At 37.9% G+C, this 576,716-nt stretch overlaps 3 protein-coding genes across 6 annotated transcripts; all 3 read left to right on the top strand.

Moving 5' to 3' along the window:
- Positions 1–101,982: 101,982 nt before the first annotated feature.
- Positions 101,983–338,037, top strand: Dock10 (dedicator of cytokinesis 10). Of its 4 annotated transcripts, none has more exons than XM_077110269.1 (56): positions 101,983–102,105; positions 204,122–204,241; positions 216,426–216,515; positions 234,916–234,998; positions 242,861–242,933; positions 243,196–243,318; positions 243,553–243,687; positions 250,872–251,055; positions 252,571–252,656; positions 252,956–253,039; positions 253,161–253,316; positions 259,180–259,401; positions 259,585–259,707; positions 261,041–261,123; positions 266,666–266,788; positions 269,083–269,162; positions 271,007–271,194; positions 271,696–271,761; positions 273,617–273,709; positions 276,923–277,046; positions 277,243–277,364; positions 277,986–278,072; positions 278,742–278,834; positions 280,535–280,653; positions 282,362–282,431; positions 285,959–286,072; positions 288,547–288,618; positions 293,293–293,439; positions 294,918–295,001; positions 297,209–297,305; positions 298,971–299,015; positions 301,549–301,724; positions 301,851–301,967; positions 303,164–303,275; positions 304,016–304,137; positions 304,231–304,345; positions 304,437–304,503; positions 304,724–304,771; positions 305,320–305,421; positions 307,385–307,509; positions 308,397–308,509; positions 312,128–312,265; positions 312,866–313,048; positions 313,719–313,829; positions 314,828–315,043; positions 315,991–316,048; positions 316,358–316,456; positions 319,027–319,133; positions 320,525–320,647; positions 320,779–320,892; positions 328,025–328,171; positions 330,255–330,465; positions 331,691–331,881; positions 333,684–333,784; positions 333,968–334,106; positions 337,357–338,037. In XM_077110269.1, the coding sequence occupies exons 1-56, from the start codon at positions 101,983–101,985 to the stop codon at positions 337,471–337,473; spliced, it is 6,561 nt and encodes a 2,186-aa protein (XP_076966384.1). In that variant the 3' UTR covers positions 337,474–338,037. The 4 variants fall into 4 exon arrangements, with proteins under 4 accessions (XP_076966384.1, XP_076722517.2, XP_076722519.2 ...); XM_076866402.2 differs by lacking the exon at positions 101,983–102,105 and adding an exon at positions 151,927–152,103; XM_076866403.2 differs by lacking the exon at positions 101,983–102,105 and adding an exon at positions 188,757–188,921.
- A 32,064-nt stretch (positions 338,038–370,101) lies between these two features.
- On the top strand, positions 370,102–389,490 carry Ccdc195 (coiled-coil domain containing 195). Its single transcript, XM_076866156.2, has 3 exons — positions 370,102–370,336; positions 377,562–377,808; positions 389,367–389,490. The coding sequence occupies exons 1-3, from the start codon at positions 370,102–370,104 to the stop codon at positions 389,488–389,490; spliced, it is 606 nt and encodes a 201-aa protein (XP_076722271.2).
- Positions 389,491–456,219: 66,729 nt separating this feature from the next.
- Cul3 (cullin 3) lies at positions 456,220–540,309 on the top strand. The gene is made up of 16 exons (XM_076865549.1): positions 456,220–456,715; positions 475,933–476,130; positions 493,478–493,591; positions 512,776–512,936; positions 513,925–514,039; positions 515,860–516,088; positions 519,296–519,441; positions 520,081–520,257; positions 521,557–521,727; positions 522,311–522,418; positions 524,515–524,639; positions 525,218–525,314; positions 526,602–526,736; positions 534,122–534,308; positions 537,378–537,523; positions 539,832–540,309. The coding sequence occupies exons 1-16, from the start codon at positions 456,650–456,652 to the stop codon at positions 539,961–539,963; spliced, it is 2,307 nt and encodes a 768-aa protein (XP_076721664.1). The 5' UTR covers positions 456,220–456,649; the 3' UTR covers positions 539,964–540,309.
- The last annotated feature ends 36,407 nt before the right edge of the window (positions 540,310–576,716 follow it).

The following is a 576,716-nucleotide window of genomic DNA, read 5'->3' on the forward strand; positions in this document are numbered from 1 at the left end:
TTTTGAAAAATATTAAATATTTGAAGATATAAATCTGAGTGGGCACTACAGTGTGTTTTCCTGATTCTGCCTATTTATTTGGTGCTGAAGTCAAAGAGCTGCTAACGAATGTGTCTTTGTTTTATATAAATTTAAAATTATATGATTCAGCTGATGCACTAGTACAAGGTCTCAATAAGCTGGATCTTGGAGAGTCTCCTAAGAAAAGGATATATCTGAGTGAAGAGTGGCCTTCTAGAAGTTGTCTCTTCAGCAGCCTAACAATTCAACATGTCACTACAGAAATTAAATGTTGTCATAGAGTTCTATTTCTCAGAATGATACCTCCATAAAATGGCCCTACCAATGTTCACCCCTTAAAAAATGAACTTGTGACTACTCTACTTTCCTAAGGGAGATAAAGGATGTAAGGGGGCCAAAGGGACATCTATAGTCCAACATTTTTTGCTGAATCAAAGAAAGAAGTAGAAAGATAGAAGAAGGCTCCATTTCTATATGAAACTGGTAACACAGTCACAGTTCTCTGTCTTTGCATTGTCTTCGGGTGGCCTTGTTTCCTCTCTCCTTCTACCGAAGCTCTTCTTGGGGTTTCCATCTTGGCATTCAGGCCCATTCTGTCTCCAGCTCTCAAACACCACCACATGTAGTCACCATGATTTTCACTTCCTCGTGGTATTCCCAAGTCATTCAGGTCTTGATAAATTGTTATTGACTGATAATGATATTCCTATGTGGATGAAGATTTTAGCAGAAACCTTGCTTTTTATGTGATAATAAGACAAATAATTTATTCAAGACACAATGCAGAAAAAACGGAGAGATTCTTTGGAGCTAGGCCAGGGAGGTTTACAGTCCCTCTGATGCTGGCACACACGCAAAGCCATCTATCCTACTTAAAGGTGGGATTCAACCTTTGCTTACCCTGCATACAATGCGAGATTAAAATATCAAATGCAGTAACTTAGAAACATTTTGGAAACATTTAAGGAATATTTTCTGTACAGCTTTATATGTACATTTTACACTTTACATTTTTTCATTCTCTGAAAATTCACAATCCTCTTCTGTCTTAATAATGTTTAATAGGGAAGAATACCAGAAGGACAAAGTTTAAGATAAAGATGGCCTGGCAAAAGATGACCACCTGATTGGCTTAACAGATTTACAAGAATCAAAGGGAGAGATTAAAGGAGGAGAAGATAGGCTAACTAGAAGCAAATGAGAAGGAAACCAATTTTGTGAGATTTTATTTTAAACAAATATCTTTGACTTTCTTTGAAACTCAAAGCAATAGCAAAGCATCTTAGTAGAGGGTTAACATACCCAAACAGAGTGAGGAAAGTCATGTCCCAAGATCCTATTACCAGGTTCAGAGTTCAGCTGGATGTACAAAATCCTGCAGGATAGTGAACAAGGAACTAGTCATCAGGGATGAGGTAAGACAGGTCACCAAGGGCAAGATGGAAACTGCGTTCCAGGAAAATGTAAGGATTTTATTTACTTTTCTATATATTTGTTTATTTATATGAGAAGGAAAATAATTTTGAGCATTCAAAGCTCATAAACTTACATTTTATTTTATTTTTATTTTTTATTGGTTGTTCGAAACATTACAAAGCTCTTGACATATCATATTTCATACATTTGATTCAAGTGGGTTATAAACTCCCATTTTTACCCCGTATACAGATTGCAGAATCACATTGGTTATACATCCACGTTTTTACAGATTGCCATACTAGTGACTGTTGTATTCTGCTACCTTTCCTATCCTCTACTATCTCCCCTTCTCTCCCCTCCCATCTTCTCTCTCTACCCCATCTACTGTAATTCATTTCTCTTCCTTGTTTTTTTTTTCTTTTCCCCTCACATCCTCTTATATGTAATTTTGTATAACAATGAGGGTCTCCTTCCAATTCCATGCAATTTCCCTTCTCTCTCCCTTTCCCTCCCACCTCTCGTCCCTGTTTAATGTTAATCTTTTTCTCATGCTCTTCCTCCCTGCTCTCCATTTATATACAATGGAGTATTTATACACAATGGAGTATTACTCAGCACTAAAAAATGACAAAATCATGGCATTTTCAGGGAAATGGATGGCATTAGAGCAGATTACGCTAAGTGAAGCTAGCCAATCCCTAAAAAACAAATGCCAAATGTCTTCTTTGTTATAAGGAGAGCAACTAAGAACAGAGCAGGGAGGAAGAGCATGAAAAAAAGATAAACTTACATTTTAAAGGGAACTTTTAAAATAGCTACTATTATTGTATCCCCCAATATTTTTTTCTAGTGTATTATAGAAAAAATTCCAATTAAATAACGCCTTTATTGAAATAGATGTGAAGTTTGAAGCATAAATGAGTGTCACAAATTGCATACCTCAAAAGATCCCGAGGAAAGTATTAGTCTAAAATAATCAGGACCTAGACCTTGATTTATCAGCCAAGCTCAGACCAGTTCAGGATTGGGATGTTTTAAGAGTCCAGTAAGAGGGAAGCTGTGGATGACTTAGTCTAATGCTCCCATTTCACAGAGGGGGAAAATTGAGTCCTAAGGAAGCTCACTACATGCTAAGTGACAAGAGAGATGAAGGGAGAGCTGAGAAAAGCCTCTAGATCTCCTCCCCCCTCCCTTCCCTATTTCCAGAACAGTCTTGCACTTTGAATACCCAGGATAAGTTGGAAGTGGTAAAGTGGACACAAACTAACTCAAAAGCCAAATTAGATAATGTTTTTGAAGAATGATTAAGCAGGGCCTTAAATAATCCAATAATCTAGAACCCAGGTATTAGGTAGAGGGTTTGTTCCAAGTTTTTGAAATGCAATCAATCAGTAGAAGATTGGAAACCAGGGCTTTGGCTTTTAAGCCTTTCTAGTCACTTTGATTTATTAATTAATATCTTGCACCTTTACTTTTGAGCTATCAGTTAAAGATGACATTGAATAGCTGGTGTGAAAATAAATGATAGAGTAATACATGGAAGTGTTTACCCGGTGCATATCAAAACGACAAGGAAAAAATTGAAAACACTAGAAAACAACAGTGGAGTATGGCATATTATATATTCTTGATTTTAAAGAAAGACAGGAAAATGTATTCAAATAGCAGTAATGTTTATTTACATTTAAAGAAAAGATAGTATATTGAGAGATGTCATTTTAAAACTCTATTAAAGAAATATAGAAAAACGTTTCTTTAAAATCAGACACTAACAAATCATCTACTACATCATAAAAATAAGTTCAACGTTGTAGATTTTTGTTTATAAGGCAAAATGTTTGCAGGTAAATTATCAGGTATCCTGACAAGCTATCATTTCCTCTTCCAAGTGCACAGTCAGCATTTGAGCACAGGACTGTGTAGAGAGCATGTAATTACACACATCAGCCCAAAACTTCAAAGCTCCTGTCAAGATTTTGTGTTTGTGATTCGACATGACAATGAATTCAGTGACTCCCAGGAAGTTCACAGGGGGTCTTCCAACTTCTTTAAACTGTTGAGTGAAAAACAGATAATTTTATGATAGCATGGATCTAGTTAAGGTCACCAAAAATTGTAAAAGCTATTCATAATGATGTATGTGTTATGCTTTTTCTGTTAACCTATTTTGTTGTTATTTACAAAAAGAAAATTAAAGAGATGAACAGATTCTTTAACATTTTTCTAAATTTAAGGGGGAATCCATTGCTTGCAGATTAAAGACTTACTCAACTACAATCCATTGTTTCAGGGTTGAAGTGCTCAGATACCCTGGGTTTTCCCATAGATATTTGTATTACTCTAAGATTACACAGCATGACCATTCACTGACTTTCAGCTCTGCCTTATTTTATTATTTTATTAGCTATTTTAATGTTATAGTTTATCTATGTGAAGAGAGAAATGAAAGTACTTACAGAGATCATGACAAACAGAACCGGATGCCTTTTCTGTGTCATTAAGATTCCAGGGTTGTTTGTTGTCTCTGGTAGTTTTCACACTAGCATCATTACTGCTACTGTATCGCTAGTATCGTGTTAAATAATTGCATACAGATCTTTATAGACTTAAATAATGTTTATATATTGTACTAGTCAAACTTTTCCAGAGAAACACCACCAATAGGAGATACATATTCATACATAAATGTATATAAATATATATGGAGATTAATTATGGTAATTGGCTCAGAGATAGGGAAGTCAACATGTCCCACAACGTACCATCTGCAAGCTGAAGAAACAGAAACCTAGTGGTATAATTTAGTACTAGTGGGAAGCCCTGAGAACCAGAGAGCCCATGGTGTAAGTAAGTCTCGGTGCAGAACCAAGGCCTCAGGAGCTCTAATGGCCAAAGGCAGGAGAATACAGATTTCTTGCTTAAACAGAAACCAAATTTGCCCTTTCTCTGATCTTTTGTTCTCTGCCTGCTCTTAATGGATTGGATGATAGCAGCCCACATCCGGTGATCAGCCTTAATTACTCCTGATTCAAATGATAATTTGTTCCGGGAATACCCTCACAGACACACTCAGAAATAATATTTCACCAGCTCTGTAGGCCTATCTTAGCCCAGCCAAGTTGGCACATAAAATTAACTATCATATACATTTATTCTATTACTGGACCCTTAAAACAACACTTTGGAGTAGATTTTATTAACTGTTTTCCACATGAGGAAACTGAAGTTGGGTGAATAACTGGTGGAGTGAGGATTCAAATTAAGATTCCTAAAACTGCCCTTTCCATGATTATTTAATGGTAGCATTTTGATGTCTAAAACGGATGTTGGAGTATAGATATAGAATCCATAGCATTTGTTTTTAAATAATTTATAATGATAGATAGGACCCAATGAAAGGTGTTTAATAAACAGAATATATTCAATTGATTCATTCATTTAAAAACTTGGATAAGATGTGATTATAGCAAAGTTGCAAGACACAGGTTAATATATAAAGGTCATTTACTTTTCTATATGCCAACAATAAACAATGGAAATTTGAAAGTTTAAATTCAATATCTACAATAGCATCAAAAAAGAAATATTTAGCTATAAACCTAACACAAATATGCATGAATTATTTGTGGAAAACTATCAAAATCACTAAAGAAATCAAAGACAGTCAGTCTGTGTTCATGAATCAAATGACTTAATATTGGTAAGATGTCAAATCTATAAATTCACCTTACTGTTCCTATAGTTTTATGTTTTTGAGAATGTCTTCAGTTGAAATCATATAATATATAATTTTTTCATACTGGCTTTTTCACTTAGCAATATACTTTTTAAGTTTCTTTCATGTTTTTCATGGTTCAATAGCTATTTTATATTGTTTAATCAATGAATAATGTGCCATGTTATGGATGTACTACAGTTTATTATCCATTCAGCTACTAAAGGGCAGCTTTATTCATTATCTCCCCCAAAATGGAAGCAACCAAGACACCCTTCAGTAGCTGAATGGATAAACGAACTGGAGTATGTTATTCATAGATTAAACAATATAAAAAAGCTATCAAGTCATGAAAAGACATGAAAGAAACTTTAAAGTGTATTGCTAAGTGAAAGAAGCCAGTATGAAAAAGTTATATATCAAATGGTTCCAACTATAAGACATTCTCAAAAACATAAAACTATAGGGACAATAAGATGATCAAGTTTTGCCAGAGGCACAGGATGCAGGGATTGGGATGAATAGATGAAGTTCAGGACTATTAAAATAATAAAATGACTCTATAGGTGCTGTAGTTTTGGATATAAGATATCATTTTGCATTTATCAAAACCCATAGAACCATACAACACAAAGAAGCAAAATGATCATTTAGGAAGTTGGGCTATTCCACTAAAGAATGAAGACTGACAAGAGAATCTGGCTGTATTTTAAATATATTAAACAATCTCACTGAAGGAGAGTGAGGGAAAGGTATTCACCAAGTATATTTGGAAATGAAATAGGCACTGCACACTCAGTGATACTTAATCCTCCTCAGAGTATAGATTGGTGATTTTCTTTCTGCTCTATGTACATATAAATGAAACAAGTAAATAGAGGGCAGTTTCTCACTGTTGACTTTTACAGATAAAGAAGAAGAGTCAAGAATGATAATGTGAAGGATTGGAACTGGTGACATTGATTTGAACTCACATTTAGCTAAGTATATATACAAATGGTTCCATCTAGAAATATATACCCATGGAACTTAATAGAAACACATCCATTTTGTTCTCTCAGCTAAGAAGGCCTAAACGAAACAACACCTACTCACAGCAAGCACCTGTGGCTCTCAGATTTTGTTTTCTAATACAGTTTCTCAACAAAAGCATTCAGGACACCTTGGGGAAATGTCCAACAAGCAGAACAAATAGAAAATGCTGAGCAGAATGATGAGGGACAACTAAAGATCATGACTTTTCACTGAAACCAGTCCAGTGGATGTAATCAGTTGGCTGAATAAGAAGTTCTGTGTTCAGGAAATCAAACCCTAGGATCCCTTGTTCAGGCATCTTCCATGCTTAAAGCCTCAGCATTTGCAGGTAGATCACTCTTGCTGTGTTTTGTGAAAGTCTACTTTTGGCAAAAGAAATTGTTTGAGTGTTTAAGGATAGAAAGAATGGACACAGGAATGCTTCTCTTCCTTCTGCATTTCATGTAAAATATAGGCTTGGGGTTCCCCATACCCTCTCTCCTACACCAAGAAGGCATGGGGGCTAGCATGAGAAAACAAATCTAAATATGGAAAGAAAAATATGTCTGGTAAAGTCACTTTGATTGAGCCACTAAGGCACAAAAAGGGCAGAGAGAGAGGTTGGCATCGTGAGCTGTGACTTGGTTTCCCATTTTTACTTTCATCCCATAGCACCTTGGGTGTACAGGAAAATCCAAAAACAAACCCTCTGTATTACCCTGAGTTTGGCTAACCAACATGGAACGTAGGAAGAAATGAGACTCTATACATTTGCCTAGGGAGGGTTCCTGAAATTCCCCTTCATATCGCGATGTCTACAGTTAAATAAGAAAGAATATCCTAGGGGTAACTATCTTATTCCTTATCAAAACGAATTTGACTAAAGTGAGTCTGAAAGGCAACTAGCAACGGGGCCTATATGCCCTGCCAAACAGAAGCCTTTCATACGTAAGGCTTACTCTTTCCCTCTTTAGCTAATGAGGACACAGAATCATTTGAGCACAGTTAAATAAACTAGGACTTCAATGATCTAAAATGGGTTTTACTTTGTGATCCACCTCCTACAGTAAATTATGGCAATGAACATTTATTTCTAACCAGCAATTGTTCCCCTTTCCCTTGAGGCATCTTTGAGAAATTGGCCAGTGTGCTTGGATGGGCTCTCCTTGTCACTGCTAGAATCACAAGAGAAGCTTTGGCAAGAATCTGTCAACAGTAACTTGTTCAAGAGCTGAGAGCACAACCCAATCAGGACCAATTGGAGAACTGCTATCTTATTTACTGACCCTGAGAGATTCGAAGCTTTTCTTCCTTCTGCATTTCCTGTAAAATATAGGCCTGGGGCTCTCCATACCTTCCCTCCTACAGCAAGAAGGCATGGGGGCTAGCCAGGGAAAACAAATCTAAATATGGAAAGAAAAATATTTCTGGTAAAGTCACTTTGATTGAGTCACTGAATAAGCTTCAACATCCTAGCTATGGTCTGCATGAGACAAAGTCTATGGATTTTGTTTGGGGAGGGATTTTTTTTTTTTTTGGTCATTTTTCATTTACTTTGATTTTGCTTAAGCCAATTTGAGGTAAGTTTCTCTCAGATGTGACTAAAATTGTCCTGATCAAAACATGTGGTTTTTTTTCCTTGAAACTATGACTTTTAAATGAGCACAAATATAGCAAGATAATAACAGAGCTCCTTTTAAAAAAAGACAATTATAGAAAAACTCAGGGCTGATTCTGTGTATAGTTAGTTATTAGGGGGAACATCTATTCTAATGGAACAACTGTAATATCATCTCTTAATATGATCTTACAGAACAAGAAGCCAAAGAGATGAGATATGTAAATGTGAAAATGCTTGATAAAATATGAAATGCTGTATGAACTTTAATTATTGATGATTTCCATCAGATAATCTTTGGGCTTCACACATTTTCATTCACTGAGAGTTTGATAAGGAAACACATCTCCAAGTGGGGCCTCAACCTTCTAGGTAAGTTCTACCTGTTCCAGAGGGCTCCAAGCTTATTGGTCTGAATCAAAGATGATGAACAGAAAAGATTATTAACCAGAGATAGAAATATTGATGGCATGTGGCAAAAAGAATTTAGTGAATTCTCCTATATTCTGCTCTTTTAAACATATCCCAATAATTTTTTACCATTCTCTAATACATATCAGGGAAATTAATGCTTCCCATGAAGTCAGATATTAACCCTATAACTTTCAATAGACTGTTATGAGGTCACACTTACTTTGTCTTTATGGATTAAGTATCCTATTAGAATATTTATTTCATATTAGTATTTTTAATTTGGTACTACTTTCAAATTTGTCTGATTATATATATATATATATATATATATATATATATATATATATTATATATATATATTTAAATATATTATATATATGTATGTATAATCTCATCTAAAGGATCATTTTAAGCAAAACTTGTGTATTCCCCTCTATACTTCATTTGTGACTTATATTTACATATGAACATGTCCTTTAATTTTGCTTTTTGTTAGTCTTTACATTGCACTTTTTAATCCTACTTTGCATTTCTGAGGTCTCAGATAGGAATTCTTTAATTTGATCATCATGTAAATTTTTTGTAGGTTTTAATGATTTATGTACAATAATCACGAATTAACATCCTCTCATGAAGTTAGCATGGTGCTTGCTAACATATTCTCCTCTTTCCATATTAAAGAGATCTACTCTGGCTCCCTAAGCCTTTTCCCATGAAGATAAATACAGCCTTTAGGCAATTCAGTATACTTTCTTCTACAACCCATTACAGCTGTGAATTTATTTCTAGTATGTATCTGTCTCCTTGGGAGTCCTTCTGTTTAACTTAGAATACTGACAATAGTATCACCTGAGCCTGGTGTCACCAGTGGTCAATACTCAGCTGGATCTTCAAGCTTAAAGAAATTGAAAATCAAACCTCTAGCCTCCAATGCTGTATCTATGATACCTGATTCTAAGATATTGGATAAGAGACCACAACATTGAACATAGAGGAAAAATCCAATGAAATAAAGAGTTTCCAAAGGTGTTTTTTGTCTTTCTTTTTTAAATCAAGACAACATACTGATTTCAAATCTCAGATACTCTGGCAGGAGTTTGGACTATTATAAACACATAGAAGAAAATGCATGGTGAGTTTTGTATGCAAATTTATGTTTTGCCCACACATATAAGCAGTGGAGCAAATTCTCTTCCCACCATAGATCATGCTGTTCTTCCCTGCAGAGACAGAAAGCAAAAAAAAGTGGACCACCAATGATTTATGCTTTTGGTCCTTTCAGTCAAAGCTACCCCATGCTAGTCAATGGCTAAGCAAGAAGAAGGGTTTCCAGTCTCTGATGTTATACATATTGAGGAAAGACCATAGACTACTAAAACAATTGATAAAATGAAATATTTGCTCAAAATTGGTTATTTGGTATTGGAATATAAAGAAGAGCATTTGTCTGTTTCATATTAAATATCATGTTTAAATGTCTGCTTCCACCACTACACTGATCTTTGCAAGAAAGTGGCTTATGCATGACATTTATTTTTATTGTCCATATGCTTAACAGGGAGCCTGGTTGATAACCAGCACTCAAGAATTTTCCATTGGATGAATGAATGAGTGAAATGCTGTCCTCATGAATATTACTGTTATTTTAAACTAAGTTATTTCCATATATTTATACCTAGTCTGAATCTATAACTTTTATAACATGACATTCTGCACAAAGACCAACATGATAATGGGTTTGGGTAAACACTTTAAAGTGATTCTAAATATGAATATCATGATGAAGAAAAATAATTTAATATGTCAAGCATTAGAGTACAGGTTATACCTTTTCTTTTGCTTTTTTCTTTTGTATTATCAATGAAGGGAAAAGGAGAGAATAGCATTAAAAGGCTCATCTTCAAACAAATCAAATATGAGATGTTCCCAAGGGATCTATTTTAAAAGGAAATTGTCTTCTCTGACCTTTGCAAAGTCCATGAAAGATATTATGCTCAAGGTATCAAAAAGATTAAAGGTGTGTTTACTAAGAATTAAGACTTGTGGCAAAGCATAATTTTACTTTCAAACTTCCTCTTGTAAAAAGACCATTTCACTCTGACTTATGGAACATTGAATTATAGAATACTCGCCTGTCTTGGATGAGCACAGAGGTCACACAATGCAAAGGACAGCACCATATAAATATGGCATATTTTAGAGACAATAGAATATTTAAAAGATAATCTGTAAGTCTGACCTTTTGAAACACCTATTCACTTTTCACATTTTAAAAGCACCAAAGTAGATGCACTTTTCATTCAAATAGAATCTTTCTAATATCTAGAATAGAGAAGACTACCTATCGCTTCCATTAGTATTTGATTTTATCCTATCATTTTTCAAGTTACTACATCCTTGTGCATATGCACACACATGCAAACTAGCAAAAAATGAAAAGTTTCAATTCTCTAAATTAAAAATCAGAAGATTTCCCTCCTCTGCAAACTAAAGCTTCCAGGGAATGGAGCCTGCACTTGCTATATCCCCTCCATGCCTTCTGTATTTAATTCATCCGGTAAATATTTATTTTGGACCTCATCTGTGCCAAGAATTACTGTTCAGGCTTGGAAATCAGCAGTAAGGACAATAGACAATAATCGTTACAGATAAGTATTGTGCATTCTAGTAAGGAAGAGCTAGACAACATATATCAACAATAAGTAAATCACTGGTGGCATCACTTCCAAGAATGGAAAAATAAATCATAGTGTGTATGTTGAAGCTCTGAATGAGGGAGAAACTTTAAACAAAATGGTAAGAAGGTATGAAAAAGTTGATGAACTAAAGGGATTTAGCCAGAGGAATATGCAGTAGAATGTTCCCAGCGGAGAAAAGAGTGCAAAGTCTTTCACATGGAGGGCATTTGCTGGGTGTGAGGAACAGCAAGAAATTTGAGGCTGGAGGATCTGAGCAAGGGGAAGCCTGATTGGAGATGAGGTCAGAGAGGAGGAAGAGCCCCAAGGTCACACTCACAGACTATCATGAGGAAAATGGCCTCACAGGGTTTTGAGCAGAGGTGTGACATGATCTAACTCAAAACAAAACCTTAAACAATTTACATTGTCTCTTTTGTGAAAGTTTGGGTAAGATTTGATGCATATCCTACCACCCCAAATGCAAGTGACTTCAAACAATAATGATTTATTTAGATAATGACTCAAGTTCAGCAGTTTGATCTGGGCTGGACTGAGCTAGCCTGTGTCTCCATTGGTCTCCTCGGGTTCATTCACATATCTCTGGTCAGCAGCTGGTCAGGTATGCAATTCTGCTTCTGAAGGTCATTTGACTGTCAGACTGTAAGACAGGTGCAACTGATCCAGAAGTGTTCCATCAGGCTAGACTGGGATTCTTTACCCCATTGGAATTGCAAAGTCTTCCAAGAGTAGAAATAGGGAATGTCCAATTGCACATGTTCTTTTCACAACCGTTCTTGCATTATATTAGCTTACATTCATTTGGCCAAAACAGGTTCATGGCTAATCCAGATTCAAGGGGTACAATATGAAACTGCACACCTGGATACTAGGGAAAAAATACTTAGCCTTGAGTGCAATCTATCCAAGTTGGTATTAGTCTTCAGAGGAGGCAAGAATGAAAGCAGGACAAAATTCTTTGCTGTTTTTTGTTGTTGCTGCTTGTTTGTTTGCTTTTTGATAATCTAATGAGAGATTCCGGTCTGTGGCAAAGACTATAACAGTGGAGTTAGTAAGAAGCCTTTGTTTTAACCAGACAATGTAGGTGATTCCTATAATCACAGCTACTAGGGACGCTGAGGCAGGAGATTTCAAGTTCTGGTCAGCCGGGGCAACTTAGCAAGACCCTGTCTCAGAATAAGATTTAAAAAGGGCTGGGGATGTAACTCAGTGGTACAGCGCCTGACTACCATGCACAACATCCTGGGTTTTCCATCAATCTCCCCAAATTCTCTCATGCCTCCCATCTTAGTCAGTCTTTCTTGCCTCCCTCTGACTTCTGGAACCACTTATCTCTTTTACTTCTAGAAAGTAATTTGATTTGTTTTGTTGTTTTGTTTTTTACTTCCAGAAAATCATAGAAATGGAACTATGGAGACCTTTTGAATCCGACTTCTTTCACTTAGAATAATTCATTTGAGATTCATCCATTTTTGTGTATATTAATAGTACATTTTCATTTTTAAGTAGTATTCCAAAGTATGTATTACCACAATGTTTATTTACTCTTCAAGTGAAATCATTTATGAATAAAATTGTATTAACATGACATGTCTTTTGTGTGAACATAAAGTTTCAGTTGTCATGGGTAAATACGTAGGAAGGAAATTGCTGAATCATACAGCAAATATATGCTTAAGTTCAGAAGGAACTGTCAAAAGTCAGAAATTCAGCAATCCAAAGTGCTATTTTGCATTCCCTGGAGGTGTGCAGGAGATTTCCAATTGTTCTACATCATTGCAAGCACTAGGTGTTTTCAATTCATTAGTGTTATAGTTGTTATCTTCCAGCTACTTGAATAAATATTTGAGAGACTCTCATTGTGACTTTAATTTCCATCTTTCTCATCACTGGTGATGTGTAATGCTTATTTATCATTCATATAAACCATTGGTATACCTTTGATAAAATATCTATTTAAACATTTTTGTAGGGTTTTGTTTTGTTTTGGTTTGGTTTTGGGTTTTGGGCGGGGCTATTTTCTTCCCATTGATGTTACATCCTCATCTACAAAACTTAGGTATGTTCATGAATAAAGAGAGAATCTAGGACCAACCACCTTTACTTACATCCCCAAACTGGGGGAAATTTTGTGCCTATTTTCACAACTTTGGACTCTACAAAAAAAAAGTTGTGTTTCCCAAACTCAGGGAGCTACTCTTATCATGGGGCACAACGAGAGTTACTTGGGATGACGAGCAAGAGCAGACATTGGGCACCATAGACTCCTTGTGACCTGGAACTAACAGGAAAGAAGAGAAGTCAGAATCTTGGGACAGTACTTGACCTAGATTAGCAAGAGGAGGCAGAGCTGCTGTGACACAGTGGGTCAAGGAGGAAATGCATGGAACACAGGTGACCCACCTGGGAGCCTCCAGGCACTTGCCCAGCTGTGACTGTGAATGGACAAGGGCAGCAGTTCTGGCCTGAGAAACATATTGATCCTCAATATGACTTCTTAAATAAAGCATCAAGATATGCAGTGTTGGCTTGGGATGTGGTTCAGTGGTACAGCACTTTCCTAGCCTGCACAAGGCCCTGGGTTCCACCCTTAACACAGTCCAAAAAAAAAAAAAAAAAAAAAATGTGCACCCTAAGCGCTGATGAGGGCAAAGGAATTTAGAATGAGTAGCAACAAGGACCAATTGGAAATCTGAGACCAATTAGTAGGCTTCTAGTTCATTTCCTTCATCTTCCTCTTCTCAAAAAATTCCTCTCAAAAAAGAGGCTCATTAGGGTCCTGGAGGAGCTACTTCCATTGCATTTCTGAATGGGAAATCAAAACTATGCAAAATAAGGTTTTGACTATGACAACCATGGAGGGACATCATCAGGAAATCCCTTGAGAAAACCATGGCATTCAGTTGCAGGAATGGAATCAGTTTATAACACTCAGCTTCAGAGCCTTCAAGGTCAACCTTGGTTTTCAAGTTCTCCCTGGCAGCCACAGCCAATGAAGTGATTGAGCATGGCCCGGATACTAGGTCCCTTTCAGTCCAGTGCAGGATTCCTCTAATGGGAAATCCTTGTGCTGGGTGAGTTGAGTCTTCGTCAGATCTCTTTCACAGTCTCAGCTTCTTCCTGCCCAATTCTGCTGCCACTCCACTTTTCTTTCATAGACATGAGAGTTGCATTGTTTTCTGAAAACCTTATCAGTTCAGCTCTGCTCCATGTTCCTTCAGCTTTCATAGGCTGAACTCCATGGGTTTCATAGGAACCTCCCAGATCCATCCTCTCAACTCTGCTTCCCAAAAAGCCAAACATGATACAAGCAGCCAACAGAATACTCAGGCATGTGTAATGATAGTCAAAATGAAGCTTGCTTACAAACATAAGGCATAAGGCCCTGGGTTCAATCCTTACTCCTGAAAAAAAAAAAAAAAACTTTTGCTCTTAATATTAAGAAATCATGTCTTTACATGAGAATAAGTTCTTGCGATAAAGTTGTTATCTGTGAAGTTATACGGGGAAATCCACATTTTTTAATTGTATTTTGACTTGATTTCTTAGTCTTGAATATTATATATGTATTTATACTCTAGCTCTTGACCCCAAAAATATTCAGGATTAGTGGGAGTAGGAGAAAAAAGAGTTGGTCATAATAGCAAAAATTACATTACAAACAGGACTCAAGCACTTGCCAATTTCTATCATCATATTTCATAAATGGTTTATGTTGTACCTGCCACCCTCCCTCCATAGGAAATACCTAGATGCTCAGTTACATCAGAAATAACTTTCTGTGGGACTCCAGGGAAACACAGATCCACAGGGGATTAACTCGGGGATGCCCCTTTCTATTAAGGAATCTAAAGTTCCTGGGTAGGTGCTGTAAGTATCCAAGATATCTGAATCACAGCATTTAGATTGTTTAAAAAAAAAAAAAAAACAGACTTACAATCTGGCTGGAAAGAGAAGCTGCAAAAAATGTCCACCCATCAGTGAGTGACATGAGAGGGAGGTGGGACCTTAGCTTCAAGTATGATACAACCAAATGTAAAAATTATTCTGATGAATTAAAGCTGTGCCTGTGCTGAAATCACCATTAATGCTGTTGTGATGATGTGCACAGCATCAACCCCTGTGCACGCCCTCTGCCTCCTGAAGGAAGGAGCAGTTGACCAGATGCTCTCTGGCTCATCTCCAAACAGCACTCTGTTAATTCTTGCCCTTATCCTCAGGAGAAGTCAGCTTTCCACGCAGGAGTGAAACCTTCCCCAACCACTCTGACATTGGTCTCCATATTAATCATCTCAGGCAGGAAAAGGAATTTGTCTCCATAGCTGACTCAAGTCCTTTATAGGAAAGGTCAACAGGTGATGGCATCTTCTTGCTGGCGGCATTAGAACTTTTTGTGGATATGAGCATTTAGTTACCTCACAGTAACTGAATTAAGACTGGAAACCAAATAGCTTCATATCCACTCAGTATCCAGCCCCAATTCTAGTAGCTTCTTCATCAATATCTCCATCTCCATTCCACTGAGAACATGAACAGAAGACACTTCGGAATTCCCTTCAGTCCTCTGTCCAAACTCAGCTTGCTCCCTGGGTAATGTGTAAACATTACTCAAATCTGAAACCAAATCTAAAATTGTAAGATCATCTACTATGGTTCACAAAATATCTGATGAATCTCTCTCTCTTAGTAGAACAGTGAATGCTACAATTGCACAGTGTATCACTGATGTCCATCTGTTTCATAGAGAGACAGAGACCATAATAGGCATTTTCTAGAGTGATGGCTGTATTTCCTACCTAGAACCTTTTTGTATATCCTGGGGCTACATGATGTTATTCAAGGAAAGAGGGAGGAGCACAGTGGCTTAAAAGATTTAAGATACCAAAACTTTAAAATTAACTATATCCCATTAAGCTCTAACTGCACACCTTATGGAGTTTTAAAGTCTCTTTCCTACAATCTAAAAAAAGGCAATGTGGAATACCAGAAAGATCTTAGTTCCTAGAAAGATCACAGAGACTAGATGTGCAAATCTCAAATTTTCTCACCTGTTTTTATCTCATAACTTGGGACTGTTAACCCTAATCCAGCAGGTTGTTGTAAAGTTCAATAATATAGTTTTAAAGTGCCTAACAAAATCCTAATATAAAATCATAGCTCTAATTAAAAATAATACTAACATATGTTCTAAGTGTGATATGAATGCTTTTCTCATACCATCAAATTTAACCTAATATGAACTACAAGAGAGATGTACCTACTATCTCAAGACAGCCAAATAAAATTAAGAAACCCCCATTAAAATTTAAAGTCAGATAAACAATGGAATTGTTTAGTATAAGCAAGTCACACTTAGTACATGAGACATATTAACAGACATCATTTTCACCTGAAATTCAAATGTGACTGACTATTCTGTGATTTATTAGCTGAGTATGGCAACCCTCCATATTATTCCTATTTAAGATGAGACAACTAGATACAGTGCTAAAAAGACTTCCTCAGGATCACAGAGCTAGCAAGCTGCAAAACGGATTCCACTCCATCAGAGTGTCTCAGAGCCACCCCACTGAAATATTATGCAATACTTCTGTTTTCTCCATACTAAACATGAGACATTAATAGAGCCACACTGTCTAGATTTCCCTTTATCCTCACTCAAGATGCCAGAAGAATGGGTCTCAGCCACTATCACACCCACAGCTCAGTTGCACCAGGGCAGTGGAGTGGGTGGCCCAGAGGCCAAAGAAAGAATCTGAAGAGGGTGTGAGCTATGTAATTCATTAGGAAAGCTTAGAAGAAATCAGTGACTATTCATATAAGAGTTCAGTGGGGACGGTATCTCCATCCCTCACAGTGCCTTGCCAAGCAGTATCTCCTCTCCCTCATGTGTTCTGTCTGGTAGAGTCAGCAGGACAGGTGACACGTACCCTTTCCACAGTGCCCCAGTTCCACATCTGTCCCCACTGAAAGAGGTTTTATATGGTAGGCTACAGCAGGAACCTCAGCATTAGGTTACTTCGTTTGCCTACATAACCAGCAATCCAGGGAGCAACCATTTTGACATACAAGAAAGAAAGTGGCTCCCTGCAAGAACTCTACCTTGCTCGGTTCCTAGTGTGAACTAAAGAAAGCCAGTGTCCTTCAAGACAAGAAGTCTCTGGACATTTTAGCCTAGGCTTGTTCTCATCGTTCCCTTAAGGTGGCTAGGTTTGGGGGAACGAAAGGGGGACATCCAGTGACATGATGTTTTATTATCCCCCTTTTCTTTAAGGACAATACAGCCTCTTCTTAGTATGGAATTCTTGGCTGATAGAATTCCATTCTAGGTGGAACAGGAGAGGTCGAATGAGTCAGCTTCTGCAGAATTTATTATGAATGTCAAATGGACCAAAGCCAATGGGAAAAGCAGGAAGCCATTTATAAAGAAACTCTCCCTCCTTGACCTGATTTTCCTATATCCTAACTTTATGAGGACAATCAAATATGCCCAAACATCGTAAGCTAAGTCACTAAATAATAGTGTGAGATGCCCCAAAACTTTGTTTATTTGTTTATTATTGATCTGGAATATGATCTTCAGTTTTAATATATGTACCTAAAAACCAAAAACATTTGCAACTAATTTTAATTTATGATATTCTATTCTACCCTTTCCTTGCTTAATGCTAATCACTGTATCCTAGGTGCACTTGGAAGTGTTTCTCAGTAGAATTGGGTGAACTGACAGATGCAAAATTTCTTCTCAGGGTTCTGTCTTTCTGTTATATCTCAAATAAGCAATCATTGAAGTGGGAGAGAATTTTTATAATGACACTTCAGTACATGTGATTCTACAACTGCTCTCTGTGGCTGCTGTCATTGCCTGTTGGCTCCCCCTGGTTGCTTTGCATTTAATTTTTTTTGCTAACCCATCCCACAGGAGCAGCCCTTTCACAATGCTGGGAAAGCGCCTCATGGTTGTAAACTCACTCCATAAGAGAGAAGGTACACGATTAATGTGGTTGTTTCCTTGACCTCAGAGGAAATATGAAATCACTGGGGTAAGGAAATAACACAAAATTTCACCCACAGGAGGGCTGCTGGTTCTGCAAATTATGATTAACAACAGATTGACAGAAAGGGAATAGTTATCCAGAAAATGCCAAGATGGCTTCAAATCCCATTCTATGACTTGTTCAGTCACAAAGAAAAAGGACCATTCGTTCCAGCCTCCTATATCCCATGTTCTTCTAGGGGTGAAAAACATGGGCTAAAGCCAAGACAGATATTTCTGTCTCTTCTTTCCTGTCACAGGTAGTGTAAATTATAGAGACTTAGTCTAAAGATCTGCCTTGTATTTAGAGAGTCCTTTAACCTCACAAAGAACTCCATAAGCATTGAGTAGATGAGATGCGGATTATACATCAAGACACGTTGATACGGGTTACTCATTTTCTGCCACTGACAAGAACCTTGGCTAGCAACCTGCGTTCTGAGTTCTGCTGGGAGCTGCTCCTGCCTCTTTGTTTAATCTTGCATAAGTCATCCACAGAAACCTCTCTGGAATGTGTCTATAGAAGCACTACATGCGTGTATTTTCTTATCAAATGAATTGTGCCCCCCAGAAGCCCTGTTGATATCCTAACACCCAGTACCTGTGAATAGGACCATAGTTGGTGATAAGGTCTGTGAAGATGTGATCACCTTAAGATGAAATCGTGTTGGTTTCAGCTGGACCTTAAATCTAATGACGGGTGTGTGTGTAAAGAGAGGAAGATACCAAAACACACAAAGAAGAAGGTCAAGTGAAGGCAAGGCCAGAGAGTAAAATTTTGCTGTCATGAGGCCAAGAATGCCAAGGGTCACAGAGAACCACCAGAAAGAAGGGGTCATCATTTGGATCTGCAGTGTCCCCAAAGTCTCACATGTTAAAGGCTTGTTTGCCAACCTGTGACACTATCAGCAGGTGATGGAAACATAAAAGGTGGGTTTTAAAGGAAGAAAGTTAGGTAATTGGGTCATGCCCAAGTGTACATTGGAATGCTGTCCCCTCCCCGTCTCCATCTCTTCTTGCTACCTGAATACCATGAGGTGAACAGATCTCTTCCTCCACATACTCCTACTGCTAGGCGCAAAAATGACTGAGCCTTTGGTTTTTTTGGGATTAGTTTACTTCACTTAGCATGATATTCTCCAACTTCATCCATTTACCTGCAAATGCCACGATTTTGTTCTCTTTTAGTGCTGAATAATATTCCATTGTGTATATGTACCACAGTTTCTTTATCCTTTCACCTATTGAAGGATATCTAGGTTGGTTCCACAATTTAGCTATTGTGAATTGTGCTGCTATAAACATTGATGTGGCTGCACCACTGTAGTATGCTGGCTTTAAGTCCTTTGTGTATAAACTGAAGAGTAGGATAACTGGGTCAAATGTTGCTTCCATTCCAAGTTTTCTGAGGAATCTCCAAACTGCTTTCCAGATTGATTGCACCAATTTGCAGTCCCATCAGCAAAGTAAGAAAGCACCTTTTTCCCCACATCCTTGCCAAAGTTTATTGTTGCTTGTATTCTTAATAACTGTCATTCTGACTAGAGTGAGATAAAATCTTAGAGTAGTTTTGATTTGCATTTCTCTAATTGCGAGAGATGTTGAACATTTTTTTCATATATTTGTTGATCGATTATATATCTTCTTCTGAGAAGTGTGTGTTCAGCTCCTTAGCCCATTTATTTATTGGGTTATTTGTTTTTTAATGTTATGTTTTTCCAGTTCTTTATATATCCTGGAGATTAGTGCTTGGTCTGATGTGTGTGTGTGTGGTAAAAATTTGCTCTCATTCTATAGGCTCTCTCTATTCACCTCACTGATTGTTTCTTTTGCTGAGAAGCTCTCCAGTTTGAAACCATCCCATTTATTGATAAGAGGATGATGATTCATAATGGGAATGGGGGGCAGTATAGGAGGATGGAGGAACTTTGGATAGGACAAGGGAGAAGAGATAAGGGGAAAATGGAGGTAGGAAAGATGGTGGAATGAGATGGATATCATTACCTTAGGTACACAAATAGTGTGACTCTACTTTGTGTACAACCAGAGAAATGAAAAATTGTGCTCCATTTGTGTACTAGGAACTGAAATGCACTCTGCTATCATGTATAACAAATTACAACAAATAAATTAATTAATTAATTTTAAAAAAATTATTTTAAGTGACTGGGCCAACCATCGGTTGAAACCATGAAAACTATGAGCCAAAAACAAACAAACAAACAAAAACAACTTTTTTCCATATAAATGGTTTATCTCAAGTATTTAGTCACAGCAGCAGAAAACTAAATTCAAAGGATTCTTCTCTAGCACTTTCAGAAAGGGTTTGATCCTGCCAACACTTTGACTTCAGATTTTGGCTTCCTTAAACTGACAGAATAAATTTCTATTACTGTAAGTCATCTGCATTGTGACAATTTATTACAGTAGTAGCCCTAATATACTAAGACAGTATGCATAGACACTTATCAAATGTAAGAGAAAACTAATTTGTTTTTGATGTAAAGCTATCATAAGAAAAAGATAAACTCTGTCTTCTAGGTGTACCATCTAATTGAGAGATTAAGTCAATGTCAGCAATATCCCCAGATGACAACTAATAGTGCAAAGCAGCATTATGCACCATATTTGATGGGACAAATTAGAAGAATAAACTATGAAGTTAAAATTTAAAGTGGAATGATTAGGCTAGTGCATTGTAAAGCCTAAAAAGTCAAGTGTTTCCTTGACATCTTGAACCTCAGAGGACCCCATAGACTTATGGAGAGTTCTCCTGCTCTTACAAGATATGCCTATCACCTGGCCAGCTAGCCCCACTATCTGCCAGACAAGCATACCCAAACTACTCCTCAGCCCAAAAGGTCCACTTCCTTGCAACCCACAGAGTGATTCTAACCAGATAATCATGCCCTCTCACAGGAAGGAGGACAAAGGTAGGAGACACCCCACCCTCTTGATATTATAATGCCTGCCTCCCATGGCCTTCGGTATCCTCTCTGGGACTCTGAGCAATGTGACTAATAAATTGCTGCCAATCTTATCTGTCCAGCATTGGGTATCCTCTGTCCAATAATTCCCAGACCCCAAGTTGGGAAGATCTCCCTTACCAATGGGATGAAGAGGAGGAGAATAAAGTAGCCCCTAAAAATCACTCATTAGGAAAACAAAAGACCTTTAGGCAAGGTACTCTTGAAAATGATTTTAGAGAAAAACACAGTGTGTCAATTAGAGAAGAAAATGTGAGAAATAAAATCAGAAATCATGTGTTAGTGAAAAACCAGCCTCTATCTCAGAGCAAAGCCTGTCCAAGGAAGGGACATGACCTTTGTCCTTGGAAAGACCCACAGAGCACTCCTAGGCACATTCCCACCCTGCTAAGTTGTTTATCTACAAATAATAGGAGAGATCTGCTGAGCCAGGTGTCCCTGACTCAGTCAGGCTAGGTGGGGATCCATAGCAACCCCCTAGCAGCCACCAATCAGCATGAGACAGGGAAATACCTGGGATACCAGATGACCCTCCCAGTAGTTTATGGTGGTTGATAACGTGTTGGGAAACCATGTAATTCAGCATGAGCACCCCTCTTGGCTTAAACCAATCAGTTCAAATGAATACCCCTTTTGTAGTAACCAATCATCCCTACACAACTTGTTCCCGCCAGTGAATGTGCTAATCATGTTTTAGAGTTGTTATTTGATTTTCCCGCGGTGTGTGATGATTTGCTAAGAGATGCTATGATGTATGTGGGGGTCCCTGCCTTCTCCAAAGAATGTATTAAACTGCTACAAACCCTGGGCTCTGGGCCTCTCAGTGTCACCAGTTGCTGTATGTGCACGGAGGACCAAGCTAGCTCGCAATAAACACCTCTTTGCTGTTTACATCCATCTTGGTCTCTGGTGGTCTTTTGGGGGTCTTGAATTCGAGCATAACATTAGCAAAAGAAAACATCAACAAGTTGTAATCAGAGGAGATCAGCACACCATGGGATGAGCCTAAGGACCACCTTACAACCAGGAGCTATGAGGGTAAAATAGTGTTAAAGAACCCATTAATTCCAATATGTACACTATAATACAAATTACATGCTTGAATTACATATAATTATACATTAAATAATTTTATATATTGAAGGAAGATGGTGGGCCAGAGGGAGGCAGCATATGACACATATTCCATCGTATTGATTTCATAAGTTTGGAAAACACATTATTTAAAAAATATTAGTACATATTTTTGCATATGACATATAGAATATTATATATCCTATATATAATATAATGTTTTATACATGGATATGATTACATTTATGCATATACATACAGGTAGACAGATAGACATGTATGTAATGCCCTTAAAAGTGCAACCCTTTGGAAGTAGTCATGATTGGTGATCACTGAATTACAACAAAGGTTTAAAATACTGACCTCTGAGAAGAATAATCTTGCTGTCTCAATCTGAATAGAATTTTTTCTTCAAACTTCCATCTATGACCAAAACTTCTAACATCACAGAAGATAACTGCATTCTTTTGTTCTTTTGCACTAGGGATTAAACCTAGGAGTGCTTAACAACTGAACCACACCCCCAGCCCTTTTTATTTTTTGTTTTGAGACAGGATCTCACTAAGTTGCTTAGGGCCTTGCTAAGTTGCTGAGGCTGGCTATGAACTTGTGATCCCCCTACCTCAGCCTCTGGAGCCCCTGGAATTATATGTTTGCACCACCACACCTGGAAATTCCATTCATTTTTAGATCAAAAAACAGAGGAATATTTTACAAACACTAGCGACACCATATAACTGACTTTAAGGGGGGATAAAGAAAATTCATTAATATTGTATTCATTTTCACTTTATTTTTTATCTATTTACTAAAACCGGGAGTTTTTAAGTGCAATGTATATTTTATAAGTGGTATCCACTGTCAATTTGAGCAACCATAGCCAAATTGTTATAAAAATATAGCCTAAATCTCATGGTATGAGCCGACCTTTTTTTATACCTTGTAATAGCTCATAGTTTTTTGCCAATTGTCCCTTACTTTGGAGGTTAGAACTCTAATGGCATGCAAGGAGAGCCCTGACATTAATTTTTAATTGGTTTGAAAACTCAGAAAACTTTATGTCTCTCTCATTTGCTGACATTTGCATAATGGCCTTTTTTGTTCCTTTTATTCTCAGATAATTGAGTCAGAATATCTCTATTAGACAAACAATCTCACAGAAAGACCCTTGGACCTAATTATAATCTGGTAAAATTAGACCAGGTAGAAAGTAAATGAATGCCCAATTCTTTCATCTGGAACATAAATGTTAGAATATAAGGTTTGGGAGTATGGCCAGGGAAATAAATATGTATTATTATGCCCTATTTAAGAATCAAATTAACAAAGGACTAAAGTGACATTTGTCAGGTTGTGTCTGCTAATGAAGCTGTAGAATTCACCTACTCAGTGCAGCAGGGTGAGAACACTGGGGGGGGCTATGGTGGATTTCACTGGCAAGACCATCTTGCTAACAGATAGATCAAGCACAGATCCCACATGTTAGAAAGAGTAGTTACTTAAAATACTCTCATCTCTGAACCATCGATGACGCTAGTATTTTTTTTAAAAGAGAGCTAGAGAGAGAGAGAGAGAGAGAGAGAGGTTTATTTATTTATTTATTTATTTATTTATTTATTTATTTATTTTAGTTCTCAGCGGACACAACATTTTTGTTTGTATGTGGTGCTGAGGATCGAACCCGGCCACACGCATGCCAGGAGAGCGCACTACCACTTGAGCCACATCCCCAGCCCAATGACTCTAGTATTTTTATTATTTGATGAACCTCATTGAAATATACATAAGCCATCAGTTTTCGGTTTACCTTATCAGTTCCTTTTCCCCTCATTTTAGACTATTTTTATAGTTTTCTAATGTTGATTTTCTAAAAAAAAAATAATAATACAATACCCTTCACTTCAGCATTTGGACCCTTTATGTGCCTGTGATTATTTTTGTTGTAGAAAGCTTGGTCCTGGTCCTGAATGCCATTTTAATAACAAGACAGGATTTTGAGAAAAAGGAAAAAGAAGGTTACTGCTTTGCTAGCAAAGGAGAAACACAGGAACACAGGGGACTCTGGTGCGGTGATTCTGCCCATCAGCAGTAACAGGGGGCTTTTAAAGAGGTGACTCAAAGGTCATATTCCATTGTTCTCTGCCTGGAGTTGTAATTCACTTGTTAATTTGGGAGACATTCATTTCTGAGGTCTTCTGGCACCATCCCCAAAGTCTGGATAACTTCATTTCTATGGTGGGTGTGTACTCAGGGACAGGTAACTCTGTCTAGGATAGAGAAGAAAGGTATCCCTGAGATGAAGGAGTGGGAGAGATTAGGGAGAGCAGGGAGAGAGGAAGAGAAAGAAACAGGTTCATTTTAAAAATAATTTCAGTGGCAGAGCAGCAAGGGTTATATTCAAAGCATAAAGTGGACCACTATTACATTTTGTTTTTAAACTTCATTCTCCTCTAGTGCTAATCACATTTTACTGGAGTCCATATTATTTTGTTATCCTTATCACATTTCCCTACTTCTAAAAATGTACTTAGTAAAAGATTGCCAAAAGAGATCTCTTTTGCTCTTCCATTTTGATGTAAGTGGATTTCTGTCTTAATTTTATTTTCATTGTTTTTCTGCTTTCAATATTTCTTTTTTAGGACTATACTCCAGTTTATTTTTACAATTTATCATTTGCTACCTACACTTTACTCAAAAAAAAGGGGGGGGGGGTGGAGAAAGAAAGAAAAGAATGAACCTATGCTTTGTGCTCTGTTGAGCTGCCTTCTGTAGTTTTAGATTTGTTTTATGTTTACAATATCCTAACTCATTGTTTTGCCAATATTATAGGGTTTTTTCCTATTATTAAATATATTTAATTTTCCTATTGACTATTTCAAGGTATAACATGGATTCCCTTTGAGACATGAATATATTTCGCTATATACCATCAGTATGAGTCAGTAGGATGAACTAAACCATACTCTTAAGTCAAATTTTTTTCAATTTGATATACAAATTGCTATACAATCTCTTTATTATCATCTCTTTATTCGTCAGCTTCAGTTCAGGTTAATGTATTAATTCACTCCAATCATGAACAAAAAATACATAAACACACCACCCCATAAAGAATCGCTACTCAAAACTGGTATCATCAATGGGCTTCAAAATACTAAAAAAAATAAAATAAAATAAAATTATAAAGGTGTGGTATAAAAGAAATGCAAGGCAGAGTCTGGAAATAGACCATTTTATATCAAAACGTGATTTGTGATTTTTTGTGTATACTTTCACTTCCGTATCTTCCAACAAAACTGAAAAAAGACTCTCTTAACCTGTAAATAGCTATATTATTTAAGATATATATTCTTTTTCCTTGTAAACAGTAATCACCACACTTTCTTGGGCTTGCCATAATTACGGACAAACCTTTTTACATGCAATTTAAGGTATTAATATTCAAATGAAGCTACTCTCTGAAAGTATTAGCACTTACCACAATGATTATCCCATACAATAAATTAATGTGCTATATTACTTTAGGTTTTGCTTCATGCTTAATTACAGTTTCTCCTATTTAATTACAAATTAAAGACAATAATCAAACCTCACTTTAAATTGCTGTCTAAGACTAATGAATTTTCCTATCTGTCACAGAGGGAAGTTTCTATAACCCACTTCCCCACACCCAGGCCAAATCAAGTGCTTTTCTTTTATGTTCTTATACCAGTGTCCTCCTTCCCAGCAGTTAACATAGTTCTAATGATTCTTTAGTTCCAGATTGATGTAATTATTAGGTGGAGTCTGCTCCCCTCCTGTCCCATGGTGAGCATGGTCCTGAACTGTCTGTGCATGCCAGGAACAGTGAGGTAGCTCAATGTGTGTTGAAAAGATGTGGACTGCATCCCAGTGTTCTATGCCCCAACTATCACTAGGAAGCGTCTATTGCAGAGCCCTGTTGATCCCTGTATTAAACTCTCCTGAATTAAACTATAGATCCAAACCCTTGCCTTGTAATACTAAGCACTCAACTTCAAATCTCATATCAGAATGTCAAGACCTACCTGATTCCACATGTGAGGAATGTCGTTTGGGAGGATTTGGTAACTATTCCTGAAAGATGAAATGAAAGAACAAATGGAAAGGAAGACAGATTTGTGACTCGGAAGTGTGTTTTTACTTCATCCCAGTGAGTGGTATTGATAGTATTTAATGAAAGATATTAATGTCTCAAAGAGTAAGTAGGTTTATACCTTGAAATAATCCCTTTTTGGAGGGTAATTCCATTGTGGAATACAAATCAGGTCTTCCAGCTGATCACCACAACCATTCTGAGAGATTCATTAGCTCTTTTGTATGGTTCTGCAATGGGCCAAGCTGTATTCTTCACGTTTTTCTCTCCCTTTTATGTTATGTGTGTACAAAATCTCAATATAGATGCTTATATGGTTCACTCTACAAAGCACAGCTGTGAGATTATTGCTTACTATTACATTAAAGAAAGAAACACAATCGAGAGGCGTAGATACAGTGAATAACTGATGAGCACTGTGACTGCAGTGCCTTTTTCCCCTTCCACATTTCCAAATGTAGCTGAAAAAAGGAGTTCATTTGCATACACCTTGCAAGTGGAATGTGATTTTAATAATGTGTATATTTAAGCCCAATCTGGTTCTCCTATTGCTATCTGCATTAATCAAACATAAGTTTATCAATTCCTGTTTTGATGGATGCTCTATTCTATACATGGTCTCCATATTTTATTATTAAAAAAAAAGCTCAAAGGTGAATATCACTAATTTTGAGTTTTTTCTTTTAAAAATATGTATAACTTTTACTATTGAGTCAGATCCTCCAGTTACAAACTATAACTGAGTGTCATGCCCATTTGTAAGAAGAAAGAGAAATGAGAAGAAAGGGAAGAAAGAAAGAAGAAAAGAGGAAGGGGAGACAGGAGGGGACAGAGAGGCAGGAAATAAAGGAAATAAAGAATCAAAGAAAGGAGGGGGAAAGAGGGAAAGAAGGAAGGGTGGTGAGGAGGGAGGAAGGGAGGAAGAGGGCAGGCAAGAAAGGTGAGAGGAGGGAAGGAGGGAGGAGAGAGGGAGGGTTTTGATGCCCTTGAACATGCTAATTTAAAATTAAAGCTAGCCCTCTGCTGCAACCTGCTGACAGACTGGAGAACTACAAATGAGAGAATATTTAATATTGGCACCAAGAAATGTATTGTAAATATCCTCTAAAATCCAGTCATCTTCATAATTTTGTTAAAAATATGATCAAATTGGGGTATGCCTGAAACAAAGCATCCACATTGTTTCACGAATAGAAACACAATAAATAACTATCTGAAATAGACTGCACAAACATTATGATATACATTCTCCTCTGGGATACAGCTAATATTCCAAGTTAGGAAGTTATAACCTGTCTCCGGGCCAGGTAAACACAGTCCAGAGAAGCCTGTTTTCAACAGAGGAGACCACAGTGAGGGCACTGCAGCTGAAGTCCCCTCTGCCAGAGAGACGGCACCAACATCCCCTTGAGGAGCTGACCTTCATCAGAAGCTTGGAGACTTCATCTGAATATTTTAAACACCTGAAAGTTACTTAAAATGGGCAAAATATCTATCACAAAAAGCCCAGAAACTCGTTTGGAGACCTTTTTTCCCTGGTAAGTTTCCCTGGTGAGTCCTCTTGGTCAAAATTCAAGAATCCACACACTTGTCAGCCACTGGCAAGAACCCATGGGAAATCAAGCTATAGCATAAACATATGCTCAATATTATAAGGGGTGTTTTGGTGAGGAGAAAGTGTTTCTGCCAGAGAAAATATCATATTTTTTATATATCATAATAAATTGTATAGTTAAATTCTATGATATAGTAACATAAACACCAAACTTCATAAATGATGCATCATAATATTTTATTATAACATTATTATGACATTATAAAATATTATGATGCATTATTTTATAAAGTTTGGTGTTTTCTCTGGCAATCTGAAGGGAATTTAGGACTTCCAACACAGGGAAAATGAGTGTTGATTTAAAAAGAGATTATGGGAGGTCTCCCACTTCTTTACTTAAATTTTTAATATTTTTTTTTTCTTGAACAAAAACACCAAAGTTGGAGGTATCACAATATCTGATTTCAAGACATACTGTAGAGCCATGGTAACCAAAACAGCATGCTACCGGCATGAAAACAGACACAGACCAATGGAAGAGAGATCTGAAAAATAACCACACATCTACAGCCATCTAACTCTCCACAAAGGCACCAAAGCCATACCGTGGGGAAAGGACTTCCCATTCAATAAATGGCTCTGGGAAAACTAACTATCTAGTGGCAGAAGACAGAAACTCTGCATAAAAAAAAAAAAAAAAAAAAAAAAAAAAAATCTATTCAAAATGGGTCAGAGACCTAAATGTAAGACCAGAAACTCTGAAACTACTGGAAGATATGGGAAGATTCAGGGCCTTGTAATACACAATGATTTCTTTGATATGACCCAAAAAGCACAGAAAACAAAAGTGAAAAATAGAAAGTTGTATTACAACAAACTAAAAATCTCCTACTGAGGAAACAACCAACAGAGTAGAGACAACCTTTACAACAGGAGAAATATTTACCAACACTCCATTCAACAAAGGATTAATGTCAAGAATATATAAGGGATTTTAAAAACTTAACAACAAAGAAACAAGTAATCCAATTAAAAATGGATAAAAGATCTGAATTGAGACTTCTTGAAAGAAGAAATACAGTGGTCACCAAATATATGAAACAATGCTCAATATCATTAGCCGTCAGGGAAAAACAAAATAAAACTACAATAAGATATCATCTCACCCCAGTTAGAATGGCTATTGCTAAAAATACAAATACTAGCAGATAATGGCATGGATGTAGACAAAGAAAAACTTTCCTACACTATTGGTAAGAATGCAAATTAGTAAAACCATTATGGAGAACAGTGTATGGAGTCCTCAGAAAACTAAACCTAGATCTACCTATGATCCAACTATCCCACTTCTGGGTATATATCTATAATAAATAAAATAAGCATGCTAAAAGATAGCTATACCCCATACTGTGCACTATTCACAATAGTAAGACATGAAATCAGACAAGTTTCCCACCAGTGAATGAATCAATAAAGAAAATGTAGCATATGTACACAGTGGGATATTATTTATCTATAAAAGAAAGAATGAAATCCTGTCATTTCTAACAAAATGGACAGAACTGGAAAGCATTATGTTAAGTGGAATAAGCCAGACACCGAGAAACAAGTATCACATGTTCTCTTTCATATGTGGAAATTTAAACAACAAAAAGTTGAACTGAATGTAGAATAGTGATGAGAGACTGGGAAGGAAAGTTGGGGAAGATTCAATCTTCAGAGGAAGATTCAGTTTCATGAGTATAGACTATGTAAATATACTGAAATATCACAGTGAACCCATTAATATGTACAATTAATACATGCCAATCAAAAAGCAAAAATTTGAAAGAAAAATAGAAAAAGAGAAGAGAAGGTAGTGTTGGTCAGTAAGAACCCATGGAGATGATGTGTTCAGACCCCTAGGGAAGAAAAACACCTCAGACCTCCAGTATACGGCTGTGGGAGCAGGGATTTGTCAGAGCTATTTTGTGTTGAGAGTCTCTTAAGATATACTCAAATGTTAGTACAGCTTTCATTGTCACAGCAACCTTAAGTTTTGGAATAAAAATTTAGAATTATTGTTTTGAGATAATAGAGATTTGAGCAAAATCTCTGCATTTTTCCTTAAATCCCCTTGTATAGCATGCAAGTACCTTATTAATGGAGGAAGACGTTGTGGTCATAGGTTAGAGATTGAGTGAAACATGGCTTCATGTGGAGGAGAAAAAAAAAGGAAAGTGAATACCTTTTGGTCATGGCACACCTCAGTGACATTTGTCTAGTGATGCATAGCCTAAGTGGTTGGTTTCTTGCTGAAGACAATGGATTTATTCTGGACATTATCATCTCAGACCCCTTTTAAAGAGAGAAGAGGGAAATATATATGTATATGTAAATGTTTCCTACATAAGTGAAATTTTCTTTCAGTACTGTTTAGAATAAAGATGTGGGCATATAAATGATTATAAATACATAAATAACTGATAGTATAGCCCTTGAAATATATTGCATAAAAATAAGAAAACCATACAACTAGTAGTAAAATAAATTATAATAACATGGGAAGGAAAATTCAAAACTATTTTAGGCAATAATTAGTGAAGTACTGTCATTATATAAACATGGAAAACAAGAGGAAGGCTAAAATTTTATAGTATTCTGCTCTTTCTTGAAATGTTGTACTAGGTTATCACGTTTGTAGAATAAGTGTATGTCTATGCACAAATTCTAAAGCTCTGAGAAGTAGGTGCTAGAGATTCAGTGCACAAGAAATCCGGGGACTGGGGTGTAGTCCAGTGGTCAAGCCCTTGCCAAGCATGTGCCAGGCCCTGGGTTCCATCCACAGCATCAGGAATGGAAGGGAGGAAAAGGGAATGGAAGAAAAAAATGTCCTTGGATTTGGAGAATGCCCGTGAAGAACGGACAGGAAAGCAGAACAGGGAAGCAGAGAAAGGAAAGTTTGGACCACACTAAAGCAAGTTCTGGAGCCAAGGTCACCCATTAAAGCATTTCCAGGCTCAGAACGGGCCTGTGCTAGTAACCTCATTGTGCTCAGTCATTGGCAGGCACAGCCCAGGGGAAATGTGGTGTTGGCATGTACGCTGGCGGTAGCTCCAAAAAGGCAGCTGGGGCTCCTTCCAACTATGCCAAGTTGTCACCCAGAAATATCCCACAGACCAGGGAGGAAACCATCAGCCTCTTATTCCCTACCTCTGATAGGCTCAGCAATTCTTTCACTACTTTTGGGGGGAGAATCCATTTCCCTTGCATTCTGTAATAACCTCTTACCAGTAATTATTTTTGAAAAGTGACTTAGAAAATATTTGGCACACCATAGCCTATAGTTTCCCTAAATTGGCAAGGCAGCTTGTCCACTACACATCAATCCTCGTCTCTCTGACTGGGGACTCCCCATCATAGACTGGGGAACCTTGCAAAATTTTTTAATAATATATCATTTTCAATGCCCCTATGTTCCTTAAAATGCCAACTGGGGAAGAAACAAAGAGCAGTCATTATCTCATCCTTTCAATTATCATTCACTTGGGAAAAACATTTCCTACTGAAAAGAATCTTAACGTGTGGTTGAATAATGGGGTTTTCCTTTTTAAGTTACATTGTACTGAAGGGATGGATGAGGCACATGGGCTGTGCAGTCCTACCTGTTATAAAAAGTCAATCAAGGGAAGTTAACCAGGTTCCAAGAACAGGTGAATGGGTGGGAACCAAACAAAGCAGTATAGAGCTGAATAGTTTGTGAACTTTCAAGGGCTCAGAAGTGTCTCAAGACACAGCAGGAGTCACAGGTCTTCTCTCTCTTGCTTTACTCTTTATTTCTAGCGCAGTAGAGGGCCTCAACCCTTAATTAGAGATCACCAGAACATGTAGTGTATCTTGGAGGCTGTAAAATAGCTTTGAATGCCTGGCTTGAATGAGGCATCCCAAAGGAAGAAGCAATTTCTCATTGAGTTTCTCTTTCTGAAGATATTGAGTAATAATACTGAAAACAGTTCACCTTGTTGATCTGGGGACTGTTCTCAGCAGTATCTTCACCTGGATAAGCCAGAAACTGTATCTCAGACAGTGATGGTCCTCATCTGGACTCTGCAGCCTTTTCTCTGAGCCCACCTGCTACAATCTGTCCTGTGAACAGAGCAGCCCCCCGCACGGAGGATGAACATTTCATCTTGAGAATAGCAGTGATTGATTCCTACTCTTTTCTTTGATTGAGTTTGCTTCTGTAAACATCTTTATGAAGTGTTTACATGCAGTTAACTTGTACCAATGTGCCACTGGTACTTTCACAATGAAGAAAAAGCCACCTATTAGACAAAAATCAAAACTATTTGTATCATAATTTAAACCACTTAGAATTCCTGCTATTTAAAAAAAGGTTATATTTAGCCCCCATATGTCTTATATATACACTTCATTCTATTCAAGAAGCCCACTCCAAAATGGAGATTTGCCACTTGAAATCATAGAAATGGATTTTAATTGTATTATTAGTGTCATAAAAAATAAAAGAATTTTGCTTCACCCAGTGCCATGAATTTATATCATGCTCTTTCTCCTTGACATATAGAGAATTTTATTGTAGCAAAATATGCTTTCATTACACAGCACACCATAGCTACAAGTTGATCCTATTCACGATTGTCCATTTTTCTCAACACTGACTTAATATTAGGTCAGCGATTGCTAGAGGCTTTCTGAATAAAATGTGTGGACTGGCACTTACAGCTAGTTGGAAACGATGCCAATATACTTCTTCCAATATATCCAGACTCATAAAATAATTTTTTTAGAAAAAACAAATGTGGCACTGTCCTTCATGTATGTAGTGTGCATATGCTACATGAAAAATCATCCTCTGCCAATTAATGATTTGGTCCCCCTAAAAAAGCAGGATCTGCTAGCATGCACAAGAGTTAGTGGTTGCCTTTCCACATGCTACACCAGTGATGTGTCCATGGCCAACAGTACTGTTTAATAAAGGAAGTCACCCATGGCTCCTTTCTCTCTAAGCATATCTGTTGAAGAAGTCAAAGGTAGCTTTATGAGCCTCTTGGCAATGGTGTGACTTGTGCCTGGTTTTGCAGTGAGAAATGCAACCTTGAATGGTGATATTTGTAGTTTTGGTCTCTTTTTTTTGTTCGTTTGTTTTTGCAAATTAAATCTTTGTTTTTGTTTTTCAGTTGTTTGATCTAGACCATTTTGATCAATTTGACAGGGAGGCTACTGTTCCGTTTTGTGGAAGTGATTCGTAAGAGAAGACTTCGTACCACCGCTTGACCATATTCGTAGTACAGAGAACAGTGGAGGCTAGGAGAAATGGAAGGAATTTGAGAAGAGGCCGTATTTCCACAGTTCAAATTTTCTCCCTCAGCTGCTTATGCACGTTCTTCACACTTGCAAATTCACTTGTCACAGCATGAACAGATTCCAGGATCAATGGTGTCCTGGTCACTATTTGTATATGACATAAATTTCACTTGGAGTTACTGCTTTCCTCACTGCTTCTACACTTTATTAATTAATTTTATTCAAAGATCCATCTTTGAGAAATGTGGTGTAATGCAAATAATAGAACTATCAAAAGTGAAAAATTATCAAAGGCAAACAATAGAATGGGGATAACCAGAAAAATGTATGTGCTGAGTTAAACTTTTCCTTCTTGTCTGAGACTGTGCTGAGACTTACTAGCTGACACAGCTCATGTAGTGTACACATGCTCTTTATGATTAGTACTGTTACAACATAGGGGGATGCTACCACCCCAATTAATCTTATATTTTAATGTTATTAAATGAGATTGAAAAACAATTTTTTTTGTTGTGTTCACTTAGTTATAAAACAAAACTGTCACGTATTTCTTAACAGAACAACTGGAATAATCATTAACCAGAGATTCCTCTTTAAGTAGTACTGTCATAGAGCAATTACTAATCCTGTATAATCTAGGACAGATATTCAAAAAATTATTTCTTAGCCAAGGCATCAATTGGATCACTTTTGGCTGTCTGATTAAAATATATTAAATGATAGAAGATTCATAATTCTCACATAAAGACAAAGTCAGAAATAGGTCGCTTTAAAAATTAGTGAAATCATAGTTCTGGGTTGTTTCTAAGATGACTACAGCAGCTGAAACTGTTCTCTTCTCACGAGACACACACAAAGCTGAAAAAGGGGAACAGCCTCTCTCTAAACCCTCTTTGTACCAGGGCATAAAATCTCTCCCAAAGGAACCCAGAAGATGCCCCTTCTTTCCCCTTTCTAATAATTTCTAACCTTCATCTGTGAACATGGCCCAGCAGGACCTGTATAAAATCAAGGTTCTGGCATCAAGGAGGAATGGACTTTGGCAAATAGCTTTTGTGCAAACAACAAACTGTGTCTCTTGCACAGCAAGAATTAGGTTTTCAAATAGGTCATACATTCCCCAAAATATATAAAACAAAGAGACTTCAACTGAAGGAGCCTATGGACAGTTTCACCTTTTCTTTGTACTTTTTCCCCCGACTAAGTGGCTCCTGAAGCACCCCTTTCAACCCTAAGGTAAAGTTTAGAAATCACTGAGTTAAGAATTGAATGACTACACAAATAATTAAATGTAAAATAAACCATGACCAAATAGGATTCATCCCCAATATGAAAAGATGTTTAATATAGAAACCAAAGTAATATTCCTTGCTTTATGATTTTTATCATAAAAATGATTTTTAGTAACATCCCTTAGTAGAACAAAAAGAGCTGGATTTGTCTTTTAGATGCTTTTTATCCCATTCTATAGTCCTTGCATAATAACATGTGAAAAAAAAAAGGGTAAATATAGACCTAAACATTGACCTGAAGGGGAGGAGCATTTCTGTCATGTTCACAAACAGATGGAAGATATTTGGAATTCATTAATCTGGAACATTGGTCTCTGCAATTGGAAAACAGGATCAGCCTATACAAAACACAGAGAAGGGGGTAAATTTCATTACCTGAAGAGGAGACCACTGACTAACTAGGACATCCAGATTCAGCTCATAACTTTGACATGAACCAGGCATGTCCCTTGTAGGAGAATCCTCTTCCTCACTCTTTAGACTTTCCCTTCTCATCAATTTTTTTTAGGCACACATAGGAAGATACATTAAAACATGTGAATGAATTTAATGAGTGAATATGTCAATAATGAGTCCTATTCAGCCAGTCCTTAGGACAGTGATGTTCAGGGAAACCATATAGGCAATGACATCGGAACTGATATCAGTTGGATTCTTGTTACAGTCAGGGCAGTTATTAGAGTGATTACCAAAAACGGTGGAGTGGGACAACAAATTTGGAATATCTCTTGCATGTGCAATTTTCATATTTTGTTGTCTCATAAGAATAAGGCAGACTCATGTGTTAAGTAGTTGATTTGGAAGATACAATGGAGAAGTAAGGTCCAGAAAGGAAACCACTCATTAATGGCCTGTCATAGGACCAACATCTACAATAAGCAACCAGAATTTACTGTCACTGGAAAACATGTTTCAGACTATCCCACCTGAGGAATCTGGGAGCTGGAGTATTTATACACCATTCCTGAGAGTTGAGAGAGAAGGGTTGCTGAGGGCTGGGAAATGGAACCCCAGGACTTTCAGCTACATTGTGTGGCCATAGCAGCTCTCAGTGGTACAAGTGGCAGTCCTCATGCTTCCCAGGCAGGTACCAGCTGCTTGGAGTGTGCTGGCCTGGCTGAGTCATCAGAGATCAGAGAGGGGTTCAAAAGTGAGGGACTGAACTGAGAAACAAGGGTACAAGACTACCCAAGTGTCACTTTTTGGTGACCCTTTCAGCCATTGAAGAGGAACAGGATGATCTACAATGTGACAGGAAAATACAAAGGAGAAACAGACACAGGTGGCCAAACACACATGAGACAGCTGTCAGAACTCAGAGAAATATCTTGTTGGCATTACAAGAAAGGCTAAGATTCAATGAGATTGTATTTGGCTTCCAGTAAAAACCATGACTTGCATACTACTGGAGTGGTCTTATTTGTAACCACTGATGAATACCTAGTGGTCTTATTTGTAACCACTGATGAATACCTAGAATGAGGTTTTCATAACATAAGATCATTTGCCATTTATAATCTCCAGATTCTTTTTAAAAAAAAAGAATGGAATAGAGAAGCTAAATATAAACATTGATAAAATTACTAGTACCATTCAATGTATTGGCAAAACTGTATTCAAACTATATGACAGTGGTCCTCAGATTTTCTTGGCTTCTCAGCAATTGGATATTAAATAGACTTGATATAAAATTAGATCAAATCATTAAATTTAACAGTGTCAATTGACATTCTGCTGGGTTCACTGTGTAGAAAGAGGTAATCTTGGGGGAGATGGGGCTGCAGTTTTATAAATTTTAAAATGAGTCTATAAAGCCCGATGGGTTGTCAACCACAACTGAAATAAAAACTGCTCATGGTCTGGAGAATTAACAAAGAAAAGAGTGAAAAATAGTTCTGCAGAATATTATTTTCTTCCAGAAAATAAAAGGAAAAACCTCTGTCTTGGCCTCTCAGTCATTATTACCAAGGCAATCCAATTTATGTGGAAAAGACATTTAAAAATAAATCAACAGAATTTTCTAGCCACATATCCATGCCAGCCTCAACACATTGTTTCCAGTTATTTTCTCTTTTGCTTCTTTTTAGTGTATCAGCTGACAACTAAAATTGGCCGACAAGCCCCCTCCCATTTGACTTCTCTCTGACCCAATTCAGGCTCCCTGGTGAGAAGGGATAGAAGCCAAGCCAGCCAGTGCTGGGCATTTGTTTACTTCTTTGTGTCTCAGCACAAACGATGATACCACTAGAAAGTGTCTGGGGAATAATGTGTCTTTGTTGGAGTGTGGCCTGCACACCTGCGGGGTCAGAGCAGGCATTGTTTAGTGGTTTTCTCATATGCCAGAACAGATGAGAAAGCAATTCTTGTTATTGCTTTGTGATTCAACATCCAACCCCTTCTTACCCACACAAAACTAGAGTAGGCATATGCACACAGCCAGTGCATCCTGAAGAACCCTGGGACATTATTATTTTTGTTATTATTTTTTGTTTGTTTTACATTTTCTAGCAGACGTTGATCAGGAATATTTTGGACAGAAACATTAGTTGTGTTCCTGCAGAATAACTTCAGTTAGTGCTGCTTTCCACATTATGCTATGAAAAGTTGCTTCAAAGAATAAATTATTCAGAGAATTTTAATGAATTTTCCACTATTCTGCAGAACTATTTTTCTCTGGTTTCTCTCTTTGTTGCTGATCAATTAGAAAAATTTTAAACTGTAACAAAATTATCTGGAGGCCTACTATTAAATTTTAGGTTGAAAAAGTTGCCAATTTACTCTTCTAAAGATGCATTACACATTTTTAAGACAGTGCACTGGCATATGCAAGCATAAATTATTCTCCAAAATAATGCAATTTATGTTGAAGCTCACTGGATATGAACCAATTGGACTTATCATGCTGAACACATTAATGGTAAATAATTAAAAATGTAGCATTAATGTATTTCTGTGGATGATGACCTCATGTTCCACAAGACAGCTGTGACAGTGACACAGTATACAGGGTAGAACTCCAGAGGGACTATACAAGAAGAATTTTACCAATCTTATCAGAAGTCAAAAATTAAATTTGGCTCACCAAACAAACTTGAGATATAGACTTTCATGAGTTTGATTTCTGTGCTATAAATTGCCTGCCTCTCAGAGGAACTGAGAATTAATAGTTGTCATATTTTTGAAGCACCAGGAAATACAGTCTCCATAACCAGGCATTCACTGTCGACATTTATACAGAGCATTTCATAAACAATGAAACATCTATTTCATTTGTACCACTGCTGGATAATCCCAGGCCTTAGGGACTTCTGGATCGCAGATGTGACAGAAATTAGACTTCAACAGCCTTTGAAATCAAAATGTTTCTTTGTATGGTTAGAAATGCATAACATGTTTATCTACAGTTCCATTAAACATTTTGAAAAATAAGTAGCAATTATGTGATTTTGTTAGGGACATCATTAACTATGACACTCTGGTTTATTTGGAATCACTCTACCTTAATGTCGTTCTACAGAAAACATCCATATGCAGTTTAGAACAGCATCAGGGCTCCTGCTCAGTATCAAACTGAGCCAAGTTTAGCTCTGGGCTCTCACATTTTCAAGTTTTTTTATCCTTAGGCAAAATGCTTAAACTTTCAGAACTATTTAAACCCCTTTCCTTTTAAATCTGTTTTTAATGCATAACAGGTTTAAGGGAATGGTTGAATAATAATATGTGAAAATGTCCTGGAAGCACAGAGTCCATAAAATGTAAGAGTGACACGAATCTAAATGGACAGTGTGCATGTGTGCGCATACTGACATGCACACCCTGGCCGCCAAAACAGCTGCACTTGGGGATGAGAGGGTTGACTCGGGGACTGGCATTGCAATTAGGAAAGGCTCAGCTTGCAGCTTAAGCTGGAATGCAAACTTGAATGGAGATAGCTGAGAACTCTGTAGAATTAAAGTGTAAAGAAAGGGGAAAGGACATCCCTGTGAGCTCAAGATGTTACTTTCATGTCAAAATGATGTGGGGTCTTCCTGTGGGTATGGCTTGAGGGACAGGAGTTGTGGGCACTGAAGTGGTGTACTGAGGAGACAGAAAGGAATATAGCTCTGAATTATGGCCAACCACAGCAACCAGAAGGATGCTGCTGGCTAAGGGATCGACAGTTGAAATTAATAAAACCCCGGGGTTCTGCTGCTGGATTTCAGAAACAATGATACACAATTTTAATGATGTCCCCATTTTATAGTGTAATGCCCTGTTCCTCACCACCCTCTAGTAGTTGAGAGAGGCTTATCCATCACAAAATTTCATCCTGCTCTTACATTAATGTAACCTTAAGAACTAAAGAGTGAGGATTATGACCGTATTGGGAAAGGTAGAGGAGCCCACAGAAAACTGGGTCAGCAGGAAGATTCAGGAATGGATGGCCAGGTACTATCAAGGAGGCCAAAAACATCTAAGAATGAAAGTTTCATGTGACAAGCCACAAACATGATGTGAAAGCAATGTGTGAAATTGTCCAGCAATGGTTCAAAGGAGAATGAATTCCTTCCATTGTATCAGAGTGAGGTTTATCATTTTGTGTATTAATTAAAAAGAAAGTAAACCCCTAACTTCAAGAGAACTCAGAGAACTCAATTATATGAAGCATTAGTAAATTTACATTTTGAAAAATATCTGGATAGAGTTTGAAATCAACAAAGTGAAAAATTTGCAATTAATATTGATGTAATAGACCTCTTTGGTGTTTATTTAAATGTTGTTTTTCAAGGGTTAATGATCAACCTAGTTGGCAATTGCACAGAATGGGAAAGAAAAGGGAAATCAAATTATATGGAGTCTCTCCTCTGTGCTAGGCATTTTAGGATCATTTCATTTATTCCTACAAGGAGAGTTTGATTTCTATTATTTCACACTGCTCTGATGCTATGAGAGTTTAATCAATCTGCTTCAATGATCAGTCATTGGTGGTAGAGCGGGGATGACAACCTGGGTGCTTTTGACTCGGAGCTCCCTGCAAGATGCACTTCTCAGCTAGCAAGCAATTTCCCCACATCAGGAATTCCAGGCCTTTGCCTAAGGTACTCACAAATATACAGACTCTTCCAATCCACTGCATGTGTTCCCAGAGAAGAACGAGAGTTTAACTTCATCTGTGTACCCTTAATTCTCCAGGAGTTACTTAATGTCACTGCTCTCTGAAGTGCAATAAATTTTCCAATTTAAAAACAATACTTCATCACTACCAAATATGTTAGAAAACATTTACTAATATCTGACATGTACCAAGAAATGAAATTTATTGAATGCTTACTAAATGCCAGACATTGGACTAAGTACTTCACATAGGTTCATCATTTAATACTCAAAAAGCCCATGAAGTCAGTATTATTATGATCTCCATTTGAGGCCACTGAGGCTTAGAGCAGTTAAATAATTCACCCATGGTCACACAGCTAAGAAGAGTCACAATTTGATCTAGGTAGTACAAATGAAAGCTTACACTTTTCATCAAAGTTCTGTGATGGCTCCCACAAAGAACTTGGCTGGGTGCTGGGCAAACGGCATACACCCAATCTTTTTTTCGTGAAGCATAATCTATACCAAACATAAGAAAAATAGTATTTTACAGTTAGTCACAAAAACTCAAAGAGTGCAAAAGAATGTAAGAGAATGACCTGAGCTATCCCACTTGAGTCTCCACCTGACCAATACTCCCCAGCCCCATAGGCACCATAATTCTGCAGATGAAAACAAGAAGACACTTGAGACTAAATAACTTGATCAAGGTCACTTCCCAGAGTCAAATCTCTTGATTTTTAGACCACAGAAAATTCTATTATATGCCTCAATCTTATACAGAACTTAGGTTGTATCCTTATAAACATTCAAAAGGTAGGTCATATCTTTAGAATTGTCCTCTTTTGAAGGTATCTTTGTTTTAGGGAAAGCTCTAGGGACCTTCACTTCATAAAGATTTGCCAATGAAATTGTTGATTGATGGCTTCATGATTTTCCTACATAACTTAATATGATAATAATTTTAATTGTAGGTCTTGACATGCTCAGGAAAATAGATAGAAAGGTACATTTCTTTTCTTTTCCCCAAAGGTATGGCTTTGTGATTTCAGACTCATTATCAATGCTATCAAGGCTTTGATTGGTATTATTGTAGTAAGAAAGAGAAAATTCCCTATATTGTTACACACTCACCTCTAACTGGGATGCCACTTTATATAAGATTTAACTGAAAAATTTTCCCCCACAATATTTAACAAGTCAGCTATAAATTCTTGCTGCAAACACACTTTTATACAACTAAAATATAAATCCCAGAGTACATCATCTAAGGTCTGTGGGTCATAGATCCATCAGAGGGAATTGCTGTAGTTGAGCCTGTTTATAGAGATTCTGCATATATACTCTAATACTACCAGGAGAATAACTAATGGATATGCTAGATACACTGATAAGTAACCACCTTTGCAAACTTAACAATCTTTACAGTGGGTATCTTTGAATCTCAGACATTTCTTAGCACACTGCAATTCACAGAGAAGGTAAAATATTCAGAAAGTGAAAGAAAGAAAGTAACTTCCTATTTACAGAAGATATTTGGTGTTTCCTTAAAAAGAAAGCTAGGTGAAAAAATACGTCGTATACCAAGCATGCCCTCATTGATGGTAGAAGCTGCTAACTCTCCTTTAAAATTCACTCTCTACATCACAGAAAAAGAAAGCTTAAGCTCACACATGGCTACCAATTTAGAGACATCATTTCTCAAATTCCCTTAAGGCTGGATATGGTTATGTGACTTCTTTAAGGCCAATGGGGTTGAATACAAGTGTTGTTCCCAAGATCAGGTGATCATCAAATTAAAACCTGAGTCACTTGCCATGGAGTCCCCCTCTTTCCTCTGTGCTATAATGCAGACAGGGTATGACACAGCCTTAACTATGCAGATGAGAAGAAGGCATTAAGAAAGAGCAGAGCAACCAGATGAAGCTGGTCAGGGAGCATACCCACCTTTCTGAAACAGAGGATTCATCCCGTGAATCTTTAGTGAGAGAGAAATAAACACTTTCTCTGTACTTGAGAAGCATTGTCATATGAACTTAGTCTCTGACTTCACTCTAACTGCACCCATGGAAAAGGGTTCAAGTCCTGAATTCCCATGCCCAATGAGGTATGTGTGTGACTCACTTTCTTCGTTATTCAGAATAATTACAATCATTTTTGTAAGGTTTTATTTCCTTTGATATTATTGAGTAGCTATATCCCTTGCCATTTGTGAGGACTTAAAGTGAGAGCAGAATGAGCTATTCAAAGCTCATCTATTATAAAGTCACTTTTTCAGCTCACACTAACTCTTTCACCACCAATTAATCTCTTCACTCTGTTAGTGTAAGAAGACATTTTGTGAAAAAAGGAAATAACAGTACTCAACAAATGAAGTTAATTTTTATATTTAAGTCAAATTATTATTTTTTGTTCTAACCTGTTAGTGCTTGCTTTTAAAAGGCAAATTTAAAATGATTTATTGAAATAAGATCATTTGAAAGTCATTATTCAGATTAAATCACGTGAAAGTCTGAAAACACTACCTGCAAATACACCTGGTGGTGAACTTGTGCAGGACAGAGAAATGGGATACAACTTTGCCATGCTGGTCTCATTAGTAGGAATATTCCTATTTTCTGTCAATTAGCATAAGAAATGATTTTTTTCACTTATACATTTAAGAAAACATGTTGGATGTTATGAAAATAAAATAACCTAAACAATTCCTATATTGACATCACTCAAGAAAAACACTTCTCCAAGAAAATAAAAAAGGTCCAATAATATATCAGGAAGAGCGCTTCAAGATTTAAAGGCGGTTTTCAAATGCTGAATGTCTTCCCTGATATAAGAATGCTGATTCATAATGGGGATGGAGTGGGGAGCATAGGAAGAATAGAGGAACTTTAGATAGGGCAAAGGGGAGGGAGAAGAAAAGAGAGGAAATGGGGGTAGAAGAGATGGTAGAATGAGACGGACATCATTACCCTAAGTACATGTATGAAAACTCAAGTGGTGTTACTCTACTTTGTGTTCAACCAGAGACATGAAAAATTGTGCTCTATTTGTGTAATATGAATTAAAGGTGGTTTTCCAGTATGAAAATTTCCAAGGAAAAAACAAGGTGCAGTAGTTTTCCCTTAGGCATGGGGAATCTGTTTTAAGACCCTCTTAAAACAGAAATCATGGATAGTACCAAACCCAATATACACTATGATTTTTCTTATTTGTTCTTACTATAGATCTCAGCAACTTCAGCACGTATTTTGTTTTCATTAGGACAAGGATTTTCATCATTTTACCTAAAGGAAGCATTTAACAACTTCTCTTTGACATATCCAAATTCCCAGCACCACTACCTCAGCACACTGGAATCATTATTGAGTAAAATAGAAGTCCCTTGAACACAGCCCTGTGATGCATTGAGGGTCAATCTGATAACCAAGAGGGTGACTGTGTGACTAATGGAAGGATGGATATGCTGGTCAGAATCATGACTCACATCCCATCCCACTTGGGACAGAGTAGGATGGTGTGAGATTTCTTCACACCTCTCACAATGATGAGCAATTTAAAACTTATGGATCATTTATTTCTGGAATTTTCTATGTAATGTTTTCAGGCCATGGTTGACCATGAGACTGTCAACTAGAAGAATTTTAGAATGTGTCTCTTCACGTCTGGCCCAGGGTTCCAGAGGACATATCATGTAGACAGAAGGAGTAGACTATGGTTCTGGGCAGGAGTAAATGTTATTCTGGGTCCATAAGAAGGAGAGGTGAGTGCTTTGGCCTTCCTCCTTTTCCAGCTATAAGTCAAAAGCAGATAAAATCATACCATTAGGAAACCAAGAAGGTATACTTACTTGATCCCTCTGCTCACACCCAAATCTGGGCAGATTTTCCTTGTACAATAATAAATAAAAAATAAAAAAGGGGCATGTCATGAAAAATCAGGGATCCAGAGGAAAATGCTATAGAACAAATTAATAATAGCACTGAAAGATCAAATAGAAGTTGGCATCTCCATAAGATAAAAAAAGAAAACACTGAGAAATAGAAAATAAGATAGTATTATGTGACAAAGGAAAACTTTAGGAATACTAAAGATAAAATATAGCAATGGCAAATTAAGTCAAACCAAAACTTACGATGTTTTAAAATGAATTAATGCTGCATAAAATAAACATGAGCTACTCTCCCAGAATGAAAATGAAACAGATTAGGAGGGGGGAAAAATGGTACAAGAAAAGGAAAAAAAATAGGAAAAAACTCAGAGTTCATATTAGGTATCAGACAAAGACCAAAAATCAAACTTAAATCCTTTTTTGAAAGGAAGAAATGTGTGCAGATCTAACGAAATCTCTGTATTCTAAACAAAAATTGATGAAAAGGGGGAATAAAGCAAAAGAACAGGGGAAAAAAATAAAGCTTAGTCATTTCACACCCTGAGGGCATTTCTGAACTTCTGAACTAATATCCTTTAAGAATAAACTAAAAGGCTAAAATCATTCTTGCAAAAGTGATAGACTGCTCTTACCATGATCAAAACTGATAATAGTTATTTATTGTCAAATACTAACATTGTTTATTGTCAAGAAATAAACAAAAACAGTTCTGTCTTGTTCACTGTCAGAAGACAATGAAGCAGCATAGGCTTAGGCTGATGTGCTCACAAGGTTTGGTCTCAGGATGCCTGCTGTTATCTGAATGCAGGCTTCCTGCCAGATTCAAATATGGAAACTTCAGGGAGAAGGTGGTGAGTAGTTCATGAGGGTGGAGCTTTCATGAATGGAATTAGTGACCTTATTAAAGACACCCCAGACAACTGCCTTGTCCCCTCCACCATGGAGTTCACATCTGGAAGGTGTCATGTATGAATGAGAAAGGGGGTCCCTCACCAGACGTCACATATGCCTATGGCTTGGCCTTGGAATTTGCAGCCTCCAGAATTTCCCTTGTGAATGAGCCATTCAGTGTATGGCATTTTGATACAGAAATTTGAACAGACTATGACAGTTCCTTACACTCTTAAAATCTATTGAGGATTCTGAAGGGCTTTTGTTATGTAGATCATATCCATTCATTCTCATTTTAGCAGAAATAAAAAAAGAGGAATTTAAAAATATATTAGTACACTGGAAAATAAAAATAAACCCACTATACTTTGTAATAATTGTGTTGCAAAACAGTAAAAAAAGATAATAAGAGAATGGAATGATTTTTACATATTTATGAATCTTTTAATGTTGGACTTTCTTAGAAGATAGTTAGATTCTCCTGTCTGCTTCCACTTTCAAGTTCTTCTTGCTTTACACATAACATAACTTATGGAAACTTCCACTTTACATTATGAAAAAAAAATGAGACTGTAGAGGCCAGGTAGTATCCTACTATTAGCATTCAAAATGGTTTTGAACTCATGGAGTTTCTAGAAGGATCTCAAGAACCTCTTGGGTTCTCATACTTTGTGAATCACAGTCTTAGGCTGAAGGATATTTATTAAAGAAGTAGCAAAACTGTAGAGGTAAGGTGAGCCCAGGGTTGGCGAAGTCACAGGCTTATTGACATCTTGAGGTTCTTCTTGCCCTGCTATTGAGCCCTCCTCAGACAGCGCCTCTGTCCTCACTGACTTGCTACTTTGTGGTCCTAAAGCTGCTGTGGTTTTAGAGATCAGCACTCAAGATGAGACAGAAGTTTTATTTTTTATTTCATAAACAATTTTCATAGTGCAAAAGCAATTCTAAAGTGTCCTACTAGATCCCAAAACATGCATAAAATATCATTCTTTGGTCAACAAAGAAAATTACCAGTGTTTGCATTACACACACACACACACACACACACACACAGATATAGATGTAGGTCCTTAGGTATATACATATTCCCTTTAAAAGTTTTATTTTATTTATTCTAAAGGAAGCATCCAACATGTACAAGATGAATGAATCTTGCTATTTTTATATGGCATTTTCATACAAGTGATATTAAAACTCAATGGGTTGAATCCTAAGAAATCAGTTGAATTTTTTTGTGTGTTTCTGACATTAAAAATGATGATGTGGGGGCTGGGGATGTGGCTCAAGTGGTAGCGTGCTCGCCTGGCATGCGTGCGGCCTGGGTTCGATCCTCAGCACCACATACAAACAAAGATGTTGTGTCAGCTGAAATCTAAAAATAAATATTAAAAAATTCTCTCTCTCTCTCTCTCTCTCTCTCTCTCTCTCTCTCTCTTTAAAAAAAATGATGATGTGGAATTACACTTATTAGCATAGAAAAATACTCAGTATATTGTTAATTTTTTAAAAAAATTAAATTTATAAGCTATTATACATAATATAAATCCACTTTTTGTAAACATCCAAAAGTGTGTATGGAAACATGTCAGGAAGTCATATGAAAATAGTAATAGTGGCCACTTGTGGATGATCGTATTGCAGGACATTTTTGTTGTCCATTTTTATATTTTTTCTATATTACCCAGTTAGTGAATGAATGCATATTATTTTGTTAAAAGCACATTATCTTATAATGGTACTTTATTAAAGCTATTTTCATATTGAAAAAGTGAATATAATGTTAAAAAAACTCTTTAATTCACTAGCACCATTAAAAAAAAAACCTCAAAAGCATTTTTAGAATTAACTATAAACAGTCTTTCTCAACATAAAAAGCATTGCAATTTAAAAAAATGGTACATATGCAATTGTTAGGCAATTTAGTGTGACCAATTTATATTCCATGTGATTTCATAGCAACAGCAGTGTGAATAGAAATCATCAATCACATTCATAAGTATCTCTGAACCTGAACCACATTTCTTAAATAATAATTGCAATTAATCTTCGTCCTATAAAAACTTTTGTTAAAATGCCTTAAATTACTCTGTAATTGATTTGAAGATATAGAAATCACACTTACTTGAGGGCATGGTGTGCTGGACAGAGAGATAGTCTTGAAATTAGGATCTCAATGTCAAATGCAATCTGCTCAAAAAGTGTTAATTTAAATACCCAGCACCCTCTTCAAGAACCATTTCTTTAACTTACCTGTTTAGAGGCCAAAATAATTTCCATCTTCAACTTTACTATTAGTTATTCCAGCCTAGTGTTCTCTAACACTGCCTAGATTCACTTCTTCAGTCATGAATTACAGACCACCTAAAATGTCCTAGGTATAGCGAAGGACACTGAGGATACAAAACAAGTGAGGAAGTGCCGCTCCCAGAGATTGAGAGGTGGGGCCAGAAAGTGGTGTTTTAGAAAATCTGAAATGGTAAAGAAGCAGTGATGCAAATATTAATTGATTTGCAGACTGAGAGACTTATAGGCAAGGTAACAGATGCCCGTGGTGTCTACTTTGTAAAGTGGGAAGCAGTGTCCTTGGTTGAGACAGGACAAGGATGTGCAGATGAGGAAGGCAAGGGCCCAGACAGTTGGACAAGGGGATGAAGGTAGGGGATGTTCATGGGGAGAACAGTCAAGTGAACCAGAAACAGGAATATGGTTAGTAATTTAGTTCCAATTCTCGATGATATCAAAACAACACTGGGGCTATATGATTATGATAGGGCAGGAAGCCTGAGAATGTAAAATGATCTCCACAGCAGAATTGGTTGTTTCCTATGTATTGAGAAGGAAATGGATGTGCATTTTAGGAAGGACAGAGATTGACACTGCCTACCAAATAAAAATAGAAATAAAAGTAGGAAATGAAAATAAACAGCCTAAGAAGGAAGGGAGTTTGCAGGAACCTGTGGTATCAGCACTATTGCTGACAGCTCAAGGTAATCAGCAGCACCAACAATCATTAACGTGTAATCATAAAACTTTCAAACTCATTTCTTTTTTATGTTTACGCTCCAGTCTTTATAATGTGTCAGTAATTATGGTAGCATTTAAAAGGAAAGCTTAATTTAAGAACAAACCATGATTATGCGATCTGTCATTAGGTAAATTAGAAAGTAGTGGTTAAACCAAAATAAGCAATGAGGACAGTAGATGAAATCACCGATAATATTAATCATACAACAATCTGGTATATTTTACCAAGACTGTAAACTTTATCTTCATAGAGTCTGATAATTATGGGTGAGAATTAAAAATAGCACTATGAATCTATAGAAAAAGCTCTATTTTAATGTTAAACTCTGATAAAATTGTTTTTTAAAATAAGATATTTTAATCAAAATGCAAATTTCAATCTTCTAAAGCAGTTTTTTGGTATGCAACTAATTTATGATTTGGGAGTGGATATAAATTTTTACTTGGGTGTTTATAAAACCTGCTATGGTTTGATATGGCTTGGGTGTCCCCCAAGGATCCGTTGTAACTGGGGTATGTCCCAGGGTATCAGTATTGGAAGGATGCTTTAAGAGGTGGAGCCTAATGTGAGCTCCTTAGGTCATCTGGATGTGCCTTCAGAAGATAGGTCTCTTGGGACTCCTTAGCAGCTCTAGAGAAAATTGTCATAAAAGGAGCAATCCTGGCCCCACCCAGATATCTACTCCCTAGTTCAGGATGAAATCTCCTGCTCACTTAAGTGTTCCTACCATTGCTATCTGCACTACAAGGTGAGGCAGCCAAGGAACAACCCTCACCATGGAGCCTGGGCCCTGCTATATGCACTTTGAAACTCTAAAACTACAAGCTAAATCACCTTCTTTTTCTTTAGAAGTATCCTGTGTGCAGCATTTATTACAATGGCACAAAGCTGACTAATACAAGACCCTGTGTTTCTTACCACATGTCCCTGTATAAACACTTAAACTTCATTCATTTTAATTCTGATTTTGTAACGATGCTAGCCATTCCATGTAAAAATGAGCTCATGCCACTTTTAAGTATGTGGCCAAATATCCATTTGCCAAGGACTAGGTGAGTTCCAAGAATTTGGGACTTTTAGTCCCACTTCAACCAAAAATGTGAAGAGAGAGCCTACAGAATGGGAGAAAATCTTTGCAACCTGAACCCCAGATAGAGCATTAACCTCCAAGATATATAAAGAACTCAAAAAACTCAACACCAAAAAACCAAATAACCCATTCAATAAATAGGCAAAGGAAATAAGCAGACATTTCACAGAGGAAGAAATATGATCAGTCAATATTTGAAAAAATATTCAGCATTTTAACATAAGGAGTTAATTGACATTTGATATGTTTTGATACGTATGTCTGTGTGGAAAATTGAACTAGAAGCCCTTGAAACAATATTTTTAGACAGTGAAATCTTTATATACCCTGGAAATGAATGTTCTATCTGAGGTGCAGCTGGCAAGATTTTCTCCCATTTTGTAGGCTCTCATCACATTCTTGATTGTTTCCTTTGCTGTGAAGAAACTTAACGCCCCAAAAGAAAAAAATAATTTAAAAAACCCAAACCAAAAACAAATAACACAATCAATAAATGTGCCAAGGAACTGAACAGATGCTTCACAGAAGAAGAAATATAAATGGTTAACAAATATATGGAAAAAATGTTCAACATCTCTAGAAATTAGAGAAATGCACTTTACAGCTACTTTGATATTTCATCTCATTCTATTCAGAATGGCATTTATCAAGAATACAAATAACGATAAATGTTGGCAAGGATATGGGGGAAAAAGTACACTCATACATTGCTGGTGGGATTGCAAATTGGTGCAGCCACTCTGGAAAGTAGTATGGAGATTCCTCAGAAAACTGGGAATGGAACCACCATTTGACCCAGCTATCCCACTCCTCAGTTTATACCCAAAGGACTTAAAATCAGCATACTACAGTAATGCAGTCAAATTAATGTTTATAGCAGCTCAACTCACAAAAACCAAACTGTGGAACCAACTTAGGTTTCCTTCAACAGATGAGTGGATAAAGAAAATGTGGTATATATACACTCACTAGATGAGTTCCAAGAATTTGGGACACACAATTTTACTCAGCCTTAAAGAAGAATGAAGTTATGGCATTTGCAGGTAAATGGATGGAGCTGGAGAATATCATGCTAAGTGAAATAAGCCAATCCCAAAAAACAAAGGCCAAATATTCTCTCTGATATATGGATGTTCACTCACAGTAAGAGGGAATAAGATAGGGAAAATAGAAGTACTTTGGATTAGAGAAAGGAGAATGAAGGGAAGGAAGGGGAAATGGGAATAGGAACAATATAGTAGAATGAAGCAGACATAACTTTGTATTATTCATATATTAATATATGACCAATGTAATTCTATATCATGTACCATCAGAAGAATGGCAAGTTGTACTCCATGTATGTTTAATAGGTCAAAATACATTCTACTGTCATGTATAACTAAAAAGAACAAATAAAACATATGTTAAAATTTTAAAATGTTTTATTTAATCCTTGTATTAACTGAAAAAAAGAAGGGGAAGACATTAAAAATAATTCACAACTATACTGCTCCTACCATGATTCTTCTTGTCTTGTGGGTCCTGTGTTACTCTTGAATGCACCAGACATGCATACATAGCAATAATGGCATAAGTATAATTTTACTGAGTTCTGTGTGTGACTTAACATTGCTTTATAAATGCACCACTGATTTTTGAAGAGCTACTCAACAAATCAATAGGATTCTCATTTGCACTACTCAGACATTAACATCTCCCTACCCACATCACTCTGATGATTAGAAGATAAGATTTCTGACTAGGACTTCAGGCTGTTTATTATAATGATTTTTATGACATGAAAAATATATGTATATATTCTTCAAGTTCCTTTAAATCATTACTCTCAATTCCAATCCCTTATCCTGTCCTCAGAAGTCACCCTAGTACTATTTGATGAGTGTGAAATCTTTAGAGCATCATCAGAGATACAAAGAGAGGCAGACAGAGACACAATATATCAATATCTGCTATGGTATTTGGATGATGCACAGTGTTACAATGAGGATTATATTAGTCCCCCTCCTTTTACAAGCTTCTGCAACTTGTTTTTCTCACTTAACAATGTTTTTGCATAGTGTCTATTCATCTGCATACTTTATCATCAGTAAGTCATAGAGTCGGACTGAGTGCTGGCTAAAAAATTTCAGGCAGCTACTTACTGTACATATTTCCACCATTATATATTGCCCCCCAAAATCAACATATATAAAAATCTTGGACAGTGTCCATAAAAACACTATCTTCAATAGCAAAAAAAAAAAAAAAAAGGAAAAAAATCAAACTAAAATGGACAAAAAAGTCATTCTACAGTGAGGCAGGGAGAGGAAACTAGACTTCTCTGAACCCATCTTGTGTTACAGTTTGACTCTGTAACAAGATTAACATGCTCAATGATGTTTAAGTTAAAAAAGGAAAATGAACAAACAAACAAGTCAAGCTAACTAAATATCTAACTGTTGGAATGACCACGTAGGGAATTCTTTTTTAATAATGCTGATTCACATATTTTCACTACTCTACCATGTGGAATATATCTGAAATCAGCAATAACTGCACTTCCAGTAGTTTTTGATGTGAGTGATTTTGTTATTATTTTGGAACGATTATACATATTTTGCAGAATTAGGCGATGGGGGGGTTGTTTTAGAATACGTTCCCTAGGAAAGAAAACCTAAGGCAATATATTTTGTGAAAACATTGTTATAGTTTGGATGTGAGTTGTCCCCCAAAAAGCTCACATTCAAGAAGGTTGAGAGAAGATTGGGTTGTGAGAGTCTTAACCCAATCCGTGAATTAATTCCCTTGATAGGGTTTAACTGAATGGTAACTGAGGGCTGGTAGTGTGTGGCTGGAGCTGGTGGGACATTGTGGGGGGGGGTGGCTTTGGGTATATATTTTGTATCTAGCAAGTGGAGACCTCTCTCTCTCTCTTTCCCCCTCCCCCCTTCCTCGCTCTCTCCTTTCTGATCATCATGTGAGCTGCTTCCTTCTGCCACATCTTCCTCCATGACGTCCTACCTCACCTAGAGCCCAGAGGAATGGAGCAGGCCTTCTATGGACCAAGACCTCTAAAACCGTGAGTCCTCAAATAAATCTTTGCTCCTCTACAATTGTTCTGGTTGGGTTATTTTAGTTACAGCAGCAAAAATGATGAATAAAACAGAAATTAGTACCGAGAAGTAGGGTCATCGCTGTGACTAACCTGACCTCGTGGTTCAGAAGGTTTGGGGGCTTTTTGAAATTGGTCAGTGGAATTTTGAAATTCTTAGGAGTGCAAGCTGGAAATGCTTTAGGTTGTTGTAAGCAGAGCTTCATGGCTGATTCTGGTGGGACCTCAGAAGACCAGAATGCCAATAGGACTGTGAACTTTGGAGACAGGGCTCTAGAGGGTTTAGAGGAAAAAGAGGCCACTGTGGGTAATTAGTCTAGAGGCCATTTGTTTTATGTTCTGGATGAGAAATTATCTGCATTTTGCCTGTGTCCTGAGGTTTTCTGTGAGGCTTGTTTTAAAAGTGATGGACTTTTTAACTTGGCAGAAGAAAATTCTAGATAGCATAGCATTCAGGAAGTGGCATGGGTATTGCTGGCAGTTTTTAGCCAAGTTTACTGTGATATTCAGGAGGAGAAAGCAGAGCAGAAAATTTTGAAAAACTTGGACTTGAAAGCAGGAGTAAAACTGAGGTTAAGGAAGTTGCAGTTGTTGAAGACATTACTGCCACCAAAGAAATGCTAAAGACTTTGTCTAGAGTCAATAAAAAAAGATGGCTTGAGGAGCTGATAAGACCACACCCACCTCAGGCTCTGGGGAGTAAAAGTGAAAATTCTTTTGAGAAGAGACCAGTAGGGAATCCTTCTTGCACAAGGGGGCCTAGGGAAATTTTCAATGTGCTCAACTACCCAGACACCCAGAGGCCAAATGCAGCCAGGGTCCCTGGAGGCTTGGTTACTGCTCAAGATGGCAGCAGACCTTGGTGTCAACCACATTGTGCTGGTTCTACAGGAATACAGGATGCTAGAGTTAGGGAGTCATGGAGGCTTCCACAAGATTACAAGGAAAGGCCTCCTTAGCCAGGCAAAGTGCAGCAGGGTCAGAGTCCCTGCAGACACTCTCCATCTGAAAAGGCAAGATGTGCAGATTTGAGGAGGAAGCCAAAGCTGCATTGGAGACCCCTGAGATTAAGAAACACCAGTAACGTGGGATATTGTCCTGGGAAAGCTGCAGAAATTGAGCAGAAACAAGCCAACAGAAAGTTCACTTGGGCTACAAAAAAAAAAAAAAAAAACAAGGCCACAGGAGCAGAGCTACACAAGCCCTTCGGAAAGGACATCACGCCATGTGCTCCAGATGTCAAACACAGAACTACAGGACTTGTTTGCCCTGTTGGATTTCTGTCTTGCTTTGGTCCCATCCCTTTTTTCCTATGCTTCTGTTTTTTTCAAAGGAAATGTTTACTCTGTGCCATTATATATTGGATAAATATAAATTGTTTTTAATTTAACAAGGGCTCACAATGTGAGTTTGCCTTTAGCCCCAGAGAAGACTTTGAACTTGAACTTTGAGCAATCTCAGAACTGTTGAGATTATGGAGACTCTTGGGAATGGACTAAATATATTTTGCATTGCCAGATAAGTCTGAGCTTCGGGGGCCCAGGGGACAGAATGTTATAGTTTGGATGTGAGATATCCCCCAAAAGCTCATGTGTGAAAAAAATGCAAGAAGGTTGAGAGAGGTAATGATTGGGTTGTGACAGTCTTAACCCGATCAGTGAATTAATCCCCTGATAGGGATTGATTGAGGGGTAACTAAAGGTTGGTGGGGTATGGCTGGAGGAGCTGGGACACTGGGGGCATGGCTTTGGGGTATATATTTTTTACCTGGCCAGTGGAGTCTCTCTGCTTTCTGGTCATCATGTGAGCTGCTTCCCTCCACTACACTCTTCTTCCATGATGCTCAGCCTCACCTTGAGCTCTAAGGAATGCAAGCTGCTGTCTATGTATTGAGACCTCTGAAACTGCAAGCCCCTAAATAAATTTTTCCTCCTCTACAGTTGTTCTGGTTGGGTCCTTTAGTCCCAGCAGTGAAAAGGCTGACCAAAAGAACATGCAATCCTAGGAAATCGAGAAGGAGAGGATGAAATTAGGAAAAAGGGAGACCCAATACATGAGATTATTTTGCAAAGCTGACCCAAGCTTGACAGTACCTGCTTACTTACTGCCTATGACTCTAGGAAGGCAGTATGAGACTGCTCCATCTTTGAATAGAGTGACAGGTAGGGAAAGTGGGAGGAGATTCAAGCATCCCATTTATCCTGGGACTTTTGGTCTTCAGTGGGAGTAAAAAGAGCAAAGACCTGATTCTAGGACCATGGGAAGAGTGGAAGCAGTTCCTAGAGCCACCAAAAAATCAAGTCATAGAATTCATACATTGAATGTGATATAATTATATGAATATTAGTCGGCACCAGGACTTTCAGCAAAGGAGAAAAAAGGTAAAAGTCAAAGATATTGAGTGATCACTCTGGTTCATAGATAGACCTGGAAACAACAGTATGAGCTTATGTTTTATTTTTCCCTTTCTAAAATGTATATATAGCCCGACTCTGTCTGCTAAAATAACCTGTGAGCAATGGAAATTTGGTGACAATGAGCATTTTGAGTTCCCCAGATGTGTATGAGTGGCAGTTTCTAAGAAGGAATCACGGCTCCTCGAGCTAACAGATGGCTCCAAGTGTGTAATAAAAAGTTGCACAAGATGAGTTCGAGCACTTTTATTGGAACAGAAATCAAGGAACTGTTGAAGACTATTGATATTGTTTCAAAAGGAGAACAAAGCAAACTTTTTGTCCTGGATAAAGATGGCACTAGTTTGTGTGTCTAAAACAAAAGTGATTACCATAGGCCAGAACACAGCAAATAAATGAAAATCCACAAATCAGCAGTTATGTACTGAAAATTTTTAAAAAGTAAAGTCACCATGGTCATATTTGGAGATTGCCAGTCTGAGATCATATTCTGAGGACTGCACAAGTGAGGAAAGGGAGTCAGGTGCTTGCCTCGTCCTCTATTATAGAACTGAATCTCGACAACCAATTAGAAAATGAAGAAAAGCCTTTCAATATATAAGAATATCAGCTCAAATGTGCTGAAGAGATAATAGGAATCTCCTTATTTTGTAAGTCCTAATGAAAGAATATCTCCAGATCTAGACAATTACAAATAATTTTTAGGGGAAAGCTTCATGAGATACTTCAGAGTAAATTGAGCAGTTTTTCAACACTAATCCCACGGCTAGCTGTAACATCAAATGCACTTGATATTTTTCTTGATATTATTATTCAATAAATAGCACAAAGAACCACCTAGAATGTGTTCTTGCCTCCCCAAAATTGACCCTGAATCAGACCAAGCTTCCATATCTAATTACCAGTTTAAAAAAAGAGAATAGAGAAGCTTATAAATGACATCAGGAAGATGCTATTAGTCAAATTCAGACCTCAGATAAATAATGGCCTCTTCAACAAATAAATGCCTTCAATAAATAAGAAAGAGAGAGCTTTTTTATAAGCTAAAGGAGACCTAAGAGACCTATCAGGTAAAGATAGCATGTGGACCTTGATTAGATGCTAAGAGGCAGATTTAAGACAGGAAAATTAGAGATGGACTCTTTTTAAGCAAGAATTAAACTACTACTCTTAATCATTAGTCCTGCAAGGCTATATATTAGCATATATTAAAATATTCTCCCTAATTGTTAGGCATGATAATGGCAGAAAAGTTAGATAATTTTTAAAGAGACCTGTATGAAAGAAACAAAGTAATTTACATGATACATGATGTGACACCAGAAATTTGACTTAAAATACACCAGAAATTTTAAAAAGAAAGCTTAATACAGATGAAATTAAAAATTGGCAAAATGCTCTTTATGGATAAAACTACTGATGACTCATTCTGTGCTATATATTTGTGCAGGTTTAAAATTTTTGGTGATTAAAAATCATAAAATTTGAAATCCATGCATATGTAATAAGATTATTTTTATAATACCGGGTCTTTTTAAACTCTAAACATCTATATAGTCTTGATCATAATATCAACAGATGAGGATGATGTAGGGAATCCCAATACTTTCAGCTGAGATGCCCATCATGAATCCTGCACACACCTCTGAAGAACCCATGAGCCAAAGTCTGGTATGTGCTATTATTTTAGTCAGCTTTCAGGACACAGCAACCAACGAATCTGACAAGAACAACTTAAATGAGGACTAGTTTATTTTGGTTCCTGGTTTCAGAGTTCAGACCACAGCTGACTGACTCCATACCTCTTGGTCCAAGGTGAGGCAGAACTTCATGGCAGAAGGGTGTGGCAGATGAAAGTAGCAGGACACGTCCCGAGGAAACAGAGGGAAATCCGTTCATCAGAGACAAAATATAAACACAAAGGCACACTCCCAGTGACCCACCTCTACCAGACACACTCTAACTGCCTACAGTTACCACCCAGTTAACTCACATCAGTGGGTCAATCCACTGATTAGGTTAAGGCTCTCATAATCTAATCATTTCACCTCTGAAAGTTCTTACATTGTCTCACACATAAACTTTTAGGAGACACCTCACCTCTAACCCATAACAACCACCATGATCAAGATGTATTGTTCCAGCATATATGGTCCAGCCTTTCCTCAGGTTGGCTAACCCAAGCCATTTTCACTCTCTATTCAACCAAAAATGACCCCGACGTGGGCATAACAAAATCTTGTAACCCACAACAACACACTTCTGTTCCTCTCTGTCAGTGGACTCAAACACAGAATTGTCAGATAACTGTTTGAAAGGAAGAGTAACTTACAGGCCTGTTTCCTCTACACACAACCATGGTGTTGAATGTCACAGAAGAGAGATTTTATCTCAAGAAATGCCAACATGAATAGAAATACTGGATGAAGAATAGGTGTTTTAAATTACTAGCTGATTCTACAAAAGCAAGCTCAAGTATGCAGTAATGCTTGTATGTGTGAACAGAGGTCATCAAAAAGAATCATCCTTAAAATATGTTTACTGAGGAAGCTGTACTCGACTTCTAGTTTGGAGCCATGATTTTATCACTCTCCCAGTTCAATGATAAAAACAATTCAGTGGCATAAGAGTGTTATCAAATAACAGGACATGCATCTAGCCATTTGTTGATAATCGTTTACTGCTTGTTAATCATCTCTAGGTGTCCCCAGAAGACAGGGAGATGAAGGTGGAAGAGTTGCTTTCCACTGAGTTTGTTCAAAACAAAATTCAAACAAATGGTTCATTTCAGCTCTTTCCACAGCTTATGTAAACCCACTATTCTAGCAGTAAATTTGCATGCATAGTGTACATTTCACAATAATTGAACTGAAAGGTAAGTTTCAATATCTCAAAATCTCAAGTTTCAACACATACTCTTAGACAACAAAATCCTCATGAATTTTGTTTCTCTTCATTAGATACGGGTCTAAACAAATGTTGAGCATTTTTTCTAATGGTGCATAAGGATCAGTTCCAAAAATTCAATGCATAGCTTTAAAAAGAGCTTTACACAAAGCACATCTACTTTTTCAAAATAATTGAATAACCACACCTCACACATTCAAGAATTCCATGCAGATACAAATGTTTTTTTACTGCACTGACAGTATGAGAAAAACAGTAAGATGATGTCACTGCTCTGCAATGACATCGTCCTTACAGAGCACTGGCACTTTCATAGTTTCTCTGCTTTCAAGTCATTGTAAATAAGACAAGTTTGAACTTACTATATTTGAAAATTGGAAAAAATCTCAAGAAAGAGTCAAGTCTAGGAGGAAAATAGGTCTTGTATTACTTATTCAGTAGAAATCATGCATATGTGAAACCAACTCTGTAGTTGCATAATGAATTGAACAAGCCAAGAGAGCAAGGTAAGACAACCCAGGGCATAGCAGCTGCAGAGAACTGATGGGCCTCCAACCTGGAAGGACTGAGGAGAGAAAAAGTACTGACTCCAAACCGCCCAGCAGAAATCACACCCTCAGAGTGGGAGCTGCCTAGTGGGTTTAGAACAGTGAACAAGTATCAGTTACTGCTTCAGAAATCACCTAACTAGAAACAAAGGGGGAGATACGTGCTGATTTTTGTCTCTTGGTCTCTGATTTTACACCAAACATAACCAGAACATAGTTGGCAAAGGAGCCTGAGAAATAGAATTTTTACAGAACAGCCTCCTACCATCCAGAACAGAGCAAGGAAAGCATAGAAGATGAATGCGAAGACCAAGAATCAAATAACCAATAGACACGTTGTTCAATTCAATATGCTTTTTCAAAAAAACTATTGCTGGCACTGTGACCAGCAAACAGTAGGATATCAATAACCCTGGGTCAAACTGTATTCATTGGCAAATATTTATTATGCAGATCTAATAACACACACGTTCTGTGTATTGGGGACATATATAATCAACAGAAATGAACGTCCTGCCTCATGAAGCTTGTAATCAAGTGAATTATCCAAGGCCTACAGCCAATTAATGCTCTGATACAAACCAGAAGATTCCTTCTGCAGTGATCCAGAACAGACTTGCTTCTACCACATCAAGCTGGGTTTTTGTTTCTTTGTGTTTTGCTTTTGTTTTTGTTTTTAGTGAGAGTGAACACACCAACTTAGATTTTCAATGTTCTAAGAACTCAATGTTGTGTTTTTTTCCAAAATCTACAAGGAAAAACTCTGTTAACAAAGTTGAACCATCTATGATAATAATCTGGATTTTTTTTTTCAGAGAAACAAGATTATCAGGGCTGCATCCTAATTCATATCAGGGTGTTTCCTGATTAGGAAGCCTTTATAAATGACAAAACATTTAAAATTAAATTTATTAATTTTATTTTAAAAACATCATTTCACAGTGACACACTGAAAAAGATTAGCTTGTAACCATTCTTATCTGAGACACCACTAAAATTTCAGTAGCATTCCATTTCTAAAGTGAGGGCTTTTTTGGCAGGGCTAGGGATTGAACCCAGGGCCTGGTGTATGTGAGGTAAACACTTTACCAACTGAGCTATATCCCCAGCCTGTTCTGTTACTAAAATGGAAGCGTGAATAAACTAACTACCTAATACCTCTTCCTTCAAAAAGAGAGAATATCAGAAACACAAGCTCCATCCTTATTAACATTGAAAATATCTGTAACTCTAAACCATAATACATGAGGAAGCACTGACAAGAATTCAGTAAAGAAAAATCCAGGATGTGGGAAGATGTCAAAAAAAAAACAAAACAAAAAAACAAGACAACTATGCTTCAGATCTCAGACAAAACTGACAGCATAATTACCTAAGGTGTCACCAACGGTCCTCGGATGGTAAATACTATAGTTTGGCTCACTAAGACACTATTCCCACCCCCTTCTGCTTTATTATTCTCTGATGCAGGGAAGAAATCAAAATACTCAATTCATCATCTCTCAGAATAAACATAAAACAATAAACAGGAGAGGGTAGGAATGTCCATCAAGAAGGTCTATCAAGACAGTCGGAAGTCTGAAAGAATAGTAAAGAACTTGGTAATTTAAAAAGAGAGGAGACTGTTGCTGGAGGGGCCTGCAGCCAAGGTGGTGGAGATAAGATCTCCCAGAAGGCAGAGGGAGTCAGGAGGAACAGGAAGGGGCCTGGTGTGGCCAGATGTGTATCTCCTGAGCAGCTTTGCTTGTTGACCCCTTCCACTTCTCCCACCCAATCAAGTCTCCAGGCAGGGACCTGGGGCTGGCAGTGTGGGAGTGCACCCCAAAGCAGAGCACTCAGCTTTCACGTTTGGTTGCCCTGGTCCTCACACACAGCAACATCTAGTTGTCAGGAAACCCCACCTTCGTTTAAAGAACTCAAGATCAGCCCACAGAACATGTCTAGGTGCATGACCTTGACCAGAGGCAGCCCAATCTGGCCCCTTAGAAAATCAATCACCTCTCTTTTCTTGAGTCCAGAACGGCAAGCACTGGCTAGCAATAGACATATGAGGAAAACCAGAAACCTGGAAACAAAAGTTCAAGTCAAAAATATAAGCAATTAATCCTGCGGGAAACAGATCAATCAGAGATAGAAAAAAATTAATTAGAAGATTATAAAAACAAACTAGTTATTGAAATGTAAAATATATATCCATGTGAAAAAATATATAGGCATTTACTCATCATGCAATTTCATCATTGTGTGAACATCATAGAGTCTATTATACAAACTATGATGCCCCGATGTCCCTAAGTGATACAGTCTTATGGGACCAACAAGTATGAAGTGTGTGCTGGCTGGAATATCACTATTCAGCACATGACATATCTAATATGCTTCACTATATTTAAATTTTATTTATTACATATTATTGTATGTGTGTATATTAATGCTTTAAGTATGAATTTAAATATGTATTTATTTATAAGTATATATATACTTTTCCATACATATATATATATACTACATTATATGGCCTTTTTCAGGACAGAAACAAATGAGAAAGTACATGGGAAGAAATGGGAGAATGAGTAAGCAACCAAAGGATTAGAGTTGAATTTCCACTGTCCAATTACTAAGATTCCTCTGTTAGCTGAGAAACAGTATATATATATATATATATATATATATATATATATATATATATATATATGAAGTGTTTATACACACACACACACATACACATGTAAACAAGTTGAGTGTTGAATATCCTTTACTTAAAATAAGGGAATAAAGATATTTCATATTGGGATTTTTTTTAGATTTTGAAACATTTGCATATGTGTTATGAGATCTTGGTTCTGGGACCAAACTTGCAATACAAAATTCATTTATATTTCATAGTACCTTATACACCATTGCCTGAAGGTAATTTTATGCAATATTTTTATTGCACCTGCATTTTGTTATCTATCACATGAGGTGACCTATGACATTTTCTACATGTGATGTCATGTTGGTGCTCAAAAAGAGTAATCCAACTTCCAAAACACTCAATATTTAGGTAACCTTTATCTTCCTCATGAAAAATGAGATCTGTGATTAGACCGCTTAGGTTTTAATCTCAGTTCCCTCACTTACCAGGTATATTTTAAATAATGTTGTGATTTAAAATGCTGACCTCATCCAGTTGCTGTAAAGACGAGGGAGTCCTGCTATTTGGCATCTATCCTCCTGTCCTGAGCTCTAAGTCTGTCTCATCACAATGACTAGGGGCTTTTCCAAGACAGAAAGAAAGGAGAAAGGATATGGGAAGAAATGGGAGAATGGGTGAGCATCCAAAGGATTAGAATTGAAGATCCCCTGCCCAATTACTAGAATTCCTCTGCTAGCTGAGAAACACTTCTAATGTATGTCCCCTTCCCCCAAGTACAATAGACAGACTTCAGGAGGCAGAATGGGGCTTGAAGTTGTGCGGAAGGTTAGACTATCCTCACTTTTCCTGTGAGACGCCAGATGTCAGTAGACCAGGGTGTTCAGATTAAATACTTTATTTAAAGATGAGGTGGAGCTTCATCTTTCACAAAGAAGAGACAAGGAACCCAGAAGTTAGAGGAGAAAAACACATTTAGAGTAAATTAAATAATCCCCCCAAATAAACAGAAATGGGAATGGTTAAAAGAGGTTGCTTGTGATTAGTGCAGTGAGGAGGGGAAAAGTGGTTGGGGAAGTGATGGCTTTGCCTTGTTAGCTCATTTATGTTCTTTCATTGTTTTCCTCTCTGTCTTATTTGGTGCACAGTGTTATAAAGAGAAACTGACACTTAGAATAATAAACACCAACGACAGAGTGTAGGTCTTACTTTTTTTCTTTTTCACTATAATTATTTTCTTTCTAATCTTGAGAACACATCTTTGAATGGCCATTTTTCACATTGTCTCCCAATGCTATCTTTAAAATAATAAATTATTCTGTGGGTAAAGAATATATCGTTCAGGATTTGAGAATCTGGAATGAAGGGATTCAGTCATGAGGGAAAAACCGGGGTTCTAATTTTGCCACACTTATGCAAAAATATCCAAACTTCAAAACTATGTGCATGTTCAGAAATATTTGAACAATTTACTAAATTAATTACAAAGTACTGTTCTTCATCAGAGAGGTGATTCTACATTATTTTTAGCTTGTTTATTCCTCTGTATCTGAGGCGTAAGTGGAAGTGTTGTGTTGAAACAGATACAAATAAGAATATTCAGAATCTACAAAATATCCTGTTATGTAGAAACACACTTACAGGCTCCTCTGCTTACCAGAAAACTCTGATATCCCTAGCGAGCCTTTATTTCTTCCCCAGATACATTCTCCTTAGTGTTCTCCAATTTGAGTTTGAGTCAAGAATATCTTCGCCAAGGTTTCCAGTGAGCCATTCCTTGGTTGTTTCCTTGTGCTTCTGGGTCTTTCCACCAGCATGACACACAACAGGACAGATCCTCCCTCCCCATCCTTCTCCTCTTTAAGCATCCAGGCTGATTGAGTCCTTGCACAATGACTCACAGAGACATCCACAGTGATTCACTCCTAGCCTGCACTTGTAGACACTCACTCTATCAACAGGTCCCGTTCTTCCTTATAGGGAACAGTTTTGGATCCTTCCCCAAACTTGAAACCAGATTTAAATTTCCTTAAAGTTACTGAAATGCCACTTTGCTTTCTTCCTAGTGGTGACTAGAACTGGATGGGTGGACAAGAGGCCCATACAGCAGTTGAAATGGAAGCCTCATCTGAAACTGACTAAACTCAGGCCACTTCCCTGTCCACTCCCACCTTCCCTGTCCACTCCCACCCCTCTTTAACATCCCTTTAGGTCTGGATGTGGATATACTGCTGACACTGGGCCTTGAAGTTGGGCGGAAGGTTAGAATATCTTCAACTTTCCTGTGAGACGCCAGATGTCATAGACCAGGTTCTTTCTTTTAAACAAAGTGTTCTTATAGCCAGGTTCTACATGAATCCGTGTTACAGCCCTGACCAACCTACCAGATAAGTGAAATAACCTCTATTTTTATATAATTGTTTTCTTCCATTACTACTCATTTTATTTTACTTTACTTGTGTAACTTGTGTAACTTTTTCCACTGACCAATATTATCAAAAGCACAATATTTTGGCATATATATGATATATATTAATTTTCTTATTCAAAATATCAGATAAACCAATATGAAAATACATGTTCAAAACAACAAAATAGGATTTATTTATGTATTTTAAACATTTTATTTATCACATATCTCCTCATAAGCTTTTCAAAAATACCTTAATCAGTTTGCAAAAAAAAGTCATAAAGTAATTTTTACAAATGAATTCAATTTTGAAAAACCATACATTTTAGATTAAATATTTAATCTACATTCATTTGCCAAAGAAAAACTTCAATTTTTTTTAACTTGGAAATAATGCATAAAATTATGTTAGGAAAATCAGCACTTTGGATGTTAAAATACCTGTCTGTAAATCTCCAGAGTATTGAGGAGTTTCCACTTGGAGTCTACCCATGCTAAGGTCTCATTTTTTTTCCCCAGTAACTGCTCTCTAATTGTCCATCCCACCTTTCCTGCCATATATTTTAATAATATTTGGTGAGATTCAGTAATTTTCCATTGAGTTTCACATCCTGAAAGGCTTATTTTGAGCAATAAGAAACTGGACTCCAGTGGCTTATGGTGGCACTAGTGGGCCACTTTCTAGGACAGGGGTACTACAAGTTAGAAGGAAAGAACCCTTTGATCCACTGCTCTCTGTCTTCTTAGGCACTAGCTCATCCTTCCTGTTGGATGAGAAAGAGGTGTGACAGCGAGCTTCTCTCACCTGCATGAATGGCATCCTTCCTCTTGTTGTTTGGTTGGCACACTCCTCTACTCAGCTCCTTCATGTTGCTGCTAATGTGGCACTCTTGCATGTGGGTTTTCTAAGAATCCCTGCAGGACGTGGTTCTTCTAGTCTTGGATAGGTCCTCCATCAACACCTCTTAGCCTCACCAAGTCCTACCATGGCCTCTGTGTGGTGGGCTTTTCTTATTCAACAAGTGACTTCTTGAATATGGTACTTGAATGAGCATTAAACTTTGCTCTATGTATACTGTATACTCACCTTTTGGTGACCTTATGTATACTTGGCATATGAAACAGGACTACCAGTTTTTCCATTGTCCCCAAAATGCCTTCTTCCTCTTCACGTTTCTTTCTCTGCTCAGAAAACACAAATAAAAAACAAATATCCTTACTAAGCAACAGACCAGGCAGCTAGACCCCTTCCCTAGATCCTGTGCTTTATAGAACCCTACTCTGCCCCTCTTCTGAGCCTGTAAGACATGCCAGTCTGGAGCACACCTAATACACCCTCATGTTTAGACCCCAGACTGTGTGCAGCCTTTCCTGAGCTCATCTTCCCAAGAGAAGGCAATGTCAGCAGTATATCCACATCCAGACCCGAGGGGGAGTCAAAGAGGGGCGGGAGTGGGCAGGGAAGGTGGGAGGTAGAGTGGACAGGGAAGTGGCCTGAATTTAGTCAGTTTCAGATGAGGCTTCCACTTCAACTCTTGCCCTGGGTGATCAACTGGTAATGATCAGCTTGAAACAGACTGCACTGAAGAGTGATGAAATGATGTGTCCTTTTGCCCATCTTGCAGGCGTCCCAGACCTCCTGGAATACCTCTCTTTTGCCTTAAAGGAGAAATACCACTCTTCCTTCTCCCCATAGGAAGGAGTAGCTGCCACCACAAACCTTCTTTGTACCAGGATGAAGCCTCTATCCATTCTCAATGCTTTCCTTGCCTTTGAATGAGGAAGGGTATTATGCACTAAGATGGTAGCTAGTGATGGAGTCTTTAAAAGGGATCCCTTTTAGCAAAGTCCACAAAACCAAATAAAGAGATGGCTGACTCAATTGCAGGTGGAATATGGGACTTGTGTGTGTGTGTGCGTGTGCGTACACTTTCTGTACTCAATGCTTGGCTTTTATGCAACTTTAGTAAAATATATCATGCACATCTTTTTAGATATAATAATTACATTTACATTTATCATCTACCTATCTATCTGAGACACAGAGGGAAAAATAAAGAGGAGGCATGGACACCAGAGACCAAGAAACACAATCACATTTGTTGAAGTATGAAAGCAAAAGTGAAAGGGGAAAATTTAAAAGATATCTTTAAGGAAGTCTAAGCATGACTTGGTGGACCATGGACATTAAGTAAAGGAGATTGCCAAAGATTAACCTAAGGTAAATGTCAAAACTTGACAGTTATGTCCTTACATAGAGATCTAAAGAACAGTTTTATTTAGTCTGCTTAATGTTATAAAATACTTAAAAAAACAAATTTTGTGAACATGTTGAAAATAATATTTTTTATGAATTTATGAATCACTATTTTATAAATCACTTTTAAAACTAGAAGATCTGACGACCCTGCTCTATCTCTCCACCGGAGCTGAACGTTCCTCTCCTTTGATGGGTGAGTGGGTCCCCAATTAGCCCAGTACCCTCCCAGCTTTGCTCCTATTGATCCATGTCTTGGTATTCCCTATTCTACCACTCTTGTTCTAAGGAAGGTAAAACTAGTGACATCATTCATGTAAGCAGGAAAGAAGATCCTAGTGTACTGAGTTCAATCCTGTTCAAGCTCCTTCTGAGGTGACAGGAGAACTCAGTCGAGGCAATTCCTGTAGCCAGAGGTGTAAGATTAAACTGAAGGAAAAGACAGCACAAGCTAAAGACTGTGTATAGGAACTGGAGGGACAACTGGGGATGGAGATCAGGTGGGTATCACAGAGGCTGATGATGCCCAGGGATACCTGTGGCTGCAGAGGGACACTAGGGAATCTACTGGTGGTAGGACAGTTCCATGCCTTGTATGTGCATGCATGTTAAAATCACACAGAAGCACATGTGTATGCACACTTGCCTGCTCTCTCTCTCTCTCTCTCTCTCTCTCTCTCTCTCTCTCTCTCACACACACACACACACACACACACACACAACATGACTACCTTCACTGCTTGTCAGTTCTGAAGGAGCTCCTTGAGTTGGACCACCAACAGTTTCCTGCTTCGATGCAAATTGTTTTTGCCTGATTTCTTTTTTTTTTTTTTTTTTTTTTTTGGTTTGGTTGTTTTGTTTTTTGACATATTTCCTCTCCATCTAACATGGTATCAGAAAAGGAAGTTGTAAAACCTCATTTCCTCACGTGTGATAGTTCAACTTTAATGGGATTAGGGGAGTGAAACACAGGCCTTTACTACATATTGTGGCTTTATAAATCCACTTTAGATCATTTTTGACAGATTTAGATTACAGCCTGCTATATAATGCAGCTTCATGTACAACTAAGAGTATATTTACTTGAACTTGACATAGAACAAGCAAGAGAGCCTGTGGGGTGTGAAGGAAAGAGGTGCCTTGGGCTAGCAGATGTTCCAGACTCCACTAGTCGGGGTGCTGGTGCAGTAAGTCACTAGCTCCCCATGAGGTATTTTCCTGTACCCCTGGCGCCCACCACACTGCTGGCATGTCACTTCTGGCAGTTTTCCACATTCCCTCACCCTGTGGTTTATTCCATCTGCCGTGTGCCCTCTGCTCAACTGGGCCTTAAGCCATAAAACTCCATGACCATGGCCTGTAGGAGGTCCAGGTAAGTGAGAAAAATGGGACCAATGTCTGCTGGGCTTCCTCACCTGTGCAGATACTGTATCCATTAGCACCTTTTCTCAAGCCAGTAACAGCAGAAGCAATCCATCCAGAATCAAGTAAAAAGAAAGATGCTTTGACTCCTGCAACTGAGGAGTCCAGGGCAGGCTTGGCTTCCGACCCTGCTCCTCCTTGTCAGCTCTACTTTCTTCATCTTGGTTCCTTCAGCAGCCAAATTCTGAACTTGGACCACAAAAGGCTACAGCTCCCTGAACTGTACTCTTTCCACTGCATCTGCCCGCTTTGAGTTCATATAAAATTCCAAGTGTCCTCTTCTTCTCTGGCTCTACTGGGCCACATTCCCACCACTGAACCAGCCACCAGAAGGAAATGTACTGAGCGTTGTGGTTTAAGGTCATGAGCTTTGTCCAGATATCAGGAGCAGAATCCATGAAAATCCTGTGAACTAAGAGCCAAGGGCAAGCCAGGTGGAGTCTCACAAGCTTGGAAGAAGAGCAGGGATTCCCCCTTAAAGAATCCAGAGAGCCCTACTTCCTTTTGTGAGAGGCACACTGCAGGGAGAAGGAGGAGTCCTTCTGAGGCTGGGGGTGGCCACCAGAGAGCTGATGATGGGTGGCTTGCTGCTTGCACTCACAGGACACAAATGTAAATAAAAGGTTTATTATCTAACACGACATAAAATGTTAAGACAGCTTGTTTGTCCTATGACTGACTCGTTTTATTCCTGATAAATTAGTTAACAGTGTTTTATATTTTGTAGCTTCAAACTGCATTGGTGGAATTTATGCTCTGTGCATCAGTGTTGCAGAGTTAATTGGTTTTGGTTTATATTCAACATAGACTTCATTATTTTCATTCTCCCCAGGAGGAATTCTTAATTCAGTCTTATAATTTCTTTGCTGAAATTCATCGACTGTTTGAAGCCTCTAAAGTGTGTAATCGTGAATGATAACAGGGCCCTCCCTTTGAAGAGCAGCGTCCTCCCTTCTTCCTGTTTGTAGCATCCCTTGCTTTTTGTTGTGGCCCTGGAGACTCTGGCAATGTTGGGGATGCTGTAGATACTTCACCTGTGTGGCAAGTTATTGCTGGGTGGTTCCAGGGTTACCCATACATCTCGCCCTAGAAGAATCAAACAAGGAAACTGTAGGTAGGTAGGTAGGACCTGCTGCCCTGTATCTTGGCCTTCATACTGCAGTTGAGTTCTGATTTCCATTAGTTCCCACTGTTGATCTCTTGCCTTGGATTTTGCCCTGGCTTGGATGCACTCTTCATTTTTGCTTCTGGAAAAATCCCTGATGTCCTGAACTTTCAATCACAGGCTGTTCCTTTGTGTTCTTCCATATGGCCCTCATCACTGTGACCTCTTGTTGTCCTACTTGATAATTTGCTTATCATACACTACTATGATGGCTGTTTCCTGGTACTTTGATTAAACAACTACAAATCTTCACTCTTTGAAATAAGCTGCCTTGATTTTCCTTTCTTTTGTCTATTCCTATCTAATTTTTCTCTACAGTGTAACCTGAGGAATAAAATTGAAAACAAATTCAATGATCTCAATACCTTGTCCTATTCCTGCCAGGCCACTAAAAAGCATCGATGTCCTCTCATTCCACTTAGCATTCAGACAAGGTGAAATGCCTTGCTGGAGTCTCAACCCCAATGACACCCTTGGCCTCAGCCTCCTCTGTGTTCCTTTTACCCTCCCCATGTCAGAATGGCTGGTTCTTATGGAGTGGCTTGGACCCTTCTTTACTCAAATTGTTGGCACTGCCTAGAAATCACTTCCTTCCTTCCTTACCAGGATGCATCCACTAATGTTTCCTATCCTGCTTCCAGGACTGTTTTCTAGGGATAACTGCCCTGCTTCTGTTTACTGGGCAGCCCTCCTCGTACCCCAGCTTCTCGACCTTCTCAGAATACCAGTGGCCTTTCCTTCATAACTATGGCCGAATGTGTAGATTCACACTTTGAAATGCGGCTAATGTATGTTTCTCCAAATACACTGCAAGCTCCTTCAGGACACCTGCCGTGTCTACCTGGCCTTCTGTGGAATTCTAAGCATTCAGTCCAATGTCAACAGACAATAGACCCCAGGAAAGGTTTGTTCTTCTTATATGATTCCAGGGAGCAACAACCCGCCAACAGCATCCCCAACATCACCAGAGTCACTAGGGCCATAGCAGAAAACAAGGGATGCCACAAACCAGAAGAGCACTGCAAGGCAGGGCCCTGTTATCATTCACGATCACACACTTTAGAGGCTTCAAACAGTCGATGAATTTCAGCAAAGAAATTATAAGACTGAATTAAGAATTCTTCCTGGGAAGAATGAAAATAATGAAGTCTATGTTGAATATAAACCAAAACCAATTAACTCTGCAACACTGATGCACAGAGCATAAATTCCACCAATGCGGTTTGAAGCTACAAAATATAAAACACTGTTAACTAATTTATCAGGAATAAAACGAGTCAGTCATAGGACAAACAAGCTGTCTTAAAATTTTATGTCATGTTAGATAATAAACCTTTTATTTACATTTGTGTCCTGTGAGTGCAAGCAGCAAGCCACCCATCATCAGCTCTCTGGTGGCCACCCCCAGCCTCAGAAGGACTCCTCCTTCTCCCTGCAGTGTGCCTCTCACAAAAGGAAGTAGGGCTCTCTGGATTCTTTCAGGGGGAATCCCTGCTCTTCTTCCAAGCTTGTGAGACTCCACCTGGCTTGCCCTTGGCTCTTAGTTCACAGGATTTTCATGGATTCTGCTCCTGATGTCTGGACAAAGCTCATGACCTTAAACCACAACGCTCAGTACATTTCCTTCTGGTGGCTGGTTCAGTGGTGGGAATGTGGCCCAGTAGAGCCAGAGAAGAAGAGGACACTTGGAATTTTATGTGAACTTAAAGGGGGCAGATGCAGTGGAAAGAGTAGTTCAGGGAGCTGTAGCCTTTTGTGGTCCAAGTTCAGAATTTGGCTGCTGAAGGAACCAAGATGGAGAAAGTAGAGCTGACAAGGAGGAGCAGGGTCGGAAGCCAAGCCTGCCCTGGACTCCTCAGTTGCAGGAGTCAAAGCATCTTTCTTTTTACTTGATTCTGGAGGATTGCTTCTGCTGTTACTGGCTTGAGAAAAGGTGCTAATGGATACAGTATCCGCACAGGTGAGGAAGCCCAGCAGACATTGGTCCCATTTTTCTCACTTACCTGGACCTCCTACAGTCCCTGATCATGGGGTCTTATGGCTTAAGGCCCAGTTGAGCAGAGGGCACACGGCAGATGGAATAAACCACAGGGTGAGGGAATGTGGAAAACTGCCAGATGTGACATGACAGCAGTGTGGTGGGCACCAGGGGTACAGGAAGATACCTCATGGGGAGCTAGTGACTTACTGCACCAGCACCCCCACTAGTGGAGTCTGAAAGGCCTGCTAGCTCAAGGCACCTCTTTCCTTCACACCCCACAGGCTCTCTTGCTTGTTCTATTTCAAGTTCAAGTAAATCAACTATTAACAGTGTATGCATATGTATACGCAACTATAGAGAATCATAGGTTACAATATAGATCATTCTAAAACTTCTTAAAATGATCTAAAGGTGAAAAAGAAATGTATGGACCTTGGTTTCACTTCCATAATTCCACTGAGCTTTAACAATAACACATGGAGAAACATTTTATAATTTTCCATTATGAAATAATCATAATTTAAAAGGAAGTTTCAAAAATGTGCAGAGAATTTTCTCCTATTTTCCCCTCAGCCTCCTGCCATAACCATACCCTGTACAACTACAGACCATGTCCAAACCAGGAATCTGTCACTGGTGCCACCCTCAGTGCTCCTTCAGATTTGACCAGCATTGCATAATTGCATGCCTCTGTGTGTGTGTGTGTGTGTGTGTGTGTGTGTGTGTGTGAGAGAGAGAGAGAGAAAGAGAGAGAGAGAGGAGTGGGGGTGTGGGGGGAGAAGAAAAAGCAATTTTGTCATCTGTATAGTTCCAAGGTACAGACCAGATACATCACCAGAAGCTTCCCTAGTGCTACCCTCTGTACCCACAGCTGTACCTACTTCCATCTTTAATCCCTGGAAATCAGCGTTCTCTTCTCCATCTCCATAGTTACCTTATCTCAAGATGCCACACAAATGGAATTCTGCAACACATGACCCTCTGAAAATAATGTCTTTCACTCTGCATTCCCCAAGTTGGCTAATCTACCACATGCATCTTATTTTTTCCCTTCCTGTTTCTGAGCAGGATGCCTCAGTACGGACGCAGCCTAGTCCACTTCATCATTTGTCCACAGAGAGACACTGGGTCATGTCTCCTTCCATTCTTAGGCTATTAAGAGTAAAGCTTCTGTGCACGGTGTCCATGCTTTTTTGTGAAAACAAATTTCCATTTCTCTGAGATAAATACAAGAGTACATGTTGGGAATGATTTTTAAAAGACTTCAATCTCCTCACACATCTCAAAGGCCTCATTTCTCTGCTCCAAACCTAGATCGTTCATGGATTTCAAAATTTAATACCTTTGGTGCTCTCCTTAATTTCAGCCGGACCCAGCATCTAAACCTTGGATAAGCTGAGTAAAACAGTATGTTTTTTTCTGATTTTGACCTGAGTATATTGAACATTTTCTGAACCCGCGGCCTTAGAACAAGCAGCTGAGAGTGGAATGATCAGATCTGTTTCTCATGCAGAGGATTTAGAGGTGCCACCTAAGTCCACGAAACAGCCTCCAAACACTAATGCATACTTCATAATCTAGTAAACAGTTCATAAAATTGCTATCAGATAAGGTGTTTTTGATGTCTCTGATCCAAACTACTGTCTCATATTTGAATTCTCAACATTAAGTATGACAAGTACCTAGGAAACAAGTTACTTTTTTTGTCTTAGAGTGTTGCATCTTCTAAAAATCAAATTTGTGAGGGAAGGAGGAAAATCACTGAGATGTAATTCAATTATTGAATTTCAGTGAATTTCATGTGTACCTAGTGTCTAACCTATTAACTGTTCCACTGAGAAACAAGGAAATGGCCCTTGCATCCCAGAAGGAACACATTTAATATGCAAAAGAAGAACGAAAAATGCATTTCTTGAATTGCACACTAAATTCCCACTTACTTTATTAAATTAATGGAAGACTTTTCTCTCTCGGTCCTCATTTTTCACACTTTTGTCTGAACATAAATACACACATAGGGGACCCTGGGTAGATTCAACCTTGCAGATTTGGACACATCTGCCTAAAGTCCCAATTCACACAATGTACTAGATGGGAATGGAGAAAACAAAAATTTGGTCATGTGTTTCAGGAGCAATGACTGAATGCTGATAATATACAGGCCCTGTGTTAAATCACTTAAAACTGATCATCATTTAAATGCTGATGATTTTCAGGAGTGAACATGACAGATAAAACCTGCCTTCGTGAATATCAGAAGGAATTCAATGTGGTCTGTTCAGATACATGGTCACTGAAGCACAGGGCACTTTGGGAGCACCTAGAAGGGGCACCATCTTGAGTGGGAACACTGAGATGTCTTCCTGGAATGAAATGTAAACTGACCCCTGAGTGAGAAGAAGGAAGCAGCCAGAGGTGTGGGAAATGGGGACAGGGAGAAAAGGCATTTTAGGCAGCAGGTGTGGTATGCTCTTGTCAGGAGGGTGGATCTCTCAGCCTTAGAGAGTCATTTGGAGAGAATGTTACACTAAGTACGAGGAGCTTTCTGAGCCAAGGGTGCCAGGACAGCAGGGATCCCAGCCTGGATGGTCTGTCAGGATGGTGGGGAGTTCCTACTGGAACTCAAGCAGAACCGGGGAGGGCAAGTTTTCTTGATTGGTTGGTTTTACCCACCATTTTCCTTATCTATACCTTTGATATTTTTATACAAGTGAAGCACATTTATTGAAAAAATCCAAATGAGGTAAAATAGATTATCAGGTGAGGTTTAAAAATAAAGAGTTAAATAAGGATGAAAAGAATGATCTACTGGACAAGTACTTTCAAGAGAAGGTCTCTTGGGAACTCTGTGCACACTCTGATCTCTGCTAGTATTTCTGTGACCCCCTTCCCCAGTCTCCACATATTTTTCTGACCACCGACTCCTACCTCCCATAGCACCAAACCCTCCAGCACTCAGAGTCCACAGCTCCTTTTCCTGCACACTCCCAGAGCACTTAGTACATTGCTAGAGGAACAGAATCAACAGGAAGTATAATTACAAAAAAAAAAAAAAATGGGATTTATCAAGTTGGCTTACAGCCAGAAGCTGGGTAGTCCACAATGGCCATCTGCAGGCTGGAGAGCTGGAAGAACCAGTGGCTGCACAGTCCAAAAGGCTGAAGCCCTGGAACAACACGGATCAACAACTCTACCCTAGTCTGAGACCAAAGCCTTCTGGAGAATCACTGGAAGATTTCACTTTGGAAAAGTGAAGAAGCAAGAGTCTGATATCTTCAGAGGATTGCAGCAGCAATAAAGAATCCATTCAAGAAGAACTGAGCTTGCATCTGCTGCTGCTTCCTTGTTCCTCCAACTTTTATTCCATCCAAGCCATCATTCTATTGGATAATGCTGTCCAAGCTTAGAGAGGGTCTCCATTTCAGTTGGCTATCCCACATGCCAATCATTCCTAGAAACACCCTCACTGACACATCCATAAGTCTCTTAATCATTGTCATCCTCTTAATTCAATCAAGTTGACAATTCAAATTAACTATTACACTAGGTTTTTGTTTTGATGTGTCTGTCTTCCTTGCTGATCTCCTTGAAGACAGACTATGTATTAGTTCTGGATCTTCATTCATTCATTCATTTATTCACTTAATAATTATTTACTAAGAATCCAGCAACACAGTTCAGGGGATGTTTCAGTCAACATTCCCCATCCACTTGGAGTCCACATTAGAAGGGGCACACCAATGGTAGCTAGAAGGCTTGACTGGTTTCCTGGCTTCCAAGAAGAGAATACAGAGTCCAGAGAGATTTCTAGTTGTCCAGCACTGTTGAGAAGAATTTTAAGGAAATTTGAGTCCATTCACCAGCATTCTGTTCAGTCTAGAAAAAAAAGCTTTCCAAAAGTCAACTAGGGCTCTCACAAGAAAGAGCCCATTCCTTCCATCCTCCTCTTCACTGGCTGCTCATCCATTCTGAAGCTTCACCTCCAAGGCGCTTGTCCAGTTTGCTGAATCAGGGCTAATTTTGGTACTAGTGAAAGACAAATGCTATATATTTCCCTTAGCTGCAAACCCTCCCCCCAAGGAGCCATTGATTTTGAAAACCATATGCTAACCCCATCAAATTTCTTTGAGTTTGATTTTAGTCAGTTTTGTTTTGTTTGTTTGTTTCTTTCTTTTTCTGCTATGACTGAAAGACCCAACCAGAACAACTGTAAAGGAGGACAATTTTATTTGGGGACTCATGGTTTCAGAAGTCTTATTTCGTAGAAGGCCAGCTCCATTTCTTTGGGCTCCAGGTAAGGCTGAACGTCATGGTAGAAGAGTATTGGCAGAGGGTCGTGCAGCTCACATCATGATCAGAAAGCAGAGAGAAGTCTCCACTCTCCAGATACAAAATCTATACCCAAAGCCACACCTCAGGTCCCACTTCCTCCTGCTACACCCTACCACTTCAGTTACCCCTCAGTTAAACCCTATCAGGGGATTAAATCAATGATTGGATTAATACTCTCACAAACCAATCATTTCTCCTATGAACTTCCTTGCATTATGTCACATGTGAGCATTTGGGGGACACTTCACATCCAAACCTAAACAGGTTCCTTTGAGCAGCCATTTTGCTAAAGAATAATTGCACCCCTCTGGAGGAATGGAGAAAAAACAAAACAGTTTCTATGTCCATGAATTTAATAACTGCCTTTCCATCCTCAGGTCCATGTGGGGTCTGCCCACCTATCTTTCTTTTTAACCATATGATAATTGAATTTCAGAAATATCATTGCCCTTCTCTGTCATTAGACCTTGTGAGGCATCCATGAATTCACCTCAATAATTTATTTGCATGCGAGACTCTCTACTTAGTGATTTTGAGAGCTTATCCTTCCACTCTAGGCTCCTATTCCTTACACAGTTCATCAGACCCCTCCTCAGGCCTCCATATTAAATAGGAGGATAGGCTGTGCTCAGTCCTGCCAGCTCTTCTTATCCTTACACAATAAGGAATATTCCAATGATTCCTATCCAAATCAGTCTCCTCCAGCATGAACTGCTTCTCCATCTCCAGACATCGAAGCAGGAAAAAAATATCTATTTTCTTCTTTAAGGCCCACCTCGCCATTCATCTTATCAAATTTTTCAAGTATCTATAAATCAGTATTTTCTAAAAGCCAGTATTTTCTAAATCAACTTAATGATCACAATCACCTGAGGCACTTTAAAGAAGAACCCCAGGACTGTGCCCTTCAGGATCTGGTTTACAAAGTCTGATAAAGACCAAAGGATTTAGACCACTCACCAACTCTCGGGGGATTCCAGTTGCCATGTCATTATGGCTAGCACTTTCTGATCCCAACACACGCTGGGCCTGGATGTCATGTCTCTAATGAGGATAGGAATCGGGGATGTTTATCAGGGGTGTGTGAGAGCTTAAACCTTTAAGACAAGAGAGAGTTTAGCATTTGTTGCCCTATTCTTTCTATTTAGGAAACCCTCCATTGTTGCACCAGCTTCTGCCACTTGCAGGTTATATGAGCTTAGCCAGAAGTAAGTGTCTCTACACAGTTGCTGCATCACCTATCCCCCATATTAAATCTTCAAGAGGTCATGGTCCAATAGGAGAGGACCAAGGTGAGCAACTAGGCGTGAAGTGCTCTGGGTGCTAGGATGGAAGTATGTGATTAGTTGAGTGCTCACAGGGAAATTTACTCAGATTGTAGTATCCGGAAGAGCTTCAGAAGAAGTGCTATCCCAGATGAAATATTGGCTCTCCTGATTCTCAGCTTCCTCATTCTGCAAAATAAGAATTGAAGTTTTTACTACATAGGGTGCTTGTTAGATCAAATAAACCTAACACATCATTGGCACTCAACAAGTGTTAAATGATCTCTGCATTTTTTATTGTTGTTGTTAAGGAATAAAACATCCATTATAAAAAGAAATACAAATAACATAGCATCGTTTCTCCAAGTATAATGAAGCATAAACAATTATAACTAATGTACCTGAGCCCATTATTCTAAAAATAAAAGAGATTATCTCTAGATACTGGCACCTCCATTTGGTCTTCATTTAATCTACATTACCTCAGATCAGGAATTATCTCCTCTGTGTTCCTTGCAATTTCTTACCCTGTAGCCAATGTGCAGTTGGATGGGACAAAGTACATTTTGTTTAAATTAAATTGACATTCACATAGAGGGTCTCTATTTTGCAAGTCATGTCTAATCATTAATCCAATCAAGAACTCAGTGAGGAGGTTATATTCTCCCATTTAATTACCCCAGGTTTATAATCCATGGTCCAGGAAATCCGGAGATTGAATCTCTCTTTACTGGCCTAATCAGTAGAAGCTAATAAAGATTTAAAGTGAAAACTTCCTGGCATCAGAAGTCTTAACAGAAATAACAGGCTATTTTTCTAGTTGAAGGCCAATTAAGAAAAAAATCATTCAAAGGTACTAAAAATTTCTCCTGTCCTCTGATACACCCATAGTATAATTTAGACATAGCTGTTAGATAACTTAACATAATAATAATAAATCATTTAAAATTTTACATTATGGGAAGCAAGAATAGATTTTAAAGTTGAAAAAAATTTTCCACTGGTTAAAAAAGAAGCCAGCTTCTAAATATAATGAGGTGGTTGACTTGTTAAATTTAAACATTTGAAATAGCTCAAGAGCTTTAAATATCTGGAAATTTGGGGTTTAGTCTGCATTTTGTTGTTGATTTTAGCTTTTACACTTCAACTGTATTTGTGCAATATTCCATAGGAAACAAAGAAGCATGCCTTGTGTGTATTTTTAATGAGATCTTTGACAAGTTCACTGGAGCATACAATAGACTTGGAATGCATTGAGTCCTAACAGATACTAAACTTTAGAGCCCCTAGGAATAAAGAGACTGGAATCTAAGTATTGCTAAGGATGACCCTGTGATGAATGGAAATATATTTCCTTCTAATACAGAGTTCTACAAATTGTTTAATTAGTTCCTAAAGTAAACTTTTGGAATTCCACATTTAAAAGTACAGATTTATTACTTTTCTTAAAAATAAGTAGATTTGGCAACACATTCCTGCACCATTATATGTGAGTGGAGTGACAGCTACCCTCTTCAGAAGTGTATGTGATTTCTCCAGACACATCCTCCCTCACTTACTTGTCCTTTCTACTCTGAAGGCAAACTGAATCACCAGCCTTGTCCTAAAGCCCTCAAGATACAAACAAAGAAGTGCATCCTGGGAAAATAAGGCACATTAGTCCTGTGGCCTGATATTGCTGTATAAGGAACATCCAAAGTTCAACAGCATAAAACAATAAGTGTTTGTGCTGCTCATGTGTCTGGGGGTTAGCTGGGCTCCTCTGGGATGGCTGCACTCTGCCTGTCTCACACTCCTTCTAGTACCAGCAGATCAGCTAGGCAGCTTCTTCCCATGGCAGTGACAGAAATGGAAAAGGACAAGGGGAACCCATAGCCCTGTCAGGGTCTAAGCTCATCACTAGACACCATCCCAACCATCTTTTTCAAATGAGCAAGAGAAGTTGAATGGCTGAACTACACTCAAGGAGAGAGTTCTGACCTTTAGTGGTGGCATACTTCACAATCACAGCATGGGAAGGTAGGGGGTATGAGTAAATAATAAGCCAGGGACCCCATCTCTCACTGTAGAGGTAAGTAATCACCCCCTGTGCTGCCTCCATCAAGCCCACTTTACTCATTCACCCTTTGTTTCTGCCCCAAGGTCATCTGATTTGGAAACAAGTTTGCCTAATTTCATCATGCAGCACTCCTGTGCCCAACATAGCAGTGCCAGGCCCCAAGGAGAATCTGCTCCCCAGCCAGGGCTCTTAATCATCAGTTTGAAGATAAAATACTATCTTATCTATGAGAAATAAAGCAATTTCTCAAAGCTTTTTTCTAATAAAATTCCAGGTTTTGAAGAACTACATGTAGATAAATAGATATATGATGATGATGATGACGACGGTGATGATGGATGGACAGATAGATTTCTTTTTTCCTACTTATTTATTTATTTTTGGTGCAAGGGATTGAACCCATGGCCTTTTGCACATGCTAGGTCACTGAGTTATACCCCAAGCCCTGAGAGAGCTATATTAAAGCTAGAAGGGCAATACAGATCACTCTGGGGTAAGTTTTAAGTTCTCAAAGCAATTCTGTCCTTAATAATTCTCAGTCTATTGCATCATATATAATAATATGGAGATATTTTTCCATTAGGGAACAATATTGTCCCTGTATTAAGGACACAAAAGCATTCTACAAATTAAGCAGCATTATTAACTTTAGATGGAAAAAAAATCTCAGCAGGTTTCCCTTTCAGAATTGTATTTTCCCTTGCTCTCTGCTTCTAAGATGTGATGCTTTTAAGAAATACTAATAAGCTAATAAGCCATTGAATCTATAATGAATGGACGAAGGAGAAGCAAAGCTTATCAAATGAATTTTAACGTGCTAATTTGGAATATCATCTATATTGATATATGACCACTGGGATTCGTTAATTCTTTACAACAGAAGCTCCAGTCAAACAAGTGAAAGCTCATGTGTTTCTATGGCAGTCCCACATACCCAACTTCCAATGCCCAGAACTGACCTTTGTAGTTTAGCTTTCCAGAAGGGCTGCCATTACCCACACACAATCTATCTCCCATAGCAGAGAATGAAGGAACACAATGTGGATGTAAGAAACCACACAGGTGGCAACATTTCATAAGGTCCAAACCTCCCAAAACCACCCTAGTCTAAAAGTTTGCAATATCCTTCTTCCTCATTGGCATGAAAGTAAAGTGTGTGTGTGTGTGTGTGTGTGTGTGTGCGCGTGCACACACACACACACACACACAGAGTTCAAATAAGCTTTAAATTTTTGAGCTATGGAACTATGATCCCTTTTCAGGCTTATTTTGTTTTCTTGTGGGGAAAAATGCTGTGGAGGAGAAAAGATAAACAGAAATTTCTATGTCTGTCCTCCACTCATTCCAAATCTAGAGTATGCTATTTTTCCTTTCCTAAAACTTTTCCTATCTACAGCATGAATATATGTTGACAGCTTCTCTGGTTCAAGTCTTTCCATGGTAGCCAGGCAGTTGGGTTAGACTAGGACACCTCCTGGCCCAGCTGTTCATTGACAGGTACAGCAAGTACTTCCTGGTGGTCATGACCCCCCGACAAGGACGGTGAAGTGAACGGGACATAAAGAGTTTATCTCCTAACAGAATATCAAAGAACGTCATAAATAACATTGCCCTCCATGAATGTCAACATATCCAGCAGGGATGAGAAACAGCATTCACAGAGAACACGTTTTGTTATATACTCTTATGGATTTAATATCACTTAAACCATGCAACTGTGCTGAAAGTTTGGATTTTCCTTTTGTAAGTAGATAGGAGACAGGAGGAAACTAGAAGTTGAAAGAAATGAAGACATTATTTTAAGATCACCCACTTATTGAGTAGCAGAACTTCGGCCATGGCTTGGAATGGAAAGACCTTGGACCACTGCAAAGCCACTGAGTCCTGGGTTGAACACTACAATCACACTTTTTAAAAGTCCTCCTCGAAGTGACTGTAAATCCATGTGAGGAACATAGTCAAAGCTACCTTCCTCACAAAATGGTTGATTTTGTAAGTTCTTAGCACACTTACAGATTTGCTTTTTTGTTTGTTTGTTTGTTTCTCTGATGTGGTTTCTGAACAGAAATTTAAAATATTTGGGAAAGGAGTAAAACTTCTAGGCTATGTTTCTATACTAGAATTTTTAAGGGCAAATTGGTGCTAAGTGGCACTGAATCAAAGAGCAGGATAAGTATTCTGGTTTGGCTATGAGGTGTTCCTGCAAAACACGTGTTAATGCAGGAATACTCAGAGATGAGATGATTAGATTATGAGAGCTGTCGCCTGATCAGTCCGTCCTAGTTTGAATGGACTGACTGGGAGGTAGAGCATGACTGGAAGAGATAGTCCACTGGAGCTGTGACCTGAAAGGGTTCATCTACCCTGTAGCCTATTCCCCTTTCTCCTTTTGCTTCTCTTGCTGCCATCAGGTGGGCAGTGCCCCTGTCCCATGCTCTTCTACCATGACATTGTGCATCAACGTGGTCTCAGAGTGGTGAAGTCAGCTTACAATGGACTAAACCTCTGAAACTGTGAACCAAAATAAATGTTTCACCCTCCAAGCTGACCTTGTCAGATATTTTGGTCACAGCAACAAAGAGCTGACTAACACAATAAGGTGCCAGTGTCTTGGTATTGAATAATTCCAGAGGTTGTGCCAAATACATAATGTCTAACTTCCTCATACAGCTGAGAGAGAGACAGGGAGAGGTGGAGAAGCTGTGAGTGCAGGAGGCAGGCCCAGAAAGGCTTCTGCATAATGGGTACGATGCCTCACACTCAGCTGTTCTCAATCTGTGAGACTGACCAGGGATGCTGGTGACCAGGGGTGCTGGTGACCAAGCTCTCCTAGGCATAGTTGCAGTAAAACTTTCACCACTGCCTCTCCTACCTTTTCCTTCCATTAAAGATTTAAAAAGTAGATTTGCAATGAGTGAGTAATCAATACAAAATTCTCTGAATTTGAGAGATTTTGAAATTGAAAGACTTTGTCCTAGGTTTTGGTCTAATTGGAAGCCTATTCTAAAATCTAAGCATAGCTTCTGTATATTTAACAATGATTTGAATTGCTTATAAACTTCCTTCTACTATATGAAAAGGATACATAGATTTATTGATAACAAAGAGGCATGCCATCACATATAAGTGTATATATAATTGTGTAATTCCTTTGACTGAATTGTGGGATAGCTCAGTGATTGCTTCTAACCTAACAATAAAGATGAAAATGTTGCCTCCATGATTATGTAACAAAATCTAGTGCTCTGGTTTAGATGAGGGTTCCCCAAAGGTATATACACATATTCAAAAGCTTGTTCCCCAGGATAGCACGATTAGGAGATGCTGTAGGCTTTTTGGTGGCAGGGAATAGTGAGAGGTTTCAGGTCCTTGAAGACATATCCTTGAATGGTATAGTGGGACACTACAATGTCCTCTGTGGGTGTGTGCTTGTTTCCTGACTTGACACATGAACACTCACTTTGATAATACTCTCTCCATGATAAGCATTCCTCACCACAAGCCCAAACCTATGGGGCTACCCCATCTTGAAATTGAATCTCCAGAACCATGAACAAAAATAAATCTTTCTTTACTTCATAAGTAACTTTTGTCAGATATTTGGTTATAGAGTTTCAAAGCTGACTGAAACAGCTACTATCTTGACAAAACAAAAGCCTTTATCTCTTTTTTACTTTGATAAAATATGCTGTAGTCATATTGGAGAAACCCAGGTTGCAAGGAACTAAGGACAGTTTGCAACCAATAACCATCAAGGAACTGAGGAGCTTAGTCCAGCAGCCTGAAAGAAATCAACCCTACCAAAAGCCATAGCTTTAAAGCAGATCTGATAACCTTAGCGGAGCTTTCAGATGAGACCCCAGTCCTGGATGACGTCTTGATTGCAGCACTGTGAGAGGACCTGGGCCTGGGGTACCCAGTCAAGCAGAATTGGATTCCTGACTTACAAAACTGTAATAATAAACATGTGCTACTTTAATACAGTAGTTGGGGGTATAATTTGTTACAGAGCAATAAACAATTAGTACATCTACCCTTAAACACAAATGACATATCAACTTCCTCCCGAGCCATTAAATAGTTTATCTTTCTTTAATACTCCTGAAAATGAAAACAAAATTAGTGAAATAGAATAATGGGTAAAAAATGGAAATATATAAATAAAGCAAAATGTTTTGATTTACTAACGCTGTTGAACATTTTTTTTTCATTTGTTTGTTGGATATCTGTGTTTCTTATTTTTGAGACGTGTCTCTTTAGTTCTTTTACATAGTATTGATTGGGTTTGGGGGGTTGGGGAGGTTTTGTGTTAAGTTTTTTGAGTTCTTTATATATGCTGAATATTAATTCCCTATCTGAGGAGCAGGTGACAAAGATCTTCTCCCCTTCTGTAGGTTCTCACTTCAGACTCTTAATTATTTCCTTTAACTTGCAGAAGCTTTTTAATTTGAGCAAGTATACTTATTAGATTTTTATTTTGCTTCTTGTGTTTAGGAATCTTGTTAAGGAAATCAGTTCTTGGGCTGATATACTAGAGTGTGGGGCATACATTTTCTTCTAGCAGAATTTCTGATCTAATTCCTAGGTATTTGATCCACTTTGAGTTTTGGAACCCACCAAGATGCCTTTCATCAGATCAATGGATAAAGAAATTGTGCTATATATACGCAATGGAGTATTTCTCAGCCATAAAGACAAATAGAATTATGGCATTTACTATAATGGATGAAACTGGAGACTATCATGTAAGTGAAATAAATCAGTCTTAAAAAGTTAAAGGTTGAGTGTTTTTTCTCATATGCAGAAGCTAATCCAAAATAAAGGGCAGCAGGGTCTGGGGGTATAGCTCAGTTGGTAGAGTGCTTGCCTTGCATGCACAAGGCCCTGGATTTGATCCCCAGTACCACAAAAAAAATTAAAAATAAAAAATAAAGGGGGGGTGTCATCAAAACAGAGGACATATCAGTAGAGCAGATTAAAGGGATTGAAAGGGAACAGGGAGGGATGGAAAAGTAAAGTGCAGTGAAACAAATCTGAACTTTCCTATGTACATACACATATGAACATGCCACAGAGGATCCCAACATCAAGTATATCCATGAAATACTAATTTAAATGTTTTTAAAAACTATAAATAAATTACAGAAAGATCAGTAAAGTAGAGGGAGGGAAGCAGGAGGAGGAAGTGTGGAGAAGAAGTGCTGGGGACTAAATTAGAACAAATTATATTCCATGCTCTTGTAATAATATCAAAATTTATCATGTATCGCGTATATCATATAATATACATGTATATTTTAATATGTATAATACGTCAATAAAGACAAACAGTAAAATAAGGACATATATTTTTAAAAAATCTCTATAGTTAATGACCTACATATATCAGATAGACAAACCTATAAGTAAGACTATCTAAAATTCTTACCTGGGGACTCAGCATATCTTTTGCCAGGGCCAGTTTTCTGGTAGGTCATGAAGGACAAAAGTTTGCATCAATCTCATCATTGTTTTCAGTGTCCTCTGGGTAGCTTACATTTGTTTATAAAAGGAAAGAAGTGGAAGATGACACATGGAAAGCAAGGTTCAGATGCAGGAGGAGACTATCTCCTGGATAATACCGTTGAGTCACTAAGTTAAATTGAACCTGGAACCTGTTCCCTTCCCAGACCTTGATCTGATTTCTAAAACAAAGGAAAAAAAATTATCTTCATTATTTTTGCAAATTTGAGTTGGGCTTTCTGTGTCCTAAACTGAATACATCTCATTGATATACATCTTTTAGGGGAAAATAATTGAAGTTCTATTCAGCTTTTAGAAAGCAATTGAAAAACATTGTCATGGTTTGAATGTAAGAGAGATCCTGGGTCTGGGGTACCCAGTCAAGTAGAATTGGATTCCTGACCTTCCAAAAAGGTCGCATGTGAGACAATGCAAGGAGGTTTAGAGGAGAATTGATTGGGTTATAAGAGTCTTCACTCAATCAGTGACTTAACCACCTGATGGTAATGAGTGGTAAATGAAGGCAGGTAGGATTTGGCTGGAGGAGGAGGGCACTGGGGAACTGGCTTTGGGGTATATATTTGTATTTGGCAAGTGAAGATCTCTCTCTCTCTCTCTCTCTCTCTCTCTCTCTCTCTCTCTGTGTGTGTGTGTGTGTGTGTGTGTGTGTGTGTGTGTCTGCTTTCTGATCATGATGTGAGCTGCTTCCCTCCACCACACTTTACCATCATGATGTCAATTGCTTTCTAAAAGCTGAATAGAACTTCAATTATTTTCCCCTGAAAGATGTGTATCAGTGAGATGTATTCAGTTTAGGACACAGAAAACCCAACTCAAATCTGAAAAAATAATGAAGATTTTTTGTTTGTTTGTTTGTTTGTTTTAGAAATCAGATCAAGGTCTGGGTAGGGAACAGGTTCCAGATTCAATTTAACTTAGTGACTCAAAGGTATTATCCAGGAGATAGTCTTCTTCTGCATCTGAACTTTGCTTTCCATGTGTCATCTTCCACCTATCATTTTCTTTTTATGAACAAATGTAAGCAACCCAGAGGACATTGAAAACACTTGGGCCCCAGTGGAATGGAGCCAGCCTTCTATGGACTGAGACCTCTGAAACTGTGTGACCCAAGTAAACTTTTCCTCCCCTATAATTGTTCTTTGTCAAGTCTTTCAGTCAGAACAGTAAAAAAAAAGCGTAAATAGAAATCCTGTCTCAAAATCACATTTTAAAAGGGGTGAATGTGCAGCTAGCTCAGTGGTTGAGTGCTTGCCTAGTAAGCTTGAAGGTCTGATTTTAATCTCCAACATCACAAATGAGTAAATAAATAAATAAAACCTAAACATTTGGGCTGTACACAATAAAAGCATAATATATGGAAGTAGACATACATTATAATAGACTGAAAAATACCACATCTCTCCCAAAGATATCTGTATACCTATAAGCTAATCCTGATAATTATGATCCTGATAATTTTACCTTACATGGAAAAAAATGTTTTGCACATGTAACTAAATTAGAGCATTTGAGATGGGAAATTATTATGGGTGATACCCTGTCTCTAAATAAAATACAAAAAAAAAGGGCTGGGGATGTGGCTCAGTGGTCAAGTGCCCTTGAGTTCAATTCCTGGTAGGGGGGGGGGGAGTCTTTTATAAAAGAGATTTCAGACAAATGGAGAAGAGGAAACTGTAAGGAGATGGAGCAGGAAAGGATTTGAATGTGTAGTCTGCTGGCCTGGATACTGGGAGAAGAGGCATGAAGAAAGCAAGTGTGAAATCCAGCCCCTGAGCTGGTAAAGGCAAGAGGGCGGCAGCCAACATCTCAACTTCAACCCAGAGAAACTGACTGCATTCATCAGACTTCCAAAACTGAAAGACAATAAAGGCTTGCTGGTTTTATCTAGAACCAGAAGCCACATTGTGTCTCAGGTTCAACAGCCACAGGAAACGAATGCACATATGAAAACAAGTTTCCAAGTAAGTGTTGTTCTGAAGGCATGATTTCACCACACCTGGGGACTCCCACCGCATGCTCCCCTTCAGGATGGCATCAGATGACTCCCTTTCTACCCAAAGTGGTCACTCACCCCAAGGTTGGACCAAGACACTAGTAATTCATTCCAAACAAATGTTGGACTTGTTATAAAATTAGAATATCCATGGGGGAAAAAATCAGCCACAGAGTAGAAGAAATCAAATGTTTGATATATGCTATTCCAAATACTTGGAAATATTTCTGTATGTGTTAGGACTATCTTCCTCAATTGGATCGTATACAGTAATGGATCAGAACTGAGATCTCTCCAAAGTCATTTTTCTATATACTCACCCCTAATTTTTTGTTTTTGGCAATGAGATACATCAATTTTAGAGTGTTTTTCATTTTTATTTTTACATTGTTAAATATGTATATACCATGCCCTAATTGTGCCTTTAATTTTCAAAGTCCATGGTACAGCTGTAATTCTTAAATGACTGAATTTTGAAAGTCAGCAGTATGTCCTTCCATCTCTCTATTTTTGCATTTATATGACAACTTCACTTATTTATCTCAAAGATAATACCAAATTCTGATTTCTGATCTCCAAGAAATAGAATAAAAGAAACAGGCCAGTCCAAATTCCATAAGAGACCAATCAAGTCCCTGCTGTGACACACTTTCCTAACAATAATTCACTGTAATGACACACACCACAATTGTAACTAACAATCAATTCTGTAATTCTTCATATGATGTTTTTCTCCCTTAACTAGAACAGATCTCAGGAGAGGAACAAGCTGTATGTATCAATATTACCTGGCTCATAATAAGTATCTGTTGAATGACTGGATACAATAAATATATGTTATTGTTTCTATTTATTGAACTCATGATCATGATGTGAGCTGCTAATTATTTCATACATAAAGATAAGAAATCTGTACTGTATATGTTTCCCTTAGAATATTTCAATTTTAATACATTAACTAAAACATTTTCTTTCTATTCCTTGATTATTCAAAAGGATAAACTCAGAAATATTTGAAATACATATTAAGCACATTATCAGTAAAATGTTATATGAGATAGTATTATGGTTTGAATACAAGGTATCCCCCCCAAAAATTCCTGTGCTAATGCGGGAATGTTCAGATGTAAAAATGATTGGATTATGAGAGGTGCGATCTCATCAGTGGATTAATCCATTGAGTGGATTAATGATATGCAAGGACTAACTAGGTGGCTACTGTAGAGGGTGGGATATGGCTGGAAGAGGTGGGTCTCTGGGGGCATGCCCTTATGCTATTATGTTCTGCCTCACTTCAGGTCCATAACAAAGGAATTGGCCCATCATGGACAGAACCTCTGAAATCATGAAGTAAAATAAACTATTTCTCCTCTAGTTTGTTCTGATAAAGAATTTTGCTCACAGTGATAAAAAGCTGACTAACATATCTAGAGATTATAGCATCAGTAACCAGCACTTGGAGCATTCAATATTTACATAACAGATAGAAGTGTTTCTCTCAAGCGACTTACAACTTTATTAAACAATAATAAATGAGAATAATGTGACTTTTTCTCCATATATTTTAACAGAATAAATTCTTTTATCTGGATTTAAGATAAATAAAGTAAACTTGCAAATTAAAAAATATCTTCAGATTGTTAGAGTGAAAATCTGACCATGAAAGTACATATTCTATCAATCATGACTCCCTCTGTGTACATAGGATGAAAAATTATACATTAGAAAAAAAAATTATACATTAGAATGCTGGAAAAGATCCAAATAGAAATTATATCATTTCTTCCACAGAAATTGATATTATGCAAGGTAATAGAAAATATATTATAAAGTTAACAATGTGAAGAGTGCTTCAGATGGTCAGCTCAAGGGGCACTACCTGTTCTCCACACATAAACAGAATTTTGTTTACTGCTCAGGAAAGGCATCAAAGGAAAAAATGGCTTGGGAGGTGATTTGAATGATAGTTGGAAGTGAGATAAGCAGAGAATTCCAAGCCAGGGAAATGACTTTGAACCAGGATGCAGAAGTAGCATATTGAGCCTACTGAAGTTAATGAATAGGCCTATCAGAGGGCACATCTTAGCAAGAATATGCAGCATGAGCTAATGAGATAATAACTTCTATGCTTTTCCAGATGCTGAAAGATATTTTCCTCTTCCTACCCCAGAGAATATGTAAATTCCTTTAGACTTTCAGGGCAAAGTTCCACTCATGCTACCAAGGGATGCAGCTGGAATTATTAAACGACCTGGACAGGAAATGGAACTTTATTGACACCTTAAAGAGCAAAATGCCACAGGGAAATGATGCTTAATGAGCTTTTAATTGGTTTTCCATTGAATCTATACATCAGTTATAATCAATTTGGAGATAACTGACAATTTTGCAAAGTTTATCTTTTCCTAATCAATTAATATTGCATACTTTTCCAAATATTTAGATCTTATTACAAACTTTATTTTTTCCTTTGAGCCTTATAAAGTTCTTATCATACTTATCCATGGGTTCTTAAGTTTTCTCATGCTATTTTAAATGGTATCTTTAAATTTTTTGTTTCTGTGATACATAGGTATAGACATTAATTTGTATATTAATATATATTTATACATACACATAAAACTGATTTTTATATAAGTTATGTGTGCAGAAAACTTGACAATCTCTCTTTTAATTTAATAATTTGGTAATAAAGCAAGTACTATATTGTTTTGAATCTTCCACCTACCCGGTCAAATTATCTTCAAACAATAACAATTCCTATTCTTTCCTTACAATTCTATAAGTAGAAACACTTTATTTTACATACTTTGGTTATTTGCCTTAATATGCCACATAGATTGTTCAAAAAAACAGAATGAAACCAGTAGTAGTGATTGTGGTAAATTGTTTTATTACTTAAATATCGTTTCCTCTTTTTAGATTAAGTTACTTCCACTTTTTTCGTTTGCAAAAAGCTTTTGTGTCTTAATTCTATCAAATGCTTTCCCTGTATTGCTGAATAGATTATGCAATTTTTTCTCCTTTATTCTGTGACAAAACATATGCTTTTATTTTCAACTACTACGCCAACTTCGTTTTTTGACCATAAATTCAACTTGGACTCAAGCTCTTCTATATTTGTTAATACTTTGTTAAGATTTGTTTCACCTATGTTGCTAAGTGAGATTGGAATGTTATTTTCTCACACCATCATTTTTGGGTGTAGTAGGAAAGTTTTCTTAGCTTTATAACATGAGTTAGAATACATAGCTTCTTTTTTCAATTCTTTGAAAGATCTAGTACAGTTTTAGAATTATTTCCTTTATTAATATTAGATTGAACTGCCCAGAAAAGTCAGCTGAGCCTGGAATGCACTTTCAATAATTTATTTAATCAAGCTACTGTATAATTTTAGGACATTATGGTCAGTTTTAATAAGCTTAATTTTTCCAGGAATTTTTCCATTTCATTGAAATTTTCCAGTTTTCATCACAAGTTTTCTTACTAAATTGTTAATTTTGCTGGGTCATCATCAATTTTTCATTAGCTATACCAGCTAATAATCTACTATAGGCTTGTATTACCGAAATATTGATAGTGTTTCTTCTCTTCTTCCAACTTGATCAATTCCTCCAGAGATTTGCTAAACAGCTTTGGAAGCTTTAGATGTCTATTTATAAATTTTAAAGCACATAGAACTTTATGTTTTTCCCATGGATTTATACATTTTTGTATGTTAAAATGAATTCACAAGGAAAACTACTAAATTCTATGAAGTAAATCAGATACCTAAATAAATGGAGAGATAGTCCATGTTCATGGATCAGAAGATTCAACATTGCCAAAAGGTCAGTTCTTCCAACATGATTTGTATATATTCCACTCAATCCTAACCAAAGCCCTAGAAATTTATTTGCTGAATACTGATAAACTATTTCTAAAGCAGATATGCAAAAGCAAAAAAAAATTATAATTATAACAGCTAATACAACATGAAGGAGAGGAACAACTTCAGGGAACTCATATTACTCAACTTCAAGATTTACTATAAAAATACAGTAATCAAGATCATGTGGTATTGGAGAAAAAAATACACCACATATCCAGCAATCACACTCCCTGTTATCTACTGAATGTAGTATTAGAGATAAGGTAAAGTTTGTTTAGTATTGTAAGAACCTGTCAAGTCACCTTCCATTGTTATGTACCAAATGAGTTTATACAAAATCTTGCACCCAAGTGTTTATAGCAGCTTTACTCTTAGTTGTCAAAACTTGGAGTCAATCAAGATGTCCTTGATGAATGTAGGTGAATGCATAAATAAACAGTAATTCATCCAAACAATGGAATGATATTTGGTACTAAAAAAAGAAAGTCAGCTATCAAGCCATGGAAAGACAGAGGAAACTTAAATGTATTTCATTAAGTGAAATAAGCCAACCTGGAAAAGTTTCCAATTATATTACATTTTAGAAAAGGAACAACTCTGGAGATGATAAAAAGATCAGCAGCTACTGGCAAATAACATAGCATCGAGGACTTTTAGGGCAATGAAACTATTTTTTATGATACTTCAATGGTGGGTATATCTCATTATACACACGTTTATCAAAACCCATGAAGTGTACAACACAAAGTGAACCCTGGTGTGAACTATGCGCTTACCAACTGATCACCTATAGCAAATGTACCATTCTGGTTGTGGGTGTCCACAGTGAGGGAGGCTGTGTGGATGTGTTGACAGGGAGTTTATGAGAATTCTTTACACTTCCAGCTCAGTTTTGCTGTGAACTTAATATTGTTCTAAAAAATTTTCAGTCTATTTTTAAAATAATGTGTATTCTGAAATGCTCTTTATATGTGTGGACCTTTCCTTACAGTGTGCTAATATTCTTTATCCTGACTTTCTGTCTGTTATTTTAAAAATTGCCACAAGCACATATTTCATATCACTATATCACTATCTCAGTTATTCTTACCATCATTGATATATTGCACCATAAGTGGAAGCAGAGGTAGGTGCCATGACGCTTTTTGTAAGTCTGAGCTATTTCCTATATCTTTCAAAGAAACCCACTCATCTAGTCTATTACTAAGCTTTCAACACTCCCTCAAGGGTCACCTTTCCTACATTGGTTTCCTGACTTCCTGGCTGAGCTGTGACTCCCTGTATGTGTTTCTGGATTGCCATAATACTCTTATATTACTTATCTTCTCCAGGGTAGAACTTTTCTATTCCAGCACCTATGACAGTTACCCCAAATACTATATATCAAACAAACGTTTGCCATTGTAAATGAATAAAATTAATTGTGTGAAATTATAATGGGCAAATGGAGAAATTTGGCCAGATTGCTTCTACATAAATTTTTTCTCCTCTACAAATTAACTTCCAATTTTTTTTCCTATGTTTTTTCCTCTTGTACTTCTCCTGCTTAAATACAGGCCAACCTGTTTCTAACATGGACAACCATCTTGGTCCTGCTTTTCTAGATTTGCATCTGTCCTTTTGTGTTAACTATGGTACATAAGTGCCCCTCCTTCCACCAGGATGTGGAGTTTTGATCTGGGCTGGCCTCACGACTTACTTTGACCAAGGGAATGTAGTGCATTAATTCCAGGACAACTAACAGGCATGGCAGGGTCCATCTCCTCCCTCTTGAAAACCAGTTACCATCTAGCTGGTTTATAGATTTAAACTAGTGAGTGATGGGAAGTCATGGAGAACAAAGTCACAGCACAGAAACTGTACGAGAGCACTTCAGCAAATATGGGAGCCTCCTAGATGCTCTGGCCACAATAGAACTCCTCCTTGAACTGCCACAGAAATGATCCCAGGCAACCACGTGAGAAGAACTTCCCAGCTGATTCCAGCCAAAGCCAGGATGAGTTAATATTAGTACATCATTTTTTTTTATCTTAGTCTACAGAGTTCTGGAGTGGTTTGTTCCATAGCAATACCTATCTGAAACATGCTCTAAATATTCAAAGTCAAAAGAAATTTAGGTTTATAAATCCATTGGGAGATCAAGAAGAATTCTTACATTGGGAGTCCCTACTAGACTGCTGAGTCTAAAGATGACATCTCAAAACTGTGATTCAGATATCATGGAGGTTCTGTAGCTACTAATCACAGTCACTGCCACAGCTGCCCTGTGAACCTCAAGCTGGTGGCTGCACCCTAGATCCCAAGCCTGGCCTCCACCACTGCCTCAGTAAATCCAAGTCCCTTTCTACCTTGTTTCCCTTTCTATCTTGTTTCCCAGCAGCCCCACAGCTGCAACCCAGCTGGCACTTTATAGTGCCTTCTGAAACTCCCTGCAACCTTCTATCACACCCAGTGCTTCTAACTGCAAGCTTAATTCATATCCAGAGTCCATACTCAAGGGAGCTTGAGGTGGGAAGGTTTTACCTTTCCAACCTCAGGCTAGAAGCAGAATTGAATGGAAAATGGGAGAAGTCTAGTATCCACCACCACTACCAATAGATTCTAAGTCTACTCCTTGTGACCCATAGACATGGAATGTAGAATAAGGCCATCTTGGCTCCACTGTGTCTTAGATGTATGACCTTGTTCAAATGACTTAGGCAGTGTGAGCAACTGCATCCTCGCCCATAAAAATGGAGAGACTCGTATTTAATTTGGAGTATTTTTCAATAATTTGGGAAACATTTCAAAAGTTTATGGCACTTGGTACTCAGCCATTAAAGAAGTTCTACTAATGGAGAAAAGCGCAAGTGAATTAAAAACCACTGTACACAGAGGGTAATATCTGATCAGGTAAAAGTGACACATGTCAAACTAGGAAGGAAAAATTCATCCTAGAGAAGATGGCTTCTGATCTGAATCTAGAACTATGCAAAGACCAAAAACAAGGAAAAGAAAATTCCAAATACTGATCTCTTCCTCATTCAATCTGTGAATATATAGGAAGAATCATGATCCCTGTGGCTCTGTACTATATTTCAAGAACACTATCACTAGCGTTTGATTTTCACCCCTTCATGTTTCTGGATTGATGGTAAACAGGGATAATCATAGGATTTGAGTAACTAGGTAGCATTCCTACTTTTGCCACCAAGCAGTCTTATTGTTCCCTAGTGGATCTGAGGTATAGTTCTGAACTTCTAGGTTTTTATTTGTTTTATACACAAAACACCAACAGTAAAATCAAAGCAAAGCCAATGAACATAAATAGCTTAAATGACTTCCATGCCACTTCCAGCTTTGACAGTCTCTAAGATGCTTTAGCATCTATATATCAGACACCCTAAATGTGAATCCAACCAGAAAATTCACACTATCAAATTAAATAAAGCCTATTAAGTAGAATCACATACTAACCATTAGACTTGGCTTCACAGGTAAACTTCATCCAAGTGAACATTGGTTGAATAAATGTCGAAGCAAATGAAAGCAGAAAAGGATAATGAAAACCTGATGCTTTAGGGAATATTTTATCGAGCTTCACAAATCATACCCATGTGCTTTTAAGTCTCTCCAATGCGAGCATTTCTTCAGTAGAAGATGGACTATGTGGCAGAGTGTCAGCAAGGCCTCTTGTTCCTGTCAGCTTGGAGCTTTCGACACACAATGACACTAACCATCCTCCCTAAAAAACTACAAAGAGTATTTTGATTTTATTAGAATTTTAAAAACTAGTTGCATAATAACTCTCCTATTGCATTTAAGATTTCTATAAAAATAGCTATTTTACTTCTTTTTTTTTCCTCTTTAGCAAATAAACAAACAAGGGTAAAAGGGACAATATCCTTGATTAGTTCAGAATAGAGCACATTTTAAAGCCTACACACGAGAAACTGTTAGAAAGAAGATAAAGCTATTAAAAACCCTCATCTACTTGTATTAATAAATTCTAACGATCATGTGGGGAAGAACAAAAACCCATTTGCTTTTATTTGAATAGACATCCTCAAGACCAATCAATCTGCCAATTTTGCTCAGGGCTTCAGAGAAGCTTACCATTGGTGCTGCTTTCCCACCTCTGGGCCAAACTGTGATATTTCTATTTCACTTCACTTTACCACAGCAAGAGCAGAAGCAGGCAGAATAGATGCACAGGAAATGGGTTAGTGCAAACACGAGTGCACACCAAAACCACATGCCTGAGAAAAGGGTGGTGACAACTGACACTCTTTTCTTTTTTTTAAGAAAAATTTCCTGGAAATCTTTTTATGTCAATTAGAATTACTGAAAATGTTTTCTTCAACTATCTTCTACTACCTAATCAGGGTATGGAATTAATGTTCTGCAAAACTTATAGTATTTATTAAACTTTAGAAGCATTATGCTTCTTTCTGAGCCTGCTATTAGAAAAAATATGCATACTTTCTCTTTTGGAAAATAATCACTTGATATTTGTAATATATATATATTTATGTGTATATACATACATATATATACATTCATATATATATTAACATTCTATTAACTCTGTGAACAAAACTGAAAATTATGCTATGACTTCTCAATAGGAACAAATTTTATGTTCATGTGTATCCACATATATATGACATATCTAAATTATATGAATTGGACCCTAAAGTCAATAAGAGAAAGACTATTAACACAATTTAAAATGGGCAAAAAAAAATTGAGTGAGTTTGGCTAGATTTCTTTCATTCTTTTCTTATAGGAAATTGCCTGTTTGTTTTTTTCCCCATCAATTGGTAAATGATCTTTGTAATCTTTGTCTATTACAGATATTGGTCATTGGTCTTTTGTTTGTTTTTACTACAAATATTTGCCAAATTATATAATTTGCCTTTTGGCTTTTTTATTATATTTTTTACCATAATGAAGATTTAAGTTTTATGTATTTAAACATTACTATTTTTTCTTCTATAACATCTAAGCCCCCCTCTTGATTAAGAGAACATCAGCACTTTAACAACACACGTACCATATGCACACACGCGCTCACGCGTGCTCTCTCTCTCTCTCTCTCTCTCTCTCTCTCTCTCTCTCTCTCTCATAAACCCAAAACCAGTTCCTTGAGGAGACTAATTAGTAGATAATCCCCCTTGAAAACTCAATTGAGGAACAAAGGAAGCAAAATAACTCCAGATTAAAAATGAGAAAAGTGACTTAGCCAGTGATTGAGGAAAGATTTTAAGAGCCTTTAGATAAAAAAGACCAAATTAAATGTCAACAAGAGGAAATAGAATGTGGGACTCTTGGCTCATTCTCTCTCTCACAAGTCAGTGTCATGATTGAAAAGGGGAGGGAGCCTATTTACACGAGATAGGATGACCAAGTCCACTCATTGTCTATGAGAAAATAATGCTATGCTCAGGTCAGCTATAAAGGAAGGCAGTTGCTGTGGTATATTCACATATGTACATAGGAAAGTCAGGTCAGATTCATTCCACTGTCTTTCCTTATTCTATTTCTCCACCCTTCCCTTTATTTCCCTTCCTCTCTATTTTTTTTCCTATTTCCTATTTTTTCCTAAATATTTACTATTCTTTCCTTTTTTTTCCTATTCCCCACCTCTTATTTTGGATTAGCTTCTGCATGTCAGAGAAAACATTCTACAGTGAATCTCACCATCATGTACATCCACAAGACACTAAGTACTGGGGACTGAATTAGAACAAATTATATTCCCTTCTTTTATAATTATGTCAAAGTGAATCATAATGTTATGTATAACTAAAAAAAACAATAAAAGTATTCCCAGAAAAATGAAAGAAAGCATTTTGGGGACAACTGGAGAAATTTGAATATGAACTGGGTAATAAAAAATTAAGGAATTATTGAGTCTACTGTGTTAAATGATATTGTATTCATGTAGGAGACTGTTCTTACTTTGGAGATAAATGCTAAACTATTTAGAGATGAAAAGTTATGGCATAATTTAACCATTTCAAATTATGGGTATACATTCTATTCTTTTAACAATTTTGAGGAATGTTTAAAATCTTCATAATGAAGCTAAATAGAATGCATATTAGAAGGAACACATAATTTAATGCTACATGAAATTCTAAGGCAAATGTTTCTGAAATCTAGAAAAGTTGGAGGATATTGTTAGTAAAATATAATTATTAAGAAATAAAATAAGTGGAAATCTTGTATAGACCAATTACCACAGAAGAGATTTGAAACTGATTATAGATCGCCCATTTAAAATGTGCCACAACCAGATGGCTCCACAGCTGGATTCTCTCCAACCGCTAGAGAATAAATAATCCCCATGTTATTTAAACTGTAGTAGGCCATGGAAAGAGGCAGAAGGCTCTCCAATCCAATTTAGTAAGCTAGAAAAATATAAAAGAACAATCCCACCCATGTGTAGAGATGCAAACTTCTTGATGAAATATTAGAATGTGGATTTATTTTTAGATTGCTGCCTTTAAAAACTAAAATAATTCTGTGACCACTTTGTTAGATATTGAGGTGTCTATCTGGGAATGGTGGATGTCTGGAATAATCCACACACTGCTGAAGAGGAGGAGAAAATCAAAAGGCCAAGCAAAGGAAATGCACAGGGTTGACTCAGACGTGGGAGAAATTGATATATCCCATCCGATATTTACTAATCCTTCCCTTCTTCCTTAGATTGAGCCCAAATCTGCCTCTGCATAACTTTCACAGATGGAGAAAAAAAGATCCCAGGACATTTTTTCCCCCTGAGGCCAGACAATGAATTAAAGCCAAATTTGGACAGAAAAGACATGATTGGTTTCCACTTAAAAATCTTCTTTCCTGTCAGTCATTTTGCCCCCAAGGAGTCTGTTGGACCAGTAGTGATACAACGCTGTACCGGGAATATCGTGGGCAAAATCCCACAGCCTGGCAGAGGTTCACATGCAAATTTTCTTCCAAGGACTGGTCTGTCTTCTAACACAGTAATGGATACATATCACATTTGATCCATTTGTCCATGAATAACCTGGAAGCACTTGGCTTCGTCAAATGGTCTCAGCTCTGGATAGAACTAAAGTATCCTCATCCATATGATCCCTTTTGCATGTATTTTTCTTGTCACTCTTTAATATTCCTTTGGCAAGGCCAAAAAAAAAAATGTACCTTATGAAGCGGTATTCAGCCAAATAAAAACAACAACAACAATACTGAATTAAATCCCATTGTTTGCATTTTTCTTAAAAAAACAAAAAAGTGGGGATTGGGGCTGGGGCTCAGTAGTAGAGTGCTCACCTGGCCACGTGAGCCACTGGGTTCCACTCTCAGCACCACATAAAAGTAAATAAACAAAATAAAGGTATTGTGTCCATCTACAACACACACACACACACACACACACACACATATATATATATATGAAGTATTTGTGTCAAAGTACTTCTTACATTTTTGTTTATAATCAGATCTAATTTCTTATTGCTGAATAAGACAAGTTTTAAACTTTTAATAACTTAACTTTTTTTTTTTAAAAGGTTTATTTACTTCTGCTATCAAAGAACAGAATTATGACAGTGTAATTTAACAATCCTAATTGGCTTCATTTTTAATTTTAAAATCAGGTAACACTTCAGTCCATAAAACAGAATCAGTTTTCCTATGAGCCAAGCACTCCTCAAAAATAATTTGATGAGTTAACATCAGATTATTTATTTTGCTTACACAAAATAAGGACAAGGGAACTTCACTATTTCGCCAGTTGAGAATGGCTGTTCTCCCCCCAATCTAGATTTCTCTGGGAGGACCAGATGTGTCAGCTTGGTTTGATTGACTCCATGTTGTTGGTTTCCCCCCCCCGGAATATTGTCTCTGTTGAAAAACTAGCTTCACAAAGAAGGTGGCAGCAGGAAAATTTCAGAATCCAAAACTTAAAAATAAGTCTTGGGCACTGTGGTGTTATTTTCTGTCTCTGGGAGGGATCATCTGGTGTCTGAGGCCTGGGGACAGAGGCAGAGTCCTCAGTTGCCCATCCAGGAGATGTCACTCTCAGTAGTGTCTGATGTCCTGAACTTTGCTCGCCCAGGATGACAGTGGGTAAGGAGCAGAAGGTCACAGGGGCCCCCTGACCCTCTGGGAGACAGAGCTCTCTCTGGGCAGACCCCGGGGCTGAGGGTCAACGGCCAGTGGAGAATCATTTCAAGGACACCCCGCCTGTGGTCCCTGAGGTCCTGGGGCAGGGATGTAGGAGGTAGCTAGTGTCATAAGATGTCCCCATCCCCAGCCAGGCTGGGCACCTGGCTAAGTGAGGAGAAAGACGGTGTCCCTCCTCAGGGCCTGGCCCCTGCACCTGGTCTTACTTCCTCCCCAGCACCGCCTGGAAGGGGAGGAAGTGACACCCAGGGGAAGGCCAGGAAGTGAGGCCACCATCACATTCAAGTTCAGGGTGCGACAGCTCAGTCTGCCCCCCAACAGGCCCCATACTCAGCTCCTCTTCATGGACCACGCCCCTTCTGAGAGTCACGCCCTGCCGTTTATAGGCACAAGGACCCAGAAGTTCCAGGGACACGTCCAGGTTTAGGCCCTCAGATCCGGAAATGCCTCAAGTGTCCATGTTTAGGCCCCAGGATCCAGATCCAGAAGTTTCAAAGGTGCACGTCCATGTTTAGGTGCCCAGATCCGGAAGTTCCTCAGGCGCACATCTATGTTTAGGCCGTAGCATCCAGAAGTGTCTCAGGTGCACATCCATGTTTAGGCTCTAGGATCCGGAAGCTCCTCAGGTGTCCATGTTTAGGCCCCCGGATCCAGAAGTTCCTCAGGCGTCCACCATGAATCCAGTGGTTCCTCAGGTGCACATCCATGTTTAAGCCCCCAGGTCCGGAAGTTCCTCAGGCGTCCATGTTTAGGCCCCCGAATCTGGAAGTTCCTCAGGTGCATGTCCATCTTTGGGCCCTTGGATCCAGAAGTGCCTTAATAACTTAACTTTTAATAACTAAATAAAATGTACTCATCACAATTACAGTACCACATTATCTGGATAAGTTACTTCCCTCTGTGGAACTGTTTCCTTATTGTAAAAATAGAGTACATACACTTTTCTCTCAATAGGGAATCAGAAAGGAGGTCTTGCTATATTAGAAAATCATTTGAATTTGGACATTTGCATTTCTAACTCAATGCCTATCTTTTTTTTTTATTAATTAGAAAATGTCTCTCCTTCTAATGTGCATGCCATTAAATTCTCTCTCAGCTTCCCCTTATGTACACGGGGGCAATATTTCATGTCCCATCTCCCTTTTAGGATGAGAGAGTTGTGAATCAAGTAAAATAGAATGCTTTGTAAGTTGCGCAACACTAAACAAACTTACAACAGTTGAGCCTTGAGACATGCTGACGCAGAAGTGAACGCCCAGGGTGCCGTGGTCTTGGTATCACTTAGGGGAGGTTGCTCAATGCCACAGAATTGCTCTAAACAGTGTTCATCCTAGTTCCTACTGTCTCTGAATATCAAGACTTGAACTCACAGTCAGGAACGATGACTGAATTCCACACCACTATGCATGCCTTTAGGTCTTTGGGAAAAAAAAAAAAAAAAAAAAAAAAAAAACGATTTTCATTTTTATACTTACTGCTGCAATGAAAAGATTCCTAAAACCTTTTCTTACTCATAAAACCCATGCTATCCGCCCTGAGCAAAGTCCTATGGAAGGATGATGAGTGAGGATTATTGACAATTTTGTTCCTCTGGTCTAATAGATCTTTGGACAAGTAATAAGGGCTTTTGGTGTCTTAAAAAAAGCCACTGGTGCTTTCCTATATGGAGGAATTGTATCTGGGTTTTAAATAAGGGAGGGAGGCAGGGAGGGGGGAAGGAAAGGTATTATGGTTTGGGTATGAAATGTCCCCCAAAGGGCAGGTACTAGCCTGTAGGAGGCCAGGCCAAGTGGGACAAGAGGTAGTCACTGGGGGTGCACACTTGAAGGGGATATGGGGACCCTGACCCCTCCTTGTTCTCTTTACTTCCTGAGCACCCGGAGCTGAGCACTTTTGTTCTGCAATGTGCCTCACCTCAGGCCCTAAGTGAGGGGCCAAAGACCATGGACTGAAACCTGTGAACTCATGAGCCAAAATATATCCTTCCTCCCCATAAGTTGATTATGTCAAGTGTTTGGGTGTTTTGTTTGTTTGTTTGTTTGTGTGTGTGTGTGTGTGTGTGTGTGGTTTTTTTTGTTGTTTTTTTTTTTTTTTTTTTTTTTTTTTTACTAACACTAAAGGGGAGAGAGAAAAGGAAAGAGAGTGGGTCAAGGAAAAGAAAACTCCATGTTACTGAGACATTTTCAGTCTTATAAGAGAGCCATAATAATATGAAATGCAATAACACAGTCCTGGGAGACTCCGTCTCTGAAGTCTTATCCCCTGTTCCCCATTGCCCACCCATCCCCACCATTAATGCTTTGTAAGTCGCTTACTTTATTTGAAATAAAGTTTTTTTTGGAGACAGGGACTATTTTCTTAGCTCTGCATCCTCTGGAAGAGTGAGAATAGAATGGTCCATAGCTGATATTCCATTAAGTGTCTGTTGAGTAGGGTTATTTCTTTCTGATTAAATGGCTTGACCCATGCCACCTCAAATGAAGAGGAGAATTAGAACATGATAAAATTTGATTGTAGCTTAGGCCTTTTATATACTAAAGAAGACCAAATGATAGTACAAACATGATTTGAGGTCACTGAACAAAATTTGAAACAACTAATTCCAACAGTGCCTGTTCTTTGAATTTGGGGAATTTCTGTGATTCCCCACTAGAATTTTAGATGGGCCTACAACATAGGATAAAGAGGTTGAATAACCTCATTTACAGTATTTTAAAATTAAAATAAATTTATTTATGTGAAAGTTTATGTCCAGCGGCAGCACACTAACCCTATCCCTAATCTTAACCCTATGAAGTCTTTGTGTTAGGCGCTGTTTAAGAAATTTACACTGATTTGCATAACCCACTGAGCACCCAACCACATAGTTAACTATTATTTCCCCAATTTTCAGATAAGGAAACTGATGCTTACAGAAGTCTGGTAACTTGCTTGAGGTAGAAGTAAATTTGAGGTTTAAAGGCATTTGGACTACAGAAAATGCATCTTTAACTAGTATTCTACAATTTTCATAATCCTCAAATTCATGTTTTATAAACTGGCTGTTCTCTGGGAAATGGCAACCAGAATGGTCATATTTCAGCAATGGCATCTCTTAAAATGAAAATGTCCTGGTGTAGAATGCAGAATGAAACACAGATGATTTTGAATAGCTTGGAGTGGGTTAAAGTCCAAGCAGAAATGTAAGCCAAGAAACTTGATGTAAGTCATGTCATTTTCATAGATTTGCTATTACAAAGCATTTTAGTCATGTCTCTTGATACAATTGAGAGATTGGGAATGACCAAAAAGAGAGTATCAAATTATCATATCTCAAGTCCAAAGTCCTGTATGCAGCAGAGGACATGCCTGCATCTTCTGTGCAGGGAGTGTGTGTGTATGTTCCTGTGGTGGGGATACTCAGATCTCTCCCTAGAGGACCCAGAAAGCATCCCCGAAACCTATATGATTGTGGGGCTGAGGAGAGCCCTAGGTGGTATCATTATGGGAACTCTCTGGGAGTGAGACACTGTGGACCCTATGTGACACACACCTATGTGTAGTGTGTGATGTCTGCTGTCACACCAATGTCCACCTTCCTTCTCAGGGTGATCTGTGGAAGCAACATCACATAGGGTGTGAGTAGAGCAAATAGACTTTGGTTCATCAAATCCTCTCCCAGCAGATTCTTGGTCATCTGAAGCTGGAGAAAGTAAATTGGTAGTCACAAAGGAAGGACCAGTCATTTTCTGGTACTTGACATGGTTGAAGAGTGAGCCATGTGGGTTATTCAGGGTTTTGGATCATCGGGTTGCTCTGCCTGGGATGCACACTATGATGCAGTTTTGAATACCAGTCTTCCTTTCCAGCACTCTTTTCTCTCCTCCCTTTTGTCTCCCTGCCTCAGCCACTCAGCTTTCCGGTTGCACAAGCCCATCTGAGCCCTATAGGAGTTACCCTTAAGCCAATATTTGCTGAGTGCCCACTATGTGCCAGTGTTCTGAAATCAGAGACAAATTAGGTATCCTTTCCCGAAATGCTCAGGTTTAATGTATTATCTCAAGAGACTATGCACTTAAAGGCATCACACAGGTGCACCTGTTAAAGGGTGTGGTTAGAGAGAATTGTTCCTACAGAGATCTCCTGAAGCCATCACAGAAGTAACCACCTACTTGCTTACCCTTAAAGGTGAAGTTCCTGAACTGAGTACCAATGGGAAAGTGCATATACAATGCAGAATACAGTATTTTGTATTATAGGTTGTCTTGAAACCAGATGATCTTTCAGATACTTCCAAAATCTTCCAGAGCTCCTGCCAAGCATACTTTCTACAATATGCTGAAATGATGCCAAGTCAGTATTTCTGTCTAATTGAATCCTAGACAGCAGGGAGCTGACCCAAGTGCGTTTAGCAGCTGTTTTAGAACTTTATACCCAAATGTGAACTTGGGTTAAAACTACATGCTTATTGACGTTAGAAAAAAAATGGCAGGGTCACAAAGCCATAAAAGAGGATAAAAATCCCAGAATACTTAGAGAGGCTATCCCAGATTTCCCCAGACTGCCCTCGGGGCTAGCATCATTCTTCCACCCACCAACATTGAGTTGGAAAACCACCCTGCAAGTGACTCAGGCTGAGAAATCTTAGAAGATTTTAATCAGATAGTCATAGAGAGCAGGTCAGACGGACATTTGGTAAGAGTGGGAACAGAAAAACAATACGAATGTTCAGTCCACTCCCCAAACCTGACCCATACTGCCCAGTAACCCCACAACTCAACTCTTACCTCCTCACCCTACCACCACCTGGAAATCTCTTACTCCACACTACCCTACCATGCTGCGGTTTAGATCGCATTAGTACCCGACACTGCCTTGTTCATTTCTTCTATTCATTTATTTATATAGGTGGGTACTTGCTGTCTCCCACTTTCACCACCAAACACCTTATCAGCTCCATACAGCCTTAAGGTGGGGCTGTTAAGTTGCTCTCCTTATCCTGAGTTTCTAGAACACTGTGAAGCTAGTATACACTCGGTGCTTAATGAATGCTGGCTGGGGATGAGAATGAATGCAGAAGCTTGTTCCACAGTCCTTTTCTCTCAGACCTTCGGACAAAGGAGACTTCAAAACGCTGGCTTGGGAGGGGTTACGGATATCCCAGCCACCAGACCCTCAATAAGCTCTGACCCCTGTCCAGGGATAGAAGACGTGAGCTTTGCCCCCGCCCGTTCTCCAGTCTGAAAATAGAGGTCTAATCAGCAAATGCGGCCAGAGATCCAACCTTCCAAGCACTCTCCAAATGGGGGTGGTAGAGGTGGGCAGGCCCCGCCCGGAGCCCGGCAGCCGCCGCCGGGCGCCCTCCCCCGCCGCCTGCGGTCCCCGAGTGGCAGCCCGGGCCCGCCAGCTGAGGCCGGTGGGCGGCGCGGGCTGGAGCCGCCCCGCGCGCGTCCAGCTCCAGCTGCGCCGCCGCCGGGCCGGGGCAGCCCGCCGAGTGGCTGTGCGCGCCCAGCCCAGAGGAGCGCAGAGTTTGGAAAGTCGTCTGAAAGCTTCAGCGGAGGGAAGGGGGTGGGAAGAGTGGGGGTGCAGGATAGAAAAACCCGCCTCTCGTGAGTTAAGCGAGGAAGCGGGGGGAAAGCTCCGAGTTCCGCTTCCTGAACGGCGGGTGGGTAACGAAGGCTGGCGCGGGCAAGACCAGAGGGACCCGCGCTCTGGGACCGCGGCGGGATCGGCGCGGCCGGCGATGGCCAGTGAGCGGACCCGCAGGTTCACCCGGAGCCTGCTGAGACCCGGGCAGGCGGCCGAGCTCCGGCACAGCGCCGCGTCCGCCGCCGCGGTGGCCGTCAGCAGCCGACAGCAGCAGCGGGTGAGTGCGGCGCGTCCTCCGCGCCTCCCAGCGCGCTCGGGGCTGTCAGGGGGCCCGAGCCGGCCTCCGCGAAAGCTCGGCGCGCCCCTGCCCTGCAGCTCGCTAGTCCTCGCCCCCGCTCTCCTCCCCCGCCGCCTCTGCGGGCGCCCCTGACGCCACCTCCTCCAGGCAGTGCCACCGACGCATAAGGACACGGGGCGCTTTGGGGCACGCGGGGCGCTTTGGGGCACGCGGGGCGCTGAGAGGAACAGCTGCGTGGGCAGCAGAAATGCAGCGTGGGAGAGGATGTGCCCAGGTTTTGAGGAGGTTGGGAGGAGGCGGGGGTGCATCCACTTTATCATAGGTGATGGGGGCGCTAAGGGACCCGGACGCGTGGGGGGTGGGGATCTACAGACTACACCTCCCAGTCCCCGGTTTTGCGCGTCCCTCTCCCCCGGGTCGACTAGTGAGCAGAGGGGAAAGGACGTTATCTGGGCTCCTGGCCCCAGCTTGAGCTAGGACACCCTTCCCACCAGCTTTACTCTAGCATGGAAATAAATGGACTTCCGCTCAGCGCTCCTACCACAGGGTAAAACCCCACAAGCCACTTTACACTGCTTCAGAAAGGGCAAATTGTACTGACTGGTGGAGACGTGGATCGTTAAAAGGGTCCAAGTGGCTTCTGGTATTTTTCTGAGAGGTTTTGCGGGGTTCTCCCTTCAGCGGCGCGTTACTGGTTACTTCCTTGTTGAAATGCCTTCTGAGTACTGGGTGATTTCCGCGGGAAGTTTTTGGGGCAGCAGCCAGTGTCTGGTGCCCAGATCCTATACATACATCTCCAGATGTTCATAAATTCCAGTAGGTGTCACAATGTGGGATGGAAGTGGCAAAAGACCGGGGAGTCCACTCTGGTGGGAAAGGGAAGGGGAACAGCCTTACACGGAGACCCGGGCTCTGCAGCCGAGCTCGCAGCTTGACTTTGCTGGACCGGAATCCTCCTTATGTGTTTCATTTTCCTTTTTGCCAGTAAATATCATTGGGAATTAAACGGCTCTTTTTTAGAGTGTCAAAGTGTTGCTCTTGCCAGTCACCAATGAGGAGGGAGCCAAAGGCTAGCTAGAGCCAGTTCCCACAGTGAGGACTATTCTCTAAAGCTAGAGGTCGGAAAGTTGAACAGAACGGAAGCAAATTGGCTGGCAGAGGAAGAGGCATCAGATGCCCAAGAAGGTGGGGGTGATTGGGGTGTGAAATGAGTTGGTGGCCTGGGTCCCTTCTTCTTTTTTTTTCTTTTTCTTTTTTTTTTTTTTTTACCATTGGCTGCACTCTATAGCTACCTCCAGATGATTGGACTGTTAGCCAGCCCTGTGCCAGGGACGGCCTGTGGTTCTGATATCAGTATGCACATTTTCAAGGCAGGAAGGACAAACTGTCAAAAAGAACATTTGAAACAACAACAACAACAACAAAAAAGATAAAGATATAAGAAATCTTAAGACCTGAGTAGAAAACAGTTTTTGCTTTTGAACCATCATTTGGGATTGCAACTTTGTCATTCTCTACCATTTGCTTTACAATAACTTTGTTTTTCAATTGATTCCTTTTACGGAATCCAGTTTACAATGTGATAGAGAAATACAGCCATAATAGCGTTCAACTGAAATAAACAGCATGTGTTTATTTTTAGTTTGTGTTTAGTTTCTAAGTGCATTCTCCTAGAATTTTTGCAGCACTGAAATTTCTATAAAGTGTATCTCTTCCACACACACACATATGCACAAACCCTTTCTCTAAAATTGTATGAGATTTGAAATCTTAGCAGTACTTTGTCACAGTGAATAAGCTCAGTGTCTTAAAGAGCAGTGGGGGAGGGGGATTCACTGGCAAAGGTGCTCCTCTGCCTCCCTTGCTTCACTTCAGCACCTTGGCCAACACTCCAGAAGGAGTTCTTGCCAAGACTTTTCAAGGGATCTTACACATCTAGGCAGGCAGTGTTGGCAGCGATTTTGGCAGTGAGACATGTGCTTTGCTTTCCTCCCTATCAGCTCCTGAAGGGAAGCAGGAAGGTGACGAGTTCTCTTGAGTCAGTACCCCCACTTGGGGGAATGCTGAGAGGCGGGGTGCCTGTTTGGGACCTACAACCTTGACATTAGACTCTGGTGGAGACTAATCCTGGCTTATGATGATCCAACCCCTTTAGATTCTTAATATCTCTTCTAGAGGTCCTCAAAGCTTGGTTGTCAAGGGAGAAAAAGAATAGAATAAGGAGGTGAAATGATGGGTCACTCATTTCGGCACAGACTGGGTGGATTACCTGTGTGTGTAAGCTGTCATCTAGTGAAAGATATTTGAAGGGCACTGAAAAGTCCTGCTGAGAAAATCCATCTTGCTGCTGCATAGGTAGTGTCCTTTCTGAAAGCCATGTTTTAGGAGCCCAACTCCTCCAGCATGTTAAGAGATTGCTGTAGGGTTAGAACTTTGTCAGATCCAATAGGAGCTAAGGAGATTGTCTAATTAACAAGGTTGTTTTAAACTCTGTGAATGGTGTGTGTGTGTGATTTATTTATTATTGACTGATTGATTTCTGTTCACACATAGACCAAGAAATCTTCAAGATGATCTTGGAATGTGGAAGCAGTCAAAGGGTTACTGAGTGATGTCAGCGACCAGGGCCCTGCATTGAGGGCAGTAGCTGAGGGAGGTAAAGGTATACACCAAAGCAAACTTGATTTCATTTTTGATCCTAGGCAATGGACCAGGCTTAAGTGTCTTCAGAGTCTTGGTTAGAATCCATCTTATTTTGCGAGCAGTTATGAATAAAAGCCATACATTTTGAAAAGAGAAATGTATGCTGCTTTCAGTTATCCCCCACTTTTTGTAGAAAATGAATGAATAACAACTCATGCAAAGACCAATTCATAGGATCAAGTCAAGTTTAAATAATTTTCTGAAATCCCATTGCCGCTTGTCTTACAAAACAAGCTTCTCTAGTATAAAACCTCAGCTCTAAAATGAAATGAAAAATGTTTCTCCCATGTCAGGATTTGAGTGTTTTGTTATTTGGGTTGAATATACATACCATGTTAGCCTCAAAGTGGTAATGCCACTGATTAGAAATTCTGTCTTGATAAGAAACTTTCTTTCTAAAATGTATGAAGTGTGTTTGTACCAAATGGGTTGATTCATTTATGTGGTGTTCTCCCCCCCACCACCACCATCTCCTCTCTCTCTCTCTGGTACTGGGGGTTGTTTGAACCTGGGGCACTACCACTGAACACTACCAGCCCTATTTAGTTCATTTTTTGAGGCAGGTTCGAACTAAGTTGCCCAGGCCAGCCTTGAACTTGTGATCCACCTGCCTCAGCTTCCCAAGTAGCTGGAATTATAGGCTTGTGCCAACATGCCTGGCTATTATTAATCTTTTGTAAAAGAGGAAGCATCCTGCCAGAAGGGATTGGAGTTAACCACTATGTTTTCTTCCTGCCCACTCACTCAGAAGGGGTAAAGAGTAAAGAGAGGAGTGTGTTTTATTTCAGTAATTACAAAAATTCCATTTCCTTGCTTTGATGCCTCCTAACTCCTTTATACCCTTATAATACCACTTTTGATATTATATGCAGCTTTGACTAAGAAGCTGAACCTTTGACCTACCAAAGAGCTTTGATTGAGAAGAAATGAATATGCAAACATGTTTACATGAGAATGAGGAATTCCTAGAAGGAAGAATTTCCTCCCCTCTGAACTCCCTGACATTTAAATAGTTGAAAGTAGGAGGGATTTTTAGAAATTGAGTGGGGTGGGATGGGGTGGGACTGGAATTTCCCAAAAGTCATGTCAGAATAAGTGAGAAAATGGGGAAAGTGATACTGAATGTACTGAATGAAAGGAAAACACTTGTTTTACTGTAGATGTTCAGAGTTGAAAACAATATGCAAAGTAAAGGCCTGTTTGTCATTCACTGCCACCTCCTTTCTTTCCTTTGACAGGGCTTTTTGCAACAAGGATGTTTATGCTTTAGCAGAAATCACACATTTATGTTGTCATATGAGGAAATTCCCTGTCTTCTTTGCTTGGTAAAGACATCAAAACAAACTTAGTTTACAAAATCAAGTTTGAATGGTACTGATTGTATCTGTTCATGTTTTTGACTTCTCAAAGACATTGAAGAAATAACTTTGAAAATAAACAGTAACAACATTGGTTCTAGAAATTTCCATGAAGGGTCCAAAAAAGAAAATGAAAGAATGAGTCACCATGTATGATTTGGGGCTATCTTTCCCTCCTCAACCATTTTTCTTGATGGCCTAGTATAGAAAAAGAGGAGTCATAAATGTATTGTGGTAAAACATTTATTGAGAATCCCACACAATGTGAAGTGTTTTAGTTAACTCTCAGATGAAGTTATTGTTACAAGTTATAGAGGAAGCCATTGAGACACATAGGGTTAAATACCTTGCTCAAAGCTCAAGTAACTGACATGGGACCTTTATGCATCCTGAATAGTAGCCACACAGGGTTACTATTCCAGCAAACCTCCAGCAGATTTGCAGTTTAGAAGCTGTTTCATGGCATCTCCAAATTGGAGGACACAAAGAGTTGGCCTTGGTTGATTTTGCCCTTTGGTCTACCTAAGATGTAGCTCTACCCAAGGAACAGGAAATTGTTCTTCCCAGGAGTGTTTCAGAGTAGCTGCCAGCATTCACTTGAGTATTCCTGAGGTTAGTAGCGACAGTGAAGTTTTTCCAAGTACCTCCCTGGGCAACTGGAAGCTCAGTTGCTAAATCCTTAGCAATGTGAATGCACTGAGTCATCCTCATCCTGACTGTCTGGCAAAGCCTGAAGCGAACTGTGACAGGGAACAGGGTTAATCCTTCGCAAGTCTGCTTCTAAGATCACTTGCTTCTCCATTCTCAGTTTGTTACCACCCTCCATCACGTGCCTAAAATTTCCAAATGTATCCTGTATCCTGGAGCACATATTTTCATTTATCTAGGTTGTGTTGGGATTCTTTTCATATTTCACATTCTATCTTATTTAAAAGCAGGATTTGAAGTGTTTCACAAAGATGCATGTAAGACAGTAGTAACCAAACATAGTAAGCAAGGAGGCCAAAAGCAATTGTAACAAAAAAACATCAGGGGCTGGGGATGTGGCTCAAGCAGTAGTGTGCTCCCCTGGCATGCGTGGGGCACTGGGTTCGATCCTCAGCACCATGTGAAAATAAAATAAAGATGTTGTGTTCACCAAAAACTAAAAACAAATATAAAAAAACCCATCAATATTAGTAAAGTTAGATGTGGGTCAATGAAATAAAACCAGTAAATTAAATGCATAACCATGAGATCACATAGTCTTACTAAAGGTGCTTCTTGTGCCCGAGTCAAAAGGAAAAGACCATGAGACTGAAGAGATCCATTTAAAAAAAGGAGAGAGCATAATTTGCTCTTAACATTTCCAATTTTAATTTCTATGAAGATTCAAGAGACAAGACAGTTTCTTTCCCTGTGATTTTTTATAACAGACAGTATTATGCAGTGATAGACTTTCACCAAACAGGGTGAAATCCAAGAGCCAATAGCATTGGCATCACTTGGGTATAGCTAGAAATGTGGAGTCCCAGGGCCTACACCAGACATACTAGTTGTGTATTTTAACAAGGTCCTCAGTTACTCATAAGCACATTAAATTACAACATTAGCCACATTTTTGCAGTATATGATCAGTTAAAGACATATTTTCATTGTATGGAAGTCTAATGCCATGTGGTTTATTATGGAACTATTTTGAATGTTCCATATTTATTTGTTCCATAATTATTGAATGTTTTGCTTAAGGCAAAAATGAAGTTCAGACCACCTAAGATTGAAAATGGAATTTGGTTCATTTCTTAATGACTTTAGTGAAATCTCTTGTGTGTTCGTGTTATATTTTCTTCTTCATCTATCACCTTAATTGTAGTGTGAGCTTAATTTAAGCATCTAGGTTATGAAACATATTTTATCTGAGACATTAAATAGTTGTACTCTAAATCAGAAAAAGTTCCCATCCTGGGTCATAGGGTGAAAGTTCTCACTAAAGCCATGTTGCAGAGTGAAGAGTGTTGTTCCCCATACTAGATCACTTAAAACACCATCCCAGCCCATGTGTTATGGACTCAGTGTTTGTGTCCTCCTCAAATCTCGATTGAAGCTTTAATTCCCAATGTGATGGTACTTGGAGATGGGGCCTTTGGAAGGTAATTAGGGGTAAAATAGACCACAAGAGTGGGACTCTTATAAGGAGAGTAGAGATTTTTGAAGAAGTGGGGTAGAGACTGTCCTCTCTCTGCTATGTGAGGATGCAGTGAGAAGATTCCATCTGTAATCTGGAAAGAGAGCCTTCCCCAGGGACCCAACAGGCTGGCACCCTGACCTTAGATGTCTAACCTCCAGAACGATAGGAAATGTTGTTCAAACCACCTATATTGTATCGGTTGCCTAAACTGATTGATAGATCATCCAATAATGATGATTTCTTGTTGCTTTGTAAGACCTTCTTCATTGCTACCTTATTGACCCTTGGGATTTGATAATAATTGGCTATATCAGAAAAACTCAATGCTGGAATCAGAAAATCTTCAAGGTGTTATTCTGTCTCATAGTCATTGAGTCCCAGAAGAAAATTATTTATCTTGTCCACACTCAAATTCCCAAAGGATGGGATTCCATGGAGTTAAAGATCTTGTTTTCTTCGTAGACTGTAATTTAGTCCATGATCTGTTTGACTGGCTGCCCTTCACCACCATCTTGGAAGACTGTTTTCTTGATTATCCCATTTAGAGTTGCAAAATACACTCTTAGCAATTTTACCACATGGAGGTCTAGCGAATAAGAGTTAGTGTAGGAAATGGCAGAGCCTGTGAGTCTGAAGACTACAATTCCAAACCCTCTCTTTGGAGAGTTTCTTTGAACAGTTACCTCTCTTTGGAGACTCAGTTTCCCAATCTGTGAAATTAGGGGATTACCTGATTGGGTCCGTGTATTTGCTTTTTTTTTTTTGCCCCAGAGTTCTTACAGTGAGTCCCCCTCATCCCTCAAGTTCTTAAATGCTACTTCTCCGAAGGTCATCCAGCATCAACAGGTGGAAGTACCCCTGCCCAGCATCCCCTCCCTCAGTCCCCTCTGTCCCTTTATTCTGCTTTGTTTCTTCATAGCTCTCACTGCTATCCCAAATGATCTTTCTGAATTTGTCTATTTTGCTATACTTATGCTCCATTTACCATATGAAAACAGTTTTTTTGAGGCGAAGCCTCTTTCTCACTGCAAAAGAGGTGCCTAAGGAAAGTCAGGAGAATGGGCTGGGTGCACATAGTGGGAAATCATAGTGGGGACAAATGACACTTGTCCTTCTTTGACTCATCCTCTCCATAGTCTCTGTAAAGATTGGTAAAGCTAGACATACAGTCACTCAGGAACTCTGGGCATGCCCTGTGTGCCAAGTATTTTACTGGTACAGTCTCCTTTAATCCTTACCATAACCCTATGGCAATAGGTTTTCATTCCTATTTTATAGATGAGGAAAGAAGTTTATAGACCAGGAATGTACCCCAAATCAAACATCAAATCAATAGTGAATTCAGGACCCCATGCAGGCAGTCTAACTCCATGGTTTGAGTTCCTCCTGACCACTGTAAAACAGCCTACCAGTCCTACCTGGTAGAGAAGGCCTCATTAAACATGCAGTTAAACATCTACTGCAAGAACAGTGAGCGAAGGAAACTCCGGAATACCAGCCATGGAAAGAGTTTCTAAAAAAAAGAGTTTCTTTACAAGAGCAGAGCTGTGGCTGCTTTTGCTTTGCTTAACAGTTTTTCATTCATGACATTCTGGCAATACAGGGTATTGGGATTGACAGCCACTTGGAACAGGATATGAGTGCTCAGTCACTTCCCAAGGGCATGACTGGTATGGAGCAGGTTAAGCTTTGCAAACAAAAGCTCCTTCAGCTCTGAAAGAGGCATCATTCGATTCTTCTCCTTCTGCAGAAATGCATTTTTGGCAAATTAGCATGGAGTGGTTGGGTTGCAGTGTTGCATCAGTTACATTGTCTCTCCTGTCTTGATTTTAATGTTCATGTTCACAAATAAGAGGATTTTTTCCCATTGAGTGATATTTGTTTGCTTCTTATCATTCACTGCAGTGTCAGTGGGATGGAAATAAATGCATGTGTTTGCTGGACCTGACATGGTGACCTACATTTAATGATACAGAAATGACAAAAGTTAATCAACTTGACCGAGTTCGTGACAATAGAGAAAAACGCTTGCCTTTGAAAGTGTTAATATTTTGCAATTGGATTGTGGAAATGTCTGCCTGTGAGATTAGGAAAATTAATGGACCCCACTCATCAAAAGTTCATTTAATCAGTACTACAAAATGTAAAAATACTCAATTTTTCTAATTTAGTTTGAGCACGCCTCATCTCCTGACACAGAATTGGGTAACCATGCAGCTCTGTAATATAAATTAAAAACCAAAATGGCAGGGTTTTAAAAAAGGATCTGGAAGAGAGTCTCTTTGGAAAGATGACACCATTTATGATTAGCACAATGAGCTTTTCTTCATTATGATTTAGTAATTACCAATTTTAATGAGTAATTAAGGCTGTCAAAATGACCAAAGACTTTTTGGCCTTTCAAATTACACATTCTGTAAAAAGAACATGGGAATGAACATTTGACTTGGCAAACAAGCAAAAAAAAAAAAAAAAAAAAAAAAAAAAAAACTTAACAAAACTTACTATTCAATGAAATTTGATAATTAAATTATTCTGGAACACCCATTGTTTATTTGATAAGCTCTTCAAAATCCTTTTGTCATGGCTCTTTAGAATGTGAAAAAGGAAATTGAATGCAGCTGAGAAACCTTCAAAAATTGAAAGTGATGTTAGAGCTCAGTCACTTTTTTGAAGAAGAAAATGCAAGCATGGAGAAGTAATACTTAAAGGTATTTACTTTCCATGATGTTTACATTATTCACTTATTTAAAAATCAGGCATTGATTCAAAAGAAATTTTCAAGTGAGAAAAGGCATTTAAGTTTCCTCTACAGCCTATCTATATGGACAGCTATAAATTTGTCCTGTATGTGAAACTGCTAGTAATAAAATTTACTGGCATTCCATCATGCAAAGATAAGATTCGTTCAGGTCCCTTCCCAGAACCAATAGGGAAGGTTCATTCATTAACTTCAAGTTTTTGAAGTTAAAAGCCATTTTGTGGCTGCTCTCCAATCAATTTGAAAAATGTATCATTTTATCACTAGGAAGCAGTGGTTTCCAGGCAGTGTAACCTTGACCAAGTGTTTAACTGCCTTTGGATTGGGTTGCTGCTAAAACAAGAAATTAGATGCCAGACCTTGAAAGATGCTTTTGAATCCTAAAAATTTGAGAGATTTCTTACTGTTTGGAGGGGGGGGGTATCAAAGAGGACTAAAATGAAACTTTTTTTTCACTTTAATAGCATCATTACTGATTCAGATTCTGAAGTTAGCAACTGGAAGAATTTGGTTGAAATGACCTCTAATAAATTTCTGTTTTAACAATGAAATACAGAAGTGGTTACTTGAGATGGTAAGGAAGGCAGTGGCTGTTTGCACATCTCCAGGAAGGAGCCAGGGGTAAGTAACCAGCGGTGGCAAGGTTGGGCCAGTCGGGTTCTTCCAACCTCAGGAAGCCACAGGCAAGCACACAACCCCCTTCCCTCTTCCTCATCCTGAAGAGAAGGGTGAGATCCATCTGCATCTTTTCCACGCCCCATGCTGGCTCTTTGTTGTTCCAGTCCTCTGGCTTGAGGGCTATGCCGAGCTCCTCTGGGCACCACAGGGCTGGAATGGAGGCAAGCAGAGGGAGAGTGTGAACTCCTCCAGTTCCCCCAGCCTTGATAAAAGCAGCAAGAGCCTCCCTTTTGGCAGCTCAGTTTCTGACTACTGTTTTCCCTCTGCCTCTCTCATCTCCTTCTCCCTTTCACACCTAAGAAAGGGAATATGATCGGACCTGGGCCAGGTGTGATTTCAGAGATATTGGAAAGAGAGCCGAGTCTTCCTCCAGCCCTGTGCCCAGAGAGTCCTCCTAGCAACCTGGTACCTAACAAGACACAGGGCATGTTATTCTACAGTTAGCGATCAACCTTAAATCCACAAAAATGTCATGATGATTGGCTTAATCGATTCCTAGTATAAACCTGTTCCTCAGTTTTTATCCTGTTAGGATAAAAGAGCATAAAAATGGGAGGGTAGTGTGCCAGAGATACCTTTGTATAACTTCACTGCTAGTCAGTCTGATGAGTGGCAGATCTGTTTAAATGACATTCCTCTGTCTGCCATTTAAACAGGACTCCTCTGTGTTACCTTTCCTGGACCTGGAGGATTCAGTGGTGTTTTTCCCTCAAACTTCTAAAACTCTGAGCCTTTCTAGGCCAGAATTGTGGTTACTGCCCTTATAGTCCCAGGATAGCAAAATCCTGGTATAAAGTAGGTACTGACTAAACACTTCTCAAATGGAAGAAAGAAAGCAAATATTAGGCATGTGAAAGGAAATCTAAGTGGATAGCTTGCGGTAGATAAATTCTTATATCTGTTGCAGAGGAAATACCTTAGTGTCTACTTACAAGCATATAGCGTCACCTCAAAACTGGCAAGTGGCATTGAAGTAAATTGAGCAGAAATCAAGATTTCTGCAAAAAGCTATTAAAAAGTTAGAAAATAAAATGCTGATTGCGCGTATCAGTATGCCTTTGTGTTCTTGAATATGTAAGACAATATGTAAGATAGGGCCAAGCAGGTCGGATGGTTTCTCCAACTCCAGCTCCTTCCCTGGTGGGGCTGAACAGCACACAGGCCACACTGCTGGACACCATATCAGCTTTTCCCACAGATGCTGTGAGCAGACCCAAGGCTGAGGCTGAATAAAACGGAGCAGGGTACAGAAAATGATTGATGAAAACACAGGAAGTATGGGTCAAAGAGTTTTGACATTGGTTTGTTCCTGGTTCCACGATGGAGAAAAAAGCTTAATAAATCACCAGATCTGTGTGATTTTTATCAGTGGATGTAAATGCTATTTTAGTCTTTGAAAACTTGCCTTCTGTCCTCAAGGTCAGAGAGCTTTCCTGACACTAGTTTAGAGTGTTGTAATGACTCTTTTCATAGAGCAGTCTCTTATTACATCCATACTTTCCAAACTTTTCTGGTTTTATTAAGTTAGTAACTCAAGACACAGAAAATAATGAAGAAAAAAAAACTAATAATCACTCATAATATAATAAGCTTTTGAAGCATTAGTCTCATTGCCAAAACATCCTAAGGAAAACTTAACGTAAAATAGGTAAGAAACTAGGGCTGGGGATGTGGCTCAAGCAGTAGCGCGCTCGCCTGGCATGCGTGCGGCCTGGGTTCGATCCTCAGTACCACGTACAAAAAAAGATGTTGTGTCCACCGAAAACTAAAAAATAAATATTAAAAATTCTCTCTCTCTCTCTCTCTCTCTAAAAAAAAAAAAAAGAAAAAAAAAGAAAAAAAAAACCACAAAAAAAAATAGGTAAGAAACTAAGTCACAGGGGTGGTTTAAGTAGATGGGGGTAGTGTCACAGAGCAAAGCCATCGAGCCTCTCAAGCCCAGTGCCTGTTCTCCTTTGGCCCAGTGCACCATCTGCAACAGTAAGTATAATTTTGCATCACAACATGGAAGTCTAGAATTCTACTCAGATTTCCATGGGTTCTCCAGGAAAGGTGAAAGAGGCTTTTCTCTAGCAGAGCAGTGCATTTAAAAGAATTTAACTGGTAAACATCTATCTAACTTGGCGTCCATGTCTGGTTTGCTTCTTGACCATATGAGGTCACTGTTACCTATTATTTGCTGAGACTCTGTACAGGTATCTCCAAACATATGACCTGCATTTGACAGTTAAAAATTATTCTCTCCAGCTCATGAGTGCAAGGAGGCCCTAGACATGCCATTGGCCTGAGCCATCCTGTAGGCTTACCTTGCTCTTTAGTGATGTGAATGACTATAAATAAACACTCAGTTCCCTAAGAAGGGTTCAGAACTTGAAAAAAAGCTATACGTCTTTGAATGATATATAAACTTGTAAAAAAAAAAAAGTCATGCACATACTGATTTATGATATCTTATACAGCTGGGCATGGTGGCACATGCCTGTAGTCCCAGTGGCTGAGCCTGGGCTTCTCTGATATTCTATGGAGTGAACACTGTGGTAGGATTTCTATTGCATTACAACAAATTTAGTGCTTAAACAACACCATGATGATAAGCCTGGAAAGGGTCTCATCATGCCAAAATCAAGGTCTCATTAGAAGTTGTGTCCTTTTCTGGAGACTCTAGATGAAAATCTGTTTTGTGCTTATTTGAGTTGTCACAAAATTCAGACACTTGAGACCTCAGGGTGGAGGTCCCCAGGTTCTTGTTGGATGTCAACTGATGTCCATTGTCAGCCTCTAGAGGGCACCATTCTCCTCAGCCATGGCTCCTGTGCTCCATGGTCAAAGTCAGCAATGATGTTCAGGGTCTTTACCTGTCATATCTCTCTCATCCTTTCTTCTACCTTCCCTTCCAACTGTCCAGGACTCGTATGATTGTATTACATCCGTGAATGATCTAGGACAATCTTCCCATGTTCAGGTCCTTAATCACATTTGCCAAGTCCCCTTTTCCATAGAAATGGGCATCTTCACAGGTTCTGGAGGTTATGCAGTTGTGGGGCCAACTGCAAAAATACTCAGAAATATTATTCAAAGGAGAAACTTCTCACTAAGTACAGCTTTCTGATCCCAAGACAAAGTGGAGGAAACAGTCTTTGTAGAAGACCAGTGTAGTTCAGTTCTTAAACCTGACATTTTACTTGTATAGCTCTAAGTCACTGAACCCAGTTTTTCTCCTTGTAAGATCAGTAGACAGGAAAATTCTCAAAGAGGATCAAATTATTACATGGTCAAAAGTTTTTGAAGGTCCATTTGTGTTCATCATCACAGTTGTCATCTGGCCGAGGGGGATGTGGCTCAGTTGCCTTTCTATCCATGTTCCTGGAAATGAGCATCCTGGAATAAGAACCCTTTAACTCAGTAGATGATTGACTATCACAAAGGTCACAGTAGTGGAACCTGATCCGGTATTCAGGGGAACATGACCTCATGAGGTCTATATAGCACCTTCTTTCTGACCGGCTCTCATTATTTTACTTCCCAAAGAGTAGCTTTAGTCTGTGGTTGCTTTCAGACTTACAAGACTCTAAACTTCTTTCCTATGGTCTCCATCATGTGATGAGGGCAGAATCCAGTACTCTGTACCCCAGGACAAGGCAAACTGTCTACAACGTGTACGTGGACCGTTACTCAAAAAAATAGACTGGGCTATTTAACATGGTAGATTTACTCAGAATACCATCTGCGATTCATCAGTAATCCACTCACATTTTTGATCGCAGAAAAATGGATCGAGTATTCCCCAATATTTTTTTATTCATGGAAGACCTTCAGGGGAAAAGGAGCCACAAGGTTAGGGTTCATGGAGGATGTAGCCTTGGAACCTCGTTCATCCCCACGAAACTTCCCTGGGCCATTGTGTCCTCTCACTTAGCTTCTCCTCTCACACATCCACTGGCGCTTCCAACTCTCCTTCCATCCTGGGCCCAGGCCCTTGATATCTTTATCTTCAGACACCTCTGTTGTTTCAAACTCAACAGGATCCATGGATAACATATTTTCTTACCTCATAAATCTGTTTTTTTCCCCTGAGTTTTACATCTCATTTGGTCCCATAAGTCTCAATGTGAAACTAAATTCTTTCTTTTCTCTGCCACCATTCATGTTCCAAGAACTGGCATTACCACCTCCTAAATGTTTCAACCATTTCCCTGACTTTAGTGATCTAGGGAAGTGGCTCAAGATTTCTTCCCTGGATGGTCTTCTGCAAGGTCCTTGTAGTTCCTTTCCAGCCTTCTAACTAGGCTCCTTGTCTCTGGTCTCTCCACACCGTGATCCACTGCCCACATGTACACGTTCGCCTACATTATCTTGTGCATACCCAGGTCTGTGATGATGCAGGCCCACTTGAATGCTGTTGATGCTTTTGGTTACCGCCTCCATATTTATGGTCCTTTTAAATGTTCTAACCATTTCATGACATTTTTTGAAAGGGAAATGCATTGCAAATATTGTAATACGGCATTATCTTTTTCCTCCTTACTTCAATGCTTTAAATATTACCTAGCATTAGAAACAAGAGCCCTGGCATTCAGATTCAATGACATTGAGAAATGAAACAGGTTCAGACTTTTTCAAAGGACCCATTTTAATTATTGCCTTTCAATGAAATGGTGAGACTATGGAGGGGGGAGGGATGTGTTTTAGGCCTGTGATTTCTTTAGTTTTAGAAGCACATAACTTATCATTTCTAATTGGAATTTTTAGCTCTTGGACATTTGTACCATTTCTAAATATTTTTTTCTAGTTGTGGTGAGTCATATTAAATTGTACATTTTTTTAATGAATTATCTAGTTTTCTGGGGAAAATAGGAAGTCATATTAAATTGTCCTATTGCTAGCATTGAAAATCTTTGATCTAATAATTCTTTGTTCCAACATCCTCTTGCTGCCTATTACAGTCCCAGAACCAACTCTTAAGCACCTGTATGCAGCATGTGCCTCTAAACCATCACCCTCATGTTTCTCCTTTCTCCTACCCAAAATACTCCTACCACCTGAATACATCCAGAGCCCAGGTAGCTTGAAATGCATTGGGCCCCTCCTTTCCATGACATATATTCTTAAAATTATGAAATATACAATGTATGAAACTATAGGGAATATATATTTACCCTGTAAAGAATGACCCTAGGGCTTTTGATCATGAAATACCAATACTTCTGCAGTATTCCATCCTAGTTTCTTTTTACCTGTACATAGCCACTAATCAAATGTGCTAATCTCCCCCGCTTCTTCTTTTCCTTATAATTTTTTACTCTGTCTCTCTTTTTCCTTCTCTCTCTCTCTCCACACACAGAATATTGTTTTTATGACACACTTGAAAATAAATTGTATGCATGATACTCTTTGCCTCTAAATACTTCAGATATATTTTTAAAAGTAATTTCTTTATACAACTAAAATAAAACAATCAACATCAAGAAATTAACCTTGATACAGTAATATATAGTCCATAGACATAATTAAATTTTGCCAGTTGACCTACTAGTTTTCTCTCTTGGTCTCTTTAGTTTTCCTTGATATGTCACTATTTCTCAGTCTTTGATGTTAAAATTTTGAAACCACAATCCTTGTAAGATGGCCCTTCGTTGCTTTTAGATTGAAGCATCCTCCTGGTGAGATTCAGGTGGTGCTGATGTGGGCAGGAATGTCACAGAAGTGATGTGCACCATGAGTGCACCGTGTCAGAAGGAATGTTTTGGTTGGCTCCTTCGTTGGTCACTAGTTACAAGGTGTCTGCAGGTTTCTTCTCTGTGAAGTTTGTAGCTTCCCCTCGGTAACCCATGAGTAAGCTGTGAGGGGACCTTCTGAGAGCCCCTGCTTCTCTTCTTTCCTTTGCCATTAATCTCAGCATCCAGTTGTGACAATTTCCTGAAATGGTTATCCCTGTGGATGGACATTTACTATGTTCCTATTAGTCTTCAATTTTTGCTCTTATAAACAATGCTTCTGTGAACATCCTTTTCAAAATCTCCTGGTAAACAAGGACACAGATTTCTCTAAGGGCAAAGGCTTCTTCAACTTTAAAAATACTCCCAGGTTTTTTGCTTTTGGTTTTAGTTTTTCAAAACTACCATGTCACTTTTCACTCTCACGATTAGTGTCAAAGGCTTTCCTTTCTTCATTTCCTTGACAGTAAAACTGTCAGTGTTTCCCATTTTTACCAATTTGGTGGCTGTAAGAGGGGATCCTATCAGTTTTCATTTGTATTTCCCTCTTAACCAAATGAAGTAGAGCATCTTTCATATATTAGGGGGCCATTCAGTTTTCTTTTCACACTGACCATTTAGTCTTGGGAGATTGACACTCATATGGTAAGTGTGTCAAAAAATAAATGATCAGATGATTATTAGAAGTTAGCTTTTAGGAAGAAATTTGTTAAATTCATTTAAATTGCATTTGGAAGTTTTGTTAGCACGTTCTCAAAACCATGTTTGTAATTAGGAACAGGGTCTTTCTGCCATTGAGTTTGTGAGCTTTATTTTTCAGTACTTAAATGTCCCATATAAAATTTTCATAATGAAATTCATAGCAATAAATGCAAGCAGGTGTCTCCATTTAAGAAAATCCCAAGTATTCCAATTTTTGCCCTAGTTGAGAGACAAGAGAGCTATTTAGACTATAGAGTTTCCTGGCCCCAAGCATTTCTTGTGCAAATGTTGCCTTGTTTAAATCAAAACTGAATTATACGCTACATTCCATTTAAGTAGCAGACAACAACCATCCTGAAAGATTGCAATTTCAAAGTCTCAGGATTTTTCCAGGGACAAATCTGGTGGTAGTACTTGGTTTTTATATTAGAAGCTTTTTCATTCTTTTTGACATTAAGATTAGATTAAGAATTTCATTCTACATTTGTATGAAAATACAAAGTTGTGGGAGTGATTTGAACATAGAAGACTCATTTTTTACTATCACAGGGTTGCTATGGAAAAAGATTATGACTTGGAGCTGGTTTGGGGACCCAATTGTGTGGGTTCTGGGTGGCGAAGCTGAATCTTCCCAGAAGAGGTAAAAGGGCACCACCAAGGCAGAATAGGCAGCTCAAATGTGGTCCAATAAGAGAAATGGAGTGACTAATTGATTGGCTCAAGATGGCACTTGTTAAGTGGAAGCGTGATGGCTGACACTCTGAACTCACTGACTTAGCCTCTATGTTGTAAGAAGCTGTGAATGTTTATGTGTATGTGGGTGTGCTTGTGTGTGTGCCTGGACATTAGAACATTATGAATTTTAGGGCATAATGGGGAAAATGCATAATTGGGAAAATGAAATATGTATTAAGTATAAAATCCAACTTGATTTGCTTTCTTTTCTCACTCACTAAATGGAAAAGCAGCAGGGATGGGGGATGTAGCTCAGTGGTACAGCACTTGCTTAGCTTGGGTTTGAACAGTGTCTTTGTGCCATTGAGTTTGTGAGCTTTATTTTTCAGTACTTAAATGTCCCATATAAAATTTTCATAATGAAGTTATGGAAATAAATAGATAAAAGAAATGTGATTTCTCCTAAAGCCTATAATATATAACTTATTGAAGTGAAAATATTTAAGACTTTGTAGAATAGCTCAAATTATTTGATGTGTGGGTCCTGTTTTTGTATTATGTGATAAACTGCAAACAGACTCACTGGTATGAGTTTTGTTACATATAAACATAACCATCTATCTATAGGAGCACCAAGAATACTGAGGAATATCGACACTCAAATTTGTATGTCTTACAGAAGAACTGGGAGAGAAATAAACAATCAAGCAGCAACAATTATAACATCAAAAACCCTTTCTTCTATCTTCTATCTCAAACTGAGTTAAGAAATAAACGTTCAAATTCATAAAAGCAAAAATCCCAAATACATGTGATAGTTCTAGGGCATACTGCAAATATTTCATGGGCAGTGCTCCCCACAAAGAGAAGAAAGCCCCAGCCCTGAACAGGGGTGGAGTCTTTGTGGACAAATCCTTCTCTGGATTTCTTTTTCCCAGATTTCTCCCACATTTTATTAAATAAAAATTAGGTTTAAATAAACAGTAAGAACAATTTTTTTTTTTAGGAGGAAACAGTCATAAATGAGGAATCCTGCAGTGGGTAACCCCACAGTTTGGGTGAGGAAGCAGAAGTACCTGCTTGGCTCTTGAAAAAGGAAGATTTGTGAACTGATTACTTTCCTACTGTTAAACCTAGTGCCCGTTACTTGCCAGGTTCTCTCATGAACACAGGACACATTGAATTTTGTTTGCTTTGTAATCAAAAAGATTATTGGAATGCTACTGGGATGTGGGTCCAACTTATCACATCATTTACATGGTGATGTGTTTTGACAAGGGGCATGGTAGATAAGGGACTTTCTGTTGAACCAGACAATGACTGTCCCTATCACATTGGTGGCTCTGCCTGAGGCAAAGCTCTCCAACTCCCCCTGTCTTCAGCAAACTCCCTGATCATCTCCCAGATCTCCCCCAGAGTGTAGTTTCTGAAACCAGATACTGACTTTTTATATCCCTGCAGATGTTCAGAAAACCAGTGGACATAAACAATATTCTATGTCACACACGCATTCCATCACATTTGAACAGTTACTTTCACACAAGTGCAAGTGATGTGTATGTGTGGGTAGGAAATTCAAGATTCTTGGGAATCTAAACCAATTCCATTTTCCTTACTAAGATTAAATGCTCTAACATATGCCAGTAATTAGATTTCTAAAGGTGAAGATTGTTCTAAATGATGGCAAGTATTGTTTCATTTATTTCAAGTTGAGATGCTTACAATATAGTTTTAGAAAATTGCATCATCTCATGATTGCCATTAAGTTGATAAATTGCCTCTTAGAATCTTAAAATAGATACCTCTACTCAGAGAAGAGAATATGTATCCCCCAGAATACATCACAGCAATCAGTATAGATTTTGTTCTCCCAAGGAATATAAGAAAGTGTGATGTTTCTTAGGGAGCAATTATTTTAAAAATGTAGGGAAATTTGCTTTTTGAATATTATAAGTTTCTAGGTTGAGTTGTTTGGCAGCAGATTCTTTGCTTCACGCTTAGCTCACTGTTTCTCCACCACGTCACCAATGTGTTCACCATATTTCACGTTGGTCTTTTCTGTGACTCATCTGTTCCGCTCTGTGGACTGTATTGACAACAGATGAATATTAATGTGTACATCATTCTCATCAAAATGTCAAGGACATACAGTAGAAATTGTTATGATTCCCCTTTTAAAAATGTTATAGACTTGAATATCTGTTTCAAGAAGATCCACTTATGAATCATTAATGTGAATGTTCTAGAATGAGATAGGAACATAGAATTAAGCTGGGGGCAGTTTGCAAATCACGAAATGTCATGAAGGCAAATGCTCTATGTTGACGAGGAGATGTGTGTGGGTCTGCTTCTCTGACTCTGAGACAGATTCATAAGGAATGAATGTCATGAACAACATCTGGACCACAAATATGTTTGTAATTGACACCCGTGTATCAAGGGATTCAGCTTTGTCAGTTGGTCACATAGCTTGTCAGAAAGCATGGGAACTTGCCTAGCTTATTCTCAGACTTTGGCTGCTGATCTTTTGCTTAATAATCATGAAATTATTAGGCCATGCTTTGTAGAAGGGGAACTGAACATTAAAAACTTTCAGTCTCTTTCATCAGGGTTGTATTCAAGCCTGATACCAAAGCCAGAGCTAAGGGCAAATATTTGCAAAGAAACTTCCATTGGTGAGGGAGTAAACATTTTGCTTTGGAATGGAAGATTTGGTGTCTGGGGGAAAGGAGAAGCGGTGTTTGACAGAAAAATAGTAGGCATTGAACAGCTAGAACCGAACGGAAGCCAAAAGGAAGCAGATGCCAGGACTATTAAAAAAATGGGTATAAATAAAGAAGAAAGGCAAGGAACATAGGACTGTGAAGTGGGATTGGCTTGAGAATTTGTACCTTAGCCAAGGTGGCTGGGGGGATCAACCACACTCTCTTGAGATTTGAAGTTGCCATTCCCCAAATTTACAGTTGTCTTCTTTTAGCTAACCATGAGAGTCTGTTTCATATCTTGGGAATCCAGAGCCTGTATTAGTTGGGAACATGGTATTTCTCCATGTCTGTTCAGGAGACAGTCACATCATGTGGTTGGAGTAAGAGCCTTGATTCATTCGAAATCCTACACATACTAGCTGGGGTCCTGAAGGTCTAGAGAAGCTGATGACCAAAAGTTAGCGGATTGATCTCTACTGCAGCCTAACCATGGGGCTGTTTTGTCTCTCACTGAATTGCCAAAGTGTTCTCTCCTAAGCAATTCGAAAAGAAAGCCTTAGAAAACCTACATCCTTTCAAAAAGATGGTTGCTTGTGGGCTTCAGAGCTCTGTAGACATTTATATGACATCTTGAAAAGGCCTAGAATTTTCCCACTTTCAGCTGCAACTTGTTGCCCTTTTACAAAACTCACTGCTTGCTGTGTTCTGGAGAGAGCGTGATGTTATGTTCTCCTCAGCCAGCACCCTCCTAGTCCTGCAAGGAATGGCTGCTCCCTCCATACCAACCCTGGGAAAGTGTTTCTCCTTTCCAGCTGTTAAGAAACAAGCCAGAACCATTTAGCCCACAGCTGATATAATATGCAGAGCAAAATAGAGGAAACTAAATGCTTTGTTGAAAATAACCATTATAAAAATATTTTCTAACGCACTGTATTTTTCTTTTAAAATATATGAATACTACATTTGAAAGCAAGTTGTCGTGTCCTGAAAGCTTACCTCTTGTTATGGAAAAAATTCAGTCAAACAGGAGTTATGGGACACCTCGGGGCCAACCTGCCATGACTGAATTCATGCTATTCCAACAGAAAAACTGATATGGAGGGGCAGGAACAGGCCTTGGCAACCAGAGGGTGGCCTCTGTTCTCTCTCGGCAGGGATAACGAAGAACAGATGCAATTATAAATAGAATTATAGCCCAAACCAGAATTACTTGGATAACTCAGTCAACACAAGGTTTTGTTTGATTGAATTTTCTAGATGATTTCATCAGTGATTAACTAACTTCATTAGTGAAGGGCTAAAAGGGGAGCCAGCTTAAACAGAAAAGCCAGCCCAACATTTTCTTTTTGCTTATTTTCATTTTTTTCTTAATAGTAGGCATATCTCCAGTTATTGGCTTTTTTGGCTAGACAGTTCCATCCACTGTCAGAGCAGAAAAGATTAATCAAAAGAAAATGGACAAGTTGGAGAGGTATTCGGGCTGAATAATTAAATTATCTGAGATGTTTACCCAAATGGCATGCCAGGTCAGTTGATCAATCAGTGTCTCATCACTTTTGCTTTCATTTCGTTCCATAGAACATGTAATTCCTTCCATGGATCATGGGATTTCTTCCTGTAGTGATGCTGTCTTCAAAAATAAAAGTCGGGTGGGCTGGGGTTGTGGCTCAGTGGTAGAAAGCTTGCCTAGCATGCATGAGGTGCTGGATTTGATTCTCAGCACCACATATAAATAAGTAAATAAAATAAAGTCCATCAACAACTAAGAAAAATATTTTTAAAATAAAATAAAAGCCAGATGATGCATTTCATCCTAAACCAATCTTTTGAATTATTGGTAGTGTATGACCTTTGAGAGTGCATTTAGAGGACCCTGAGTAAGACTGAATAACCCCCCTACCCACTTGCCATTTCCAAAGAAGGAGGAGGAGGAGGAGGAGGAGGAGGAAGGGAGAGGGAGAAAAAGAGGAGGAGGAGGAGAAAAAATTATTGAATACTATACTGAAAAAGAAATCCTTTCAAAAGAATAAGTAATTATTGAATATTATACTGAAAAAGAAATCCTTTCAAAAGTTTCTCTTGGTTTTATTTTGGGCAGTCTTATTTGAACTTGAGCTTGGAAAATTTATGGTAAAAGGATTTGCTATTTGGAAAAGACTTTACATTTAGGTAACATCATGCCCTAGATTTTTAACAAGACATATTGTTAAAATACAAATTATAATGTATTATTAAGAGTAACCCTTATTTTGAGCATAAAATTTTAGTTTTATATATGATGTAAAAGTCCAGATAAAAACAGAAGACTTTTATATCTACCTGATATTTATTTATTTATTTATTTATTACCTTTATTTATTTACTTATTTTTATGTGGTCCTGAGGATCGAGCCCAGGACCTGTGCTCTACCACTGAGCCACAACCCCAGGTTCTACCAGATATTTAATTATTCCCGTTTACTTGCATATTTGATATAAAAGAGATCATAGTAAGACATTTAAGAAGCAAATTATACGCTAGTGACAAACCTGTTAACCAGACCTCTTAAAGCCAACTGACTCTAGATGAAGCAACCATAACTGACCTAAAAACATCAATGAAATAATGCAGAAATAATTTGCCAAGAATTTTAGCACATGTTACCTCATTGGAAAGACTGATTAAAAAAAAAAAAAAAAACTGAAGTTGGAGTGAAATTTCTAGTTCTTACTTTAGCTGACTTTTTCTTTTGGATTAATGAAATTTCATTTCATTTCATTGACATTTTGAGGCTTCTCCTCTACTTTCCCATACCTACCAAATGTGAAATCTTTGAACGAAAACACAGTTGCTGTAATTAGGATAAACCTCTTCACAGAGTCTGAGGGATAAAATAGAAAGGCAAAGCAACGAGGAGGCCTGTAAACAAGAAGTAGTTCATACAGGAATCCAGAGGCGGGATAGGTGCAATTTGGAATGGGGCTTCAGTGCTCTGGAAAAGGCCGGGAAAAAGCTGTCCCCTGGCCCATTCCTCAAGCCTCATCCTGAAACCCAGCCTCTCTGCTCAGGCTACCTCTGAACTGGCTCTGGAAGCCCTAAGGCCACAGGGCGGGTAGATAGTGGGATGGAGCATGTTCTGCCTCAAGATTAGCCCACAGATTGTGTAAAATGAAATAAGCCAGGCATAGAAAGACAAATAGCACGTGTTCTCTCTCATATATATCAGTGGAGAAAAGTTGATCTTAAAGCAGAAGAGGCTAGGAAGGGAACAGGAGGGGGAATAGAGTGAATTGTGAGAACAGGGATAGAAACAGTTAGGAAGAGTAAATTCTGGTGATGTGCAGCACAGTCAGGTGTCTGTAGGTTTCAGTAAACTATTATATATGTTTTGAAGAACTAGATGAGAGAAGCTCCAGGGATCCAAACATTAAGGAGATGGAGATGCTAATTTCCCTGATTTGATCATTTTACACTGTACATGTATATTGGATTGTCACAGGGTACCCCATAATGTACACAATTATTATAAGTTAATTAAAATGAAAAATAAATAAAATTAAAAAGATCAATCTACTGACTGAAGTTCCAGAACATACGAGGAAAAAGGAATGTTATGGAAAAGTTACAAAATAAATCAATATTCAAAAGATGAATTTTGTCTTGATTATGTGGAATAGTAAAGCAATCTGGGAAAGGTTCCTTGAAAGCACAGTAAAACCCTAGCTAGCATCACAGAACGTGGTGATATGATCCCATAAAAGTTTAGATATACAAACTACAATGTTATGTTATTCTAAGTACAATGAACCATATTTTTGCTATTTCCCTGTCTATGGGGATAATATAATGAAAATATTTTATGGTTTTTAAAAAAATTATTGGATATATTATAAAGTTTTTTCAAAGACCACTATTATAAACTTCGTAACAAGTATTAAATTCAGCAAATCACAAATGATCATAAAATGGTCACTTCCAAACTGCACCCCCATGTCCTCTTTCCACATCTTTTAAATTAGATTTTATTCAGCCTTTATGAGTACAGGCTGATGATGGAGGGCAGTCACAGATGACATGGTGGCCATATACAGAGTTTGAGGATCCTCATGTTGGAGTGTATGTTTGAATCTTGAAGAGGTAAAGGAAAAAATAGTGTCTATAAAAGAAAAGGTATGGTAATAGTCATCTCAAAATAAAATCTTGGAAACCAATCCAAATACATCAATAATTAACCAAAATAAATTTACGCTGATTAATCGTATCTGTTACAAAACAGAGAATATTCAGTGTGTACTAATACTGCCATAGCTTAGTGTATCATAACATTTTTACTTTTAAAATATTCTTATTTTTTGTAAGAAAATTTCCTTCGACTTAAATTGGATATCTTTTAAGCAACTAAGATTTTTCACAACACAAAAAAATCTAAAATATTCTTTAAAAAAACTTTCATTATCTCCAAAAGATATACAAAAGAAAATGTATTAGGCTTCCATGATGTCCAGTACCCAAGGAAGTAAATGATATCATCAAAATTCCCAAGGGCAAAGTGTCAGTTTAAAAATCTACATTCAGTTTGGGGATTTTTGATCTTGCCCTAGGTATTTTCTTTCCAGTGAGTTTTTAAGATGTATTTCTTTTTTTAAAAAAGAACATTTCTATTCAGACTTCTGGGAAATTTTGATTTTTGAAATTGTGACTATTGTTTAAGTGATAGTATACTAAAATACACAGAAAATAGAAAGAAGAAAAAATTTGTAAGGCCCTTAAAAATATTTGGAAAGTTCTCCATTTCTTGAACTACTTATCTGTTTTTCATCATTTACTATTACACCTTTTTCTCCCTCTTCCATGCACCAGCACGCACACACACACACACACACACACACACACACACACACACACAGCCTGCAACCTGAGCTGAATTTTCTATCTCTGTTCTATTACATTGCCATTGATTTGGGAGAGCTGATGTTGCAACTGATCAGAACTATCAAACTGTAAATACCAGGATGGATAGGATGCTACCTGCTACCGTTCCTACCTCTTGTTCAGTAGTGCCAAGATGCAGACAGATTAAGTCACCCCAAACAGCACAGAAAGCCCGGACAGTTTCTTATCTAGGGCATTTGAGAATCCAACTCGATAGACGAACATACCCCAAGTCTCCCCTTTGCCTTTACTGCAATGATCTTACTATACTGCTTCGTTCATATCAGAATCATGAGCTTTTCTGCTCATGACCTTACCAATTAAAAGAAATGCAGAATAAAGGTGGGGTTTAATTCAATTTGGGGAGCCATTTATGAGACATAATACATTAGCATACTTGAAACTTCAGCATGCCCTTCACAGCAGGACATTTAAATATCCAAGCACCAATGAACACACTTTGGAATGTTGAGGCACATTTATATTTAGGGATTTTGAGGATGCTTGTTTTCCAACTGGTAAGTCATTATTTTCCTATAGGTATAGGGCACTGGAAACTTCATACATTTGAAATAAATAAATTTGGTTTGGTTTTAATGAAGAAACAACCCATGAAGCTTCTTGATGTGTGAGTTAGAATATTGACTAAGACTGAATTATGATTTCACTCTGCTGCAGCTAGTCAGGAAAACAAATTTCTGAATGTTTTGAAATACAAGCAAAGCTTACGTGTGACCTGAAGTAACTAACACAAACTTAGCAAGCTTCGATTTTCTCTCTCTACAAATGGGAATAATAATCATAACATTATTATTTATAGAGTTTTTCTGGTGATTGTTTAACACAAGTAATGTTTAGCATTTTACCTGTTATACAGTGTTCATTGTTGTTAAACATTAGTAGTAGTATTAGAGTTATAAGCATAAAATGAGATAAATGCTTCATAAACTGTAAGTACCCTGTCAACTCTCAGCAGATGTAAATATCTCCTTCTGCTCTCTGATGCAAAAGCCAACTTCTGTTGGCATTATAATTTTTTTTGAAGGCTGAGTATAAAACTGAAAAAGCAGATGTTATTATACACATAGATTAAAGGATTGGGAATTGTCTTACGCATTCTTATTTTGAAAATAAAGTGGAGGCAGATGGAACTTCATATGAAATTATTAGTGAAATAAAATGAATTCTAAAGCATATTTTGAATGACTTATCTATTCTCCCTGACTAATTGTTGTGCATGCCTGCAAATGTTTTTCTAAATCTCCTTATTTAACAAAGAAATAACTCAGGATACTTTGAACCTTTGGATCATGGGAAGGGGCTATATCTGATTACACTCCATTGCAGTCTTGTCCAGAGCCTTAAGAAACTCGGGCAGAAAACCTGCAGCCCCTGGCTCTCAGTGTAACCCCTGGCAAGTCTGAGTCTGGGCCTCTCTTTTCCTGTTGCTTATGTACTTCAAATGCTAAATGAATGAGGCCTTATTTTGAAAACTCTAGAGCCATGCTATGCATGATAGTGAATTATTACTGATAGCAATAGTATCATGCAACGCCATTTTCAAGGCCTGCTCCTCAGTGAATGGACTTAGGAGGCAGTTTGTTTTTCCTTTCTCAGTGTACCTGAGCTAGTTTTCATTCAGTACCTGTCTGCACTGACCTTACTCTACTGAACAATTCTCAGTGGTCAGGTCCAAAAGAGCAGCTCAGGTCCTTTACTGGGGATGGATCCTGGGGCCTCATGCATGCTGGGCAAACACTTTACCACTGAACGACCCAACTCTGCCACCTAACTCTGCTCTACCACACCCCCAACCCAGCTGTGCCATCTAACTCTGCTCACTCTATAGCTGAGAGCAGCTTGACCTTTCTTCCAGAACATTTAGGTGCCTGTGGCTGTTTGCATATGACATGGCCTCTCTGCCAATTGCTATCTGTGCACACAAGCCCTCTTACATCTTTTGGTGCACAAATTCTTCCTTTTATTTCACTGCACCCAGCTCTGGACTTGACTTGGTTGAGTTTTTTGCTAGTGTTCAGAGTCTTTTAATTCTTAAAAATATGAGCAAAGTGAATGCACTTCCATTTTAAAGGTTGTAACTGCAATGAGATCTCTAACACAAAAATTTGATTATTATATGAAAAGGCCAGGCAGGACCTGGAGTCATAACCATAGGCCTACGGGGTTGGCGGGTGTCATTGATCTCAGTATGCAATACCCTTTAAGAATTGTTAGTTTGGCTTTTGTTTGTTCTTTTAGGTAACTCGAATTTACAGCCTCTTTTCTCTGGGGCTTAAAGGGAGTCACTTTAAGAAGGTGCTACTTCTGGGGTGGGAATACCTCCAGTAGGTTGGTTTGTGTGATGGAAATGAGCTTCCTATTTCATTTTTCCTCCCAGGAGCAAGAGAAGAAATAGGATTCAAATATTTTCCACTTATATGTAAAGCCATAAGGTTTTTCTGGCAGCTACTGTAGTATTACATTTTTTTTTTGTTTTTATTTTTTCATTTTGTAATAATCGTCATTGGAGCAAAACTGTCTTTGAACTGATCATTTGTCAAGACATCCTTGCTGTGAAGGAACTTTGACTAGGTACCTATGCTGTGATAGATACCACATCCATATTTTCCATCACTACTTTTGCTTTGTCAGAAAACGTGTGCCCTGCTGGGTGAGTCAGAGGATGTTAAACTCAGCCTTGCTTCTAAAACAAAATAATTCACCATTTTCCCTTCAATGTAGTTGACTCATCAGTCCTGTTCCTTGTGCTTGGTTTGATTTGGAGGACTGAGGGTGGTGGGGTCAGGTGTCTACTCTGTGCTGGGTTGCTTCTTCCCTTTAACAGGCTAAATGCTTCTTTGGAAGAAAAGTGTTGCAGGATCTAGTGCTGTGGACGTTCTGTTTCTGATTCTGCACCCGTTGACGTCTCTCTTTAAAAGCACATCTGTTTTCTTTCTTTCTTTTTTTTTTCCACAAGTTTTAATCAATATTCCCAACTCTAATTCATTCTTTTAAAATTTAACTTCCCAATTGGTATGAAGTATCCGACTTGATCAAAAAATGAAGTGCTGGAGCTTCCAAAACTCATCTTTCTTTTGCTATCCCAAAACCCCTTCCCTTCTTCAGTTTTCTCTCTTCAAAAGAAACTGATGTCAGGAGTGCATACCAGTAAGCAGTAAGTAGCTTTATCTGGGTATTTTCTAGGTGCATCTTAGACAATATAAGATTCTGTCCCCTGGCCTGGTAGAACAATGGCATTAACCTTCCCAGCCTTCATGCTTCCCTGTATCAGGCAGGTGGCTTTCCATGCTGAGTCTGGGCTCCGTATGATGCCTTGGCTCTCTCTCTCTCTCTCTCTTGATCTTTTGCTATTTTCATGACAAAATGTCTGGACTCGTGCAGGAGAATGAGACTTAGGGGGAAGAGTTGAGTCTGCCTGACTCATCTAGCCAAGGCACCAGAGACCCTCACAGCTGTCCGACTGACCTGCAACTGACTGCAGGAGCATGAGGAAATCTCCAGCCACTGCCACAGCTGCCTGGCCAGAAAATAAGCTCCTTAGCAATTAATTTTTTTTTCTTTTTTCCTAAGCCACTGAGTATTTAAGGTGGTTTGTTACTCAGCAACAACTAACTGATACAACTGTTAGAGGAATCTAGTGACTCAGTCAAACAGGAGGGCAATTCAAAGCCCTTCTCAGTGTCTATGAAATCATATTCACAGACCAGAAAGAAGCTAAGCATGTCCCTAAGTGTGGGTGGACTAAGCACAGTATTGGGTCAGAATGAAAATTTGCAGCAAGTCTTTTAAGTGAGCAGGACAAGTTGTTGCCTGTTGGAAAGTTTAAAACAAACATACAAAACAAAAAGCCTCAGGGCTTGTTTCCTCATCCCCTTCATCTCTATTTATTCTCTTTAGATGTTCTGTTAACCTCTCCAAGAGCCACCCAGGGGAATTAAGATTTTCAGAGAGACACCAGGGAAGAGCAAACAGACCTTTCACTTGAAGGATAGTTGCAAAAGTAGTCTCTTATTGGGTTGAAGCAAATAAGAAGATGGGATATTTTATACTCTTGTTCAATATCTCAAAGAAGGAGCATTTTTTTCTCTTTTAGAAATTCACCTGAAAGTCTTGAAGTAGTGAGATGAGTTCCCTAATTTTTACTCTCATAGAGCTTAATATCAGCTACTTTTAATATTTTGATTCAGTGACTGGGGTTTTGCCTTTGGCATATAGAATAGTATGTCTTAGCTAAAACTCTAATACCTTGTTTTGGTTGAAAGCTTCCTATGGATATAAAGTTTTCACAGCTTTGTCATCCTTGACCCCTCATTTATGAGTTGACCTGGTTTATTGCATTTATCCCTAGAGGGCGCCATATCCTCACTTCTTGATGATCTTTAAGTGTTGGGAGGCTGAAGGGGTTAGAGTGCAAGAGGGGAATATTTTGGTAAATCCATCAGTAGCGGAGGCTTCATTAGAGCATGATAAATGCGTGACTTAATAGGTACACTTTGTTTAAGATTTATAGCAAATGAGACGATGTGGTCCAGTGGTTGTGGTTAGTTGTTCAGTTCAGTTCAAGTCCTTGGTGGCATCGATTCAGAGCAGCCTGAGGAATAGTACCAGCAGGGAGTGGAGTGCTGGGAGCACCCTCAGCAATTCAGTGGACCTGTGCTCTGTGGTAGAACATGTCACCTCTTTGGCCCATTTGACTTCGCTGTTCTGATTTGTAAGGTTAGAAAGCCAGTCTTGACTCCTGTCACACTTCCATCAACTCAGGGATTCATGATCCTTGGTATATAAGAGCAGTTCTGCAATCTGGGAGAGGAAGTGGGACTAGTGCTCCCAACTGCTCATTCAAAGGAAATTTAGGTAGTTAACCCTGTGAAATTTTGGCCAGCCCACAAGAGATGTCTTAAATTTTGAAGGGAAAAGAAAATTGACTTTTGAAAATCATATATATCATACATTCTCAAAGAAGAAAGAAACATGCCTCCATGTGTCATCTTAAAATGTGAATATTGTCAGAGTCCTCATAAATGTTGGCATAATACTTGCTCAGAGGAAAGTGTCAACTACCCAAGATCCAGAAAAACGCAAAGAGTCTCCCCGCAAAGGTGTGTTGAGTGAATGCCAAGTGAATAATGCCTTTTGGGGTGTGGCTTGTATTTCTAGAAAATTCTTTATTATATTGAGTCAGAATTGATTCCTGTTAACTTCCAGCAGTCACTTTAAGTCCGCTCCTTTGGGTGATATTGAGAACATTGTATTTTCTATGAATAAACTTTTTTTTTTTTTTACTTTGTTATGTTTCCCACTCTACTATAATAGTAGAGTCTCTCAAAGAACAGGATGCATATCACCAAGCATGTACATAATTAGGCATAATTCTTTTTTTCCTTTTGGTACTAGGGATTAAGCTCAGGGGCGCTCTATGACTGAGCCACATCTTTAGCCTCCCCCCCCCCTTTTTTTTAGACAGGGTCTTGCTAAATTGCAAGGCTGGCCTTGAACTTTTGATCCTCCTGCTGCAGCCTCCCAAGTTGTGGGCCACCACACCTGGCTAGGCATAATTCTTTTTACATACAATTTGTAAGTGTTTGAAAACAATTGTTATGCCCCTACAGGCTTTTTAAAGCTAATCTTCCTTTTTCAGAACTTCCTTATGCAGCTTTTTCAATATCATTATTTCCCTCATAACAGGCCTTTATTTTTCTCTTTCCTTCCTACTCTGTCACCAAGAACTCAACACAGTATTTAAAATGTCATCAATGGCAAGATAGGAGAATCACCTTCTCCTTTGTTCTAAACATTATTTTCCTGCTAGTACAGCATAATATTGGATTCCTTGCCACATGCTGGTTTCTGTTGCAACCCACATCTTTTTCACCAAGACTCTATTAAATCACACCTTTCCTTTATGTCTTGTGATTTGTTTTTACTTGAAGTTCACCTTCTTAGACTTAGCTTGCCTATGGGGACAGCATGGGCTCTGTTGTGCCAACCTTCTGATTCTGTGTCTAGCTTCATGTTATTTACAACCATATGGCCCTGTAGCTGGGTCACTTGACTCATTCATGCAAGTGTTTAGCAAATCAGAGATCCTGGCTGCTCAGTGTTGGAAACCACCCTCCAAGAGTGTCCACAGAAACAGCTTGGAGGTCTTATCAGATGCCTTCATGAAATTCAGAAATTCTTTCTGTCTCAGAACAAGGAAAAAGATGGCACAATGACTATGACCGGATTTGGTCTCAGTGATCTCCACTGGTATCTGCTGACTTCCATTTCCTTTCCCTGAGTAAACAAACCTCCTATTCATCTTCACTCTGCCAGAGACGAACATAAAGCAAGAAAACACATTGCAGAACCTACTCACACTCCTCTTATAAATTCTGGGACATGGTGCATACCCGAGTCTCCCAGCCAGTCCCCACACAGCCTCAGAGCCATGCCTGCAGGCAGGTGAGTTCTCTCAAAACACAGTGTGACTTTCTGGGCTCAACCTAGGGCGACTCTTGCTCTCTTAAAACTGGGGACGTTGAAGGCTCCCTTTACCCTTTTCTAGTACTGATCATGAACATGGAGAAGATGAGAAATTGCAGTGGTAGCCTCTTCTACTTGGAGCATAAAAATCACTATTTTATCTTCTCGAGGTTATAGGGGTGTTTGTGGCAGCTGAAGGACTCTGATGAAAGGTAATAAAAACTCTATCTCATGAAGAAAAGGGTATTTTTTAGAAAAAGAACACGAGGTCTGCTTTCTCAATTCACTTTCAAATCGACTGTAATATATCTAATGACCTCTTTTCTAAAATTAGTTTCATGAAGGGCTTGATTGATTTCAGATGCTTTATACATTTAATTTAATGTTCATTCTCCATTGTATTATTGCCCAGCATGAGTAAAAACGATCATACTTATGATTGGGGAAATAAAGCAAAGCCTTTCGGGGCCAAGTGCAGAACTACCTTATCCCTGGGCTGGGAAACGAGGCTACACATGAACTAAATTGCTGATGGACAGACTTTAATGGCTCTTTTAATGCAAAAAATTGATTTTGGAGGCAGGAAGCTGCTAGAAGAGACTGCTCTGAACCTGTATCAGCACATGCTCAGCAGTCTTGATTCTGTCTGCAGAGAACAGGTGCTTTCTAGACTGCCAAGCCAGCATGTGGCTTTATGCTCAGAGCACAGGTTCAGGGGTCAGAAAGAGACTAATGATAACTGTGCAGCCCTGACAAGTTACTTATAACCTCTCTGAACTTCAGCTTTCTGCACTTTTAAAATAAGAACGGATAAGTTTCCTAGAGCTACTGCACCAAATGATCATAACTAGGTAGCTTACAGCAATAGACATTTCCTCTCTCATGGGGGGAATTTACTCTTTCAGCCCAGAGTCTGAAATCAAGTCAGTAGGCCTCTCTTTCCTGCCTCTTCCAGCAGAATTTCTTGGTTTGTAGCAGCATGGCTCGAATCTTGGTCTTCATCCTCATGACATCTCTGCATCTCTTCCTCTTCATTCTGTGTTCCCCCTCTTTGCCACTGGAAAAGTCAAGATGATCTCATCTTGAGATCCTTAACTCATCTCCAAAGACCTCTTTTTTTTTTTTTTCTCAAATTAAGTCACATTCATGTGTTCCAGAGATGGGGATGCAGGTATATCTTTTGAGAGGCCAACATTCAACCCAGGGACAGTTTTGATTATAGCATAGACTAAATGAGAAAATGCCAAGAATGTGCTCAAGAAATATTAGTCATCGTCTTTTGTTGATGGTTAAATATCTTCTTGGTTTTGTCATTTTGCTGTTTATCATGGTAGACCTCGCTGCAAATAACACTGAGCTCTGTCATGATTGAAGCTGATGGGCATACATGAGACTCCAGTTTCTTTGAACCCTTCCAGCAGAGAAAAGTTCTCTCTTCCAGAGTGGTCTGGGAGTCATTGACCTTATTTTGTTAGTGTAAACCTATATTATAGAACTTTAAGAAGATGGTGTGTTTTGTAGTTTTAGCAGACAGGAAGGCCATTAGAGATCAAGGATGTTAATGAAGTACCAACCATGCCACTCTGGAATATTTAAAACAAAGACTATGATTCGATGCGACCTTTAAAACTAAAAGAAATGAAGTGTATTTCTGTGTTTTAGACTTGTCTGTTTTGAACACAAAATTTCACTTGTTTAAACATGAAGTCAGTAAACTTAGCAATGAGCTTTTTTAGGATTTTGGATCTTTTCTCTGGTCCTCTTTGAGTCAGCCACATTGCTAGGGACGATTCTGCTCCCTAGATCCACCGTGCTGGTGGAATGATGAGACAGACCCCTCCCACACACCATCGGGGAGCTGGGCATGTCTTTGGGTATATTTACCCCAAATGGGGACTCAAAACTGAACCCTTCTTCAACTCCTTCCCATTCTCAAAGAGAGATGGGATTTGTCCTTCTAACCACTTTTCTGGTCCATTTGCCCATACCTGTCCAGGCCAGGACAGACTACATTGAGAGGGTCACACCTATTCTGCAGTAGAGTAAGTTGGAAGCATCAAGTGACACTCCAGGCTCACCAGAGACCACCTACTGGTTTTCTTCCTTCTGTATATTTGGGTGTGATTGTCTGTCCACCTGAGTGTGTGACCAGCTCCTTGAGGCTTGGCTTGGCTGTGTCACCCTGCAGTGAGCAGACACTCAGTGCTTTCATCAGGTAAAGAGAGCTGAACATTTGGACAAATCCCAGCTACCAATGCTGGAATATTAATGATATGTCTGTCCATAAGGGACCCCAAGAAGCAGAAGCAGCTTCCTTATCCTTCAAATTCGCTGAGAAAGTTTTGCATTGCTACTGGTCTGTGTCCCCTTCTATTGAACATGCCCTATAGGAATGGAAACATGGAGAAGAGACAGTTTGATTAAATGATATTGAGGATGGCAGCTTGTTCATTCTTATGGGGCTAAATGGCAAAAATAAGGAGTGTTTGTGCGCGCAGCCTCTTCTCACAGTGGACAGCAGGGGGCGCTGTCTGTGTGGAGAAATGTCAGCATTTGGTCAAGAAGGTCAGATGCCTTCCTGGGCCCAAAATAGCCTCTAGTGTAGAAAGTATTCTTCCTCACTTCTCCCAGATTCCATTGTGTCCTCCTTCGTGACTAGCTCAGATATCTTAGCCTGTAAAAGACTGCAGCCCTTGGCAAAATTACTGCCCCCTTGGATCTGCTGTGGTCTGAATGTTTGTACCCCCTCAAAATTCACAGGTTGAAATTCTAGGCTTAGGGGCTGATATCGGGAAGTGAGCTCAGGACTTGATTTGTTCATGAATGCAGAGTCCTCATGAGGGACATTAGTGCCCTTACAAAGTAGGTCCACGGGAACTCTTTGGGCCCTCTGCCACGTGTCTCCACAAGGCAACATCTGTGAACCAGAAAGCGAGTCCCTCCCCAGACACCAAATCTGTCTGGCTTTGAACTTCTCACCTCCAGAATCATAAGAAATCACTTTTTTTGGTATTGTTTGTAAGTCATCCATTTTTTGGTGTTTGCTGCATCAGCCCAAATGAACTAAGACACTCTTTTAGTCAGCTTTTTCACAGCTGTGACTATAAAATCTGATCAGAACAATTTTAAAGGAGGAAAAGTTTATTTGAGGGCTCACAGTTTCAGAGGTCCTTGTCCATAGAAGGTTGGCTCCATTCCTTGGGGCTGGCGGTGAGTCAGGACATCATGGTAGAAGACTGTGGCAGAGGGAAGCAGCTCACATGGTGATCAGAAAGAGACTCCACTAGCCAAGTACAAATACATACCCCCAAGCCACACCCAATTCCCACCTCCTCCAGCCACACCCCACCACTTCAGTTACCACTCATTAATCCCTGTCAGGGGATTAATTCACTGATTGGGTTAAGATTCTTAGAACCTAATCATGTCTCCTCTAAACCTTATTGCATTGTCTCACACATGAGCTTTAGGGGGAAACCACAACAGATACTGTCCTTCCATGCTACTTTGAGAAAAACTCTTGTCGGGACTCTGTTGTAGACCACTGTGTTCCTTTTTCCAACCATATTTCACTAAAGCCCTTGCAACTCCTCCCAACTCCTTTATACATCTTGGTAGGTAGGGACACCCTGAAATACTGGTCTGCTTCTGTTACTCCTGTTACTATTAGCTAACTAACAAATTTAAGTTACTGACAAGACACCACTGACTCTAACAGCCCTCGACTGCCCATTGTTGACATACAGTAGCACTAAACCTCGTTAGTAGGTTAACTCTCTCATGAACACGTTATCAGCCAGATTAATGCAACAGCTTCTAGGGACCCGGTTTCTTTCTGTAGATAGCTTGAGCGCCTGGGCCTTTCTCTGAGGGGAAGGCAGGCAAGGCTCTGTGGAGCCTGCTGAACTTCTCTTGGCCTTCTAACAGGATGCTTTGCTTTCCAGGAGCTGTTGACTGGAAGTGTTCAGGACAATAGTTACACCTTCCCTTATTATTAAAGTAGTTGCCATTGGGTCTTCCTCACGTGGAGCACACAATTCCACAAAAGACTCTCATAAACAAAACGCCCATATCCAGAGGCTACAAGTACCTCAGAGGGTACTATTCTTTTCTTGTGCTTTTAGAAATGAGCAAACAAGCTGTTCGAAAGTAAGCAGTGGACTGAAGTTGATTTTCCATGGTGTGTAAAGCTAGTGTGTGTGTATAGGAGAGAGAGACAGAAGAGTGACCCCAATTCTGTTTTACAGATGACTGGACACAACCAGCATGACTTTGGAAGACTCATCATGAATCCTTGGGGCCAGCTGTAGTTTTGCATAAAAGTTGTATGAAAGTCACATTCTTTTCCTCTTTAATACACTGTACTCTTCCAACTAAAGGTCACTTGCCAACCCACCAGTGATTGCTTTAATGCTTTGTGATGTCAAGCAGGCTGCAGTTTGAAGAACCTTCAGAGGGATCCCGTTGCATTACACGTCATAAAACTTTCAGTTCATAGCTGAGCTTTGGCAAGCCCTTGGATTTCCTGTTGTGGACTGTTGGGTTGCAGCTCTCAGGTTAGGGACTTGGAAAAGTTGCTTCTTTAGGCTTAATGTTTCTTATCTGAAGTGACAGGCATTCCAACAGTCAATGCTCAGTTTAGACTAAAGAATACAGACACACACCACCACCATTACAGTGTTTATGGATAATAATTTCCCAAGAGAGCTTAATATTTTATTTGCTATTTAAAGCAAAATATAAGTGTCAAGGGAGTAAAGGTCTCTCTCTCGACTCATGGCTCTATATCCATCCCCTTGGGTAGTGCCTGACAGAGGCCAGTATTTGGCTAATAGTCTTCAAGTGAAGAGAGAAAGGATGAGAGCGAGAGAGGAAGGAAAGCTGGCACATCGACATCCCATTCAGCAGATCTTTGCTCCCTGGGATAACAGGGCCGAACCCGCCCTAACGAAGGTATTCAAAAGAAGCTTAATACTGCGTGCGAGTGGGGATTTCTAGAGCAACACTTTTATAAGAGAAAATAACTCATCTAAGAACTACAGCTGTCCTTTTTCCACATAAAAAGTTGCAAAGGAGGGGCCAACAGGGCCCCTCTGATGGAGGACTGGGCTTAACAGAGAACAGGAGAGGAGAAGGGAAAAAACAGGATCTTGAGTTGAACCTTGCAAGAGAGGCCATGGAGATTTTCAAGGTTGGAAGAGGTTTTATTTTTTTAAATTAATAAATTAATTTGTTCAAATCAGTTATACCTGACAGTGGAATGCACTTTGATTCATTGTACACAATGGAGCACAGTTTTTCACTTCTCTGGTTGTACACGAGGTAGGGCCACACCATTCATGCAATCATACGTGTACCTAGTATTTATATATGGGAGATGCTCTGATGCTGCTGGAGGGAGTAGTGGTCAAGAGGAAAGCGGTGTCTGCTGGGGCAAGGCCCTGGCAAGGTGAGAGCCCAGGGCTGGGCTAACCGGGAGAACTTCCCTTACATCTGACACTGAGGAGTGCGTGGGGGGATGTAGGTAAATATTTTGAAAGAGCAGCACTCATACAAACAACACCAAGTTGTTGAGCTAAGAAAACCCAGATGCTTCTAAGACGTTTCAGTTGTGTTCTTTTGCTACTTGTTCACTCATTTTTCTGTAGCTGCAACAGCTGACTCACAGACCAGTGGCGGGAGAGGCATACTCTGCAGGAAATACATGAAAAACTTGTAGTGGGCATAATTCTAAGTGGAAATTGGAAATAGATTTCCATTTCTCTAGCTCCCAAAACCCCAGGCTCCCTTGAGATTGAAGGTAATCAACTAAAACAGGGTGGTGGCCTCAGGAATTGGAACGTGAGAGCACGTTTGACAATCACTAGGAGATCATCGGCAGGTACAGAACTTCAGAGCTTTTGGATCCTGCGCTGGGGAAAAGCAGACAAGAGGCAGCTGGGTTGGCACATCTTTGTTTGACAGCATGTGTTCCTAGCTCTGTGCCCACACACCACATCCTGCTTGCTTTCCCTGTGGTTCTTCACTCCATTGTGGCCACCAATCTCCCCTCTGGAATCTGTCTTCAGACCTAGCATCCTCTGTGGCTTTGGGTCCCATTGTGTGTCTGGGGGTGGTTATCTTACTGGATTCTGCTTAGGGCCTCCTCAGCTTGTTATAGCTCTGGACCTCAGTTCTTGTGCTTGCCATTCCTCCAATTACCCAAGTACAGCATCCAACACTGGCTTTTGCATATGGACCCAGCACAGACTGTTCTGATCTTCCCCTCCTGTTACTGCAGATCAGCTGGTTCAGGTGAACTGTGCTCCTCTCATGTTAGGTGATGGCCATGAAGAGGAAAGCAGCCAGGATCAAGTAACAGCTGAGGGAACATGGCACAGCTTTTAAAAGCAGCAGGACAGTCGAGAGGCAGAACTGGTTGAAGAAACAAGGCCCCGAGGCCATATGGATTTGGGCATGCAGAGTATTTGGATGGAAATACAGAAATAGGCATTTGAGGGATAGGGTGGACTTTGAAGCTGGAGCTGAGGCTCTGGAGGTACCAGGGGTAGGGCAGCTACGTCCTTGGGAGACCACATGAACCTGAGCTGGGAGACTTGTCTTTTCCTTCTTTGAATTGAAGCCAGCATGGCTAGAAGAGCTTCAGATACAGTTCCTGGTCCTCATGCCAGCATCTTTCCAAAACTGCAGCCTGACCCTCCTCTGCTTCTTCTTGCTCACCCCATCTGTGCTGGGAATTGGCCTTATTGTCTTCTCTGATGTCTGGTGACTATGTCCCCTCTCATCCTGAAATGCAGTCTTCCTGCAAGCCACCAACCCTCGTGGGAGACAAGTTCAAAAACTTCTCAGGGCTTCTTATCACCTGGAGATTGGAACCTTTGACTGTTAATCCCTGATCATGTTGCTAATATTTATTGACACTATTGTGCCAACATCTGGATAAGTTATTTCACATAAATGCCTTGTTTGATTTTCACAGCAATTATAGGGGTTAGACATTGCTAATTTGACCATGTGTCCCATTTTATTTATGAATAACCCTATTTATACCTTAGCATCATTTTTAATGGGACCTTCTCTCACTTTCAAAGGGTTATGGTTTGAATGGTCCATTACAGGGTCACTTTCCTTGCTTTGGAAGAGTCCTCTCATTATCCCCTCCATCAACCTGCTCAACAGGGCATGGTCGTCTTCCCAAGGGAGTTAACTGGACAGACTGTTCTGGACACTTCCTGATAAGAGGAGAAGCAGATAGGATAAGGTCCTGCTGGTTTCTGACTTGATAATTATTCCATCTCCAAGTTGAAGAAATGGGTTTGGTGGAACTTCCTTCTGCTACCTCATATCTAATCATGTCTTCTCCAGCTCTTTTTTTTCTTCTTTTTTTTTTTTTTTTTTTGGTACTGAGGATTGAACCCAGGGGTGATTAACCACTGAGCCACATCTCCATCCCTTTTTTATATTTTATTTAGACACAGGGTCTCACTGAGTTGTTTAGGGCCTTGCTAAGTTGCTGAGGCTGGCTTTGAACTCACAATCCTATGGCCACAGCCTCCTGAGCCACTAGGATTACAGGTGTGCACCACTGCACCCAGTACTTAGTACACCTGATGCTCTGGCCTCTGTGCGCATGCTGTTTGTTATTCACTGCAGCCTCTTAAAAATTGGTGGGAGGTAGGACAGCAGGGATGGAGTGAGGTTGGGGACAGGATGCATTTGGACAGGAGGGGTAGCTTTTAATGTTCTGTGTATAATAGTTGCTAACAATTGATCACAGATTTCAAAATAGCTAGCAGAGAGGATTTTGAATGTTCCAATATAAGGAATGATACATGTCCGAGGGGATGACTGTGCCAGTTACCCTAATCCTATACATTGTATACATATATTAAAATGTCACACTGTACCCCACAAATATGTATAATTCCTGTTATGCATATTTTGAGCAAAATCTCTAACAAGAACAGCATAGAGGAAGAAAAGTTTATTTTGGGCTCACGGTTTCTGAGGTCTCAGTTCTTAGATGACCAACTCCATAGTTCTGGGCCCAAGGTGAGGCAGAACATCATGACATAAGGGTGTGGACAAGGAAAGCAGCCCAGAAACATGGCCATCAGGAAACACAGAGAGAGTTCCACTCACCAGGGACAAAATGTAAACACCAAAGGCATGCCATGAATGACCCTCCAGCCACGCCCTACCTGCCTATAGTTACCACTCAGTTAATCCACATCCAGGGGTTAATCTACTGATTAGGCTACACCTGTAGTCTAATAATTTCACCTCTGAATGTTTTTGCATCTTCTCACACATGAGCCTTTGGAGGACACCTCATATCTAAACCATAGCAATTACTCCATGTCAATTTAAAATAAAAATGCAAAGAAGGCCAAATTATATCAGGAGCATCCTCATCCTCAAAATAAAATTGTAGTTCATATTTTTAAAAATGTTATAACAAACGTAAGACACAATACATAATGGTTTGGTATCATGCTCTCCACATCCCCTAGCCGTGTGTATACACAGGGAACTGTGGTCACACAGGAGCTCCTCCTATCTTCTCTACTCTCAAGTCTGGACATCTCTCTGAATCTCCAGGTTAGATAAAGCTAAAGGAACCTAGATCAAGAAAGAACCTGAGACCACCTGTTCTAAATTTCAGTTTTATGAGCAAACTTAGACCCAGAGAAAGAGGTGGCAGACCTTGCTGGAAGACCTGATATCAGATCACATCCCTGTTCACTACTGTTCCCACCATGTGAAGATGTCCTCCTGAAGAACTGCAAGACTTCCATTGTCAGTAGAAGAAACTGAAAGTTAAGAGCAACAAATCTTTAAGTATTCTCATCCTGCAGCTTAGGTTTCAAAGAAAAGCTGAACATTATCTTATCAAGTTAGTTTTTTGAATATCACCCATTCTTCCTGTTCCTGTTGGATTTAAACCTTGGTTTGCCTTCATTTCCTTTCAAAAGCTCAGAGCTGGGCGCTTTGTACCAACCCTCCAAGGATCGGTGGGCTGCTCCCCTGGGTTCTGGCAAAGCACGTGGGGCTGACTGACATCCTCCTTTTCATCTCTTCAGTTGATTTGGAGAGAACAGTTGTAAATGACTTTAAAGACTGCCGTTTTTGTGTTTGGAAAGCAACTCGTAATTATAGTAAACTAGATTTGAGTTGGAATGTTTAGGAGGTGGGTGGTTAGTTCCTGCCACAATTCAAAGTGGAAAAAAGCAAACATGAGAAATAAGGCAGAACAAGTACTGAAAGTACAGTCAATAGTGCATTTATCTAGTATCATCTGAGAACAATTTTCACATAATGTTATAACTTTTGAAAATAACATCGTTTATCCAATTTCATCACTAAACTTTTAAAAATTAAAAGCAGTTATGGGTAGAAACTTATCTAGACTGTTTCACAGATTTCTCTGTCCCTAAACTATGGTCACCAGACATCATATGACTTTCTGGATGCATCCGTGTCACGGCTGCAAGTGCTCATTATCATATAGAGCTGTGACATTGTCACTCACATTGACCTTCACCTCATTTATGGCTCCCATCATGGATGAGTCCCAGATACTGGGGGTATTGATTTCTTCTCTCTCTTTGGTTGGACTGTTGATCATGGGTGCCTTCCCTTTGTGGTCGCTCATACCTGTAAGTGCACTGGGACATGCCGCCTGGTGAAAAGGAGCCCATAATGTTTCCTGCCCACCAACCCCACCCCAGACCTTGCCACTCATCCTAATGCCAAGGCTGCCCCTTGCTTGAGTTACTTCTTGCACGTAACTGCACTGGCTTTGAACCTTGACCTGGAGGACTTTTATTTGCCCTCTTTAGTATTTACTTAGAATAATAGTGATATTAATAAACAATAGTGGCATTAGTAATAACTAGTAAAGGAATGATAACATCTCTCTTTATGCCAGTGTTTTATACTAAGTGTCTTTGTTACAGCTCTGCAAAGGAGTTCATGTTACTCTCATTGGACCATTGAGAAAAATAAACTTGGAGAATTAAAGTGATGAAATACAGCTAGGGTTCAACCTCAGACTTCTAGTTCCAAAGCTCAGGTTCACTGCTCTGAATCACTTATTAGATACCAAGTTGGAATAAAGTGCTCTCAATCCCACCCTCAGGAGCAGTTCCACGCTCTTTCCGGTGACTTAATGGCCCAGCCTGCCACAACCCCTTGAAGAGGCTGTGGGCACACTTGCCTTCAGCAGGGACTCCAGTTCTAAGTGCCTGCTTCCTGTTCCCCAGGCTTGGGCAGGTCAGCATTCCATTGCTTCTGATCCAAAGCTGCTGCATGTTGGGCTGGCAAGCTCTTTAGAACCCTGTGTAAGGAGGTGATGCTATTGGTGGCAGTATGCGCACCTCTTCCCCATCACTGCCACCAGCTTCACAGAATGAATCATGCGCCATGTCTTTCTGGCTCTGCAAAAGTTGCTTACGTTCCTTCCCAGACTTGGCTGTGATCAGAATAGTTGAGGTTGCAAAATGAGAGACCTGGGGATAAGTGAGGGATTGGTATGTTATTTCAAATTTGTTTACCATGGGAAAGGACTGCCAAGAGGGTTATGGAACTCATGTCACATTGCCATGGGAGCTAACTTCAAAGCCCAGGGAGCTGTACCCAGTACCCCCAGTCCCCCCATCATCCAGAGAGCTTTGTGTGTCCCTGGGTAAGGCAGGGGCAGGAAATAAGAAATACCTCTTGTAGGGGAAGTGGGGAGAAGACAAGCAGAGTTTGAAAATTTTTTGTTTGAAAATTCTTCATTTGAAAATTCTTCGTTCTATTTTTTCAGTGTGACTACATGTATTGAGCACTTATCCTGCTTCTGGAACTGGACTGAGCCTGTGGGGTGGAGATTAGGTCCTGTGAACACTCATTCATTTGACAGATGTGAAAACTGAGGCTGAAATTTTTGCTCAGAGTGACAAGGGCAATAAGAGCTCCACAGATATTGACTTTAGGCATCCGCTTCTTGATTTTCTTGCCTACTTGCTACACAATTGCAAACTTCTACTATGAATAAGATTTATTATGAGCTGAGGAGAGCTCAGTCAAACAGAGACACCTGAGAAATGTAAGACAGGATATTAATGGAACATTTAAATTATCCATGCACTCGGCAGGAAGCGCAATTAGAAAGCAATGAAGAATAATTTTCTGATGCATCTAAATGTACCAACAAAAGAATAATCTACCTTTGAGCTGCACCCGAGCCAAAGGTAGGGAAATGAAGATAAAGGAGGGCTCGGCAGCACACCCATACTTTTAAAACAAAAGAACAGTGAGCTTGTTTCCAACATAATTTATTGTACAGCTCAATAAATGTCAGCGTGTGGGAAGGACACCTGTAAAGAGGAGGCCACTGCAGTTAAGTGAAAATGGATAGAGAGAAAGTGAAGGAAAAGAACTGCCAGTCACAGATACAGAAAAAGAGGTCAAGGATTATTATTGGTAAAGACTTGTACCCCAGGTCTTGAGTAGAAGTGGCTGCTGGGGAGGCGAAGAGGGGCATGAGAGGGTAACTGCGCCTTCATCCCTTGGCTGGGTTGTTTTCCACTTTTCAGATAGAAGGCCCTGGAGGACTTCCCCCTAGACCTCCCTTCCAGTTCCTACCTGAGGGGACATACCTATCTGGAAGTGGACAAGGAAGAAGATTCTCACTAATCCCTGCCCTGGAAAATGGCTAATTCTGTGACCTGGTTTTACTTGACTTGGGACTGAATCCCCAATTGTCTTTAATCTATGGGGGCTTCTCCTCCTTTGGGCCACTCTTTGGGGGCAACAATTGCTGTACTTTTGGGAAATTTACAGAGAAGCCCAACATGGTTGAGGGGACGATGGCGGTATTGATAGTGATGACAATAACCTGACCTTCATTACCCACCAATTGACTCATGTGTCCCACAGATCATTAGTGAGCTCCCTATAATGCCTGGGCTGTGGCCTAAATAGGCAGATGGAGGTTTCTGACCCTCTGCCTGGGTCTCAGCACAGGTCTCAACAGAGAACGCTGCACCCGGTGGAGAAGGCAGGTGCAGCAGGGCTTGGGAGACCACCGAGCACCCACCAGGGTGACGGTCATGGCCAGACCTTCACACTGTCCCTAGAAAGCAGCTGGCTGGCTCTCTCTGAAGCAGTGACATGTCCAAGGTGTCAGCCAACTCTCCAGGGCCTCTTTTCGGGGGACGTTTGGGCATTAACCAACACCTTCTATCATGCAGGATAAACAAGGCATTACAAAGGGAGCCAGTCAGGTTTCTGTATTCCAAATGTTTGCTTCCGTAGCCAATTAGAACACTGGAGTCGTTTCTGCCCCTGAGTGTTTTTGCACAGTCAAAATTATGCACTTTTCAAAAATTCTCTCATCACATTTATTCCATTTAAAGATATCTTAAATCCCCATTAAAATGCAACTTAAATGATCACCCCCAAACAGTCTTAAGATTGCTAACTGCTTTCAGACATTATCATCCAAGGAAACACCACAGATTTTCCTGTGAGGGTCAGATCAATGCTCAAAGGGTGGTTTCCCGGCTCGCCTCTACACCTTGCTGGACATCAAAGATTTTTCTAATATAAATCTGTCATTGGAAGATAGAAGGCTTGTGTGATGCAAATTTAACATGAATGTTGTAAGCCCAGACTGTGGAGCCAGACTAACTTCAAATTCTGACTCTGCTACTTAACTGTAGCTGTCGTTCTATAAGGAAGCCCTTCACTTCTCTGTGCCTCAGTGTCTCTAGCTGTAAAATGGGGGTGATCGTAGCACTACCTCACAGAAGGAGGTGTAAGTGAATCTCTGTGTTAATATTAACTAGAACTATGCCCAGCACATCATAAGTGCTGGGCAAGGTCTTGCTTTCTTCGTACGGATTTTCATCACCATTATTAATACATTGAAAACCCACTACAAGGTGGGCACAAGATATGTGATGAACAATGTTAGCACAATCTTGGGTCTTTAAAAATCAAATCAATTGGAATGTTACAGCTTGTGTGTTAGGAAGGAAACCCCTGGGGTGCCCTGATAAGGACTGAGTTAAGGGCTGTGTGGCAAGGGCCTGTCAGAGAAGCTTCTCCAGAGCAGTATCATTTTCAAACTAAGCCCACAGGCTAAGAGTGAGGGGACCAAGCATCTGTCATTCCTATGAACACAAGAAATATCACATTTGTTCATTGAATTTGATTATTATGGACCTTTTCAGTTGCTCTCCTCCCATCAAAACCCTGCAGGTATAAAGGATTTATCCCTATTTTATATTATTTGCTGTTGAGACTCAGAGAAGTTAAGTGACTTGCTTAAAAACACCCAGCTTATACGTGTTAGAGCCTTCAGTGCACAGTGGTTGTGATCGTAGCATGCTGGACTCAGAGGCTCACTGTGGGCTTTTCAGCTCTGCTCTGCTGGCTGTTTTTTCCACCCTGTTGCCATAGGGACAGGAGCTAGTTGGACTTGAACCATGTTTCTCAGTAAATGCTGATGGGGTATACTTTCTCTATAAGCCAAAATATAGAGAGGGATCTTCTTAGTAGGGGTAGCCAGCTCTGGGAAGAGAGAGGATGGACATCTGCAGGCCCCTCCTTTGCTTGGTCAGACTGGCACTGATGGATGAGCTCCGGGGACGACAGCTGCCTGCTGCAGTCTTCATTTCAGGATGTGGAAGCCAGATTGACAGACAGGCCCGATCCAGGCCCCTGACCCCACTGGCCAAGGCCAGAGTCATCAGGGTTTCTTGCTGCAGTGCTCCTGTGCTGGTCTCTGAAGGCACTCGCCTGCTGTGGCTAGCAGTAGCCAGGGGCTCCAGTGTCCTGTCTGTGCCACGGAGGGGGCAGGAGGAGGTTCTCTGATAGCTTTTCCACATCCAGCACGGGCTCGGTCACGCTGGCTGAGAAGAGGCCACTCCTGACCTCTCTTCCTGCTGCGTGTGGGAGCTGCACCCGACTCCTTCATTTTTGGTTATTGATCATCGTGATCGTCTTCACTTTTCATCTTTCAGAAACACCTGGAAATTCATCCACTGATGGGGCCCAAGTGCTTTCATTCTGCTCTGTGGTCATTTCACTTGGTCTTGGGGAGGAGGGAGGTAAACAGATGTGCTCCGTCCACTGCCTGAACTAGAAGCCATGGCTTCCAGAGTCTGCAGGTGGTGGGGCCAAGGGAGTCGGCTGCAGGAGGGGGCACTTTTCCGGAGGCTCCCACGCTCTGTGCTTGGGAAAAGGGAGGAAAGCCCCCAAGGCCCCTGGGAAGCTTTCTTGAGAAGTGGAGGCTCAAGGTTCGCTCACTGGAGGCTTCGTGGTTGGAATACGGTTTCCCTGGAAAGGTCTTAGGGTCAGTCCGTGGTGACAGAACACTACACACTGGGTGGTTTAAGCAACAGAAATTAATATTCTCAGGATTCTAGAGGCTGGAAGTTCAAGATTAAGAGGGCTTTGGGGTTGTTGGGTCTGGTGACAATTCTTGTGTTGTGTGCAGCCACCTTCTCCCTGGGTCTCCTATGATCCCTTCGTTGTGTGCATGTGGAGACAGAGAGAGAGAGAGACCTAGTGTTCCCTTACTACATTATCATCCTCCTCCTCCTCCTCTTCCTCCTCCTCTTCCTCCTCCTTCTTCTTCATTGTAGATGGATACAATACCTTTATTTTATTTATTTATCTATTTTTATATGGTGCTGAGGATCAAACCCAATGCCTCACATGAGCAAGGCGAGCGCTGTACCACTAAGCTACAAGCCTGCCCTGTTTCCTCTAAGAACACCAATGTCAGAGGATTAGGACCCCACTATTATGACCTCATTTGACTTCATATTAGTACTTTTAAGACCCTGTCTCCAAATACGATCATGTTGGGGACTAGAGCTTCCAGTGCACACAGTTCAGTCCATAAAGTCTTCCATTCTCAAAATCTCAGCCTTTCCACCAATTTCTCTTCATAAGAAGCTTCTACTAAAGTCTTGAGATAGTAACCCGCACCTTGCAGTGTGTGAAGCAATGGAGCACCCAGTATTGGGGTGTGCACGAAGCACTTCTGGCTGCTGTTATTTGGCTTCATTTCTCAAAGATACTTTATGACAAGGTGGTGCATGGGAGCTGAGACAGGATACCTGCAATTTAAGGCCAGCCTCAGCAACTTAGCAAGACCCTCAGCAACTTAGTGAGACCCTGTCTCAAGATAAAATATAAAAAGGGCTTGGGACATGACTCAGTAGTAAAGGACCCTTGGGTTCAATCCCCAGTACAGCAAAAAACAAAAATATACAAACACACACACACACACACACACACACACACACACACACAACACAGGTCATCTTTTTTCTTTCAAGACAAACTTTCCTTATCAGCACAAGGTTTAGTATCCTTGACACCTTATACAATGTGGCCGAGGACTTCCTGCCACAGGTCAGGGGAGACTCAAAGGCACTAGGTCTTTGGAGAGGGGAGGAAAAGGGCTTTGCCTCCATCTTGCCCAGCCATAGTCCAATTCAAGATGATCAGGGTAGATTTAGATAGATTGCAAGATAGATTAGATAGATAGATGGAGATATACAGCTTTTACATAATTTAACAAAGCTGAGAAAGTCCAACACTTTCAATAGGCATTATTTATTGAAATTAAAAATGGGTTCCTGGCCCATTGTGTAAAGATCTTTGGATGCACTGCCCCGGTGGTGGAAAGATCTACATTTAGAGTTAAGTAATTCATAGGCCAAAAAAATAATAGACAGCTACTCTAAAAGTGACATTCATTGGTCAGAGTTGGTTGGCAAGAGATAAGCAGCCTACATCTAGGTGTGTACAGCCGAGACAGAGCGAGAACCCTCCTTCCTGGTGTTCAGGGCTGTTTTGAAGATTTTAGAAATCTCAGTCCTTTCGTTCTTTCTCCCTTTTTCTTCTCTCTTCCCTCTCTTTATTATCCTAAATGCCACCCTTTTCCCTTTCTCCCTGATGTCCCTTATCAATAGCTTCTCCCCCACAGCTTTCCTTCGTTCCTGTGTACACCAGGACTCCTCCGTGTCTACACAGCGTGGCCAATTCTATTTCCAACATGAAAGGTTTTCACTGTGTACGTGGGTTGAAGACTTCATGAGTGTCTACTGAATTCATGAATATGAAATAACACATAATAATACATATTTAATAGCCCAAAGTAAAATCTCTTATCCAATACTTCCTTGAAAAATTTTGCATTCGTACTTGTTAATGATAATGTTTTCTCATTTAGAATAATAAGTTCAAAATCCTATCTCTAGCATTTTACAAATAATCACTGACTGATTGAATCATGAAATAAGACCCAGCTAGGAAAAGAGGCAGATGAGGGCGAAGGAGGGTCTCACAAAGTGACTTATTGGTAAAGCCATAGACATTTGATATTTGGAGGCCAAATTAAGGATCCATTCATTGATTGTTCTGACAAAACCAGCAGACTCCTTCTGAATCGTTTATACCAAATCTTCTAATATTTCTTGTGTATGAACACACACACTATATCTGAGGAGAACATCTCTTTGGTTATATTTCTATCTTCTTCCCCACCCTCGCCCACCTGCGGCTTAATTTACTTTGTAAACTTTAGCCTTAGAACCCAGCCCTTTTCTTGTACCTTTGCAAAATGTTAGAGAACATTGTCCAGCTCTTATTTCCTGCTTTCCATCTTTTTTCTGTCTTGTCTGTTGGGTAACGGGTGTGCTCTGAATTCCAAAAAACTCATCCTTGAAGACTCCCTTCACTTGATAATACAGGTTAAGAGACAGGGAGAAGGAGAAAGAAAAAGACTATTGAGTCTCTCGGCAACCCATGAATAATAGGGGTGAATTCCTCAGAGAAAAAGAGAGGATCAATGAGGGCCGGCCTCTAATAGCTAGAAAGCATCTCATTTGTTTCCCTAAAGACTTTGACATCTGCCAAAACATCTGACTCCAAAAGCCACCCTAGAGAGTTGGCCGGATTTAGAGAGAAGTGGTGGCTGGGAGGGAGTTATAAGATGCAGGGCCCGTCTTTCCTGACAGGCCATTCTGCATGTCTGCCTTCCCTCTCCAGCTTCCAGCTGGAGGGGGTGACATGTCTGAGCATTTCTGACACCCCTTGTTCATCCGAGCCATGTGGTCAGGAGCAGATGATCAGAACCTACGAAAGTGATTGGAGAGTGATCTGTCACCAGGTATGGGACTGGGTGGGCAGGCTGGGCACTGACATACATTTGGAGAGACTGGAGGAACAGTTCTACTTGAAGCGAGTATAAACATGGAATCCCGTTCTTTACTTTGTCTCTGGTGGACACCATTATATAAAGATATTCAATACATACTAGCTGGACAGGCTAAATTGTAGCCTCTCTTCAGTAAATGCTCCAGTTGTTTGGAGTAAAAATGGTTTAGATTAGCATCCTGGCACTCTGACAAAGGTCCGGAGGAAGTCAAGGACTTGCCAGCACCATTAGCATTTTTTTCTTCTTTTTCCAACAGCACTCAAATTTGTTTGCTCAAAACAGAAAGAGATGAAAAACTCCTGAGCATCCAGTACTTCTTAAAAGTGGGAGCATGTTTTACTTCTTTGGCAAACACACCAGTTTAAAGGACGCTGTGTTGTGACGGATTACTGAGCAATTAATGCCTAATTGGTCATTTTGCTAGATGCTTCTGTGAAAGCAATTTTCCTGGGGGCTGTGTGACCACACCTTACGGCAAAACAAACCTCGCCCAAAACTTCCTACAGGACCCCCACATCCAGGAGCACAGAGACCAAAGAAAACCTTTTTTTTTTTTTTTTTTGTTCCCCCTTTAAATCTCTAAGAGTTACACTGAAAGAATTATCTTGGCAGAAAAGATTCCAACATTGCAAATCCTACTGGGGATTTCATACTTTCCTCATTTGTAAGCAAAATCCATTTTCCATGAGATATTTTTAGTGTGAGTATCCCCTGCTGTCCTATTCTCTTTCAGTGTACCATTACATCTTGAGGCCATTCCAGATGGGTCACATGATTTCTGAGCATCCCTCTTTGGTTCCCTCCTAAGTGACTAGTCTTGCAGAAGTCAGGGAATACTAGACTCTTAACTATCAAAGACCTCAAAGTCCTTCCCCAAGGCTTGAATTCTTATTGATAGGATGTTAAAATGCTTCACAGCTGCCTTTTCTAAGAGGCCAGCCTGGCGGAACACTCCGAGTGACCTCAGTAATAGAGATATTTTCAGTCCTGCAAGCCGCCTATGTAAATATAAAAATGTATTAGGCTGCAGAACTGCATGTGTGGGAACAGAACAACTGTGCTATTGAAAGGAAATCACAGTGACACTGGTGTCTCCCACGTGGGCTTAGTGAACGCGTGCATGCTTTCTATAAATCATCTTGATTCAGTGTACTCTACATTCCAGATGAGCCAATTTCATTTCTAGAACTTACGAACTATGAAAAGTCAAACTCCAATCACTTAATGAGGTGTCCAGCAAAATTTCCTCCAGGAAGTGTTTGCATTAAAAACAAAAAATCCTTTCAATTCTTTATATGATGCTTATCTGCCTTGGGGCAGAGGGGAGGGATGTCAGGATGAAGCGGGATTTTCAGTTGTTTTGTTTGAAGGAGTGATTTATTATTTGCATGTCTGGGTGGGAAAGACACATCTGTGCAAACCTCTGAGACAGGAATCGAAGAGCGTCATTGCAATGAACATAAAACCTGCTCTCAAAATGAATTGAGAAATACACTCTGGGCAACAAGCTCTGATATTCTTGAGTGTGCTCAGTTTCCGTGGATCAAATCTTTCCCATCTCTGCATCCAAGCTATTTGGCCGTGATCAGATGATCAGAGCTGGAGGAAGTGATTGGAGGGTGAGCTGGCTGCAGCTGAAGTGTAGGCTGTTTGCAGGGACAAGGAGCCACTGTTTTTCAAACATAGCATCAACATAGAACTTATTCTGTAGGCTCCAGGATGCAGCGATGGGCTGCACTGCCAGCATTGTTCTGCTTCAAGCTTTTCGCTCTGTGGTCCAGAGGAGCTGTCCACACATTTGTAGACGACGCCAGGAGGAAACATCCCACGAAACTGTGCCTCTGGAGAGTGACGATGAAATGAGTAGACCCAGAACCCTCATCATAATGGTATGGTATCCCCCGAAAGCAGAATCCATTGGTTGAACTATTATTATGGACACATTGCAATTTAAGATCTTGGGTTTTTTTTTTTTTTTTTTTTTTTTTTTTTTTTTTTTTTTTGGAGGTGGTGTTCAGCTTTAGACCAAGATAACCATATCCTAGAGTTTGCTACTTTGCTGTACTGATTAGGGGAATTTGTCCCAGAACTATATCTACTATTCAAAAAGCTGATTTCTTTCTCTTAAATCTGTCATAAACATGTGAAGTTTGTAAGTCTATTAGAAATTCTTTGCTGCCTAACATTTTATCTGTTAACTTTTCTGCAGGAAAAAAAAAAATTATGAGTTTGGATTTGGTTTAATTAAGTGGATTTTATTTTTATAACTCTTAATTTGAAAGAAGAGCCCAGAGTAGATTTTCAGTACCATAGAACCAATCAAGTTTTGTAGAGGCAGGTAGTTAGATCTCTAACTTCAGGAGAGCTGGGGCTTTTATGTCTGATTCTACAGTGGAGATGCCTTTTCAAAATGCTTAACTGAGGCATAAAATCAGAGTGAAGTCTTGAGAGCTTTGTGGAATGTGTGGTGTTTTAATTAGAAAGCTACTTCTTGCTACTTGTCAAACTACATTTTTGCCTATGCTTTAATTGTAGCAGACATGTCGCTCCTGATGGTGCATCTGCTAGGTCAGCAGGAATGAAGTAGAGGATAGAGCCCTTCCTTACTTTAGGTTTAGGAAGAGATCTGCTTAGTCACTGAAATCCTGTTAGGACATAGGTGGTGTGCTTAAGTTTGCAATGTTGGAAAGGTGTTGACATCTAGGTGATTTCAGCAAAGTCAAATTTTCTCTCTTAGATTTCAATGTTCCAACATCAAGGATGTAGTAAATAACAAATGAAAAAAATACCTGTTACACTAACGGTGTTTAAATGACACTCATTTTGCTTGGACTCTGCCTCTATTACCAAACTGAAACACTTTATGTCAATTCCTGTCAGCAAATCAATATTGATTTTCCAAAAGCACTGTTGCTTTTGAATTTGGGGCTATGATGATCTCTAAGCAAAAACACTAAGTAGAAATGATGCCATACTCATTACTCCTTTAAGTTTTCATAAGTTCAATTTTTAAAAGATGTGAAATAGTTTTAAGGTCAAAGAGAACTTGTCTTATAAGTGTAACTTGTGAGTAATATTCACATTCTGTAGCTATGTGAAATGCTCATGTGGACATGCTCATTTATTATAGCCATCATTTTTTTTTTAATTTTACTAGTTAGGCTGTAGAACTTTACAGCTAGAAATATGCAAAAGATATAATTCAAAATAACTAAGAATCTTTTAATGACTTAATAGTTTTTCAAGGAACCTTCTGATTTATGCAATTCATTGACATTAATTGGAGTGATGAAGAATTTTCTATAGATAATGATCATGTCCTATATATTTCAAAAAAGGTAGAAGAGAGGATTTTTAATATCCCCACTACAAAGGAATGATAAGTGTTTGAGAGAAACATGCTTACCTTGATTTGAACATTATGCAACACGTACACATATTGAAACTTCACAGGGAAGCACCTAAGTGTGTATAATTTTTATGTGTCAATTAGAGAGTTTAAATTCGTTTAAAGGAATGTGCAGAAATTCTTCTTTTCTGTGATTTCTGAAAGAAAGCAGACATTCAGAAAGGTTGAACATCACATACCCAATTTCAGCACTCCACATCACACTTGGAGCAGAGATTTCCAGAGCCAGTCTACTCTCTGCTCTGTTCACGTCTCAAAGGAAATAAGGTTAAACAGATAAACTGGCTTTTACAAGAAAATCTTGGACACCTGGAGTAAAATGGGCTCATGAGAGTCATTGTGCACTTGAACATTTCCTCTGGGCTGCTCATTATCTTCTCCCTCCAGCTTTCACCTTCCAACTTGGGTCCTGTTGTTCTGGTTTGGTTTGGGTTTTGGTTTCTCGCCTTCCCGTTCCCATGAGTCACCACGTTCTGTGTATTGATTTTTTTGTAAGGTCACAGGCTCTGGAGCCAGAGCATCTAGGTTGGAATCCTAGCTTCGCCACGTGTCTCCTGTGTGACCTTGGGGGTGCTGTTTTAACACCTCTGGGCTCTTTTCCATACTGTACAATGGGGAGAGTAGTCCCAACAAGCCTGAGCTTTTGTGTGGGTGTAATAAATATGTGCTGAGAGCTAAGAACAGTGCCTAGATATGCTCATAAGAGGTTCGGTAGGTACAGTGGCAAGCCACATCCTAACTGAAGGAATGACATTTGAGAAAAGACCAAGGAGGTGAGAGAGTAAACCATGCCACTTCCCCTGGGGGAAATGTCTGAGCAGAAGGCCAACTCGGGCGAAAGACCCTAAGATGAACAGAAGCTGGGACGGCTGGGCAGTGAGAGGCCTGTGTCCAGGTGACCAAGGAGAGGTCAGGGAGGTGATAGGAGACAGACCATGTCAGGGTGTAGTCACCAAGTGTGGGCTTTTCCCAAGAGTGGAAAAGGAAGCCATTGGAGGAAGCAGGTACAGAAGATAGAGCATGGAGCCAGCACGTCAGGGTTTGAGTCCTTGCTCTGCCACTCCTGAGCTGTGTGCTCTTTGACAAATGACTTGTCCTCTTGGCCTTCACTTCTCCATGATAAAACATAGCAAGTGACAGAACCTACCAGGTACAGTTATTGTAGAAATTCAGGAGTTAATATTTAGGAGTGTGGCTCGTGAATACCATGCTCTGTGAACTGTGTGCTCATGAATTCATAGCGCCCTGAGCAGGGAAGTCCCAGGACCTGTGACTATAAAAGGTCAAAAGTTGAAGCAGGGAGACCATTGGTAAGGAAGCTATTGCAATGCTGCAGTGCTCCTTTACGGTTTTTCTTAAGGTTGTGGGAAGTGGTTGGATCTTGAATATATTTCAGAGGTAGAACCAATAGATTTGCTTAGAAGTTGAGTGTGGTATGCGAATAGGGAAGGAGTCAGGTTGACTGTGCTGATTTGTACTGAATGTCTGGAGGACCAGTCTGTCCTTCAGAGAGGGAAGAGCACAGGAAAGGGAGCTTTGGAGAGAAAATATAAGTTCATTGCCAGGATGTTGGGTTTGAAATGCCTGTTAGGTCTGTACATGGAGATGCCAAGGAGGGAGTCGCATACGTGAGTCTGGAGTTTCAAGAAAATATTTAAGGAAGAGTAAAACCTGGCACAGTGTAAATGCCAATAAATGTTTAATGAATGAATAAATAATCTCTCTCTTCTGATCTCCTGTAATATTTACTGTGTGTAAGTCTTTTTGACAGTAAATCATATAGTCTTTCTAACATATCTTCAGCTATGCAACTTCACTTTAAATTGCTTATATATTTTACTATTCATATTTTTTTCTATCTCGTTGGTAGATGGGAAAGAGGCTTTTTTGCCTCCGTGGTGGGTAGCTTTTCACAGATGGACCTTGAATTGATAGACCTGTTGATAATTTGACTTTTAAAGCATGAAAATCCCAGTTGATAAATCTGTTCTCTTAACTCTTTACCAGGAGCAGGTTAAACAGAGAAAGCTGTCTAGGTAAACACAAAGGTGTGGATGTGGGTGCCCTGCATAAGGTTCGAGGTTTTGGCACCCAGATCCTTAGCATGGAAGGTTGTCCTCATGAGTCTTATTTCTGTCGTCCAGGTTCTGAATCTTTATTCAGAGATGGGCTTTGGGCTGCCATGGTTGTAGTAGTTCACCTGGGAGTCCAAAGTGGAGAGACTTGTTACACATCAAAGTTAACTATGGTAATTCTTTATACATCTCAGCATCTGAGAGCATTGCAGTGGCCTATGGAAATGCAGTCAGTATGAACTGGGAAAAATGAAGAGTTCCTCTGATTTGTTCATTTATCTCTCATACAAGTTTTTTTTTTCCTCCCTGATGAGAGAATTAACAGAAATATTTTTACAAATTATTTTTCTTACTCCCTTTATATCACGTGTTGTGAAAGTTCTCAGACAGACATTGTCTAACTTATGGAGCTCTACTTTCTGGTTAATGCCCATGCTTCCTTATATCGTTTATTCATCACAGATCCAGAAGTTGGCTTTTTTTTTTTTTTTAAATCTTTCCCTTCCTCCCACAATAAAAAGAGTACTTATCTGCTGGTACTTTGGAGGGGGGGAGCAAGAGGAGAATGCAAAGCAATTGCCAGGCAGGGTATTTGTCTCACTCTGGCTATATAAGCCATTCCCACACAACAGATTCACCATTCAAGAGTGAACTTTGTTGTTGTTGTTGTCATTGTTGTTGTTGTTTGTTTGTTTGTTTTTAATCCATGAGCATTTTGAGGCATCTCCGAAATATAGAAACCAAAAGATTTAAATTCGGGGACGTCAAGGATGTAGTGCAAGCCAGACATGATTTCGTCTTTAATGTGAGTCAGGGACAGAGGGAAATAATAATAGCCTAAATGTGTGGTGAGTCCAGGAGGTGAAATTGCTGTGATCAAAGATGTGCACTTTCATTATAGACCTTCCAGAGCCAGGGACTTTGGGTTATGCCCCAAGACCTGCATGACAAGTCCTCCTTTGGTGCTCTAGAATTTGCTGGGTCTAGTGCTTTGAAAACTACGCTAGGTACAGGCCAACTTGTACCTGTAGCCCTACAGCCCATAAGTAAGAATGGTTTTTACGATTTTCAAATGACATAAAACAAAACCAATAAATTAAGTATAAAGAGGAGAGGAAGGAGGAGGAGGAGGAAGAAGATAAAGAGGAGAAAGAGTAGGGGAAAAGATAAGAGACCATCCATGTGCCGCCCACCCAGCCTAAAATATTCAGCGTCTGACCACTAACAGAGACGTTTGCCAGCCCCTGTCTGGTGAACAGCATGACCTCAACCACAGAGGAATCTCCTGTTTTTAACTGTGCACTCTACAGTGTGTTTTTGTTATTGTCCCTAAATAGAGCCAACAGAACTTGGACTTTTCTCCTGGGCGCTTGCTGTTTACATAAGATTCTGAGAGCTGTTGTTGAAGAATGAATTCTAGATTTGGAGTCAGAAGACCTAGGGTCAGAGTTTCAAGTCTCGCACTTAGTAAAAGCCCAGATAGCCTGGGCATACTGGTTCATTGCTCCAAATTTGCTAAATGGGAATGGCTATCTGTTCTGTCTGTTGGAAGCACAAGAATGTTTACTTTCATAGAATCACACCCCAAATGATTCTTATCCTGCCATAAAGTCTTCTAAGGCAGGCTAACATACAGTTCCAGAGGTCCACTGCAGTCCACTGTGCCAAAGAGAATTCATACCCATTGGGAAATGCACTCAGCATACAGGGTCCATTCACTGCGGATTTTACTGAAGTTGTTCCACATTTACCCTAAAAGGGTGGAACAGAGAGTATGGCCAAACACCAGCGGCCAGTGAGGACATCAGCAAGCTTCTACTTGAATTACTTATTTTATCTTCTATTTATTTACATATGTATTATTTCATTTTTGATATAATTCTACATAAAAGTGAAATGCATTGTGATTTATTGACATAGACAGCATAATTTGGTTGGTTTTATTACTTTTATTTTTTTAAGTAGAGATCTTTTCTTCTGGCTCGAACACTTTGAAAACTTGGGATAAGAAAGGAAGATAAATGAAGGAAATAATTATTTGTAAAATAATAATAATAATAATAATAATTCCACATATTTGGAACATACATTTGCTTACATATGTATCCAGGGAATAAAATTGGGACCAGAGATGGATACACTATGGGAACTACTTCAAAAAAATAAAACAATCTCTCTTTTTACTGCTCTAGTAAATATTTCAATCTAATGAAACTTTAGCAAAGGAATTTTTAGCATGCTTTTTCCTGATTTTGTCTTTTTGAATGGGCATGTGAGGAAGAAAAACTTCTAAGCTCTCTAGGTCCTGAGTTAATGTTCTAATTTCATTTTAGTGAGAGTGGATCCAGAATATACTAACGTAAGTTTCCTCAGGGAAAAAAAAAAAAAAAGCCCTTATAATGGAGAGTGATTTAAATGGTCGGCTACAGACAAGTGAAACAGGGAGCTTAAAAGCCCAGAGAATCTTTGGCAGTTATTTTTCCGTGTGAACTCAATTTCAGCTGAATCCCAAAGCCACAGAAAATGCACAGATGAATTAAGTGTCTTCTCCATGGGTGGAAGAATTAATTGAATGTGATTGAAAGCTTAGTAATTAGCAACACACATCTTTGAGGCAAAGCCTTACAAAACTCAAATAACTTCTGGTGTGATTTCATTCAAATAATATTGCATATTTATAGTTCTCCAAATTACACCATATTATTTGGAGATAATAATGAACAAGGAAAAATGCTCAATTTTAAAACCAACATAATGATCATGCAAAACCAGAAAATCAGGTGTGTGTGCTGTAGAGTGATATACAGAAACTTAAACCAAAAACAATGCACCATACCTATATGTAGATATGGATATAAAATAATATATGTCAAAAATAGAGAACATTATACCTTAGTGGATATAAGTATTCAGGGGCAGCCATAGTGTAAATGTTAAAAAGATGCTATTACCATATAGAAGTATTTAGTTTTATGGCTAAGAAATGTATGAATGCTAGTCACTGGTAATGAGATGCCCTTTATTTTAAAAATATAATCAAATATAAAAAAAATCTGATATTCTTGATTTTGTTTCTTTTCATTCTAGATGAGTGATTTTTAGACTTATTCACAAACATACTTTTATATAATAACTTCTTGTGAAAACTGAACAATATGATTAAAGATAAGGTGCATCTTCTGACAAGTCAGATGTGAGTGCAGCATTTCCATAAGGTATCAACAAGTTTTCTTCTGAGAAGTCATTTATTTTTTCAGATTTTATTTTTATGGAAATGAATTGCTTGTGGCTAAAGCATCTGAAATGCATGCTGTCCTTTGGCCCATGCTATTGATTGGTTCCCAGCTTGTGGCACTATTGAAAGGTGGTAGGGCTGGGCGAGGTGGTGCATGCCTGTAATCCCAGCAGCTCTGGAGGCTGAGGCAGGAGGTTTGCAAGTTCAAAACCAGCCTCAGCAACAGTGAGGCACTAAGCAACTCAGTGAGACCCTGTCTCTAAATAAAATACAAAATAGGGCTGGAGATGTGGCTCAGTGGTCAAGTACCCCTCACCCAACCCAAAACAAAAGAAAGGTATTAGGACCTAGTTAGAGAGAGTAAAATCATTTAGATCTGCCCTTGGAGAAGATACTGGAATACTTCCTGTTTCCTTGTTTTGCTTTCTGTCTGTTGTGAGGTAAGGAGCTTGCACTCTCACCATGATGTACTATGCCACCAGAGGCCCAAAAGCTATGAGACAAATAACCATGGACTGAATACTCCTAAACCGTGAACTAAAATTAAGGTTTTCTTCTTCTATGTTTATTATCTCAGCTATTTTGTCACAGTCACAGAAAGCTGACTGACCCAGTTCATTTCTCAAAGTCTACTTTATTCTCCTGGAATTTGTTTTCTTTTTTTAAGATCATATACAACAAATTCAATGTGCATCTGGTGAATTTGACACAGATTGTCTAAACATGGGAAATTCAGTAGACAACCGAGAGAGGCACACAGGCACACGGAACAATATACAGTATGTGGCTTGCTTCAAGAAGTGTCCATTTTGATGGCTAAGCTAGAACTCAAACAAATGTAAAATTATAATCATGACAAGGACTTTGGTAGTGAGAATTGTATTCTACAAAGGCTGCATCCTTTGAGCATCCAGCCTCATCAAAACAGTCAGAGAGCGGATCCCCTAAAAAGCGGCAATGGAACTGAGACCTGGAAAACAAATAGATGCTGAGAAGAAAACTGTGCACTGAGAATCCACATGATAAAATGCCTTTTGCCTTTCCTGCTTTCTACTGTGTTGCTAAGGGTTGAGGACTGGAGTCAATGAGTTTAAATCCCTTGCTAAAGCACCTACTGTCTGTTTGGTCCCTGGGTCAGTTATTTAGATTCTCTGCCCTGGTTTCCCTATCCCTGTCTACTAAATGGGAATGAGGCAGGTGCCTACCTGTGTTAGGTTCCTATCACTGCTGTGGTAACTTACCACAAAGTCGTTTTAAACAACACACGTATTATCTTACAGTTAAAGCAACACCCATGCATTATCTGACTTTTCTGGAGCAGAAAACTGAAACAAATCCCATTGTGCTAAACTGGCAGAGCTGCCTTCTTCCTAGGGGCTCTAGGGAAGAAGCTCTTGCCTGGTATTTTCCAGCTTCTGGAGGCTGCCCACATTCCTTGGTTTGTGGCCCTCTTGGATCTCCCAGCCAGCAGCATGGAGTCTCCTGATGACTCTCCTGCCTGCCTTTTTCACTCATCAGGACCCTTGTGATCACACTGAGCCCACCTGGTTCATCCTGGCTCTCTCCCTGTCCAGCTCAGGAACCTTCATTTTTCCCCAGCCTTAATGCCACCTTGCCACATAAATAGTATTTTCACAGGTTCTGGGGATCACGATGTGCACGTCTTTAGGGGACTGCTATTTGCCTATATGCTATCTCACGGGGTTATTTTAGAGATTCAGTGGGTGAATGCCAGTAAAAGACCTGTAACAATGCCTGGTACTTAGGAAGAACTCGCTAAGCTTTAGCTGCTTTGACTATTTGTATGAAACCAAGAAAAGTTCACAAATTCAAAGAGTTATTTTAGGAAAATAATTGAACTGCTGAAAGGAAGCATAATTTGTGCTTCACATAATATGAAGCAATGGAAATTCAAGGTTAGCTTATTTATCAAAGTACTGTGAGACTGAATGAATAGATTATTCATGCAGTTTATTTAGAGAAGAGAAAAGGTGGTTTCTCTTCTGTGTTATCTGCCAATGGCCAGTCTTCTGAAATCTAACTTGTTAATTTCTAATAGTTTTATTTTTAAAAGAGAGAGAGAGAGAGAGAGAGAGAGAAAATTTTTCAATATTTATTTTTTAGTTTTCAGTGGACACAACATCTTTATTTTATTTGTCTGTGGTGCTGAGGATCGAACTCAGCACCTCGTGCACGCCAGACAAGCACGCCACCGTTTAAGCCACATCCCCAGCTCTAGTTTTTCTTTTATTAAGGGAATATTGCATTCTTCCTGTTTTCCAAATCATGTGAAACTTAGAAATTGTAAGGAACAAAGAAAGACTACACAAAACCATAAAGAAAGTGTTTAACCCTTAAAACTACTGCAATAATTAAGAAAAGTAGAAAAATTATGAGAGAGAATTTTAAATTCCATATGTACAATTGAAATTACTAATTTTCAGAGATAGATAGTATCTTACTTGAAATTTTAAACTGATTTCACTGTCATATAATGTGAGTCATTTTTTTATCACCAGCTTATAACCATTAAGAAACAAAATTACACAATCTCGATTTCCCTACAAATAAGTATTCAATAAAAGATTCAATGGATGAATGGAATTACATCATTCCTAAAGGCATAAAGTAGGAATCTGTGAGATGGAAAGAATGTAGATTGACTTGGCAAACCATTGACATGCCTGCCTGCCATGGTCCAGGGGTATAATCAGTGGTCTCCTTTACTTTCATAAACTTTAGGAGAATCAATTGAGTGATCCACAGACTATCTTAAAATTCAGTTTTGAGATGGAGAAAGTAAAGGTGGAAATGAGGCCTCAAACCCATAGCTCTGTGGTGAGCATTCCCAGCTGTTTGCAGTCATTCTGTATTGTTGCCACAACCACCGCTGGAAGAAATTGATATTTTCATTCCCTAAAACATTGATGAAGAAATTAAAGCATATAAAGTGGATCTGACCAACTGGAATGTGAGTAAGCCACATATTTAATTTCAAACTTTCTAGAAGCCATAATTTAAAAAGTGAAAATGATATGGATGAAATTAATTTTAATAGTACTTTTCATTTAGCCCTATATGTTTAAAGTATTATTCTTTGGGCATTAACTAATATAAAAATTATGAGGATATTTCACGTTCTTTTTCGTATACCAAGCTTTTAAAATACAGTGTATATTCAGGCTTGTAAATTTCAATTTGGATGCTAAATTTTTATCACAAATATTTGTTTTATTTTTAGATTTCATAAGATTTTACTACTGAAAGAGTAAATTCACATATCTATGATTTTTTCCCAGAACTTGTTAAGTATTTTCCCAGTAACTGAAAAAATTATCAGCTCTTAATATTAAATAAAAAATAGCAAAAAATGAAATGTTAATTTTAGTTTCTTCATTGCACCCACCACATTTCAAGCACTCACCGCTGTGTTTCACGCCCATGCTGCTGTGCTGCACAGTGAAGGCAGAGCAGTCGCTGACCACCCCAGACTCGCTCATCTGGTAGGGACCACTATGCTACACTGCCTCTCTCCACACCACCCAGCGGTGTGCCCCGTGCCCTGAGTGTACCCTCTATTGCCTTCCTGTGGAGGTATCTTTCTTTGATTACAACAAAACTAGACACAACAACAACCAAAAATGGGTCATTTAACTTCTTTTAATTATGTAGGGAGACACTTAAGATGTCTATTAATGGAAAAGTCTCAGTCTCTCTCTCTCTCTCTCTCTCTCTCTCTCTCTCTCTCTCTCTCTCTCTCTCCTCCTGTCCCTGGACAATTCTTCTAAAGTGGATAAGTGGCATCTTTATCAAGTCGGCAAGTGAGCCAAAATAAACTAAGAAAAAGGAAAGAAGGAAGGAAGGAGAGAAGAGAAAGGAAAAGAAGGAGGAGGAAAACAGGGTTACTCAGACTAGAGATAGACAGGAACTACCTCTGTGCATCCCTTGGCCAGCAACCTGCAGCCTTCCCTGCAGCCCACCACGCCCACCTCCTCTGGGCGTGCCCCTCCCCTCCCTTGCTGCAGTGCAACCACGCCCACCCACCTATCCCTTCTCTCCCACAGCACTGCCATTGCCACAGCCCCTCCTATTACTCTGCCCCCCTGTTTTTCCTCCCTCAGGTCTGACCCCACCCACCTTTCCCTCCACACCTTCCTGCTATGTCTAGGATTTCTTACAGTGACATTCTTCGACTCAGTGTCCAATATTGCAAGGTATTTGCAATATTTAAGGTTTTCCTTAAAAAATTAAAGCTTTTCAATAACAAAATGTTAGAAATTTGAGATTTATAGACTGCAGTTACTTCCTTGGAAGGTGAAGCCCAGGGCCAAAGAGATAAATTCATATATCTGTAGCCTTTGTAACATCTGATGGCAGAACAAGAATATTTGCTCCTTTCTCAAAGAGACCCACATTCTGTATAATGGCTTGCAGTTCCCTTCTCTTTATTCCAGGGACAATGGGCTACAAAGTCTGGGTACAATTTTACCTGAAACTACCCAGATATTAGCAGCAAAATGTAGTAGCAATAATAATTTCAGTAGCATAATGAATCCTATCCAATTTCTGACTATTTTGAGGAATATATTTGGGAATAAAAGCCAATTCTGTCATTCCATAAATAAGGGACTCCCGCTCCTAACTAATCCCTTGAGTTTTCTTTAAGGATTAAATACAAAGATAATGAGTTCAAGTTAATCTGCAGAGTGTACCAATGAGAAAAGCAGATGCATCAGATACACGGAAAGAAACTGAGGCGATCCCATGGGTCTCAGCTGACAAAGAGAAAAAAAGAGAAAGAGAGAAATCACTTTGCAATCTCTTCATATTAAATGGCTTACATAATTCTGTTTGGGGAGCAGACTTGTATTTTTGTGTTCCACAGTGCTGCAACAGAGACAGAATGGTATAATGATAAAACCTGGCTTTTACTGTCTGAGAAATATGGAACTTTGAGATAATTCCCTCAATTCTCTGAACCTCACTGTCCTGGTCTGTGGCATGGTGGTGATTCCTCACAGTACTGTCGATGATCTGTATGGACAAGGAGGAAAAGCACATACCACAGAGGCCAGATCAATGAGGGACTGTGCTTTCTTTTCAACTGTAAAATGAGAAATGCCTATATTATAGAAATTAAGGTAATGACTCCTGTATGTAGAAACATACTCTGGTTTTTTGCATTCGTTCTAAGGAGACATTCTGGTAGGCACAACTATTCCCCACAGACAAGGAAACTAGAACATTGAGTAGGAGACTCATCAAGCAATGAGTTATTCAAAAAGGGGACCCGGTACCATCTTTCCCACATGAAGGCCATTAGAAGAAAGTAGTGGGCCAAAAAGCAGAGACAGAGAGAGATGAGGGATAAGGAGAGATGCAGATAAGGGAGGCAGCTCAGTGAGCAGAGAGAGTGAAACCAAAGTGCCTGTGGTTGCTAAAGGGCATGGCCAAAGGCTGGCTTTCAACCCAGCCTGCTTTTGTACCACCCTAAAGCAGTGTGGCACTTCAGTCTGCATCCATCATTAGTGGCAGTTACTATTTCCTTGATGTCTGTTCTTTCACGTTAGTTGCCCTATCTTGTCCCATTTTGTTCATGCTGTTGAACAAAGAAGGATGATAGGCTTTGAGGTAAAGACTGCATGCGTCCATTTCTTTCTCTTGGCCCTGAAAGCTGGGTGCAGCATGACAAGTCTGTATTTGACAGCTGGAGTGGTATCCCATCTTCAAGGGCTGATGTGAAGGGCATTGGAGACTGTCGCCCTGCCCTACAGATATGAACCAGTGGGCACGTGGAATGCGGATTTACAAAGTGGGGGGATAACAAATATACACTGTTACAACAGAAAGAAATTATGACGGGTTCATATGCATTCTACTGTCACATATAACTAATTAGAACAAAATTTTTAAAAAGAAAGAAATTGTGAACCAAATACAGTTTATTACAGGAAATGAAGACCCTTTGGACTCACCCACTGCCATCTTCAGATGCTTTTCTAACCTGTCCTTAGGGAAAAGGTATTTTGGTACACACGTGCTTAAGGTCATTGAAGATCATCAGAACTTCAGATGACTTCCTTAAAGACAGAAACTGAAAGAAGAAACAGGGTTATGGTGTGATGTTATCAGAATAAGTTCAAAAGTGTAAGAAGAAATCTGTTACTGCCATTTGAAAGGACGGCTGCTGCTTCGCACCACTGAATTTTCTGGAACCCCCTGGGCAAAAGCAGAGAGCCCAGTGGCAAAGTGACCACCAAGCACTGCAAGTAAAGAAATCACAGCTGAACAGCTTTGCCTGGGGTCCACTAAGGATGCTGTGCTCCGCTGCAACCCTGATTGATACCTGGGTCTGGCAAGATGTATTTGGAGTTTGTACATAATCACGGTCCTCATTTAACATTGTTTTGTTTTCCCACTCGTTATCTGACTCCCCATTCAAAAGTTTAGAGAGTGTCTCAATTAAAAATTCACCTAGTGATTTTCATTTAGATGTGTTCCCCAAATATTTATTAATAACTGCAGTTGCTAACACATAAAAACCAACAAAAAGCCTCTCCAATTTTTAGGTTTTTAAAATATTTTTAAATTATAAGAGAAGAATATACTATGTGAAAAATGAAAATACTGCATATCAATGTAAAGTGAAAACACTGGGGGCATTTTCTTCTATCCTCTTACATGTAGACCTGCCTTCCACTCAGGTTTATGCAAATAACCATTATTAGCACCTACATGTATAGTTCTGCTTTTTCTTTTTTTTTTTAACAAAAGAGACTAACGTGACACTTGGCATGCAGCCCACCAAGAGGATGTCTTTTGAATCCCACATTAAATATGATCATGGTGCATTGATTTGGACATAGAGCCATGTTGAGGTTTAACTTCTGACTGTAATTTGGTAAGGAGGCCTATTATAATCACTGATATGCTTTCCATCATAGTCACCAAGTAGAGTGGCAACTTCAGATATCCAATTGTAAAATAATACTTGTGGAATGTCTTATCCAATGCCAACCCACGAAGCAAAATTTTTACTTTCCATGAAGATCACAAAACCATCTAAAGACATACTTCTTAACCCTGGATAAGATTAGTGGATAGGCTGAACTTTATCCATTTAGTTCTGATGTTCTGGGCCCAGTGGACTCTTAGTTGTTTTAGCACCAAACAAAGGAGTTTTCAAAGACTTATATTGTTCCTGCCTCCTTTGTCACTGATACGGTTAACTGGGAGCCTCTGTATTTTTTACCTGAATATCTGCTTCAGGATGAGCTACTTAACTTTATAACCATGAGCTAGCTGGCACAGAAGGGTTACCCAGGTTTGTTCACAGCCTCAATAAAATATAATTGGTCATAAACCCAGTAAGTGGTAAAGTCTAGTTCCAAAGAAAATTGCTGTGTGGCCCATTATACTCTCTGACACACTTAGCATTTTTCTCCATCTTTAAAAGGTGAGTTATTTTTCTCTGTCCCAGGCATGCTGAGTGATAAATCCTCAGACTTAGACTGTGTGATCAGTTTTACAGTGCTCCTATCAGAACCACTAGTCTTCCTGACTTCCAGAAAGAGGAAGTAAAAACTTACAATTTCAAAAAAACTGAAGTACTGCAAAATCTCTCTTTTGTTGCCTTGAGATTTGCATTCAGGAGTTTATAATTACATTAAAGTAGAAACTCAGACTTATATAAAGCTTAACTCTCCCTAGAATATTTGGTAGTATTTATTTTATAGATTCAAAACAGTGTGTGTTATCAAGTAAGGCTCTTTCTACAGTAAGAATAAAAAAAATATTGAGGGCCATGTCTGGGGGCAGGGCACCATCTGTCTGGACTTCTTTAGTTGCTCACATAATTATTCAGCACCAGAAAGATCCCGACCCTCTCAGAAATGACCTTCAGGACAGTTTGGAGGGAAAGAGGCCTGAGAGTGGGTGATGCTTAGGCCAAGCACTTGAAAATCTTTGCCAAATATCTGAAGGCGTCAGAGAGTCTGTTGTCATTTTTATGGGTAATGTTAATCAATTAGTTCAATTCTGCCATAGATAGTAAGTAATTATTTTCACTGGAAGCCACCAAGGTATGATTAATAATACATCCCAGTTTCCAAAAGTAGCATTTCACTTGGCACTAAAACATGGTTCTTTGAAAAGGACTTTTTTGTATATAAGACACATAGTTAAACTAAAATATATTTTCCTAAAAGTAATCTTGTGAGACAAAAGCTATAGAATTTTATATGATACTTTCTGGTTCTTTCTATATAAATGAATACAAGAAAGTTCCTGCTTTAAGCATGTCCAAATAAATTCTTAAGAAATAGTGTTTGGGGATTTAGATTTAAATGTGTTATATAAAAGTTTTAGGGAAGTTGGTTTAAGTCCTTAATAATTATGAAGCATCTGCTATATTCAAGTGCAGCAATTAAACTCTCTGAAGTGAAGAAAGAAAATTAAGCAATTAGCTCTGTATCTAAGAAAATATCAGAGCAAGGGGGCATTTGTCCCGTAGTAAGTGAATAAAATCTAAAGAGAAATCTGGTAACTTCCACAAGAGAAGGATAAAGGAAACACCAGGAAGTTTTAATAGAGGACAAAGAAGACAAGAATCCGTCCATCTAAGAAGACAGATGAGGACAGAAAGGCCAGTGGCAGCACCTTGTGCATAAACGTCAACCTCATTGTGGAAGGGTGCAGAAGAGAGCCTGACGTTAAGCATCTAGTCAGCAACATTTGTGTCCTATAGGCCAGCTCTACCCACTCTGACTCAGCATGAAATCGTCCACCTTTACGATTATCACCAAGCCTCCTTGAGGTTTGCACCTATTCTGAAGTTAAAGCACTTGCCAGTGAATAAGCCATTCATTCCATATACTTAAAAGATTGAATGATTGTGTTTTAGGTAAAAAAGTGTATGATCAGATGAGAAATGTAATTGTTTTCTAAAATCAATCCAAACAAAGACTAACATTTTGCAGGCAATTCAAAAATTGCTTTAATAAGCGTCCTTGCCTCCTATGCAAAGTTTTTCTTTTATCTGATGCAGTGATGTTGACCTAGACCATCAGGGAGATGTATTTTGGCTGTAGATATTCATGCCTGACAGCCTAGCAGGCAGCAGTCGCCCTGTGTCTCCACCCTTAATCATTCTGAATTGTTCTCTCCTAGTCCTGGGTCCTTAGAATATGAGTGCTTCTCCTTGAACTTCCAAAAGTACAGTGGCTTAAGGGAAAGAGAAACAGAAAGGGAAGGGAGTCATGGTTTTGGAGGGCATGATGCCAAAAGGGAAAATTTAAACTTTAACTTATTGACCATATTCAAGGCGAGTAATAACTTTTTCTTAGAAACTTTTAAAGACCATGACTTAGGGCTATGGCAAAGTCATGATTTTATTCCTGGCCCCGTGGTTCTTGTACTTTCAAAAGCCCTCAATAAAAAGCCATTGAATAGGACATGTATTCCATACACTTAAAAACTTGAATGATTGGGTGTGGGAGGAAAGTGTGCATTATCCGATGCAGATGTAATTGCTTTCTAAAATCAGTGGATGACTTCAGCTGCTGTGGCATGAAAAGCCTCTGTGGACTCAGTGGCATAGCAGAGAAAACAGCAATGCTGACTTGGTTGGAAGCTTGCTGGGTAAACCCTTTAATAAATAGTCACCTCTGACAATAATAGGAGAAATGCCAGTACTACTGCATAGCTGCTAGACTCTGTGACGCATGGCAGAATCCTCTCTTGACCATCTTTAAAAATAAAAGAAGTGTGAGTCTGGTGGTATCTGTTGCAAAGAGGTTTCTCTTTGAAGATCAGAACATTTTAAACAATCATTTTCATTTAAGTAATGAATAAAACATTGAATTTTGACTGGTTATACAATGCCTTTTATTGTTTTAGCAGTTTATCTTTCTTAAAGAGTTTTTCTTATTCACATTAAATTCTATGGCACATTTTTATTACACCTTCCTAAACACTTATCATCTTCTTAATGTCACCAAGGAAACTCACACAAGACGCTTCACTTGTTCTAACTCTCTGTATCTTGTATTTTGGTTCTCCTTTCAAATATATAAAAAAAAAATTAAATAGATACATTGAAAATGTAATATACAGGGGAAAAAAAGAAACAACTCTTTTTACAAAGGTGAATTTCAGACCACACTGAAAAAGCATGATGGTGTAAGGCCAAACAGTTTTCCAAGACCTGTCTAATCAGATTCCACACCCACCCCACACACATCCCAAGGGCCTCCTGCCCTTCCTGATCCTTCTCTGTCCTGTTTTGCTTTGCTCGTCAATGGATGTGAATATTCCCCACAACTGTTTACATATGGAGTCAGGCTTCCCAGGCATTTCAAACACATAGTATTTGGGGAAAGGAGAGGGAGAGATGCCTTATAGATCCAAATAATTCTTTCCCAAATGGAACCATGTAGAGTGACCCGTGTTTCCTCCCTGAAGGCCAGCCTTATTGCCATTATACCAAGAGGGTTGACTTCAAGCTTGGACATGTGGTAATGGTTCATTGTTAATGGTATACAAAATAATTTAAGAAAAATGTGTTTGAACCTGCTCATTCAGAAATGCATTCTAACTTTGGCTTTCCCCTTTCTGACCCCTCATATTGTAGTCTTTCTGGATTTAAGAAAACTTGGGGGCAATTCCAATTCTCATTGACATTCTTTTTGTGTTTCCTGATTACATTTTTCATGCATTTTTTTTCTTGCAAGGTGTACACTATGGTGTATAGCCCAGCTATTGGAACCATAAAGCCAAACTACAAAACACTTAATATATAAGTCTTGGAATCTGTTATGAGCTTTATATAAACATATTAGGTGTCCCCGCAGAAGTTCATGTGTGAGATGATGCAAGAAGGTTTAGAGGTGACAAGTTTGGGGTTGTGAGACCCTTAACCCAATCAGTGAATGAATTCCTCTGATGGAGATTAACTGAGTTGTAACTGAAGGCAAGTAGGGTTTGGCTGGAGAAGCTGGGCATTTGGAGGGGGGGGGGGCATGCCTTTGGGGTATAATTTGTATCTGGCGAGTGGAGTTTCTCTGGACTTCCTGATCATATCCTGAGCTACTTTCCTCCACCACACTCTTCCCCCATATGTCCTACCTTACCTTGAGCCCCCAGGAATAGAGCCAACTGTCTGTGGACTGAGACCTCTGAAACCTTGAGCCTCATAAACTTTTCCTCCCCTAAAATTGTTCTTGTTGAATCTTTTGGTTGCAGCAGCAAAAAACCTAACTAAGACAGCATGGTATCTGTATTATACCCCTAGGACAACTGAAAGTTGTGTGGTTTAGTGTTGAAAACAAATTGAACAGAAGGACACTTGACTAGAGACTGACTGGTCAGGTGCTTTGAGGGGTGACACACTGACCTCAGCCATCCTAGCATGGAAACCATGATGTGGACATGGTAGACTAGCAGAGAAATGGCATTAGTGATTTGGTTGGAAGCTTCTCGGGTAAACCCATCACTCAGTAATCTCCTCAGGTGTTAGGAGGAGAATGACCAATAAAACTGTACAGTTGCTAGACTCTGAAGTATGGCAGAATCCTCTCTTGACCATCTTTCAAAGTCTAAGAAAAATGCAACCACAGCATATCTGCAAATAGCCCATAAAGTCATTAAATAATTTGGAAGACTTTTGTAGTCTTTCATCATGATTCACATCTTGTAACCAATGTGAGGACTCTATATGAAACAAAGAATAGTATCACCTTAACTTTCCAAAGGAAAATGCAGAGAAGTGAAAACATTTAATGAGACTTTGTGGCCTCACTGACATTAAATTATATGGTGTTTGAGCTAAGTGTCTTTGAGATTATTTATAATGTTGTCATATTTTATTGAATGACAAAAATAACCAAATACTAAGTTCCTTATCCTAATGCGTGTTGTTCCTAAAAATGCATGTGAGAAGCATTTTAAATTGATAGAATATTAGTATCCTGAGCAACATTTTTATGTTAAACTTTAACTTTCTTTTATTCTTAGAATAAAATTATTACTTGAAATGAGAAATTTATATTCTCTTTAAGAGGTATGTCTATCAGGCTGGGATTGTGACTCAAAGGTAGAGTGTTTGCCTGGCACTGGGTTTGATCCTCAGCACCAAATAAAGTAAAATAAAGACATTGTGTCCATCTATAATTAAAAATTTTAAAAAAAATAGGTGTCTATCACTTACATGAAGAGATGACAAACTATGCCATTAATTACCACCCTGGTTTCTGATGTGAACTGACTTTGCATTAAAATGGTTTTTATTTTTTTAATATTAAAGAAGAAATTTAGTTGTTTAATGCTTTTTGTGGTTTAATCAATACAGGAAATATTCTCTTTGCCATTCATTCAAGGAGGGAACATGTTGGTTAGATTGGAATAGAAACACACTTTTATCACCACATTCAAATTATCAACGTGTTATTCTCATTTGAAAAACCCTTCTGAATAAATTATTGATGTACTATAGACCTCATTGACTGCAGACATATAAACAATAGAAGTCTTTGGGGACTGTTGTCCTGTCAAGGAACCAGGCAAGGCTTAGACCAGACTCCCAGTCACCATAGTCCTACCAACAGACATGATCTTAAATGTGATTTTAATCAAGTGCTCCACACCTGATTGCCCACAGGCCATGGAGGGAATGAGTGAAGCAGCTTGGACAGGGAGACAGACAGGAATGGTGGGAACAGAGCAGACTCCAGCAGGATTGGCCCATCCAAAGCCTATGGCCACTGCTCAGGCTGAGCATTCGTTTTCATATCATGAGGGGGGACCAAGATGGTCCTAATACACCCTCTTTAACTCTGTCATTTCTTGAATTTTTCAAGAGAAGCTGATAACCAGAGCTTTATGTAAAAACAAACAAACAAAAATCTCCAAACATTTATATTTTGGCAGTGAATTCAAATATTTAAAGATACTTTGGGCAGGAAAAAATATAACTAAGAGACTAAGTTGAGTCCCTGGCTACATGATTGTCATTCTCTTACAAATGGTTATTAGAGTTTCACAATAATTCCATGTTGCAACTTCAGGGAGCCAGCCAGAACGACACTGCTTTCGACACATTACAATTTGTTTGGCTGATATGAGTGGAAAATGATTTTGATGTTTCTGTAAATGCAGAACTAAAGATTCTATTTTGACTTCCAGAAACGTGCACTCTGGCTCCTAATTCAGAAAGATTTCCACAGGTATAATCGAATAATCACACAGACTATCCTTTCTTGACTGTAAAATAATACAAAGAGAATGTGATCATAAATATCGGACACTTAATTTAATTTTCAGCAATATAATGCTGAAGTAGATGTAGCAGCTGTGACTAGCAATGCATCAAAAGCAACAAACATGTCCCCAAATCTGTTTATAAACCAGAGCAGAGATTTCACCAACTATTCCTGAAAGGAGGGGTGGAGTGTGGACGCAGGTGTTCCGCATTATCTCCTTAACTGGGTCAGGAATCATCTTCTGTGCTTATTCAGTGCTACAGGCCTATGACAGTTTGCCAGAGCTCATCCTATTAAGCTGAGGTGTCACAAGACCCAACAAATCCAAAGCCCCATATCCAAATAGAGGTCCCCTTTGGACTGGTTCAAATAAATCACTTTAAGTATTTACTCAGGTTATGTATTTTCGTGACTGATGTGCAGATGTATCTTGGTCATTTGCTGTGAAAAGTCACTCCAGAGAGAGATGGGGCGGGGGGAGGGGTTGGATCATGCATAAAGGAATGGGCTGAAATGGAGAACGGTGCCGAGCTCTGGTGCTCTGGTCCTAAAGCCTATCATCCAGCTACCACGCCGTTGTCTCCTGGTTTTACCACCCAGGCCATTTGTCACAGCCCCCTTTCTTCATATAAACTCCTGCAAATCCTGACCATCCCAGCAAAGGTGCTTGAAAGGCCAAAGTTCGTTGTCGGAGATTAAAATGCACACACACAGACAACAGTGACAAAGATGAAGCACTTTACTGCAAGCTGGCTCTAGCTTATATAGAAAGTGAGAGTCAGTTATCTTAAACCAGGAAGCTCCCGGGGCCAATCATAGTAAAGGTCAGGTCATCACCTACGGTGCACGCACGTCCACCCTGCATAAGATTCATGGGGGGGCACCAGCTGTCCACAAGTACGGAAGATGGGAGGGCCAATTAGAAGATTTTCAAAACAACTTGTTATCCACCCACTGGCAACTTGCCTGCCACCATGTTGCATTAGGGACTCCTTATCTGAAAGGCCCAGGGAGTTCTAGCCGCCCACTGGCAATTTGCCCACCGCCATGTTTGAAAGGCCCGGGGAGTTCTCAGGGAGACTCCCATCATCCCATGTGCTAATTTTGAATTCAGTCTCACTGGGTCTCTCACCGTGTATGCCACTTACAGACACCATTTCCAAAACAGTGTGACCCAGAATTATAAGTGTTCTATAAGAAAATGCTTCTGTGCAAAAATAAGTGTGGGTAGTAGTGCCTAGTGCAACTTGGAAGTTTCCTATTGTGTTTATGACTCTGAGTTCTTTGGCGAGGCCAGTTTAGCTTTGCTCAATCCTGCATTTCTAGTTAGTCAACATTGTAAATCTCTGATCTGTGGGAAGCTCTAGAACACAGTGAAGGAAACATCACTAAGGACAAGAGAGGATGTTAACCAAGGCTTCTGAGTTGGGAAGGACATGGCCAAGCCTGGATTCAGAAAGGACAGTTGCCGTCATGAGAGGGATGATTAAAAGAAAACATACGGTCAGAAGGAAAAGCAATGATTTTTGTTGGTTTGGTTTACTTATCGTTTGTTATTTTATATTTATCGTTTTTTTTTTCTGTTTTTAGAAGAATATTTTAAAGAAAAGATAATGAGATTTTTGTTTGGTTGATTTTTAGTGCTTTCTAATGCAAACCTTCCACCACAACCTCTTCTCTAATGCAGGTAAAGGCTTACCTTTCTGACTGTCCTAAATACTTAGAACCAGGTCTGTACTCATATATGGAGTAAATGAAGCTGTGGTGGCAAAAGAAAAGAACCTTAGCTAAGTCTGGGGTAATAAAGAGCAAGGGAGGGTGTTAACCCATCAGGCTAAAGAAAGCGCTCAACAACGGGCCGTAGTAATTAAGCATAGGAAGGAGAAGGTCCCTAGAAAAGAAATTAATGACAGCAATAATGACAACAAAGTAAAATAATATGGAGACCCAGGCCACTCACTGTATTTAATGTAAATCATGGCTGTAGTTTGCCTTCATGTCATTTCGTCTAAGGCTCAAGTTCAGAGAAAGGCAGCTGGGTTGGTTGAGGTGGGATTGGGGCACCTGATTAGATATGCCCTGGAAGGTGAGAGGGTAGAGGAGATACTGCCTACAGGAAAATCAGTCCACAGTTGACCCAACAAGAGAACAAGATTAGCTATTACACCCTCCTTAACTCTGTGCTTTTCTTACAAATGGGCCTTGGTAGTGGCCCCATGAAATCAGTCTCATGAAATCAGAGCAGAATGGGGCAAAACGGAGCATCAGGTATTTTTGAAAGGGCTGGTTGCCTGGCGTTAGCTTCTATTCTGACGCTATATTCAAGGCACAAGTAGGGGTATTTTAGAAACAACCTGAATATTGAGATTTAACCAGGTTAATATCAGGAAATGTAGTAGGTGGACAAACAGTGCCAGATGCTCTATTTGCCAACCCCATCAGGTGGGTGTTATCTAGTGAGAGCTTTTTAAGTGGAATCTAGCAGGGGACAGTAAGGGGGGACAGGTAGCATCTTAGAGGCCTACCATCTGCACCAAGTGTGGAGAAAAAGGGCTGTGAATGGAAAATTGTTTTACCATTAAAAATAAAAAGCAAAAGCTTCTTTTCTTCACACAGTCATTGATTTATCTGAAAATGGATGATATAAGTTTTTTTATTGAAAAACACAAATCCTAGAATATTAAGGATGAAAAAGACTTTAAGACAAAGAGGTCCATAGAGGTTATTGTTTAGTCCAAGGGCACTCAGACCATCAGGAAATAGACTGAATCTTGAACTTACGGCCCCCCAACTTCCTCCCAATGCTGTTTCCACTGGGCACACAGATATACTTTACCTAAGTGAAAAGATAAATGAGTTATCAATGATCGACATTACTCAGTAGTTAGGGCACTGAAACAGAAAAGTGCACACAAATTCAAAACTGGTCTCTGCAAATGTGACTCTTAATACCAACCAAAGCAAGAGGAACACCAATATTAAATGCAGCCAAAGATCTTTTGATGCAATTGAGGTGACAGATCTCCTTCCCAATCTATGATATCCTTGCAAAAGAAAGCAAAGTCAGATTAAATGTCTCTTTGTCAGTGTACTTTAATACCTTCCAGTGTCCTTGGAAAGTTGTGGAAGGGCCAAGAGGAAGACAGAAAATTAAAGTGCAATGCCCCCTTTTCTTTTCTGTTCACAGCATCAGATCGGTAATTATAATGTTGGTATTTGCCACATGCCAGTAAAAAATCCAGCCCAGTTGACACATAAAGACCATACTGTTTATTGATCTGGGAATTTACAGTTCTGCTTAGGCATAAAAGTAACCATGAAAAGAAAGGGGAAAAAAAAAGCATATGATATTGGTTAAAATGTGGCTTTCTTAACTTCCTTGGCATTTGAGCCTTTTGTGTGGGATGAAGGCAGATGACAGAAATAGGATAATTGGAACCTTTTGTAGTTGTGCACAGTGGGGTTTTAAAAATGAAATGACCAGTGTTGCAAGACACAGCGAGCACAAAGGGGTCCGTGGTGGAAGGGGCAAGTGTGCGGGGGAGAGAGGCTACTTATCCATATTCAAACCAAGGGGCTCTTCTGCCCACTCCCTTCCATCTTGGCATGTCCTGTCCCTTTCCCTGCCACTTTCAAAGCAGCTGGTGCCCTTTCTGTGTACCTGGTTCCAGCTTTTCCTAGCATTTCATGCATGAACATCTAAGATCATATTGCAATCCCAAAATACACACTGTAGGAGCCCAGCTCAAGACCACCTCCTCAAAGGAATTGCTGCATAATCAAGGTTAGAGATAGCATCCATTGAGCACTGCTCCATTGCAGGAACTGTGCTAAATGCTTTATACCTGTTCTCTTATCCATGAGGTGGGTATCACGGCTGGCCTCAGTTTACAGGATAACTTGTTCAGAGGCTCCCAACAAGTAAGTACAAAGGCCAGGAATCAAATTCAGGCCGGTTGACTCAGCCCAGTGATCTCTCTCACAGTAGCCAACACCACACTCCCCAGCTTTAGTCTCCAAATGTGTGTCTTCATCTCCAATTCCTGTGGGCCTCACCTAAGTGTCCAGCTTGCTTCTTTCAAGGTAACAGTCTTAGTTATTGAAGACTACAGTAGCTTCAAATCTTTTCCAGACAAGTGATATCTGCATTTTCACGAAAACAGTTCAGAACAGAAACAGAAACCTAGGCTCAGAGACTAATTTCAATGGTAAGATTTTTAAGGCACATGGAGAGATGAGAGAGGGAGCTGCCTGGAAGGACAGGTAGGCCTGAGGTTCTTCCAGGCTTTTAAGAGGTGAAAAGCCTCATCCAAATAGAAGCATCTGTCATCTTCCACATCACTGGACCTAAAAGCCATCATCAAAGAAACCTTAGATTAAAACCTGAGATGGGGATGGGGATCTTGGCCTCCTTCCTCTTCAGGGAGCTTTTGGTGATGTACTATGCCAGTGTTGGTTCTCACATTTGGGACAGAATGGAGTGATGTCAGCATGGAGGAGTGGGTGGGGGGCTAGAGGCATTTATGAATGATCTGTTCCAAAAGACCAATAATGCTGAGTTTTAGAAAGCTTGATTCAGACTATAAATGAGAGATATCACAAGCATGACCAGTCTTTTGGTCAGCTTTGTGCCACTGGGACCGAAATACCTGACAAGAACAAGTTAGAGGAGGGAAAGTTGATTGTGGCTCATAGTTCCAGAGGTAAAGTCCATGGTTGGCTGAGTCCTTTGCTCTGGGCCCAGTATAAGGCAGAACATCTTGGCAGAAGGGCATGACAGAGGAACGCTGCTCTTTGCATGGCTGATGAGGAAACAGAGACGGAAGTGGGGAAGGGGCTGCAGGGCAGATGAACCTTCCAGGGCATGCCCCCAGTAATCTACCTCCTTCAGCCACCCACCCCCCACTTACCTAGAGCTACCACCCAGTAAGTCCATTCAAGCTAGGATGAACTGAGTTGGTTACAGCTCTCATAATCTAATCATTTCACCTCTAAATACTCCCAAAAGTGAGAGGAGCTTTTTTTTTGGGGGGGGGGCACTTCATATACAAACCATAACAACCAGACATACAAAAGTCCAAGCAGAGAAACGGCCCATGAATAGGAAATGAAGTAAAGTGGAAGGTGGGTGGGACAGGTAGGAGGGAGGCTGGGAGCAGGTCTGAGGCCCAGTGTTTGAGGGCTGACTGACTCCAGTTTTCTCTGTGCTGTCTCAAATGTGTAGCATGTCCCAAATGGCCACTTGATTGAATATGCATTAGGAAAAGAGAATATTCGATTTTATAAATGAAACCTCCATCCAGCATAAAAAATTTTTTTGTTTTCGGAAATGGTGCCCCAGAGGGCATTATTAAACTCTTAGGTGACCTGACTTCTCAGTCATTGTTTCTCAAGGTGTGCTCTGTATGGCAACTTTAGTGAGCTTCACCTGGATGCTCATTATAAAGCCAGGTTACTGAGCCCCCATCAGACTTACTGATGATGTCTTGGATAGGGCCTAGGCATCCATATTTTTCACACTTTCCATGTGATTCTTAGACACAGTGTATTAATTTTAATTTCTTTTTCTTGGTGGTGTTCTTACAATAATGACTTTTGAAGTCCTATCATTATCCGGCTCCCAGCTCAAGTCATAATACCTGTATGAAATCATCTTTAACCTTGACCGATACAATGTTGTTTTCTGGTTTTGAAGTCTACAACCAATATTTTTTTTATTTTTCACTTAATTTCTGCCCTTTTGTATTTCTATGGATTGTTTATATGAGCCATTGACTCCCCACACAAATGGTGGGACATGCTCTTTCCCAATCTGCTTTTTTGTTTTTCCAAGTTGTTGATAGACCTTTCTTTTATTTATTTATATATGGTGCTGAGAATCAAACTCAGTGCCTCACACATGCCAGACAAGTGCACTGCCACTGAGCCCCAGCCCCAGCCCCCAGTCCTCTCTTTACCCAATCCTCTCTTTACCACTGGCATCTGATACTGGGCAGGCACAGGAAGTGTTGGGCAGAGTCTGAGCCTCTCCATACCTCGCCCTGTCTCCTGAGCAGATTATGTGGGATGACTGCCCTTGTGACAGCTATCCGGGCCTGCTTTCCTGGCTATTTCAGTATTTCTTGTTGGCCTGGTAAGGTGAAGAACAAATAGCAAAAAGGTTAATTTGTCCTTTAATTGGAAACCTTAAGTATGGCACACCAAAGGTCAAAAATTTACTGCAGTGTGCACAGCTAAATAAAGGAAATACAACAATTAATGCTCTCCAAAGTACAAAGAAACTCTTGACTGAGAAACCAAGACCTGTGGTTATTCTGTTTTCACAATGTAAAGCATTAATTCCTAAATATAAATGCTGTATTAGCTTTGCAGCCTCCTTACAGAGGCCTTAAAAGATAAATGCATTATGATACCATTAAAGAAATAGTTTGGGGGTGGACTGGGTTGCACAGCTTACACCCATGCTCACAGTCTGATCTGCTAGCAAGCAATTGTTGGTCAGAATAGCTGGTGGCCTGCGTGCTCAGAATTTGGCATTTACTTAGTAATTTATTTCACATCAAAATTGTGTAGGTAAGAATGTTTAATTGCCCTCCATTTGTGAAAACAAATCTCTGCAGGAAAAAAAAAGCATAGAATAAAATATTCATAATGCTGATATTCTAGAAATTAACCAATTTTTCCATTAGAATTTCACAGATTTAAAAGACCTTGGTCTCTTCATAAAACCTGTGTACAATGTGATTTTTCTGAATAATTATTAAACAGTGAGTGACATTCCTATTGAAAGCAAGGTAATTAGCAGTCGGAATAACTACAGGAGAGCATTTTAGGTGCTTGTTTTATTTTAAAGAAAATAACTGTAGTTAACGTCACCAGAAGAGGGACCCTGGATGTGGTACAAGAAACGAACCAGCAGAGAGGATCCCTTGGTCTTTGTGGGAAACTGCTGCTGCACAATCGTCTCTGTGTGTTAGATGACCATAGCATTGATACAGAGTTCCTCAGACCCAGCTGTGGCTGTATTTGTGTGTCTTCACCTGATCATTTGTGGCACAATCATCTGCCAAACCCAGAAAACCTTTCAGTCTTCTTTAAAAGTAAAAGCGTGGCTGCATGTGGTGGCCCACACCTGTACTCCCAGCAGTGTGGGAGGCCAAGGCAGGAGGATCGAGAGTTCAAAGCCAGCCTCAGCAACAGCAAGTGCTAAGCAACTCAGTGAGACCCTGCCTCTAAATAAAATACAAAATAGGGCTGGGGCTGTGGCTCAGTTGGTCGAGTGCCTCTGAGTTCAATCCTGGGTACCCCCCCCCCAAAAAAGTAAAGGCATGATATTATAATAAAAAATGATTTGCTTTTGGTTTAATTTTTTAATGGGAAAAGAAGACTGTACTCTAGGTGAAGAATTCACTGCATGACCTTTTAACAAGCACCAGCAACCCAGATGTACAAAGTTGTAAGAAAGGAACTTAGGAGTCCTGCGATAGCCGTGGTGTTTCCCATTGTCAATGTTCTTTTGCCCTGACTTCTGAGGATGGAGGCAAGGGTGTGCTTTGGAGCAGGGTCTCCAAAGAATGAGTGTTTGTCCCTTAGAGATGTCCCATTTTCAGTAACAGACAAGACCAAACTGGAAATGTTTTAGATATATGTGACTTCTTGAGGACCGTTGATATTTATAGATGATCAGCATTTACCCTTTATCATGAAGCATCAAAAATTTCAAGATGAATGCTAGGTTCTTAAATACCCAATAGGAAATTTTAAAAGAATAAATTCTAAAATAAACATTCTCCAATTTTGAAATAACACATTAAGATACTCATTGGTATATCCAGACTATGATGTCTTTTCTGAGTGTATCCAGACTTGGTGTCTGTTCTGGAGGTGGAAGGCTATGACCAATGTTAAAAGTTATTTATTGGAAAAGTGGGCCTCCTTTTCATTTGCTATTATCTAAGATGGGTTCACTAAACTCTATAAGAAAGAGTTCCTTACCTGTCCTAAGCCCTTTCATCCAGTGATGCTGGGGAATTTCCAGCTCTTTAATTCTAATGAAATTATATCAACAAATATCACTGCAACTTACATGTCTGAAGGGATGTGGTTGGAATACTATTATGAAATAGAGGGAATGTATGCCTGAAATGCAGGCACACACCCACACATACACATACAACCAACACCACACATACACACTAAATCCACATACTCCTCCACACATGTAAGACACACATCACACACTCACACACACACACACACTAAGTCCACATACCCCTCCACACATGTAAGACACACATCACATACACACACACTAAGTCCACATACCCCTCCACACATGTAAGACACACATCACACACACACACACACACACACACTAAGTCCACATACCCTTCCACACATGTAAGACACACACCACATGCATACCACACACACACCACAAATACACATACAGATCACACACATGCACACACACACTAAATCCATATACCCCTCCACACATGTAAGACACACATCACACCACACCACACACACACACACACACACACACACAGACTGCAGTGTGCTTCTGTTGTTGGCTTGCTTACATTCTCCCTTGCTGTTATCCATATTGTATAAAACTCTTTATTTTTCATGAAGTTCCTTAATATTTTATACTAAAATCAATGCTATTTGGATTAGAGTTTTGTAGACAAAAGATACAGATATTACCCAGTGAAAACTATGTATAGAAATATGAGGTTTTATTGTGTTCATTTAAACTCTCCTAGAGAAACCTCTTCCCTCTTTGGTAACTCGAAGTGGTTCGGTTGACTTGACCTTTCTCACAGGAAGCAGTGAGCCCCAGTGCTACCAACCCGGAGAGCCCTTGTGCCTGGGGCCGGGCTCAAGAGAGGCCACAGTGAAGGAGGAAGTAGCTACTTGCTGTTCTGCTTCCTTTAACCAGGATGTAAGGTGGTGAGCCTAGTCTGCACATGCTCTCCAGCCAGAGCAAGGCTATGCAGCAAACTAAACTCACTGGCTGCAAAAGGGAAATGTATTGGGAATAGGAGAGAAAAAAATAGGAGTTTCCTGTACCGTTTTCCCCAACAGTAAGGACCCGATCACAGCAAGTGCTGAAAGAGACGCATTGTAATAAAGAAAAGATGGAATGAAGGGTGGTAAGTAAAGCAGGTGGAAGCCAATAGGAAGTGCTTTACCAGTTGCACAAATTAGGATTTGAGGAACCAAGCACCACATCATGCGTATTTGTCTCAATCTCAACCACCAAGTTTCCAGTTGACTCTGAATTCCTAATGGTACTTGGGGGTCATTTTTATGGAGTGGACTTAGATGCATTATCAATGAAAGCCCAATTTCTGCCCCTTGATTCTTAGGTTCAATGATGATGTCACGTTTTAAAATGTAACATAATTAAACAGTTTTTAAAGGATATTTTTGTAACTTATTGCCTTTGTTTTCTGTGTTTAGTTACCTGCTTGATGATGTATCCACCATTATTTGTCTTCCTCCCTTCCAACTTTGGTTCTGTTATACCCATTCTATTTATCACCTTTATTTCACTGTTACTTGTTTCCAGTAAATGATCTATAAACTGAATTTCTGTTTCCTCCCACTCAGATCTTAACTCCACACAACTGAATCCCACCTCACAGCCCCTAGTGGAAACCACATGTAAAGGCCAAGGGTTTTTCTCACTTGTACCGCCTTCTCAGTACATTCGTGATGTTACAATAATTTTTAAAAGATAAACACATACACACAAAGTTCAGAATGCGTCCAAATTAGACAGCATTCCAAAGATGTCCCCTCAAGACCCCCTGGTTGTTCAGTCAAGCATTAATCTTAGTACTGCTGTGAAGGGTCTTTGCAGATATAAATAAAGGCTACTCATCCATGGCCCTTAAAGTGTATAAACTTTTGTGGCTTTTCCTGGTGGAACCAGTCTCATCACATGAAGCTTAAAACCCAGGGTTTCTTCTGGCTAGAATGTAGAGATGCAGAAGAAGAGATGGATGAGACACATGAAGCAGTTGAAGTCAGAGATTCAAAGTGTGAGTGAGGTTATTTCAGGCTTAGAAGTGGTCTCCTCTAAAAATGACCCCCTCAGTCCTACAACCACAAGGAATGGATTTTGCCAACACTCTTGCATGAGCCTGGAACTGGATTGTTCCATGAAGCCTTGAGAAGGACCACCTCCCTGCTCAAGGCCTGAACCTTAGCCTTGTGAGGATATAACCAGAGCATTGTAGAAAGGTGCTGTGCTCAGATTTCTGGTTCATAAAAACTGGGAGATGCTAGATGAGGGTTGGTTTAGGCCTCGAAATGTGCAAAAATTTACTTCCAACAGTAACAGACATCTAATACAGATTGTTGAAACATTTTTCTTGAGCTTCTGACATCTTAACATTTAAATTCCTGTTTCTTGTAAAACATGGTTAAAGCTGCCCATCTTAGCTAACTTCCAAATCTATTGACAGTTGCTTTCTCCAACTGAACACCATAGGGCCAGATTTTGAATCCATGTATCAGAATGTGTGAGCGTGTGTATTTTCTATGCACATGTATATGCACAGACAGGTGTGTATGTGCAGAAATGCATAGTAATACAACACCTAGCAAATGCCAATCCTTTTCCACAAATGATAGTTTACATATATGCACATATAGGAATCTTAGCCATTATATATGCCTGTACATATATTATTATTCCCCAACTCCAGGGACTAACATATTTCACAAAAATTCTAAAAGCCATATGCTCATTATTCCATTCTATTTATTAAAACAGGCAGAGAGAGGTCAAGTAACTCACTGGAGGTCATCCAAGGTTTCTGTGGAGACAGATGACAGGGTCCTTGGTTCCCAGCTATCTTTTATGCTAAGTCCCTTTAGATCTCTTCTCAGGTCCTCCATCTATTTCTGCCAGGATGCACCATCTTCCTAAAACAGCCTTCCCCAGGACCTCTGGGCTCTGCACTGCCCTCGTGTCACCCCCTACCCCCAATTATCTCTTAGCTATCTCAGTGTTTCCTAAATTGCTTTCCATCATATGTAAAAGAATTTCAAGACTTGTGTTTTCAGTTCTGTTCCTCAGTTCTCCAAAAGTTCAGTTTATTTTTAAACCATTAAATTTAACTCTCTCCATGTCTTTCCCCTTCACATCTTGAGTCCTTAGATCACTTTTATTATTATTACCTCTTTTTTTTTTTTTTTTTGTATTAGGGATCAAACTCAGGGTCTCATGCGTACTAGGCAAACATTTTACTACTAAGCCATGGATTAATCAATCTTTCTTTCTTTTTTTTCTTTTTAATTTTCCCAGGTTTCTTCTAGCACTAATGGTTTCCTCTATCAGACATATGCTTCTTAATACTATGGAGAATGCTACGCATTTCTCAGAAGGTCTAGCAATGCCTTGAAGACAGCACTTAATAAATTCTGATCATTTACTACTATCAGAATTCTTTTCTAATGAACTGAACAGTGTCTCTTTGTGGTTGAACCAACGAGTCTCTGATTTGTCTTTGTTGCTGGTTCTTGCCCATTGACTATTGTGATTTTTTTTTTTTACAAACGCATTTTTTAATCTAAGCAGGAAGGAACTTGTTGGGAATGATGTGGGGTACTTTACAAAATGTTGGAGAAGCAGACTTGGTGTAGAAACAAAGGAGGCAGATGCCCAGAAGAAGGCCCAGCAGTGCCATTCATGGGCATTGTTCCTCCTGTGCAGTGACCACAAGTCATGCCTCTCTGATGTCCTCATACACTGTCTGGTGGTGCCTCCTTTTGTCAATAGCTAAGGAAATGAGAAATGAGTTCATCTCACATTGCAGAAGTTGGGAAGTGGGAGGGACTTCAAGATAAAGAACCGTGATGCCTAAAGAGGAATAGATTAGAAAGGGAGGAAGTCACTGAAAAGTTTTTCAAGATTATGAAGTGATGTGTTAGCAGGCAGTCTGCTTGTCTTCTAAAGCTGCGAGTCAGGATTTAGGGTTCCATCAGTAAGAGGAAGCCCAGAAGTTTGCCATACCCGTGCACGTGATCCCGTGCATGTGCAGGTTTTGAATACTTACAATTTTTCTTATGAGTAGTTACATCGTTTTTGGTAGATTTGCAAATGAGTCCATAATTTAAAAAGGGGGTTAAATGCTATTTTCTAGTCATTAAAATAAAAATAAGTCTGACACCAGGAAATCAAGTGACCCAGAGGCAGGGGCCCATAACATCATAAGGAAAAAATGGCATCTGAAAAGTCTGCAGGTACTGTCTTGTACCTGCTCACCTAACAGAGGTCAAGGGGTTCCTTAGAGGATGTGATCTGTTTAGAGCCAGAGCCACAAAATGGAATTTCTAAATATCCAATGACCATGGATCAGAAGGAGCTGTACCCTCTGGAATTCTTGATTGCCTGATTAAGGCAATGACATCATACGGACGTAGTCAAAAGGGGCTGTCCTCTATGGAATCCTTGATTGCCTAATTAAGCCAATGACACCATATTGATGTAGTTTAACTCCCTGATTGTCATTTTTACAGCAACCTGCTATTTTTCTGACAGTTTTCAAAGGAAACCTCAGTTTCCATGCTTACATAAGGGATCCTGAAGCTGTCTTGTCTGTCACCTGTCTGGCATGAATCACTACGTGACAATGTAGGGATGTACAAGTGGCCCAAGCCCAGGTACATACATGTGCTTCAACTAAATCTAGTTCCAGCTGGGGAAAAGGAAATAGCCTAGTCCTATTGCCTCAAAATATCTCTCATCTCACTTAACTTAGGAAAAACAACCTGTGACGAACCCCACTTGATCATGGTGCACTATCTTTTTGATACATTTTTTAATTCAATTTGCCGGAATTTTATTGAGAACTTTTGCATCTATATTCATTAGAGATATTAGTCTGAAGTTTTCTTTCTTCAATGTGCAATCTTTGCCTGGTTTTGGAATCAGGGTGATATTGGCCTCATAGAATGAGTTTGGAAATGTTCCCTCTGTTTCTATTTCCTGAAATAAATTGAATCGTATTGGTATTAGTTCTTCTTTAAAGGTCTTGTATAACTCGGCTGTGTATCCACCAGTCCTGGGCTTTTCTTTGTTGGTAGGCTTCTGATGGTGTCTTCTATTTTATCCCTTGAAATTGATCTGTTAAAATTGTGTATATCATCCTGATTCAATTTGGGCAAATCATATGACTCTAGAAATTTGTCAATGCCTTTATATTTTCTATTTTATTGGAGTACAAGTTTTCAAAATAATTTCTAATCATCTTCTGTATTTAGATAGTGCACCACGATCAAGTGGGGTTCATCCCAGGGATGCAAAGTTGGTTCAACATATGGAAATCAATAAATGTAATTAATCACATCAATAGAGTTAGAGATAAGAACCATATGATCATCTCATTAGATGCAGAAAAAAAGCATTCAACAAAGCACAGCACCGCTTCATGTTCAAAACACTAACATGAAGTTAGAAAAACTAGGGATAACAGGAACATATCTCAACATTGTAATGGCTAAGCCCCAGGCCAGCATCATTCTAAATGGAGAAAAATTGAAAGCATTCCCTCTAAAAACTGGAACAAGACAGGGATGCCCAATTTCACCACTTCTATTTAACATAGTTCTTGAAACACTGGCCAGAGCAATTAGGTAGATGAAAGAAATTAAAGGGACACAGATAGTAAAAGAAGAACTCAAATGAGCACTGTTTGCCAACAATATGATTCTATTTCTAGAAGACCCAAAAAATTCCACCAGAAAACTTCTAGAACTAGTAAAAGAATTATGCAAAGTAGCAGGAAACAAAATCAACACCCATAAATCAAAGGCTTTTCTGTATATCAGTGGCAAATCCTCTGAAAGGGAAATGAGGAAAACTACTCCATTTAAAATAGCCTCAAAAAAATGGGAATCAACCTAACAAAACAGGTGAAAGGCCTCTACAACAAAAACTACAGAACACTAAAGAACGAATTAAAGAAGACTTTAGAATATGGAAATATCTCCCTGTTCTTAGATAGACAGAATTAATATTGTCAAAATAACCATACTACCAAAAGCACTATACAGATTTAATGCAATTCCAATCAAAATCCCAATGAAATTCCTCATAGAAATAGGAAAAGCAGTCATGAAACTCATCTGGAAAAATAAGAGACCCAGAATAGCTAAAGCAATCCTTAGCAAAAAGAGTGAAGCAGGTGGCATCACTATATCAGACCTTAAACTATATACTACACTACAGAACAACCTTAACAAAAACAGCATGGTATTGGCACCAAAATAGACTGGTAGACCAATGGTACAGAATAGAGGACACAGAGACTAACCCACATAATTACAGTTATCTTATATTAGACAAAGGTGCCAAAAACATACATTGAAGAAAAGATAGCCTCTTCAACAAATGGTGCTGGGAAAACTGGAAATCCATATGCAACAAAATGAAATTAAACCCTTATCTCTCACCATGCACAAAACTCACCGCAAGGTGGATCAAGGACCTGGGAATAAAACCAGAGACCCTGAATCTAATAGAAGAAAAAGTATCCCCAAATCTCCATCACATTGGATTAGGCCCCTATTCCTATAGCGCAAGAATTAAAATAAAGAATTAATAAATAGGATGGATTCAAACTGAAAAGCTTCTTCTCAGCAAAAGAAACAATCAATGAGGTAAATAGAGAGCCTACAGGTTGGTATCAAATTTTTACCACTTGCACATCAGATAGAGCACTAATTTCTATGGTATATAAAGAAGTCAAAGAGCTAAACACCAAAGAAACAAATAACCCATTCAATAAATGGGCGAAGGAACTGAACAGACACTTCTCAGAAGGTGATATATGATCAATCAACAAATACATGAAAAAGTGTTCATCATCACTAGCAATTAGAGAAATGCAAATCAAAACCACACTAAGATTTCATCTCACTCCAGTCAGAATGGCAGCTATTAGAATACAATAAATACAAACAACAGTAAATGTTGGCAAGGATGTTGGGGAAAAGACACACTCATACATTGCTGGTGGGACTGCAAATTGGTGCAGCCAATATGGAAAGCAGTATGGAGATTGCTTGGAACACAGGGAATGGAACCACATTTTGACCTAGCTATCCCTCTCCTCGGTCTACACCCAAAGAACTTCAACACATCATACAACAGGGACACAGCCACATCAATGTTTATAGCAGCACAATTCACAATAGCTAAACTGGAACCAACCTAGATGCCCTTCAGTAGATGAATGGATAAAGAAAATGTGATATATATACACAATGGAATTTTACTCAGCAATAAAAGAATAAAATCATGGCATTTGTAGGTAAATGAATGAAGTTGGAGAATATATGCTAAATGAAGTTACCCAATTCCCCAAAACCAAATGCCGAATGTTTTCTCTGATATAAGGAGACTGATTCATAGTGGGGCTGAGAAGGGGAGCATGGGAAGATTAGACGAACTCTAGATTAGGGTAAAGGGGTGGGAGGGGAAGAGAGGAGGCATGAGGGTAGAAATGAGGGTGGAATGAGATGGACATCATTACCCAAAGTACATGTATGAAGACGCGAATTGGTGTGAATATACTTTTATACAACCAGAGATATGAAAAATTGTGCTTTATATATGTAATATGAATTATCATGCATTCTGCTGTCATATATAACAAACTAGAATAAAAAATCTAAAAAAAGCAACCTGTTCTTTATTTATTTGTAAATTATGCAGTTCAAGGTACAAGCACTGGTTTAATTGCTGAGAACAGTCAATGAGGCAGAATAAATCCCCATTCTTGTGCAGCATAGAACCTAATGGAAGAATATAGACCATGAGGAAAATAAATGAGTACACTGTATGTTAGTGTTGTGTGCTACTAAATGCTGTGGAGAAAAATAAAGCAGGAAGAAGCATCAAGGTGGACTGGAGGGCAGCATTTTTCACTGTTTAAATAGCCCCAGATAAGAGAGTAAAGACATAAAGATAAGGGCGTTAACTGTTCAGCTGTTTGTAACCATTTGACATGCAGACCTAAGACATCTGTAGGTGTTGTATTTAACTGTATTATAGCATAATTTATTTAGGCAACCAATAAAAATAGACAATGTAAATATCTCCTCGTATATCCTAAATGACCCTGGAAGACCACTAGTTTAGTCTATACTTGCATATGCAACTGCTTTAAATAGAATTTTCTGTCCACAGTTCTGGGATTACAGTTACCTTTTGGATCTGGCCATCATTACAAAGTGTGGACAGTGGCTTCAGATATGAAGCCTGTAGTAAACTGACTCAATCCCGACTTGGTTCCACGGGTGATTTTCCATCACAGGGTTTGTATGGCTCTGAGCAATCCTCTTCGGTGCCCAGGGTCCCTCTGTGTCTCTGTCTTGCTTCCACGCAGGTGTGAGGGAGAACTTACACACCAGAGCAGAGCTGCTCACAGGAAGTGGTCACTTGTTGGTTTTCCTTTCCTTTCTGTTGAGTTCTATTAACGTAGCATGAGCATTTCCCTTTTCACCGAAGCAGAAAGATTTGCTCAGCTTGGTGAAGCTTCAGAAAGAAAAGTTTTAACTACCTCGATATTTTAAAAACATATCTTGACTGAATGACAGAAACACAATGAGCTTCCGAAGTAAGGTGTTCAAACGGGAGCCCAGCGAATTTTGGAAGAAGAGACGGACACTGAGGAGAATAAATCAAGAAGAAATCCACAGATTTAGTTCTGTAGGTATCTGAATATCAACATTTTGCTCTCCATCTTTTCTTCAATACTGTCTTTTTTAAAAGGTGGCTTTCTAACATAGACTACTGGCAAAGTCCTCTATAAGAATATTCAGCTGGGTTCATAAATATCTACTTTTACTAACATCTTTTTTTTCAAAGTCATGCTGCTTTCAAACTATCTGTACTTCTTTTGAAAATATGGGTAGAAGATTTAAACAGAATATTTGGAATATTCAGAATTCATCTAAGGTTATCTTAATATTAGGATACAAAATGTTATTACTGGAACAACTTTTCTTTTTTAGTAAAGAAAAGCCTACCATTGCCTAAAGTAGGACCCCAGTTGATGACCTAGATCTAGTTGTGGTTTTTAAATGTTTCTGCTCCATTTTTATTATGCACCACTACTTTACCTTAAAATTATTAGCCACAACAATCCAAAGCATGAAGGAAAAAAATAAATAAGTATTTGATTGATGGAGCCAGGATTATAAAAGTTGATTCATCTTAAAGATTAAAAAGATTTGTTTTGGTTTTACTGTTAAACATGTTTTCTGCCTTCTTGTTGGAATACCTACCATCAGTGTTCTGGAAATGGGTACTTATCATAGAATTCTAGATTCCTGTCTGGAAGAACTACTGACAGATACATGTTACTAGAGATTGCTGGCTGGACTGTTTCAGTGACTCCCATGAAATGTGGGTATCCCAGTAGTGACATGGTGGCTGCCATCTTTTCTTCAACACTTTCTTTTAACAAGGGTGAACCTAGAGTGGTATTCTAACATAGGCTACTGGGCTAAGTCCTGCATAAAACAGAACACTCTGTGTGGCTCTTAAATAGCTTCTTTTACTTGCATCATTGTTCTGTGGGATACGTGGCACAGCAACATGACTGAGGAGCTCATCTTAAGACAGATCATTTTGCAGGGTGCTTCCACCTTTCCTTGCTTTCTTTAGAGCAGGCTTTCTCAACCTCTTCACCTTTATCACTTGGAATCCAACTTTTTTTTGATAGGGGCGGAGGGAGGGAGGTAGTGGTATTCTTTGAATTCTAGGATTTTTAGCAACATCCTAGACTTTTATCTACCCAACGCTGGAGGTATCCTCTCCCCAATTGTGACAAACAAAAATGTGTTCTCGGGGCAGAGAGTGACTTCCTGGTTGAAAATCTCTATTCTACGGGTAAAAAAAAAAAATCTTTTTCTTAATATAAATATCTATAATCTAGAGATAGAAGAGGCTTTTTAAAATTGCATATAAATACATATGTGGCTACTTTTATGAATTGTCATTTATGAATATGAAGAATCAAATTGAAGAATAGTCACTTACCCCTTGATAAGACAAAATCATGTAAAGTATACATGGTGACAATTTAATAGGAACAGAATTTGTTAGAGGTCTGGCTTTCAGGGTTGGTACATGTTGTTATTTGTTCAGATTCTGTCTCAGTACTGCCTGTCTGTGTATTGCTGATACACAACTAAGCTACCAGCCATGGGAGGAATCCTGGGTTTTTGCACCCAGCATTTAATAACCAGAATATGCACAGAGTCCCTGACCAACATTTGTTCCCCATTGACCAGAAATAGGAGACTGGTGGTATCCTCTCAGCTGGCTCCTAAGAGCCTTTTCAGTTGCTTTAAATGGTATAATTGTTAAGGTATAATTGTTTCAAATATTTGCTTTTAAATGGTATAATTGTTTCAAATATTTGCTTGGTTTGAGATTATTTTAACCTTTAGACCATTTCTAAAAACTCAATTTCTATGCTGCATTCCTCTCAGGGAATTTAGAAGTACAGTGAGTTATGATATGGCACCCTAAGATTTACTTTTTGTTTCCACTAAAAGAGACAACACACAGGAGAAGAACATGTCTATCTTATACACACCACACTGACAGTGTTGGCAAGAGGACGGCCTCCAGTGTCTCAACATATAATGAAGCTAATCACTCTATGAATTATCTTAATTGAATTTGAACATATTGCTACTGAGTACTATGGGGAAAGCAGCCAGTAAGATGCAGTGTTTTCCCAGAGCATTCAGTAGCAATGCATTCAAATTTAATTAAGATCATTCATACAGCGATTAGCTATTTTTCTGTGGAAGGCACTGGGGACTTTCCTGCTACAGTTGCCTGCTTTTGGTCAGCCTAAGATAGGCATATCTGCTTTCACAGGTTGTCTCTGCTATTGAGTAGGGGATTGTTCTGTTCATCTTCAAGTATTATCCTAAGATGTGGTTTTCATTTTGGAAAAGAGAATCCAGGAAAATGGATTAATTAGAGGGATAGATTTGACACACTGTCATGGGGGTCATGCGGTCTGCCTCTCACCCCCAGTCTATCAGTGCTTGGCTAGATTACATACATCGTCCTGAGCCTCAGTTTGCTCTTCTGCAAAATGTTCATAATAGCACCTGTCTGTTCTTAAGACTGCTGATTAGAATTTGATTTGAGAACATGCTTTCTGAACATGGCCTGAAAACGGTAAAAAAAAAAAAAAAAAAAAAATTACAAGTGTCATGTAGTATTATTAAACCACATAAAATAGTTCCATTTCCAGGGGAAAGAGGCCACCGTCCTAGCATGGTTGTCTTTTCAGTGACTGCAACAATTAAAGCCACTGGTTTACAAGTGACACTTTCATCTTGCTTTTTTGGTAACAGCATTGCTCAGTAGACACATTTCTAGACTACGTGGAGCTTTGTGCTCTGGGGTCCCACGTCCTTCAACATGTCCATGGGGTTTGCCCCCAAAACAAAACATTTTTCCATCCCTGCCTAAGTGTCAGCTGAAGCCCACACAAAGCCAGATTGATCTTCCCTCAGTACATTGATCTAAGCTTTCTAAAATCTAAACCCCTCCCTTGATTGGCTGAGGAGCCTCATCAATAGGTAGGAGAGAAGAAGGAATTCGAGTGACAATTCCCTGGCAGATGAATGGAAGCCCCTAAGTTAAGTTAGAAATGAAACAATAATTTCTTTTAAACTTTGAATGTAAGGAGAAATAACAATTGCTGGATATGATTTTCCTAGAATATCTGTTTTTCTAATGAGCATGTGGATTTTGAACTGTCATTGCTTGCTTTAAGGCCAACTTAGAAGTTATTTGATTTTGTAGCAATCGAGAATGCTTATCCAGAACTCTGACTTCCTAACAAGTGTGCCACCTAAATCTTATACCCTCCTGATCCAGCTTGACAAATTTGTGGATTCTGTTTTTTTCAAGTGGTCTTTGAAGCTGTGGAGTTTACTCTACTGAAATATTTAATTTATTTGAGGGTTTCTTTTATTAATCCAATTTTCCAATGTATTGAATAAGAAACACCATCACATATTTTAATCTATTTATCACAGACAACATTCAGGTTAGAAATTACCATTGTGTTAAGAGAACTGTTCAAGGAAAATGAAACTTATTTGGATCATCAAGTGAACTACTTCCCTTAATCTTTGAAAATGTGTGCAGTGTTCTGTAGTTGATGGCTTTCTTTTTAACTGCCTACTTTTATTATTTGTTACCAAAATTATGTGACATGATCTCTGGTGCATAGGATGTTAGTAAAAGACAATTTCCTTTCTACCTTTCATGTCCTAATTTGCAAAGATTAAATATATGATTGAGTTGAGTTATATCAGTTATCTGTACAGTCAGAAAAAAATGCTGAACTTTCCAAAATTAATGTGATTTGTTGTTTTTAAATTGTTACTTGGGTGATGGATCATTAATCATCAAGATTTCAAAGTATTTAGGAAACTTTGGATATGTATGAAAATGTGTTTTCTTTTAATAATAACCTATTATCACTTTAATAGGAAATTGAAAACTGTAGACAGAGGATCTCATCCAAATGGTTTTGACATGTCTCCCACATACATCATGCTGTATTATACCATACTATTGTCTTTCAAGTCAGTTTTTTATCTTTTACTCTTGTATCTTAATATGAAGATAGTCTGTTGGTCAAGTGAGCTTCTTTATTGTCACTATCTGATCTGTAAACATTTTGTTGGTAGCTAGTGATAGAAAAGAAGCACAGGATGGGATAAGAGGTCCCAGGTGATGGTTTCGGAAAGAAGAGAGTGATTTGAGGTTGAAATACACAGGTATCAGGAATGAAATTTATAAACGGAGAGGTGGAGGAAATGGAGAATCACACGTTGACACTTGATCCAGCCTCAGAATCCAGGTGAACATACATACAGAACTGTATGTGTGGTCCCTGACATGGGGGAACAGTCAGCTCAGGAGCCAGTTTGCTGCAATATGGACCTGGGGGAGTGCCTGTAGTTGAAGCAAGAACGACCTTAACTTTGCTCAAGGTGGACTGCCAACAGAGGGAGGAGTGAAACGAAGGGAGAACCAACCCTCTGAGTGTGGATGTGGACTATCTGCTAGGGAATCGGGTGTCACAGTGGACAGGAAGTGAGGTCAGACACCAACAACTCTTTACTTCCTGGTGGTGGCAGGAAGACTTTTTGGTTTTCAAGATTTTCTCAATTGGTGGCAATTCTGACACAAACATTATTGGCATTCACTAAGTGCTTTCTAAATCCACTTTTTAGATTCCTGTTCTTCACCTTCCTTACCTGTCCATAAACATCATTTGTCCTCTGTCTCTACCACTTTCTTTTCTGAGATGCTCATTAACCTCTTGCCAATCCTTGGCCTTCCCTCACTGTTAAACAAAAGGAGAAGGAAGTTTCCCAAACTACTGGTCTATTCCAGAATCTTCCCCCAAGGTTTTTTTTTTCTTTTTAATTTGTTCTGATTAGTTACACATGACAATAGAATGCACTTGGACACATCACATAAAAATGGAGTATAATTTCTCATTCTTCTGGTGGTACATGACATAGAATCACACCAATTGTGTAGTCATATAAGTATACATAGGGTAATAATGTCAGGTTCATTCTATTATCCTTCTTAACTCCTTCCCCACTCCTCCCTTTACTTCCCTCTACCTAATCCAAAGTAACTCTGTTCCTCCCTAGCCCCTCCCTACATCTTGAATTAGCACCCACCTATGAGAGAAAATATTTGGTCTTTGGCTTGGGGGGATTGGCTTATTTTGCTTAGCAAGATGTTCTCCAGTGCCATCCATTTACCAGAAAATGCTGTAATTTCATTCTTCTTTAAGACTGAGTAGTATTCCATTGTGTGTACATACTACATTTTCTTTATTCATTCATCTGTTGAAGGGCACCTAGGTTCTCAAAAGGGTTTTTTTTTAACTTTTTAATTTTTTGTTTTTAATGCTTTTTTTCTTGTTTCTGCAAGGCAAGATTTTTGCTGATAATGTAGAGTGAAGTGGGTCATAGGTTTAAGGATGAGCTGGTTTAAAATATGGTTCTTCCTTCAGCTTGCTGGCCAAGTCATTCAAGTCCTCAGAATCTAAGTTTTCTCATCTATTAAAAAAAAAAAGAAAAGAAAAAAAGAAATGATGTTCTCTTCCATGATTAATATGGTTACTTAGTGAGACGAGATATTAAATACATATCATGGTCCTTGCCATTGATCATAATGACCATAGTAGAAAAATATTACCAGCATTTATGAGATATGTTGTTTAAAATTATGAGATCCATTGGTACTATATTAATAAATTTTGGGTGTGGCTATGTCACTTTTATAAGCAAACATGTATGTATTTTCATATTACAAATTCAGCAAGTGTGACTCTTGAGATGAAAACAGCAGGATGAAGGAAAGTTCTTTGAGGCTGGGAAGGCTTCCAGATGCCTGCTCTGTCATTTGCTGCAGGGGTCTAGCAGCACTTCCAACACAGTGAGGCATTGTCCACAGAGAGCAAAATTACAGCATATGACACTGTCAGCAAAGAAAGCAAAGGTGGTCATAAACTCATGTTTTGACTTCCAGATGTTCTGGTGTCCTAGGAGAATGAGTTACTGTTCATAGAAAATTAGAGACCAGGGCTGCACTTCTTGTATCACCTTGGAAAGTTACAAAGTTACCTAAGTTCCTCATTCCCAGGAGGTACGATGCCTGGTATAAATTTTCAGAGTGAAATGACATGAGTGCATTAGTAACGAGTGAGTTTATTAAACCTACATTCTTGCACTGCAAAGGCAAAAGTCATTGGCTGCAAGAGGTCCTTTAAGACCATTCAAATCTAAATAAACATAAATTGAAGAAGTGATAGTCCTCTATTATAAGTGTTGCTCCTTGTTTTATGAAGTGTTAGGATCTTTAGTTGGAAGCATTAAAATCTTACTCCAGAAAGCCAGGACAGTCCAGAGAAGAGAGCAGGAGGCAGGACATAGAGAAAGTCTTGGAAAAGAACTAGGCTTAAAGTAGGAGCCGCCAGGACGTTGGAATCAGGCACATTTTGGTGGCTGGAGGTAATGGTCAGTCCTGTGGGACTAGCAAACTTAGAAAAGAACAAATTCCAATTCTCCTCTCAAGAGTCAATGTTTTGGAAGGAAGGATCCAGTGGATCTTGCTGGGCTTCATGCTTAAACCATAGAAAAGCATGACCTTTTTAATAATCAGGACAGGTCTTAGGGGATAGGGAGAGAAGTCCTCAAAAGGAAATTAAGATGCTAGTCCTAAAAGAAGGCACGATGGGTGTTGCACTGAAAAACCAAAAGTGTCCACTTTGTATGTTCACTTCCAAGTGGCTACAGATAAGAAAGAGGATAAAAGAACTGGCTATCATCATGGTGAGACTTTTTGAAAATATAAGATGCGTGTTGACAAAACTATTTACATTTGTTTGTGTGTGACACATACATATATGTACACACAAATACGTATGCGCATGCACACACACACACACACACACACACACACACACACACCACTTGACCTGTGGGTGACAGTTTATGTGCTAAAGTACTAAAATAGTGTCAGAGTGTAAGCGGGTGGCAGCTTTCATCACAGACTTCACATAAATTAATCTAAAGTTCCCGGCAGTTTGCTCTCAGGCATTAATTTCCTTGGTGTCAAGCAGCCTTGTAATTGGGTTGTGATGTATTTTTAATGATATTTATTATCTTTCAAGTGTTCCTAGAAAACTAAATGAGACATGTAATTTAATTTGATTTAGAACTTCTTGGATATTTTCTACTTCTTTACAAGTATCCATATTATACAGAGAATCAGCTACTTTGATTTTTATTTTCATATATTGTGCAAAAATGTATGAATTTTGACATGATCCTAACATAAATAAGGTTAGATTATTTCCCTAAAAACAAGGCAGCAAAAGACCTAATTCAGTTTGAGAGTCTATCTTACATCATGGATAAAGTCTCTAAGGCTCTTTTGTTTTTGGTTTCTTAATGAAATAAAGGGTTAACAAAACAGATAATTATGATTTTTCTAACCATAATCTGTGTACTGAATATAATGAACTGATCATCCCTTATATTGCAAAGGACTTAACATTTCACTAAGTTTAACTTGCTTTATTTCACTGAAATGGACAATGAGTTACTACTGGTTGATTTCTTCTGCAATCTGTGTGTCGTTGTTACCAAGGAAACCATTTCCAAACTCAGCTTAATCTGAGTTTGCCCAGCTGTACAGTTCTTAACCTTGATTTAGCTAGTGTTTTTCCGTTCTTATGACACTGCGATTCAAGACAGAGAGAAGGTTAAAGGGTCAGCCGGCAATGGCTTATTCCTTACTTAATCATTTCCTTTTGGTAAGAAAAGCTAGTCTTGTTTTCTGAAGCTCAGGCATTTGAGAGATTGTCCAGTGGAACTCCCTCTGATGAGAGGCTGAATTAAATCTGTCACAGGCCCACAGGCCCACAGCTGTGGCCATGGATCCAGCTGCATGGACTCTCTCCAATTTTCTCAATTTGTTTTAAACACAAATGGTGTGGAAGTTGTTTCTCATCCATTTACATTGAGGCCAAAGGGTCCTGGCTTATATTAGGGTCTAGAGAATTCATGTATCATTTAGATCTTTTATTTCTCTTGATAAATTTATTCTATTATCTTGATAGCACTGAATTTAGTTAACAGTTGTGTTACTTCTAACTTGTTGTGGAGGTCTCAAGGTTGGAGATTTTGGGGGGGTCTCTCTGAGGACCCTGTAGATCATCACTGTGAGCTAGTTGCTTGTCTATATGCCAAGATGTGAAGAGAATTTTTAAATAATTGGCATGTTGTCCTCTTATAGAGCCTACTCTATTGATGCTAAAGTAAATATTGTTTTTTGTGTGTGTCATTAACCGAGGATTAATAGTATAACACTGAAGAAGGCATTCTGTTACTAATATCCAAAGCAGAATAAAGATTCAGATATTTAGCAATGACAGGAGCAACTGAAGAAGAGTAAGGGAGTCTCAGATAATATCATGATTTGCACTGCATCTCACAGAAAGGTCATACAACTTCTCAACGTGGGGAAAGGGTGTTCTTTTCATAGTGTTTCTTGAAAAGACCAGATTTTTGAAACAGAGAATCAAAAATAACTAATTCAGATCGATAGGATTGGAGTGACCCCAATAGGCTCACTCCCCTAATTATACCTAAAGTTTAGAACCCAAATAGGAAGCCCCCAAATAGGAGGGATTTGCTCTGAGGATTGTTCTCTCTTCTTGACTCCATCAGCCTCTTTGCCAAGCAGCTCCCCAGGACTGACAGTCTCTCTTATATCTGTACAAGTTTGCATTAGAGAAAGAAATTCCAAGCATCTGCAACATGGATTGCCCTCTAGATATTTCTATTTGCAAAGCTAACAAGATTAATACCAAACCCATTCTAAATTTAATCCTTCTCTTTTGAACTGAAATTATAAATACACAAAAGAATTTTCTAGGCTATTTCTCAAGGAAAACAAAAGGTAGAATTTCAGGGACATGTTCTGGGGCTGCTGCACATAGTTAGCAGCTGGTTTGATTTAGGAGATACAGAGAATAAGTTGCTCCTTTCCTATTTTAGTACTTTTCCTTATATTAGTACCTTTTTTAAACCTCTGTTCAAATAATTCACTGTCTGGGTTTTCTCTTAAGGAAATTTGGTAATAAATATAAAATCATATAGGGCTGTCTCTGGAACATGAAGAATTTAGTTGGTAGGATTGTGCTTGGTTTGGTTTGCCTTGATTTGCTATCATAGTTTTGAGAAATCCAGTTCATTTTTTCCACCACAGTGAAAGCAAAATATGTTGCTAATAGAAAATTGGAGAATGCAGAAAAGTCAAAATAGTAAAATCCTAAAAATCACAGTCCCATCCAAACATAATAACTAATAATATTTGGATCCATATCTCTCACCTTTTTAAATTTTCAATAATTTTCAGTTAGTCTGTTGTACAGTATTTATTCCCATTTTTATTAAACAATAATATGTACACAATTTTGCTTTTTATCATAAACTTCAAAAGTTTTGGGGTAAAGCCATGTGGATAATTTTTAAATAAAGACAAATCTGTGTTTGTCTGGCATTTTGTGATTCACTTACCACTTGCACTTGGTTATTTTTCTTCATCTTTACAACACCATGGCCCTTATTCCCACTCAAATCAACTTCAGCTAAGACTAGACTTGCCCAAGTCACGTAGCTGGTAGGGAAAGATTCTGAATTTCCCCCTGGAGTTTCTGCATCTAATTCTTCACAACAATGACCATCACATATAACTTAATATATTAGATGTCAGTGGTTCCCTATCAAGCCAAAAATACTTCCGCTATTAAATTGTTAATTGTGATTCTCCATTTTGCTGACATGAGCTTCTAGAACCTCATTCCTAGTCTGTAATTATTTTCCCTGGTCTCCTTTCCCTAGAGTTTTGTGTATCTTTTTTTTTTAATTACTTGAAACTGTTACTTTAGTGGTTGGATTTCTATATGAAGCCCCGCTGTGATATTTCTAGGATCCCTCTCTGGTGGATTTTCAAAGGGGTAAACAATTTTAAAATCAAACAATTCCCCAGTGTTTCAATGAAGCCATGATAGTTTTGAGAAATCAAGTTTATGTTTTCCACCAAAATATGTTCCTAATAGAAAATGTGGAGAATGCAGAAAAGTCAAAATAGTAAAATCCCAAATATTACAGTCCCATCTAAACATAATAACTAATAATATTTGGATCTATATCTCTCAGCATTTTTAATTTTCAGTAATTTTCAATACTGTGTTCAGTTAGTCTGTTGTACAATATTTATTTGCATTTTATTAAACAATAATACATATACAATTTTGCTTTTCATCATAAACTTCAAAAAAAACAGTTTTAATGGGCATATCTTAGTTTATTGGGTTGATGTGCCTTAATTTCATAATCATTTCTTACCCTCAATGACTTCTTATTCTCCCTTTTTATGTGGCTATGCCCTTCCCACGTGACTACCACCTAGAGTTCTAGACAGGTATTCTGGATTCAGACTCTAATGTCATCATGTGTGTCAATCTAGAGCCACTGTCAAGATTTCCTTGAGCTTTTCTTCTAAGATAACCCATTTCCCTGTGGCTCCTTTTGTAGCTATCTTGATCATGGACCCCACCTTCTTTAGGTTCCCCCCCCACCACCAACACTTGCAAAACTTTGTGAGTTCACTAACTTTACCGAAGTATTGAAGGATTCAGCAAACTCATGACAGGTGCTACACAATTATTTATTTATTTACTTCAACCTTTATCCTAGACTTAATGTTCTTCCCAAAACTCACTGCTGCATTAAGCCTTTCTCTATTACACATGGTTTTCTGACAATTATAAGCCACTTTTCTTGAAAAGCAACTCAGGTATCTACACTGGGTATAGCCTCCACCAGACTGTCCACCTTTCTTATCCACCTTGGGTGAAGGTAAGCATGTTTCTCCACCTTGTTACAAAGATAATATTGCCAAGTCATCCTTGCACATATCTTAGATTATACATAAATATATATGATTGTACATAAATATATAAATGGTTTTACACATATTTATGTGCATATACATATATGCATACTTACGTACATATATACATGGGTATATATACAAACACATACATATATACAAATATAGAAATATTTGTAAATGCTATGCAAGTATGTATTTGTATATATGCATATAGATATATATACATATATGTAAAATATATACATATATATATATACATATATGTAAAATATATACATATATATATATTATTTCTTTTAGATAGATCCCTAAAAAGGAATTACTGGATCTGGATGCAAAGATATATATTTAATTACTCAATACATTTTTATTGAATGCCTACTTGCTCTTTGCTCTTTGCACATATTAAATTCACAACACAGGTCCTTTCAGTTCATGACTAGTGAAAATTTAAAATTCATAACCTTAACTTATTTAATACCTATAAAGTAAATATATGAGGTCTGGTGCTTTTCTAAGAAGTACTACCTCATCTCATCCTGTGAAACAATCTCTTACTAAGCCATTTTACAGATGCAGAAATTAAGACATAAGCATTTTAATTACTATGCCAACTGTTACATAGTCCATAGTCCATAATACCTGCAATTTTCTAGACTCCCAAAAATTCTGGTTCCTGAGTATATGAGGCGACTAGGCTGGGTAGTTTAGTTTACTTTTTAGTTAGACTTATTCTGGATGAAGGTCCATGTTGGTAATTTAATAATTAAATTTTTAGGGCCACATGCTTCAAATATGTATTTTCTTTTCTTTGGTGTCACCCAATTGGTTATTTCCCCTAATTGATTTTGAACTATAATAATGAAACTGATTCAGATCTTTGTGAAGAAGCACTATGTGCTTAAGATCAGGATCTGTAGTTAAAGCACAGACGGTCTACTAGCTGAAATGGTCTTGGCAGCCTGGACTCTACCAAGATGGCAGCTTCCCCACTCCAGGGCTTAAGAATGGGTTGGTGTTCATGAGAAGTTGTAGAATGAGGGGAAGAAAGCATTTGTTTTGGTGACAGGGGCCCATTCTTCTGCTGTGAAGTTGCTTTGGAAAAGAGCTGAGGGTTTGGAGAACTAGATCAAACAAATCTCTTAATACTGTATAAGAAGAATAGGGCCTGTTACTACTGTGGGGAAACATCGCCCTGCTGCATAATAACTGGTCCTGGTGGGTGCCTTTTCCCATGCATAGTAACTTTAAAATAGCTAATGAAATTCATTACTCATTTGAGAGAAAGAGAGTAAGAGTAAAAAGCACTATAAAATCCAATCCAATTCAGGGTAATCTTGGCACATACCTTATCCCAATTGGTGCATTTCCAAAAGAAACACACACACTAAATTCAGGAGGGACAACTCAACCCTTGTTAAAGCTGTAAATCAATGCTGCTCAGTTCCCATTTTCACTCAATGTCTCTGCAAGGATCAGGATTGAGAAATTAACTGGTCCCACCAGCCTTGTATGCGTCTGTATCTTTGACTGAATCCCTGAGAAGATAGCCCCCTTGCTCTAGAGAGAACTACTGGTGGAATAGTCTGCATTCTCAGCATCCCAGAGGTATAAAACTTTCATGGCAAACTTTGTCAAATCCTAGGCTATAGGTGCTGTCGACTTGTTAAATTTCTTATCCTCCAAATTCTGATATATTGAGTATCTTGACACCAATTAATAAAATCCTTGGGAAGATAGCATTTCACTAATCTACCCTGCCTCAGGCCAAAATTTATGATGCAGATATCTTGGATTTGTGATTCCCCCATCAAAATAACTGTGATGCAATATTCTAAATAGGAAAGGACTAATAAATATCATTCATTAATTGTCTGATATGTCATAGCCTGAAATGGAGACATACAAATATGCCCTTCCACAGTAGTTTGCAGGGCTTGCCTTGTTTGGGGAATATCAAGAACAGTTAGGACTTAGTTTCTCTGTGATTATGTCAATAACTTTGAACTTGAAAGCTCTGCTTTGCCTCTTGCACTAATTTGAATAGGATTAAATTTAGGTAAAATTTGGGTTCCAGTGAGAAATCTTTGAAAGACCTTCTTGTCTCCCCTTTCTTAATTAATGCTCAAGTTTGAGACTAATGAGATTTAAAATTAGGTAAAAGATAATGAGAACTGAAGTGTAGAAGGCCACTCAAAACATGCTTATGTCATATTTATTTAAATGTGTGAGTTGCAACATATACTAGAGCCATATCCTCTTGCTCACATTGGTGTGAAAAAGGGGGAAAAAGAGAAAAGTGGTGGCAGATATGACCTGGGCTGTTCATTGAGGGCATTGTACACCTAAAGCAAAGAAACTTAAATGAAGAAAAGGGACATAAATGACCAAATCAAATCTGTGGAGAGATAAGAGCTTCCTGAGAGCACTTTACTATGCATTTTGTTTCGTTTGATATATTTCATGCATACACATTCATCTTGGGGGGGAAAAAAGAGGTTCCAGAATAACTGAAGTGTTTTAAACTTGAAGACCCGCAAGGGCTGTTGGTGATATAAACGTGGGATGCTGCAGGGTCAGAAGTAATGACGGATAAGTGCTCCTGAGGCCTGCAGCTGAACTGGAGTGAAACACCCTACTTGAAGACATTCAAAGTCAGTTTAAAATAAAATAAAGCCAAACAAAATAAATGCTGATGCCCAACCAAACATCTGGGGACTTGCATTTGCCTCTTAAGCCATCAATTTGTGATCCTTGGAATTAACTTTTTTTTTTTTTCTGGGAAACAAGGAATTGGAACTTAAAATAAGTCTAAATAAAATAGGAATGTCAAAATGTAGGGATTCTCGAAAGGCTCTTTAAAAATCACCCGAGTCTTGCCATGTGATTCAATATCTTCTACTTCAAAATGCTCAATATTTAAAAGACCTTTCACTAAACAGATTGTGTTGGCAATTGAATTGCTTCTTTTCTTCAGATGTCCTACAGACTTCTGCATTTTATTTGCTAAATATAGCCGGTTTACTAGAAGGGCCCCTCCAGGGAGAATAAGCACCTTGCCCTGCCCTGGGCTTGCCTAAGCATGTGTGGGTTTTCTTTTAATGCAGAATGTGCACATTTTATTTTATTTTGTTTTGCTTTTATATTTGGAAAATCATCAAAATAAATATTGAGTGCTACTTTGAGGTGTCCATTAGCAGTTTTTAAAACATCCATGAAAGGTTTGGGGAGTTTAGCAGCAGACAACTTTTTCTAAAGACGTCCTCCATCAAAGCTAAACCTATGTGCTTTGCAGCTTGGGAATGAGTGGCACGTGAGGGGCCAGGAGGTTGGTGGAGAGTTTTCTGTTGTTATCACTGATGTGAAAAAGAAAAGAAATATTTTTTTTTCACTTATGAGATCACTTTAGTATCCAAACTTCTTGGTGACCCCTAACATTCTAGTACCCCCCCCCCGGCCACACACACACAGGAAAGACTATCCTTGTTCATTTAATTTGCATAAAGATTTCATTAAAGGGATGGGGTTCTCAGGTTGTATCTTTGGTTTTTGGATTTGTAATGTTTTGTTCTGTTTTGATTTTGGAGGGGTCCATTTTTCTCTCTCTGTGTTTTACAGTTTGGAGGAAGAACATCAGTTTTATGGTGAGGCAATAACATCTTCTAGCATTTATTTGTTAGCACTCTGGGAGGCTTTTCTGAAGGGAGTGCCTTTCTTCTTGGGTTCAGGATGTTAATGCAGTATGATTGGCTATTTTTCCTGACTCACACGTTTTCACCACAGTGTGTCCATGATGGTTGTGTTGTTCAGTTCTATTAGAGTCTGACTAGGCTTCTCTCTGTGGAGACAAAGAGGCTTAGAGCCAAGCAATTAATCCTGACATAGGATCCATGCTTCAGTGACAACTAAGACGACCTGTGATACTCTGATTGCCAGCAAGATGCCAACATTTTTAAACTGACCCAAGGAGAACATAAAAGAAGTACCTAATTCAGCAAAAATGATGATGATCATTGTAGTACTGTAGCAGGTCAACAGAAGCCCTTTCTTCATGTTGACAAAGATCAAGTTTACAGAAACATCTATGCTATGGATGTGCCAGGCAGACCCCTGTGAGCTCTTGGGAATCAGTGCCAACAGCTCAAATTACTAAAGGAGATGTTAGGTATTTCAGGATCTTCTCGTATTATTTCAGATATGGAAATAGTAATCATGTGGCTTTATCCTAAATGCCTGGAGTCTCTATGACTACATTGTAAGTGTGATACCAAAAACCTCTGTGACAACTAAGAAATGAAATCAAAGGACACATGGGGAAGAAGCAAAGTGATGTGTGTGAGTGGTTAACATGGTATTTTCTTTTCTCACAGCAGGAAAAACCTAGACTTCTGGAGCCTTTGGATTATGAAACTGTTATTGAAGAACTTGAAAAGACCTATCGGAATGACCCTCTTCAGGATCTCTTATTCTTCCCCCGTGACGACTTCTCAGTAAGTCTCCTCAATTCAAGAGGGTCCTATACATTGGGTCTCACCTTTCCCCGTAGATTCGGAGTTTCTTCTTCCTGTGGCCAACCTACATTGCATTGCTATAAGACCCTCCTCATCTGGCCATAGAATGTACCTGAGGGCCTTCTCAAGATGGGAGAGTGGAGGCTCAGCCAGGCAGGGACAACAGGGGCCAGGAGAAGCACAAGATGCTACCTCCCTCCATCTAGTCCAGCTGCTTCTCACTGCCTTCTCTGTAGGTGCAGTGCTCTTTCTCCCTCACATTTCTAAAAGCTCCCAATCAACTGAAGCCAGCCAGTGGCAAAGACAGGAATGTATTGACACAAAAGATGAAATTCCTAAAAAATCACTTTTCATCTTGGCCTTTAATAAGGAGATGCTGAGGCTTAGAGGCAAAGCAAGGTAGGCAAGAACATCTTCAGAGAAGATGGTCTGAGATATGCCCCTTTAGGACATGCATAACTATCTACAGAATGCTCAAGAGGCTAACAGAGAGAATGAATGAAAAGGAAAGTAACATTGGAGATAAACAATAAAATTATGGATGATGAGCACCTTTTTGTCATTCAAAACTGATGTTTGTGGTTACTTTAAGCTTTTTAAAATTATTTATAAAGATCTAAGTATGCAAAGATTCCCATGGGTGGTTGGTAATCTTTCCTTTATTTTCTAAAAGAAATTTCAGCATCTTAGAGCTGGTACAGAGACAGCTTAAGGGTAACACTGCAAAACAGGTATTGTCTGTGGAAACCTCTGTCGGTGAGTGTAGACCTCAGTTCCCACACTTTACTCAAACTCAAAATTCAGTTGCATCTCTGACCTTTGGTTTCTTGCTTCTAAAGGGTTAATTTTTTCAGGTTCCTCCATGTATTCCTGAAAAAGAAAGTATACAGAAGTTAGCACTTCTGTTCCAAGTATGAAGAATAATGGAAGAAAGAAAGGGGATTTGCATATAAGAAAAAGGATTCTTCCAGTTTGTTTTTAAAATTTTTAAATGGCTTCCTCCTCATGTTGGCATATTTTGAGAAAGTTATATCTCATGCAGAAATCTCAGTTCTGTGGTTGGATCAGGCTACTGGGGCTTGAACTGCAAACATAAAGTTGAACCACCCTTTTTTTTTTTTTTTAATTCCACATCCTCATTTTCGTTTTTCAGACTTAAGGTAGACCTACCAAAAAGCTTCTTTTCTGTAAAATAACACCAAAAATTGTGAAACTAGGGGCATCTTTTCAAGACTCCCAGCTGCAAAAGAGAACAGCCAAGTATAGATGGATGAAACATTTGCACTGAACTTGAATTCATTTTTGGCATCGTTCCACACTCATTCAAGTTAGGGATTATCTCTGATTACTCTTTGACCTTTGATACCCTGAATGGTGTAAACAGGATATAATAACATACCTATTTTCCCAATGCAAACATTCCAATCAATATGCTGACCTATTTTAGTGTGTGCCTGCTTAAACCTTTCTGTGACTCCCCATTGACTTCCTGGTGAAGTGCAGAGAGCTTAGTATATAGCCGGTGACCTCTCAGGAACTAGACCTTGGTCCTTTCTCAGGGTCAGTCTTACCCATTAGCCCATGCCAGCCTGTCCTGTGTATTCACTCTCACTCCACACTTGAGTAAAATACTAGCACAACTCCAAAAACTGCCATTCTAGAAGCCACCTCTGATTCTTGTCTTCATTCATTCAACAAATATAAAATGTATAATACTGAATGTTGGGCATCATTCTAGGAATGCAAAAAAAAAAAAAATTGACTTGCCCTAAGAGAGCTTACCTTTTGCTGGGAGGAGTCAGGAAAATAAGTAAAAAGATTAATTAACAAGATAATTCAGATAAAGTTCTAGAATAAACCAGGGCTGAATGATGGAAACTGACTTGGAGAAAAGCTACATTGGACTGAGTGTGCCAAGGACAGCCCCTCTGATGAGGTGACAACTGAGCAGAGCCATATTCTCCGGGAGGATCCCCCATGCTAAACACTGGGAAGGACTGTCTCAGGCTAAGGAAATGGCTGGTGCCGTGGACCAGAGAGTTCTCAGATGGAGGATCAAGATTGCTGGACATCTGAGAGTAGTCAGAAACAAGGTGGGGCAAGAAAAAGATCAGGCATTTATGTCTTACTCTAAATGCAAGTGGCAAGCCATCAGAGTGTTTCAAGAAGGAGAACAAATGGCCTTGTTCTCCAGATCATTTGGTCTGTGTGGGGAACATACAACAGGGCAGAGAGGAAGCCCTGAGTCCATCTGGGAGATTAGCTCCTCGTCAGTAGATGCCCAAGAGAAGAGATATTTGATGGTACTCAATCCTTACTATCAAAAAAAGTCATATTCTACAAGTGGCTAAATTGTAATTTACATTAAGCAATTGAGAAACTAAGGAGAGGGTTGGAATATTTGCACAAAATTGCTATTTTAAATAATATTTAAATATATTGTTCTCCCTCTTTCTTGCCCAATAAAGTACATTTTGGTAATCTGAGAACAGTGGGTAGCCTACTGGCTATTTTTGCATGTCTTGTCAGCTCAGAATCATCTTTATGTTTTTAAATAATTGAATGAAAAAAAAAACAATATTTTGTTACATGTGAAAATAATCATGAAATCCACATATCCATAAGCAATGTTTTATTTGAATATGGATACCCAGATATTTACCAGTTGTTAGTGGCTGCGTTCCTGATGTAAAGGCTTTGCTGTGACAGGGTTACAGTGACTTTAGCAGAGACACACAGCCCTAAAAGATTTATTCTCTGACCTTTTTGCAGAAAAAGATGGCCCGTCCATGTTATGCAGTACAATTGCATTTATTTTGGAATTCTTCCCTCACCCTCTTTGTGAAGTGTAGCCACTTCTCTTAAGTTCCCTCTGGCCTTACCTGCTCCATCCACAGCCTAGACTGCATTTTGGGGGTGTTGGTCATCAAGAGCAAGTTTCCATGCTCCTGGCAAATGCATCATTTCCTGGACTTTTCCTTGAGCAATGGGCAGGGATTCTCTGGAATTCACTCTCCACTCAGCCAGTGGGAGGTGGCGACCAATGACCATATAAACCCCATAAACCCCATGGTGTTGAATGCTGGGAGGGGACAGTGCTTCCCAATCCCACATCCATCCAAACATCACTCGTCCGATTTCTGCCTTGTGGATTGGAGACTCCAGCTCACTTCTGCTTCCACGTTTCCAAGCACCCACACTTGCAGCGCCATGATTCATCACTCAGTTTGTTTAATCAATATTTATTCAGCACCCATGAGGTTCTGAATATGGAACAGCACTTCCTAGAAGAGAGGGGCTGACAGGAAAAGCAGGAGCTCCATGCTTTGGGAGCCTGTGCCCTACTATAGATGAAAGATAAAGTTGATGAAAAGCTATGCTTAAGAAATGCCAAGAAATGCATATGGCACATGTTATACCAAAAAGGAGATTATTCTTTTACCAAGGCACTATTCCGTGCTTACATTTTGAGTACAGACATTAGAAGTGTGTTCCTGCTCCCTCTGCCAATCAAGCTCCCCTCACTCTTTTCTGCCTACTCTCACTGCTTTCTCTAAACCTTGTCTTACTTTGATTCATTAATACCCAGTACTTAAGAAACACACATCAGATAATGTCATGCCTCTGCTTAAATCATTCCAGTGGCTCCCCATTGTCCTAGGAGTCAAATCCAGCTTCTGTGGTGGTCTCTGTTATCTGACTCCCTGATGAACTATGAGCCCCTCTTGCCTAGCAGTGCCCCTGGGGAGGAACAGAATACCTGGAATTCTTTCTGTTCTCTGCCCTTGCCAAGTTCATCTCCCCTGTAAAATCTGTATACTCCCTACATGGCTGGATCCACTCAGCCCAAATGGCACCTCTTCAAAGAAGCATTCCACATACTGGCCTGCATAGCCCCACTTACCCTGAGTTACTCCATCACATCACCAAGCTTGATTCTCTTTGTAGCACTTGTGACTACTTTGAAGGTCTTTATTTGCTTGTTCACTCCTCTGTTACTGGTTTCTCATCACGAGATTGTAACTTCAGCAGGACAGGAACATCTTGTCTTGATCATTGTGAGATGTCCAGTAACTAACTCTAACCCCATCCCTAACCTTAACCATAACCCTAACCTCTGCAGCAGCACTTGTCTTGGAGCAGGTAGAAAATTCATATTTTTTCATGAATTGCGTTTCATAAACATAGGTCATTATTTTCAAACATAACTTTGATTCTTTGAGTATTTTGAGGACCAAAAAGTCATTCCAAAATAATACTCTTGAAAATGAAGAGAATAAAGTTATTGGCTTTGTTTCATGATGATAAAACGATTGTTAATGTGTTACTCACCTCTTGACACAATTCAACACTGCATCTTAAAAATCAGCTCCGAGACCACTATGATCCCCTCTTCCATCTCCTTCCATCGAGCACTGTTCCTGCACATAGCTGACATCAGCTTCCTGGTTCTACACTTCAGTGTACTTGCTCACTTGCTATCTGTTCACTTGCTTTCTGTAACTAGGCAAGGAAGAAATCAGTTCATGTCTGTACATCAAGGACCCAACACACTGTCTGGTTTGTGGGTATTCAGTAGAGATTGTTAAATATTGGGTTACAATATTCTTTAGGTTAAGTGGTTGAAGTAGAAACATTTTTCCTTTGTCTTGGCACACTGGGTAGAAGTTCTTGTGGTATGTGCACTCTGGGATCAGGCAGTATGAACTTGCATCACCTCCATCATAATGATTTCTAGAAATAAGCAGTACATATGCATTTATTAATCCATTCAGTACTACTTCAGTCATTGTAGTTGTTATGCTTGTCCTTCTCATCTTTCTTTTTGAGTAGGTGGTAATAGAAACTTAGACCAAAAAAAGAAAAAAAAGCACTTAGGCACTTAGTCATCAAAGTGTGACTCAGTGAAGTTGTTGAGGAGAGTAAGGAATTCAAGAGCTAAAGCAGAGTTTCAAGGACCCAGTGAATCATATTGTTGAATGATTCAGTTTAAGGAGATACTGATACAAAATAGCACCAAATGAGAAAGCCAGAAATGCATTTCTTTCTTTCTTTTTTGGTACTGGGGATTGAACTCAGGGGCATTTAACCACTGAGCCACCTCCCCAGCCCTTTTTTATATTTTATTTAGAGATAGAGTCTTGCTGAATTGCATTACTTGCTGAGCGAAAGATGCAGAAAGTCAGCGTTACCGAATCATTTCTGGGACATACAAAACCATAAATAAGAAAGATCAGAGGTTTGAAAGCTGGGACTATTGCACACATGTATTGTTTTTCAGTACCTTCCATACTGATAAAACTCCTGTCTTTCGACTAAGCTTCATGGGCCACCTTAGGTGAGCTAAGTGAATATATCAGGAACAGCAATATGAACAAGAATAGGGCTTATACTTGGACAGTTGAAGTTGTAACACTGGACAGTGCCATTTTCTATGCCACTTGACTGGAATAAGCTGTCAAGAGAGTTACAGTATCTCCTCAAAACCCACCTTCACATCAGGAGTCCAGATTCAGGGCTCTAGGGCTCCCCAGTGGATCCTGCAATTGTCATTTGCTTACTACTAAAACTGAATGAATAACAGATTTCATAATATACCAATGGCTTGCTCTTCTCATGGTATATTTTTAGCTGTAAAAAGCGACTGATATTTGGGGACTTCCAGATTTAACCACATGGGTCATTCTAGGAGAGGAAGCAGAAAGACATTAATATGTTTTAAATTGCAAAGCAGAAAGGTCATGAGTTTTCACTGTTTTCTTCTGAGACACACTTAACATTTTATAGGAATCTCAACTTCTTTTTAATCTGCGGCTTCTAGGCCTGAAAAGCGTGCTTTAAATGGTTCATAATGTTCCTGCAAGAACACTTTAATTGCAATTTGAAAGCTAAGTAATAGTCTCTGTTGAATTAGATTCCAAGTTATAATATTCCTCTCATTTACAAGCTAATAAAGCTAAAATTAGGGAGGACTCTCGACCAAGGAAATAGAGCAACTTTGAGGACAGAAATCAAACATAAGCACCTGGACTTTTGACTTTCTTTTCTGTCTAAACAGTGTGCTTTCACCTTCATAGAAAAATAAGGTGCCCAACTTGAGGGAAATATTAACTCCCTGAAGCCCACAGTGAAAGCCATTAGAAAATTACTAGTATAGTTAAGCAATTTTAGCTGTTAACTTTATTTCAGTGAGAATATGCAGACTCTCTGCCCTGTGTTTGATTGTCCTAGGAACGTGTATCCACAGAAAGCCTTGTACATGAATATTCAGAGACTCATAGCCCCAAATGGAAACAGCCCAAATGTCCATCAACTGATGAATGGATAAACATAATGTGGCATATCCATACAAGGGAATAATATTATTCCTCCATCAATAAGAAGAAATACTTATACATGTTATTACTTGCAGGAACCTTCAATGCATTATGCTGAGTAAAGGAATCCAGTTACAAAAGACCACATATGTTATGATTCCTTATGTATAAAATTTCCAGAACAAATCTATAGAGACAGAAAGCAGAGTAGTGGTTTCCAGGGAATAGGGAAAGGGAAGGCATGGAGCAAACTGCTGGTGGAATATGAGGTTTCTTTGGGGGGTAGTAAAAATGGGGCTGGGGTTGTGGCTCCACGGTGGAGCACTTGCCTGGCATGTGTGAGGCCCTGGGTTCGATCCTCAGCACCACATATAAATAATTAAATAAATAAATACACAAACAGATAAATAAAATAAAGGTCCATTGACAGCTAAAAAAATATTTAAAAAATTAAATAGTGAAGATGAATATACTCAAAACTACTAAATTCTGAATATACTCAAAACTACTAAATTCTACACTGTAAAAGGGTGAATTTTATGGCATCTATCAATTACATCTCAACAATGCTTTTATTTAAAAATGAATCTATAGTTAAACTCTAAACTTCACATATGATGTAGGTAATAAATGATAGAGTTCAAAGAAGAGAAATGTGTGTGGGATGAGCTATATGAAAATAAGATACTAGGGCCTGGGTTGTGGCTCAATGGTAGAGCACTTACCTAGCATGTGTGAGGCACTGGGGTCAATTCTCAGCACCAATATAAACAAATAAATGAAATAAAGGTCAACAACAACTAAAATAAGAAAAAGAAAACTTGTAATCATTGTGCATTGCTGGTAAGAATAAAAAATGAAAAAGAAAATAAGATATGGAAAGAATAAGGAAGAAAAACAAGTTTCTGAGAAGTGGAAGAAGAGTCTGAGCAGAGACCCTCTGAAGGCTGGTGGCCAGCGTGGAAGAAGCAAATGACAATTGCAGGATCCATATTTACTTATTTATATGTGGTGCTGAGGATTGAACCCAGGGCCTCACACATGCCAGCCATATGCAGAGAGACGTGAAGGGCAGTCATATTGAAAGAGGTATGGAGGGCAGGCTGTGGTGGTCTGTGTCTTGTCTTGGACACAGACACAGAATGCTTTCACTTCATAGAAAAATAAGGTGCTCTTCCTGGGGCCACATCTGTAGGCCCTAAGCCAAACAGGTTTCTTCATAGGGCCCTCCTGAGCAGTGAGCTCAGACTGTAGCCTTTGAGTCCTGGCCAAGAGACCCTCCTGGTACAATGCATATCTTTATGTTTTTGGGCACTTTGCTCCTGCTAATGCTCACATTGTTTCACATGTAGAATGTAAGATTATTATGTGTCAATCAAAATCAAATTTGTTTAAGGAGATGAAAATGTTAGTTACCCTGATTTGATCACTATGCACTGTGTATATGTATCAAATTATCACATTATAATCCATAACTTTGTTAAATTAAAACAATAATTAATTTTTTTTTCAAATAAAGAATGTTTTTGTACTTACCCCCTTAGAGGTGGTGAGGCACATTTTGAAACCTAGAAAATGAGTCACACACACACAAAAAAAAAAAAAAACTGACAAGAATTGTTTAGTAATTGGTCAGTACAAGAGTGTAACTCCTTGAACCACTTCCTTACTCACATACTTAAATACTGTGATGCTATACTAAATGTCAACCAGAGTTTTTATTAAAAAAAAAAAAAAAGTCCCCATTTTTGACTTGGCTGGATCATGACAATGACAGTTATTCAGCATGTATAATTGCTTGTCAATTGTGCATTTTCCATAGTTTTCAGCAACACAAGAATGGCCTTCCCTGTAAAGCACAGTGAAGGTACTGAAGAGACATTCTCATTTATTTAAAAATAAGTAAGATAAAATCACATTAACACTTTTCTAAATGTGGCAAAAAAATGTTATTTAAGCAATTATTATAGGTGTCTTCACTAATAGAATAAAAGGCAATATCAGTATCAGTAATCACGTAAATTTGGATGAAATTCACTTTTAAAACACTTGCTTAGGCTAGAATTCATCATGAACTGGGAGTTAACAGTTTCCATTGAGAAGCTGTTGAATTCTCTTGTTAGGATTGATTGATTGCCTTGAACTCATCATTTCTGTCCTCCTTCGTGAGCAGCTGGAAACTGCATTAATGTCAGAGGAAGCTTTCTCAGCCCCAGGATAGGAAAAGCAGCCTGTTTTAATCTTTGACAGTGGCCTTTGGCCAACTGAGAAATATCTCCTCTGTGCTTGGAATGAAGTCCTCCCTGGTCGCTTTAGCCAGCAGAATGGATGGTGGCTGCAACAAAACCACAAGGACTACCCACAATAGGGTAGAAGGAACCAGAAAGTGACAGGGCTGCAGTTGAAGGGGTCTGAGCATCCTGGACGTGACATTGCAAACACCAGCCTGCATGCACCCTTTCAGGGGCCTTTTTATTTCCAGATGCCTGATCTGTGGACAATTAGCTCCTTATGAGACTCTTACCACCAGTAGGGGAGCTCGGCTAAGAGCCAGTGCAGCCTCAGATCTGTTTTATGCTCTTGAACTATACTAATTGTCGACCAGAGGTTTGATAAAAAAGAACAGGAAGTCTGTTGTGGCCAAGGCATTTTGTAGTTGTCTGAAAACATCTATTTCTCAGAAAAGAAATTCTTTGTAACCATATTAATACCCTTAACAAATATGATCTTTATACTTCTTATTTGATCAATTCATTTTTGCTTCAGTAAAAAGACATTAAAGAAATCTAAAATAAGTGCAACACTGCCACTGTTTTTAAAGCTGAAATGTGATGGAGACCTTTTGCTTTTTCAGTCAAATGCTCCAGTATAAACAAACTACAAGTGAAATCAGTGGCATGTTCTAGGCATATACCTTTTGCAAGCCTTATGTACTCGGAATAAGGTATTAAATTACAGCAAGTGCCTAGATATTATAAATTAATATTTCCAATTTATCACACGATTTTTTTTGAGAATGTTTAAGCTACAGTTGTAAAACATCATTTTATGACTGACATCATCAGGAATCACTCAAGGCATGATGAGGCAGTTTTAGTAACTCCACCTGCATGAATTTCCAGTCTTGTATGTTGTGCATGAGCACTAACTTAGGCATGAGGGTCCGTCTTTGCTCTATGACATCATTAACCCAGTGGCCATATGCCTACTGTTCCCAGAAGCCTGAGCCCACTCTTCTGAAACTTATTTAAAAAAAGAAAGTGACTTAATTCAGTAAGTATTCACTATATTTCACTGTGCCACAGAGCTGTGATCTTGGGACAACAGGTTTACAGTTTTACTGTAATGTGGAGTCCCGTTTCTCTACTGTCTGATGGACTTGCAGTTAGAATGCAGTGAGTGACGTAGAGGGAAAATGAGAACGAGGAACGCTTGGCACTTTGTTTTGTATAAAAATTTTTATCATAATCACTATAATATAGAAAAAATTTCAATTAGAAAAAAAAGAATCTCTAATATTTCCAGTAGATTAGATTGTAAAATGTAATGTTCTCTGGACAACAAGCAAGTGACAAACCATATGTGTGAATTACCTGTCTAAACAAGAAACAAAATCATCCCCAGATAATCGAAATTCAGCAATAATCCCCAAAGCTCAGTTTAACCAGGGCTCTTAATCTTTTCCAGACTTTCGAAGAAGTTTATTTACTATTTATCTCCTAACAGATTGAAGTATATAAAATCAACAACTTGACAGAGAAAATTCAAAATAAATTCAAAATGTAAACTCTAAATAATAACTCAGTTGACGCTATCACACTCCACCTGGGAAACAACCACACCCTGATTTGTCCTCATACATCCACTGGTTCTCTGTGTCTAGAATAGTTTGGATTGGTTGCCACAGCCCTTTCAAACTACCCATACAGTGGCCCAGGGATTCCGTCTGTGGCTGTTTTAATATGAGTGTTTATTGGGCCGGGCGCGGTGGCACACACCTGTAATCCTAGCTGCTCGGGAGGCTGAGGCGGAAAGATCATGAGTTCAATGCCAGCTTCAGCAACATAGCGAGGCCCTAAGCAGCTCAGCAAGACCTTTTCTAAATAAATGTTTAAAAACAAGGGCCAGGGATGTGACTAAGTGGTTGAATGCCCCTGGGTTCCGGAAAAAGGGGAAAAAAATGATGAGTAGTTAATTTTACTCTATGATATATCTGGAACAAGTTTTCCCATTATTTTTTGTCCATTAATCTTGTTATTCACATGACTTTGTTCCTCTTTCACAATGTCAGAACCCATGCTTTCCTAAAATGCATATGCATGCACACACACGCATTGCACACAATCACACATAAAAACACATAAGCTAACATGCTCACATTCTACACAAATGCACACTACATAAACTTACACCACCACACATGTACACATTCAAATAAAATACACCCTCATGCACAATCACACTCTCACACTCTCACACATATGCAGACACAACCACATGCTATACTCAGGCACACATACTCCACACAGACATGGAGTACACTCATGGGCTCACACACACTCACACATCTCACACTGAACATAAATATATATATTCACATGTTCAATAAAGTCGGCAAATAATCATTTAAGCACCAAACTTGACACTTAAGTTATAATAGTGAACGAAACAGACAGAATTTCTTGCCTGCATGCCCAGGAATGAAGAAAAGGGGAATTTGAAGAAAATATGAGTCTGGAATTGGTAAAAAAAGGAGTGATAGGAACAATGCTGTTTTGGTGGCAGAGCTCTCTGCAGTGTGTGTGAAATCAGAAGACTAACCTCATGGGCCCCTGTCCTTAACTGTGTCCAAAACTAAGCATGAATTTGAAATCTTATCTGTATCAACAATCAGTCCAGAATAATGCCCTTCATCTGGACTGGTCTAAGTGAACTTTAGTTTGTGCTTTAGAAACCGTGATGGCTCACTGTGATTTGGAGAATATGCTATTTGTACTGTGGATGTTCATAGACACATTCTCTCAGCATCTGTTTAACCACGAAGGTGCCCAGACTACAGGAAGCTGATGGCTAGTGATGCAAAACTTCTGTTTTAGGGCAAACCCTACTCCTCCCCTGCTTGAGTACACTTAAATAGGAAACAGCTCATACATTTCCATTTTAGGTGTTTTAAGAAGTACTTCATATACCAAATCATGTTTAACCACTTAATAGGATATTATTTGTGTAGAATGAAAAAATATTGTGCTAATTTAAACAAAAGTAAAGACACCAAAAACATGGTGTATTTTCTTCAAGGTTCAGATTTTCTGAACATTTACCCTCTTCCACCCAACTATGGCTGTGAGCATACTTAAGCACACACACACATGCACATGGTTCCTAAAAGGGCCACATTTGCCTTGTTGATATTTAAGAGATTATTTAAAGTAGCATTAAAATAGCAATAGCTTGGTAAGTTTTTACCTTTATTTATCTTAACATGAACAACAATGATGATGAAAAATAAAAGATTATGATAAAAATTAAGCTAAAGTAGAAATATGCAATGTCCCAAATTTTTGTTTTCTGCAGGAAGGGAGAAAGAGCTTAAAATGATGAGTTTCACTGAAGGAGCAGTGAAACTGATCTGATTCATTAATCCTTGTGGCAATGCAGTAGTGACAAGGAATGGGATGCTTGGACCTTCTTTCATAGAGAGGAAGTTGGAAGAACTACACAAGTTTCTCTGTCTTGTTATCTCTACACTAAGCTCTAGAACAACTTCCCTTGGGGGTTTTCAATGTAGTGATCTGCTTGGTACCTTTGAAGATGAGGGCTTAATTTCTTCTCATTTTTCCTCTCAGGCAGCCACAGTTTCTTGGGATATTCGAACATTATACTCAACAGTGCCCGAAGACGCAGAGCACAAAGCAGAAAATTTGCTGGTGAAAGAGGTAAATGTGAGGCTTCTAGTCTGTTATTTTACAAAACTTTTGCCTTTCCCCAGGGAATACTGAATGCAATTTACTGTTAAGTACCTACCATCTCCCACTTCTCTTCAATGAACAACTACAGATGCTCCCAGCAGGTTTTCAACTGTCACCTAGCAGGAATTTCCCATCTTCCTGTTATCCATGTTTCATTATATAGGTGACTGTTAAAGTTTCAGATTTTCTTTTCCTTCTTTTTTTTTTTTCCTTTAGTCGAAATCCCCATATTGAGAAGTATTTGAGTACATTTAATAGAAAGATTTCACTTTCACTTATTTGCAATGCATAGTAAGAAAGACCATACTGCATGAGAATTTTGGATAATAGAGTTTCTATTTTAAGGGATATTTTTCTTTTAAGTACTAGCCATGGAAATAGTTATGCTTAACTATTTCCACTAACAGAAATAGCATTAAGGGGATATTGATAGAGCATCTCCTTATATTTAATTGAAATATAAGAGGCCTACAAATCGGTTTCTTCATCTTGTTCCCTGACTCCATGCCACGTTAGGGCAGGGATTGAGTCAGGACACAGCAGTTTTTAGAAGACATTTATTGAATGAATAAATGAAGCCAGTCCTAGTCCTCCTTTTATAGAAAAGGCAGTGACAAGATCTAGACCATCAAGTCAAACTAAAAATAGTAGTGTCTAAATGTGGCCTTTAATTCTAAGAAAACAATGTGTGCCCATTAGAAATTAATTAAAGCCACATTTAATATTAACACCACACACAGTTCTGAAACATATTTGACTCAATACAAGCTGGACTTTTTAGTGTACATATTAAGGCTGATCTGATTCATTAATCGTACATATTTTATGTTGTATTATACAGTCCAGATCATCATTTGCATGAATTCACATGTTGGTTTTTTTGGTTGTGTGTGTTGTTTTTGTTGTTGTTGTTCTTGTTTTGACTAATTTGCTTATACTGCATTTATTTCCAAAGTTCACATTGAATTACAAGAACTTCTAAGGAGATAGAAAAAAAAAAGTGTACACTCAGATACCATCAGGGTATCTGAGAATGCTGTCTTCATATTTACTGATAAAAATAATATATGATGTCAGGACCATAGTATTTTTGTTCTAGAAGAATTTATTGTCTAATAGTACATTATGTTTTTTTTAATGTTTGCAGATCCTTTTCTGTACTAGAAAGCCAGAATCACTGAGACCAGCACTACAAAAGTCCAGTAGTATATTTATGTTAACTTTGGCAGCAGTTGAAATTATCATGATTTTGAATTCCCAGCTAAGAACATGTAACCAGGTCTTCCTGCATGTCATGTTGTTTACTAAAATATTGCAATTTCTTCATGAAGACCCTTAACTTTGTTGTTCAATTTATTTCCTATTACCTGATAGTTTCATTCCAAATCCAAACCAGATATTTTTAATATCCATTTTCTTTTCCTATTATTAATTGCTGATATATTTTAAAAAGCTATTGATTTCTAATAAAAATAACTAGTAATTAAACTCTTATCCCAATAGTTATTTGATTATCAGATATATAGTATCTCATCTGCAAATAAATTTTATCTTTTCTACCAAGTATATTGTTTCTTCAATTTTTAAATTTTTTTATTTGTTCTAATTACTTATACATGACAGAAGAATGCATTTGACCCATCATACATAAATGGAGTATAACTTCTCATTCTTCTGGGTGTACATGATGTAGAATCACATGGGTCATGTAATCATATTTGCATATATAGATAATGATATCCAATTCATTCTACTATCCTTCCTACCCCTGTACTTCCTCCCTTCCCTTCACTCTCCTCTGTTTCTTCAATTTTTGCCTTATCCAATATCCCTAAAACAATGTTGAGTGATAATGCTAATATTTCACATCCTATCTTCATATTTGTTTTAGGGAGAAAACTATTTCTTTGCTGCTTTATGAAATATGGTTTTGTATACTGGTTTCTGATGTCTAAATCATGTTTTAAGAGTGTCTTTCTTGGTTTCTTTTGAGTGTTTATAAAAACTTGTCACACTCTTGTCATGTGCATGTTTGGTCTTTTAATAGGACAGCTTTTCTGCTTTAAGTTAGTATTATAATAGAATTAATGAGTTTTTCTCTGCATTTTATTTGCCTTTCTGGTATAAACTTTTATGTTCAAGTTGTATTATCACCTTATTATGCTATTGTATTCGAATTGCTACTATTTTATTTCAAAATTTTGCATTTATATCCGTGAGTGAAACTTGGTCGTAGTTTGCTTTATTTTCCCACTTTGTGTTAGGGAAATGTTATCTTTAAAAAGTAATTAGGGAAGCACTAACTTTTTTCTGTGCTGTGGAATAAACAATCAAATGACACAAAACACTGTCTAGAATATTCAAGTGCATATTTAACAGAAGACTAAAGTGTTATTTAATAGATGGTAAAGGTGCCTCTACGAAGTCTTTGAGGAAGAGTGAACAACTCAACAAATAACATTTGGCTATCCCTTTTGGAAGAAAATTGTTAGGTCTATATCTCATATTACATAAAAAATAAACCCTAGATGAATGAAAATATCTAAAATTTTTTATACCTTTATTTTATTTGTTTATTTTTATGTGGTGCTGGGGATCGAACCCAGTGCCTCACACATACTAGGCAAGCACTCTACCACTGAGCCACAACCCTGGCCCTGAAAATATCTAAATTTTAAAAGCAAAAGTTATATAAATGTAGGGAAACATTTTTAAGTGGAAATTTAGGGGGAAATGAACAGATTTAACAAAATGAAAATTTTAAATTTTCATATCATGAATGATATTATAAAGTCAGAAGGAATACTTAATCAAAGAAAATATTACTCATGGTATCTTTTGCCTAATATACTGAATATTCAAAATGAAGTTCAAAACAAAAAAAAATGCAGTTGGTGTGGCCAAGAGACACACACTAGTAGAAATACAAACAAAAAGTATGCATAATATCTGAAGGGAGAGAAATTTTAAGATGAATATAATTTAATGGTGGTGGAAATAAAGTGAAAGAAATACTCTCACACAGTGTTCAAAATAGGTCTATAACTTTTGAGATATAGTTCACAAATATCTTTTCAGTAGCATCTATAAATATACACATGCATCTTATAAAAACAAACACATCTTATAAAAAAAAAGTGCTGTGTACTGCTGCTTTGGAAATTTGGAATACCAATAAGTAGGGGTAGGATTGAAACATTTCAACACATTTGTTTTTGGTAACAACATACAGTCAATAGAAACTGTATGTGTGTGTGTATATGTATGTGTGTGTGTGTGTGTGCATATGTCAATAGAAACATACAGTCAATAGAAACTGTATGTGTGTGTGTATATGTATGTGTGTGTGTGCATATGTTCATAAATATATATATGTATATATATATATATACACACACACACACATATATATATGTATATATACTTAAATATCTTAATTTGGGTGTTCATGATATATTGTCAATATAAAAAAGCAAGTCACAGAATGCATAGTGTGATATTAAAGTTATTAAAAGTATAGTAAACCTATAGGCATATGTGCAAATATGTTTATATAAGCTCAGAAAAAAAGGGGAAATGTATACAAATCGAACTCATGCATTGGCTACTCAGAGGTTTGAGATGATAAGGGGAAGGGGAGAGATTGATTTGCAGTCTATATAATTCTATCTGTTGTGGTATTAAAAAATGAATGAATTTTGTAATAAAATATTTTGGAAGAAATTATTTAAATAGACTTTCAAATGTTGCCAGAATTGGAAGTGTACCGAATCTATTACCTAAACTTGTCTCTAAAAGTTAAAATTCGATAATTCTTTATGTCATTGGTTAGCCCTCTAAGAGACTACTTCAGGCCCATGGTGTCATCAAATCTCCTGTGCACTCTGCTTTGATTCTACTTGCTGAGCTTGTTCGTCAGGCATAGAAATCCATTAAATCCATCTGACTGTCAATTCTTGATCATTTTTAATGCAACTACTGTGGACTTATATACGATTCTTTAACTTCAGAGGCTTGTCATCTGATGGTGCTTTCACCTTTTTGTTAGTGGATGGAGTATTTGTGTCCAGTTTTGCAGTAATTTCCTTTTGGCTGTGAAAGTTGCTCTCACAAGGACCAGGGCCCTTAGCTCTTTGCTGTGGGTCTCTGTACAGAAGGCTCTTGGGGCCCTTGGACTGGTCATTGGCCTCACACCTCCTCCTCAGGTTGTTGGCAAGCATCCCTCTGAGGTGGGGCCAGTCAGCACAAACCCTAATCCTAGGACCGACTCAAGACTCCTAAGGGCAATCTCTGGATGCAACCACAGGTTCCAATTCAACTACTTTCCAGGGGAAAGGTTGAACCCAGGGGAAAGGACTTTTTGAAACCCAGACACATCCACAGTATTATTCTAGGTTCTTAGAGGCCTTTAGTTTAGTGTGTTTCCACAGCTTCTGCTCCACACCTTCAAATGTCCAAAAGGACCCAGTTTAGAACCCCACCATCAGCTGAGAACAGGTTGAACACAGTATTTGCTCTTCTCTTGTTATTTCTCCTGGGAGGACATTTCTTACCTTCATTTTTGTTCCTTGATTTCCTTTCGACTCCTCGCAGCCTCCTTTTCTCACTTCCACCCTCAGCTTCTCACTTCTCCTAAGAACTGCTCCAAAGAGAAACCAAGTAGAGTGCCTTTCACACAGACCCCCAGGATCTTCCCAACTCGTATTTGGTTTTCTTCTGTAACACAAACAAATCTTCTTGTCCTGCTCTTCTTGCTGTATGGATCTAAGGCAGAGAAGGAAGAAGAAGGAGGAAGAAGTCTGAGAAGAAACTGTTTTATTCCCTGCTAATTTTTTTGTGTCACTATCAATGAAAATGCTTCAAACCCTCTCATGCTTTTTCTTGGTTTTAAGGATGGAGACAAGGTGTGATCTGTGATTTATAGGATGGGAAGAAGAGAAACCCTAATTACAAGTATCCCTCAATGGTAATATCAGTAGTCAAGCCTGAAGACAACAGATTTTTAAAAAGTGATCACCAGTGAACTGGTTCAAGATGGAGAATGGCTTAAGGTGGAGAATTATGCTAGCAGACAGTCTTGACTTCAATTGCTAATGCAGAAAAACCTTTATGGACTACCTATTTTGTGCCAGATAAGCTACATGCAGTAATTCCAAACAGATATTGCATCATTATCATCATTGCCTCTTAATAATGGGGAAACTGTGTCATAGAAAAGTGAAGAAAGTTGCCTAGCCAAGATCAAATAGCTGGGAATAGACAGATCCACATCTGGGACACAGACCACATAGTCCAAGGTCCTGGACTCTTGACCACAATCCTAACTATGGTGCTTTGTGCTAGTGGCCTTCTGGGAGGAACATCTCTCTCAGCCTTTGCCCTAATGACAGCACTGTAGTTTTTGCCAGGTGATTCTGATGCACATAGTCAGTGGACTACAGCCCAAGAACAGTGGCTTAAATTTTGAAACCCTATTAAGCAAGGATTAAAATGAATTCATAAACTTTTGTAAGGTTTTTGTGGCAACACATGTTTGCCTTATCACGGCTGCTGTACTAATCGACCTTTTTGTGCAACCCTGTGCTAAATTGCCCAGCGGCTCCCTGCAAGGTGGTAAGGACAAATTTTATGGTTGCTAAGCAGCAAATTGGCAAGAATCTAGTTTAAACACATCAAGCTCAATAAAAATTTTGAGTTCTCTCTCATATCACCACTTTGACAATTCTCAGCCTCTTGTGAGAGGCAGTAGACATCCTTTTCTTTTTTAATCTTGAATGGCTTCATATTTTTAATGGACATTAAATGAGATGAAGTGTCTGTCTTTTCTGTTTTATCTGTTATTCTCCTCCCTATCTATTAAGAGGAAGGTTAAGTATTTCCCACACAGAAGCCCAGGCATACTTCACATCCTGTGAAGCACTTCACAGCTATGTGAACATCTAGCTTTGGTCTGGCAGCAGTGTACATATAGAATTATTTTTGAGCACTGTAATGTGGGTATTATTAGCTCATTTTACAGCCTGAAAACAGGCTGTACATGGTTAACTAACTGGCCTAAGTTTACAGAGAGCCCAGATTAAATCTGCTGTTTCAGGCCCCATATTCAATGTTCTTACCCACCTTATTGTCTCTGATCCCTTGATAAACTATTCAAAACCATGTGCTTCATAGCCTGACTTGGTGAAAACATTTCCACATTCTGCCTCAGTCTCTCCATTTTTATATTAGACAATTCATAATTCTAATGCTATGATTCTGAGAACAAAAATAGCAATGTATGAAAAACTTGGAAAATGACAACTTGGGAGTATTGTCCTTATCTGATCCTTCTAAGTGACTTAACATCAACATCTATAACCATTTAAAGAACAAAATCAAACACTTCCGGGATTAAAAAACACTCAGCTCCCACAGGGGGAGAGGGCAATTAAAGGGTCTATAAATAGGGCACAGAATTCCTGAGCAAAGCTTCTACAGCAGAGTTTCCATTTTAATACACACAAAGGCATAACATAAAGCTGGAAGTTCAGCCCACCAACAAAAACTAAGCCCTTGGTTTAGTCTCTTAATAAAAGAAGATGAGGGAGTGGAGCATTGTGAGATATGGGGCTCAAGAGGAAACAGCAGCCCAGGGACCACTTGAGCTGAGTTGGCTGGGAGAAACTCCCACCAAGCACTAAAGAAGCAAGTTGCTCCAACCACAAAGCCCTCTCCAATTCATGGAAGCCAGGGCTCCTGCAGGAGGAGAATAACCATGAAGGGAGCAGAAAGTAATGAATCCAAGCGTTCAAGCCTCACTGTGGCTGTGGTATAAAGCACTTGGGAACTGATGAGGCCTGGAAACCACCTGCAAAATGGAGGCAGATATCTGTGTCTGTGTCTGCATATGCACACCTGCACACACTCACACACACACACACACTCACACACGATTGTGTCCTGTCTCTATCAGACTCCTAAATTACTGTGACAAGGATAAGTTCAGATTTTAAGCAGGAGTTTCAAGCCAGAAATGATGAGATTCTCTGGGAAATAAAATAATGAAATCAAGGTCCAAGCCGAAATAGAAAATTTGAATCAGATTTAAGGCAGAGTAAATGTTGAAATCTTTAAGCTTCCACAGAAAACTCACACTAAAAATATCAGAAGTCCTCATCTTCATGGTTTAAATCAAGGCAGCCAGGCAGTTGACAGAGGCAGAAGAACAGGTCTACAGGTCTCTCTCTCTCTCTCTCTCTCTCTCTCTCTCTCTCTCTCTCTCTCTCTCTCTCTCTCTCTCCTTCTCTTCCTCCCTCTCATTCTCAGCATATAATTAGCACATATCCGTTTTGAGGATGTTTTAGAAGGGATATGACATGAAACCTTTTCCACATGTATTGGACCACAGAGAGAAAGACTGTGCATTTTCCCCTAGATGTTTGAGAAACACTGTGGAGAAATGCTGATATAAATCTGATCCAAGAAGATGACCAGGAAGTAGGGACATAATACAGTTCAAATAAAATATGATCAGCAATTAGGTAAACCTCTGCACATATTGCTTTGGAACAGATGCTAATGAAGTAAAACAAAATGTTAAAGCCCCCAAGAGATCAAATAAATTGGTTGTTTCTTTTTATCCTCCACTTTTAATTCTTATTATTGATGTCAGTAATGCCTGTCTTTGTCCATAGAGGTCTTGTGATACTGCAACAAAATTCCAGACAAACCTCAGTGATGTGTGTTCTGTGATATATAGAATTATAAGAATAGAAAAGGTTTGATTTTAAAGTTAGAAGTAAATAATAATGATCACGAAGGTCAGAGTTACACTTTGTTAGTGTCTCAATCCTTTACCTAGCTGTCACATTACTCTTGCTTGGGGAAATGTATATTCGATGGCATAAGCAAATTGCCTTTTTAAGTATAGAAGAATCTGCTGTTTACAATGCAGTTGGATGGAGTTAACTACCCTGTTTTACAAAGGATTGAATTCTTTACATAGAAGCTCCTTTCCTACCCATTTGTGGGTCAAATAGCAGAAGTTTAAGTATATGCAGTAAAGGGCATCAACCACTGGAGGAAAGATTGGACAGGGCTCCGTATCCAACATTTATCACTTCCTAAGCAGGTGAGGGGGACGTGGCACAGTCCTGCCCTTGAAGGGCATGCTCCCAGGCAACATGGGGGATCAGATTTTCACATACAGACTGACAAGTGCACCAGGTATTAGTAAGGTAAAGCAAGGTCAGCCTCACCTGTAAGGAAGAAGAATAACTAAAAGCAGAACTAAGTGTGGAATGGTTGGCTGAAAGGGTCAAGAAGCTGAAGAGTTAGGGGACGATTAATAGCCCAGCCAGGTGACAAATGGCAGGTGATTGTGGTGACAATAAAGAGCCATTGAGGAGATAGAACTGGAGAATTTGGGGACCAAAAAAGAAAGTTCAGGAAAGAAATGTGTTGACAGTGACTCCCATACTTATGGCTTGGACATAAGCTGGATGGTTGGGCCATTGATATAAATAAGGTGTCCAGAAGAAAGGCCATTTTTTAATCTTTAAGTTACCTGCCAAAATATTGTTAATTTATTGAAAGACAAAAATTTCACAAACACACATACACAAAAAAAATGATCAATGAATGATCAGATATTGCAAATGAATCATTTGTCTCTTTCTGTCTTTCACCATTTGGGCTTAAACAAAAGGCATTCAGCCACTTCAGAAAAAAAAAATGTAAATATTCAAAGAAGAAGCCACATGCAACTTCATGGGAGTAAAGGAGATAGGAAACAACTGGAGTCCTAGGAAAAGTGAAGAAAGTTACAGAGGAGGGGGCTGGCTACAAAACAAATTCACTGCTTTTCATTTTTGTTACCCAAAAAAAAAAAAAAAAAAAAAAAAAACCTGTATCTATGATTTGAGGGGGTGGGTTGCATATATAAATATAAATTAAGTAAAATGAATATTGTTTCCTAATTCTCAAATATGGATACCAAATGAATGATTTCAGTGCACTCATGAGTGTTAGACTAGAACTCAGAAAGCGTGATGTTGCTCCCTCTACAACTGAGTTTCATGGTTTGACACCAGGGCTACATAAACATTCTCTAGCTCCATCCAGTTACCTGCAAATGCCATAATTTTACTCTTCTTTAAGGCTGAGTAATATTCCATTTTGTATATATACCACATTTTCTTTATCCATTCATCTATTGAAGGGCACCTAGGTTGGTTCCATAGCTTAACTGTTGTGAATAGAGCTGCTATGAACATTGATGTAGCTGCATCACAGTAATATACTGATTTTAATTAAGCCTTTGGGTATAAACCGAGGAGTGGGCTGTGACTGGGTCAAATGTCGGCTCCATTGCAAGTTTTCTGAGGAATTTCCATGCTGCTTTCCGTAGTGGTTGCACAAATTTGCAGTCCCACCAGAAATGTATGAGTGTACCTTTTTCACCACATCCTCACCAACATTTATTGTTGCTTATATCTTGATAATTGCCATTCTGACTGGAGTAAGATGGAATCTTGGTGTATTTTTTTTAATATTTTTTCCAAATATTTATTTTTTAGTTGTAGTTGGACACAATAACTTTCTTTTCATTTATTTATTTGTATGTGGTGCTGAGAATCGAACCCATGGCCTCGCACGCACCAGGTGAATGCTCTACCGCTGAGCCACAACCCCAGCCCAGAATCTCAGTGTCATTTTAATTTGCATTGCTCTCATTGCTAGAGATGTTGAACATTTTTTCATATATATTGTATTTCTTCTGTGACGTGTCTGTTCAGTTCCTTTGCCCATTTATTGATCAGGTTAGTTGTTTTGTTTTTTTGTTTTTTTGTTTTTTTCAGTGTTAAGTTTTTTGAGTTCTATATAAAGAATCCTGGAGAGTAATGCTCTATCTGAGGGGCAGCTGGCAAAGGTTTTTCTCCCATTCTGAAGGCTCTCTGTTAACATTCTTGATTGTTTCCTTTGCTGTGAAGAAGCTTTTTGGTTTGAGGCCATCCCATTTATGGATTCTTGGTTTTACTTTTTGTGCTTTAGGAATCTTGTTGAGGAAGCTGGTTCCTAAGCCAACATGATCGAGTCTTTGGCCTCCATTTTTTTGTAGTATGTGTTTATGGTACCTTTGTCTGGGATGGGGTGACTGTATTTATATGGGTTTGTCTCTGTGTCTTCTGTTTCACTGGTCTCCATGTCTGTTCTGGTCCCAATACCAGGCTGTTTTTGTTACGACAGATAGTGTAACTTAAGGTCTGGGATTGTGATGTCTCCTGCTTCACTCTTCTCACTAAGGCTTGCTTTGCCTTTTCTAGGCCTCTTATTTTTCCAAATAAATTTCATGATTGCTTTTTCCATTTCTATAAAGAATGTCACTGAAATTTTAAATGGAGAAAAACTGAAAGCACTCCCTCTAAAAACTGGAACAAGGCATGGATGCCCTCTTTCAACACTTCTATTCAACATAGTCCTTGAAACTCTAGTCAGAGCAATTAGGTAAAATAAAGAAATTAATGGAATACAAACAGGAAAAGAAGAGCTCAAACTACCCCTACTCGCCAATGACATGATTCTGTATTTAAAAGACCCAAAATTCTCCACCAGAAAACTTCTAGAACTCATTAACAAATTCAGCAAAGTAGATATAATTGACACCCATAAATCAATTATATTCTTATACACCAATGGTAAATCAGCTGAAAGAGAAGTTAAGAAAAATAGCCTCAAAAAATAAATAAAATACCTGGAAATAAATCTAACAAAATAGATGAAAGACCTCTATAATGAAACTGTAGAACACTAAATAAAGAAATTGAAGAAGACCTTAGAAGATGGAAAGATCTCTCATGTTCTGGATAGGTAGAATTAATAGTGTCAAAATGTCCATACTACCAAAAGTTCTATGCATAATTAATGCAATTCCTATTAAAATTTCATTTTGCATGTAGTTTTAAAAGATAGATTTACAAGTAAAGCCGTGTTTATTTCGACCTCAAAAAACTTAATGGAGGAGCTGGGGCAGGGGCTCAGTGGTAGCACACTTGCCCGGCATGTGTGAGGCACTGGGTTCGATTCTCAGCACCACATATAAATAAATAAAATAAAGGTCTATCACCAACTAAAAAATATATATAAAAAAAAACTTAATGGAAAAATCAGGATATCAAAATATATTGTTTTTCCATATCTGGCCATCTTTTTTTGTAAATGATAACTGTATTCTTGTCAAGGTCTGAAAAAAATGAATTTTTTTTACACTAAATGTTTAATACTAAAGGTAGTAAACATTTTTTAAAAAGTAAAGATTAAAGTAGATTCAAATGCATTTTTAATTTTCTGGTGGCATTGGGAATGAAATGTACCTGGAAAGACACCATTGGAAACAAAGTGGTAATGTATGGCACATAAACAACCCTGGAGAAATTCATTTTCTATTCACTAAAATCCCTAGACCAGTAGTCTTGTTTCCAAATATGAAAAGCCATTCCAATTCTAAATTGGCCTCCCCTTCTCCACAATAAAAATCATGCTAAAATGTTTGGCAGTGGGTGAACACAGTTGTACAATTCAGAGACCTTGGAGTTTAAGAATAAAACAGAACCCATTTTTAAATTTGAACTTCAATTTTCAATTACATTGAATTATAACCCAGGTTATATGTCTTACCTGTGGAGACTGATTAGACATAATGTTGCCAAGGTTTTTTAGTACCATCCACTATTGGTGTCCTGAGTGACCACTAGTGGAATCCAACTGGAAACTGGAGTATGTATTCCAAGTCCTGCACAGGTGTGGTGGATGAAAGGCTAATTTTACAGTTTACGTAGTTGCCATGGCAGAACACATTTTGAAAAGAGAAAACAAATATTTTAGTTCACTTTCAATTTACAGTCAATAAAGATCCTGAATGACACCTTAGCCTACCCAGAAATTCAAAGCAAGAGAAAGCTTTAAATTGCTTTTTACTTATGGCTGGCATCTGATATGACAGTCTGGTTGACATTGCACATGCAGGCTTACAGAACATGTAGTATTTTTGCAAATCAGAAACAAAACCCATTAATAAGATTGTGCCATGATTTCTGAAACTGAATCGTATTTGTATTATTTCTGTTATCCAAACTTGTTATTTTTTCTCTTCTGACAACAGCATAGAATAAGTTTTAAGAACCCATTAACTGTTTTCAACCTGTTTTAATGATGTAGAAATTATTGTATTTTAAAGAAACAGATAATTTGATCCAATTGAAGGGGAAAATGTTTTGTGTACTTTTCTGCTTTTCTCTACAATGTCCGCATACAGAGTGACCACATGTCCTCGTTTGCAGAAATACCATCTCTTACATTAACTGTTGGAATGGACATCAGTGTTTGTGTTCTCTCTGAAATGCCTCAGGATAGTCGAAAAATTATTCAGCTATCCTTTCAATGCACAATTTGCCTCAATTCACTTAATTTCATGATACCTCATTTTCAACATTTTTATACAATAGCCATAATTACTTCTAAACTTTATATAAAGAATGGTCGGAGCATGAAAATTATCACCATTATTTTACAAATACAGAATTAATCCCAGTGGGGACAAAGGGCCAAAATGGACACCTTTTGTGGTTGCATTAATCTTTCTGGCAAGAAACTAGTATATAATTAAATAAACCTCTATAGCCAGAAAGAAAACTAATTTTGCATCTAAAAAGCCATCTGTTACCTGCTTATTACTCTGCAGCCAGAATCTAATAATCAGCCCCTATAAGAGAAGGACACATTGTTTTGCCAACCCCAAATTGCTATTTGAGGGATAGAACATGATTTGAATTGATTCTAATGATTCTCAGAAGAGGAGAGAAAAGGAGAAAAATGAAATATTTTCTTTACAGTATTGTAAGGCACCTTTTATGATTATCTGCTCTTTTCTAAAGTATTTAGATTTTTCAGAATTGTCACAGTATCATTTTTAGTCATTTCTAAAGGACACAAAGAGATCACTCAACAAATAAAAATTGAATGTTCACTAGACAGAGCCCCTTGACAGAGTAGGCATGTTCTTTTAAAGGGCTGATTGATGTAAATAACCAGGGTCCAGGTGTGAAGCTGAGCTCTGAAGCTCTTGGTTCATGGTCAGACTCTGTAACAAGGACATGGCCACCTTATTACTCTTGTGAAAAGATAGAGCTGCATCTGAGGTGCAGCTCTCAGAGTCACCCAAGCTACTTCTTACAATGCAGATTATGCCCACCAGCCTGGGATTTTTGTTCAGTGGATCTCAGATGGCACCCAGGAACCTGAATTTTTTACTAGTGCATTATAGCTATGCATTATATTGGGGTTAATTCTGACATAATTATACAAGCATGGAATCGAATTTGCCCCAATTCAGTCCCCAGTACTTCTCCTTTCCCTGCCTTTCTCCCTCCCCCTGTTTCCTGTTCTATACCCTACTAGTTTGTCCTCTATGTACTTATAGTTTTTAGAAATTAGTCCAATTTGGATATACCTAAAGGTGAAACTCACTATAGTGCATTCATACACCTACATAGAAAAGTGAGGCCAGGCTCATTCCCTCATTCCTCCTCCCTGTCCCTCAACCCCCTTCTTCTGCTCCATCCATCTCTCATCTATTTTCATGGTATTCCCTGCGCGTGTTTTGCCCTTAATTTGATCTAGCTTCTGCATGGGAGAGAAAACATCTGACCCTTGACTTTCTGGGTCTCACTTATTTCAGTAGCATGATGAGGAACATGTATTCTAATGACCAGCCTCAGAGGATTCATGGCCAGTAGTAGGACATTGTCCACCATTTAGGAAACATTATCCTCATGGGCACATAAGCCTTTTACCATGTTGGCTTTGGCTCTCTTTCTCATGTTGAAACGTGTAGAGACAGAGAGGGCAAGCATCAGCGCTCCTCGAGCAGACACATAAGCAGTGAAATGCACATCAGAGAGGGATTGCTCGTTGGAAAAATCAACCAGCTGAGCAAGCAGTTGCTCAAGATTGACAGTATTTAACTTGGAAGTATGCTGTGACCGTCTCCATCTGAAAGGATCCAGAGTTGGTACTGTGAAACACATGCTGTGGGCCAGGAAGTCACTAGGGAGACCTGGGGCCATTGACTGACTTAGGCAGAGTTGTTGCCGGTGACTGAATTTGCAGCAGATCATTTCAGCTTAGTCTCTGGACAAAGAGGAGCTGTAGTCATAATTATAGTAGTTTTTAATAATCTTCTTAGAGTGACTGTGTGGGCTGGCACAAAGAATAGAGAATGAATTTCTATGCATAACATTTCCAAAATGCCATAACTCTGTAAGAAAAAATGGTTATGCTTGTAAAATGTACTGGCTTTCTCAGAAGCAGAAAAATTGCATATTTACAAGGGTTCTTTAGAGTCATTTAGTCCAATCCTAATTCTTACCTACCCACCACCAGATACAGGAAACTTAGCAAATAAATTCAGAATTAATTTGAATAAAATGAGTTTTTGATAATAAAACCTAATATATTTCTCCAAAACTCTATTTTTATAAATCAAGGAAAACAAGTTGTTATTAGCAATTGTTGTGAATGTAAATTAAGCATGGAATCAAACTTTCTGAGATTGCTGATATTTAAAGCAAACATTTATTGAGTTCTTGCTCTACACTAGGTTCTTCACAGAAATTATCTATTTGAGTCTAGTGAACTTGGTATTAGTTAGATAGTGGGAGAAATTTAAAAGTATTATATTATTCAGTTGAGATGCCACAGCTAACACGTGGCAGAAAAAAATTCAAAACCAGATCTGACTCATGAACAGAAACAAAAACACCATCAATATATCCAGAACGATGATCAGATGTGTTTTTAAAAATATATGTGCTGAGGATGTGGCACACACTTATAATCCCAGCAATTTGGCAGGCTGAGACAGAAGGATCACAAGTTCAAGGCCAGCCTGGGAAACTTAGTGAGATCCTCTCTCAAAAATAGAAAGGACTGAGGATATTGCTCAATGGTAAAGCACCCATGGGTTCAATCTCCAGTGCCAAGAGAGGGGGAAAAAAGTCTGCAATCATTAAACAATTCACAAATTAGCTGGATGGACTTTTCAACTCGGGCATATTCAGTTTGAAATCTTCCTTGTACCACGTGTGGAATCTAGGTCAGAAGCTGAACATCTCTTTGCAAAATCTGACAGATATATACAACAGGAAGGAAGGAAAGAAGAGGGAGGTGGAGGGAGGGAGGGAGAAAGGCAAAGGAAGGGAAGGGAGGGGAGTAGAGGAGAAGGGAGGGGAGGAGAGGAGTAGTTCTTTACCAATATAAGAAAATGCCATATTTGGTTTTGGTCAGCAAATTTGAGGATTAACATATCTCAGATTCAGTTGAGCCTGTGGCCTATTGTGAATGGCGTGAATAATGTGTGTGAGGATACACACTTATCATGGTTAAGCAGAGGACTACCCATAGCAGGAATAGACAATGAGTGAATCATGAATTACTGAATCTGTGTTCCACTAAAAACTGCAGATCAGGGAGTTTGCAGATAGAAATTATGTGGCAGTAACCTCAAATCCCATTCAGTATTCTCAATGTTCAATAGCTAAATCTGAGATCCAAATAAAGAAAATGATTTTACCAAGATTACTTGAGGAGTCAACACTAGTCCTGGGACAAGAATAAAGCTTTGTAGCTTCTGGGCCCTGTTCTGTCCATGTGCATGTAGCTCATAAAGCCTCTGTACTGGTTTGGCAGGGTTTTTGTTTCTTTGTTTGTTTGTTTATAAAAGAATCTTGGGCTACTTTGAGCAACCTATCTCAAGAAAATTATCCAACCTGGTTGATCCTGGGGGAGGATGAGAAGGTCGTATTGGAAAAGATAAGTCTGAGGCATTTTGTTGTTGTTGTCTTTATTTTTCTCTCACAATGGCACAAGATTTAAAGTAACCATTAAAAAAAAAAAAAAAAAAAAAACCTCTTTGTCTTGTCCTTTAAGTCTTTGCTCCAACATCACATTTTCTTTAAGACCTGACCTAACCATCCTATTTAAATTGGCTCCCTTGCCCCAAATCTCCCATCCCCCTTCTCCTGTTATATTAGGAGGCTACAATTTTCTAACACATGGCACAGTTCACTTGGGTTTCCTGAATTCTAGAGGGCGTGGATTTTTGTTCCCTGTTCCTTACTGCATTCCCATCACCTAGAACAACTCTAGGTACATATTAAGGGCTTAGTAATGCTCACTGAACAAATTAGTAGATGAATGAGCCTCAAAACGAGCAGACTAGGGTATTGAATTAAGGTGTGACCTTTATGTTCTACTGATTTAAAGTAAAATTTAGAAAGCAAATGTAAATCTCTTGAGAATATGCTCGGTGACAGAAAAACAAGACGCACAGAGAAATGCATACGTAAAGGGGAACTGGGTACAACAACGTACCAGAAAAAAAAGATCGTAAAAGGAGGAAGGGGTGAGCTTTAGGTGTTTTTGTTTTCCATTTTCAAACATATTTTGTTTCATTAAAGCAAGGTGAAGAGAAAGGAAAGTAGGGGAGAGGTGAGAACCTCAGTCAGGGAATTTCTGGCCCCCTTACTTGGGACGCCATGAGCCCCTCTGCTCCTTGTCTGAATCCTCGTCATCTTTGTCTAAAATGAAGATAAAACATTTTAGCCAAGAGCCTAGGAAGGCTCAGTTTTCCTCCTATTTCCAGAAACATGTGCTTTGCAGGATTGAAAGTTAATGCATTGAGTTTTGTCTAACTACACTGCTTTGCTCACATTCCCCATCTTTGTAGACTCCTGGATGTCCTTTTCCTCCTCTCCAGGCTCATCTGTCTTGTTGCTGTACTTTTATTGAGGGGAGGAGAAGCGTCCCTGTTCTTTTTCTCATTTGTTAATTAATTTATTTAATTTTTGAAATGGATCAATAAAAACACGACGTGACGTTAGGAGTAGCCGTACACTGTGCAACGTTTAGGTCAGGGTGGACAGGTCTTCCTCCTCCAACATTTATCATTTATGGCAAAAGCATTCAAAATGCTTTCTTTCAGCTTTTGGAAATATGCAGCCCATAATCACTGTGGTGACCCCGTGGTCCAGTACACACCAGAAAGTCTGGCTCACGTCCGTCCCCACTAGTGCCCCCTGCTCTCTCTCTCCCTGCTCTACCCCTCACCCCCAGTAACCACCGTAGTCCTCTCCGCCTCCACTTGTTTTCAAAGCCTTGGTTTGTCCTGTACTCATGCCTCTCTCCTCCTACTCCCCAGTTTGTGCGTGGGCACTTCCCTGAACAAATAAAGCTATGGTGTGGAGAGAATTCAAGGCCAGCAAGATCCAGAACAGCAAAGGCCTTCCCAACCACCATCCTCTTTTCCTGCCTTCTCTGAGCATCTGGAGCTGCGTGCTGGGGAACCTGTGCTGCCTACCACTGTCCACAGTGCCCAGCGGGCCCCTCCTTCCCTCCTCCTGATTCATGACAGAGACCCTCGTAGCCCTCATTCCTCACAGTGCAAAGAATTTATTGTCTTCCACTAGTGCAAGAATATAGGGTGTCCTTTTGTCCTAATTGACAGCTTTTTAACCCCCAGAATCATAGGATGTTAGAACTGAAAGGAGTCTTAAAAGCCACCTAGTGAAATCTCCATTATAAAGCCCTGGTCATTAAAGCAATAAAGTATTTGCTCTCAATAAGTACTATAAACTCAGCCATTGTGTACCACCATAGGAAAGTTACTTTGGGCTATTCGCTTGGGTTTTGAAACAGTTTTCAGTTATCTTTTTTTCACATCTATTATAAAATCTATGAATCATTATAGAGAAGGCTGTGGGCTCAGAAGGCAACCAGGGCCAATGGAAAACCCATTTCAGGCTGACAAGGGCACGGATGCAAAAAAGAAAAAGAACAGTTACTCAAGCAAGAGCAAGAAGAAATTAGGCTAAAATTATGACAAAAGAATTGCACATCAATAGCAGCATCCTTCACCACTGAGACCAGTAGATAACGGAAGTGTTGCCAAGGAAGCCGGGAGAATGATGCTCCCCAAGTTAGCAACGTATCCGGTCTGAGTCAATGGTGATTGGATTAGGGTTTTCCTGATGGAGTAAAATAGAATAAATATGTTAAATGATTCCTCTTCCATGCATCTGGAAAAGGATAAATTTCCATTTCATTGGAAAATGTAAAGTGACTATAGAGAGAAAGCCCCTTATCTACCTTTAAAAAGGCAAAAGATTTATATGGTCTTAGAGAAACCCCAATGTTCCTCACCCAACTTAGAATCACTAGCAGCCACCATAATGCCACCTGGGGATTAGAACTGTCTTCATGGTCCATTGTGCCAGAACAGCTGATTTTTTTTTTTAAATGATAATTTTTGTAATTGTCTTTTTCTCCCTTTCAGGCTTGTAAATTTTATAGTTCCCAATGGTACGTGGTAAACTACAAATATGAACAATATTCTGGAGACATTCGACAGCTGCCCCGGTAAGAACCTGTGATAAGGACTGTGGGAAATTTCAGCAGGGGTGACATCTCCTGGTTTTACCTCTTTAACAATTTGCTTGGTCCACTGCAAACGGATTGCAGGGGAAGCCACAGAAGCAAGAGACAGAGGCTGGTTATTTTGGAGTTGCCTTACTATGAAGAGCAAAGCAGTGTTCCTCTGAAACAGCGAATCTTTTTTCCCAACACCGGACATTGACTTCTACCAAATTTCTAGACGTTCTTCTAGACTCAGCCATTCCAGATGGGTAATTCTGGGAACTTCCTGTTGGGAAGGTCCTGCCACACTCTGGGCCTTCCTAAGTAATTTTGACTTTCAAAACCTCTCAGTGTTAGTCACATGCTTTTTGTAGATACCATTGAAAAGCAAAGCATTTTTTTACCACCCAGACTTCCTCTTTCTGAGAATAGTTCTGAGAAGTGGTTACAACTTGGAAATCATGTCCAACCAATTGGAAGACTGTGCATCAAGTGAGGAGAGGTATCATAGCTGCATTGAGCTCCCTCCCCCAAAAAATGTCTTCCCAAGGTCACTTCAGTGACTTTGTTCCCAAACACCATTTATACTTTCTTACATCCATGATGTAATAAAGAAAAGGAGAAAGTAAAATAATGTACATTTCCAGGAGTCTTCCTCTACTGAAATCACAGAGGAAGCTTGTCCACTAGGAGCAGGTACGGGCCCTCATTGTCGAACTGGGATTCTCATAGAGCATGCAGATTCTTCTCGTGAGAACAAATATTCTCGAGAATTTCCCTGACTTTAGCTGAAGGAAGTGGAAATTGATACCAAGAAGGGGAAGAGTAAGGCTGCCACAAGTTAGAAACATGAATTAACTGTATATATTCAAAATGAAAATAAGAGGTTCCAGAAGACAATCCTGTAGTATGCACCCAAGAATAATGAAGACTGTAACATTGAACAGAAGAATTCTGTTTTTACAAGGTTTTGCCAAGCTAAGCACTCCCTCCTAAAGACTGTGCATATTTAGGTCAGTGGTGGAAACAGATTCATTTACTTGGGCCTTCCGAGGCTAGTAGAGGTAAATCATTTTCATACCTCCTGGATTAGAATTTCCATATGTCTGCTACTAATTTAAACTGATCATTTCTTTTTATGGGTTGCTGAGGCTGCAAAATACCAATGTGCAATCATAAAAAAAAGTGAAAAAAGAGGTGGATATATTTTAAATTTAAAAATGCAATTTTTTGTCTTTTAAGAACCCTGCTTCTTTAAAAATAAATTGTTCATAAGAAGAAACTAGAAAGAATCAGTATTTCTAGCTAAAAAGCAAAATATAATCCATAAAAGGTAAAATATAAACATAAATAAATATCAACACTGAACTTGGAGTTCCCAGGTGATCAGAGCAGCATAAAAAGGTTATACCACTGACTTCATTTATGCCCTAGGTAATACAGAGATCTGTGACACATGAAATTCTTTTTAACCATAGTAGATTTGATATAGAAAAGGAAACTTCCTAAACTTATATTTTTTGATTAAAGATCAAATAAGGTATGGCCAGCCTAGCTGCATTGAGTTAGGACAGAATAATTTTGTAAAGGACAAAAGAATGTTTCTTGAATGTCTACAGTGAATGAGTTAGAATGTGCTAGATGTCATAAGTATGTTATCTCATTTAATAACCATCGGCTAGAAACTCTTCCACATTTTATAGAGGAAACTTGGGCACCGAGAGGTGCCACCATTCTTTTGAGGTGATGAAGGAAATTTGAGTGAAAAACTGATAAATGAGACTGACAATAAATCATGACTCAGTTGGAATCAAACTCCGAGGGTAAGATCCCTGACTGGCCCTTACCTAAGATCCCAAAGGCTCTGAGAAATCACAGAATGCTCCTTGGGGCCCAGGGAATTTAAAGAGCCTGGGGGCTGGGGATGTGGCTCAAGCGGTAGCGTGCTCGCCTGGCATGCGTGCGGCCCGGGTTCCATCCTCAGCACCACATACGTACAGAGACGTTGTGTCTGCCGAAAACTAGAAAGTGAATATTAAAAATTCTCTCTCTCTCTCTCTCTCTCTCTCTCTCTCCCCCCCCACCCTCTTTAAATTAAAAAAAAAAAAAAAAAAAGAGCCTGAAGTGCTGACTTTCCCATGATCTTTAAAAGACAAGGTAGTCTTGCACAGTAGCCCCCAGGACTGATGTGAGAGTGATGGCTGGTTTTCTTTAAAGACAGAGAAGTTGTGCCCTGGGGACCACTGGGACCAAGACTAAGAACAGCCCAGGAGCCCTTGAACCTCAGAGGTAGTGGAAACACTGTCCGCCATCAGGGCCCAGAGCTGTGCCCTGCGCAGCTGAGCTCACCTCCTCCCACTGTCCTTCCTCCCCATGCCCAGTCTCACTGCCTTTCACTCCTGGGTGCTCTGAACTTGTCCTCCTCAGCACCTTCACTCTTATGCGGGAATGATGTTTCTCTAAAGTGGCTCAAACTGGCTGCTTCTCATGCTCAACCTAAACGACACCTGCCTAGAAAGGCCTTCTGTGCCCACCCTTACTAATCTTGATCTCTGCTTCTCCTACCCAATCACTCTCTTCTCTCTGATTCTTTTTTTTTTTTTTTTCATCATTTATTTTAAGTTGCCAGATAGCATCGTGCATCTTTACATGTGTGGCAAGACGTTCTCTGAAGTCCACAAACACTGGACTGGTCAAATCGAGCTAATTAAAAAATCCTCCTAGTTGTCATCGTTTTTGCAGTGAGAGCACTTCACATGACTCCTTCTGCAGTTTGCAAGAATGGGATGTTGGTCATTAACGTTGGTCACCCTGCTGTGCAATGAATCTCTTGAAACCCTTTGATTTTTCCAACAACTATTTCACGCAGGCAACTTGTGCTGACTTATGTCCAATTTATTCTGGATTCCCTCCTCCCCTAGAATGGGAGCTTCTTCAGTTTAGGGACTTGTTTTCTGATATGTGGCTGGCATTCTTGTGGTTCTTCTAGTTATCAGGTACGAACTGGATTTGGGAAACTTAGAATTGGGAAAAGCTGGCACTGAAAGGACATGCCCACATCAACCCTAACTGGAACTCACTGATATATATATATATATATATATATATATATATATATATATACACACACACACACACACACACACACACACACACACATATATACATATATGTGTGTATATTTTTTTTAATTGAGAAATGAAGTCAGCATGGACACAAAGGCGACTGCATTTGGTTGTTTTGCTATTGACCTCATTCCTGTTGTCTCATATCTTCTGAGTTATTTTTGAACAGTTAAAGTGGACGTAAGGGGAATGTTTAAAGGAAATTTTATTTTATAAATGAGGGTAGAGATGTAAATTGTAACATAGCATAATAGAGACTATCTAAGTAATAAATGTAACATTTGGGAAATTGGGTTTTTTTGACATTTGCATGAAGTTTTGATTATTAGTAGTATAAAAAGGAGAGAGTCTGTTCAGAAGGTATCATTTTGGGTTACTCTTTATATCGTTCCCTCAACACTTTAAAAGTGTCATGCAAATTTTGGAACATAGGAAAAGACTTGTGTGCCAAGAAGAACAAGTCATCAGGTAGGGATTTATGTATGTGCAGTCTATTGGGGGGGCGTGTTTCAAGTAAAATTCACATACAAGGAAATAGGCAAATTTTGAGTGAACCATTGGATAATCCTTTTGAGGAAGAGTTCACCTGCAACTCACACTTCCTTTGAGACACAGAGTACCATCACCCCCCAGGTGATGGTAATCTGATTTCCTGCTCAGTGCTCACTGCTACCCTAGAGACAGCCATTACCAAGATCATCATAACAGTAGAATGATGCCAAGTATATTCTTGTGCTTCTGGTTTCTTTCATACGGCACAGTGCTTTCAAGTGATGTCCCTGTTGTCCCATGGATCCATAGCTCCTTTTCCATTTTGAGTAACTCTCTTCCCAAGGGTCTACTATAATTTGTTTAGCCATTCTCTGTTGATGGGTTCCTTAGTGTTTTGTCCCATAGTATTCACAGTTTTGATGCACAGGATTTTGTGATTCTTTGGCCACACGTTTTAGACTATCTCCATTGTCATTGTCATTTCTCACCTGGGAGATCGTGAAAACCCCTCAAGAGTACTGAGCCTTATACATTGATGATCACGAAAACCTTATGTTGTCCCCTTGTCCTTCACAAGTTTGAAAAACTCTTCCTTCTCTTGCTTGTTTGTAAGTGAGTCCTGGAAATCAGCCCTAATGAGAAAGTGAGCAATACTGCAATCCACAGGTGACGAGAACAAACACCCACAAAATCATTCTTCTGTGAGAAAGAAGAGGAAGGACCTGCCATGCCGGCACTAGGGGACAGGATAAGGAGTTCAGAAATGAACAGCTTTGTGTTGTGCCTAAGGCAGACGGAGGGCAAATGATGAGCACAGAGCCAGGGTTGACATCCCACGTTCAAATTTGGCTCTGCCTCTGCCTCCTCGGTTTTCCCTCCTCACCCCTTTGCCGTGCACTTGGGCTGTGTCCTCAGTCCTCCCTTTAAGGCTGGGCCACTATGTTCAGATGCTGGAACACTGGTGTTTCCTCTTCTGCAGAAGAAATGCTTCAAGTCACCTTGAAATCAGCTGTTGGAACCTGCCCTGAACCTGGGGTGACATGTCATCTCTCACAGGAGGGGGAGAGGAGGAAAGGTTGTATTGAAGGGCTTTGTCAATCAAATGAAGAGGTAAAAGGAGCTGTTTTTCTCTCAAGGAGTATCAGATGATATTAAAGAGAAAGGGACTATTTTTTGATGAGTGGGAAGAATTTTCATCTTTCAGAAAGAATACTGTGGAACCTCTACTTTCTTGGCCTTCTCAAAAAGTTGAGCCTGATCAAAAGGGGTGGACCATGTTAACACCCCACAAGTACCCAGGTCCCTTGGGGGGCAGGGAGCCTTCATTTGTGATTAACATTCTTATGAAAGATGGTTCAAACTCACCTTTTCTAAAAGCAAGAATGATTTCAGAGATAAACCTCCTAAACCCATCTCTTCCACTGTGTGTTTTATATAAATGATTGTTACAGTCTTTATTTTTATTCCTATAAAATGGTAAGATTAATCAAGACTATAGAACCTAGCATCATTACAAATGTCTGATTGCACACACATGTAATTTACTAAAAAGCAATAGACCATTTAATGAACATTTAGACTTCAGTATATATTTTGGAACATCTTTGGACTTGTAAATAAGCATGGTTGAGGAAGATCATATTATGCACTAATGTCTTTGAAATGTCCATACATGTCTTATATATCTATTAAAAATATTTATTGAGTATGTACTATATGCTAGACCTGGAAGTGGAGCTGAACATGAGATACACATTTCCCACCACTTTTCTATCAAGCCTCTGACTGTTAAATAAAACGTTTACCATTAGTAACTACTTTTATGTAGGTCTTGAGGTTTTGTTCAGATCACAGATAAAACAAAACTGGATGGAAATTGGAAATAGGACTGATGCAATACTCCCTACACCAACCCTAGCACTCAATCTCAAGTACTATTATCCTCAGAACAGCTTTACTGTTCCTATTGTTTGAGTCACCAGTAAATCTCATTAAAATGAATTTATCAGGTAAAAACACAATAGTAAAATACTTTTAAAACACCATGAACATGTCAGAGGTACATCTTTAGATTTTGATCACCAAAAATACATTCCCCAGCTATAATAATCATCACCAAGATGCCTGCCACAAGAGAATGTGAAATTTTACCATTTTACATCATTTCACTTCTGCTCTTCTTGCTCACCATGCCCTTTAATTGAATCCAGCCAGCAATCGTGTTTTGAGCATCTAAAGCAATAGGAAAGAACAGCTGAGTAAGATGCGGGTGGGCATTCATTAGAGTTCCTGCCTTTAAGAAAGGTATAATCTGATGAAGGCTTAGAACAGGGCATAGCTAACAGGAGCAGGTGTGCTTTGTTGAGAGACTAATGCTCAGAGTCCACAGGAAGAGAGCCCCAATTCGAAGAGTCCAGGATGACTTAATGGAAATGATCTTAGGGCACAAACTTTTGCCAGGTTACAATGACAATTGTCATTGTATTCAGGCTTAAAAATGAATGAAATTCTGGCCCATGCTATGACACAGATGAGCCTTGAAGACATTATATTAAGTGAATAAACCAGACACAGAAAGAGAAATACCTGATGCCACTCATATGAGGTGCTTAGAATAGTCAAGCGCATGGCAGAGAAGGTCGGATAGTGGCAGTAAGCAGGGGTGTGGAGAGGGGAAGAGGTGGAGAATTATTTTAATGGGCACAGAATTTCAGAATGGGAGGATGAAAAGACCTGGAGTTGGAGATGGTGGTGGCTGCACCCCAATACGAATCTGCCTCATGCCACCCAACTGTGTAGTTCAACATGGTTAAACGGTAATTCTTGGGTATATTTCACCACAATTTTCAAAAACCTTCTTAACAGGAATGGAGTGTGGTTCTGATTTCAGACTTTGCCTGGTTGAGCAGAGCACAAGAACAATGTTCTTTTTGTGTCATCTCTTCCACTGTTGTAAGCTGGGAATTAACATTTTCATGTCCCTAGGAGGGTGATGGGATATTTTAAAGTCATTAGTTAGCACCCTGTGTGAACACACAGTAGGGAAAATTTATGCATACTTACATATAAGTATGTGTGTTCTTGGTCATTTTCCTTCCTCTCTGGAATACCGTCAGCATAGGAAATGTGTGTGATGGGAATACCAATTTGCCTCTGATCTTTTTTTTTTTTTTCCTCAATAGTCAGATTCAGAGATTATTTCTGCACAATGTAAATCATCTGAGAGAAAACACAAACATTCCATGAAATTTCTACATATAGAAGTTTTTGCAATAGAGGTGCTAAAGAGCATGGTGGCACACACCTGTAATCCCAGCAGCTCTGCAGGCTGAGGCAGGAAGATCTCAAGTTCAAAGCCAGCCTCAGCAACTTAGCAAGGCCCTAAGCAACTCAGCAAGACCCTATCTCTAAATAAAATATTCAAAAGGGCTGGGGATGTGGCTGAGTGGTTAAGGCCCCTGGGTTCAATCTCTGTTACCAAAAAAAAAAAAAAAGCTGGATATCAGGAGTGTGTGAGTGTGTGTGAGCGTTGGAAGGGATTTTCTGGTTTCCATCCAACCCTTTCTTGTGAGATGGCGCCAAGCCAATGAAAGCCTATCATTCTGACCTACTTACAGAACCAGCTGTGCCCTCATGCTCCTCTGGGCAGTTAACGATGCCATGGCCCAGGAGGCATTTCTCAGCTGCCCTGGGAACGCACAAAGGAAGCACAGCTGCCACTCGGTCCCTTCCAGTGGCCTTCTGAGGAGCCCTCGGGTAGAGAAGCTGCACAGCCCAGTGACGTGGCACAGGCTGCTTCTCAGATCAGGGTTCCTCAGAGCTGAGGCTCTTCAGGTGACCTCCCTGTAGCCTCAATCATGTCACACAGAGGTGAGCCAGGAAAGGTAATGGAAATGTCACTGCTTAAGACTTCAGAAGGTGGAGGTAGGAAACTTCCAAACCTTTAATGGCATCTTGTTTGCTTTCTTTTAATTCATCTTTTTAATACATCTGTGTGAATAGTTAACTCCATTGCTTAAATCGTTTATTTGCTGGAGGTAAGATATAATGGCATGGGCAAGGTTAATACTTCTGAAGGAAATGGGACCCCCACAGTTTTCAAGATTACAGATCTTAAGAATTTCTAAGAGTGCTGGCATAGTTGTTACCTTGGGAACAGCTGAAAATCAGAGCCATGTCCTAAACGACAAATCAGAATCCTTTTTTTCTTCTTTCTTTCTTTCTTTTTTTTTTTTTTTAACATATCAGAGCAGAATACAAACCAGAGAAACTTCCTTCACATTCCTTTGAGGTTGACCATGAAGATGCTGATAAGGATGAAGTAAGTGAGTTGTTGAAAGTGAAATGTTTAAACATGAGGGCGGTTAGCTCCTGTCTTGCCTTGGAGATTTCACCTTCTGGCCAGTTTTTCATGAGCAGCAGTAGCTGATGGTGTTGGGGCTCTTAGTCAGAATGAATCATGTTTGTTTTGACATTGAACATGATTTTGCAGATGAGTCAAAGACAGGAAAAGGAGGCTGGTTTTTAAGTGCCGCGTCTGAGCCCTGGATGCACAGTGCCATGCTAATGATACCTTTCTGCAGGATACCACTTCCCACTCCTCCTCCAAGGGCGGTGGGGGAGCCGGAGGATCAGGAGTTTTCAAGTCTGGCTGGCTCTACAAGGGGAATTTTAACAGCACCGTGAACAATACCGTTACTGTTCGGGTAAGGGGACACCAAGACTCATCTTCATTTCTGTCACCTTTCTTGATACTCCCTCCTTGGGTCAGAGCACAGAGGAGAGCCATTTGCATTGAATTTATGTTTCATATCATATTTTATTTATGAGGAAGTAGGATACTCTTCTGTAGAACCATGCCTTTCTGAAGGAATTACAATATTTCTAATCTCCATGAGTAACAGCTCACTGCAGTTTAACTTCTTCTATCTTTTATTTAGTCATTCAAAAAGCGCTACTTCCAGCTGACTCAGTTGCCCGATAATTCCTACATTATGAACTTTTACAAAGATGAAAAAATATCCAAAGAACCCAAAGGCTGCATCTTTCTGGATTCCTGTACAGGTGTGGTACAGGTGAGTGGAAATCCTTTTTCCCCTTTGGGGGTTATTTTCATGGCAAAATGCATTCAGCAAATATTTTTTAATTACATGATGTGAGCCCACAAGTGTTCTAGACTCTAGGCCTTCAGTGAAAACCAAAGTGGCTTACGTCTCTACTTCCACCAAACTTATTTCAAAGAAAAACAGGAAATAAGCAAAGAAATAAATAAACAGGATGAAGTCAGCTGGTAAGTTTTTCGTTAAAGGAAATAAACAAGGTCACAGAGGAGAGAGAGGAATGTTAGTGCTCAAGATGTGAGAAAAGCATTTTGGAAGAGACACCATATGGTTCATGGACTAAAAAATGAGCAGGGACAGCAGGTGCAAAGGTCCTGAGGAGGAGCAAGCTGATATAAGCTGAGCTATGTATTCAAGGAAAAGAGGAGAATGGCCACTGCATAGATGGCTTCCTTCCGTGGGGAGAACCACGGAGCCAAGGAAATTCAGTAAGATAATAAGCAAATCACAGCTCACAGCATACACTTCATAATTGTCATCTTGACGTAACCATGTAAATTCACAGTGTGTGCACACACCCCTCTTTCCTCTGTGAGGGGGTCTCCTCCAAAGGCAAGAATCACATTGATTCCCGAGGTTTTAATTTCAGAAACAGCTAGTGCTCTTAACAGGTACTGCTGCTCTGCAAGTTCTTGACCTTCAAATTATTGTTCTTAGCATTAAATCTGGCATGAAGCACCATGGCAAAGGGAAACAGGGTAATTCCAGAGACCTCTCCTTTTCCATGGACACTGGAGGTCTGTGCATTCAAAACATTTATTCTCTGCTCAGATGCATTGTCTCACCTTATTTCTTCTTAGGTAAAAATGGAAGCACTTGAGTGTTTTAGCAATCTCCCCTCAAATTTCCCAATAAAGTTCTGGCTGCTTGAGGTGAGGGATTTTGTTTCTGATCACAGGCCACTAGAGCTGTACTTTCTGTTATCAGCAAGCCGCAGGCACTCACTGGTTACCTTGTAGCTGAGATTGCATCTTGGACAACTACTGGGGTCACTTAGATATATGGATGCAAAATGGAGCTCTCTCCAGCCTCTTAGTCCTGACCTGTGTCTGGACAGTGAAAATCTGGAATTCCTCCAGAAATTAATAAGGCTGAACTTTAAAAGGAAAGAATTAATTAAGTGTAGCTGAGCATTCCACTGGAAGTGAAAGCTAATTGCGTTTTAACACAGACGTCAGCTTTTCCTTATGGAAAGGGCTATAAGGATCTTAATGGAGGGTGGAGATAGTTATCTATTGTTGGGTATAAAAGAGGCTCTTTGGTCTTAGCAATATGAAATAATTCTTTAGCAATAGTTTAGAGATCAATAACTACCTTTTGCAGACTTGGAGCTGAAAATTTTACATATGTTCTTTTCCACTTGTACTTCAAAGCTTGCTTTGTCAAATGACTCATCATTTTTTTAAAGTATAATTGTGGTCTTTTTTACTTATTAAGTTTGCAGAGACACAGTGGTTATGCAGTGTCTTTCTTCAAAGACTATAACTGGACTGGGGGTATAGTTCAGTGGTAGAGTCCTTGCCGACCCTGTGTGAGGCACTGGGTTCCATCCTATTTTTATTTATAAAAAATAAATTAATTAACTGAGGTATTGTGTCCATCTACAAGTAAAAAAAAATTAAAAATATTTTAAAAAGTAAACTAAGAAAGAAAGAATCATAGACGATGTCGGACATACACCTTAGGTCTCTGGTCTGACTTTCTGCTCCAAGAACCTCTGAGTCAGACTGTGTTTCAGTATCAGCTTAACCTGTTATGTCCCACCTATGTCCTACAGATAGGACACCTATAAAACCCTAAAATTTAGGTTTTATGTTTTTAGATGTCATGTTTTAGGTTTTTAGATGTCATGCATAGAAGGATGGTACATGATGGGTTTAAGCATCGCCTTAGAAAGAATCTTGTGAGGGGAAACCCAAGCTTGGGATTGGTGCAGGTCAGTATTCAAATTCTAGTTTTTACTTCCTGAAGGCTTTGAATAAATGACTCAGCCTCTTTGATCTCAAGATTTCTTGCCTGTGAAAGTAAAATAAATGTATCAGCCTGGAAGACATTGTGTCTTCAGCCTTTCTCCTCTAATTTTCTTTTAATTACAAAGTTCACAACCTTGGGAGATGGACACTCTATGTGGTAAAGCCATACAAATCTTGATTTACCTTCCTGAAACTTCTACCTAAGTGTACTAACAAATCCATTTCTTTTTTTGTTCCTTCATTCTTTCTCTCATTCCACAGCTTGTTTAGTGCCTGTGATGTGTTCAGAACTCTGTTTAGGTGTGGGGGATTCAGTTTTCTTTCAAAGTCAGAGAAGGACAGAGCCACCTGCTCACCACTATTCCCTGTCACAAGAGCTATAATAGAGGTGTGAATGACAGTGCTCATGGAGCAGTTTGGCAGCACAGATCGGGTGAACTCTTTTAGGGAGGCTGCATCTCTGCACAGAAAGGCTAAGCCTGTCTGTAGACTTTGAAGATTTCAACTCTGTGTCCCTGCACTCTAGAGACCCTTGATGAAGAACCTTTAACCAGTCCCCTTACACCTTTTATGCCAGTAGGGACCTCCAGGTTCTTGAGATCACTTGGGGAGACAGACGTCGGTGCTACTGGTCACCAGAGATGTGGGTCCCAGTTCCTGCCTCTTTAATTACAGCCCTTTCTGGCTTGCAAATGTGTTCATCTGGAAAGATTTCAAGTGAGATAGTACAAAGTTTAACCGTTACGCTTTCAAGTTCTCAGGCACAAAATGTGCTTGAAGATGAATCACATACACACAAAAGCAGAGAACAAATGAATAACTAGAATGAGTCAGACCTATTTGGTTAAGAAACATTGCCAGTTCCCCTTGAATAAAACAAACAAACAAGAAGAAGAACAAAGACTTCACCTCAGACAGCATAAGTATGTATCCACATACGTACATTTACCCTACATAAGCTATGAGGCTAAAGGAACATTGCAAAGATGCCCTCGTGTGCAGTTTTAAGCCATGAGTGTTTAACACTGGATTCACGTCAGAAAATATATATTGGGAAACTTGTTATGTGCAAAGCATTGTGAAAGACACAAAGTCTGAAAACAGTTGTGACTCCTGTCTTCAAAGAGCTTCCAGTCTATGGAAGGGTACACAGAAAAATGAAACAAAACAGAAGTGACATAAGCAAATAAGACATGAGTGACATACCTCAGATAATAAGTCCCAATAGCCTATGTAAGAATGAAATCAAATGTATCACTGCATGATGCTATACTGTTACGCTCCACGTGGATTACATACATTTAATTCTATTTCTACATATCAATTTACTGACACTCCATTATACTATAAGTTCAAGAGAAAGCACTTTTTAAATATTTTTTCAGTTCTGTGTGCTAGGATATTGTTAAGTGCCTGAGTATGGTGACATGTAAGCAAATCTGTGTGTGCACAGAAAAGGCTCTCAATAAATTTTTGTTGTATAAGTGGACAAATAAAGCTACAGAGAATGGAAAGGATAACTAACATGGAAGGGAGCCACCAACACCAGTAACCTGGATTTGATGTTGTAATGTTTCTTTTTAAAACTCCTCTATTTTTCCTGAAAAATTCTGTAGAAAGTGCTAGAAACATAATTGGCACAATGGAATATGTTGTTTGGATGACTTCGCTCTTTGCCATTCAGTCTTCCGCCAGCTTTAGTGGTTTTCTTGGAGATGTGGGACTCTCCATGTGAACACTGCGGAAGCAAACTCGCATGCCTCGATTCATTAAGCACATTGTGTAGCAGCAGGACATGCTCACATCTTCTTTCTTATTTATGAAATCATGTAGGGGGAGGGCAGTGAGCTTGACTGGACACAGTAGCTGCATTGGCTACTTTGGCTACTTTGCACTGGACACCAATTTAAGGGAAATAAAGTAAAATTGGGGGACCAAGAGGAAGACCATGATTACTTCTTGATTACATGACCATTTCAATGACTTATCAATTACACTCTAAGATCATTAAAACATCCCACTGACTTTTGATCTTTGTCCTTCCTTTTTTGCTATTTCATGTACTATTGCCTTTGAGATTATAGCGTGATAGAAACCCAGCCATCTTAAGTGTTCCCAGCATAAGCTTCTATATACTGCAAGTACTTCTGTTTCTCTCAAAAAAGATAATTTACATTTTGAGAAATTGCCAACAGAATGCCTTTTGCACTTATAAGTGTCCTTTTTTGAGAAGTAGGAACTTGTTATATATACTTCACTCGGGTTTTTAAAAGATATCATAATATTGAAGTTGGTAACCATACTCAATTCATTTGAAGTACAGAATGCAATTTAGAAAATCAACTTTTATTTATATTTTAAAGTATTTTATTTCTGAAAATTCCATTAGGTTTGGCCTTTGTGTTTGAAAGAAAGTTGCAACTTGATCCACTTTTTCTGACCTAGCATGACATTTACTGGGCTCTGTGTCTCGCTCCCATATTATTTGCAGCATCAGAGTAATCAAGCAGATTTTCTTTATATAGGTTCGTTTTTAAGACAACAGTAAGATTTGCTTGCATGTCACCATACTCAGGCACTTAACAATATCCTAGCAAAAGTTATTCCTCAAATTCTGGCCATCTCTCCTTCTTTTCAGAGAATCTACTTCTTTTCCTATTGTTCATGGCCTCTACCATGGCCATGGTAGGAGACCTCTCTCACCTGCTCTCCAGCCATGTGGTCTTTACCTTAGGCCCTCTGTGTCAGTGAAGGTCAACGTACTTTCTCCTTCATCATAATTTCCCATAAAGACATGTGAGGGCATATGGAGGGAGCCTTCCCCACTCTCCCTGGGGAGGGCATGACATCTAGGAGTTTCACTCAAACATGCTGTCTAGCTATGTGCTTTGTACACCAAGTCTGACTGCATCCCACTATTTCCATTACAGCCAGTAAGATCTCAAAATTCAACTCTTGCCAGAATCATCCTATTCCATATTCTCACAGATCCTCATCAAAGCATTTATACAAAATCTAAATACACCTATTCTCCAATTTTATATTGGTGTGATTAGTTAGTTAATGCCTGTCTCCCCTATTCTACAAGGGCAGAGACCACATTTGTGGTCTCTTTTTAGCACTGAGGCTAAAAAGTTAGCTTCTTCTCATATGAGACTTGTGAATTATTAAAGAGCCGGACCTGTGATTGAATCGTTACAAAGCAAGACATGTATAACACTTGACAATAATACAAAGGTATGGACAGGAGCAAATAGCTTGTCCTTGGAAGAATATACAAAGTGACATTTAAACAGGGACATTCCACAGTGAGAAGCATAGTTTTTTCACTTAGTCTTCTTTCTCCTTCAATTCTTGAATTGTACTTTTTGTCAGGACTTAGATGTTGCTCTGTTGTGCATTCTCTTGAACTTAGATCAACAGAGACCACAGGTCACAGCCATCTCTTTGCTGTGTGATGGTGCCGGGGCAGTAGCAAGGAAGAGCAGCATAGACTGGGCATCTTCTGCAAGCCTGGCTCTGGGCAGCTCAGGCGGTGGATTCAGAGCACTGGACCTCAAGTGGTTTTCCCTTCTCTGCCACTTGCTGCTGCTACAAACTCTAGCATGTTTTCATTAATCCCCCCAAACTCAACTTCATCACATGTTAAATAGAATCGTATAGTTCTGCTCACAGGATTATCGTGAACTTAGTGGGAGAAGTTTACACTTTGAATTCACGTTTCTAATCTTATGGCAGAAATATATAAAACTGCAAGAGAAGAATTGGTCTTGCCTCCATCCCCTACTCTCAGTGCCCTTTTCTGGTATTTAAATAGCCGGCTCCTTCTTTTACAGATTTTGACTTAGACATCACCTTCTGTAAAGCCCTGCCTTCACCACTCTTTCTAAAGTAGCTGCTCATCACATCATTCCATTCTAATGCAATGCAGCTTTGTTTTTCAATTGTCTGGCCAGTTCGTTATCCATTCACTCACCATGTCCCCTCTAGAATTTTAGTTCCTAAGAATAGGCACTTTTTTTTCATTCATAAAATATGACCTGTGTTGAACCCCACTCCTAAACCCTTGTATGTATTCACACCATCACAAGATACAGTGGCAAACAAAACTGACAAAGCCCTTGTGGAGGTAGCTTTGAAGGAGACAAGCAAACAAAGAAAATTGAAAAAGCATATAATTTGGAATTAATGTAAGTGTTATGGAGGACAATGACCTTTGTCCCCTTGTCTGAAACTGGGGAATTGAGGGTGGTCTTTAGTTTAGGTTTGAAGAGTGGATTGAAGTCATGTTAAGTACATGAGGGAAGCACAGTGCTCTCTGTGTTTAGGGGAATTTTCAGGGAGGGGGAACATTTTCAGATCCTGTGGCTAAACCAAGAATGTATCAGGAGCACATTCTGGGAACTAGACCAAGGCTTTCTGGATTAGTCACAAAAAGCCAAGTAGAGATGTCAAGTTACAGAGATTCTGGGGACTGATGGCCAAGCCAGAGCCAGGGGTAGAACTGAGGTGTTGTTGCCTATGGAAGCCCTTCAGATCCACTGGACTGAGATAGACAGAGTCAGGCAGAGCCAGGACTACCATTAGAAGCCATGAAGAGAAGGAAGAGCCCGCAGCACAGAGTGGACAGTGGCGACTGATGAGGTGGAAAGAGTGTGAGCATGGAGGCCAGGGACAGTGAACTTCAAGGAGGAGGGGCTAGCCACCATGCCAATTCCGTTTAAAGTCATGGAAGACAGAAAGAAAGAAATGTCCCTTAGATTTGTGTGGCAGCAAAGAGCTTGTCAGTGACTTGGCAGGTGCCTCTGGATGTGATGAGGCCGGACGCCCAGCTGTGGTGAGTTGCAGACAGAACCCACGCTGAGCAGGACAGCAGAAGCTCAGGGCAGTTCTTCAAAGGCTGGAACATAGTCCCCCTGGTGCCTGAAGACAAAATGTTTGGGTGCACATACTCAACCCATCAACAAAATGTGAATGAAATGTTTCTTAGTACAAATATATGTGAAAGAAACCAAAGTAAGTTGGGACTCTGAAATTCTGTCCCGTCTTGAAGGTTTTCTCTATGTTGCCCACCTTACAGAAAGACTTGGAAATCCCAACCCCACAGAAAATGCCTCTCGATCTCTAAGACTTCTCAATGGGCCTTTATTTCTTTGTGTACCACAGAATAACCGACTAAGAAAATATGCCTTTGAACTGAAAATGAACGATCTGACCTATTTTGTGCTGGCCGCTGAAACTGAGTTGGACATGGATGAGTGGATCCACACCCTCAACCGCATCCTGCAGATCAGCCCTGAGGGGCCCCTGCAGGGAAGGAGGAGCACAGAGCTCACGGACCTGGGCCTAGGTGAGAGCTCAGGAAACCATCTTCCTTCCTCTGACCTGTGATTTCAGTTCTTTTAAAGCTGGGGCAGTGGTGGTAGCCGTCAGTTCTGACCCATACATCCCTGAGCTATTTGCTCTAAGAAGTCACCTGATTCTTAGGGTCACCTCTCATAGGGATGATTTTGAGTTGACTGGCAATGATTTGAGGCTGTCATCCTGAAAATAACGTTGGGAGTCATTTGTCAGCAGCATCAAAAATGTACCCACGTCTGATGGAAGGTTATCTTATAGGAGGTCATTTATGAGTTTTGACCCTTCATTCCATTGAACTAGTAGACCTTATTCTTTGAAAGGGCAAATATGTATTACTCCCTCTTAGTTAAAATGTATTTTCATTTATGGTTTTTTGACCATATTGAGATCAGCTTTTATGTGAAAGTTTCAGTGCTATGTGTGGTAATAAGAAATCTCTATGATAAAAAAAAAAAAAAAAATTCTTCTGACCAACCTAGTCCCCTCATAAGATTCTAATTTGTTGTAGGCAAAGAGAAGGAAACTAGAAAGAGGAGAGAAAGGTAAAAGGATAGAGAATAAACTCACAGCTATATGAGAGGCTAGTTTTTGACCCACAGAGTCAGTTACTGCTCCCAATAGAAAATGATTTCAAGACATTTCACAAAGCACCTTGGTAGATTAGAAACCAAACCGTTCATAAATTCTAGTAGTCTAAGTATCACATGCTGTAAATTGAAAACCTCGTGAAATAATGAGGAAGAACATTGTTGGTGATCTTATTTATTTATTTATTTGTTTATTGTTTTAATTAGTTACACATGACAGGACAATGATCTTGACATGTCATACATTTAAATCAGATGGGATATAATTTCTCATTTTTCTGAGTGTACAGGTTGTGGAATCACATTGGTCATGCAGTCACGTATATACACACAGCAATAATAATGTCTATTTAACACAGCTTCTCTACGCCAGAGTATTACTTACTTAATAATAATTAACTAGAGTACTAATGTTTACAGCGTCCCACAGAACTAAAGTAACTGAAGCTAGCAAATGGGATCTAGATTGATGTATTGAGAGTGAGAATTATCAAGAATATTTACAAAAACATATGTTAAACATATATACATATATAAATATACAATATATCAATATATATATATATACACATATATACAAAAAAGAAAAATATAGATATATAAAAGAAAACTCTAGTATGCATTGTTGAAGCAAATCAAGAACACTCCAAAGGTATATGTGTATCATAAGGACCCAAAGTTCTTACCAGCACAGGAAGATGTCTGGCAAGAATCCCAAAATGATCATCAGGGAGTCTAATTTCCAGCCCCTGATGGCCTAACAGAGTATGGATGGAGTGCAGAGAAGAAAATTAAGTCTTAGCTCACCAAGGTCTCTCTCTAAGCTCTTGAGTCTAACCCAGTTTCGTATGTCAAGGGTATAAAAAGCTATCATTGTGAATGCTATTTAAAAACCTGTTTCCGTGTGTCTTTTCAAGATCCACTGGATAATTCTACAACCTGTGAATGTACACCAGAGGAAACGGGGTCTTCAGAGAACAGCCTACACCCAGATTTCACTAAGGTAATGAAGTTATCATTGTGTTTGCTACTTATCATTTATGGCTTTCACAGGACAGATGGAAATGCTCTCTTAAGATTCAGACTAAGGAAGGAATTCAGAACTTTCCATTAACCTAAGTGTTTCACTTAATGGGAACACAGCTCTCAAAAACAAAAGCATGTTTTTATAAGACTTATTTTGTATTAGTGGATGACATTAAAACAGTGATAACACCCAGGGATGCTAGCTGACTGAGCGGATGTGTCTGGGGATGCATCTGGTCACACGGATGCTAAGGGCTAATGTAGTTTTCTCCACAGTACCTCACAGAAACTGAAGAGTCTGTCAAAACCACCCGGAACTTAGAGAGACTGAGTCTGTTTTCACTGGATCCAGATATAGATGTAAGTTGGAATTCTTTCTGAGCGGACATAAACTTGGCTGTTTGAATACAACTGGGGATTTGAATGTAGAATTTATTTTTTTATGATGAGTGGTAAATACAATTTCTGACAAATTTTTCAGAGCTTGAAACTTCAAAAAAAGGATCTTTTAGAACCTGAGTATGTGATCAAACCCTTCGAAGAGAAAGCTGCCAAGAGAATCATGATCATTTGTAAAGCCCTCAACTTAAATCTTCAGGGTTGTGTTACAGAGAATGAAAACGATCCAATAACAAATGTAAGTTTCTCTTCTGTTACCTCATATGCCAGTCAGCCAACGTTATACCTCACCCCGAGTCAAAATGTTTCTACTCACACTAATTCAGGCACTGATTTCAAATGTCTTTGAAATTTACAAAACTTTGCATGCAAGACAGTGATCTTTTCACATTACATATGAGATTGTTGATGAGTAAGCTAAAATGAAATTGTATCATCAGCAAAAATCTAGCCCCAAAATGAAGCTTCTTCATAATTTATGAATTTAACTGAATGCTAGGCATGATTTAAAATGAAGTAGTTCAAGTCAGGTTTATTCACCTCTCAAAAAATACTAGATGTGCCAACCATGAGCCAGACTTATTCTAACTACTAAGAAGATAACAGTGAAGAAGATAAATATTCAATAAATAGTAATGCAGGCTCCCAGTCTCCTGAAGATCATATTCTTTTTGAAAACTCATATAAAGTAAAGAAGAAACAAATTAAGAATATAAGTACCCTGTGAAAAATTTTGTATCAGGAGCAGGGGTTCTGTAGATAGGGTGGTCATGGAAGGCCTCTCTCGGGAAGTGGCATCTGAACAGCGTCTCAAGTTCGAGAAGGATAAAAATGCAGGTTGAGGAGAACATTCTAGGCAGGAAAAAGAGCAAGTGTAAATGCCCTGAGACAGGGAGATGCTGACAGGTTCAAGGAACTGAACGCAGATGGGGCTGGTGGAGGCTAACCAAGATGAAAAGTGAGAAACAGTAAGAAATAGGTTTAGATTAAGTCAGTTGAATTCAGGTGTATCCTAAGCAAAAGTGGAGACTGTCCCAGGGTTATAGCACTTTAAAATGGTGGGGTCTGATTGCAATTTTAAAAGCCCGCGTCAGAAAAATGGATTGGAGGAAATAGGAGTTGTCCAGGGAGATGAGCATGAAGACCACTACCAAGGTTTATGGTATGATCCGAATGAGGGCTGGCAAGGAAGGAGAGAGATGGGCTCATCTGACTAATGTCTTGTAGAAAGAATGAGTCAGTGATATTGAAGGGTACTGAAGTTGTGTTCATGAGGTCAAACAGGAGTCTGATTAAATAATGGCACAAAATGGGGCTGGGGGTGGGGGGACAGTGGTAAGCACAATTTATTTCCAATTTTGTAGTGAAAAGTGTTAGGAGAAATAATCAGACCTTGATTTCATGCAGGGTTTTTTAAAGCCTAGAAACTTGGTCCTTGAAATTATTTGGAAATCTCAAGAAAATCTAACCCCAATCATAATGTCACCTATTTACTGTATTAAATAAAAATAGATGGGGTTTTGACCCAGCACATCTCTAAGTGCAATTTCAAAATCCAATTTAGAATCAAAGCTAATGGGCTTTTCTTTCCACTGCCAAGGGTATATGACTCCTTCCACGAGGATTCCTTTCTACGCTAAGACTCCTATTCAAAGCTAAGTGTTTATATCTGGGCCAGACCCACCAGGCAAGGATGAGACCCAAGTTCAGGGAATGATTTTATTGTGCCCTTTCATATCTGCCAGGCCAAGGGGTTAAGTTGATTTGGACTATTTTGTATGTTTGTTTTTCAATTATGTTTTTCATTTATGTTACAGTTGATACAAGTGTCAAAAAAAACTAGGAAATTACTTTTTAAAAATTTCATTGTGCTACTAAGCAGTGACACAGAAAACAATAATACAACAGTCTCACTCTAAAACCATGTTTGTCATTTAATGATATTGTTTTTAAAATCTTTTAAATTCAATACTCTTTTATTAATGTAACTGTTTTTTAAACCCATTGTTCTTATTTCAATGAAAATGTTTTAAATTAATGGAAACATTTCTCCATTTTGCTGAAGAGCCAACTACTACATTTAATGAATGAGCATCTAAAGATTCCCTGAAAGAACATTATCATGAAGAGGAAACAATATTTGACATCATGTAATTTTGTATTCAGTAAAGTGAAAACCAAATTCAACTTGACGGTTTTATGGTGTAAAATATTTCTTTGAAAATAGGAACTGGTTCCAAAAATCTGGACTAATAGAGGTGCTTCACAACAAAGCTACATTTAAAATTCTAGGGTTTTGAATTTTTAAGAAGAGCAGAGAATTCTAAATCTAAGCAACCTATGACTTAATTTTTTTAGGCTTTAAAGGTACTTTGTTAAACAAAACTGAATTGAAAAGCCAGTGATTCAGAAAAGAAAATTTGACATTTACATTGAAAAAGTGAATTGGGAGAAATAAATGAATCATCACATGAACTTTAATTTCTGAGGGGTTATCAAAGTAGGTAATTTATTCCCATTCACTTAAAGAAATGAAAATCAAAATGCAACCATTTAGGAAAAATAATAAGGATTTTATTCTTTGACCTTTAAAGTGTTTTGAGTTCTTACCTACCTGAGTTACTTTAAGTTTTGCATTTTTTTTTCATCTCTTAGCAGACTATCACCACCACAAACCAAGGGGATTTTTAAATTAAATTAGCAGTATATGAAACATTTACTTTATAATTGTTTTTAAAATAATTTGTTGAATTTTATTTCATATGTGCAATTATATTTCTTACAGTAAGGGAACTGGAAAATACTGCTATCATTTAGGAATTGAACCAGTATCCCTCTTATAAGATACTCATTAAGCATTTAACAAAGTCCACAGCATGAGTTAGTCTGTACAATGATGAACTGTATCATAAGATGGTCTTTATATATAACCTACTTGTTGTCAGAATACTGGCAAATGACAAGTGTCAATTAAAAATTAAGTAGCAAAAACAAAAGTCAAAATGTTGTTTTTGTAGACATAGTTCATCTTTAGAGCCTATTGCTAATTACATATCTAAGTAATTACATATATGTGCATGTATATAATGTATGTCACTTTAGATATGCACATGCACATATATATAATATGTGTACAGTTGTATATACGTGTGTTTATTCTTTGATTTATTTATTTCCATCTCTGTTGCATTTGACATTTTTTTTAGTTGACCATTTCTTCTTTTTTGACTGGTTCTTCTTTCCTATGATACCCAGGTCCCATTTAAACCATTTTTTAATTTTTTTTTCTTACTTCTCTTCATTTCTCAATCACTTTTATGAGTAGTTTTCCCTACTCCCATTTCTATCTTTTACTGTTGATGTTTTCTGGGATTTTATTCTGATTCCCTTCTCTTTAACTCATGGCTTATTGAGGGGTCACAAACAAAACCTCCCACAGCCAGATCTCCAGGCCAGTTTCCTTTACTGGACTCAAAATACAGGCCCATATTCACTGCTGCTGGGATGTCTCACCAGTGACCTTCTGGGTCCCATTCAGAAATTGTGCTTGTATCTCTCTCCCATATGTCAGGGAATGGAATTAGCATCCACTTATGACCAAAGCTGGGAATTTTCTTCTTCCTGCCCCTGTGTATCCGTTTTCCTAATCAACAAATACACATGCGTGCAGTGTTTTGGTTAAACATCCTTAGAGTTTCTCAAATGCCTCTTTTATGAGCACCTCCTAATTTTCACGTGCATTCTGATCTCATTCTAATATTTTTTTCCTTTGTCTTCTCATGCTATTATTTCTTTGCATAGGTCATCCACCTATTTAAAAGTCCCTTCTAACCAACTCTTTTCCTAATTCCTACTTTTTAACTCAACCAATAAATTTCATTGTTTCTTCTCATCTTCCATTCATTTCCCATTTATTTCCCATCTTCAACTTTCTTTCTGGCACCCAGGAAGAGGTTAAGGGATGCTACACAGAGGCTTGGACATGGGTAAACTTTCAAGAATTCCAGAGGGCAGGAAGAAGAAAGTCATGTAAAAGCACACAAGGTAGCATGTCCCTGGGTCTGCCAGGATATGGGTTAGGGAACTCTGGAAGAGGCAACAAGAACAGGTGGCTAGTGTGTTTGGCAGTGGTTACTCCAAAGCCATAAGGTGACTAAACAAATAAATAAATAGATTAATAACATAAAGATCCATATTTCTCACTATTGAAGGATATAAGTATAGATGCAGAAAATAGGAAGGTTAAAAGGAACTCTGGAGCATTTGAAATAGAAACGAATGCATCAATATGAATGCACTAATTTTCAACACAAATAAAGAAATAGAGATGTAGTATTGTTAATTATGTGTTTGTGTGTGTCACCTTCATGTAAGGAGAGGGCCTGAAGTCATAATGTCCCAGTGACATTATGATATTGGTTTCTAAATATCACCCTGACAAAATTATAGAAATGTCTCAGGTGTGGAAAGTATGAGAAAAGTCTGGAGCAATTTGTTGGGTATAAAGGTCCTAAAAACCTTATGTGGACCTGCCAAAATTCTTAGGGGCTACTTTGAAGGGTATTGGTAATCAAATCTGGGGCAATTTGAACACCACTATAAATAATGATTATTAGAGGTTAAAATGTGTTTAATAAAATATTAATCCATGAGTCTATACTTGTATAAATAAATAAATGAATTTTTAAAAAATGAGAGAGAAGGGCAAGCTCACCTTTATCATTGTTGAACACATGTAGAAAGAAAGATGGCGCTAGAAGATCACCATTGGTAGCCAACTTGGTGGCTGTTGATTCTAGTAAGAGTTACCAGTAGAGGTTGAGACTGGTGGGTTAAGGTTTGATGAGACCTTGGGAGTCATCTCAGACTATATTTCCACAAACGCCAATCAGTAACAAAAGGAAAAATGGTGACTTTATAATGGAGAAAACTAGCAGATATCAGCATAACCAGCAGATCAAGTTTGGCACTATATGTGCTTTACTCAATAAATTTTTAACATAAAGGAAAAAAATCGTCAATGTCTGTTTTTAAAAACTCAACAAAAATAGCTCCTCTGAGGAAACCTTCTGTCTTCTCTGACAACAGGCTTCTTCCTTCACAACCTGAGGCTCACCTAACTATTTATCACACTGAATTTTAATATATAGCTTGTTAACCAGTGTGTGGGAAGTTCCTGGAAGAGTAGCAAGCAGATAGTAGATGCTCAATAAAGGTTCATGTGTTTGTCAGCTCTTCATCACTGTGACCAAAATACCCAACAAGAACAACTCGGAGCGGGGAATGTTTATTTGGGCTCATGGTTGCAGAGCTTTGGTGCATAGTTGGTCAGCTCCATTGCTCTGAGCCTGAGATGTGGCCAAACATCATGGTGGGAAGGCATGGCAGAGGAAGGCTGCTCAGCACTTGACAGGATGCAGAAAGAGTATAGGAACGAAGGATGAAATATAATCCCCAAGATCCGAGCCCCAGTGACCTGCTTCCTCCAGCCATGTCCCACCTACCTATAGTTATCACCCAGTAATCCACTCAAATTACTAATCTATCAAATGGGACGTGATTAGGTTGCAAATCTCATGATCTGATCATTTTGCCTCTGAACATTGCTCCATTGCCTAACATGAGCTTTTTTTTGGGGGGGGGGGACCTCACATTCAACAGCTAGCTATTATTACTAACCTATCAAGCTGTTATAAAAATTTATGAGAAGTGGTTGGACTAGTGAAATGTTTCTCAATGCAGTCTAACTCCTAAGATTCCTTTGCAGATTACCAAAATCCTGGGGTAACTGAGGCAATGGGTATTTCCTGAGAGTGTAGGGAAAATAACTGGAAGGATTTGTAAGCCAAACCATGCATGTAGTTCAGTATGTGGCAGAAAATAGTAGGTGGGAATACTAGAGTGGAGAGATGAGTGAAATACAGTCCTAGGGTCTTAGGCTGCAGCTGAAAGCAAGGACCCTGGGTACTTCTCACGGAGTCAAGGGGAACTTGCTGTCTGCACATGTTTTATCTATGGCATTGTTAATGGATGTGCCAGAGAGGCTGTTGCCTGGGTAATGATTTTCTGTCAAAACCATCTGTTCTTTCTTTTTCATGCAGATTGAGCCTTTCTTTGTGAGTGTGGCACTTTATGACCTCAGAGACAGCAGAAAGATTTCTGCCGATTTTCATGTGGATCTAAACCACACTATTGTCAGACAGATGCTCTCAGGGGCTTCCGTGGCTTTGGAAAATGGTAACATCGACACAGTCACTCCAAGACAATCAGAAGAACCTCACATCAAGGGATTTCCTGAGGAATGGCTTAAATTTCCAAAGCAGGTTGCACTTTTGTTTACTTGGAGCAGAAAATATTTGTTCCATTGTTCTTACCCTTAGATCACATAAGATGGGCAATATCCCAATTAAAAATACCTTAAAACTGTCTCTTTTTTTAAATGGCATTTTGCAGATTCTTCGGTTCAAATTTCTTAGATGCTTATGAGCTGCTTTCTTTGTACATAGGCTATATTTTCTGTAAGTGATCCACATTCTGAAATAGTTTTGGTGGCCAAAATCGAAAAAGTCCTGATGGGAAATATTGCAAGCGGTGCTGAACCTTATATTAAGAATCCAGACTCCAACAAGGTAATGCATCATTTTCTTATATGTAATTTATATTACTATCAAGAAATAAAGTCACACTCCCTTGATGAATTTATTATGTATGATAAATGTATGACTTTAAGTATTCTCTTTTCAATGAAATTAGTATTCACCAAGAAATTTTTAATGTATATATCTTTGATCTACATCTTTTGGACTCAACAGTTTCTGACTTCGGAGAATTTATGGGTAAAAGCAAATTTAAGTGTGAATAAAGTTTTAGCCCCAAGGAGCAAAATATTTACAATAATGAAAAATTAAGATAATCTAAGTACAAACAAGTGAATACAGTTTGCTAAAATATCAGCAATGCAGATGATAAACTAAGTGAATAACTAAGATAGACAATTATACATCAAATTTTGCCAACACCTAAGTGAAGTAGGAAAGAACAAAAGAAATACAGCAAGTGCTTTGAGTAATGGACCTACAGGTAATATTTTTCTACTTTCTTCTTTTCTATTAAAATAATCAAATGTTACTGTCTAATAAAAAAATAAACAGCTATTTTCCCTGCAAAGGAAAGATATTAAGGAAATAACTCATAAGAATTGAATTTGAGCAAGTGTAACAATAAGGACAGAGTTTAATGTATTTGTGAGATTCCCCTAATTCAGGATTTGGCAAACTAAGATCTTCAAGCTAAATCCAGCCTGCCATTTACTTTTTTTTTTTTTTTTTTTTTTTTGTAGTTGTAGATGGACAGCATGCCTTTATTTTATTTGTTTATCTTTATGTGGGGCTAAGGATCGAACCCAGTGCCTCACACAAGCTAGGCAAATGCTCTGCCACTGAGCTACAGCCCCGGCTGCCATTTGCTTTTTTTTATATAATGTTTTATTGAAACACAGTCACATTTATTATGAACGGCCAATGGTTGCTTCTGTCCCGTAGCAACAGAGTCAGGAAGTTGTGATAGAGATCATGTGGTCCATGAAGCCCTTTACAGAACAAGTCTTCTGACCTCTATTGTATGAATCAAAGAAGATAGAGTTCGGGATGGGAATCTAAATTTGATACACTTTTCATTCAACGTTTTATGTCTTTTAAGTCAAGAAAAGAAAACAGTATTATAAGACAAGGGTACTTTTTACATTTGGAATTTCCTCTGCTTGGAATTTCCAAATAAAAGAGAAAAAAATGCTCTATAACAATTTGAACACAGAGGCTATCATTTAGATCTTTTTAAAGTAGAATCCGTGGACCAGTAAGACAAAGTTCCACTCAAATTCGCTACAAGATAATATGAACTATTTAGTACATATGCATTTCATAAAGTATCATTCCTAAACAATATTTTTATTTTTTTCTTTAGTATGCACAAAAGATACTAAAATCCAACAGGCAGTTCTGCAGCAAATTGGGGAAATACCGCATGCCATTTGCTTGGGCAGTGAGGTAAGTTGATCATTTCAACCAACAGAAGAGAAGTTCATTTATAGTCTGCCTAGTTAGAAGCTTCTGTTTTGGACACCATTGTTTTAGTTGCTATTTTTAATATACCAACACCTACAAGAATGCTAATGTAGTCATTTTCATAAACATTTCCAGCTTCCCAGAGACACATTTCACAAGGTATTTTATCAAGACAGCTCATTATAGAAGGTCCTGATATGTGTACAATTGTGGGCGTGACCAATAGTGCTGTGAATTATTTGTAGATGTCAAATCAAAGTCATAACTTGTTTACTGTGTATACTTGGTTCAAAAAACCCTTAATATTATGTCAGCCCTGAGTCTGATATGCATAAAATTCAGAGGGATACACTGATTTCCTAAGCAGTTGCATGTTTTCATCTGTGAATAGAGCTCAGGTCTGTATCTGGATGTCCAAATGCAAACATCAGATCAATTTTTTAATCTGTCTTTGATTTTGGTACAGATTAGCAGAACCAAATTTATCTGTGCCAATTGATTCTGATAAAAATTTTGAGTCCTATGGACATTGATGGTGGAATCATCCACCTGGACACATCCTCTGTGTGAAGAACAAAACCTGCTGTTCAGATCTGCTTTAACATCAGTTACATTGACCTCCTCCATCTCTTTATGTCCTTATTAGTATAAGAATTACAGCCTGGCATGCAGTAACAAAGATTAAAAGGTAAAAGTCAACAATGTACAAACTGAATGAACTAGAAGATGTTAATTAGAGTTACAAAACAAGACAGCCTTGTAAGTATTCATTTGAATATCAGTAACAGTTTTACAGTGGCAATAAATTTAAAATCCAAAAGGTTCTTTAACCTGTTATGGCATTTATAGGTCACACAGTTGATCTAAAATGGTGAGTATATTCATGTGAAACCTCATCAGTATTTGTCATTGTTGTGAGGTCATTATTTAAAATCAGGGAACCCTGGATGAAGGAAGAAAAAATGTCTAAGTATGGGCTGCAGTAAACTAAAATAGACTAATGCAGTCTCCAAGAACTAATTTTCCCTAAAGCAACCCAAAGCAAGGGAGGAAGAGGCTAGGCCCAAGAGCCTGACAAGCATGGTCCAGATCAGCACTTGCTGTAACTCTGGGTGTGTTTCCTCTCCAAGGCTCAGGGTCTTCATCTCCAGAACGGAGATGATAGTGCATGCCCAAAGGAAGTGCACATGGTCTCAGATGCAAAAGTATTTGCCAAGAAGCCGATCATGAGTGTTACTTCATCTCTGCTTACTATCTTCCCTTACAGCGACAGCTAATGCCAGCATATTCCACATGAGAAGATATTATACACTGAAACTTTCATGATGCACTTAATTATTTTTATTTCTCATAAGCTTTCATAGAAAGGATAACTAGTTATAATTCACTGATCAAACATTTTCAAGTTGCTAAGTATTCTCTAACCTCACCTATTGGGTAAAGTGGAGGCAAAATAGCCCTTGACAAAGTAAAATATTCCTACACAGCAAACTGATAATCATGAAGACATTGTTCACAGATTTTAGAAGCAAGCATTTTAGAGCCTAACAGAGCTGGACTGAAAATCCTAGCCCTATTCTGTGTAAGCCAAGTAAACTTAGCCAATTACTTATGGTCTGTCTTTACTTCCATTGTTCAGTTTTTCAATCTAGAAAAAAGATTGCAGATGAATAATTTACTGTTGCAAGGATTAATGAGAATAGATATGTACCCCATAAAAGGGAGTAGTGATTAGGTGGCATAACTCCCCATAACTTTTTTACTAAAAGTCACCTGTAGAGATAACACTCACCTGATAAGTCTCTGTTTCTGGTAAATTTGGGTCAGTGAAGAATAATGTGGAGTAAGGAAATAAAATTATTATATATTATTCAAAGAAGCTGAGAAATTAGAAGAAGCACCAACTTTGAAAGTGTCTGGTAAAATAAACTGTAAGGAGGACAGAAGAAGTTTCTGGAGTGGCTGACCATACTGCCAACTGTTGAAGTAATTAGTCCTGGGAAAGAAAAGCCAGCAAAACCACAAGCTCATGCTATATGAGGACTGGGATTGTGGCTCAGTGGTAGAGTGCTTCCCTAGAACATGTAAGGCACATAAAAAAATGAACAAATAAATATAGTTATAAAAATTTTTTTAATACTAGTGAATGGCTGAGTTGTAGGTTGGGTAGTAGTGTAAACCTCCAATCCATGTATAAAAATATGATTTATGTTTTTATAACCTCCTCTGTGAAGTGAGAAAAATGGTTAGTAGTATCATTTTAATGATTGTATGTTAGTCTTAAACACTGTTGGTAGGAATATATACTAGTGCAGCTACTATGGAAATCAGTATGGAGCTTCCTCAAAAGACTAGGAATGAAACCACCATATGACCCAGCTATACCACTCCTCAGTATTTGTCCAAAAGAATTAGTTATCTACTACAGTGATACATGCAGACTTGTGTCAGTGATAGTGCAACTCACAATAGCCAAGTTGTGGAACCAGCCTAGGAGTCTATCAACAGGTAAATGGATAAAAAAAAAAAAAATGTGGTGTATATATACACAAAATGGAATTCTATTCAGCCAGAAAGAAGATGTAACTGGAGAGCATCATGTTAAATAAAATAAGATATAACTGGAGAGTATCATGTTAAGTGAAATAAGTCATATTTAGAAAGTCAAGGGTTATGTTATCTCTCGTGTGTGAAAGCTGAAGAGAGAAAAGGAAAAGGGATCTCATGAAAATAGAAAGTAGGCCAGTAGGTTTGAGGAAGTGGGCCGGGCAAGGAAGAGGGGAGGGTAAGGGAACATACCAGGGAATTAAATAAACCAAGTTATGTTATGTGCATGTACAAATATACCGCAGTATTTAATTATTATGCACCAATAAAATGTTAAAATCAAAATAATTATTCAACCTAAAATGAGCATTTGTTTAAAAACTTGGATTATCTAACCACAAAAATGTTCAAGTTTCAGCCAAAAAAGATTTTAATTGCCCCTTCACAATGTGAAACTATTTCAAATAGATGTTGACAGGATCAGCAGAAGGCTGGGGTTGTTCATGTCATTTTGACATGAGCTAGCTTCCTGACATACTCAGTATCTTATTGATGCTGTTGTTTCTCTGGATAATTTTCCTTTCTATTATATTTTTTAGAATGTGGTCTACTACACAGTTTTGAGTATACTATTAAATATTTCAGTCCTTAAAAATCAACTGCCATTAAGAGTACAATTGATGAAGTTGCTTAAGACCATATTTTCACCCAGATGTAATGTTCCCACATTCTGCAGTACACACAGATGCTTAGCACCGTAAACAGTGTTTTATTTGGAATCAATTTGGTGGGTGTTCTTATACTTGGCACCAACTGTACTGTCATTTTGTAGCAAAAAGGTTGTCCTTGAAGTTGATGGAGACATAATAGCTATGCAGGATGTTTTATACTTACTATGAAGGAAAGGTTGACCTTCACAAGTGTGCCCTGTGGTAAAATGGAACTCTGTCCATTCATGGCAGTTCCTGGATCATTGGTGCCTAAATCCATGCCAAGATTCTTTTATGATTTCTTTTCTTCTATCTCATTTGACATTCCAAATAGACTACCAGGCAATTCTGAATTTTCTTTAAAATTGATCGAGACTAGAATAAAAATCTATTCTGTATCTGCACATTTGAAGAAGGTGCCCAGTGCAGCTCTTATCTAAGTCTCCCAGGCTGACAAAATCGCCAACAGATATTTGTCCAGCCTCCACTTGAATCCTTCCAGTGCCAAAAGACCCAAGCACATCTGACAGTGGCTCCTTCTGTCTGTCCTTCTTAGCTCTAATAATTAGATAATTCATATTTTAAAATAACTTTAAACTGCCTAACAACCACTTTTATGTTTTATCTTCTATAGCCACAAAAAAATATGCCTAATTCTTTCTATACTTCCCAGCTACTCATCCTGCTTATGAATGAAGCTATCAGACACCTAAGTTTCTTTTCCTTTGGCTAAATACCACATTCTCTTCAATCATACACAAAATATCCTGATCCCAAAACTGTCAAAATGTACTAATCATTGCTCAACTGTGGCAGCTGAAACTAGGCACCATGTTCCAGCTATCCTGAAACCACAATCTGTGTAAATGAGTCATTTCTTTCAACTCTTGCCAGTTAGTGTATTTAGTGAGTAATGGCAAGTTGTATGTCACCATAAGCAAAATTTCTCCCCTGGTGCAGTACCCTCCATTTCCTGTGTACCCAAGTGATTTCCATGATAGAGAGTGGATAAGAGCAAAACTGAGTTATATAACTCACATACATGAAAGTACTTGAAGTTCATTTTTTTTTAAATTATGGCTAGTTCATTTAAAACAGTGTTACACAAATAAAGTCGAACTTCCTCTCGTGTCTGTTTGAAATACATGATGTTGGTTTCAACATCTTACACACTTGAACAAAAGGCATATATTACATTTAATTGAAAATAATTTTATATATTTTCATCCTGGCTTCCCAATGTGATTTTATAGAGGGACTTCCATTTTCTCTCAGTCACTACTTAATAGAGAAAAATGAGGAGACAATTTGAACGAGTCTAAAAATATCATTCCAATCAATTCCTGGTCCATTTTCTGTTACTTTACAGTCAAACTCTATGACCTAATATCCATTGTAATGGCCATTTCAGTCCGTGGATTGACATAGTTGGATAATTTAAAGAAAGATAAAATATCCTGGTGAAGATTATTAAGTTAAAAGAAGTAAACATTCAGTATTTCTCTAACATTGAAGACGAAGCAGTTATGTGTGGATCTAATTTTTCTTTGGCCAACACATTGTGTGATAAAGTATAAAGTGTAATAAAGAAAACACTGAGACTAAGAATACCGTGCACCTGAAGCAAGCCCTGCCTGACATTGTATTATCTGCACAAAAATAATTTATGCATTTTAACTAAATCTCAACGTTTCCAATAAAATGGAAACGTTGAGATTTAGTCATCTTATTCTCATTTAATACTCAGGTCATCTTATTCTCATTTAATACAAAAATCTGATTCAGGTTGCTTCCATTTTATCTGTATATCTGTTCTCAAAATTCAGCCAAGGCCCATTTATCTCCACAAAAATGTCTCACCTTCTACATTCAGATACAATCCCACTCTTGTCTACTTGTAAATCCTAATGGTTCCACCCAAAGTGAAGTGGCCCTGCCTGGTCCAGGTTTAGGATATCTTGGAGAAATAATGAAGAAGAATAGCATGTCCCATTCCACAAACATTCCAGAGTTTTGATTGAAATTACTACATGTGAGATATCATTAAAAAAAAGTTGTAATATTGACTCCTATCACTTTAGACATAAAGTTGAAATACAAAATTAAACATAACAAAATACAGTCTAAATGAAACTTCTATCTAAATTTTCTTTTCTTGCTTTATAGTTTCTTCCGTTACAAATCAAATATTTCTTTACTCACCTTAAAATCACAACTCTATCAGCAGTAACCAAATACCAACCTAAATAAATATTATTTTCTTTCAGATCTGTATTTAAGGACAACCAGGGAAATGTGGATAGAGACTCAAGATTTTCACCCCTGTATAGACAAGAAAGTAGCAAGATTTCAACAGAGGACCTCCTTAAACTGGTGTCTGATTATAGAAGGTATGATTTTTCGGTTGCTCTTGAAATTAACATTAGCCATATTGCCACCATTGATTTGTTCTCTCACTTTAATGATTATCTGAGTCTCAGATGTGCAACCCATCCCGAGGCAGATGCTTGTCAGATGATTTCATGTCCAAATGGTGCACAGGTGTCTGTTTGCCAGAATTATATGGAAGGATTATGAAATGTGGAGCTATGTCTGTTATCTTCAGTTGTGTAAGAACCACCCCAAAATTTAGTGGCTTGAAATAATACCACATATTTTATTCATGAGTCCAAAAGTTGAGCTCTGCTGGGCAGGAGAGCTTGTCTTTCCCATATGTGGGATGGACTTGGAGAAGTCAGCTGGGGTCAGAGGATCCTCTTCCAAAGTACCTGGTGCTGGCGTTGCCAATTATATTGCTATAAATATAATCACTCTTAATATTTTGGTCAAATACTTTCAGAAAAGATAGCTGAAAGCTAAGAGAAGGAAACTATAAAAGCCACAACATTATTTTAAGTGAATTACCCATATTCCCAACATCTGAAGATGATAAGGTCTTTCATTAAGCTACTTATCTAAAACTGTTAGCCCTCTAAATTACACAGTATTCTCATACCCTTTCTTAAATATTACCTCTCTGTGTCTCTCACTTAAGAATCAGCAATCTCCTATCAATTAATTTTATCCTCAACAAAATAATATGAGATTATAAAACAAGCATGATTTTTTTCTGCAGCATCAGTAGATGATATATTTCCATTTAACTAGAGGGGAAGTTTATCCAGTGTTCTTTTTTATTCTGGAAGAACATAAACTTAAGAAAGGAAAATAAAGATGAGAAGTGAAATCTCAGAGGAGACCCTGAAGCAGTGTAACTTCTTTGCCATCCTATGAGGGCCCCCTGACCCGAGGAGACCTTCCTTCCTTTGCTCATCAAACCTCCTCACCAGAACCAAACCATGATCTTGCAAGGCTACCCAGCCACCATGTGACACTTAAGAGTGCTTTTCCTCTTTGCTTTTTTGCCAGCACACTAAAGTATGGAAGGTGGTAATGCCAAGCCAACAAAAGGAACAGGCAAAATGTTTCGGGGTGTTCTCATATAAATGGGAAGAACCCGAATTCTCACAAAACCCATGCTGTCAGTGATTAGCAAGAAGAGATATCACTGTGTTGGTTAAGGGGACAGCTATAATACACAATGCAGAGCCAACATCAAATTATTTCATCGAAGTCTCACAATTTATGACATTTATTCTCAGTGGTAGGCTGATAAATGTGGAACAACAGACTTTCTAGAGAAAAAACTGATGTGTGCCAATGGCCAATTCCTCTGGTATAAATTCTCCTGCCATTGATGATTTCAAGCTACCCCTGGGACGTCACTGAACATGGGGTTAGGAAGAGATGCGGACCCTGCAGATTGATGTGAACAAACTCAAGGGCACAGACAATCTTATCACGTAATATGGTCATTAGGTAGTGATAAGTTTTGAATGTTCAACATCTTTTGAATATATTAACACCTTGTGTTAATACAACTGATTAATGTTAAGTTAATATGATTCAATTTTAATACCAGCTGAGTTTAACCACTGGCAGGCAAAATTCCTAAAAAAAATAATTATTACAATCCGCTCTCCCAAGCTGGGAAGAGCTGGCTCTGATTCAATAATGTAATTATTCCACCTTTCAAAGTGGAATCATGTCCGGAGGGGCATGATGCTTGAAATTGTCATCAGTAAGTCCCATGCTACGGTAATGGAAAGTTAGTGAGACAGTCATTGTAGGAGAGGGAGGGAATGATGTGGGTAGGGAAGGAGACATAGTCACAGAAGACCAAAGTTGGGGAAGTCCTGCTTGGTGAGGGTAGAGGAAGACTGCAAACTCTTAGCAACTGTGGCAGAGCCAGCCTTGTTCTCAGACCTTGACCCTCAGCATAAAAGAGAGTTGCTTAAGCAGATTCAAATGCTTCAGTAACAAAACTATGTGACTTACTATTGTACTTGTTTGATCATTTTTATAAGTGTTATCTGAAGTTGAGTAAAAATAAATTCAAAATACTCTTCAGAATATGTGTGGCTTTACTCCCCACTGTTTTTTTTTTAATATGCAATAGCACATAAATTTTTAGTTTTCAATGTAAAACTAGCTAAAAGAAATCATCACAATGTTATTTAGGGTCTACCGTTGTTGACCTTTTCAAACCTTAGAATTTTAGCAGATTACTTTTTTTCTTGAAACTGAAAATAATACTGTGTGTGTGTTTGTGTGTGTGTGTGTGTGTGTGTGTGTACTTTCACAGGGCTGACCGAATAAGCAAAATGCAGACCATCCCAGGAAGCCTGGATATCACTGTTGACAACATTCCTCTGGAGCATCCAAGTATGACGATGACATCACAGTTCAGTTGTAGAGTTCTGAATATTTAGTGGGGTTATTTTTGTTTGTTTTGTGGGTTGGCTGGACGGTTGTTTAACTGGCCGCTTATCAGATTGTGAGGGCTTTTTATTGTTGTTGTTTTTTCCAAAGTGAAAACTCATGGAAATGCAAATTTTTATGCTATAGAAACATAGGGCTTCTTGGGCTGGGGATATAGCTCAGTTGGTAGAATGCTTGCCTCGTACAAACAAGGCCCTGGGTTCAATCCCCAGCACCACCACAAAAAAAGAAAGAAAGAAAGAAATGTAGGGCTTCTTATTTCTCCATTAAGACAGACAATGAATATCACAAGGCTATATTCTGAGCAGTATAACATTTTGTTTAATACCCAGCAAGATTATATCATTTAATCCTAAAAACCCTGGAGGGTTGCAAATGAGGAAAGTCAAGTTCAGATATGGATAAACTGATAACCTACGGAGATTTATATTCTATCCAGTTCCTCTCACTCATAATAGAAGCAGGTTCTGCCATACTGTGTTACCAAAGGGTTCCTCCAAACACCACGTGCAGCCACCCAAGTGAATGGGCAGTGATTAGAACTGAAATATCGTTAAAGACTCTGCTACTACTCAGAATCTGTGTTTTTCAGAATATGATAAAAAAATAATCCTGCTTTGCTTAGAATAAAGTAGAATTTCAGGGGTTGCTATTAGCCTGCAAATGAGTTTTAGAATTTAGAATGAATTAAGGCTTCCTATACTGAACCACAACCAGAGAGGGTTATTACCGCAGGATATCTGGATTACCGTTTGCACTATTAAGTTTTCTGTTCTTGTAATTTTCCATAAATCATCCTCATATGGAACATAATGAACCCTCTAACATGAGCCCTGACTCCAAATCACTTTTATATTGATTGGTACCAGAAAACAGAGGATAAACTAGCCATTTCTTCTTGATTTGGGAAACAGGATTATTATTGCCCACGGTAAAATAAAACAAGAAAAGAGGAAACTAAGTATTCTTTCACAAAGAATTGTGGGAAATTAAAGAAATTTGAGCATACAATAAAAATATTATAATTGATTTTTGGAAAAAAATTGTAACCTGATTCCCAAGCACACACAGCTAGTCATTGTGCTTTATCTGAACACAGGAGGATTCCTTCCAGGTAAAGGAAGGAGGAAGGCCTTACTCAGTAGCACAACTTCAGCCCCCAAATTATTTAGTGACAGAAGTTTTCATTTATAAGTTCCTAATGGTCTCTTCTCTCTTCTTTCTTAGGCCATTCCTACAAAGTTACATTTTAAAAGTTTGTAAAAATTAAAGCAAAAAATAAAATGTCACATAACAAATAATGTAGAGAGAGACCTTCAGGCCCTTGCTGTGAAATCATCCTTCAGGGAGAAATTAGTATTAATCCACCTGGTATTAGCAGTAGCAAACCCATTGGAAAAGGGTTTATTCTGTCATATATCAATTTCTCTATTATTTTTCCAGTAGTGTAGCAAAGCTCAGTGGATTGCCCCTTATAATATCTAGTTAGCATATTCAGAGGATCATTAGCTAAAATTTACTTTTTAAATTAGAAAATATGACAAAAAGAAAATAGTTATACATCCATCTCAAAGATTTACCAGTTTTTAGAACTTGAGTTTTGATATGAAACATGTAACATATGTACACACTACAAATTTTTCATGATTAGTGTCACTTAACATCAATTGGTACACAAGTCTGGAATTTGTAGTTCAAGTGGGTTCATTTGAAAATATGTTAAATATTGTTCACTTAAAAAAAAGAACCATATTAAATGACAAACTCTTATTTTCTGATTTTTTAAGACTGTGTAACATCGTCCTTTATCCCTGTCAAGCCTTTCAACGTGATGGCTGACTCAGAGCCCACAGTGGAGGTGGAAGAATTTATATATGACTCAACAAAGCATTGTCGTCCTTATAGAGTATACAAAAATCAAATTTACATTTACCCCAAACACCTCAAATATGACAGCCAGAAATGCTTCAACAAGGTACGTATGACCCGAATTTCTGTGATGTCATTTCTCTTCACCACACTTGTACCATACAAGATGGTTTCTTGAAAAGGCAACTGCAAATTGTGGTGGGCCAAAACTTTGCGATTAAAAAACATTTGGAGAAAATGCTCAGTAAGAGGCAGTGAGAGGTTAATTTTAGAAAAGTTTAAATTTGCATAGTTTTTATAATATATTAATAATCTCTTCTGAAATTGGCCCTATATAAATTTGATCTAGACTTTTCTTTTTGTTTTATTTCTTACAATCCTCTCAAAATAGCACGCCTGCCCCTTTCAATAGGAACTCTTTCTTTCCTTTTAAATCTTTCCAAATTTTTTGCTATTTCTGAGCACTGTGGATAATGTCACAAGAAAATGCTGGGTATTCTACATTTTTCAGATTTAATTAGAAGCTACTTATTTTAGGCACTTAGATTGTTTTGGGGTGTTATTTAAGAGGAAATTGCGATTTCCATTTTCCTCACTGTGATTTCAGGCACGAAATATAACCGTGTGCATTGAATTCAAAAATTCTGATGCAGAAGGAGCCAAGCCCATGAAGGTGAGCCAACTCCGCCAGGGGACACAGCGTAAAGAGGGAGGGAGTGCTTCTGTTCTTTGTGCCATTGAGGGGCTTTTTATGTGAGTGTGGTTGAAAGAAGAGCATTTCAATACATTTGTTTTAGATTTTCTGAAATGCCCCTGATTTAATAGCCATTGTTAACTCAATCTTTTAGAAATGTCAATCTTATAGCTCTCTTAGCTTTTCATGATTGGTATAAAGGAAACCGTTTTAATGTAAAATAAATGCAAAGATTCCCATCTGGCAGAATCTGCCCTTTTCAAAGATTAGCCCAGCTCTGAACTCAGAGAGCTTTATTTAAAATGGCGCACCTTGGCTGGCTTCCAGTGATCTGTGCTGCACGCTGGCCTGATAACCAATACAGTGGGCCTAGAGATGCTCACATTTAAGAGCAGGGCTGTGGCCAAGGGTTTGTGGGCCTGGAAAATGGCTCTGGAAAGTCAATGCTGGTTGTTAATCATATGATTTAATAAGATCAAATAAAAGCTGTGAGGTTTGTATGAACTGATTTATTATAACCTATAAAACTGCAACCAGATAGCTTTTTATTATTTTTTTTAGAATTTCTGTTTGATATATACTGTTTTTATCTTAGAGGCTTCAAACAACATAAAGTAACTTATGAAAGACGGAGGGGGAAATTATTTTTAGTGGGCCTTCTTTGAGAACTTACCCATTTCAGTGAATCAGTGCAATGAGAACAGAGCTAACTTCTAACTAACCCCATCATTATTTGTGATAATCTTTTAAAACACTTTGTCAGGTACAAATCAAATCCTCTAATTTATGCTACCAAGAAGGTTGGTGGCACTGTTCAGAAGAAGGATGATCAATTTGAGGATGAATAAGTCATTTAGAGTAGAGAGGAAGAATTCTTCAAAATAATCTTGAACCACTTTCAATAGTCACAGTAACAGGCTCCACAGCAGCGTTCACATTAGGAAAGAAATATTAAAATGAATATTTTAATATTTGACAACATAATTGTGAAGCAAACAAAGACAGTGACCAGGCAGCAAACACACACGGCCTATTGCAGCAGCGTTTTTACCAGGAAAATTGTAGGAAAGAAAGTCAGAGGTGTGTGGGTTCTCTGCTTCAGTGCATTCTGAACATCATACAAAGATACAGCAAGGCCGGCTGTCAGACTCCACAAGAAGGGCCCTCAGCTTTGGGCTAACGAGGCTTATAAGCTATACTACTAGGAAGTGCCAGATCTCTTCCTCTGGCTTGATTTGGGGCTGGGATACCATAACAGTACAATGTGTTAAAGCCTAGAGCTAGATCTATCCTGCCAGCTGGCATGCCCGGGATTAGGGTCCAGCCCAGCTTGTGGTCACCCAGGACCTTAACCTGGACCACAGCTGGTTCCATCGGCTCCTTCAAGAAACCACTCTGCAGGGATCTTGAACAAGTTAGCACCAAGCTCATGGTAATCCAAAGCTAGATAGAGAATGTGGCTCAGGAGTAGAGTGCTTACCTAGCATGCACAACACTCTGGGTTCAATCTCCAGCAAAAAAAAAAAAAAAAAAAGTTAAAAAAACAACAACAACCCAGTTAGTTAGTAAATTGGTCCAAGTATTTGACCCTCATGAAATATCTAAAAGATGAATACAAGCTTTCATATTTTACAATCACCATCCCATTGTATGATAAATGTGGGTAGTCCACCAAAGATTTTCAAAGTTAACTGGATGCCGGGTGAGCCTGGCAAGTTATTACAAAGTGTGTCTTTGTCCTGAGATTGATAACTGAAGAGTCGTGAAATTTTTTTTTCACTTAGGGATAATTTCAGACACTTACTTTTTTTCAACTCATAACTTTTTAAAACAGTGTATTTATGGAAAACCTGGAGGGCCCCTCTTTACCTCAGCTGCCTACACTGCCGTTCTGCACCACTCCCAGAATCCGGATTTCTCTGATGAGGTAAGAACCAGGCCTCCATTGCCCCCAGCAACTCCTAAAAAGGTTGGATGAGTGGGTCAGATAAACACTGTCTCTAGACCACAGTAAAACTAAGACCTGCTTTGGCAGGGTCTTACTCACCAAGATTTATAACCTACTTAATGGACAGTTGTTCCTGGAGTATTTTGCAAATTCAAGTATTTCAGCATAGGAATGACCTTGAAAATGTGATGTTTTTATTGTATCATTTTTTTAAGGAGACTAATTTTTTTTTCTTTTATTGCATTAGTCAGTATAAAAAAAATTATGTTAGATAGCTTTGCCAACCATTGGCAGCATTTCATATAATGGAAAGAACAAAGGACCAGAGTAGGAGCCAGCATCATTGCTTATGACCTGCATGACCTTGGAGCCCCTCATCTCAGCATGGCAGAAAAATGTCCTGCCCTGGCTAACTCAAGGCTCCTGCTGTGTGCCAGGCACCAGGCTACATTCCCCCACAGGGCACCTCACTTCATTCCAACAGCCATCTGAGAAGAAGGCACTAGCGTGACCTTCCTGTTTTATGAATGAGGAAAGTGATTCTCAGAGGAGTCAAGTGACTTGCCAAGGGCACACAGTAAAGTGACAGTCAGTATTCAAACCAGGCCATGTGCCTCCAGATACAGCAGCTTCACCACGCTGCATAACGCATAAAGAAAACATCACTGGGTGAAAAGTAACTACTGTACTCAGGTTGGCTTCTGTTTTAAACAGCTTCAGACAGATGAGTTTCAGGGATTAAATAGAATTTCTAACCCTAAAGCTGAACCAATGCAACCCGCTAATATAATATTTGGGATTCAAAATATCACACCTCATACATGTGGCTCCTGTTGGATGCTACAAGTCATTGCTGACATTTAGTGGCATGCATTTGACTTTTCCTAGTTCTGCAGGTCAGAGGTATGAAACGTTGCCCCAGGGCTGGAATGGAGGCCTCAGCAGGGCTGCAGGCCTCCTGAAAGTTCTAGAGGAGCACTATTTCCTCGCCTTTCCACCCCACCTGCTGGAGGCTGCCGACACGCCTTGGCTTGTGACTCCTTTCTAGCCATCTCATCACTGACTTCTGCTTCTGCCCTCAATCTCTGACTCTAACTCTCCTGCCTTCCTCCTGAAGGGACCTTTGTCATTATACCATTTTTCTTTTAAAAACCCAGGATGATCGCCCCATCTCCTGGGCCTCGACTTCAACCATCTGCAAAATCCCTTTTACCTCATAAGGCACCAGTCAAGGTTCTGGGTATCAGAACATGGAGGATATGTTTGTGGAGCTATTTTTCTGTCCCCATATCTTGCTTCACATTAATCATTTTAAAACTAATTAAAGGAACACCCACGAGCCAACCTGTATGACCTATCTCCTACCTCCATATTCACTTAATGCTCTTAATTTTCTTCCATAAATTCAGGACAGAGGGCAAGAAAAGTTAAGGGAAACAGCTATCATCACATTACAGAATATTTATTGTATTCATTGGCCCTTTGACAGAGCCCCTCTGAAAGTTGTATTCTCGGTAGATAGATGAGGTCTGTATTTTTTATTTCATTACTGTTCTGACTGTTGGTAACACTGGCTTTTACTCTTTCTCATTCACATGTTTCCTATTTCCACATGAGAGTCGGTATGTAATAAACAACTTGGTGATCTCTATGGGGCAGATTTAAAACTAATTTCTTCATTATGGCAAAAAAAATGTTATTGCATTAATTCTTTCAAAGCACCTGTTATAACAAAATATATTTTCAATATTTCTTAAGTGAAGAGCATTTTCATTAACATTTAGTTAACTGAAATTCTTAATTGCTTCTCATGTGCTCTTACTATTGTCTAAAAAAGAAAATGTCTTTCTATTGCATTATTATTGCATATTTTGAAAGTATGTTGGCTTTTATAATGAGATGAGCATGCTGGTATATAAAGCAGAGGTAAGCTTGTGAGTGATCCAAACCTAGGGATCCTCAGTCTTCACCACATATCAGAATTACCTGGTAGACTTGTTGAAGCAGGGTTTACGCTGGATTTTGGTATTCAATAGGTCTGGGTAGGGCCTAAGAATTTGCATTTCTAAAACAAGTTTCCAGGTGACACTGCTATTCAAGGGACCACACTTTGAAAAGTCTGTTCTAACATCTTTTCTAGAACAATGTGAAAATAAATTTAGCTAGACGCACAGACCATCTAATAAACACGCTGATAGATAGTTGATGTGGCTGTTGCCTTACTGCTTGCCTAAACAGATCTTGGAATTTCAAAGTTAAGTGGTCATCAAAAGTTGTGGATCCTTGTCCTGGAAGATCCTAGTGCCCACTGTACCACACTCTTAGTCACCCAGAGCCCCCTAGTGTCTCTGGCCTTGGTTCCCACCTCTGTACAGTCTTCTTCACAAGACCTTTGGGAGGGGGGCTGTTAAATAGCAACAGGCTCTGAAATCTGAAAGACGCCATAAAATATAGAGAATTATTTCATAGCACCTCTTTCCAGAAGTATGGAGCAACCTATATTAATGTTATGTTTTACATCTGTTTATTCAGAGGCACTTATTCAGCAGAAGCATGACCACATCATAAAATGGCTCATTATTTAGCTGCCACAATAACTCATTTCATATGCTTTTGTAACCATTTTTTTAAAAGGAATAGATTCCATGCGTAAGTTACACCACTTACTGCTGCCATGTTTCTCAACAATGTGCACATGAATTTCCTGGGAGGTATTAAATGCAGGTTCTGAGTCAGTGCACCTGGGGTGGAGTCTGAGATTCTGAATCTCTAGTGAGCTTCCAAGTGATGCTGGTGCAACTAGTCCAGCTGCACATGAAGCAAGGGCTTACTATTTATTCAATTTGTTTCTTACTAATAGTTCCCTAATTTGCCTCTTTAAGTTCTATAGTTGTATATTTGTGTGTGCTTATGCATGTGTGTGTTTAATCCATATTCTAGTACCATAAATTATCTAATGAGAAACACTAAATAGTCTAAATTATCATCATTCACCACAGTGAAGAAGTAAAAATAGCTACATTACTGCTAGCAACATGGATATCTATTGAGAATTAAATCAGTACTCCCAAAAATTCTATTAAGTATGGAGCTAGATTTAAGTTAATTTTTTTAAATGGCTATTCTTCATCTTGCTTTGACTCTGTACAAATCATTTTAATCTCAGTCCAACTATGATGTCTTTCATTGCAGGTGAAAATTGAGCTACCAACACAGCTCCATGAGAAACACCATATTTTGTTTTCTTTTCATCATGTCACATGTGACATCAATGCCAAAGCTAATGCCAAAAAGAAAGAGGCTCTGGAAACATCAGGTAACTGACAGAAGCCATCCAAGTGGCTTTGCATGTCATCTGTTTGATCTGAGTTGGAGAGTGTTTTAAAAAGCTCTGATTTATTGAATTTTTTTAGTGAAGTTAGGGTTCATAAGTGATAAATAGCTTTATTTCCCCCTTATTACCATGGAGGTTTGTGTTCCAAATTTTTGTTCTTTCTTTTTTTCTGGCACAGTGGGCTATGCTTGGCTTCCTCTGATGAAACATGATCAGATAGCTTCTCAAGAGTATAATATCCCGATAGCAACAAGTCTGCCTCCTGATTATTTAAGCATTCAAGATTCTGCAAGTGGAAAGGTATTGAGTAATGTATAATTTAAGAGAAAATAAAAACACTTCAGCTAAATGGCATGAGGTTATCTTTCTTTCTCTGCTGAGAAGAGGAAGACCATAGTGTATGTGTCCATTATATTTATGAACAAAATACACCAGCAGTATTCCAAAGCTCTTGTTTAGTGTATGCCTACTAGAAGTGAACTATTAAAAGTGATTCCTTCAGCCTGGCACAGTGCACGCCTGCCATCGCAGCAACTCGGGAGGCTGAGGAAGAAGGATTGCAGGTTCAAGGGCAGCCTCAGCAACTTAGCAAGAGGCTGTCTCTAAAAAAGAGAAAGGACTGGGGATGTAGCTCAGTGATAAAATGCCCCTGGGTTCAATCCCCAGTACCCATAAATAAAGAAATAGATAGATAAATATTTGGAAAAGAGATTTGAGTACATGTTTGAAAAAATAAAACTAAACATAATACCCTCATATCATATTGGTCTCATCTGCCAATATGGCCTAATATATTTGCATCTTTTCCGTATCTGTAGTAATGTACAAGTAATGGATCAGGATGGTCAATTAGCATAAATTAAATAACCTATTTTTTCCCTTGGATTATTATAGTGACAATGACAAACTTTTTTTTTGCAGCATGGAGGGAGCGACATCAAGTGGGTAGATGGTGGCAAACCACTTTTCAAGGTGTCAACATTCGTAGTATCCACTGTGAATACTCAGGTGGGTACATTGTCCTGCGATATTAGCATCCTCTCTAACATGCCAGATCATAAGGTGTCTCCTGTACATACAGGATAAAACGAGTCAGAGGTAGGTGACTGAATACTGCAAAGAAGGATATTTGGGGCACAACTTTATGTCTCTTTTAAGATAAATAGAATGTCCCAACCCTATAAGCCCAGCTGCCATAAAATTTGAGACCAAAACACCAGGAGAGCATTTAACAGAATGATATCACCTTTGCAGTATGATTTCCTCCATGGACAACACCCAATACCCCTCTGCCCATTAAAAAGTATACTTTCCTGTGTACGGAAGGGAAATTGGTGGAATTCTATGAAAAAAGCAGGAGCGGGAAGAATAAACAAAGGACCTTTACAATAAAAGGAGTTCAGTCCCAGGAAGTAGTTCTCCACCCATTGTCACGTGGCCAAGAAGGACAGCAAAGCCTGTGAAACTGAGATGGAAAGCACCTGAGCTTTACAGTGCAGGTGGAGCCTTCGATAGACCCCAAGGCCCATCGAAGGTGGAACTTTGTCACTCAGGCTTCGTGACACAGTACAGTACATCCAGGCCTCTGCCCTGCAGAAATGCTCATCTCACACCACATTGAATGTGGGACACCAGCTCATGTGCATCGTCAGAAATAAACATCTGTTGCTGTTGCAGGATCCGCACGTAAACGCATTTTTCCAAGAGTGCCAAAAACGAGAGAAAGACATGTCCCAGTCACCTACCTCGAATTTCGTCCGCTCTTGTAAGGTAAGGCAACGTGCCAGTAGCTCCAGTAACTCCAGTGGTCTCCAGGGTAAAACAGACCAAAGAGACCTCACACTGTCCACTGAGGAGCAAACAAAGAGGTGACTAGCCCTGATGATTTTAAAATGAGATATTAATTCAGAGAGTAAATGACTTTATTTCATGATATCTAAGTAGTTCTATCTGTTGAATAAAACAAAGTAAAGATCATTGTTCTCCAAAACAAAAATGATTGAAAAATCAGAATGGATTTGCTGTAGTTAATTAAATGGAGACATTTAATTATCTTCACACTCTGCTGAGCTCAGTGAAGAATGGAGCCAGGGAAAGGTGAGCCACGATATTCACATTCAAGTTCTGAAAAACACCAGCAGAATATGATCTATTATATTTTCCTTATTTATTTATTTACATATTTGACTAATTAAAATTACACAAACTATATGCATATATTTATCGGGTACAACACAATTTAAAATAAGTATACATTGTGCAAAGACTAAATCAAGCAAATGCACAACCTCACATACTTATTATATTTTGTTGTGGAAAAATTTAAAATCCACTCTCTTAGAAATGGTCAAACATAAAATACATTGTTATTAACTACCATCACCATGCCATACAATTGATCTCTTGAACTTACTCCTCTGGTCTACTGGAAATGTAGGCTTTCACCACCATGTCACCAATACCCATTCCCCTGTCCCCAGTAACCACCCTTCCACTCTCTGCTTCTATGCATTCAGTTTTTTTTAGATTCCACATATAACTGAGACCATGTGGCATTTGTATTTCTGTGTGCTTGGCCTATTTCACATTATTTCATAATGTCCACCAAGTTCATCCATGTTGCTGCAGGTGACAGGATTTCCTTTCTTAAGGCTGTATAGTATTCTGTTTACCACATTTTCTTAATTTGCCTGTTAATGGACACAAGTTGATTCCATGTTCCTTCCTATTATGAATAATGCTTAATGGGCCTGGAAGAGCAGATGTCTCTTTAATATTCTGATTCAGTTTTCTTTGAATATGTAATGGGATTGCAGGGTCCTATTGTAGTTCTGCTTTAAACTTTTTTGAGAACTCCATGCTGTTTGCCATGATGGCTGTCTAATTTACGTTCCTACCAACAATGTAACAGGATTTCTTATTCCACATCATCACCAATACTTCTTAATTTTCACCTTTTTAATAACAGCATTCTCATGGTGTGAGAATATTTTAATGTGGTTTTAACTTGCCTTTCTCTTATGGTGAATGATGCAAAGCACTTTTTCATATACCTGTTGACTGTTTCTATGCCTTTTGAGAAATGTCTTTACAGATCCTCGTCTGGTTTTTAATTGTGTTGCGTGTTTAATTGCTGTTGATATTTTGTTGTGTCCCTTATATACTTTAGCTATGCAACTCTCATTCGATGTATGGTTTGCACATATTTTATTCCCTTCCGCAGGTTGTCTCATCACTCTGTTGATGGTATCACAGGCTGGGTAGAAGGTTTTAGTTAAATGTAATTCCCTTTGTCTATTTTCACTTTTGTCACCAGTATTTTTGTGATCATGTCCAAAAAATTATTACCTCCATCAGTGTTGCAAAAGTTTTCTAGAAATTTTAGAGTCTCATGTCTTACATTTAAGTCTTTAATCCAGAGCATGCTTTAAAATTTAAACTATATTTTTTTTCCTGCCAATTTTCTACAGAATTTACTGAATGTGGAAAAGATTCAAGCAATCATGAGTTTTCTGCCTATAATTTTGAATCAGCTCTTCAAAGTTCTGGTACAGAATGAGGAAGATGAAATCTGTACAACTATCACCAGGTATCCATAGCACAACCTTGGGAGAAGAGATGTCATATCTGTGGTTACACAAAACCTTGATTGCTTGATTTTAACTGAATGATGTTTACATTGCATTTGAACATGTCTCAAATATAAGTATTTCTCACTCTTGAATCCTTACTTTCTAATCACCTATTATGATCATTAGTGAAGTACGAGATTTCTTTTTCTAAGTTTTCCTTTATGTTTTTGAAACATTTAATTTTGAGATGATGTTAGAGTTGTATGTAATTAAAATAATTTAAAGAAATAATGTGGAGAGAACCAGTGTACCCCTTACCCAGTTTCCCCCAATGGCAACATCTTTCAGTGTAAAAGATTCGCTCATACACACAAAAAAAAAAAGAAAAGGAAAAAGGTTACATTATACATATGAAACCTTGTGGTATTGGCTCTAACACTCAGCATAATTCTCTGAAGATGCATCCAGCTCATTCATCTATTAGTAGTTTGTCCTTTTGGTTAGTATTCCATGATATGGACATACCATAGTATGTTTTAGCAATTCGCTTCTTAAAAAGACATCTGAATTGTTTCCAGTTTGGAATATTAAGAATAAAGCCACTATAGAAACTCATGTACACATTTTACATAAATATAATTCTAATTCTTTATTTCTCTGAGATGAGTGCCCAAGAGTGCAATGGCTGGGTGGTATGGTAGTTGAGTTTTAAATACGTAAGAAACTGCCAAACTCAGAGTATCTGTGTCACTTCATATTCTCACAAGAACTTTTTTCAAAACATTAAATTTTTTTCTTTAACTAACATTATTTTAAATTTGGTTATGTTATACTCTTTCAACATCACTAATCTGGCTACTGACAAAATCAGTTATGCATTTATAGAAATAATGATTTGAATTAATCATTTAATCATGTATTCCTACTATTCATTTTTTAAAAAATTAGTTTCAGCATTCTGGAAATTTCTATTGGTAAATGTTTACAGCATATTACTTCTCTTGTCCAGAGTGGGGATTTTTAGTTTCTTAAATAGAGCCCTGAAGTTCTGACAATTTTAGAATCTGTAATGGTTCCATATCAGCCAGTTTGGGGCTCATGTGAAAAGTAACCAACTCTACCTTCATCTAATGCCCGATTCAGCTATGTATGTCTATGTTGAAAAGCCTTTTAAATACTGGGCTGACAGGTCTATTGAAATTCAAAGATATTTCTAACCACTACATGAAGCAACCAGTAGTATTAGTATAAAAATTCACTCACACCACTACTGCTATTTGGACCCCTAACCCAGTCAAGGCAGGAAAAGAAACCCAACTGTATCTTAACCTAATTTATTTTTCCTAAGTATAGAGTGTGTCTATAGGTTGGAAGCCAAGCTCTTTTTAAAGGCTTCGGTTTTAATTTTATCCTAAAAAATGATCTGTTTTCCAAGAAGACAATATCAGCAAATGCAAAGACTACAACTGGCAATTCAACCTGGTCAGAAAGTCTCCAGTGGGACACAGCAGCCGTAAGACACTGTGTATAGCTTAGTGGTTCCAGGTTCCAAGTTGGAAATGATTCACAGGTATTTGAGTGAGGAAAGCAAGAGAAAAGTGTGAACCTGGTTCATTCATTCTTCCAACAATGATTAACACCCAGTTTACCAAGCATCAAATGACAAATTAAAGTGGTGTTTCTCTCCCTTCTGCAAAAGACCACTGATGAGCTTTGCTTTTCCAGGGTGCTGACCGACATTGTGGCCAAGTGCCATGAGGAGCAGCTCGACCACTCTGTCCAGTCATACATTAAGGTATGAAATTGCCACTGGGACATTGGTCTTAGCCCTTCATGCTGTGTGGCTTGTCGCATTCCCTGTCTACAATAAGTGAAAAGCTCTCTTCCTTAGTTGGATCCAGGTGCCCGCCATTTTTAAATTCCCTGTAGCAAAACTCCATCTTTTTGCATTAATGAGCTAGATGTATTGTTTATGTTTAAATGTATATCTACTGTGTGTATGTCCAAACAAAATTTGTATGGGGAGAGAGGAAAGTAAAAGGATAGAAGAAAAGATGGAAGGACTTTTCTCTTGAAGTCAAGATTACAAATACATGAAATTCTAATGTTAATATAGGGAAGACTGTTCCGCAAGGTATGTTGAATGCTCTGTGTTTCTTCTGTAATATTTTCTTAGCTCTTTTTATTGTTTTCTCAGGCGTTATTTCATTTTCCCAGTTACTGTATATTTGTACCTGCTTCTGGTATGTTAAGTCCTTTATCTTCTGGCATGAACCACTTGCCCATCCCATCAATATGCACTGCTTTCTTCAGTGTCCTGTGTGAAGCACTCACCCAGAGATGTTTCTATTCTCATTTCCAGTTGGCCTGTGAATTAATGCCAGTGAACTTGTGATGATGTTTGCACTTTCACACCCGATACCTCATTTCTTCTCCTTGAATACAAAGAAAGAACTACCCAGAGATAAATACCTTAATCTGATTTATAATATGCAGAGGATCTGCATTGCAATTTTTGTCTATGTATAAATTAAATCTTTTGAGACACTGACTTTTAAATTAAGAGAATATACTTCATACTATATATGGACAGACATACACTCAGACATTCTAGATGTCTTGAAATGTAACTAGAGAAGAATTTAGGCTTTTGATGTTAGAATCTTGATCTTTAAAATAATACTAATAATCACAGTTATCAATGCACCTGTAAAGGAAATAACTAGGAATTGCATTCTGGAATAAGCCCCTTGTGATACCATCCATAGGTATTCAGATGGTATGTTCTCACTATAGTTTTATGCTATATATTTCCTACCTGCCAGAAATGCTGGCTGTCTTCCCAAAACATGAGGGCACAAGCATGTGCCCTTCCTGAAAACAGCAAGAATACTGGCAATACTTTGTGACTCCATGGTGATTTCCCTGCCCTGTGATTTTACCTGATAAGACCCTCCTTTCATTCTTTCTTTCTTTCTTTTTTGGGGGTTGGAGGATGGAACCCCAGGATACTCTATCACTGAGTCACAGCTTCAGCCCTTTTTATTTTTTACTCTGAAACAAGGTCTCACTAAGCTGTCCAGGCTGGCTTCCAACTTGCCATCTCCTCCCTCAGCCTCCTGAGTAGCTGGGATTGTAGGCATGCACCACTGTGCCTGGCTAAAACCCACATTTCAATTACAAAAAACCAGTTCCACGTACAGATACCTTTTTAGCTTATGCTCTGCTTAAGAGAGTATCACAGGTTACTCTTATAGGTATTGATGAGTGTACTGTTCAACAGAATCTGGATACATTTCACCCTCTCTATGTATTCCAGTTTTCTATTTCAATCCCCAAAGAGACTAAGAAGAAAACAGTCATCCCTTGATCCTCTGTACACACAACTTCATTTCAACACAGTGTTATATTCTTCATTCCAGTGAATAGTTGAAAATCACGCTGAGGACCCACTGGTAGTCTGGCTATTTTGGGGACAAGTCAAGGCTAGTTCCTTCTAAGTTCCTCAGCTCTCAGACTCTTCATCTGTGATGCTACTTACTTTATGCATGGTCTTGATTTTTAACCAGAATATCTGAAATATCCTGACAAGACCATTTCACTGTATAATAAAGGAGATCCATTGCTTGTTGAGTTTGTTTTGAAGTGCTTCAAATCTGGAAATACACTGATGTGGAATTTCAGATTACTAACAATTCCTAAGGATATTTTAGAATATATATTCAAATATCTAAACATATGCTTACTAATAAGGTAAACAACTTTTACTCTACTCGGGAGAGGGCCCTAAAGGTTTAACCGTCAACTTGAGCAGTCAGCCTCACTCACCCTCAGGGTTCTCCTCTGTCACCTAAGATGAGGGAGAGAGACCAAGTGAACATCCAGCTCTGATTCTGTGACTGGCCTCCCATCACACCACACTGTTGACAGCCTGCCCTTGATCAAAGAGTCTGAATCTTTACTCCAGGTGGGAAAAATTATTTAACATACAGGTGGATGTTAAATCCCACAGCAAGAATCATATTGAAAACTGATGGGCTGTTTCCAAAAAGTGCTTGGAGGCCCTTGAAACATGTGCTATTCAGTGTAATTTTATATTTATTCAGAAGTAAACAAAAACACCATTTCAAGTTCAGTGGTGCTAAATGCTGCTACCTCACTCCATCGACAATATCCAGACTGCACACAAACACCATGTCTGTTTCAAAAATGTGTGTTTAAAGTCAATCTAGCTAAATGCCATGGTTCCCAGTGATTTCTGGCACTGACCGGCTCTAGTAGTCACAATTTTAAATTTCAGCTCTAGTAGAAAGCCCTTCTGGCTAGATAACTGCTTGGCATTAGAAAGTCGCTGATGACTTTACCCTGACGAGGCATAATCTCTAAGGGGAAAATTTGTGTTGCTCTTAACTTTAGCTAGTTTCATGCACCTATCAGTTTTGTCTTTCTCCTTCAAGATGAGCTTGCAAAACTCAGGCTCCGCCATGGTGCTGATATGCTACGAAGTTCAAAGAAATGGCGATAAATTCGGAAGTGACTATGCCTCTGCTTTGAGCCCTTTTCTTGTGTACCTTCCCTCTGAATCATAGTGAAGTCTGAATTGTGAAAATTATGAAGAAATACCCTTCTTGAGGCAAACCCAACTCATATGTAAAATATTATAATACAGTGAAAAGCATTTTACATTGGAAACAGATTTATGTCCATAAATGGATATGAATATTCTTTAAAGATATGAAAAAAATACTGAAAATCAGCTCCAAACCAATCTTTTATGAAAAAAAATATATATAATAAACAGTACATGTCATTTGACTGCCAGCCGATTCTCAGGAACCTCTCCCTAGCTGCATCTGAGCTTGGGATGGTAGATAGCCTGGGCTTGGGGGGACCTAGCCCATCGGCCTCTGGAAGGCACCCGCTTCCCCACTTGGCTATTTGAGTGGGTGCTCTACCCTTTCAGGATGAAGAATTGCTACCATGACATCCGTTGCCAGTGGAAGGAAGGAGAAGGGGAATGTGTCCTACGTAGGTGGGTCAAAGCCCTCCATGTTTCCTTGAACTTGCTAAATGGCTCTCTGGCTCTTTCTCTCCATTTCTACCAAAAGACTTTGAAGGAGAGCCTAGGTGAGCAAGGCCCTACCGTGCAAAGCCCTAAGTAGGAACAGGTGTGTACCACTCTTACCAGTGGGCCTTCATTTATTTCATGACAAAATCTGGCATGAGCAGATAATTCTGAGTAATGAGTTATTCATGTGGCCTAATTTTTGAGGCTTTTTTTAAAAAGTCATTAACTTTGTTTCCTTTTTGGATTTTCTTCAGTTCGTGTTCAAGGCCAGCATATGCAAGGAGAGAACGATACATGAGGAGCTGGCGAAAAATGTGACTGGTCTTTTGAAATCAAATGACTCAACAACAGTAAAGCATGTCCTGAAGGTAAAAAGTTTAGAGACAGCTGATCAGTTGTTGGTACAAGGGGTGGATCTCTCCTGTGACCTGGAAAGTGATAGAACTCACTGAATTTCATGGGTCATTTTTCTTCTGGTTCCTGACAGAAGATTCATAATGAAACTGTAGCATATAAAAATATTAAGCAAAGGAGATCTGTGTCAAGAGAAAAGTAGATTGGACTCAATCTTTTAAGAGCTTTGGGCTAAAGGCACAATCATTAACCATTGAAAATTATCTAAAACGTTCAAAATTCTCCATGAAACGCAATAAAGCATTTGGAGACTTTTAATCACTGTTAAGAGAAAAAAATACCTTGAAAAAGATCAACTATGCTATGTGAATGAGCACACCAAAGACAGCAAAACTGAGCAGCAGCCACTTTTAGGTCTCCAAGAGTTAAAACACAGCTGGATCATGTGAGAAGCTTATAAAGCAGTAACTCTAAACTATTATGGAATCCTGATTTTAGGCCTAAGCTAAATTTAATTATCTACTGGGACTTGAGGAATGAACCATTGATAGGGTATAGCTGAAAAAGGAAGTCAGGATCAACAAGCATCACCAGGAGTTCACTAAAATCAAATTATCCTGGGTGAAGCGGTTCATTTTCTTGAATTAAGCCTATGAGGGTATTCATTCCATTTGTCCACCCCATGTATCCCAAGGGCTCCTCTTGCAGCAGGCACACTCCTAACACTTGGGATGCATCAGAGAACAGAATGAAAATTTCTGCCCTGGAGGAGCTTATGTTCTACTGGGGAATGAAAATAAAATTACACATGTAATTTATGAATAAATTATATCATATGTTAAAGGTGAGAAATCAGATTGGTAAAGAAAATGTGCAACAGCGGAGGAACTGGGAGTCCTGAGGACAAAGTTTGATTGGAAGTCTCGACTAGGGTGGGCAGGTTGGAGCCCATGACGAAGGCAATAGCGGAGCAGAAATTGTCCTGACGGAGGGAGGGAGCTTGCCTTGGGGATCATCCAGTGGCATGTTGGAGGGAAGGACCTTTGATAAGTCACAGGGCAGCAGTACAGCATGTGGAGTGGAGGCTAGGGGAAGGTTAGCTGGTGAGATGAAGTCGGAGAAGCGTGGGTTGTTTGGTATGCCCGACGGCCATTGTGAGAGTGATTGAATTCAGAGACAAATGTTGGGACAGTTTGAAGGTTAAAAATGCCATTCTGGTGACTGGGGACATTGCTCAGTTGATAGAGTACCTTCCTTGCATGCACAGAGCCCTGGGTTCAATCCCCAGCACCACACTCACACCAAAAAAAAAAAAAAAAAAAAAAGCCATTCTGGGCAAGATAGGAGACGGGATATTATTGCAGTAGGCCTTGGATTCATTCAATGTTCCTGACCATGTGAATTTTACTTCTATTTTTTTTTTTTTTAACTAAGAATTGATCCCCTCATTAAGCTACAACTGCCTCTGCTCCTTCTCATCTCAGTCAACCCTCTGGAATTAGGACTGTGTGCTCAAAAATTTTTGACAACATTGTATCACCCTAAAAGTGGCTATATAATTCAATGTTCATTTACACTAGAGCAAATAAGTAAATGGTGATCATTTATGTGATGTGGTAACAATGTATGGCACCCCCTCCACCTCATGCCTTAGAACATGCACCCATTCTCAAGGCCAACATATAGAGTGACTAAGAAAACATGCCCAGTGGGAGACCCACCTCCCTTCTAGACCTGGAGAGGCCCAGGAGCCTCCACCTGGTTCCAGGGCTGCTTAGACTTTTCCTTATGTCCTTCCTCCGGAGTGTGGATCTAGTTGCCTAGGTGCAATGCCAGACCCCAAGAAGGAGCCCTTACTAGCAGAGAGGAAAAGCAGGATCATGGACAGCTCTTGATATGCAGGAAGGACAGCCATACTTGGGCCCCAGGCCCCTCAAGGTGCAGGAGGGGCAAGGGTCCTGCTCTGCCCAGGTCCCACATTGGGTGTGGCAGTCCAGAGTGTTATGAAGTTATATTTTTCAAGGTAGGATGAGCAAGCATTTTATTTAGCACTTTGTCATCTTGACTTCTAACTTCTATTTAAACATATAACCATTTATTTTTACACTCCCCAATATCCCTGGAAATTTTAGGGATTGACTTGCTGTGAAAAGTTATCATTTTCTTAACTAAGTGAAAAAAAATAGAGCATCCTATGAATAAATAATAATTATTTATCAGTCATGTCAAGTAAACGAATAACTTATTTTAGTCTAAAGGTTTTTTGAGACAATTGAGAACCAAAATATCTGACATGTACTTTTACCATTGTATCTTTGTAAAGATCATCCTGAAATAATAGAAATATATTATTGCCCTGGTTCATTTATTTTCAAAGAATACACAATTAAGATAAAGGTGGGACAATATTACATATTGTGAAGAACAGAATTATCATTATTTTACCATAGGACAATAAGTTGTTATTGTCTCTTCCTTTTCCTAACAGCATTCCTGGTTCTTCTTTGCAATTATCCTCAAATCAATGGCACAGCACTTGATTGACACAAATAAAATCCAGGTAAGATCATGTATAATATAGTCATATAATGTCAGCCAGCAATCACACTGATGAACAGGCTCTCCTTATTTCCATTTTTATTGGCTTTGGAAACCTTAGCAATTTATGTTAATTGTTTTCTTTAAGTGGAGGAAATGATCATGTATGTCAGTACAGACCCATCCAAAAGCACACGCCAGGGAAGAATTACAAGCACAAAAAATTTCTTGGGCAAAAATAGCTATAAAGGAAAAAGGGACAGGAAAAAAGAAATAGGAAGTTCTGATGTGTGTAAAAGAAAATGAAGAAGGAAGGAGGATTGGCTGGAAAGGGCCATTCAATGAGAAAGTTTTGGCCAGGCCAGTGGGTAGTCTGAGAACAAAGAAGGCTCACTATAGGATTCTGCAGATCATCTAGCTCTAGGACCTCAGCAAGCTCAGTCTTTGAATAGGAGCAGCATGGGGAGAGTGTGGCCGTGGTGTGTGCTTGATGCATTGTCTTTTTACATTCTTCCCAGTAGATTGTCTTGCAGGAGCATCTGAGCTCTGCATGGCTATGGCTTCCACAGTCTGCAGTCTGCATAGCACACTGCACGCATTCTTGAATTTGCTCTTCCTCAGCTCCACTGAGACTCTTTACCTGAGAGGATTAACTACAGCTCCTATCATGGCAGCAGGTCTCCTTAGGGGCCACCATGTAGTCATCACTTACCTGCACTACAATCCATTCTCAATCCCCTCACCCTAGCTCGGGGCTCTGAAATTCTCGTTAACTTACCTGTTAGTGGGACCCAAACCCTAATTCCACAGTGCTCTCAGCCTCAGTACTCACCCTCCACTTGGGGCAGGTTGCTGCGTATGACAACTCACAATCACAACTGGACAAAGACCAAGACACATCCAGAGGCGTCACCTCAGTTTCACACTTATTTCTCTCAGCTCTCATTTGGGTGAGACCAAGGACAAGACTCTGGCACTGTCTCCTCCCCTCCAGGAGGGTAAATCAGAACAGAATAACATTGCATGAGGGGGCGTGGCAGGGATTAGGGCTGCTGTTCTGATTTACTCTTTTTGTGGGGGAGAAGCAGCGTCAGAGCGTCCATTTGGCTTCCCCGCTAGGGTGGTACCACAGGACCCGCACGCAGTCAGTGTAATGTTGCTCCAAATGTCAGTTTTGTCAATTCCCACTGTACAGTTGTGACCAGTTAACTGACTCCTAGCTGGATCTTTGAGCCCAGTGGACCTATTGTTAACAGAAATTTAGTCAAGACTCCGTTTTTAATCCCTGCAAGTCCTCACTCTAACAGTGCAGACATGGAGATGTGTTTGGTTTCCAGATACCGATTTCAACTTGGATCTGTATCCAAATGTCCTTGAAATGTGTTATTATTCCCCTCTCCCCAGTGGACAGTAGCCTGAACAAATGATTGTAGGGCATTTGTGGAAAAATAAAATAAAAGTAGTAGAATCATTAGAGTGTATACTTAGTACTATTTTACGGGTTTCTCTTTAGGGACCCTGCCACCTCTTCACTTGATGTGTACCAGATGTGAACATTGACTCAGGTCCGGGAGAGAAAAATAACGACTATTTATTGGAGTGAGCATCTTAATCTTCCAGATGTTCCTTCTTTCCTACTTAATGGATGCAAATTGCCACCATTGCTGGTTGCTTTGTTTTGTCTATAGGGTTTCTGCACAGCGCTAGCCAGCTCCACAGGTCCTGAGAGTCAAGCCCCCTTTGCTTTCCTCCAACCTTGCTATTTATAATAGCTACAGCCTCCTGGCTGATGGAGATTAAGTACCACACAGGGCCTCTGCAATTATGGTGGCCCATGGTCCCCATAGCTGTTGCTTCTCCTACCTGCAGACAAGGAGGCACCACTGAACATCAGAGTGAGGCTTGTCTCTAGCACCTTCTTGATGACCTGGGTGTGGAGGGTGTTTCCTGGACCTACCTGTGGAACCTGATACTCTGGTGGCTCTTCTGGTCTCATGGCCATTCCCACATGTCCATTTCCTCCATCTTTTACTCTGTCCTCCCTCCTCTGCCAAGGTAACTCAGACATTTCCAACTTTCCCTTAAGTGGCCCATCTCCTTGATTCTGAGAACCTGCCTATCTCTGAGGCTTTAATTGATCCTGTGCCCCAAAAAAGCACCCCCTTGCCTTTAAATTCTAATTTACCCCTTTAACATTCTGGCCTCTTAGAAACCCCTTAGTGTCCAGTCTCAAAGGTACTCCCCTGGCTCCTGCTCATACACACTAGCTAATTTTTACAGCCCCTTGTAGTACATTGTCTTTCCCACTTTATTCATCCCAAGAAGTCCTCAGTCCCAGGACAGGAGGGGGTTCAGCTCCCAGGAGTTTGCCTGTTTCCTTGCAGGGCAAGGCCTTTGGGGTGTCTCTCACATGGGAGAAGTACTGGCTGTTAGTGGGGAGGGTAGGACATTTCTACCAACATTAAGGGTTAAGGGCACTGTGCTACTTCCTTAAGGTCACCCACCCAGAAGCTCCATCCAGAGGCTTCCAGGCCCTAGGCCTTTCCCACCGGGGCCTTGACCTTAGCATAACAAATGTGTTGGCTGCACCTTTAATCTCTGCTGTTCCCAACTCTTCACCTTAAGTCCTATGTTTGCTTTTTGGCTGCATCTGTTCTTCCACTTCCAGAGATAAGAGCCTCCTGCCTGGAAGGAAGAGAAAAATCTAAAATAAAGATTAGAATGATTCCTATCTCTATCATTAAGCCAGACTGGAAATCCTCACCATCGTAATCCCTCCCCTGTCACCAACTTGTTAGATGATAAAAAATGACACTTAACATCTCAGAATTGATTTTCTCATCTGTAAAAGAATGGATTAGGGGAAAGTTCTCCTCCAGTTATCACCACTGTGCATCTTCTCACATAAGTAGGTCACAGAGCACACCCATAAGCAGCCTAGGAATAAATGATCACACACAACACTGTCCACCAGTCCACCTTCCATGACGCAGGCTTGCTTCTCATTACCAGCTTCCCTGATAACCCCACCCTCCAGAGTTCTTTCAGGGGCCCAACACTGACAATTTTCTCACCATCTCTACTGATCACAATAGGAAAAGACCTGAAATCATCATTTTGCATAAAGACAATTATAGTAAACTTCTCCCAAGCTGTTCTTTTTTTTTTTCTTTATAAATTATGAAGTGAATGGCCTTCTTCACCGTTAGAGAAATTTCAGTCACTAATTTCAGGAGATTTAGGGAGTATAAAAAGGTGCTGGTCCTCTGAGAGACCCAATATGGTTAGGCCAATAGCGCCCCCTGCCTTCAGACTAAGGTGAGTCCCTGTTTCCTGGGAGCTACTGAACAGCTTCTCACACTCATCTCTTACCCCAAAGGTCCATTGAACTGCTCAGATTTTCGCTCCCCATTGCTCTCCTTACTCCTAAGAGCTCCCAAATGCCTGATGTTCAGCCCTTGCCTCCAGGGCCTACTCCTCATCTTCTTGGCCCTCCCATAGCCCAGCTTGTTCCAGCTCTGCAGCTCAGGAAGCCTGCTGTCAACTCACTTCCTTCTCCTGTCCTGAGACAGGATGCCACCATCTCTGGTACAGGAATTCTTCCACCTCAAGCCTTCCTGATGTTCTTCCAGAGAACAGGCTGAAAGTCTTTGGTTTAAGAGTAGAGGTAGACCACAGAATGTCTTTGAAAGATAGGGATGAAAAAAGGAAGAAGAAAGGCGATAGCAAAGCCCAGGGCATTGTGGAGAAAACATAGGCATTGACATAATTATTGGATCTTAGAAAATCACAAATGAAAAGAGGAAACTACAAATGTGCTTTGATGACTTAAAAAGTGATTGTTGCTTTCATATATGCTGCCGTCTAATTCTAAATTCTGTTTCTGTGTGTAGTGAAAATGTGTCTGGGTCTAATATTTAAATGCAGCTTGTAAAAATGAATGAATCTTACTGATCCTGTAGAAAGGGTCTATATAAATTTAAGTTGTGGAGACAATTCAGCCATCTCAAATTTCCCCCTAATGTACAGAAGTCCAAACAGGACTCACAAAGTTTTATTCGGTGTTATGTAATCTCACTGCCAAGCCCTTCTGTGCCTTGTGTCACAAGCATCTTAACCTTCCTTGTGGCACATACTGGGACCAGGATGTTAAGGTTAGCTAAAGCTCATCCGTTATTAGGGAACATTTCAAACCAATATCTGTACTCATCTCGTTCACTGATTTCTAGTAGCTGTTGATTAGGGGACTCCTAGTTCTAAAAGAATCAAAATATGAGTTTAAAATTTAAAATTGAGTTAAATGGAGCTATACATCCAAAAACTGTTGGGATAATATTCATTAAATTTTTAACAGTAGATACTCCCCAAGAAGCAAGAGAAGGTAATTAAGATGAGAGAGAGCTTTTTAAAAGTTTGCATTTTACTTTGTACATTTCTTTATTGTTTGAATAGTTTGCAGTTAACATGTAATAATTCAAATTTTAATGCAAAGGTAAAAATTTATTGACCAAAATAGAAAGGAACATTAAATGAAAATGGTGGAAGTCATGACCTTGAAATATAAGTCTTCTATTTATTATTGCCTTCAAGTTTGCAAAAGGGCTCTTTATTTGTCAATCTATAAAGTAAGTCTCTTTATTTCCTCCCCACTTAGTATTTCACATGCTACATTATGAATAATCCATTCTTTCCACAGCTTTCCCGGGCTCAAAGATTTCCTGAATCTTACCAAAGTGAATTGGACAATCTTGTGATGGTCCTGTCCGACCATGTGATTTGGAAATACAAAGATGCACTTGAAGAAACCAAACGGGCGAACCACAGCGTGGCCAGATTTCTTAAGGTACAATTATGAGTCAGCGTTTCTGCTCACACCCCATGGCAGCAAGTGCAAGTTGGCTAAATGTTCATGGACTCGCATCTCTGTGATAAAGAGTCAAAACTAACACAGGGAGATGCATGTTCTCATTACACATTTTTCCTGCTTTAAATACTTCTTCATTTTTTTTTACAATTTGGAGTCTCTCCTTGAGGAAATATTAAGGAGATATTTGAAATGGATAAAAGTATCCATTTGAATGTTGTCAAATCATGGTATTTCTAAATAATTTTAAAGAGAAAAATGAAATGTTTGCAGGAGAAGCTGCATTATTCTCTGAAGCATTTCTGCCCTTGAAATGGCACTGCAGATTGTGATGGTTGTAACAATCATATCAAATAGCCACTTTGGAAAAACCTTTGGGAATTGATCACTTTGGGTATATTACCTGGAGGCTTTAGATGATGTAAAGATTACTCAAGGATCATATGAAAAGAAAATTATCAATTTAAATATGCAGCAACAACTTTCTGAATCTGGATATATAGGGAGGCCAGTTATGTTTCTCTGGGTTACAGGGATTCATATTGAATTGAAAAGATGAAAATTCAAAGTCAAAAAAAAGTCAACATGCAGAATTATGGTACATCATGTAGCAGACAATGAACTTAATTAGAAAGACAGTGTTTTTCTTCTCTTCCTTCTGTTATTCAGCAGATGACTACAGTAACCTTGATGAAGCCACTTTAGTTGTTTCTTTATGTTAGATGCAAGAACATGCTGGGGTGCTGTGAGAATTCATAAATAAATGCTAGTAATATAACATTAAGAAGCTATGGCAGTAGATGAGAAATTAACCTGGATCGTCTTTGTTGTGCTTTAATTTGGTCTAAATTATTTTCTAATGTGTTAAAAATCACTCAAAATTATACACTGTAGTTTTTTCTTACCTATTTTTTTCTTACCTTATTTATTTTTCAATGTTTTGCCTCTCATTTTTTCTTTTCTCTTCCTTTGCTTCCAGTGAGAGAAAAGGATGGTCAGGGTTAAAGGGGAAGAGGGTAAAGGAGAAAAAAATATTACTTTAGTTATTTACCACATTTTAAGACCTATGGACATAAAATTTATTGTTATACTGGTAGTTTATTTGAAGCGCTTCACAGAATAAAATATTTGGGAAAATCATTAATATTTCATTGCTATTAATATTTCATTGAAAATAGTAAGTGATGTTTTATATAGTTGATAAATACAGATTTGTAACTTTCTGACGTATATACTATATCGAGTATTTCAATTAGTTGCCATATGTGGAAGAATGCTTAAGCACATTTTAAAGATTTTTTTAAAAAACACATATAAGGTACAGTTATGAAGCTGCGTTTTTAATTAACCCACTTAATTAAATGTTATTTTGCTTCAAAATATATCATCATCTTTCCTAAAATCTTTGATGATTCCTCTAGTAAAGATGTTTGAAAGTAGACTTTTATCCCTTTTAGCGCTGCTTTACGTTTATGGACCGAGGGTTTGTGTTTCGGATGGTTAACAATTACATCAGCATGTTCTCCTCTGGGGACCTCAAGGTAAGAACCATGGGCTGGAGTGACTGCTTGCTAAGCTCTGGCATTGTAAATAAGTAAATTGGTCTCCATGTAGATCTACCTTAAAATGTAAGGTATTTTCTACATCAGAAAATAATGTCTATGCTAAGGAGAGGCAGCCTTTTAAGTGGTCCATCTACTGAGCAAGTCTCCCAGGTCCTTCCTTAATGAAGGACAAAGGAGTGGAGGAAAGTGTTTGCCTCCATTGCTACTTCCTGTGGGAGGTGCAGCCGCTGGCTTTTTCCAGCTGCAGTTTCCATAGTCGGGTTTATCCTGGGCTGTGTTGGTTTTATCACTGGAAGTCTTACTTCCCTGTCACCCTTAAGTCCTATGCAAAAAGAACAATCTATTTGGGCCAATCACCCTACCCAAACAGGGGCATGAGCCAGGAGGTGAGGAAGGGACTCCTGAGCAGTAGTAGTTCTTCAGGTGTGATTCCCAGACCAGTCAGGGAACATCAGAAAAGCCCAGAAGTCTGGTTTAATGGGACATTCGGGTGATTCTTACACATTTTCAAGTGGGGTAATTCTTATGCACTCTCAAGTTCAGACCACTGAGCTATCATATGGCACATGCTGGAGGAATCTAAGACTGAAATTGGCAGATCAACAAAGTTAGATCAGTTAAGTTTCTTCCAGTGGCAAGAAACAGAAGCAGACTCCAGTTCCATCCAAAGGGAAGATATTGGAAGGAGGTTAGGAGTGATGGCATTGAGTAAACAGCTAGAGAACTAGGTATTGAGAAGAGCAAGGACCAGTGAGGGCACTTTCAGAATAATCACAAATGAGGGATCATTTGCCAGGGCACTGTGGCTGCAGCTGCTGCTGCTCCTGCTTCTCATATACATTCTGTAGAGGAAATAAGTGATCAACCTGCTTTGTGTCATACACCTGACTCTAAAGGAGGGAAGATGAGTCACCTGAAATAATAGTTTCCCATTCAGCTTTATTTTCGAATTGGGAAGGAAGTAATTCTCCAAGGGGAAATAATTGTTTAAAAATATATATATATAAAGACCAAAAGTAAATAATGGCATTTTTAAGCCTTTTATGTCATGCTTAGGAGTCTGAACAATAGTTTTGCAACAGTAAAAATTTACTTTTGATCGGGGGTATTACATGATGAAATGTAATTTGGTTTGAAAATTCAATTTCTCTCTAAACATTTCTTGAAAGTGTATATTTGTGCTCCATTATTCATGAAATTTGCAGAATATTGGCTGAGATAAAATTGCAGTAGAACCAAATTATATATATTTCCAAAAACAAAAGAGAATGAGTGAAGTTCTCCATGAAAAAGAATTAACGTGATTAATTTACACTCCTGTTCACTATGTTGTATAAGAGGATATGTGAAATACTGTACTTATTTAAAATGGTAGTATTTTAAATTATTAATTGATGATACCCCAAACTACAATCCTAGGGCATCTGAGTACATGGGATATATTTTTGTGTGTGTGAGCTGATATTAGTGAATATAATAATGGTGATCTAATTTGGTCTTAAAGAATGGTTACTTAGCCTGCATGAGGTAAAAGTAGAGCACTTATGAATGTGCTAGTGGTCCTTGGGATGCAGTTGTTCTTAACACATGTGCCACAGTCATTCATCATAGACCATATCTAGACTACACTGTCATTGTCCACATTCAACCATTATTGAAACCTTAGACCTTTTTGATAGGGCAAGGAAGAAAGCAGAATTAAATAACATCCCTAAGAAGTATCATACAGCATTTCACTCTTATAAGAGATCTGCACCACCGACTTCCTTAACTTCCTTAGCTCTGGATCTCAGTTGCTGATTGTAGGAGTCTGTTTATGACTTAAGTGTAGTTTTTGAGAGAACAGTGTTCCTAGGGTGCAGCAGGATTTTTATCACAATAAACTTGTTATGACATAAACTAAAAGAAGCACAAAACATGACTCAGGACCTTGTCTCATAGAAGCCTCATGTAGGTTACAAATGGGATCTTTCTTGAGGAAAGAACCCTGAGCAGTCTCCAAAGACAGGGAGCTTCACGCAAGTACCACTTCAGAGGGCACAGAATCCTTTAAACTCAGTTATTTGCTGACCACACAATAGCAACTCCTCTTTTTATGAATAAGATTCCAGTGCAGATTTAGTTTGTTTCTATTGACTTCCTTGTTGTATAAATCATAGTCATTCAGTTTGACTCTTTTTCAGACACTGTGCCAATATAAATTTGATTTTCTACAAGAAGTATGTCAACATGAGCATTTTATTCCATTGTGTCTTCCCATAAGATCAGCAAACATTCCAGGTAATAATTCCCTGAGTTTTATTTAATTAATAATTTAATTAGCCAGCTTTGGTGGCATACAATTCTAATCCCAGTGGCTGAGGCAGGAGGATCTCGAGTCCAAAGACAGCCTCAGCAATGGTGACTCTAAATAAAAATACAAAATAGGCCTGGGATGTGGCTCAGTGGCTGAGTGTCCCTGAGTTCAATCCCTGGTGCCTAATAATAATAATAATTTTAATTATCATTTGATTAATAATTCCCACACTTTTATTTATTTTGCCTTTAGTTATTGTTTTCTTACCTTCTCAATCATAGTGTTATCTGCAATTGTAACATGAATCTCAGAGCCAGATAATCTGATCATTAAAGTTCAAAAGAAGTTGATTGTATATGGTTAAAGAATACAACTCTATGTTTCTCAATGTTTGTGTCTGTCCATTTTCACTAAAGATGAACACAATTTTAAACCTGGTGATTATAACAAAGAATTGTAACCTGTAATCTTCCTGTGCTTTACTTTACTGGCTCCAAAAGAGAGCTTTCCATTGATTTTGAGATATCAAAATAATTGCAGGAAGAAAGTTATACTTTGTGAGTAAAATATCATTTAGGAGTTTCAATTAATGTGTATATAATTATGTCAAAATGAACTTCAAAGAATTGTACAAAGAAAAGTGGAAGAACAGGAGGGAATGGTTAGGAGGGAGGAAAGAGCACAGCATCATAAACACTTGACTCTCCCAGACCAGAGAGGGAGAGGGCACCCGCCTCAGGAGGAGATTCTGGGTCTTTTGTTGACTGCACTTAAGCACAAAGAGTCTGTAGGAAATATTTTTCTTTATTATTTTGAAAACTAAAAAGTGTATATTGGGGGAGCTGTAGGAGGTTCCTGATAGAAAATTACCCATCTAGACACCAAGATGCAAAGAAAATACTATAATAATTTAGGAACTTGAAATGCTTTACATGTAAGTAGTGAATGAAATACAACAGCATTGAGATGACGAAAGCAGAAACAAAGATGGTAAAGAGGCTCCTTAAGCCTACGATAGCTTGCACCATTATTTTAGAGGGAAAATTATAGTATCAAGCCTATAAAAGTTGTGGCATTTTAATCTTAAACATAATCCATGTATGTTACCCCCATAAAGCACTTTCCAAAGAAAAAAAGGTAGAAATAATATTTTAGACCATAATATTTTTAGGGTTCTGAATTTTTTTTACAAGTTAGGGTCAAGTTATTATTGGTTAACTAAGTTGATTTTTAGGAGCACCAAATTCTTATTTGGTCATTTTATTTCCATTTGTTCATTATTAATACCTCAGAAAAAGGCCTGACCATTTCTTGATAGGTCTGATATTATAAACAGTGAACATAAAAGTGTGTTTCAAAACAGGCTGGTTTCATTTTATAGAAAAATAGAACCTTTGTAGGAGCTATTAAAATAATTCTGTTCAAGACATTTTCCCTTAGGGAAACCAATTAACAACCGAAGGTAATCCTCCTGAAAAATAAAAATATAGAAGAGATTCAGTTATAATTTAAAAAAATATATTTTAATTTTCCATTTATAAATTACACATAGTTAATGAATATGTGTGTAACTGAAAGTGTATGTGTATATATGTATATATATGTATATATGTATATATGTACTTTCTGTTCATTTGTATTAAATTTAGATCCTTTGACACCTTCAGAATCAACTCAAGAGCTACACGCCTCAGGTAAATATAGCTTATACTACCTACCTAATCAATATCCAGGTATCTAATAATATTGATGAGTAGAGATACCATAAATCTCCAGCTTTCATGGTGCTAATAAGTAGTCTTGTATTTAATATCATATAATCAAAATAAATTGTCTCACAGATAATTTAATGACTCACTAATATATTTCTTTCATATTGTACTCTCCAGAAGTTGATATTTTTCAATTTCCCAAAGCATCAGAAATCTTTGTAGTGTGTATTATAAATAAAATTCATATATTTTACATATGTATATCATATATACTTGTTCAATGTAACCTATTTTATATAATATTATACACTACCTATTATTAACTATAGTCACCATGCCATACATTTGATGTCCACAATTTATCTTATAACTAAAAGTTTACATCCTTTGACCAAAATCCTGTTTCTCTCAATCCCACCTCCTGTAACTGCTTTCCTACCCTCTGTTTCTATGAGTTCAACTTTTGAAGAATCCACATCTAAGTGAGATCATGCAGTGTATTTCCAGGTCTGGCTCAGTTCACTTAGCAACTCCTTCCATGTTGTTACAAATGACAGAATGTTCCCTCCTTTTTTTAAAGAGTGAATAATACTACCTTTTATTTTCTTTATCTCCCCATCCACACATGGACACTTCAGTTGTTTTCATATCCTGACTACCTTGAAGAACTCTTAGATAAACATGGGAGTGCAGATATTTCTTCAAAATGCTGATTTCATATCAAAAAGACTAAAGATGGCAGGTGCTGGTGAGAATGCATAGAGAAAAGGTGGTGGGTATGTAAATTAGTACAGCCACTATGGATAACAGCACAGATATTACTCAAAAAATTAAAAATAAGCTGGACCCAGTGGCACGACCTGTCATCCCAGCAGCTCAGGAGGCTGAGGCAGGAGGATGGCAAGTTCAAAGCCTGGAATGCAAATGACAAAGGGACCTATATGCCTGCTAAGGGATTTAACCTTAGGCCCTAAGCAACTTAGTAACTCAGTGGCTAATTACCTCTGGGTACAATCTCTAGTACCCTGATACTAAATAAATAAATCTGCTATATGATTTAGCAATTCCCTAACTGGGTATATGTCTAAATAAAATAAAATCTGTATGCCAAAGAGCCTTCTGCACTCCCGTATTAACTGCAACAAGAGAAGGGAGACAACCTGTGTCCATCAACTGATGAGTGGATAAAGAAAGCATGATCGAGCAGGTTTTTCCTTCCCTGTTTATGTCTCCTTTAGGAAAATACCTGTTCGGGTCCCCTGCCCAGTTTTTAATCGGGTTGTTCTTTTGCTCTTGGGTTGGGTGAGTTCCTACTGTATCGACCCCTGCTCAGGCTTACATTTTGCAAAAGTGTTATCTCACAATCTATAGTTATCTTTTCACTTTGTTTCCTTTGCTTCTGAGAAACCTTTTAGCTTGATGTAGTTTCACCTATTTATTTTGGCTTTTGTTCCCTGTGCTTTTGGGTCATATTCGTAAAATTATCACCCATATCAGCATGAAGGAGCTTTTTTCCCCGTGTTTTCTTACAGGAGGGGCTGGAACTACTATTAATAGTTGCACTTATGAAGTGAGATGGATGATTCTAAAAAATCTGTTATTTCTGGAAATTTTCACATCTTTTCTCGTAGTTCATTCTTATAATTTTGTAGCCCCCTTTGGCTTTGCTCTCTCCTTGCCCCTCACATCCTTCAGCAGACTTGTCCTGATTTTGCTTCTGCTACTCAATTCCTACTGCCCCAGCCCAGGCTCCATCCCCTCTCCTGTCCCTCCTTCTTTGTGTTGGGTCTGTCACCCCACGTCCCCCTTTTGTCTAATTCATTTACACCCTGCCACTATCTCAATTAGTCAACAGAGTGCAGGTCTCACCAGGCCACAGAACTTCAAGCCAGACTTTAGTGGGTTAACCTTTCCTGCAGGAATGCAAATGGCAAAGGGGCCTAAATGCCGGCCAAGGGATTTGAACTTAAGTTCCTCAGTCACCTAACCCCAACCCTTCTCTCAGGTCTCTTTTGGTGGCTGTGCCAACTGGACTTCATATACCTGTGCCCTCCAAACACCTGTGCCTGCAGAATTTTATGCCAACAAAAACCCTACCCCCTGCTTCTCCCAACCTCCTATCTGACCTCCCCTGCCTCCACCTGTACTTCCAAACTCTGAAGCATCCTCAAAGGCCCACCTCAGCATATCCATTTCTACATTCCCTGATTCTTATAGAAAATATTTTTTTCTCATGCAACTCGAGTAGTACTGTAAACATGCCATTTTAATCACATGTAACAGTTGACATGGTGTGTTCGTTTGTGTTTGCATTTGTGTTTCTGGGCACAGAACGTGCCCCATCTCACTGAATGCCTCTGGATGACAGAACACACATCTCTGTAGCCAGACTGTATATTCCCCAATACCACCTACCAGTGGCAAGCAATGAAAGTAGTTGTCTGATCTATCTTTTGCAATTATAGAGTGACTATTTGATTTTCAAAAACATGTTTTGTTTTCTTTCCTAATGAAGACATGCCTGAATATTCAGTCACGAATGAATTTTGCCGCAAACACTTCTTAATCGGGATTCTGCTCCGAGAAGTTGGCTTTGCCCTGCAGGAAGACCAAGATATCAGGCACTTAGCTTTAGCTGTCCTAAAAAATCTAATGGCTAAGCATTCATTTGATGATCGATACAGAGAACCAGTAAGTGGTCTTCCTTTCTCCCTTCTCTAAACACCATTTAATGGCTCACTGCATTAAATGCACATCAGACCTTCAAGCCTATTGATTTTTATGTGAATCATCTCTTCTGGCTACCTTTTCACCTAGAGAAAGCAGGCCCAGATAGCAAGTTTATACATGCCCCTGTATGGCATGCTTCTGGACAATATGCCAAGGATTTACCTGAAGGACCTGTACCCTTTTACTGTCAATACATCTAACCAGGTAAGTTTGCATAGCATTTCTGTATTAATTTCTGTATTAACAGAGATTTGTCCTTTTCCTCTTTATACCATGGATAATTTCGTTCCACCTGTGAGTAGATTAGCAATTAAACAGTCCATGCAAGGAAATCACATCCATGTCATTTGTTCCAGATTGGCCACTTTAGGCTTCCACGTGGTCCATCCCTTTAGCATAGCATTTTTCCTCTGTTCTCTGCATTATTTTGCATTTTTTCCCCAGTTTTTATAGCTCCTGGGTTGCCTCCATGGTCTGTCCTCAGTGCACACCTTTCCCCCATTAACTTCCACATTGTCTTTATTCTTCCTGGCTTCAGTGTGGCCAAGTGCCTTATCCATAGGGACAGCCTGAGTGGCCCATCACAGTGCTTCCTCCACTGAACCATTATTGTGACTTCTCAACCACCCACATGAGACTCACTGCCTGGGTTAAGTCCAGATGATTAACACACTGCTGGATCCAGTAACAGTGGAGGATATTCCCATTTAGATGGCCACAGGCCTGGAGAAAAGTTTTTGTCAGGGAACCTTGTTCAAATCCCAGCAGTACCAGTTATTATCAGTTATCCAGCTATTTTGAGCCCCCATTTCCTATTTGTAAATAGGATAAAATACATACCTTATGTATCCTTATGAGGATTAAGTTACACAATAAAAAACATTTGTTATAAAGCACAAGTCTCATCAGGCCACTGAACACAACCTTATACTTATTTAAAAGCTAGTTATTGTGGCCTGAGGCCATAGCCAGTGGTAGAGCTCTTGCCTAGCATGTGTGAGGCACTGGGTTTGATTCTTAGCACCACATATAAATAAGTAAAAATAAAGGGAAAAAAAGTTAGTTGTTAATAATAGCAACTTACATGAAAATTAACCCATGATAATAATGCCATGTAATCTATAATATAACCCATAATTACTCAGCCATTTTGTCCATATCTAAAACATTGTTTTGACCAAACTTAAAAAAAAAACTCACATAAGAAAATTAAATTGTCTCTAAGAGTATGCTTTTGACATATTCATTCTCACTGCCGACTTTGGTAGAAAACTTTTGTTAGAACATAAAAGATCAAGTTAAATAAAATTAGCTGGAAGTAAAATGGAGAAGATACCTATGGGTTGACAATGTGGAAATTATCTCAATTGCCATTACTCTCTTTTGCATTTTAAAAACAGGGGTCTAGAGATGACTTGAGCACCAACGGAGGATTTCAAACTCAGACATCTATGAAACACGCAACCTCTGTGGATACATCGTTTTCTAAAGATGTTCTAAATTCCATAGCAGGTACTCGAAGCCTGAGAACACTTGTGTTTAACACTCATCCACACTTATATTGTATATCATTGTGCTTTGTACCCAATCCATAATTCATGTGCATTGTATCTATGACAAAGTATATTGCATTTGTACAATCAAAGACCTTTTTACATATTTCTTTGAATACCATTCAGTGACTTCCACTTCTACTAAGTGTTCATTTTTATTTGGTTTAAGGAGCAATCTGATCAGTTGTTATCCAATTACTTCATTCTGGAAAGTCTTTAAGTTTTCATTGCAGACCCTTTTAAAATATAATAGCTCTTCAACTTCAAAGATTATTTTTAAGAACTATCTTGGAAATGTCATTTTTAATTTTTCATAAACTGTCAAAAGTTGAAAGCTCCTTTCCCCAAATTCTCTTTATGAGCTTTTACTAAAACATTTTTAAAACGCGAGCTATATTTCTTTAAAAAGCATTTTAAGAGATCAAAAGAACAAGCGTTCTTTTATTTCTTTCCATTTATAATGGTTCAAATTTTTCTCAATAACCATTTTAATAAGAATTAAAATGTTCCATATCTTTAATGCCAATCCAGACTCTGTTTCCCAACACAGCAGCCACCTCAGCACTCAGCGTGGTTTGGTTCTTTGTTTTTGTTTTGGGGGTTTTTTTGCTTTTACTTTTTCTTTTCTTTTTTTAAATCTTTGTCTTTTTGTACCCATCCATCTCATTCCCATACGTGTGCTGTGGCTTATGTTTACAGCATTTTCATCAATAGCTATTTCTACAGTAAACCATGCTGATTCCAGAGCATCCTTAGCAAGTCTCGACTCCAACCCAAGTACCGCGGAGAAGAGCAGTGAGAAGACTGACAACTGTGAAAAGGTACGGCTCCCCTCCCCGACTTCTCAGCCACCATAGCTGTGAGGCAGAGGTGGCTTCCCTGTGCTCCATCCTTATTGGTTCCTTTACTCCTAGATTCCAAGACCCTTGTCTTTGATTGGGTCCACTCTTCGATTTGACAAGTTAGATCAAGCGGAAACCCGGAGTCTCCTTATGTGCTTTCTTCACATCATGAAAACAATTTCAGATGGTAAAGAGAACTCTTTCAAATTAAGTTAAAAAAGAAAAAGAAAGAAAACTTTTATTGCAAAGAGGTTCACACTATGCACTTTCCCCTCTAGAGACTCTAATTGCCTATTGGCAGAGAGCACCCAGTCCAGAGGTGTCTGACTTCTTCAGCATCTTGGAGTAAGTTTTCGAGTTCATTAGATAACACTTTCTTCTAGAACTTTAAAAATAGCTCACCATCCCACCCTTTATTCCAAGAACTTTTATGGTAAATTATCTATCAATAATACTACATAGAATATTTAAAGAAAATGTAAGATTTTTATTTCAGTATACTAAGGTGAATAGTTAGGTATAGATAAAAGAGTGTGAATAATGAGAATGCAACTTTTCTTTCCAGTGTTTGTCTTCAAAATTTCAGATACCTTGGAAAACGCAATATAATAAGGTAATGATTTTAAACCCCATCAGGTTAATATGGTTTTTGAAAAAGCATTATGACATATATTAACATGCCAGGTTACGCTTATAAATATATGTTAGAAATTATAAAATGCAAATAAGGATTGTTAGATTAACTTCACAACAGACATACAAGTTTGAAGATTTCCCTTCATAGTACGTCTAAGAATAAAGTTTTCTAAGGAGAAAAGCATGAAACCACACATTTATCAGTAGATACTTTATTTCATGTATCTTCTGAACTAATTAATCTATAATTACATAGTAAAATTTAGAAAATACCTATTTAGGAAAATAATTCCAATAAACTAAAAACAAAAATTAATCTGAAATAGCTTATGACTGTTGTCATTTTCTCATGAGTGACAAAAAAAATATCCACAGTTTCCTATTTATTCCTATAAACTCAAATTTTACTTTCCACTAGTTCAAAGCATATCAAATTTTGTTAGTAATCACTTTGTCAGTTGTCATCATGTTTTTATATAAGTTATAAAAGTTGAGCCATTATTAAAATTTCAGTTTTTCTTGCAGAAAAATTGCTGCTGCATTTAAATTTGTGCAATCCACCCAGAACAATGGAACCCTCAAAGGATCCAATCCTTCCTGCCAGACATCAGGGCTCTTGTCACAATGGTAACATCACATTGGTATTAAAATTACTCACATGTGTATATCTGTGTATATTTGTGGATGAATGCCTATGTGAGGTGTGGATACACACATCTATATATTTCAGGCCAAATGCAGATCTGTAAGTTACTCTGTATATTTATATAAAGAAGCACCTTATCTGGCCCACTAGCTTATACAATCAAAGAGCTAAGGATTATGCTTTATTTGTGTGCACTTAGAGCACAATGCCTTGAATAGAATGAGCTTTAATGAGAATTTCAATTTAATTGGACCTGAAAGATACACACAATTCCAATGAGTGCTTCTTTTAACACTTGTTAATCTCCTAGTGACAAAGCAAAATTTGAGATCATGTTTTCCTACTCTTTTCAGCAATTATATTATTTTAGCAATGTTATTAAAACCAGTGTTGTTTTTTAAAGGGTCAAAGCTGAAAGAAAGTATTCAGAACCCATTAACTCCCCTTAGACTTCCTAGTCATTAGACAGATTTTTTTCTGGCATATAGGACCTGCAGTCACCCTTCATTAGCATACCTGATGGGAGGCATTTGCCCTGAAATTCTACCTTAGAGCTCCTTTAGGTCTAATAAATAAGAATTGCTTCCTAAAATTTCCCCAGTTTGATTTGTTTTTCCCAGAGGTGGCATAATAATATATAATATGAATATTTTAGAAAGAGTATTAGAAGGAAATGTGAGACTGGTAGATAGTCAATAAATCATAGAATAAATTTTGCCTCCATCCATGGGGACCCTTAAATTGGCCTCTGGTAAGAAAGTAAATTTTAAAAATGTAATGGGTGTGTTTGCAAATGTTGATAGAACAGTAAAAAATTGCTTTCCAGGCTTAATAAAAATAGTAATCCACTTGAGGCTGCTGCAAATCTAAAGATGTTTGGTGGGCTAGATTTCAGGCTCCTCCTGAAACAGCTGGACAGAGCCCACCCCCTGCTGCCCCTTATCTGGATACCAGGACTTCTCCCTTACAAGTTCAGAATGAAGTAGACTCAAGACCTGGAGGAAAACAGTCATGAAGGTTCAAGCCATATAGCACAGAACAAATTATTCCTTGTAGATTCAGGAACAACTCAGGTTTCCTGGGCTACTGAAAGCCAGAGTTAGGTCTCCTGAACCTTGAACCATCCAGACCCTTTGATTTAGCCAGAATCAAATAGCCTTGAAGAATGTGACACAGAAAACCATAGCCTCTTTTGTAGATTTTAAGGACATCTGCCGTTGTCTGCTTCTCTCATGTAAGTGTTTATGAGTAGCTTATGTGACAGCAAACATCCCAAGCATTATTAGCTTATTCTTTGGCCAAATCATACAGTCATAAGCAGGAGGTGTTCCTAATTCCACAAAAACACCACCTGAGTTTTCCATTTGGAAGTGCCCTGGGGCAGTGGAGGAATAGCACTGTAGACCACTGTTACCCCTTCCCTTCAAGCACAAAGGACCCTCAGATGTCTACCTCCCCCACAATGGATACACATCAGCTCCCTCCCCCCGACCTATGGATGTGAACCAGCAGATGATAAGTCATGAGGAATTTCCAAATATAAAAACAGAGGAACATAAGGGTTTTAGAGGAGATTTTACACTTCTTTAAAAACAATGCAATGATCCTGAGATACATAGTATTGTGGCTTCTAATGTCCACCACTATGCCTTCCTTATCAACCAGTAGCCAACTCAACATTCATGGAATCCCACAATTTTTACAAAATAACAAGGAATGTGCCTGAACAGATTTGAGCATCTGTTATTCTATGCATTATCATTCTAAATACTGTTTTGAATTAAATAAATTTCTCCAAAAGTATTTAGAAGTCACATTCATTGTGTGGCTTTTAATTAATATTTTTTAAATAAAAAGACTTCTTTTTATATATTTGACTCAATCTGGAATATTTGGATGGAACATCCCCACTCAATATTAACCACTTTCTCATTTCCTTTTCAGGATGCACACCAACTCTGGTCATGAAGGACATAAGCAGCACAGATCACAAACTTTACCTATAATTCGAGGCAAAAATGCACTTTCTAACCCTAAACTCTTACAGATGTTAGACAACACCATGTCCAGTAAGTAAACCAGAAGTGATAGGAACAAGATGGTTACTGACTGTTCTCTGGAATGATAATGTTTGAGAAATGGAAGGGATGTTGTTGTGCCAGGGAATCCACACTTTAAGATCTGTGGCACCCTTGGAAATTTTACTTGGAGAAAAGAAGCACCAGGAATGGTTTTTAAAATGTAGTGCCCTTATGGGAAAGAAAGGAGAAAGTGAAACTCTTAACATGATATGCTCAGGGCAGGTTTTCCGGATACAAGTGACTTTTGGTATTTTGAGGGTTGCAGGACCTCTCTCAACCAGATTGTTACTGAAGATTCTGGAAGAAGAGGATGACATTGTCAATGTGTAGAGCAAGAGATATGATATCTTGAACCCAGAGATGCACACACTCCAATGTCAGTGAGAAAGAAACAGCCTGGTGTTTTGTGGCACATAAACGGTAGCGATTATGGGCATGCACCCACCATTGCTTTTGTCAAGCTGTATGTCTTAATCTTAACCTGTGAATACACTGTGTGCCTTTCTGAGGGGGCTGTCTGTGCAGACTGTCCCCTGAGACCATACTTAATAGTGGATCTGTCAGCCCAAAAGCCTAAACCTTAAAACAGCCTGATTACCAAAGAAATATGACCCTGTCAGGAGCTGAATCGATAGAAAAGAACTAAGAAAGGATGGAAACCCTACAGCTTACATATGCAAAGGGCACAAAAACTAAAGCCTCCATCTGCTGTTTCCTAATTCAGCCATTAAAGAAAATGAACAAACAAAAGCACTTTCATTTAATAAATTATTAATAAAGATACCAATAAACACTGGATACATTGTAATGGAAGAAAATCCTTCATTAGATACAAAGAATTGTTTTAGACCTCCATATGTGGTTTTATTTTGTAGGCAACTCCAATGAAATAGACATTGTGCACCACGTGGACACAGAAGCCAACGTGGCTACAGAGGTCTGCCTCACTATCCTCGACCTGCTGTCCCTCTTCACGCACGTACATCAGGTGAACACATGCACAGCATTTTCCACAGAATAATTAAACAGGAGGTAGAGAAGTCATTCAAGGTCAAGGACGTGTTTTTAGATGATTTATGAAATCAATTGATCTTACATGAATCAATTTTCATGTGAGGGGAAAGCATATTAACTATGAAATTCAGATTTTATCACAAGCTGGTCAATGCTGGCTTGTGATCCAGACTTTTGTCCAATAACAGTCTTTCTTTCTAGTTTCTCTTAGTTTGCTGTCAGGTAGTCTAGGCTAAATGAGAATGGCACTTTATCTACTTTTTCAACAGAAATGGGAGAGACAAATGATACTTTGTATTAAATTTACAACTAGATTAAAAAAAAGACTTACTAATTTTGAGCATATTTTGTGTTCTTATTTGTTCTTATTTGTTCATCTTTGATGCAATGAAATTACTATGTACCTATTTAAATTGCTAAAGTTAAAAAGACTGACCTTGTCAGGTTTTGACAAAGATGTAGAGAAACTGTCATTCACTGATTGTGGGAATGCAAATGGTAAAGACACTTTGAAAACCAATGCAGTGGTTTTGTAAAGTTAATCATATACCTTTCATGTGACCAGCTGTTCTAATGCCAGATACTCCTCCTAGATTACCAGGTTAAATAAAATCATAAGTCTACACAAAGATTTGTATACAGATAAACATGGAAGCTTTTTGGAGGCGGGGACAGGGGTACTGGGGATTGAACTCAGGGCCACTCAACCACTGAGCCACATCCCCAGCCCTGTTTTGTATTTTATTTAGAGACAGAGTCTCACTGAGTTGCTTAGCACCTCACCTGAGGTGCTGAGGGTAGCTTTCAACTTGTGATCCTCCTGCCTCAGCCTCCTGAGCCACTGGGATTACAGGTGTGCACCACTGCACCCAGCACACAATAGCTTTATTTTTAAAGTGTCCTTTTTTACAATATTTTTGTATTTAGAGATGGACAGAGTGCCTTTATTTTATTTGTTTTTATTTTTATGTGGTGCTAAGGATCAACCCTAGTGCCTCATGCATACTAGGCAAGTGCTCTGCCACTGAGCTACAGCCTCAGCCCATTTTGAACATTTTTATTAGTGCATTATAATCATACTTAATAGTGGGGTTCATTTTGACATTCATGGAATATAATTTGCTCCATTTCAGTCCCCACTACTTCCGCTTTCTTTCTCCACCTACCTCCCCTTCCTCTATTTTACTGGTCTTACTTCTACTTAATTGTTGCTTTTTAAATTGGTGCTTTAAAAATATACATAAAGATGGAATTCACAGTGGGATATTCATGTATGAACGTAGCATAATTTGGTCAATTTCATTTCACAGTTCCTCCCTTTTTCAGTCCCTCCTCCCTCTCCTTCTTCTATTGTACTGATCTCCCTTCTATTTTCACAGGATCCCCTACCCTTTATTTTCTTTTCTCTTTTCACTCTGGCTTCCACATATAAGAGAAAAGATTCCACCCTTGACTTTCTGAGTCTGGCTTATGTCCCTTATCATGATGTTCTCATTTCTGTCCGTTTACCAGCACATGCCAAAATTCCATTCTTCTTTATGGCTGAGTAAGACTTCATTATGGATATGTGCCATGTTTTCTTTATCCATGCATCTGTTGAAGGTCATCTAGGTCAGTTCCATAGCTTAGTTATTGTGACTTGAGCTGCTACAAACATTGATGTGGCTGTGTCACTGTAGTAAGCTGATTTTAGTTCTTTTGGATTGGTACCAAGGAGTAGGATACCTAGGTCATATAGTGATTCCATTCCTAGTCTTTTCAAATCTCCATCCTGCTTCCAAAGTGGTTGTACTAATTCTTAGTCCCAGCAACAATGTACAAGTATAACTTTTTCCCCACATCCTAGCCAACATTTATTATTATTTGTATTCTTGATGATTGCCTTACTAACTGGAGTGAGATGAAATCTCAACGTAATTTTGATTTGCATTCCCCTCATTGCTAGGGTTGTAAAATATTTTTTCATATATGTGTTGGCCATTTGTATTTCTTCTTTTGAGAATGTTTCTTTAGTTCTTTTGCCCATTTGCTGATTTAGTTATTTTGTATATGTGTATTAAGTTTTTTGAGTTCTTTATATAGTCTGGATATTAATGCCCTGTATAAGGAATAACTGGCAAGATTTTCTCCCTTCTGTAGGTTCTCTCTTCATGCTCTTGTTTTCTTTGCTGTGTTGAAGCCTTTTCTAATTTGACATCATCCCACTTCTTGATTCTTGACTTTATTTCTTGAGCTTCAGGGATCTTATTAAGGAAGTGGGTGCTTGCACCAATATGTTGGAAGGTTGAGCCTGTGACTTCTTCTAGCAGTTGCAAACTTTCTGACTAATTCCTAGGTCTTTGATTCACTTTGAGTTTTGTGTAGGGTAAAGGACCCAATTATATATCAACAGCTAGATGAATTTCTATTTATACAACAGACTACTCTGATAAAAATCAGTAAAAACAAGAAACTACCACTACAGGATGCAACGTGGATTAAGTTTAAGAAGCCAAACCAAAAAAAAAAGGGTATATACTATATTGTTCAATTTATATAAAATTTTAGAAAATGCACACAATAGAAACAGCAGATCAGTGATTGCCCAGGGATATGGAGGAGACAGGAAAGAAGGATTACAAAAAAAGATGTTTTAAACCTTTGGGAGGTTGGGCGTGTGGCTCAGTGGTAGAGGACTTGCCTAGCACATGTGAGGCTCTGGGTTCAATCCTCAGCACCACATAAAAATAAATAAATAAAATGAAGGTTTTAAAAAAAAAACTTTGGGGAGTAATGGAGATGTGCATTATCTTTATTGTGGTGACAGTTTCATGGGTGTATACCAATGTCAAACTCACCCAATTGCACACTTTGAATATGTGCAATTTATTGTATGTCAATTATACTTCCATAATGATATTAAAAATATTTGTAACATAACCATATGAGCTACAGACCCGGGCTAGCACATTAAGGATTGATCCAGAAGTTGCATCTGTTGAATAAACTGTCTACATCCAATAGCACCATTACACCAAGAAAGCCCTGCTTTTAGATGAACAAGTCTGTTCTGAACGTTTATAACTCAGTGTAAATGTTTCTCAAATCTCACATTGAAAGGCTTTCCCTGTGCCCACAGGACCTGCCTATCTGTGACTCACCTTTTATCTCTCCCCTGATCCTTCCCCATTTACTATGCACCAGTTATTCTGTTTTTCTTTCTCAGTCTTGAACTCAGAAGCTCCCCTGCAACTCCAGGTCTTGTGCCAGCTGTTTGTCCCTCCTGGGAAGGTCCTCTCAGATCTCTGAGGCACTGTTCTTTCGGCTCATGTATCCATTCACCCATTAAAAAAGTCCTCACTGATCACCCTATCAATATAATCCCACCCTCAAAGCAAATCTGTCAAAGCATCCTGCTGTCTCATCTCACTCAGTTTTTCCATCACTGCTTCATAAGTTTCCCTGAGAATAGGAACCATGTCTTCTTACTCAGTGTTTTTTTTTTCTAGCACCCAGAATCGTGTCTACCATATGGTAGGTTCACAGTAAATATTTTTAAGAAATGCAAGTGTTCTTTCACTTATACTAAATAACATCTGTGCTGAATTTCCAGAGACAACTCCAACAAGCTGACTGTCAAAATTCATTGATGAAAAGGGTCTTTGACACCTACATGCTCTTTTTCCAAGTCAACCAGTCAGCCACAGCACTGAAGCATGTGTTTGCCTCTTTGAGACTGTTTGTATGCAAGGTAAGCATCTGCCAGGTTCCAGGGAACGCTCAGTTCAGGATGATAATAAACACATAATAATCCTGGCATCCCTCAGTGTGGCAGGAAGAAGCTTTGTTTCCTTCTCTTTTGGTTTGACTAGACATTGATTCCTGGTCTCACAATGAGTTGATATTCTGCCTGATTGAATACTAAAAGAAAATAAAATTGCCTCCAATCACCAGCGCTTTGGGCTCTCGGTGGCTGTAACAGACTTTGGATAAATGCATTCCTTCAAGTGCCATATCCATCCATGTCAAGTTCAAGATCCCACATTGAAGTAGATATAGCCACTGTCTTCAAGGGCACATAACTGACACCTGTGATTTTAAAGATGCCTGGTGAATAGAGGACATTTCAGAGCTTCATTTGGTTATTTTGGGTTGTCATCAGCTACTGATGTGGAGAATAATTACACAGATTTTTTTAAATGAAAATATATTTTTAATACTTGCAAATGGAAAAAAAAAAGGAGTAAGTTAAAAAAAATAGGAGTTTTGTTCTAGGGAGTTTAAACATATGAGAAAAATCAGAGCTAAATGAAGGACTGTTGCCTACTCCATCCATTCTCCATTTCTCTAGTTTCCCTCAGCATTCTTTCAAGGGCCTGCTGACCTCTGTGGATCGTTCTGCTATGAAGTCCTAAAATGCTGTAACCACAGGTCACGGTCAACTCAGATGGAAGCCTCGGCACTTCTGTACTTCTTCATGAGGAAGAATTTTGAATTTAACAAGCAGAAGTCAATTGTCCGTTCCCATTTACAGGTAAACACCGCCAGTTTTCATTAATGCCACTGGTAAAGCCACAGATTGGGGATGGAGCACTTGCCTGCCATGCACGAGGCCCTGGGTTCAATTCCAGTACCAGAACACACACATACACAGACACACAGACACACACACACACACACACACACACACACACAGACACACACACACACACACACACACACACTGATGTGTTTCAGCAGTAACTGAAGCCTCTTGTCCCCAGGAAACCAGTCAACAACTCCTCCACCAGATTCTCCTTACAGAGCACATTACACTGGGTTCTGCTTTATAGGAGGAGCACAGCTGGGCAGAAATCCCCACAGCCCATATCTCCACTTATGCATTGTGCTTTCCTTTCTTCTTCCGGGAAATAGAATCACATAGGGTAGACAACTCAGGTAACCATTGCCAGTGCTGGAAGACCAAACACACCAAATTCTAAATGCATAAATGTCTTTCTTTGAGGTATCCAAGATTGCTGCAGCTTTCTCCAGGCACTCATGTTTGGAAGGAAATGCCCTGGATCACGTAGCCTTCTGAAGATGCCATAGTGACTTATGGGGCATTGGACCTACAGGGAGAGACTGACACATAAATCCAATCCAGTGAATTTCTTTAAAAATACTATTTTGCTTCAGGGGCTCATTTTTCATTTGCCTTCCAGCTCATCAAAGCAGTAAGCCAGTTAATAGCTGATGCAGGGATTGGAGGCTCTCGGTTTCAACATTCCCTCGCAATCACCAATAACTTTGCCAATGGAGACAAGCAAATGAAAGTAAGAAATGCTTCGTGGACTTTTTTCTAAAGAATCAAGAATAAGCTGAAGAGGATTCTTTTCATGGGATAGCAGAATCATAAACAAGTTAATTCTGTATTTTGTTTACTGAGACTGAATATTTGAGTTTTCTTGATGGCATTGATAGCTCCTATGTTTTCAGCACACAGTCTGTTGGGTAGAATTTCCAAGATATATTGAAAGGTATATTACAAGAATAGTTACCAGAAATATCTTGAAATGAAGTGATTCACTCACACCCCATTCTTGGGCAAATACATCTTATCTTTCTGTTAGCACGTTCAAAAGACTTTTTCCTTTAATTATTATATTGAAAATTCTAGGGGTAGAGCCAAGCTTCCATCATGACTAGACTCTTGGATTAAAATAATGCTTTTAGACACTTCTCCCCTACTGTTTCTCTTTTGCCTCTTTCTTGATCTCTATGTTCAGGTCGTCTTTGTTCACTTTATTACAGGTAGGATCTCCCCAGGGGATTGCTCTCAGAAGTCATGAGCACATTGATAGTGCTTATGAGTGGGAAAGGCTCCTCATTTGATAATACCAATTAAAGACCCAGCACTGAATCTCTTTGATCCAATCTTCTATCATAAGCCAAATACAGTGGCCTGGGAGAGAATATGATTGGCCAGACCAGTGCTCTGTGCCGCCTGTGGTGCCTATGAATGAAATCAGACAATTTCAAATCATGTGAACTAGAGTCAGGGAGGACAGAATCTCAAAGGCTATCAGATGCTATTCCAGAAAGAGGTAAGCTAGAAAGCCAAAGGAGAGTCTCCTATAATTCTCGTCTTCAAATGTATGTGTATTACCATAATCAGAACACATAGAATTTGCATATATAGAATGCAAACATTTACGAGCAACATGTAGGCTACACCAAACGGTGATGCCAAGCCATAGCTAATAGCTGACTTGAAGGAAGTTCACTTCGGAACTCTGAACAGGTAATGACCCAGGTGCTCTCTTTTCCAAAGAACAGCAATTTCCCAGCGGAGGTGAAAGACCTAACTAAGCGAATCCGGACAGTTTTGATGGCCACGGCTCAGATGAAGGAACACGAGAAGGACCCTGAGATGCTGGTGGACCTCCAATACAGCCTGGCGAATTCCTACGCAAGCACCCCTGAACTACGAAGGACCTGGCTAGAAAGCATGGCCAAGATTCACGCAAGGAATGGAGACCTGTCCGAGGTGACGGGCAAAGGCTCATTCACTCGCTATCGGTCACATCCTGTTATCGGGATGACTGAATTTTCATGTACAATATGAATCACAAAGTGTCACCGTACATTGCCACCATGACTCCACTATATATGGTGTCCGACAAGCTAGCATGTAGAACTCAAGGACACCTAACTCCAAGTAGATGACATCTAATAAGCGGGGGTGACAGCCATGTATGAAAAGCAGTGCAGAGCTGAATGCTTATACCCTGAGGCATGGAGGGTGGTGGTGAGGCGGTCTGGAAATTAAGAGTCATAAAAATTAATGTTCTGTTTTAAAATTCCTCCCCTGCAATTGGGTTTGAAGGGGGAATCTTGCTACTATGGTGAGTGAGCTCAGGCGGAGGAAATAAGTCCTTGTTACAGCTAGTCCACACTGGCCGTGGAAAAATACAGTGTTACCCACGTAATTCTGGTCTGAGGGTAACTGACCTGTGACACCAGGTCACACTGTTTAACCAAGTACTAACCCATGAGACAGCCATTTCAAAGGCAATAGAAATCAGAAGAGAAGCCATCACTGAAGGTAGAAAAACTTAGAAGGCTGATTATTTTTATTTTCAATTTATGACCAGTTACTACAGTTTATAGTTTTAGTAAGAAAAGGACCTACAGATTTTTTAAAAGCCAAGCTTAGATCTTAAGGAAGGAAAGTAATGCTGTAGGAAAATTGTTCAGACCAGTTTATTTACACATTTCAAAATCATATCAGGAAATACAAACAGAAAATCCCAAATATTCATTTTATTCTTGATGGTGAAATTTTCAGAAATCCAATTGATTCTTACTTTCAATGCTGTCATTACATAGTATTCTTCTACCTAACATATTCTGATGTGGAATATGGAAGATTAGTCCTAGCAAGATAAAGAGTAAAATCCATCCTCGGAATCCTTGTTTTCTTTCTTGTCACAGGCTGCTATGTGTTACATCCATATCGCTGCCCTCATCGCAGAGTACCTGAAAAGGAAGGGTAAGATGGCCACGAGGAGGGGGGAGTCCACACACATTGAAACCTAGCTAAAAATTAATTTATTAATTTTGTATTATATTAATCTCAGTTATGTTTTATTAACAGTCACTTTCACAGATGTTTCTTATTATGATGCCCTCGAAAATTTTAACTATTGTTCCACTAGTTGATCTATTTTATGTACAGCAAAGCTAACTGAATGGTCAGCTTCTTTGTCCAAAATGAGACTATTTCATTGATTAATGGTTTGTAGTTTCATAAGCTTGGATTAACAAAAACATGGTCTGACTTCATCTTGCACTACCATAGGTTACTGGAAAATGGAAAAGATTTGCACATCATCCCTGCTCCCAGAGGATACCCATCCCTGCGATAGTAATCCATTACTAACAACTCCAGGTGGAGGAAGTGAGTGATCTAACTGTGCTTATTCACCCCCATGCAGAGGAAATCAAGCTGCTGCCTAAATTTTATTTCATTGGAAACATTTTAGATGTATTCCCAAAGCAAAAACTATCTCAGACCTGCAGAATTTACTCTGCAAAAACCGTTAAGTTAGTAATGTTCAGAAATCCTATTCACAATATAGGAAGTTAGATTTCTAGAAAAAAAATTCTCAGCAAACAGAACTGTTAGCCAACATTCAGGATTGTGAGCTGTGGTCATATTTGGGTACCAATCTGCATTTGGGTTGGCCATTGGAATTTTATTTAGAAATTTATGAATTGACTAATATGTGAAAAGAATCTATTTTAATTTGTAAATGTAATAAATACTCTATTTCAACTAAGAGACACAACAACAGAGATATGTACATATACTATATATGGAGGATTTTATAATCAGCATGTTCCAATTCATTTTTAAAAGCATAAACTGTCAATTTATAACACATAATTTGCAGCATGGATTTCCTTTAATTAAAGATATTCCATTATTAATGTCTAATAAAATATAACAAAAATTAAAGTTACTGGTTTTTTTTAAAGAATAGTTAACACATGTAATCTATATCCTCTCAGAAAAGTTTGTTTAAACACAAAATTTATGAACTAAAATCTACTTGATAACACTATCTTAACTTGCAATTTTGAGTGGAAAAACTCAGCGTATGGACACCAGAAATATATTTGTAAACATTAATATCAAAATACCTAAACATGTAAATGAACTTTAGTTGCAGTATTTCAGAAATCTACTTCATCCCATTTAAATATGTGTATATTTTCTAAAAGGTCACAGTAGATTTTGCATAGAAGATATTTGAACCAAATGACCAGAATGAACTGTGGAACAATAAGATAACTTCTTTACAGTCCTTGAAGAAGACAATTGGCATCTTAGCGCATATTCACCCTGAAATCCAGGCATCTTCTTGCTTACTTCCATGTTTTCTATTTAGCCTCACTTTATATGCAAATCATTAAAAAATAGCATCTTTTTATTTAACATGGACTTCCTGCCCATCTATTTATATCATAATCAGATACCATATAGTTCCAGAAAAACTGCTTCAAATTATAACTAAAAATGAATTGAAGAAAACTGATAAAACCAAGTATTAGTTTGAGAAGTTGTGGAAATTTATGTGCCCAAAAGCTGTATGCATTTTTAATTTTAAAACATTTTAAAATGCTCAGCTTTAGACCTGTGGTGATATTAAAATATAATATACCCACTGGGAAAAAAGGATATATTTATTAGTAAACTTCAGGGAAAGGGATCACTTGAGATGCACGAGCATATATTCATATCCACCAGGTTTCTGAAACTCACAGACTTGTATTTGAAATTTCTAATGTGCTTTTATGTTGTGATGTTTCCAAGTCAGCAGAATAAACTGTGCCCTCCCTGCAGTGTGCACATGGTAAAGACATGGTGAAGACAGGCAACTGAAGAAAGCGCAACTGCCTCAGGTGTATTAAAGGATCATGGTCCTGTGAGAATTGTGTTGTGGTGTTTCCTTCTACCATCAATTCTCTTGTATTTTAGCACATGTACAATCATTCTAAAATGTAGGAAAGTCTAATTTTTAAAACCAAGGTTTGGATCGAAATGCTGCTGCTGCTGCTGCTGATGGTGATGATTTCTAGCATGTTTGGGGAATGAATTTTGTTACATGTCTAAAGTGGTAACAGTGGAATCATTTCCCAGAATGTGACCTGGAGCTTGGAAAGCGCTTGCTCCATAGAAGGCTGTGTGCTAAGCAACATCCTGGCAATGTCTCCATTCATCATCAGTAACATCTATGACTCGGGTGCCTTTATCACTTCGTATTCATGGATGAGAAAACCGAGAGAAACAGTGCTTGCAGTTTAGCTTGCCATGGAACCAACGTTCAAAGACTGTTCTGTCACTGCAGCCTGTGACCCTCACCAATCACATTCCCCATCATTTACACCTGATTTCTCCTCTGGGAACATTTCTCATTATCATCTAGATATCACATATACCTGTAGAGTCTTTTAATCTTATTTAGGACTTTTTAAAAGTTAGTGGCCAGGATAGTAGGAAGATGTAGGAAGGTTTCTAGATAATGCAAGAGTGAAACCTAGTGAGTCTTGAGCATTGTCTTTACAATTCACAGAATACACCAGGTGTTTTCTCAAATATTATGTTTTTAATCCTTGCAACATCCTTTGAAATAGATATTGATGTCTCCAGTTGAACAAAAGATGGAACAGACTCAGAGAGGTTAAATGAACCAGAGCATTGCAACTACATCTACCTACAAATTATATGCTCTCTTGAAAACCCCACGCTAGCTCTTTACACACAATGCCACCAGAAAATGATACAAAAAGTATAAAGGGGAAATGCTGGTTGACTGGCAGGCAGTATTTATCAAAAGTCACAATATAACCATCTTGTTGATTATGTGAATTGAATAATACTACCACTTTTAACATCCTAAACAAAGTCATTGTCTTTCCCAAACATTTGATTCAAATAATAATGTCTTGTGTGTTTCTCCCAAGGCATGTTCTCTATGGGATGGCCAGCTTTCCTGAGCATTACACCAAATATTAAAGAAGAAGGAGCAATGAAAGAAGATTCAGGAATGCAAGATACTCCATACAATGAGGTTAGACTATCATGATTAATGCATAATAATTAAATAAAAAGATGCTCTGAATTGTAATGTTAAGCAAATAGAGGAAAAAGAGCTTATTCAGAAGTCAGATAAAGTTACGGTATATTATGACTTCATTAAACAAAATGAAATTAGGCTAATGTAAGTCAAGATTAAAAGCTATCAGATTCCATTGATTATGCATAATTTTCAATGAAAATTTAAGCTAAGCCTTAGTTATTTCTCTAGGATGAACATGATCAGCTCTTCTGTAAGGCATGCAATCTGTAGTCTTTTGGTAAAGGTAGGAAGGGACACTAAAAATTTTATGAGCTGGTGAAAGCTTTTTTTATGCACTAAAAAGATTATTTACAAATGCAGTTCATCAAAAGCCTCACTGGTTTCTTCAGAAAAACCTCCAGACATGCAAATTGTGAGTTACTTTTCATTAACAAATGAAATTACTAGGAATTACTTAATTTGATAACTAAAATAGAGTTTTCCCTATCAAGTAATAAAATGTTCCATAAGCTAATTTTTTTTAATCTTACTACTACATGGGTGAGAAGAAAGGGTACGAAATGTAAATTCAGGGGGGTGGATTTTAACTAAATTTTACATATGGTTCTATATTGATTTAGTATATATTGCAAATAAATAGTAAATGCAATTGCATATTTTATATTAAGCATTTCAAATAATGCTTACAAATCTTTTCTTAAGACATGTTGGAAACATTCCAACAATATTATGCATTTGTTTTAGAGCTTATGTAATTTGATTTAGTTGGTCATTTATTAATTAATAACCATTGCTCTTATGAGACATTGAGTTAAGGACTGGGAAACAAAGATAAATAAGGCACAATTCCTGCTCTTGAAGAATTTAGAATCTTGCTGATAGCATCCTTCAGGATGGAGAGTGGCCAGTTGGAAACAAATGATAAATGTAGACATCTTAACTGGTTGCAAGGAAAAAGAGAACAATTTTTGACATGAAAGTGGTCAGAACACAGATGAATGGGACATAAATAAAAGTTCTGGATATTTTCACGTTGAATATTGACAACTGGAAAACTACTGCAGGAGTCTGGCCATGAAGTAACAGTAATGTGACCTAAGTCAGCGACAGTGACAATGGACAGAACTTAGAAAAGACAAAGGCATTTCGTAGATTAAAATTAGCACATCTGATGCACAAGTTAGATGGTCACAGTGAGAGAAGGGAAGACTCTGAGATGACTGTGATGTTTTGCTGGGTTACAACTGTCGATATTGAACAACCATCAGGAATCCCACTAGTAAAAAAAAAACTTGATAACGCAGCCATTTTGAAACCAAGAGTCAGGGATGAGCCACAACCTTAATCATGGAAATTCTCATCCTGCCTGGGGGGGATTGCAGAATATCCTGGTGGAGCAGCTGTACATGTGTGTGGAGTTTCTTTGGAAGTCGGAGCGATATGAACTCATTGCTGACGTCAACAAGCCCATCATTGCTGTCTTTGAAAAACAGCGAGACTTCAAGGTACGCATTTTAGAAGCTAGTTAAAATATCCTACTTCAAGTTGGCAGATTCCTTACCGTTTTCAAAAGTAAGAACTCCCCTCTTTTTATGTCAGCCTCATCTTCAGGAAACCCTTTGATTTATGGTTTCAGAAATTGTCCGATCTCTACTATGACATCCACCGGTCATACCTAAAGGTGGCAGAGGTGGTGAACTCAGAGAAGCGGCTGTTCGGTCGCTACTATCGTGTGGCATTTTATGGACAGGTAAGTTCACTAGAGGTGACATGGTCTCTGAATTCTGTTGAGTAGTGGGATGTCATTTTTATATGACATCTGACTATATGTGCAGTGCGTTGGGGGTGTGGGGTGCTGAGGGTACCTGAGTGTTTCTCCAGATGGGAGCCTCTACCTGCTTACCCATAGATAGGGACTAATTGGGGAACAAACGAACAGAGAAATCCACAAGATTTAATAACAACTGAGCTAAAAGTAGTGATTTCTAACTTCTTGGAAATAAAGGATGTTGACTTGTCCAGCATTCTCTTCCTTCCAGTTCACCCCAGAATATCTAACTATAGGTTTATGTCGATTAAAGTGAAATCAAATTGAACATGATTGAATAAATGAACTTCGTCGTGGCATTCTAGGAAATAAAAGGCTCCCTAGGGTCCCTACCCTACCAAACCTTCAACTTCACAACCATGTGAATTCTTTTCTCCTGCTTTCATATTACCAGTGTTTCAAAGCAGGACATCCTATGGCTCCTTTGTTCTATGTTGGAGGTCAACGTAATTTGAAGATTGTCTTTTCTCAGTTTATTGCATAAGTAATGACACGATTGGAAATATCAGCCAGCCATAGCATTGGCCTAAAGCGAATGCATCATATATTAATCATAAATACCTGTCTCCTCGTGGCAGTGCTTTAGGTGGGACAAACCCAGGCACCATGCTGCTTCTTTCCAGGAAGGACCATGACACTCTTCTGTTTCAGCAGAAGCGTTTCTCCATGCTGTCCTGGGACACACATGCCATTCTTTGGCTCTCACAATGGCAGTGACTTTCAGACCTCTCGCTTTCTTCCCACTACACCTGCCATGTGAAGTGCTTCTGCCCGTATGTCTTGTTCTCTTCAGAACCTTTTAAGGCCACAGCTGGAGTTAAATCCAGCATGGTCATTCTAAATCGTCGCCCATGGAAGTCTTCTGAAAAGTGTCTGTTTTCCTCACCACCAAACTGACATCTGAGTTAATGAAAACAGATTTTCCCCACCTGGTGAAAAGTATCAATTAGTGGCCACTTAATCATCTCACCAGCTTCATCTCACCTGGATGCTCTCATTTCCCAGCAGCATCAGGACTGTGGAGATGGAGGGACCTAATGGTTGAGAACATGGTCCACAGGAAATAGCAAAATTCAGATAGTTGCGGGGAGTCTATGGGAAGAAATGTGAACTATCTGCAGTGCAATTGTCTTTTGGAGGAGAGAGAAGAAGCCTGAGACTCTTAGGGAGAGGAGAGAAAACAGTACCTAGGAAGCCATGAAGAAAATATGCCATGTGTGGCCTTGGCAAATCATGAGCAAGAAAAATGGCGGAAAGCCCAATGAGGATGTGGGAGTTGGGGAATTGAAGGGGAAACATAGGGTTTCAAAGGAGATGGCCACAGGCTAACTGAGCAGTGCAGAAGTGACATGCAGGACATGTGTTTGGCTAACCAAAACACAACTACTGTCTTTCTGTGACCTTGGCAATGAAAGAGTAGAGAACCACCACTGCTACCCTGTTGTGACAACCATATTGCTACCTGTTGGCTTCTCCAACCACTGTCTAAGACATGGGCTGTTGAACAGGTAGAAAAAATCATGCTGCCTTCCAATTAGTTTTTAATGCAGATGTTTACTCTTTTTCTTCTTTTGGTCTTGATTGTTCCAGGCTGTGGTAAGTTCGCCTCCTCTCTCTCCACATTTGCATGCTCTAATAATCCTCACACTTCCCTCTGTCTGGTTTTACTGAAACTTAACTTTTTTGTGCAAATTCATATTTGGTGCAAAGGGTGAGATAATCCTGCTCCCATTCATTTTGGAGTCATCCCAAATTTCTTTAACTAAATTGTGTTTATTCTGGTTACCTGAATTACAAAAATGTATACTTTTATATGTATAGATTGTGTTCTGAAAGCATTATACACACACACACACACACACACACACACTCACAAATGTGAACCACATATTGTAAGCTGTCATAGAGTTGACTTAGTATTGGAGGTTGCCTGTTTATTTCAGGCCACCATGAATTACAGCTAATTAAGATGAAGGTGGTCAGAATTTCAGAAGTTGGAGTGGTGGATAATTATGGGCACCTTCCTAAAGTCCTGAAGGAAACTTTGCCGTTTTCCAAAGGGAATCTTGGAGAGATGGGGCTCTTTCGGTGGCAAGATCTGAGCATTTTCAGTGGTATCGGTTTCCAACACAGAAATTGAACAGGGAAATAAATCTTTACCTAATACGTAAAGTCTCCAGAGATGCAGAAAAAAGTAAGGTAAGCAATTTGAAAAACAAACAAAGGCAGAAATCTCCTCCCAGTTCCTAGAGATCTCTAGGAGAATTTGTGTGATTTTGAGCCACATGAAGTCACCTATTTTGAACCATTTTCCATCTACAAAAATAGCACCTTCTACGGTTTGCCATGGTATTGTCCATTGAGCTGAAAAGAAAGATTCTTTCACTATCCATACATTGTTCCCATTCAGCTCACTTGTCCAGCACATACTTTTTTGTAATTCTTTAAATTCCTTCCTACCTCCGCACCATATGGGTATTTTCTACCTTCATTTATAAATTGGGGGCCATGAGTCTTTAACTCACCTACTAAAAAGATACTTGAAAATCCCTGTACTAAATAGAGTGGGCCATGGGGAAGGACTGGGAAAGCTACTTTCAAATGACCTAACTTTGTTCTTTTTTCAGATTCCTTAGTAAAGCATGCTGGTTGTTCGCCTGACTTCTTTTCTAAATGCTGTCAGTAATCTCAATTGTCTTTTATAAAAAATTCCATTCCAAGCTTAAAAGGCACAATGTTTTGTCAAATGTGCAGACGTGAGAACATGCCTAACATGCCTAAGCATGGCCCTCCAAGCTGAAACCCCAGCCCTTGAAAAAAGGAGAACTAGTGGAGGTGGCCCTGAGAAGCAGAGCCTAGAACCTCCATCTGCACTGTGCAGAGGGCTTTTGAACGCCCATCCCAAGACACCAAATGGCCAGAGGGAATACCAGAGTTGTATTCAACAAGAGCAGGAAGCTCCCAGCCCTCCACTCTTGATAAATACACACAAAATAGATGTGAACATCTCCTGAAACGTGTGCAGAATAGAAGTTCTGAAGGTCTGAGATGAAACCTCGACTACTTGATTAGCATAATTGCTATGGTCTGAAATAATTTCTTATCCGTAATAGTGTTCTATGTCCCCGTAAAACCCACCTTTTAACATCCACATGGATGTGCGTCTTACAATAACATTTAAAAAATTATGGGAATATACTATGCAATAGGCTCTTCACCTCCAAAAGACCTTTGAGGATGTATTGTCATGTCCCATCTGGACTGGTGCTTTCCTTTTATCATATTGGCTGTGGTATTTAATATTAATCGTGTCTGCAATGAGCCAGACGTTAGGAAACAAGTTGAAAACTGTTCTACCACAGCAGAGATTTTCAAAAATGCAAGTCTTGCATAGCGTGAAATCTCTAACCCAGCACCTGGCATCATTGGCTATGGAAATTTTACACACAGAAGCCTACATAATGTATCCCCCCAAGTTCCATGAAGTGCTCATTTCCAGAATAATGAAACAGCAGTAGTGATCAAACACCACCAACACACACCTTAGGTCCTGGTGTTTAGCACAAAAGCAAGCAAGTAGATGCCTTTTGCATAACTTAAAAGATCAGATGCCCCTGGAATTAATGAACTGGAAGACCTGGGGGAATTTTATTCTATGCACTAAAGAATTTAAATTCCATGATTCTCAATCATGCTTACTTGAGTGTAGATGTATCTCAGAATCTTAATAGAAAAAAACTTAGGGAAGGCACATGTATAGTGTGAAAACCCCCGTCTCCACTTAGGATGTGATCCCCCCTTCCAACTCCTCACCTGTATGAAGATCAATGATCTAGACACACATGTATGCATATGTAAAACATACATATATACACACACGTATAGCCAGGCATCATATTTAAGTTCCTATGTATATGGAATCCTTTCTCTGCATTCTTGTAGCTCCTCTTCTGGAAGAATTTAGCCTATTATCCCCATTTTCTGACCTATCTTTTGTACACTAGATTCCTCTTGGAATGCATGCTTTTAATGGTAAATTTTGGATCTGACAATTATAATAGCAGGGTCACTTATATATGACATCCCAGTGATGATCCAGGGGCATTGCAAGATTCTGAAGTACCTACGAAAACATCTGAGTCAGTGATTTTACCTGTCAGTACATTTTTATCCTGATGCATTGCCTTGAAGTTTCATTATCCACGCATGTTGATGCTACTGACGCAAGGTCCTTCTTTAACTCAAACATGCTCTTTCCCAACCACAACAAATTAAGGCACTTACTGCAATGTAAAATGACATTTTAAAAAAATCAAACTAACAATGGAAATGCAAAGACCACATTTCCTGGTGCCTCATAAGGCAGTCGATTCATAACCTTGGGGCCAAAGCAAATGGGAATCTGCCTCTGGTCTGTCATCACCTGTATCCCATTTATAAATCATTTATTCTATAGACAGGGCAAAAGTTGAAACCTTCCTTCAGATGGTGCCCTGTAGCTCAGTAGACTCTTCCTTAATCATTTCCCTGGTGAAAGTAAATATACATCTCAAACATTTATATGGCTGCCATTTGTCTGGCTCCAAAAGCACTTTACCCAAACCGTGGTAGACAGCAAGTTAAATTCTTTATTCTGCTATTCCTACTCCTTCTTACCCATTTTGTAAAACAGTCTAAAAGGTTTACATTCCTGTACTTTTCAGGAAAAGTTATAATCACTGCTTCTTTCTGACCAGTCACTTACCAAAATATTGAGAGTATCAATAGACTTTTTGTAATAAGGGAAATTGTAGTTCTGATGCAAGATAAGCTGAAGGTACGTATTTTAAGCATCAGACGCTGAGTTAAGCTGTTTCTCTGCATCCAAGTCAGAACTTAAATTGCTTCATGGATTTGGAATTTTTCTTCATTGCTGGCATTGTCATTGTCGTAGCCAACACTCATCAAAGGTCTACTGTGCACCAGGCACCGTACTTAGTAGGACTTCCCAACAAAATGCAGAGTCTGCACTTTTCCCATCCTACAGACGAAGGATTAGGGGTGAAAGAAAGTCACAGGTCATGACCAAGGCCACCAAGGTCATGATAACAGCAATAAATACCTATTTCCTGCCACTCATTTTCTGCTAACTCCAGATTCAGAAATTTGTCAAGGGAAAAATTCACAGTGAAAATGTCTCTGTGAACTAGTTTCATGCTGGGGTGAAAGAATCTTTTTCTAAAACTTGGAGGCCTTTTCCTCTTTGAAATTGAAGTTGTAAATGCTGTTTTTGCTGTGGCCCTGCAGGGATGCTGGTTGATGGCCTCAGAAGTCTTATTTCTCTGATGTGTTAGTCTGTCAATTTTAGCCACTAACTTCTGACCTGAAATCAGACAAAAGTCCTCAAAGTGAGCAGTGGAAAAACATAGCAGGCGGGAAGCCAGATGGGGATGGGGTCAGGCCTCGCTGCCCTGCAAAGCCCAGATGAATGGTAGGGAGCTGCTCTTCAGGATTTCAGAACCATCAACCACCTTCTGGCACTTTAGGATCAGGCACTCATAATCCGATGTTTATGCAATAAACATCTCTTTACTAAAAACAGTGAGGTCTTTTCCAGTTATCTCTGGAGCAAATATGCCTTTTTGAGATTTAGGTCCTCTAAGAACAATTTCATTCATCTCCTCAAAAAAAGACAGAGTGACCCTCCCTCCTTTGAAATGCCACGAAGTATGCTAAACACTAGGCATATGCATTTGTTGAACAAGACACATTTGCTGAAAGCCCAAATTCAATTAGGAAGCTGGACAAGGCTACAGATAATTACCTGCTTGACAAGAACAGTGCTGAGGAGGGGACACTTCTGCAAATGACAGCTACAGCCCAGCCTCTTAGGATAGAAAGTATCCTTTTAATTTTATCACATTTACATATGTGAAAATACAGGTGTACAGCACCATACGAAGTTAATAATGCAAATTCTATAATTACTCTCAGATTGCCTCACATCAGCCATGAAAAAAAAAAAAATACAGCATTAGGAGGATTTGTCCATGTTTATTTTACATAAAATGAATGCTTTTAGTCAAAAATGATTTTTTAAACATAGCTATGTTTCTTTTTGAGCCCCAGTATCTTTAGCCAACCTCAAAAGCTGTTTCTTTGCAGGGAAACTCTGTTGTCAGAAGAAACCAGATAATGAGGTTTCTTCGCTGTGAGCTTCATGACATATTTTGAGGCCACATGTATGCCACAGGAAAAATGTTTCTATCTCTTCAAAGAAGAGGAATTATAAATATTTCCTCACTTAGTTATCTGCAGATAGTGGAATCTTCCTTCACCCCTGCTTCAAACCAAACCAAATAATAGAAGCTAACCCCTATTTGATGACTTGGTTGCTATTATTAATCTTATAAGGTCACGACTTTTAAGAGGGGAAAAATTATATTAGAAAAGCAAATCGAATAATTGAATTACATATAAGCTAAATTGCATCAGGTCCCTGAAGTCATATAGGCAGCTATAAAGTTACTTTTTAGATAACAGTAATTGGAATCATACCACATGTAATTCTTCTGCAACAATAAAAAGTGTCATGATTTTTCAACTAAGACAATGTGGGATGGATTTCAACGAATCCAGATGCCTTTTCATGCAGCACAGTGTTACTGTGCTAGTTTCAAAGACTTGTAGAAGACCTTATTAAAAACCATACCCAGTACTCTGAATAATGCCCCCAATTTTTGTGTTCTACCCCAGGCTGCCACAAGAGGGCATTCTTCCCCCAAAATATATGCAGGCAGCTATTAACATTGATTTCTACAAAAAGAGAAAATATATTTAATGAGGCTCTTTGACCTGGCTAGGAAATATTTATATTAATGTCTGTTTATAATATATTTTTTATATTCTTTATTTGTTTTTTCTAATTTTGAATTTCATAGGGTGCTAATAAATAGCTTGGATGGCAGCCAAAAGACTGGATTTTTTTTTTTCAATAAATGGACATTTGTTTTGTTTGTGATTTGCAACTGGAATTTTCTGATAAAATCAATGGTTCCTTGTATATCTTCCATAGGGTTTTTTTGAAGAAGAAGAGGGTAAAGAGTATATTTACAAAGAGCCTAAGCTGACGGGTCTCTCTGAGATTTCCCAAAGACTACTCAAACTCTATGCAGACAAATTTGGAGCAGATAACGTGAAGATAATCCAAGATTCCAATAAGGTAGGAAAAATAAATATTTATGCAAGTTCTAAGACTCAACGTAGATTTTTTATTGTCATTTGTTTTTTAACTATATTGTTTTAATTTTCCGTCTGACTCTGCAAAGTAAAGTACCAAAATTATGTTGGATGTTTTGCTTGTTGATTGGCTGATGGTCATCTTCTATATAGCCAACTAAGTCCTCTACTTCTCCCATGGGTTATTTTGTTCAAATAGCAATTTCAGTGTTAAAGTGATTGCACCCAAAGGTGGGACTAGAGGAAAAAATAGGTCGAAAATATTGATTCCATCAAGGACGTCTTCCTGGGTCATTCCAATTTTGAAAGTTGTCCCCTGTGTTAGGACCAGACTTGCTATTACATTGTATTAGCCTGTGAGAATCTACTCAACCTCTTGGTTCCAAAAAGCAAATGATTACATCCTCTCATTAGATGACCAGAATTCTCTTGTATATTCTCATTCATTTAGCCAAACTCTAGTAAGCACCTACTGTATCCCAGGGCCAAACTAGGAGCTATTGTGTGCAGAGCATATTCCTCCCAGACCTCCCTGTCCACGCAGGGCCAAGAGGAAAAAGACTTGTGTGAACAGTCACTAGAATGCCATGAGGTGCCCCCAGTGAGACATGGCCCAGTAGCAAGGGAAAGCTCAGGGCAGGGGACTCTGAACAACTCACTCTTGCCTGGCATTGCTACCCAGAGGAGGTGATCATTGAATAGCAGGTGAGTAGTGTTTCCTAGAAGCAATGCACATTCTAGGAAGCCCAGCACATGCAATGAAATGAAGGAAGGAAAAGGGAATATGTGTTTAGAGAATGGCAAGGCTTTAAAAACAGATTGGGTAAAGGAGTGCAGCAGGGAGGTTTCTTGTCTTTTTAGCAGGTAAGCTAAATGACCTATTACATGATTGCAATGGTGTAGAGCTCTATTGGGACATGAAAGAGATTGATGATGACGATGATGATGATGATGTCTCTGCTGGCATTTGTAGGGGTTTAGGCACAAGATCACTTTTCTGGGCAGAAATTGTTTAAAATGTGCTCATTATTCCTCTTGGCTTGAACAGTACAGTCACCTTACCTATTCAGGCAGACAGAGGATTGCAGTATCGACACTCTTTGAGTGCAAGCATCAAGAGAGCTTTAGTAGGATGGAGAAAAATGCCACTGTGATGTGAGAGGGACTTGGGTCTTCATTCCACCAAGCCATACTTATCCACTGGTGATCATAGATAAAGTAGCTGGCCACTCTGAACCTCCACTTAAAAGTATTAAAATCCATAAAATGGTCACAATTCTTCCCACCTTACAGTGTAATTATTAGTAGCATTACAAAAAAGTTCATGAGGTTCCTCAAATCTCTGGAATTGGATAGGGAGTGGATGGGTGGACCCATGGAGAAAATTAGAAGTTTTAAAATTCTTCAAGATATCGTTAGAAAAGAGGCTGAGAAACATCACTTCCAGCCTCCAAGGAGAGCCAAAGCAATTTCTCCGATTGTCTTGGGACCTCCAAATTGTCCTCCTTACGATTTGTCAAGCCCACTCACCAAAGCAAAGTTAGAAAGGACATGGAATAAAATATCCTCTTGCAGTAAGAGAAGGTAAGAGACATGAAAAATACAAAAATTTGCAGTCATCTCATAGGTTAATCAGCTAATCCCCTAAGTAGACAAAGGACCTCCCTCCACATTACCCCCTGTCTAGGTGTATGGCTAAGTCACAGAGGAACAAAGAGATGCATCTCCGCTTCCAAAAGACTTGCACACAAAGGTGCATGGAGGTTCATCACAGAAGAGAAATAAATAAAGGATTAAATAATATGGCTCAGCAGGCAGCTAAGTGGTAAAGAGTCTCAGTCCTTAAACTGGCTCCAGTCCTGCTGCTTCCACAGCTGGTTGCTGAACCACTGTTGGCCAGTTCCTTTGTGGTCTCACCAGCTCTGAAATGATAATTGGCCATTTTCCTCCAAGGGAAGAGGGACAGCCTCCTTAGGATGCCAGCCCAGAGAAAAGAGCTTTGGGCTTTCTTTCAAACACACCTTGCGACTCACCCCTCTTTATTGGCCCCTAATGTGTTAACACAGGTAAACCCCAAGGATTTGGACCCCAAATACGCCTACATCCAGGTGACTTATGTCACCCCGTTCTTTGAAGAAAAGGAAATAGAGGACAGGAAGACAGACTTTGAAATGCACCACAACATCAACCGCTTTGTCTTCGAGACGCCCTTTACCCTGTCGGGCAAGAAGCACGGCGGAGTGGCCGAGCAGTGCAAGCGGAGGACGGTGCTGACAAGTAGGTGCCGCGGCCTGAGCCACCGCCTCGCGCAGGCGCACTCCGCCAGGGAGCTGCAGTCCCTCACTAGGCGATGAGTGGAAATCAAGAGTCATTTCAGCCCTGCAGATAAGCACCCAGAGTGTCGCGACTTGGAGATACTTGCCAGGAAGACCTGATTCCCCCCTTTATCTTTCATTAGGAGAAAGAGGCTTGAGAAGGGAGCCAGAGGAGAATTGTCACTAGAGTTACTTTGCACTTAGTCATTGTTCCCTGCAGAATTTGCAGTCGCGAAAGTCAGTGGCGTCAGCGACAATGGGAAAGCACAAGGCACTGAACTTTCCTCTCTCCTCTCCCTGAATCTATACCCAGCCGCTTCAGGGTTAGTGGCTCTCATCCTTGGGTGGTTTAGGGCAAGATTTTAAACCACTGTGGGAATCAGAGTCTTCCTCTAAAACGAAAGCAGGCGTTGATCTGCAGCCCCCTCCCAGCGCTATCTAGATCTATTCTGTCTTTCATTTATTCAGCTGACACTTAATGAGTTCCTGCTAGGTGTTGGGCTCTGTTTCCTGGCAATTAAATTAAACACAGAATATTGCCCTAAAGATGCTCACAGTCAGGTAGGAGAAAGAACCAAGTAATGCAAGAATTTCAGGTCAACACCACATGAAATAGAGATGGAAGAGCTAAGAGGAGCTCCTGAAGGCAACTGAGAGGGAAGGTGAGCAAAGGCAGTTTGGAGGGAGATCTCCCAGCCACCTTGGCAGACTTGTGGTCCTGGACTGTACAGTTGACAGGTTACTAGCACCAGTGTCCAAACTACAAGATGCATTCACTTTTAGAAAACTTGTGCAGGGATTTTGTAATTTAAAAAAATCATAATAATAACTAGAACTCTATATACTCTGCAGTATTAATTTGAACTTTCTTTATTGTGGGCTAGTGTAGATCTTCTTTGAAGTTGCATCGAAAGCCATAATCATTTTAGTGTTTAACTATTCTAAAGATCTTACCCATCCCTAAGATTGCATTCCCGTTAGTTGGTGAGGGGAGAAGACCATGCCTGGTGGGGCAGCTGGAGCAAAAGGTAAGAGTATGAGAGATGCTGGCATCTAGAAGAAAAACAGACACACACAGAAACAAGCAGATGGAACGTGCTGTGAAATAACACAAGATCTTCTAAACCCCCGGGGGAATCCTGGACTTCCCACTAACCCTTAAATCCCTCTGTGTGGCTTTTGTGCAGCGAGTCATTTGTTCCCCTATGTGAAGAAGAGGATCCAGGTCGTCAGCCAGTCGAGCACAGAACTGAATCCTATTGAAGTGGCGATTGATGAGATGTCCAGGAAGGTCTCTGAGCTTAATCAGCTTTGCACGATGGATGAGGTGGACATGATCAGACTACAGCTCAAACTGCAAGGAAGTGTCAGTGTGAAGGTTAGTATGCATTGCCCAGAGCTGAGATGCACACAGCCAATGAAACTTGGTATAAAATACCTGAAAATTGTTTTTACAAAGGATATAAGAAATATTTTTGCTATTTGTGAAATAGAAATATTTTGCTATTTTCATCTGAGTCTTTAGAATGATGTCTAGCTGTAAATGCACATCGATGGTGCCAAACACCTGTAGTCACACCTTTAAGTTGAACTGAAATAACATTTCTCCTTCAAACCTCCCATTCCATCTTCTCTCGATAAACTTTGTTCTGAATCTGCATCCTAATGAATGAATCAACTAATGAATAAGCACATCACTCTTCTACATATCTGTTATTAAGAGCCTTATAAAATTGTTCCAAAACAAATCCAGAAATAGAATGCTTAATTACTAGTTCATAAAATGTGCAGTAGTGTTTATCTGACTGTCAGGGTTGTGACAGGAAGCAGATGGAAAGCTCACAGTGGTTGATTAAGGGAAAAAGAATAAACAAACTATTTGCAAAAGTTGTGGGCAGCATTGAAGAAACCAGCAAGGGCTGGTGCATGGTCTAGGAGTACTCAGAGTGTTACCACCCCAAACCCAGAGAAACAGGGGGAAACAGTGAGCCCCTGATGACGGACAGGTGTGGCTCTGCTAGAGGACTGCAAAAAACCCAATGCTCTATCCCAAGTGGGCTTCTGCTAGGGTGAGGAGAGTGAAGCACAAAATGTAATCAGTAATCAAGATCTTAATACAGTGTTTTTAAAAATCAAAATGCTAAAATCCATAACAAATAAAATATTGATTTTTCAAATAAAGGTTGGCAGGTACCAGTGCCCTGCTGAGCTGTACTGGAGCCTGAAGCAAAGGGAAAAAAAATGTGTGATGCTGCTGATTCTCATATTGAGTGCACTGTCCTTGCTCTGTCCCACTTGTCTGGTCCCCCACTGGCTAGCTCAGAAAGAAAGGTAGCCAGAAGGCAAGGGATCCATTGTCCTACTGCAGAGGAGATGGCTTCCCTAGGCTCCTGGCTGAGTAGAGGAAGAGAGGATGGACCTGGAGAAGAAAAGGAAAACATGTGGTGCTGACTTCTGCATGTCTACTAATGGCCAATGCCCAGTGGTCACAGCATCTGAAGTCTGCTCAGTAGTATTGTCCTTGGTGTACCTGGATCCTTTTGAAGCCCCATTAACAGATAGTATGCCCTGAGGAAAATGAAGCCCTCCACTAGTGTGGACTTGCTACTCTGTGTCAGCGCTGATAGACTGATGAACACACTGGCCCTGTGCATTCATCCAGCAGCTCAGACAGATGCCTCCTTGGACCATGATCTAAGATAGACTGTCAAGTGGAACACAGGGAAAGAGGGGTTTTCGGAACAGGGCACCCACCACAATCACTGTGGAATGGCTTTTCCTACTAGCTGGGTGCTTAATAGAAAAAAAAATAGCTCATCGAACATTTGATATTAAAAATATCAAATTTAAGTACAGTGAATGTATTTAAGTTGATAGAAGTAATTAGTTTTCAAAGCTATTAGGAAAAGCAGATCAGACATTGAAGATATGGCAAAATGTGAAAGAGCTGGCAAGTAATGGAGTCTGAGAAAAGTGGTGGGAAAGGACAAAACTCTGACACACTCATTAGTGGTTTCATGAGTGGTTAGATATAACAGGATTACAAATTAGTGTGTCACAAGGCAGGAAGAGAGAATCAGGATGCCACATGAGTGGCACTCACAGTTGCCATTCCTTCCATGTGTGGAGAAGGTTCCATGGAGGAGGTGGGGTCAACCTCAGCCAATTCTCTTTTCCTAGGTCAATGCTGGGCCAATGGCCTATGCACGAGCTTTTCTTGAAGAAACTAATGCAAAGAAATACCCTGACAACCAAGTAAAACTTTTGAAGGAAATATTCAGGTAAGATTCTCTTTATTGGAATACTCTTCCTTGAACTCCTTCCGACAAGAGGCATGAATTCGCCCAACCATCCCTGTTCAAGGTGGCAGAGTCCCCCAGCATCCCAACTCTGAACCCAAAGTTACTGAACCCAAGGTCACTTCCTATGGATAGTTTTTAATCTGCTTCATGCTCTTGCTAAAGACAATTTGCAGATGCGTGTGGGCAGGCCCTCGATGTGAATGAGCGCCTCATCAAGGAGGACCAGCTGGAGTACCAAGAAGAACTGCGGTCCCATTATAAGGACATGTTGAGCGAACTCTCTGCAATCATGAATGAGCAGGTGAGTGTTCCCTGTTGAATGGGCACTGTGAGCAGAAAGTTGTACCCATTGCCAAGGCTGGAGAGATTCTCTTTTCTTTATCTGAAGTCACTGTACTTTCCATCAGCATCATGCTGTCTTCACCATGCACAGCAGCATTTGGCTTAAAGCAGAGATAAATGAAAAATCTGTAGGAAAAGAATGTGAGAACCCAGATGCTTTCCAGTTTTTAAAGATGATTATCCAATCCACATGAACTGTTGGTTTTCTATAATAAGTGGGTCTGATGCAACATTGAGGTCCATTGTGGTCAATTCCCATTAGAACTTGGTGCCACTCTCTGCCACCCCTGGTTGGGGACCTCACAAGAGCCAGAATGTGGTCTGGAGTTCCACACTTCACCACTAGAGGTCTCTGCACCATGCCCAAAAAGAACCTCAGGACTAGCCATGGGCTTTTACTTCCAAGACTTCCTGCAGAGACTGGGCCTCAATTGGATAAAAATCAACCCTCACCCCACAAGTAAGTTGTTCATGTTTTCAGACATGTATGCAGCATGTTCTATAAGAACGCACAAAGCGTGGCTATTCGATAATATGGGGTGCAAAAAATCGAGTCGTTCAAAACCAAGCACTGCTTTATTAGCGGGCTTCTAGCATCCAGCAGCCTTCACACTCTACCTGGATATTGCATTTTCTGTGCTCTTCGTAGAATACATGCAGGACAGAACTTGACTAGTCTCATGATGATGATACCTCACACATAATAGTCTCTCAGTTAATATTAGTGATCCTTCCTTTCCGTATGACCTAGCATTATCAACACTACTTGCAAAAAAATGAAAAGTATTCCATCTTTCATTCTAATTTTAATTACCTTATGTATTAGTTTTTCCTTTTTTTCTATCTTCTCGTACCCACATCTTTAACTCTGTATATTAGCTGAAGAAAAGAAAGAAATGTTTGATTGACTTAGGTAAAGAAGAATGAACTCTCTGGACAGGATTCCTAATGGAAGTAGAACTGGTATGGGCTTTGTGAGAGGTGATGGGAATTAAGTTCTTGGCAGATGCCTTGAAAGCATGGGAGAAATTATAAATCTGGGAGAGAAACAAAAAGAACAAACAATGGCCGTAAAAGCTGGGAAAGACGAAGGAATGCTTGTCTCCAACTCTTGGTCTGGCTTTCAAACTGGCACAAACGCTCTTCTCTTTTCTCCTGGCAGCTCTGCCGAGGTCCGTGTTTATACAGCTTCTGTTCCTCTGTGTCTAGTGTTTCCCTCAGTACTGTGGGCAAAATTGGTATGTTTTTCTTTCCTTATGTCTCCTTCGTCCTTTGTGGCCTCTCCTATCACCTATCCTAGCCGTGCATTTTCCCCAGTCACCTTCAAAGTGGCTAGTGTTCTCTAAGGTTTTTATTTAATTAAAACAACTTCATTTCCATTTCAAGATAGGTCAGTGGGGGGTGAGGGGACGGATCCTGGTGATTTAAAACTAAAGTATAAAAACCTTAGTTTTTAAACAGAAAATTCATACTCCATCAGCTTCTAGAATATATTTCAGCCCACCTGTCTCCAAAACAAAGATGCACTGCACCCCAAATGCCAAAGCAAAAATCAAAGATCAGGTGGCCAGGTGATTAAGGAGAGAGAAAAATAACTTCTTTTATAGGAACCTTTGCTAAAAGAAGGAAAATTTGCCTCTGGGCTTCCTAGAAACTGACACAAAGAACCTTATGGATTGCACAGGTCTTGCTGTTCAGTAAAAGAAATAGATCTGTCAGTAGGAAAGATAAACTTTCTCCTGGTCCTGTGCTTTGATGAGGCATTTAATAGGTGATTATATATGGGAATGCCTGCATATGCCTCTGTGCTTGGGCACAGGTGTGTGTGTGTGTGTGTGTGTGTGTGTGTGTGTGTGTGTGTTTACAATGGAGAGAAAAATTCTACCATTTAACTTTGAAAATTAGAAACAAATAGAATCAAGACATAGAAATACAGAAATGGAAACAGAAAAAAAAATAGAATAAGTTATGTAGTTCACTCCAAGAGTCTCCAGAAAAGCCTTGGCTAGAAGAATCTTCTGAAATCTTCTAGTTAATTAAAGAACCTTCCATACAGGGAAAGAGATGGAGCAGAATAAAGAGGATGCTGGTGTGTAAAATGGAGAAGCTGAGATGGAGTCATTTGAATTGGTAGTGACAGGCAATAATTGCTTTTATAGGCAGCCAGAATTTCACAGTGTTTTATAAACAGACAAAAAAATAATAATTCTTTTGGCTGAGGCTAAAGTAATGCATATAAGTATGCAGATGAAATATAAATATAAGATGCTCATTTGGAGTGTGTTTCAACATTCAGTGAGAACGACAGCAGAGAAAAGTCAGCTGCAGTAATGAGTATCAAATATAAAAAACAGAGAAAGAAACAGACCTGTTCTGTTCCAGGGCCACGCATGCAGGAGATGAAAGCAGATTGCTGCGAGAGCCCTGGGTGCTCTTTGAACACATTATCAACCAAATTATGCATGCAGAGCTTGGTGGCACTGATCATGAGTAGAATTCATTGGTAGTATGGGAAACTCAGATGCCAAGTGCTCTTTAGGGGACAGAAGCAGCAATTCTCTCCTGGAAGAGGGAGAAGCCGCAGGTCATGGCACAGGGTGGTAAGGTGGTAATGGGAAAATCATCATACCTAGAAATTCAAAAGATTCCTTAAGTCTGTTCTGTTCAAAGATACATTTTACAGATACCTGGGGTTTCTGTGGCTGCTGTTATTATTGTATTTACATATCATTATTTGAATAGGTCAGAGTCTAAGAAAGTATCATTGAGACCTACATTATTTTCAAGTAAAATCAGGTCAAGATTAATTTTTTTCTTATATTTCTATTAATGCAAATATTTAAATGCGGTTTCCAATCTCCTCCCCACCTTCTTGGTAGATTTGGAAAAAAAAAAAAAAAAAAGCTCGTAGATTAGAATAAAATTCTGAAATTACTCAGATGCATTTGTGTCATTCAGACATTTATTAATTTATATCTGAGAATCAGAGTGTTGTGAATCTACTTTAAATATCAACATACTGACTATCTCGGAGGGGAAAAAGTCCTTCATAACTCCTTTGATAATTCTTTTTTTTTTTTTCTCCAAAATTTAGAGATAGATCCATGGTTAATAAAAATCACTGTTCTGATTTTTAATTTTGTATCTCGGGACACAAAAGCTAACCTCTCTATTATGGCTGTCTCGTGTTGCGTTGCTCCTGTCTGAAGATTACGGGCAGGGACGACCCGGCAAAGCGCGGAGTGGAGCGAACCTACACGCGTGTCACTAGCAAGGCCCCTCCGGCGCCACCCCTGGTCTTCATCTCGCAGGGTGCTGAAGCGTAAGGAGCCCCGACACGCCTCTCGCCTCTCGGAGGACTTTCAGAATCTGCAGCTCATCTCGGGGAAGAGAACAATAGATTTTAATTTATTTGAAGTTTTTATGGTGTTAATATTTTTGTTTACCTCGCTAGCTTGAGAATTTTGCCAGCCTCTGAATTTGCACATTTCCTATAATTTGTTTTTTTCACTGAGTGGTGTCGATCAAGCCAAGCTGAATATTTGCCATAAAATTCCAATGAATGTGTAGCTAAAAAGCAAACTCTTGAGTTTGCTGTCGGTTACGTGTTCAATACGTGGTCCTAGTACACATATTTTAAAGGTCAAAGTGAATGTTTTTGTAACATTTAAGCATATTTCAGGTGTAAATAGAAGATTGTAAAATATATGGTTTTTACCAAATTTAAAAGAACATTTTTAGTTATTACTTATGACAGTACTAAAATTATATGAATACCATTTCAGATACCATTATATTAAACTATTTGTGTATGTGTAAAAAAGTGTTGATAAATACTAATCTTTAAAGTTTGTGGAGTTCCTTTATTTGTAATATATGTGCTCTTAAAAGCAGTGGGATATGAAATTATAGAAGTATTTTGTTGTTGTTAATAGAAATAAAAAAAAGTTACTTTGCATTCGATTTCCTCTTGATGGGCTGGTGAGTCACTGGTAAAAGGGTTAATAGATGTCTGTTGAATGGAATCCCATACACAGTACTTATGATATCTTGCCAGAAGTCAGAAAAGGACCTAAACCCAATTGAGACTTCCTCCAGAGATGAACTAAGTAAGTAAGTCAAGGGCTTCCATACCTAGGAAAGTACTAGAATGATTTGAAGAAAACATAATGAATCAGAATCCTTAGGTAGCTGGGAGGTTGTGGTAGCTATTGGGATGATTCACGAATACTCCTTTTATACACCCTACGAATTTGCCATAGGATAGCACTTTGCTCCCTCTTTTGAAGTCAACATGAGCATGGAACTTGCTTTAGCCAGTGAAATGTGAACCGTGTACCCTGTGCCACTCTCAGGAGGAAGATTTGCAAGCCACTAAGTTAACCTGCCTAATCCCTCCCTTGATGAAGTTATCTTTGCCCCACGCTCGAATCAACCTATACCCCGTAGGCCATCCTTACACTTCTGCTGGGGGTCTGGGTAGACGCCAGGTCAGACAACAATTCATGCTAAGCTGATTATGAACAGCAGACCACCTGCTGCAGAATCAGGCAGGACATGTGTAGCCTATTTCCATCAAACCTTCTGAAATGGAAACCCCAGGAGTAGAGTCCAGCATCCAGGCCCACAGGATTCTCAGACATACTCAGGTATAAAAATGCCACTGAGTCCTCTGTTAATTATTGACTCCAAAACATTTCTTTGCAGAAGATGATGTTTTCTAAGACAGTGACCTGATTTTGAATTACCAAGACATTGAATCCTTATTTTATATTCTTTTTCATCTTTACACAAATTTTCTTAAATTAATGCTCTTTAAAATAAGCTCATTTAAAAACAAATGGTGATAAATCTCCAGGTTCTACAGATGGAAAGACTGAAAATAAGACACAGGTATCAAAAACAGAATAAGTGGATCTAATGCAGGGATGTCAGGTGTGCCTCTGGGCCCTCATCCATTCAGAATCCCACTCCACACCTACCTGTCCATTCTCAGATTAAAGAACAGAATGCCCAGACTGCAAAGAAATTAACATGCCCCTTCGTTTTCATTAGCTTTTATTTTAGGTTCATTATCCATACCTCTGTGCATCCCTATTCTGTGTCTGCACTCATTTAGAAGCCAAATACCAGTAGGCCAATCAGCACATTTCCTCCATAATGAAGTACAGCTCTCTGAGGGATGCTGTCATAACAGACAGAGCGTTTTACTGGAAAGTCGGCTTTCAGACCTCTGAATGTCGCTCAGTAAAGGATTTCACCATATTTTCAGGCTGATGATTTACCACCTTAATAATCAAACTCCAGAAACCTAAAAATTATATACATATTATAAAATTCCAGTACTCCTATGAGTACCAGAAAATGAAACGCATTCGAAAGCAAACATAGCAAAATGATCCTAAAGCAATTAGTAGTCTCTCAGATTACAAGCAGTCCCTACAGCACCACACTTGCATCAGTAAAGAATGATATATAGGGCTGGGGTCATGGCTCCGTGGTAGAGCACTCTCATAGCACATGAGAGGACCTGGGTTCAATCCTCAGCACCACATAAAAATATGTAAATAAAAGAAAGATATTATGTCCAACTACAACTAAAAAAAATGTTTTTAAAAAAGAATGATATATAATATCTGATATATATGTATATGCACATATAGCATGCTGACAATATGTTTTGTCTAGAAAACGATGAAGTACAGGCAAAATTAGCATTGCAACTCTGCAGGAAGCCCCATCCCTTTCTTTTAACTTCCCTCCACTCTACTTGCCTACATGTATCCTCCATTACAGCCACAACATTCTGTTAAAATACCCATCTTGCTGCTTCTTCCAACAGGAAGCTCCCTTTCCCTTTCCTCCAACCACATAAATGGAACCCATACATAATAGGACCCAGCTTAATACCACACCTAGAACCACCCAATGGGACTGGGGCTCCTGTTGCTTCATCTGTAGAGCTTCTAGCAGATGAAGGCTAGTGACTGAATCCTTCTTAGCCAAGGCTAATTTTTGGAAAAAGAGAGGCATATGTGGGTTCCTTGCAGAGTGGTGTGTGGGTATGTCATATTTTGGTCACAGGTTACAAAGTTCCCATTAGTAATCCCAGCAACTCTTTTTTTTTTTTTTTTTTGACACTATTCCAAAGGCTATGGGCAAAGATGCAAACTGATTCTCCAACAGTTCTCAAGGTCTGAGAACTACTAGGAGAGCAGAATGTGAAAAATGCCGATGAAGGAAGTTTAAAAACATTAAACAGTCTATGTAGGAATCCTGAATTTTTCAAAAGAGTGAGGGGTAGCTTGAGGAATACCAAAACTGTCATCTGAGAGCCAATCTCTGCACCTCCAGCCCAGGGGTGACCATAACTAGAAGACCCTTGATCTTCTTTAAAAAACAGTCCCCTCCTTGCCATGAGTTCATTTGCCTGAGATGAAGTTTGATAAGGTTTGATGAACCTGTGGGCACACAAGAGGAGCTGTGTTTACTTGAGGACAGGTAAGCATGTTTGAATTCAGAACATGGTGATTGAAGGGTTCCAGGTGAATTATGGAGATGTCAGCAAAGAAAAAAATTCCCATGAAATCTCTTAACCTCCTTTGACTTCTCATTACCCCTAGATATTCCTGTAATAGAACACATGTCAGATGTTCTGGGGGTTCAGAGAAGAATAGCTTGGTGGAGAGATCATTAGTCACAAAACCCAAGAGACACTACAGCAAATATACTGGGTTGGTCTTAATATGATAAAAAGTGAGAGAGATCAAAATATTACCATATGAAAATCATTTGGAGATGATAATGGTGATTGAGCCTGAATGATTGAGCAAAGATTACAGAAAATAACTTTTATCACTAATGTAGAGGATTCTCCAGGGAATCTGCTTGTAATTTTCTTGCATCACTTGACATTAATGTTCTAGCTACAACATCATTGTTTCTTGGACATATTCCTAATATATAAAGGATATTTACTTCTGAAGCAGATGACATTTCTTATATTTCATCAAAAGTAATACAAGAATAACTTCTACCTGTATGGTGGGTGGGATTTTTGTTTTGTATTGTTTATTTGTTGTGAATCAAACAGTGGTGTTTGTAGGATGTTTTGAAAGACAGTGGCTTATGAACTGAGAAAGTTTGTTTCATAAGACTTGAAGGTTAATGATCCAAAGGACCAATCTTCTGCCTTGTGAATTTTCCTTTTAGATGAGCAAATTTTTAAAGAAATGAGGAATTGTAGGAAAGTTCTTGAAATCCTAAGAACAAAAATTAAGAATTTTCATTTTTTTAACAAAAGTAAAAAAAATAAAAATAAACCTATAAATCTAGCCTGAAAGAATGGATCATTCTATGAAAACATTTCCAAGAAACAATCCAAGCCCATTGGGGAGGACTTTTGGTGTCTCAATTCAAAACCATTCTTTCAGACGCTTCAAGTCAAAGTAGCCCATCTTTACAAAGATTCAAATCTATAGCACCCCCACCCCCACACACTTCTTCAGAGCAAAAAGACTTTGACTTCCCAGGGTACCTTGAACTGACTGAAGAATTTGGGAAATATGGCCCCTTACTTTCCCTTTAACATTTAGAAGAGCTGAATATAAAAGTCTTTCTAAAAATAAACTATTTCCATTGGGATTGTAAGCCCAAATGTTGCAGATGATTATGGAAAACCATCTTTATCCTTCCCTCCAAGGACCCAGGCTCAAATATTATGCCTGTGACAAGTGTGACTGTGAATAATTGAGCATGAACTATTTCTAAACCATATTCATTGCCTTCTGTGGGATAACTTGGACACATAGCTGTGTAACAGACTCTCTGCTCCTTTCCCTGATTTCCCTTCTCCATTTTACTACTGCTCCTGCTTGGAATGAGTCAGAATCCCAAGAGGGATAGGTACCACACCCCAGAAATGGGGATTTCCTAACATCATACATTTGGCACGAATGAAACAAGATGTTCCAAAAATGCACGAAACACAAATAAATCTAGCCCAACAAAGCAAGTCAACACTTTCCTGACTCCAGGGCAGATCACAGGCCCTGGGGACCCCAAGGTTTCCCATCTGCAAAAGCTCTCACACAAAGAGGCATCTGTTTGTTTCTGAGAGATGTCATGGTGACGTTATCTTACACCTCTCCTAATAGTCTTCATTTGGCCTTATTCATACATATATCATTAAAAGTTGGACTTCAAATCAAGTTGTCCATCAGATTATAGGATTCCTTAAATCTGAATAACGGGTTTCAACATTGCTTTTAGTTATTACCCTTTTTTTTCCTCTCTCACTGAATGTGTAGGTGTTTTTGTTTTGTTTTATTTTGTTTTCCTTTCAACAAAAACTGAATAAGAGAAACATTGGCCAGTTTCTAGAGAACTGGAGCTGAAATTTAGCTCTTTCTTTGAGACCCCACAGAAATAGCTTCTGGCTGGAATTATGGATAATTGCTCCATCCTTTCCCCTCAGCACTCATCTCCAGTGAAAACCACTCCTGACCTTGGATCAATCATCTCTTTAATGGAATGAGCAGCTTCTTGGGTTTCCTGTGTATCATATCAGATGGTATTTGCCCTCTGAATTATAAACACTAGCATATCTTCTCTTTGAAAAATTAGTAAGTAACATTTTTCATGGCAGAATAACCCCCCCCTTATATTTTCTGAAATGTAGTATCTTGACATTAGAATGGACATTTGATATCTGATATGAAAGACTCCTGTTTCCAAGAGTGGATAACAGACACTTCCCTGATCTCACACAGCTATGATGGTCCCTGACAGAGAAATGAAAGAGAAATACATAGAGGAAGACCAAAAATGAACGCTTGAATCCAAGCATGTAACTCCTTGCAGCTAAAGATTACATTTTGGTTGCCTTTATTTTCTGGAGGCCTGCTAGAGTGTTGGCCTGTCAATGGTTGCTGAGGACATGGGTGATAGATGAATGAATGAATCAAAAAGAAAGGAAATCAGACTTCCTCAAGTAATTGCCCACTTCTAATGACTCTTTGGGGTTTCCCTACTCAAGTGGAAGTATGACATTACAATGCGTGGTAGCATGGGACATCACTCTGATTCTGGAGCAAGTGTGCCCAGATACAAAACGCCAGGTCCGCTGCCATTTTGTCTAGGTGACCTCAAGTGAGTTTCCTCACTGAGCCTCGGCCTCAACATCTGTAAAATGGTAATGATAAGTATATAGATTTTACCACAATTAGAGGAGTAAGTGAAATAAAGAACATAAAACCCTCAGCACAAGATCTGGCAACAATAAACATCCATTGCCTGTCAGCTATAATTATGAAGATGGTACCAAACAGAATCCAGGTGATAAGTTGGGATCACAACTTTATTAATCTAAAATTTATTAAGATAATGATGAGATAAATGAATAGTTAGTGCATATGTAAGTTTAGGAAAAAGGTGATTCTTGTTCTTTTCTTACATAGTCACTGATGAACACCTCAGGCCAATTGGAAGTCCAGGTGTGAGAGCTCCAGAGACTGCAGGCATAATATATGTCAAACTGTAAACATTCTGAAAATGTCTTTACAAGTGCATAAATACTACTTATTAACAGCATGTATCCCTAAGAAAGGATGATACCTGTTGGCTCAGTGTTATATTTTGGTTTTGGAAAGTCCTCAAAGGTTCTTGTGTTGAAGGCTTTCTCCCCAGTGTAGCAATATCCAGAAGTGGGGCTTTGGGGAAGTGATTAGATCATGCGGGTTCTGACCTTATCAGTGGATTAATCCATTAACAGATTTCCAACTTGATTGCATTATTGGGAGGTAGCAGAAACTTTAAGGAGTGGGGCCTACTGCAGGAAATATGTCTTTGGGGGCATGTCCTTGAAAGATATATCATGTCCCCTACCACTTTCTCATTCTCATTCCCCACCCCCTTCTCTCTCTCCTTCCTGACCTCCATGAGGTGAGTAGCTTTGTTCCAATGAATCTGCCATGATGTTCTGCCTCACCACAGTGATGAGGACAAGTGACTATGCACCTCTGAAACTAAGGGCCAGAATAAATCTTTCCTCCTCTAAGTTAATTTTCTCCAGTATCAGTGATGGAAAGCTAAATCACACACTCGGCTTTGAATAAAGGCTCCGAAATTCCCCATAAAAGATGAAAGTGAAATTAGAATAATCATTGACAAAAAAAAATGAATACAGAAAATGCACACTTTCTAAGATCCAGCTGGATCCAGCAGTTAATTTGCGTAAAGATGTTTCTTATTTTTAGCCAATAATGTCAAAAATAATTTGGCATAGGATTTGCCTTCTATCTTAGGAAGTCAACTTGATCTTCCTTAGTAACAAAAATAAATTAGAACTATATGAGATTTGATGGCATTAAAAAGTGCCTGGAAGCTGTGTAAAAACAAAAAGATTGATATATTATCATGACCTGCAGCATGTTTCAGAAGTTGAGATTGGAGACCTATTAAATTGACTGATGCCTTCAGCAATCATTTACTATCCTTACTCCCAAAATGGTTCAAATGTAGAATTCATAGCTTTCAGAGCAATGCTGTGAAATAACTAAATAGAGATGTACATACACATATAACTGTGAAAGAAATGTGGAGCAATAGTCAAATGAAGAAGGTAAGGACATAAGGAAGTATAGAAGAAATCTAAAATATATATATCATTAATAATTTATTCCAAAAACTAACAGGTACACACACACACAAACACACACACACACAAATAGGATAATTCTGACAAAAGAGCAAAACTTCACATTCATCACAGTAAATGGAAAACAGAAGAAAGAAATTAATGGGAAAAAATGACAAACTGCTCAAACCTAGTCACATTGCACACTTTGAATTTTAGAGTAAAGAAATTGGAGTACATAAATCGATACCATGTAGTTCTGCATATACCCAATCTATACAGCACAATGGCAGAACTTCCATCCAGGAAGCTGTTTACCAGATTCCTGCAGAACTCAGGGACCACCTCTAAGGACTCTGAGCTGCATGGACCCTACTTGAACACAAGTCTGATATCTAGGTGGTGCCCTCTTATGGTGTTTGAAGATTTCGATGTATTTGGAGAAACCCCAATGGAGAGGAAAAGAAAAAGAAGAGGAAAGCAAGAAGACAGAGGAAGAGTGAATCAGGTGAGCGTCCAGTATTTGCCCTGTGCTAAATTGTTTTACATACAGGGTGTTTTTATCCTCTCAGCACCACTATGAATATTGATCCCTCTCTTCATTTCATGGATAAGAAAACGGGGGTCCAGAGACGTGAAGGAACTGTCCAACATCACAGTATAATTAGTGGCAGGACTGGGTGGTTCTCAGATCGGGCTATCTGCCTACTGTTTTTCTGCCACTTACCAGTTTGCTTGAACTTGGTTGAAGCCCAACTATCAGCAGCTGATCAGACTGACAATATGAGCTGAGTTCAAAGGAGCTGGCTGTATCAATAACTAAGAAAACAGTGAAGAAACCACGCAGCACACCAACATAAATTTCTAAGGCAGGACGTCTCAGTGACCCCAAGGGTCAGCTCCAGCACTAGAAGAAGCAATAGAGAGAGCACATCAGAAACCTTCTATTTATTGGGGAAAAAACATTTGAGAAAGTTCCACCCAAATAAGGCAAGGGTTTGGGTTTCAGAGAGTGGAATCTTGCTTGGGGATGTCTTGTGGTCAGCAGATTGACTGACATCTTGGAAAGCCACACCCATCTCAGGTGATTTGTGGGATCACAGGCAGAGTGAGAGGAAAGGCACACATATGTTGCACAGCCCAATGGGGCAGTAACATCAGGCCAGTCCCCTCATACGCTCAAATGCATATAGCTTATACACACAGTCCATGGATAGCTCGTAGCACCAAACCAGAATCCTCAGGAGATCAAAGGACCCTCCTGCACTGACCTCACACAGCCATTGCCCATCATGTCACCAGCCATCCTTTCTCAAAGTATCCCCAGTTTCCTGAAGGATGACAGTGCTTGATGCCATGAGGTTAGAGATGCTGTTGCCTGTACCTCTTACTCTAGAGACTGTCACATAATATTTTCCCGTACCTCTTACTCTACAGAATGTCACGTAATATTTTTCAACCTAACAACTACCAGTTTAGACAATGAGAAATACCTTCTGAGTAAGCTTGAATGTTTGTGTTGTCTTTATTATATACTTCAGTTTAGGAAATCTACTGTAAGGACCAAATCTCTCACCAGACAGCTGCATAATGGGAATATGGAGTGTAGTGTACCAGAAATGGACATTTTAAAAGACATTTCACTCAAGCTGAGTCTAATAAAGCCTGTTGAAAAGCACTTTGACTTGTTTTATTTGAAAATAAAAATTGTTTTCCTCTTAGTTGTGCATCTTTCTGTAAATTAACTTATTCACAACATTTATCTCTGTTCCAAGAACTGCATGCATTAAGCCCTGAGAAAACATTTTTTCTCCAATTTCCTTTTTCTTGGGGTTCTCTAAACCATTGTAATTTCTACTCCCATCTCAATGCTACTTACATTTTATTTTATAATTCTCATTTGAGATGTGTTCACATTCATTTCTGTAGCTGTTTCAGTTTGCCTCCTGGTGATCTTTGGTTTTGCATTTACTTTCATTAAAAAAGCTTCCTTCTCAATTTCTGAAATTTGCATTGGTGGTAGAGATGGCTACCTTCTTTCTCAGTAACACAATCATGATTTTATGTAAGGGATGAAGGTACCAAGACCAAGACTATGTTTCCCAGCCAATCGCTCTCTATCTATGTGATTAAAATCTGATCAATAGCATGTAAATGGATGTATCAGGTCACATTCCTAAAAACACTCTTTCAAAGCAGCACATAGCTGGCCTGACTGAGCCTTTTTGCAGTTCCTCACTTCCTCCCTCCTGCCTGGAATGAAAGACTGAGTTCTAGCAGTATCTTGGACAGTGGGGCAAGAATGATGGCCACACAATGGAGACAGCAGAGCAAAAAGATGTGAGGTCCAAGATGATGACCAGTGTCACACCAGTGATATAGATACCTGTTTTCTGGAGAAGAAAAGAAATTAATGAACTCATCTCATTTAACCCAGTGTTGTGACTAGTATGGTTACCACCATCATTATGCAATTTCAAGTCAACACAATCTTTCTAGATTTCCCTGAAGATGTAGAGTCCCTTTTTATCACCTGTGACATGTAGATAATTAACTTTTATCTAATACATCGAGAGCAAGTAAAACTATTGTAAGGTATTAAAAGTCTTCGGTGAAATTATATTGCAATTATATTACAATTTTAGTTTACATTAGTATAATAATTAATTGTATTAATTTAATTATAGTGACATTAACTTTGAATCAAGCTTCTAGAATAGAGCTAAATTATAACAGTTGGTAAATAAACATTTTTGCACAACCACTTAAATACCCCTGATTATTGACACATTTCTTGAGAAACAGTTACCAAGTATTTGGCCATGGCTATGGACTTAGGGACTTTGGGTTGCAAGAACTAGCTTAGGAAAAACAGAAGTACCGGTATACCTAAGAAAAATAGTTCAATGGTAGATCTAATTTCTAACATCACTGGTCCTTCAAGAATCTGTCTGTCTTCGGTTTTCAGCTCTGAATTTTTTAAAATTGACTGTATTCTGAGGCACTCTTTCAATCCAGCTGCAAAGTTCACCATTAGAAGATATAAGACTAGTTTACCAGCTTAAAAAACTACTTGAAAGAATACACCTCTCGAAGATGTGATGTTATATTATTATTCAGTAAATATTCATTCTCTCTCCTTCAACTTTCATGAAAACTTTTGATGTTAGAATTGGCCATGTGATTTGCATGGGCCAATGGATTATTAGACAGGACCTGAGTTAGAGCTGAAATCCCTTATGAGATTTATCTCTTATGCTTTGCTTTCATCATTAGAGGACTATGTTTGAGTCGAGTAGCCACTAGCCTGGGAAGGCTAGAAGATACCTAGAGCAGAGCTGGGGCCAGACCCAGCCAAACTCAGACGCTAACAACCACATCCCAGCCAATCTTAGAATGTATGAAACAGAGATAAATACCAACCACTGTCTGCAACTAGGGTAGTTTCTCATAGAGTATACATGACCAACAGCTAACCAATGGTCAAATTTCTCAGGCTTCAATGCCATTAGCTCCAGTCAGTGGTTTTCTCAGTGTGTTCATTGGCATCACCTAAAAACAAAAGCAGCATCACCTATAACCTGTTAAAAATGATCAGGTCCCAGCCCAGACCTACAAAGCCATAAACTTCAAGGGAAATACAAGCAACTTTTGTCTTAATAAGCCTTCAAGTGGTTTTGGTTCACTGTAAAATTTGAAAAACATAGACCTAGATTATATACCCATTCTTAAAATTGCAGTAGCTGAATAGCCTGGCCTGGTGCTTTGGAATAGCTCAGCAACATCAAAATGATTTAATCTACTGGGGAAGAACCCAAGAATGTACACTTCTAACAAGTTCCCAGGTGATGTTGATGTTGCTGCTCTGACTATACTTTCAGAACCACCATCTAGGTTAACTGACAAGAGTGTTTCCCCATTTGGAAATCAACATCCTATTGATAAAAGAAGGAAACAAAATAAGTAAGATTCTGGACAAGGAACAAATATCTGTCGCTGCTGTCAATCATTCCTATTGAGAGAAAAAAATTCTAATGGAAGAGATCAAACAACCATCAACAGTCTCCAGCAATTCTGCAGGGACAGGAAAATATGAAGTGAAAAGAGAAATCTCATCTGTCATTCAGTTCATGAAATTGATTGAGACACAAACTGATTCTTTCATCTCTTCAATTTTACCAAAATTCAATACAGATCTGAGGAATCAAATAAAAGACAGCAGTTTTTGCTATAGAAAGCCATGTATCATTTTCAAATGTGATGTGAGCTGTCACACTAATCTTTCTTAGCACAATTCGCTGGAGATAAATATAGTATTTAAGACAGTGTCTATGTATCACACAATTGAATCATTCTGATTCAGTCTAGTGAACCAAGACAGCAACCTATAGTTTTGAGTGATCCAAGATAAGAAATAGAACCACAACCCCTGATTATTGACACATTATTTTAAATCTATTTTTGAAGTCTGAAAATCAAAGCATTTGAGACCTCAGAGGAGCTTAGAGTTCACCTAGCTCAGATATGGTGAACTGCCTGACAACAGGCCACATTCCACCCAGAAATATGTCTTATTCTTATGAAACTTTTCTTTTCAGTTAAAATTATCACCATATTTAAAATTTTTCAATTTTTCCTAATGAGTTTGAAGATCTAGCAACACATGATGTGGATAAAAGTCTATGTTCCCTCACAGGCAGTCAGAGATGAGTGACCACTACCGGGAAATAGGCAGATATTTTTAGACCATGACGCAAAGAAAAGACCACCAACTCCAATTGAAATCAAATTAAAGCAAGCTTCGACCCGCCAGGCTGTCTTTCCCAAAAACCGCGGGAACAGAAGACAGCCCCGCAGCTCTCTAGGAGCACAGCTTTAAAGCACAGAAAGTTATACAAAGAGGGGTTTGAGAACTTACAAATAACAAAATTTTGAAAAGCATAACACAAAGGCTAGTTAATATTTTAGCTGGCCCCGAAATCAGAATTTATGAGGGTCATTAGAGCTTCAGAGAGGGTTGTTATCTGGTCAGGGAAAGCCAGGCATGGGTGAGTTCAAGGCACGGGCAGGCATTCCAAGCAAAGTTTAGAAATTGCAGTAATTTATAGTAAAGCCGAAATTAGCTTTTCATGCCTTTGTGGTGAGATGGCTCCCAATCTTAAGAGGGAATTAAGCTGGGTTTATCAATATCCCTACCCCCTACCCCAATTTGACAGGCCTCCCTCTTTACTCTTTTCCAGGGCCCACCTGGGTCCTGCAGGCATTTGGGTTCGTCAACCCTCATCTCAACCAACTCCTTTGTTCTGTCAATGAGAACACTGAGGTCCCCAGTGGTGACAACTTTAATTCACATCATCTTGGTAGTGCAGACCAAGCTGGTGTTGTTGGACTTTCATGGTTCTAGAATGTAATTTTCTCCTAGAGATGTTCATTCACCATGGAAAAGGGGATGGTGAAAGTTTGCCATTGGAATTCTGCTTAGTCAATACCGAGGTAGCAATAACATCAGTATATGAGCAATCTCAGCAACCTCAAGAATAAATCCATGCAGAATGTAAGCAATGACAGAAAACAAGTTTAATGTGAGATAAATCTTATTTGAATTATGTACTCTAGATATTTTTCAACTCCTCTGGCTACAAAGTGATGTTTTCATAAAAAGGAATTTGTTACACCTTATACCTAGTAGAATGATTACTATCACAAAGACAGAAAATAAGTATTAGAAAAGGGATAGAGAACTTGGAATCATTGTGCACTGTTGGTGGGAATGTAAAATGGTATAGCCACTATATAAAACAGTATGGGAGTTGCTCAAAAAGTTTAAAAAAAAAAAGGATTACCACATGATCCAGGTAATATAGGTAATACATAGAATTCTAGTTATATATTCTAGAATTAAAAGCAGAATATTGTCCCAATTGGGTTCAGGTGCTTACTAGTCATAGTAGCCAAGACATAGAAATCTAAATGCCCAGTAACAGGCAAGTGGGTTTTCAAATGTGGTGTGGTGTGGTGTGTGTATGTGTGTGTATGTGTGTGTGTGTGTGAAATTATTCAGCATTAAAGAGGAAGGAACGTTTGATACATTTCACAGCATAGATAAACCATGAGTACATAATATTAAGTGAAATAAGCCAGTAATAAATGACACATACCTAACGATTCCATTTCTGTGAGGTATTTAGAATAGTCAAACTCACAGAAACAGAAAATAAAACTGTGGTTACCATGGGCCTGGGGGAAGAGTAAATGGGGAGTTATTGTTTAATGGGTATAGAGTTTCAGTTTTGTAAGACAAATAAGTTTTGGAGATAGGTTGTATAACAGTGTGAATATATTTAACACCATTGAGTTGATTAATTAATTTTTTAAAAAATTAATTTTAATTCCTCTTGGAGCAACAAATAATGAAATGCTCTCTAGAGCTGGAACTGATAAATTTTTGGATAAGCCCTTTATCTCACTTCTAAAACTACAACAAAAATTATTGCATTTAATGTTTTTCAAACGTATTCTAAAAATAACATGTTGATAGGGATGTTTGATTGTTATAATTAATAAAAGTCAACTATGGAAAGATTACGAAGGACATTTTATGATACTTCACACATCCATATCTTTGGGATTCCTGATCTACCTTCTGGATTTTAATAATCTTCTTGGTATAGATTAATTCCTCCTGTTTACAAATCCTAGAGATCGTTACTCCTGGAATTAGCTGGTATTGTAACTGTTTTGTCTCCACAGGGTCTCCATCACTGAGAAAAGGCAAGAACAGTGTCAATGCCCCAGAAGGCAGTCCCAATGCAGACCGTCCTCCGATGGTTTTGCAAGGGTTGGCTTATTTTCTTCTGCTGCATAAAACAATCTGCATGCCACTAGTGTGGTTATTGCTTTGCCTCACCAGCTTCCCACCCTGTCTTGGTTCTCTGAAGACTGCCAAGGAAGGATCCACTCTGCCAAGTCCTCCAAATGGAACTCCTCGCCTGAGTTTGGTTGGCTGGAGAAGTTTCACTTGGCTCCACTCTGTGAGTGTCGCTCACAGCCTCTCTTCACTGTGGATGCTCTTGAGCTATAAATAGTAAATGTTCAGTCCTATGAAATGGAAACTGGAAGCTATCCAGGAAACAGATTAGCCTAGTACTCCAGGGGAGGCCATCCCTGAAATGCAAACTACAGACCTGTTTGAGCCTAAGGAGGGAGCCCCATTGTCATCCCTGCGTTGAAGCTAAGTTGCACCAACAAGAATCATCATGATGTCAATACTCTTGTGAGTGTTGCACGGCGGGGTTGAGGGAGAGGAATTGAAAACAATGAGGCCATTCTTTGCTTTCAAGAAACTTATAATGTAGTCAAGAAGATAAATGCTATTTACATGATTCCAGAAAATATGTGACAGTATATAGTCAAGTGTCAAATTTTGTGGCGTCTGCTCTATTTATTAAGAGAATTTAAAGAAGGAAAAGATCAAGGCTGTCGAGGAGGATTTGTTTCATGAACTTGATATGGTTCTCCATGGACCTTGAAAAAAAGATGGAATATGATACACAAAAGAGAGTGGACCACCCACACCCTCCAGCCTGGATTCTACAATTAGTATTTCCTATATGGTCTTTATCAAATACCTATCCTTCCTGTAACCATCCACCAATCCATCTTGTTTTTAAAAGTATATTTAAGATAAATGACTGACAATATTTCACCCCTAAAAATCTCCAATACGAATACCACAAACTGGAGTTTAATATGTTCACAATTTTGAGGGGAAAAGTTACATGAAAGGAAATGGACAAACCTTGGGTGTGCTCTAGGAAGTTTTGACAAATGCTGGTTCCTGTGTAATGCAACCCCCACCCTTTCAATATATCACTACAATCGACCCAGAAAGTGCTTTTGCTCCTTTGCTGTGAATTGTCCCCTTCAGGGGACCACTGCTTTAAATTTTTATCCACAAATTAGTTTTGCCTATTGTACAGCATCATATAAATGGACTGACAAAGATTCTTCAGAGTGAGGTTTTTTTAAATTCAACATGGTTTTTGACATTCATTCAAGTTTTTCATGAACCAGTAGTTCCTTTCTTTTTAGTGCTGGGTGGTATTCCACTGGATAAATACACCATATTTTACTTATATGTTCTTATGATGATAATCACCTGGGTGGCTTCCAAGGTGGGGATATTATGAACAAAATATCTGTAAATATTTGTATATGCATCTTATCATTTCCCTTATGTAAGCACTGAGGAGCAGGTTACTGGGTCAGAGTAGATTATACATATATCTTCATTTTATAAGAAACTGACAGACCTGTATCCTAATTGATTGTTCTATCTTACACTCCCACTAACAGTGCAGGAAAGTTATATCTTTTTTACACCCTCACTGTTAGGGTTTAAATATGAGGTGTCCCCCAAAGGCTCATGCATGGGACCATGTGAGAATTTTCAGAGCTGAAATGATTATGTTATGAGAGCCTTAACGTAATTGGTGAATTAATCCACTGATATGGATTAACTGGGTGGTACCTGTAGGCAGGCAGGGTGTGTCCGGAAGAGATAGGTGGCTAGAGGTTTGCCTTTGGGTTTATATTTTGTCCCTGGTGAACAGAGCGCTCTGCTTCCTGATTGCCATGATGTGCTGACTCATTTGGGCTCAGATGGAGTTGGCCATCTATGGACTGAGATCTCTGAAACCATGAGCCCCAAGTTATCTTTCCCTCCTCATATTGTTCTTGTCAGTTCTTTGGTCACAACAATGAAAAAGCTGACTAAAACATTCACCAACATTTGGAGTTATCAGTTTTTTGCAACTTAGTATCCTGTGGATGTTTGTTTTGGTTTGGGCTTCTTTTTTGTTTTTTTCTTTCTTCTTAATGATGTTCCTAGATTCTGGGACCAAAAATAAGGAGAAAGGGAAATAACTTTACAGCTTATACCAGCACCTCATTTAAAAGAGAGAATACAGAAAGAATAAAACCAGATGATGGTGTATGACAAGTCTTCGCAGTTTGTTTTTAAATTAGATTTTGCGCTATAAAGCTTCTACAGATACCCGTTAAACTTATACTTGTTTTTGAGAGGATGCTGGGGAAGGCATGTCATAGAAATACTCAGTCCCATAATTTGTATTTTTTTGCTTCAAAACAAAAGGCCGGAGAGACCTTTGTAAAGGACTGTTTACAAAATTGCATCTCAGCAGAGAGCTGTGGAAAAACAAAAATGAGATTCAGTCACTAGGAATCATTACTTTTTTATATTTTATGCAACCATTTTGTCAAAGTTTTAAAATTCAGCAAAATGACAAAATATACAATTGAACTGAATTTTTATTCTACTTTTCTATTGAAATAAAGTAAACAAGAATGCATGATGATAATCATTATGTTCTGGGTAAACAGTCTTTTTTTTTCTTTTCATCCTAGACAAATGCAGGTAAGGAATTCTCTAATAATGCAGAGTTAACCTAGAAAAAAATGGCTCTATTTTCTTGATACTGGTGATTTTTCTAAGAAAACTTTTTTTTTTTAACAGTTGTATTTTTCTCGGATTTTAGTATAGTATCTCTAATTTGAAAAAGGACTCCCATTCTGGGAAGAGCAAATTACCCATCCTAGTATTTTAGGGCTTCTCAACTTTGTTTTGTGATAAGATTGCCACTACAAAGACAGCTTCCACTCTGCACATTCAGACTCAGTGAAATGAAGCCCCAAAATCAGTCTGTTTTATTCCTAAATGAGCACCCCGGATTAATTCTTACCCTTGAAAAAACTTCCTTGCAAAGAACGCCCCCGCAGGGATGTGGGCAACACATCTGGATATCCCAGATCCATTACACCTCTCTTCCACTACCCAGCCCCAGGACTGAGCAGGCCATGAGGCCCCCATGCGATTTTCTTCCCTTATTTCTAAAAAGTAAGAGGAGCATTAAGATCTGTGAATTTAAGTCTGATCTTTCCATTCCCACCCAAACCCTCCAGTAGCCACATATAGATATAGAATGCAGCCCGAAGTCCTGCCATGGGCTGCAGGCTGACAGGAAGGGCCCAGGACTCCTTGTGTGTCCTCCATCCACTCTGAGGTAGCCACAGTGGTGTGCAGTCCTCACACACAGCAAGCTCACTATTAACTCGAGACTTTTGCAGTCATCCTCCCATTGGCCTAGAAAGATCTTCCCAGGTATCTGCAAGTCTAACTCCTTCACTCCATTCAAGACCCTGTTCCCATGTTTCCTCTCCAAAGAGCCCTGCCCTGACATTCAGGGCAAAACCCCACCCACAGCAGGGACCCATCCCTTCCTTCTGGTGGCTCTCTTCTTCCTACTCTGTCTTATCCCTAGAATGTATCACCCTTTGGCATTTCACAATAAATTAGCTGTTTATTGATGTGTAATTTATTTATGTTAATTATTTTGCTAGAGTTTACACTTCACAGGGGCTGTGTATCTTGTTTAGTATAACTTGAGAATCTCAGACAATACCTGTCCCATAACATTTTTTGTACACTAATTCTAATACTCAAGGTCTTGATAGATTATAAATTTGTATTTGAGCTGATCAGTTAACAAAGGTTAGAAAAATCGGTAAATACCTAAATCTTTCATGTAATTATTTTTATAATTTCAATATTAGATAAAATAATTCAAAATGTCATCCTTTTGTATTAAGCCACTCTTGCCTTTACTCATTTCAACAATTGTAAAAGCACCCCTGGGTTCAATCCCCAGTACCACACACACAAAAAAAAAAATCTGGTTATTGACATTAATCTGAAGTTCTTCCCACCTTCTTTAATAATAATACTGTAACACAAATAATACTTAGTGAAAAAAAGAAAAGGGAAAGCTGAATTGAATTATGTTTATTTGATTTCAATAGCTTCAGCTTGTTCAAAGTCTGTATTTCCATTATTTTCTTTTGCTCACCAGGAATAAATGTCCCAAGTTTAAACTCAATGGACAAATATGCAGAATTCCAGTGTCTAAGACAAAGAATTAAGAAAGACCTTTTCTGTTTCATTCAATATAATTATTACCACAATACTTCTCATTCCACAAACTTATGACACATACAAGTAGACACTGTCATTGGTATAAACACCAGGACCAAGAAGAGTGATAATCACTTCCATTATTTGAAGACTTACTATGTGCCCCACACTGTTCTGAGCACTCACTTCACAACCACCTTCTGGAAGCTATTATTGCTTGACACTATTCATGTGTCAAGTTGATTGTGCCATGGGGTGCCAGATTAAATATTATTTCTAGGTGGTATTTCTAGATGAGATTGGCATTTGAATTGGTGGACTCAGTCAAGTAGATGCCCTCCCCAAAGTGGGCGGTATCATCCAGTCCACTGAGCACTTCAATAGAATAAAAAGGCAGAGTAAGACATTTATCTCTTTTGCTTTCTGCTTGCCTGTGTAAACTGGAACGTTGTTCTTCTGTTCCTGGATTTACACCATTAGGTTCCCTGGTTCTCAGGTCTTCAGACTCATTTGGGTCTCCAGCCTACAGATGGCAGATCACGAGATTCTCCGCCTCCACAACTGCATGAACCAATTCCTCACAATAAATCCTTCTTCCCCTTCCTGCCTCCCTCCCTCTCTCAATATGTGTGTGTGTGTATCTTCTTGGTTTTTTCTCTTTCTCACTATACACATATATGTAGAAATACATATATTTATGTATGTATATGCGTGTGTATAAATGTGTGTGTATCCCCGCCCCCTGAAAAACCTGACAAATACACCAATAGACATAAAATCGTCATATAAACCTAATAATGGTTAGAAAAGGGACTAATAAGAAAAAAAATTATGAAAGTAACTTCCCAGTAATGAAACATAGCAGAGTTTTCCTAATGGTTAGAAAAGAATACATTTCAAAGGTTGGTATCTGCTATTTATTTGCATTTACAATTACAGCTAAATGTGTCTCTGTATTTAATTGCTCTCTACATTTACTTTAAAAAAAGAAAAAGAAATAATAATAGGCCAGCAAAATTCCCTATTTCTGTGTACTTCATTACAGTCTATTATCTCTAAACCATTGCTTTTTAGGTTAAGCATTTTACCTGAGTCACATTTAAAAAACAAAGTTTAAAAACCCAGGATAACACTTCACTGTCAAGAGTATTAAAAAGGGAAGAATATAGAACCAAAAACTCAGTTCCAAAGAAGTAATTTGACTATTTAGTTTGAAATAAATTTCCAGAAAACAATTGGTAATGGCAACAAGAACATAAAAATCCTAATTTTAAAAAATAAAATTCATATCCTGTAGCCCTTCTGATACTTTTTAAAACCCACCTCTCTGATAAATTGCCATTCTTTATATAGCAACATATCAAAAAATCACAGATGATGACCAGTCCCTAAAAAGAATAACGCGTTTTCAATCACAGAAGCCTGGAGCTAGAGATGACCTCAATGCTTTCAGCAGACAAAGGGCTATCTACAAAAAACAGACGGCTGCTTGCTTAATTTATAAGCATTTCTAGAGACCAAGCTTTTGAATTGAACACAAACAAGAGCAAAATGTTAAATAATGGATGGAAAATACATTTTTAGCAACATCACAAGTGCATCCAAAGCCTTTATATTAACTTCAATTTATATGTTCTATTAGTCTCACTAACAAAGTTGCATATAAAATTCATTGAAGGACTGGGGATGTGGCTCAGGAGGTAGCGTGCTCGCCTGGCATGCATATGGCCTGGGTTGGAGCCTCAGCACCACATACAAACAAAGATGTTGTGTCTGCCGAAAACTAAAAAATAAATATTAAAAAAATCCTCTCTCTCTCTCTTTCTAAAAAAAAATAAAATAAAATTCACTGAACCAAAATTAGTACAAATCTCATATAAAGAGGGCACCAATAGTGAACCAAAATCCAACCTATTTTCTTTGAGTTGTAATCCTGCCTAGCTCAGAAAGAAAACCCAACCCCTCCTCATCAATGTGTTGGAGAGCCTCATGCTCAGATAGCCCCACTGCCCTGTGAAAACAATGCCATGAGTTGGCTTGTTTCTGACACAGTGTGAGTCACTGCTATGAATATGGTCCATCTCAGTCCACCAATAAGGCAGTAGATCGGGATAGTAGAGGAGAGCACAGGAACTATTTCAGGACCTCCAACCCAACCAGAGTGCATGAAAGTCAAATCATCCCATCATTTGCATTATTACCGCTGTGAAGAAACAGACATAGGGCTTATTTGTAAGCATGCTGGCCATCTCTTTGAAGAACTAAATGAGCAAGCACTCTTAGTTCTCTCTGTGTTGGCAGTGTCTTCTATTCATATTCTAAATATATTCGGAGAAAACTACTATTCATTTCTTCCTTTACCAAACACACCCCAGTCGCCTAAGGAACAAAGAATGCTCTTTGTTTTAATACAATGACCATAGTCAAAATAACTCAGTTCATTTTGAACAGTCTCTACTATAAACTAATAAAAGAACTAACAGTAATATCTCATCTTTTCTCCTCTTTAGAGTCAGAATTCCCCTCTACCACAAAAGTTCAATCACCAATTTCAGTTAGGCAAGTCAGTCTCAGATAAATTCAAGATGTTCTGCCACTTAAAATAATCAGATGTGGTTAAGTAGTTTTTAAAAATAAAATGTTTTTTCCTACCACAGGCAACACAGTCACTCAGAAAGCAGGACCCTTGCAGAGATCAGAATCAGATCATTGTTGTCAAGTTTGAGACTGAAGATTATTCTAGTGAAATAGTATCTGTAGGAGAAATTCCTTATATGACATTGCATATTAATAATGCGTTACAAAATTATCCCCAAATCATCCTGTCTCCTGCCGTTTATTACCCATTACTTATTATCTGCTCTAATCTATCATCCATAGCTCAAAGGGTCCTTCTAAAACTTTAAAACTTACAAGCCAAACTCCTCGGTGCTGTCTGCAAAGCCTTTTGTAATCCAGCTGAGCTTCTGAAAGCTAAGGTACTCCCATCCTTCTGCCACAGAGATCTGCCCTGGATTTCTTCCTTAAGACTGTTCTTGGTGATTCCCATCCAGTGTTAATCATAATACTAATCACAACCTACATTTTGGTTATGATTATTTTATGTTTTTATTTGGCCATCTTGTTTATTCCAGGCACAAAACCTAACTGTCTCCAGTGCCCTACTGGTACCTTAGATTGAGGCTTAGTAGGTATTGATGAATATATCCATAAATAAATAAAACAAATGAATAAAAAGAATTCCTCTCAAAAAGAATCTCTCTCTCTCTCTCTCTCTCTCTCTCTCTCTCTCTCTCTCACACACACACACACACACACACACACACACACACACAGTGTTTTAGGCTTACAGTAAATAAACCTTTTCAAGCTATTGCATCACTGAGTTGAGAACTTTAAGTGTGCTCCTCTCCTTGTGCTGGGCAACTAGGCCCCACCTCCTACAGTTTCCACCGCCTTCCAGTAATGCCACCAGGGACCAAGCCTTCAACACATGGGCCTCTGGTGGAAAATCCCAGATCCAAACCACAGCAGAGAGCAAAAGTAGAAACTTCAATGCCTCTTAAGAGCTAACTTTGGAAGTCACATACCATTTCCACCATTTCCTATTGGTGAAATCAAGTCTCAGGACAACCTGGATTCAAGAATAAGGGGAAAGACTCCATGCCTTGATATAGGAGGAGCTGCAAAGAACCTGTGGGCACAAGGAATCCACTATAATTGCCCTTGACCCCTTTGGAAACTATTAGAACTCTCTGCATTAACTCCCCATGTCTCCAAACTGTTCGTTGGCCTAGAAAATGGATGTTGGATTCCCCTGTTATGTGGTCATGTAGTCAACCCTCAAGAATGCACTGGAGTTGAGATCATCATTATTCCCTCCTTCTGAACAGGCTGACCTGCAGCCAGCACTTCTGGAAAAGTCAGATAGCAGGAAATGGGGAATGGATGGATGATGGGGGTCCCTAAAGTATGAAACACACCTTGATCCCTAAGGGAATAGTGGAGCCCTGATTCTCAAGATGACACCACTGATCCTGGGCAGGGCGCATTAGCAGCTTCATGTCCTTATGGAACTTCAGAGACTGAGAATCCCTTACCTAGTTTTTAGGAGCATCAACATTCTCCTTTGAGTAACCACCTCGACACATTTCCACATGCTTGTTTATTAAAGAAAAAAATACATCTGCTTACTAGTTCATTTGGTGTCTTTCAAGTAATTACATTGCTTTTGTAACAAACATAAACCTTCAAACATACCTAAAATGCTTTTCTGATTGACTTGAGTGTTTTCTCTGGCTAGTCCCTTTTACTCCACAGGTGGTAATTAGTAGTAAAATAAAATAATTTAGATGTATTTTCAACTTGGATGGCAGAAGGACCTGACAAATTATTCATGTAAAGATCAGTCAGACTTCCAGATCAGGGTTCTCTCAAATGATAGATTCTACCCAGCTTCTAATTAATTCTAAGTCCTTGGGCATACTTTCATGTGCCTAGTTTAGCAATTAGCATGTAGGGAGGAATTAAATAAATGCTTGTTGTTTAAAAATACATGAACAAAATTTGTATTAGTATGCCATACATTTCATCCTGCCTCCATAATTTGAGGACTAGCACAAAAGAAACCATCTCCAAGATTCTATGAATATACATCCCCTTAAATCCCCTCATGACCCATTTATTCAACAAACATTTACTGGATGTACTTTTCTTGGTATGGAGATAAAGCAAACAGACCAAGCCTCCATTCATTAAGAATGGAGAAGCACACAATTTAATATATATATATATAATGTCAAGTGGATGCATATGAGGAAAAAAATTAAAACAAGGTAAGAAAACAGGGTGTGACAGGGTAGCTGCATTTGATAGTGAAGTTCTCTCGGAGGAGCTGACCACTGAACAGATCCCTGAAGGAAGAAGTGAGCAACATAGCCTGGGTCTTTGGATCCCTGTGGTAAGATGTGGCTCTGAGAGACAATGATGTGGCCAGGGTCCTTGTGTTAGTCAGCACAGGTTGCCATAACAAAATACCACAGACTGGGTGGCTTAACCAACAGAAATATTTCTCACAGTTCTGGAAGCTACAGGAACATGATTAAGGTGTTGGAAAATTTGGTTTCTGGTGAGCTCCTTGGCTCCTACACAGCCGCTTTCTTGATGTGTCCTCACAGGGCTCTCCCCCGCTTGTCATAGAGAAAGCTCAAGCTCTCTGGTGTCTCTTCTACAATGGACACTAGTAATATTACATTGGGTCTCCATCCTCAGGACCTCAATTAAACTTAATTACTTCCTTTTAGGCCCATCTCCAAATACTGCCACACTGGGGTTAAGGCTTCAACACACATATTTTAAAGACAATCAGCCAATTCGAGTTCTCCATCTAGAAAGTGTTCTCTGTCCCAGAAATGGAATTTTAACCCAAGGCCAGTTAGCTGCAAGGCTCACTCACTGTCTATCATAGCCTAGAATCGCTCCCAAAGAACAAGATGCTCTGAGGACAAAGTAGGGAAATAAATATAAAAATGCTTTGTAACTATTAATGTACTACACAAATAAAAAATATTATTGTTACTCCCAAGAATACTCCTGGTCCCTACCACTTAAAAATATTTTACTACACTGAAGTTTTATTTCAGTGTTTACTATCAGTATGATAAATATGTAATCAAGAAGAGTTTAAAACAAAAAGAAGTTCACAGAAGCAGAACAGAGTATTGGTTACCAGAGGTTGATAAAGGGAGGCACGGGAGAAAAATAGAAGGATGAAGGAGTGGAGTTGGATGGGAAGGATAACCTCTGTAGCACAGTAGGATTTTGGATGTTCTATAGCATAGTAGTTGACTGACAATTAATTGTATATTTCAAATCAGCTAGTAGAGAGGATTTTGAATGTTCTCAAAACAAAGAAATGATATTTGAAACTACAGACATGCCAATTACTCTAATGTGACCATTACACATCGTAGTGTGTATTGAAATGTCACACTGTACCCTACAAGTATATATAATTATTATGTGTCGATTGCATTTTTAAATGTAAGAATTATTTTTAAAAAGAAAGAGGAGCTAAAGAATCAACACAACAATAACGCCTGCAGCACAGGGAACTCTGTGTCTGTACAAAGTGATTCTGATAAAATTAATCAACTTTAAAAAACAATCAGAGTATTTGCCGGCCAATCAGAAGTTATAACATTGGCTTCTTCCTTCTCTCTTTCTTTTTTTAATTCCTTCTCTTTTTTTCCTCTTCTATTTCAGACCTAATTCTCTGTATTCCTGTGCAAGGTGCTGGCGAATGAGAAACATAATGATAGCACTTAGCGGGAAATAGGTCAACATTTTTATTAAAGGACAAGCTCATAAGCAAGATTACCTGTGGGGACTGCCGACAGACACACACTATGGAAGTGACACTATCCTCCTTCATGCTTCTAATGGAAGAAGTTAGTCCTTTCTCTCCCAAAGGCCTTTCTCCTAATAGTGTCATAATTCAGTTAGAATTTCTATATATGAATTTGGGGGAGGGGGACACATGGACATTTTGTCCACGACATTTCTCATGGGAAAAATGAAGGCTTCTGCCTCCTGGAAGCCACCCACATTGGAACCAAGAGACTCAAACCACCCCCCCTGACTTGTTTTGCTGGACTTGCATAGTATATTGTAAAAGATGGAATCAGCTGCCCATTTTTCAAACTTGGAGATCTCCTATGGGATCTGGATTCCCAGTTTCTTTTAGGAAGTTAAAGAAATGGAAACACTATAACTGCATTCCTTCAAAGCAACGCAAGGCTGCCCAACTTAGCATCTTCATTCATTATTTTGCTTGCATCTCTGCTCAAGTCAATTGATTTATAATTTTTGCAATGTCTCCGTTTTACAAGTAATATTTAAAAATGAGTTAGTAACAGAAGACAAGTTAGGACCTCGGATCTCTTTACCTTTCCATTATATCACTTCAGGTTTTTTGCACTCAGAGTGGACCTGACATTCTTATTCTCATTAGAAACTTACCACAGGCCACGGAAGCCTATCAAATGGTGGTTGTTCCTTCCCAAACCTGGCTCCAAAGAAGCTCCTTTATGCATAACTAACCAAGCCAAGATCATCTCACATCTGGCTACACCAGGAAGTGGCTAATCTCTTTCATGTGAATTGACCCAGGGAAACCTTAAATATCCCTCTCACAGACTTATCAGCATTTTATGGATGATGTGCCTGTCAAAAACTGCTGTCATCTCCTTCCTTTCTACATGATTGCTCTGCCACTGTGTGGTAATCAAGTGTCAAAACAATAGCAAGATGGCAGACTGTCAAATACAGTCCTGAGTCTGGGCTCATCGCAACACCAGATGCTTCTGGTCACCTGGGAAATCACTGCGACAATGGCTGCATATCAAGTTGAAGGTCAGTAAGAATTCTCAGCAAATGCTGCAAAAGTAGAATTTCTCAGGAGCTGTTTAAATAATTTATAACAGCAGGATAGATGTCTGCTAGAAAAGTAAGACATAAGATTTCATGTAAGTGACACTTTCCTATTATGTCACAGCGGGTAAGGCAATTGGATATCTCTGCACCAGAAGGAAATGCAATCAAGTGGTGAAGAGCCAGCCAGAATTCCAGCGTTCTGTGCTGACCTTGCTCATCCTCTGTCATTGACTAAAATGGAAGGTTCTGACAGATAAGGAAGACACAAGTTGACCCTACACCTCATATTCCAATGAGGCATGATTTTATGCCCAAGAATTATTTATTTGAGGAGGAAAGAAGGCATTTGATGCCAACTCTCCATTGTCTGGAAAGTGGACATCCTAAGGTAGCTAGTCTCCACATTTAAAATATCACCCTCAGATCTGAAAAGAGCTGAAGTCCTCCCTAGTCCCCACCAGACTGACTCACCCTGGAGGTGGGAGACATGAGGATTATTAGCTGACTCAGGAGGTCAACCACGTAGATGTCCAGGGGGACAGTGGCCTTCTACTCCAGAAGACACCCACATGCTTAAAATAAATCACAAGAAATTACAGAACCATCAGTCCTCACATTTACACAAAAATTACTAATTTTAACCAGCTTTTGTTCTATATCAAATTTTAAAACTATGATGACAATCATTGCAGACTAAAACCACCCTGGTAAGGAAATTCCAGTTCTCACAAGTCATTGTGAGACTTAATCACCATTCGATCTCAGCAAAACTCTTCCAAAAAAGTCCAGAGAAAATGTAATGATGATTCATTTTATTAAATTTATTTCATTTTAACTATTCCATTTAACTTACTTGACATTTTCCTTGTCAAAGTCCTTAACATAACTATAGTATTTTTTAAATTCAGATGACATATATGGGTAAATAAAAATCACCCAAAATCTTACTACACAGGTAAGAATTCTTTTCCTTTTGGAGTACATCTTTTCAATCCTTTGTACATAGTTTAGATTTTATTCTATGTATAGTTGGGTATGTTAGTTTTTTCCCTCTACATTTTTCAGGTTCAGAATATTACTGTTTTATGTCTGTACAACATTTTATGTATTCATTCTCCTCTTTTGAACACTACGTTATTTCCAACGTTCTGCTATTAATGTGCAGTGCATCCTTTTACAAAAAATTTCTAAATGCAATTACTTTCTTAGATAGAGTCTAGAAGAGTCTAGAATCTTAAAGTTTGCAGATAAGAACTTTTCAAATATATTTGATGCTTATTGTTCAATTGCTTATCAAAAAAACTTCTGGGACTGGGGATGTGGCTCAAGTGGTAGCCCGCTCGCCTAGCATGCGTGAGGCACTGGGTTCGATTCTCAGCACCACATAAAAATAAAGATATAAAAATAAAATAAAACTCTGAAAAAAACTTCCACTTATTAATTTTGATTTTTTTCCTTTTTCAACATCTTTGCTAACTACTTAGGAGCCTCAAAAAAATATTTATTTTAATATAAAAATTACTGATGAGGTTGGACTTTTTTCAAATTTTTACCACTTGTATTTCTTCCAGGAATTGTTTTGTAACTTCATCTTGCCTAAAAATTTACCAATATTTGCTCTTTTCCTTACCATAGCTTTACACTATGTTGAACAATCTAATTAGGCAAGTTCATTACTCTTCACTTTAAAATACTTCAAAATGATTGTCTCCGGCTAACCCTTAGATTGATTTAATAGATTTCTCTTTTGTTAAAGTCCCATTGAGATTCTGACTGGTCTTCCACTAAACCTATAAATCACTTAAAATACATGGTTCTCTTACCAGGAATGTAGCTTCCATTTTCTTAAGTTTTATTTTGTATCTCAGTAAAGTGCTGGTTTTCTTCATGGTAAACGTTACAAACTTTTTAAAAAGGAAATTCCTTGTCACTTTATATGTGGAAGGCTAGCGTCACTGGAATACTTTCCAATCAGTTTTCTCTATAGAGTTATTGATAGTATTTTGAAAAACTATTAGTTTATGAACAGGGCATAATGACACACATCTATAATCCCAGTGACTCTGGAGACTCAAGCAGGAGGATCCCAAGTTCAACACTAGCCCCTATCAATTTAGTGAGACCCTCAACAGTTTAGTAAGACCATGTCTTAAAATAAAAAATAAAAAGGACTGGGGATGTAGCTCAGAGGGAGAACACCTGTGAATTCGTTCTCCAGTGCCAAAAAACAATAATAATCAATAAAATAAACTATTGGCTTTTAGGTGCTCATTTTGTGGCATGGCTTGATCACAAAATAATATTTTGGATTCATTTTCTTGGGTTTCCTAGACATACCATTAAATTGTTTATAAATAATGATGATTATCTTTTCAATTCCCAATAATTATACAAGTTATTTTTATGTGCTGTTTAATTTCTAAATACAGTTACAAGAATAAAATGCAACTTCAGTATCGAATATAATTTTAGGAATGATTTTCACTGCCACTTTGTGGAATATTTCCTACTATGCTCTCCAGATTCTGTGTCAATTTATGCTATGCCTCTCAATGCCTTCAAGACACCTGGAGAGCCTAGTTCAAAAGGCCTACTGATAAATGGGAGCATGTCCATAATGAATGTCATTGATGGACTCAAGACCCTTGAGCCCACAGTAGGTGATGGACAGCTAAAAAATTGGAAATATTTATTCTGGAGAGTAGAGACTCAATGGAATATGATAGAACAGAAATTCATTAAAACAAAGATTGGATATACTATATAACATCTCAAAAAAAGAAGTTATAAGAACAAACTACATGCCAATTTTTGGTCAATGTAAGTCATTTTTGTTAAAAAGCAAATAGCAAATCCTGTTCCACCCAGCCCAGGACTCCTGGACCTTTGCGGCTGGTCTGCTGCTGGGTGCGTGACTCTGGAGCCTGAGGTCACTTGCGGGCAGGGTTCTGACGCCAGGCTGCTGGCAGGCCAAGTGTTTCTGGAGCCTCTGGACTGCGGAGCGCGGCCTGGCAAGGCCTGGCTGCGGTAGCCCGAGCCTGGGGAGGCCTGTCCACAGTACCTTCCCTGCCCTGCCTGCTCTGCCCTGCTGCTGTTTGGTTTGCTGTCAGCCTCAGGGGAAGGCGTGAGAAGACAGACTCTTGACCTGTCTCACCAGAGAGATAGGCCTCCAGCACACTGCACCACTCTGGGGGGAAGAACCCAGAAAAAGCACATGGCTTCTGAGCAAAGGGAAGCAAGGTCCCAGGTACATCTGACTTTCAATCCATGCTTGGACCAGCCACTCCTCTGGCCCAAGTTGCTCTCCTGCCCAGAACCTTCTTTATCTCTGCATCTAAGTCAACCCCTACTGCATCCCCCTATCCTCACCTGCTGCCCGTGGGTTAATACCGGGTGATGTGGTATGTAAAACTCAGTGACAGGAAGTTTAGGACCAGACAGAGTGCTGGATTCACAACCGGAATACTTAAGTTATGGTCTTGCTGCTGCCACCGGTAAAGCATGTAATCTTAGGTCTTGGTTGCACTTGACCTTATTTTCCTTTTCTCTGAAATAAAGACTGAACTAGAAGATGGCATTTTGCTCAAGCCTGTCCTGCCAGTTTTGTTTTGTTGCAGTGCTGGAGATCGAACCCAGGGCTCTTGTATGCCAGACAAACATTCAGCGGCTGAGCTATACCCACAACCCCTACACAGCTGCCTTTCATCGTTCAAATGATTTAATGCATTTTCCTTGTGTGCTATTTGCATTGTAAATTCTTTGAGGGCAAAGATCATTTCTTGTATTTCTTCCATATGTCAATAAGTTATTTTTCTTGTCATATATTGCATGCTCATGGTAGAAATTTCAGAGAATAATAAAAGCATATAAATAGTAAAAGTCAGTTTTTTCCACTGTACTCTCACAACATTCTTATGATACTAGGAGTTGGGGGCAGGGAGATTCCTCACCCACCAAGCAAGTAATGCTGCAGAACCAGACACTGGCTGGGTGTCCTTTAATTCAATTTATTTTTGACACTGCCTTCTTGGGGGTAACAATAGGTCCCATAGTTTGAGGGCTTAGTCTCTCAAGACTTTCCCCCAATTCAGACAGCAGTTTAAGCCAGTTATGACCAACCTTTATCAATTTGGTAGAGCAGTTCACAAAATTAAGGGAAACATTCACCAGTTTATAATAAAAGTTACCACCAAACAATAAAAAATAAATTATCAGAAAAGATCCAGATAAAGAAGTGCATAGAATGAGGTATGGGTGTGCCACCCTCCAAAAACCTCATGCGTTCAGCTCTCAGACTCTCCAAATCCTTTTTTTTCTTTTCAAGTTCTTATGGAGGCTCCGCTAACACAGGCACGATATATGAAATCTTTGGCCAACTTCACCATCAGGCCCTAGCCTTTGTCAATTCTTAGCATATAAAAAGTCACTTGTCATTTATCAATTTGAAGATTCTGTGGATTTTAGGAAATATGTGCCAGGAAATGAGATGAAGACCAAATGTTTATTTCACAATATCACATTTATAAAAAAGAGAGCAAAATCACTTTCTTCAACATCTAGAGATAACCATTGACAGCTCTTTGGTTCATATCCATAAGAATCCTTTTCTATGTTCTTTTATTTATGTGCATACGTATATGTATTTTATCTTTTTAAATTTTTATTCTAAAATGTACATACTGGGGCCTGAGGATATGGCTCAGTTGGTTGAGTGCTTGCCTTGCATGCACAAGGCTCTGGGTTTGATCCCCAGGACCACAAAAAACAAACAAACAAAAAATCCTATAGAGTTAATGCTAAAATGTACATACTGTATAATTTTAACCATTTTTGAGGGTATAGTTCAGTGGCATCTTAAGTGTGTACATTCATCTTGTTAAGGAACCATCATTGCTATCCATCTCCATTGTCAATGATGACATAAAACAACAACTTGACTTTAAGGAAAATAAGATAACTTACTCAGAACCAAGTATGAGTGGCACAGGAACATGGATTCAAGTTGCTGAATAACTTGTTCTGATGTGGAAGAGGTTATATGAACTATTTTATAGCCAAAGAACAAAAGTCATCAATCAATATGTTTAAGAAATAAATTGGTGGGGCCAGTAGGTAGGTGAGCTGTAGCAAAGAGGGAGAGTTTTTCCTATAGGTATTGACTGTTACAGCCTTCTTAGCTTTAGGGTTGGTGGAGGCTAGAGGTCCAAGAGGTTTACCTAATAGGAGAACGTTAGGTTAGATACAAAAGTTAAAGTAAATGACTTTTTCTCTAAAGGCCCCAATGTAGCCCAAGCTAATTTTGTCCCTTAACCTACAATTTGCCATCTCTCCACAATCAGGATGTTCTCAGCTGATATCAGTCTGCATGATCCGTAATACAGCTGTGGCACTGGGGAATAAAATTGACTGATTTATGTTACATGCATGTACAATTATGTAACAAAAAATTCTATTATTATGTTTAATTGTAATGCACCAATAAAAATTAATTGAAAATATTTTTAAAAAGCAAATAGCAAACTTTGGTAGGAAGAAGACTCTCTTACAATCGAAGTATTCAAAATATAGGGTCAGTGATCCATTACAAAGATATCGTGGAACAGATTAGAACATCCAATAGGTGGTTAGACTGGGCGACCATTCCAAGTCCATCTTGCTCCGTATTCCATACTTCCACACTCATTTCTATACCCTCAGAATTCCCAGCATCAAAGTGTTTATTGAAAATCATTTAAACAGAAATAGCATCTCCAAATATCCCAGTTATTTTTACAGACTGACTTTTTCATAAGCATATTGTAAAGTTTGAACATGTAAAGGTACAATACTTTCTCCAATCTCTCCTTCCATCTTTGGCCTTGAAACAGTCAATAAATATCCATTAGGATAGGCAAAAACATCAATATACATAGGAAATAGGAGTCAACAAATGGGTGGGGAAAATGATCTACATGGAAAGTTTTCCAATGGTTTTCACCTATTGCAAAAGATCAGTTATGTTTAAACATTAATTGAATTTCCAGAGACTGCTATCAGAGTGTATATTATTTAAGATTCGTACTTTTCATTCCCAACAAAGAAACCTCTTCAGGAAATAGGTAATGAAAGCTGTAACCGTCCCTTGTTTTTTTCATTCAAGATTAATGTTCTGCCCTTATCTTCTTACATTCCCAAAATATCCCTGGGCAACCTGTGCCCAGGCAAACATCCTAAAACAAACTAGCAACAAGATGCTCATAAGTTACAAACCTGCAGAGACATCCTGCATGTGGTGCTTCCTTGGTCTGTCCTGAGGGATTTATGTATAATTACCAATATCAAATTTAAATAATAGTCCTGCAGTTCAGATGACTCCCTTGTGATTAATGTCACCTGGGTCCTTAATCAAAAGGTATCAAAATTAATAATTTTCCATAAAAACTACAGAACTATGGCATATTTAACAGAAAAGATAAGGCATAATTTTTAGGTCAGTGTTCTACATGTGCCAGTTGGTGAGCCTTCAAAACATTTGATCCCAAAGGTGGCCACAGAGGAAAGATTGAATGGCTGTTGTGGCTATTATTTCAAGATGGGAACAAGAAACTCTGTCCTCACTGGAAATTTTTTGGAGTATTCTCTTCTGCTCGAACACAAAGCCATGTCTAGAACTGTAGATTGATATGAAATTAAAGAAAGAAAAGCACTGTTCTGAAAAACAAAACCCAGAATGAATAAGTCATGGAGATCCTTCACCTCCCGGGGCAGCCTAACCCCCCAGGTGCTGAAAGATGGCACAGGGAAGAGAGACATGCATTGTTCGGGAAGGTTCACTGGAGGACCAAACTGTCCCACTGAGTAACAGTTGGCCTGTCTTCCCCAGAGGTACAAACCAGAGAACCAGGGAAGGAAGCAATGGAAGCTAACACCCAGCTGCTCAGAGTCATCCAGGAAATGCGGGCAGAGATCAGCAAACTGGAGAAGGAGAACCAAGCCCTCCGCATGAAACTGGCTTCAGGTAGTCCAAGAGCCGTGGGCTCTGGGGGAGAATCAGGAGACAAAGGGGAAGAAGAAGTGCACGGACAGTCTTCAGCAGCCCCTCATGGTGATACTCCCACTGATGCAACACCAACCACGCTGGAACACCAAGGTACTGGGCTTGTACCACTCTCCTGGGCTATACTGGTCTTTGCATATGTCCTCAACAGTGGGTCTACGGTGCTATCACATAACTGCATTGTTCAGTAATTCCCAGTGATGGGTTCCCAAGACAAAAAAAATCATTAGCATTTTCAAGCAAACTATTTTAGCAGCACTAAAACAATTTCTGGATATGTTGGGAAGAAACACCAGGTTTGTGGAAATTAATCACGTTAAGAACCACTTAAATGCTGCATAAAGAACACTGAATGTGTATCTCTCAAATGGCATGTTCTCTTGAGCTGGGACAGTGTTGCAGAATAGGTAACTGTATGGATATCAAAATCAGACAAGTATGTTGTCAATGATTTGTTACTCAACCACTTGACTGTGAGCTAGTTATAAAACTTCTTTAATCTTCATTTTCTAGATCCAAAAGCATTATGGTACCCAGCTTGTGTTTGTGAGGGTCACCTGCAATTGTATGGACTTAAGGCTCCATATGGCACCTGGCAAACACACATCATATGGCAGACAGTGGTTCTTAACCACATTTACAAAGAGCTTTACTGTCTTACATGAGGCATGTTGCACATGACCCCACCTACTGCACAGAGTGAAGGCTTCCAGAGTAAGATCAATGTTAGATATAGTCTAGAAATCAAACTTCACCTTTTATAGAAAAGATTTTTTAAATTATAATTATTAATGCATAGTACTTGTGAAAACTGATGAGCTTCACTGTGGTATTTCTATACATGTATATACCATGCTTTGATGATGCCTACCTTTCCTTCTTTCATTTCTTGCCCCCTCCTCTCATTCATCCTTCTCCCTAATATCCCCTTATTCTTCTCTAATAGTCCCTTGTCTATTTCCATATCATCTGTCTTACCTTTCTTTTTCAGTTTTAGTTTCCACATATAAAACATTAAATACTAATCTTTCTGTATCTGCTTATTTCCTTAACATCATGTTCTCTAGATTCATCCAACTTCCTGCAAATGACAGGATTTCATTCTTCTTTATGACTGTGTAATAATCCACTGTGTTTGTGTGTGTGTGTGTGTGTTTGTGTGTATCTTTATCCATCCATCTGTTGATAGGCTAATTCCACATCTTGGCTATTATGAATAGTACTGCTAAAATAAACATGAGTACACAAGTATCTCTTTTGTATGCTGACTTCATTTCCTTCAGATAAATACCTAGGAATGGAAAGACAGTGGAATGAGATGGACATCACCACTCTAAATACATGTCCTAGGAATGGTATAGCTGAATCATATGATAGTTCTATTTTTAATTATTTGAGGAGCCTTTATGCTTTTTCCCATAGTGGCCATACTAATTTACATTCCCAACAACAGCATCTAAGGGTTAGTTAAGACTTTTGATTCTGAAGATTATACATAAGGTCAGAAACCAGCAGAGCAAGAAATATGTTCTGCATTTAAATTGTCAGTGATATATTCAACAACATATCCAAGTAAAATTGACATACATAATTAACCACTCAAAGTTCTTCGTGTCATCTGTCAAGGCTTCAGGCAATGCCATTTGGAGTTTCTGAGCAGATTGACAATGTGCTTCTCTCTATTAGAGTTTCTCTCTCTAGTATGACACACTAGACCCTACGTTTCAAAGCTGAAAACAGACTCTAATCAGGATCTTTCCCTTTTTGTCAAGTACAGTTATGGACTTGAGTAGCTCTGTCTGCTGATTATGTAATAAAATGGCATAAGGAGATCAGAACTTTTAATGATAAATAAAAATATATTGTCATTGGTAATATATCCTTACTCCAGGGTTTCTCAACCTCTGCATTGGTGTTTTGGACTGAATAATACTTCATTTTGGAGGTCAGGATAATGGGCATTCCCATTATCCTGGGTACTGCAGGATGTTTAGTGACTCCCCTGGCTTCTAACTACTAACTACTATAGTTCCCACCCTTACACCAGTTATGATCGTCAAAAATGCCTTCAGACACTGTCGAATGTCAGCTGCCAGCAAAATTTACACCCCACACCTGCAACTGAAAGCCACTGCCTTGCTCCAAAAGCAAACAACACTTATTCAGATCTATTTTCTAGCACACTTGTCCTAATAAGAAAGTTGGGTCTTTGTGTATCTTTGTCCTATCTTAAAACAAATATTGCATGGTTCAAAGAGCAAAGAGTAGAACCCTTTCAACTCTCAGGGTCTGAAGATCATCAGGCTTAGTGGAGGTTAAAATATTTGTAAGAATTAAACACATGATGGGTGTCACACTCCTTCAGCACATTAACAATAATGTCCAATGAGAGATTGGGAACTCTTGCTAGGTGCATCAACAAAACACAGATAGAAGTGTGATTCACATTTTGCTTGAGAGCCCGGTTGTGTTACTTTAAATATGCATTTGTTTATTATATGTGATGTAGTACTGTAGAGTAAGGAGAATGAATATTGATTGGCTTGAGCCTAAAGACAGCTGGGTGATAGCCCCAGTTTTGTGCTAGTTGTACAAGACTGGGCAGGTCATATCAAATTGCTGATTGTAACATCATCACATAAAAATGAATGGATTGGGCTAGACATCTTCCAAGGCCTCTTCCAACTGTAAGCTTTCTTAATTCCATAAGTGCAATGTGCTTTTATGATCCGTCTCTTTGCCTGTACAACAGGAATAGTGGTAAAACCGGTCTCGGGACTGTCAAGAGGATTAAATGAAATAACACAAATAAGACTCAGCATGAATTATTCACGGTTGTCATATAAGTGGATGTATCAGAAAAATAGTGGTTGACTTGAGTATAAGTTTTTATTAGTATTTTCAGTAATATTTTGCCAACATCAATTGAAATTCATACTTGCAATTGAATCATAGAAATCTACCAGACAGGAATTTCCAAAGATCTTCCAATAGAAACGCCCTATTTTTTTTTTTTTGAGAATATAAAATCCAGAGAGATTAAGTGATTTATCTTACCCTTTTTGATAATGAAATTATATAAACCTGGTTTTTGAGGAAGAATGATATAAAATCAGAAGTATGAGTCTCACTTTAAAAAAGGGAACACCTGAGCAGGCATGGTGGTACAGGCCTATGATCCCAGTTACTAGATAGGCTGAGACAGGAGGATTACAAGTTTAAGGCCAGACTCGGCAACTTAGCAAGATTGTGTCTCAAAACAGAAGAGGGCTTAGTAGTAGTAGAACATCCCTGGGTTCAATCCCAAGTACCAAAAGAGTAGAGAGAAAGAGACAGGGAGACAGAGAAAGAGAGAGTGTGTGTGTAACAAAAAAACCTGAAAGCAAGTCAGTTGGAACTGAAAGTTTGTCTCTTTGCTCTGTGATATATGTAGTAAGAAACAGTAAGTCTTTGTGAGTGGAAGATCCTGTTTCCCTGTAGTCACCTGAGGACACAGAACACTGATATAGCTCTGATATAGCTCAGGGTATTTTACATATTAATATGGATGTTATAAATATAGCTATATGTCTATCCATCAGTAAAATGCAAATCATAACTACACTGAGATTCCATCTCATTCCAGTCAGAATGGCAATCATCAAGATTACAAAAAACAATCAATGGTGGTGAGGATGCGGGGTGGGGGGGACCCTTATGTGCTGTTGGTGGGAATGTAAATTAATATGGCTGCTATGGAAATCAGTATGGAGGTTCCCCAAACACTAAAAATTAAACTAACGTGTGATCCAGCTGTACTACTCTTTTGTATTTATCAAAAAGAATTAAAGTCATCACACTTTAAATATACCTGCACAATTCACAGTAGCCAATTTATAGAATCAGCCTTGATGTCTGTAAACAAATGTATGGAATAAAATGTGGCATATATACACAATGGAGTCTTATTTTGCCCTAAAGAAGAATGAAATTATGTCCTTTGCAGGAAAAATGGATGGAACTGAAAAGCATCATGTTAAGTGAAATAAGCCAGACACCCAAAGACATACGTCATAGGTTTTCTCTCATACGTGGAAGCCAGAGGGGAAAAAAGAAAAGAGGGATATCATGAAAGTAGAAGGGAGACCATTAGTGTAGAGGAAAGGGAGGAGGGGGTGGAGTAAGGGAGGGTATTGGGGATGAAATTGATCAGATTATTCTATATGTATGTATGTTATGGTTTGGATGTGAGATGTCCCCCAAAAGCTCACATGTGAGACAATGCAAGGAGGTTCAGAGGAGAAATGATTGGGTTGTAAGAGCCTTAACCCAGTCTGTGAATTAATCACCTGATAGGGATTAATTGAGCAGTAACTGGACGCAGGTGGGGTGTGGCTGGGGAGGGTGTGGCTTTGGGGTATATATTTGTATCTGGAGTGGAGTCTCTCTCTGCTTCATGATGTTCATGTGAGCTGTTTCCCTCTGCCACACACTCTGCCATGATGTTCTGCCTCATCTCATGGCCCAACGAATGGAGACTGCTGCCCATGGACTGAGACCTTTGAAACCGTGAGCCCCCAAATAAACTTTTCCTCCCCTAAAATTGTTCTGGGTCAGATCTTTTCATCACCGCAGAAAAAGAAAACTGACTAAAACATTATACAAATATGTCCCAATGAAACCCATTATTCTGCATAATTAACATGTGTATGTATACATATGTAAACACACATACATATATAAGAATGGAGGGTGCCCGCTCAGAATGAGTCCTTGTTGGATAAATGCTCAAGGAAACCTCAGTATGTGCCTAAATATTTGGCAGAGATGAAATCTAGCCAGTGATTTCAGGAATGGTCCCTCTCCCCTTCTACCCTGTGCCACCTTGGCCTTGGGACTATTAGGGAAGAGGTAATTTGCTTCAGAGAAGGTAAAAGAAACAATGTATTACAGGGAACTCGCCGCATCGCCAGGCCTCTTTTTTTCAATTTGCTCATCTCCTTTACTAGCACATAAACTGCATTTGGAAATGATCTTTGAAATTGTGCTAAGGATGTTGGGATGCTGTGTTGACTATCTCTTCCCTTGTGTTGATGAGAAACTAAAGGACACACACTATTTGTGACCCAGGGAGATGAACAAAGAGCTTATTGCTAATCAGTTCCACATTGAGTGTAGGGCCCAAATAAAAATAAACTCAGCTTCACTATCACAGCATGGTTTCCCCTGTTGTTTCCTGCAATTCAGAATGTGTCGTCTAACCCATTTAAACAGAAATGTTCACATTTGCCAGTAGTGGCAAATCTGTTTTACATAATTATGAAACTTATGTATCATGGCCAAAGAAAGTATTTCAAGTTAACTTATGAACAGAATTTGCAGTTAATCACTTCAGATAGATTTGAACTTAACTCTCCCCAGAATCTTCTCTAAACTTGGTCTTCTGCTCTTGCAAACTACACAAAGCCAAGGAAATCTTCACTTCATGCATTTGCCATAATAATTTTATGTCTGCTTTCTGCAGAGGCAGGAAGCAAATTTAAGAAATAATTGTACTTCTGAGATTCTAATGCATGACACAATGTTTCATGTTGTTACACTCCCATGAGAGTTATTAGCAAAGCTATGGTGAGAAAGAGAAAAGGGTCCAAAAGATGAAAACCAAACCATGAGGTCAGTGTTGTTGGCCTCCTCGATAATAAGTGGATGTCCAAGGAGAAGTCAAAAGAGAAGCAGGGTGCTGTGGTGCACACCTGTAATTCTAGCAACTCAGGAGGCTGAGGCAGAAGGATCACAAGTTCAAGGCCAGCCTCTACAGCTTAGTGAGACCCTCAACAACTTAGCAAGAATTCATCTCAAAATAAAAAGGAATGTGGCTCAGTGATAAACTGCCCCTGAATTCAATCCTTAGTGCCAAAAAAAAAAAAAAAAAAGCAGTCAAGTGACAAGTTCCAAGTAGCAGTTAGTACAGTGTGAGAGTTGGGATTTGACAAAGATCCCCTAAAATGAAACTCTTTTCATTTTAGTTTCAAGGAACAGAGAAGATTTTATTTACCTCAAGAAAGAATTGTATTACAAAAAAAAAAAAATCAGGTAGAAATTGCACTGAAAGCCCTCCGGAGCTAAGGCCAGGGCTCTCTCTCCACCTCAGCCAGGGTCACTCCAGCTGCCTGTGCATCTTCTCTTCTTTCCACAGGTCTTCTTTGCTCTCATCTCTCCTTCAACGGGTTTCCTCATAATAACTTTACCATGGAACCAAAACATGCAATAACAGGCCAGTTAGAGCAACCACTGGATCACTGGGGCGTTCAAGTGGCCATCCAGGTGACCATTCAGGTCGGGGATGGTGGATGAGCCAGTTCTAGAGTGAGGGTGAGGAGGCCATCAAGAACTGGCATCTCGAGAAGTCCCACACTATACCCCATAAATACATACAATTAAAACAGTACCAACTAATTTTAAAATTTTAATTTAAATTTTTTGATTTTTTGATTTTAAATTTTTAAAATTAGTTGGTACTGTTTTAATTGTATATATTTATGGGGTATAGTGTGATAATTTGATATAAGTATGCAATGTCTAATGCTCAAGGAATTAGCATCTCCATCTTAAACATTTTTTTTTTCCATTTTTGACCAGTACATTTTATTTGTTCATATTAATAGAGTATAATGTAATATTTCAACATGTGTATATTATGTACATGGCTCAAATCAGGATCATGAACATTTCTCTCTCCTGAACGTTACTTTGTGACTGGAACCTTTGAGTGCCTCTTTTCTCATTATCCATAATAACAGCTTATCCGTAAGCTATTATGAACAGATGCTGCATTCTCACAATGATTTTTTATAAGCAAAAACTTAAACAGGGCTGGGGATATAGCTCAGTTGGTAGAGTACTTACCTTGCATGCACAAGGCCCTGGGTTCAATCCCCATCACCACAAAAATAAAATAAAATAAAAACTTAAACAGCTTCCAGTCACCTCCTTCATTGGTCTCTCCCCCTGCCCCTATCAGCCCCATCTTTCTCTGTATGAATCAAGTCGTGTATTTTTGGTTATTATCTGTCTTCCACAAACGACTATAAGCTCTCTGCAAGCTCTCTTTATATTCATCATCACACCCTCGTTTTAGAAAAAGTGACTGCTACATGGTTGGCCCTCAACTGACATTTGTAAAATAAAATAAAATAGATGTCTTTTGTGCAAGAAATGAAACAAAAATAATGATTTTGTTTAGTTAGAGTCAATAAAGTGTGATTGACATAATTTTCCACATGTGGATGTCATTAAGAGTAACATCATGTTTAACTTGAATTTTTTGTCTCCCCTGCAGGCAATGTCATGATCGTTAGACGCTATTCCATTTCTTCATCAGTTCATTCATTTACTGCAAATGATCCCTGGAAAACTAGGAAAAGACATCCAAATGGTGGAATCGTGGAAGCTCAGGGACCAGTTAAGTCACTGACAAGTTCTTCAGTTACAAAGCAGGACAACCAAGACAGGATGTTGGCCGCAGATTCTTTTAGCAACAGCAGTTCCAGCCAAAGAGCTTCTCCTGAGCATGCTTTCAGGTGCAGGTAATGTTCACTGTGCTAGGCACATGCTTAAGATTGGATCAAAATTATTTCCATCTGATATATATCCATTTGGGGAATCCATAGGAACAAAAAAAAATTTTAGGTCAAATCTTACAAACACACTCTGATACTTCAAGTAAACATAAAACATAAGCCTGCAATTGTTCATCAGGCCTTGGCAATGATGTTCTGAGATAGGCACCAACAACACAAGACTCAGCAAAAGTAAGCCATTATGTCCAAAACTCTCATTTAATCCTAGAGACCAAGACTCAGCAAAAGTAAGCCATTATGTTCAAAACTCTCATTTAATCCTAGAGACACACAGCAAACTGCCCACACAACAAAGTGTTTCTAGGGAGAAGGCCTGGGCACGTTAGGAGCTGAGCAGACAGTTGCTCTCAGAGAGAACTCTTCCTGTGGAGGCACATGACTTAATGGGCTGGATGGGCCTTAGGGTCTTTGAAGCACTCTTCAGACAAAACGCAAAAGGGCCAAGAGTCAAAGGAAAAGCCAAACTGTCTCCAAATTTTAAAAATTGATATTTGCAGAGTTAGACATAGCCTAAGAATGAGAGGAATTTGACAGAATGTTTGAGAGACAGGTTTGGGGTCTTCAAGAGAAATCTCAGCCAGTGACCCCTGCAGCAGGGAGAGTCAAGGAGTCTTCTAGAACAAAAGTGTCATATTAAGCATAATTGATCGCCCTACCACGCTGGAGTGTGGCCTCCTTTCCCCCACACTCTGCCTCCCCACCTTCCACCCCCAGTGAGGCCCTGACTCCAGCAAAGTCTCCACACATCTGTCTTGTGTGAATAAAAGGAGGAAAATCAAGAAAAGAAAACCAGAGCTTCATGATTAGCTTATCAGAGAAAAGAGAAAGTAGAAAATACAAATGTTGAGAGAGTAAGTGAATCATCTCCTTTGGTGGTGACAGAATATCCAATCAAGGGATAACCATAAGTAATAGCGCTGCAGGAATTCTCATAAGTATTGCAAAGAGCACAGACCTCCCACAGGATGTGGGATTCAGAAGTTGAGCCAGTTTTATTTGGATTTCAAAAGACAGAAAGAAAATTGTGTGTCCTTTGTAGAAAGTTCCATCCTAGGAACAGAGAGTAGCCTGAATCATAAAGGAAGGCTGGATTTAGTTAGGCAAAGAAAAATGGAAACGTTATCATAAGTAAAACAAAAAAAGACGTGAAGGCAAAAAAAAAGAAATCATGACATTAACAGAAACCAAAAGTCGTGATGTGAATGAGGATGGAGAGATGAGCAGAATCTGTCATCAGGGGCCTTCTGTGGCATGCTAAGGAATACGGGCTACATCCTGTAACTATTGGAAGACTAGTGAACAATTGTCATTTGAAATCTTTCAATGCACAGGATTATTCAGAAATCTTACAAACAGTGATGTAGACTTCTACAAAAGTTCTGTTGCATTTGCTTCAGATATTTTTTGTATAGGAGAAATGAAATGTGACTAAGAGGAAGGCCTTATCTCTCTCTTCCCCCAAACTTCTCAGGGGCAAATGTCATCACAAGTTTGGTTTCGATCCTTCCAACCTGTTTTTCTGCTTGAATTACATATAGTCATCTATTCAATAATTATGTCCTGAGTGTGTTCTTCCTGCTGGGCAAGATTCAAGGCCCTAGCATACAGCAGGGAACAACTGCCAAGGATCCCAGCCCTCCTGGACCTTGTTTCTTTGTAACATGATAATCAGTGAACATGAAAATTGAGAAAGGGTACATTATGTCAGATGCTGTGAGGAGAAACAAAGCAAAATAGAGGGCAAGGGTGAGAGGAGCCAGCATTGTTAGAATATTTGATGCCACAGCCAAAAAGGGCCTCACCACTTAAGAACCGAAGGAGCAAGGGATAGTACCCCAGGGAAGAACTCGGCAGGCCTTGCAAACAGCACATGTGAAACACCAGGCAGGAGCATGACTGATGTGTTCAAGGACAGGCCAGGAGGCCGGGCTGCCAGCAAGGGAGCAAGCAGCCTGGAGCAGAAAGACGGGAAGGCAAAGAGCCAAGGGCGGTTTCCCCACCTCCAACAACTCTGGATTTATTCCAGGGAATTGGGGTGCGTCACCTGCTCTTTTCATTTAAAAAAAAAAAAAAAAAAGGATCATGTTGGGAGCCTTGTTGTGAAAAGGCTATGAAAGAACAACACCTAAAACAAGGAGACCAGATTTAGACCAGGCTCGAAAGTCCTGTAGGCACAGGGTGATCATTTCTCTGCCACAGTAGGAACATTGGATGCATTTTCTGAATATGTTTAGAAGATGGTGCCAAACAGATTTGTTGACAGATGAGATATGGGATATGGAAACAAGAAGTATATGCAGAGCCACTGGATTTCAATGGCCATGTTTCTTCAGAGAGGGAAGAAGAAAAGCAGAGGTTTTGTTTTTTGTTTTTGTTTTTGTTTTTAATTTGTTTTCTCTAGAAAAGGAAGGAAAAATACACAACACACACACACACACACACACACACACACCTTGCAAATTGCAAAATATAAATGCAATATACAAAGAAAAAACACACAAAAAAGGAAAATCCTCCATAATCCCACTACCAAATGCCTACTCTTTAGATTTTCATACATTTTGAAATTGAAGAATGAACATGTATTAAAGTGTCTTATTGTTTATACTTAACCAGACTATAAATGCTAACTAAGAATTATTGTACTATTGATATTACCATTTGAATTTTTATTTTTTCTATGATAGTTTGAGAACATAACCAATGTTCATAAAGTATTATTTTTCTGAAGTAAATTGTTTTCCAACTTCCAGGCTGCCAACTCACAAATAGGTAGGTATAACACAATCCATTTCTAATTTAGAAGTTAGTTTAATTTGAATGACTGAGACAATTGTAGGATTATATTAAAAGAACAAAGTCAGTATTGGCTTAAAATCAACATCAGAATTGGTATAAAATCCACTAGATACAGAACTTTAGTGTATGATTTAAGTATATTTTTTATTGTAGTCCTTTTCTATTTTGTCCCTTACATTATCAGGAATTAACTAGTAAAGTGACATGTCATTACATTATTTTTCTGATTGTTTGGGAAATTCATTTACCTCCTAATAACTTTCAAATAATTTTACAAAGGTTTATGGAGAACCAATTTGTTGGAAATAGATTTTGAATCATATCAGACATCATGCCTAATTTGCTTGTGAACTTTTCTGTTATTCTACCTTGAAAGCATTTTTTTTTAGAATAATGCCAATGTCAATATTTTTAAGAACCAAAGCTTTCCAGAAACTAGAGATAGGATTTTAATTTTCATTTAATTTCAACAAAGAAATACAATCTTTTCTTCCTGGGTTTCAGAGGTGGTGGGGAGAGCAATCCCAAGCTGTTAACAAGGAAAGGGTCCAGACACACAGTTGAAAGTTAAAATGCTGTTTATTTCATTTTCTAATTAAAGAAAGAAGCTAGTTGCATTCCAATAAGTGTATTCTCTCCTTTTCCAAATGGAAGTGGTTAAGAAGATGGTCTCTGGAATCAGATGGCTAAATTCCCAACTCCATCACTGACAAACAACGTGGCCTTGGAAAGAGTTATGAGTGTTGTTTGCCACACGAATCACTCTTCTGTGAAAAGGGAATCATAACAGCAGTTACCTCATAGACTTAGTGAGGAATAAGTGAAATAGTCCAGTGAATGCTCCATAATTGGCCATGGTCATCATTATGTTATTGATTCCAACATATGAACGCCTGGCCAGCCTTCTTCCCCAGGGGAATCCGGTGCAGATGTGTTTCCTGAGGCCTGGGCCACAAATGCCATTCTGTGAAGTTATAACCTTATCTACCCATAAAGAGGACAATGCTGGGGGAAAAAAAGCACTCATTTTTAAACACAGCTCTTTAGACTTATTCTTAAGAGCCATTTGTCCTGGTTTACATCAAAATTCAATATAACGCTTTAGAGATAAAAGAAGAAGTAAGGAAAATGAAAAGAGATTGCCCAGGTTACACTGAGCAATTGCTGTTTCCCCTTGTTCCATTTGTTGTTGAGGCATGATGGATAGTCAGTGAACTCAGAGTTGAAAATCAGCAGGTGGGTCTGGATTATAAGATAATTGCTGCAAAATTTCTGCTTCATTTCAACTGAAGAGATTTTGTTACAAGACTGTTTGCTTAAGTCAGTGTGATATTCCACTTACATCAAGCTAATAACCAGTCCTCTGAGGTGCAGACCCTCCTTCGATAGTTTCAAATGCACTATTCACTGGGCTTAATTAAAAGCCAATTGCAATATATTTTTTTCTCATGACATTTTTTTAATTTGCTATATATGACAACAGAATGCATTACAATTCATATTACACATATAGGGCACAATTTTTCTTGTCTCTGGTTGTGCACAAAGTAGAGTCACATCCTTCGTGTCTTCATATATGTGCTTAGGGTAACGATGACCATTGCATTCTACCATCTATACCTATACCCCCTCCCTCCTCCTCCCTCCCCTTTTCCCCTTTGCTCTATCTAGAGTTCATTTAATCCTCACATCCCCCCCACCCGCAGCATATTATGGATCACCTCCTTAAATCAGAGAAATAATTCAGCATTTGGTTTTGGGGGATTGGCTAATTTCACTTAGCATTATATACTCCAGGTCCATCCATTTGCCTGCAAATGCCATGATTTTATTCTCTTTTAATGCTGAATAATACTCAATTGTGTATATATACCACATTTTCTTTATCCATTCATCTACTGACGGGCATCTAGGTTGGCTCCACAGTTTAGCTATTGTGAATTGTGCTGCTATAAACATTGATGTGGCTGTGTCCCTGTAGTATGCTGTTTTTAAGTCCTTTGGGTATAGACCAAGGAGAGGGATAGCTGGGTCAATGGTGGTTTCATTCCCAGTTTTCCAAGGACTCTCCATACTGCTTTCCATATTGGCTGCACCAATTTGCAGTCCCACCAGCAATGTATGAGTGTGCTTTTTCCCCCACATCTTCACCAACACTTATTGTTGTTTGTCTTCACAATAGCTGCCATTCTGACTGAAGTGAGATGAAATCTAAGATTAGTTTTGATTTGCATTTCTCTAACTGCTAGAGATATTGAACGTTTTCTCATATATTTGTTGATTGATTATATATCTTCTTCTGAGAAGTGTCAGTTCAGTTCCTTGACCCATTTATTGATTGGGTTATTTGTTTTTTTGGTGTTAAGATTTTTGAGTTCTTTATTCTAGAGATTAGTACTCTATCTGACCTGTATGTGGTAAAAATTTGTTCCCAATTAGTAGATTCTCTAGTCACCTCACTAATTGTTCATTTTGCTGAGAAGAAGCTTTTTAGTTTGAATCCATCCATTTATTCATTCTTGATATTAATTCTTGTGCTATATGAGTCTTATTAAGGAAGTTGGGATCTAATCTGACATTATGGAAATTTGGGCCTAATTTTTTTCTAATAGATGCTGTGTCTCTGGTTTAATTCTTAGGCCCTTAATCCACTTTGAGTTGAGTTTTGTGCATGGTGAAAGATAGGGGTTTAATTTCATTTTGTTGCATATGGATTTCCAATTTTCCCAGCACCATTTGTTGAAGAGGGTATCTTTTCTCCAATGTATATTTTGACACCTTTTCAAATACAAGATAACTATAATTATGTGGGTTAGTTTCTGTGTCCTCTATTCTGTACCATTGGTCTATGAGTCTACTTTGGTGCCAATACCATGCTTCTTTTGTTACTATTGCTCAGTAGTATAATTTAAGCTCTGATACAGTGATGCCACCTGCTTCACTCTTCTTGCTAAGGATTGCTTTAGCTATTCTGGGTCTCTTACTTTTCCAGATGAATTTCATGACGGCTTTTTCTATTTCTATGAGGAATGTCATTGGGATTTTGATTGGAATTGCATTAAATCTGTATAGTATGGTAATTTTGATAATATTATTCTGCCTATCCAAGAATAAGGGAGATTTTTTCATCTTCTAAGGTCTTCTTTAATTTCTTTCTTTGGCATTCTATAGTTTTCATTGTAGAGATCTTTCATCTCTTTCATGGATTCCCAGGTGTTTTTGTTTTTGTTTTTGTTTTATTTTGAGGCTATTGTAAATGGGATAGTTTTCCTCATTTCCGTTTCTGAGGATTTGTCACTTACATACAGAAATGCCTTTGATTTATGGGTGCTGATTTTTTATCCCGCTGCTTTGCTGAATTCATTTTCTAGTTCTAGAATTTTTCTGGTGGAATTTTTTGGGTCTTCTAGGTACAGAATCATATTCTTGGCAAATAGTGCTTGTTTGAGTTCTTCTTTACCTATCCATATTCCTTTAATTTCTTTGGTCTGTCTGATTGCTCTGGCCAGCATTTCAAGAACTATGCTAAATATAAGGGGTGAAAGAGGGCATCCCTGTCTTATTCCAGTTTTTAGAGAGAATGCTTTCAATTTTTCTCCATTTAGAATGATGTTGGCCTTGGGTTTTGCATAGATAGCTTTTACAATGTTGAGGTATGTTCCTACTATCCCTAGTTTTCTAGTGTTTTGAACATGAAGGGGTACTATATTTTTGTTGAATGCTTTTTTTGCATCTATTGAGATGATCATATGGTTCTTATCTTTAAGTCTATTGATGAGATGAATTACATTTATTGATTTCCGTATGTTGAACCAACCTTGCATCACTGGAATGAACCCCACTTGATCATGGTGTACTATATTTTTGATATGTTTTTATATTTGATTTGCCAGAATTTTATTGAGAATTTTTGCATCTATGTTCATTAATGATATTAATGATATCTAATTTTTTTCTTTTTTTGATGTGTCTTTGCCTGGTTTTGGAATCAGGGTGATATTGTCCTCATAGAATGAGTTTGGAAGTGCTCCCTCTTTTTCTGTTTCCTGAAATAAGTTGAAGAGTATTGGTATTAATTCTTCTTTAAAGGTCTTGTAGAACTTGACTATTTATTCACCAGTCCTGGACTTTTCTTGTTTGGTAGGCTTCTGATGGCGTCTTCTATTTCGTCGCTTGAAATTGATCTGTTTAAATTGTGTATATCGTTCTGATTCAATTTGGGCAAATCATATGACTCTAGAAAATTTTCAATGCCTTCAATATTTTCTATCTTATTGGAGTACAAGTTTTCAAAATAATTTCTAGTTATTTCTAGTTATCTTCTGTATTTCTGTAGTGTCCGTTGTGATATTACTTTTTTCATCATGTATGTTAGTAATTTGAGTTTTCTCTCTCCTTCTCTTTGTTGGAATGGCTAAGGGTCTGTCAATTCTACTTATTTTTTCAAAGAACCAACTTTTTGTTTTGTCAAGTTTTTCAATTGTTTGTTTAAATTTCATTGATTTCAGCTCTGATTTTAATTATATCCTGTTTTCTACTGTTTTTGATGTAGATTTGTTCTTTTTCTAGGGCTTTGAGATGTAATGTTAAGTCATTTTTTTGTTGACTTTTTCATCTTTTAAGGAATGAACTTCATGCAATGAGCTTTCCTCTTAGAATTTCCTTCATAGTGTCCCAGAGATTTCAATATGTTGTATCTGTGTTCTCATTTACCTCTAAAAATGTTTTAATCTCCTCCTTGATGTCTTCTGCAAGCCATTGATCATTCAGTAGCATATTATTTAGTCTCCAGGTGTTAGAGTGGCTTTTATTTTTTATTTTCTCATTGATTTCTAATTTCATTTCATTATGATCTGATAGAATGCAAGTAGTATCTCTACTTTTTTATATTTGCTAAGAGTTGCTTTGTGGCATAATATATGGTCTATTTTAGAGAAGGATCCATGTGCTGCTGAGAAGAAAGTGTATTCACTTGTTGAAGGGTGAAATATTCTATATATATCAGTTAAGTCTAAGTTATTGATTGTGTTATTGAGTTCTATAGTTTCTTTGTTCAGCTTTTATTTGGAAGATATATACAGTGGTGAAAGAGGTGTGTTAAAGTCACCCAAAATTATTGTGTTGTGGTCTATTTGACTCTTGAACTTGAGAAGAGTTTGTTTGATGAACATAGATGCTCCATTGTTATGAGCATATATATTTATAATCGTTATGTCTTGTGGGTGTATAGTTCCCTTGAGCAGTATGTAATGTCCTTCTTTATCTCTTTTGATTAACTTTAGCTTGAAGTCTATTTGATATAAAGATGGAAACCCCTGCTTGCTCCTGCAGTCCATATGAGTGGTATGGTTTTTCCCAAACTTTCACCTTCAGTCTGTGGATATCTTTTCCTATGTAATGAGTCTCTTGGAGGCAACATATTGTTGTTGTTGTTGTTGTTGTTTTTAATCCAATCTGCTAGTCTATGTCTTTTGACTGATGAGTTTAGGCCATTAACTTTCAGGGTTACTATTGAGACATGATTTGTAATCCCAGTCATTTTTGTTTATTTTTGGTATTTAACTTGACTTGGTTTTTTCTCTGATTAGTTTTTCCTTTAGTGTAATAGCTTCCTTTGCTGTTTTTCATCATTGTTTTTCATTTCCTCTTTGTGGAATATTTTGCTGAGGATGATCTGCAGTACAGGCTTTCTAGTTGTAAATTCTTTTAACTTTTGTTTATGACAGGAAGTTTTGATTTCATCATCAAATCTAAAGCTTAATTTTGCTGCATATAAGATTCTTGGTTGGCATCCATTTTCTTTCAGAGCTTGGTATATGTTCTCCTGGCTTTGAGAGTCTGAGTTGAAAAATCTGATGAGATACGAATTAGTCTCCCACTATATGTGATCTGATTCCTTTCTGTGGCTATTAAGATTCTACCCTTGGGAGAAAATATGTTATCGGGACTCTTCTTGCGCTGCAAGACTTCTGTCATCAGGTCAATTCAGTGAAGATATGATACCCACAGTGGGCTTCAACATGAGGAAAGTGACTAAAGGTAACGTCACAATAAAGATCTGGGACATAGGAGGACAACCCCGATTCCGGAGCATGTGGGAACGGTATTGCAGAGGAGTCAATGCCATCGTTTACATGATAGATGCTGCAGATCGTGATAAGATAGAAGCCTCTCGAAATGAACTACATAATCTTCTAGATAAACCACAGTTACAAGGAATTCCAGTACTAGTACTTGGAAACAAGAGAGATCTTCCAAATGCCTTGGATGAGAAACAGCTAATCGAAAAAATGAACCTGTCTGCTATTCAGGATAGAGAAATTTGCTGCTATTCAATTTCTTGCAAAGAAAAGGATAATATAGATATCACACTTCAGTGGCTTATTCAACATTCAAAATCTAGAAGAAGCTGAAACATCTCCTGAAGTCTTCCAGTCCTTCTTGGCTATAATCCTAGAATTATTGTCCGTTCCTCTGAAGTACTTCCCAGAATACAGTCCTTCCTAAACCCAAGAAATTGCCTTTTTCAGAGTTTATTTCTCATGTGCACTGCTGAAGATGCGTATCCCTAATCCTTCATAAAGAATCAGCTAGAGTTGTCATGATAAAGTCGGCATACATGAAAAGGCTTCTCACACATAATTGTCTTAAACAGTGTGTAGAGCTTTTTAAACACACACACACACACATACACACACACACACACACACACACACACACACACGACCATCTTAAATCAAGAAAATTGCATATTTCCCAGACTGGTCTTTCTGGGCCAGTGTTTTATATTGGTTTTCAGTAAATATCTATAATATTTCATTATAGAGTCCAGTAGCTTAATATTGATATGGACTTGATACAGCATGAAATTTCTAGTGCCACACACAGTATTTAGAAAACCTTTAAGCCTGACTCATGTGAGATATAAACATAATGTTTATCTTGTCTCACAAATGCATGTGAAATGTATAATTACACCTTAGGAATTAAAAAATGGTCTGCAAAGCAGAGGCACCAGATCAATGTTGGTTCTTTATACTGGAGACATCCTACCTGGTGAATTTTAAGAATGTTCTGCTTTCTGAGAATCTTATCAGCAGATGGCAGTGGGGACGTGGGAAGAGATGAGCATGCTGTTTTGTATCTGTCCAGATCATTACTATTTTTTTTCCTTTGAACACACTTTTTTAAGGGATTGGGAATTGAAGATTTTCTCAAGCTTTCGTGAATTTAGAGCATTCCAACCAGTACAATAAAATCTGTTAAGAATGTCAAAAAAAAAAAAAAAAAAAAAAAAAGATTCTACCCTTATTCTGTATGTTAGGCATTTTCATTATAATGTACCTTGGTGTAGATCTGTTGTAATTTTGTACATTTGGTGTCCTATAAGCCTCTTGTATTTGGTTTTCCAATTAATTCTTCATGCTTGGGAAGTTTTCTGATATTATCTCATTGAAGAGATTGTACATTCCTTTGGTTTGAAACACTGTGCCTTCCTCTATCCCAATAACTCTTAGATTTTGTCTTTTGATGTGCCCCATAATTCTTGGATGTTCTGTTTGTGGTTTCTTACTATCTTCACTGTGTGGTCAACTTTATTTTCCAGATTGTATACTTTGTCTTCATTATCTGACATTTTTTTCTTCCAAGTGATCTAGTCTGTTGGTTATGCTTTCTCTTGAATTTTTTATTTGGTTTATTGTTTCCTTCATTTCAAGGAATTCTGACTTTTTTTTTCAGAGTCTCTTTCTCTTTCTTGAAGTAATCTTTTGCTACCTGTATTTGTTCTCTTATTTCTTTGATCAATTTTTGCCTATATTTGCTCATTTAGATCACTCCTTAATTCACAGATCATTTTAGTTATGAACCTTGTGAACCCTTCTCTGACATCTCATCAACTTTGCAGTCCATGGGTTTTGTTATTGTAGCATCCTGGTCTGTTTGGGGCACTTTCATCCCTTGTTTTTTTTATGTTGTCTATGTGTCTTCCTTTCTTGCAGTGTGGATCTGAGATATTACAATTTTTTCTCTGTATTCTTGTAGTAGCCATGCAGATTGTCTGTACCTCACCTTGATGTTGGGCTTCCAGAACCTGTGGTGTCCCCAATGGATGCTACTACAACTAAAGGTGGTGGCGGCAATAGCTGAGATAACTTGAGATGATAGTGGAGGTGCCCCAAGATGAAAACAATGTCTTATAGAGATGGGGCTAAAAAGGTGGGCCTCACACTGTCTTTGGGATGCCTGCTCTGAGATGCAGCTGCTTCTAGGCCTGGTCTGTTGTCAAAAAGGTAGGGGCTACTGCTGGGGAAGGCTATGGCGATGACTGCAGTGTCCCAAGATGGAAGTGGATTAGGCTTAGGCTCCCAGGTGGTGGAGGGGTGGCGAACCCTGACATGTCCTAGGCCTGGGTCCCACATATGTTGGTGTGGGTGGATCTGGGCCAGGCCTGAGCTCTGGCAGGGGTCTGCTGGCCCTGTGCTTGTGCTCCGACAGGTATCAGCAGCTGGCAGGATGGACCTGGGCCTACTGTGAGACTGGACCCTGCACAGATCAGTCCCAATATATCATTATTATTGAATAACTAAACAAAAAAACTATCATAATACAGTAAATAAATATTGAAGACAGTATTTGGTGCTGGGCAAAAATAGCAAATGTAATATATTAAGTCTCAGTAAAAGCCCTTCTTCTGCTTTCTGTAGGGACAAGATCAAGACGGTCAGCTTCCTGTTACCCAGGAGCATGTCTTCATGTTCCAAAAATTCAAGTTCTTTGAAATGCTCACCAAATCAGACCTCCAACCAGCTAAGTGCTATTGCAGAATAGGACACTCAAGGCAGTAGATGTAACAAGAACATCAAGATGCGAGCATCAAGGCCTAGCTGGACCTGTGCCTTTCCCTGCCCAGAACTCTGGCAAGATGAGCAGTAGACACATGGAATGCCAAGTGTCTGGACAATGGACTTGCTCAGCCTAGGAATGCAAGTGATGGCCTTTTGTTTTTATTAAATACTAAGGACCTATGCGTGTGCAGTGGCCACTGCTTGTCATGCAGCATGTGAACAATTAAATTGAGCCTGTGCTAAGTATCCCATCTCTGCACTCTGCCATCAGGAAATGCTGCTGTCCACATTGTAAGTGTCACTTTCCAGATAAAGCTATAATGAGCTTAGAAAAAAATTGGGTTTTGTTAATGGCACAAAAGCAATAATGTCTATCTTTATAGTCCATGGTGTGCTGATATTTCACCACTGCTAGCTGAGTCACAGGCTCAAGAGCCCCAACACATGAATGCCCATTGCATACATGATGGATTCAGAGCCACCATGGGCTGGTTAAAGGCAAAGACACTACACCTGATTGAGAAGAGAAAAAAAAAAAATCATTCAAATCATCATGTGTCAGGGGCTCGAAATTCTCAGAATGTCCCCCATCCCTGATCTTCTAATCAATATAATCCCCCCCTTCCTGTATACAGTGATTGTGTTTCTAATACCAATATCTTTTTTAAAACTGGCACATATAATTATACATGCTGATGGAATTCACTATTACATATTTGTACCTGCACACAATATAACAATATAATTTGGTTAATTTCATTCCCCAAGACCTCCCCTTTTTCTCCGCTCCTTATGCCCTCCCCTGGTCGCTTTCCTCTACTCTCTATTGGTCTCCCTTTGATTTTTGTGAGATCCACTCCATCCCCATTTCTCCTTTATTCTTTTTAGCTTCCACATACAAGAGAAAAACTTTCTGAGTTTGACTTACTTCACTTAACATAATGCTCTCAAGTTCTATCCAATTTTTGCAAATGACATAATTTCATTCTTCTTTATGGCTGACTAAAACTTCATTATGTATATAGACCACATTTTCTTGATCTACTCACCACTGACAAACACCTATAGGCTGGTTCCATAACTGAACTATTGTGAACTGTGCTGCTGTAAACATGGTAATACCAATACTGTTAAAAATAAATAAATAAATAACTCCATAGTCTTAAAATGCAGAATCTTAGTCCCTACTCTAGAATTACTGAATTGGTAAAAGGCAGGGACAAGGCCAGAAATTCACCTTTTAAACAAGAATTCCAAGATGAACAGTTATACTTCATTATTTATTTATCCACTATTGTAAATACTAAAAATATGGATCAGGATTCTCCAAATCTGGAACCGAGTTGAAGTGGACGTTGTAAAGAAGAAAGGGTAGGAATGGTCCACACCACATCTATGAAGGGGTTTTAATAGTAGCAGGCAGACTCCTGGAAAGGAGACAGATGAAGGAACAAACACCCTAAGGCAAAACCACATGATGGGATCAACTGCTTCTTTTATTTATGATATGCAGTAAGATTAACAATATTCTCAACATTGTAACAGATGTACAGTGGGGCAAGTTTACAACCAGAGGCGAAAGATACAAATGAGATGCAGAAACACATTCACCTAGGAATAAAGACACACAGAGTAGATAACTTAAGGTATTAACCAATGAGGTAGCTGATACTTTTAGTTCATGCACAATTATATTCTTTGTATATCTATAAAATTGAGAATTTGACTTTACTATTGGTTTAAAAAAAATTGCCCAAATATTATATTTAAAAAAAAACAATATATGACAGCCATCCAAGTTATAATGCCATACCTGGCAAGGTTATAACAACAAATTATCCCCAATGCCAAGCTCAGTGAATAGTATGTGATGATATTTCATCTATGTTTGATGAACTGAACTGAATTACATGGGCCTAACATTGTCCAGTAAAATATATTGCACCATCAAATTTTAAACTTTGAAATTAAATCATTAAGTGTTATGATTAAAGAAACAAAGTTCCATTTCTGTTCCCGGACTTTCTATAGTGTTTGACACCAAGCCCTCTGACATATTTTTAAATATAGTGAATCACAAAGAACACAAAAAGCATCTCAGGCATACTCTGATCAACCAATTACATTGCACTTGAATTCTTACGTGCCCTAAACCCCCAGCTATCTGCAAGTAAGTCAGAAACTCAAACACCCACCGGGAAAAGCAAGTAGCAGAAATGAGTGTGGATTCCCTGTGCATGCCCAATCTAAAGGGAGCCACAGATCCCACCTTTGTGGCGCAGCATGGGAAAGCAGACCCAGTACTGCTATTTACCCAGTTTTCAAAGATATTAAATTCTGGGGTTTTATGCAAAATCTCCAGATTGACAAATATTGGCAGCAAGTACAATTTTTTAACATCATGAAAATCAAACACAATACATCCAGGAGTCAGATCTTATACCTAGGATGCCAAATTGCAATCTCTGACTTAAATGTGAATTACCCAAATTGGAGATCCAAAACAAGAAAGTGGATCTGTAAATTTACACTTTGGAGAAAGTGAAAGGGAGAAGTAAGTGTGAGGTTGAAAGAGAAGGTAAGAGGGTGAGGGGTAAGAAGTAACGTCTGCTTAGATGAAGTGGGTGAAGTTCTAGATCTTCACAGCCTACTTCAAGGTCAAGACATAGCTGGTAGAACTGGAACACGATGAGAGAAAGCAATGCACAAGTTTTGTTTTAATTTTTTTTTCATTATCAATCTTTATTTTAGATTTTTTTATTTTTACAGAAAATAATATATAAACAAAAATAATCATCCTGGCTGAGTATTCTTATTTTTGGTGAGGAAAGATTTTTTTAAGTCATAATAAAATATGCCAGTAAAACTCTAATTCCAAATCATAATTTTGTAAAGTAGATATAGTCTGCAGGGGTCATTCCACTATTTAGAACTGACATGGTTATTTTGTAGCAGAGCCAAAATCAGACCTCCATTTCTCCTGACTCCTGCAAGAGTTCTGTGCTATCTCTGAAATATGTGACACTAAGTCAGACATCAAGTTTTAGTGTTTGTAATTTGAGGCTTTCTCAACAAGTGACAGTGACCCCAATGTTCTCAAGGTCCAGAGTCCTTAAGGATCAAATGAGATCATGTATAAGGGTGTATCGTGCAAGGCCCTTAACAAACACAAGATACTATTATCTGGTTTCATCCAAAACATGAATTCCCAAAATATGCTTAATTGTAGTCAAGAGGTTAAATCAATAAAAGTTAGAATGAAATCTCTAGCTGTTGTTTTTTCCAGATTTTAATTATCACTTGGTTAAATTTAAGAGTCAGCTAATAGATGGAGAGCGATTCACTTCTCTTGTAATGAGCTATAGAGTGACAAGGAAAGGAGGAGGAGGAGGAAGAGGAGGAGGAGGAGGAGGAGGAGGCCCCATGAATGGTTCTTAATGGTCACCACACTACCAGTAATGGCACAAATTAATAATCCTGTGGGTGATGAAAGTGGAAGGCTAATAACTGCATGCTTCTGTTATCGAAGTGCACCAAGGTCTGCCGGACATTTGCTTTCTCAAGCATGGCCTCCTGCAAATTTCCTTGAACAAATGAGCATATTAAAACAAAGGAAGGCTAAATGTGTTCAAGCTCTGGCCATTTTTCTAGCACCCTAATTCTTTCAAGCCCACTGCCTTGAGCTGTTCTACCCTCTGGGCTGTGAATCTAGAATAAACTGAACCAGAGCGATATCTGTGTGCAGGGATAATATGAAACTCTATTGAGTGCATGTTATTCCTTAGTACAAATTCATTTTACCCTCTAGGAAACAAATCTTAAGAATGCCTAAGAACCCTGGCAGCACATGAATTGAGGCTGATAGCTTTTGTCACCAAAATAAAAGGCAAAATACACTAGCACCTGCTGATTATGGAAAGCACCATCCATAGAATTTAAAGGATATGATCAAACACTCTGGGAAATAAAAATATATTATTGAAGCCAATGTAAAATGTTCAGTTCTATTTCTTCCAGAAGAGACTGAGTTCCACTGCCTGCAGTAAGACTTAATTTTTAAACATCAGTACAGGAAAATGAATGTTCATTTGTTCAAGCTGTATTTGGAAAAAAAAATTACAGAGAATATTCTTTCTTGTATAGGAATGAATAAAAGACTTGTAGCTTTAATTCTTCTGTGGTTTCTGTCTTTATCATTAGTGCTACTAATGATATCTCTGACTACAATAATCTGCTCACAATTGGTTTTCTAAAAGGTGAGAAAAGAAAGACTAACTTTATCCATTTTCATATATAGATATGTGTGTGTATATATATAGTTATATTTTTTATTATATGTAAAGAATAATTTGGCACTGCAAAACTTTTACCTTGAAAATCTGTGCTTGAGACATCATTCAACTTGAATACAGAGAGAGATTAAGTTTGCTCCTGTCCAGCTTTTCCTAAAAGATTCTCAATAAATAAATAAATAAATTTTCTATGCTTAGTTCACACACTTATTCCAGACCAGGAATTCATTATTTCTGTTGGGAAAATGGAGGAGACAGCAAGACTTTCTATCTTGGAGAAAATTTCATTCTAAAATTCCCAAAAGACTCGATTTTGAAATGCCATTTGATCGAACTAACCCTGTTCTCTAATATAATAAGAGCATCACAGAGGAGACTGAATGCATAGCACAGGAGCAAGACACTCTTTGGTCCAGTGGTATACGTTTTAATGCACTAGAAAAAGTAATTTGCTATATGGTCCATGGTTTTGGGTAACAGTTAAATGGGCATCTAAGAAATAAGTCAATTACTCCCTGACTATGTTACCTTAGCTCTTAGGAGGATGATTTTATATTGCCCACCGAAACTGTGACCTTGTTCCTCTGGCATGCCCTTTGTTTATGGTCCTGGATGGATTGTGTGGGGACCTATCACTATATCCTCACACACAAAATCTTCTTCCTCTCTAGAGAAAGGAGCCCCTGGCACCACATATGCCCTGTCCTAAGCCAGCTCAGGCAAGTGTTCTTCCCAAGTACTGGTATCTTGCTTTTCTAAAGCTACAGTTAAGTTTAGTCCCAGTCCCAGAAACTTAGCATTTAAGGAACCTCTAGAAGGGGCTATAACAAGAAAAGCCAGCTCTCCAAAAACTAGATTCCAAGGCCAAAAAGGAATATCAGCCCTCTTAGACTTCTCTCATTGATCCGGAAACTTCACGTAGGGAAGCAGTTCTTAACCTGGATGTAAACCCAAATGAACTGAGAAACACTTCAAAATCTCATTGCCCAGGCCCCGCCCCAGACAAATTACATCAGCCTCTTTAGAAGTGATCTTGGCATTCAGAATCTTTAAAATCCCTCTCTACCCGCTCCTGTGGCTGTGTACAAGCATGTTGGGAATTACTGTTGGAAAAGTGAGAGGTTGCTAAGACCAGCTCTGTTCATCATGGGTCTTAAAGAAAAAAAGTGCCTAGAATTGAAATCACACAGCCCTGACTCTAATTCCTCTTAGGCAACATGACTAGGTTTCATAAGCCTCAGTTCCCTCATCTGGAAAGTGAGGGTATATTGGCATTCTCTGGCTCATAGAAATTTAATGAGAAAAAATAACAATGTAAAGCACCTGCTATGCTACCTAATTCCCAGGAAGCACACAAGAAATAATAGTAGTAGTAAAATTACCATCATGCATAAAGCATGGTTTTCACCTCCAAGGAAAATTCAAGTGGAGTCTCATTCTAACTCCATGTCCTGCCCAGGAGTGACAGTCTGCACCTCAGAAACCCACCTCTGAATTTCTGGTCCAATGCATTTCTATAGCTTCATGCTTCCACCCAAGATGAGTCCAGCCCTCCTGTCGTTCGTTGTTCAGTGGCTGCAGAGAATGTGTACAGTCAATGACGCTGAAATGAACTTTCCCATATGAAATAGTATGTTATAAATCCACTTTTTTAATATAACACACTTGAAGTGTTTTTTGTTTGTCTGAAGATGGTAGCAACTTCAAAAGGTTTCAATGTACTCTGAACCATTTCTCGTCATTTGCCTTCCTGCCACAAAGCACCTGCTTCCCATAGTGACTGTCAATTACAGAGCCACTGACCTGCAGGGGAAACCTTGACAAAGCTGCAGTCACCCTGTGAACATTTCCAATTCATTTCTACACCAACTGCCTTGTGCCAGTGAAGCCTGACATCATTCTGCTGCTGGCTGGACCTCAGAGCAAAACGGGGCTGGGGCAGGGGCGTGTGATGAACTGAATAAGCTAATCTGTTTTGGAGAAAAAGAAATAACTCTGCCTCAGTATTGGTTACTGTCAAATAACCACTTAGAAGAAAGTCTGCATTCAGAGCTTTAAGGTGATGGGCATTTCCATAGCTACTCATTGGTAAGTACTTGGATTGAGTTAAATTGTGTTTGGAATCCTATGACCCTTTATGCAATATGCATCATTAACTGTTTCTGAAACAGTCAATAAAACAATCAATAAACAAAAAATTCTAACTAGGATAGGCTTTGTTGTATGTCACTCTCATCTCTCATCTTTATCAGAAATGACAAGAACATTCAAAAATCCACAGGTGCTTTATCTGCCCAACAACCTCTGCAAGGTTCTTTGCAATGTCTCCCTTAGCTACCATGACTTGAAGATTAACACAAAGAACGGCAGACACAGGCAAAGTAATAATCTACTATTACGAGAAAGTAGCATTTACTCTTAGAGCAAATACAATCATTACTCTCCCTTCCTGAAGAGTGATGTGTGAGATGTGATTCTTTGAACCAAAGCATCAATCTTGTCACCATGAGGAGATTGGCTGGAAAACAAGAGCAAAAACCACACTGGGGATGTCACAGAGAAAATTTATCAGAACCTGGGACTTTGAACATATCAGGAAGCTGCTGAATTCACCATCCCCAAAAACATCTTCCTTCATACCATCACTCCAATGTTCTCTGGAAAATCTTTATTAGTTTCCTATTATTGTTCCTTTGTTATTGTGATGAATTACCACAAACCTAATGGCTTAAAAGGAACTGTAAAATCATCTTACAGTTCTGGAGGTCAGATGTCCAAAATCCAAGATATCAGCAGAGCAGTTGCTTCTGAAGGTTCTAGAGAAGATGCCACGTCCTTGCCTTTCCAGCCATCAGAGGTGGTCTGTGTCCTCGGCTCATGGTCCCTATATCTGCCTTCGGGTCAGCAGCACAGAGTTACCACACTTCCCTCTCTCTCTCCTTCTCCCTCTCTCTCCCCGACCCCCGCCTCTGCTCCCTATCTCTCTTCTATCTTTACTATCTTCTCTTTTTCTTCTTCTGTCTTCTGTTTTCTGTCTTCTTTCTATCTTCTTTCTATCTTCTACCTTTCTACCTTCTGTATTTGTTCTCTTTCTGTCTTTTCTGTCTGTCTGTCTGTCATGGGCTTCTGCTTCCAACATTACATTTGCTTCCCCAGCTGCGAATCTCCTGGCTCCTTCTTCCACCTGTAAGGACTCTTGTGGTCACATGAAGCTCCCCACCCAGATAACCAGGATAATCTTTTCATCTCAGGGGCCTTACCTGAATCACATCTGCAAAGTTCTTGGGGCATGTTCTTGGGACATGACTGTTTCAGTTTGGGGAGTTTAGGACATGGACTTTGGGTGGGGTGAGGTGTCATTTTTCAGGCTCCCACAGGCATGGAGGCAAGGCAGGTTTTTTTCAGATTGTATTATGATAAAGAGCAAAAGAGACGACCTTGCTCTGGTGCAAAACTATAAACCTATATTGCTGTCTCTGCCACATGAATGAAAAGTGCTTTTGATCTTCGTCCAGTTAGGTTACAAAAGAATGCATTTGCCACGTCCGTGGCCCCTCTCTATAATCTGAGGTTGGGTTAATCTGGTCTTGTTTTCTATCACCTCTAGCCATGCTCCAGATCTGCCAACTTTCACTGAATCTCTACTGATTAACTGAATGGAGACGTGATGGGGGCCACCAACTCTGTATCCCTTCGGCTTTAGGGGTGTCCCTAATCTCTCCATGCCCCTTAGGATGCCATACTGGTTTTGATTTACTATCTTGTTCAAGGATTGAATAAGAGTTTCAGAGCCTTCCACTTGACTTTCTTCACCCTGGCTAGATCTTACTTCAACAGGCCATGGATTCAATGTGAGGATACATTTAAACAGGAGAAAATAGTAACATTAAAAAGAAGAAAATAAAATATAGAGCCTTTGTGAGATATTGCTGTTTACAGAATATACAGAAATCCCTCACGTGAAAAGAGACAACCTCAAAAGAAAAAAAAATAGTAATAAGAAGAATAAAATAAAAAAATACAAGTCTAGAGATATAGGAAAATGAAGAACTACCTGCACTTTTATTTACTAGGCTTTATTATGTGTTATTTGTTATTATCCAGGTTAAATAAAGTGCTTGGGTTTTTGTTTCCTGCAGTGCAGAAATCATCTTGAATCTCCCATGTTTGTGAGTGACAACACCCTGTTATCTATCTCCTGTGTGTACAACAGATCTGAGAAAGGAAATGGGAGAAAAGAGATTACTCAGTAATTTCACTTCTATCTGCCCAGTTAGAATCCTGTGAGGAGCTTTTAACAAATACATTCCTGGGAACTACAGTCAAGTTGAGGTAGAACCAGAAAATGTGCGAGTACCTGGAGGCACCCAGTGAATGACCTGAGGCACACACAGGTCTGTCCCTGCTGCATGTCCAGAAGGCCAAGGCCAATGGCTTGGTGTGACAATGATTCCTCTTCAAGGCTACTAATCACTAAACACAAGGACCTTAAAGTGTCCAGGCAAAAGCAGGGACTCATGATGCAGCAGAACCCTCACTGTATCCCTGAAAGAGGGCACCCACTTTGGGTATCAAAGTCTCTATCCCCACAGAACCCAGGGTTGCAGGGGCAGGAGGCATCCCAACTGTGCATCTCCATGGCTGCCGTGGTGGTCCACCCCTTGTGCCACAGGGAGCCTATGTCTCAGGTGACCCACATTCAGAGAGCAGCTCCTCTGTGAGTCCCAAGAGCTTCTCTTCCTCAAGGTAAACGAGGAGCAGGTTTGTGGGATGACCTACAGTCCCGTCCTGGCAGCCGCCCTCAGGCACAGCTCTTCACCGCCTCCCTTCTTGTTTCAGTCAGATTTTCTTTTTGCTGCTGTGAGAAAAGAGCTGACAAGGACAACCTAGAGGAGGAAAAGTTGATTTTGCCTCATGGTTTCAGAGGTCTCAGTCCATAGATGGTTGACTCTGTAACTCTGGGTCCAAGATCATGGCAGATGGGCACGGAGAGGAGAGCAGCTCAGGGCATGGCAACAAGGAAGGCAAAAGAGAGCTCCACTCACCAGGGACAAAATAAAAACCCCAAGGGCGCCCCCCAGTGACCCACCTCCTCCAGACACACCCTACCAGCCTACAGTCACCACCCATTAACCCACAGTAGTGGATTAATCTACTGATCAGTTTACACTCTCATAAATCTAGTCTTTTCACCCCTGAATGTTCTTGCATGGTCTTATACGTGAGCATTTGGGGGACCCCTCAAATCTAAATCATGAACTCCTCCACTGTCCAACATAAATCCCTTGCTCTCCTACACCACCTTCGCCTACCTTAGTAGTTTACTTAGTGGTGTGACCCAGACTCATCATGAAGGGTGGGAAGCCCCAGCAATCATATCCCACTCAGTCTAGGATGACTATGCTTATTCACAATCCCAAGCCAGGGAGACATAACCACCAACAACCATAAGTCCCACAGTCCCCTCCATCTCAGAAGTCATCTCCACCCCCTCTGATTACCTTCAGCACCCATTGCCTGGGTTATTGTTCAGTAGTTTACTGTTGGTGGAAGGAATTATTTTCGCATCATTATCACTTTCAATCTCTACCCTAACTAGCACAGTGTCTAACATGTATTGGATGTTGTCTGAATAGTCTTTGATTGGCAAGTTCACAGTACATAATCTGGGGATATTTTACCATCTCTGAGTCTTCCAAGTGACCCATTAACCGACAATATTTACAATAAAACAATGTGCATATTTTTGTTTCTTGACATAAACAAAATGCATTTTGTATTTTAAATTCCACATTGTCTTTTGGAGAACATTCAAACCTGAGTGGGTTGTAGGAGAGTGAAGAAGGGAATATTTGAGAGTATATAAACACGTGTGAGGGTGAATCTGAGTAGGAGAGTGTTTAGAGAAGTGAGTGAAATCAGTAGGGGTGAGCCTCAAGTTCATCGGCCCCTAGTCAATGTCACACACTCTATAAAATCTCATAATTCCACTCTCTTATAACCATCACAGCATATTATAGTCTTTACTCCCATAACTTCCTGCCAAAGCCATCAAAGATGAAGAATATCTGGGTATTTTTGTAATTCTTCTATTTCTAAAATCTTGCTCGGGACATTTGCTCAAAAAGTGTTAATGAATGACTGAATAAATATTTGAAATAGTGGTGGGGGTGCTGGGATTGTGGCTCAGTGGTAGAGCGTTCGCCTAACACGGGCGGGACCCAGGTTCGATCCTCAGCACCAAATAAAAATAAAGGCATTGTGTTGTATCCGTCTACACCTAAAAAATAAATAAATAAATATTTTTAAAAAGAGAAAGAAATAGTGGTGGGATTACAGAGAATTTACTCAGGAATTTTTTTAAAAAAATTGCCAGGCCTCCCTGAGAGGCAGAGTGTCATAAGAAATAGAAACTGGGGCTGGGGTTGTGGCTCAGAGGTAGAGCACTCGCTTACCATACATGAGACACTGGTTTTGATCCTCAGCACCACATAAAAATAAAGATATTGTGTTCACCTATAACTGAAAAATAAATATTTTTTTTAAAAAAGGAAGAAATTGGACAGACCAAGCTTTTTATATCAAGTCAAATTTGAGGATAGGATCTTCACTTCTCTGAGGCTCAGTTTTCTCCTCTATTAAATAAATGCTGACCCCCCCCCAAAAAAAATGCTGTTTGAGGAATAAAATAGGTATATACAGAGTAAACGGCACTGCCCAGGTCAGAATGATTTCACTCAAATGTTATTTTTAACTCAATTTGGGTGTTTTTAAGCTCACAATCATCATTTCAAATGTGTGAAAGGTTTACTTGGAAGCTACACATACACAAAGACAATCCATATCTCTTTTCTACATTGTATATATAAATATATATCATATATATACATACACACACACATATATATATATGTATGTATGTATGTATCTTTAGGTGGGAGGAATTACTGTTATTAAAGGTCTTCTAAGACCAATGTACCTAATTCTCTTATAAATGCTTTTAAGAATAACTAAAAAGAAACTGAGTCACGTTCTCTATATGCTTGAATTTTCCGGGTTCAAGAAAATTTCAAGAGTAACCACCTCAAAAATATTTGTTCTTTTAAATATTCAAAGAAGTTTTCTGTACAATGTCATATTTTCATCAGTATACCAGCTTTAGTTAGTCATGATATGCAAATTTAACTTTTTTAAAAATTAAAACAGTTTAACCACAGGTACCATCCTCCAGGAAAATGGTTAGAGGGAGAAGCTATTCTATCCAAACAGGACTCTACTCTAGTTACAGAGTTGGAGCCATTAATGGATTTGCTACCACCACAAGGAAAACCTCTTTCCCCTCCTGCCACCACATCAAAAGGCCCTACTGTTATAATTAATGGGTTCAGGAAAACCTGGGCTGATCCTAGGAAAATTCCCTATGCCCCTTAACCCAGTAATTACAGGTCTAGCAGTTTTTCCTGATGAGATGATCCAAAGCTATGCAAAAAAAAAAAAGAAGAAAAGAGTACAAAGCCACTCATTGTGATATTGTTTTACAAAAGAGTGTAAAAAAAAGAGTGTGTATGTATCTCTCATGTTCAAAAATTGATAAAATTTGGGATATAATTTTATATATGATAGAGAGTTTTTCATGACATGTAAATGTACAAATGATATATTACACTTCTATGGTACACAACAGAGCATACAACCCAAACAAACACGATAGTAGATAGATACACATGAAGAATCAATAAAATGGATCCAACCCCTCAAGTGCTCATCTCTGCATGGTAAAGTATTTTATTCTTCATACTCTTCTTTATTTTCCAAACATTCTACAGTTAACTTTTATAATCAGGAGGCAAGGCTGTTGATCACACAGAAAAGCTACTCAGAGGGAGTGATGGCGCGGAGCTGGGAGTATCACCCTTGTGCATGATCACCAGAATCCAAACACCTCATGGTCTCTCACTTCTGGCTTGATTTCTTCTCTTTAGACCATGACAATGTCCTCTCAGTCCAAAACAGAAAAAATAAACAGTTTATAATTTTATCACATATAATCATATTTAAATATTGATTATTAATAAACATGAATCATGGAGATATCATAAATTACGTCACCATGTCTACCTCAGTCTGAACAGGGGAACAAAGGATTCAGTTCCATGTTGGTGACGTCAGTAATCAGGGTTCCCACAGTGTTCCTTTAGCAAAACTGGATATAATAATTCTTCAAAAATGCATTCCATCACACAGAGATGAAGTGATCTGACAGTCCTCTAGTTAAGAAGATCTCTCTAGCATTATGTCAATCAGCTAGACCTGGACTTGCAATGACAGAATTCTAAATTATCTGAGAATCTAATCTTTATTTATGGGCCATCACTAAAGAACATATGAAACTCAGGCTGGGGTTGTGGCTCAGCAGCAGAGCACACGCCTAGGATGTTCGAGGCCCTGGGTTCAATCCTCAACACTACATAAAAATAAATAAATAAAATAAAGGTATTGTGTCCAACTACAACTAAAAAATAATTTTAAAAAAGAGTATATGAAACTAATAATACACAATGTATTCTTATCATATCTCTTTTTAAACAAGTTTCATATACTGTTATTATTGTCATTTCCTTTCCTCAGCTTGAAATGTATTTCTTAAATAGAAGGCATCAAAAGGAATGGAATTTCAAATCATGGCAATCCCTCCACCCAGCTTGGCCTCAAATTTCCCATCTATGAAAAGGGCAGTTGGATTGATGTATTTGAGGTCTTCCTACCACTGACATTTCTATGATTCTTTGAATATTGCCACAAGCTTATCATCTGTTTTAGATTTTTTTAACAAAGCAGACACATGAATAAATATGAAGCTGTATCCCCAGAATCTGAAAGAGTGTAAGACAGGCTCACATAAAATTTGACTATCAACTCACTCTCAAATTCCCTTAGTATGCTAGTGAGAACTCTACATGTCCTCTAGTTTCTATGCTAGCTGAAAGCATTTCATCATTGGAAATTTCTCAGAGATGTCAGTGGAACTGAGAAACGGTGTCCGACCAACAACCAATTTTCATTATTCACAGTACTTAGGTTCTAGAACATCACTATGAACATGGATGAGTGAACACTCAACCACTGTGCTGGATAAGGACAAGGTTAGGGCCCTCAGAGCCTCTGACTCAACAGCTTCATCAACGATCTGTTTCATGTGTGTTTCTGTTAAAGACACTTTGTTTAACATATTTGGGATTCATTAACATTGAACTCATAGCTCGCAGCTCTTAACTGCGAGCTTAATTTTCTCCAGAAGGCCTGATACCTTCTTGCACTTAGAAGCTTCAGAAAGCTTGTCACCCTAGGCTTGAGGGCCATTTTAAACATCAAAATCACCAACCAGAAACAACATGTGACAAACGTGGCACTAACTGATTGTGGAAGACACACTTGTTTGCAGCATGAAAGGTGAAACAAGATTGCTGGGGGAGTTGATTTTAAGTGTTCTTACCACATACCACCCCCCAAAAAAACAAGTATATAAGGCAATATATATATTAATCAGCTTGACTTAGCCATTCCACAGTGTACACACACATCCAAGCATTACTTGGTGCACCATAAATATATACAATATATTTTTGTTGTTGTTTTTGGTACCAGGGATTAAACCCAGGGGCACTTAACTGCTGAGCCACATCCCCAGCCCTTTTGTATTTTATTTAGAGACAGGGTCTTGCTGAGTTAGTTAGGGCCTTTCAAAGTTGCTGAGGCTGACTTTGACCTCATTATTCTCTTGCCTCAGCCTCCAGCTCTGGAGATTGCCATGTTCATGTTATTCTATCTGGAAGATAGAATCCCATCCCTAACTCTTTCTGAACTTTTCTGCTTCTTCTTTTTTTTTTTTTTCACAATTGTCATTTGATGTTTCCTAAATAATGATTAGCACATCATAGTGCTAAGGTAAGTTCTATATTATCATCTTTGATTCTGACATGTACCCTGAACAGAGTTAAACATGTATTTGAAGTGGCAGCTAAAAATTTCATGCCCAGAATTCCAGTCACCTTCCCAGCTTGCTCTTTGCTCTCCTTCAAACACCTTTCCATCAATAACTTCAATAAAAGGGGACCCTATGCAGGGTTTTTAATGTCCTTCCAGAAAGATTTTGTACCTCTGGTTCAAATCTTTGCAAAATTACTCTGCAATAGTATAACCACTTGGGAGAATTACTGGCAGTTTTTACCAGAGTTATATACCTATTTATGCCCAGCAATTCTACTCCTAGTACATCTCCAAGAGAAATAAGTTCATGTGTCCATAAAAATCCCTGCATAAGGATATTCAAGGAGCATTATTATTAATGCTACGAAGAAAAAGAGCAAATTAATACAGTTGAATACCACATAGCAATAAAAAATAAATGGTGTTGACAGATGAACTTCAAAAACATGCTATAAAAAGGGTCCAGACACACACAAAAAGCACATTATATGATTCCATCTATAAAAATGACAAGAACAGGCAAAACCAACCCATGCAGACAGAAGTTGGATTAATGGTTACTTCTCATGAATGATATCAATTGGGGAGGACATGAGAAGACTGTCCATAATGGTGGGAATGTTCTTTATCTTGTTGTGGGTGGTGGCACACAGATTTACACAAGTGCAAAAATGCATTTAGTTGTTACATTAGGTTTCTATTGCTGATATAACAAATTACCACAAACTTATTAGCTTAAAACAACACAAAATTAGACTATTCTGATTATTCTGTAGGTCAGAAATTCAACAAAGGTCACCCTAGACTAAATCAAGATTGGCAGGGTTGAGTTCCTTTCTGAATGGCACTGGAGGATCCATTTTCTTGCTTTTTCTGTTTCTAGAGGTCACTCACAACATTTGACTCAAGGTTTATTTTCCCCATCTTCAAAGTGAATAATGGACATGGAGTTTTCACATCATCTTCCCTTCTGCCTCCCTCTTTTAAGAACCTTTGCAATTATATTTGGTCACAATGAAGATCCAGAATAATTTCCCCATGTTGGGGTACTCCATTTAAACACATCTGGAAAATTCCCTTTTTTATATAAGGACACATATTCACAGTTTTCAGGGATTAGAATGCTAACATCTTTGGAAGCCCGTTATTCTGTCTACCATAGCACTGAATACGCATGAATTTTACTGTGTATAAATTATATCTCAACAAAAAATAGATAAAACCTTTCAAGAATGAAAAAATTGCATGTGTGCATGTCTATAAATATGTGTGTATATATATATATATATATGTCATATATATTCATATATAATATATATGATATATATATATATCAGACAGGCATATATATATATATATATATATATATATATATATATATATATATATATATATGACAGAAATTTTGGGAAAAGACCTGAGAATGACAAACCACTTTAAATGATTTATCAAAATTTAGTACCAAAGCCAAACAGAATTCAAACTTCTAAAAATTAATTCACAGCCTGCTTGTTAGCCCAACATAAATCATCAGTTCAATTTAGGAGTAAATCAAATACCCAAGTTCTGTTTTGGTTTAGCCAAAGGACATATGGAAAAATCTACATAAAGCATAATACAAAATGTAAAAATGTAAAGCCTAAGAACCAATTCATCTGTGTTTACACTGTCTTACCCAAGAAAATGTTGACTGTTATTTGATGATATGGATCATTTAATTTGTAAGTTCACTCTGACTTTTAACTGGATAAACAAGCCAAAAGATAAATCATTATCCCAATCCTGTAGATTTTTATTTTCAGCTTCCTACTGCAATTTGCAATTGAATTGAGAAGCTCAAGCTCGTTAAATTTAAATGTTTTTTAAATGCAGAAACATTGGATGGTAGTTAGATAAATTAAAATAGATGTGAAAGAACGGTATTAGCCTTACTTTTTAAAGGCAGTTTAAGGATTGCTCTTTGTTCACATTAAAATATATTAACAAAAGATACTTGCTATACAAATTAATAGTCTTTGCCTAATAAGAAAACAAATACTACACCATATGGTCTCAGTTACACTTGCACTATTTTGCCAACATTTCCTTGAGGAAAATAACTCTGTGAATTTAAGCTAAAAATATGTGTATAAAATGAAAGGCCCTACCTCTGGCTCTGTTCCCGTCCAAACCTGCTTTCCCACAGGTGCATCTGCTGCCCTGCTAGAGATGGGGGCCATCTTGGTTCTCGAATGCCATGCGCCTGGATGGGATGCCAAATATCTTTCACTAGAAGTGGCACTGTTTCTCTGCTGAATGTAAACGATGTTAAGCCAACACATTGGGGTTCTTCACATAAAGAGACTACCCACATGTACCACTTGCCAGGTAACTTCTCACCATGTCTGAGCCCAGGAAATGCCTTTTTGTCTTATAAATTTGGGGAGAAAGGGACTGGAATTTGGCCCATAAGGGCATGGAATTTGGCCCGAAAGTAAAAATCCAGGCACCAATACTCGTAAGACATCTCTTAAATAGGAAAAATCACTACCTTAGTCCATGGGGGCTGCTATAACAAAATACCATAAATTGAGTGGCTTATAAACAACAGAAATTATTTCTTATAGTTCTAGGGAAGTCCACAATAAAGGCAAATTAAGAGCCTGGTGAAGACTTGCCCTTTGATCACGGTGCTTTCTTGCTGTGTCTTCACATGGCAGAAGAGGCAAGGGGATCTCTGTAGTCTTTCGTGAGGGCACAGTCTCATTCAGGAGGTCTACACTCATGATCTGATCACATCGAAAGTCCTCTTCCCAAACTCACATGGAGTTGTTGTTGTTGTTGTTGTTGTTGTTGTTGTTGTTTTGTAACTAGGGATTGAATCCAGGGACACTTAACCACTATGCCATATCTCCAGCCTGTTTTATTTTTTTTTTTATTTTGAGACAGGGTCTCGCTAAGTAGCAGAGGGCATTGCTAACGAGCTGAGGCTTGCCTCAAACTTGTGATCCTCCTGCCTCAGGCCCCAAGGCCTTGGTGAGCCACCTGGGAAAATATCCTAGATGTTAAACACATTGAAGAACCCACCCTTTTTGTACTAGACAGACTTTAAGAAAAATTCAGTGACAGGACTGAGCTGTGTCATCTGCCATAAATTCTTTGCCATCCATGCCCAGGAGCCATAGACAAACAGTTAAAAGTACCAAGTGTATCCAAGCCCTCTGATAGAAGAATAGCTTTCAAAAGCCCAAAGGTGTGTATAACCTCCCATCGACATCAATTTGCCTCTGCTGCAGCTGTCATTCAAGAACATGCAGTCATCACTTAGGCTATCCAGAAAATTTGTTCCTTTATTCAGGAAATCTTAACTTGGTACTCACTATGGGTGAAGTACTGCACATGTGCTGTGGTTACTGCAGTGAACCAAACAGAGGTCCCTGGATGACTGGAGTTTACAGAAAGCAGACAAAGAGATTTACCAACCAAGATATTACCCAAAAAGTACATTAAAAAAAAAAATACTTACTGAGGGGCTGGGGTGGTGGCTCAGCAGTAGAATGCTTGCCTCGCATGTGCGGGGCCCTGGGTTCGATCCTCAGCACTGCATAAAAATAAATAAACAAATAAAGTTATTGTGTCCCACTACAACTAAAAAATAAATATTAAAAAAAAAATACTTACTGAAATAAGTGTTGAAAAGAAGACCCACTGAGAGTTAAATAGAAAGAAATTCCGTACATTTTCAGATACTGAAATTGGAGTTTGCAGTAAAGCCAGGCTTCAAAGAACTAGGAGGACAACATCCAGAGAGAGGGAAGAATCGTTTCTATTCTTGGTGCAGGTGGTCACCTTCCCCCAAATCCACAGGAACCATTTTCCCACCAACAATGTCCTTTGGTCTTTAATGAAGGGAGAATAAGTAGGATGCCAAATACCCTTGCAGATGATTGTAGCTCCCCTCTATAAGATTCTAACCACAGCCTTCTGGATCTCAGCGGAGAGAAAGTTCAGGACTGGTGAAAAACTGAGCCTTCCCAAAATCCATGCCCTGACCCTAGTGCTGCCCCTTCTCAGGGTGGGCCCTGGGTAAGTGTGCCTCCAGTCACTCAGCCAGGCTGGGCTTCTATAAACTGTAGGCATTGGATCATAAAGTTCCTTTCATCACTCATGAAGCTTTGATTAACTGACAATTCCAAGCTGTACAACACCCTAATCTTTTTTTATTGCATCACATAAACCATACTGTATTATATAGTTCCTATTCCATACTATTTGGTTTTAAGAGCTTGTCCTTGTGGGCAACATGGATGAAATAGGGAATCATTACAAATGGTTTCTCATCCAAAGCATCCCAACTAAGCAAATGGATTTTATTTTTCCATAGATGTCCTGCTTTACACCTGCCTGTAGTAATCTGTCCTCTATGATAAATTAACCTCTCATTTTTCTACATTAATTCCACCTGATTTTTTCCCCAGTTCTCTCCATGCATGCGCAACATGTCTCCTTTAAAATTTCAACTTTGCATCATTTTTATTTCTCTTGAGCATTCAATGCCACCTGTCACTGGCAAGCACAGGGTAAGTTGATTCCAGGCCTGGCCCCACAGTATGCTGCCGGAGCACAGTGGTTTCTCCTCCAATTTTGGTGTCAGTTTCTAGTAAGCTTTCCAAATTCCCACTGAATGACCAAAGGGTTTAAAAACAAGGCACAGTTTTGTCCTTAAAAAGGCAAATTTTATTTCATCACTTATACTAAATCAAAAACAGATGAAACTGTACATCATGTTGGAAGTCAAGAGAGTGACAGTCTCTGAGCCAGAGAAAGGGACAGCAAATGGGAGGGGCATGAGGTGGCCTCCTGGGTACCAAAAACACTATCATTCCATCAGAGCAGTATTTGTGGGCTTGTCTCCTTTGATGACTCACCAAGTTGCACACATGACTTTTACACTGTCTTGTGTTCGTGTTATCATTTAATTTGAAACTTATCAATTTTAAAAAGTCAAAACTACTCCCCTACTTTATTCAGTATCACAGCCAACTCTTGCTTCAGGAGTTAAGAGGGCAGCCGCTGGAGCTAGACTCCCTGGAGTCTAATCTGGGTTCCTCTGTTTTATAGCTCAATGGCTTTCCTTGTCCTTAAAATGGTAATGATGATAGTACCTAGCTCAGAGAGTTGTTCTGAAGAGTAAAAAAATTATTGTCTATAAATCCCTTAAATACTGCCAGGCCCATTGAGGGTAGTATTTAAATATAATTTCTCTCTGTGCTTTTATAATTATGTTAAATGGATTCTTCTGTCATCTATAACTCTAAAGAACCAATAAAAATATTATTTCTTATATAGGCAAAAGAGGGCTATAATTAGCACCAGATTTAAAGAATGAAACCTTAGACATAAGGTTCCTGGTCTAAAATGGGCAGAGGGCACAGATCCTGCCTTCCTGGCCCCATGGGTCCCTGAACCAGTTAAACGTCCCCATCATTCATCCCATTGTAAAAGTCAGAAACCTAAGAGTCACTGTAGAACCCTGTTTCCCTCCCTTACCCACCCAGTTTTTGGCAATATGTCAATGGTATGTCCAAGTCTTACCTAAACTCCTCCCCACCTGATCTACATGTCTCCATACTTGCCTCTTCCTGTCTCTTGTTATACAGCAGCAAAAAAAAAAAAAAAAAAAAACTCCCAAAATATAAAGTAAATGATGCTAATTCTCCTAAACACCCTTGCATGACTTTTATTATCCTTGGGGAAAATCTCCAAACTCCTTGCTGTGGTCCATAAAGTTCCACACAAGATATAAAACTTCCACCTATTCTCAGTTCCACGTATTACAATCTTTAACAGATAAGGAAACTGAAGACACCAAGAGGTTAAGAAACTCACTGCCAGGGTGGCACAGCTTGTGAGTGACAGAGGCAGGACTGGAACTCTGGAGAGCCAGCACACCTCATTCCCTACTAACAGTGCCAAGTTTTTCCTGCCCTCTATCTTCACTTGCTTTCCTCTGCTGGGCACACTCTCCCTTCACTTTCAGTGCAGATCTCAGTGTAAGTGCCTTTCTATCAAACAAGTTGGCCTCTCCCACAATTGGTCTCAGCCCTTTATTTGCTTATAACAATCACCCTAGTTCATAGTCACTTATTTAATCTGCCTTCTTGTTCTCCACTGTTTTTCTGCTTCCTGGAGCACAGTAGCTCTCAACAAATCCTAGATGGATAAAGAATGCATGATTTATACTGGGAAATTGTTACTATGCAATGTCAGGGAAAATTAACTCCATATTCAGCTCACAATTTTTATATAGTTATGAGTATTCATACAAAAAATTCTATAAAGTTGTGAGTGAATTTTTCTCATTCTTATTTTATATCAGTCTTATGATCTTTTCCAATTTGCATTAATTCAAAACAGCCTTAGGGAACTGGGGTTATAGCTCAGTGGTAGAGTGCTTGCCTCACACATGTGAGACACTGGGTTCAATCCTCAGCACCACATAAAAATAAATAAAATAAACAAATTAAAGATATTGTGTCCATCTTTTAAAAATCTTAAAAAAAAAAAAACAGGCTTGGTCATACCACTTGCTATGACCAAAGAGCAATTATCAAGTGTGATGTTAGCAGTTTTGACACTGCAGCTTGACCTCTTAGAATGTTCCTCCTTGGAAGCCAGCAAGCAGTACAGTATTCCAAGAAAGTAAGGAGGAGCTTCAAGATCTGTTAGTTTTATAAATCACCATGCTACCAAGAAGCCCAGAAGAGATCCATGGAAAAGAGTCCCAGAGAAGGAGAGACCACATTGGACACAGAAGCCCCAGATGAGCTCACAGCTCAATGAAGTTGCAATCAGGCACAAAGGTTGCCAACAACTCTACTGCCCTACAACGTTAGCTAACCTCTAGGTTTCTGCTTCCTTATCTACGAAACTAGGCTTATGATAGGTGATCTTTAGCCTCCCTCTCAATTTCAACTTTCTAACATTGTAGATGTTTAAAAACTTAAAGGAAACATAGACTTTACTGGTTTCATAATAGACAAGGATAATGATAAGGAAAGAAAATAATTCAATTTAACCCCAATGAGATATTGTGATAGACAAGGTATTTTTTATTTTCTTCTGATAGAAAGAATAAGATTTTGAGCTACATAAATAAAGTATGTTTATTTTTCCCTGATCTTTTTTCTTTTCAGAATCTTATTCAGTCCACAAAACAATAAATAAATAACAGAAAATCCCATCACATTCTACAACATGGATGAACCTTGGAGTTCTACATAAACTAAGTAAGCACAAAAGAACAAATACTATATGCGATATGTAAAGTCAAATGCATAGACAGAGAAAGCAAGATGGCGCTTACCAAGGGCTGAAAGAGGACGCCCAGGGGAATTAGCATTTGAGTTATTTGTATAGCATTTGAGTTCTACAAGATGGAAACATTCTGGAGATGTTTCACAATAATGTGTGTTCACCTCTGCCACACTGTACAACTCAAAATAATTAACATGGTACATTTTATATTAGTACTAGAGTTTTGTTTTTAAGACTCTGCCTTAGTTATCTGTTGCTGGATAACAAACTATCCCAAAATTATGTAGCTTAAAATAACAACAATATATTATTTCTTACCACGCTGTAAGATAACTGGATGATTCTTTTGAGCTTTTGCCTGGGTTCTGTCATGCTATGCACTCAGCTGAAGCTGGCTGGGCTGGAAGAGGACCTCATTCCATACCTGGTGTGGCTGTTTGAAAAGTACTTCTCTTCCATTTGGCCTCTCATGCTTGAGTGGATGAGAACTGCTTTCCTGTGTAGTGATCTCAGGACGGTATCAGAGCAGGTAAGAAAGAAGTTCCAAGGCCTCTTGTGGTTTAGGCATCAGAATACATATAATGTCACTCTGCCACATGTCAGTGGTCAAAGCAAGTTCTAGGGCTGGAGTTGTGGCTGAGTGGTACAGTGCTTGCCTGGCATGTGTGAGACCCTGGGTTAGATCCTCAGTGCTGCATATAAATAAACAAATAAAATAAAAGATCCAATGACAACTAAAAAATTTTTTTAAAAAAAGCAAGTTACAAAGCCTGTGCAGAATCCAGGGGAGGAGAAATAAACTCTACCTTTTGAGAGGAAAAGCTGCAGTATCTCGGCTTTTCAGTTTGCCATAGTCCCATAGTCTAACATTTCAGTTCTCTCCTTTGTCGCAATCAAAAATATTTTTAGCTGGGCATGATGGCCTTTGCTTATAATCCCAGTGACTTGGAAGGCTGGGGCAGGAGGATCATAAGTTTGAGCCCAGTCTCAGCAACATAGCGAGTTCCTGTCTCAAAATTTAAATAATAATAATAATAAGGACTGGGGGATGTAGCTCAGTGATGAAGCACCTCTGGGTTCAATCCCTACCGTCCCCACCAAAAAAAATTTCAAAACTTATTTGTTCACTAAATGGAAATTCTATTCTTCCTCCTAGAATTCTCCATGATTCCAAGTTTGAGTCGGGGCAACCGACAAATATTTGGATGATTATGGAGAAAAGATGTGATCAAGCTAGTGACAGAGCTGAAAACATAATGAACATCTCAGGAACTTACAGTGATTTCTGAGAACTTCAGTATAAATCTAAGAAAACTTCCTGATTTTAAATGGGACTTCTCATCTCTGAATCAATAAAAATTCTTTCAAGAATTTTCAGGTGAAATTCTCCATGACTATTAATACTATTTAAAGTTATGTCTCTTTGCCAAGTATTCTTTCTAGAAAGATTATTGGCAACATACGATGGGTCTCTCCTACTTTCATAAATAAACTCTTCATAGCTTAAAAAAGAAAACACAGACTCTGGCTACTAATACCATGTTTATTTGTGCAAGTGAGCCTAAATCCCTACCTTAAAAAAAAAATGAATGCAAACATTTTTTGCCAAGAGGTTGCTTTCAAAAGCATATCACTCCTTGCTGAGCTTGGCCAGCTTCTATTTGTTCTGCCTTTCAGTCAGATGAGTGCTACATATGTTCCCAAAGCTCAGTGCACTGGCTTGTTTTTGAATTGTGTTCCTGGAACAATCCTGTGGGATTCTCAGATTCCAAACCAGTGAAAAACAATATGTCATCCCTAGTTATTGGTTTCTTAAATATGTAGTTGAAATAAAAAAAATAATAATAATTACCCAATGTTATTTGGATTCAAATCTTTTGAGAAACTGAGTTTATGATTTTATTAAGTGAATTGAGCCTTATCGCTCACTGGCTTAACCCTAAGTATGTGGAAAAAGGAGATGTGGGAAAAGTACCTCTAATCTAGTACTTTTATCTAAGGAGAAAGACAGTTTGATCTTGAATCAGTACTTCTCAAATTGCAGTGTGCATAAAATCACCTGGAAAGTTTGCTAAAATACAGACTCCTAGGCACCATTCCAGAAATTTTAACACAACAGGTCTCAGAAGGAGAGGTGAAGCTGATGTGGCTAGCGCCTTGAATGAGACTGTCTTCATCTACATTAGGTGTGAAAAGAATCTGCATGAGAATATTCTTTGAAAAAAAAACCCTTTCACCTTTGTTCACAGATGACATATAGGCCCTGATCATATCATTCAAATACAATAACCTCTGAATCCTCTTTTTCTTGTTGCATGAGGAAATTCAAACTTGGTGCTGGCTGGGCATGGTGGTACACACATGTAATCCCAGCAGCTTGGGAAGCTAAGGCAGAAAAATCACAATTTGAAAGTCAGCTTCAGTAACATCCAGGTCAGATCCTAAGCAACTTAATGAGATTCTGACTCAAAATAAAATATAAAAAGGACTGGACATATAACTCAGTGATGATGTGCCTCTGTGTTCAATCCTGGTACAAAACAAACAAACAAACAAACACAAAGCTCAGTGCTGTGGTACTGGTCTATATTCCCAGATACTCTGAAGGCAGGCAGGTGGGTCACAAATTCAAGGCCAGACTTGGTAACTCAGCAAGACTCTGTCTCAAAATAAAGTAAAAGTAAAAAGGCTGGGATGTAACTCAGTGGAAGAGTTCTTGCATAAAAATGCAAGGCCTTGAGTCAATCCAATCCCCTAGTACTGCAGAAAATAATCAAATAAAAAGTTGTTTAACTAGTTGTTATTCAGATTTGATTTTTTTTGTTGTTGTTGTTAGTTTGTTGTTCCAAGTAAACCTTTCATACAGTTCTAGCAAAGATCTTGGGCATTAAAACACCCAGATTATCTAAAGAATAATGGCAACGTGTCAAACTATCATTGCGGTAGATTGCTGAAAGCAGTTATTCTCAGCTTCTTCCTTCACAGTGTGACTTTCCTGATTCTCCCATTCAGAATTGGACTTTAATTTTCAAACTCCTGGAATCTGACTTTGCAACTTGCTTTACCCAATAGAATATGCTGATGGTATTATAGAAGTCCCATGCCCTCAAGAGCTCAAAGATTTGCAGTGTCTGCATTTGCTTTAAAAAAAAAAAAAAAATACTGTCCTGAAATTGCTGAAGAAACTGAGTTAGCCTAACTGAGGAGGAGAAGCCATGGAAAAGAACCAGCCACCCCATGCAGTCAATAAGCAGCACCAACTACCAGATGTATGAGTGAGGCCATCTTGGACTTTGAGCCCAACTGATCTGCAGTCGAATGATGTTCCGTGAACGAGCCCAAGCAAAACCAGCAGATGATCTGCCAAGTCAGCATGAGAAATAATAAATCGTTGTTTTTAAGCTCCAAAGTTTGAGGGTGTTTTGTTGAGCAGCAGTAGTTAGCTGACACAACCATCCTTCATGTTTCAGTGAATCTTGGTAAGGATAGATCCTGAGATCTATAAGAAAAACCAAAATAACCATGCAACCATAGAGACAGAGTTGGGATTTGAATCCAGGTCTACGAGTTCTCAGCCTTCGCTGTCATCTGTCATTATCTCTTATAGTTAGTACCCATAAAGCATTTTGAAGTGCAAAGAATGCAGATGTATTGCTTTTGAAGTCAGAGATGCCACCAGAGTCCCCCTGCTGAGCCAATTGAAGTCATCTGTTCTATCTGGGACAGGAGGAATTGTTCCTTCTCTTCGAAATTGTCTTCTGTGTAAATGAGAGTCTTAAGACAGTGTTTCTTTTCCAGGTCAACACTGATTATGGTAGCAGAATGGCTAAAAGTGTATGTAATTGTACTGCCTGAAACTCAATAAAAACAAAAGAACCAAAAATTGAGTAAGACACTCCATGTATTATGAAAATGAGAATTCTCAACTCTCCATACCTCAGACTTTGAGGAACGCCTCCTGATAACAAAATTTGCATAGATGTAGAGAAGATGACCAAGTGGGAGCAGAGGATATACCAACAAAGAGGATGCTGGGAATTCCCCCACACAGTTAATAGAGCACTATGGTAGAACAGAGCAAAGATTTCCAGAGCTCAACCCCTTGTAACTTAGCAGTTACTCTTTCAGAGAAATGAATAGCAATTGCATTGAATACCTTCCTCCATAGATCCAATAAAGATAACTTAGAGTATTAATTACCTTTTTCATTTTAAGTTTTCAGTTTTAAGGGATTTGACTTGATCCTCAGGGGTCAAATAGGATACATTTTATTATCCTCAATTAGAGAAAAAAATTTAAATTTAAATCAGAATTTAAAACTGGATAAAAACTTACCTAACATCTAAGTTATAAATCACCCCAATTTCAATAGAAAGGAGGTTCAGGGATTCTAATTTCAATAGCAAAAGGTGTTCATTTAGAGTTCAGGTTTTGCCCTATTTTCCTCAGTTTCATAGTCAGTGGGTCTGGGGCGAGTCCCTGGATTCCTACTGTTAACAAGCTTCCCAAGTGATTCTTTTGCAAGTTGTCCTTGGATTAGTTTTGGGGAAATGATGGAGGGATTTAAAGACACAGTGTTTGGAGTGAGCTGAATCTAGCCCCTCTCGGACCCTTAGTGGCTATTTGACTTGGAACCAGTTTCTCTCTCCTGGCCTCAGAATCTTCATCTATAATATGCGGACCATTGTAGCATGGTAGTAGTTTGCTCTGGCTGCCAGAACAAAGTACCACAGTCTGGGTATCACCTTTCTGGAAGTCTGAGGTCAAGGCATCAGCTGGGTGGACTCTTTCTCATGGCTGGAAGGTAGAGTCTCTTCCTGCCTCTGTCTCCTCATTCTGATGGCTTACAAGCAATCTTTGGCCTTCCTTGGTTTGTGGATCTCTGCCTTCACCTTCACATCATGTTCCTCCTATGCAACTATGTTCAAATCTTTTCTCCTTGTTGAGAACAATCATATTTGTTTAGGGACGCACCCTGCCCCAGTATGACCTCATCTTAACTAATTACAACTGTAATACTTCTACTTCCAAATAAGGGCACATTCAGAGGTAGTGGGGGCTAAGATTGCAACATATGACTTTTGGATATACACAATTCAAACCATAACACATTCCTACCTTTCAAGGTTGCTCTAGGACTTTAAGGAAATAATATGTGCAATTCATTTAGCAATGTGTCTGGCATGTATAGGCTTAATAAGGCTGAGGGTGTAGTTCAGTGGTAAAGTGCCTATCGAGCATGCAAAAGACCCTGGGTTCTCTCCCAAACACAAAATAAACAAAACAAAACAAAAAGCCCTAATAACTGATAGCTGCTGGCTATTATTATATTTCATGTCTCCCACAACATTGGAAGTGTATGTCTCCTTTCTACTTTTTAGATAGCTTATGACATACAAATATCACTTAAACAAAAGTATTGGTCCTTTCAAAATGTTTTTATATACTAGAAAGCTAAACTATCTGTTTTTCAAATTTTAAAAATATAATAAAATATAATAATTATGCAAACCCTACTAACGCACTCAGAGTCTGAAAGCTTTTGGGAATCAGAGCATTGCTTGGTGATTTCCTCTTCTTTATAAGGCAACTTACTTTTTAAATCCTGCATTTAATTATATTGCTTAGGCCCCAGGGTACTAAGTCTTTTCTAATCTTTTGCCTTTTGTATGGGGGGTTTCCAATTGTTTTAAGGTTTTATTTACTTATTTATAATTCAACTAATAGAATTGTTGAATCCCTTGGAAATTAAGGTAATTTAAAGAGTTTATTGTTTAACTTAATAATTAAATTCCCCAGGTCCTCCCATAATATAGCACTCCTTACAAAGAAAAGTCCCACCATTAAAAAGTAAGTACAATTGTGTAAGAGCAATTCTCAAAGGGAAAAGTGTCTATTCTCATTTTCCCCCAGCAAATTATCCACTTTGCAGATTATCTGCTGAAAACTTAAACCCTTAGGAAAGAAAGTGAGAGCTAAGATAATGGCTTTGCCATTAACCCTCAACTGACTTTTTCCAGGTCTGAAAATTCTCAGACTACACCATTCCTTGGCTGTCTAGTCAGTTGGATATGACAGGGAGAGGTATGATGGCTAACTTTAGATGTAAACTTGACTGACCATGGGGAGCCCAGATTAAAGATTACTATTGGGCTGGGAGTATAGCTGGAGAGTGCTAAGCATGCACTCTGCCACTTCATTTGAGGCCCTGGGTTTAATACCTAGTGTCAAAAAAAAAAAAAATTAATGCTGGGTGCCTCTGTGAGGGTATTTCTGGATGAGATTAACATTTGAATCAATAGACTCTATGCAGATTTATATGGATTGGCTTCATATAACCATTAAAAGGGAATGGTACAAAAGGTATGGGAAGAAGGAATTTGCTCATTTTCCCCCTGCCTTCCTGCTTAAACTGGGATATCTCATCTCATCCACTCCAGTTCTTCTACTGGAATTTACACCAGTTAGCTCCCCTGATCCCCTGGTTTCCTGAGTGGATTGAACAGCCGGGTTTGCTGGGCCTGCAGCTAACAGATGGCAGATCAGGGGACTTCTCAGTCTCCATAACTGTATGAGCCAATTTCTCACCATAAATTTTCATATATATTTTACTGGTCCAGTTTCACTGGAGAATCCTTAATAAATGTAATGCATCTAAGTTCTCCATAAAGTTATAGAAACTTACAGCTAAGACTATCTGAATATGGTCAGTGTACATACATATTTGCCAAACTTCAATGTTATGCTAGAATTCATATTTGATGAGATAATAAAATTGGTATGATTTGTACCTTTGTAATATCCTATATAATTTCTTTGTCAAATGAATCAAAAACAGATAAGTTAGAGTATTATTTTCTCTTTGTAAAATTCTTTATAATTTTTAAAGTTCATTTAAGGGATTGAATTTGATCCTATGAGGTAAGGTAAGGCACATTTTATTTTCCCCACTTTAAAAGGTAGATTCTAAAACCCATTAGATTTTGTGGTTTTGCAGGAGATCATCTGTTGTCTTGACCTGACTCATATCCTCACTCCTACTCTCCAGAGTTATCACCTGGTCCTCTCTCGAGGTACTGTTCCTTTTCATGACTTAGGTCATGTGACCAGATGAGCTGACCCCATCCCTCACCATCTCCTTTTCTCTAAACTTGAGCATTTAGCCAATAGGAGCATCCTATTTCCCTGGGTATCATTACTAATTCAGGGATGAATCTATAATCCAAGATATTTCAAAGAGAATTGGCTCTAGTCCTTTTATTAGAACTCCAGGTAAAGAAGAGCTGTTTTGCAGAAGGCATGAAATTAGCTGGATATCATCTTGAGTACCACAAGGAAGAACTCCAAGAAGAAGTCAGCATGAAGAAAAACAGAACCAGACACTGAGAAAGATGGATTATAAATGGGGTTACTGGGCCCCTAGAGTCAGCTTTTTCTGCAACACCACTGCTTGACTTTCTCAAATACATGAGCAATGATCTGTGGCCCCACATCATTCTGAGCAATTTAGCAATTTATTTTTTAATTAATTATATATCTTTCTAGTTGTTGATGGACCTTTTTAAATTTATTTATTTATTCTAATTTGTTATACATGGCAGCAGAATGCATTTCAATTCATAGTACACATATAGAGCACAATTTTTCATGTCTCTGATTGTACACAAAGTAGAGTCACACAATTTGTGTCTTCATACATGATGGACCATTATCTTATTCATTTATTTATATGCGGTGCTGAGAATTGAACCCAGTGCCTCACACATGCTGGGCCAGTGCTTTACCATTGAGCCATAATCCCAGCCCATCCTGAGCAATTTAATTGATGCTAACATGTATATGTGTCCATGCCCACAACATACACACAAACATACATGTGTTAGGGCAATGTAGTTGTATCTTAAATATGTCTGTTTTACTTTTTTAAATTTTATTTAACTTCTTTTCAATGTGTAGTTTAAGAAAAAAAAACTAATCATCCCACATATCCACTATACTGATTAACATTTTAATTAGTGGGAATTAATAAGTATGCTCTTAGGCATCAGGCATCAGAGACATCGAATTGTAATAGCCTTTTGAAATGGTCTCCATTGCTGTGGATGCACAATGATTTGATGAAATGCTAGCAAGTGTCTGAAATAACCATGCTCGGATAATCCATGTGTTTTTATAAATCAGCTTGTCTCCTTAACTTTGTTTCATGTCTCAAGTCTGGTTCCCCACAAGGTGACCTTGAGATGGGGATTCATAGATTGATTTAGGAAGTGAAGAAAACTGTGAGAGAAAGGATGAAACCAAGAAAACCAAGCAGGGTACAATCCTAGGCAGAGGTCCAGGCAAGGTGGGGGATCTTAGTCTGATTCTGCTGGAGAGCTGGGAGTGTCAGTCACAGCTGAGCTGTTCCCATTGTAGGCAGGGGACTTAGGGCTGTTGTATTCCTGCTCATCAGCCACTGGTATATAAATGCTGTGCGCAGACAAAGGCATTCTTTAGCCTCAGGTTAACCAATGAAAAGCCTAACTCTGTTGGAAGCAAAAGCACATCGAGGAAGGAGAGGATTCAGAAATAGTACAAAGGAATACATAGACCAGCCACACTGTTCTACGTCCAGGGACTCTTTGCAGGTTTTTATCAGTTCATACTTGAAATAATATGGAGAGAACGTCACCCGGACTTTTCAATTATTGTTCTTCGTTTTCTATAATCAGTTTAATGTCTATTCTTCATCAATTCTAAAAAGTTTGTTGTGCAAACTCACCAAAATTTGTCAGTTGGCCTTCAGAAATTTAAAAAAAAAAAAAATCTTAAAGGAAAAAAAAAGAATTCCTTGCTCCATTTCCTTGCTCCTTGGGCTATATAGGTCAGGAAATCTAAAAAGCTATATGAAGTCCCCCTGGTTCCTTGGTTTCAATCCATAGACTGCTTGGTGGCCTTAGAAGGTTCCCACCTATCGTATGAATAGGGAATATTTCTCTCTGTATTATCAACCTTCAATCCTGATTTATATATAAATATAACTGTCATATGATAATCATCTACATTCAATGAATTTTTATTGACTGGATGATTTATCTAGTTTTTCAGCTTTCTCAACACATAACATTTAAATATTGGCTCTTTCTTACATTCTCTCTAGTTACTCCCAAGTACTAGTATACGACAAACCTGTCACAACACTTCAATGTCAGGAAATAATAGGTAGGCATTCCTCCCCTAACACAACAACAAAAAATGCTAATAAAATCAGTGCTTGTGAACAATAAGAAGCCCATGCTGCAAAAGTCAGTTTTCCAGATTTCTTGATTCTTTTAGTACTCATTCACCCCTCCTTCTTAACCTTGTAACTCCACCCCAATACTGACCAACAGATTTTTCAGAACACAGAAGAAATTTTAAATGTTTTTCTCACTACTCTGTTGTATTAAAAAAATGCACATTAACATAATTTTCTGTTAAAATTATAATACATACATATTGTACATTATTATACATTAATAAAACTATAGGTAATATTAAATTTATTAAAAGCATAAATAATATTATAAATTATAATGTATAAAATTATAAATATAATCATAACATAATTTTATATTCAAGTGTGTTATTTTATGTTTTCGTAAATATTTTATATACATCCCTCTGATTGCTGATCAACACAAAATGTCACTAGGCGTACATGTGTTTTCCTGGTACAAACCAGAATGACCAGCAGATTTCAATTGCACCTAAGCATTTAGGAGCTGTTCTGAGCAGGGTGCTGAATTGTTTCCATCACTGAAGGAACTACATTCATTCCTCAAAATGTAAGGACATTACAATGTCCTCCTCAAGTTAAAAGCTGTCAGGATGCTCTATGAGTGTCCTCTAAAACCACATCCACAAGAACATAATTTGCCAGTCAAACTGTGGCAGAATACAAATCTCAGGAAAACATGCATCTGGTTGATTATTAGGTTCAATGCCAGAAGCAAGGAAACCCAAACTCCATGGAACTTTGGATCCTATCCTACTCTGCTCTCTGAAACCAGGTCTTTTTGACAAAGCATACTAGCTTGATGCAAATGCTGCCATCCACCATGATTGACTTATTACTTTAATCATAAGAATGTGCTTGTTATTGACTTCCACACCTTACAATTTTCTTCCAAGGGTGGAAACTATAGAATAAGTTAGATACAAAAAGAAGTTCAGAGAGTGCACATTTATCACATTGGACCTTAAGCCGTTGTTCAGTTGGCCTATTAATTTCACCTGTGCTACCTAAACTAGTCGAGTCAGTCATAAAGAAAAATAAGTTACAGTTTGTTACATGAGGGGTAGTGTGTTTGCATGTGTGCCTTTTAATCTTAGGCACAATTTATCACCAAATGTGCCCTAGTCCTTTCATAAGTACTCAATGCCTAAACTAAATATGTAATGATTGTCCCTTCTTTTGTAAAAGTAACCACATCAAACATGACCTGTTATACTTTTCATAATTTTAAATGCTTAATCAGTGTCAAGTCATTTCAACACCAAAAGATAATATTTATGAATTTCAGGTTAATAATTATTTCATCCAACTTTCTTTTGGATCAGCATAGACTATTCTATGTCATTATTTGAGTAATAGTTTTCTCTATTTACACAGCCCCTTTAATAAGTATAAAGGGGAAAACTCATTTGCCAACATATATTTTAGGTAATGACACCTAATCCTCCTGTTAGTGTTCTCAGGTCCGGATCCTTGATACAAAAAGTACTTTTTCCATCTGTCTTGTTAAATTCAAGGCATTGGTCCAACATTTCTGTGCTTAGCCAAAGAAGACTCTTTTCCTCCTGGTTATATACATCTGTATCCTGAGTTTTAAGTGCTGCATCTTTCAAGTCCATTTCACATCCTTCCTTGGGGCTCTCAGACTTGTGCTTCCCTGATGCTATAACTCTTGTTTACTGATTTTATGCCTGACTCCTAGAATTTATGGTCTTGCAAGAGTTGCCAGCTAAGATCCAATCCACTCTCAGCTCACTTTCAATGAAGAACCAAAAAGCCATTCAGAAATACGACATCTCATCTTGTCTCTTAAATGCATTTTCTAAACATACTGAGGGTAAATAGTAGAGAAAGAAGTGACCCAGCCTAGAAATCTCCATAACTTGCCTATTTTCACTTTATTAAGGATCTACATGGAGACAAAAGATCAAATAACTGCAATGTTTACTTACCAGCTTGTTCACTAAAAATAAATCATGTTACTCAGAAAATGAGTTTCCAGTGCTGAAAACTTATGAATATTGAAATGAATGCATTGATCTTTAGGGATCAAATTGGACTCATGTAAATATCTTTGGTGTGTGCTATTTTTTTAATGAAGTAAATTCTGAGTGAAAATATGCTGCTTAAATTTGAATGCCAGTTTTAACCCAGTTTGGACATTCATAAATGTTTGATTAATTAATGTCAAGAGTGTATCTTCAAAAAGACTTCTCCTGCCTCTGTCCAAATCCCCACACTGTGACTTCACCTTGATCGCCCTTAACCACACACACTTCATTAATTGACTCTGAGACTTTCAAAAGCAGTATAGACAGACTACAGGTAAAATTAAGTGGACCTGGTATTTCAGTACACTGTCCAGTGTTGAAAATAATCAAATCAAAAAAAAAAAAATGGAGCTAAAGTCATCACTTCCGTAGCAGTGAGGGGAGAAAACATAATTGGGCCACCAGTTACTAATTAACTATTTTTTTTTTTTTCATTTACTGTTCTTGAATTTCCTTACTTGTGAAAGGGATTTGTCATTAAAGATTTGCTGCTTTATTTAATTAGTGTGATGAGAAAGCTTCAGAAGGGAGGTAAACTGGATTGCCTGATTATTCCAATTATACTAAATAGCACCACGTGGTAAAGTCCCTTCCCCCTTGACACCCTTCAATTCACATTCTCTCCAATTAGCAGTTTCTTTCAGCTCCAAAATCCTCATGAAGGGAAATCTCAAATGCCCAAATATAGTCTTTTGCAGTTATGCTCTCTTAGCTTGACCTCTAGAGGGCGATCCTTCCTAATTTTAATAGGATCTGATTCTGCAGAAAAGAGACTGGGAGTTACCTGAATCCCAAACTGGAAAGAAATCTCTTGCAAAGATACGGGGGAAGAGAAAACTAGTATTACTGCTTCCACGTTCCCTATGACTTGCCATCGATCAAATCTTCGTTTCTCGCACTAGGACTTTTTGTTTTTATTTCATCCATAAAATGATGAATCACCTTAAATTATCTTGGTTAAGTAATCTCTGAAAGTCCCTTCCAGCTAAATATGGAATCCTACTACATTCTTTATATGATTTTGTTTCCCGGAACCAGAATAGTAAATGCTGTTTGCTCTCTATTAAAAATTAACTAATTAGGGGCTGGAGTTGTGACTTAGCGGTAGAGCACTCGCCTAGCACATGTGAGGCCCTGGGTTCCATCTTCAGCACCACGTAAAAATAAATAAATAAAGGTATTATGTCCAACTACAACTGAAATATATATATATATATATATATATATTTTTTTTTTTTTAAATAATTAATTAGGTGTCCCATCTCTAGCTTCCTCTTCCAGGTTTTGTTGTTTTGTTTTGTTTTGTTTTTTGTTTGTTCTATTGTTTTTAAACACAGGGGTTTTGCTGCATGGAACAACAACAACACAAAAATGTTACTAGCAAGAAACATGCTAACTAATAAATTATACAGATAGCCATATGTTGTGGACTTCTACAGTTTATAATATCTGTCCTTTATAAAAGAATTTGCAAAATCTCAAATCATTTTTCCCAAGGGCCACCTTAATTCCCCTTGGCAGAGACAGAATTTAATCTCACAGTTTTAAAATGTTTATCAGAGATTGGCTTGCTAATGCACCATCTTTATAATTCCACCACTAGGCTCCCTAAACACACACACACACACACACACACACACACACACACACAGAGTTACTAAGCACTTTCTACAGACCAGGCCCTAGGAGGTACTTTACCCAAAATACATCCTCTGATCCTTACAACATCTCAAAGATATGTTATTGTTTACTTCACAAACGAGGAAATCTGAGTTTCAAGGATGTTAAGTAATTTGCTCAATATCACTCAGCTAGCAGGTTTAATAAACACAAAACCTGTTTTCTTACCTACTGCTACTTCATTTTCCTATGAAGACTGCCCTAAAATATCTCCAAACCTCTAAATTTGTAGGTATTTATTGTCCTTTCTTTCAAGGATAATAAGGAAATTCAAAGAAATCTCAGGAAAAACAAGGATTACATTTATTTCAATATCCCCCCTGGAAAAATGGATTCAGATGACTTTGAAAAATTCTAAATTCTGATTTCAGTCTATACTAACTACAGTCTAGTTTAAGTTACAGGTTGTGCAGCTAGATCACCTGGATTAAAATTTCAGTTCTTCACTTTCCTGTTGAATTACTTTGCAGGCGAGATTTGTATAAATAACTAAATGTGAAGTGCTTACAACACATTGGTAAGTACTTGGTAAATACAAATTCTTTGCATTTTTTGTTGAGGTCAAAGGAGAGAGAGTTTTAATAACCAGAACTTCAAGAGTGGGACACCCAACTTGGGAAAAAAAAAAAAAAAAGGTTATGTACATCAATCAATCTCACAATTAAGACTCTTTAAAGATCTCATGTCAATATTCCAGTCTGTTTTGGTTTCTGCTGGGTTCTTCTGAGTGATATGACTTCCATGGGTATATAATGGGATAGTTTCTAGACACAGAAAAAAGTCTATGTCATTTATTAGCCTATGTACAGATTTCATTCAGAAGCCAGGCCCCATTCCTGTCTCCTTGTAGTGAAACCAAAATGCCCATTCCTTTAAAAATACTTCAGAAAAACCCAAACTGTCTTTGTGGAAAAAGAAAGAAATCTATCCACCTACCTTGCTTCCTTCCTCTTAAACATTTCATGAAATCCAGAATTTCATTTCAATAGCTCTGACTCACCAGGCTCTTTCAGTCACCCTCTCTCCTTAGCAGCTTAATCTGAACTTCAGGGTAAAGCCTCTCCTTTGGAAATAATGACCCACATCTTCAGTTCAGGGGGACCTCCCAGCAAACAGTATCCTTGACACACACAGAGTCCACAACACACTACTACAGGACGTAATTGGTGGGTCCACTTGGAAGGATGAGGGACTCTTGGTTTTGCTCTTCAAGTTCTACCTATTTGTATGATTATTGCTTTGTGTGTATCACCACATTAGCCTTTTGAAGAGGGGCTTCCATGCACAGCTCTAAATATCCCCTTTGTAATGAAAATAGATTTTTTGAGAGGGAGGGGGAAGGAACGAGGATTGAACCCAGGGGTGTTTAACCACTGAGCCATATCCCCATCTCTTTTTCATATTTTGAGACAGGATCTTGCTGATTTTCTTAAGGCCTTGCCAAGCTGCTGAGGCTGACTTTGAACTCATGATCCTCCTGAGTCACTGGGATTATGGCTGTACATCCCCGCATGCAGCTACTGAAAATAGATTCTTGTTATAAGAGCCAGGTGGGTTGCTTTCTGCCTACATAATTAGTTTGAACCAGCTAAAATATCCTAAATGGATGGTAGTTTCCTATAATCACACATATACACACCTGTAACCTAGTACATGGCAGTCTTTAATTTATGCCCCTCATTTCATTTCTAAAGTTATCTTCTTATATTGACACTCATATGCGATTTTAATCTTTCGAACTACGGTGGGTTTCTCAGCCTTGCCATTGTTGGCATGTCAGACCTGTAATTCTTGGGTGGAGGGATGTCTTGAAGCATCCCTGGCCAAACATTACTAAATGTCCTCTGGCAGGACAAAACAGTCCCCTAATAAGTACTACTCATTGCTGGGTGTGATTACAGAGCACACGTTTGTAATCCCAGCAGCTTGGGAGGAGAACTGTGAATTCAAAGCCACCCTCAGCAACGGGGAGGCACTAAAAAACTCAGTGAGACCCTGTCTCTCTATAAAATACAAAATAGAGCTGGGGATGTGGCTCAGTGGTTCAACTGATATTGTCCTAAAACTTGTAGAGAACATTCAATGTGTGGGTCTCATTTTAATATTAGCTAAAGAATATTAAGCTTTCTCTCTCTCTCTCTCTCTCTCTCTCTCTCTCTCTCTCTCTCTCTCTCTCTCTCTCCTTTGCTTTTTCTCTGCCAGTGGATGGAAGGCTATTATATAAATATCATAAAGCCTTAATTAGGCCTTGTTGAGCTATGAAAACTATAAACAAATAGCTGTGTGATAAGCCAGGTAGTCCATTAAGGGGCCACAGCATCGTCTGTGCACCTGTTCTGTCATTCAGTTCCACTTACTGGCTCCCATTATCTGGCTCTGGTGAAGTCTTCCTGCTTACACTCCTGAACTTCAAAATGCCTGCATCAGGTAAGCCCCTAGGAGACCGCAGACAAAAGCAAGCAGTTGCCTAACTGTGGATGATGCCATAGCTGCGCACAGCAGGTGCAGTTCAGGCCCCAGGAAGCAGTGGGAATTGAACAATGCTGCCTCTGTGTAACCTGATTACCCAGGAAGTGTAAACAACCTGTATATTCAAGGTGCAGACATCTGTGACACTGGGGCCAGCCCTAGATTGGGTTGTGAAGTATGCCCTGGTCACCATGGGTCATATGCTTCACCTTCAGTGCCTTCCTCACTCCCAAGTCCAGTTTTTCTCCTGCACCAGAGCAGGTTCTGAGCACCACCTCCCTGGTCCTATCTGCCCTAGGGCATCTGGTGCTTAAACCATCCTTCCATCTATACTGACCTTTCCTGGATCCCATTTCTGGCTGATCTCACAAGAATCTAGATCAGCATTTCTAAACTGGTGGTCCAGGGTCACCTCCCTAAAATATACATTTCATTAGAGGCAAAGGATTTTAAATCTTTGGTTTAAATGCTGATATTTATAACCCCAGAAAGTTTATCTATAAATTCCAGATTTCCAGCTTCTCTTGAAGAATTTGCATGTGCCACTGTTGGCATGAAACTGGGAGCTGTGGCTGAGACTCAGTGACCTGGCAGATCAGATTGTGTGCTCCCTGGCTTAGCCCAGAGCTGCTTCCCTGGTCTGCTTAAGTGACCTGCCCAGCCCCGGTAGGCATCTGAGTTTGTGATCTCTCATTTGGATCCCAGCAATTCACATGATAAAGTGGTAATTACTTCTGGAAAACAAAATCAGCATAGATAATGGAGGATGTAATAAAATTTTAAATGATAACTAACTTTTTAATGGTATTACAGCACTTTTCATAGACATCATTTTTCTTATTAGATATGCATCAAGTGCCTCTAATCTGGTGTTGTTTTTGAGTACCATAGTCAAGTGCCAGGTAGAGTCTGAAGCACTTTCCATGCATTATTTTATCTAATTCTCACAATAACTCTATGAAGTAGGAACCATTATTATCCTTCCATTATTATGGAATCTGGGTACAGAGAGGTTAAGAAACGTGTGCCAATGTCCCACAACCAAATATTCAGATTTTAAGGAAAGCCAGGGAGCTGACTCCAGACTGGAAGCCAAATTCCCTGGGTTCTTGACTGCCTTTCAAGTTAAGTCATAATAACTCTGAGTAGCAATTATTACTACTATCCCCATCTTATGGATGAGGAAACTGAAGAACAGAGAAGTTAAGAAATTCTTCTAAAAGTACCTGTCAATGCACTGCAGATAAGAAACTGTCTACACAGAGTTGTACTAGCTTCCCACAAAATCAGCCCAAAGCAGCAGGGCTGGGCTTTCAGTACCATGAACAACCTGGGCCACCGTTTTGTTTACCCCAACACCCAAAACTAAAAGAGACATAAGCAGGGCCTACTCTGCTCCTGCTCCCAAGCCCTGTTTCCCTGGTCAGAATCAGCACACCAGGAAGGCACTGTGTACTCACCAAGCCAGGAAAAGGGCTTGGGATGTGGCTCAGTGGTAGAGTGCTTACTTAGCATGCTGAGGCCCTGAGTTCAATCCCCAGCACTAGAGAGAGTCCTAGATTTTCCTACCAACAAATGCTCAGCCCAAAACTCCCCAGAGTCTTTTTTGCCTTATCAGCTTTTCTTCCAAACATATCCCAAATTGGAGGCCCAGGTACAACAGTTCAGCAACCCGGACATTCAAAGGCTCACCACCACGGCCGTGAATGCCCCAGGAAAATCTCATTAGGACCCATATTTTATGCATGTCAACCACATTAAAAAGACCCAGAATCTCAGCTGGAAGCTTCCTCACTCTCACTGCTGTCAAGTTCCACGTGGCCTCTATTCAGCCCCATCTTCTACTCCGTCCCACCTTTGGGGCCCCTTTTCCATCCTTTATAAAATCCTGATATCCTCGAGCTGTCTCTAAATGTCCCCTTCTTTTTCTTGCTCTAAGTGTAACCTGGCTGTTCCCTGGGGACACTGTTTCCCCTGCAGCCTCTCAGCCGATGGCCTTTTTTTCTGCCACAGTCTTGTATCACTTGGTGCCTAGAAGACACCTCAACTGTAAGGTGTCTGAATGCACTCCTGATCCTCCTTGCTCACACTCCTTCACCACAGACTTCCCTATTTTATTAGCGGCCGCTCCATCCTTCTAATTGCTCAGGTCAGAAAACTTGGAGTCATCCTTGATCCCCTTTTTCTCTCACACTCTACATTCAATCGGTAAAGAAATCCTGTTGGTTCTACTTTAAAAAATATATCTAGAATCCAGTTTCTTGTTCCTGGCATCTCACCTCAATGACCACTTCCATCCAGGCCTGGATGACCACAATGGTATCTTTAAGTCTCCCTGCTTCTACAAGAGTCTTTTCTACCTTCCCAAAGTCTATTCTCCACCCAGCAGTCAGAGTGAGTTTTGATTACATAAATTAGACCATGTCACCACTCATGCAAATCTTCCAAACACTCCCTGTTGGAACCAGAGTAATTCAGGCCAAAGTCCTTACAATGGCCTGCCAGGCTCTCTGTGATCTTGCCCCTTGGCCCACAGATGCTTTCTTTTACTCTCCCTGGTATTCTCTCCTAGCCACCGCATTCCCCTGTGTTCCCGGGAGGATCTAGAATGCATTGTCAGGCTCAGAGCATCTCAGCTGACAGTGTCCTCTGCTTAAAACACACTTTGTCCAAAAACCTCCCACCCCAACCCTCCTGAGCCCCTCCCCCTGCCCTGTGCTTTTTCCTAGTTTCTACCCCTTCTGACATTTATTTACTTTTCTCATGCATTACATTTTTGTCCTCAACCTCCACAAGAATATAATGGCAAGAAATCGATCTTTATTTTGTTCACTAAAATGTCCCAAGTATCTCTCCAGAGCAGAGTGACTGCTTCCTGATCACTTCCCACAACCTGTCCACCACAGATCCTCCCATCTCATTCAACAGCAACTCCACCCTTCTAGTGTTCCCAAACACTGTTGGCATCCCTAACTCCTTATCTCTTACACCTACATCCAATCAGGAAGTCCTATCGGCTCCACCTTCAAAATAATTGTTCAATAATTGTATGCCGAAGGAAGGACTGATGGATCCATGTGAGGTTAGCTAATAACATGACCTAATCTCACTACCTCTAATTCTTTTATAAATTCTTTTTTGGTCACCCCATTAATCATATGCATATGTATTGGTAGTCTTGCTTAATATTAAATCTACATTTGTCTAGCTTGACTTCCACTTTGTTTAGAATTCATTAACTTCCTAAGTACTAGGACTATGTACAAAATAGTTTACACATCTTTCAGGTCCACTTTAGTCCTCTCAGTTCTGAGGGCTCAGTAAGTATTGGTTGATGGTAATGCAGATAGGGATTTCACAATCAGCAACATCAGAACTCAGAGTTCCTGAGATCCTATTAAAAAAAAATCAATCCACATTTATTGTACAATGACACTAGGAATTATACTGAATACTGAAGATGAACCAAATACACAAGTCTCAAGATATTCATCATCTAACAGAGGACACACATCTTTTAATATTGTGTAATAAATGGAATATAAGTATTGATACACAGTGAGAGCAATTAACTCTGCCAATCAGCAAAGGGTCAGAACAAGTCAGAGTTTATAGAGAGTATAACCTGGGGGAAAGACATTCCCAGCAGGGAAAAACTGGAAAAATCTTTTTTTATTATTGTTAAACTTCTGTCTTTTGATATGTGATACTGCTATTGGCCCTAAGAGGGAACCTGAAGAGGGAATATTCAATTTATGGCCTAAAGTACACACACTATGTGAGAATTTGGGTTAAACCATTTCCAAAATCCCCTGTAAAATGTTGATGCATGATGACTCAAATGATCAAAAACAAGGACTGTATTAATTTAGTCGAGTTTTGACTCAGAATGGTTTGGCAAGGTTTGCATGAATAATACTATTTCATGTGTCCAATGCCAAAACTGAAATATTAATAGACTGTGTTAAGATTTAAATCTAGTCATACACATGTCTCCAAGATGCATGCTAATTAGGAGAAAAAAATAATCTGAAGCCATTTCTTTCTGCGAGGCATTAGAACTGTGAACAGCGACAATCTGTCCTTGCATTTTCCTTGAAAGTAAAGTCATCAAACAACAAAGAACAAAAATGCCTGTTCCTATGCAACAGTCCAGGAATAATTCTGTTTTAACTCTGTTTTAGGAAAATTTGACCACTTGTTGTGGCAACATTTTCTTTTGGTATCTGTAAATTAGTCTAGACATTGCTTTTCTAACAGTCATGGGCAAATGTATTCACATTTAAAAACCAAAAATATACAAGCAATTTCACCTTTTCTTAGGGAGGAATTGTGTACTCATTTTGACTTTCTTTAGGCCATTTTAAAAAATAGAACTGGATTAGGGTGCTGATTCTAGCAGGAATCAGGCAATTATGTCTAGGAGCCCATTTTCCTCCCTGTAAAATGGAATAAGAAGACTTGTCTTATCTCAAAAAATATTCATGAGACCCAATGAGACATCAGATCTGAAAGTACATTCAAAATATTAAAATATTATATGAAAACAACAACTTGTATATTAATGTTTTCAGCAGCATTATTCATCATAGTCAAAAAGTAGAAATAACTCAAATGTCCATCAATGGATGAACGGATAAGCAAAATGTGTTATACCCATACAAAGGAATAGCATCTGACTAGGAAAAAAAAAAAAAAAAAGAAGAAGAATGAAGTACTGATACACATTATCATGTGGTGAAGCCTGAAAACACATGTTGCTAAGCAAAAGAACCAGACCCCAAAAGCCACATTCATGTAATTCCATTTATATCAACTGCTCAAAGTGGGATAATCCATACAAAAGGGAAGTAGTTTAAGGGTTGTCAGGGGCTGGTGGGATGATCAGAAAGTGACTACCAATGGGGTCAGGGGATAGAAAGGTTTTAAAATGAGACAGTGATGTGGCTGCACAACTCTATGACTCTACCAGACACCACTGAGCTGTACCCATTAAGGAATCAACTATAGTATATGACATGTCTCAATTTTAAATTTATGTGATACAAATACAGTAAACAAATATTTTATTATTGCTGTCATGATTTATGAGTTTTGACTTCTAGCTTTGAGGTTTTTTTCCTGAGAATATGATACAGTTCTTCTGTTTTCAAAAAGAAAAAAAAAATCTCTTTTTAAATACCTGGAGATTCCACACCAGGCTATTCACAAACTATTTTTAAACAAAATGGAACATAATTTTATTTAGTTGGGTCAATTGGAAGAACAAATAAACAATATCGATCAATCCAAAAATATATTTGGTAAAAATTACAACGTGAGTTTTTATAGAGAATTAAATCGTTATTGAAGAAATAAATGAATAAAGAGCTTTTTAAAGTGAAAGTAGCTGAAGCATATTTAAAAACAGATATAAAAGTAAAAACAGATTAAAAAGCAACAAACACATATGATACATTTCTGTTTTTAATATGAAAACAGGAAAAGAAGAAGCTGTGGAGGATAATTTATAGGTGTCTGTAAAATAGTGGGTGATGGGCCATCTTAGCTGTGTAGACTCATCTGTGTCTGGGAACTGTCTTGCAAAAAGGATCTTTTTACAATCAGAAAAAAAAAAAAGTTGATTGCAAATAAGAACACTGTCATTGTTAACTCACACTTATCAAAAAAAAAAAAAAAAAAAAAAAAGTCCACTTAAATAAGACTAGCTTCTCTACGGTTTTAGAAAGACTGATATAAAAACAGGCTAAAATAAGGATGGCGATGGCTCAAAGCAAGTCCTTTGGAACGTAGAAGTTTGTTAAGTCGTTTATACTGTTTGACTAGAGTTTTTCCTTTTTCAGCTTTTTAGTTTTCATTAGGGACTCAGCCTAAATTACTGAATGCTTTTAGAGAAACGCTTTTTTCATTTTATAATGAGATTTCAAAAATAATTTGTAATTAGGACATTGCCTGCAAACAGCAGATGACTTCAAGTTTTTTTTTCCTTAAGAAGGTAGAATATTTTTGTTTACACAATTATTTGCATTAGGAAAATCTATTCTCATAGAAAGCACAAAAGTAAAAAAGTGCAAACTGTGCAAATATAGTAACTGCATCTGATTCTTACCTATATCAAGCCAATCCTCCCTGGAGTAAAAAAGAATTTCTCCTACCTGGAAGGCTTTGAACTGGCACATAAGATTTCTTCCTGCATTTTGGACTCAAACTGAAACATCGACTCTTCTTGGTCTCCAGTCTCCGGGTCTTCAGACTAACACTGCAACATTGCTTTTCCTGGGTCTCCAATTGTGGACTCACCCTGCAGATCTTAGAACTTCTCAGCCTCCACGACCATGTGAGCCAATTCCTCATAACAAATCTCTTCAGGGGTGTGTGTATGTATGTGTGTGTGTGTGTGTATGTGTGTGCGCGCGCACCCATATGTGGGCATGTGCAGGTGTGTACTGTTGGTTCTATTTCTCTGGAGAATCCTAATATATAGAGGAGTCAAGGAAATATGATCCCAGCCGAGCTGGAACCCCAGATCATGCTATTATTATCCATTCTTAGAAGTAACCACTCTTGACAAGTGTATCAAGGCTGGGAAAATGATTTAGACATACACTCCCCACCTTAACATTACTCAAGAAATCTGACTATGCTAGCTTTTCCTCTTTGTTTCGCATATTCTTAAGTGAACCTCCAATTTGTCATGGAAAACAGCAGCTAGTCTTTACTCGATTTCCTTCCCTTCGGTGTATATGGATATATGTGAATTGTATACAAAGGACTGCTTATAAGTAAGCAGATCTGCTAGACCATGTGAAGAGATGGATTTTTGCATATCTTTCTAGCTTTGCAGTATCTGTAACCATGATGCATTATGAATGCATTCTGCAGGTAAATGGCAGATAACTGTAGTTGGGGTAGATGTTCCAGGCCTGGGAATTGTTTTTGCTTAATTCAATTGCAATTGAGAAAGGAAGGATTTTAATAAGCCTCAGAATGTATATGTGCTCTTGACTTCTGAGTAAGAAAACAGAAGGATGTTAACAAAAATAATTAATCTTATCACTTATGAGGGAAATCAAAGGCATCATAAATATCTGGGAAATAAGCAATTTTTTGAAGAGAACATTAAGAGTTGAACTTAAACTTGCAGGGAAGAAACAATTTGGCAATAAATTCTAAGAGAATATATGCAAACAGAGTACATAGGCTAATAAATGGACAGTGGAAATGTAAAAAAATCATAACAATGCATTCATATATGCAGCCTCATTTGATTGGTAAAACATCTGAATGACAGTAATGGTCCTGTTTTACAAACAAGAAACGTTATGGGCTTGGAGGCTTTATTAATTTTATAATATAAGACTACAAATCAGGGCAAATGCTTCCTTTTATCCACATTTCTTGTGTGTTCTGCTTTTCTTATGTTCATTGCTCTCTACACAGTTCCAAGACAATAGAAATTGTGGTTTTCCCAATATAAGTGAATTGTTATGTAACCTGTAGAGTGAACTTGCCCTCTCTTTTTGTCCCATGAGGTATTCGTTGTCCGCAAGGTGCTTCTTCTGAACTTCAGGAGCACCTGGTGAGGGCCCCATGTGGGTAGGAAGCAGCTAGGGAAGAATCAGGAGCTGTGTCTCTGCCTCATATAGACACGTTCTGGGGCCCTATGGCTGAAGGGGCCATACATAGGACTACTTGAAAGGCCAAGCAAAGCTTGCAACCAAAACCAAAGGCATTCCAAATCATCTGGTAGGAAAAGCAACTTTTCTTTTTCCTTTTCTTTCCTTCTATTTTTTTTTTTTAAATTTGAGTCTGAAGTTCTTTAGGTACATACAATTGGATGCCTCTGACATTTGAGCTAATTCTAGGGCCTCTAAAGGCATTTCAATTTGTAGCTCCAGAAACAGGTCTGTACCACCAGAGGGGTAGGTTATTCCAAAGCTGCACTGAATGGAGGTGCAGGGACACGGGGTGAGGGGCAGGAAGGAGGATCAAACACTGCATCCAAGGGCTCAGTTCTCATCACCTCACTATGGTTAAGATTTCACGTCTCACTTTCCCAGGAGGGAAGCTTTCAGAGGGTGCCCTGCCTGCTTTCTTATCTCCTCTCTCACTCCCTTTAACCCCTTCCACTACAATATCCCATTCCCTAAACTTTCCCCAGGATTTTGCACCCCTCCCTAAAGCAATAGCCAATTCTACAATCCTAGATACAGACTGCCAATGACCATGACAACCGTTTGCATGGATAGGGTTTATACTGTGTGCCAGGCACCATGTGCTAAGTCCTTCAGCACGTTGTCTGATGCTCAGGGGAATTATTCACTCTATTTTATGTATGAAAAAGTTGAAGTTCCAGGCACAGAATGACATTATTGGTGCCACCAGGCTATGGGATTCCAATCCAGACCTCTTGTCATGTCCCAGGATCTCACCCACAGCACAACCTCTACCTGATGTCCTTCTTTTGAGGAAATAGGGCTAGACTCTGAGGCAAGGAAGGAAGAATCAGGGAGGAGAACAGACAGAGGACGGGGAGGCAAGGGTCTGTCTTCCAGGATAAAACCCCTCTACCTACTTCTCCACATCTCCTCTGCAAAACCAAATACATCAGTAACATAAAGGCTCATTTCCTTCTGAAACTGGGTCTGATGGTCTAGCATGGAAATTCATGTTCTTCCCATTATCAAAAATTTGACTTTTTTCTACAAATTCTTACCCTAGTCTTCTGCCTTGAGAACATTGCCCTGACTTTTTCTATGGATTACATTATGAAGTGTCCCATAATACAAGGCTCAAATCACCTTTCCCAACAAAGAATGTAGAGAAAGGGAAAACAGAAGGAGGGAGTAGTCTCAATGTTCCCTTTAATAGTTTAAATGTATGATACATTTTGATTAACCTTTTATGTCTTTATAATATTATGTCTTTACATCTCTACATATAAGAGGGAAAGACACCTGAAAAAAAGGGAAATGCATCCTGAAATAAAATCCTGGCAATCTAGAAATACACAGACATCTCAAAGCTGGCTCCACTCCTGTGTATTACAAGAAGCTGGCCTGTGTTCATGGAGGTAAAGATGTGTGGAGGGCTGTTGTGGGCCACTAGAGAGTGGCCAGATAATGATGCGAACCTCCCGTGCTCTGAAAGTCATCCATGTGGTAGTGACTACAGTGGCTTATAAAAGTTAAGTAAAGAAATAAGAAAAATAAACTAGGCATACACGCATTCATACATTTATAATGTATTCAGGGTGGAAATCCATTCAATGCTAATTGCTAAGCAAATTAACAGACTAACTGAATTGCCAAGAAATTGTTATTTAGTTATGGGTAACATAATGCAGTGTGTTAAATACAAACTATTGCTGACCCTAGAGGAACTTTTATTTAGGAAGAGGGAGAAATTAAGCCTTAAAGCATTCACTTTTTAAGCTCTCTGCCATCTGTTTGGGTGAAAGACTATATAAAGGCCGGTAATCACCATTATCACTAATTATCTGTCACTAGAAATCTTTTTCAGTTTACCATTAGCATTAAATTTGAAGCAAGAGGCAGGCTTATTAAATCCTAGAGTGGATTTTTATTCTCCTCAGAGACATGTAGTTTACAAAACACTTTGATATTCTAATGTGGACTCTCAGGCCAAAAATACATTCTCCAAGTCAACTACACCTCTGTATACAGCTCTGCAGGTCTAGTCCTCAGGCTCAGAAGGCTGTATCATCTGGAATCTGCTAAGATCTAGGTGGATGGCTAGTTACCAGGAAGACTCTGATAACTGCTAGGAATCTAACATGTAAGTTTAGGGGGTACTCTGACCCAGACTGAGTGGCAGAAGAATAGAGACTTTGAGGCTGAGCTTATTTAGGTTAAGGAAGGAAAAGTATAGAGTTCAAATGTAGTCATGAGCATATTCAATCATTGCTTCCAGAACTGTGACTAAACCAGTGTTGGAAAGACCCTTGAGGCTTGGTATGATTACATCTGTCAGATAGAACTGAGATTTTGGTATGAGTTGAGACTCAGAGGAGTTTCCTGGGACTACCCTGAAAATTTGTGATGCTACTTCATTATGACCCACCTGCTTTCCTATTTTTTTTTTTTTTTGAGCTGAAAAACTCTATTTTTTTTACAATGAATTGTCACACAGAATTCCAATAAGAAGAAAGGAGGGGAAAAGGCAATACTGAAAATAATTCTTCCATGAACATTAAAATCAAACAAATTGTATCTGAAACACCTCCTCTTACCCCCTACTGGGTGATCATATTAATGAAAGAGAAAACGTGTAATCTTAAAATCGAAGCACAAAAATTCATTCTCAAAATGTAAGAAACAAGAAAGGATATCCCCATGATCATAGCCTTCAATCAACACAGTTCAGGAGAGGATAATTTGTTTCTTATCTCCAAAGATGAGAAACAAATATCAACTTTCTTCAATATCTATTATGAAGTATAACAAATAATACAAAAGAATTATTTTAAAATATTTAATTTAAAAGATAAATAATAGAGACTTCCAAAATCTTACTTCCTAGAGATAACTGCTACTGAACTTCATGTATTTTACCTCATTTTTAATTTTAATTTTTCTAAATTACATTAATAAATACATTGTAAAAACTATAGATTCTAACAATACATTGAGAAAAAGGGTAAAAATCCCTCTTACTCCTACCTACCATTACTTACCCTGCATATGCATTCACAATGTTATGTGCATTCTTCCAAAACTCTTCTGCATTTTATGTATATGCAAGTACAATATTTCTTAAATATATTCAATCAAATGTGATCTTCCTATTCTTATGGTCTTGTAGTCCCTGCCTTACATAGAGACTTAATAGCCTGCTAGCCATAGAGCAGTGGTTCTCAGCCTGGAGTGATTCTGCCTCCAAGGCATATTTGGCAATGTCTGTTGTCACAGTCAGATGGTGGAGATGTACTACTCACACGTAGTGGGTAGAGATCACGATTGCCACAAAACATCCTACACTGCACAACAGAGAAGTATCCAGCACCAAATGACCATACTGCAAAAGTCAAGAAATCCTATTAGAGTACTAGACAAATGACCTTGAGCAAGTTGTTTAACTTTATGCTTCAGAATCTCCTTCCATAAAAATATAGGCATATTTCCCCTAGGGATGTCATAGTACTTGTAATGTCTGTATAGCTTTTAGTGCTCTGCCATAATTGTTAGCACAATGGAAAAAAAAAAACTTGTTGAACTACTGTGCTGTTATGGAACTATTCTTTCCTTATTTTAGCTATATCTTAGGATTGAAAAAAAAAATATTTTGAGACACAATCTTGCTAAATTGCCCACATTGGCCTCAAACTTGGGATCCTGCTGCCTGAGCATCCCAAGTTGCTAGGATTACAGGGGCTGTTCCATCATGCCCAGCTGAAAATATTCTTGACAGTGATGAATTACGTGTTTTCTAATCTAAAGTTTCAGGATTCTGAAGGCTTTGATCACATTCACTTGAATTTTTAAATCATTTTTAAATAAAATATTTTATTGTGATAAAATACACATAATATAAAAGTTGCCATCTTCGTGATATCTAAATGTACAGTTCAGTGGTATTAAGAGCATTTATATTATTGAGCACCCATCACCACTATCCACCTCCAGAATTAGCCTCATCTTGCAAAACTGAAGTTCCACGCTGCCTAATTCCTGCCCTCCCAAACTCCTGGTAATCAATTCTATTTTCTGTCTATATGAATTTGACCTAGTACTCACATACACAGAATCATGTAGCATTTGTCCTGTTGTGACTGGCTTATTTGATGTATTAGAAGAATATCCTCAAGTTTCATTGACGTTGCAGCATATGTCAGAATTGCCTTCCTTTTTACAGCTGAGTATTATTTCATACAAATCACATTTTGTTCATCCATTCACCTGCAATGGATGCTTGGTTACTTCCATGTTTTAGCCATTGTGAATAATGGTTCCAGGAACATGGATGTACAAACATCTCTTCAAGACTCTGCTCAATTCTTTAGGGTACATCCTCAAATGTGCAATTGTTGGATCATATTGTAATTCTATTTTTAATTTTTTGAGGAACAGTTGCTATGTCATTTTACATTCCTATAAACAATGCACAAGGGCTCCAATTTTTTTCATATCCTCTCCAATAGTTGTTATTTTCTGTTTTGTTTGTTTATCGTAGCCATCCTAATGGGTGTGAAATGATTATCTGCCTGTGGTTTTGGTTTTTGCATTTCCCTGAGGACTAGTGATGTTGAACATCTTTTTCTGTGCTCATTGGCCATTTGCTTCTCTGTCTGTTCAAGTCCTTTGCTTATTTTTGAATTAGGTTGTTTGATTTTTTGGTTGTTGAGTTTTAAGAGTTCTCCACATATTTTGGATATTAATCTTTTATCAACTATATGAGTTGCAAATATTTTCTCCCATTCTATGCATCGCTTTGAACCCTGTTGAGAATGTCTTTTGGTGCACAAATGTTCTCCATAAAGTCTAGTTTTTCTACTCATTGCCAAATCAATACTGTGACGTTTTCATCCTTTGTTTTCATCTGAGAGTTTAATAATTCATTATCATTCTCCTCTTGATTTGTTTTAGAGCTTCATTTTTTGAGGTAAAGTCTGCAGCTTAAACATGCCCTGGGTAAAAATATTCACAGATATATTATATGTTGACAAAACCCAAAGGTAGTGATTGTGTATGTGGGTGTGTGTGCACACAGTGTGCACTCTTGTATACACACGTGCATGTTTTAGGGTATCACTTGCTGCCAGAAAAAGCTTTTAATAGCAGTATAGAGAAATACAGGTATATTATTTGGCTAGACTAATTTAAAAACCTAAAAATATATAGTGGTTCAAACAAAAAAAAAGTTATTTCTTGCTTCATGTCCAAAATGAATAGTAGTAGGCTGTTCTCAAACACTGATTTAGAGACACACATCTTTCTCTCTGGGCTATCTTTATCACAGGGCTTTAAAGGATGCCATGCCTTTTCCCACAAGCCGGTGCAAGGGACTAGGGAGAGTAGAGAAGTTGTATCTGCTTCTTCACCACCTGGTTTTGGAAGTGACACACATAGCTTCCACTCCCAAATCTTTGGCAATAACTAGTCACCTCACCATTCCTAGATGCAAAACAGACAGGAAATGTGGTCCCTGAAAGCATGGTTGTTTTCCAATGACTGCTCTTTCCCTGTACTGTGCAATATGGTAGCTACTAGCCACAGGTGGCTGTTGAGCAGTTGGAATGTGCCTTGTCCCAAATAAGATGCACTGTAAGTATAAAACATACTGCAGAATGTAATGACTTAGCATATAAAAATAAGAATGCAAATGTCTCATTGATAATTTTTATATTGATTACAATGTTGAAACAGCAATACTGTGGATGTATTGAACTAAGTGAAATATATTGCGATTTATTTCATCTATTTCGTTTTTTAAGGTGATTACTAGAAAATTTTAAATTACATATACTGCTATGGAAGTTAACCTTCTCTGTTATACAGATTATCTATCACACAGGTAGAAAGTGCATCTGGGCCACTCACAGACCTGGAAGAAAGAATAGGGAAGCTCTTTGGAATCAAGATATGTGTTCTCTCTTTTTCTTTCTTCCTCCCTCACTGGAGTCACATGGTCACTGTTTTCTGTCTTGCTACATATTGGCTTCATTTAGCCTTCCTTTTCTCTCTCTCTTTCTTGTCTGTCTCTTGTCTCTCTTTCTTCTCTATTCCAATCAGCTGTGGTCAGAAGGGTAGGGTCCTATGGCTTGCTGTCCATTCACCAGAAACAATGGAAACAGGTTCTCAAGAAGGGAGCAAGGGCAGGTCAGACAAACTGACTGACATATTTGCTCAGCATGTAAAACTTGTAAACACTGTATGGGTTTGGCCGCTGTCAACATTCCCCAGCTTTTACACTTAATAATCTATATTTGCTTTCAGTTCTTGTGTAAGAACATTGTGTCAAATAGATGATATATTTAATCTGTAGGTATATTATTTAACTCATGTCATCATAAAAGAAAACATGCAACTAATCTTTCTTTCTGGGGCTTGTACCAGTGCCCAGAAATAGTCAACGTCATTGACACGCCTTGACTTTCCAACCCTGCATGTTGGGTTCAATGCAACTCATATAACATCAGATTCAACCCATAAGACAGGGTTCATCAAACCACATGCATCAATTATAAAAAGTAAATAAGTGGGTAGTGTACCCTCAAATCTGACTATCTTGATGGTTTGGAGCTTTTACATTTTATTGCTATTCTTTGTAGTTTAAGAAATGAGTCAAAGTAGCCCCAGTTAGAATGTATTTAAGTGTCTTAGGGATCACCAGATGTCTTATATTCTCAGGAAGAATTTATGTGGTAGACATTGTGCTAAATCTATTATCACAATTAATTGTTTATCATAAATAAATCATTCTGAGGTATTGGGGATAAAACTGGGAGCACATTCCTTCTGAACTACCTCCCCAGCACATTTTAAATTTTATTTTGAGACAGGAGCTCACTAAGTTATCTTGGCTGGCCTTGAACTTGCCATCCTTCTGCCTCAGTCCCCTGAACAGCTGGATTACAGACATGCTCTACCATCCTAGCTAGAAATAGATATTTTGTTATCTTTCACCCCCAAAAAAGACAGAACAAAAATGGGGTCCATAAGGAATGGAATAAAAGGTAGTAACTTTTGTTGAAAGAAAGGATTTGGTTTGTTACAGACTTGTCTAGGAAAGATGAGCTTTAGTGGAAACTTACAGTAAAATATAGGACAATTAGGATCTGGACTGGAACCCTTGGTATCTGGGAGGGAAATGAGGTAAGAAATGGTGCACAAAAAGGAGAACTTGAGTATTGACAGTGATACTGTTCTCTGCTAGTCCACTTTCATAACCCTGCCTTGAGGCTTTGGTCTTCAAGTCATTAGGAGACTCCAAAGTTCCTAAGGTTCTTTTGGGCTGACCTCATCAAATGAATGATCTTCTAGAAATGAGGTGACAATGAGGAAAGAGACAGAATTCAATCAGTTATTACTGATACATTATTTTTATAATTACATAAATACATAAAAGACTATTTAAAATATTTTAAAACAGTAAAATGTTTCTTAATAACCATGAATTTGTAATTCAATTTGAACTTATTTTAAAATATTGATTTATTATATGTTTTATTTATAAAAGCATAGGTTAAAATATGCTGAATTTTGCTTGTTTTCCTCTCTAATACCTGAATAGGGCTGGGGATGTAGCTCAGTGGTAGAGCACTTGCCTAGCAAGTATGAGGCCCTGGGTTCAATCTCCAATACTGCAATAACAACAAGCCTAACAACCTGAATATTCTAAGACAAAATCACTTAATTCATCATTATCTAAATATACATGTATGTGTATACACACACACACACACACACACACACACACACACACACATATATATATATATATATATATATATATATATATATATATACTTGTGTGTGTATCAATCATACACTTAAAATATGTTTTATTAAACTGGTATTCAGCATGGAGGGAAATGACTAGGAAATTTTAAGAAATAAAAATAGTGTCATATGGATAGAAATTGTAGAAAACTATCCTACCTTCTACTTAGAAAACTTATATAGGTCAATAAGACATCAAAAGTTTGAAAAGAAAGTTGACTAATGGATGGAAAGAAACTTTACAGGTTTTCCAACTCTTCTTAGTCTGTAATAAAAATCAAGCACCATTTAATAGAGTTCAATTGTAAGACATTTAATATAGAAAAAATAGTAGCTAGAAAGAAATGTTTGTTAAAACTGTCAGATTTTTAGTGTGGAAAATTATGGATAAATTGCTTCTAGCATGTATTCTTATAAAATATTTATAAAAAGATTATTCTCTTCCTTACTTTCTCATTTATGTCTATATATAATATTTATATATATAATATATGAGGGGCACTCAACCACTGAGCCACATCTCCAGTCCTATTTTGTATTTTATTTAGAGACAGGGTCTCACTGAGTTGCTTAGAGTCTCAATTTTGCTGAGGCTGACTTTGAACTCAGATCCTCCAACCTCAGCCTGCCAAGCTGCTGAAATTACAGATGTGCACCACTGCACCTGGTCCTGACTGACATCTTTAGGTTAGGGGTCAAGAGGCAAGGCAGAGCAAGCCAGGAAAGGCTGTTGGGTTATTAAAATTAAAGAAAAGGAGGAGAGGGAATAGAAGGGATGTTATTAGGGTGGGAAACAGTCAAACCTATAGGTCTCTGTAGAGTTAGTTTCCATAATACAGGTCTTGCTAGTAGGTTGTGGTTTTCTACTGATGTTTGTTTAACAGAGGAATTTTATCTAAATCAAAAGTGAACTAGGGGGCTGCAGTTATGGCTCAGTGGAAGAGTGCTTGCCTCATATGGGTGAGGCGCTGGGTTCAATTCTCAGCACCACATACAAATAAATAAAATAAAGGTCTAACAACTAAAAAATATTTTTTAAAAAAAGTGAAATAGGCTTACTAGAATTTTTGATGGTGAATCCCATTGTTACCATGATGTTGATTCAGAGGAGTCTGACACAGATGATACATAATGTTAGAAAATTGAGTTTAAAACACACTTCTCTTTTATATTCTCATTCCCATAATAGAAGAACAAAAAACTGAATCTAATGCTGCTGTGTTAGTGACACTTCAAATAAGATTTAATTAGTTTCTCTGACAGAGCAGTAAATCTTTAAATTAAAGAGTTCAGGAGTACTTAGCCCCATAAATTCTCTAAGGAAATTTAAATAGGAATAAGTTTTAAATACATCTTTCTTGATGCTTCCCGTGTGGCATCAATGTTGTCCCTTGACAAATGTCAGACATAAATACACCTTGAATACACCTTGAATATATGAGATCATCCCAGGCATTTAGTAAAATAAAACTTCACAATGTTAAGGAAATATCAACCAACGAATAAGCTTTATGTTCTTCCAGAACAATAGCTGACATTTACTAAGTGCTTATGAACTGCTGTGATCTGTTTTAAGTGTTGTACATGGACTGAATCTTTAATCCTTCTACCAACCCTATACGATTGGTGGTAGTGCTGCTGCTGCTGCTGTTGTTGTTATTATTATTCATTTGTGGCACTGGGGATTGAACCCAGGGCTTAAGCACATTCTAAGTAAGTGCTCTGCCACTGAACTACATCTCCAGCAGTTTTCTTTTCTTTTTTCTTTTTATTTTCTGTCTTTTTCTTTTTTTTTTTGAGACAGGGTCTCCCAAAATTGTCTAGGCTGTCCTCAAACTTGTGATTCTCCTGTTCCAGCTTCCTAAATAGCTGGGATTACAAACATGTACCACCACATCTGGTAACTGGTACAATTTTTGTTCCCATTTTACAGATGAAGAAACAGAGGGTAAAAGCCAGGTTTGAGTAACTTGTTAGGAATATACTCCTGAAGGGTGTCTGTAGCAAAGGGTATGTGTGTGCCAACTATATTCCCTTGGGACTTAACAATGCCAGGTACAACCAGACCTCATTTCAAACTGCCAGAGCCTATTGCAGCCAACTTTTGCATGAAGAACAGGCCAGAAAATCTAGGACCTGAATCAGCACCTGCCCCACCCCAGGAACCCTCAACAAATGACAGATGGTATTTGGGGTATAGTATGCTAACTCCCTACCCACTCAAGTAGGATAACTCTGAGGCTCACATTCCCTATTGGCTACCAACAGTTCCCGAGAAGAATTAAACTTTAAATGCCCACAGTCATAACTTACTTGAAAATCCATCATTTATTGTCTACCTTCCCTTTTCTGTCTCACTTTCTCATTCTCTACCAATGAGTGCTAAGATCTCTTCACTCCTATCCTTGTCTCAGGGGAATCCAAACTAAAAGAGACCTCTAGCCAGAAGAACCTAGAGAACCTGGCTGCAGAGTGTAGGTGCTTAATTACTAAAATGTACTGCCCATTCTCCCCAAAAGCTGATGCAGATTTTCCAAAAATTGTCTCAAGAAATAATAGGAGGAAGGATCTTATCTCCATATTATATCTGAATTTCCTGTAAAGAACTGTGAGGAGTAGAGTTTTTACTTCTTGGCAGGTTAACAAATTAGCCTGGTGCAGTTCAATAAAGGCTGTTAGAAGACATGAGACTCCTGTGACAGAGACAAAAGGCTTTGTCACACTCTATAGTTGAAGTATCAGCATTTGGACTGGTATTCCAAGGCCCATTTCCCATAGAGTGATGCTGAGGGGATCAGATAGATAGCTGCACGTACAATGGCTTGTGTTTAGTAGAGAAACCCTGAGTTAGGGAACCCAAATCTTTTAAACAGACAATAGCATATCTGCTCTTTGCTCCAGAGAAAGACCCTACCTCTATCATTCAAGGCTATTCTTATTCAAAAATCCTTGAAAAGATAGTCCATAATAAAAATAATGGGTGCCTCACAAGCTCATGGAAAATTGTCTTCCAATCCATCTATGTTCTGAAATCAAGAAAGATGTTGTTCATAGCCTCATTACACATTAAAACTATATCACTGTGCTTGACAGAAAATGGTAAAGATAAACATATGTTAAGATTTTAAGTGTTTATTGTATTGGTTCTTACTTTTTATGCTTTTACTTTTTGTTTTCAAAACAAAGACACATTTGCCTGTGATATTCATGATAAACCTACTATTAACTATGCTATCAGGTCAGAACTTTATAGTTGATGGGAAAATTGCTCAGAAATGTTCTTTTTATTTTTTAATGCTCAACTTTCCTTTCCTCTACCCATGTGCCTTTTTAAAATATTTTCAGTTGTAGATGGACACAATACCTTTATTCTGTTTAGTTTTGTTTTAATGTAGTGCTCAGGATTTAACCCAGTGCTTCATGCATGCTAGGCTAACACTCTAACACTGAGCCACAACCCCAGCCCCCTTGTGTTTAAGGTGGTTTATACCATGTAAGTCAGTCACTGCTAAAATTAAACAACAATGAAAAGTCACAGGACTGTAATTGAGCTATGAAAAAAAAATCAGAATTATCTGAATTATAATATTTTCACACAAATGGGTGTAATATGTATTTATTTCAGCATTTCATGCATTTTTTTTCCAGTAGGAAAATGTGCACAATGAGTGCATTTGAAAGCATAAGCTACTGTTACACTTATGGACCTACTGTTTATAGCATCAGGGTGCCCACATTTGTGGCATATTTCATACCTTAAAAAAGAATATAGATCAAATTCTATATTCTATAAAGTGCTTTATGGAAATGATTTGCTTAAAAGAATCCTAAAGTAAATTCATTTTCTAAAAACAACTTTACTTAAAGAAACACCATAATTAGTGGGAAGAGTCTTGGTCAGAGTAGAAATCCAGGATTCTATTGCTACTGAAACGTTATGTGATTTGTAATAAGAGTTGGGGAAACAGAACCAGAAAAATCTAAGTTCCTTAATTCAAATTTCTCTTTTCTAGAGTGCAGTGGTTAACAGTATTGGCTGTACACTAAGAATGGTATGGTTTCAATCTCAGGTGTGCCTCTTGATGCACACCATCCTGCAAATTATGTAACCTTCTTATGCTCATTTCCAAACTTATAAAATAAGAAAAATAATACTTCAGGTGATACTTGTATTAAATTAAATTAGATAACACTTATGCACAGTTTCTGGCATACCCTAGATGCTGGATAAATTGTAGCTAATTCTATATTTTAATATACTGATTTCATTTAATGTGATATTTTTATAATAAGCATATTCTGAACTCTTAAAATCTGACTCTAAGGAATTTACTTAGGTATTCATGTTTTCTCTAGCATAGTACTGAAGAATTTCAAATCTACCCATAAAGTTAAGAGAACTGTTCAATGAACACTCATATACCCACCACAAAGATTCTGTAATTTACATTTTAACCTATTTGTGTTAGCTCATTTGTCTACCCATTCTTATATCCACCCAATAATCCTCCTTTCTCTGATGCAATTCATGTTTAATTGAATAGGTCAGTGCACTTCACTCCTGACCACACTACCCTGTGTATTGTTAAATAGATTTCACAATTTTTTGTGGCTTTTTTTTTTTTTTTTGCCTTTGGAGCTAAAATCTAAAATACAATAAAATAGTGCATTTATTTTTGCATTTTGGAATTTATTTAAATATTAAAATGTAATCAAAATTATATTTAATATAACAATGCATTGGAATACTTTTAAGATTCTGATGTTGAAGGACAACCTTACTCTACTAGGTCAGTGGAGGCCGACCTGTCATTTGCAATAAGGGTTGGGAAAACTAAACCATAAACTCTCTTAAGGTCCCCAGTTCAAATTTCTCTTTTCTAGAGTGCAGTGGCTAACAGAATTGGCTGTGTACTCTAACCGATATGGTATCAATCTCAGGTGTGTCTCTCGTTGCACACCATCCTGCAAATTATGTAACCGAGGCCTTATTACAAATGTCAGCCGAGAGAACATCAAGTTCCTCTTTGATGGTTGTCCAATCTGAGCATGTGCAATTTGACCCAGAGTATATCCAAATCCATAAATAATAAAATTTAATAAAAATAATAAATTGCAGTACAAAAGAAGCTCTGCTGTAGTTACTGAAGATTAGTTAAGTTTAGCTGGGACATTCAGATATGTTTAAATTGTCTGGCAAATTAAGGAAACGTATTTTACTCCAAAACTTATGTTGAAAGTTTAGTTCCTCTCTCTAAAATAGTAAGAATACATTCAACAAAACTGAATCTTTCTTTGCTAACTTATGTCTTTTTTTTTTTTTTTTTTTTTTTTTTGGTACCAGGGATTGAATTCAGGGCACTCAACCACTGAGCCACTTTCCCAGCCCTATTTTGTATTTTATTTAGACCCTGTCTCATTGAGTTGCTTAGTGCCTCACTGTTGCTGAGGCTGGCTTTGAACCTGCAACTCTCCTGTCTCAGACTCTCGAACGGCTGGTGTGACAGGTACGTGCCACCACGCCTGGCTAACTTATGTCTTAAACTACAAAAATAGGGTCTTCATTAGTAAAGATGATGTAATGTGGGTAGAAATAGAGAAGCTGCAGATAGCATGAAAATTGACTGACTACAAGACCCCTGCCCCAACCCAAATCAAGCCCTCAAACGTATTACTGTTTTCAGTCCATCACTCAAAATTGTAGCAAGTTTGTTAGGATCTTAAACATAGATATCCCATTTGTTGTTCATTCAGTTAACAACCACTTAGTGATTTATAGGTGCAGAACACTAAAAATGACACCAAAAAAAATTTTTTTGATACCCACTTTTAGGAGCTTCATTCCATTGTCTTGTATAATTGGAATACTGTGTCTGAAATGGATGACTGAAATGAAAAATGACATAATTGTGAAACACACAGACTCTAGAATTGGAAGACCCAATATTAAATAAAAGGGTTCAAATCCCTCTTAGATAGAGCTCTTCAGCAATATACTTAATCTTTCTCAGTTATGTTTTTTAATCTGTCTGAAGTGATTTTGGTGTGTATAAAATGAAGATAATAATGAAACAAGAGTAGACGTTTGCTAAGTGCCTAGTATTTGCGAGGTGCTGATCTAAGAGCACATAATGTTTCTTGGCTCATTTAATCCTCACAACTTTCTCACAAGATGGGTATTGTTATTATCTCTTTTTTCTGTAGGCACATCCAGGGTCATTTAGCTAATTAGTAACAGAATCTGACTTGAACCCAGTGCTGTTCATCATGATGCTAGCAATATTTAGTTGCTCAGGATCATGTGAGGAAGAAGGTGATGATGTCATGGTGAAGACAGGCATGGAAACTTCTCTAAATATACTTTTGTACATAATTTTGATTTTTGAAGTATGTATGCATTCTGCCTGTTTAAAAAGTAAATAAAAAATAAGCCTAACTTTCCATAGGAAAAAATGGCTAAGAAAATTGTCACCAAGTTGGGCTGAAGCCTAGATGTAACATGCCTGGATCCTATCTTAATTCTGGACTTCTTGTTATTTGAGATAATACATTTGATTACTGCTAATTCCAATTGTATTTGTTTTTTTTTGTTACCTGCAGTGAAAAGCAATTTGGCTGATTTGGATGCACCATAATTTTGAGGCCAAACTTAAATGTTAATGGTCATCAAATTTCTTTTATATTTCTCCAGTCATTCAGCTACCCTATGGCTTTGATATAACTCTATAATAATTGCTAATATTCTTTAAATTCAAAGAATGCCAGTATTGATATAGAAGAAAGTCTCATAGCTTGTTTTAAAAAGCAATATTTCCTGTATTCAATTAATTTGTAATCCTTCCCTATCCTTACCCATGGCAACTCCTTATGATGCAGTACTGTAATGTGTAACATTAGGTGGTAGCTGTGGAATTTCACCAAAAACAATGGTGAATAAATTGACCAAACAAGAGTGACATGGATTGTTCTATTAATTACTTCTAAAAGCCTTCCTCTCAATAGAGATGAAAAACATCATACTTTTGATCAAATTCTTAAAGAATTTAATTTGCCATGTACTTAACATTTGAAGTGAGACTTGTAACTTTTCTGTTCTTGTCATGATATGAAGCCCAGCTTTGTTGGCCTCTTGTGCATGATAAAAGTGCCATTACATCGGGGACAGAAATGCAGGAGCACTAATGACCATGCATTGTATCATGTATAATATACATACCCCAAAGTTTATAGTTTTTATGTTTAGGGAAGAATAAAAGAATAATCATGGTAAGCAACAGTTTGAGTTCAAACTATGTGCCAGGTGTTGGGCTAAATACTTTATCTACATTATTTTATTTAATCTTCACACTAGCCTTGTGAAGCTGGTACTATTATTAACTTGGTTTTAACTGATGAGAATAAATGGGGTTCATTCAATACATTGAGGAGTCCAGGTTAGAACCCAGGCCAGGGTGTGATGTCACATGCCTGTAATTCCAGAAGCTCAGGAGAATGAGGCAGTAGAATTGCAAGTTTAAAGCCAGCCTCAGCAATTTAGTGAGGTGCTAAGCAACTTAGCGAGATCTATCTCAAAATAAAATGTAAAAAGAGGGATGTGGCTCAGTGGCTAAGCACCACTGGTTCAATTCCTGGCACCAAAAAAATAAAAATAAAAATAAAATAAAATAAAAAACCAAAACCAAAACCCAAGCTATATGACTTCAGGACTGACCCTCTAAACCATGGTGCTATAGTATTTCGTAGTTTAAAATAATAGTGTGCTGGCCACTAATATTAGTTGTGCACAGCTACTGTCAGTTTATATGGTGGCTTTGTGCAAATTAGAAAAAGATTCCCTCCACCCAAACAAATGCAGCCCTGCAGCATATAACACAGTTGGCATTTTTGATCAAGGAAATAGGAGCTCCTTCCTATGTGCGACAATAGCACTTGCAGGGCACATGCCTTGAGCAACAGCCTCTGCTCTCCTAGTTACCTCCTAGCTAGACACCTTATTATACTGCACAGACCCTACAACTGTATGAGGGCTTTAAAATAATTTATACATTTGTGTGCATATGTGTGTGCGCGGGTATACACACATACACACACACTTTTATCAGTCAAAGGTCTTGTTTGCAAGCACTCTACTTGGATAATCCTTGCTATCCTCTTAGGATCTAGTCTCCACCCTTCTCCATCCAGTGCCCTGCTTGGATTTTTATGGCCTCCATCAATGACTCCCTTACCCTTTAATTCATCCAATGAGAGGCATCAGCCAGAGGTCCAAAGGAAGAAGGAATGTGAGTTCAAGGTATTTTGTTCCTGCCTGTCTTCCTACTTCCACAGAGCTTGTCAGTAAGTTCTCTCCTAAGGCCTCAGATTGTCAGGCACCCTCTTGCCCGGAGACAGCAAGAATTTCTGGCGGTCACTCTTCTCCTTAGTCCCTGGAGCCTAGATGTGTCCTGCTTTTGCTAGTCCTGAGATGCTTAATCATCCCTTGATCACTGCCTAACTCTGCTGCTTTTTCTGTAGATAGTCCCTTAATTACACTGCCTTCAATGTCCCTCTTACAGTGAACCATCTGTTTCCTGCCAGGACCCTGACAGATACACAGCACAAACAAACTTTGACTATTTTTAAGCAAAAATAGAATTTGGGGAAGAAACATTTGGGGTCCCAGAAACAAGGGGAGAAGGGAAGGCAATGGGTGGAAAACAAACAGGGATTAGAGGACAGTTTACAGGCTGAGGAGCAGCAGTGAAAATCATTCAGTGGAAAGAGTCCAGGCCACCTACTGCCACTGCCTCTGAATGCTCAGCTGACCCAGATCCATCACCTCCTCGAGTCAGTTTCTAGACAATTTGATTGCCTGTGTCTTCACTATACAGCTACTCACAGAGCAAGCTGCGAAGTGGAGAGAGAGGATCAGGCCCCCTTGAGTATGTGCTTGGAAGTAGAAACCAAGACCTCACTCAGTGGGGGACTCTTTGAAAATAAGGGTCGGGGTGCTAACAGGAAACACTTCTCTACCTCTAAAAGGACAAGCACTGCTCTAATAAAAAATGTGAAAATGCCTTAATAATCCAAGCACCTAAATTAGTTGTTTAAAAAAAATGAAGATTCATATGGAGATAGGAGATGCTTAATAAGAATTTCAGTAACAGAGAAATACTATTTCTAATAGTTTCATAAATGAAAAAAATTTAAGAAGTCTTTAACTGGGTTAAATTTAAAGTTGCCAGTTTCATCTTCATAAGGTGTTCATGGTGCTACTGTCTAAGAACTCACCATTTAAAGGGTACACTGCTCAATAGCCAACCACGTAAGAATTAGAGGATTCGGAAAATAGTGACTAAGAATCAACTTATCTCTAGAACTTAATTCATCATATCAATTTGTGGCTAGAAATAGGTCCTAACAATTTTTATATCTTTTATTGTCTTAAAGATTATTCTTGTCTTTTATCAGAGTTCCTTTATCTTTCAAGATTATGATGTCTACCAGTTCAAGATCTAAGATTTAAATATAAGGCTTTATTATGAACTCAAGACAAACAGCTAATTGAAGAAGTTTAAGCATAATACTATTTTATTACATTTGTTGATGGTTGTAGTTATAATTCATACAATTACTAAATTTCTTATAAAATTTAGACCATTTACTTTTATGACTCTTTGATCCCATGCTTTATTTCAACTCCAAAATTAACTTAATTCACAAAGACAGAGTTGGTGAATTACAAATTTCAATGTATACTTTACTTGTCACAAATGAAAGCGGTACATGTTCATAATTGTCCCCTGGAGGCTTCTTGATACAGTTAGTGTTATAATGCTATGAATAAAGGGAAATTCTTTTCCTTGAAAATAAAATTACATGCAACGATGCCTATAATTTTTAATTGAGAATTTATATTCTGTTAAGCTAGTTGGTTGTGTATATATATATATATTTTTTTTTTCAAAATATTTAATTTAATGAGTACATGTGGAATAAACAGAACTACCCAAGTCAACTGGGAAGTGTCAAGAGCTGTCAGTGAGATGATTTTATCTGGCATGGTAGTTGATGAAAAATTGAAAGGAGGAATTTATAATATAATCAGACATTTAAGATTTTTAAAGATGCAACTGTCTCATACACTTCATATGCTTTTTTTAATATTTATTTTTTATTTTTTATTGGTGGACACAACATCTTTATTTTAGATTTATTTAGATTTACGTGGTGCTGAGGATCGAATCCAGTGCCTCGCGCAGCCAGGCGAGCATGCTACCGCTTGAGCCACATCCCCAGCCCCTCATATGTTTTTGTTCTCAGTGACATAAGGAAATGGCAAGAACAAAGTAGACACAGCACACAGAAAAGGCCTAAAGTTTTCATATGTTTAAATGTTTATAGTTAAGTTCTCAATGGTCCACTTACTTTCCTCAAATAACATCATCTTATAGTGCATATATGTGTCCTACTACCCCACACATATATAATTCCACATCTAATGTCCTATAATATTTACCAGTTGCCTGGTAGGAACAATAAAGAAAATAGTAGATCCAGTCTTTCCATTCAAGGAGCTGGTAATATCACTATATTTTTTGTCTTCCATCTGAAAAACAGCCAGTTTTCCCTAACACAGTCTTAATCTATTCAAAACTATTGAACAAGTCTTTCTAATTGAATTGGTAGGCTGTGAGCTGATTTAATAACTAATATCTTCACAATCAAATTGGTGGGTCTGAAACAGTGATTAAAGTGACTTGGTATCCTGGATACCTAGAAATTCATGGCCAAGAAGAGGCTATTATTCCCTTTTGCAGTCTCCTCATACCTCATTGTGCCCCTTTACAGAAGGGGCAGAAGGAAAGAACACCACCTGACCTGTCTGACTGCACGTGCTCCATGTAGATAAATGAAAATGGGGCTACTGTTTTCCTGTGTCAGGACAATGTCAGCATGAGTAGGAATACCAACTGTCAGGCATGCAAGATCTAGTGAGTTCCTATTCCAGGGCTGCTTTCTCTGCTGTCAGTTGGCAGTCTGCAGAGAAGCTAACATTCTGAAAGTTCATTTGTTGTTTGCAAGTCAGGGAAAACCACTGGGCGTAGAAAAATAGGTTCACCTTTGCTTTAGAGGGTAATTTCATGTACATTTGAGAATGATGCTTCTCTAGAATGGAAAATTCCTGGTTTCTGGACAGAAATATATGAAAAATTGTTTGCTAACTCTATTGTGGTTTCCAAATTTTGAGATGTAAAAAAGGACTACATGTTCTGTGATGGCAGGTCTCATCTGCCTTATTCACCCTAGTGTCTCACACATGTAGTGACATTCAGTAAATGTTTCTTGAATATATGAATAATTAAGTTAACAGTAGATTTTTGAATGAAGAGTTCATCTTGAAGCATTTTCCTACTTCTTTTTTTGTTAAAAGCATAGAAAATAAACAGTTGATAGTGATTCTTTTAAATGCAGCCAAATTTTGCTTAGGCAACACAAACATGGAAATGTGTGCTTGTAAAACAAAATGAATTAAATGGTGATTATATTGATTTACAATTAAAAAGAAACATACCTAAATGTAGTTGGTTCTTAAATGCTGGTCCAGGGTGTCTTCTTAGGTTCATAGTGAAACAAGAATAATCAGTGCAATGTGTTGTTTATCATAAGGCTGAATTATCAATTTAAAGAACTGCCCTTTATTAAAAATATACTTTTGAGGTTGACATATTATTTTTTCTTTCATTAAATGATGGGGATGATCTACGATGGTTTTTTTTCCCTTCCTTTTCTCATTACTGGGGATGTAACATGGAGTTACATGCCTGAACTACATACCTGGCCCTTTTTTTTATTTATTTTTAAATTTTTGAGACAGGGTCTCCCTAAGTTGCCCAGGCTGCTCTTGACTTGCAATCCTCCTGCCTCAGTCTCTCCAGAAGCTGAGATCACAAGAATGTACCATCACACAGCACCCACTTCATTTTTAATTTTTTTGAGATGCGCAGGGCCTTGGGCATGTGAGGCAAGTATACCACCACCAAGACACATCCCCAATCCCTCCTTATTCTTCTTTAATGTCCTTACTTGCCAAAGTAAAATTATCAACTCTCTATTGACTCCCTAGCTTATCTTCTTTGCTTTGTAAAATTCAAATGGAGACTGGCTTTCAGATATAATCCATTTTATATAAGTATATAAATACTTCTTTTAGAAATCTACATATTGAGGGGCTGGGGATGTGGCTCAAGCGGTAGCGCTCGCCTGGCATGCCGGCGGTCAGGGTTGGATCCTCAGCACCACATACAAAGATGTTGTGTCCTCCAAAAACTAAAAAATAAATACAAAAATTCTAAAAAAAAAAAAAAAAAAAGAAATCTACATATTGAGTAAAGGACAATAGTATAACTTTGACCTTAAAGCCCCGTAATCCTCATCAGAGGTTGAGTGGATGCTCTATGCTGAGCATTGCTCTAAGGGCTTTTAAAATATATTCTCTCATTTAAATTTCACAGTCATCCAAGGAGAAGTTATTGGTATTGTCTCTATTTCACCTTTGAAGAACTCTGGGGACAGTCAGGTGTTTAGCCCAGAAGAAATATAACACAGCTAGTAAAGCAGTAAGGCTGAGATTCAAACCAATGGTTCTATAACATAGATTCTTATATTACAAAGAAATTGAGTTAAAAGTCAAGAGGACCAATGAAAAAAACACCATTATGATGTTCGATTAGTATACATATTATAAACTCCCATCCCAGACTTATTATCTTATATACAAGTCAGAGACCCTCCCAATTTTACATTATCAACCTATTTTTGATGACCTATTTTTAGCTCCAGTATTTACAGATAGTGCCTTAAATAACATTCTCCTTAAATTCCTGTTTTGATTAGCAAATACACAGAAGGAAAAAATAAATTCCACGGGGGCATTTTTACCAAGAGGGGCTGAAAGCACTATCATAATAATGGTGTTTTTTCATTGGTTTTTCCTGTCACATAGCTGAATTTCTTTATAATCTAAAAAGCTTAGACATCAGGATTCAGTTAATTTAGGGCAAATTCAGCCTGATAGTCACTAATAAAAAGTACCTCTCAGTTTACTTATTAAAGTTTGCTATTAAAAAAACATATCAAAAGTCCAGGTTTTAAACGTAGATATTCACCAGAACAACAGCTTCTTATTTAAAATGGGAAAATCAGAAACTTTAGTAGGAACTCACACATTCTCCAGCAGACTTGAAAACCCAAGTATAGCAGCAGTTGCACAAACAGGTAAATCAGGAAGTAAAATGCATAATAAATGAAAGTCAAACAAACTGGACATTTTGACTATATGATGATTAAAAAAAAAATTCTCCCAAATTCACAGCAAACTGAATCCAACAGTTACTTTGGTTTTAAATATCTACCGTGCTCTTGATAATGGTAAAAATGACTTATTTGGCAGGTTATAGATAGGTTTCTATCATTCTATTTAACATAATTTACCAAATATTGCACTACATTAAGGGCTGTCATTTTACTTCAATGGAAACAAAAGTCAGATTTCAATAGTAAGCCCTGGGTTCCTCATAAAATATCAGTGAATCAAGAGGTCCTGGTGCTTGTCCAATTTAAGGAAACTCTGTAGAATAACATCTCCACCCCTCAGACCTGAGCGCTGAGGTGAAATTCTTGTCAAGAATACGAGACACTAATTTCCAACAGTGCAGGTAACTCTTCTTTCGAGTCTCTGGCTTCTGCTCAAGTGCCCATCCCTAGTTCAAGATGCCCTAGAAAAACACAGGAACCAGTTCTAGGACGTAGTGATCCATCTAGCACCCCACGCTCATTGCAGGTCTACCCTCCGCCCGCTGTAGCCCAGCCCAGTCCAGCCAATCCGGCCCACTACACAGTCTTACTCTGGTCCTGCGAACTTCCCCCGCCCACTGTCCACGTGACCAGAATCCCTCAACCCCACTTCGCGCTCCACCAATCAGCAACCATTTCTGCTCAGAACCGAGTCTTCGACGCTCCTCTTTCAAAAAAGCTTTTACTCCTTCTGCCTTCAGCCCCGCCCTTTTCCCTCCTCCCCGCCCCGTCGGCCCCTCCCACTTCCTCTCTTGCCCTCCTGCTCCCCAGTTTCGCCCCACCCAGCCCGGGGCTACGAGCTCGCCCTCTTCTCGCGAGATCTGAGCGTCCCCGCCGCGGCCGCCCGCCTCCCCTCCCGTCCTCCCACCCCCCTCCCCCCAATCTCTCTCTCCACTCTCCGGCTCTCCTCCCTCCCTCCTCCCCCCTCCACCCTCTGGGCCGGATCTCGTCTCGCTGAGGCGGAGGAGGAGAAGGAGGAGGAGGAGGACGTTCGGCCTGCGCAGTGAGATGTTTGTCCGTCGCCGTCGCCGCCGCCATCGCGGAGGAGCGCGATAAAGGGAGCCGAGCCGGGCGTGAGGGGGACCCTGTGGAGCCGCCGCGCCAGCGCAGCCCCCAGCCGAGTCCGAGTCGCCGGAGCCCGAGCCGTCGCCGCCGCCGCCGCGACCGCTCAGGGGCCGGCCCGCTCTCCAGCCCAGCCCGGGGGCCGCGCCGCCGCCGCCCCCAGCGTCGCCCCTCGCCCGCCCGCCCGCCTTAAATGTGACACCGGCGCCTCGGAGTGCGACCCGAAGCCGCCGCCGGGTAGGGGACGAGCACCATGTCGAATCTGAGCAAAGGCACGGGCAGCCGGAAGGACACCAAGATGCGGATCCGGGCCTTTCCGGTGAGTCCCTCCTCGGCGCCCGGGACCCCGGGGCCGGGGCCCCGGCCGAGAGCCGCACGCTAGGCCCGGGCTGAACTCCCCCAACAGGCCGCAGGCCCGCCTCCCCTCCCCCACGCCGCCGGCCGCGGGGCGCGAGCCTTCCCGGCAACGGGGCTGCGCGGGGCCCGGCGCGGCCGCCCTCCCGGGCCGTTCCCCGCGCCCGGCCCCCGCCGCCCCGGGCGTCGCTGCGCGGGGCCCGCGCCGCCCGGCCCTCCCTGCGTCTGTGGGGTGTAGGCCCGGGCCCCCGCGCTTCTCCTGCCGCCCGGCTCAAGCACTCCAGCCCTCGGGGATGGAGACCGACCGGAGTCCTCGGTGTGGGGCGTGTGTGTAACTTTTCACATGTGGTCTAGCTGCGGCTTAAAACATGACCCAGCCTCGCTTTACGGCGACCAAGGGGGCTGTGCCCGCCTTCTCCCCCCTCCTCGGCAAGGGTTGTGCCACCAACCTGTCCCCGACGCAGTGACAGTGGTTCCACGAAATGCTCAGTGGCAATATACTCCTAACATGAAGCGTATTTATAGCATCTTTCATCCCACAAGCCTCCTAAGCACTTCACAAACTCTGGTTCAGGAACTGTCTCGCCACTCGTAGCAGGGCCGGCGGGAAGGAAGCGAGACCCAACAAATTGGACAATTAGTTTTCCGTTTCTTAGCCTTGGAAGCCTCAAAGAACGAGTCTGGTCACCACGCAGAGCTGCTTTACTTTTCTGCTGTCACTTTTAGCGACAACAAACGTATTCTGTTTAAAAACTTTCTCTTTTGTCATTACATGGAGTCATACACTCTTTAGTGTATAGGGTATAACTCTGGATGTCACACTTGATTCAAACAGCCAATGGCAAGCAATTAAAATATATTGTTGTAACAGAAACTGGACGTACTTGCTCACGTCGCTACAGTAACAGGTATAAGTCAAGATAGACAAACTAGCAATCAAACAAGTTTTTGAATGTAGAACTAGAGAAATATTTTAATTTTGCCTTAGATTCATAAATACATTATATCAGGTGTGAAATGGCGGATTTGTATTCACTTTTTAAAGCATACTTTTTCTCAAGTTTAGTTGTGATGAGGAGAGTGACCCACCTTTTAATGGAATTGTCCTAATTGAGTGAGTAGCTTGGTCCTAGAGAACTGAGGATCACTTTAAATTCATAAAATTTAAAACAAAAGAATGTACTTGGTGAAGAATTTTGAAATTGCCTGCACATAAGTACTAATTAGTGTCAATGTGTGGAAACTTCTGGCTTTATGTAGATAAGTAGGATATGTATTTTTACGTTATATTAAGGAGGGTTGGATGCTTGAAATATTTTCTAAATATTTGTGAGAAACTACATCAGAAACTGAGAAGTATTGACAAAAGAGCATTAATAAGTTCACTAGCACATTTTCGCAAAAAACTGGGTTTATGAAATCAACTAATTCGTCCAGTTGACCATCAAGTCCATTTTTTTTTTTTAGCAGAAGTGAGTTTATTCACAATTTTGTCAAGTCATTAGTTTTATATAACAGGTTATGTTCATTGTCTTACACAGGTCATTCAGGTTTTTTTGCTAAAATATGGAACAATTCATATTTGACCTCAACACACTTAGGTTGTTATGATTCCCATTAATCAGTTCTATCATTGTTTGTGATCAATTCTTTGATAGTTTTAGGTTTGCCTGCTCTTAACCTGTTCTCTACTCCCAGTCATTCCTTTGTTCAAGAAATACTGAGGACTAGTACCAGGCACTGATCTAGGAGTTTGGTATTTGTCAGTATATCTTAAAAGACCAAGATTTCTGCTTTCTGGAACTAGAGAAGCAGCAGGAGAGAATTTCATTATTCTTTTAGCTTAAGAGTAAAATATTTTATGATAGGTAAATACACCGTACTGGAACTAATTTTTTTTTTTCCAAGTAGCATTATGGCTGTGAGCTAGTTTGGATCCTTTCTGACTATAACTTGTTGCTCAAAGCTTTTCCAGAATTCTTAGTAAAGTTTGTAAATAACCTGATGTTTTCATATTCAGTGTTTAATACCTGCTTGCTTTTAAATGCCCAATAATTTTTCATTACTATTTCATAACATCTTTGACAAGTAGTCAAGTTGATTCAGTCTTCATTAAGGATAGATGTATGCCTTAGTGATAACAGCATTTCACTGACTTAGCCTTTGGTAAATGTATGAGTATTTACAGACCTTCAGAATCCTTTCCTTCAGGTTATCAGCCTTGTACATTACCATAGTCTGTGTGTCTTGCTAGTCAAAAGTCATAAATGTGTAGTACTCCATAAAGAAATAGATATTATTTCTGATTGTACATATATGTATATTTAGAACTGTTGTATTTTATGTATATCATTTGGATATATAGTCATTATAATTTGTGGGAAACTGTAGTTTAACCAAAAATTTCAAGTGTTTATTTCAGAATGCCTTTTACAAAAATTGGTATGTAAAAAAGCATGAAAATGTGTTTTGTGGTTTTGTTTTTATTGAAGAATAGTGCTAAGTGAACTTAAAGAATATTATGTAAGACTACTTCAGATATAGTCCCATCTAGTAAAATCAGATTCTTTTTAGTGTTTTGAGTGCATATTTTAAGTATGCCTTTATCATTATTAAGCAAGAGTTATACCACATCATAGTTTAATGCACAATTTAGTTTTTTAAGTAGAACTTTTTGTGAGATTCTTTTTAAAATGGAAAACAATAAGGAACTTTGTGTACTTATAAATTGTTGCCAGAGGAAAGTTTATTCCAATTTTTAGGTTTTCCTGCATTGTGCAAAATACCATCTCATTTCACATCTTTTTGTCAATAATGTTTTACTTGTATTTTCTTTTTTTTTTTTTGGTTCACAAAGTCGCAGGGTCTTTCTTTTCTTTTTTTTAATTTTTAAAGAAAGGAGGCTATCCTTAATGAAACTCTTGGACACATGGGTTTGGATCAAAATAGTTTCTCTCTTCCTTGCGTTTACCATGTGTCTTGTGTCTGTTTTTGTTGCATTATGTGGGATTAATTGCTGTCAGGTAAACTTTTGTCCTTATCTTTGAAAAGCCATTCCTCATCATCTCTAATGTCCAGGGTTTTGTCTGTGTAAGCTTGTTAAGCATGATTGAAATTGGAGGGGAAATAATTTGTAAATGCTGTCCTCTTCTTTGTCTTTCCTGGCTTTTAGCCTTCAGAGTTTAGGAGACCTATTGTAAAAGTGACCTTCTCTAATATATGATCGGATCTCTACCTGAAATAACTTTAGTTATTGGTTTATGAAGCATACTACATCAAGGGAAGATAGATTTTCTGGATATAGCGTTCACTCTATAATTCTAGATGAATTCTGCCCAAGAAGCATGGATCACGTACAGAGGTGAAACTCACATAGTTACTGACACTAGAGAATGAGATGAGTTTTAAGATCGTTTTTGATGTACTTAAGAGCACAGAGATAAAGACAAATAGGGAGAGTTGATGATTTTTCCTTTTCCTTTTTTCCTCCCAGATTTGGGAAACAACTTTGATCTTCATAATAGTTTTCGCTTTCTTAAGGAAGATAATTATTGCATAGAAGTACTTGAAATGTATATGTGGGAATTGAGTAATAGCTTTGCAAATCACATAGAGTTGGAATTTAGTCATAAATTTGTTTTTCATTCTTTGTATTTTTCTTACAGAAATTATGGAGTAAGGTGTAATTTGTGAAAGTATTGCTTACACTTAGACTGATTCTCTTTCTGTTTAGTAAGTTTTGGGATAGCCATCTGTGTTATAGGCATTAGTTCCTTTTGGGAATCAGAAGTTAGAAAAATAAAAAGCATGAAGTTGTTATCAATAAAGTGTTTATTTTGGGAACATTTCAGAGGAATTTGGAAAATGGTTAGTACTAATGTTGAATTTCAAACTATTTTAGTAGTATTGGACATAATTTGAAAATACAATCTTTTGTACAGTAATTACAACATTGATTCATACAATATAAAGTGTTATTTGTTTGCATGTCATTTATCCATTAAATGTAGTTAAGTGTCTAGTTAGGTTAGTGTCTAGTTAAGTGTCTAGTTAGTTATATGATTAAGACTTGAAGAAGTAGTATGCCTTCTCTTTGTGTTACAAATTGGGAGGCCTTAGAGGTAATATTTTGTTATTTTCATTCCAGCTTGTATGGTTGATCTTCAGCAGTTTTGTTAGATTTATATATCAGTCACTGGATGTTTTGTAGTTTTATATAATGCAACTTTTCAAAATAATTCATGTTCATCCATTGTAAAGTCATCCAAAAAGTAAAGGTGTTACCAGAGAAAACTATGAGATAAAATATGAATTGCAGTTATTATCAGTAATGGTGAAAACTCTTGAATCATGTCTGTCAAAGGAAATAATTCACTTACAAGCTTTAAAAAAAAAGGAAAAAAAATTGTAATCCTATCACTTGGAAATAAATTATATCGACATTTTGATGTTTCTTTTAATCTTTAATATGCATGTGTGAATAAGTAAAATTGAAATTTTAAAATATTTTTGAAAACATGATCTTTAATGGCTTTTTGATTACTTTACAATACCCGAATTTGCTTACCCATTTCTCTACTGCTAAGTATTTTGATTGATTCTAGGGAGTCCTTATTTTCTCTTGCATACAGAATACAGCTGTGGCATTATCCTGTTGTTTGAGCCCATTTATGATTATGAAATTATTGAGCTTAAAGTAGTTGCTATAAATTCTCTAATCCATGTTCAGAAAGATAGAATTAATATCTAAAACTTATTGAATGCTTATCATGTGCCAGACACTGTTCTCTGTGCTTTGCATGTCTAAATTTATTTAGTTCACACAACTCTCTGGAATACTAATGTCATCTGTTTTACAAATGAGACCTTGAGAGGTTAAATAATTTGCTTAAAGTTATTTTTCAGTGCAAGTGGCAGAACTAGGACTGTAATCTAGGCAATTTGGCTCTACAAGGTTTTTAAAATTAAACATGCCAAAATTTGTATCAGTTTAACTTTGTAGCAGAATCTTAGCCAATATATCTTTAATGTTATAGGTGAAAAAACAGTATTTTATTTTGCATTTTTTTAACTTTTTAAGAATAAAACTATGTGGTATCCAGGAATTTTTTATTCAGTTTTTGCACTTGAGTTTTCAATGTGTCTATTAGAAGTATGACTAAAAGGTAAGGAGACTGAAAACAAAATAAAGAGTGAGTTCTGTACTGTCAGGATTTGAATACAGCTCTACCTCTTTGTAGCTATACTGTATTTAGCAAATTATTTATTTAAAATTTTTTTTTTAGTTGTAGATGGACAACAATACCTTTATTTATATTTAGTGGTGCTGAGGATCAGACTTCACACATACTAGGCAAGTGCTCTACCACTGAGCCACAACCCCAGCCCATATCTTTATCTTTTTCATCTTCTCTAGCCTTAGTTGTTTCCTATGCAAAACGAGAATACTGAAAGGCCTTACCTTACAGGATTGTCATGCAATAAAGAAAATAAAGCTTCAAAATTGTATCTAGCACAGTTAGTTGTTATGTCAACTTTGAGGCATGAGTATGCTGAAATTTAAATATTAAAATTGAATGTTTTTGCAAGTAGTTGTATTGAAATGCTGTGTACTTATTTTAATGATGCTACTTTTTTGGAGGGGGGTACAAATTCTAGAATTAGTGTTTTGAAAAGCCACAGGATCCATTTGTGAACCACTACAAGAAATTAGTCTTGAAAGATATACGTATGGTACCTCTGGCACTGTAAAGGAATGCTGTTGGCTTTGGGAGGATGTCTTCAAGAAAGAATTTCCAATAATTCTCATGTAAATATATGAGATAAGCATTCAATAAGTGTTAGCTATTATTTTACTTTTCTGGACATCTGTTTGCAATGTACATCCTAGTATGTACATTGAATATTCATCTAAAAAACACATTTTGTTTTTATTTTCTTCCTTCTCCCCCGCACTCCCCCCCTTAATATCACTTCTGAACTAGGTTGTGGTTTCTGCTCAAAGCTTATACTGCACACCCTTTTGAACCACAGAATACTTAGCATAGTGTGGGTGGTTAGTGGATGATTGATTTAATGAGAAACTAGTTCTCTAAGCCAAGCCATAGTAATTGATTAATTAAGTCAATGCAAGTGGTGCTCTGAAGTACTTAAACTATTTTTGTGGCTATAGTGAGTTAATTTTTTAGATGTAGTAGCAGGTCATTAATGATTTTATGCATTTTTCTTAGGAGGGTAGTCTCTTTAGTCTCTGAAACAATAATGGCCTGAAAGTAAATGTAGTATGTTGTGTTGGCATTAACCCTGGATTAAACATGAGACAACTTAATCTCTGGTCCAGTCCTTTCTGTATACTAGCAGTTCTCAGCATTTCACTTCTTCCACCATGACTCTTTGCATCTCATCCCTTCTTTCTTGCTATACTTTACACTCTGATCTCTACTTCCACTGCAGATTCCACTCCTATATACAGACTCATCTCCTTTAGTTGAGTTCCTTATTTCCCTTATAATTCTTAAGTCATTGAGCCCAGATGCCATGTATTGCCACATCCATCATTTATCCTTTGTGGCTCAACTCTTGAATTCTTTTTCACTGTGTACTAACTTCTTACATTGCCTTAATCATTGAAGATTTTAGTACATTGAATGTTTTCTTCACAAACATTACCTCTAGTCTGGATCTTAATTTTATTCATTGTATGTGAGAGTAGGTATTTATTTATTTAATTTAAAATGTGTTTATTGTGTGTTCCTATTGTGAATCTAGCATGTTCCTACAATGCTGATCAAATAGTCCAGGATTCTTATATATATTAGAATGATCTTTACTGTGTCTTGGAGCATGTCATCCCATTACTTTAGAAATCTTAAAGACTCCAATTCCTGACTCCTCCATTTGTAAGATACAGAACTTTGAGCAAATCACTTAGTTTTTCCTGTTTCTCTTTTGTAAGAAGGAGAAAACAATAGTACCTACCTTTCAGACTGTTTTAAAAGTAGCTGATGCATATAAAACTTTCAGTAGAGACTAGCACATACTATGCATTGTAAATAAATGCAACCTGTTATTATTTAGTTGTTCTATCCTACTTGCTGTTTGCTTCCTACTCATATTAATGTGTTAGTGGATCTCAAGAAAAGACTATTTCCATTCTCTTGAGCCATGGTGATTTGCGTCTTCCTATGTTAGCAGTTGCCTCTTTCCCTACCTCTCCAGAACAAGGCCAGAAGTATCAACAAAAATCATCAAAAAGTATCTTGCTTTTAAGGCTCATATTTTCTAGACCATTATGGACTCCTAGAGAAAATTGTAAGACAGTGGTTCTTAATTTAGCTAGACTCTCAATGCCTCAGGGCAGTTGTGTGTATGTGTTCCTGGTAAATTCCCTCTCCCATTTTCTGCCTAGTAATTCCAGACTTTAATCACTGTCCTGAAGCTGTTTATTGAGAATTCTCTTATCTCTAGAAACCTAACTACAGCTTCATCATGAAAACTAATGTTAGCAGATGAAAGTTCTTCAGTGATCTTTTCTTTGAATTATATTCTTTAGTCTGTGATTTTTACACACTCCCAGTTCTCTCTTTGGTCTCCTAAGGAAGGTTTTCTTTTTCTTATCATCCTCATTATAGTCACTATCATAGTATCTCCCTTCACAGCCAAGATTCCTGAGACAATAGTCTCTGTCTGCTTTTTAAAAACATAATTTTCTTTAGAGGAGACATTGAATCTCTCTTGTATTGATCTTAATGAATGCAACGTAATAGTATTCATATAGTATGCAATATTCAGTGACTAAACTAATGTAATATGATACCATAAGTTTGTTTCTTCATCTTTAAAATGGGAACTGTAGCAGTCAGGGGTGCTTAACCACTGGGCCACATTCCCAGCCTACTTATTTATTTTTGAGATGAGTCTCATTAAGTTGTTTAGGACCTTGCTGGCAAGGCTGGCTTTGAACTTTCAATCCTCCTGCCTCAATCTCCTGAATTGCCAGATTACATGGATGTACCATCACACCTAGCTCTTGTGGATAAGTATAGCTATAATTTTTTTCTGTAAAAGCAAGCCATCATTGCTAAGAGGAGTTAGCAATGCTTACAAATTATTCTTACCTGAAACAGTTCTTAACTGAGCAATGCTTAGCCTTTTCTGTTTGCTTATCTTCTTCAAAGTAATGATAAAAATTCCTTTTTCATTTTCAACAGAGTTGTTACTTTATAAGTTTAGTAATTACAACTTATTGAGGTTTTTGCCTTGTGTTATGTTCTGTTTGACTAATTATCTTAAATCTTTAAAACGATTGTAAGTTGAGATGATGTCGTTCCTTTTTTAAATTTAACTGGTGCTTAGAGACACCTAGTAAAATGTGTGTAGTCACACATATACACTTAGGAAAGAGCAGAGCTGGGATTCAGATTCCACCTAGACTGACTTAAAAGTCCACATTCTTTCCATTACACCATACTACCTAATTATATTGTTAACCATTTTCTGAAATTTGAAATATTTGCTTTCTTAATAGGAATTAGAAAATTCATTGTTAGTCAAGGGTTCTAGGCTTAGACGGTGCAGTATATAGTACTCTCTTTGCAGAAAGAAATCAAGGTTGTTGTGGCATCTGCCTATAATCCCAGTTACTTTGGAGGCTTAGGTTGGAGGATTGAAGGTTTAAGCCCAGCTTAGGTAAAATAGTAAGATCCCTGTCTTTGGAGGGAAAAAATAAGTTATAGGACCTGGAAGGAAGTTTTGCAGGCTTGAACTTCACAGGTTTCAAGGCAAATTGGCTGCTTCTTTTTTTTTTTTTTTTAATATTTATTTTTTAGTTGTTGGACACAATACCTTTATTTTATTTATTCATTTTTATGTGGTGCTGAGGATTGAACCCAGGGCCTCACACTCTACCACTGAGCCACAACCTCAGCCTCATGAATTGGCTTCTTTTTTTTTTTTTTTTAATATGTTTTTGGGTGTAGATGGACACAGTACCTTTGTTTTATTTTTATGTGGTGCTGAGGAAGGAACCCAGTGCCTTCCACATGCAAGGCAAGCACTCTACCACTGAGCTACAACCCCAGCCCTGAATAGCCTTAGTATAAGGGAATGAAAGTTCTAAAAACTTTAACCAATTGAAATATATATTGTTCAGGAATATTGGATATGTATATATATATATATATGGCTTAAGAAGGCATTAGTGTGATTGACTTGAATAAAGCAGTCAAATTCAAACCTGTAAAAAAGAAAAGACATTGACATTATTTGTGAAATAACACATTTCTATTTTAAATTATAAGGCTGACAGCACAAATTTTAAGCTTTTTTTTTTCAGTTTTTAAGTGTGTATTTAGAGAAAAGTTTCCTTGACGTAACGTTTAAATCTTTAGTTTTGAATTTCTTTAAGAATATATTAAAACAGAAAATAAATAATAAAATGAATTAAAGCACAAAAGATTAGATACTTCAAATTAATGGTATTCATGGTAAAAATAAGACATGATGGAAGTTTTCTTTTTTTTATGTATATCATCTCTAGCCAAATAAACTCATTTGCTCCTAATTTTTAATAGCTAAATAGGACTATCTTAGTCTGCTATAACAGAATACCACAGATGGGGGAATTTATAAAGAACAGAAATTTATTTTCTCACCTTTATGAAGGATGGGGAGTCCAAGATCCTGGGTGCTTACAGGTGCTGTTGTTTGTTGGGGGCTGTTCTCTACTACCGGATGGTGCTTTGATGCTGTGGGCTCTGGAGGGAAGAATGCTGAGTCCTCTTATGGCAGAATGCTGAGAGCAAAGAGGAATGTACTTCCTTCATGAAGCCCTTTTATAAGGCCACCAGATCCCATTCATGATGGCTTCTACCTAGTGGCTTAATCACCTCCTGGAGGCCCCACCTTTTAATACTGATACATTGGTGGTTATTTTCAACATGGGTTTTGAAAGATACACAGATATTCAAACCCTAACAGGTACTTGAGAAAGAATCTGTTCCTTTTTAATAGATGAGGAAATGGAGGACCACATAGGGTAATTTAACGAAGTAGGATATGTACCTGATGTGAATTTATGGAAGAACTACAATTAAAGCCACATTTCTGGTTAAAAACACTTCTCAACTGGACTGAAATAAGTCTATAGACATAGTAACTTCATGTTAACACTGGTCTTTTTAATTATAGGGTAATTTCTCAATATTGAGCATTTTGATGTTTTGGGTTCATGTGGTAAAATGGAAGGGCACTTGGCTTCAGACATTTGAACTTTAGTGCTCGATCTTGCTGTGTGATCTTGAGAAATTATTACTCTCTTTTGTAAAATGAGGAGCTTTTAATTTGGGTGTGCCATAGGGTCATTCTAGCTCTAAAAATGTTTGTGAAAAGCAGTGTAGTTATACCTAAGTCTAGGAACTGAATCTGGTGTGTTGTTCTTGGCCTTTATGTGATGCTGCAAAAATGACTTAGCTTTTCAGTCTTAGATTATCTTTAAAATGGCAATGATCTATTTCAGTGATGATGGTTAAATCCTAATAAGAAACAGTGGGAAAGTTAGCTGTGTTTTTTCATGTTTGTGGTAAATTATTAGTTTCAGAGAAGTTTTAAGCAGACTTGATGGTATATTTTTATAATTTTATATATGGGCCTTTTGCTCTCATCACATTTTATTGCAGTTGCATTTATTCAAAGACAAAGTAACTATGGCAGTTTACCCTGTTTTATGTTTTTTTTTCCCTTACTGAGTTATATGTAATTGATTTGGGTGTGACACAGTTTGGTGTTGTCTTACAGTTTACTGCTTTAATTGTTTCTGATTAGAATATTACCATTCCCTTGTTTATAATTTTTTTAAAAAAAGGGAAAGCTGATAAATTGACTCATTAAAAAAAACTTAAGTGACTTGAGCTAAACACAGTAATAATAGTAATATTATTAAAATTAATTTTAGAGTATAGACTAGCATTATGGAATTGAATTATGCATTTAAATAGAGTATTTTTTAAAAAAATACTACAGACTGCTTTGAAATACAAAATACGTGATTTCTGCTTTTTCATTATGTCTATCTGCCAGATAAGCACTTAAAAGAGTAGTTTTATATTCATAGCCCTTTAATAGTAGTGTTTTGGATTTAAGACTATGTTGGGAAGTACAGCAGATTTTGGTATTTGACATCTTAAATATGATAGCTAATTTTCTTGATAGGGAAGATCTGAAAAGAATAGTGTTTGAACATTTCCATAAAGTTCTAGTAAAGATATCCTCTCTAGCCAAACAAACTCATTTGCTCACAGTATGTTTCAGGGAGCCTACTAATAACATCTCTATTTTTCATCAGTGATGAAAACAGCACCAATAGTAGAACAGTGACAGGACACTGTGCCTGAATAGGAGTATAGTCTGACCAACCTATAGTGGATCAAAAATATTTGGGGAAAAAATTGCATCTATTTTGAGCATGTACAGACTTTTTGCCTTGACATTCCCTAAACAATACAACAACTATTTATATAACATTTATACTGCATTAGATACCATAAGTAATCCAGAGATGATTTAAATTATATGGAAGTATGTGGGTAGGTTATATGTAAATATTATACTATTTTATGTAAAGGACTTGAGCATTTTTGGATTTGGTATTCATGGGTGTCCTGGAAGCAATCCCCTGCAGATACTGAGTAATGACTGTACTTATTTGATTGCCTTTTTTTGTTGTGGTCATCATCAGATTAAGAAGTGTTACGTGTATATATTTTCATATTTTATTCATATAAAAATCCTTCACAGAATATAGTTGAAGTAGAGTTTCTAGTACTCTTAATTGTTCTGGGTTTTAAATGGATCTTAAAGACTATCCTAGAAGCTTGACTTTGTGTATTTGAAAAAAGTTCCAAATTTACAAATTGATTTTTGGATATTCTTCTTGTGTTGAGGACTGAAATGCAGATTATAATTGAACTTTCTGTTGATGATTTCACTTTCTTATTAGGAATGTTACTGTCCTGTAATGGTATTAGAGGTCAAGTTAATGTAGATCAGGTTTAGTTTGTGATTTCATGGAATTATCCCAGACTGCTGTGCTTTTCTAATTGATAATCTTTTTCTCCCTTTTCTTGACAAATTTTTTTCCCCTTGGGCAGCATACTTCCATTCTTCGTAACCAGTTAACCAAACATCAGTATTCTTTACATTCTCTTTTAAGTCATTTAGAGGCTCTTCTGTGGAAAAAAAAGGAACAAGTATATATTAACTAAGCAAATATATGCCAGATGCTTCCATAGACTTTCTTGATTGCCACACAGTCCACACCTTCCATTTTTCAGGCTATGAATAAATGAGGAAAATGAAGTTTGGAAAGTTTAATAACTGAAAATTTGTTTGAATGTGCCCCATTGGGCTGTTTGCCTCATACATCATCTGGATCTTTGGCTATGTCTTTGATGATTGACATTGCTTAAGGAATCGCTGATAGATAAATGGGAGTGTTGCAGATATCATACATACATCATTGCATAGTCATTTGTCATCAAGATTTCTTATTGTTAACTGTAAGTGGATTATATTCAAATAATAATTTTGAATGTATTGTATGAAGGAAGAGAGAACTTATCTATTCTGAAGTGCCTATAGTTTGGAAGGGAGCTTTTTAATATAATCACTGGTAGTTATGTTTGATCAGAATACTGCCATTTCTCAGATGTTTGCATCACAGAAGCTATTTTGAAGCTGTTGTTTAAAAATAAGATCCAGCATTTTTCCTTGTTTATTTTTTTCTAGCTGTGTCATTCTGAATTGCCTGGAATTTCAAAGTTGCACCCTTTTCCCCCACCCACCCTGTTTCAGATTTCTTCCTGTAGATTATTCACAGGGGACTGAAGACTTCTTGTCCTTTGTATATAATGGATGTGAAACGTATAGTTCTCTTCGTTTTAGTTTTAATTTATCTCATGATGTAGTTCTGTTCAACTTTTAATAATACAGAACATTCAAGATGTGTAAGTATATAATAGACTCATCCTTTCAAATTCAGGCATTTTGAAGGTTATGTTGTTATTTGAAGTGATAAACAATTAGATGTTTTTGAAAGAACAAAGTGTGTTAGAGTTATTTTTGTTATTAATACTATCTTGGATTGGGGGAGGTAAGGGGCAAAGGCCACTTCTAAAAATTAGAAGTCTTGAAAGAGCTCTTGTGTTTTTTTTCCTGCTATATTACTTGTTTACTGATGATCACTTTGTAACTTAAGCTTCTTTAGGAACTGTACTGTACGCATCTCATATTACATAATAAACATTAAAAGTTTTGTGTGAATGTATGTGCATTTCATTTTATTTTTTATTGTTTTGCTTAAACCTTGTTTACCAGATTCCTTCCTTAGTGCATTTGCATTTATTACAACCTAAGTAAATCAGAGTCATGAATGGGATTAAAGTCCTGCTTGATTTAGATTGGTACTTTAAAAGAATGTTATTACTCTTAAAAATATACATAAATTTAGAACCTCTAGATTTTATCATTTCCTGAATGTACTGACTGATGGTTTTATAGTTAATGTATTGATGAGATTGAGAGTTGAACATTTAGTCCTTTTAAAATAAAGTTTCCGTGGTGCTTAATATTGTTTCTATATCAAGGAGATACACACACACACACAACACACACACACACATACACATACATTAAGCAGCCTTCTGAGTTCCTTAGTAAGGTAAATGGAGAAAAATCTGAAAAACACTACTTGATAAAAAAATTTGAGTCTTGCTTGTGTATTTTATTTGAAAAATATGTGGTTATTTTAAAATTAGATTAGTTACTGCAGACCAACACATTCACATGTTTTTCAGTATCGTGCCTGGTTATTAAAATGTTCACATTTTAAATTATGTTGGTATATGTAGGTAAAATAGTATTCATTCAACAGACATTTGTTTTCTGCCATCTAAGTGACATTGAAAAAAATGCATAATCCTTTGAGAGAATCTCACGATCTCTTAGAAGAAGATACATAAACTGATAGTTATGAAGCAGTAGGAGAACATGGTAATAATTATAACTTGAGCATTATGGAAGAGCTGAGGAACATTAACTTTGAGGAGGTCTAGTAAGCATTTCTGGAGAATACGTCACCTGAGCTATGTTCAGAGGAAATGTAAAGAATTGGATAAAACTGGGTGTGGTGGTGCACACCTGCCTGTAATCGAAGCAGCTCTGGAGTCTGAGACAGCAGGATTGCAAGTTCAAAGCCAGCCTCAGCAAAAAGCAAGGCACTAAGCAACTAAGTTAGACCCTGTCTCTAAATAAAATACAAAATAGGGCTGGGGATGTCTCTATAAAATGCAGGGAGTTTTTTTTTTTTAACTGTTTATTTTTTCTATTTTTTAAAATTGGTGCATTATAGTTGTACTAATGTTGCTATTAATTGTTACATATCCATGCATACAATATGACAATATAATTTTGCCAATATCATTCCCCAGTATTTCCCCCTTTCTTTCCCTGGGTTTCTTTCCTCTACTGATCTCCCTTTAGTTTTTATGAGATCCCCTCCCCCACCTTTTTCTTTTTCTTTCGTCTCTCTAGCTTCCATGTATGAGAAAAAACATATGACCCTTGACTTTGAGTCTGGCTTATTCACTTAACATGATTCTCTCCAGTTCCATCCATGACATGCAAATGACATAATTTTATTCTTCTTTATGGCTGAATAAAACTCCAGTGTTTGTATACACATATGTACACACATCACATTTTCTGTATTGATTCATCCACTGATGGACATCTAGATTGGTTCCATAGTTCAGCTCTTGTGAATTGTGCTGCTCTGAACATGGGTATGCATGTATTGCTCTGGATATGGTGACTTGAAGTCTTTAGGATATGTATGAGGAGTAGTATAGTTGGGTCGTATGTTGGTTTCATGTCTAGTCTTTTGAGGAACCTGCATGCAGATTTCCATAATGGTTGTACTAATTTACAATACCAACAATATAAGAGTGTTCTTTTTCTAACATCTTGAGGGGTGTGTTTTCCTTTAAGGTGCTCCTCCCCATCCCTTTAGAAGACTTTTCAAGGATGGAAGAATGTCAGATAATGCTTTTGGTTTGTGAAATTAAGTGATCTGTATTCCCATGACTGAATAAGAGAATACAGGAGAAAGGTTTGCGCAGGTTTGAATGATGAGGACAAGTTGAGTTTGATCTGTGTCAGGAGCATTGATTTGGAAATAACCCAGCAGGGTGTTCAATAGAGGAGTTCAGGCAAATATCTGGGCTGGCAATATATATTTGGAAGCCATTAACATAAAGCCAGTAATGATGTTTCTTCTTTAAGATGTGAGCTAAACTTTTTGGGAAATCTAAATTTCCAGAAAAGAAATACACACGTTTGCAAAAATTTGTGAATAGTTTTAGAAACTTCTAGAATTTCTTGCAAACTATATAGTGTTTCTTAAGTTGTAGAATCCTACATGTATGAATAGTAGTTGTAACTTTGATCATGAATGAAAATACACCAGGGACTCAGAGTAGTATGAAAAAAGTCATAGAGTTATTGGGCTGAGAATGATTTAAATGGCTCTGGAAAAGTTAGGAGACATAAGGTATGGGGAATAATATTTCTGAAAGAAAGCTACATTAATGACTTATTTTGATTTGTATTTGTCATAGTTGTGCTCTTGATGTGCTTTTGTTTTAATATATTTGTTTATTTGCAAAGCTTGAAAACCTGTCTTTCTTTATGTTGTTTGTTGTTTGTTGAGTTTATCTTGAGTTCAAGAGATTGTATCTGTTGTAAGGGGATTGATTATATTGTGCCCTGGACTAGGCTAGGCTGTTCACTGACATTCTCATTTAATTTCCATGACAGTATTTTGAGATAGAGTTATTAAACACACCTTGCAAGTGAGGAACTCAGACGACTTACAGGAGTTAAATAGTTTGCTCAAGATCATCTGGTTTGTAAGAAACATATAATACATTTCCATGCCTGTCTGACAAAACGTATATTCTCTAATGTACATACTGTGTTTACCCAGATAATCAGTGACTCACACTTTGATAATTAGCATAGTGAAATATGAGTTATTATTATTTCATGTTAGCATAGTGAAATATGAGTCCAGTGGTTTGGATTTTGGGATACTTGAATTTTAGATCTAGCTCTAATTTTGAGTAAGTCATTTAATCTCTTTGGATCTATTTTCTTCTCATTCATTTGAGTATATTTTTACCTTAACAATCACACAGCAGGAACATAAGTTGTCTTCTGGCCCCATTAGTGTTCTATTTGTAAGGCATAAACAGTGCAAAAAATACTACATAAGTCTTGAATTATAAAGCACCTTTTATAGGTGAAAAATAGTTCTTGTATTATAACATAATTGTATAATATTTGAAGCCTCTTGGCTTATATATTTAAAATTCTTTATTTTCTGATAGAAATTGGTAGAGATATTTAAATACTTTTTCTAGCTAATATTGGATCTTTTCAATAATTTTGAAAAGATTATTTGATGTCTTGCTCAACTGTTAGCAACACACATTGTCTCCGGAGTTGATGCTCCACATTCACTTTAGTCTTTCATTGAAATTATATCGAATATTCAGCGTTATATGATGTCACAAGACAATGTTTTTGTTTGCTTTGTTATAACCTCAACATATGCTTCATCAAACTAAAACCACATTCCACACAAAGGAGTTGAGGCCATCATTTATGACTTGGGCTGATATCTTTTATGTGTAAAAACTTATTTAGAATATATTATCCATGTAACTTTTTTCCTATTGATGACATTTTATGTATCAATATATTTGATAAAACTAGAAAGCAGTGTAGGCATAGGGATAGATTCTCTTAAAGTCATTTGATAAGAAGTCTCTGATAGACCTAAAATTTGAATAGACTTTGGGTAAAAGCAAAGAAAATGGCTCTGTTAAAATATTCCTTTTTTAAACTCTCCAAAAAAGATTGAAGTAAGATTCATTTTGAGTCATCTGCTTAAGGAGCATCTTGATATAGGGTTGAACTTGTATTTTACAGCTAGGCTGACTGAATGATCTGTCTTGCCTACTCTTTCCTTTTTCATATTTACATCCATCATATGTGATTTGGAAAGGATTCCACTAACTAATTTTTATCTAGTTCAGGTCAAAAGTATGTGTGACAGTGACTCATGTTACCTAGGTTGTAAAAATGCAGAACTGGGTAGATTTTTGTGGCATAAAGATGGTTCCTTAATTAAATAATTGTACAAAATCATTAACAACAACAACAAAAAATCCCTGCCTTCATGGAGCTGACATTTGGCTGAGGGATGAGAAATCAAAGCAAGAAATAAAGAATGTGGGGTTGAATTTAGGATCAGTAGTTAGGGGAGTCTGTTACTATAAATAGAATGGCCATTTAAAACTCCACTGTTGACAGTTGAGCAGAGGTTTGAGCTGTGCAGATAGATATCTGAGGGAAGAACATTATAGACAGAAAGTAGCAAATACAAAGACATTGAAATGAGCTGATTTATGTATTCCAGCTAAGGAGGCTAGTCTGCATAGAGTAGAGTGAGCAATATAGAAAAAGATGAAGTTGAGAGGTTATCAGATCAAAGACTGCAGGGAAGCTGGGGGTGGGGGCTTAGAAGGTTGAGACTTTGAAGATGCCTGCTAGGCTTAGATGCCTCATAGGCATTCAAGTAGTCAGATAAATGACTTGGGTATGCAAGGGAGAGGGCTAAATAGGATATATAAATTCCGAGATTGATTGGAAGTGAGGAGAATAGATGATCAACACTTAGAAACTTAATGTGGATAGACAAGCAGTCTGTAACCAGAGCCTTTTGGTATGGAGATTTGGTAATGAGTAAGAAAGTAAAGAAGACTGACAGCTAGGAACCAGTAAAGTAGGAAGCAAGATGAGATTATGGTGCTTGGAAGGTACAAGAAAAATCAGTTTCAAGAAGTAGGTCTGTTCAGTGCAGCCAGATTAGTCAAGTAAGAGGAGATTTAAGATGTTAACCATTAGATATAGCACTGTAGAAATCAGTGGGGAGTAGTTTTAAGTGAAATGGTAAAGATGAAAGCTTTATTGGAGTGGGTTCAAGATATAATGGAAAAAATAGGACTTGGGAACAGTAAAGGTAGAAATCTCTCTCTCCCTGCCTGTGATTTCACTGTACCTGGTAAGAAATTAGGTGGTACTTGAGTAATAGAGGGATTGTGAGGATTTTTTTCTTAAGACATGAAACTGCTGACATGTGAATGTGAATTCTTTGGTAGAGGAAAAAAAATTGATGGTGTTAAGGGTGATTTCCAAAAAAGGGGTCTTCGAATACGTGATTTGGGATGGAAGTACTTCATCAGATTTTATTGTATATTATGTATCACCTAGAGTTTTTATTCAAATGTAGGCTCTTGTTTTTGTCTGAAATTCTATGTTTCCAACAAGTTCTTATATGATTTGTGTATTTCTGATTCCTGTAATTGTGAGTGAAAGAACTCAATACTTTGAACACAAGAACTAGCAGATTGTATTTGCATAAAGTGCAGTGGATATGGTCAGTTAACGCAGTATCTCTTCAGATTGTTTCTGTTTTCTGAGTGGAACAAGAAATAGTCATTTTAGATTGAGGATATAGGAGGTGATTTAAAATCATCTAGGAGAGTAAAATCAGACTAGAAAAAAGCAGGGTTGTGGTGTTGCAGGAGCGGGGTACACTTGTAGTTTATGGCTAAGAACCTAAATGGAGGTGAATCAGTGTTGGTAGGTAAATGTTATCCTCCATTTATTTTCAAACTACATAGGTTCTTGTCAGGAATAGGTTGGCTGTTGGGATACTCCATGATAAGTGTTTTGGAAGAAGGGTGGGGGAGAGGGGAGGGTTAAGTGATTTCTGGATATATAAATCATTATGGTTTTATTTAAAGTGGAGAATTCTGCCATAGGTTAAGAATGTAGGAGGCATGTCTTAAAGGATTAAAAAAAAATTACTTTTTTCAGTTCCAGAGACTTTTTAAAAATGTATTCCTTTATTTCTGTTAAGACAGGTTAACATCCTTGTAAATCATGCAGGTTTATAATCATAGTCATATAATAAAATAATTTACTGTATGGACAAATACAGAAGAAAGATTTTCAACCATTGGTTTTTTTTTTGTCTCTTCTCTTTCTTGGATATTACAGATGACCATGGATGAAAAATACGTAAACAGCATTTGGGACCTTCTGAAAAATGCAATTCAAGAAATCCAGCGTAAGAATAACAGTGGTCTTAGTTTTGAGGAGCTCTATAGAAATGCATATACAATGGTTTTGCATAAACATGGAGAAAAGCTCTACACTGGACTAAGAGAAGTTGTTACCGAACATCTCATAAATAAGGTATCCGACTTTAAAGGACTGTTGCTAATGCAGTATTGAATGTAGAGAATCTTTTATACCATATTGTACTTTGATCAGAAGTATTCTTTTTAAAGGCTCCAGAAAGCCTATAGAAATTTTTAATTCATATATTACAAAAGCCTCATTCAAAAGTTATAATCACAGCTAACTCAGGATTTTTGATAATTGAGAGAAGTTAAAGTTTGTGAACTTATAAGTATGTTCTCTATAATCGTAATTAATGAAACAAAGACTTAGTAGTTGGCAAATATTTATTTACCATTAGAGATAATATTTTTTTCTGAAAATGCTTTAATCACCCCATTTTAGCTTTTTCCTTTTTCCTGTATATTTGAAAATAATAAAATTATATTGTTTAAAAATATTCTCCAAGACTTTTCACTAATTGTAATTAATCTTACACATTTTAATTGAGTTGTGTGGTAAACATGAATTTATAAAAAATAATGGTGTGCTAACAATATAAAATGGTTCTGTGATTCCAAAAAGCTATATATGTTTTAGAACAAGTGTTTTAACAGAAACACACTGCAAATAAAATGTAATCTCCTTTGTGAAATAACTTCACCACAATGTCTTGCTTTAAGATTGTTCAACAAAACATAAAATATCACAGATTCATAAAACACTTTCCATATTTTTTTGTATGGCACGAAGGTATTCATTTTTAAAATTTTACTTTGGGGGAAAAAAAGCCATAAAAATTTCATAAATGTGGTACTATGAATTCCTGTGTACCCTTTACCAGTTGTTAGCATTTTGTAAATCTTTCTATTGATACTTGTTATTTACTGCTATTATTAATATTTTTATTATGGAACAATTAGAAAATAGGTTTTAGATTTTATTTACCCTAAAATACCTAGTAATGTTTCTTCCAAGAATGAGGAAATTCTCTTACGTAACCAAAGAACTTTGATCAAAATTAGGCAGTTTAACATCAACAAAATATGTTATACAGTTCATACTGATATATCACCAATTGTCCTGTCCTGTGTACAAGTGATGTCCTCTAAATAATTTGTTTTATGATCGAAGATCCAATCTAGGATCATATATTCAAGTTCCTCACCCTGTACTTATCTTTTGACACATTGACGTTTTTGAAGAGTATAGGTCAGTTGTTTTTTAGACTTCCCCACAGTTTTTGATTTTTCTGATTGTTTCCTCATGACTAGTTTCAGGTTATGCATTTTTGGCAGGAATAATACATAAGTGATGTTGTGTCCTCAGTTCATCACTTCAGGAGGCACATGATGTCAGTTTAACCCATTATTGGTGATGTTAACTTTGATCCCTTGGTGTCCGCCAGATTTCTCCACTGTGAAGGTACCATTTTTTTCCCTTTGTAATTCATAAGTAATCTGTTCAGTTATATTTTGAGACTGTGTAACTATCTGTTTCACCAGAAATGCCCATTTGATGGTTTTTGCATTCATTCATGATTCTTGAGTGAATCATTAATTACTATAGTGTTGGCAAATTAGCACCTTTCTATTTCTGTTCTTCCTTTTATACTTACTTTGAAGAAGATTACACGAATGAGGTAGTTTATTATTTCATGAAGGTGATCGTGTTCTTCATACAATCAACAGTTTTTGTTTAGGTTCCTCCTGTGCACAGCTTTCAATGAAGATATAGTAAATGTGAAGAGACATTATATTGTCCCTTTTAGGGGTTGTTTTTACTCTGATGTGAGAAATGAAATACATTTAAATAACAGTATGAAGCCCTAGATAATTGAGTGGCAAGTGAGTGATAAATAGTTTAGGAACAAAATGAAGAAAAGATTATCCTGGACTATAAGATTTCATGGGAAAGGGTGAAATTTAACTGAGACTTTAAAAAATCAGAGATACATATGAAAATGTGGAATGCACTGCAGGGTGGCAAAATAGCATGTGATTATAAAGAGTTGATCTGATTACATTTAGGTGGCAGATGAAGTTTGATTGAGATTTATAATAGTTGTGGGAATTAGTTTAATTACAGTGTTTGAGAGTTTATATAGGAACTGATTATAGAAAAATTTGAATGTGAGACTAAGGGATTTGGACCAAACAGTTCAGAGTTTAGGTAGTTTTAAAAATGGGTGATAAGGTGATAAACTGTTTGAAGGTTAGTATAAGAAAGATGTAAATGTAGAATTTCAAGGACTTTCACTAGAATCAGGAGATGACCTGGAAAAGTCTGGGTAAAATCATAGACTGGAAATTAATGTATTTCCTAGGCCAGAAATTTTTAAGTAAGATTAGGCATAATTTGCTTATTAGGAGGACTTATCGTACCACAAATAGGAATGTTATGAAGTTATAGTGGAAATCTGACTTGGAATGAGGAAAGGGTAGGTTTTGTTTTAGATTAAATTGACAATTTTTATAGTTGGTAAGTACCTTAAGAATCAGTGTGAGGTCATAAATTGCTCAAGTAAAAAAATGTATATTTGTAGATATGTTTAGAACTAAGGCAAGAACTTAAAACTAGATAAGGGGATTTGGCATTTGATAGCATATACTGGTGAGTAAGTGTTAGATTTAGAGAGTGAAGAGCCAAGGGATAAATGTTCAGTAGCAAACTATAGTTAAGTTGTTGTGGGTAAAAAAAGAAGATTAATCTAAGAAGTTTGGCATCAAAACAAAGAAGGAAAGGAGAGTGGAAAACTTGTTTAGTAAAACTACTGAAGGGTGGAAGATTGGAGTGTTTGATATGGTTAAGAGTATGAGATTAAGAATAAAGAAGTAGCATGGTAGCACCTACCTATAATCCCAGCCACTAGGGAGGCTGAATCAGAAGGATCACAAGTTTGAATCCAGCTAGGGCAACTTAGCCAGACAATGTCTCAAAATAAAAAGGGTTGGGTATATAGCTTAGGGATAGAGTGTTTGCCTGGTATGTACCCTGCATTCAACCCTCAGTAATGCCATATGGATAAATAAAAAGAATAATGGAAAATCAAATTACAGGCATGCTCACATTTGCCAGAAATTCTATAGGGAATGTTAATATTGATGATAACTAACATTTACTGTATGTTAATCTCAATTCTAGTGCTATTATGTGTATTAATTTAACTGATGGCCTCAAGCCAATGGATCAGATAATATCTGTTTTATAAAGGAAGAAACTGAGGCACAGAGAATTGATAATTTGCTCATATGCATGTAGTGAGTAATCAGTCTAGCTGGAACTGAATTTAGGCAGTCTGGCTTCAGGCTGACCCCTTAACTTCTCTGTAAATCTGCTTTTGAAGCAGAATGGATTGATCAGAATGCACTAAATATGCTAAAATTGAGGTGATTGAGAAGCTTCAAATTAGTTGAGTCAGTTCAAACAGCTACAGTTCTTTCAGTTATAAATTCCACTTATGTAAAAGGAGGGAGTTGGGTGTAATATCTGAAATTCTTTATTTTTAAAACCATCATGAATCTAGTAATCAAACCATCCATCTTCTGAAAATGAGATGAAGAAACTTGGAGTAGCCCTTGTACGGTATGTACTAAGGAATTGACAAGTGAAGAAAATGATGGTTTAGTAGGGGTTGATCTGAATGTGATTTTTTTTTTTTTTTTTTTTTTTAAGCAGTGTTTTGTAGCTTGGGCATAGATGCAGGAAAAGCATCTTTATACTCATGTGTTGTGGTTGAGAATCGGCTCTTAGAAAAGTGAGGAGCAGAGGGGAGGCCATAATGTGAAGTCAAGTGTTTTAAGTGAATGGTTTTTGGACTCTAAAACATGGTCAGATGGTAAAAACTCTACTTTCATTGAGGATTAGAACTTCCACATATGAATTCAAGGGTGATATAAATGTTCAGTCCACAGCAACTGTTGTTTCAAAATATAAAGCTGTTTCTTCTAGTACATTTCCTAAATGTGTATTCAAGTTGATTATACTAAATAAATGAAAAAGCATATATGCTGAATGAATTTTTTTCTCTTATGCATGATCATTAATAATATGTCTTTAATTTTTTTTCCTTTTTTTCCCACAAAAACCATTGGACCAGTTTTTGTCTAGGAAATGTATCAATTTCAGCATATCTGATTGTTGATAGACGTATGGTAATTAAGTTCTTGAAACTTCTGCCTGTATCCATACTTTCATTTTTATCTTTTTTTGAGGGAGGCGTACTGAGACTTGAACCCAGGGGCACTTAACCACTGAGCCTCATTCCCAGCCCTTTTTTGTATTTTATTTAGAGACAGGGTCTCACTGAGTTTCTTTGGACCTCTCTAAGTGTGGAGACTAGTTTTGAACTTGTGATCCTCCTGCCTCAGCTCCCAAGCCACTGGGATTACAGACATGTGCCACCACACCCACATTCTTTTCCATTTTTCTTATTTCACCTTATTTTATGAAAAACTTGTAATAGCCATACAAATATAGTTCTGGTACCAAAAGAGAACTGTTAACTGATAGGGCCAATATAAAGTAGCTCTAAATGTTTGCCTTCTAATATAGAAAATGTCAGTGTTTTACTAAATAAACTTAGGGATGCCAAGTATAATATAATGAGCAAAAATATAGTTTGCATGAACATCCATATTACCTCCTGCATTTCCCATTTTGATTTGAAGGTAAGGGAATGGCTTAGGGTTCTGTGGTATAAATTACCTATCTTTAATGTCACAGTAGGTACCCATTTTTGTGGTTCTGCAACATTACTGTTTTGTCACTTTTTTGTTCATTATGTTTTTAGCAATTAGCTGAGCTACTTTTTTTATATTAACATTTAAAATTTTTTCCCTAATCAGTTATACATGATAGCAGGATGCATTTTGTTTCATTGTACACAAATGGAGCACAACTTTTCATTCCTCTGGTTGTACATGATGTAGAGTTGTACCTTTTGTACAATCATACATGTACCTAGCTAGGGTATCCATCTCATTCCACCATCTTTCTTACCCTGTACCCTTCCCCCTGCCCTTTGCCTAATCCAAAGTGTCTCCATTCTTCCCATGTCGCCTCCCCCCATTATGGATCAGCATCTGTTTACCATACCATTCAGCCTTTGGTTTTTGGGGATTGACTTACTTCGCTTAGTATGATATTCTCCATCTCCATCCATTTACCTACAAATGCCATAATTTTATACTTGGTCTATACCTAAAGGACTTAAAATCAGCATACTATAGTAGTGACACAGTCAAATCAATGTTTAAGCAGTTCAGTTCACAATAGCTAAACTGTGGGATCAATGTAGATGCCCTTCAGTAAATGAATGGATAAAGAAACTGTGGTATATATACATGGTGGAATATTACTCGGCATTAAAAGAGAATAAAATTATGGCATTTGAGGTAAATGGAAGGAGTTGAGTTACATGTTTTTTTTTATATCTACATATATAATTTTTTTAGTTCTGTGGTATAGATAGCTATGACCCATCCTTTCACATTGAAGAATTGAAGGGAAATACAGTTTTTGCATGCAATTACATAGGACTGGTGTGTGTGTGTGTGTGTGTGTGTGTGTGTGTGTTATTTTAGTTGTAGTTGGGCACTTATTTATTTTTATGTGGTAATGAGGATCAAACCCAGTGTCTTGCATGCGCTTTACTGCTCAGCCCCAACCCCTGAGCCACAACCCCAGTCCTGGGCTGGTGTTTTTGTTTTTAATACTTTTTAGTTGTCAGTGGACCTTAATTTTATTTACATATGCAGTGCTAAGAATTGAACCCAGTGCCTCACACATGGTAGGCAAGGACTCTACCACTGAACCACAACCCTAGCTCCTGAGCTGTTTTTTTTTTAATGGAGTTTGTTGTTACTTTGATTTCAAGGAGAGAATAGTGAATATTTTGACAAATGTTTTTGGTAAAATAGAGAGTACAAATGACCAAAAGGCAAATGAGGGGAAGTTACAGAGAGGATACTTCTTGAGGATGAAAAGAGCTTATTTTTGGCTTTGGAAATAAGTTCCCCAAATTGAATCAGGACAGAAAATGTGCTAGTCCTCTGGTTCACTTTTGGTAGTGCAATTTTTTTTCTATCCTAGAAGAATGTCTCCTTTGAGGAAACTTAGGAATTCAGTGAAATTCTCAAGACCACAAAGCAAAATATAGGATGTGATATGACCTTTGTACCTTTCCATATGTTTTTATCGTGTCTTGTTTAGTAAGTATGAAAATATTTCAGTTTTCATAGAAATGTTTCCCTCCCATAACTTTTGTCTTAAAAAATAAATAAGTAACAGAGGAAGCATCTAAGTTAATACTAGAAGAAAAACGTTCTGCAACCCTTTAGATTTAAGGACTCATAAGATTTTGTCAGTCTCAAGGCTGTCGTTATAAGGCTTCTCATCACAGAATTCAGCATTCAGAAGTGTTTTTCAGACTTTGAGTTAGGGTAAAGGAATGTATTAGTAAATAGAGCACATCTGATCCCTGCACTTGTGAAACAGATAGTAGATGTTTAGTTATAAAATATAATGAACATAGGAGACAATAATAGAGAAAGGAATGATGGGAAGTAACTACATAGGTCAAGAACCTCACATTTGAGAGGTGTTGATGCTTAAACTGGGTCTTAGGAATGAGAGGTTGCTAATAAAAAAGGGTTGAGGGGTCATTCCAGACAGAGGGAATGGCTGTACAACATATTTCTCTGTAAAGGACCAGATGGATACTCACTATTTTTTTTTTTTTTTAACTTGTATTGTACCTCCTCAGCTCTGCTGCCACAGCACAGAAGCAGCAGTAACCGGTACGTAAATGAACATGGCAGGATTCCAGTAAAACCTTATTTTACAAAGGCAGCAAGCCATCCTTTGCCAATTCCTGGAGTAGAGACATTGACATAAAGCCCGTTGTGAATGGAAAATTCAGTTGGTAATGGGGAGGAATGGGACAAAGTAAGATTGGAGAAAGAACCAGAAGCCATTGAGCCCAACTTTCAAAGTCATGACAGAGGGTTCTGTACTTAGTTTTATGTATATTAGGAAGCCACTCAATGATTTGAAGCATGACAATGACAAACTGCGGTATAGGTTTAAACTATGACTTTGTCTGCTGTGTGGAAAATAAATTAGAGGGCTTAAGTGTTGAGGGGACTGGAAAGAAGCAATCCAGTAATGGGTGTTAATAATGATTTATACTGGTTTAGTGACATTGGTAATTGAGAAGAGTTTTCATATTCAAGATTCATTTCACATGTACAAAGAATGTTGCCTGCTGACTGATTATAGGGAATAAAAGAAAAATTAAGGTGATTTCTAGGTTTTTGGCTTTTGAAATATAATTGAGGTGATTCTACTTTCTGATGGAGATTTTTTTTATTGGTTGTTCAAAACTTTACAAAGCTCTTGACATATCATATTTCATACATTTGATTCAAGTGGGTTATGAACTCCCATTTTTACCCCGTATACAGATTGCAGAATCACATCGGTTACACATCCACGTTTTTACATATTGCCATACTAGTGACTGTTGTATTCTGCTATCTTTCTACTATCCCCCCTCCCCTCCCCTCCCATCTTCTCTCTCTACCCCATCTACTGTAATTCATTTCTCTCCCTTGTTTTTTTTCCCCTTTCTCCTCACATCCTCTTATATGTAATTTTGTATAACAATGAGGGTCTCCTTCCATTTCCATGCAATTTCCCTTCTCTCTCCCTTTCCCTCCCACCTCTCATCCCTGTTTAATGTTAATCTTTTTCTCATGCTCTTCCTCCCTACTCTGTTTTTAGTTGCTCTCCTTATATCAAAGAAGACATTTGGCATTTGTTTTTTAGGGATTGGCTAGCTTCACTTAGCATAATCTGCTCTAATGCCATCCATTTCCCTGCAAATTCCATGATTTTGTCATTTTTTAGTGCTGAGTAATACTCAATTTTGTATAAATGCCACATTTTTTTAATCCATTCATCTATTGAAGGGCATCTAAGTTGGTTTCACAGTATAGCTATTGTGAATTGTGCTGCTATGAACATCGATGTAGCAGTATCCCTATAGTATGCTCTTTTAAGGTCTTCAAGGAATAGTCCGAGAAGGGCAATAGCTGGGTCAAATGGTGGTTCCATTCCCAGCTTTCCCAGGAATCTCCATACTGCTTTCCAAATTGGCCGCACCAATTTGCAGTCCCACCAGCAGTGTACAAGTGTACCCTTTTCCCCACATCCTCACCAGCACTTGTTGTTGTTTGACTTCATGATGTAGATTTTAAGTAGGAAATGGCGTGCCATTTGAACAGGTTAATTTCTAGATACCTGTGGAATTGAATTTGATACATAAATCTAGTTGTCTGAAAACTTTGGACTAGAAATGTAATTTGGGGGATATGAGCATAGGTAGATTATATTTAAAGTACTAGAAGTAAATGAAATCACAGAGAGAAGGGGTCTAATATCAAACCCTGAGGTTTTACTGGAATCCTGCCTTGTTCATTTATGTACGGGTTACTTCTCCTTCTGTGCTGTGGTAGCAGAGCTGAGGAGGTACAATACAAGTTAAAAAAAAAATAGTATCCATCTGGTCCTTTACAGAGAAATATGTTGTACAGCCATTCCCTCTGTCTGGAATGGCCCTTCAACCCTCTTTTATTAGCAACCTCTCATTCCTAAGACCCAGTTTAAGCATCAACACCTCTCAAATGCGAGGTTCTTGACCTATGTAGTTACTTCCCATCATTCCTTTCTCTATTATTGTCTCCTATGTTCATTATATTTTATAACTAAACATCTACTATCTGTTTCACAAGTGCAGGGATCAGATGTGCTCTATTTACTAATACATTCCTTTACCCTAACTCAAAGATTGTATTGGAAACTAAAAATTACCAGAGAGTTGGTAGTACTTTAAGAATTAGCTCTAACCTTAATTTTCAAATAATTTGGACATTTATTTAGCCAGAATTTTGGTTTTTCATAGCTGGTATGCTTGTGTGTGTGTGTGTGTGTGTGTGTGTGTGTGTGTCTGTGTGCGCGCGCATGTTCATACATATCTTTTGAATGTTAAAAGACAGTTTTCTTATGCGCAGGGTAAACATAGAGCCATCTCTCTTCATTCTTCTTTTATAAGATTCTTACTTGGGGGATGTGAGCATAGGTAGATAGACAAGTGTCTAAAGTCATCTTACAGTAATCAAAGCTTTGTCTTGTCTTCTCCCTCATGTTAGACACTCCATATTTAAAAGTAAGCAAAAGATGACACTTCAGTGGGAAAAGTACTAGGTAGAAAATAAGAACTGAGCTTTAAGAGTAATTCTTCCACTATCAGTCTTGAACAAATTACTAGGCCTTTCTGGATTTTTCAGATTATTAATCAATAAAAATTAGATTTTTTTTAAAAAAGAATTTTAACATTATATAGTAATAATACGATACATTTGGGTTATTTAGACCTAAGAATGTTCTAGTGTTTTGAACTTTACCATTATTGTGCCATAATATGTGTTTAGAATAAAACCATTTCAATTTTACATTGTTTTAAGTCAGAGGAAAAACTTAATGTAGCAAGAGCTTTATTAACTCAATTTGCTAACGTCTTGGAGGTTTCTTACATTTTCCTTACGCTTAATTTCTCATTCAAATTCATATTCTGATTGAATAGCATGGTAGTCTTATAAATGAGCCTTGTACTTGGAAATTTTGTTTTCCTCTTAGAAAAATAACTGAACAAAAGATGTTAACTTTTAAAATCTAGAAACAACTCAGTGTTACTTAGAAGATGGTTTATTTCAGTGGTTTACAAAGTCATCTATATATTCTGTTATGCAAGTACTATTTTTAGAAGGTGGCAGAATAAGAGGAGCTTTATCCTGCTCACTTTCTATTCATTCAGAATGCTTCCTGTTGAGGATGTTTCATGCCAGGCACTGGACAGGCATTTGCAGTATATTGAAGACTACTATCTTTGTGGAACTTTAGTTTTTTAACTTACCTCCCCAGATCTGTGCTTTATAATCCTGATCTAAGTGTTTGGTTTACAGATGGAGAAATTGAAACTTTTGAAGGAGATATAGCATAGTTTCAATTTTTAAGTGACTTTCTTTCTTTGTTTTTTTTTTTCTTAAACTGGAAAAGCTTTATTTATATAACTACACCTTTCTGTTTATTTTGTGTATGTAGGTTGTCATTTGCTGCAAATGAAGTCTCTATGTAAACTACTTTTTCAGTATACTGTTTTTCTATTTATTCTTTGGATGGGGAAGGAGAAGAGCCAGTGTTTTAAATTTTATATTTATTTGTAGGTAAATTAAGATCTTTATGTAAGGGTACTATAAAGGCTGAGTATATTAGTTGCCTATGAGATTGAAGTTGATAAGGTAAGTTCTGTACCAGTTACTTAAGCAGATTTGACTTTTATATTAAAGTTTTTTGAGTGCTTTTTCCCTTTTTCCTAGGCAAATGTGGTGAATGTAGAGAGGTATTTTAATTGCTTGTATGCATAAAATAAAAGTAAATGGTAGCAGTAAATTAAGAATATTAAGGGAAGCAGTTAAGAATAAGACTTTTGTTAGCAAAGACAGATTCTACTCTGAGGCCCACAGGTACCAAGTTTCTCCTGTGTTTCGGCCACCCCAGAATAAGTAAGGCATGATACCTGCCAGCAGGAAACTCATAGCTTTAGTGAGATAATCAGATTTGAAAGGACATTATTTTTGCCTGAGCATTTCAGGGTGAGGTACAAAGAAGAGGTCACTTTCAAGACCTTTAATGGATTTTTAAAGATTCATCATGTGAACAAAGGCAAGATAGAGTGTTAATAGGGAAAATTGCATGAGAAAAAAGGCTAAGTTAGTATCAGTGAGGTGGATCCAGTGCATTTGGGACATAAAGGATCTTCAGGTACCTGGGTAGGAAACAGAAATGGTAAAGTGAGTTGGATTAGATTTTGAAAAGTTTTCTGTGGGTGGTCTTATTCTGTTGGTGGGGGAAAGCCATTGCTTTTAATCTATAAAAAGAGGCTGACTGTAATGGAGAAAATGGAGTAAAATATTTAATATAAGTGCCATTTTTAGTGTTTAATTGATGATTTAATTCTGCTATTTTGTCTTGTGCTTTTTTCCTAACTTAAAGTAATTGGATGATAGTGGGAATGTATTATGTTGAATATTGCAGTTGCTTCATATGATGATAGGAGTCAGAAAGCAGAGAAAGAAAGGCTGAATATGGGGTGATTGTCCTAAATGTGAAAAGGATAATCCCAAAAGTAGAGACTTGGGATAAGATAAGGAAAAGGAATTATTAGAAAGTCAGGAAGATAGTAACCATGAGATATGAGAGACTAGGAAGATAATGACTTCTATTTTGAAAGGGTTGGAGAGAGATGATGTTGCCAGGAGAGCCAGGGTTTCAAATGTTTACTGATACTGAATACTAGCTGTTATGTAAGTAGATTGCAAGCTCTTTGAGGGCAGTTATCTTCTCTTACTTGTTTTTATGTTTTTTTGATGATATTCTTTTCATATTATTAAATATGTGAAGGAATGAACTAGGGCCTTTCTTTCATCTTTGTGTCTCTTGTTGCTTGTTTGTGGTTTGCATTCATTTTTCTTCTAGAATGAATCTCTAGCATCTAGGGCAATAAAAATGGAAACCACCATAGTATATAGCCACAGATTGCTGAGATCTATTTTGTATTTTATCTTCTTCCTGTACCTGCCTAAGTTATTTATTAAATCTAACCATCATTTTAAACACAGTGTGATTTGGCTGTATACATCTGTTTGTTTGAAATCAGTATATTAGTTTATTGGAAATCAGATTGTGATTTTGTGAAATGATTTTTTTTTTTTTTATCTTAACCATTGGAAATGGATAATTCATAGTGGAATCTTTCTGTGGTGTAAAACACCTTTTGTTCTAGGTTTGTTCCTTTCCACCTAGTAAATAAAAAGCTACATTTTGTGTGTGTGTGATGATTATTTTGTACTCAGAGAAATCCTCATTTTCTAAGGTATGTTATTTTTAAAAGTATAAAAGAATATTATATTTAAGAAAACTTCTACCACTGAACAACATCACCAGACCTTTCTTTTTATTTTTTAGTTTGTGACTGGTAATTGCTGAGTTGCAGAGGGTGACCTCGAACTTGAAATCCTCCTGCCTCAGCCTCCCAGAAGTAACTGGTATTACAGGTGTGTGCCACCACACCCTGGGAAGAATGCATTTTTAAAAATGATATCAAAATAAGTTGATTCTTCCTTGTCCTCATATGTAGTGAATTATGAAAATGTGTTATCCTAACACCATTTTTGTTCCTCTGTTTTCAATCTCTTGCTATTTTTGAGGTCATATGAATGCTAATACTAGGATCCCCCTATTCCTGGTAAAGGAGATAAAGTGCTTAAATGCCTCTTGTATCCTCCATAGTGCCTAGCACCTTGCTTTGCTTGTTGGAAGCAATTAATTTGGACACTTAGAGCAAACAGTGAAAGTGGGGAATATTTGTTTTTGAAATTCAAAATGGTGTACTTTTTGTAAAAGTCCTTAAAATTATATTGCTAACTGTGTACATCAGTGAAATTACTTAAATAAAAAAAAAAACTTCTGACAGCAGTTAGGAAAAAAATATTTTTCCTTGTAGTAGCTCTTACTGTTTTATTATGGATACTAGTATGATTTCTTTGATTACCATCCTTATTCTTTTTTTTTTAATTTTTTTAGTTGGACACAATATCTTTATTTAATTTATTCATTTTTATGTGGTGCTGAGGATTGAACCCAGGGCTTCACACATGCTAGGCGACTGCTCTACTTCTGAGCCACAACCTTAGTCCCCCACCCTATTCTTTTTTTTTTTTTTAAAGAGAGAGAGAGGTAGAGAGAGAGAATTTTAATATTTATTTATTTTTTTTAGTTATCAGCGGGCACAACATCTTTGTTTGTATGTGGTGCTGAGGATCGAACCTGGACCGCACGCATGTCAGGCGAGCACGCTACCGCTTGAGCCACATCCCCAGCCCCCCACCCTATTGTTAAAGCTAGTGAAAAATAATTGGAATAATATTGTTAATCTAGCAAATACCAGTAAAATTTATATTATTCATGAATCTCACCATTAGTAAATACTTGGAAAGTTTAAAATATTAACAAAACACAGGAAGAAACTTGCTTTGTAATACAGAAATCTAAAAGTAGTAACGTAGTATGAGAGCGACAGTATTTACCACATTTATATTGAATATACAAATAATTAATTGAAAGTTGGCTACGTTAAGAACTTTCAGAGTATGAAGTAGAAGAGTTCCTTCCAGGCATGTATGAATTTCTGTTCTTTAACATTTTACAAGCATTCATTATCCTGTGTTGCCATTATTCACAATGTATGAATATTGATATAGAAACATATATGCTATATTCTATAAGTAGCAAAACATTACAACACTCTTTTCAACTTTTAAATCAAGAATTCTTAGCGAGAGGTGAAGGGCTGTGGACCTGTTTTCAAACTGTGTCAAATTGGAAGAGATGGCCTCTATACTCCAGGACTTGACTCCCATTAAGATTCACTTCTATAGTAAGTCATTTTAATTGTTAGGTTGGTGTCATACCACCCTGGAGTGATAAAGTGAATAACTTTTTGAGATCTTTTAGAATTATTTAATAGCATTCCTTGAAAAAATAAGATTTGCATAGCTAGCAGAACTTGTGAAGGTGACAAAAACCCTGTACCACATAATTAACACAGGACTCAAATGTAAGTGTAAGTAGAAACAAATACTCTTTTGAAAGATCATGGTAAATGTTGCATATTTGGGGCTGGGGTTATAGCCCAATGGTGGAGTACTTGCCTAGCACATGTGAGGCACTGGGTTTGGTCCTTAGCACCACATAAAAATAAATAAAATATAAAGATATCAAGTCAATCTGTAACTAAATTTTTCTTCTTAAAAAGATGGCATATTTGTGTTTTAAACTGACTTCATATGTGAAACAGGCAACATGTTTTAGAAGCCAGGTCCAGAAAGGTACTTAACAGGCATCCAGTGTCTCTCAGTTATTTTAAAACGGCAGAAATCCCCCTTTTAAATTTTTTATTATGAAACCAATATAAGTCATTTAATCAGGAGAAACAGCCTTCCCTGTGGTCTGTTAAAAGAGGCATCTCAGTGGAACGTGATGTGAAATGAACATCATTGATCTAATCAAACACAATCATATTACAGGTGAAAATTACTACAGATAAGATAGGTTTAAGTGATTTTGTCTTGGTTAGTAATTGCCCTGGTTGCAGTTTTCTGCAGATACTGATATTGATTATTCTAGCTTTTAGGTGAATGTTAAATCATTGTATGTTTCTAGAAGGACACATCTCTTGGAATTATGGTAACTCTTTGTACTTTTCTTTCTTTATGATTTTTTTTTTTTTTTTTAATGCTGGGGATGAAACACAGGGCTTTGGGTATGCTAGCCAAGCATTCTACCACTAAGATATCTCCCAACCCCTGTTGTACTTTCTAATGATGTTCTTTGTATAATGAGCACGTGTTTTATGTTATTAATGCCCCATTTTATGTTTTTAATACATGGTTTATATTTTTCAGTGCAACATTATGATAAATAGAAGTACTGTATTTTAGTGCCTGATGATGGATTTATATTTCCACTAACTATTGTCTTCAGTTTTGATTCTTTTTAAGGAGAAATTCCTCAGTTTTCAGTATTCCACATCATCATTGGTTTTATGACTCTTCTAGTTTTAGTAAACTTTAGAATAAAAGTCTTTATAATTTATTTTAGGTAATTAGTTTTTCATCTTACCTCAACATTTTATTAGAATTCACTGAGATTTTGCTCTAGGCACTGAAACTTAAAGTGTTAAAATGTTTCTGTTAATGGTTAAAGTTGTTTTGGAAGGTAGAATGTATGGTGCATGTTATTATGTCCTTCAGCTTTGCAACTATCCTAAGGCTGCATGTGCAGGGTCAGCTTCAGTCTATGGATACGCTTGGATGTGAAAACTTAAAAGCGAAGACTGGGAACCTATAGTTCCAGGTCATGCTCATGCCTTCTGTCCTCCCTCTACTTTCATCCTTCTTGCTAACTCTCATTCTCTTCCCTTTACCAGTAGTTTGTTTTGAGGATGTGGGTCTTATAGCTTGGGCTTTAATTTATCAGTGGACAAGATTTTATTATGCCATAAAGAATAAAAATTTTCTTTTGATTTCATAATTTCACTTTAATGTTTGCTAAGCACCTAATTTTGAAAATGCAAGAAAAGCTATATTCACAGAAGTGAAGAATGTAGTATGCAAATTTGAACTGTTGCAGAGTAGTTCATAGAGTTGATACTCTTAAATTACTTAATTCTGTCATTGACATTCAAGTTTCTTTTATGAACAAATCATGTGGCATCATAGTTTAATGATTATGATAATAACAAAGCAGGGCCCAACTTGAGAATCATAATTACTGAAAGTTTTAAAAAAATTAATCCTTTATTTTCATGAATAGTTCTTTTGAGTTTTAGCTTGTGTATTGATTCATGTAACCACAATCACACTGAATATGGATCATTTCCTTCATCTCACTTCCCTGTGATATCTTTCCATTGTTCCTGGCAGCTTCTACTCTATTCTTTGTCATAAAAGTTTTGTATTTTCCAGAACATCATATAAGTAGAATCATAGTTTTTTAACTGTTAGAGACTGACTTCTTTCATTCACCGTAATTACCTTGAGATTAAGTTGTATCACTAGTTTGTTTCTTTTTATGGCTGAATGACATTCTGTTGTATGAACGTACCACAGTTTTCTTATCATTTTTTATATATGTAGCTTTTTGTGATTGTGGATAGATCTGATATAAATATTTGTTTACATGTTTTTGTGTGAATATAAGTTGTTTTTACAGAGTAAATGTATAGAAGTAGAATGTTGGGTCATAGGTTAAGTGTATATATTTAATTTCATAAGAACTGTCAAACTTTTCTCATAAGACTGTACCAATTTGTGCTTACATCAGCAACACAGGATGGTTTTTTTTTTTTTTTTTGCTTCAAATCATTGCCAACACTTCATGTTGTTTAGCTTACTTTATTGTAGCCTTTCTAATGGGTGTATAGTAGTGTCTCATCATGTTTTTAATTTGCATTTTCCTGATGGCTAATGTTTTTGAACCATCTGTTCATGTACAAAATTGCCTTTTTCTATATCCTCTTTGGTGAAGTGTCTGTTCAAATCTTTTACCCATTTTTAATTGTTTCCTTTTTTTTACTGAGTTTTAAGACTTTAAAAAAAAAAATACTCTGAATACAAGTGAGTTGATTTTTCACCCAGTCTGTAGCTTCTCTTTTTTAGTATTTACATTGTCTGTTGGACAAAAGATTGTAGTTTTGATGAAGTCCAATTTATCCCATCTGTAGCTTTACTTTTTCTGTGTCGACAGTGTCTGTAGATCAAAAGTTTTTGATTTTTGATAGTCTGTGTCACCATTTTATTTTACAAATCATGCTTTTCTAGTCAGGTTGGCAGTTGCTTAAAATTTTTAGATGATTTGTTTTTTTCACTATAACATAACCATTGTCTTTGAATTGTTATGGTGCTTTGAAAATATGATACAACTAGGTATTATTCTCCTAAAGCAAATTTTAGTGGATGAATGTTATCAATGGCTTAAAAATAATCAGGAATCAGCATTGCATAGTATAGTAGTTAATGATGTGTACTGTGAAGAGAAATGAAGTGTAGGATAAAGAAGTATATAGGAGTTATTTGAAAAAGAGCATCCAGGGATGAGATCATCCTGAGAGATAGCCATGCAAATTGAGGCAGAAAAAAATGTCAAACAAACCACACAGTTGCTGTTTGTAGTTTATGTTTATTGATTGTTTACTGAATGCTAGAACTGTGCTGAATATATTACTAGCATCAATTAAATCCATATAACAATCCTACAAAAAGGATACTATTTCACATATAAGGAAACCAAGGTCCAGGGATTAAATTATCCAAAATTACACAACTTGTCAGAGCTAAAATTAGAAGTCAGATGGTTTGATTCCAAAATCAGTACTCTTAGCTATTATTCAGAGGTGGGGAACGAGAAAGTATAGTAGGAAATTTAGTTGGAACCAGCTCTAGGGCCTTGTATTGTAGTTCATGATAAGAATTTAGGATTTTATTCTGACCATATAAGCCTTTGTGAATTGAGAAATTCCCAGAGGTTGCTTCTGGAAGTCAAGAGAGAAAGTGGGAATCTATATACACACTTGATAATTATCTCTGTATAGGTGATAGTATAAAATATTTCTACTGGCCTATAACATATTTCTTTGGTTTAAAATTAAGAATTATATTCCATTATTTACAAATATATGTGCATGTTTATGAGAATCTGTGTGTGTGTACATAAACAAACTGATGAACTATTCTGTTAATAGGTGCGAGAAGATGTACTAAATTCATTGAATAACAACTTTCTTCAAACACTAAATCAAGCTTGGAATGATCATCAAACAGCTATGGTGATGATTAGAGACATACTAATGTATATGGTAAGGACAGCTTTTTTGTTATTTAAGAAAACATTTCAGAACAGTGATTTTGTTAAATTTTAGTTTGAGTGGTACATCTCAGCGTAGAAGGTGTTTTTTGTTGTTGTTGTTTGTTTCTTAATTAGTATTTCTTTTGTAAGGACCAACCTTAGCCTATGTGAGTGAAAAATCTTAAATTTTCACAGAGTTACTGAATTGTTAAAATGGAAAACTGAAGGAGAATGACTTAAACTTTTTTTCATAATATTTAGCACTTGTAAAAAACAAAACAAAAAATATAACATCTCTTAAGAATGGTTAAATGATGAATATTCTTCTATAAGTTTTTAAAACCCAAGTATATGTCTTCAGTGACACAAAAGTCATATTAATGTAAATATTTTTCAGAATAAATCTAGATTCTTTTAGTTTAGTTATTATATTACTGCAGAATTAATAAGTCCAATAACTTTTCTGATTATTCAGTGTTTATTTTTGGAATTTGAACACAATGACGTTCTTCTAAGGTTTTACTCTCTTTTTATTTTCAGTTTTTTTTTTAATTTTGATTTTTAGTTGCAATGTAGAAATAAGTGCTTGTTTTAGTTTCTTTTACTTAATAAAATAGAGCAATGTTTTGGGAAGAATTTCTAATGAGAATCAGTAGCTGTGACATTTTTTGGTCTGCTGAGTGAATTCACTCAAGCCATTTACCAGTGGTTTAGTAAGGGCTTAGTGGCAAGGGGTCAGTGAGAGGCCACTGTGTTTTTCAGGAATGTAATAAAAGGTATAACAAATTACTTAGCTTTTCTGAGGATTTCTTTGCTTGTCAAGTTATGGTTTCACTTTGTTATCATTTCGAGGATAAATGAGATAGCATGTGAAAACATACTGACTGGCATATAAATGTGAAATAAATAAGTTGACTTGCTGCTGTTTTCATCTTGAAATTTTTGATTTGGTAAGTCTTTAAATTCCATACCAACCATCAAATACTAAGATAAACTATTTGTGATTTCATGGTCTATTGCTCTATTGATATTGATGAAGAATTTTAAGGTTTTTATTATATATATTCATGTTTTTAAAAATCTCTTTTCAGTTCCTTTTTGTGCAGTGAAACCTCAAAACCTTAAGTCCTGGTTCTACCTCTTTTTGACCATGGTTAAGCAATTAATTAGTTCATGCCTCAGCTTTCTCATTTATAAAATGAAAAAAAAAATTGTGCCAATTGGGGATAGGGTAATGATGGGTCTTAAATAAGCCATTCATGTAAAGCACTTAAAAGGATTGGCCTATGGTAACAAGCTCAATACAAATTAACTAATGGTAATATTTTTTGTTCCATCATTTTTTTTTAAATCAAACCATTGTGGTAATTCCATAGCACTGGATAAACCTAGTGACTTGCCTATGTCTCTTCTGGAATATAGGCCAGTGCTACTGTTGGTCCATTGTACAGATCTGCAGTGAACCCTCCACACTGCCCAGCAGTTTCACATTTTCTCTGGTTACCTTGCTATACCAGTTATTTTTCTGCAAACCTCTAGCTCCCCTCAATGATCTTGCCTTCTGCCTCTAAGAGAAAATAGAGTTCTTTATTTCATGACACTACATCTACAACTTTACATGTATTTTCTCTCCTCTTGTGTTTCTCTTTTTCTTCCTGTGTTAGTACAGGATGTTTTCTCCTTTACCTGTTTTTGTGTCATTTGGAATCTTTTAAGTATTTGGGGGTTCTGCCTTTTTTACTGGATCTTATTCGTCAGCATTGGACATGATCAAGCCATTCATACCCTCAGAATAAAATTCCACTTAATTTTCAGATGAACTGCCATCTCCCAAGGACATTCATCTGTTATTCACAGCTTAATGTTTCATGACAAATGTTGACACTTGGCTGTCTTTTCTTTTCTCATCCTTCATTCACTTTGTATATGTTCCAGTTAAGCATCTACCTCAAATATTCTATTCAGTTTTGCCCTTACTAGGATCACCATGAAATCTGTACATCTCTGAATGCAAATATCACTGCTGATCTTCATTTTTAATTTTTTTTCCCCCAATAGCATTTGACAAAGTTGACCATATTTTTCTTCTCCATGTGGGATTGTTGATTACTGTGACAAAACACTCGGAATGCTTCTTACCTTCTGCCTATTTCTTCTTAGCCTCTTCTCCTGGTCTTTCTCTGCTGCTGCTTCTTCATCCATTCCTTAAACAGCTGGATTCTTTTGTTTTGTTTTGTTTTGTTTTGTTTTAGTTGTAAGTGGACACAATACCTTTATTTTATTTATTTATACATGGTGCTAAGGATCGCCGAATCCAAGCCCTCACACATGCTAGGTGAGCACGTTACCACTGAGCCTCAGCCCCAGCCTCTAAACAACTGGATTCTTCAGACTTAATCCTAGATTTTCTTCTCACAGTGCACAGTCTTCACCTCATTCGCTACCATAGATCCTTGTGCCTCTGCAGATGATTCCCAAATTATTTTTATAGTCTCACTTTCTGAGATTCAGATTCATAAATTCATCTATCTAGTTTATAATTCCCTTCATTGTTTTCTAGGTTACTTTGGACTTGGCATGTCCAAATCATAATTACTATCATTTCAATTGTTCATTGCAGAACCCAGGAATTATTTTCTTATCAGTTACTTCAGCCTCTATATCTATATCATCTCTTACTAGGATCTACAATTTTTCCTTGGTTTCATAAGTCTATTAGCTAAGACCAATTCACCTTCATATCTGTCTTGTTGGAGTTTTCAGTATAAATAGTCTTAACATTCATTGGACTCTATAGTTTTCCATATTTATATCACTTATTTTTATTATTTTAAGATTTTTTTTTCTTGCAGATGGACATGGCACACTTATTTATGTATTTGTTTGTTTGTTTGTTTATTTTATGTGATGCCAAGGATAGAACTCAGTGCCTCACACATGCCAGGCAAGCACTCTACCACTGAGCCACAACCCCAGCACCCCAGTTATTATTTTAAAGCACAAATGTGGTCATGTAACTACCCTGCTTAAATCCTTGTTTGCCCTGCTTAAATCTTATTTCTCATCTTGGAATCCTCACACATGTCATTTGTTTTAAAATGTTCCTAAAATGTTTTCCTTTCTTCATCTCACTTGCTCGCTTTTGTCCTATAAATCTTAAATTTCTTGTCAGCTTTCACTGACCACAGACTCCTCACTGACTGCACTAGCTTTCATTGTGCCTGGTACTATTCCTTTTCAGCATTTGTAACAATTGTTAAAGTTGTTCCCTCTGCCCCTTTATCACTACTCTTGCAGTTTGGGGCCATTAAGTAAAATAAGGATTACTTGAACACAAGCACTGTAGTAATGTGACCTCTTGATCTCATAACCGAGACAACTACTAATGACGGGATTGGGTGGGATTAACACAGCATTGAAATGCTGGACAAAGGGTTGATTCATATCAGGCATGTCAGAGTGGTACTGTACAAGACTTCATCTTGCTACTTAGAACAGTATATAATTTTAAACTTATGAATTGTTTATTTCTGACATTTTCTGTTATTTTTGGACCATAATTGTATCACAGCTCCTTGTAGGAACTATCTTGTGTGAATTGATACAGGTGTTATATATTTATTGTGTGTTCTTTTTTAATAGACCATACTTTTTCAGAATGCTTGTTTAAACTTACTATTTTAGATTCAGAAAGAAAAAATTGATAATCTTCACATGTTACCTTTGAACCATAATTGTAGCACAGCTCCTTGTAGGAACTATCTTGTGTGAATTGATACAGGTGTTATATATTGTGTGTGTGTGTTCTTTTTTTTTTTTTTTTTTTAATTAGTAAACCATACTTTTTCAGAATGGTTGTGTAAACATGCTGTTTTAGATTCAGAAAGAAAAAAATTGATATCTTCACATTCCATAAGATAAAATTTAAAAAATTTCATATCCTCAGTTCTCTTATTTTGCCTTTTTAATGTATATTGTTTTGATCTTAATTGATATATCCAAAAGTCAATGTTTCAACCAAAGGAAAAATTTATATAGGGGCTGGGGATGTGGCTCAAGCGGTGGCATGCTCGCCTGGCATGCGTGCGGCCCGGGTTCGATCCTCAGCACCATATACAAACAAAGATGTTGTGTCCACCGGGAAAAAAAAAAATTATATACATTGGAATTAACTAAGGTGTACAAAATGATTTTTGAAAAATGTGTGCACTTCTGCAATCAGTATCTCAGTCAAGATAAGTAACATGGCTTTTCGTTTCCCAAAAATCAAAAAATATTTTTCTGTTGGTATTTGCATTATTTTCTTTGAAGATTTTTATCTCATACTAAACATCTCAGGTCATGTTTCGTAGCCAGGTATTTCAAGTTATACCCACGTAGAACCCATATCATTTTCTTCTGTGAATCCCCTGCTCTGCCTTTTGGAATTTTAGATCTCAAGCTGAGAGGAGAAGAAGGTGGTGAAGTTTTACTATCTATCTCCCTGTTACCCACTCAACTGACTTTTTTACTCTTACCAAGGAGGTGTACCTAAAATGTCATGCATGAACCTCAGTGTATGTATCATATACCAATGGATATATTAACTCTGGGAATTAAATGGAAGCAGGCATGGGTCAGAATTTATCCCATGTGACTTTGTTATTTGGCAAGCTCATTATTTTCAGAAAGAAAAATATACACGTCTCTGGATGGAACATGTGACCTAGTTTCTGCCACTCTACCCTTCCTAATGTTTGAGACTTGAACTACTTGTTTAGACCCTGAAGGCATTAAGTTTGTAATCTCTGCTTTACTTAATTTAAAGGAAAAAAATCATTGATTTCTTAAAGAAATGATTACATGTTCAGCTTTTAAGATAGTTTGGGTTTAGTTATTAAAAGTTTCATTGTCAGTTTTAATTTTTCAAAATACTAATGATTAGGAAAATATTTTTGAGTATTTTGTAGAGACAGTGTCATAATAATATTAGTTATTGATATAATTTGTATTTATTTATTTTACCCTTAAATTATGAAAATGAATACAATATTAAAGGAAAATTAATTTTATGGATAGTACTCTGTAGGCCAACTTGAGCAATTAGAATTAATGCCAAAGGAGAAGAAATATAATTTTTTATCTTGGCATATAGGGTTAATAAAAGACTTAATAGAGACATTTTCTACATAAAATTTTCTTGTGAATTTCAAAGTTTTTTTTTTGTGTGTGTGTGTGTGTGTGTGCTTTTACTTTATATTTCCAGTGTTTTTACAAACAAAAGTAGGAGTGGTACTGCCCGTCATCCTTAAAGAAAATTTAGAGGGGATAAATTCACAGGGAAGAGAGTAACAGGAAAGGAGGGCCACTTCTTATTTGGCCTGTTTGGAAGTTACCAAGGATGGATAAAGAGGTAAAGAGGAGATAAGCTGAGGAACTCTCTACTGATGCTTAGCCTGCTTATAAAAAAGAAGATGAGAGTGTTAGTTTAGAGAGACAGAGCATATGAGTTGTTGGGAGACTGCAGAAGGTAGTAAGTTGAATGATGACCTCCACCACTAATATGTCCATGACTAATCTCCGGAACTGGGGAGTGATAATCTTATATATCAAAAGAAATTTTGCAGGCATATTTCAGGATCTTGAGATGAGATTATTCATAACCATTCTCTTAGGCCTGATGTAATCATAGTGGTCCTCACAAGAGGGATGCAGGAGGAATCAATAGTTGAAGGTAAAGGTAGTATCATGAGTGGAGAGATAACCTCTTTGAAGATGGGCAGTGGGTCTCTAGCCAGGGAATATAACAAATGGCCACTAGAAGCTGAAAAAGGCATGGAAGTAGATTTCCCCTTTGGATTCTCCTTAAAGAACCATCCCTGCCAGCACCTTGCTTTAGCCTACTGATCTGATTTCAGTTTTCTGAACTCTAGAATTTTAAGAGAGTAATAAGCAAATACATTTGTGATAAATTTTTACAGCAACACTAAGAATTTAATAAAAGAACAGAGTTTGGAAGACCTGCTGTCCAGGGTCAACTACATGTAAATAAATGGATAATCTGTAGTTGTGAGGATATAATCAGGTGTGTTTGGCACATATTTTGTAGAGTGGACCCAATCAGTAGTCTGTACTTTTTTTAGGAGTATGTAGCAGCCTCAGAAGAATGCTCAAAATAAGGAAAACCAGTTGATAGATTTTTCCGTATTGGGGTTGGGGGAGAATTCTAAGATAGCATAGTCAAAATGGTGATCATGAGTTCATGATGTTTAAGGAGGCAAGTGAATCATAAGGTTCCAGGAAATAGAAATATTAGATACATTGAGGGTGAGAACATTCATTTAAATGTAACTAAGTAGCAGGAGTGGGAAGAAAAAAGATGATCTTCTGTGCCAGAGTTATTTGATATCTTCTGGGGGTAAGATTCAGGGTTTGCTTACTACATGAATGACTGAAAGGAGTCTTGATAAGATGGGGAATGAAAATTTAGGAGTGAGTGACATTGCTTGTTAGTATGAATGTTGTAATTACGAAAGATAGTACATAGCAAAGAGCTGAAATGTAAGCTGTTGTTGAAGCTACCAAGGAGGAATAAGGTCAAAAGATAGGATGAGAACATGGAAATGATGAAACTGTGGGTCTGTATTTTCTCCTGTAGATTTTGGTGCTTTTAGCTCCCCAAAAAAACCTTTTTTCATAATATTCAGATTGCACATTTTGGAGAAGTTTGATAATAGCTATAGAGACTTTCCTGGCACCTTTTTTGCATTCAAAATGACATCTTAGAAGAAAGTAGTATCCACTAAATTTTTTTGGACTACTAAGCTTCAAGCATGTTGAACATTTTTGCCAACTTGCCTTTTGCAGGAAGGATCTGTTTTAACACAGGCTTTTCTTATAAATGCTCTAATTTTTCTGTGACTGATGATATCCAAGACCATAGCATTTTTTATAGTTAAGTCAAAAACTTCGATTTTGATTACTTGCCTTTTGTGAAATAAAACCAGGACAATGTTTCCTTTTTGTTTTATTTTGGTTTTGTTATGCATAGTTATTTTATTCTTTTTCCCATTTGTTAATTGTTACTGGATATTTTTTAGCTCCTGTATGAAATAAATTAATGGAACCATAAACACCACATTCCCTGTGGTCTGTGAACTAGTTTCTTTCGTGTGCAGTGATAGTCGAACAGTTCATAATGTTAAGTTTAGGGAGACGAGTGTTCGGTGTTTACACTGTCCAGCATGAAGTAGACCCTCTTACATAGTCAGAAATAGAGCGCACATGTCTTGATGGAGTAAATGGAATGAAACTTTTGTACATAAAGTGGATTGCTACCAATATATATGGGAAATTTGGAGTAGTGATAAAAATCTTTAATAATGAATTAAGAGACTCATGGCTTTAGTTCCTATTTTGTCGTTAATTTACCGAAGTCATTTAACCTCCCTGGTTAAGATTCTTGCTTTCCTTAGCAGTAAAGCAAATTCATTGGTTAAGAACTCAAGTTGTTATCTTTTTGAGAGTCATAGATGTCTTGGTGAGTGGTCAGGATATGTTGACTCTAGTAGGTATTTTTACATCTACATATCACCCAACCATACTTTTATTTTCAGTTTCAAGAGGATTTGGGAATATTTAAGGATTTGTTGATTAGATTATTTTAGATCTTTAGCGCCCTTTCAGCTTTAAAGCTTTTTGTTTGTTTTGGTTTTTTGGTACTAGGGTTTGAACCTAGGGGCACTTAACCACTGAGCCACATCTTCAGCCCTTTTTATTTTTTTATTTTGAGAAAGGGTTTTTCTAAGTTGCTTAGGGTCTAAGTTGCTGAGGCTGGCTTTGAACTGTGATCTTCTTGCCTCAGCCTCTTGTTGCTGTGAATTCAGGCATGTGCCACCATGTCTAGCGGCTCTAAAGCTTTAAACCATTTTAACATTGAAAGTGAATAGCTAGATGTGATGTCACAGTTTCTTTGAGAACTCTTCAAATGGGTTGATACATCCTTGATTGACTATGAGTCTATGCAGTACTATTATAATAGCAGGTAACACTTAACTCCTTATTGTGTGCGAGACACTACTTTAAGCACTTTTAGTGTATGAATTTATTTAGCCCTTACAATATCAGTTTTGTTATTATCTTTAAGCAGTAGTGTGGGAAAGTGATAAAATTAAAATTTATTATTGTGCTTCTTTGAAAAGTTACAATTCTGAGTCTGCAGCAGTAGGTATCTCTATCACAAAGCTGTATCACTGTATTGTTTTAAACACCCGATTTTCAAGTTGGTCACGGTAATTTCCATTTTGTAGATGAAGAAATTTAGATTAGAAAAATAACAACTAAGGTTAGAGCAATTAACTAACTTGCCAAAGATCATACAGTTACTGTTTAGCCTGAGTGGGACTGAATCCATTCTTAAATTTTTAATTCAAAGCCTATGGTCTTCACCACTTTGTTGTACCACCTCAGTGCAGAAGAATTAAATTAATTGACTCTGTTTGATAGAATTTATGATAAACCCAGAGTTGAGTTAACATTCACCTTAATGCCATAAGTAAATGTTTATTCAGCAAGCATTTACTGAGTATGTATTATATATCAAACACTGTTCTAAATGACTATGATTCCATTTTGTAAATTCTTCTTTCATTGACAATTTGGTAATGTAGAAATTCTTTTGGGAAGATAAACCTGATTTCCCATATTTAACTTGAAAATAATGACTTTATCTATGATCCTATTTCAAGCTCTTAAAGCATATAGAAAGTCCTTAGTTTTTTCCTCATTTTTGATTTTGAAACCTGATAGTGCAATTCTCATTGAAGAAGTGACTTTCTTAGAATAATTGTCATTAGAAGTTATTAGCTCCATTGTTGGAATACTTAGAAACTTGCCAGAAACCTTAAATACTACTTGATAATCCTCTAATGCTATGCCAATTTGAAAATCCTTTTAATAGTTTTAGAAAACTCTTTTGCTGTATAACATAGAAATGCATAGTTTGCCCATTTTTAAAAAATCGGATGTATCTGTTTTTGTAATTTCTTTGAGTTTCTTTATTCCAGATAAAGTTTTTTGTTAAATACACGAATTGCAAGAAAATTGTCTTTCATTCTGGCTTTCTTCTCTTTTTTAATGGTATCTTTAATGAAAAGTTTTTAATTGAAGTTAAATTTTGTAGCCTATAGTTGTTGGATAGAGTATTGTCAGTTTGATCAGATATATTAATCAGGTTGGCATGTTGTTCACATGATCCATATCATGACTAAATCTTTTTGTCTGTTTATCCTGTCAGCTATTGAGAAGTATTAAAATCTTATTGCAATATGGACTTATCTGTTTCTGCTTTTAATTTGTGTATTTTGAGGTTGTATTAAAATGAGTATATGGGCTGGGGGTATAGCTCAGTTGGCAGAGTACTTGCCTTACATGCACAAGACCGTGGGTTCAATCCCCAGCACTCCACACACACTCATATACAAAAGTATAAGCTTAGTATTTTTTTTTTAATCTTTCTGTTGAATTTGACTGTTCTATTTTTATGGAATATTCCTCTTGATCTCTAGCAATACTTCTTGCCATAAAGTCTATTGTTTGATATTACTATATTAGCTTTCCTTGGTTGATATTTTGCATAGCAAATTTTTTCCCATCCTTTCAGTTCAAACTTTCTGTATTTCATTTGAGGTGTGTCATATGTGTAACATAGTAATATGCTTTTTTTTTTAAGAGAGAGAATTTTTTTAATATTTATTTTTTAGTTTTCGGTGGACACAACATCTTTATTTTTATGTGGTGCTGAGGATGGAACTCAGCGCTCCCCCCGCCCCCATGCCAGGTGAGCGCACTACCCCTTGAGCCACATCCCTAGCCAGTAATATGCTTTTAAACCCCATCTGACAATCTTTGTTTTTTTTTTAAATTGAATCATTTATTTTATTTATATTTAATGTAATTATTGATACATTTGGGTTTAAATTGAGTATCCTATTTTTCTGTTCTTTATTGCTTTTTCCACTTCTTTTGCCTTTGTTTTCCCATCCCCCTCTCATTGGCTAACCATTTATATATTATTATTTTAGTGGTTACTTTATAGAGCTTAGAAATTAAAATGAACTTCCTTGTACATTATCAGTTTTTAACAACCCTCCTTCCCTTTTTTTTAGTACCAAGGTCTGGATAGCATAAGGATCTTAGAACATTTCAACTTTCTGGGATTCCACTTGCCCTTCCCCTCTAAAGATTTTAGATATTTAATCCTGAGTTGGTTTTTGTTTTGCTTAAAGGGGAGGGAGGCAAGCCTAGGAATTTTGGGTTGAGTGCCAGTGTTACCTGCGAAAAAGTGGAGGCACTGGATAATACTTCCTCCAAATAAAATTTTAATTTTGTTCTAGCAGACATGTAAAGTATGGGAAGAGCTTTGTGATCTAGATGAAGCTGTTTTTAGGCTTTGTAACTTATTGGTCTGTTTTCACTTTACATTTATTTCTAGAGTATACCTTTAGGCAAGGTGCCTAGCCCCAGCTGAAAGCCTAAGGTGTTAACCAGGACCCTTTCTACAGTACTGTGCCTTGAATTTTTACTTCTCTCTTTCCTGTAAGTCTGCCAGTAATCTCTTGTCAGTGTATAAGCCTCATGATAATCTTGGGGGCTAGGGAGGGTTTTGTTTTATTTGGTTTTTGATGTTTTAGTAAACATTCACAGTGGAAAGTTGTTTGTAGAATTTCTGGTTTTTCTTGTATATGTCCCAGCCAGCTTCATATCCAGCCCCTTCTGAGACTTTGTGCTTGGCCTTATTTTCATTCTTCCAAATAAAGACAGCAGCTGACTCAGGGCAATAAGCAAAGGCAAGTGTGGGACTATTCTCAATATACTGTATTAACATTTTCTTCAGAATTTTGGCCCCACTAGTCCAGGTTGATTTTGTTACTTTATGATGCCTTTAAACAGTTGGCTTTTGGCCCTTGTTGTTGTCTTTTAAATTGTGGTGAAATATACATAGCAAAATTATCTTAATCATTTTTATTTAATTGTTTAATTCAATGCTATTAAACACATTGACATTGTTGTATAGCTATCACCACTTCCATCTCCAGAACCCTTTATCTTAGAAAACAGAAATTCTGTACCCATTAAACAATGACTTCTCATTTCCCCCTGCCCACCACCATTCTACCTTGTGTCTATGAGTTCGACCTCTGTAAGTACTTCATAAGTGAAATCATAGAGTACTGTTCTTTTTGAGACTTGCTCATTTCACTTAGCATACATAGGCTTATTCATGTTATGGAGTATGTCAAAATTTTTCTCCTTTTTAAGGCTGAATAATATTCCATTTTATGTGTATGCCACAATTAGTGAATTTATTTATTCATCAGTTGACAGTGTTTCCATCTTTTGGCTGTTCTGAATAATGGTACTGTGAATTAGGGTATACAAATAGCTCTCCAAGTCCCTGCTTTCAAGTTCTTTTCAGCATATACTCTGAAGTAGAATCGGTGGATCATGAGGTAATTCTATCTTTTTTTAAGTTATAGTTGTCAATACCTTTATTTTATTTATTTATTTTTATGTGGTGCTGAGAATTGACCCCAGGGCCTTGCATGTTCTAGGTGAGTGCTCTACCACTGAACCACAACCCCAGTCCTGGTAATTCTGTCTTGAATGTTTTGAGGAACTGTCCATACTGTTTTATTCACAGCATTTGGACTTATAAACACGCCTCCCCCTTTTCTTTTTTGTGTTACTGGGAATTGCCAGGCTCTTGAATAGTTGCACAAGTGCTATACCATGCAATGCACTGCTTCTGAGATCTACATCTCCAGCTTGTTTTTAATTTTTATTTTGAGACAGGGTCTCCCTGAGTTGCTGGCTGACCTCCAACTTGTGATCCATCTGCCTCAACCTCCCAAGTAGCTGGGATTACAGGCGTGTACTAGCCAAAAGGTCTCTTGACTATAAGTGAAACATATGAAATAACATTTTGAGGTAGATGTTATTTACAGATGAGGAAACTGAGAAACAAATATGAAAATCAAACCTATTAAATGGCAAAGACAGGATTGAAATAGAGGAGGCTGGGTAGGTCTTGAATTAGTGATCTTAATCATTGAATTATTTTGCTTTTTAATATATATGTCTTGTATTCTAAAAGATAGTCTTCTAAGTTGACTGCTCCAAGTTTTCAAGGGCAATTACTCCTATGGTTCTAATAGAGACTATTTTCTAGTGTTTCTTTTTTTCCACCCAGTCTTAAATTATGAAATTTTGGAATAGAGAACAGTGTTTTTATCTTAAGATTTGGTACAATTTGTACAGCTTTGGAGAAACATGTCTAGGGTTTTGATTTGTCTTGTATCTTGGTAAATGGTTCTTAAATAGAATCACCCAGCCCCCTTTTCAGTACTGGAATTTTAACCCAGAGTCTCGAACATGCTAGGCAAGCACTAAACTAACATACCCAGCCTTGTTACAATTTTATTTTGAAACTGGGTCTTGCTCAGTTGCTGAGGCTGGCCTCCAACTTGTGCTCCTCCTGCTTCAGCCTCCTGAGTAGCTGGGATTAGGGGCATGTACCACCATGCTTGGTGCTGGAAATTATTTTTTAAATACAATTTTTTTACAACTAATTTTTTGTTTGTTTAAAAGCACCTTAATAGCTATGAGAGATTTTGAGCCTGTTTTATAGTGGTAAAACTATGACTCTGAGCTTTTAAGTCAATTGAAATCTTCATATTGTATCCTGTGCTTTTCTCCTTTAAATTTACCAGTTATATTGTAAAACCCAGAAATTTTAATCTGTCTGAACAGTTTACTGTTTCATGTCTTACTGGTGTTCTTTAAAAAAATGTAGTCAGGCACTAGCATTGTGGAACTGGGACAGTTCTTTAAACTTTCATTTACTTAACTCCCACTCCACTGTGATTCTGTAGTCGAAACTTTTTGGTACTTTTCTGGCTTCTCTGTTTCTGGCTTGTGTTAATCCTTCCTTTACCTGTATTTATTTTGTGATTGAAAGCAAACCCTGTTTGAAAATATTTCATTACTTGTAGATAGAAAAGATTGCCTGGTGATTAAGCTTGAGAAGGCAGGTTCAAACATGTTTTAGCAGGCTTGCTATAGAGTTGCTTGTTTGTTTTTGATGTGACTTTAACTTTTCAGGATTATTTCTAGCTCATTAGGACGACAAATATTTATATTTGTAAAGACTTTTGAATCTGTGTACCTCTTTTCTTGTCCTTTGTGGGGAAAAATGAATGAAAACATGGTTAAAATTCTCTTACTGTGAGAAATTATTAATCTGATTTGTAAGAAAAACTGTATCTCTTTCCACCTCAACTCTTAGACCTTATTGTTTTTATATAGGTAGTTTTTTTTTGTTTTGTTTTGTTTTTTAATCTAGACTTTATAGTTGTTTTTGGCAGGGAAATCGGTCTTAAGAGCTATTCTTTCAAGACTAGAAGAACATTGTAAAATATTATGTTGCATGTGATGTGCTTAAGAGTTGGTGTATCAGAATAATTGTATGAATGATAGTAGATGAGCATTCTGATTTCTGCCCAGCTCTAGGAAAAGGTGGACATAATATGGTCTCTTTATCTTTGGTTCATAGCTTGTTACCTATCTGTGAAGGGTCCACCTATCTGTGAAGGTTCTTGCCCTCTATAGGCTTGATTGAATAAGAGAGAACTATAAATAGAGACTTAAAATGTAATTTATCTCTGTGGTGGTAAAACTCATATCACTTTATGTAAATCTTTCAGAAATGCTTTTAAAATTTTATATTTTAAATATCTGTATTTTGGCATTAAAAATGCAAATAGAAGCAGCCTCCAACTTTGTATCTCTGCTGAGCTCTCTGCAGTACATAAGTGACTAATGTTGAACTCACACAAAACTACATTTTGGTCTAAGCCTGAGAGTAGAATATTTCAGAGTTCAGTCTTTCATATATTTTCTTTTTAGATGATTTCTTAATCTTGTCAACACTTTAAGACAGTATTCGCTTAGCTAGTTAGAAGTTAAGTAAAGCTGGGACTTTAAAAAAGTGATTTTTTGTTAATCTTCTTCTCATGCTCTTCGTCCCTACTCTGTTCTTAGTTACTCTCCTTATATCAAAGAAGACATTTGCCATTTGTTTTTTAGGGATTGGCTGGCTTCACTCAGCATAATCTGCTCTAATGCCATCCATTTCCCTCCAAATTCTATGATTTTGTCATTTCTTAATGCAGAGTAATATTCCATTGTGTATAAATGCCACATTTTTTTTATCCATTCGTCTATTGAAGGGCATCTAGGTTGGTTCCACAGTCTTGCTATTGTGAATTGTGCTGCTATGAACATCGATGTAGCAGTGTCCCTGTAGCATGCTCTATTTAGGTCTTTAGGGAATAGACCGAGAAGGGGAATAGCTGGGTCAAATGGTGGAAGAGCATGAGAAGAAGATTAACATTAAACAGGGACGAGAGGTGGGAGGGAAAGGGAGGGAGAAGGGAAATTGCATGGAAATGGAAGGAGACCCTCAGGGTTATACAAAATTACATACAAGAGGTAACGAGGGGAAAGGGAAAAATAATACAAGGGGGAGATATGAACTGCAGTAGAGTGGGTAGAGAGAGAAGAGGGGAGGGGAGGGGAGGGGAGGGGGGGTAGTAACGGATAGGAAAGGCAGCAGAATACAACAGACCCTAGTAAGGCAATATATAAATCAATGGAAGTGTAACTGATGTGATTCTGCAATTTGTAAACGGAGTAAAAATGGGAGTTCATAACCCACTTGAATCAAAGTGTGAAATATGATATATCAAGAACTATGTAATGTTTTGAACAACCAACAATAAAAAAAAATATAAAAAAAAAAGTGATTTTTTTAAAAAAATTAAATATTAACAGAAAAACAAAAATAAAAACCTCATGGTACTCTAATTGATTAGAGCTAAATTAATATGGTATTACATAAAATGAACCACTTTAAAAAAAAAAGGAAGGTTTTTTTTTTTTTTTTTTAAACAAAGGAAGGTTTGTGTTAAAATCTGAAAATGTTGTTGTATACCTCCAGGCTGAATTCCTTTTGATAGTGCAGATAACTAATAAACAGATTAAGTATGCTCAGTCAGCAACTATTTTAATGTATATTATTAGAGGTATACTTAGATCACAAATTTACTGCAATGTGTGCATACATTTTTGTTTAACATGCTCACACAAAAATTTGAGTTAATGCGTATTTTAGCCTTTATTTGACTTGATGGTAATTAGTCATATGAAACATTTAATGTAAATATATGTTTATTTTATGTGATCACACTTAAGTTTCTGGATTTTTTCCCCTTCATTTATTAGCTCTGATATCTTTGATCACATTTCAGATTTAACAGTTTTTCTTATTATATGTCATTTAGTTATAATCATTATATACACCTTGATAATATCAAGTTGGAAGACAAAATGGTTTGGCACTGATACTATAGTATCTGTATTTCCCTTAGTCTTTGGCTTAAAGTGTTCTGTGTTTTGTCCATACCCCCAACTATATGCTGTCATCATGCGTAACTTTCTATACTGACGCATCCTCCCTGTAACACCCACACTCCCCTGCCCTCCTCCCCCAGTGTACACAGTGTACTGAAGGAATGTACCAGCTGTGCCTGTTCCTTTCTGCCTTCTTGCTCAGGCTTGAGATAGCAAATATTGTAGGCCTTAAAGTTATAGATTTAATCTACTTCATTAGTGAAAGCATACATTGTGCTTAGGTGTTGGAAGACCCAGGCCTGGGTTGACAGAAAATAAATACAAAAGGAAAAAATAGTAGCGAAATACATCTTGATCCCCGTGTACATTAACTTTTGGTTAGAGGATTAAGCTTTATAGGAAATTATATTAAAATTTTAGAGATTCCATTCCTTTTGTTTTACTGGGGGTCAGAATGAATAAATGACTTACTCAGGGTAACATAATAGTTAATAATAGAGTCAGAATTGTACTCCACATCTACTATTCTTACCATTATTGTGATTTTTATATCCAAATTTGTCAATATGTAAGTTCCATACCTGTAATGAAATACTGTTTAGCACTAAAAATAACTAAATATTGATATATCTTATATTATTAGTGAACTGTAAAGTTTATGCTTAGTGATAAAAGTGATCAGGGACAAAGATTATATATGATAATTGTGTGAAAAGTCCAGAGAAGGAAATTTATAAAGACAGAAATCCAGAGATGCTAGGAGAGGGTATGAGTATTGACTCTAAACAACTAAAGGGATTGTTTTGGGTGGTGGAAATATTCTGTAGCTGGATTATTGAAATAGTTGCACAGCTTTAGAAATTTACTGTAAATTATTTAGCTATCCACTCAGTTAGGTTGGCATATAAATTATACAGCAATAAGACAGTATAAAAAGAAAATATAGAAACACTGTTTCACTCTGCAGATTGCATTGTTTAGATGTTTTTTCTATAATTCTTGAAGGTAGTTCTTTTCTCCAAAAAGTAATAAAATCTAGTTGAAGTATTGGATGATTCTCTTAGCCTTTCTTGAGAAAGGGGTTAGACAATGGAATATTACTCAGCCACAAAGAAGAGCAAAATTATGGCATTTGCCAGTAAATGGATGGAACTGGAGAATATCATGCTAAATGAAATAAGCCAATCCCCAAAAACCAAATACCAAAAATCTGATGCTAATTCACAATAAGGGGGCATGGTTAGGGAAGAACAGAAGTACTTTGGATTAGACAGAGGGGAATGAACGGAGAGGATGGGAATAGGAAAGATAGGACAGTAATGCTTGATTCATTCCACTATGTGCATGTATGATTACATGACCATTGTAATTGTTGTACATCATGTGCAACCAGAGAAGGAGAAGTTATACTTCTTACGTGTGTAACATGTCAAAATACATTCTGCTATCAAGTAACTAATTAGAACAAATTTAAAAAAAAAATTTAAATTACAGCATCTGACATTGCAAAAAAGAAAGGGGTAATTTTAATAGGCATACATTAAACTTGGTAATATAGTGTTTACACACACACACACACACACGTATTTTTTTCTCCCTACAAGATTTACCTAATGTCCACTAGGCCTGTTGTGTAGTTGAAACTTACAAGACTTGCCACAATTCAGTTCTTCCTTTTCTAGCTATAAAACATCCTCACTGATTAAAAAGTGCTTTCATGGCTATTGAGGTAACTTTATAAGTTTCTCAGTTCTACTCTTTCCAGTTGAGATTTGTGCTTTACTGAATATCACTTGTATTTGTTTTTAAACCGGTTTTTTCTTGTTATTATATAATTTAATATATAAATTGATGCAGCAGTGTGGAATTTTTTTCCTTGGCAAACTGAATTGAATGATTTTGAAAGACTTGATAAAGACAAAGACTACATATTGATGTGGATTTGGTGTGGATAATTTTAAACATTGGAATAGAAATTGTAAAAAAAAAATCTAGGATTTTATATTCACAAATTCTTCTAGTGTTATGTTCCAACTTTATGAAACTAAAACTAGGAATGTTGGACAATTTATTACGTATAATTGCATGTAAGAAAGGCAGTGTTCAAAGAAAGTCGTAATCTCTAGAGGGTTGGAATATAGCTCAGTGGAAGAATGTATGTGCTTAACATGTGCAAGTACTTGGGCTTTGATCCCTAGGACTGAAAAAAAAATCTTGATGTCTGAATGAGCATTTATGTGTTTAATTAAAATGTTTAAGATAAAATATGTGTGTATTTTAATAGTTTCCCAGTTTTACTACCAGTCTTTAGTTTAAACTGGTTTGTTTTTTTTTTAATTAAATAGGGTAGAACACATTTTCTCCATTTTCTTGTGTATAATGCTTTTTTCTACCATAGAAATTTGTATATGGAACTATGAAAATAAAATTTACAGGCTGGGGTTGTGGCTTAGTGGTAGAGCCCTCACCTAGCACATGTGAGGTCCTGGATTTGATCCTCAGCACCACATAAAAATAAGTAAAATAAAGGTATTGTGTCCAACTGCAACTAAAAAATAATATTTTAAAAAAAGGATACTTGTTGCTTTTTAATCATTAGAGTTACGCCAGTTTTTACTGTTCATGTGTTATTTTATTGCTAAAAACCAAGTCAAAATCAGGATAATAGTAGGGAAGGGTTGGACCTGTAGGTCACAGAGGGAATAAGAAGCCAGTTTGGTGGGTAGGAGCCATGAAAAGAAAGGAAGAATATAGTCAGAGGGAAGCTTGGAATTTAAGACCTCCATGATGGAAATGTGAAGTCCAAGAACTTAGAGAAGTTATCAGTGAAATTTTGACCTCCCTAAAGTTGATGTCAAGATTGGAAAAACATGACCTAATAATAAGATTATATAGAATATATACAAAAATGAGTACTGAATATGCTAATAAAAGAAATGGTTTTCTTTTGGCTAATAGGTATCTACCATAGTATAAAAAAACAAAACAAAAGGAGAGGTTGGAAGAATTAAGGTACATTAACTGAGGGCTGCACGTAGAGAATTCAATTAAAATTGTTTGGAAGGTTGATCATTACCATTCAGGTTATATTGTTAATAATAAAACTCTGTTCATCTTCACCTTTTGGTTCTGGTTATATTGGTTTTCAAAAAGTTCAGTTTGTTTTATTAGTTCTTCACTGTTTTGTTTTGTTTTTTAATTACAGGTGCCTCTAAGAATCTGGTGAAAGCTTTGGGCTCTTTCCCCAAAGTAATACTTAATGGTATTTTTTTAATATGCATTGGAGCTTTTTAATTTCTACCAGTAACAATCAACTTAAGTCATATCAGTCTGTTTTTCATTCAGTTCTCAGATTTATTTCAGAGAATATGATCTTCCAGTACGGAATTTAAGGAAGAACTTTGTTGGAGCGTGGTATAGCTTTCTACCTTTTCTCCTTAGCTCTCTCCTTACCTACTTCTCTGGATATAATACTTGCTTTCTCCCGTTTATTTTCTTAGCGTAAAGGGGCAGTCATGTATGGCCGTTATTTGTTTTAGTAACCATTATAAATTAAAGACAATTTTATATAACTTGGGAAGTATGAGGAAATTGCATAATGCTTAAGTTAGTTTGAAATGTTTCTCACCTGAAAAAGACTGCTTTTGGAATTTTATTTACCTATTTTTTATTATAGGTCATAGTAATTGTTTTGATGACTATAAGAATTGTGCTTATATTTACATGATTTTATTTTGACTCCAGGACCGTGTATATGTACAACAAAATAACGTAGAGAATGTCTACAATTTGGGATTAATTATTTTTCGAGATCAAGTTGTACGTTATGGGTGTATTAGGGATCATCTTCGGCAAACTCTATTGGATATGATTGCAAGAGAGCGGAAAGGAGAAGTTGTAGACAGGTATATCATTTATCTTTTCCTCTTGTGCTCCCACCACCCCATGTGCTTTGGGGTTTTAGTGCTTGTGTTTTAAGAAGTGACTCACTTTCATATTAAAATCTTCAAAATACTATCACAGCTACTTAGAATTTCAACATACATCTATATTTTTAAAAGAGACCATACTAGGCTTTGAAGAAAAAAAAAAAAGAACAAACAATTTTTCGAAACAAATTAGCCACTGGTGTTTTGGTTTTTCATATATTTTTCATGCTGGCATTTTGTTTCTCTGTCTCTGTTTTCTTCCCTCCCTAGAATTTTTATTTCTTCTCCAGGCTCAAGTGATCTTCCTGTCTAAACCTCCTGAATAGCTGGGACTATAGGCACATGCTACTATTGCACCCAGCTGGGCTTTTGTCTAACCTTCATTTTTAATATTTTTGAATGAACTGTTTAACATACTCTAAATTAACTAAGAACTACTAAGTTATATGTTCTGTTCCCTTTCCTGATATGAGTGTAATACCACTTTTGTGGTGGTACTGCTAGAGTGGTTTGAATTATGTAAGAGCAGCTCTTTGCTGAAAATTTGTGAAGTTGTTGTCAGCTTTGATGCTTGCTTAGGATTACCCAAATGCCATTTACTACAAAAAACTATTTTGCCTAGGAGTAGCTGTATTCATCTCTGGTAGTATAACCTTATTCGCCTGTCTGCCTTCATTCCTACTTCCACAGCCTATGTTTTTTAAGTACCATGGAAATAGTTAAGCATCTTTTCTTTAAAAATTTTAAGTTAGAAAAAGGTAAGTAAGAACAACTTAAGTAACTGGAATCAGGATGTTTTTCAATTAAAGTTACTCTAAATTTCTGTTATAAAGGACTAACTTATTAGAGATTGGTCAATTTGATAAAAAGAAAATGTTCCTGAAAATATTTCTAACTATTGTTCAGAATCTTTATGAATCTCTAATGTAATTGGATTATCAAGTGATGTAAATTCTTTTGACAGAGGCGCAATAAGGAATGCTTGCCAGATGTTAATGATTTTAGGTCTCGAAGGAAGATCTGTCTATGAAGAAGATTTTGAAGCTCCTTTTTTGGAAATGTCTGCAGAATTTTTTCAGGTAATTAGTGAAAATGTAAATAAATGATCTTAAAATGTTTTTAACATGATTGAATGTAGTTATTAGTTTTAACATTTTGAACTTTTTTTTTTTTTTTTTTTTTTGACATTTTGGTCCATTGGAGAAGGGGATAGTGCAAACAACTGCCACAAAGCACAACTACTCCACATTCTCATATTCCAGTAAAGGAGTTCATGGATAAAAAAGTTGAAGAATTTAAACCTGTACACATATAAACTTAGAAATATCCTTAATATTTTATATCGCATTTATATGTTACAGTTTTTATAAGTACCATAAATTCACAGGCTACATATCACCAATGGATTCTTGCCACATTGGCTGTTAGTAATATCAGTTACTATTGAAATAAACATGGGGATATGCATAATCCTAAACTGCATATTTGCTCTAAAGGTTATTGATCAGGAAATTATAGGCCAACCCCAAACCAACTAAATTGTTAATGGTGAAGCTAAACTAGTACTAATTTGTAATGATATCATGGTAATAACAATAATTGAGCACTGATAAACATGAAAATATTTGTAAGGTAACGTTAACAAACATCCTGCCTTAAAATGTTGCAACTGAGTATTTGTAGAAATTTTGTAATATTGCCAAAAAGGATGCCTTAGTGGAATATTGATTGAAAGTTTTTACTTCAGTAAGCAAATGAATACAAAATTATAATACCTTTTAATAATTCAGCAGTTCATTTATAAGAGCATTAGATGTATACATAGAAAAGAATTGAGTGAATTTTCCATAAGAGCATTAGATGTATACATAGAAAAGAATTGAGTGAATTTTCCTGTCATTTACCCATTAAGAAACAAAAGTATAGACTTCCTGTTTTCTTTTTTCCAAATCCATTTGTAGTCCTTCAGGAATACTGTTGTGGCCACACTGGTGAGCTCAGACAATGCTTTATGAACTATTGACTTAAAATGTAGAAAGCAGTCTTTATTTTCTAGTAGTATGTCCACTAATTCTATGTATTTTTTACTTTTTCATAGTTTTAATTTCCTTCATTACTAAAATTTACTACAGGGGTACATGTGTAAATGTGTATAAATATTAATATGTACTGTTTTCAATAGTAAGTGGAGATAGTCTTACTAAGATTTTTGTTCAGTGTTTTAATGTTTGTTCTAAGGATTTGATTGTTTTTAAGGATTAGAACTACTTTTTTGTAAAGAAAGTGGGAAATGTTATTAAATTTTGTACTTAAAGTTTATGTCAGTGTGTCTTCTATTATGTAATTCTTAGATGCACATACATTAATGCTAGTATCAAATCAGTTAAAATTAATTGGGATACCATTTATAATTTAGTGGAACTTATGTAAGGCTAATGTTAGCAGGTCAAGATCAATAGTTGTTTAGAAGCTCTGTTTCTTAAACTTTATATTCCTCTGAACCTGGGAATGAAGTGGCAGGAGAACTTTAGTATGCCAGCAAAGCTTATGATAAACATGATTAATCTTTGTAGTTATAATTTTATAACAAACACATCAAAGAAGAATTTTCAATTCCCATTTAGGGTGAAAGGCTTCCATTTGGAGTTCACTGGCAAAGTTTAAAGAACAGTGTTTACAGATAATGTATTAATTTAGGTTTACTTAAATAAATGCTTTTGAAGACTATAATTCAGACTATATGAATATGTAATGAGGAAATGTTAATGGTCCTTATTTATAAACAGTGTTGAAACCAAGTTAAAAGCAGAAACATGTTTTCCTTCTATATTTAAATACAATTTAAAAATATATATACATATATATCTATATATATCAATATCATGCTTTTTAATTGCAGATGGAAAGCCAGAAATTTTTAGCAGAAAACAGTGCTTCAGTATATATAAAGAAAGTAGAAGCTAGAATTAATGAAGAAATAGAACGGGTGATGCACTGCCTTGACAAATCAACCGAAGAGCCCATTGTAAAGGTAGTTGAGAGAGAACTTATTTCCAAGCACATGAAGACTATAGTAGAAATGGAGAATTCTGGGCTAGTACATATGTTAAAAAATGGAAAGACAGAAGGTGAGCATTACCAATTGAAAAATAATTAAATCCTTTTTCTACGTTATTGCGAATAATTTTTTAATTTGTATATGTAATTTATCACTTCTCGTTTTAATGGGATTTAATGATAATACGTTACAATGTTTAGTAAATGAAGATTTGGGGTATTTTCAGTGAATTGAGTCTTTTTTCCCCTGGGTAAGGAATGAGTAAAGTTTTTTTAAAAGGAGAATTATAAAGAGACAAGGATCTAAGAGAAGAGGGGAAGAAAGGTTTGTCCATCCTCATCTGATAGAATCCTTCCTTTTGTGTTTATGTGAGAAGGTAATGGAAAGTTGATTATAAATTTGTTCTTTTAAACCGGAGACATTCCCATTTAAAAAAAAAAATTTTTAGTACTTTTATTTTATAATGTGGTGCTGGGGATTGAACCCAGTGCATCATGCGTGCTAGGCAAGTGCTCTACCACTGAGCTACAACCTCATTCCGAGAAATTTCTTTTTTTAAGTATTTTTCTGGCCAACCTGTTTTTGATAAAACCAAATAACAAAACAAAAATAGTCTTCTAGTATATTTGTCATGTTTTCTAAAATGAGATACTCTTGGATAATTGTCTGTATCAGGGGTTGGCAAACTTTTTTGTAAAGGTCCAGATGGCACATATTTTACATTCTCCCTCCCCCCCAACTTATAAAAAGTGTGAAAACTATTCTTAGTTTATGAGTTGGACAAAAAAAAAGATAGCAGTATGTATTTGGCCCATGAGCTTTGAGTCTTGATCTAAATGGCCCCTGCAGACTAAAGTGGAGATTAGGGACTGGAAAATGTTTGAAGTTTCTGGATGTGCTTGAATTACAGCATTTCTGTAACCTGCGTGGAGACATGTGTTGAAGGTATTTATTAGATTTGCCCAACAAGACAAGAACTTAATAAATATATGACTAAAGCAATAGCAGAATAGTTATTTACTAGTTTTTCCTGTTATAAGTATTTCAATGTTTTCATCAAGTAGTTGATTGTAAATTATTATTATTTTTGTGTGTGTCTGTGTGTCTGTGTCTGTCTGTCTGTCTGTCTGTCTGTAGGGGGATTGTGGCAACTGAACCCAGGGGTGCTCTACCACTAAGCTGTATCCCAGCCCTTCTTTTTTGTTTAGTTTTGAACTAGGGTCTTGTTAGGTTGCTGAGGCTGCCCTTGAACTTACGATCCTCCTGCCTCTGCCTCTTGAGTCACTTGACTACCGTTTTTCCTGACCTACCACGAGAAACCTAATCGCAAAATGTCTCAGTTGTGGTAGGCCCTGCTCTTGAGCAGTTTATTGAGAATATGTCAGAGTCACATTCACCATTATGAAGCCAAATTCTCATGAATCAGAAAGTGAAAAACAATTTTCTCTATGAATGGAGGATAAATTCTCATTGGTTATTAGATGCACCATAGCTGTATGAAATTGCTTAAATGTTATTTCATTTTTATTGTTTTATTAGGTATGTGAAGAACTAATGATATTTAATTTTTTGAATGCCACTATTTTTCATTTACTCTTTCATTCACTAACTACTTTATCAGACAGTTAATACAATGAACATATATTAGTTTACATACCATTAAATATATAATATATCTAAGCAAAACTTATAATAACATAGGAACAGATTAGACAAGTCAAGAATAATTTTGCTAGAGGTATTTGATGTACCAAATTTGTTATAGTTTGGGTATATAAATTGCTGTTACATTTTGAAATACCTGTTTTTGATGTGGGAAATTTGTGATGATTTATGCCAAATGTATGGAAAGCTATAAGATAGGTCTTTTATAAGATTTGCTTCTAAGTTTTTAAAAAATACATATAACTTTAGTTTTAGAGGCAAATTATGGCTTGTCTGCCAAATCTGGCCCAACACCTATTTGAAGAAACATCAAATATTTCATTACACATGAAAATTTATATGAATTTTCAGTGCCCATAAAGTTTGTTTTGAAACAGTTGTAGTATCTGTGACTGCCTTCTTGTTACAGTAGCAAAACTGAGTAGTAGCATCTGAGACTAGATGACCTACAGGCCTAAAACATTTAGTATCTGGTGCTGTACAGAAAAAAAAATTGGCCAACCCTTGATCTAGAAACTGCTGTTCTAAAACTATTTTGAAACATTACTGATAGTAAAAATTCTTAGGACATAAATTTCTGATATCATAGTCTCCCAGTAAGTTGTTATTTCATAGAAATACTTCACCCATGGAAAAAACGGTATTTCAGATCTACATTATGGGCTTGTGAAAAATGATGGAGACCAGAGTTTCCATTCTAAATTAAAAAAAAATATACAGTCAGGCTAATTTATAAAATATAGATGTTTACTTAGGATACCACTGGGAGATTTAAGAATTGCTGTGAGGAGAATACTAAAGAATAGATTTTTATATCATAAATTTAAACTTAACATGTAATGAAGTAAATCCTATTACACTTCACTTTATTTATTGTAATCCTTGTCAATTGAGTGATAAAATTTTAATTGGTTTTTAAAGTTTTTTTTTTATGAAGTATCTGCCAGCTATACCATAATTAGAATTATCATTTGATGCATGTTTATAGATTCTATGTTAGAGTTACAGATGATAAATTATGTTGAAAGTTTTCATTTTTTTAAATTTTTTTTTTTTAGTTGTAGGATGGACACAATACCTTTATTTTATTTGTTTTTATTTTTGTCTGGTGCCAGGGATTGAACCCAGTGCCTTATGCATGTCAGGCATGTGCTCCACCACTGAGACACAACCCAGGCCCCCAAAAGTTTTCATTTTTAATGACATTTTTTACTATGCTGTGAGGGCAGCTTCTATTCCATGTAAATTAAAATTAAAGTTTCCTAAGATATTTTATTGATGCTTTCAAAGCATCTCATTTAAAAGCTGTTCATAAATCATAATAACAAGTAGGCTTTTTAAATTCTTTTTGATTTTGCTATTTATTTTTAAATGCCTTTATTTCACTCATTTATTTTTATGTGGTGCTGAGGATCGAACCCAGGGTCCCACACATGCGAGGCAAGTGCTCTACCACTGAGCCACAACCCCAGCCCCCTGATTTTGCTGTTCTTTAATAGTCCTAGTGGTCAGCAGATGGTGGTAATGGAAAAATAAACTTCCCTTAAACACAGACCTACATTTTTTCTATAATTTTTAATGTAGCCAATTTGTGTTTTCTTTCTAATTGCAGACCTTGCTTGCATGTACAAGTTATTTAGTCGTGTGCCAAATGGTTTGAAGACAATGTGTGAATGTATGAGTTCTTATTTACGGGAGCAAGGTAAAGCCCTTGTTTCTGAGGAAGGAGAAGGAAAGAATCCAGTTGACTATATTCAAGTGAGTTACAGAAAATTCTCTTCAAGTTTTTATTAAGTCATTTGACAAGTGCCAAAAAAGATAACTTTTATTAATGTGTAATTATCCTAAACTTTAGAGTTTTGCAAGTTGTACATATTTATATCAGGGAGCCAGACTCGAATGCAACTCTTCATTCATTAACCTGATCAAGACCTTGTTTAATGGTCTCAATAATGAATATGAATTCTATTTTATGTACGCTTTAATGTGTTGGAGGGAAGAACATTTTTTAAGTTAAATGCTTTTTTGTTCCAAAATGTTTTGCTTGCAAGCAGAATTGTTAAGTAAATTATACTCCAGATTGTTCATGTTTTAATATAATCCCCTCTTCTTCATTCATTTTGAAGCTTCTCTCTGGCTAACCTGGTAGGTCAAAGCAGTGAGGCAGATCATTGATTATTCTCTAATATAGTATATGTATGTGGAAGATAACATGCTTTCTCATCACTGACATTTTGAATACCGGATACATACAGACTTGAAAATTATATAGATCCTATAAGTTTAACTGTGAATGTATATATTTATTACAAACGAAGTTAAGATAAACATAAATGATTGTAAGTATATTTGTACAAAATTTTTATAATGTGTCCTAAATTTGTTTTTATTTATAAGGGCTTATTGGACCTGAAGAGTAGATTTGATCGCTTCCTTCAGGAATCATTCAATAATGACCGGCTCTTTAAACAGACTATTGCTGGTGATTTTGAGTATTTCCTTAACCTCAACTCCAGGTCTCCCGAATACCTCTCATTATTTATTGATGATAAGCTGAAAAAAGGAGTCAAAGGGGTAAGTCGTCATGCATTTACAAATATATTAAAATGTATTTGTTGATGTAAGGTTAGAAAATAAAGTATAAAGTTAATAAATTTTATAGATAGAAAAATAAAGCCAAACCGCTGTGCTTAAATGTGCTGTGATCTATTAAAAAGTATTCTTTAAAATATTTGACATGATCATAATTTCTTTGACATTTCACTTACTTTACTCTACAATTGGCATTAAAAACTGGCATACTCTCCAGTAGTACAATGTTGCTTTCTTTTATTTGGTTCTGGATTGTATTATCAGACACTAGTTGAATTCTGAGAACATATAGAAAGTAAGTTTGAAAATCTAACTGCAACTCACTTTCAAGCCTTTGTAATATATCTGGGGCCTTAGGAGTTCTCTTGAGAACATAGAAAGTAAAATCAAGCATATTTGAGGGTTTTTTTGTTCTTCTTGTTGTTATTTTTTGATACCAGGGATTAAGCCACACCCCCATCCCTTTGTTATATTTTATTGTTATATTTTATTTAGAGATAGGGTCTGAGTTGCTTTAGGGCCTCACTGAGTTGCTGAGGATGACTTTGAACTTTTGGTCCTCCTACCTGAGCTTCCTGAGCTCCTGAGATTTCAGGTGTGCACCATTGTGCCCAGCAAGCGTGTTTGATCACACTTGATGAAATGGTCATCTTGGAACTTTTGAGCCAAAAGGAAAAGTAACAAGTAGCCACTGGTTTATACAGGCAATAACTATAGTAAGAAAATGATATTACTAAGAATGCACAGAAATCATGTATCTTTTCATTTTAAAATATATAAGCTTAATCCATATAGTCTGTCACAGTATCATCTTGCCTTTATTTTAGAGATAAGGGCAAGGAGTCTTTATTATCTGGATTATAACAAATTTTTACTCTTCTGTGCAAAATTTAGGTTTGAATGTGCTTAAGTGAAAAGGTCTATCTTTTGGGTATGTAAGTTTCTGTCTAATTATTATGTAGAGGTTTCTGAAATATTCTGTAAGTTTTATTTCTGCTGAATTTAGTCATCCCTTAATTCAACCTTGTGGTTCCCTCACATTTCCATTTCAGTGGTAGTCCTATCGGAAATGGAATTCTACAGTAAGGCTGCATTAGATAAGAGTGTAATGATTGTTTTGCTATATGAAGCAGAAGGCACTTTGTCAAACTTCATCCCTTCTGTCCCCTAGATATTTGTGTTTGTTTTCAAACAATGTTTTAAAACTGTAGATGAGCTATGATGTGCTATTTTTGTATAACTCAAATTTTATAGTAGTTGTCTTTTAATTTAATTTTGCAGCTAACAGAACAAGAAGTAGAAACAATATTGGATAAGGCAATGGTCCTTTTTAGGTTTATGCAAGAAAAAGATGTATTTGAACGTTATTATAAACAACACCTGGCAAGGAGACTTCTCACGAATAAAAGTGTTTCTGATGACTCTGAAAAAAATATGATATCTAAATTAAAGGTAAGGTGTAAGTTAGTTGGAGTGGAGTATATCTAAGTGTAATGCTTGTCCTGATTGAGCACCAGTAACATGTGATTGGAAATTATTTTTTGGTTTTAAATGTGTGCTTAAGATATTGTTAAAGGTAGATTATTCATGAGAGTGGCGGTCTATCCTTACATTTGTTCAAGTTGTAGGACATTATGGTATGGTAGGATACATTCACAGAGGCCTATGAGAAGATTAATTAATAAGGAAATAATAAAGAAATATCACCATGTAATTCTGTTTCATGAAGAGATATTCATAAAGTACCTGTAAGTGAATTACCTGAGGTCCTTTTCAAAAATGCAGAGTTTTGGGCCCTGTGTATTCCATGGAGTACATAGGAATCGCTGAAAGAGTCTGGAAATTTGCATTTTTAAAACAAAATGCTTGGGGTTATTCTTAAAACCGTAACATTTGGTAACGAGGCATATAACAACTCATAGAAAAATTTACAGAGATTATCAGCAGTGCCAATAACATAGAATAACTTGTTTCTATATTTTCTCATAGAAAAATCCATCATTTATTTGTATATACTTGTGTTTTTCCTTCATAGACTGAATGCGGATGTCAGTTTACTTCAAAACTGGAAGGAATGTTTAGGGATATGAGCATCTCAAACACAACAATGGATGAATTCAGGCAACATCTACAGGCAACTGGGGTAAGGTTCTTCTTGGATTTCTACTTTTATATATTTTTGTTAAGTCTTTCATAACGAGGATTTTCATCTATGTAACAGATAACTGATCTGGTGTCATTTCTTTAAATTAGCGACACACTATTATCTGTGGGTATGTAAAAAATAATTTAACTGTTTCTATGAAAATATGTATTTAATTTTTATTTTTTCCCCACTTGAAGGAATGCACTGAAAATTAATAGAATTGCTTTTTATAAAACCATTATAGAGTATAGAAAAATACAGAGCTTAGTAAAGTTTACTAGAGTTTTAATATTCTTCACTTTATCCTAGACTTTTTTACTTTCAGATAGTTACCTGACCTCCTTTACTTCAGTATTTTCATTCTCAAAGATAATCTCCCATTCCGAGAAAAGGTGGGGTGAGGGAGTAAACAAACTGTAAAAATGCAGAATTTCATGTATTATGTGTTTTTTGTTTTTTATTTAACTTTTTTTAGTTGTAGATGGACACAAGACCTTTATTTTATTATTTTTATGTAGTTTTAAGGATTGAACTCAGTGCCTCACACATGCTAGGCAGGCTCTGTACCACTGAACTATACCCATCTTGTGTTCTGTGTTTTGTGTTGTGACTCCCAAAGACACTAAGCTGGCACTTAAGTTACTTGAGGATTTAAAGTTTTTTTAAGTGACTATATGCCACTCTGTAGTTGACACCTCACAACCATTAACAGTTTTGGAGGCTTTTCCTTTGATATTTAAATAAGAAATCTTCACTTCCATTGCTCTCACAGTCCCATCACATGAAAATACTTATTCTGTAGAATGTGAAGACATTCTGACTCCATTCTAAGTAGTTAAATATCATTTATTTTGTCATAAATATGTTTTTGTTGTTGTTGTTTGTTCCATTGTGTTTTTGGTACCAGGGATTGAACCCCCGGGCATTTAACAACTGAGCCACATCCCTAGCCCCCCACTTTTAAAAAATTTTTATTTTCCAGACAGGGTGTCATTAAGTCCTTAGGGTCTGCCTAAATTTGAATTTGTGATTCTCCTGCCTCAGCCTCCAAAGCTTCTAGGATTACAGTTGTATGTCACTGCTCCTGGCTTAAATATCTTGTTTGTCCTAGAGAAAGGCCAGTAAGACAGTACAAGTCTGTGATAAATAAAAGTCTGAGTCAGCAGGAACTGAATGATGAGATTATCCAAGATGGAATAATTTAGATTGCTTAGTGATTTATTATCTTAAATGTATAAGGGGCTGGTGTATCCTCAGTTTCTTCTGTGGTGTTATCTTCTATGCATCGTCAAAGATATCTAGTTTGAGATTCTTTCAAGTAGAATAACTTTTGAAGAAATCCGAGCCTGTATTGCATCTTTGTATTTATAAACCCAACCACCCCTTTAAATATCTGTATCATTAAATCATACAGGTTAGATTAAAAATGGAATAATGGTTTGTAACAAGCTGTAATAGTACTAAAGATAATAGTTTGTCCTTAAAAGTACCTATTGATATTCTTTAAATTTTTGTTTGAAAAAAAAATCTAATGGTAACGATTATGTATATATTTTGTAAAAGTTGTTAACCATTGTGTATATGTATTTGGAGGGCACCTGCTCTGTAGCATGATATCTACGGTGTCTTATACATAGTTTGTTAGAATGTAAACTATACGTTAAATCATGAAAGTTTTGATTAGTGTAGTTGAAATGTAGGTAGGAAATTAGGAACATGTTATTTACACTAAGATGGTAAAAATATTTAAAAACAGATTAACGATACCAGAAGTTTCCTCTAAAATGATATTGATATGACCTCTTGACATTTTATCTTTTTAAAAAATTTTAAGTCCAGAACTACAGTTCTCAATGATATGGGTAAGACTTTGTTACATGCTAAGAATTAACATTTTAGGCAGTAATTATAATTATTTGCCACAGTTGTTAAACTTTGTAAAACATTAGGCAGACCTAACCTTTCAGAACATCTGTTTTGTTTACCAGATATAAGACATAAAGATAGCTACTTTTATACAACTACTTTGATAATTGTAATGGAGTGTCTAAATGGAACTGATAATGTTAGGAGACATTTTCTGTTTTATACAGGTATCTCTAGGTGGTGTTGATCTCACAGTACGGGTGCTCACGACTGGATATTGGCCCACTCAGTCAGCCACACCAAAGTGCAACATCCCACCAGCACCAAGACATGCTTTTGAAATATTTAGAAGGTAAACCTAAATCAGATTTTGTATTTCTAAGTACAAATAATTGTCCAAAATTAAAATAAATTTTGGCATTAATGATGTCCCCAGTTAAGGATGAATATATTCCATTTTATCCTCATTTTCTAAAGGAGAATTTATCCTTTATCCTTTTAATATTTAAGAATTAGTTGCATAAAACATTTTGCAAAGGAATATTCACTTCCTTTCTTCAGCATTTGTATAGTATATTTTATACAGTTGATGTCTGTCACTAGGATAAATCAATTATTGGGTTACTGTGGAGAAAAGTTAGTCTTATAAATAGCAGGAGCTCAGCAACAAGTTGAGGCAACGTGTATAGTATCATTATTATTTAGTGTGCTATCTTTATCATTTAATTTTTAGCTAAGTTGTTGAGACCTCATATTCCCCCATTTCATTTCCTCTTCTGTGAAGAATTGAAACAAAAAGTAATTTCCAAGATGTCTTTTAACTTTTAAGGTCTCCCTTACATGTATATTTGTTCAGGGTTGTTCCCCTGTAGTAAGTAATTTAATATGCAAGTTGTATGATTCTCTAAAACCTAGTTTGATTTGCTGAAGGTTCTACCTAGCCAAACACAGTGGTCGACAGCTCACACTCCAGCATCATATGGGTTCTGCAGATCTCAATGCCACTTTTTATGGTCCAGTTAAAAAGGTAAATGTTCACAATTTGAACATTCTAAGTAACTTAAAAATTTTGTTTATATAACTGACCTGGGTAAACAATTTGTTTTATTGTTAAACCTGCCTTAAATATAAAAAAGTTTAAATATTCAATTTCATTTATAAGATTAAACTTGAGATAATGTAAATAAATATAAAGAAACTTGAGGTAATAATGGGAAAATGTAAGTTGATTTGAGGGCATACAGAGCTGTGAGCCCCTTTTAAAAATTCTGTCTTTTATAATCCCTATTGCTAATCAAAACCAGTAAAATTAGGACTTGAGATTTAAGAAATACACATTAGCAAAGTCATTAAAAAATCAATAATGCATCAGTGATTCATCTTCCTCTTAAAAAAGTAGTTGACTTTTTAATATCTAAAATCGTTAGTTTTAAGAGTAATAATTTGTTTTCATTAGTTTTAATCAAATCAGGGTCATTTGCCTTAAAACTGAAAATTAATAAAAGACTTAGAAAACATTAAATAAAAATATTTAAGTTGTTATCTGGGCAGCAAATATGGTTTTGTAGTTGTCAATAAGATATATATATATATGCAGTGCTAAGAATTGAACCCAGTGCTTCACACATGCTAGGCAAGCATTCCACCACTGAGCTATAACCTAGTCCTAGTAAATATGTTTTATTTCAGATTTTAATTAGAGTCTTCTAATTTTCCACGTGTTTTGAGTCACTATAACACCAAAGTATTTTTTTAGTGTGTAAGTACTTTGGTTTTTATATTAAAATGTGTAATAGTCCTTGGATAATATTTATCACTATTATATATTTAAGTGGAAGAGAATAGGTCAAAGATAATGTGATCGAATCCAGTGCCTCACACATGTGAGGCAAGCGTTCTTCCTCTGAGCCACAATCCCAGCCCCATCATGAAAAGAAATTTAACCCTGCTAGTTTGGGTGGTAGTGTGTCTGCAGTGTCATTTATAAGGGTGGTATTATCCAATTTTACAGTGTTAAAATAACTTTAGCTTTAAATTTAGGGAACTCTTGGTTAGTTATATGCTCAGGTAGCTACCTGAAAATATTCACAGTGGTGGGAGTGTGGGGGATAGTCCTAAGTAAAGACTGTGTGTGTGTGTGTGTGTGTGTGTATAAATAGATTTCTTTTTATATGGGAATAAGTTTTGGTGAGGGACTGGAGATTACAGGACTTATTTCTAAAATATATTGTTACAGATACTAGGAGATAATTATCTTTGTTACAGATACTAGGAGATAATTATCTTTGTTCATATTTTTTAAAACATCAAACAGGAAGATGGATCTGAAGTTGGTGTTGGAGGTGCACAAGTAACTGGCTCAAATACACGGAAGCATATATTGCAAGTTTCCACTTTCCAGATGACCATATTAATGCTCTTTAATAATAGAGAAAAATACACATTTGAGGTATGAGTTGTTGTTATATATATATATGTTTCTAACGTTAGCACTTGTATTGTTTCTTCCATTTATTATCTGAGTCTTTCTTATGTGAGAAACCTTAAGAGAATCTCTTTGAATACCTTAACAGAATACTGCATAAAATTGGGCCATGGAACTATAAGAACATCATGCGTTATTGGATCATTTTGTTGCTGCTTTTTTAAGGTGCTGTTTTTTAAATTGGCATTATTGAAGTACAATTTTCATATAAAAATTTCACATAATTTCACATTTTGAGTTTTAAACAAGCACCTATGTAACTTCCACCTTGGAACTAAGTATTATTTCCACATTTTTTGGTAACCCTTTTGTAGTCACTTTCATCCTATTACCTCTCGCCTCAGGCAGCCAGTTATCTGTTCTGTATTACTGTAGATGAGTTCTGACTTTTCTACACTTTCATACAAGTGAAATCTCATCATATGGGTTATTTGTGTCCCATTTCTTCCTTACATAGCATAGTATTTTTGAGATTCAACCTATTATATAATATCAGCAGTTCATTTCTTTTTACTCATGAGTGATATTTTATTATGTGTACATGCTTCATTTTCTTGATTTCTATTTGTTGATGGGCTTCTTTAAGTTGTTACCATATTTGGGTTAACATGAATAGAATTGTATGTTTGTTTTCTTTGCTTTGTTTTTGTTTTTAAGAAACCGCCAAAGTGTATGATTTTACATTCCTAACAGCAGTGAAAGAGAGAGCCAGCTGTTCCACATCTTCTGCAGTCTTCATAGTTGTAGCCTTTTCAATTATATAATTGTCTCTCCTGGATTTGATTTTCTTTTCTTTGATGACTAATGATATTGAGGCTCTTTTATATGTTTGTAAGCCCCTTATGTATATAGTTTGTGAAGTATCTGTTTACAAACTATATATAATAGTTTGTATTTAATATTATATGTTAAATATAATATGTATTTAATAGTTTTATGTAATAGTTTGTATGCTAATAGGACTATTTTTCTATTAAATTATAAAAGTTCTTTATCCTGGATACAAGTGCTGGTAAATGTGTTATGAATATTTATTAATTCTGTCGCTTGTCTTTTCATTTTTTAATGGTAACCTTTGAAGAGAATTTTTTAATACTAACAGTTTTTTATTATCACATTTTTCCTTTTATAATTTGTTTTTGATGTCCTAAGAAATTATTACCTACCCTGAAATTGCAAAGATTTTCTTCCATTTTTTTAAGTAGTTTTTAACTTTAATTTTTACATTTACTTCCTCACATGGACAGTTGCTCATTCCAGTATCATTTGTTAAAAGCACATCTTTTTTTTCCCTATTTAATTACCTTGGCACTTTTACAAAAAAATGACCATATATGGGTCTATATATTTCTTCACTGTGTGTTTGTTTGCCTGTCCTTTACACTATCCTGATAGCATAGTCAAATTTCTTTTTTTGCTTTAGAAAATTATTATAATATGCTTTTCAATTCCTTTTTAATTTTCCCTTTCTTTCTCTACAGTAAATTATCATTTGATTACATTAAAATCATGTAATTTTTTTCCTATGCCTTTAAAAAGGTCTCTTGGAGTTGAAATGAAGATCATATGGTTCTTAATATAGTTTAAACTTGAGATAGTGAATGACTATTTTATGAGGCTTGAAAATTGGTGCTATATTTGTACTTAATTGAAAGCCAGTTTTCAGATACAGGTGAACACAGGAAGAACAAAAATGTGAGTTTGAATATTTTAGTATTCATCTCCATGGCTCCCATTTATGTGGGAAACATAATAGATGACCATTTTTGTGTGATACACTTAAAGTTTTTTAAATATATGTGTTATAAAGTGGCTAAGTCAAGAGGGTTTTTTCCCCCTATATATTTAATGGGTGGATCTTGCCTAGAGCATAACCTTGATTTTTATACACAAGTATGTGTGATTGGGAGTCCTAAGAATATCAATTACGTTGTACTTTACTCAGACATTGTAAGGCTTTTCAAACAGTTGAAATAATATTATCTCTAACATGTTTTACCTAGATATTTTAATCTGCAGCTTTCATAAATCATATGTACTCTAAGCAAAATATACTGCTTGATAAATAACTTGATTTTCAGAGGTCTGTTTTTTAAAGAACTGGTAAAAATAATGGAATAAGCAAAAATATAAATTTGTTTTCTGAAGCCATTATTAGTATTGCTATAATAGTGATTCAAGCTTACTCTTTCCATTCTCCAGTTGGGTTGAGATCATTGCTGCTAATGAGCAGTTATTAAGTAGAAGATAAAATTATCTAATATTCCCCATTTTAGCTAAGTCACGAATCTGAAACCTGATCTTAGGGTACCTAGAATTCCATGCAGTGCCTGCCTGTGGCTCCAAAGCCTGCTTGCTCACACCTCAAATCCAGTACATAGTGAGAAGACATGAAATTTATTTTTACTTGTGCCATGTGTTTCTCTATAGTCTGCTGCTTATAGGAGATAGTGGAAAGTGTTTAAAAATTTTAAAGGGAACTCATCTTTATCTTTGTATATTCTTGAGTTTAGTAAGATGATGTGTTATATAATACTACATATCAAATCTCAAAACTGAATGATTTAAAAACAAACATTTAACAATTTATAATCTATCATATTTTCTATGGCTTAGGGATTCAGGAGGAGTTTGAGGTCTTGCATGAGGTTGCATTTAGATGTCATCTGGGGCTTTAGTCATCTAATGGTTTGATTAGGGCTGGAGAATATACTTCCAAGGTGGATCAGATGGCTGGAAAGTTTGTTTTGGCTACTGTTAAACAGCGTTAGTTTCTCTTCATGGGCCTTTCTACTTGACTGATTGTTCTCAAATCCTGGTGGCTGACTTTTCCCAGAATGGGCAATCCAGGAGCCCATACAGTGTCCTTATGACTGAGCCAGCCTCTGAGTTGCATACTGTCCCTTCTCATTTTCTTGGTTTCCCAAATCACTTGTAGAACAGTGAGAGGACTGTACAATGTTAAAACATACCAAGATTATTAATGAGCTATCTGGAAGCTAGGTACAACAGGTGGTGTCAATTTGCAGTGTCACATTTAATCCATAGTAGGATACTGTAGTCTTTTCTTTTTTTATGTTTTGCATGAATAAAAATTTATTGTGTTTAGAATACCTAAAACGAGGATGTATGGAGATATATATATATATGGTAATCTTATATCTTGGATTTTATAACTAGCATTTGGTTTTCAAGAAGTATGGAAAATAATACATATTTTTCTTAATAATGTTATACTTTTAAAATAGTTTCTAAGAATAAATTTCAATTAAAAGGACTTATTATGGACATTAATGGGAAACAGAATTGAAATAGAAAGAGAAATGTAATGTAAACAAGAGACTGAGAAATGGAGGAGATATATATATATATATCCATATCCTAATTTTCCAAATCCTTGTCCTTGCCTCTATGAGACCCAAGTTTACCATCTTCCCTTGGAGACTGTCAGTTACTTCTTCTAACAAATTACCTTGTTGGAATGGTTTCTGTTCTTTACAATTAATGTAAGGCTAAGAGAACTGAAGCCCATTGGTGTGAATATACTATGTATACAACCAGAGATATGAAAAATTGTGCTCTATATATGTAATAAGAATTTGCATTCTGCTGTCATATATAAATAAAAAATTTACATAAAAAAAGAATTGGTAAGAATCATTAGTGATATGACTTCACGATATGTAAAGGAAAATGGTTGAAAATATAAGGAGAGATAGACAGTTTCACTATCATAGAAATCACAGCTTTACTTGTAAACAGAAAAAAGGAGGGATGTAGATTTGAACAGCACAGAGAACTTCGGATTCAAAATGCAAAATACATTCTTGGAAAATATCCAAATCTGACATAGCCTTGTTATCAAAACTGAACAAAGAAAATACTAAACAGAGAAAGTAGTAGGTTATTTAACATAAATGCATAAATTTTAAATATTAATAAATTATATTCAGCAAGGTATTGAAGGACTAATGCACTGTGTTCAAACAAGATCTATTAAGTCCATCCACACTCCTTATTTCTGGAATGTGGCATCCTTAGCCACCTAAGAATGGAGTGAAATGTTCTTAATATTATAAAGTTGTAGTTAAGAGAAAATTGAAGCACAACAATAAGTAATAATAAAATATTAGATACGTTCCTATTGAAGTTAGGAACAAGATAGGATGCTTACCTTTCATACTACCTTTACACCTTGCTCTGCAGGATCTAGCTAATAAACTAAGAAAAAGGAGTGAAATTTATAAATATTAGGAATTTAAAATTTTTTGAATCTTTGAACATTAGATTGCCAGCTTGGCAATGTGTGATAATTAACTTAAGACAAAGCATTCTCTGAGTTCTGTTTGTTAAAATCACCTTTTCTGTAAACCAGCATTAATTAGGAAATGACATGAGAGAAAAAGGGTATTTTATCAAGAATGATAATCTTCCTAGTAATGATTCTGCAAGATAAATCATTCATTTGAATAAACAGTCCAGAAGCAAATTGATATATATTCGTGCATGTTTGAGATGTGATAAATTTATCATTTTAAATCAACCTAACTTAAAATAATTGGTGGTTCATCTGAGGTAGAAGGGAAAGGGGTAATAATGGGACCTAATTCCACTTATCATATCATATACAAAGTTAAATTTTAAGGTAGATGTGAAAATATATTCATAAGCATAAATCTGTAAAAATAATATAAGAGAATATAGAGTATGTTAATAACCGTGGCAGGAGATACATTTTTATAAAATCTGTTACAAAAAGGAAAAGGCTCATACATTTAAACAGTTCTGTTCCTGTGTGAATATACATACCACAGTGAATTTCACCTGTATGTGTATTTATAAAGCACCAATTTAAAAAATAGTAAATAGGGCTGGGAATGTGGCTCAAGCGGTAGCGCGCTCTCCTGGCATGCGTGCGGCCCGGGTTCGATCCTCAGCACCACATACCAACAAAGATGTTGTGTCTGCCGAAAACTAAAAAATAAATATTAAAAATTCTCATTCTCATATTCTCTCCCTCTCTCTCCCTCTCTCCCTCCCCCTCTCCCTCTCTCTCTCTCTCTCTCTCTCTCTCTTTAAAAAAAAATAGTAAATAGAATGAAGATCAGTAGAGCAGAGGGAAGGAGGAAGACAGGAAAAGAGGAAGGTACTGGGGACTGAAATGAAGCAGATTATATTCCATGCATATATAATTATGTCACAATGAACCCCTCTATCATGTATAACTATACTACACTAATAAAAACATTCTGAAACAGTAATAAAAACCTCTATATGATTAAATCTCATAAGTTACAAGTCTAGGCAAAATTAACAGAATTGAAAACTAATATATAAAGAGCATCAAAAATCAATGTGGAAACATACAATTTAGTAGAAAACCATGTAAGGAATATGGCTAAACAAAGCACAGAGGAAAAGTTACAGATATCCTGTAAATATAAAAAGACTTTTTTTATCCCAGTGATCATGAGACATACAGGTTAAAAAGAGAACATTTAAAGTCTAACCATTGTCAAAGAAAAAGAAAATTAGTGTTGAAGATGTGAGGGAATGGATACTCAGGCATATTGTTAACAGGGCTTAATATTTTAAGCAACTTGAAAGACAGTTTGTCAGTATCCATCAAATATAAAATATTTATCACTTTGAGAATCCAAATACCTTTCTAGAAGTCTACTTCAGAATACCTGGCTATTTGTGCTCAAAATCAGAAATGCATCACAAAATTTAATTACAGCTTCATTTTCCTTCTGTATGATGATAAAACAGTATAATGGAATGCCTTGTGGCTTTAATCTGTCTTAACATGGGAAATCTGAAAATCAATAGAAAAAAACATTATGGCCAGGCATGGTGGCGCACGCCTATAATCCCAGCAGCTCAGGAAGCTGAGACCGGAGGATCACAAATTCAAAGCCAGCCTCAGCAAAGCTTAGGCACTAAGCAACTCAGTGAGACCCTGTCTCCAAAATACAAAATAAGGCTGGGGATGTGGCTTAGTGGCCAAGTGCCCCTGGGTTCAATCCCTGGTACTGCCCCCCCCCCCCAGCAAAACCAAAAAATATCCTGTTGTGGTTCCATGTATGTTTAACACTAATACTGGTAGTTAAGTGGATATTTTCATGTACAAACATGTGTATGTCTGCATTTGTATTCATGTATTTATAGATGAATGGGAAAAAGCATCAGTTGTTACATAATGAATTGTAATAGTTACTTCTGGAAATAATCTGCAATTTCAAGATATTGCCTAAGAAGTTGTTTCCAGTTTTTTTTAATTATTTTTTTTAGTTGTAGTTGGACATAGTACCTTTATTTTACTCATTTTTACATGGTGCTGAAGATCAAACCCAGGGCCTTGCACATGCTAGGCAAGCGCTCTACCACTGAACCATGACCCCAGCCCCTGTTTCCAATTCTTTGATTAAACAATAACTAAAATAGTTCATTTTATCATATGCATAATTACTGTCTCCATTTTAATAGTACCTATTTTATTTGGGGGGATGATAAGTGTGTACAATATTTGAAATGTGTAAAGTTTAATGAATGTTTAATAAAGTCAAACAGATAAATATATAGCAAAAGATTATTTGAAGCAAAGGAATATTTAGAATCAGGAATTCACATTTCTTTGAATCCTTGCACTCAATTAAATGTCCCTGTTGTCTTATGAGGAGGAATTAATATCCGTGTACAATTTCTTTGCTGTCTGATAAGACATAAGAATAATGAATTTAAAATATTTAATTTTTTCCTCAGCTGCTTTTCAAAAAATTTTTGTTTTATTCATGCCATAATATGTAGCAAAAGTTGTTATCTGAACTTCCAAATGTCAATGTATTTCTAACTAATATTTATATTTAATGTTAATTTCCAGGTATTTAAACTTTTCATTTATCACACAGGCAGTAAATATTGTCAATTGGATTCTAAGTTTTGATTTTGATTTTGATTTTGTTAGCCTGAAGTCAGTATTACTTTGTTTCTTTATATAAAAGACATTGCTAAGAAAATCTGATTAGCAATTGTATGTGGTTAACAGTTTATTTGTATCTGAACATTAAAGCAGATTCCTAACAATCTCTGCGGAATGATATTTTTAAAGTAATCCTGTCTTCTGAAGCAAAAATGTAGACGTGTTCTTAATATTTTATAACTTCAATCACCCTTTAGTTTGTTCAAATGAGATTTTAATGATGAGCCAATAATATTCTTTGTTATAAACTAATTCTTGGTTGGAATTACCTCTTTCTAACCACTGCTTAATCATTTTCTTCTCTAATTAACTAATCTCCTTTAATCTTTCAAAAATTCTAATTTTTGTCAATCTGGTGAAATTTCAGGAAATTCAACAAGAAACAGATATCCCTGAAAGAGAGCTGGTTAGAGCCCTACAGTCCCTCGCCTGTGGTAAACCAACACAGCGGGTTCTTACGAAAGAACCAAAGTCAAAGGAAATAGAAAATGGTCACATATTTACAGTTAATGATCAGTTCACATCCAAACTACACAGAGTCAAGATTCAGACAGGTATCTGGTAATTATATATTTCCTCTAGAAAAATTCTCATCTGCTAAATTTCTTCCTTAAAAAAAAGGAAATTAATGCTTTTTTTTTTTTTTTAATGTTCATAGTGCTATATGACTGACACTTGGCATAAGAAAAACAGCAGGTTCTATTAATAATATGTTCACATCAATATATGGTTGAATCCAAGTACAGTAATAAACCTTTTAAAAAGTAATTGTAGTGTGGAAAAGTACTTCTTTCTATATGTTTTTCAACAAATGAACCATGATTTAACTTATGGTTTATATATAATTTAAATTTCAGAATCTTAAAAGCAATACTAATTTAAAAACATGCAATGTTTTATGACAGTCAAGTTTTACAGCCTTTCAGGTTGATAATGAAAATACTATATTATATATTTAACATTATGTAAGATGTGGTTTTTTTTTTTATGTATTTAAGCAGAAAAAAAGGACATTTAATTCTTCCTGATATTTGAAAGTAAAGCAGCTTGCTACCTGGTTTCAAAACTAGCATTTAGATAAGCCTTCTACTGCTAATTCATCTATTACGGTGGATAAAACAGTGTTTTAAAATAAGATAAATATCATTTTTAAATGACTATAATTTTTAAAAATGTATTTATATCATACATTAATAAAGGTAATATAAAATTCTTTGTGTTAAATATACAGTTGATTACTAAAGTAGATTGACACAAAAACTTTTGGTTTCCTTTTTGACTTTTTTGTAAAGCAGAGTGATATTTTGGTTAAAGTTTTGATTCCTATGTGTGATAGTCGCAAACTGTATCATTGTAATTTTCATTAGCCAAAATTAGCCATATCTTTGTGACATACTGTATGATAAAAACAAAACTGTCTAATTATGAGCATCATGAAATAAAATTTTTTTTCCCTCTAAATGCAAAACATGTATTTGGGGTAGAAATAGGTTTTATATTTCAGGGCTTGTTTGTATTCTAGATCTGGAGAACATATAGGAATATGTATCAGAATCACCTGGCTTCATCTTACTTTACCCTAAATAAAAAATTGCTTTTGTAATCCCAGGTTATGATGTCCAGCATAGTATTATCTAAAAATAATCTTCACTTCATGGATTTTTTAGTTTTGGGTGTTAAGTGTGCCTATGCATGCATGACTGTGTGGGATTTTAGATGTAATGAAAGTAGGAATGTAGTCTATATAAGGAAGGATTTGACTGGTAGATATCTCTTTTAAGTTTTTTTCAGTGATGAAATTCTGTAAAAATGTTTTTCATTTGGAGATGGTTTTTAGGTGATCTTGGTTCTTATATTTTTAGTGAAAATTTTTTCTTCAGTGATAAATATTATGACCACATCAGTTTTCTTAAATTGTTAAAAGCTCAATAATGTAATGAAGGACTCAGAGACTTTAGCCTAACCTGTTTATACTGTTTTTATTATAGCCAGTAATAGAAACTTTAGCCAAAAAAAAAAAAAAAAATTTTTTTTTAATTTAAAAAATTTTATTCATTTGTTTATTTATTTTTTTAATTTAGGAAAGAATTTAGAGTCCTCATAATCAGCAACAGTTTCCATAATTGACAATCTGCTCCAACTACCCATCTGTAGGTACATAAAGATACAGATACATGTGTAGGCATCACCTTCAGTTATACTCTTCTTAAGTGTTTGGCTCCGAGGAGTGGCTCCTGTACTTAATATTAAAAAAAAAAAAGAAAGAAAGAAAAATTGTAATTCAGGATGTATCACCCTAGTCTTTCTATTTATCTTTTTTTGTAGGAATTTAAGGAGTATACCCAGATCCACATGAACCAAATCACTTGTTTAAAAATATTTTTTTCCTAATTTTTTATTTTAAATAATTTCAGATCCACAAAAAAATTGAAAAATACTGTAATGGACATCAATATGTCTATACCCTGTGTTTACCTAAACAAACCTAAATTACCTTAATTAAAATTTTGTCATATTGACTTTCTCTTTTCTGTCCCCCTTATATCTCTTTTAATTGTTTTTAACCTAAAAGAATCTCTCTTTGTGTTTGTGTACGTGACATTGACTTTTTTCAGGAAAAACTTTATTCTTTCTTTGTAGACTACATCATCTGATCTCTCTTTTTTTTGCCAAGATGATATGATGTCTTAGCAAATGATGCTGGATGCTCTATTCTTTACCAAGGGATTCTAATTAGAAACAGCTGAATGGATATGCACGCCAGAATGATCTTCTTAATTGTACTGTCTCCTGCCCATGCCCAAATCAGCAGTCTTCCTTGCACTTCTGTGTAATTGTCCAGTCCCTTCTTCCAGAAACTTTACATCTACGTCCTTTTAATGACCAAAAACTGACTTGTCTTCTTTGCTGCTTCAATTAGAGCAGAGTTGTGCAAGAAAGAAAATGCTGTATTTAACCACTTAGCAGTTGCTTTGAAGACCTATAGGAAGTAGAGAGAGAGATTCTCCTAAAAACTGAAATATGGTTTGGTAATAAGGTCATAATGAGAAATTGTTAGATAATAGGAGATTTTTAGCAGGTATAAATGAGTTGTTTCACTGTTAAGGAGTTTCTTTTACTGACATTTTAATGGTGGTTTTTAATTGATGAGTTAGCTGCCAGAATCTTGACTCCACATACTCTTTTCTTCCCTTAATGTCTTTTAAGAGATTATTGCTATATTCTAAGGAGGAAACAATAAGTATTTGCCAGTGTAAAATATGTTTGGTGAAGTATAACTTGAAGCCATGGTGTGGTAAAATATTAGTTGAGCCCTGGAAGTCACAAGCAGTGAAAATTGTTTCTGCTGAAGAATAGCCAGCTACCATTTTCCTTCCAGGAAAGGACTTGTGTTTTATAAAAATGAAATTGATTTTATTATCTCTGTATAGTTCCTAATTTTTGGAAAGAATAATTTAGAATTGATGAATGTTTACTTTTTGATATTTTCTTAAGTTAATAAATGTGTGTGTGTACTTGAAGGTTGAAAATTAATTTTTCTCTGAGGATAGAAATAAATTATAAGTATGCTTGTAAACCAAATTTTTCATTACATTTATGGAAAATATCTGTTTCTATTTTAGTTGCTGCCAAACAAGGTGAATCAGACCCAGAAAGGAAAGAAACAAGGCAGAAAGTAGACGATGACAGAAAACATGAGATAGAAGCTGCTATAGTGCGAATAATGAAATCTAGAAAGAAGATGCAGCACAATGTTTTAGTAGCAGAGGTAAGGATACTTTAATACTTGATGAATAGAGAAAAGCAGAATAACATTATTAACAACTTAAATTAAGGAAGTACTGTTAATTGAAACTCTTTGTGTATCACTTCTCATTGAAAACAAGACACTTGACAAAACGTACACACTGGAGGAACTAATGTATTTATGCTGAAAAGATAATAATGGCACAAGAAGAAGAATTATTGCTATTTTAATATCTTTATGTAAACAAACTACCTGTATTTCTGAAAATTAATAACAGTTGCAATTTATTGAGGGTTTGTATTTCACACATTGGGAAAACTAAAAAGGGGGAAATCCATTGAAAGACTATTGAAATAGTAAGATGACTCGGGCCTTGGTAAAGTATTAATAACTAGTGAATCAGGATGATTGAGAGGTAAATTTGACAGGATCTGTTCGCCGATAATGATGAGGAGTTGAACCTCTTAGGTTTCTGGCTTGAGTGAATACATAGAGGTTGTTCTCTTTAACTGAAAAATGAAGAATAATGTGCTGATGTGTTCCAGGTGTTAGTTAATATTATTTTGCACAAGTTTGCTCTATTGTATTTTATTAAGGGCATATCATTAGGCCAATTGGAAGTCAGAAGTAAGGTAAGAACTAGAATTCACTATATGGGAATATAGTTAAAACCACAGATTTCCCCAGGAATAACATGGAGAGCAGGAAGAGAAACAACAATAGGGTAGTCCCCCTTTCTTACCATATAAGGAGCAATGATATGTGTGCCAACCAAGGCATGACATAAGAATGGATAAATGTGCATATAAGAGGTGAGAATTTGTGGGATTTCAAACAAACGGTCTCTTTTGTGCAGTGCTTAGTTGAATAACTTAAAGAGGAACTTGTCCAAAATTTCTTTTGAAGAATGGTGCTCAAGAATTTGCTGAATGTGAATCTGTAAATTTATATTGGCATACATTTTGTAAATGGCCCGTTGTAGCATGAAAGCATCTGTAGACAATACATAAACAAGTTGGCTATATTTCAGTGAAGTTTTATACAAATAAGCAACAGGCTGTATTTGGCCAGTGATCCACTTTGTTGGCTCCTGTCCTGTGTATACACGGTATAAAAACTGCAGTTTGACTCAGCAGGGAGCTGTAGTAGATGGAAAGTGAAGTAGTAGATGTAGAATGTAGGTTTGATCAAAGGGTGTTTATGGAATAGGACCAGAGAACCAGTCAGAGTTGTAGGCACTGTTGATAGTGTAGCTGAAGTGATTTTGAATGTAGTCCAGGCTCTGCAAGGAAGGAAGAAATGTCAAAAGAAGCCATTCATAACCTGAAAGACAAGGTGGGTCAAAGAATTGGAGATCTCAGGTGGGTTGAGAGCAAATTTGCTGATACTGGAGTGATAATCCTGGAAGTATGACAGATTTTAGTTACAGAGTGAAGTACTGAAGTTTCATATTTCAAAGAATTGATCAATCCATTGTGACTTTGAGAAATGAACTGATCAAGAGTAAAAGAAAAGATGGCTTATGAATGAGTGGATGATCTACAAGAGAGGCAGGATGACTTTTTGGAAAGAGCATCAACTTTGAGGTCAGAAAGGTTTAGATTCATCTCTCCTGGCTCTGTTACTTACTACTTATTCACGTCAGTTTTTTCTGTGGCATATTTCCCTCCTTTATAAAATAAGACAGCCCCCTTTTCAGTGTAAAGAGCATTTAAATACATTAATGTGTGCAAAATGATTGACAAATAGTGCATAGCAGGTTGTGGCTGCTGCTATACTTACTGATGACACAATTCTTAGGTTCTTGACCACACTTGGAGAAACAAATGACAACAGTAGTACTTAGTATGGATGGACATTATTCTAAGACATTGCATGTATTAACTCAATTAATGTATATAACTTCTTAAGGATCCAAAGCTAGTAAGTGATAAAGCTGGGATTTGAACCAGGCAGTCTGGGTTCAGAATTTGTGCTCTTAAGTATATTATGCTATCCAAGTTCTATGAAACAGGAGAGTATAACCCAAAGGTCATCCATTAGTAAACAGCAAAATGATTAAACTGTAGGGTAGTATGTATTCATACTAATATAATCCAACTAATTCAACTACTTATTCATTTTAACATTCACATTCAAATAGAAATGCATTCTAATCATGCATTTTCAAATAAAACCCTTTTGAAATTTTCTGTACTTTCAACTTTTTTTTTTTTTTTTGAATCTTAAATGATACAACAGTTCTATTCAAAGATAGAAATTTTGGGGTTTTTAAATGAAAATGTTAATTTTTCTGGTAGAAATTAGTCTTTATCCCTTTTTTTTTTAGGTAACTCAGCAGTTGAAGGCACGATTCTTACCAAGTCCAGTTGTTATTAAGAAACGTATTGAAGGACTTATTGAGAGAGAATATTTGGCACGAACACCTGAGGATCGCAAAGTATACACATATGTAGCATAAAATGTGTTCAGAAATTTGATTTATTCTTGGACTGTATTCTTCGCATGGACTGGGAAGTTCTTTTAAATCATTAATATTAAGACGACCATCTCTTCTATTAAATTACAGTACGTGTTCTAGACCATTCAGATCAAGCCTTTACTCCCTTTGAGAGTTTTCAACATCAAATTGATTGAGCTTCAGGCTTTACGACGTTTATCCCTGTAGAGATCATCTTTACAGTTCCTCGGGAAAATGTGAATGTGCCGCGTTTTGTTTTCAATACTGTATGAAAACAGGAAAAAATAAAACAAAACTTTAGAAAATACAGCTCATTAAAATAAAATTGTTGGATTTCACTTCCCCAGGTCTTCAGTGTTGATGTAAATGTGTTTCTGTAGTGTTGCTTATTAGCACTTTGCTCATTGTGTAAGTTGGGTAACAAAAATGGCAAAAGAAACGCAAAATTCCCAGTTATCTTGCTCTGCTTAAAACATTTCTTTAGCTAGTCTTATTTAATTTAAAGATTTGATAACTACACAAAGACCCGAGCATAGAATTTGAGCATGCTTTATCCTACCACTTGCACTTACTAATCTCATAGCCTTATGACCAAGAACCTTTGTTTTGGGCTCAATACATACCCTGATTTGTTTTTTCTCTATTGTAATTTGAGATTTCCCAAAGTCTTATAATGATTAGGTTTTGTTCTGAGTTATTTCTAGAGAAAGAAAATATTTTAGTATGTATAAATTGTACAATAATTTTTTTGCTGTTGTACTCACTGCTAATAGTGGATTGTATAGGGTGGTGTTTTTCTTTCATTTATTGTGGACAAAAATAAATGAATTTAGTATACACATGCCCACTAATTCAAGTATGTCAGAGCACAAAGTTGGCAGCTGGTTATATTTAATTCGTCCTCTTTGAAAAGCACATGCAGTCTATAGTTTGTTTATAAATACCTTAGGTTCCCTCCATACACACACTTTAAATATATATTTTGGTGAAGCTGTAGTACACTTAATTTTCTGTCTTGAAATGCAGTCTATTGATGCAATAAATATCACCTTGATAGTTTTAACGAAATCTTTAGTTCCTTACAGCTATGTTTTGGAAAGTGATTAAGCAATATTTTAAAAACCTGATGATTCTTGGATATTTAATAGCTATTATCCTGAAGAGTCGTCATTTCATGTTTTCAAAGGTGTGCTTTGTGCTGAAGATTCATGTCAGTTATCCTGTGCTTCCAACCATCACCAATGTTTTTTACCAAATTGATCTGCCAAGGATTATAGTTTGCTTTATTTTAACGTCAGAATATTTTTATGGTCAGTTTTATTTAATTTTGTTCTCATAAGACAATGGTTCAGATATGTAATTGGGGAGAACCACTATAGATTTCCTACAGATCGAATAATGAAATGTTGTTAAGTTCAAATAACCAACCCTCCATTGAGTATCCATACTGTTGATACATTTATTAGGCTGTATGTCTCAGAAGACAGTTTCTGTTTAAATTGATGATAAAGTTACAACAACTGAATTCTAATATGGATTAAAAACTACACATAAATATTTTTCCCCATGTGTCTTGGGTTATAATTTTCTTTTTAGATTTGCATATGTTTTTATAGCATTCAGTTTTGTCTCCATTGAACTGTAGAATTATAAACCTTATGCTCTTAATGTCTACATTTTCCACTTTTACATGATGCAATTAAGATGCCAATGAAAAATATGAACATTTTCCTCAGGACAACTTTCACCATACTTGAGCGGTGATGAGTCAGATGGTACTACCTTCAAACACTGAAGAATTTCACGTCCTGATTTGTTTGAAATTTTCTAGGAAAGGTGTTTGTCTACGGGAAGGTATTAGTATTTCAAGTTTTGAGTGTTTTTTATTGGTCTTAATTCCCAATTAGATGATCTACAACACCTTGAAAAATAGAACAGCTCAGATTGTTAAGTTAATAAACCTAGTTATTCAAAGTCTAAATTGAGACATTAAAAGGAAATGTTAAGTGTTTGTTTAAAAATAATTAAATTTATGTCATTGTCTCAAGTGTGGCTGTATAAACCAGGTCTAGAATTTAGAGACATACAGGTTTGATGTTTATGCTTAGAAATGCTTGCTAATACATTGAATCACTTTTCTGAATTGCAGTAGAGTTAAGTGGTTGGGGAATATTAGTGATGCTACGTTGAAAAACAAAGCTCACCTAAAAAGTTAATTTGTTTTAGTTCCTAAGTATTATTTCAGTTTCTAAGATACATTTTGATATTTGTTTTCAGCAAGAGATGGTTGATGGTACTTTTCTCCACTTAATGTTTTAAATTTGAAAGAATAATGCATCCTAACCAGTCATGTTAGTGTGAATAAATTTTGGTGACTTACTTGAAGTTTTAAAAAGGGTGAATACATAGTTTTCCAACTGAAAAAATGATGTAATCTCTGTTCAGCAATTGTAAAATTGTAATACTCTTCTATCCTTTTTAATCTAGAACAGTGTTTACTTTGAATTGTTATATTTAAAGGTTGAGAGTTCACTGCAGTGAGCGAACACACAGCCTCACAAAATAAAAGGTGGTTGTGATTGCAAGGATTCTTTATTTCAGTGAATTTTAACGGAATGGGGGAAGGGATGTACGCTTCTCTATAAGATATACTTGGGTGACCTGTATGGCGTTGTAAAAAGGCATGTGTCACTCCCCAAACCTCAGGATACTGCCCAGTAATAATCCTTGTTATAATGAAGTCCCATTGTTCTCTTTTTATCGGGTTGCAGGCAAGGTTTAGGTAGGAGCCCCTAATCTTAAGAAAATGATAATATTTCCAGAAGCGTAGGACACTGGGCATCATCTCAGACTTCTAAATTTGATTTAGTTCCACAGTTTGATGAAAAATAATTTTAATCTTTAATTCAGATAATGCTGTTTTTATTCACCATTTTGAATGTTCATTTTGACTGACTAGTATTAACTGTAACTTGAGAATTTTTGTAGCCTAATTTTTCTTAAGTTATAATGTATGCTATTAGGTGGTCTCAATCTTAGAAGGAAAGCTGTTACGTATCAGTTTTAGGTGGTGCATTATACTGTATGGCGTATAGACAGTCAATAAGAATTTTGTGTTTTTTGATAAAAGTGTTGAGACATTTCAGGTTAGCAAAATTATTATAAATCATTTCTAGTCCCAAGAGCAGAAATAACTAGAAACATTAGACCATATTAGCAATTAAGCACTTACCATGTCCCAGACACTACTCTGAATCTGTTCATTTAGTTGTATTTGGTAAGAACCATGAGACTAATGGTGCCCCAGATTACTGCCAAGAAGTGGCAAAGGCAGATTTAATTCTGGATTCTAACTCCTGACCCTATCTACTGCATTTCATGTTGCAAATAGAGATGATTTTACATTTTAAGAATCCACTTTGTACCTTATTCATATGAATAAGAATGTGAAAACTAAAGTTAAAGATAATATATGAACACCTCAATATGGAATTTTGCATGGTTTTTTATTGGCTTTACATTGCTGATAACTTGGCAGGGAGGAAAGCAGGGATTTGTGATGGCTGCTATTCTGAAGTGTGACCATTCAAAAGAAAAAATGCTCCCTTTCCCCTACAATCTTAGTGAAAGTTTTACTTAATTAAGTGGGTCACATGGAGAGATACTTAATTTAAAGTCAGATACACAATTTAAAGTTTCTTTCCCTTATTGCATGCTTTTCCTCTACCAAATCAATTACTTAGCCAGAAGGCATAGGAAACCGTAAGAGTGACAAGACTTTTAATGATTCAGTGATTGGTCATGAAGCCAGCCCTCAGGAGAATGAACACCTAAAATATCTTGAAACCTCATTTAATAATTTTAGAAATGGCAAATTTATAAACAGGTCATTTGATCCTCAATATTATAAGTTAATCTTGAGTGAGCCATGAAAAAAATAGCTTTAAATTTATACATGAGGAGCTCAAAGTAAATGTGTTGTATATTTTTAGTAACAATGAAGTTGTCAAGTTTACTATTCCAATAACAGTACCGTTCATGTAATATATAAAACTTTAATGCATATAAGAATTCTTGCAGTGTGGAAAAATTAAAATTCTAAGTCTCCGGATTCTTTTGCAGTTGTGATTCTTGAGTAAATGCCTCAGCACAATATCTGGTATGTGGTGGGTGTAGGCACTCAGTAAATCTCAGATGAATGTGTTTAGTGATCAGTGTCTGGAAGGTCTTAAAATAACTTATTAAAAACTTCAAAAATAAAATATGTACTGCATCATTGGGATTATGACTGTTCATGGCTATCAGTATTATATTTTTTGCTTTTATAAATGAAAATGATTTGGGCTTTGATTTTCACCTAGGTAAAAAAGTGGAAAATGTAAAACAGCCACTGCGTTTTTTAAATGGCATGGAATACTGATTTTAAAGTCCACTCAATGTGCCATCACGGTGATGATAAGCACTTTGCCAATATTAGTTTCTTTGATCCTCCCCAGGTCCTGTTAAAAGAACTTAAGCATAATGACAAAAACTCATACAAAATCCCACCAATAATGGGGTGCAGCAATTTGGACCCATGTCTCATTCTAAACCATATGAACCATATGCTCTCAATCACTCTTGATATGTCCCAATAACTGGTTGTTTGGATAGACTAACTTTATAAATTAAATTTGAATCATAAGGTTTTCTTGGCAGATATTTTAGTAAAGGTTTGTGTGTATTAGTGTTTTTGATACTGTGAAATTTTTATAGGCCTACATTTAAAAATAGATAATGTTAGCTGTACATATTGGTGTATTTGGTATATGCAGACTATTTGCAAATTTATAGAACTGGTGTTAGATATCACATCTTATAGGACTGGACTTTATTTTCTATATAATGCTATCTGTACTTAAAAATAATGACTTGGGTGATTTTTTTTTTTTTTTAAACATGGAATTGTAGACCTAATGAGAGAGAAGCTTAATCTACAATCAAGTGGGAAAAGAGATGAAATCTTTTGTTCAAATGCATCTTTGGCCATATGTAAACAGTATATGAGTTTAACTACAAAATAGGAAGATTCAGAAAACTTTATGCATCTAAATGAAAGGGAAGAGGCTCGGGGAGGTTGCCCTTTTAAGCAAAAAGTAATTACATATTCTGTACATGCATCACATTTTAGAAATTCCCCTCATTAGGTTGCCTGCAGAACCATTTTGAAATCCTCTGTAGAAAATATTTTTTTTCACCAAAATTGTTATTATACAAATTATTATCATACAGGTTTATAATAAGGCATTGATATTCACCACACTTGAGTTGAACTCATTTTAAAAGAATGTAGTTTATTTGAGAATGAAATGGTTTATACTCATCAAGGTTGTAGAAGAGTGCTCCAGACTTAAAAGCAATTCCAAGAAGAGAGTAGCAAGTAATTTGGTATTTTCCAACCTAATTGCGCACCAGAATTGCCTAGGGAAGCTTTTTAAAAACAAAAAAAATAATAATAATGCCTCTTGTGGAGGTTATAATTTAAATAGTCTGAGATGATTTAGGGGCAGTTAAATTTGGGAACGTTTGTTTTAGATTATCATGTTATAATAAAGTATATAAGTTGCCAGTTTCATTCGATGAGAACATTTCATTTGGTAAGGTGCAGTTTGTATATTTTTTTTAAACTTATCTTCCATGCACTTACTCAGCTGGTTGAAGCAACATGTTGCTCAAGTCAAGGAATTTAAATACATGTGAGCCAGTTAATTTCTAGCTACTGATGGTCATAGATGAGACTATTAATCATCCAACCAATTAAATTGTCATTACTCATTGGGGGAGAAACCAGTAATAATTTCTTCATAGCTAAATGACTACCTGTGATCTTACTATATTAATGAGGCACTTTCACTAGGAGGAATAAAATCAAGAATTTCTTACCAAGTGTTCACAGCTCAGTGACTTTTGTTCCTTAGTAGAAGTTTAAATAGCAACACTCAGAGTGATTCTAACTAAAAAGCAGGTGCCTACTGAACAGGTTTGAAATTTTACCCCATAAGAACCATTGTTGTGAAGCAATTTAGTAAGGGTGACAAAAATTGGAATGTTTGTGCTGCCAACTTTGTAAGATTCTGTTTAGAAGTGTAAACCATAGTCTTGGCTACTGTCTGTGTAATCCAGATGGTACAGTTTTCTTGTGAGATTAAGACTTTGGTGTGACCATACATCTAATCTGTCATGTGGTGACTCCCTGGAGAAAATGAGACTCCATTCCTTAATACACAAATATAATTTTTGGATCATCTTGGTAATGAGCTTTCATAGACCTGTGCATGTTCTCTTGAGCCAGTAATTAAGCAAAATGCTTGTTTTTAAAGCTTTCTTTCATTCTTGAAAACAAAAAAATGAAATAAGACTCCCTCAGACTGCTGCTGCATGGTTAAATAAGGTGTAAATGTGTATCAAAACCTATTGGCAAAATCGTGCTTCTAATTCTTAGGGTTAGTAGAGAAAGCCCCCCACACTCAGTCCCACTTTGAGGCTTGTACTGGAGCCCCTTAAGATGCATCTTCCCCTTTAGAGAGTGCTCACTAATTATTGCTGTTCTCATGCCCCTGGCCACAGTAATTGCAACTTCAGCCTGTGTGTGGATACACGACCTATTAATGTTTACTATTCTGCATAACTTTTCATTCTCCACAGGACTCAACTGTGAATCCAATGGCAGAGGTGATTGATAGGTGGTGTTGCCACTCCTGTGAAAGATTTTTCCCGCAGGAGCCTCTTCTGGAAGATCGGAAGATAAATTTACTGAAGGAGCAGCTGATGGCTGCCATCACTGTAACAGCTCTGAGCATGCCTTTACCAGTAAGTTTTCAGTAACTGCTAACTGGATTCTGACCTGTCAATGATAATAGCATTCATACATCAGCTGTTAAATAGATGGGGTTGAGTATCACCAATTCTATGAAGTTAATGGCCTGCATGTGAACACAAGCTGCCCATTAGTCTTAGTGCTCTATTCAACTGACTGCCGAAAAACTCTGATCTACAAACTAAACCAGATTAAAGTATTTACCTTTCCTTTAAGAAAATTTTTTTTCAGTTGTAGATGGACATAATACCTTTACTTTGTTTTTTTGGGAGGGGACTCATTGTGATATTTTTATTATTGCTTATAACACACATTGATCATATCCATTCACGTTTCGTCTATCCCCCCACCTCTCAGATATCAGCGCACTTCCCAGTACCTAGAAATCACTATTCTTCTTTTTTTTAGTTTAGCTCTTTCAGTTTCTACATATGTCTTTCTGTGTCTGGATCATTTTACTGAACATAATGTTCCTCAGTTCCGTCCATTTTACTGCAAATGACAGGATTTTGATCTTCTTTGTGACTGAATAATAGTGTGTGTATGTGTGTGTGTATGTGTATTTATATAATATGTATATGTGTGTGTGTATACACACACACACACACCCCATATTTTCTATTTCCATTCATCTCTTGTTGGGCTCCTAAGCCGATTCCATTACTTAGCTATGTTGAAGAGTTCTGCAGTGTGTGTGTGCACGTATGCCTTTGGTATGCTGATTTCATTCCTTTGAATAGATACAACCAGCATTATGAGATTGCTAGATCATACGATGATTTTATTTTATTTATTTATTTTGGTACTGGGGATTGAACCCGGGAGCGCTTAATCACTGAGCTATATCCCCAACCCTTTTTTTGGGTCTCACTGACTTGCTTAGGGCCTTGCTAAATTGCTGAAGACTGGCAATTGCTAAATTGCTCAGCCTGCCAAGCCACAGGGATTGCAGGCATACACCACCATGCCCAGCTTCTTAGTTTTAGTTTTTTGAGGAAATTCCATATGATTTTACATAGTAGCTACATATATTTATATACATTCCCACAAGCCATGTATAAGTGTTCCTTTTTCTTCACATCCTTGCTAGCATTTATTATTATTATTATTATCATTATTTATAATAACCATTCTAACTGGGGTGAGAAAGTATCTCACTGTAGTTTTCATTCACATTTCCCTGATGATATCAAACATTTTTTCATATATATATAGGTGCATGTGTGTGTATTTATTAATTGATTGATTTGCCATTTGTGTTTCTTCTTTTTAGAAGTGTCTATTCAGATCATTTGCCCATTTTAAAAACTGGATTGGTTTTGTTATTGGAAGTTTTTTGAGACATAATACCTTTTCTTAGTTTCTTTTTTTTTTTTTTTAATATGGTCCTGGGGTTCAAACCCAGTACCTCACATGTGCTAGGCAAGCAGTCTACCACTGAGCCACAACCCCAGCCCTTCCCTGTCCTTTTTGAGGTACTATAACTTCCTAAAATATGCCTAGTTATCGACTGTGAACTTTTGTAGTGCTTCCTTAGAAAACCCAATTTCCCTCAGTTATTTTTTCCAATCAGTAGGACCAAAATACAAATTATTGAAAGTTATAAAGCAATTATATTGTGGAAACCATTTCATGCAAATGTTTTTGCACATGTTTATTCATTCACTATAAATTACTACATATACAGTTTATCAAATGCCATGTCACATAGTAATCAAATTAGTTTAAATCCCAGTTTTGCTTAATTACCTTTGCAAAGAAAGAGCATATTAAATATCAATATAATTCTATTAGGCAAAAAATGTACCCATACATATAAACTCACATTCCTAAAATGTTTGGAAATTCTGTTTGCTAAGAAATAAAACTCAGTTTATAAGCTATTGTTAAGTTTCATTATCAGATATTGTGAATACTTTCCTTCTTTGGTAAAACAAATAGTTTTACTAGGAATCTATAAATGTATCAAGATGTTTACATATGTACAAAAATGTTACACTTATCAGTGCTGCCAAAGATTTATGTGATTTGTATATGTGTCATAATTTCTGATGTCAGTTTTTGGCAACTATGTAACTGTACAACTTAAAATTGTCTTTTCATATTGAGTTCTAATCCTTCAAGATAAGTTTCAATACAGGTTTTTTAGGAAAAAAAGAAGTGAAGAAGTTGAAAGGGAATCAGGGAGGATTGGGTGTCACTTCCAAATCCCCCAAAGATTTCAAGTTCATTCTCTGAATTACTTGAAACGATGAGCAGACAACTCTATGCAATGGGTACTTTTGAAAGTTCCATATGTGCTGGTAGTGTGAAACTTCTGTCCATCCCATGGATGGAACCAGGCTGTGCAAAATGAACATTCCCAATATGTAACCTGATTCACGTATTGTACATGACCTGATTTTAAAGAATGTGAATGTAATGAAATACTTTTAAACTATACTGGCTAGCATTTTGTTTTTCATAGGATTCATTACCATATTCATTGAGCACCCTCTATGTGCCAGACAGAGCAGTGGAGACTCAGCAATAGACAAAATAGACAAAAAGCCTTATAAAAATTGGGAGGCATTGGTCAAGTTAGAAAACCAACAAGTGTTCCTTCCACCTAAAGAGAGAAGTTAGGGTTTTTATAGCAAGTAAAGGGGACAGAGTTACATGCAACTCCGCATTCTGTGTGAAGATTAGTAAGACTGAGCAGGTCCACTATTGGAGATCTGGTGCAAATGAGGGCAAGAAGTCACAAGATTTAGAAATTCGTTGAAATGTCCAGGCCAGCACTGAGGTTGAATGGTTGCTAGGCAGATGTCTGTCCCTGTGAAGTACTTGTACAAGATTGCAATGGAATTTTTTGGTTGCCGTCTTTGGTAATAGTTATTATCAGGCAGTGAGGTCTAAGAACCCTTCTTTCATAGTAACCTCCCAGTTTTATTTATTAATATTTTGTTAAGGTTGACACAAGGGATGTAATTTGCATTTCCAAATCATATAAGTACACAGCAATATGGGAAGTACAGGTGCTATTGAAGAAAGAACCAATAAATCCATCAAAACTTTTAATTATTACTTATTTTTCCAAAAATTTTAATTAATATGCTTAATTTTTAAGAGCAGTTTTAGGTTTACAGATAAGTTAGCATGATTACATTTAGTTTCCATATGTCCCTTCTTGCTCCTGGGATGGGTTTTGACAAATGCATAATATCATGTATTTTGTGGTGTTATACAGAATATGAAAGTCCCCTGTGTTCCATCTTTTTATACCTTTCCTCTTTCCTTCCAATAATCACTGGTCTTTTTACTGCTTATGGTTTCCATAGTTTTGCCTTCTCCAAAAGTCATATTGTTAGACCCATATGGCTTGCAGCCTCTCAGTCTAGCTTTGTTTACTTAGCAAGGTGCATTTTAAGCTCCTCCATGTCTTTTTGTGCTTCATAGCTTGGTCCTTTTTCATCACTGAATGGTGCTGTATCCCAATGTATGGATATATACCAGCTTGTTTATCCACTCACCAATTAAGTCATCTTACTTGCTTTATTATGAATAAAGCTGCTATAAATACTAGTGTGCAGGTTTCATGTGGGTAAAAGTTTTCAACTTCATAAGAAATTATCGTACTGTCTTCCCAAGTGGCTTCCCACCAACAATGAATGAGTTTTCTCCTTCCCCATGTCTTAGTCAGCATTTCTTATCAATTCTGTGGGTTGATCCATTCTATAGGCATGTAGTGGTCTCTCATTTTTAATCTGCAGTTCCCTATTGGCATATGATATTGATCGATATGATTATTATTATATAATAATAATATAATTATATATTATATTATTATTATATTATTATAAGCGATGTGCTTATTTGCCATCTGTATGTTGTCTTTGATACGTTATCTGCTCAGATATTTTGCCCATTTAAAAACTGGGTTATTGTTGAGTTTTAAGATTGCTTCATATATTTTGGATATAAGTTCTTTTTGTAAGATACATGATCTGCAAATATTTCCTCGCAAACTGTGGCTTATTTTTTTATTCTCTTGACAGTGTATTTTACAGAGCAGAAGTTTTAAATTAGAGTGAAGTCCAACTTTTATTTCCCTCATGAATCATGGTTTTGGTTTTGAATCTAAAAACTCATTGCCTAACTCAAAGCCACATAGTTTTTTTTTTTTCCCAAATGATTTTCTAAAAGCTTTATAGTTTTTCATTTTAAACTTACACATATAATCCATTTGAGCTAATTTTTATGAAAGATGCAAGGTCTTTCTACTAGGTTCTGTTTCTTTCTTGTTTTTTGCATGTGGTTAGTCCAGTTCAAACACCATTTCTTAAAAAGATCACCCCCTTTCCATTGAACTGTTCTTTGTTCCTTTGTCAAAGATGGAGTGTATTTGTGTGAGTGTATTTCTGGGTTATTGTGTCCTGTTGATGTATTTGTCTATTCTTTATCCATAGTATGCTGTCTTGATTATTATAATTTTATAATAAGTCTTGAAGTCATGTAGTGTCAGGGCTATAACTTGAAAATCTTATTTTCAACACACCCTTTCTACTTTCCCATGAAAAATGAAGGTTTAGATGAAGGTTTTTCGTGAACATTAAAAACCTTTTCTACAGGGGCTGGGGTTGTGGCTCAGTGGTAGAACACTTGCCTAGCATGTGTGAGGTACTGGGTTTGATTCTCAGCGCCACGTTTAAATAAATAAAATAAAGGTCCATCAACAACTAAAGAATATTTTTAATAGGAAAAGATTATTACCTAGAAAGAGAACAAAGTAATCCTCTTTGTAACCTATGATCATGTGCATAAAGTGGGTTTTTATGCTGAAGGTAGAAACTTAAACCCCTTCTACCCCCAATCATAAATTATCAGGCATCTGGGACCATAAGTGCATTCTAAGAACATGCCATCTCGATTTCCATTCCTCTCTTCATTTCATACCCAGGAATTTCAGCTAATGTGGATAGAAAATGCTCTCTCACTACTAAAAACTAAAGATGGATACCAACTACAAACCTGGTGCCAAGACATCAACTGGAATGGTACTGATATTTGCCATCATTATTATGCAGAGGAAAGCTCACTTAGCAAGTGATTTACCTCAGGCCAACATGAGTAAAGAATAGGTCCACCAGCTTCCTAAACTCAGGACAACTCATCTCTAAATTACAAAAGATTAAACTGCTCCAACATATTTTCTGGCCTGGAATAATACATAAGCTGGGGCTGGCTGCAGTCACGCCAACATGAACAGTGATGGAGCCCATATCTACAGCAATAAAATTAAGCTATCCAAACAGGAAAGGATGGACTGAGCAGGATCAGCCTCTTCAAAATATGGTGCCAAAGTACATACAGTTAATGGCCCAGGAGGACAGAATTAACATACAAAGCAGAAAATAATTTAATAATATTTAAATGTGTGTCTTCACTCTGATTTGGGGAGTATTGTAACAATAAACTGATATTGTCAGGAGAGAGCTGTAACTACAAAATATGAAAAAGTTTTTGTCAAAAAAAATCTTTACTCACTAGACACATTGAATGGGAAGACCATTCCACAAAATGAAAATAAAGATTTGAAGGGTAAAGAACTCTTCCAGAGTGCAGAGCCAAACAACTATAAAAGAGAATTCATAAAAGAAAAGATGAAGCACAACAAATAAATCAGAGACCCCACAGTTATGAAATAGCAGTGCCAGGAAAGACAAACAACAAACAAAACTTCCCCAAATTTAAGACTGACATGAACTCCAACTCACAATGCCTCACAAATGTTTGGCAAGATTATTGAAAAAGTTAAAACAAATTGAAAATCATGCATTCGATTTTTTGGGATAGAATGAGTATTTTGCAAACTAACAAGCACAATGCACCGTCTTCCTACAAAGGAAAGGGAATTGGACTGACATCAGAATTATCATTTCCAATACCAAATGCCAAGTGCAACATAGAGCAATGATGGCAAAATTCTGAGGAAGAAAAAATGTTTTCTAAGAATTCTATACCAGACAAACTATGGGTCATGGCCAAAGACAAAAGAAAAAAAAAAAAAAAGATGTCTTCAGACCAGCCATATAACTTTCTAAAAAGTATGACTGAAGTTCTCCATCCAGAGACAAATTTGAATCCAAATTTGAATTTTAAAAATGTGAGCAAGTGAAAGACAAAATATCACAGTGATAATGAGCAAGGAAACTCGTGCTTCATCCCAGAACTACTGAATCAGAATCTTTAACAAGATTCCTAAGTGAGAAGTTCTGTTTTTAATTCTGAACTCATGTAAAACCCCTATCTGCTGAGTTGTGGGAAATTTTTAAAATTTTTTCTCTGGTTAGTTTTATGCCAATTTGATTTAAAACAATAACTTATACAGTCTCTGGACTTAGCTTATGGGACATGACTGTGCCATCCTGGGGTTTCCTTCCACCTTCCTTGTTCTGACCAGCATGACAGCTGGAACATGGTAATGAGGTCCACAGGGTCTTGGGTCATTTGGGACTAAAAGGAATGTGTTGATCTCAAGTTGGTCCTTGGGTATAAAATGGCTGGAATCTGCTGAACGACCATGGTCCAGTCTACTCTGGCATCCTGCTGGTGTCTGCATCTGGCCTCTGGAAGGGATAAATTCAGAGATCATTTTTCTAGGCTCTATCAGGGCTCAGTCTGCCTCCCCTGCATTCTTACTGAAGGTGCTCAACCTGCAGAGCCCCAGCCACAGCTTCCTTCTGTTGCCACTCATGTAATCCACGCCCTAACCTACTGCAGCTTGTCAGTCTAACATTCCTACCTCTTAGGTTTGCAAAAAGATGGGGCCACAAATTTAGTGGTATGTGACTACACTCACTGCCCACCAAGTTGGTTGCACTGGGGCCTTCCTTGTTAGAATAGGGCTGCCCTCAGGCACCTTCAGATCCCAGCTAAGTAGAGGCTTCTCTGCCATCAGTTTAACACAAGTTTGCCTCACCAGGTCAAGTCTCCCAGAGAAACAGACACCCATTTGACTTCTTACTCCTATGTTCCACCTCTTTGTCTTTCTCTTCCAATCACCTCCACAGGACCAAAAGGGACAAACTTTTCCTGTGCTCCTCTGCTGGATATCCTCTGCCTCTCTGGATTCCAGCCTTTCTGGCTGAACCCTTATGGCAGACAAGATTCTTTACTTCGATTCTGGCAGGAATTCTACATCCTTTTGATTCAAGCCCAGCGCTTGCTATACTGAGTAGATGCAAAGGAATTGAGGCATTTCTTTGTTTCCAACTGACTTTCAAGCTTATTCGCCTATTGTCCTACTGTAAAATGCCATTTGAATGTCAGAAACTGAAAGCTCTTTGTTCATCATTATGTTTCTTTTCTACAAAGGAATCTTAATCGGTCTCATTTTCCAACATCTCTTTGATGGCAGATGAACACCTTGGATTCTTGTGGAAAGGCAGAAGGGAAAAGCATATCAATGTTTTTAAAAACATTGTGCTATGTTACTTAAATTTTACAATGAAGTCTAAATGATTTCCATCAGGTTATCTAGAAAGTTGACAGGTGGTAAATTTTCATAATAAAAGTGGAATAATATAAAAAATAAATATTTTAGTAAAGTTCTCATAGGCCTACTTTCTCTTGTTGGGAAATGAAACAAGGTATACATTAATAGATAAAAAGATAATAAAAAACTAGTTTCATTAGGAAACTTAAAGACTGCTCTTCTAAAACAAAACAAAACAAAAAGAAAAACTAACTCCTGTCAGAAAAGAAATCAAAATCGAAACCACTACCTCTTTAGCATTGAATGACAATGGAAATTTAGAAAACTGTGGAATTGGTTATAACTATATGCTGAAGAAAATTAAGCATTCAATCCAAGCCTCCAAAAAAAAAAAAAGCCACAAAGCAAATCAAGACAGTGTTATTCATTATTATAAGTAAGCAAACGTGGATGAGATGGATAAAACTAAGATTCTGGGCTTTGGTCGAGGTGAATAGGATTGCAGACACATGTGTAGCTGAAGTTCATCTGAAAGATTAAATGGAGACCGTTGTTTTTAAAGCTGTGTGATTGGACACATGACAAAATCCTACAAAAATAAAAATAAAGGAATTTTTGCTTGAGTGCGTTTGAAGTAACCCTCAAGGACAGAGATGGTGGGAGAACAGTAGCCAAAGCTGCTATTGACAAAGCAATTCCTAGACTCAGCTTCTCAGCTGGCAGTGGAGAAAGATAAGCAGCAGCCACACATGGGACCTCAGAACCCATCAGTGTGTCAGGTACTGATGAAAGTGGACGATGCGGGGAGCATGGAAGGAATGGAGAAACTTTGGATAGGGCAAAGGGGAGGGAGAGGAAGAGAGGGGGTAGGGGGGAGGAAAGATGGTGGAATGAGATGGACATCATTACCCTAAGTACATACATGAAGTCATGAATGGTGTGACTCTACTTTGTATACAACCAGAGAATTGAAAACTTGTGCTCTCTATGTGTACTATAAATTGAAATGCATTCTGCTGTTATGTGTAACAAATTGGAATAAATAGATTTTTTTTAAAGGGGGATAAAAAGGTGAAGTTGAAGACCAGAGAAGATTGGTTGCCAGGCATTTTGAGAAGAGAGAATTTCAATAACCCCTTCATAGACCCACACAGCCTTTCACTTGGCTCCTTCTCACCCCCCAAACTGAACTGGAGTTATGGACTTTCTTGGAGAGAATAAAACTGGGTTCAAAACGAGTTGAGGGTGAGATATTCTGAAAAGGAAGATAAATGGAAGTCAATACATTAAAATGAAGCTTATTGTCCTCTTCCCAACAGAGCTTCCAGAATGAAATCTGCTCCTTGGTTATATATCTTAAGAGGAAAGCATCTGAGAATTAACCTAAATAACACAAAGAGGACATCTCTAAAGGTCAACTAAGCTTCCCTGGAAATAGCACAGCATTAGAATGGGAATACATACAACACAGTACACTTTGTACATATTGAAGGAGGTTTAGGTAAGGGAAGTCTGTAAAGGAAAGATGAGGATTACATAAAATATTTTGAAACAATATTCCTTGGCTTCAAGGGTTAACAATAAGGGTGGCATCCATCCAAGATTAAACAGATAGTTGTTGGGCAGATGTCTTTGTGGAAGTATTTGTGTGTGTGTGTGTGTGTGTGTGTGTGCGCGCGCGCACACACACACAGTTGTGGTTCTGGCAGAGTCTTTTGTAATAGTTACTGATACCAAGCAATCGTGCGTGAGAGCCCTTTTTCATAACCTCTGGCTTTATTTATTTATTTTGTTAGGGTTGACACAAGTGACTCCATTTTGATCCTGATAACTTTCATATGAGAAACCAAGACAAGGAGAAGTTACTTGGAAGGTACACAGAGAAGAGAAGGAAATTTCAAAACAACTATATCTTCAGAGGACTAAGACCAAGATATAAATGAAGCAAGAACAGGATGCTCTACAGAAAGGATATTTCAAGAATAAAGAAGAGTTCTTAGAAAGTTGAGAAATTTGCTGGAAAGTGGGGAGAAAGAGGATGGAGGACTGCTTTGGGAGATTGTATATGTACATAATGGGAATTCCAGGATGGGAGAAAGGGAGCAGAGGTGGGAGGAAGGTTATTATCAAGGAAATAATTCAAAAAAGTCATTACTAAATGACATGAATTTTCACACAGATTGGATCTGGTAAGTGCTCAAAACAGATCCAACACAAAGTTCATCATCATGAATGCTCCAGTTCAGGGAGTCCAGGGCACACCCCCAGTGACCCACCTCTTCCAACTCACATTTCAAGGAACTAAGAAAGGGGCCTACAAGTTTCCAGACAGAGCAGACTCGGCTACTTCTGAGTCTGAGGCAGGAGGATCTCAAAACCCAAGGACTGGGGATATATCTCAGTGGTTCAATCCCCAGTACCATTTGGGGGCAGGGAGAAGAAAAAGGAAAGAAAGGAAGGAAGGAAAAGAAAAAAGAAAAGGCAAAGAAAGAAAGGGAAAAAAGGATTTCTCAAGTTTCTTATGCTGTGCTACCATCTTTGTCAGGAACTTGAATAGTTGTGATTGGGACCACATAATGAAGTTTGGTGGTGAATGAGGGGGAAACAGATCTGAGAACCCCATTTTCACAGGACTGAAGGTTGGATGAGATGCTTACCTCACTTCCTTATGCTCATATGGATCAAGGGGAAGGCCAAAGGTCAGGAGCAGGCAATGCTTCACATGAGAGAAGAGCAGACAGATTTTCTTCAGTAGTACAGTGCAGACCAGAAATATGGTGGTGTTTAAAATATGGAGAATGATAGTGGAGACCTGTTGGGAAAATTTGAGATTTAACATGGTAGATAATAAGAACCCACTGAGGTATTGATGTAAGACATCAGACAGGTATTGGAAAAAGAACTGGATAGGTAAGTTTAAACCTGGGGGGTAAATTGGGAGAGGGAAGATAAATGTCTTTCAAAAATTACAATTAAAATTAATTAACAATATAATTCAGATTTTTTTTGAGAACTGAACAAAATAAAGAATTTGATTGATTTCAGAATACCACTGCTCTTGCTTTCTCTATGTGATCCGCTTTAATTATGCTTATCAGCTAAAAATATAGAATATCTGGATTTGTTTCTGGTTTTAAATATTTCAACTTTGACTACATGAAAAAGCCAAGAAAATTTTTAATATAAAAGTTCCTTTTAAAGTAGATAATTTTGCTATACAAAATCCCAAATAATAAAAAACATAAATGGGGGCTAGGGTTGTGGTTCAGTTTAGTAGGTAGAGTGCTTGCTTAGCGCATGCAAGGCACTGGGTTTGATCCTCAGCACTACATAAAAATAAGTAAATAAAGTTATTGTGTCCACTTGCAAATAAAAAAAGCATTTAAAAAACAAATAGCACAATTTTTTTTTACTTAAGATGCAGAAATAATCCATGAATTGATGTTAAAAAATATTTCCCCCCATTGAGTATAATTGGTAAATGTCTAATTATTTTATTAAAATAGCCTACAATCCACTGATGAGTTTTTGTTCCATTTTTGGAAAGTAAGAACAGATCATGGGAAGAGTACTCTTTCTTACTTTACAAACCAAGCTATGAGTGTGACCTTGTCAGAGCCTAATCTTTCTGTGTATAGCTTAAATAAGGTAATTTGAGTCAAACTGATTGGTTCAATGAGGCTCTGACTCTTCATTTCACCTATGTGTAAGTGTGTGTTTGACCAACATTTTTCTTTCTTGCTTGCTTTTTTTTTTTTTTTTTTAATGGCTTTGTCAGAGCCCGTGTTCTCCAGTGCTGCCATACTTGAGATCATGACTTGTTATCATGTCCAGGGTTACCTGACGCATTGAAAGAACCTGCCTGGCCTCTAGAGGCATTTGAGTCTGTGACTCCTGGAATAAGATCTATCCCACTGCTAAAAATGGTCATAAATAGGCACTTGCTGAATCCACCAGGGGTCAGCACACAAGCATTATCACCCCAATATGGCTGTGAGTTGAACCAATAAAAAAATATTAAGCTTAAAAGAGCCACATACTTTCTGAAATTTGCATATGCACATAGCTTAAAAAAAAAATCCCCTTTCAGGCAAATTTCCTTTACATTGCTTTGGTCCTTCCCTTTGAGGATCAGGAACTTGGCAGTCAATTCTGATTTCTACCCAACATGACTTCATCAGTTAGCCTTTTAATTCATCCCCCTCACCTGAAACCCACAGCAAAGACTGGCCATTAAAAAAAGGTCAACTGTTAGAGTCGAGTCTGGTTCAAAAAGAAAGTAAATTATTTCATGGACCACAAATTGATCGAAAATGCAATGTTACAAATTGAGCCCCAAACAAAGACCCTCTCTAAAGCAAGGGTGAAAGAATATACTTTGCTGGAATGAAAACAGAGCCTAAAGGGAGGCAAAAAGGGGAAGCACAGAAAGTGATAGAGTGTAAAACTAATGTATATAAACTGTTGGCTGTAAAAAGAAATCTCCATTTCTGGTTTGCTTCAAGAGCAAAACAAGCTCTAGATAACAATAAACGATGGAGGACACGTGAATGCCCAGTTAAAGTGTGTTAACGGCCCTGTTGTCATTCAGGACAAAAATAAAATTATGGAGCATTCTAGGTATTTATAAAAGCATATGATCCATATATGAAATAACTAAAAGTAAAACAGTTGAAAAATACAAACCCTATTAAATAGCTTCTAAAACAAAAAGGGTCGAGATAGAAAGTCAATAGACTATAGGAAAGGGAGAGAAAAAGCAGCAAAGATAAATGAAGGTAAGTGGAAGGTCAAAACCAAGAGGAAGAAGTTATTTTCAATTAACAAGGAATTCAAATTTTTAAAATAGAATAAATTGAACTTTTAAAAAAAGGAGAGACTATATGATCAAAATTTAAAGAACAAAAATCTTGACATAATGTTCTAGTGCATTCAGCTTAGTATAACAAAGTACTGGAAGCTTATGAACAATGCATATTTATTTTTTATGGTTTTCAAGGATGCAAAATCCAAGGCAAGACACCAGAAGATTGTGTGAGGACCACTTGCTGATTTCTAGATAAAACCTTCTGGCTGGGTCCTCATGGGACTAAGGCATATTTTGGGGGCCTCTTTTTTTAAGGACAAAAATTATACCCTCATGACTTGATCACCTTCCAAAGGGCCCCACTTCCTAATACTATCACAGCACTGATGAATTTACAGCTTGTGAATTTGGGGAGACACAGTCTTCTTACAGAAGATACATATAAAATGAAACCATCAAGATAAATTGAAACTAAAGGGTTAGAAGAACTCCTATCTTGCAAATAATAATTAAATAATAATCCTAAAAAGCTAGAATAGTAACATCTATTTCAGACAAAATAAAATTTTACAATTTATAGAGAAAACATTCAATCAGTAAAGAAAGAACTTAATGGTAAGAACATTTAGCACGAATGAACTTCTATGTACCAAAAAATAGCCTTAAAATCTAGAAGACAAAAATTACGCAGGGAAAATAGATAATCCTATAATCATCTGGGGAGATACTCAACGAGATTCTGATTTTTTTAAAAAAGTATATAAAGATAAGAAATAAAATTAACAGATGATGTCAATTATTTAAAAAAAAAAAACCTCGGGCTGGGATTGTGGCTCAGTGATAGAGTGCTTGTGTAACACATTCGAGGCCCTGGGTTCGATCCTCAGCACCACATAAAATAAACAAAATTGAACTATTTTGTACAACTAAAAACTAAATATTAAAAAAAAACTTAAAAATTGATGAAACTCTGAAAAGCTGTGTATGGTGGCCTATACTTGTCATCCCAACTTCTCAGGCAGGGTGATCACAAATTTAAGGTCAGCCTGGGCAACTTCATGAGAGCCTGTCTAAATAAAAAAAGAACTGTGTAAAGAAAAAGAAAAAATCTGAAAAATCAAAGGCCAAAAAACCAAATATAACAAAGACCATATTCGTTCTCTGGCCACATTGAAATGAGATAAGAATTCAATAATCAACAATGAAAAAAAATAGCAAAGCACATTAAGTACTAATCAAATAATATTCACACACCTTTGGAAATTCTAAAATGGACTCCTGAATAATTTATGTATTAATTTTAACAGATATCACAATAGGAATTACAGCATATTTAAGAACAGAATGATAATAAATGTATTATGTATCAAAGTTTATAGAGAACAGCAAAAACATTGCTTAGAAATGCCTTTTATAGGCTTTAATGTGTGTTTTAAAGAAGGAATATTGAAAAATAGTAAATAAAGCATTCAACTCAAGAAGTTACCAACAGAATAAAACTTAAAAAAAACAAAGCAGAAGAAAGTAATTTAAAAAGAATATAAGGGGTTTGGGGCTAAGATATGAAAATAATAAGAGAATAGAGACATTCACACATGAAAAATATTTGGAACAACAGCAACAAAAAAGAGAATAACTGTAGAATAACTGTAGATTTGATGGGTTTTTGTTTTGTTTTATTTTCTTTGTAATACAGGGATTGAACCCAGGGCCTTGGGTATGCTAGGCATGTACTGAACCACTGAACCCCCAGCCCTCTTTTTTTTTTTTTTTCTGGATAATATCTCATACCTTTATTTTTTTTTAATTAATTTTTATTGTAGGTTGTTCAAAACATTACATAGTTCTTGCCCTCTTTATTTTTTATTTTGGGACAGGCTGGCAGTAAGTTACTTGCCTCATCTCCCCATACCCAAGTCACTGGGATTATGACTAGGAGCCACAACACCTGATTATGAAATAAGGATTTTTAAAACCACCCGTAAACATTTTAAACTTTGATAAAATGTATTTATTTTTTCATAAAAAAATGAACTTCAAAGAAATTCTAATAAAATCAATAACCATAATTCTTGTATTTTCTGTTCATGGTTTCTTACTATCTTCACTGTGTGATCAACTTTATTTTAATTGGTGCAGCCAATATGGAAAGCAGTATGAAGATTTCTTGGAAAATTGGGAATGGAGCCACCATTTGACCCAGCTATTCCTCTCCTTGGTCTATGCCCAAAGGACTTAAAAACAGCATACTACAGGGACACAGCCACAGCAATGTTTTTAGCAGCACAATTCACAATAGCTAAACTGTGGAACCAATCTAGATGCTCTTCAATAGATGAATGGATTAAAAAATGTGGCATATATACACAGTGAAATATTACTCAGCAATAAAAAAGAATAAAATCATGGCATTTGCAGGTAAGTGGATGGAGTTAGAGAAGATAATGCCAAGTGAAGTTAGTCAATCCCCAAAAAACAAATGCTGAATGATATAAGGAGGCTAATTCATATTGGGGTAGGGAGGGGGAACATGGGAGGAATAGACAAACTCTAGATAGGGTAGAGGGGTGGGAAGGGAAGGGAGGGGGCATGGAATTAGAAATGATGGTGGAATGTGATGGACATTATTATCCAAAGTACACGTATGAAGACACGAATTGGTGTGAATATACTTTGTATACAACCAGAGACATGAAAAATTGTGCTCTATGTGTGTAGTAAGAATTGTAATGCTTTCACTGTCATATATAAATAAAAAATTAATTAAATTTAAAAAATCAATAACCATGACAGAAATTCAAGTATTAATCAGTATAGTCTGGCATATTCCTTAGCCCTTCAAAAGAGATATCAGGTCAGATAATTTTACAAAGAGGGCCTTATAAAACTTTCAAGAGCAGTTATCTTATTTGAAAGCATTTTGGAGTATAAAAGAAAGGGGAGGTTGCCCAGCCAAGTTTATAAGACTAATACAATGTTGGGACCAAGACAGGACAATATGAAAAGAAAAAGTCATAGACGAGTTACAAGTATGATCTAGGTGAAAACTCCAGTTGAAATACTAGCCCACAGCATCATATGTCTTCAAGAGGCCCACATGGCTGCCTTAGTATCTTTTTCACCTGTCCTTAGGGGTCAGATGCCGCTGTTTTCTCTTAGTCACACTGGTTATTCCTGATTCAGTGGAGAGTTGCCTATACGAGTAGGAGGAAAAGACCATCTGCGTTACCCTGGAGGCTGGCTCCAACTACTGTAACATTCTCCCTCTTGGAAATTAAAAATCTGCACAGTTTATTAGCTTCTTTAAAAAACGCTACTGGAAACTGGATGTGGTGGCACATGCCTGTAATCCCAGAGACTTGGGAGTCTAAGGCAGGAGGATCATAAGTTCAAAGCCAGCCTCAGCAACTTAGTGAAGCTGTAAGCAACTTAGCAAGATCCTGTCTCAAAAAAAAAAAAAAAAAAAAGGGCTGGGGAAGTGACTCATTAGTAAGCACCCCTAGGTTCAACCCTTGGTATCCCCCCCAAAAAAACCACACACACAAAAAGAAATACTGTAAATTGTTTAATTTAAAAAAATAAAATTTTTAAAGTTTTAAGATAATTAGATTCACATATGAATAAAATACTATATATAAAATACATACATGTGCATTATATATAATTTAAGTAATAATAACAGTCATTCCATTTACCCTTTACCCAGTTTCTTGCAGAAGTACCATCTTGCAAAGCTATACTGCAATATCAGGCAGGATATTGACTTTGATACAGTTAAGGAGTTCCAGCATTCTAACACCATAGGGGGCCCTCATGGCACTTCATTAATGTTTTCTAAATCCCAAGATTAATCTGTTATCTGTTTGACCATGGAACCCTTGGAATCACCTAACATCTACTGATTCTTAGGCTGCACTTTGGAAAAGGTTGCTTTCTGTCTTTAGTCCAAGAGAGTAATTAAGAACCCGGTGTACATAGCACCTTAGAGATCAGACAACCCTTTGTAAATGCATATTTGTCTTGAACTTTACAAGCATTCAATCTGTAATGGAACATCTGATTTGTTTCTCAAGGGCCAGCAGTGAAAGCCCTAGTGATCTGGCGCCCTTTCTTCTTGTGTGAGTGGCTCCTCTCTCAGAAAGGCAGAGCCTCCCCAACTTGTCACAAGCTCCCAGGCGGCTGGGATAAGCCTTCCAGGGGCTTCTGAACTACATGAGAGGTACAGTCAGAAAGAAATGCATAATTCTGACTTGGGTTTATGCTTTTGACATCTCCCTTCCCACCTCTTTCGTCTTCTTCAAAATACATGGGCTCTTGAAAGACAAGTGGGGTGGTCCTTACCTCACCACATGATGTCACTCTAAGAAAATTTATAACCCTGAGGAGCCTAGCTGTGCCTTCCATAGATTGAAGATATCAAAGGCTTATCTTTATAAAACAGGTAACTCTTAAAGCTAGCCGTCTCCAGTTTGGTGAACATTTGGAGATCATCTCACAGAAATGATGCCTACCAGGCTCTAGCTGAGACCCCTCAGAGAAAAGGCTTTGTTGAAGAAGAAAGCAACCCAAGGATTAGAGGGCTTCTTGGAGTCATACTTGCACCTGCAGGAGAGCAGATGGAGGAAGGAAATTCCAGGATTAACTTTTAAAAGAAAGTTTCACATTTTTTTTCTTAAATGATTTTCCAGAGTCAAAATCCTTTTGGAAGACCACAGTCTGCCTCCACTGCTAAGGAAAACCAGCATATGTCCTTTCCTGTCCTGGGTGGGAGGGGAGCAGGAGCTGACATGATCCACTGAGCAGATCCTACTGCAGTGGAGAGGGAGAACAGAAGAAGGGACCAGCCTAACAGGACACTTGCACAAAAGCCAGACCCCGCAAAGGCCTCCGGTAAGAATTTGTGCAGCGTGATGCCAGGAGAGCAAGAGAAGAATAGAAAAACATTAAAATGAAACTGGAACTCTTAAATGTTTATTCTCTTTCTGGTTTTTAGTGGGGAGGGAGATTCTGTGAGCTGCAAAATAGCAGCAGGAGGGGAGCGAACACCAGGCAGCCACCAACTTCTCTGAGGTCTTCAAGCTACCTGCTGGGTTCAGGCGGCAGTGAGGAGTCTGGACGGTATGCAGTTCTGGGGCAGGTGGAGGGGCTGGAAAGACAAGCCTGAAAGAAAGGTCACCTGTGCGAGAAGCGATAGCTTTGGACCTAGCTGTGTCCTTCAGGAGGAGTCACAGGTTGTTTTAGGGACGAGGAGGGTCACAGCCAAAGTGGTGTCGCTTAATGAGATACCAGAGGGGGAGTTACACGTGAATCGTCAGAAAAGGATCATTATGGAAAGGACAAAGGAGGCCAAAATTAAATGCTCAATTTGGACAAGCGGGGGTCTTAGTTCCGTTATTTGTGCTACGGTCCTCCTGGAAGCCTTCCGGGAGAGCGCCCCTTCCCCAAAGGCCCCATGTAGGCCTGGCTGGACCTCAGGCGGCCTCGGCTCAGCACGTTCTTGGCTGTTAGGGGACGTGGCTTCCGCAGTCGAGCCAGGGGCTTGTCGGCCACTGGTGGGGACCGCGGCGGGGCGGCAGTGACCCCAGCGCGGTGGAGGTGGCGCGGATTCCAGACCCGAGGGAACCGAGGGCATCGCAGAGCGTCTGCGGCGGCTGCCTCCGCCCAGGGGCACTTGGGCCAGTCTGGTGTCCACCGGCTTCAGTGGCTGCGTTCCTTCGGGAAGCGGCGTCAGGTGCCAGCGTCCGCCTGCAGGTGCGGGCGCGGCGTCCGTGAGCTGCGGGGCGGCGCGCTGGGCTCGCGGGCCGCGTTCTCGTCGCCGCCCGGGTCCCGGGTCTCTGACGGGGTCTCCTGGGCCGCTGTAGTCTGGTTCCTGACTCAGCGCCCACTGCCTTCGGCTTCGCATTTTTAATTTCCCCAAATCCGCCTTCCCTGAGCCCGAAGCCGCTTCTCGGCATTTTCCCAGCACAGCCGCCACTTTGCGCCACAGGCAAAGTCACGGGAACGCCATCCTTTCACTCCTCACACCCCGGCCTGACCCCGCGCCCTCCCGGCCAGCGCGGAAAGACCTGGCGGGGGATGAGAGACCGGGTTCTGACCGGGTTCTCCCCGCGCGGGCAGGCCGTCCCGCGAGCTGTCGCCGGAGCCCCGTCATCTCCTCGGACCCCGTTTGCGGGACTCCGCTCTTAGGTCTCCTCGCTGATTTTCCGCCTGTGGGTGACTTTCTTCGGTGTGTTAAAAGGTGGGCGGTGATGCCAGCGTTAACGTTAGAGGGAAAGGTAGGAGGGGCTGAGAGTCTCTGTCGCCGATGAAGCCACAGGTATGTGAGTGGCGAGCCTGCAGCGACACGGAGGACTCCCCGCCCGAACAGGACAAGAGTCGGCATTCAGGGTCTCCTCCCCGTTTCTAACCTGCGCTCCATCAGGTCGTGCGTTACCGAGGCCACATTGGTCCACTACCTCTGTAGTGCTGACCCGCGACAGAGTGAAAACAATTCAAATGGTAAATTTGCCATTTACTCGCCATATTAATACCTTAGAGAATAATGGTTCGAGGTGGGGGCGGGGGGGATCTGTCCCAGTAACCTCAACAACTCTGAGGAGTAGGAAATAATCCTTGGGGAAGAGCTTATCCCTTTACATCTTGCTGCGAATCAACAGAATTCAAGTTCAAGTGAGTGGGTTAGGTAGCTAGAAATGTCACGCAGAGCAGGTCCCCTACAAGCAAACACGATGTAAAGGAGTCATTACCTCACAGCTGTAAACTGGAGATTATGGGGCGGGGGAGGATTCTGAAACACAGTTGAACTCAGAAGTGAAGAAAGGAAATTGTGAATAACTCCTTTCCAACAGTGATCACTTTAATGGATTGCATAATTGCTTGCAAGCCAAAGATGGGAAATGTATGTGACTTAAATGACGAACCCTACAAAGTGTTTTGTAAACTGAGGGTATTTCATCTTCTCTCCTTTCAATGCAACTGTAGGAGAACATGGAAGTTGGGGTCAAAAGAAATCAGTTCAGATCCTGTGTGACTTAATGCTTTGTGACCCCAAGGGGAAGACTCAGAGATTCTGCTTTCATCTGCTAAACAGGATTGTTGGGCAAATTAGATGATGTAAAGTCCTGTGTACACTGGGAGCAGCTATTCCTAAATATAATTGTCACCACTAAAATTATTATTCATGACAATATTTGTGTAGCAATTATCTGCTGGTTGAATAGGCACTCAATAATATTTTTTATAATAGAGAAAAGATTCTACTTCATAAATAATAGTGTCTATGTCTTGTAGTCACACTTCCTGTTTTATCAGATTGACAGTAATTCACAAATTCAAATATTAGCATTTTCTTTGTTCTGATCTGTTCCATTTAAGAATAATAGAAAAATTTACATACTGCCTTATAAAGAAGTTGGTTACCATCTGTAATCAAATTTATAATGGATTAAAACAAAACAAAAGACTGAGAATAGGAATCTTAGTAGGACTGCACAGAGAACTCCTTGTCCTTTTAAATCTATTCTGGTTTAGGATGTTTTCATATTTGTATTGTCATTCTCAATTTCAGCATCTAGTCCTCCTAGGGTGCAAAGGTACTTTGGAATGTCAGAAATAAAGTAAAAGCTATTTTTTTTTTTTTGGTCCAGAAATCCTTACATCCCAGGGGTCAATGATGAAAAGGGAGAATAATTAAATAGTAAGTAAGTTAGTATTGCTCTCATTCCACTCTCAGGGACCATATAATGGGATTTACATGACAAAGGTTGAATTTACATGATAAAGAAGTCCTTTAGGTATTTTATAACTAAATCCTCTTAGGCAAAGACCTGCTCAGACTTGCCTGTGCTCACTAAATGCTATTTATAAAGTTTTCCAATTACATAACACAGGGAGTGCACTGGGATATGACAGATGTTTGGAGCACATCTCAAAGGACCTGGAGTGGGAGTGTGTGGGGGAGGGGTGCAGCTGGGAGGGACCACGGACAAAAAAGCTCTCACATGAGTGAGAGTCGGGGGCAGTGTGCTGTGGTCACCAACACAGTGACTGTTGTATCACTGTGACTGTCCTAGTGATGGTAAAGAGATGGGATATGGAAGATCTTGGACTGGATAGGAATCAGTTCCTGAGTCCCTAAAGGGCAGAGCCCTTAGCATGCTGAAGAGGTTAGGAGAGAAAAGGAATGGGCTACTATGAATGAGCCATTGGACCCTGGGTGGGAATTTAGTGTGACGCAGCGGACCAATAAGAAAAGAGAATGACAAAGTTCAAAAGAAACTCAGTGTGTCTTTTGTGGCAGCTGCAGAATTTCCAGTGTAGGAAGTGATCTGGGGCAGCCAGCTCTAAGAGCATTTGCCTGGAAGCTCATTTGCAGGGCATACATCTTGGTTTCGTGTAGATTGCACATTGATTTGGAGTGGGTGGTGGTTGATTTAGGAGATGGGGTGTCTGCAGTGCCCCTCCCAACTGCTCAGATTATTTAGATCCTTTAAACTGAGACAAGGAAGAGGAGAGGAAGGAGAAAGGGTAACTATGAATTAGGTTCTCCAGAGAAACAGATGTAAGTAGATATAGGAGATATAGCATATATATGTATGTATGTATATGTATATATGTGTGTGTATATATATATATATGCAAGTATATATAATGAGATTACTTATAATGAGATTTCTTATAAGGAATGGTTCACATGGTAGGGAGGCCTGAGAACCAGGAGTACCAATGATGTAGACCTCAGTCCAAGGGCCATGCAAGATCAGCTTCAGTGTTGGAGGTGGGGAGAGAGAGGATAAAGAAGAAGACATCTCGATTTTTTGTTTTTTCCAGACAGCATCTCTGTTGTTGCTTAGGCTGATCTTGAACTCTTGGGTTCAATTGATCCTCTCACCTTAGCCTCCCTAAGGCCTGGGACTACAGGTGTGGACCACCGTGACTGGCACTTCCTTCTTTTTGTTTTATTCAGTCCCCCAATGGTTTGATGATGCTCACCCACACTAAGGAGACACACCCAGAAATATTGTTTAACCAGATACCTGGGCATCCTGTGTCCCAGGCAAGTTGACACATAAAATTAACCAGATAGTAACTGCAAAACAATGGAGTTTTAGTATAAGGACTCATTACTTTCCACAGAAACCCAGCACCCTCCACAGATGCCATAAAAGAATCCTGATGGGTGTGCAGAACAGTCGTCCTGTGTGTCTTCCCTGGAGGGAACTTGGAGCCTCTGTTCTGCTCCAGTCACTGCTATTAGGAGTACCCTGTGTCCTCTGCTGCCATCTTCCCTCCTGGTCTCTGTGTGGCCCATTCATATCCCTTTAAAATGCTTACTGCTCCAATTTAGCCATGAGGTCAAATTAGGAGCTTTGTCCCTCACAGATGGCAGGGGAGTCACTCTGGAAGACTGTACTAAGAACTGTCCAGGATAGGCTGGGGCAGAGCTCAGAGGCAGAGCATTTCCCTAGCAGCTGTGAGCCCTGGGTTCCATCCCAAGCAGGGCAACAGCAAACTCTCTGGAGCTGCTCCTACAGCAGAGTCCTGTAGGAGGGACCTCCATAGAAGGAGTTGGGACTTCCCCCACCAAAGACACTGTTTTCTACTCTGAGAATGAGCTCAGAGCAGGAACAAGGAGGACCAGGAAGTGTGCTCAATGTTCAGCAACTCCTGAGTATGTGGCTAGAAAACTGCCCCAGAGGATGTGAGGAACATTGTCCACCTGCAAGGACAGCCTCCGTTTTTAGCCTCTCTGGCTGGTCATTCCAGCCTCCGTTTGAATACAATAATTGCAGTGATAACCCAGGGTTCATTACCTGGAAGGTACTGGCATAGCATTACGCACTTTCTCTGCAGAATCCCCCATTTTCACAACTCCTCACGGGTGAGATGAAGCACGCAGTTTCCAGATGAATCATCTATTCTTGCGAGACACACTAGCTCAAAGCTTAAGTGGGCTTAAAACCACCACTGTTTTATATTTTTCAGATCCTGTAGGTCAGGGATGCAGGTAGGGCCCCACAGCTCATTAGTGACAGGCATCTACCTGTCTCTCTTGTGATGTCCATTGTGATGTCCAGCTCATTGGAGGCTGGAGGATCCAAAATGGCCTCACTCACAGGTTGGGGCCTCAGTAATGGCCATGGTCTGGGGTTCTGGGTTTCCCCTGGGAAGTGTCTCTCTTTTCCCTGTTCTCCTTTTACTCTTTCTCCCCAGGTCTCTCATCCTTCAGTAGTTTAGCCCAACCTTCTTTACATGGTGGCTGTCTTCTAAGAGGGCAAATACAGGACTTTCTTGAGAGGGAGATCAAAATATCCCACCACAAATATATTTCTTTGGCATATTTTGAATTGGTTATTCAAAGAAACTGCAGTCCTCTGCAGATGTAGGAATGGCTCTGAAAAGCTTTTTGTTTGTGAAAAGAAATTTACATCTGTCCATGTTAAATACAGATGCAGGCTAACACTTTTCTCTTTGATGTCTCCCTATCTGCCCAAGAATGATATTTTCACAGGAAGAAGAAATTGGGGTCTGACACCTTGTCCTGGTCCTCTGATGACTGTTACCTTGGAGACACCCTTTGCGCACCTTGCAAGCTTCCATTCAGCTCCCATAGATTCTTCCCACCGGCACCTCCCAGCAGGTGCACATCCCTATTTCTTTCAGTAGCTTAAAATGCTACAGCTGCAACTATCTAGCCCACTTTTGAGTTTCATATTGTATGTGTGGCTTCCATGGCACAGAATAAAATTTGTTATGTTTGTTTTTTTTTCCTGTTAATCTAGTGTTAGTTAACTTCATACACAAAGATGATCACATCTTCAGAGGAAAAATAAAAGGTTAAAAACTTCCTCAGTGGTGCACACCTGAAATCCCAGCTACTCAGGAGGCTAAGGCAGGAGGATGGTAAATTCAAGGTCAGCCTGGGCAGTTTAGCAAGAACCTGTTTTAAAAAAAAAAAAAAATCCCCACATGTACTAATCACATAGGGCTATTTCTGCAGTCATGGGCAGAAGCAAGCCATAAGATCAGCTCATATTCATGGGGAGGAGAAATGAACTCTCCCTCAGGATGGTTGGAATGTTGCCCTCTGTCTTTGTGGACCATCTGCCCAAAGATGTGCTCATTACATATGCCAGACAGAGTTGGACACACAAACATCCATGCTTGACATTGTCTCAAATTTCCAGTAACAGCTCAGCCATTTTGGGGACATTTTTTTACTTGTTAGCTTTGTTTGTTTCATATTTAGCTGAAATATGCTTCTGGATCTAGGGTGATAATCTGAGTTTAGACTCCTTAAACATTCCTACAGCTATGCCATGGAATATTTTCAACAATTGGCCATGGTGGTTCTGGTAAAAGACTTCAGTGTTAAAGGACACTTATATACCCTTTTCTGCTATAAAGTGGTTTTGCACTGGGCTGGTCCCAGGGGATAGAGAAAAATGTCACAAAGATTCACAGTGCAAACCCTTGGATACTTGATGAGCCAATCTCACACAAAATGGCAGTGCTTATAGCTCCAAATGACTTTTCCTCCTCATCTCTCACTCATTTGAATATGCCTCTTCCTTACTATTTTAGTTCTTTTCTGCCTGGATTCATTGGATGAATTATTCAAGAAAGGACTTTCACTGAGTTGCACCTTCCTCATTTTGTAGTTGATAGGTTGTCTGCTGAGAAACACTCTGGAAGGCTTTGAACCATCAGATTTCTCAGCAGTGGGTTCTTGGAGCCTGAACTTTTCTGGTAAACTGAATATTTAGGAATATATTAATTTATTGCTTTTGTAACTATAGTAGATGAAACATGTTTGAATTTTGTTTTACAAGTGAATATCCCTCCAATATATGTCGGCTTCCTGACTTATTTTCTCAGGTATCTCTGGTATGACTGATTGCCAAAGCTGAGTGTGCAGATATTGGGAGGTGGCTTTGTTAATAAAGTTGGGTAGTTTTAGTATAACTTCCCCCCCCCTTTTTTTTGATAAAATTGAAGGCAGACTCTCTTTTCAAAGTGTACTATCTACCTGGTGATTTTACTATGAACTTTAGCAAATTCTTTCTACCATGTGAAGGGAAACTATTTTGTCATTGTAATTGTGGTGCATTTTACCTCCTTTTATCTGGTTCAAGAGGAAATAACTGATTAATATGTGATTGGTCTCCATAGCACACACTGCCAGCCCTTCCTCAGAGGAAGTTCCTGAACAATAGGGAATGTGAACTTTTATTGGGTTCTGGTTATAACAAGTAGGCATGTGTGTCCACACACGTTCTGTTTTGAGTTTCCATTTCAGTTCAATCTTCCCTCTCTCACAAATTTCCCCACTAGACTTTTGAAACCCGCAGAAAGATCAGATTTATATACATAACCATAAAAGCAGTTCTAGGGCTGGGTAGCATTTGTATTTGATTGGACAAAGTTTAACTTTGAAAAAGTTATTTGATGATATTTATTTTAAAAAGAATACCACTCCAATATAGTGGCGTTACTTGTCTAATCCGATATTATGCACATGCCTGGTCCAACTTAAATGTACTCACAAAGTGTGATAACTAAAGATGCTGTGCAGTTATAAAAGCTAGAAACCTTCCTGTGGTTAAAGCAACAACAATAACAACTTAGTGTAGACAGTGTGAACGTTTCATCAAATCAGTGTCTGCAGCTGTGTCAGTTGCTCTTCACAGTTCCTTCCATTCATTCATGCATTTACTTCCCATGCTTTGAAAGACCAAGTATGTGGCAGGCACAGGCCAGAGATCTGAAAATGAATAGCTCTGTGGCCCTTCCCCTTTGAAGACAGACATTTTAGGGGTAGTGGTAACAAGTGGTGAACACCCTGAGGCCTACAGAGGCCTGGGGAGGGCTTTAGAGGGCATGTGTCCAATCTCTAGGAAAGAGTTGAAGCTCTGAGACACCAGATTCAAAATAGGGGTGAGGGCCAGACAACGGCATGGAATAGGGGATTCCTCATGAAGAGGCAGAAAGATTGCAGCCTGTTGGGGAACCTGCCAACAGGTGGGCAAAGCTGAAGGCCCGTTCTCCTGAGGATGGTTGTCACACCCAGGAGTTAGGGCTCCTTTTTACAGGGTAGACAGTGGGAGCCCCGAAAGCATCTTTAATTACAGGGATGGTGACAATGAAGAGGAAGGTTAAGGTGAGAGTGTGTTGAAGCAGAAACAGAGAGGCAAATAAGACAGAAGGCAAAGGCCCCTACCAGAGCCTGGGAGGCACTCTCTGGGTTGATCTGTTCCCTGTTAGTTGTGTCTCCTTGAAACAAGACACCTAACTGCTCTGTGCTTCCATTTCCTCATCTTAACAGGGAGATGGCCATAGGATCTATTTTATGAAATTGTTGGGATACTTCAATGATATAACACATGTAAAGCATCCTGTTCTGTATCCAGCCCATCATAGAAAGTGGTTACTAGAAGTTGGTGACACCATCAAATATGAACTCACAAAGCTTGCTTTGGTGGTCCAGTAGAGAAAGTGTTCTTCCAATGAGAAGGTGTTTGAAGTTCACCAGATGAGGGAGCTTTGGGTCAGTGGTGAAATCAAAGAACTGATTCAAAAGATCTTTGGAAGTTTAACTCTTTAGGACTTGAAGGATAGGATGAACAGATAGGATGTGAGGAGAGAGAGGAATCAGTCAAGGGTGATGCCCCAGATTGTTGGCTCGGGGGTTTGAGGAAGTGAGGTATAATAACAAGGGGAAAAGAGGAGGAAGGAAGGGGTGGGGTGTCGGTTAGCATTTTGTCTCTGTGACCAATATTCCTGACAAGTACAACTTAGAGGAGGAAAAGTTTATTTTGGCTCATGGTTTCAGAGGTCTCAGTCCACGTTGGCTGACCACCACTCTGGTCCGAGGTGAGCGGAGCATCGTGGAGCAAGGGCGTGGCAGAGGAAAGCCTGTTTGGAGAGAGGCAGAGGACAAATTAATATAAATAAAACAGAATGAAGAGCTTAAGATGTAAATACCATGCTGACCCCTGCCCTGCCCCCATGAGGCTTGGTTGCTGTGATATTACCTATCAAATAAAGTCATAAATAAAGAGAATAGTTATGAAGGAACATTGTGGCAAGTAATGGTCCCATCTTTATGGTTTACCAGTTGTATTAGTTTGCTCATTAAAAAATACTCCCAGAAAGGATGGCTTATACAACAGAAATGTATTTTCTCATGGTTCTGGAGGCTGGACGTTAAGAGAATGGTTTCTGGGGAGGGCTCTCTTGGTTGGTTTCTGGGGAGGGCTCTCTTCCCAGCTTGCTGACAGCTGTGTCCTTATGTGGCAAAGAGAGTGAGAGAGGGGCTGGCGTTTCTACAAGGAGACAAATCCTACGGGATCAGGGGCCCCGACCTGTAGGACCTCATTGAACTAAGATTACTTCCCTGGAGGCTTCACCTCCAAATACAGCCACATTGGGAGTTCAGGCTTTGCCACAAGAATTTTTGGGGTGAGGCACACATAGACAGTCTACAACACTAACCAAACTGGTTTGAATACTGGCTCCCACAAAATGTGCTGTATTCTTTGAGTCTGGTTTTCAGCATCATTGAAACTTTATCTCTTCTGTGTTCAGATCTCATTCCTGAATTGCTTAGTGAGATGTATGTTGTTTGCTTTCTGAGTACCCCACTAGGATGGGGGAAAGCCAAATTTTTGTCTATTTTATCTTTAGAATAATACCTGGCACACAGTAGGACTCAATAAATAGTCACTGAATAAAGGAAGGAATGAAGGTATGGATTTTCAAGTTAAGAAAAAAGAAGAAGCAGAAGAAAGAGAAGGAGAAGGAGAAAGGGGAGGAGGAGGAGGAGGAGGAAGAGGAGGAGGAGGAGGAGATGCAATTACTAGTATTTTTAAAAGGGAGGAAATCCTGAGTTTTCTCAAGAGTGATTAGTTTCCAGGCCATTCCACAAAAGGTTTGCAGGTTCAAAGCACAGAGCCTTTCAGAACACCCTTGTTCCTTTTTCCTGGTCAGTTTTAATCTAAGCATTCAGCTGGGCTCAAAGCTCATCATATTAGGTGGAAGAGTTAAAGGACATTCTATGGAATAAAAAATGTTTTTTTTTTCTTATTTTTGGTGGTATTTGATGGTTTTTCACCATGATGATATTTGAAACCCAATATACCAGAAATTTTTTTCTATCGTAATTGAAATATTCAACTAATTAAGCTGTCCTTCCATTACCATTTAGGAATTGTGGTGTAGCCACAGCAGCGTGTATTTAATAGTTTCCAAAAACTCTTAAAAGTAATTCCGTAAACAACTGTTATTTTGGCATATGATAACTATAGGAAATTAATACCTAAAAATATTGTTAAAGGTGGCTGGGGCCAGCACAGAAGAAAACATGAACACTTTATTTCAAATTGGTACGGTCAAGTCAGTATCAGTGGAGAGGAAAATGTCTACTCTGACTTCATTCATACCATTATTTTAATACAGATGGAAGTTGAGAGCGACTCTGGAACCAATTAACCCACGTTCCTCTTTGTCCTTTCCAGTGCCATAGGTGCTGATTAGTCAATGTTATTGAACTGAATTCATGAAGCATTCCTGAGGTGTGCACAGCCACGCTGAGCGTCATTTGGAGGTAGAATCTCTGCTGCTCTCTGGTTTGTGGCCTCTCTGAGGAGGTATTGGTACCAGTGAAAGGGCTGTAGATGGTGGAGTAGAACGAGCCTGTGCTGTTCATGGAGTGGAGCTGTTCTGCCCTGGGCTGTCTTCCCTCTTTGCACTTACTCCCTTGGTGGTGATGTCAGCGAAGCCTTTTTAATAGCTTCAAATAAAGTCTTTATGCTGTTGATTCTCAAATGCATGTCTTCTACCTGGAGTCTTCCCACGTGCATCCCAAATTTGCACATTTGCAGCCTCTCATGGAACCTCCAAGACCAAGCACTGTCTTCCTGTCACCACCCCTCAGGCTCTCCAGGCCGGAAACCTGAGAGCATTTTAATTTCTCCCTTTCTTTTACCTCCCATATGCAATTTATCCTAAATCTTACAGGCTGCACTTCTTGAACCTCCCAAATAATTTCACCTATCTCCACACTGGTTGGAATCACTACTGTTGGAGTTTCAAGATGGCAGAAGAAGGTGACCTTCTTCTTTCAAGAAGATTACATTCCTGGCCGCCTCATGGCAGGAACCAAGAGAGCATACAGGCAGCTTCTCAGCAAGGGGGGTGAAAAAATGGGGAGCTTTGCTGGGATTTAATACTGGACATTCAAAGCAGATCAGGGACTCAGGAGGTTGGATATGATAAAATAAGAAGAAATCCCCAGTTCTACTGTCAGAGGCACCAGCCAGACGGTCCCTCCATGAGCAAAGTGAGGGATGAGGGAATGAAAGGAACTCCCATTTTTAGGCAGCCTGAGGCCTATCTGGGTACAGAGAATCAGAGCTCAAAGACACTGCTCAACGAAACTGAAAAGTACGCTGCACAACATCCTTGTGCAGGAAAGAAGCCACATCTCTCCTGGCTGCCAGGGAGAATGGAGGAAGGAACCATTTGCAGCCGCACTGCAGGTACCAGCAAGCCCGAGTTTGGCCCAAAACACAGACCTGGCAAACCTACATGACAGGACATATGGTGTGCCTAAGTGACCAGGAGAATCAAACATGGAGAAGGGTTTACACAGAAAAATAATGGTCATGGAAACCCACCTGGCTCCCCTACTCCCTCTCCAATCTGGCTGCTTGCAGAACCGACTGGGAGAGATGCCCCTGGCTGGGAATTTGAAAAGGGAAAGGACCCATGTGATTAAGTTTGGAGATTATATGGGGTCCTCAGGTGATGGAGGGGACTAAGAATCGGAACCCAGGGGAGATTCCTGGGGTGCAGTCTTCCTGAGCAGACAGCCAACTGCTGGGCCCTGGAGGTGTGAAGATTTAAAATCTCCAGACTAATCACCATTCAATCAAGAACCCGGAGCATACCTAAACCCCTCCTCCAGGAGCTCCGCCTGCAGGATTTCCCCTCATACTCCATCAACCCCACCAGACCCTGCTGAGAAGGGAAGCTGAGAATCTTTTGAACTACAAATGGAAGCAATTCTTCAACTTTTTATTGAGATTTTTTTTTTTTAAAAATTCTTAATTAATTAATTAATTTTTAGTTTTTCTTTTCTCTGTTTAATTGTGACCTGAATGGCTCATGGACACTTATACACATTCATATTTGTTTTTTCCCCCCTCATGTGTAGCATTTTTGAAGCCAGTTATTTTTTATGGATCAGTATTTTGGGGACTAGCATGTTTGATTAGTATATTTTGACTTTGTTTTGTATTCTTTTATTTTTAATTTTTTAAATTTTTACTTTATATATATATATATATATATTTTATCACTTATCTGCTTCCCTTGATTCTCTTTCTCTTTTCTTCTGCTAACAGCTGATCTCCATTGTTCTCTCACTCTTCCTCCTTGAACCATGACTACCTCTCACTGCATGGCACTAGCAGCCTTCTAACTGGTCTCCTGGCCAATCTGTTCTCTTCTCAGCAGCTGGCATCGGAAACATAAACCCCATTCTATTACTCATTTAAAATCTTTCACCATTGTCCTCACCTGGGGTAAAACCACTCACAGGTGGAGATGTGC

The sequence above is a fragment of the Callospermophilus lateralis genome, chromosome 9 (assembly GCF_048772815.1).
Source record: "Callospermophilus lateralis isolate mCalLat2 chromosome 9, mCalLat2.hap1, whole genome shotgun sequence".
Taxonomy (NCBI): Eukaryota; Metazoa; Chordata; class Mammalia; order Rodentia; family Sciuridae; genus Callospermophilus; species Callospermophilus lateralis.

Excerpts from the sequence above, each read along its gene's own strand:
- Ccdc195 (XM_076866156.2), top strand. The coding sequence starts at position 370,102 with ATGGAAGCTAACACCCAGCTGCTCAGAGTCATCCAGGAAATGCGGGCA. Across the intron at positions 370,337-377,561 it reads AACCACGCTGGAACACCAAG|GCAATGTCATGATCGTTAGA; the intron begins GTACTGGGCTTG and ends TCTCCCCTGCAG. Across the intron at positions 377,809-389,366 it reads GAGCATGCTTTCAGGTGCAG|GGACAAGATCAAGACGGTCA; the intron begins GTAATGTTCACT and ends TGCTTTCTGTAG.
- Dock10 (XM_076866402.2), top strand. The coding sequence starts at position 151,942 with ATGGGCTGCACTGCCAGCATTGTTCTGCTTCAAGCTTTTCGCTCTGTG. Across the intron at positions 251,056-252,570 it reads GCTCACGGACCTGGGCCTAG|ATCCACTGGATAATTCTACA; the intron begins GTGAGAGCTCAG and ends TGTCTTTTCAAG. Across the intron at positions 277,047-277,242 it reads AGAGGCTCTGGAAACATCAG|TGGGCTATGCTTGGCTTCCT; the intron begins GTAACTGACAGA and ends TTTCTGGCACAG.
- Cul3 (XM_076865549.1), top strand. The coding sequence starts at position 456,650 with ATGTCGAATCTGAGCAAAGGCACGGGCAGCCGGAAGGACACCAAGATG. Across the intron at positions 520,258-521,556 it reads TGAAAAAAGGAGTCAAAGGG|CTAACAGAACAAGAAGTAGA; the intron begins GTAAGTCGTCAT and ends TTAATTTTGCAG. Across the intron at positions 525,315-526,601 it reads TTTATGGTCCAGTTAAAAAG|GAAGATGGATCTGAAGTTGG; the intron begins GTAAATGTTCAC and ends AACATCAAACAG.